Here is a 568,993-nt window from a genome sequence, read left to right as displayed (position 1 = left end):
GGTAAAGGGGTGTCCAGCCTCCAAGTCAGGGGCATCCAAAGGCACCACACTTGGGTGCTCTCAGAAAAGCCAGCCCTGAATCTCAGAGCCACCAAAGGCAGGCGGGATTCGAGCCTGGCCTCAAATACGACTCTGGAATGTAAAGAGGAAAAGACGATTTAGGTTAATGTGGGACACAGCCCGTTTCCCGCCCAAACCAAGGTCCAGGGGGATTTCTCATCCCCAGCAGGGGGTGTCTACAAAGAACAACCACAAACTGGGGTCATTTCCAACAGAAACACTCCTGGCTTCCTCCAGGGGCGGAGACCGAGGGGTCTGGGGGAGGAGGCTGGGGTGGGCGGAGGCCCGAGTTCTGGCCGCATGGGCCAGGCCCTGCTGGGAGAGGGCTGAGGACCCCAGAGCCTAGGCCTGTCCTTAACCCGAGAGCCTCGGCCCTGTGCTGGCAGCAGGGGTCTTCACTCCTCGCCGGCCCCACGTAGGCAGCCAGGCTCAGGCCAGCCCCCAGCCAACCCCGGCTCCCAACACGCCCTGCCCTGTGGGAGATGCCAAGCTGGCATCCCTTTCGGGCCAGGCCAGGCCTCCCCCCGCCGCCCACGTGGTGTGGCCAGCGCTGGCACACAGGCCTGAATTCCATCAAAGAACAACAAACTGAAAATCCAGCTGAGTTCAAATTTGCCCAGATTCCCACTCGAAGGTTCCCTGTCCCAGAGGGTGGTGCCCGCCCCACCCGGTGGGATGTGGTCCAGGCAGTGGCTCCTCCAGGCCACAAGGCATAAACAAATGCCTCCTGGCTCACAGGGGCTCGGCCGGAGCCCTTGACTCAGCCCCACCCAGGCCCCCTCCTGCACCTCGACCGACTCCTGGGGCTCCGTGACCCATAAGCTGGCGAGTTTCTCAGCTGTCCTGACACAGCCTAAGACGGGGCTCAAGTCCCAGGAAACTGGTCTTCACCTAGTCAGTCCCAGAGACCTTGCTCCTCTCGCCCAAGGTGAGCAGCCCCACGTGATTCTGTCTTTCAGGGCTGACCCTGAGCTGACCCACACCTGCACGTCAAGTCTCCCACTGCAGTCTGAGAAACCCTCCCCGCTCCAGCCCCTACGAACAGCCCAGCCCCGTCCAGCCCCACAGGGCCTCCTGACTCACCCAGATCTGCCCCCGCCAAGAGCCCTCCTCACTCCTATGTGGGAGACTCCGCGGCGTGCAGGCTCCAGGGGCTCTATGGTCCCGGAAGTGAAGGTGGGGCTGGAGGAGGAAGCGAAGTGGATGTCAGCTTCCTTGAGGGATTCTGGAGCCACTTCAGTGGACACCTTTGCCCTCTGACCTGAGCCTCTGAATGGGTCACGGGTGGCCAGCAGCACAGCTGAGCCTGTGGCCTGTGCAGCCCCAGCCCCTCCAGCACGATCACTGGCCCGTTGGGGATGACAGAGAGACCCTCCCCACCCTCTAGAGCAGGGGTCCCCAGGCTGTGGCCTGTTAGGAACCGGCCACACAGCAGGAGGTGAGCGGTGGACCAGCATGACCGCCTGAGCTCCGCCTCCTGTCAGATCAGCGCAGCATTAACTTCTCATAGGAGCGTGACCCCTATCGTGAACTGCGCACGCGAGGCATCTAGGTTGTCCACTCCTTAGGAGAATCTAATGCCTGATGATCTGAGATGGAAACCACCCCTTCCTCTCCCAACACCCACGGAAAAAGTGTCTTACACAAAACCTGCCCCTGGTGTCAGAAGGGTTGGGGACCACGGCTCTGGTGAGATGGTGCCAGGCCCCTCAGCCCCTTCCAGGAGACTGAGAAACCTGGGGGGCCGGCTGGTTCACCACCCTCCCCCCACCCTTGGCTCACCCAAGTCAGGGGCTCCACCTCAGCAGGCAGAGCTGACAACTCACAGGGGTGTCTGGGGAGGGGAATGTCCACTGTTACCTTCCAGGTCACGGGGGGATGCTGGAGGTCTGCTCTACCTCAGTTCCCCTGGCCTGGGTGCCTGGGGCTTCAGATTCACCCTTGTGTGGAGGTGGGGAGGCAGGACTGGGGGGGACCCTGAGTCTCCCAGGCAAACCTGCTCATTCTTCTGGGCAGCTAATGGCTTTTATTTCAGGACACTCACGTGTGTTAAGACAGGAAATAAAATGTGTGAGAAGCAGCACCCCCACACACTCCCGGGGAAGGAGGCTCTTCCTCAGTCCCCCACTTACACCCACACAGCCCCAGGAGGGACCCCGAGGCACAGCCCACGCCTCCACATCCCGTCCAACCCCCGCATTCCTGCACTGCTCTTTCTCTGAAGCATTTTAACACACAGGAGTGACTGCACATACACACACACGTTTACCAACCCCGCTTGGTCCCTGTAGCGTCTCCTTCCACCTGGGGCAGGTGACATAAGGGGTCAGGTGCCTGCTGACTCAGGACTTGCTGCTCCTGGAACTCTCAACCTGTGGCTGCATGAGTCCCACCCTGAGGGCTGATGGGGTGGACCCAGAGTGCTGGACCTGCCCCAAACCTCAGAGCATGTCGGGCTGAATGTCCAGACACCAAGGAGCTTCGGGCAAGGTCAGGGGCCAGGCATCGCGACAGTGTCCCCAGGCAGCTGACCAGGAGAGGACAGGCAGCTGACACGGCCGGGGGAGCGGGTGTGGGAACGCAGGGCAAGTGTCAGCAGGCCCAGCTGGGCGTGTGTCTCCTGGGAATCTGCTACGGGGGCCCTAGCACTGCGCTGTGCTCCCAGGGGTGACCCCCACCCACCCAGGCCAGGGCCGGGGTGGTGGCTCTGTGTAGTGGCCAGTGCTGTTCAGGGTTAGGGGGGCTGGTACAGGGGAGGGGCTTGGTACAGGGGAGGGGCTGGTACAGGGGAGGGGCTGGTACAGGGGAGGGGCTTGGTACAGGGGAGGGGCTGGTACAGGGGAGGGGCTGGTACAGGGGAGGGGCTGGTACAGGGGAGGGGCTTGGTACAGGGGAGGGGCTGGTACAGGGGAGGGGCTGGTACAGGGGAGGGGCTTGGTACAGGGGAGGGGCTGGTACAGGGGAGGGGCTGGTACAGGGGAGGGGCTGGTACAGGGGAGGGGCTGGTACAGGGGAGGGGTTGGTACAGGGGAGGGGGCTGGTACAGGGGAGGGGCTTGGTACAGGGGAGGGGCTGGTACAGGGGGAGGGGCTTGGTACAGGGGAGGGGCTTGGTACAGGGGAGGGGCTGGTACACAGGGAGGGGCTGGCACAAGGGAGGGTCAGTTCTGACTGATTCTGACCAGGACTTGCGTGTGGAGGGTTTGACCCCCCAGGTTAGGACCCCAAGTTTTACCCACGGTTCCCCCACCCTATATGCACACGGGCTGACGTTGGATAGCTGCCTGCCCAAGGCCCTGCAATGGCTAGTGGGGTCTGTTCCACCCTTGAGCCAAGTGCTGAGGATCTGCCTAGTCGGGGAGCCTGGTGGGGAACATTCTGTCTCTCGTAAATCCACCCGGGGCTGGGTGTGACTGTATAATCGAGGTTGGTCATGAATGTTTGGAGGTTTATGTCACTGCACCTCCGTGGTTGGTCACGAATATTCGGAGGGTTATGTCACTGTGTCTCCGTGGAACTGGCACCGAGCTCCTCTCGCCTCTTCTATTGAAGAAATGATGCCCCTTTCTGGGGTCACATTCTTAGAGTGGGCAGGGGTGGCTGCCCCTCTGACCAAAGCTCCCGTAAGCCTGGAACCTGCCCCAAAGGAGGCCTGGTCTCTCCCTGGTGCTGCAACGTGCCAGTGTGGGGCAGGCTGGGGTCCCCCTGGCCCCGGGGGAGAGGGAACTCCTTCTTGGCCTGGGTCCCTTGGGGTGAGAAGAGGTAGCCCCTGCCTCTACCGAGGGACTCCCCATCAGTACCCCCTAACCTGGTCAGAGGGAGGGTACTTAGGTCTCCTGTTCCACTTTCCAATTTGAACACCTATAAACCCTTTGGCCTCAGCCTCTTTCCACCAAGAGCCAGCAACAGCTGTCCTCAGGGCCTCCTTTGGTCAGGCCACCCTGAACAACCTTCACACAGCCACTGATGGCCTGCTGTGGCTGTGGGATTCAGCTCCCGGCCAGGATCTTGGAGGAAGCCACCGCCCACCACCCAGGTCACACTCACCACCCACCTGGCCACACAGGAGTGCCCCCTCCTCTCAGAGCCCTAGGGGCAGCCCCAGCCTGGCGTCTAGCATTCGATGATGTCCCTGACCCCATGTCCCCACCAAGGCCCCCTCTGAGGGTCCCTAAGAGAAAGCTTTATGGAGACCTTGTCAGGGAGGGCTGGAGTCAGGAGGAAAGGCCTTCCCCTCAAACCGGAAACACCCTAGAGCCTGAAGGGCCTTAAAAACAAACAAGCAAAATGACTTCAGTTTTGCTTTGCTTTCCACAAAGAGGCAGTGACAGCACCAGAAAAGTGAAGATGTGTCTCTCCCAGGAATAAGATTGGCTCTGAAGTTTATTACATCCTAAAGGTGTCACTAAAGCCACATGGCCATTTTGCAATCCATCCAAATGATCCCCCCACCCAAGGACACCTTCAGAAGGTCCTCACACCAGGTACCACTGTGTGGGTCTACGGCCTGCACACCCTCTTCCCCTCACACCAGCTACCACCGTGTGGGTCTATGGCCTGCAAACCAAGGGCCTCACAAACCAAGGGACCCATGTGGAGAGGGTCACTGTGCGCGTGATATGACCCCTCTTTGGAAGGGCTGTAGTCACTGTGAGGGGCTAAGGTTTGCTCTTGGGGCTCTGATTCTTATTTAACTGTGCGCTGGGCACGTTTTAGGGCTTAAGACACTTCCACAAGAAACAGGCTCCTGCCCTGAAGGGCGCCTCCAGTCGGGGGGCAGACGGCGATGCCATCTGCTGTAAAGAAGCCTTTATGCGGTGGCGGGCGCCTGTAGTCCCAGCTACTCGGAGAGGCTGAGGCAGGAGAATGGCGTGAACCTGGGAGGCGGAGCTTGCAGTGAGCCGAGATCGGGCCACTGCACTCCAGCCTGGGCGACAGAGCGAGACTCCATCTCAAAAAAAAAAAAAAAAAAAGAAGCCTTTATGGTGGGGCGTGGGTGACGGGGCTCAGCCCGGCACTGGGTGGGAGCAGCTGAGCCAGGCAGTGGCACTCAGCAGGAACTGGGGGGCTTGGTGGGAAGGGGACAGGCAGGAGGCCAGGAAAGAGCATTCCAGGTTCGCAGCCCTAGTGAGGGTGGGGCCCACCGGGAGAGGAGCAGCATGGAGGCCGTGTCAGGGGAGGCTGGTGGGCGGGAGGCACAGGGTCCAGAAGGTCCCTTGCGACCAGAAGGGGCACCCCCAAACTCCTGCGATCCCTGTATCCACCATCCCAAGGGAAACAGGGCTCCAAGCTGGCCTCAGCTTGGTTGAAAAAACAAAGCAAATGAAATAAAACAAAACACTGACATGTCTCACCCACTAGAGAGATGGAATGAGACTCATGGTGGGTGGAAGAGTTTGCTTTCAGTTGTGCTTTGGGAAGTCAGGAGAGAAAGGAGACAGCCCCACCCCAGAGGCTCATGGAAGGCCAGGTGGACAGAGGGACAAAGGAAGGCACAGGGCACCTGGCCCCAAGAGGTTTGGGTTTATCAAGATAACAGACGTCTTCGCAGCTCGCCCCAGGGCATGGCGGAGGGAACAGAGCTATTCCCTCGAATGCCTGTGTTCCTCGGTTGTCATGACTTAACTCCATGGAGAGCTGAACCACGCAGGCTGAGCAGAAGCTGGGGCCCCAGTGACGTGGCCAGGGCCGAGGCTCAGCCTGTCGGTGTGAAGGGTTCATCACCAGCACTGCACAGACCGTGCAATGGCAGCTTTCACGGGCGATGAGCACAACAATCCCGACCTTATTTTCCACAAGTACCAACAGATGTTTAAAACTGGGGAGAAATTTCAAGGACTGGAACATTTCTCAGGCAGGGCCCCTGGAGCAGCTCCAGGGAGCTGCACGCCCGTGGCCTGGTGCTGTTGTTCTAAGTGCGCCCTTCACACATCAGGAATGTCAAACAGAGCTGACCTCAGCACCGCCGAGAGTCCCTCTCCAAACAGAGCCCTCTCCAGCAGCAGGCAGGCTCCGGGGTGTTTGTCTAATTTAAAACAAACTAGTTGGGCGGTATATTATTTCTCCAACCAAACAGGATTGAAAGCCGCATGTGCGAGGCATGACTATTGCTTCCTGCTGAAGTCCAGGCATCCCTCAAGCCTGCTCAGCACATTTAGCAAAAAGGAGATGATTGTTTCCCATCTCACTGAGAAAATAGAAGCAATCAGAAAAGAATGTCCACGTGCTCCGACCACACCATCTTCCCACCCAACTGTGCCTGCCCAGCCAGACCCACCCCCATCCCCCACTCCAGGCTGGCCAGGAGCTCTGGTTGCCTCCTCAGTGGAGCCACCCTCAGCAACAGTCATGCTGTCCCCTCTCCTGCCAGCCAGGGTCCCCCAGCTGCTGCCTGTCTCTCTGCTCTTTTTCAAGACGCCCCTCTAGGAACACAGTCTTCCGTCTCCACTTCCTCTCTTCCTAGTCTTTCCTGGGTCCTCTCTAAGCTAGCTTTTACCTCCCCGATTCCACTAAACATGCTTTTGCTGACGTTACCGGCCAAGGCTAACCCTGGCGTCAATTCTCAGCCCTCATCTTGGCTGATGGACAACACCCAACAGGAGCAGTAGGAAGCGTGTTCTTCCTGCCACTTCCGGAATGCCTGTCTCCTGGCCTGCTCTTCTGATGTTCATCCCTGTATTTGCTTCCTCTTGCTGCTACAGCCGATTACCACAAACTTAGTGGCTTAAAGCAACACACATTTATTATCTTACAGTTTTGGAAATCAGAAGTCCCACCTGGGTTTCAGTGGGCTAAACCAAGGCGTCAGCAAGAGTCTCTTCTTCCTGGAGGCTCTGGGGAGAATTCACTTCCGTGCCTCTTCCAGCTTCTAGAGGCTACCTATCTTCCATGCCTCTGGGCTCCTCCCTCCACCTCTAAAGCAAACTCATCACTCTGACCTTTGCTTCCATAGTTACGTCTTCTCTGACGCTAACAGTCTTGCTTCCTTCTTGTGAGGACTCTCACGATTGCACTGGCCACCTGGTTAACCCAGGACAATCCCCCACCTCAAGACCCTTAATTTAATCACACCTGCAAACTCCCTCTTGACATATAAGGTAGTGGGGAGTGAGATGTGGACATCTTTGGGGGCCATTATGCTGCTGACTACAGTTGGCACCTGCCTTCCAAAGACTCACAAGGATGCCACTCCACCCCAGCATCTGTGAACGTCTACCTCATTACGACCTTAAGTCAAAGTCCAGAAATCTCATCTAAATTTACTCAGTGCAAGCGTCCCAAATTTCATAATGTAGATTAGGAATGGGTTAGGGTTAGGGTATAATCCATTCAGATGCATAATTCTGCTCCACCTGTAAACCTGCAAAACTCAAGAAACAAATGATCTGCTCTCAAACACAATATTAGGACAGGCATAAACTGACAGTTATAGACATTCTCATTCAAAAAGGGAGAAAATGGAAGGAAAAAGGAGTCCCCGGTCCCAAGCACTTTGAAAATCCAGCTAAGCAAACATTAGATTTCAAGGCCTGAGAAAATGGTCCTCTGTGGGTCCCAGATCCAACCTCTGGGCTCGTGGCTCCATCCTTGGAGTCACCCTTCCTTTTTCATGAACGGAAGCACGTGTTTGCCACTGACCGGTTTTATCAGCCTGTCTCCTTCCTGCAGAATTTTGGAGAGTCCAACAGTGCCCTTTCATCTTTCGTTTCATACTTTCTCTGTTCCCTTCAGTCCAAGTTGGCAGTGTTTCTGCTGATATAACATTCTCAAGAACTTTGTGGTCTCCTGTGTGTCACACACAGGATTCACTCCATTTCCCAAGAAGGTCCTATCTCTGTCTTCTGCTGAGATGCCTGAGGGGCTCCTGAGTCATTCATCTGAAGCCTTCAAACGCTCCTCTGTGTGACTGAACATGCTGACTTTTGATACTCTCAAGGGACTGGTAGAATGTTGTCCAGCCACTGTGTTGGCTTTCTTTTCAGAGCACAGATTCATGCACATATGCACACATATATACTGCACACACATACATACTATATACAATACAGTGTGTATACACATGGACACACTACAGCACATGCACACATTCTGCACACAATACTGCATGCATGCACATATAGCACAGCACATACATGCACACGTGCTGCAGCACACACAATACTGCACACAGAGCATACAATCCTGCAAGTACACCATACACAGTATGCACACATACCACATAAACCTTATAGATACCCTGTATATACACCAGATATGTTCAACATGCCTTTTGCACACCAGATATGTTCAACATGCCTTTTGCACACACAGAATGCACACAAACACATGTGCTCTGTACTCGTAGAGAAACACATCCACACACACACCATACAACATGTGCACACCCACAGGAGTGATAGAGAAGCTATCATGTAAACATGCAGCTGTGCTCTAAGGTCTTGCCTGATCCTATCAGAGAAGCTACCCAGGCAGGGTTGAGAAGTGGGAGCTATGACAGGAAAGCAGACAGCAGAAATTGAAGGACGCAAAGCCAGATGCAACCAGCACCAGGTGCTCCCCAGCAGTCTGGAGCACGAGCAGCATGGTGCCAAGGTCTGGACGTGGCTGTGTGGTCACATCTCACTGAATCGCCCCAGCAATGACCACATGACCCCCACCAAGGAGGACACTTGTCCTGGGGCTGGGATGGTGACTCTGCTGAGCCCAGGGAACAGGAGCAGATTGGGGTGCGGGGGGGTCCCAGGGTTCCTGCAGGCACTACTTCAAAGGTTACAGGAAGAGGGAGGACCAGAGAGGCCCTGCTGCACCCTTCAGGAGCAGATTGCCAGGAGCATCAGGGATTCACCTGGCCCTGCGCTCAAGTCGCAGCACCTTGTGACTTCAAGCAGACTTTGTAGCCCCTAAGTCTCAGCATCTTCATCCATTAAAGGGAGTTGGGGAGGCCCACCCCAGAGAGCTGCTGTGAGGACAAAATGAGGGTCTGGAAGAAAGAATAGGCCACTGACAGATGCCCCTTCTCTTCAGCCGTGTATGGTGTACTTGCAGGATTGTATGCTCTATGTGCAGTAATGTGTGTGCTGCAGCATGTGTGCGTGTATGTGCTGTGCTGTATGTGCATGCAGTATTGTGTGCAGAATGTGTGTGTGCACGTGCTGTAGTGTGTCCATGTGTATACACACTGTACTGTATATAGTATGTATGTGTGTGCAGTATGTATGTGTGTATATGTGCATGAATCTGTCCCCAGACTACTCTCCTTTTTCTTCTATGGGAAAGGAACAGGAACCATGGACCAGGCATAGAGCATCTCAGGGGTCCCTGGCCCCCTGCTTGTTCCTCTGGGCTCTCCAGCCCAGCAAGGCCCTAGTCCTCCCTGCTGTGGGTCTCTCACGAGCTTTCCAGAGGGGGCAAGGACTTGGGTCTCCCTACTCAGACGCAGGGCTTCAGCGGGAGGCCCATTCTGAAGATGAGTGGGAGGTGGAGGGGCATTTCCAGCCAATTCTACACACCGAGAAGCCCCGGGCATGGGAACTCCATGACAAGGCTGAGCACTACCTAAGACTGCGCGTGGGTGCCGGCCCCAAGGCCCCCTCTTCCTCTAGGGACCATCAGCCGGGGTGCACATGGGCGCCAGCCCAAGGCCCCTCCTCTAGACCATCAGCCGGGGTGAACGTGGGCGCCAGCCCCAAGGCCCCCTCTTCCTCTAGGGACCATCAGCTGGGGTGCACGTGGGCGCCAGCCCCAAGGCCCCCTCTTCCTCTAGGGACCATCAGCTGGGGTGAACGTGGGGCCAGCCCCAAGGCCCCCGCTTCCTCTCAGAACCATCCGCTGGGGTGCAGAGAGGTTCAGTGCCTAACTACTTCATTTCAGCAGCCTATACGTGGCAGGCTGTCCAGCCCTCACCTGCCTGTGTTAAAGCCAGCACATCATGGTGAGCTCCTTCCGCTGAACTTCTCTTTGCCTATTGATTGGTTCAGGGCCGAAGCACAGACTGGATTCTGATTCTACCATTAGCAACTACCATCATCAAATGACCCAAACTCCAGGTCTTGGTTTCTTCACCTGTAAAAGAGGCATCAAATACTTACCATGTTGGGTCTCATAATGTAATAAGATGGCGTGTTAGTTTCCTGCAGGGGCCCTTAACAAGTTACCGCAAAATGGGCAGCTTAAAACAATAAGTATTTATTCTCGCACAGTTCAGGAGGCCAGAAGTCCAAAACCAGTTAGCAGGATTCCCTTCAGAGACTCCAGGGGAGGCCCTTCCTGCCCTTCAGTCCGGGGCTGCAGGCATTTCATGGCTTGTGGCCACAGCACTCTAGCCTCTGCCACTATGGTCACATGGCCCCCTCCTCTTCTGTCTTCTAAGAATACTTATCACTGGACTAGGGTGCACCCAGGTAGACAAGAATGATCTCCCCAACTCAATACCCTTCACTTAATTAAATCTGCAAAGACCCCTTTTCCAAAAAAGGTCACAGTCCCAGGTTCTGGGAATTAGGATGTGGACATATATCTTCGAGGGTTACCCTCAGCCCAACTACAGATGTTGTGTTAGGTGTTCCATATAGAAGCGTCCAGCACAAAGCAAAGATGCAAGAAGACGGCTGCAGGTGTTGCAACGGATGTGGTGGGATTGTTTCCAGAGCCTGCAAGCTCCACGGAGGAGGGACCTTCTCACCTGTGCCACCACCAAATTCCGTGCCAATTAGACTGGGGTGGCCAGACGGATGCTTCTTGGGTCTCAGGGGGTTAAATCTAGCTCCCTTCGACTGGGGTACACAGGCTCCAGCCTTCACCTGGTCCTCTGCTCCCACCCACCTGCCCAGCATCCTCTTGTCAGACAGCGCTAGCCATGGCCCCCTTGAGGCATGGGCTGTGCAAGGTGGGGCCATGGCTGGCGCTCAGTATGGGAGCAAGTCAGGTTTGATGTCCCTGTTCCTCCACCCATCCAGAGGGAAGATGAAGGCCCAGGAAGTGGTGCCTGTCAGTGTCTCTCACAAAGCTGGCTCTTCCCAGACAATCACCTGTTAATCTTTAGTGCTTCTCGGTGTATAGAGTTGGCTGGAAATGCCCCTCCACCTCCCACTCATCTTCTACCCTCGCATCAAAGCTGCAGCTCCGGGGACACTGAGGAGAGGCCTGCTGGCCACAGAGTGTGTCAGGGCAGCCGAGCTGGCCCGCCATGCACTATTCCTTTCCACTGCACCACATCATCTCTGCAAAGCCAAGGGTTTCAGGAGCAGAGGGACAGGGCAACTCCTACACTCACAGTCCTTCCTTCCCTCCCAGCCTCAGCACCATGGATTGGAAATGGGACTTGCTGCAACCACTGAAGTGTGGCAGGGGACAGTGGGGGCAGTTCTGAGCACAGGTAAGTATGTGCTTCCACTCACCCTTCTGTATGCCTGGCCTGGGAAGTGCCCCGGGGGGACCTTCTGCCTCTTCTATCAGGTCTCAAAATGAGAGCCAAGCCACACACCTGAGAGGCACCTGCAGCCTGAAGCAGATGCTGCAACCAGTACACTGACATAAGCATGAGAGAGAAACAGCTTCTTCTAAACCACTGGGATTGGTGGGGCCATTTGTTACACAGCATTATTATAGCAATAGCTGACCAATACAGAATTTGGTGCCAAAAGTAGGTGCTGCCATAATAAAACCTAAAGTATTAATATATGGCACTGGCTGATAGACTGGGTGGTGAATAAACTACTTTAGAAAGTCGGGAAATGGCAACTTGTGACGTGCAATGGTAAAAAAAAAAAAATCACTAAAATGGGCTCCTGTACTAACTTAGAAAGCAGGAAACATACCCGGTGTAATCCTGGCTTTGGGTGAAAAGCTCTCCAAGCAAAATGTCTCTAGAGTGAATAATCGTTGCTACAGCATTTGATAAAGTACCTCAAGAAAAAGATGAGCTCAGAAAGGAAAGCCAAGCTTGCAGCAGAACTGAGAGAAAACACAGAGAGCTCAGAAATTCTAGCGTTTGCAAGATTATACATTTAGGCTTTTTTCAGCCAACAATTAATATATTGAGGAGTATCTTGAGCTATAAAAGGTTTTTAAGAATTAAAACTTAGCATCAGGGCACCGTGAATTCGAGTGCAGACCCCAGGCCCCACCTCAGGGCTCAGGATGACACCCCCAGTGACTGCCTGTTCACATCCGAGGCCACTAAGAACAGAGGAGGTCACTCTCAGAGCCCCGGGATCTGGGATGGGGGCACCCTTGGCAGCCTCAGGGATTTCTGCCACTGTGGAGCTTATCTCAGTGTTTTCAGGAGTTGGAACAGCCCCATAGCAGCCGCTGAGTCTGCCATCCTGTTATGAAGGAAATATGCTGAGGGAAAGGGGGTATGAGGCTGGCGCAGACAATAAACAGAGGTGTGCCAGCTGGGAAACGTAACACACAGGGAGGCTGCAGTCGTCACCGCAGACACCAACATCCCTGCCCTGAACTAACCTTCCCCACGTCTCGATTCTCTGCCAACAGCGTTTTTACTTCAAACCAGCACAGCCAGGTCACCCACATCAGGAAGGGCAGAAGGTCATCCAGCCTGGACTTGGGGCCCTTCACCCCCACTCCTGTGAAGAGGCCTTCTGTGGCCTCAGCCCCCAGGGCCCTGCCAAGAACCTGCCATCCCGAACATTTGCTCGGCCTGCCTGGGAAACAGCTCATCCTGTGTGGCAAGCAACAGAGAAGCTGGGATTTGGAGCTAGCCCAGGTCTAAATCTTGGCTCTGCCACTTCCTGTGTGGCCCTGGACTTCCCTGAGCCTCAGTAGACATGGATGTGAACCCGAAACACAACCCCGCAATCTTGAGGTGTTGTGGAGTGGCTGAGATGCGTGCACATTCTCTAAAAGACCACTTGAGCAATAGCTGGTTCTTCGAAAGTCTTGCTGGGGCAATGGAGGGAGAGCAGGAGAAGGAGGGGGCTGATGACGAGGACGATGACAGGATTATAAGGAACCAAGACCAGTGCCGGCAGAACCCCTGCTCCATAAAGGTGCAAGGCAGCATGGGTGGGAAGCGTCACACACCGGCCAGAGCCAGGCGACACGCCGAGAAACCCTAACACGACAGCGGCATTGTCGGAAACTGATTTACTTCGTTCAAAAAAAATGGGATAATCTTGGAAAACTACCAAATCCCAAGTGTGACTTGAAGACAGACAAAGCACAGGCACTCCAGGGATCAAACCAGGAAGAAACACACGGGGCTGAAATGGCGAATGCCTTCGAAGAAACCCAGTTTCATTACCTCAGATGGCCAACGGCAGCACGAATGGTCTGCGTGAAGAAACACAAGCCCTGCTGTCTCGGCGTCGGTGCCTTTGTGGCAGCACCAGCATCGCTCTTTGCTCAAAGTTTGAATTCTGTTTTGATGTCAGCAACCCGTCAACACTCGTATTCTAGGGAGCAAATTTCTCCCTCTGCTCCTTATGGCTAATGCGAAAGTAAACGCCAATTTACTTTCGTCTAAATTATCGAAAATTCAAGTGGAATCACATAGGATTCAGATAAATAGGATTTTCCTGTTTTTGCTGTCGTCTTCTTAAAATGGCACATAAGCTTCCCTCCCCCTCCACTCACCCTGTGACTTCCTTCTGGTCCACACCCTCCCTCAGGGCCCAGCATCTTCTCAGAGGCTGTGGAAACTCGAACTTTCACGAAACACAGAGGCCAGCCTGGCCCTGTCCTGAACCGGTCTCATTACTTCCTGTCTGCGGACAGGCCCAGACCTCAAGGAGACTACACACTGTGAGACCGTCTTTGCCACAGGCTACCCTGGCCCAATGTGGAGGGACAAAGCCACCCCCACAGGCCTCCCAGACATACCCCTACCGCAGCTGGAGGTGAGCGTCTCTCTGCCTGGACCTGCTGTGCTCATCAAATTCATGGCACCCTGCACGGGCCACAAGGGCCTTGTGAGTTCCTGATGTTGCCCCGCCAGTTACATTGGCCAGGGCGTTTGCCCTCCTGGAAGTTCAATGTCTTCATGTAAAACAAAGGCAGTCGATACCTCCAGGACCCTTGCACTGCAGCTGTCTGTCTCTGGTGACCTGACCTTCTCTGGATAGCTGCACAGGACCTGGTTCTCTGGGCCATCTGGGACTGTCTGTGCCAGGTCCTAACTTCCAGAAGGCTCAGCCACAGTTATTCCCCCTCTCACATATGAGCAGTGCGTCTACGTGCACGTGGGAGAGCTCTGCTGGGTCCTGGTGCTAAGCTCTCCGGCCAGTACTGCGAGGTTATCCGAGCTCTCCAGGTCGCCCCTCCAAGGTGGCTGACAAACGTAAGTTCTGTCCCAACCACGGCTCCTGAGTGCCTGTTGTCTACCCCTCACCCATCCTAGCAAACAGCAGCCACTCGGCAAGCCCTTCCTGGAGGGATCCACATCCTGACATGGCCCCCAGTGTGGGAAAAGCCCAGAGAGCCACGCTGACACCCAGAGCCCAGGCCTGACAGTGGCAGTTTCTGCTGGGGACCATGTGGGTCAGGGCGGTGCTCCCCACCCTCACGTGATGCCCGAATGCCCTCCAGGAATGACACAGAGGTGGCATCTGGGTGGTGGACATACACTCCCAGGTGTGGAATACAGGCCCATTCCCGCTGCACCCCTCAGGTGTGGAAAGCCAGGCCTGTTCCCCACCACCAGCACTCACTCAGGAACTGCACACATGAGGATGCCCAGCTGCCAGCTGAATCCCTCACAGGCCACTCAGGGGCATCTGCTTGTCTTCAGGGGCCCTGCAGGGTGAGCATCTGACCCCTCCCTCCAAGAAGGGCAAAGGGTTTCTCTCTGCATGTCGGGGTGATCGAGGAAGGTAAGCTCATCAAGGAGCGAGCAGACCCGCTGGGCCAGGATGTTTGGTGCCCCGGGTGGGTGGCATCTGCTCTTTGAGGGGGAGGCTGCACGTGGCTTAGCAGAGCCGAACCCTTGTCATCATGGCTGGAGAGTGTCAGTCAAACCGGGTGTCCCAGTGTGGTTCAGGGGAGTGAAGATGTGTGCCCTAGGGGAGGTCACCATGACCCACAATCATCAGACAAGACCGGAGGCCTCCCCAGGTTTCAGGGTTTGCAGAGCTTTTCCAACACACAAATGTCTGTAGCTGGAGGCCCCACAGACGCCTCAAACTCAAGAGGGCACAAAATTGAGCCCATCACTGACCCCTCCGATCGGCCCCCTCCAGTGACGTGAATGTCAGGCGTCGAGGACTCTTCCCGATCTCCTTCTCCCCGCCCCACACCAACCAACCCCAAGCCAGTCCCACCCCCAAGTCCTGACTGAACGGGCTCTGTTTCCCCCTGGCCCAGCTCCAGCAAAGCCTCCTCTCACGGCGACCAGCTCATCCCTCTGTTCAGAGCTCTGTGGTGGTCCTGGGCTCAGGGAGGCCGGACTTGTCAAGAACCCCTATTTTAATTGCCCCCCAATTTCCTCTGCGCATCACCCGTAAGTCCCAGCCTCACAGAAATGAGGAGTCAAGGTTCCAGGTCCACAGAGTGTACGCACGGTGGCGGGGTGCAGGCGACTGATGCCCAGGGTTTTGAAAAATGTGCCCTGTGTGTTTTCTCTGTTGCTGTTCTTTCAGAGGGGAGTGTAAATCTACTTCTGATCCCTGCCTGGGGCCGAGGCTGTGGCTCTCGGGTGCATGAACTTCAGCTTGGCCGAGTCCTAGCTGCCAGGTGCTGCCGTCCCTGCTGCCCTCACTGCCTCCAGCAGGGTCACACCAGGCAGCGCACACCTGTCTGGCAGGTATGATGGATCTGTCTGCTGCTTTAAATTCCTCTGAAAATTGCCTATTAATATCACTTGTCCATTCATCCACCGGAGTTCCTTCTTCTTATGAATTGGGGGAATTTATTGTATGTTCCTAATTAATCCCTAAGTGGGTTTAGAAGTCGTGCATATCTCATCCCGACCTGTCTTGGTTACTTTTGTGGCAACATTTTTATATCATCCAGGGCTAAGGGGGCACCACTGAAATGAAGCAGGTGCCTCCACTGAGCCCCCTGTGCAGAGGAAGAAACTGAGGCTCAGAGATGCTGAGTGCTTGCTGCAGGTCCCCTGGCCAGTCGGGGAGGGAGATGGGATTCACACCAGGCCCTGCGCTCTGACTCTGCTAGGCCCTGCTCTACAAGACTCAATGCCGACACCCAACGGTGAGTCCCGTGAACCCCAGGGGGGCTTCATCCCAGCTCTGTGAGGCGCCCAGAGGGAATGCTCGATGGTTGTTGAATCCAAGTGTTTGCACTATGGAAGAGGTTTTGTTTTCACTGAAACACCCAAAAGGTCAAATGCAGCAAAATCACTTAAAACTGGTCTCTTCCACAAGTAGCTCTTGCGGGAGAAAGGGAAGCTTCTGGACAAACTCAAGCCGCCGGGACTCCTGAGCCAGCTGGACAGGCAGGCTGTGAGGAGGATGTGGGGCCTGTGCGACCTGCATCCGTGCGTCAGGGCCTCACAGCCAAAACCAGCTTCTGTGTCCTGTTTTCTCCAAAGGTTGGCTCTTGAAAGCAGGGTCACCTCCTGGAAAGCCAGGGTTTCCCACCATGCCAACAAAATGAAATAACGAGTCTGGCACGGGGGCGGGAGTCACAGGCCACCGGCCCGGGGGCGCTGAGGATGTGGCCGCATGTTGTCCGGGAAGGCGGGCGCCAAGCACCTGGCACCGGCAGCACCTTTGTTGGGCGCCTGGGAGATTGTTGTTTAAAACGTTTAAAATAATAATAAAAAGCGAAAGGCCTTCCAAGAGGGAGGAGAAGAAAGCTACGCCAAGAGGAAGGTGGGAGAACATCAAGTTCATCCATCCTTATCCGTGTAAATAAAAAGAAATGTGAAGGGTCTCTGAGCAATAGAGGAAACTGAGAATGAAAGTACTTCAGAGCTGCATCGCTGTTAGCCTTTCTCCCAGTAAAGTACCTTTCAAAGAAATCAGCAAACGGTTTGTCATCAGGTCAGGGAACAGACGGACTGGGCCACAGGGGTCTCCTCGCAGCTCCCTCGCCTGACACCCTCGCAGCTCCCCTGCAGCCAACACTGAGCCTGCGTCCCTTGAGGGCTGCCACTCTCGCTCCGTGGCCTTCTCTCTCCAGCCCTCAGCCGGAAGAGGCGGCACAGGGAGAGGAGGCAGAAGCCGGAGTTCCCGGCTCTGTCCTTGCTGTCTTTGGCTGCACACAGGTTGCTGATGGTCCTAACACACTTGCCCAACCTGCTCCATGGAACCCTGGGCCTGGGGGCGCCCCAGCTGTGACTGCTGTTGGGGGTGACCCGCCACGGCATCCATCCTGAGCCCCACGCTGCCCGGCCAGGACCTCCTGCACCGGCTCCGTTTCCCTGAGGCAGGAGCACTCCTCTCCTCCCTGTTGGCCTCTCCTCATTCCTGGGCCTGGGCACGGAACACAGATCCTGGATTGTCACAGAGAGAAACTGATCTGGAAAGCACCAACTCAAACAGAATCACAGCAGCACTGATGCAATGTGCCAGGCACCGTTTTAAACCCTTTGAATGTATCCACTCATGTCACCCCCCACCAAAGCTCTGTGAGGCATGGCCAGGTTCAGGGGCTGGCCCAAGGCCTGCAACCCCAGTCAGTCCCCGGGATCTGTGGCCGGAGTCGCAAAGCTGCAGCGTTTCTGGGTCCAGGTGTGGCCAGTCCTGCCACATAGGCCTGTGGGTTGGCTCTGAGTTTGTCCTCAAGTGGGTAATAGCACCGTGGCCTGAAGGTCCTGAGAGGCACATCTGGGGGAGGGGGCAAGGGACACAAGGGCACCTCTTGGTCAGGCAGCCCAGGGGCACTCAGCACTTGCTCCTCCCTTGTGGCCGGCAGCAGGTGCAGATCCGACCATGCTCCTCACAGCAGCGTCAGGTGCTGGCCAGGCCAGGGGGGCCAGCACCCGGGGGCCCAGGTCCATGGGGATGAGCCACCTCTGCCTGGCGAGGCTTCCCCAGTGCTTCAAGGCCATATGCTTCCAGAGGGGCCAGAGGATAGCCCGGGGCTGGGAGCAGCTGCCACCAAGTCAGGACTAACCTCTCGAGGGTTTCATCAGAGAAATGCCTGTTAGTGGGATAAGCAGGAGCCGGGCCGGCAGGAAGGACAGACCTGAGGGCCCCCCTGGACTCCTAGGTCTTGGCCTTGCGGTCGGTCTTGGCTCTGTCCCCACAGAGGAGCTGAGGCTAAAAGGCTGCCAGCTGCCCCAAAAGTGCACCCCAGCACGCAAGCGGCAAGGAGGGGTGAAGCCAGAGACCTGCAGAGGAAGTGTCCCCGGGCGGCACAGCCCCTCTGTGGAGCTGTGGGCTGCAGGTTGCACAGCCCGGCTCTCGTGTGTGCCCGGTACCCCAGAGACAGCTTGAAACTGGCTGTGCCACCAGCTTGAAGCCACTCGCTGGCTTATGGGGCCTCACCCAGGCCTTGCCCCAGGAGGAAGAGGTGGGAGAACGGAAGGTGCCTGCCTTAGCTGGGGCCTCTCTAGCAAAACACCACAGACGATTTAATAACAGACATTTATTTCTCGCAGTTCTGGCGTTTGGAAGCTGGAGATGGTACCAGCTGAGTTGGGTTCTGGTGAGGGACCTCTTCCTGGCTTGCAGACAGCCACCTTCTGACTGTGTCACGTGGAGGAAGAGAGGGGGCATCCCTTAGGCCTCTTCTGTGAGGGCACTAACCCCTTTCATGAGCCTCCGCCCTCATGACCCCATCACCTCCTAAAGGCTGCACCCCCAAATGCCATCACTTTGAGGGTTAGGATTTCAACACATGAATTTGGGGGAACACAAGCATTCAGTCCATTGCTTTTCCAGAAAACAAGCCGCAGGGGGGCCTGGTGGGGCCCAGGTGGTCCTCGACACCAGCCCGGCTCCAGCAGGCTCTGCAGGCTGCAGAGCAGAAGCCCACGTCCCAGGCTCCCCTGTAGCCGGGGCTCTTGCATGCGTGTGGCACCTCGTAGGCAGGGTCGAGGTGGAGGCCACCGTCCTGCTGCTAGGCGTGTTCTGTAGGCAGGTAGCATTGGGCCTCCCTGCTCCCTGCCCACTGTCCATGCCTGCAGCCAATTCCTGATGCCCGGGGCTCAGCTGAGGCACATCTTCCTGAGTCAGTACCCCCAGAGCTGGCTTTCAATGCCCCACCTGTGTAATGCCCCACCTGTGTAGGCCAATTCTGCATTGTCTGGGAAGGGTCTTTACCACTTCCCTCCTGCATCCAAGCCCACCCCACCTGGGAGGGGCCTGCTCCTGTGCGGGACACTGAGGGATGCAAAAAATGAAAATGGTTTTTGGGGTCTGAGGGGCTGAGGAAGCCCACCAAGCTGCTGGACATGGCACCCAAGCACCTGCCGGGCAGCGTCGGAATTCTCCATACACAACATGGACCCGACATCATCCCTCTCTGCAGCTCCCGCAGCCAAAGCACAGACATGCACACCAGCCTGCTTGTACCAGGGAACCCCGTCGGCATGGGGAGGCTGCGCCCTGGAGGGGCAGGCTGGGGAAAGGGCATGGAAGGTGGGCAGAGGTCGGGCCTGAAGACCCCGTTTTCCCGGCCATCCCAATCTCCAGGGTCCTTGGGTGTCCCCACCTCTCAGAAACTTGATTTCTGAAGATGAACTCACAGAGCTCTTTTGGGCTGAAAGAAACAATGCTAGAAAATGCTTTTGTAAAATCTGCCCAGAAGGGGCACCCCTTCTTTATGTCCCATCGAGGAGCCCCACCCTGGTGCCCCAGCCTCCGCTGCTGCTGTTGTTAGCTGTGCACAGATCTAAATGGGCTCGGGAAACCTGTCCCCATTCATCTCACACATTTCTGACTTGGTCAACGCCCTTCTCACCTCCTCCAGCCCCATGTCAAGAAATGAAGCCTGAGTGTTTCTGAATCATTTGCACTTAAATCATCCAAAAGAAGAGCTCTAAGCGGTTTCATCCCGAGAGGCCTTGCCCAGCGTTTTCTCTGAGTGACAGGACGTTCCCATCTGCTGGGATACATTAAACCCCTGCTTCTAGAAAGGCTGGAGTAGACTCTGAGGTGTTCCAAGGGCCTGAGCTTCCAGCATGGCCTGAGCCTCTGGAATCTCCCTCAAGGGGAGGCTGGGTGAGCTTGTCGGGGCCACACGCTGGGCCCCAGGGGAAAACCGCTCCCCCGTGGTAGAGGGCTACGTGAAACCCTCCCTCCATCCCTCGGTGGTCACGTGTATGTGAACTTGCCCTCTTCCGAAACTTCATTTGTCGATTCATAAACATGCCCTGAACTGAGACACAAACATGCCCTGAGCTTGGGCAGCGCTGGGGACACTCAGCACTCAGGAGTTACAATCTCTGACCCGAGTGCCGGCTCTCACGGAGGGTCAGGCATCGCAGTGGGCACTGAGACTGCGCAGCCACAAGGAATTCTGGGCAAACAAGAGCCCCCCAGCTAACCCCTCTGGACACCAGGCAAGCAGGATGACATCACAGCTGAAGCCCAAGACCCAGAGGGGAGAGAGCTGGGGTGGGGGCAGGACCAGCAGTCTCAGACCCAGGGAGGACTGTGTACAGCTCAGCACGCTCCGAACATGGGGATGGGGGACGAGGGGTCCCCTCCTGTCTGAGATGGGCTGCCTGAGGGTGACTGTGAGGAAGCCTCCAGGTCCAGCACCGGCTCAGGCCCTCAGGTCCTGTGGAAGCCCAGTGTTCTGGCACCAGGAGACTCCGAGCACGAGCTGGGGCTCAGTTCTACACTCGCGGCCCTGCCTGCTCCACACCACTTCCCCTCTGAAAAATCTGTTCTGTCTTCATTTCACTCAGCGTCTGCATGCTGTGTCACCACATTTGGAATTATGCAAACTATTGTGATAAATAAATCACAGGCATCAAAAAGTGACCAAGTCCAAAATGAGCCGACCTCTGGAGCCTGCGGAGTCGCTCGTGTGCCCAGCGGAGCTGACACGGACCCCACCTAGACCTATTGTGCTCTCAGGCCCTGGTGCAAGGGCCATGGGAGGAGCAGCTGGACTCAGCCTCCAGAGCAATGAGGGGCGAGAAGGAGAAAGGGGCCTCCTTTCAGAAATCTCTCCTCTTACCAGATGCTATTTCGCCGCTAGAGATTCATTCCTTTGGCTTAGGTTGTGTCTCTGCATCTTCTATTAAATGCAGGCATCTGGATGAGGAGGGCACCAGCCTCTCTGTGGGCTTTGGGCGGCATGCCGTGGGCAGGGAAGCCAAGTGCAGAGACAGAAGTGACCCAGTGGGTGGGAGGATGACCAGTGGTCAGTGTGATTGGGGTGAGCACCAGCGACACCTCTGAGGCCGACAGAGACACCCCCACCAGGTAGGAGAGAGGCACGAACAGAGAGGCAGGCAGAGCTGAGACAGCTCGTGCACCCAGTCCTCTGGCCTTCACCGTAACCAGCGGGGCCACAGAGGCTCCCCAGGGACCCACGCTGGGCTGAAGGGTGTTGCAGGCCCTGGGCCTGGCTGCAGAGGCATGTAGCTGCAGCTGCAGCTTTCAGCACCCTGGGCTCATCTACAGAGTCAACAGGGAGGGATTAGGGAGGGGGCTGTTTGCAGAGGGTTTAGGGTTTCAAGTAAAGTAAACCCATGTGTGCACTGTTATATAACCTGCTCAGCCAGCCTGAAATGCCTTCCCACACCATCCACTAGACAGTGGGGGCAGACAGACCTGGGCACCATCCCCCAGTCATTAGGACGGTAGGTGCTCGGCCCCTGATGCCTCCTGAGCTGCGTGTTGCAGGCTGGGTCCTTCTCCCGCCTTGGTGCAAGAATCTGGAGGCTGCTCGTGTTCACCGGCATTGGGTAAATACCGTACATGGGCAAAGGCCGGTGGTGTGCTGGAAGGGAGCCATTCTCACCTATGGAAATCGTCTTTCAACACATGGAAGCCACAGTGCAGGAGTGAGGCGCAGCCAATGCCACTGAGGCAAAGCATGAGACAGGCCCCAGCTCGCATGCCCACCTTCCTCTAGGCTGAGTGAGGCCTGTGGGCACTCACACACACCACTAAAGGAAGGCACCTAATCCCAGCCCAGGACTGGCCACACTCTCCAGGTCTCGATGCCCCACTCTGCTCAGAGGAATACTGTCCAGTTGGACATCAAGGGCCACCTTGTCCGGGCCTCCAAGGGCCAAAAGTGAGGGTCCTCAAGCCTCCCCACAGCAGCCTGACCCGCACGGGGCCTGCACAGGCTCTGGAGCCAGGGAGGGTTCACCGACGGCTGCCTAGGCCACCCGCCTCAGCCCGCTTGGGACAGAGCCTGGCGTGGGGGACACAGGTCAGATGAGCAAAGCTCCTGCGGCCCTGCAGCCCGTGCTGCTGAGCACCTTGCCAGCCCTCTCCCTCAGGAAGGGGTCACCCTTCTCGGGCAGGACCCTGTCCCACCATCACTCAGGCGCAGATGCTGAGGTCGGCTTCCCCTGCCTCAGCACTGACAACTTTTCCTTCTTCCTCTGATCTTTCTCCAAGTATTTACTGAGTCTTCACCAGACGTGGCAGCATTCTAGGTACTGGGCAGAGCGGGGAAGAGGCCAACACTGCTGACCCAGCCCTCCTCACCGCACCCCTGACCCCACTGCTGACCCAGCCCTCCCCCCGCACCTGACCCCCCTGCTGACCCAGCCCTCCCCCCGCACCTGACCCCCCTGCTGACCCAGCCCTCCCCCCGCACCCCTGACCCCCCTGCTGACCCAGCCCTCCTCCCGCACCCCTGACCCCACTGCTGACCCAGCCCTCCTCGCCGCACCCCTGACCCCCCTGCTGACCCAGCCCTCCCCCCGCACCCCTGACCCCCCTGCTGACCCAGCCCTCCCCCCGCACCCCTGACCCCCCTGCTGACCCAGCCCTCCCCCCGCACCCCTGACCCCCTGCTGACCCAGCCCTCCTCACCGCACCCCTGACCCCACTGCTGACCCAGCCCTCCTCGCCGCACCCCTGACCCCACTGGTGACCCAGCCCTCCTCCCGCACCCCTGACCCCACTGCTGACCCAGCCCTCCCCCCGCACCCCTGACCCCCCTGCTGACCCAGCCCTCCCCCCACACCCCTGACCCCCTGCTGACCCAGCCCTCCCCCCACCCCTGACCCCCTGCTGACCCAGCCCTCCCCCGCACCCCTGACCCCCCCCCCCCCCCCCCCCCCCCCCCCCCCCCCCCCCCCCCCCTGACCCCCCTGCTGACCCAGCCCTCCCCCGCACCCCTGACCCCCCTGCTGACCCAGCCCTCCCCCCCACCCCTGACCCCCCTGCTGACCCAGCCCTCCCTCCCGCACCCATGACCCCCCTGCTGACCCAGCCCTCCTCCCGCACCCCTGACCCCACTGCTGACCCAGCCCTCCTCCCGCACCCCTGACCCCACTGCTGACCCAGCCCTCCTCCCGCACCCCTGACCCCACTGCTGACCCAGCCCTCCTCGCCGCACCCCTGACCCCACTGCTGACCCAGCCCTCCTCGCCGCACCCCTGACCCCACTGCTGACCCAGCCCTCCTCGCCGCACCCCTGACCCCACTGCTGACCCAGCCCTCCTCGCCGCACCCCTGACCCCCTGCTGACCCAGCCCTCCCCCCCCCCCCCCCCCCCCCCCCCCCCCCCCCCCCCCCCCCCCCCCCCCCCCCCCCCCCCCCCCCCCCCCCCCCCCCCCCCCCCCCCCCCCCCCCCCCCCCCCCCCCCCCCCCCCCCCCCCCCCCCCCCCCCCCCCCCCCCCCCCCCCCCCCCCCCCCCCCCCCCCCCCCCCCCCCCCCCCCCCCCCCCCCCCCCCCCCCCCCCCCCCCCCCCCCCCCCCCCCCCCCCCCCCCCCCCCCCCCCCCCCCCCCCCCCCCCCCCCCCCCCCCCCCCCCCCCCCCCCCCCCTGCCCAGCCCTCCCCCCACCCCTGACCCCCCTGCTGACCCAGCCCTCCCCCCCACCCTGACCCCCCCCCCTCCCCCGCACCCCCCCTGCTGACCCAGCCCTCCTCGCCGCACCACTGACCCCCGCACAGGGCACAGCCAGGTGGTGTGTTGGGGCCCGTCCCACCCCACCTAGGAGGCAGTGGTTTGGGACACATGTGCTGCCATCACCCCCAGCATCCCCTCCTGCTCCCACTCCCACCCTGCTCTGCCTGCCCTTGGCCTGGGCTTCTCTAAACCTTTGCATCCCCAGACTGGCCCCCATCCAACTCCAGGCTAGTCCGTCTCTGGACACCATTGGGTGCATCACTTTAGAATATGCGGTGGGCCCTAAACTAGGCTACAAGTAGGTACCAAAAATAAACAATGTACTTAGTTTAAAAGAGGGGTGCAAATGAGGAGCTGGTCCCCAGTAACCACGCTGCTTCTCCATGCCGGCTCCAACGTAAGGAACGCACCGGAAGCTCCCGCCGCCCACAGTGAGGAGCCGTATTTGCCAAGTCCACACTCTGGTCTCACCGGGTCACATCCTGGCCACTGCCCACACCGAGTCCCAGGCGAGGCCCTGGCTGTGAGCTCCATCCGGACAAGCCGGGCTGCCCAGGCTGCCTCCAAGCACAGAGACTCTGTTCCTTGGGAGTCCAAAAATCTTTAGGCTGTGAAATTAGTTTAAAAAGATTTCAGATTGATGGGGCCACAGGAGCCTGGGAAAAGCAAATACAGTCTGTAAAGGGATGCACATTCATCTCAAACTCAAAGAATTTCCCCAAATAATTGTATAAGCAACATGAGCAGCTCACAGTGAAACATAACTAAATATACGAAGACACAAGGCACCATGAGTCAGAACTGGCAGAAAAAATAGTAAGCAAAAATCCACAAAGACTTTAAAAAATGGAACCATCACACATCTTATTTTTAGTTATCATTATGTTTAAAGAAGTAAAAGATCAACCTGAAAATACCTGCAAGTAACAGAAAACTACGAAAATGACCGATAGATTTGTTAAACAGCCAATTAAGATTTTTAGAAATCAAAAATCTAATGCACAACATTAAAAATACATGGAGAACTTAGAAGTTGTCACTCTGTCCTAACAAGTAAAAAGCTGAAAAATACTGAAAAATCAATTCTTCTTAAATCTTTCAGAGAAATTAGGTCACAGGACAAACTGCTGCCCCCCTCCTAAATTGAAGAGAAACACTGACAGATACAGAGAATCACAATTTCCCAAGAGCGGAAACCTCCGCAGGAACCAGTGCCGGGATAAGAAGACCTGAATGAAATTGATGAATTGTGGTTCAGTGTGGACAACTTAGAGAGTTAAAAACTCTAGAGGACCCAGTTACGGGAAACATGCCTTTGTGGATTTTATCTCCAGGAGCTCTACCAGGTCCTCACAGCGAATATCAGAGAAAACTCCCCTCAGGCTTTCAGCAGGGGGAGGGGAAAGGAGTCATTTTAAAGTCTGCCAGAGCCTTCTGTTCTTAACAAGGCTGCCCCCAAGAGAAACTGTGTAATCAGCCTTGCCTGCTGAGGTTTTATCAGAGCCCAGATGACCTGGGAGAAGGGAAATACCAATCCCCAGGCCCTTCTAGTCATCCTGTCCAACCTTTAAGGGGGACAGAAACTGAAAAGCCTTAGTGAAGTTCACAGTCCGAGGCACAGGTTCAAAAGGCTGAGACCTGTCCAGAGGACTAGAGAATGCCTCTCCTGGCCCCATGTTGGACCACTACATTTTTTTTTTTTAGACAGAGTCTCGCTCTGTCGCCCAGGCTGGAGTGCAGTGGTGCAATCTCAGCTCACTGCAAGCTCCGCCTCCTGCATTCATGCCATTCCCCTGCCTCAGCCTCCTGAGTAGCTGGGACTACAGGCACCCACCACCACGCCTGGCTAATTTTTTGTATTTTTAGTAGAGACGGGGTTTCACCGTGTTAGCCAGGATGGTCTCGATCTCCTGACCTTGTGATCCACCCACCTGGGCCTCCCTAAGTGCTGGGATTACAGGCATGAGCCACTGCGCACAGCTTGGATCACTACATTTCTAAAGGTCCATTTACTGCAGTTTCTTTTGCCCAGTACATTATGTCTGCCTTTCAACAAAAAATTACAAGGCATACTAAAAGACAAAAGACACAGCTTGAAAAGATAGAACAGCATCAGAACCAGAGTCAGATATGGCAGGAATGTTGAAACTATCAGATCAGGAATGACAAGAACAGATGGGTAATGTAAGCACAGATGTGGAAAATTCTGAGAAAGAATAAAGAAGAAATGCTAGAGATGAAAACCACTAAAACAGATATGAAGAATGCCTTTGATGGGTTCATTAGCAGACGAGACATACACGGCTGTGGAAATGATTCTTAGCTTAAGGATATGACAATAGAAATTTCCCAAACCAAAAAGCAAGGAGAAAAAGGAAATAAAAAAAAACAGAATATTCAATAACTGTGGGACAACTACAAAAGGTGTAGCATATGTGTGATGGGAATACAGGAAGGAGAAGAAAGAAATTTGAAGCAATAATGACCAAGAATTTTTCCAAATTAATGTCAGACACCAAACCATAAATCCAGAAAGCTTCGAGAAGACCAAGCAGAATAAAGGCCAAAAAAAACTCCAAACAACCAAAAACACCACCTAGGTGTACCCCATTCAAACTTTAGAAAGTCAAATATAAAGTCTTGAAAAAAGACAGACGGAAACAACCACCTTACCTATGGAGGAACACGGATAAGAATTCCATCTGACTTCTCCTCAGAAATTGTGTAAGCAGCTGGGCATGGTGACTCATGCCTATAATCCCAACACTTTGGGAAGCTGAGGCAAGTGGAATGCTTAAGCCCAGGAGTTCAGTATCAGCCAGGGCAACATGACAGGACTCTATCTCTACAAAAAAATACAAAAATTAGCCAGGTGTGGTGGTGAGCACCTGTAGTCCCAGCTACTTGGGAGGCTGAGGTGGGAGGATCACCTGAGCCCAGGGAGGTCTAGGCTGTGATGAGCTGTGGGTGCACCACTGCACTCCAGCCTGTGCAACAGGCTTTCAAAAAGAAAGAGAAAGAAAAGAGAGAGAGAGGGCGGGCGGGAGGGAGGGAAAGCGAGCGGGCGGGCGGGCAGGCTAAGCAAGAAGAGAGTTGAGTGAAATATTTAAAGTGCTGAGAGAAAAAAAACAGCAAATTAGAATTCAGTACCCTGCGAAATTATCCTTTAAAGTGAAGGAAAAATAAAGTCTCAAACAAATAAAAATTGAGGGAATTTGTTGCCAATAGACTTCTTTACAAGAAGTATTAGAAGAAATTATTTAGAGAGAAGGAAAATTATGTAGGTCAGAAACTTGAAACTACATAAAGTAAGGAAGAGCACTGGAACACGAATAAATGAAGTAAAATAAAAACTTTGTCTTTTTCTTAATTTAGCTAACAGAAAACAGTGCAAAATAATAATAGCAACAATGAATTGGATTATGTATGCATCTATATGCTTATGTATAAATGAAGTGAATGACAGTGATGATACAGGAAGAAGGGGTTAAGAATTAGAAATATTTTGTTATTATAAGATATTTGCACCACCCATGAAACTGTATAGTGTTATTTGAAAGTAGACTTACAGATTATTGTATAATGTATATTGCAAACTCAAGGGAAACCACCCAAAAAATTTTTAAAGAAGTACAATTGATATGCTCAGAATGGAGAGAAAATGAAATAATACAAAATGTTCAACTAAAACCATAAAAGGTAGAAAACGTGTGACAAAATTAGAAACAAAGATCAAGGGCAACAATAGAAAGCAGTAAACAATATAGCAGCTATTAACCCAATTATGTTAATAATCCCTGAAATGTCAATGGTGTAAATACATCAATTAAAAGACAGATTGTCAGAGCAGATGAAAAACAATACCCAACTATATGTCATCTACAAGAAACCCACTTTCATAGAAGGACACAGATAGATTAAAAGTACAGTAAGTCTTCACTAAACGTCAGTGACAGGTTCTTGGAAACTGTAGCTTTTTGAGTAAAGTGATGCATAACAAAACCACTTTTCCTACAGGCTAATTGATAAACACAAGAGTTAAGTTTTTTATGACATATTTCTGGTCACAACAATGTCACCAGACTTCTAAATATAGGCTCAAAATACTTACTTATAATATTAAACATTGAAATAAATGTAAGATATACATACATTTAAGAAAGATTAAAACCAGATAATTATTGACTCAATTTTGATGAATCATCAATGACAGTGGTCATAGTGGTGGTGGGTTAAATCAAGGAACAAATGCTTGTAAAGTGAAAATTGTAAGGAGCACCTCCTACCACCACTCAGTTCAAAAACAAACAGTAGCAAACATGGCAGGCTTGATGAGCACTTTTGTACCATAATATTTGTGGTCATGTATTTTTATGATTGTCGTATAGTTTATGAATTGTTATTTTAAAATACTTTACTAATAATTCATTTATTTTTCAATGCACTTACTCCAGCTCAGGGTTGCAGGTGGCTGGAGCCTATCCCAGCAGCTTAGGGTGCAAGGTGGGAACCAATACCGGACAGGACTCTTTTCCATTGCAGGGCACATTTCATACACACCCACGCTCACAGTGAGACGATGGAGACACACCAGCTCACCTAGTGTGCACATCTTTGGGGTGTGGGAAGAACTGGAATACCTAGAGAAAACCCACACAGACATGGGGAGAATGCACAAAACTTATCATCATTTTAACGAAATAAAATGATGTTGAACGAAATGATGTTATTTGAGGATCTGCTGTAAATGGATGGAGAAAGATATACCATGCTAACACTAATCAAAGAAAGTGGGAGTGGCTATATTAATTTCAGACAGAGCAGACTTCAGAGCAAAGAAAGTTATCAGAGACAAAGGGAGGTATTACAGGTGATAAAGGAATCAATACTCCAAGAAGATGTAACAATCCTTAATGTGTATGTGCCTAACAACAGAGTGTCAAATATATACAAGGTAAAAACATCACTAATAGCACTGCAATGAGAAATAGATGAATCCAGTATTAGAGCTGGAGACTTCCACAGCCCTCCATCAGAAATGAACAGATCCAGCAGGCAGAAAATCAATAAGGACATAGATGAATTCAACACCACCATCAATCAACTGGATATAATTGACATCTAAATACTACACCCAACAACAGCAGATTGAGCATTCTTCTCAAGCTTGCATTGAATATTTACCAAGAGAGACCACATTCTGGGCCATGAAACACATTTTAACATATTTATAAATCAGAAATCATGCAACATTTGCTTTCCGACCACAATGGATTAAACTCAAAATCAATAACAGAAAGATAGCTGGAAAATTCCCAAATACTTGAAGATTAAACAAAACACTTTTAAAAGTACATGGGTTAAAGAACAAATTTCAGCTGGGCACGACGGCTCATGCCTGTAATCCCAGCACTTTGGGAGGCCAAGGCAGGCAGATCACGAGGTCAGGAGATCAAGACCATCCTGGCTAACACAGTGAAACCCCATCTCTACTAAAAATACAAAAAATTAGCCAGGCACAGTGGCAGGCGCCTGTAGTCCCAGCTACTCAGGAAGTTGAGGCAGGAGAATGGCGTGAACCCAGGAGGCAGAGTTTGCAGTGAGCTGAGATTGTGCTACTGTGCTCCAGCCTGGGCAATACAGCGAGACTCTGTCTCAAAAAATAAATAAATAAATAAATAAATCTCAAGAGAAATTTTAAAATATTTTGAATTAACAGTTTAGGAGGCTGAGGCATGAGGATCATTTGAGGCCAGGAGTTTGAGATCAGCCTGGGCAACACAGCAAGACCCCCATCTCTACAAAAACATTTAAAAATTAGCTGGGCATGGTTGTATGTGCCTGTAGTATCAGCTGCTCAGGAGACTGAGGCAAGAGGATGACTTGAGCCCAAGAGTGTGAAGCTGCAGTGAGCCATGATCATGCCATTGCACTCCAGCCTGGGTGACAGAGCAAGACCCTGTGTCTAAAAAAGTTTTGTGAATTATATAAAAATCAAAATACAACTTATCAAAATTTATGGGAAACAGTTAAAGCAGTGCTTAGAAATTTACAGCATTGAATGCATATATTAGAAAAGAAGAAAGATCTAACATCAGTCATCTCAGCTTCCACCTTATGAAACTGAAAAATGCATATATCAGAGAAAGAAGATCTAACGTCAATCGTCTAAGCTTCCACCTTACGAAACTAGAAAAAGAAGAGCAAGTTAAATCCAAACTAACCATAATAAAAGAAATAATAAAAATTAGAGCAGAAATCAATAAAATTGAAACCAGGAATTATAGAGAATATTAACAAAAACAAATGCTGGTTCTCTTAAAAGATGAATAGAATTGGTAAGCCTCTGCCAGGCTAAGAAAAAGAGAGAGAGAGACAAATTACTAACATCAGAAATGAAAGGGGGACATCACTACAGATCCCATGAACGTTAAAGCAATAATAAAGGAATGTTTTGGAAAATGCTATGCCACCAATTTGATAACCTAGATAAAATGGAGCAGTTCCCTGAAAGACACCATCTGCCAAAATTCACACAAGAAGAAACAAATAATCTGAATAGGCCTGTTTATAGTAAAGAAATTGAATCAATAATTAATAACCTTCCAAAACAGAAAGCACCAAGCCCAGATGGGTTCATTGGTGAATTCTACCAAACATTTAAGGAAAAAATTATGCCAGTCCTCTACAATCTCTCCAAGAATACAGAAATAGCAGGAATACTTTTTAACTCATTATATGAGGCCAGCATTACCCTAATACCAAAACCAGACAAAGATATTACTACAGACAAATGTCTGTCAAGAGCATACATGTAAAAATCCTCAACAAAATATTAGCAAATTAAATTCAACAATATGTAAAAATAATTATACATTATGAAAAGTAGGGTTTATTCCAGGTATGCAAGGCTGGTTCAACATTTGAAAATCAGTCAACATAACAATCACGTCAACAGGCTAAAGAAGAAAAATATCATCATCACATCCATGGATGCAAAAATGCATTTGACAAAACCTAACACTTACTCGTGATAAAAACTCTCAGCAAACTAGGAATAGAGGAGAATTTTTTCAACTTGTTAAAGAGTATCTACCAAAAAACTCAAACAAACATCCTACTTAATGGTGAGAAACTCAAAGATTCAGTTGGCTGAATTCATGTTGCCCTGATAGGGGCTCTTTTGAAACTGCTGTCCTATTCTTAGTGCCTCAAACTAGAGCCTGTTCAGATGTGTTATAACAAGGTAGCATGAGTTTATTTTGAAATTGAAATCTACGCATTTTTTCATAATATGCATTTTCCATGAACCTTTTGGAGACCCTCTCACATATTGTCGAGTCAGTTGTTCTAGATTAATCTGTAGATTGAACATACTCCCAATCAAAATCCCAGCAAGTTAATTTATAGACATTGACAAATTGATTCTCAAGTTTACATAGAGAGGCAAAAGACACCATAATCAAGACACTGACATAAGAATAGGCAAGTAAAGCAACAGAATAGAAGAAAGTCCTGAAACAGACTCCCATAATTTTGTCAACTGATATTTGGCAAGGGAGCAAAGATGATACAGTGGCCAAAAATCGTCTTTTCAACAAATGAGGCTAGAGCAACTGGACATCTGCATGCAGAAATTAAATCCAGACACAGACTTTATACCCATAACAAAACTAACTAAAAATGGATCATAGACCTAATGCAAAATGCAAACTATAAAACTCTTAGAAGTTAACACAGGGAAAGCCTAGATGACCTTGGGTAAGGTGATGACTTTTTAGATACAACATTAAAGGCACCATCCGTGGAAGAAATGATTGACACGCTAGGCTTCTTTGAAATTAGAAATTTCTGCTCTGTGAAAGACACTTTCTAGAAAATGAGAAGTCAAGCCACAGACACACCTGATAAAGAACTGATATCCAAAATACATGAAGAACAATTAAAACTCAACAATAAAAAAAGAACAACTTGATCTTAAAATGGGCAAACCAGACACTCCATCAAAGAAGATATACAGATGGCAAGTAAGCGTATGAAAAGATGTTCAACGTCATACGTCACTAGAGATTGCAAATTAAAACAATGATACCACTCTACATCTATTAGAGTGGCCAAAATGTGTTTTGAGAACACAAAATGCTGGCCAAGATGTGTAGCAACAGGAGCTCTCGTTCACGGCTACCGGGAATGCAAGACAGTGCAGCACCATTAAAGACAGTCTGGCCGTCTCTTCCAAAATGGAACATACTCTCCCCATAGAATCCAGCAATCGCTGTCTTTGGTATTTGGGCAAATGAACTGACAAAGTATGTACACAGAGAAGCCTGCACACAGAGGTTTATAGGAGCTTTACTCAAAATTGCCAAAGCTTGGGAACAACAAAGAGGTCCTTCAGTAGGTGGGTGGCACATCCAGACAGTGGAGTGTTACTCAGCGCTGAAAAGAAACGAGATGCCAAGCCATGAAAGAAACTCAAATGTATTACTAAGAAACCAATATGAAAGGGCTACGTGCTGTACGATCCCAACTATATGACATCCTGCAAAAGACAAAACTATGGAGACCGTAAAAAATCAGTGGTAGGCCGGGTGCGGTAGCTCACGCTTGTAATCCCAGCACTTTGGGAGGCCGAGGCGGGCGGATCACGAGGTCAGGAGATCGAGACCACGGTGAAACCCCGTCTCTACTAAAAATACAAAACATTAGCCGGGCGTGGTGGCGGGCGCCTGTAGTCCCAGCTACTCAGAGAGGCTGAGGCAGGAGAATGGCGTGAACCCGGGAGGCGGAGCTTGCAGTGAGCCGAGATTACGCCACTGCACTCCAGCCTGGGTGACAGAGCGAGACTCGTCTCAAAAAAAAAAAAAAAAAAAAAACAGTGGTTGCCAGGGGCTGGGGGAGGGAGGAGTGACCGGGGAAGCGCAGAGGGTTTTAGGGCAGTGAGACTGTTCTATGATACTGCCATGGTGGCCACACGTCATTATGAATTTGTCTACGCTTAGAATGGACAACACCAAGACTAAATCCTGATGTAAACCACAGAGTTGGGTCGTGATGATGTGTCGCTGTAGGTTCATTCACTGTAACAAATGTCCCCTCTGATGGGAAATATTGATAAGGGGGAGGTTGTATGCCTGTGTGGGGGCATAATATGAGAAACTTGTGTAACTTCTATCCAATTTTGCTGTGAACCTAAAATTGTTCTAAAAATTAAAGTTTACTTACTAAAAACCAAGTAATCTCAGATGATCTCATATTAAGATATCTTATTAAGATTACATCTGCAAAGACCCTTTTCCCAAATATGGTGACATTCAAATTCAAAGGCTAGGAGGCAAACGTTTCTTCTGCGGGGCCACCACTGAGCACACCTACCACGGAAAACAAAGTAAGAAGAAGAAATTGTCCACCTCTCCAAATCTCATTATTCCAAATGAACCATTAGTGATATTTTAACCTATTTCCTTTGTCTTTTTCCTATATATTTTGAGATGGAGGGAAAGTCTATATATAATTTTACGTAATAGATTTTAATCAACTTTATGAGGACATAATTTATATACAATACAAAGCACAGAGCTTTAGTGTAGTTTGATGAGTTTTGACAAGCGTGTGCACCACTCACCAGCACCCCATCAGCATCTGGAATCTTCCTCCCCTCCTGGAAGTCACCCTCCCCTGCTCTGTCCTCAAGAGGCGCTGATGGATTTTCCCACCATGCTCTTCCTTCAATATGGCCACAGGCAGCCCCGTGATCTTCAGACCCCTCCTCCATGTGACTTAGGTGCTACATCAGTCCGTCATTCATTCTTTCAACAATTATAATGATTCTGAGAGGCACTGGGGAATTTGCTTAACCACTGCTCAGATGTTGAATATTTAAATGTGTCCTAATTTCCCTGCTTATGAACAATATGCTGTGAGAACATGTTTGGGCGTTTTGTCCACTCCCTTGTGTCTGGGATGGCTTGTCCAGGGTGGAACGCACAGGTTGAAGGTGTGAACTTCCAGGAGCACGCTGGCCAACGCCCCCCCAGGCTATAGTGTCTGTCGGTCTCGGTGGCCACACCTCGCAGGCTCGGGGCCTGTTTCACAAATGCCAGGGCCATACTGTTTTGTTTTGTATTTCTTAGATTACTGGTGAGACCATGTTTTTCATGTTTTTAGCCACCTGGGTTCTCATAGCTCTGAACTATCTGCTTATGGACTCTGCCCATCTCTCTGTTGGGAAAAAAATTGTGTTCTCTGGGGACAGTAACTCAGGGTCTTTGGAAAGGGGCCTCTCTCTGGGCTGTACCAGTCATGGGTGGAGCAATGTCCCCCAGAGGCCCGGAGAAGCCTGTTCCTGCCGGACGGCACCAGGGCCCGAGCACCCTCACCCCCCAGGAGCCTGTGATGGCTCCCTCACCCCCTGCAGGAGCCTGTGATCAGCTCCCTCACCCCTCCAGGAGCCTGTGATCGGCTCCCTCACCCCCCCAGGAGCCTGTGATCGGCTCCCTCATCCCCCACCCAGGAGCCTGTGATCGGCTCCCTCACCCCCCTACCCCGGAGCCTGTGATCGGTTCCCTCATCCCCCACTCAGGAGCCTGTGATCGGCTCCCTCACGCCCCCCCAGGAGCCTGTGATCGGCTCCCTCACCCCCCCAGGAGCCTGTGATCGGCTCCCTCACCCCGCCAGGAGCCTGTGATCGGCTCCCTCACCCCCGCCAGGAGCCTGTGATCGGCTCCCTCACCCCCCCAGGAGCCTGTGATCGGCTCCCTCACCCCCCAGGAGCCTGTGATCGGCTCCCTCACCCCCCAGGAGCCTGTGATCGGCTCCCTCACCCCCCAGGAGCCTGTGATCGGCTCCCTCACCCCCCCAGGAGCCGTGATCGCTCCCTCACCCCCCAGGAGCCCGTGATCGCTCCCTCACCCCCCCCAGGAGCCGTGATCGCTCCCTCACCCCCCCAGGAGCCCGTGATCGGCTCCCTCACCCCCCCAGGAGCCTGTGATCGGCTCCCTCACCCCCCCAGGAGCCTGTGATCGGCTCCCCCACTTTAACGCTCAGGCAACAGCCATCGGTTCTGTTTCCCAGGGGCAGCCCTTTTAGAGCGACATCCTAGCTACAGCATCGACCTTGAGCCACAAAGCAAACAAGGACAATATGCAAATTTGCTGTCAATATGGGGATGGGAATGCTGAGAACTGCACTCATTTTTAAGCTGAAAGTCCAATATTTGGATACCAAGATTCTGTTTCCCAGTCATAAGCCAGCATAACAACCACGTGGAAACCGTTTGTGCTGGATGATAGATTGTAAACAGCTGGTGGGATCAGGGCTTCACAGCCCCAAAAACTGCACATCAAAAATCCACATGTTTAATAAACAGATGATGAATCACAATGAGAACGGAAGGGAGACGGGGAGAGCACCGGGCCTCCAGCGTTGAGTTGGCAGGATGCAGCGGGCGTGAGCCTCGCCCCGGGTACAGGACACCAGACACTCGGGTCGGACATGGTTCCCAGGCGTGGGGCCATAGCCTGGACCCAGAGGAACACTGCAGCCACAAATCCATCTCAAAACGTGTAAATCTGGGGCGACCCCTCCGACAGAGGCCAAAACCGTGGGGGAGGATACACGGTAGGCCTGGAAGTGTCTGGACCCAGCCCTGGTGCACAGTGATGCTTAAGGTCAGCACCGGGCGTGGGGCCGCGGTCACTGGGGTCTGAAAAAGAAAATGAAGCTGGTGGTGTCTGGGAGGCCGGAGCTGAGGACAGCTCAGAAGAGCCCCCCGAGATCTGTGTGCCCAGAAGAGGCAGGGGAAACAGGGAAACCTCAGGGGATCCCAGGACAACCGTGACAAACCTGGGCCAGGGTTGGGGCGGCTGTAAGGCCCGGATGTGAGGAGAAAGCCTCCGGCAGGATCGGCAGCTTTGGCTGAACCCCAGCTCAGCCACCGTCCAGCTGCGGGACACGGCAGGGAGGGCTGCCCCTGTGATCGAGGACACCTTGGCTGCTCTGGACAGCGCTGGCTTGGGCCTGCACAGATGTGCACCTGTCACCAGACCCTGCATGGCCAGCATTCCCAGTCAAGAGCCTCTGGTCCTCCACACCACCTTCCCCGGGCCCCAGCCCATGCCAGCCCCCTTCCGTCAATCCCACAGGTTCCTGCCACCCTCACAACCACCCCTCCTGTCTCTGCTCAGCCCCCTTCTCCGTTTAGGCCAGCCCTCCCCGACCTGCCCCGGGCAGCATCTCCCCCAGCCTGGAGACTTCAAGGCACATTGAGAAAGAAAAGGCCACAGCAAAGTGGACGGAGCACTGATGGTCATGAAAGCCAAGGTGAGAAGAGTTCCTAGAAGAAGAAAGAGTGAAGAAAGTTTACAGATAACACAAGCGAAAATCTGCAGAGGTCTGTCGGCGGGTCTGGGGGAGAGCAGAGCCAGGAGCAGAGCCAGCCACAGGAGCTAGATAGAGTGACTGGTTAGGGTGAGGTGAAAGCAGACATATGAGGGGGTGTCTCACTCAAGGCACACCGGAGGCATGCGAAGCCCCACGCAGGAGAGAAGCTCAGGCAGTCTTGGAGGGACAGGGAAGGCCTCTGAAGCTGAAGAGAGGAATCAGCTCAGACAGGGGCTGAGCACACAGGAGTGAGGCCTGAGGGGCAGTGTCAGGATCACCGGCAGAAGGCGAGACATATGGAGAAGGGGATCAGGAGTGCAAGTCCTGTGGAACACTGTGGAGAGAAGTCCCATGTTAATGTCCTTGGCTTTCCTGGATGTCAAGGAGATGGTGAGGTCCTTGCTCAGAGTGAGGGGTAGATTTGGGTAGAGGGTGCAAGGATTTAGGGAAGCAGTTAGCTAGGAGATGCAAATGACTGAAGAGTTATCAAGTAATCGAGTGTCAGTGGTTCAGACAAGATTAGAGGTGGTGTGTATAATAATTAAAATGCTAAACTCTTAGATGGACTAAGCAGCAGATTGGGCAAAAATAAAAAGAGAATTATTGAACTTGAAGATAGATCTAAATAAGTTACCCAGAATGCAGAACAGACACTCAATGAGAAGGAATATAGTAACATGAAATGAAGAAAATGAAGAAGAGACTCCCGCTTTTGGCCACAACAAAGTATCTGCTATGAGACTATCCCTCCTACCACAAACATTATAAACTGGAGGAAAAAAATAGGAAACATTTGTTCTAAGACAATAGACAACAGACAGAGCTGTGATCTCGGAGACAGACGGCAAGCAAGGTGACCCCTGTGACACCGCGGCCTTCTTCCTGGAGGCGCTTTCTGGCCCCAGCACAGGGAGAGGAGCTCAAGGAGAGCAAAACCGTTTAATTGAGCTCAGAAGATAAGTGCCAGAGCTCAGAGAGGCCAAGGCTCCTGAAAAGTACGGGCAAAGCACCAGAGGTGGAAGAATTACGTGGAGAAAGAACTCCAGAAATCGACATGGTGGTTCCCTTGCGCCTTTGGCTGAACATAAGCTGCACATATGGGAGACTCCGTGTGGCCAGGCAAAGGGCACTTAGAGGGAGCTGTCATCTGAACAACGCTCAGAGCTCCACAGGGCTAGGAGGTGCAGTCTGACCAACCAGAGTGAACAGACCTTGGTAAGACGCAAGGATAAGAAATACTGCTGAGTTATTACCAGAAACGATGAAAGGCAGAACACAGCGGAAGAACATCTGTAATAGAAAGTTCTGGGGAAAAAATGCAACTGTCAACATAGAATCCAAGACTCAGCAAGAATCTTTCAAAAATGCAATGATAAAATTACAGCATTTTCAGACAGACAAAAATTGAGAGCACTTGTCCCCAGCAGAGGCGCAATACAAGAGATGGAAATGTTCTTTATGCTGAAGGAAGATGATTCCAGAGAGGAATTGGGTCTGTTCAAAGTAACGAGGAACACTGGGAACAGTGAATATGTGGCAAATATACAAGCCCCTTTTCTCATTTTTAATGTCTTTATCATAAATGTATCTCTTTAAAGCAAAAATAATCACAATTTATTATGGAGAATTATAACACATATAGAAGTAGACGTATGACAATAATAGCAAAAAGGATATAAGGGAGAAAATGGAAGCATACTATCGAAGAGTCTTACATTATAAGCAAGTAGTATAACAGCATTTAAAGGGAATGTTATTAAGTTAGAGGCATGCCTTAAACCCTAAAGAAAGCACTAAAAGCATTAAAGAAAGAGGTATAGCTGATGAGCCAAGAGAAGAGATAAGATGGAAAAATACTCACTATACCCAAAGGGAAAAAAAAATGGAAAAGAAAAAAGGAGGAACAAAGAATACATGAAACAAATAACAAGATGGAAGACTCAATCCCAACTTTCAATAATTATATTAAATGAAAATGACCAAATACTCCCATTAAAAAGGCAGAGAGATTGGGCTGGGCACAGTGGCTCAAGCCTGTAATCCCAGCACTTTGGGAGGCTGAGGTGGGCGGATCACCTGAGGTCAGGAGTTCAAGACCAGCCTGACCAACATGGTGAAACCCTGTCTCTACTAAAAATACAAAAAAAATAGCTGGGTGTGGTGGTGGACACCAGTAGTCCCAGCTATTTGGGAGGCTGGGATAGGAGAATCGTTTGAACCCAGGAGGCGGAGGTTGCAGTGAGCCAAGATTGCACCACTGCACTCCAGCCTGGGTGACAAGAGTGAAACTCTGTCTCAAAAAAAAGGCAGAGATTGGTCTAGACACTGCCATAAACCAAGAAAAGAAATGAAACTCATACAGATTGGAAAAGAAGTTAACTGTCTTTATTCATAGGTAACATGATTCTATTCATACACAATCCTAAAATATGTATCTAAGAAAACTACTAAAATGAGTAAGTGAACTTAACAAGGTCACGGAATATAAAACTATACAAAAATTAGCTGTATTTCTGTATATCAGCACAATTGGAAAATGAAAATAAGTAACAAACAAAAACAAATATTTACAAAAGTATCCAGAAGCATAATATACTTAGGGATAAATTTAACAAATGTGTGTGGGGCCTGTATACCAAAAACTATAAAACATTGCTGAGAGAAATTAAGAAGAACTAAATTAATGGGAAGTCATACGACGTTCATGGCTTAGAACTCTATATAGTTAATATGTCTTTTCTTTCAAATTCATCTATAGATTAGACTCGATCCCTATCAAAATCCTAGCAGGCATTTGTTTTTGTAAAAATTGATCTAAAATAGATTCTAAAATTTATATGGGACAGCAAAGGACCTAGGATAGCCAAAACAATTTTGAAAAAGAACAAATTTGGAGGATTTACGCTACTTAATTTCAATACATACAATAAAGCAGCAAATAGTAGGGTACTGGTGTTAGGATAAGCATGCAGATCACGGAATAGCACAGACAGTCCAGAAACAGACCAATATATATATACATATATATATACACACATATATATATACACATATATATATACACATATATATATAGACACATATATATATATACACATATATATATATATAGCCAATTTTATACAGTGCCAAGGTAATTCAATGTGGAAAGGACAGTCTCAAATCTTACCTCATACCATAAACCATACGTAAAAATTCAGTCAAAAGATATCATGGAGCTAAAAGTTAAAGTTAAAACCATGAAACTACTAAAAGACAACATAGGAGAAAATCTTTGTGACTTTGGTGTTTGCAAAGGTTTTTTAGCAGGACACAAATCATCAAGTGAAAAGAAAATGTTAATAAATTATACTTCATCAAAACTAAAAGCCTTTGGTTTTCAAAAAGAACTATTAAGAACATTTTTAAAAAGACAGACTGAAGAGAGTATTTGCAATACATGTATTGGACAAAGGACCTGTACCCAGAATATATACAGAACACTTGCAATTCAAAATAATTTTTATTGCCTGTAATCCCAGCTACTCGGGAGGCTAAGGCATGAGAATCGCCTGAACCCGAGAGACAGAGGTTGCAGCGAGCTGAGATCGCATCATTGCACTCCAGCCTGGGCAACAGAGGGACACTCCATCTCAAAAAATAAATAAATACATAATTTTTATAAGCAACTCAATTCGGTGAATGAGCAAAATATATAGAAAGTTTAAAAAAGATGTATGAATGAACAATAAACACATGAAATAGGGATCAGCATCTTTAGTTATCAGGGAAGTGAAAATTAGCCTCAATGAGATACCACTCCACACCCACCAACATGGCTAAAATTTAAATTACTGGTAAAATCAAGAGTTTCCAAGGATGAGGAGCAGTGGGAACTCTCGCCTCTGGTGGAGCATGAATCCGTAACCACTCAGAAAGACGGTTTGGCGTTACCAACTAAAGTTGAACAGACACACGCTCTGACTCAGCAATCGCAGCCCTAGATACACACCCAGCAGAAATGCCTATGTTCGCCCAACCATGGCAGCATATTCAAAATGGCCATAAACTAAGCAACCCAAATAGCCATCAACAATCGAACAGACAGATATAGCGTAGCCTATTCACACAATGGGCTGCGGCATGAAAACAAGAGGTTCCACTCACATACATTAAAACAACACGCAAGACCGGCAGAGGTAGGGACCATCCTGACCTCGGGGAGGAGGAAAAGTATCATAAGTGGGAGTAGTCAAACTCTCCCTGTCTCCCCATTTCACTCCAAGTGAGATGCACAGACTTCCAATAGGCCACGGACCCTGCAAGACACACCCCTGGGGCTTCCAACCTCATCTCCTACACCTGTCCTCCCTCAACCCTCGCCAGACCACACTGGCCCCTCCTCCACCCCTGACCACACCAGGCCTCCACTCAGGCCTCTGCTCCTGCTGTTCCCTCCGCTGGAGCACTCTCCCTCTAACCCCCTCCGCTGGAGCACTCTCCCTCTAATTCCCTCCGCTGGAGCACTCTCCCTCCAATTCTTTCTGCTGGAGCACTCTCCCTCTAACCCCCTCCGCTGGAGCACTCTCCCTCTAATTCTTTCTGCTGGAGCACTCTCCCTCTAATCCCTCCGCTGGAGCACTCTCCCTCTAACCCCCTCCGCTGGAGCACTCTCCCTCTAACCCCCTCCGCTGGAGCACTCTCCCTCTAATCCCCTCCACTGGAGCACTCTCCCTCTAACCCCCTCCACTGGAGCACTCTCCCTCAAATCCCCTCCGCTGGAGCACTCTCCCTCTAACCCCCTCCACTGGAGCACTCTCCCTCAAATCCCCTCCGCTGGAGCACTCTCCCTCTAACCCCTCCGCTGGAGCACTCTCCTCTAATCCCCTCCACTGGAGCACTCTCCCTCTAATCCCCTCTGCTGGAGCACTCTCCCTCTAACCCCTCCACTGGAGCACTCTCCCTCTAATCCCCTCCACTGGAGCACTCTCCCTCTAATACCCTCCGCTGGAGCACTCTCCCTCTAATACCCTCCGCTGGAGCACTCTGCCTCTAACCCCTCCACTGGAGCACTCTCCCTCTAATCCCCTCCACTGGAGCACTCTCCCTCTAATCCCCTCCACTGGAGCACTCTCCCTCAAATCCCCTCCACTGGAGCACTCTCCCTCTAACCCCCTCCGCTGGAGCACTCTCCCTCTAATTCCCTCTGCTGGAGCACTCTCCCTCTAATTCTTTCTGCTGGAGCACTCTCCCTCTAATCCCCTCCGCTGGAGCACTCTCCCTCTAATCCCCTCCGCTGGAACACTCTTCCCCAAGGATGTCCATGGCTCACTCTCTCCTTTCCTTCAAGCTTTGCTCAGATGCCTCCTTCTCAATAAGCCTCCCTGACAATTCCGTCTAAACAGCAGCTGCCACTCACTGTCATGCTCGATTCTTCCTCCTCTACCTCTGTCCAGAGAACCTTCCATCCCAAAGTCTCTCTCTCTCCCACACAGATATAACTGCATTTGAATGTGGGCTTCAAGAAGGCAGATGTTTATGTGACACTTTTCTTGACACACAGTAGGTGTTTGATAAATACTGGAGCGAGTGAGTCAGTGAAGGGCAAGGCAGGAGAGTTTCCCAGGAGTGCGCTGAGACGGACAACCAAGCCACAGGGTTGGCATGTGGGGGCAGTGGTGCAGGGACAGGCACGCGGCCAGTGGAGCCGACCACAGACCCCAGAAACAGCTTGGCACAGAGAGAAGGCCTGGGCCTGACGGAGGTGAGGTGCAGGCCTGTGCACCATGCCAGGGACTGGCCACGCACATTAGGAAAGCGAAACTGGATCCCTATCTTCAACCAAACACGAGGAAATTGCTTCCAGATGGATGAGGGCTTGTGATGGGGGCAAGATGATGGAAGTAAAAGCTACAGGAGAATGACTCCCACACTGGAGCACACTCGAGGCTGGGAAGGGTTTGTTCAGATACAAACGAAGAAAATAGTGAAAGACAAGGCTGACGCACGTCCCACATCCAAATCTACCATCAGAAGACAAAAGACAAGGGCAAAGGCAGGGCATGAACTGGGAGGAAACATCTGCAGCACACACAGCTGACGAAGTTCATGTCGGGAGCCACAGGGAGCCGTGACTCAGACAGCCAGAGGCGGCCCCGCCGGAGGGCACAGGCCGGCACTCGCGGGGATGCGTGAGGACGGCAAGTTCTACGTACAGTCAGGGAAACTCAAAGTAAACCGCAAGCAAGGCCACTTTATACTCACCAGATTCCCAAACAGAAAGAGCCGGGATGGGGCCAAGGGCTGCTGTGAGCACTGGAGGAACCTCTGCCTGGGACTAGCGGTGGGTACCTACCCGCTGGCTCAGGTCTGAGCTGGGAAGGGGCCAGGTGAGAAAACAATGGGAGGTTGGCTCAACTTCCGTTTCACGTGGGCTCTCACACCCGGGGTCAACACAACCACCAGATGCCTTCCTGAGGAGGTCCAGGGTCTGTGGGAAGTGGGATCAGCAACAACCCCACTGTCACCCAGGGTCTGAGGGTCTGTGGGAGGTGGAGCTGGGGACCCCCCTGTCATATGAGGTCTGAGGGTCTGTGGGGGGAGCTGGGGACCCTGCCCGGGGGGGTCTGTGGGAGGTGGAGCTGGGGACCCCCCTGTCATATGAGGTCTGAGGGTCTGTGGGAGGTGGAGCTGGGGACCCCCTGTCATATGAGTCTGAGGGTCTGTGGGAGGTGGAGCTGGGGACCCCTGCATTGAGGTCTGAGGGTCTGTGGGAGGTGGAGCTGGGGACCCCACTGTCACCCAGGGTCTGAGGGTCTGTGCGAGGTGGAGCTGGGATGTTCCAGGCTTTCTAACCTGCTCTCCAACGGAAGTACTGAGCTGGGGCCCTGGAACAGGTGCCTGGGAACTTGGTGAGCTCCTGGGGGCTGAGGGTTTCTTGGCTGGGAGAGGTTTTTCTTGTGAAGGAGGTCAGGGCTTGACTGGGAAAATGGCGGCAGCCTCAGACAGGCCGAGTGGGGCAGGAAGATAAGAATCATCTTTTACAACAGAGCGGGAGTGGGGTTCTAACAAACCGTCCCCTTGTCCCCAGAGCAGGGGGGCATCCCAGGGCCCAGAATTGTCCCCTTCCTGGGTGGTCCCACCCTCCCAGGCCCAGGGCTCTGTGGGGGCAGCGGAGGAAAGCCCAGGAGACTTGGCTGGTGACTCTCAGAGAACAAGTTCCTGGATTGGGTCCCAGAGGCCCTGGAAGGCCCCTTCCCACCCACACATATCATGAGGGGTGCAGGGGGCCCCACGGGGACCCCACTCAGACCCAAGCTGGGGCCCTTCCTGACCCACGGCCCCCACTTTGCTTGGGGAGCAGTGAGGGCCGTGATGGGAAGGCCTGAGGAAGCTGCTGGGGAGTTTCTTGGGTGGAAGAGTTTTTTCTTATGAAGGAGATGGACAGCTCGACTGGGAAGGGGGTGTGGGGAGAGTAAACGGGGGATGTAGAGTGGGGCTCCCCTGCTCCCCACTGTGGGGAGGGACAGGCGCTGGGCATGTAGGGAGGACCCTTGAAAAGGGCAGACGCCAAGGCCAGATCCCGCTTCGCCCCCCAAGGGCACTGGCAAAGGTCGCCTCAGCCTCGGTTCCTCACCCCGTCTCGAGGGCAAGGTCCCTTCGGCCTGCAGGATTCTGGGGTTCCCAAGTTCCCCGACTGACAGACCAGCCTTGGTGGTGACAGCAAGGTCTCCCTGCCGCCCCTTGCCACAGGAACGCCTCGTGCCTCAGGAGGCGGTGGCCCCCACAGCCTCAAATCCCGGCCAAATCAGACATCCGGGAAGGAGACAGGACAAGGGGGTCCTGCCTGTCACCATGAGATGTCACCGGCGCCAGGGGCTGGTCTCCATGGCGTCGCACCTGCAGCATAGATGGGGGGGCTCCCTCCCCCCCAGGGGGGCAGGAGGCAGGCAGCACCGACGTCCCCACATAGCTGTAACCCGGGCACCAGGGCCAGCGGCTGTCACACATGCTCTTGAGTATTTAATAATATCAGATATTTAATCACAAGTTCACAAAACTGCCCACAGGACGGAGCCCAGAATCCAGAGCCTGAGCAGGGGCAAAAGGAAGCAGCAGCCCCAAATTAACAAGAAGTGGTGACAAAATAGGGAACAGAGAAAGTGAGGGTGGGGCAGACACTGTGCTCCCAGCGAGCCTTCCGCAGCGACACTTGGAAAGTGATGGTGACGTGGCCGGGCACGAAGCCAGCAGAGCGGACACGACAGCTGCTCATAAAGACGGGGTTTGGCTTTGACGTTTTTTAAATCCCTCGTTCTCGGCCACAATGGAAAAAATCTCTTTTCAGTCAAGTATCCCGGATACCAAAGCACCCGGCCCTGAGGTGCGCGGACTCAGGGAGCTGCTGGGTGAACAGGGCGGCTGCTCCCTCCGCCCGGCCATGGACGGGGACCGCAGGCCTCCCCCACGGTGCCAGGTCCTCACTGGGCTTCATCCAAGCCTGAGATCCGAGGCCAAGCTCGAATCCCCGCGCCTGTGGCCGTTCAGTGATGGCGGCCTGAGGGGCAGCCCCTCGCCCGGGGCCGACTGTTCCCCCCCGGGGATGCGCATGGCCCCCGCCTCAACCCGGACACCGCTGGGGGCCGCGAAGCCACCTCAACCCGGACACCGCGGGGGGCCGCGAAGCCACCTCAACCCGGACACCGCGGGGGGCCGCGAAGCCACCTCAACCCGGACACCGCGGGGGCCGCGAAGCCCCCCCGGACCCGCGGGGCCCGAACCGCCTCAACCCGGACACCGCGGGGGGCCGCGAAGCCGCCTCAACCCGGACACTGCGGGGGCCGCGAAGCCGCCCGACTGGGGCCTTCCCTTTGCCAGACGCAGGATCTCCAGCCCATGGCGTTGCCGGCCCGTAGGCGCCTCCTGACCCCGAATGCCCTGCCGGGGACGCCCTCCGCATTCTCGGCCCCATAAACACACAGTGGGAGCCGCGGCCCGTCTCCAGGCCCGCCCGGCTGAGGCAGGAAGGGTCTCTCACGGGGACCCTGTGCCTCTCCCTGTGAGCGGAGCCCCACGGCCGCCATGCTCTGAGCTCCGTGCCCCAACCGACCCCTCTGCTACTGCCTTGCACGGGCGGGTCTCCCGCCTGGTTCCAGCCTGAGGCCTGGGGGCCTGGACCGTCTCCCTCTCCTGCCCCGCAGACGGCGTCCGCTGTCACCCCACGAGTTCGCGCCAGGTGTCTTCTCCCGCGGCCCGCCCCGGGCTCCCCTTGCTCCCCTTCCCTTCTGGCTGCTGGGACCCTTTGTGCGTCCTCAGCCTCTGTTCCCACTGAGATTTCCCGACCGGAACCCCGGCCCGGCATCACCTTCACCTCCTCGCGCACTTGACCAGCAGGGTTGCCCGAGTCCGGGGCTGCCCCAAGTGGGCAGCGGGGAGACACCCGGGACCCAGGCCAGAGAGAGACGCAGCTGACCTCACAGTCGCCTGCTTCCCACACCCGAGTTTTCTCGGGAGTAGAGGGTGTGCGGACCGTCCTTGGCCGTCTGTGGGGGAAGGCGGCAGACGCGTCCTCCCCTTGACCCTGCAGGGCCCAGACCCCCAGCTGCCCACGGGAGGGTGAGGTTCCGCTTTCACCAAGGTCACCAGCTTGTTCTGCCCACTGTCTCCCTGCCACCCGCAGTTCCTGCATAAAATCCCCAGCGTGTTCCAGCCACAAGGCTGGTGTCTGTGCAGACAGCAGGGGAGGGTTTGAACTTCGTGCCGATCTCACTGTCTGGTTCCCAACAATTTGAGGAATGTTGGAGGTCCGGGTCAGAATGTAAACAAGGAATCATCGCAGAACGGGCCCAGGTCAGTGAACCTCAGGCTGAGCTGCAGGGAGTCCCCGATGCCTGACGGCGTCGATGTGTCTTTGGTCTCATGTAAATACACAGCTCAGCTTTTGCACACGGAAGCCTGCGTCTTACGCCAATGGCTTTCAGGTTCCAGAAACACTGCACCTGATTGTTCCCGCTGTATTCTCCCTCCTCGCCCTGTGGGCTGGGTGAGCGCCTCGGGGCTGCTGTCTTGGTGTGTGAAGTTCAACAGCGTGCTGTGACGATTTCCTTCACCGCCGGCCCAGAAGGGACTCGGACGCCCAGAGCGGCACACGCACCGCGTCTGTCCTGGCGAGAACAGCGGCTCAGCCTCCACCGCAGACGCCAGCGGACCGACAGCTTTGAAGGGGGCTGCGCTGAGGAACAGGCCTCATTGAAGAAACAACACAGAGCATCACACGAAGGTCCACGGGGAGGGAAAGAAGGAGTTTGATAGGAAGACATGCCACAGAAAGCAGGGATTATGTGGAGACTTGATGATTCTGCCATAAGAAACAGAAGCTCTGACAGAGAAACATGCACATGGGGGTGCAGAAAGCTGGGCTGACGTCCAGCTGGGTGTGGGGGCTCACGCCTATAATCCCAGCCCTTTGGGAGGCGGAGGCAGGAGGATCGCTTGAGGCCAGCAGTTCAAGAACAGCCTGAGCAACACAACAAGACCTTGTCTCTGCAAAAAGTAAAAATAAAAAATAAACAAATTTAACCAGGCATGAGGGCGTGCGTGCACCTGTAGTCCCACCTACTCGGGAAGCTGAGATGGGAGGATCACTTGAGTCCAGGAGGTCGAGGCTGCAGTGAGCTGATTGCACCACTGCACTCCAACCTGGGTGGCAGGCTGCAATCCTGTTTAAATACAAAACAAAACAAAACGAAAAAGAAAGCCGGACTGAGGATGGCAGGAGGGAATATGAGCTTGCACTGCACATTTCATGGACTTCATGCTGTTTTCATTTTCTTAACATGATTACATATTATTTATAGAAAAACAAACAGGAGAGAAGCAATGCAGTGTGGAAAGGGTCTAGACTTGCATGGATGCTGCTGTGTGGATGAGGCCATCCCTGCGGACCATGGCCTATCCCAGACATGGTCTCCCAGGCCACAAGGTGGGGGCTGCAGGGACTGTCTTCAAAGTCATCTTCTGAACCTCCATGGCACCAGGTCTCTGTGCAGCCACAGCCGTCCCCACCTTCCCTGTTCTGAGAGAAACGCTCCCTTAAGGTTGCCTTCAGGTTGAAGGGGGCCCCTGCTCCTGGGAGCCTGGGGTTGGGAGCTGGGCTGCACCCACCCTATCTGAGGACAATGTGTCATGCTCTTATCATCCCCCTTGATGCCTACAGGAGGAATTGTCCTAAACCACAGCAATGGAGTTCACAGGAGAGAAGGAAGGGAGTAAAGTAGATTCCAGAACAAAGGGAATGGTTCTCTAAGGCAGCTCCAGGAGAAAGGAGGCAGAACCCACTCTCGAGGGCTTAGGATTTCCTGGCAGTCTGTTGAGGGGCACAGAGCTATACCAAGCGGGTTCCACTGCGGTCCTTGAAGGGGGGCGGTTGTGGGCCATTTGGTCCCAGGGGCTCTGTTCTGTTCACACCTAGACTTTCCTGGGCACAGGCCTGAGAGGACCCCGTGCACCCTGAGTTCCTCTGAGTCTCTGGAGCTGGGCCACCAGCAGGGAAGGAGAGACCCTCAAATGGAGCCAGAAAGTCCCAGCATGAGATGCTGCTCCACCAGGGGAGGGAGGAGTGAGCAGGACATGAGACCAGGAGGCCCGTGGAGAATGAGCCTGGAAAGCCACGAGGCTCCTCACAGCTCCGTCATCGCACGTGGGCCTGTGGGGAGCCCTGACTCATGCTGGAGAGACCATGGGGAGCAGCTGCGGTGAGGAGTGGGGGACACCTCACACTGTGCTGAGGTGGCCCCAGTGGAGGATGCGCTGGCTGCGTTAGGCTGTTCTCGCATTGCTATAAATACCTGAGGCTGTGTAATTTATAAGAGAAAAGGTTTAACTGGCTCATGGTTCTGCAGGCTGTACAGGAAGCACAGCACCTGCATGTGCTTCTGGAGGCCTCAGGAAGCTGCAGTCATGGCAGAAGGTGACGGGGGAGCAGGCGTCCCACACGTCAGGAGTGGGAGCAAGGGGGAGGGCGGTGCCACACTTTCACACAACCAGATCCATGAGAACTCACTCACTATGGCAAGGACAGCACCACGCTAGGAGGACAGGGCTGGATAGGCCTGCCGGTGATGGCCACGTTGGGGTGTGGCTTTAGCACTGAGCAAGACTCCGGGGGGCTTGTCACGGAGCCAGCAAGACCCCCAAAAATCTTCTCTGGCAGCTCTGAAAGCTTGGAGGTACCCGAAAACTCAATGCCCAGGCAAGATCCACGTTCCCTGTTTCTAAACCAAAGCACAATTTCTGCTCTTGCAAAAGGAATGAGATGAGCTCCGCAGGCGAGGCCTCCTAACAGGCCATTAGCATCTCCCGTATTTGGGGAGTTTTTGTCCCTCTGTTTATGACTAATTAGAGTAGATAGGAACAAAAATGTTAACAAGGAGCACAGAGCCTGCCTGGTTCCAGCCAATCGGCAGCGTTGGCGGGTGTGTTTCCAGGCCAGAAGCATCTGTAACGAGACTGTATTTGATTCAGATACCATTTTCTGTGTGGCTCTTTAAGGGACAGGAAACTGGAAAAGCAAAGCTATGAGGACCAGTCGGTGGCCCTTTCCCAGGTCTGACTGGCACTCTTACTCCCATGCTAGGAGCTGGAGTCAGCAAGGGTGCACTGGGCCCCACGTCCAGCGTGCCTCAGGGCCAGCGCAGGACAAAGGCACAGAACACCTGAGTGGCAGCTGGCCCTGGCCCGTACCCGGGCTCCTGACCCAGGCCCCTCCTGCACCCTCACCTGGCACCAGCACCCGGCTCATGTCCCCAGCAGTGACCATCCCGTCACCCACACTCCAGCCACAGCCCCCTCCAATCCTCATTCTGTGCAGGAAGCAGGGTGGAGGGCAGCCCTGTGTTGAAGCATCTGCACGTCAGCACTGCTGAGCGTTTGTCTGTATGTGGTGGGGAGGATGCCTCTGTGACACGGCCACACCCCAGTCCAGAGAGGTGCTTGGGGCTTTGCTGTCCAGACCACAGGGGGAGTTTGCCAAACTCCTGGTAGACGCAGAGTCAAGGAAGGCGAACACAGACAAGAAGCTAACATTTACTGAGCCCCTTTCTAGTGCTAGCCACTGTGCTGCGGGGGTCACCATGTCATCACGAGTGACTGGGAAGCCTGAGTCAGATGAGCAACCACAGGGGATGCTGGGGGTCAAACAACAGGGTCCAGGGCGAGGGCTGGGGATGTGAAATAAAAATCTGTTTACCTCTCCCATCCTTTTACAGTGGGGTAAAAAGATGGGGCTAAAACCAGGGGTAAGAAGGGAGAATCACTATTGATCCTGCACATGTTAAAAGGGTTATAAAATAATAATATTAACAACTTTATGCCAGTAAATTAGACATCTTAGATGAGATGGACAAATTCGAAGAAATACACAAATTACCAAATCTGACTCAAGAAGAGTATGTGAATAGACTTATAACTAGTAAAGACATTGAATAATTAAAATCATCCTATAAGGAAAAGCCAGATGGCTTCATTGGTGAATTCTAGCAAATATGAACAAAAGAAATAATACCAATCCTTTACAAACTGTTTGAGAAAACAGAGGAGGAAAGAAATACCTGTCAATTCATCTGATGAGATCAGTATTGTCCTTAGATCCTAGCCAAAGACATCACAAGAAAAGAAAAGCACAGCCCCATATCTGTCATGAATACAGATACAAAAATCCTTAACAAAATATTAACAAAGGAGGATCTACATCCAAACATTGGTTTAACATCCAATACTTAACTAATAGAATACACTAACCAAGAATAAAGAACAAAAACCACATGATTACCTCAGTAGACTCAGAAAAAGCATTTGAAAATATCCAACACTCTTTCATAATAAAATATCTCCACAAACTACAAAAGGAAAAGAAACTTCCTCGATTTGACAAAGGGCATCTGGGTAAAACCTGTAGTTAACATAATATACCTAATGGTGAAAGATTAAACTTTTTCCTCTAAGATCAAGAATGAGGACGGGATGCCCACTCTCATCACCTCTATTCAACATTGTACTTGAGGTTCTAGCCAATGCAGCAAAAGGTAACCAATAACATGAAGGCATCTGTATTGGTAAAAAGAGAAGTAAAACTCTTTGCAGTTATCTTTTTGTACAAAATTCTAAGAAATCCACCAAAAGTACTACTGAAACTAAGAAACAAGTTTAGCCAGATCACAGGATACACAATTTCAAAAATCAGCTATATTTCTATATGCCATCAGTTGTACCTCTATAACAGCAATGAGTAGGAAAATTAAGAAAATAATTCTATTCACAGTAGCATCAAAATGTGAAAAAAGATAAGTTAAATTTAACAAAACAAGTACAAAACTTGCTGAGAGACTTTAAAAAAGATCTGAATAAATGGAGAGACAGCCAATGTCCATGGATTGGAAGATTCAATGTTGTTAAATAGCTATTCTCCCCACATCAGTCTGCAAACTCGATATGATCCATGCTGAAATCCCAGGAGGCTCTTTTTGCAGAAAATAACAAGAAAATCCTAAAATTTATATGAAACTGCAAAGGATCCAGAATAACAAAACAATTTGGAATAGAAAAACAAAGTTGTAAGACTTATATTTCCTAATTTCAACACTTACTACAAAGCCACAATAATCAAGACAGTGTGGAAATGGTATTAAGAATGGACTTATAGATTAATGGAACAGAACTGAGGGCCCAGAAATAAATCCTTACATTTACAGTAAACTGATTTTCAACAAAGGTACCAAGGCAGTTCAATGGGGGAAATGATAGTCTTTTAACAAATAATGCCGGGGAAACTGGATGTCCATATGCAAGAAAGGTGGATATAGAACCTTTCCTCACACCATACACACAAAATAACTCAAAAGGTATCATAGACCTTGATGTGCTTTGGGCATGTCCCCACCCAAATCTCAAATTGTAGCTCCTATGATTCCCACCTGTCACGGGAGGGACCTGGTGGGAGGTAATTGAATCATGAGGGTGAGTCTTTCCCATGCTGTTCTTATGATAGTGAGTAAGTCTCACAAGATCTGCTACATGGGAGGTCCCTGAACGAGCTCTCTCGTCTGCTGCCATGTAAGGTGTGCCTTTTGCCTTCCACCATGATTGTGAGGCTGCCCCAGCCAAACAGAACTGAGTCCATTAAACCTCTTTCTCTTTATAAATTACCCAGTCTCAGGTATGTCTATATCAGCAGTGTGAAAATGGACGAATACAGACTGAAACATAATAGCTAAATCTCTACAACTTTTTGAAGAAAATATAGGAGAAAAAAAATCTTTGTGACCTTATGTTAGACAAGAAATCTTAGATGCCACACCAAAACCACAATCCTTAAGTTATAATCAGAAAATTAACAGAGGATCAGTGCCAAGGGGATGGGCAAAGTAACCCTAACAGGGACATCATTAATATGTAGAAGCTGGGGGCACCCACCTCCAACACAGGGATGTGCCTCCCACACAGGTCAGAATCCTGTGTTTGGGGCCAAAATGTCCCCACTCTCAAGCAATGCTAGAGACACGAGCCAGATTTGGTCTCCCGGGGCTCTGCTTTTCTATAAGATGCAATACGGGCCACACAGCCAGGAAACATCTTCTCTTCAGACAGAGCACAGTGCAGTTACTGAGATAAGCACTTCCATATCGACCTGTATGATGCAAGTCACCCCACAGTCTGGAGGTTCAAAGACAATCTCCAAGGCTGTTTCTTCGGATGGCTTATGTCTTATATTTGGATTTGGATTTATTCCTTAAATCCATTTTTAAGGTCACTTTTGGGCCATTGTGTGCAACATCCATGAGGCGGCTTGTCCCCTCCTCCCCCTACGTGGACCCAGCCTCAGGCCGGCCAGAGCGTCCCCCTCGAATGCCCCCCACAGGGCCCAGCCTTCCTCCACACGGAGTTCCTCCAGCAGGTACGCCAGTGGCATAAAGCAAAGAGCTGAGTGACAGCTCCGACACGAAGGCTGCTCCCCACATCTCCCAGGGCCTTTGTTCCCAATCTCCCTGTCGGGTCCAGTGAACCTTGAGACACAGCACCTGGCACAGTGTCCAGGACCTCCTCCAGTCCCCTGAATGCACATAAAGGATTCTAGGACCTGTTGAGAGTTAGCAGTAACTCAGCCTTCACAGGTAACAGGAGTGGTAATAGAGGGCTTCTGTGGTGAATCGGGGAGGCAGAAGCTTAGGCTTTTCCTAAACCAAGCAAATGGCTGAGAGCAAATTCCAGAGTAGGCGTAACTTTGACTGGTGGAGCAGTGGGCGGTGTATTTCTGATGGATAACAGCCCACAGCATCACTTACCCAGTGCAACTGCAGAGGAAGGGCTGGTTCTACATCTCCTGGGACCACCCCATGCTGGAGCAGAGGCTGCAGGGTGGAGCCCAGAGTTCCTGTGTGTCCCTGTACAAGATGCGTGAGCACCGCAGGCAGCGTCCCTGGGGACTGGGCTTGGCATGGGCTGCTCATCTGGTCACTGAGCCCCACAGAGGCTGCAGGCAGCACAGCCCTGGCATCTGTCCACTCTCCTAAATGACTGCAGCCTCCTGGGCGTCTTTGCTTCTTGGCTCTCTGTCACTGGAGGTAGTCAGCCAAGGATGGTCAGGCATGGCCTGTGTCAGACTCTGCAGATTATGCCTCCTCCATGCTCACAGAAGCTGGGTGTGGACGGGGCAGAGCCTCCAGCAGTGTTTGCTGATAGCCAAAGTCAGAAACACCAGAGTCACCAGCTGAAGTTCCCAGGCCTCTTCTAACCAAGGAAGAGAGACTATAACCCAAAGTGTCTGGGAGTGTGGATGATGCCTGCCCTCCACAGCCTGACTCACTCAGCCCTCTGGCCCCCGCAGAGTTCTGAGGTCCACCAAGAGCCACATAGCTGCCCAGGGCCAGGAGTGGCTTTTCCTGGCCTCCTGGCAGGAGGATGCAGACTGTTCCTGAACCACTCTGCCGCGAAGGGAGTGGAGCAGAGGCTGTAAGGTGGGGCCCAGGGACACGCTTCTGGGGTACCCCGCTGCCTTCCTGCTGAGCTGTTTCTGGCAGAGAGGGTGTTACAGAGCAAGAGAGGACACAGCTGCACTTCATAAGCCCAGCAAGCACCATCACCAGTTCCTTGAGTATCACGTGCAAGGGTTTGGAAACAGGAGTAAGCTCTTCTTCTTTTAATTAAAAACAGAGATGAAAAGTTTTTAAATACATACAACACACACTTAGGACCTGTTAAGATGAGGAATAAGGAAAAGGAAAAAAAGAAAAGATTAAGTGGAGGGAGAAAGAGAGAAAATAAGCAGGGGAAAAGGAGATTGAAGAAAGAATGAGAGATTTCTAAGAACACAGAGAAATTTAGTGAGGCGCAGCTGCTTTCGAGTAAGCATGAACAAGCGCGTTTTCTCAGCTCTCAGTGATGCCCAGCTTCCCCATCATTTGAAGGGTTTACACCAGGAGATGGTCACATATCCTTAGCTGACACCCCAGTTCCCCAGATTATCTGAGCTGTGGCCAAATTCACATCCAACTAGCTTTTATCAAGCACCTCATATGCAAAGTTTTTAAAAGATAATTCTGCCTAGGCCAGCCCCTGGCAGATTCTGTCTGAGGACATCTCGGGTGGAAGGAGACAGCATTCTTAGAGGTTCCTAAGTGGACTGTGACGTGCACAGACTGAGGACTGCCTGGCAGTAAACTCACATGTGCCGTCTGTTTACGAGACCCAAAGCTGCTCTGTGAGGCAGGTGTCCTTATGCAGATGGGAAAACTGTTCCTCAGATTAAGAGAAGAAGACATCACACTGTAGCCCAGACATGTCCAAGGTCTACAGCAGACATGCTCGACTCCGGGGTGGAGCCACACATGACCTTTAGGGGTATCTAACCCTTCAGAATTCAATGGGAAATTGTGTTTTCCTGAGAAGGGAATCTGGGGCTTTTTCTTTTAATTTTCTTTTTAAAATTTCCCTTTATAGGCCAGGCGCGGTGGCTCAAGCCTGTAATCCCAGCACTTTGGGAGGCCAAGGCGGGCAGATCACGAGGTCAGGAGATCGAGACCATCCTGGCTAACACAGTGAAACCCCGTCTCTACTAAAAATACAAAAAAAATTAGCCGGGCATGTTGGTGGGCGCCTGTAGTCCCAGCTACTCGGGAGGCTGAGGCAGGAGAATGGCGTGAACCCGGGAGGCAGAGCTTGCAGTGAGCCGAGATCATGCCACTGCACTCCAGCCTGGGAGACAGAGTGAGGCTCCGTCTCAAAAAAAAAAAAAAAAAGTTTCACTTTATATGCACATGTATGTAAGCTTCAGGAACTGTGTATACATCATTATATCATGATACTGTTCAGGATTTTAGTGCAGTCCATTATGTTTCCTCTTCCATTTTTGCTTCCCGATCCAACTTTCCCTCCACCATGCCAACCCCAACCCCTTCCAGGTCACCTGGGCTAACAACCAATTGTATGCCCTTCCATGCTCGTCTTCATGTTTATATAAACCACGTACAAATACATAGTGGCTTGCCTAGAGAGCGAGCAGAGAGGCCTTCCATCACTGTAGGGGACAGTGTCGCATCACTGACATGTTTAGAATGTACGCTGATGATAAAAAGCAGGCCAACTTCTAGCCATTTTTACTATCATTTTTCAACTCATTACAATTTACTCAATTATGGTCAACACCTGGGAGAGACTGACCCACCTTCCCCCTTGGCATGACACTCAAATATAAACACACACACACACACACACACAAATATAGACGAATATATTAGATTTTGTCATCCTATTTTTGTAAAACTATTTCTTACCCTCTGTGTCAACTGACATAGTTCTAACTCATGCTTTTTAATGGGAGCTTAATAGTACATATCTATGTCGTGAATGTACTATTATTTTTCAACCATTCTCCCATTGGTAGGATTTATATTGCTTGCAGTTATTGTTTCCATTCTTTTTTTTTTTTTTGAGACGGAGTCTCGCTCTGTCGCCCAGGCTGGAATGCAGTGGCGCGATCTCGGCTCACTGCAAGCTCCACCTCCTGGGTTCACGCCATTCTCCTGCCTCAGCCTCTCCGAGTAGCTGGGACTACAGGTGCCCGCCACCATGTCCGGCCAATTTTTTTTTGTATTTTTAGTAGAGACGGGGTTTCACCGTGGTCTCTATCTCCTGACCTCGTGATCTGCCCGCCTCGGCCTCCCAAAGTGCTGGGATTACAAGCGTGAGCCACCGCGCCCGGCCTCCATTCTTGAATAATATTTTCTCCTGATACAGAACACCAGGTTGACAGTTTTTTGTTTTGTTCTCCCAGCGCTTTAAACATGGTGTTCCACTGTTTTCTGGCCTCCATTGTCTCTGAGGGGAAGTTAGTGGATGTTCTATCATTGTCCCCTCTGCAGACGATGTCATTTTCCCCTGGCTGCTTTCAAAATTTTCTCTTTACGTTTTGTTTTTGGCAGTTTGACTGTGATGAAGCTAGGTGTGATTTTATTTTTTAATTGACAAATAATAATAGTGTACATTTATGGGGTCAATATAATGTTTTGATACATGTATACATCGTGGAATGATCAAATCACACTAAATAGCATAGTCATCACCTCAAATATTTATCATTTCTTTGTGTTGAGAACATTTAAAATCCTCCCTTTTAGCTATTTGCAAATATATAATACATTATTGTCAACTCTGGCCACCATGCTGTGCAACAGAACCCCAGAACACATTTCTGCTGTCTAACTCAAACTTTGCACCATTGACCAGTATCTCCCCTTCCCCACCCACATTCTCCCCATGCCCAGCCCCACCCAGCCTCTGGTAACCACCAGTCTACTCTCTACTTCTATGAGTTTGACTTTTTAAAAATGCCACATATAAGTAAGATCATCCAGTATTTTCTCTCTCCATACCTGGCTTATTTCACTTAATGTCCTCCAGATGTATTCATGTTATTGCAAGTGACAGAATTTCCTGTTTGTTAAGGCTAAATAGCATTCCATTGTGTATGTATCCCACATTTTAAAAATCCATTCACCTGTTGATGGACACTTCGGTTGTTTCCATACCTTGGCTATTGTGAATAACGTGGCAATGAACATGTGCATGCAGATGCCTCTTCCACGAATGATTTCAATTCCTTTGGGTGTATACCCAGTAGTGGAGTTGCTGAATCAAATAAGTCTAGTTTTAGTTTTTTTACTAACCTCCATACTGTTTTCCAAAATGGCTATACTAATTTACAATACCACCAGCAGTGTACCAGCATTCTCTTTTCTCCACATCTTAGCCAACACTTATCTTTTACCTTTTTTATCATAGCCAGTCTAACAGGTATGAGGAGATATCTCACTGTGGTTTTAACTTGCATTTCTCTAATGATTAGAAATGTTGAGCATTCTTCATGTATCTGTTGGCCATTTGTATGTCTTCTTTTGGGAAATGTCTATTGAAGTCCTTTGCTTTTAATAGGGTTTTCATTTTTGTTATTAAGTAATTTGAGTTTTTTATATATTTTGAAAAGTAGCCCCTTATGCAATATATGATTTGCAAATATTTTTTCTCAGTCTGTGGGTTGCAGCTTCACTCTATTGTTTTCTTTGTGGTAAAGATGCTTTTTAGTTTCATGTAATTCCATTTGTCTGTTTTTGCTTTTGTTGCCTGAGCCTTTGGGGTCATATCCAATAAATTACTGCCCATATAATGCCATGGAGCCTTTTCCCTATATTTTCCTCTAGTAGTTTGATAGTTTCAGGTCTCCCAGTTACGTCTTTTATCCATTTTGTGTTGATTTTGGTAAAGATGTGAGATACGGGTTCACTTTCATTCTTCTATACATGGATACAGTTTTCTCAACACATTTATTGAACAGACTGCCTTTCCCCATTGTGTATTCTTGCATCTTTGTTGAAAGAAAGCCATTTCTTTGTTTGTTGGACTGTTTTGTTTTTAAGCTACTGGTTTTTATACAGCTATTTTGTGTCCAGCCACCTATCCAAACTCTTCATTAATTTTAGTAGTTTGTTATTAGTATCTCTAGAGTTTTCCAGATATACATTCATGTCATCAGCACAAAAGAGGTAGTTTTATGTTTTCTTTTCCAATTGTATACCACATATTTCCTTTTGTTTTCTTATGCTGCATTTTCTATAATCTCCAACACAGCGTTAAATAATAGTCATTAATAATAGTCATTAAGGCATCCCTGTCTAGCTCCTAAATTTAACTGAAAGGGGATTTGTTGGTTGGTTTTTATGACACTAAGTAGTCTCATTCTGTTCCCATTTTACTTAGAGTTGTTTTTTTTTCTAATTAGGAATGGCTGTCAAGTTATATTACATGTCTTTTCAACATATATTGATATGATTTAAGTCTTTACAAATTATTGATGTGATGCTTTTGTTGGTAATCCATTATTGAACCACCCTAACCCACTCCCAGAATAAACCTAACTTGATCAGAGTATATGTGATCAGCAGCTTCTGAAGTGGCTCCTAATGGTCCCACCTCCTGGTATTCACTCCCTTTTGTTTCCTCCCCTTGTGCGTGGCCTGAGCCTAGTGACTTGCTTCTAATAAATAGATTATGACAAAAGTGATGAATGTCACTTCTGAGATTAGGTTATAAAAGACTGAGACCTCCATCCTAGACTCTCTCCTGCTTACAGGTACACACGCTCAGTCTCAGCCTCTCCCGCCCTTTCATGTTGATGAAGCCAGCTGCTGTGCTGTGAGCCGCCCTCAGGAGAAGCTTCCAGCAAACAGCCAGTGAGGACCCGCGGCCCTCAGGAGAATGGCTGGTCAGGACCCGCGGCCCTCAGGAGAAGCCTCCACCAAACACCCGGCGAGGACCCATGGCCCTCAGGCAAACAGCCAATCAGGACCCGTGGCCCTCAGGTGAACAGCCAATCAGGACCCGTGGCCCTCAGGTGAACAGCCAATCAGGACCTGTGGCCCTCAGGCGAATAGCCAATCAGGACCCACGGCCCTCAGGTGAACAGCCAATCAGGACCCGCAGCCCTCAGGTGAACAGCCAATCAGGACCTGTGGCCCTCAGGTGAACAGCCAATCAGGACCCGTGGCCCTCAGGTGAACAGCCAATCAGGACCCGCGGCCCTCAGGTGAACAGCCAATCAGGACCCGCGGCCCTCAGGCGAACAGCCTTGGAGAACCCCAACAATCCCTGCCAAGCCACTGAGGGAGCTGGTAAGCAAGTTCTGCCCCAGTTGAGCCTTGAGATAACTGCAGTCTCAGCTGACTCCTGACAGCCTTGAGGGAGACCCTGCACTGCCAAGCCCACGCCAAGATTCCTGACCCATAGATACCAGGAGGTAACCATCTACTATTTAACCCACTAAGGTTTGGGGCAATTTGTCACACAACAAACATTAATACAGTGTGTTCTATTTTTGATACAGGACTGAATTTTATTTTCTTAATTTATTAATTTATCTCTTAATTAATATCTTAATTTATATCTTAATTTATAAATTTAAATTAATTTATCTCATTTGGAAGCGATGCATCTGTATTCATAAAATAAAGTGGGGTATAGGAATGTCTGCAGCAGACTTTCATATTGAACTAATTAATAAGCTCATAAAATTAAGTTAGAAAAACTTGAATAACAGTGGACTTAAAATTCAGCTGAGGCCGGGCATGGTGGCTCATACCTGTAACCTCAGCATTTTGGGAGGCCAAAGTGGGAAGACTGAGATCAGGAGTTCAAGACCACCCTGGGCCATATAGTGAGACCATCTCTATAAAATAAAAAAAATTAAAATTTTTAATTTAATTAAAACAAAATTTAAAAGTTAAAAAAATCAGCTGAGAATTCATCTAATCTTGATGTAATTTCTTCGCAGCTCATAAACCTGCATAGGCTGGGTGGGTGTGTTGAAGTCAGGAGGAGCAGGGTGGGGTCTACACCTGCAAACTGCTGTAAATTTCCCACCCAGTCCACGGCTGCCATTCTGGGTTCCAGCCCAGAGCTTTGAGCAGCCCCTCTCTATCTGAGTCTTCTGAAAACTTGGGATTCAAGGACCACGGTCATGAGATGCGGTAGAGTGCCATCTTGGAAGAACAGAATAGAGCTTGCTAGAACCTGCCGCTGAAATTCAGACAAGCCACTTTATTCCAGACTTCAGTTTCATGTTCAAAAGTAAAAGGTTGGGTTTCTAAGATCATGTCGTGCCTTAAGAGTCCTTGAATCTTCGAGATAATTAAACAGAAAACAAGGGCCTCAAGGGGTGATATAACTGGCATTTTTGTCCCCGCCCAAATCTCATGTTGAATTGTAATCCCCAGTGTTGAAGGCAGGGTCTGGTGGAGGCGACTGGATCACGGGGGTGGATTTCTCATGAATGGTTTAGCAGCACCTCATGCTGTCCTCACGAGGGTGAGTTCTCAGAGACCCGGCTGTTTTACGTGAGTGGCACCTCCCGCTGTCTCTTTCTCCTCCTTCACCTTCTGCCCTGACTGTAAGCTGCCGGAGGCCTCCCCGGAAGCTGTACAGTTGCCAGTGCCATGGTTCCTATAAAGCCTGCAGAACCATGAGCCAATCAAACCTCTTTTCTTTATAAACTACCCAGTCTCAGGTATTTCTTTACAGCAAGGCAAGAATGTGCTAAGACAAGGGTGGAACAATTGTTACCTATGCTGATGTCTACTTGTCTATATAGCTTCCAGTGACTGACCCTTCAATATTGAAATTGAGGGCCGCCCAGTTCACCATCAGGGTGATAATGGCCAGACACCAAGTGGTTCACATCCCAGGTCAGAGGCTGCGGCAGGAGGTGGAGCTGGAACCTTTCACAGAGTAGTCCCCATGACAAGGTGTTCATCGTGGCGATAGGAGTTCTTAGCATGATCTCAGCAGAGTCACCGGGTGCATTTCCTGAAGGTGGAAGCAAAATCCCAGGACTAGGAACCCCCAAAAATGAACACAGTCCTTTTACAGGATGATCAGAGGCAAATGTCTGTCATAAGGACTTCTCCTGGCTGCACTGAGGTGTTCATCCTTGGCAATGCCTGTCCAGGAAGCATCCCTACAATGAGATGCACTAACAGGAGACACTGGGGTCAGGCTCCGACGGACACATCCAGCTGCCCCAGCACCGTGCATGTGGCTGATGCCCGACAAGCATCGTGAGTGGGTGGATGGACAGGCATGGTCTCCCTGCATCTCTCCGAGTGGGCACACCCCAGTTGTTCCTCAGTGTTTGGAATCTGGGACAGAACGCTGCATCCTTCCTTCCCCAGCTCCGAGAGTAGGATCTTAGTTCCCAGGATACCCACAATCCCCGGAAACCCCTCGAAGAACCCCGGGGGTCCTTGCACGTCCTTCAACACTCAGGGCCTTCGGTTCTTTATGTGTTTACTTGTTTTTCTTTCAATGGTTTTAGCTCCTTTTTTTATTCTTAAAACAGTGAACTGGCGTGAGGCGCAACGTTAAGAGAATATTTGTTCTGAGAAGAGGTTGAAGTCCTTTCCCTCCACCCCCCGACTGAGCCAAACAGACCATCTCCCTCCTTGTGACGCCTGCCCCAGTAACAAGCCACCCACCCCACCCCAAAATGAAGAGGTCACACTAAAGTTGGCCTGAAAAGGAAGGCTGAGCACCTTTTTGAAAAGGAACTGAACTGGAAAGTTCAGAATAGACCGAGGCCACCATTTGCTGCCCTTTCCCCCACGCATGGCAGCGTCACCCCAGTCCACAGCCCCGGGGCGCCGCCCATTCCACACGTGACCGTGCCACACGAAAACCCGGATCAGGACCCGGTCGTGGGAGCCCGGTCGTGCCTGCCGTGCCCATCAGGGATCTTTCACTTTAGCACCGGGGCGTCGTCCTCTGCCTGGTCTCTTCCCCTTTCACTTTCCTGCTTGTTTTTCCCTCAGAATCCATTCAGTCCCTCAGGACTTTCCCCCTGGGTATTAATGTAGCGTGTGTTCACAGGATGACCTGTTGTTCCCCCAGGGAAGAGCTGGAATACAGGGGAGTCACTAAGATGAAATTGTACTCCACAAGGTTACGAGGAGGGCTCTGCAGCTGACACAGCTGAGTCGCAAGCACTCCTGAGCTTCCGTTGCTGCATCTAGAAACCAGATGCGGTCATAGTTCTCACCTATACGGTGATTCTCACCTGTACAGTTTTTGGTACAGCAGCGGCCACACTCACTTCACAAGCACTCAGTAGTCAACAAGCCTGTAAATATGAGGCTTTTGTTTATAATTTATTATCAATAAGTTATAAAGTTAAATTTTATGGTGACCAGGGATCTTGATGGGGCCTGTGGACGATCTCTCAGGAGTAGAGGGCTGCTGTGCCCACTGCAGCCCCCAGCTCTGAGACCCCTGGCTTTGGAAGCCAGAGCAGCTGGCAGGGATGAGTCATCCCTGGGTGCGTTTGAATGGACCTGCATACCCTACTTGGGCGGCCCAGTCTCCTCCTCACCTGTGGCCAGTGACGCCGGCTCTTCCCTCCCCTCGGGCGCAAGAGGCCTGGAGGTGACGCAGGCTCTTCCCTCCTCCGTCTCTGCCCTGCTGGTCACAGCTCCTCCCTGGCAGAATCCAGTCACAGTTCTCTTATGCAGGAATAGTTTCACTGTTTTTAAAAAGTTGCACTTTCATCTAGCACAGGAATGAGAAAAGCCTCTTCTGCAGTTTTTGGATGTGCAGAGAGCAACACACATGTTTAATCACCAAGAAACCACGTGGGTCTAATGACAGTACATTGAACAGTGCGGGCCAGGGTGGGGGCAGGTGGGTCTAATGACAGTAGATTGAATGGTACAGGCCAGGGTGGGGGCAGGTGGGTCTAACGACAGGAGATTGAACGGTGCGGGCCAGGGTGGGGGCAGGTGGGTCTGATGACAGTAGATTGAATGGTGCAGGCCAGGGTGGGGGCAGGTGGGTCTAATGACAGTAGATTGAACGGTGCAGGCCAGGGTGGGGGCAGGTGAAGCTGATCTGCAGACAGGCATGCAGGGAGGGATCCTGCGTCCTGTCCCAGAGCCCTGCCCTGCGGCCAGGCATGGGAGGGCTTCCACCACCATGAATGCTCCGTGCCCAACACGTGTCTGCATGGCCATCCCTCACTGCCAGGTTGTCACATCCATGTGGAGGCCAGCAACCCACCACCCCTCAGCCTTAGGGGTGAGTCAGTGACCCCCCAGCATCCAGCAGCCCACCTGACATGCATGCCTGCACGGCCGCCCTGAGCATCACCCGGCACCCAGCACACAGCGCTCTGCGGCGTTTCTTGTCTGCTTGTTGCTGCTGTCTCTCCCCCGACAGAACACGCGTCCCTGGAGCACTGGGACATTGCCTGTCTGCTCACTGGCAGCTCATGCATAGCAGCCCATGCAGCTCCCAGCAGGGCCCAGTGCTCTCGAGTGAGTGACAGGAAGCTGGGTTCTGGCCTTCTGTCTTCAGGAGAGAGGCTTCTGAATTGCTGCTCCATCTTTCTATGTTGGCTCAGACACACTTGCCGGTTGAAGGAAAATGACAAACAGGGCTCCCGCCACTGCCCAGGACTTGTCCCTGTGCCCCAGGGTGTATTCTGAGCTCCAGCCTCTCAGGCTCACATGTTGGTTGACACAAGTGGAAGTGGTCACTCCAGGCAGCCAGTGGCCTGGGGCTCTACGGAAGGGGCCATGAAGCCCAGGTCAGAGGAGAATGGAGTCTTACGTCACCTCAGAGGAGGCAGGAGAAGGTCGTTTTCAGAATAAGCTCCATGCAGTTCCACAGGGATGAGGCATTGAGGGTCTCCTAATCCCCAGACAAATTTCTCCCATTTGTCTGGCTCTGACTCAGATGTCCTCAGGGGACAGGGCACCCAGCAAGCATCGTTCACCAGGAAAAGCACATCCTTGTTCATGTGTAGCTGCAGCTGCCCTCCGATTCCCCCTTTAATTCCCCGACGCTTAGTCACAGAGTGGGATGTGGGGGTGCAGGATGGAGGCTGGGAGTGACGGGGCTCCAGGGAGCTTCCTGCCTGCGGCCGGAGCCACACCGGGCAGACCCCTCCCCTGCCCAGGACAAACTGCACCACAGACGAGACCTTCGAGTTCTTACAGTTTTAGGGTTCCTTTGTCTTGAAGGAATTTGTTATCACTCTGTGCCATGCGGCATGGTGCTTTTAATATGGCTGGGATGGAACTCCCTAACGAGATACAGCTAAGACAAACCGCTGTCTTACTAACAAAGCCATTGCACTACAGCTTGTGCCCGCGCCTCCGTCACTGCTACCTGGCATCTGCGCGTGACGCTGCAGCTGTGGAGCAACCCACGGGCGCGGACGTCTGACAGGAGCCACGCGTGGGCTGTGCATGTGAGACATGCACTTTATGAAAGCGACTTGTACTGATGTGGCCATGTGGGGCCCTCTCCCCGCCACGTGTGGAGTCCACGGCCTGGTGCGCTGTGGCTTCTTCGGAGGCCACGGCTCTGCGGCCCACAGACTTCAGCTCATGCACCTCCTGGGTCTGCATGTGCAGTTGGTGAGCGTGGATGTGGGGCCCTGTGGAATGGGTTGAGGAGGATGCCCCTGTTAACAAGTAGATTTACTCTCAATGACTCCAAATGGTCCAGACCTTCAGTCCCCGGAGGCCCTTCCACAGCCCCTGGCCAAAGACCACGGGCAAACTTCAGACACCAGGGTGGATGGATTTGCCAGGCTGCACCGGGGGGAGCTGGGTGTCATGTACACGGTGCCAAGTCCAGCAGAGGGCATGGGCACGTTGCCTGTCCCCCACGTGTGGCTTCAGCACAGTGGACAGTTGGAGGTGTGTGTTCCGCTGCAGATCCTGGAGGCTCTCGTAAGTGCTGGCCTCTGCTTCACCGATGTCAGTAGCTGGCTGGGGAACCTGGTGGGGCGGGGGTACTTCCCGATGTTCTAGGGTCTCCTAACAGAAAACAAATACCCCGAGGAAGGAAAAACACCCAAGCTATGAGTCACTAACACTCCCAAGGGGTCAGCTGACCATGAGCTGGGAGAACAGGGGTGAGGAAAGAGACTCAGCGAAGGGTGCTTTGGGGAGAATGGCCAACCAATCTCACCTGCTTGGTAATTCTGCCCAGGTTGGGCCTCAGTGGGTGTAGGGTGTCGGGCACATAGGGGTAGGGGGAGAACTGGGGCAGTGAGGAGTCAGGAAGGTCCCACAGAGACGCCTCCAGTGCCAGACAACCCACAGCCACCTTTGATGTGCAGCAACACAGAAGTCAGACTCAGACAGAAGACCAGGTATTTAGAAGTTAAATAAAACTACATGCATGCAGCTTGTCCTGAGCTAAATAAATGTCTGCAATTCATAAAACAATCTAAAAGCCATGAGGCCCCTCAGTCAGTGCCCCGTGTAGTCAGTCACCTGCAGTTCTGACCCCCGGAGACCCCGAGAAACAGAGCCCAGCCCTGGCTTCAAGGTGTTCTGGGCTCAGCTGGCAGATGAAGACACGCAGACACCTTATCTCAGTCCCACGGAAGCTGCATGAGGAGGCCAGTGGTCCTCAAGAGACGGTGACATCGACTCTGCCTGCAGGGTCGGGAGGGTCTCCTAGAGGACTGGCGTGGAGCAGGTGCTGTGCGTCCACAGGTGGGTGATGGGTGGGGAAATCCCAACAGGGAGGGACAAACAGCACCCCAGATGTGCAAGGCCGACAGCTGGCGGGGGTGTGGGAGAAGCAGAAGACAATGACCGCCTCGAACTTCCACCTCGAGTGAGAGAACCATCTAGTGAAGTTCTTTAACAGAAAACAGCTCCTTCCAGAGATAAGTATGGAGGCCTATGGTACCATGCGGTGCCTCTGTGAGCCCCAGATAACTTGGTGCCTTTTTGGTTTGAGCTCACAGATAAGCAACGGGGATGCTGTGCCTTCTAGTCATTTCTGACAATGACCAATGAGAGGAAGAAGGAACCCTGATGATAAACGCAGGGGCAGGAGGAGGGGGCACCTGATGGGACCCTGGGGTCTGAAGCTTGGCGCCACCCTACTTACTGTCTGTCAGGCCGCGGGCAAGATATTGCCTCTATCTCAATGTTCCAGTCTGCAAAACAGGCACAAGGTGTTGTCTACGTCCTGGCACCTGCCTAGCCAGACTCATGGAACAGAATATAGTTCAGAAAAAAACCTAAATCCGTGTATGAGCTGCTAGCATGTGACAAAGGCGGCACCTTAAGTCAGTGGTGAAAAGACGAATTATTAGTAATGATATTCAAACACTAGGTGACCACCTTCAGTTAGATGCACACCTCACCCCAGCCACCAGCGGGACCCTACAGGGCCACAGTGTGAATGCTAGGGAGCAAAACGGCAAGAAAGAGCACAGAGATCGTGGGGCCCCCATGACCCAGCCTGGGGAAGCCCTTCCACATCCTGCCACGGAGCTCAGAAGCTGGAAAACAGGTGGAATGTTTTTACCCATTTGTTTTAAAAGACAAATGACACAGGGAGAAAACATACAAGCAATTCCTATCTCAGACAGAGAGCTAATCTTTATAGCCAAAGAACTCTAACAGATCAACGAACAAGTTCTTCACAAAAAAATGAATAAAAATGACCCTTCATCATATAAGAGATGCTCAAAGTCATTCATCAAAAAGTAAATTAAAGACTAAAACTACACCAAGATACCAGTTTTCATACATCTGCTCAGTGAAAGCCAAGCTTTCAACAACCTGCCAGAGGCCAGCCTTGCCTGCTGCTGGCGGGAGCAAGAAACAGCACAAACTTCAGTGGAGGAGAGTTCACTGCATTTAACAAAATTGCAAGCGCATCTGGCTCTGACCCAGCAATTCTAAGAATTTACCAAATCAATGTAAAAATAATATTTTTAAAAGTATGTGTCTTCAGCCGGGTGTGGTGGCTCACACCTGTAATCCCAGCACTTTGGGAGGCCGAGGGAGGTGGATCACAAGGTCAGGAGATTGAGACCATCCTGGCTAACACGGTGAAACCCTGTCTCTACTAAAAATACAAAAAATTAGCCGGGCGAGGTGGCGGGCGCCTGTAGTCCCAGCTACTCGGGAGGCTGAGGCAGGAGAATGGCGTGAACCCGGGAGGCGGAGCTTGCAGTGAGCCGAGATTGCGCCACTGCACTCCAGCCTGGGCGACAGAGTGAGACTCCGTCTCAAAAAAAAAAAAAAAAAAAAAAAGTATGAGTATTCAATGATACTTACATCCTAAATGCACATCAAGGGAAGACCGGTCAAATGTCTCAGCAGACATGTACAATCGAATACTATGAGGCATGAAACAGAACACGAAGTTCTTTTTGTAGGTCATATGAAAAGATCTCCAATAAATAATATTAAATTAAACATCAATACGCCACCCTCAAGTGTGGGCTGTGTAGACTGACTTCCTTCCCAAGAGTATGGAGAGGGAAGGAAAAGGGTCACATCACCGTGGGGAGACCTGACCGACTCACCTCAGCCGGGTGGCCGAGGCCGGTGTCCACAGCCAGCATCCGTGCTGGGTGTGTGAGTCCCTCACGGGATGGGGTGAGCAGGGCACTTCACCTCTGGGGCCATCCTCCCCAGGCCCCAAACCCCAGTTTTACCACGAGAAACACATCAGAACAATTCTTTTTTTTTTTTTTTTTTTTTTTTTTTTTTTTTTTTTTTTGAGACGGAGTCTCGCTCTGTCGCCCAGGCTGGAGTGCAGTGGCGCGATCTCGGCTCACTGCAAGCTCCGCCTCCCAGGTTCACGCCATTCTCCTGCCTCAGCCTCTCCGAGTAGCTGGGACTACAGGCGCCCGCCACCACGCCCGGCTAATTTTTTGTATTTTTAGTGGAGACGGGGTTTCACCGTGGTCTCGATCTCCTGACCTCGTGATCCGCCCGCCTCGGCCTCCCAAAGTGCTGGGATTACAAGCGTGAGCCAACGCGCCCGGCCCAGAACAATTCTAATAGAGAAGCGATCTACAAAACACCCAACCAGGCCTCCTCAAAACTGTCCCAGTCACCAAAAGCTGGTCTGAGAACTGCCCAGCCCAGAGAGGGCTCTGGAGACACGGGGACAAAGTGTCATGTGGGACCTGGATGGGTCTTGGGACAGAGAAAGGACATTTAGGGGAAACTAACGACATGAATAAACTGCAGACTTTAGCTAACAATGATGTGTCAACGTTGGTTCATTAATTGTAACAAAGTATCATTCTAACATAAGCTGTTAACAGTGAGAGAAACTGGACGTGGGTATGTGGGAACACTCTCTACGATCCCCTCAATTTTCTGTAGACCTAACACTGCCCTAAAAATAAAGTCTATTATAAAAATGAAAGAATATTTAAAAATTTTTAAGTCACAAGCAGAAAGGTGTATGTAACATCCCGCCATTGGTGTAAAAGTCAGGGGATATATATTTGTATTGAACTGTATGTGCATTAAAGGACCTCTTCTGAGAGGCAGGACTGAGCAGATGGGAGAGAAGGTGGGAGGAGTGAATAGTTTTTAATACATTTTGAAGTTGGAAATGTGTAAACCCGTTATTTAAAATGCTTAAATAAGGGAGGAGCAGGGGCTCGCCTCATGGGACCTGTCGAGGTGAATAAAGCAATGATTGTGAGGCCTCCCAGTGACGGTGAACTGCACCTACGGTATCCGCACAGGAACTATCACCCTTCGTCCTGGCCTGACCTGGCCCCGGGCATGGTGGAGACCAGTGCTCACTCCCCTGTTGCTGCAAAACCTCAGTGGCTTCAAACAACAGCAACTTCATCTTCTCAGGAAGCTGCCTCTGGGGTTGCCTCCACTCCACTCAGTTCTGAACAGTTGTCTGAAGCTTTAGCAACCCCGGCCAGAGTCCGTGCTCCTTTGGACACAGGTCCAAGAGCCCAGGGTCTGGGAAGCCCCTGTCTAGAAGCTCGGTGAGAGGTCTGAGAGGCAACAGGCAGGACCCACGGACACCAGCGTGAATGTCCCGTTCCTCTCTCTCTGTCTGGCGCTGGGGTCCCGTAAACCTACAGCACATCCCACTGCAAACGTGAGGGCCCCACAGGAGGCTCCCGAGCGGCACCAGGGAACGGTCAGCCCACAGGGCATCAGGGGCCCTCCCCCAAATCCCTTCCACGCTCCAGGATCTGCCCCTTTCTCACTTGGACTCCTCTTCCTAAGACAGGTCTTGCAAGGCTGATGGGGAATCAGAGAGAATGACCTGCCGGCCCAGCTCAGCGGTGTCGGGTGCTCTCCTGGGTGCCAGTTCCCAGATGCCTGGGTGTAGTCTCTGCAGAACAACCAGCTCCGTGTTATGCTCGAGAGTGACTGGTAGGTAGTAGGAATTCAACAAATACGAAGCAAATGAACAAATGTTTCATAGTGTTCTTCTGGAACCCCCTGGAAAGGTGCTCCAGGACCCTGTGATCTCAAGGGTGCGTCCTGTGGGGGACACCCCTTTACGAGAAAAACTTGGGACTGTAACGTACCCCCTCCCAAACTGGGAAGGCTCAAAAGACCAAGGAATGGCTCAGAAGGATCCACGATATCTGACGAGTGGATGTGTTGATCAGGATTTACCCAGGACACTGCTCACGGTGGCAGGACAGCTCTGAGACCTGCGCCGCCTCCCATCGCTAAACTATTTTAAGCTGATCTTCTGGCTTTGCCTCCTGTGTGTGTGTGATGGGGCTGTTTCCTTGGTGGGTTCTCAGAGCCTCTCCGCAATCTTTGGGTTCTCAGAGACACCTGCTCCTGGCCTGGGCACCAGGGCCTTGGCTCACCACCTGGCTTTCAGGGCCCAGGCTGTAAACACAGGCCCTTAAGAACCTGGTGGGGGAACTGCCACCCTACAGATCCCTAACCCCACCCTACAATCCCACACCCCACCCTACAATCCCACACCCCACCCTACAATCCCACACCCCACCTTACAATCCCACACCCCACCCTACAATCCCACCCCACCCCCCACCCCCACCCACACCCACCCCACCCTACAATCCCACACCCCACCCTCAATCCACACCCCACCCTCAATCCCACACCCCACCTACATCCCACACCCCACCCTCAATCCCACACCCCACCCCCCCCCCCCCACAATCCACACCCCACCTACAATCCCACACCCCACCCTACAATCTCACACCCCACCCTACAATCTCACACCCCACCCTACAATCCCCACCCCACCCCCACCCTGCAATCCCACACCCCACCCTGCAGATCCCACACCCCACCCTACAATCCCACACCCCACCTACAATCCCACACCCCACCCTACAATCCCACCCCCCCTCCCACACCCCACCCTACAATCCCACACCCCACCCTCAATCCCACACCCCACCCTACAATCCCACCCCCCCCCCCCACCCCACCCTACAATCCCACACCCCACCCTACAACCCACCCCCACCCTGCAGATCCCACACCCCACCCTGCAGATCCCACACCCCACCCTACAATCTCACACCCCACCCTGCAGATCCCACACCCCACCCTGCAGATCCCACACCCCACCCTACAATCTCACACCCCATGCTACAATCCCACACCCCACCCTACAATCTCACACCCCACCCTACAATCTCACACCCCACTACAATCCCACACCCCACCCTGCAGATCCCACACCCCACCTGCAGATCCCACACCCCACCCTACAATCCCACACCCCACCCTACAGATCCCACACCCCACCCTACAATCCCACACCCCACCCTACAATCCCACACCCCACCCTACAATCCCACACCCCACCCTACAATCTCACACCCCACCCTACAGATCCCTAACCCCACCCTACAATCCCACACCCCACCCTACAATCCCACACCCCACCCTGCAATCCCACACCCCACCCTGCAGATCCCACACCCCACCCTACAATCTCACACCCCACCCTACAATCCCACACCCCACCCTACAATCCCACACCCCACCCTACAATCTCACACCCCACCCTACAATCCCACACCCCACCCTACAATCTCACACCCCACCCTACAATCCCACACCCCACCCTACAATCCCACACCCCACCCTACAATCCCACACCCCACCCTACAATCCCACACCCCACCCTACAATCCCACACCCCACCCTACAATCCCACACCCCACCCACCCCCCCCCCCCCCCCCCCCCCCCCCCCCCCCCCCCCCCCCCCCCCCCCCCCCCCCCCTCAATCCCACACCCCACCCTCAATCCCACACCCCACCCTACAATCCCACACCCCACCCTACAATCCACACCCCACCCTACAATCCCACACCCCACCCTACAATCCCACACCCCACCCTACAATCCCACACCCCACCCTGCAATCCCACACCCCACCCTACAATCCCACACCCACCCACACCCTACAATCCCACACCCCACCCTACAATCCCACACCCCACCCTACAATCCCACACCCCACCCTGCAGATCCCACACCCCACCCTACAATCCCACACCCCACCCTACAATCCCACACCCCACCCTACAATCCCACACCCCACCCTGCAGATCCCACACCCCACCCTACAATCCCACACCCCACCCTACAATCCCACACCCCACCCTACAATCCCACACCCCACCCTACAATCCCACACCCCACCCTGCAGATCCCACACCACCCCCACCCTACAATCCCACACCCCACCCTACAATCCCACACCCCACCCTACAATCCCACACCACCCCCACCCTACAATCCCACACCCCACCCTACAATCCCACACCCCACCCTACAATCCCACACCCCACCCTGCAGATCCCACACCCGACGCTACAATCCCACACCCCACCCTACAATCCCACACCCCACCCTACAGATCCCACACCCCACCCTACAATCCCACACCCCACCCTACAATCCCACACCCCACCCTACAGATCCCACACCCCACCCTACAATCCCACACCCCACCCTACAGATCCCACACCCCACCCTACAATCCCACACCCCACCCTACAATCTCACACCCCACCCTACAATCCCACACCCCACCCTACAATCCCACACCCCACCCTACAGATCTCACACCCCACCCTACAATCCCACACCCCACGCTACAATCCCACACCCCACCCTACAATCCCACACCCCACCCTACAATCCCACACCCCACCCTTCCAGGGTGGGGCTCTCGGAGAGGACGCCCTGAGCTCTTGCACTCGGCCCCTCGTGCTGTGGTGCCTGCCTTGCATTGAACCTCTCAGTGTCCTGTGGTCAGAGTCTGCCTGGGGCCGTGAGGACAGCTGTGGGCTGTGGTCTGAACATGCACAGGACCAAGGGCCACACACAGGGACCTGGTCACGGCTGCTGCTGCTCTGGGAGGCAGGCAGAGTCCAAAGCGTCTGTGCCTGGAGGGGCCATTGCCTGCCTCTGGGAGCAGCATCCTTTAGGCCGACTTTGTTGTCCCCAGGCACTTACCCTAAGTGACGATGTCTACTGTTGCTTGCTTTATTTATTTTTTTATTTTTGGACAAAATTAAAAGTACATTTAAATCAGTCCTCAGACATGGGGGGTTACTTAACTGGCCCATGAAGTCCAAAGCCAGCAAGCTTGTTTCTGGATTTACAGTTGAAGCTCGTGCCAAAGATGCCTCTGTGCTGGGAGGGGAATGTCCATGTGCAGCTGTCACGACGACTGTGCTACAAACCATACAAATTTCAAACCACTACAAAGCCCACACTGGGCTGCACGCATCAATGCCGAGCCAATATTTAACAAGGTGTCTGACTATCAGAAGGGTCTTCTCATTTATAACAGTAATGTAAATTTGCAGACACTTGTAAGAATTGCAAATTGTCCAAAACCTGCTTATCCTTCAAAAAAGAGTCTTCAGAATTCCATGAAAAAAATAATGTCTCTTCCATAATAAACACAAATATTTGAAACACAGAAACAAACAGGCTGTTTCATGGAAACAGATGCCCAGGCGTCCACCAGACCAGAGGGCAGTGGTCACTCAGAGAAGAGCAGGACCCTGGGAGAGCCGGTGACCCCCACGAGGCCAGAACTATGCATGTTCTCTATGAACTCCCAAAGGGTAGATTTTGCTGTGGGTGTGCCCTGGGCTTAAGCCAGGATGACCCTCGACCTCCTAGGTCAACAACTAAACCCAAGCCCGCTGGTGCAAGGTGGGTCCTGACCTCTGACCCAGACACTCCACCATCCTCTCTGAGCTCCTTGAGGTGACACACGTCATCGGGGCCTGTCCAGACAGGGGCTGTGGCATCTGATGGCCATCAGCTTGTCTCAGAGACCAGGGGTCAGCCTCAGGTGCGAGCCCAGCTGAACAGCAGAGGCCCTGAGCAGCCCCAGCCATGCCAGCCACGCCAGCCACGCCAGCCACGCCAGCCACGCCAGCCACCCCACTGTTCTTACCCTCAGCTTATTTTCTGTGCAAAGGGAAAGGCGCTGTTGCGAGAAGCAGAGCATCCTTGGTCACGGCACCCTACAGTGCCCAAGGCTTCCCGTCCTGACTGCCCCCCCCAGCCGTGCGGCTGCCCCACTGGCCAGAGCTGCCTCTGCCACCCCCAGCGTTCAGTGGAGCAGTGGTGTAGGGTGAATGAATGTTAATCCATTCAGAGAACCTGAGCAAACACTGTGCAAGCTGCTGGCTTTGAAAGGAAGTTGTCATCACACGTAGGGAACACTGTCTTACCAGCCGACAGGTGGATGACCTTCTCCCCTGGCAAATCCCCAGAGAAACAGACTCAGAGCTTCCCTCAGGAGTGACAGCCCCACATGTTCCCTGAGTGAAGGGACTGAAGGTCGGACCTTGCAGGTCACCAGGGGTCCCCTCTGCACCCAGGTCCATCGTCAGGGCTGGAGTCAAGCTGGGCTCCACCTGCTGCAGATGCAGGAAGCCAGGGGTTCAAGGGCGAGGGTGTGGCCTGCATCACCTGCCACACGCACGTATTTCCTACTGACGCCTGCACACTCCTGATTTAAGGTGACGTCTTTATAGCACTAAGCACGTGGTAAAAATAAACCAACACAGCCCATCCACCTCAGTGTGTTGCAATTTATTCTCTTAGCAAATTTCCAGCGAATGGCTACAGAGTTGCTGAGGTTGAGCTAGAATTTCAGTTCTTCAAGGACCCAGGCCTGCGTGGAACCCAGGGGTGTGGCAGGAAAAGTGACAAGGAGCCACATGTCGAGAGCTGGGGGAGCCTTCTGCTAGCAAGTCTGACCACAGCCATTCTGATGCGAAATCATCTTTTTTCCCTGGAGTATCCCAAGGCCTGTACAGTGCCAAAGAGCTGCTCTAGCCCCTCACAGAGTGGATGAGGCTTTTTTCCTGTGCAGGTGGGAAGGAGGCTGCAGGAACCTGTCAGTGGGAGCTGCTCCTGCCGCAGCCGCTGCCAGCTCTGTTCTGAAGCACTGGGAACAAAAGGCATTGACCTCTGTGTGTGCAGAAGGAGAGAGAGTGTCGGCTTCAGGCACTACCAGCCCTTGGAAAGCAGAGATGCGGGGCTGTGTGCCCGAAGGAGAACGGAGAGGGATAGGGGATGCCAGGGCTCGGGGAGACCACAGCCCAGAGGTTGCAGACGCCGTCAAGACTCAGCCCCTGGGCCGAGGGTGCTTTCAGGCTGCTTCCCAGGGAGGAGCTTCATGGGCCCCATCCAGGGGATGCTCCTCTTCCTCCGGCTCCTTTGAATGGACTGAGGCACAGGCTTGCTCCACACACACAAACTCCCCAACGCCAGCCCCAGCCCGGCAGCATGAGCTCTGCCTGGTCCCTGGCGGGGCCCGGTCACCAGGTCTCCCTGTGCCCCCAACAAGCCCCCAGATGGTGCCACAGCTGCCCGAGCCCTCCAGGGGCTCCATGACCCACCCACCTGGTCCACAGTCTCCCCAGGGCCAACCAGGGCTGGGGGGCCTCCTCCCCGTTCCCCTTGGGCCATAGCAGCTCCAGTCCCAGCCATGGCCCCCACCGTGTGGCTTCTTGGCTGAACCCCCACCCCCAAAGCGTGCACTGTGCTTTCTCAGTGAGGCCACCGCTCCAACATCACAGCCCCCATGCTCCTCCCCAGCTTCCTCACAGCGTTTCTTCTGTACCACGTTAGGCCGTCTTCTTGTTCATTTCATCTGTCTCACATACATGTACAGGTTCACCAGCATGTAGGCTCCACAAGGGCCTCAATGTTGACACATTTGTGTTATTAAAAATTTCAAACATAATACAAAAGTAGAGAAAATAGTAAGACAAACCCCAGTGTCCAGTCCCCTGGCTTCAGTAATTATCAATACTTGCCCATCTTGCTCATCCATACCCCACTCTCTCATACATGGAAAAGCAAATCCCACACATTATATCATTTTCCCTGCAAGTGCTGCTGAAATGCAAGGAGTATTAAAGAGGGTAACCACGATAACACTGTCACACCTAAAAACGAGGTAGCCTTAAAATCAAATAAACAGTCCAGGCACGTGGCTCACTCCGGTAATCCCAGCACTTTGGGAGGCCAAGGCGGGCGGATCACCTGAGCTCAGGAGTTCGAGACCAGGCTGACCAACATGGTGAAATCCCATCTCTACTAAAAACAAAAAATTAGCCAGGCGTGGTGACTTGCGCCTGTAATCCCAGCTACTTGGGAGGCTGAGGCAGGAGAATCGCTTGAACCCAGGAGGCAGAGGTTGCAGTGAGCCGAGATCGGGCCATTGCACTCCAACCTGGGCAACAAGAGTGAAACTCTGTCTCAAAAAAAAAAAAAGAAAAAAAAAATCAAATAAACAGTCAATATCCAGAATTCTCCAATGAGTCGTTACCACTCTTCTCCCTTTTGCTCTGCTGAAGGAGCTGGGTGTTTGCCCCGTGGAATCCCTCCCTCCAGCACTGCAGGCTGCGTCCCCCCCAGTGCCACCTGCATGCCCCTCTGGGCCGGTACTTCCTGGGACCCTGGGACAGACCCAGAGGTTGGCAACATAAGCTTTGTTTCTCGGCAGGAGTGAGTTCACAGGGCTGTGCGCTTCCCAGCATGTCCTTCAAGGAGCTTGTGGTGTCGACGCCAGCGCACGGCCCTGGGCTGTCCACAGCGAATCTTGCCACTCCTCTCGCACCTGTTAGCCAGGTTTTCCATGAGAACTTTCTGGTTGGTCGCAATGCGTCTGGGAAAGGCAGGAGGAGCACCTGTTGCCTTCGTTTACACATTGTCAGGGGAATGAGCTGGTTCCTGGCATCATTCTCTCTGGTTTCCAGCTTTTTCTTCTTTTTCGTTTTTGTTGTTGTCATTTTCTTCTTCTTCTTCTTCTTCTTTTTTTTTTGTGGGGGGTATAGTTATGAACCCATGAGATGTGAGTTATGTAACACATTTCAACCCATTTCAGCCCCACCTGTGGCCAGCAGGTCCCTTCCCCTTTGGTCTGTGTCCTTTTGACAGACCGGAGTATTGGTGAGTCGGATGTCCAGGCTCTGGGCCGGCCACCTCTGAGGAGGAACCAAGATGTTTGGCTGTTGTGTTCACCCTGTACACCAGCAGGGTGCTTTCTATAAGTGCCAGGTGAATGAATGGGCTAGTGAAGGCGCTGATTGAAGTCTCACGTACAGATACAGCTGAGCAGCCGCCCTCCACCTGGTTCCCCTGCCGTCTCCAGGAGTTCCCACCTGGTTCCTGCAAACCCTCTTTCATCTGGGGTTAGCAGCATCGTGTTCTCCAGCTCCTCCTTCCTCTTCCTTCTGCATATGCTGCGGCAGCTTCTCCTGTGGTTCTGGCTTCAGTGCCTTGAACTTGGCATTGAACCTGCAGCCAGGGGACCTGAAGCCCTCACGGTGTCTCCGAACCCTGATCAAGTGGTCCTCACATTGTGCTCTGAGCTTGCCCCGAGTCATGAGCTCTGTGCTCTGCTTTTGAGCTCCTGAAAGTTTTCTAAAAACCAAAAACAACTCCATGGTACAATTCTCACAATCCCACCACCACGCACGATTCCTCCACTTAGTGGTGACTGTTCTCTCCCTGTTGGTGCCAAGACTTCGGGCAGCCACGTTCTTCCCACTCCTGGGTCCACCAACAGGGACCCCCTGATTCTCTGATTTGCTCCAGCATGACCCTTCAAGCACCAGTGTGTGCGGGGTGGGTGCACTGCAGCCTTTGGGGACTGAGCACGTCTTCCCTGGACAGCTTGATAGAGACAAGTTTCCAGCTCTCTGACGAGTGGCTCGTTGGGAGGAGCCCATGCTTCTCTCCTTTGCTTATTCCTCCACTAAGTACTATATTTTCCACTTTGAAAATGTGCTTTTGGTCACCACCAGACATGAAGCCTCAGTCCTGCTGCCATCCCCTCTCCCCAGACAAAACAAAGGTAATTTCCCTGGCCTGCCAACACCACTTTCTTACAGGAAAGATAGGCTGCCGGTTTTCAGGAGTTTTTCTCGTTTCATTTGTGGAGGAGGCCATACATATTCAGAAAGCTGAACTCCTCCTCTTCTGGATCCAAAATAATCTACAACCTGGACTCTCCAGGACACCGGATCCAAAATAATCTACGATCTGGACTCTCCAGGACACCGGATCCAAAATAATCTATGACCTGGACTCTCCGGGACACTGGATCCAAAATAATCTATGATCTGGGCTCTCTGGGACACTGGATCCAAAATAATCTACGATCTGGACTCTCTGGGACACTGGATCCAAAATAATCTACGATCTGGGCTCTCTGGGACACTGGATCCAAAATAATCTACGATCTGGGCTCTCCGGGACACTGGATCCAAAATAATCTATGATCTGGGCTCTCTGGGACAGCGGATCCAAAATAATCTACGATCTGGGCTCTCTGGACAGCGGATCAAAAATCTACGATCTGGCTCTTGGACACCAGATCCAAAATAATCTACGATCTGGACTCTACAAGACACCGGATCCAAAATAATCTACGGTCTGGGCTCTCCAGGACAGCCTTGATGCACCCTCATCATTCTGGTTAGACAAAAGGCCTGCAACACACACTCAGAGCAACACGCAGCCTCTCTGTCAGCTCCTTTACCAACTGGGAGGAAAAGCCCCAGACCTGCGCCTCACGCAAAATTCGTCTTTTCCTCTGTCCTGACACACGAAAGTGAAATTGCTTCGAGCCACGACGGCTCACCTGCAGGGCACAGGGCAGGCGCAGGACTGCACACAGGGCAGCACACAGGGCAGTACACGGGGCAGCACAGGGCAGCACCAGGCAGCGCACACGGGAGCACACAGGGAAGGGCACAGGGCAGCACAGGGCAGCACACAGGGCAGCACGGTGCACGCTGCGCCGTTTGCACCGCAGGTTCCTGTTTTCAGTTGCAGTTCTACCTGGGCTCTGCTCTACAAGGTTCCTCTTCCTCTTTTCCTACCCCCCCGCCCGGCACCTCTCTCTCTTCCTCTCTTTCCCCTATTCTTTTTCAAACAGCTTCATTGAGGAAAAAATGCATGTACCATAAAAATCAACCATTTAAAGTGTAGAATCCGGTGGTCTTTTGTACATTCCCAAGGTTGTACGATTCTCTAATTTTAGAATGTTTTCATTACACAAAAAGGAAACCCCATACAACATTAGCGGCCCCTCCCCAGCCCCTCCCCGCCCCTCCTCAGCCCCTCCCCAGGTCCTCCCAGCCCCTCCCCAAGCCCCTCCCCAGCCCCCCCAGCCCCTCCCCAGCCCCCCCAGCCCCGCCCCAGGCCCTCCTAGCCCCTCCCCAGCCCCTCCTAGCCCCTCCCCAGCCCTCCCCAAGCCCCGCCCCAGCCCCTCCCCAAACCCCTCCCCAGCCCCGCCCCAGGCCCTCCTAGCCCCTCCCCAGCCCCTCCTCAAGCCCCGCCCCAGGCCCTCCTAGCCCCTCCCCAGGCCCGCCTAGCCCTTCCCCAGCCCCTCCCCAAGCCCCGCCCCAGCCCCTCCCCAAACCCCTCCCCAGCCCCGCCCCAGGCCCTCCTAGCCCCTCCCCAAGCCCCGCCCCAGGCCCTCCTGGCCCCTCCCCAGCCCCGCCCCAGCCCCGTCCCAGGCCTCGCAACCAGTGTCCACTTTCTGTCTCTGGATTTGCCTCTTCTTACCTCTTCGTATAAATAGAATCATACACTGTGTGGCCTTCTGTGTCTGGCTTCTTTCACTGAGCCTGATCTTTTCACGGCTCATCCATGTTGTCATATATGACAGGGCTTCCTTCCTTTTTATTTTCACATAATAGCGCACTGCACAGATACATCACTTTTTTTTTTTTTTTTTTTTTTTTTTTTGAGGCAGAGTCTCGCTCTGTCACCCATTCTGGAGTGCAGTGGTGCAATCTCGGCTCACTGCAACCTCCACCTCCTGAGTTCAAGCGATTCTCCTGCCTCAGCCTCCCGAGTAGCTGGGATTACAGGCGCCTGCCACCATGCTCAGCTAATTTTTGTATTTTTAGTAGAGATGGAGTTTCATCATGTTGGCCAGGATGGTCTTGAACTCCTGACCTCAGGTGATCCGCCTGCCTCGGCCTCCCAAAGTGCTGGGATTAAAGCGTGAGCCACCGCGCCTGGTAGAGGCACCACATTTTCTTATCTATTGATGAACTTGGGGCTGTTTCCACTTTTTGGCTATTATGAATAACACCAGGTACAAGTGTTACTGGGGACGTGCTTCTGGTTCTCTTTGGCTACATCTAGGCGTGGACTGCTGGGTCGTGTGGGAAGTCCGTGCCTGTTATCTGAGGAGTGACCGGCTGTTTTGCACAGTGGCTGCGCCCGCCCACGTTCCCACCGGTGGTGACAGGCTCCTTTCTCCACCTCTTCCCCAGCACTTGCCATCTGTCCGTGAGGAGGGCAGTCCTGCTGCCGAGGACCCTTGTTCACGGGCCGCTCTTTTCGCTGTGTTTCCCGCCCCACACATCTCTGTTCTTTTGAGCTGGAACTCGGGGTCAGCCATCCGGAGCTTCCACCCACAGCTTCTCTTTGACTTTTCCAGGTCCACCTCTGTGCTTCTCCCATCCCTTTTCTTACAAAAGTGCCTTTCTGCTGCCAGTCTTGCAGCCACACCTGCACAGAACAACAACTTTTTCAAGATTCTTTATTAAAATGACAAAATGATTAAGCACAAACACAAAGAACATGCTTTTGTATAAAATATACGGCGATGGGTCACTGTGCAAGCGCAGACGAAGGCGAATGTTTTGTTCTTAGGTGCAAGCACCACATTCTGGCAGACAGGCAGAGATGCTAATAGTTTAGACGAGCAGAGCTAATCCCTCCTGGAGCCCCGGCTCCCCTGGACCCAAGCTTCACAAAGCACCTCTCCCGGCACGGCCTGGGCACATGAGTGAGGAAGAGACGTCCTGGATGTGGGATATTCTTCCCCGGGAGCTCTCCCAGCCCCTCCGTTCCCACTATCTTATGCCCTTCACACTCTAGCCACTGCAGGGGCATCTGTGAGTCTTCACTGGCTGTTCATTGCATCTCCTCCCCACACAGTAACCTCCCAGGCCTCCCCACGTCCACCAGAACAGAATCCAACCTCCATGCTGGGTTCATGAGTTAGTCAAGAGGTCAGTCGACGGTAGCCCCCTCTCAAGGCTGGGGAGGCTTCAGTTCCCCACAGGGTGAGCCTCATAGGCTGCTTACAGGCCCTGCAACAGGGCAGCTGCTCCCCCAAAGTGAACAACAAGAGAGGGCACCAGGCAGAAGCCATCCTTTTCTGACCTCGCCTGGGGAGTCTCAGAGCATCGCTCCAACCATATCCTACTCGCTAAAGGCAGGCCCGGGGGCACAGCCCACGTTCAGGGGCGAGGAACTGGGCTCTACCTTTTGGAAAGAGGGCTGTCAAAGTAGCAGATATATTTTAAACCATCATGCCAGGTATCCAAGACCCCACAGCCTGTCCCAGCCCCGCGTCCGTGTTGCCTACGGAGATGCACAATGAACATTTTCTCATTAAAGTCTCTGACAGTCCTGCAGGTAAGAAACCTGTTTGATTGTGTTCAGTTCCAAGTTTATGTGCACATAGAACACATACAGCAATATGTCCAAGGCCTTTGTTGGGTGTATGGTAATGAGGAAGCAGACAGCAAGCCTTCAGGGGCAGAGCCGGTGTGTCACAAACAGAACCCCGACCACAGTGCACACATGGGAGGCTTCCAAAACTGTGGACCAAATAACAACACCTTGATAGTATACTTACTTCCTTTGCACATCAAGGTCACATTCTAAAAGGAAAATGTCTATATAACAGAGAGATTTCCAGGCTGTCCTGATGCCCAGAACCCCTCATTCTATACAGTAAACGTTGACTCTGATCAGGAAGCTCCCAGAAGGTTTTTATAGCCAACTTTGACCCAGATGACGGACAGTTTCCATTGAAGGCACACGTCTTCCATGAACGCGGATGTTAAGATGACATCTAACACCTGCAGGCAGGGGCTCCTTGACCTCTCTTCTGTTGTGTCCTTTGTGGGTCAGGTTGCTGGAGAGACAACCACACACGCTGTGAGCTGCAAAACAATGCACCTGCGTGGTTTACAGAATCAGACCAGGCAAGGTGGTTCAGCACTTCGGGAGGCCGAGGCAGGAGGATCCCTTGAGGCCAGGAGTTCCAGACCAGCCTGGGCAACATAGAAGACCCCATCTCTATTTTTCAAAAACTAAAAATAAAATAAAACCATCTCCTAGACCTTGGGCACTAGGACAAAACACGAAAAGCTGGGATCTGCCGCCGCCTGCGGGGCAGCCGAACACGGCCTCCCTGTTTGGTGAGCTAGCTTCTCAAAGCTCAGTCTTCAGTTTCTCTTTGCTGCCTCTTCAGTGTCACCCTCTGACCTTCAAATGCTTTACGTCTGTCCTCCAAGTCCAGGCCCGCGTTCCAGGGGGCCCGTTCCCCACCAGGCTCAGCCTTTTCCAGACAGCACCTCATGTCAACGCAGGCCTTGTCAGTGCCTTTATTATCTGTCTCCAGTGATGTTCTCCCAGCTTGTCTCCTGACTGTCTGGGACAAGCCCTCAATCCTGCCCAGGCTAGCAACCATCAAATCTGGCACCTCCAAACTAAGCCTTGGGGTGGCCATGACACTCCAACGACAGTGCCTGCTCCACGCTGCCCTAACCCAAGCACGCTGGACAGAGGGATGTGTGGCTGGGCGGACGGGGCATGAGTCTCTGAGGACGACAGGGCCGGTGGCCACCCCCAGCTCATGTGCGGAGAAAGACTCCTCTCCAGGTGAGTGGGTGCTGCTTTCCAGACGACTCCCTCCTTGGTGTCAGCGTGGGACAGCCCCAGGACTCCCGGCTGCAGTGGGTATTGGAGTTGAGCTGGGCCAGCCCTCCTGCAGTTTGCGCCTCCGAGCCTTTCCTCAGGCTCAGCACCTCCTTTCTGCATGTTTTGGTCAATCATCTCTATGCCCATCACAATTTCTCAGTGTTTGCCCACCGGGGCGCCTGTCAGCTGCAGGAGGACAACAAAGCTGCCCCGTCCCACGAGGCCTTGATGTCCTGGGCTCCCGGCTGCCCCCACAACCCATGCTCATCCTTCACCCACCTTTAATTTACTTCTGACACTGGGGTCTTAAGCCTGTGGCCTCAGCCACCCTGCAGCTCCGAGCTCCACAGCAACCCCAGGCAGGTCCCTCGATACCGGCAGGACCCAAGAGTGGTGTCGGGAGTGGCGGCTGCTGTAGAGACAGCCTGTGGTCACCCAGCTGCCAGGACGCTGACCAGAGTCTGGAGTCGGCCTCTGGGGCTCACGCCACCTCAGCGTCCTGCAAGCTGCACCGCTGGCCTCAATCTCACCGAAGCTCTGAGACAAAGCCCTTGCCAGGCTCTGCAGCACCTGAGCCACCAAAGCTGCCGGGGCAGGCCCCTCCGAGCTCTGCCCAGCCCCCAGGACCAGGTGCCGTCCCCTGAGCACAGAACAGATTCCCCCACAGGACTGCAGGGAGAGGAAGCTTAGGGCTGTGACTCCATCCACGAGAAGGACGTGCTGGAGGAAGGTGTGGGGTGATGGTGGACCAAGTCCACCTCCATGGGCCCCGCACCCCTCCCCTCCCCTCCGGTTCCACCCAACTCAAACCTGCCTCACCTCAGACCCAACCACAGAGACCCCTCAGCCCCTCCTGCCACCTAGCTGCCCATAGCCAGGCCCTGATGGCCCCACTGCTGGCTCCTGTGAGGCCACCGCCCTCCCATATGGTGGCCCCTGTGGCACCCCAGCCCCTCAGAGAGATGCTTTGAAACAGGAACCTGGAGAGGAAAGGGCAGAGGCTGCACAGCGTAGGGCCCAGCGAGGCCAAGAGTCTTATTCAAGATGGAGCGGCCTGAGAGTGCAGCCCCAGCGTGAACTGAAAAGCACCTGAGCACCAGGGCCAAGCTCGTGCCCCCCACTCTCCCCACCGAGGGTGTCGCGGGGGCTGGGTGCCCACTTAGAAGAAGTCACAAGTCAGTCACCCCCGGGATGCTGCCTCTGCCACCTGCCAGGTGTCCCGCCGCCCCACGCACAACCCACCATTTACACAGGAGGCGTGAGTCCACGGAGGCAAATCTGATTCTCCAAGGGACGCCGGGCCCTGTGCTGCCAGCTCCAAGCAGTGTGGGCACCTCGGCTCCATGCCTGGCTTTAGGCAGGTCGGTCGGCCATACCCGGGAGCCACACGAGGGCTGTTTTCACCCTTGAACTTCTAGCAAGCTCATCACGCAGCTCCTGACCTTGCTCTCTCCACCATCGGGAAGAACAGAATCGCCAAAGTTGAAAAGCCTTTGCCCGCCACTTCCATACGTTTTGTGATTTTTAATGACACTGTGCAAACACTGGACAGGAGACCTAGTTCCAAGACAACCCAGCCTGGACGAGACTCGAGGCGACCATAAAAACCGTAGACCCTGAGGTTTTACTGCACCGTCGGCCCCTGTAAGATACACCCTGCTGCCTTCTGCAACAAATCCTGGGCTGCTCTGGTGTTTCGATGGCATCCAGCCCTGGCCCCATGCCCCAGAGACAGCACTTGCTTAAACCTAATGCAAACGGTGGACGCTGGCACCTCCCTCTCCCTCAGTGCTTCCGGGGGAGCACAAGCCCTCCCACCCGCCACCCAGCTCAAATTTCTTAGGGAGAAAGGGTGGAAATTCCTAGAGATAATTACTGTGAGGCTTTTTGGTCGGGGTTTTTGTCGGGGCGGGGGTACTGACTGAGAAGAGAACTTTGATTTTCTTCTCTCTTCCCTTCCCTAAACCCCTGTTGTGAATCACACACATAAAAAATGTGGCCGGGCGCAGTGTCTGACGCCTGTAATCCCAGCACTTTGAGAGACCGAGGCAAGAGGACCACCTGAGCCCAAGAGTTCAAGACCCACCTGGGCAATAAAGAAAGACCCCTTGTTGGCCGGGCGCGGTGGCCACGCCTGGAATCCCAGCACTGTGGGAGGCCGAGGTGGGTGGATCACGAGGTCAGGAGATCAAGACCACCCTGGCTAACACAGTGAAACCCCGTCTCTACTAAAAATACAAAAAATTATGGTGGTGTGTGCCTGTAGTCCCAGCTACTCGGGATGCTGAGGCAGGAGAAAGGCATGAACCTGGGAGGCAGAGGTTGCAGTGAGCCAAGATCGCACCACTGCACTCCAGCCTGAGCGACAGAGCGAGACTCTGTCTCAAAAAAAAATGCTGCCCCGGGACCCCACCTGTGTGGGTGGCTGTGCCTGTCCTGGGACCCCCGTGTGCTCCCGTGTGGCGCCTTTCTCTGGGCTTCACGTTTTAGTCTGTCAGAGGCCCCATCCCTTGCTGTGGCCAAGAGGACTCCACCATGGGGGTGCCCAGCATGTCTGTGGGTGGCTGGTTTCCTCTAAGACACCCCAGCCTGGGCCCCTCTGTGCGTCCCCCGACCAGCGGACCTACCCCTTCAAGGAGGGTTGCGGGGTCCTGTGGGCCGGAGCAGGGGTAGAGCACTGACGTCCATTTTCCAGCAGCCTGCGTGGCCCCTGGACACCCTTGGGTGCTCACAGCCAGCGTGAGGAAAACGCTGTGCTTGGGGGGACAGGCCAGACTCTCCAATGAATAAAGGGCAAAAACTGCACTTACCTCGGCTATGCAGGAAAAAAATCAGAGCAAAACCTTCCCAGAACAACTGCAGGGGCCACCCAGGCTCCCGAGGACACTTCCTACCTGAGAGCATGTGAGGCTCCAGGCCTTTCGGGTGAGCCCTGGCCTGGACACTGGCCCCTGGACACCGGTCCTCCGGCACAGGGAACAGGCTCGGGCACCGCACCCTGACGCCCTGGCCTAGGCCTCCCGAGGGAGCTGCGTGGGAAGCCCCTGAGCCTCAGAATCGGCATTTCCATGTCAAAGGGTCTTAGCCGTAGCCCCAGCTTCGGTCCCTGCGATTTCATCCTGGGACTTCCTGGGCATTAAAGTGGGGCTGGAACAGGCCTGAGCTGAGCCCCCAGTGCCCAGAACAAGGTGGGAGGAGTCCCTGGCCTCAGGGCCTATGCAGAGGAGAGTGGCCAGGGGACACCCTGGGCCTCAGCCCGCGTATGGCTACAACTCTCCATTGTCCCTGGCCTGTCACTCAGCCCCCCATTTCCCCTGGCCTGTCACTCAGCCCCCCATTTCCCCTGGCCTGTCACTCAGCCCCCATTTCCCCTGGCCTGTCACTCAGCCCCACTTCCCCTGGCCTGTCACTCAGCCCCCATTTCCCCTGGCCTGTCACTCAGCCCCCCATTTCCCCTGGCCTGTCACTCAGCCCCCCATTTCCCCTGGCCTGTCACTCAGCCCCCCATTTCCCCTGGCCTGTCACTCAGGCCCCCCTGCCCCCAGGCCTCTGTCCTGAGGTTACAGAGATTGGCACCCTGGCCTCTCAGGCTCCTGAATTCTAGTTTCCGTTTTATTCACATTCATGGATTGGGGCTGGGAACAGAGGGCGAGTCCACACTCAGACACACTCTGAGCAGGCCCTGCAGACACAGGCTGGACCTGGGCTGGGGCTGGGATGTGAAAAGCAGCCCCAGGCCTGGTGGGAGGCGGGGCCTCAGCAGGAGGCAAACGCTGGTCCAACATCATGCCAGTCGCGAGGCTCTTCTCCCCTCCAGATCCTTTCCACAAACCAGGAAAGGCCTTTGCACAATAGCGACGTTGCTAAGGGGCCGCACAGTCTAGGAGAAGCTCCCCGTACCAGCCTCGTGCCCCGCCAGGACCCAGGAGCACGAGGCCCCAGCTCACTGACACTGCTGGGAGTGTATGCAAAGGGAGAAGGAGAGAAAAAGCAGTGTTTGTAACTCGAGGAAAAAGGGAACCTAAAATCTCAACATCCATTGATTGTATTCACAAAATAAAAACCTTCACAACCATCAGCCTGATGTAAATCCTCAGTTAAGGTCACGGAAGATTCCATTTTAAAAATCAATCCAGAAAATTATATATATATATATAAAATGTGCTCCTGGTTTGGAAAAGCTGAAAACATACTGTTGTGTGCATAAAAGGAGAAAAGGTCCACGGTGGCCTAAACGAAAGGACGAAAATAGATCGTCCCTGGGTCGTGAAAATGGGTAATTTCTTTTTTTTTTTTGAGACAGAGTCTCGCTCTGTCACCCAGGCTGCAGTGCTGTGGCACCATCTCAGCTCACTGCAAGCTCCGCCTCCCGTGTTCACACCATTCTCCTGCCTCAGCCTCTCCGAGTAGCTGGGACTACAGGCGCCCGCCACCATGCCCGGATAATTTTTTTGTATTTTTAGTAGAGACGGGGTTTCACCGTGGTCTCACCGTGGTCTCGATCTCCTGACCTCGTGATCCGCCCGCCTCGGCCTCCCAAAGTGCTGGGATTACAAGCGTGAGCCACTGTGCCCGGCCTGGGTAATTTCATCAGTAGGAGAACAATAGTTATGTTTATTTTGTGATTTTTAAAAAGCAAGCCCCCCAAAATCTGCTCTCGAAAGTAGGTTAAAAGGGGTCCCACATCCCCAGCCCAGACAGGAAAAGCCACACTTCTAGGGACACGGCGTCCGTTTCCCTGGAGTGAAGATTTTCATTGGCGATTCGCACACCCACACACACGCACCCGCACACGTACCCACTCAAGGCCACACATGGGCACACCCCCACGCACGCCAGTCAGGTCAGCATCCCGCAGGAGGTCAACGCCCGGGGGTGGGAAGAGGACCCCTGGGGGTCCACACAGACTGTTCCAGGGACCCTCTGGTTCCACAAGCTGGCAGGGACTTAGGGCCCCTCAGGGAGGGCGTCGACTCCCAAGACGCCCCACAGCTTTTCCTGGTGTCCCCACCACACACCGCTGAGCACGGCCCGGCCCCCAGCTGCAGACCTCGTGGCCTTCCCCCACCTGCCCCCCTGCAGACCCAGCTCCCGCCCTGCTCTGAACACACCTGGTGAGCTCTCTGTTGCGTTAGACCCTGAGCGAGCGGCTACTGTCTGCTCCTTCTGCTTCAATATTCTCCCTGGCCACAGCCCTTTCAAAAGAAAAAGAAAGTAAATAAATCTCTCAAAACAGGGTCCCTCCTGGGACCTGGCTGCCCTGCGCGCACAGACAGGAGAACAAAAGGACCCTCCCAGAGCTGCACTCCCAGTTCTGCACCCGTTAGCCCTACCCGCTGTGGAGTGGACGGCCGGGCTCTGGAACCCAGCGCCTGGCTCCAGGGAAGCCACCGCCTGGACGGACCTGCCACGAGGCCGTTTTCCCACAGGTCAGTGCTGGACAGGGCCGTCAGTGGGCTCAGCAGCCCGCACCCCATCCTCTTTACCGGGCTCCTGCAGAGCCGTGGAGCCTTCGCCCTCTTCTCCCAGACAGCAGAAAAAACGCTCAGGTGAGGAGAAAGGAAGCCCTGCACCAGCCCCTCTGTCTGAAGGAGGGGCTCCCAGAGGCCGGCCCCAGCCCACCAAGCATCAGGGTTTGCAGCCGCAGCCTCCGAAGGCGCAGCTCGTGGACTGAGGGCTACTCGCTCGTTTGTCTGTTGTCAGGGAAAAGAAACTTGGACCCAGGATGGCCAGGCTAGAGACACCCCCCAGTCCTCCAAAGAAACAATTCTGAACAGCCAACTGTGGGGAGGATGGCATCGGGAGAGCACATACGGCTTGAGGCTCCTTCCAGTGAAAACCCCGGGTGTGAGATAATGACCGGCACCCCCAAATCCTGAGTCCAGGGCATTCCACAGGAAACATAAGGACATTTTTGAAAGAATGAAAATGTGTGCTTTGCTTTGAACAGAACAAGACATAAACAAACATTCACGGCCGCGTTATTCACAACAGCCAAAAGGACCGTTGCCAGATGAGTGAATAAAACGTGGTCTATCCACATGAACGGCCGTCACCCAGCCTGGGAGAGGAAGGAAAGTCAGACACTTGCTGTGACACGGATGAGCCCTGAGGACACGGTGCCGAGGGAAATAACCAGACACATGAGGGCAAATCCTGCTGATTCCACTAGTACGCAGTCCCTGGGTTGTCAGCTTCATGGAGGCAGAAACAGAAGTGGGTGCTGGAGGGGGACTGGGAAGTTCGTGTTTAATGGGGACAGACTTTCGGCTGGGGAAGATAAGACATCCTGGAAATTGACAGTTACCGTTAATGTGAATGTATTTCATGCCACCAAGCTGTAGACTCAAAAACAGTTAAGATGGTAGAGTTTGTTATATATATATATATATATATATTACACAAGTTAAAAAGTAATTTTTACAACACATACAACATGACCCCAGTGATGTGAGCACACACATAAACAGACGTGTTTGTATGCACAGACAGACACACACAGACGTGTGGCTTAAAGTTCTGAAAGAAATGCCCGGAAGGCTGACGTGGTCTTTGGGTGGGGAGATAGCGCAGCCCAGAGATAGGACCCCTCCCCCGTGGCGTTGTTTCCCTGCTGGAGACTTGCTGTGATTTCCAAGTTTTCTAAAAGGGGCAGGCGGTCCTTTCACAATGGACTGAAGTTATGAAATGTGCTTCTTCCCCCGCCTGCCCCACTTGGCCTTTCGGCCTCACTGCACACAATGGGGTCGTTCAGCCGCCCTGCCACGCTGCCACGCACTTGCGGCCGCGCCCTGGCTCCTTCGCCATCAGCCAGGACAGAGTCGCCCACGCCCTCTCCCAGCCTCCTTCCTCCTCCCCCAGGCCAGCGCCCCCACGGCTGTGCCCACCCATGCCCAGGCATCCCTCAGTCCTCTGCAGGACGGTGGGCACCAGCCAGCGCCCTCCCCTCCTCGGAGTCAGAGACACTTTTCCAGCTGCTGCACTTTGCTGTCCTCTCAGCTCGCAGTAAAATAAGTGGAGTCGGTGGCATCCATCGGGTTTGTTATGCCGTATTCCCCCAATGCATAATTATGTCTCTACAAGGCACATTCTTGGTGCATGGCCATGCCTCTCTGCCAGAACCCCAGACGTCTTCCTGCATTCCTGGGCCGTGACACCACCCTGCAGCCTGGCGTGTGTGCGCAGCCAGATGTGTGCGTGGAGCTGGCCACGGTGGCCTGGCTGGGCTTGGGGCAAGAGGGGCCCTGTCGGAGAGGACGTGGCTGCAGGGCTGAGGGGCTGCCTGTGTCTTGTGGCCAGTGGGAGGCCGCTGGGGAGCCTCTGGCCCCAAGCCCGGCCTTGACATGTCCAGCCCAGAGATAAGAACCTGCCCCTGTGATGCTCATGGCCGGTGGCCTGAGGGTGGCCGTCCTGTTTTCCTGTTCTGCAAAGGGAGGCCTTGCGTGGTCTGAGGTCCAAGGACGTCCAGCAATCTCTGAGCGAGGGTGGCCAGGGCCAGGCTGGGGTTGCCGGTGACGGTGCTCTGGGGGCTCTGAAAGGCCAAGTGAAGGGTGAAGATGCACCCTTCAGGCAGCACCAGCCAGGCAGGTCAGGGTCCTCCCAGCGTCCCCAGAAGGCCAGCCCGGAGAGGACCCCACAGGCACAGGGGGGCCTGCATGCCAGGCCAGCACCCCCAAGTGATGTGACCCCAGGAGCAGCCACCTGGCCAAGAACTGTCTGCCCATCCCAGGGCCTCTGAGCTCCTGGGATGTGGGAGAGGGGAGGCCTCTCTTCTGAAACCCACTGAGGGACGGGGACTCAGTTGTCAGTGTGGCTCAAGATCCATCACATCCAGTCCACATGTAATTGTCCTGAAGGCTGGATGAGAATTCCTAGTTCCCCCCTCACAGCTATGTGGCCCTGGGTGAGTGGCTCACCCTCTCTGTGCTGTAGTTTCCTCCCTTGTGAAGTGAGGAATGATGGTGCAGTGAGGAATGATCGTGCAGCGAGGAATGATCATGCAGCGAGGAATGATCGTGCAGGGAGGACTGATCGTGCAGCGAGGAATGATCTGCAGGAGGAATGATCGTGCAGCGAGGAATGATCGTGCAGGGAGGAATGATCGTGCAGGGAGGAATGATCGTGCAGCGAGGAATGATCGTGCAGCGAGGAATGATCGTGCAGGGAGGACTGATCGTGCAGCGAGGAATGATCGTGCAGGGAGGAATGATCGTGCAGGGAGGAATGATCGTGCAGGAGGAATGATCGTGCAGCGAGGAATGATCGTGCAGGAGGAATGATCGTGCAGTGATCATCTGCAATGATCGTGCAGACCTCATTGAGTGGTTGTGCCACAGACATAACATGGGTCCCAGTGCACTCAGCACCAAGCGGGGCCTTCCAGCCACTCATAGTCATAATCCTGTTTGCCCAGAGTTCAGAGGCTGAGGGGTCTGGTCTGTCCTGATGGCAGAGGCTGGGACCTGCCTGGCACTGTGAGCCTCCCTCTGCTTGTCCTCGCCCAGAGCCCTGTGCCCCCTACCCCCACCAGTGCCCACACTGCCCTCATCCTCCTCCGAAAGCAACAGCTTCGTCACTAAACTCCCCACTCAGAAAACTAGAGAGTGCCTCATCTACTCAGGATGCTCAGAGCCACTGTTTAACTCGGGTGCAACTTTAAAACATCATCTGTGTTTATCTCTAGGTGATGGGATTTTAGCTAACTTCAAAAAATTTTCTAACCTTTGTTTCATAGCATACTGTGTGCTGTTTGAAAATTACAAAGCCCTATTTTTAAATTCTTCTGCATCTTCCTCCCCCGTCTCTCTTCATAGACCTTCTCTGCTCTGGTCAGCCAGGTCCAGTGGCCGCCCCACCCCCTGCGTTTGCCCTCAGCCCACTTCCTGTCCAGCACCTATGCAACGCCCCCTCTCCATCTGCCCCCCACCTCCTGCGCTTGCCCTCAGCCCATTTCCCGTCCAGCACCTGTGCAACGCCCCCTCCCCGTCTGCCCCCCACCCCCTGCGTTTGCCCTCAGCCCACTTCCTGTACAGCACCTGTGTGTGACACCCAGTGCCCGTCTCCCCTCCCCTCCCCCCCGAGCCTGCAGTGGTGTTGCTGGCACGGCTGAGTCCACCTGGAACATTCCTCATTCTCGACGGCAGCTCCCAGAGGGGCAACAGGTGACAGCAAAGGAAGAAAACTCGGGCTGGGGACGAGCGTCATCCCAAGCTCCCCAGGCTCCCTTCCTTTGAGACTTGGATATCGTAACAGCCACCTCGGGCCCTGGATCCATATGTTGTCCTGAGGCTCCTGGACCCTGCCCCCAGCAGGCTGGAATGGGGGCAGGATTTTACAAGTAGCTCTGTGTCCTGGGCAGCCCCATGATGGCCCTCTCTCCAGAAGGGGAAGGGGACAGAGGGACCCCCATCCCAGCAGGGGCACCTTCCACTCCTGCGCCGACACCCCTCGCAGCCCCCACAGTCCTCTGTCCAGCAGCCAACCCAGTCAGGTTCCCAAAGCCCTCAGTTCAAGGGTCTAACCCAACACAGCAGTGAACGGTGCACGCGTGACCGTCCTGGGGCTGCCAGCACAAATGACCACAAACAAGGTGGCTTAAAACAACAGAATTGTGCTGTCTCATGGCTCTGGAGGCCAGAGTCTGCGATCGAGGAGTTGCAGGACCACGAGGTATCTGCCTGAGGGAGCTCCCCACGACGGCTCTCGGGGGACCCTGCCCTGCCTCTTCCAGCTTCTGGTGGTTCGGACACTCCTGGCCTTTGGCTGCAGTGCTGCAATCTCTGCCTCCATCCTCACGTGGGTCTTGCCCTCTGTGTCTCTCTTTTCTTCTCGGAAAGACACCAGTCATACTGGATTAGGGCCTGTCCTCGTGATGTCATCCTAACTTGATTATGTCTACAGAGACCCTTTTCCAGATACGGCCACATTCACAGGCCCCAGGGAATCGGACGCAAACACGTCTTTTCAGGGAACACAGTCGTCATATATAATTTCATCCCATCACCATGTTGAATAGGAGATCCAGTGACTAGTGAGTTTTAATAGAACGAAGCATCTGTAAAAGGTACAATTTAGGCAACTACAAAACCCTAACACTCGTGCAACGCTTTATTCTCTTGGATTTTTGGTCTTTAGTTGTAAACAATTAACAATTCTTAAGGTCTACTAAATTCTATTTTAAAGATCTTCAAAATTGGTTTCATGAACAAACTAAAATTTGCACTTACCAAATGAAAAATCACATCTCACCGCTTACACTGTCTCGCTGTTTTCAATGTTAAGCACAAATAAAAGTGCTGAGGTCACAACAAATCAGAAAGTTGAAATGAGTTGTTTCTCCGCTTTTCTCATCACAGTGCTGTCACTGCTTATTTCTCCTCGACGGTTTTGACACAGAAAACATGGTAGGCAAGCCTGGTCCCCGGACCCAACCAAAGACAGGCCAGAATTGGAAGAGGCGCCGAGGGCACCTCCCATCACTCTCACTGCCTTGGCAACACCTGGAAGAAACTGCCCAACCTCCAGCTATGCCTGAATAACCCGCCCCCTAATTAGCATGTCATTAAAGGTGGTTATAAATATGACGGCAAGTTGGCCCCGGGCGGCTGCACTCTGCACGCTGCGTGAGTGGCAGCCCTGCTCTGTGGGAGCAGTCGCAGAGCTGGACCACCTCCACTGCGGCCTCAGCCAAGCTGCTGGCTTCCCCACCACCTCGCTCCTGAGTGCCTTCCCGAGTGAAGCCGAGAAGCTGCCCAGCATCAGTGCCCCAGGGCTGAAGACGCAGGCTGCACCCAGAGCCAGTGCAAACGCTTCTGTTGCGTCGGATTTACTCCCAAAACCAGTGCACGTCGCTGAGCCCCGCTGGGCCGGGGCAGCAGCTTTAACTGGGAGTTCTACAAATAAACACCCACGGAGAATGTAAGGTTTACTGAAGTGTAATCGCTTGAATGTGTGTCCAGGAAAGATGAAATCAGGTCTTCGAGCAAATTCAGATTTACATTCAATCAAATTCAAATTAGGTCTTAGAGTGGGCCTAAGGCAGGGTCCCAGGCAGGAGGCGTGGGGGTCACATCCCTGCCTCCTTCTCAGACAGGACCTGGTCTCAGGGCCGAGCCTGTGAGATCCCTGCCCATGCTGGCCACTCGGAGAGGCTGTCCAACACACACTGGCCAGCCCCTGCTCGCCAGCCTCTGAGTTAAACCCAGGAGAGACAGCGAAGAGAGCCACCCGGGTGTGGGTGGGGCCCGGGGGAGGAGAGGCCTGAGGGAGCTGGCGGGGAGGGTGGATGCAGGGACGTCTCTCACAGCACGCGGCTCCCTTTGCCCTCGTTTTCTGCCCATGAGGCCACTTTCCAACTCGCCAGGAACGGGGTACCCTTGGTAGGAGATGGCAGTGGTGTCCCAGAGCCGGGAGGGTGACAGGAACGAGCAATTGCAAGCTCAGATTCCCTTCTGTCTCCTGTGACTTGCGCTGTTTTGAAACCAAAGGCCCACAGACGGCTGTGACTGTGACCACATCTCCCAGAGTCACCTGGGTTCCAGGCCCGACCACGCGTTGGGAACCGGCGGCCACCCGTCCACCGTTATCAGTTCAGACTCAGCAGCCTCATCACCCAGGATGAGCCAGGGCGTCACATCGGGGGTGCTGGTGGACTGCATGAGCCCCAGCCCAGTTCCACTAAGAAGCTCCTCCTGGTCCCCACACTCCAGTCTCTAGGCTGCAGGACTCACCCTTCAGGTGGCCAACGTTCCCATGGTCGCATGATCCTCTCCTCTCCCCGTGCAGGCAGACGGCACAGGGACCTCGTGCAGGGCCATCACCGTCCAGAGGAGAGTCCCTGCCTGGCTGCGGGCGTCCTCCCACGCACCCCTCTCGCCCACGCCTGGGCCTTCCAGGCCCGCCCCCGCCTGGACCGGTGGACTCCTCCCCATCGCCCCTCTGACCTGCAGCCAGCACAGGGGGAGGCCCCTCCAGAGGGTGGAAGCACAATTTCCCAAGTCCAGCTGCCAAGAACAAGGAGAAGGGGGAGTGGGGTTCCCCTCCCCCGACTCTCCATCCCAGACCCCCCTCAAGGGCCACGCACATTCACAGAAGACAGGAAGCACCACATCTGATGTCTGCTGGGCCTGCTCACCGCTTCCGGGAACGTGCCCACTATCTCATCAGGAAACACCAGGCCAAGCCTCTCCTGTCAGCCCTCTCCGAGCGGGAAGAGGCAGGAGCTCCTCTCTCAGGGCCGGGGCCCATGAGCAAAGTGCTTCCCTGGGGAACGTGGCGAGGAGGCCCCTTCTGGGCAGCTCGGCTGACCCTTCCTTCAAGTTTCTGGCTATGCCTCGATTCCTCCACAGCACCAGCCCTCCCCGACGGCGTGACTGCTAAAACCCAGGGCCCCGAGACGCCGATGACTTGTACTATTTGCAGTCAGGGTATGTCCTGCCTGTTTTCTTCGATTCCGTGTCAAATGCTGGTGCTGGCAGGTGTTGCACGGCCTCAAGTCATCTGGCCCCCTCGGCCTCACAAAGCGCTGGGATTACAGGCGTGAGCCGCCGCGCCCGGCCTGCCATATTCTTTTGCAATGACCATCCTCCCGGTGCCCTCGGCCCTGAGTAGGGAGGCTGGACCGGAAGCACAGGGACCCCTGGGCTCAAGGCAGGGAAGGACCACAGAGCTTGCAGACAGGAAGTGGAGGGGAGGGGAGGTCCTGGACTGGGAGAACAGATTCCAGACCCCGGCCAGGAACTGGTGGGATTCCTGGGAAGGGGGCCAAGCAGTGGACAGAAGTGAGCCTTGGTCTGTCTGGGGCCCAAGTGACCAGTAGCGACTGCAGCTCCCTCTCATCAAGAATGGGGAAACTGAGGCATAGACAGGCTACCCATAGTGCCCCGGGCAGAGGCCACCAAGACACAGCCACTTTGCTGTACGTGGGGCTTCTCAGGTGAGGCCAGGTGCAGATCAGAGGGGGGGGCCCCAAGGAGATGGAGATGGGGGGCGGGGCCCCAGGAGATGGAGATGGGGGGGCGGGGCCCCGAGGAGATGGAGATCCGGGGGGGCGGGGACCCGAGGAGATGGAGATCCGGGGGGGCGGGGCCCTGAGGAGATGGAGATCGGGGGCGGGGCCCGAGGAGATGGAGATCGGGGGGGCGGGGCCCCGAGGAGATGGAGATCGGGGGCGGGGCCCCGAGGAGATGGAGATTGGGGGGCGGGGCCCCGAGGGGATGGAGATCGGGGGGCGGGGCCCCGAGGAGATACCACGGCGCATGGGGTCAGTGCCACAGCCCTCCCCAGGCTTCCTGCGTGGCAGCCCTGGCCCGAGGCAGCCAACCCATGGGCTTCCATCTTCACAGCCAGAGGGAGGAATGAGCAGGGCTGGTCTGCAGCAGGACGGGTGGAACCTGGGCCAGGGCGTTAAACTTAGCAACCGTTCCCGGGCCTCAGTCACAAGACCCTGGTGGGTCACAAGGATGACCCACACCCTTCCCGGTCCACCAGCACAGGTGGTGCTGCGAGAAGACTGACAGAGGCTGAGTACGGCGGCCCCTCGGTTCCACAGCAGGGACAGCTCTCAGTGTCTCCTGACCAGGCCGTCCCAGGGCCGTTTACCTTCTAGGGACCAGGTGTAGCAGCACAGGATGGGGCGTCATCGCCACCCGGGAGCAAACGCTAAGCCACACGTGTAAGACCCTGCAGGGCCCCCTGGAGCAAGCAACCTTCCCACAGCAACCTCTCAGACCCCTGGTGCTAGGTTTTGGGAAGCACGTGGCACATCTGTGACAAGGTCCAGCGGCCACCACCCAGGCCCGTCTTCACACCTGGGATCCCAGCCTCTGCCCAGCGTCAGGAGCGAAGCTCACACCACGCAGCAGCTGTCTTGGGCCACTCGAGGAGCCACAGCTGCCCTGGGGGCTGTGGCTGAGCTGAGGGCCATCATGCATGGGGCCACAGGCCGCAGGGCGCCCCCGGGAAGCACCCACCCGCTCATTTCTTTTCTTTTTTTTTTTTTTGAGACGGAGTCTCGCTCTGTCACCCAGGCTGGAGTGCAGTGGAGCAATCTCGGCTCACTGCAAGCTCCGCCATTCTCCTGCCTCAGCCTCTCCGAGTAGCTGGGACTACAGGTGCCCACCACCACGCCCGGCTAATTTTTTGTATTTTTAGTAGAGACGGGGTTTCACCGTGGTCTCGATCTTCTGACCTCGTGATCCGCCCGCCTCGGCCTCCCAAAGTGCTAGGATTACAAGCGTGAGCCACCGCGCCCGGCCCTTTTTTTTTTTTTTGAAACGGAGTCTTGCTCTATCACCCAGGCTGGAGTGCAGTGGCTCAATCTCAGCTCACGGCAAGCTCTGCCTCCCGGGTTCACGCCATTCTCCTGCCTCAGCCTCCTGAGTAGCTGGGACTACAGGCGCCCACCACCACGCCCGGCTAATTTCTTTTTGTATTTTTAGTAGAGACGGAGTTTCACGTGTTAGCCAGGATGGTCTCAATCTCCTGACCTCATGATCCGCCTGCCTCGGCCTCCCAAAGTGCTGGGATTACAGGCGTGAGCCACCGCGCCGGGCCCCACTGGCTCATTTCTAACCTTCAGTATCAGCCACAGCAGTGTTTGAGGTTGAATTCTACATTTTTATGGTTTCTCAGTAAAGCAACGCTTCCTGCCCATGGTTTGGGCTGAGCACCTGGGGTTTCAGGGCGTCTGGGGCCTGTGTTGGGACTGGGCAGGGGTCCACACTATCTTCGTCTGAAGTGCCCTCACCAGTGGACGTCAGCCTGACCTCCCATCCCTCCTGCCACCCTGCCACCAAGCTCCGCCCCTCTGCAGCCGGGGCCACTCCCCCTTCCTACTGCCCCGAAGCTCCTCCTGCTGGACGGGCGCCAGGCCATGGTGGGGGCTGTCCCTGGACAAGATTTCCCAGATGCACCCCAGTCGTGGCCGCATCTGGGCCCTCCCTGGAAGTTGCCCATTCTCTGTCCTCGGTGTCCTCTGCCCCCAGCAAACACCACAGGCCTCTCCCAGACGGCAACCCACGTGCAGCAGCCATGACCAGCACTTCCCAGCACTGCCGGGCCACTGCCTGGAGTACACACCTGGCCCCAAGGGGCTGTTCCGTGGCAGGGAGCAGGCCCTGGGAGGCGCTGACCACCGGGAAATCAGAGTCTGCTCCACCAGGAAAGCCACATGGAGCTCAGCTGGACTCAGGCTCAGGGGGAGGCGGCTCAGGCGCCTGAACGCTCGGGCAAAGCAGCTGGAGGCCGGAGAGAAGGGCAGGCCCTGACAGCAGGCGAGGGTGGCGTGCACCCACCAGGCTGGTCTCACCGGACTGAGGCCTTCTCTTCCCCAGGCACCCACCAGGCTGGTCTCCATATCCTCCACCCCTCAGCCTCGGTGGGTCACTGGACAGACTGCAGGGAGGGTCTTTGCTAGCCTTGGGGTTTCTCCTCCCCAGGGTCCAGTTCTCCCACAAATGCCCTCTGCTCACCTCTGAGAGGTACAGGAAGAGCCATGCTCAGAGGTCCCACTGGAGACCCCTCCAAGACATGGCAGGTGCCAACAACAGCAATACAGAGCACCCTGCCCAGAAGCAGAGCCACGTGAGCAAGCCTAGGGGCTCTGGAGGTCCACACAAGACCCTTTGGGGGCAGAAAAGTCAAATGTCCTGGTCGAGGTCACACAGTGGCTGGGACCAGGGACCCCTCTCCACCACCCTGGGAAGCACAGCTGCCCGTGCAGAAGGCCAGACGCGGGTGGACTTCGGCTCGGCCCCACTGCACGGGAGAGGCAGAAGCTCCAGCAGTGAGTTCTCCCTGAGCTGCAGCTGCAACGAGGCGTCCCCGGCACAGACCCACGGCTCCAGGTGGAACCCGGTGGAGGAGAAGCCTGGGGACCACTCAAGAGTAGCCGGGCGGGGAACACAGACCCTGCAGCTTCTCCTGGGCAGAAGCAGGTGTGGTCAGGAGGAAGGAAGCACCTGGTCTGTGGCCCAGACAGTGTCTCCTTCTATCCACATCCGGAGCGACACTGAGGTGGGCTGAACAGAGGCTCTGGTGGACAGAGACCCGTGGGCACCGCCCAGCCTACCTTTGCCCAAGCCGCCCAGGCTCCTTCTTACAGCGCCCCACTGTGCTGCACACACATCGTCTCACGGGTCCTGCCACCCTTGTCCCCCCTCTCGCAGACCCGCCACCCCCCTCACAGGTCCTGCCACCCTTGTCCCCCCTCCCGCAGACCCTCCACCCCCCTCACGGGTCCTGCCACCCTTGTCCCCCTCCCGCAGACCCTCCACCCCCCTCACGGATCCTGCCACCCTTGTCCCCCCTCCCGCAGACCCTCCACCCCCCTCACGGGTCCTGCCACCCTTGTCCCCCCTCCCGCAGACCCTCCACCTCCCTCATGGATCCTGCCACCCTTGTCCCCCCTCCCGCAGACCCGCCACCCCCCTCACGGGTCCTGCCACCCTTGTCTACCCTCCCGCAGACCCTCCACCCCCCTCACGGGTCCTGCCACCCTTGTCCCCCTTCCCGCAGACCCTCCGACCCCCTCACGGGTCCTGCCACCCTTGTCCCCCCTCTCGCAGACCCGCCGCCCCCCTCACGGGTCCTGCCACCCTTGTCCCCCCTCCCACAGACCCTCCACCCCCCTCACGGGTCCTGCCACCCTTGTCCCCCTTCCCACAGACCCTCCACCCCCCTCACGGGTCCTGCCACCCTTGTCCCCCCTCCCGCAGACCCTCCGCCCCCTCATGGGTCCTGCCACCCTTGTCTACCCTCCCGCAGACCCACCGCCCCCCTCAGGGGTCCTGCCACCCTTGTCCCCCCTCCCGCAGACCCTCCACCCCCCTCACGGGTCCTGCCACCCTTGTCCCCCTCCCGCAGACCCGCCACCCCCCGTCAGGCCCAGAGAAGTGCAGCGCCTGTGGGTGGGACTGGCAGACCGAGTGGCCGACACCCAACCTGGCAGCCGCTGTGACCAGAGACCAGTTATCTACCATCAAGAATGTGCCCTTGACTATTTTTATGTCATCTGTGTTTTCTTTCTTGCCTCAGTTTTTAGTAAAGTTCCTTGTCTGGCATTTTAGTCCAGCTCAGCAGTGCTAAAAGGGGAAAGAAAGGGGCGTTGGGCTGTTTCTGGGCGGAGAGCACCAGGCAGAGTGGCTCCCGGCCCCTCCCCCTTCCCTGGGCCCTCCACCCCTCCCGCAGCGCCCCTGCCCCTCACCGGAGCCCTCCGGGTGTCTTTTTTTGTTTCTTTGTTTTTTAGCATATTTTTCATCTTGCCCCGATCAAACTGATGGCTAGGAAAGTATGTGGCTTGGTAAGCAAAATTCTTCTGAAGAAATTCCAGAGCCCCCGGCCGCCGTGACCTCACCGCCGCGATACCAGCCAAGCCTCCGCTGTTTTTATAAATCACGGCCCGCCCGGGTGGCAGCACACAGTGGCCCAGTGTTGACTCCGGATTCCTCACGTTCCGTGGCGTCCCCCGTGGGGCCCCTGCACCGGCGGTGGGGGGAGCAGAGCAGGCAGGCTGGGGGTCCCTGGGCAGCATCCCCTCCCCGCTGGGTGAGCTGGCGTCCTCCCTGCAGGTCTGCGTCCCCATGTCCTGCCCCTGGCTTCTGCCCCTCAGAACCCCTGCCATAGCTGCGTTGCCACGACCTCCTGCTGTTAGTGTCCGCCCCCACCTCCCGAGCCCGACCCACTCTGCTCCGAGGCTGCTTGGATGGGCACCCACCTGTAACCAAGTGTGGATGGCAGAGCCGGTGCTGGCTGCAGGCCAGACACCAGCAGGGCTGACCAGGCCCCAGGCCGCTCCTCAGGCGGGGGCAGGACCCACTGTGCACCGGCTGAACCAGCACCCACTGCGTGCTGGCACAGGGGCTGCACTGGGAACCAAGGCTCTGCCCTTCTCCCAGGACTCAGCCTCTGTGGGAGACCAAGATCCACAGCCCAGGCTGATGTCCTGGGGGAAGACCTGGGGGTAGGGGGCACTGGGGAGGGGAGGCATGGGGCCTGGTGGGGGAAGGAATGGCACGAGGGGAGGGGGTGTTGGGGGAATCCCACCGGAGAGGAAGGTCACAGGCGCAGAAGATCCCAGGAGAGCAGGGTCCGGGAGCACCCAGTCCTCCTCAGAAGGCTCTCAGGCCTCTGCTCACAGCCCCATGCCCCTCCTGGTATTGAGTGACCTGCCGACCTTCACAAGGGCGGGTTGAATCTCAGCAGGCAGGTTCCCGGGAACATGGCCGTGCTCGCCCAGTGAGTGGTCGGGGAGGAGAGGACCCCGGGGTCTCACCAGCTGCTCTCAGGACCGTCACCATTTTGGCCACACAAAGGAGCAAAGAAGGGTTCCCGAGGGCGCCCGGGGCCGGGACCCCAGCAACCAGCCTGACTGACGAACTCCGGGCGCCGCTGCCTGCACAGAAGGGGAGCGGACGGCCCGGCCCGGGCCAGTTCCCACCACGCCGACCTGGTTTCTGAACAGTTTAATCAATTAGCGAGGTGGAAGCCCTCGGTGTCAGCTGCAGTGCTAATGAGGGGCCCCACCCCCACCCGTGGGACCTGCAGCCAGACTCTGGCCCCTCAGCAGGGCCTCCCAGTGCGGTGGGGTGGGGGCAAGGAGGGGGCTGGGAACCCAGCTGTGCAGCCCCCGCCAGAGGTTCAGCCACGCGGTGCCCAGGGCCCGGCCCTCCCTGCAGCCAGCTTTCCTTCTGGAACCGCAGGGAACCTCCGACAAAGCCCTCCCAGCAGAGGAAGCTCAACTCACGGGATAGCCAGGAAGGGGGGGCTCCTTTCGTGGAGGGAGTCGAGGTCGAGGGAGGATGAGGGGTGAGCCGGGACTGTCCCTGCCACCCCAGCGTCCCAGCTGACGCCTGTCTCTCTCACACACACAGAGACACATGTGAACACGGACCACATTCCTGCCCAACCTGAGATGGCTTGACATGACGAGCGGGAAACTGAGTCACAGCTCCCATGGGGCCCAGCGTTTGCAGATGGGGACCAGCGTGGAGCTGTGGGCTCTGGTTGCTCTCAGCTTCTCTCTCATGGCCATCAGCCGACTGGACCCCAGGGTGAAAGGTGGAGGCGTCTGGGCATCCAAAAAGCAGGAGGCCCCGGCACAGGCGCCCTCCCTCGACCCGCAGAGTTCTTGGAAAACCTCCAGGGCTTCCCGGAGGGAAAAGGGCAGGTGGAAGGGGCAAGTGGGGACCGGAAAAGCGGGGGCGATCCTCACGCTGGGATCAAGGAGGAGGCTTGCCAACTCCCCTTCCCTTATGGGGGGACTGACAGATACGGGGCTCCTGGGAGAAGCCACAGCCCCCGAGAGCTCCGAAGTCTCTGACTTGTCTTGGGAAAGTCTCACTGCTCTTGGAGCACGTGGGGGACGATGGGGGCCGCCCTGGAGGGGAGGCAGTTGCTGTCCAGTGCGGGTGGGGCAGGACCAGGCATTCAGCGAGGACGGTGCAGGCTGCGCTGCGCTCTGACGGCCTTTCTGGTTGCTCTCCGGGGATGAGTTACACCCTGAGCCCCGGCCTCCTTGCCTTCATGTGGAGCTCCCTAACCTTCTCTAGTGGCAAAGTCCAGTGAGCCAGGACCCCCTGCACTGGTGATGACCTAGTGAATCCAGGCCCCAGCCAGGGCAGTGTCTCCCCCTGGCCACGCTGCACCTGCCCCCGCTGGGCTCCCTCCCACCCACACAGCCCAGGTCAGATGCCCCCAGCAGATGGGAACCCTCAGGGCTGGGTGTAGCATTCACCCCTGGGGTGCCAGGCAGGGTCATGATATCAAGTCCCCAGGAAGGAGCTGGGGGTGCAGATCTGCAGGCAGGGGTGTCCTGCAGGAGTGAGCTCAGGGAAAGCCTGGAAGCCACTTCCAGATGCCGGGCTGCAGGCCTCGCTCAAAGCCCACCTCCCCTGCGAAGCCCGCCTCAACCCTCCTAGTTAGAAGTGAGTTCTGCACCCCCTAGCACCCACACACTCAACCCTGACCCTTTTTTCCTTGGAGGACATGTGGATCTGCCCGTGTGCATGTTCATGGCTGTGGGCTCCTGCCAGAGGGCAGGTCCCAGAGCTGAGCAGGCAGCTGGACCTCACAGCCCTGTCCTGGCCCAGCGAGAGACGAGGCCCCAGTGCCCTCAGGGTATCCTGCTGGGGCAGCGGGGCATGGGCGGCCCACACACATGGCTCCCAATGAGCACGGCAGGCAGGCGTGGGCCCCCAAGGGGCCCTGTGCCAGAGGCCTCGGGGCTGCCTGGTCGGGGATAGGAGGAAGGTGGACACCCCTGAGCATCCATGAACTGCAGAGGCCTGAGCCCTCTGGGGCACCCCATGGGTGGGCGGAGAAAGCTGGGTCCAGCGTCCTCACGAGTCTCTCTGTCCCCAGCTCTGATGTGGGGCCCCGCCTGGCAGGGTTGTGGAGAAGAGATGAGGCTGCGCCTCTGCAAACAGACCAGCAAGTGCAGTGACCACCAACCATTGTGCAAACCCATCAGGCTGGGGGCTCCCTGCACCAGTGTGTTCGAGGAACGTGGTGAGAAGAAAGGTGTCCGGGCCTCTTAAGGCCTTGGGATTTGACCAGAGGCAGCGTCGGAGGAGCAGGACAAAAGGAGCTGGCACTAAGGGAGGGTGGGTCCCCGAGCGCGTTGTGGCCTGACATCCCGGAGGCTCTGGGCAGCAGGAGGGCATGGGTTAGAGGGAGGTCAGGCGCTTTAGGCGCTGGGAAATGTGGATCTTCCCGCTTTCCCCAAACCAGCAGCCGCTGGGGGAGGCTCCCTCATGGTACTAAGCTCACGGGCCAGAGAGAAGGTTCTCGCGTGCCAGCACCAGGTGGCCACCCACAGGCCCCGACAGCCTCGGCTGCCTCTCACAACAGCCTCCCGGACCCCTCCCACCTCAGCCCCTGGTCCCCCACCCCGGAGTGGAGACTTTGTTTGGTAAGCTTTGCCTTCCCCTAGACTCTGGACCAAAAACCCCCCAGCCCCCAGGCACTTCTTAAAAAACAGAAGCCTCCCGTGAAGCCTGACCTCTACTCCACCTGACACCAGGTTCTGCCTCCCAGCATCCCTGTAATTGAGGAGACGCTGCTAGCCTGAAACCCGACCTTCTTGTTCTGCAGCCTCCTCCTGTCAAGTCAACACCTCCTGGAGCCGGCCCAGAAAACCCAGTTTCCAGGAGCAGGTTCCCTGCCGCCCTGCTGTGGGCTGGGCACCTGTGCTGTGGCGCCTGCTGGCAAAGGTGTGCTGACCACCAGCCACAGTGGGATGTGGCCCAGCCCCAGCCTGCTGCTTCAGGTCCTCGCCCAGAAGCACCTGCTTCTTGTTGTGACCTGTGGGAGCCTGCAGACCTGTGCTGGCTCAGATCTGAGTCGGTACACACCTGATCTGGTACACACCTGAGTTGGTGCACACCTGAGCCAGTGAACATCTGAGCTGGTACACACCTGATCTGGTACACACCTGAGTTGGTGCACACCTGAGCCAGTGAACATCTGAGCTGGTACACAGTGCTTACCCGGGGTACCTGAGCATTTGGCATGGCCGGCATGGTGCCCACTGACCACACCACCCTCTCCCGGGCCCCCTTTGCTCTTAGCAGCTACACAGGAGGAACTGCCTGATTCATAAATGGGGATGCAGGCTTGGGTCTGGTTAACTGACACTCCCAGGGACACCCTGTGCTGGGGCATGGCATACCCCAAATTTCATGTTCACCAGGAACCGCTCAGTGTGACCTTATTTGGAAATGGGGTCTTTGCGGACATAATCGGTTTAAGATGAGGTCACTGGTGTAGGCCCCAATCCAGTGACCAATGTCCTACTTAGAGAAAGATCTGGACACAGATACAGGAAGAAGCCGTGTGGCCACAGAGGCAGAGACTGGAGTGATACAGCCACCATCAAGGAGCACCTGGAGCCCCCAGAGGGCAAGGAGAAGACAGAGTCCTCCCCCGACTGAGGAGAAGATGAAGAGTCCTCCCCTGGCTGAGGAGAAGATGAAGAGTCCTCCCCTGGCTGAGGAGAAGATGAAGGTCCTCCCCTGGCTGAGGAGAAGATGAAGGTCCTCCCCTGGCTGAGGAGAAGATGAAGAGTCCTCCCCTGGCTGAGGAGAAGATGAAGGTCCTCCCCTGGCTGAGGAGAAGATGAAGGTCCCCTGGCTGAGGAGAAGATGAAGGGTCCTCCCCTGGCTGAGGAGAAGATGAAGGGTCCTTCCCTGGCTGAGGAGAAGATGAAGGTCCTCCCCTGGCTGAGGAGAAGATGAAGGTCCTCCCCTGGCTGAGGAGAAGATGAAGGTCCTCCCCTGGCTGAGGAGAAGATGAAGGTCCTCCCCTGGCTGAGGAGAAGATGAAGGTCCTCCCCTGGCTGAGGAGAAGATGAAGGTCCTCCTCTGGCTGAGGAGAAGATGAAGGTCCTCCCCTGGCTGAGGAGAAGATGAAGGTCCTCCCAGGAACCCCCGGAGGCTGAGGAGAAGATGAAGGGTCCTTCCCTGGCTGAGGAGAAGATGAAGGTCCTCCCCCGACTGAGGAGAAGATGAAGGTCCTCCCCCGGCTGAGGAGAAGATGAAGGTCCTCCCCTGGCTGAGGAGAAGATGAAGGTCCTCCCTTGGCTGAGGAGAAGATGAAGGTCCTCCCCTGGCTGAGGAGAAGATGAAGGGTCCTCCCCTGGCTGAGGAGAAGATGAAGGTCCTCCCCTGGCTGAGGAGAAGATGAAGGTCCTCCCCTGGAGCCCTGGAGGGAGAGGCTCTGCCCACACCGTGACTTTGGATTGTGGCCTCAGGAAGTCAGAGAACGAGGTTGTTTCTTCTGGCAGCCGCATCCTTTGGGGACATGGGGGTCACCAACCTGGGTTCAGTCCAGCTCCTGGGCGTCCAGAGACTTGCTCTGCTCTCCTGCACTGTGGGGAGGCTGGGGCCACAGGGCAGGACCTGCATTAACGGAAATGCAGCAGCAGGCGCTGAGGGACAGTCGCCGGGAGGAGCAAGCGCGTCTGCCGAGGCAGGGTGGCGCCCTGGGGTATGTCTAGCGAGGCCCTGAACAAGGGCCGTGGGCACCTGACCTGGCGAAAGATAGACTGGCTCCTGGCTGGTCGGATCCTGGTCTTTATTCTCTGGAACGGAAACAACCAGCGGCCTGAAAAGGCCCAAAGCTCATTCTTTAAAAATAAAATGAAAATTAAAAACGTATTATTTGGCTCCAAAACTTCTGTCATGAGAGTAACAACTCTGAATGCACCTTTTCACACATCCATGGTGCCCAACGGCCAGCGCTTCACCCAACCCCAGGCCAGATGCCGTGACTCCAAACGTCTTCAGAGAACAGTATCAAACGGCACACCAAGGCATTTTAAGACACAGGAATCTGTTTCCTATGGACATTTCTTTTTTACCAAAAAAATATAATAACTTAGTTTGCATTTTACAGCATTTCCAAGCGGCCAGGGCATCCTTGGCTGGAAGCTCATGGGGTTGAGTGTGGCGAGAACGTGCACAGCTTGGGTACCAGGGTCAGGCCTGGGCCCAGGGCACACGGCTTCCAGCGCGGCCCCCACCGCACGGCCCCACCAGGACTGCGGCGCCCACCGCAGGAGAGGGAAGGGCAGTGCCCGAAGCACCCCCAGGGTCAGTCCGTGCCAACCTCACAAGGGTTCAGTCCCCTCTCCTGGGCGTCCCTGTACATCCTCTGGAAGTCCTTGAAGCGTGGGGCACAGCCGAGCCGCGCCTCCCCAAAGTGCACGTGGCCGGTGAAGAGGAAGTCGCCATGCCCCGGCCGCACGCCACACTCCAGCAGCGTCCTGACGCGCCCCTGCCAGTGGCCGTCACCCTCGGGCGCCGGCTCGAAGACCCTGCTTTTCTGCCGATAGAGTCTGCTCACGCGCAGGTGGATGGCCGAGTCCTGCCGCTCAGGCTCGTGGGTAACTTCCTGGATGGAGCCTCGAACGGCTGTGCGTGGAAGGAGACAGAGACAGGGAGTGAGCAAAGGCAAGCACACAGCAAGACCACCGCACCTGCCCCTGCCCCCGCATCAATGGGCACTGGAACGGGCAGCTGACCCAGACTCTGCCATCTAGCGTGGAAATTCCCGCAGAAAAGTACAATGTAACAGCGGGAAGCTGCCAAGGGGTGTCCCAGACACTTAGACGTTGTCAGAGAACAGGTGCCCTTTCTACCAAGGGCCAGACCCGTAAGTGGGAAAACAGAACAGACACCATCGTGTGTATCAGATGTTTTCCAAGTCAGAACAGCTGATACACAGGGTGCAGTTCTGTGTCCTGATCAGACAGACCCGGTGCGGCCCACAGGAGAGGGTGGGCATGGGGACAGCCTTCGAGCCGCACTTGGAGACCCCTGCCCGGCCCCAATTCCATGCCAGGGGCCGGGAAAGCAGTGAGAAGGGGCCTGTCCTTCAGCTTGGAGGTGGGCTGCAGAGCCGGGGCCCTGCAGGACATGGCTTCCATGGCACCACACGACGGGAGGCCAAACCTTTCCCACAGGGCGTCTGTGCAAACGTACAAAGGGGCTGCAGCCCTGGGACCCCAGAGCTCCGCCTGCAGAGCCACCGGGGGCCTTAGGCCTGGAACAGCGTGAACTCTGGTGGGGGGCAGGGAGTGGCCAACGCCAAGGATGCTCTGGGCTGCTGATAAAATGCTGTTTACAAAGCACTTCAGCAAGAAGAGCTGCTGGGAAACAGTGGACTTCAAGAGTCCCCTCGAAGAGCAGTGACCTCATTTACAAAATGGGAAAATGCTTGACAGTCACCAAAACAACCCCCAGCTCCCTCCAAGTGTGGGCAGTGGAGTCCCTGTCCCCAGGGCTGCTGGAGGGCTGGGCCCAGGGCTTCCACAGCGTGTGCCCCTCCACGAGGGTCCACGCAGCACCGGAAGGCTGTCCTGGGCCCCGAAGAGGGACTCCTGGGCCCACACAGCTCCACGTGGCAGGAACCAGGCGCACAGGAGGTAGAAGCTGCCGAGCAGATGCTCACCAAAGTCGCTGGTGCAGACGGCCAGGAGCACCTCGGTGTCACTGCAGGGACGGCACGGCGCTGGAGAAGAAAGGCAGAGTCAGGAAGCAGCCTGGACGGGGCAGGCTCTGGGACGCAGCCCACCACCGTCAAAGGATCCTCACACTCAGCAAAGCCAAGTCAGGGAGGGTGTCCACGTCAAGGCACCTTTGTGGCCGATGCCACTTCAAAGGTGAGTCGGCGGCACGTGCCAGAGGGGCCGGCAGAGCAGGAGACAGAAAACACAACCTCGGCCACGCCGGGGTCTCACCCAGGGGACCCCTCGGCCCCACCTGGACCAAAGGAACCTGCACCTCGGCCATGATGGGCACGTGCCCTGAGAGCAAGACCCTCAGTCCGGCCGTGTCCCAGGGCCTTCGTTGGGAGGGGTCTTTGTGCTCCTTCCCCACTTATCTCCTCAGTGCGGCTGAGCCGGACTCACTGAGAAATCGCTGTCATGCCTGTTGCAAATGCAAAGCCCACCCGGGGCTGAACCGAACCCACCAGACAAGAGTCACCCCCAACCCACCTCCACGGCCCACGGCGCCGGGACCACCCCACTTCCCAGAGTCACCCCCAACCCACCTCCACGACCCACGGCGCCGGGACCACCCACTTCCCAGAGTCACCCCCAACCCACCTCCACGACCCACGGCGCCGGGACCACCCCACTTCCCAGAGTCACCCGCAACCCACCTCCACGGCCCACAGCGCCGGGACCACCCCACTTCCCAGAGTCACCCCCAACCCACCTCCACGACCCACAGCGCCGGGACCACCCCACTTCCCAGAGTCACCCCCAACCCACCTCCACGACCCACGGCGCCGGGACCACCCCACTTCCCAGAGTCACCCCCAACCCACCTCCACGGCCCACGGCGCCGGGACCACCCTCATTTTCCAGCTCCCTCAAAGGGCAGACACTCCCCACAGCTCTGCTGCCCACTTCCCCGGGCCGCGATGGCAGCGGCACCCGAAAGGAGGGTCACATCCCACGGGACCCCCCATGCGACTGGAAGGGCCAGTGAGGCGGAGATTCCAGGAAGGGGATCCCTAAGCAGGCAGCGATGCGTTCACCTGCCACCGGCGTGGGGCCTCACCCAACAGGGCAGTGAGTTCCAGTCAGGGCCATCGCCCCAGCCCCTTCCCCAGACGCCACCTGGCCGTGGGATGAGGTGCGTGCCCCAAATGGCTTTCAAGCCAAGCCCTGCTTACAGAACCCCTCTGAAGCCCCTAACCCTGCGGGGCCTGGCCTCCCCCAGAGAATGCAGGAAGCACGGAGGCTTCTCAGAATGAGCTCCCACACCGGCCAAACCAGGCTTTCCCAACAACCTTCTCCCCGGGGCCCAGCCCTCGCCCTGCCCTTCGCCCCAGTTTCTTAGACGGGCGGGCCGCTGTGAAACAGAAACCTCTGCACGCCCTGTGTTCCTACACTCAGGACGGACTTGGGAAACACAGTTTTATTTGCTCTTATTGCAGGTTTCAAGGCCTTGCCTCACCTGTTCTGAGCCTCTAGGTTTTGGCCCCAAGTCTCCTAACGCAATAGAAACTCTGAGATGTGAAATCTCAATGGCACTGGTTTCCCTGGTGCCATTTCACATCCTGAAGGCTCTGAAACGTCCCTGGCCAAGAGCTGGGACGACCTTGACTTGGGGTTCGCTGGCCCTGGAAGAAGCTAACGCCGTCTGCATCCCAGCCGGCTGCCCTTGCTGGGCTGCAGTGAGCTGAGCTGTTGCCTGCCTGATGAGTGCAGGCCCCAGCCGGCTGCTGGTGACTGGGGACCCCAGGGGGACAGGGCAGCACACGTATCTGGCACCTTGGCCAAGGTGGGGACAGCTGCTCAGAGGCCTTCTGGGGTCAGGAACTTGCATGGACCCTCAGGGCCTGCACATGTGGTCAGCGGAGACCCTGGAGTCTACAGCGCACTGGGCAAGCACAGGTCTCTGTGGACCCCTCAGGGTGGAGGTAGGAGGGACCCAGAGACAAGGCCAGTACTTTCCGCCACGCAGGGGTGAGGGCGCCTCCCAGCCGGGCTCAGTGCCTGACTCACCAGCCCACCCACCCCCTCCTGCATTTGCTTCCATTAAGGTATCAGGAAAAAGAAGCTGCACAGCAAGCACAGCCTGCTGAGCGCCTTGAGGCCGGTCCAGCCTGGCACTGGGGGGCACCTGGAGGCCGGTCCAGCCTGGCACTGGGGGCGCCTTGAGGCCGGTCCAGCCTGGCACTGGGGGGCGCCTTGAGGCCGGTCCAGCCTGGCACTGGGGACTCCTCGAGGCCGGTCCAGCCTGGCACTGGGGGCGCCTTGAGGCCGGTCCAGCCTGGCACTGGGGGGCACCTGGAGGCCGGTCCAGCCTGGCACTGGGGGGCACCTCTGCCATCCCAGCAACCCTCCAGAATGGGAGCTTCTGGCCAAATCCCCTCCCTGCTGATTTGTACCGACTCACGCTGCAGCCCCCACCACTGGGGCCTCCTGACCCCAAGCTGGAAACTGCCCGGGGGAGCTCTCCTGTGGGGGCCCCGGGGTGTGGCCCACCCTTGACGCTTAGTTCACCTATGTGGACCCCCCCATCCCACTCGCCATCTCAGGGGGTCTGCAGACCATGCTGGGCCTGATGCAGGCACGTGCTGGACAGAGCCCAGCAGCACAGACCACCACTCACGTCCAGAAGTGACAGGGAGGGAGCACAGGGGGAACTCAAATTTCAGGCAGCACTTTTATCCTCCACACGTGAGACTGCACCCCGGCCAGCACCTGCCCAAGTGCCCACAGGGCCAGAGGTCCCAGCCCAGGGCGCCTCATGTGAGTGGGGGTGGCCTCGGCTGAGAGAGCTGGTCAACGACAGAAGCGTGGTGACCCCAACCCACTCGAGGGTCCCCTCACTGAGCAGCACCCTCCGGCTGGGCAGCCATGGCAGCTGGGGCTGCGCCAGGCGGTCCTGCAAAGGCAGGATGCAGGAGGTGCCCAGAGTCCATCCTCACAGTCAGCAGCACAGTCGGGGGTGTGTGTGTGGCGGGGGTGTGTGTGGGGGGGCAGGGGTGTGTGTGGGGCAGGGGTGTGTGTGTGGGGCGGGGGAGGTGTGTGGGGGGCAGGGTGTGTGTGGGGTGGGGGGGTGTGTGGGGCGGGGGGGTGTGTGTGGGGTGGGGGGTGTGTGTGGGGCGGGGGGTGTGTGTGTGGGGCAGGGGTGTGTGTGGGGTGGGGGGTGTGTGTGGGGTGGGGGGTGTGTGTGGGGTGGGGGTGTGTGTGGGGGGCAGGGGTGTGTGTGGGGGCAGGGTGTGTGTGGGGGACGGGGGTGTGTGGGGGGCAGGGGTGTGTGTGTGGGGCGGGGGGGTGTGGGGGGGCAGGGTGTGTGTGGGGGGGACGGGGGTGTGTGTGGGGCAGGGGTGTGTGTGTGGGCGGGGGAGGTGTGTGGGGGGCAGGGTGTGTGTGGGGTGGGGGGTGTGTGTGGGGCGGGGGGGTGTGTGTGGGGTGGGGGGTGTGTGTGGGGCGGGGGGTGTGTGTGTGGGGCAGGGGTGTGTGTGGGGTGGGGGGGTGTGTGTGGGGTGGGGGGGTGTGTGTGGGGTGGGGGGTGTGTGGGGGGCAGGGGTGTGTGTGGGGGGCAGGGTGTGTGTGGGGGACGGGGGTGTGTGGGGGGCAGGGGTGTGTGTGTGGGGCGGGGGGTGTGGGGGGGCAGGGTGTGTGTGGGGGGCAGGGGTGTGTGTGGGGCAGGGGTGTGTGTGTGGGGCGGGGGAGGTGTGTGGGGGGCAGGGTGTGTGTGGGGTGGGGGGGTGTGTGTGGGGCGGGGGGGTGTGTGTGGGGTGGGGGGGTGTGTGTGGGGCGGGGGGTGTGTGTGTGGGGCAGGGGTGTGTGTGGGGTGGGGGGTGTGTGTGGGGCGGGGGTGTGTGTGGGGTGGGGGGTGTGTGGGGGGTGGGGGGGTGTGTGTGGGGGGGCAGGGGGTGTGTGGGGCGGGGGGGTGTGTGTGGGGTGGGGGGGTGTGTGTGGGGCGGGGGTGTGTGTGGGGGGGCAGGGGTGTGTGTGGGGCAGGGGTGTGTGTGGGGTGGGGGGGTGTGTGTGGGGTGGGGGGGTGTGTGTGGGGTGGGGGGTGTGTGTGGGGGGCAGGGGTGTGTGTGGGGGCAGGGTGTGTGTGGGGGGGGGGGTGTGTGGGGGGCAGGGGTGTGTGTGTGGGGCGGGGGGGTGGGGGGGGCAGGGTGTGTGGGGGGGACGGGGGTGTGTGGGGGGTGGGGGTGTGTGTGGGGGGGGTGGGGGGTTGTGTGTGTGGGATGGGGGAGTGTGTGGGGGCGGGGGGTGTGTGGGGCGGGGGGTGTGTATGGTTCCCACCCTGGGGCGGGCGGTGTGTGTGTGTGGCTCTCCCCCTAGGGCAGGGGAGCCCACAGGCCCAGCCACACGCGTCCCGCCCTGGGGCCTGGGCGTATGAGCGTATCCAAGCCCTAGCACATGGCCCTCTGTGAGTCATGGCCCAGCGACCTCAGCGGACAGCTGAGGGGGAGGATGGAGACGCTGCCCTCACGCGCCCTGGGTACCCCGCCCTGGCTCACCCGGCTGACAGCAGGGGTGTGGGGCCGGGGGCGGTGAGTGCCTGCAGCCTCGCCTGCTAGAAGCCTCTGGAGATGACCCATCGACAGCTGAGCTCGTAACGAGCACCCTGGAGACCTCCCTGTTCTGATTCTGAGCTTTACAAAGCAGAAGTCACCTTCACGGAGATCGCAGGGTAGACTCCAGGAGACAATCTTGAGACAATTATTAACAGGAACCAGGCTCGTAAAGGCTGAGGGAGGCGCTGGTCACGGACACGTCGCATCTAGTTTCCAGGGCGGTGGGGAGGGTCGGCAAAGGGTTGGAATCCTGGTCCATTCTCTTTGGAGGGGGAGGGCTGGGGTGTGGACATCTCAGGCAGGTCACAAGCTCGCATGCACAGGGTGGGAGGGACCAGCAGGGTGGGGTTGGGGAAGCTGCTGTGGGGACTTCGATTGGACAGCAGGTGTGAGTGGAGAGGCAGGACCGGCTGGTTCCGAGGAGAGGCTGAGAATGACAGACGCCGACCGGTCCGGCAGGACTGCCCAGGTAAGGACAGCCAGAGGGACTCACACAGATCCGATGGAAACCTCTGTGGCCACGATTACTGGGTCTCCCACACAGCTGGTGATGGGGGAGCGGGGGGACACGCTGCTTTTAGAGGAGCTGGTGACGGGGACACGCTGCTTTCAGAGGAGCCAAGAACAGGGAGCAGTGGGTAGGGGTGGAGGGTGGGCTCCAGTGGGCTCCAGGACCCAAGGCTGAGCTCCCAAGGCTCCCCCCAAGGCCGCCATCGTCACCGTCGTGCTGCGGCCACACTCCAGGCTGCAGTACGTGGCTGGGGTGCCCCGGGGGTGTTGGCCCCACGGCCCCTGCCCTTCCCCCTGCCTCCCTCTGTCTCTCCCTCCCTCTTCCTGGTGAGGAAGCTGGCGGGGGCCACACCCTTCCTCTCCACAAGCCCAGAGATGGTTAAAATGAAAATTACAGCGGCCGGAGAGAAGCCACCAAGCAGGAAACCAAAGACGGACGAGAGATGGGACGCCTTGGAAAAATCAGCCCCTCTCCTCTACTTCCAGGAAATAATGAGAATTATCTTCCACACTTTTCCACCCATCCCTCCCACCAATCAAGGACTTCTCCAAACTCTGAGGCTCCTGGAGGGGGCTCATCGGCAGGGGCTCTGCATCCGCCGAGCTGGTCATTCACCTACGGGCTCCGCCAGGGGCAGGATTTTAAAAGCGGGGGGCATTGAGGCCCCTGAGACGCTGCAGGACTCTGGTGTCCTGGAGAGCCAGGCACGGCACCATGTGCTCATGATCAGCATCAAGGCAGCATCCCCTCCCCTCCCACCGTCTGTGTCCACGATGCTGCTGCCCGGCCCTGGGCACCTGCTCACTGGGGCCTGCACTGGGGGGCCTTACGCAGGGCCTGCACCCCAAACCCCAAGCACAGATGTGGCCAAGCCAGGAGCACCTGGCACACGGCCCTGGGAGAAGCCGAAGAACAGACTGGAATCCAGGGACCGGCCTGGACTGCCTCGGGTCCGTGTTCCCCAGAACCAGACAGCCCCCACCCACATTCCCCAAGCCACTGAGCGGTGCCCGTTTCCCGGATTCCCTGGCCTGGGAACAGCAGCCCCACACAGCCTCAGCCAGGTCTGCTGGGCACAGGTCTGGGCACGGCCGGAAGCTGCACCTGACCACTCTGCCACTCCCATCCTGCGGGGTTTCCTCAGCATCCAAGGAAGGCGTCCGTGTTGCCTGCAGAGGCGGCTGGTGCAGGGCTGAGAGGTCCCGCCCATAGCCAAATCCCAAGGTCCTGAGGCAGGTGCCCTCCCGCCTGGCCCCCGGTGTGTACCCCGGAGGAGCAGCCTGCCCCTGTGTTCTGGCCAACTCTTAGTAATCGGTGTGTCTCAGTTTACTCAAGGAAGCCGATTACACAGCATGAATGTGCCACGATCACACCTACGAGAACCACCAGAGCAACGGGTTTCCTCCTGGCTGGGCAGGGGACGGGGCTCACACACCCTCCCTTGTCCGGGGTTCCAGCCCATGGAGCCTCTGTCCTCCTAAGTCAGCACAAACTGGAACTTCTGACTCACAGACGAGCTGGTCCACCTCCCGGCAGGTCGCGCACGCCAGGCCAAAGGCACAGGCACACCTCAGGCTCAGCCTCCATCGGCTCTCGCAGCTGCAGCAAGTGCAGGAACGGGAGACAAGGGAAACCGTGGCACTGGCCGGAGAGTGCTGGGGAGCCGGCCTGGCCCAGGGGACGGCATCACGGCTGCCAGATGGCCGGCACCGACATTCCACATTATGTCCCCATTCCTGTGGCATTAAAGGCTTAGGGGCCCCCGTCCCCTGATGAAAGGCGAAAACCCTGGGGAAAGGAGATGCATCAGCCTCCTCGGATCCCTCCTGCCCCTCGACCCCATCAGGATAGGAGAGGCCTCTCGTGAGGGCCCTGGAGGTGCTCAGCCCAGGGAGGGGCCCTGCACCTGTGGTCCAGGTGGGGCAGGCACCTGTGCCCGTTCCCATAAGATGCCAGGTGTGGGTCCCAGCTCCAGGGGCCCCCGGTGAACCTCAGAGTCTGGGCCCCTGCCCTCAGTTCTGAGGATCCCTGCACGTCTGCTTCCTCGGATGAGCAGCCCACCACCCACAGGGCACTGGAGATCACCTCAGGCTCGGTTTAAGCAGATGCCACAGGGTCACCAAGTGTAAACAAGGAAACCCAGGCACCTGCCTCACAGGACACAGCGAAGTTCTGGGACCCTGAGCCAGCCTGACGTGTGCTGGGGCCACAGTACTGCACAGGACCCCACAGGCCCAGGAGGCACATGGAGGGTGAGCGAGGACCCACGGCCAAATGCCTGCTCTGGTCCCTCGTGGCCCAAGTCACTCCTCACGAGAGGCCACTGCCTCCCTGCGACCCCACAGGACCCCGAGGCAGCTCAGCCCCTACCCTCCCGTGCCTCTCCCAAACCCACCCTCTGCCCCAGCCTACACAGGGCTTGGAGGCCTCGGACCCCACCCCAGAGGCAGGAGAGACAAAGTCTCTGTTCCCAAAGGTGAGCTCACAGGCTCTGTAAGGGTCGCCCCAGCTGACAACCAGAACCATTGATTTTCCCCTGGAAATGCAGAAATCGGGCCTGTGCCAGTGGGGACGTCCAGGTGTGTGTGGCAGGGACTGACTGCACTGCAGCCTCTTTAAGAATCTCACCCAGAAGCAGAACAAAGCTCAGGCCACAGAGCATGTGACCCGCAGCCCAACGTCTTCAAGACCAGTCATCACTTTAATCAGCAGAAAGAATGTTCGCAAGTTCCTAATATCTGGCCCGGCACCTTCTACCTCCGGTTAGAAAGCCTGAGCTTGGAGCTTGGATTTCTCCAGGTTGCATCTCATTGTGAGTTTTTCTCCAGGGCCCCCAGAGCAAGGCTGGTACCCCCTCCCCCAGGTCTCCCACCCACCGTAACTGTTGGTGACTGAGATAAAGGCCGCCGTGGTTAAAGTTTTATCCAGCGTGCAACCAACCACAGCACAGCTGAGTTGACATCAGCGTCCAGCCCTGCGGGTGCAGAGGCCCAGGGGGCAGTCAGAGCTCATGGGCCAGCTGGGACTCGGGGCAGTCAGGACTCCAGGCAGACGGTCCTACGCTCACTCTGTAAACGACCAGTCCACTTGGGAGAGACTTCAGAGAGAGACGAAAACTAATCTAGGCCAAGAACGCAGAACACAAAAATGTGGACCCCCATTCAGGACAGAAGTCTACACCCGAGGCCGAGGTCACACGGCCCACAGGTGCCTCCCAGGACCTCATGCCTCCTGGTGTCTACCCACAGAATTTTCTACAGACCAACACAGCCCTCCACGAAGGACCTCTCCCCCAACCACAGGCATCCACGGATGCCACGTGACGCCTCCACTCCCTGCCGGCCACACAGGGAAGCTGTCTGCTTATCATACCCACAAGACCCCTCTGGGACGGGGGTGGCCCCATGTTCTGGGCATCACAGCTCAGCACCGCTCCAGGCTGAGTCAGCCTCAGCTCCCACCCAGAAATGGACATTTCAGGGTCTTTAGCCAACACCAGAGACACCCAGCCAGTTCCCAGGGCAGTCTGAATGGTGAAAGTACCCGTTTCAAAGGCGCTACATGATCCGTAAGCACGGGGGCGCGTCCGACCCAGCACTGACCCGGCCGCCACAGGCAGACGCTCACCATGCTCCCCAGACACATCTCCCGGGAGAGAGGCTCCTCCGAGGCCCTGCCGCCCGGAACACTAACCCAGATGGGCCAGTCTTTTCAAAGATGGTTTTAGTTGGAAAGGCTGCATTTCCAAGATGGTTTAGTTTGGACGTCCCACACCCCCCTACACCATGTCACACCCCCTAGGAGGGCCCCTCTGCAGGTGCCAGTGCCCCCCACCCCCAGCCGCCTGTGGGGCTCTTCAGGCAAAACCGTTATGTCCGGAGCACAGACACAGGAGGGTTTTCACCAAGGCTGAGCAGACGAGGGGGCAGGAAGAAATCAGAGACACCTGCCAGATCGCCAGCCCCATGATGACAAGGCCCGCAGCCCCAGACAGAGGAGCCAGCCCACCGCCCCCGCCCCAGGCAGGACACTCACCAGACAGCTCGTGCAGGTCCGACGCCCTGTGCCTCCTAATCAGCTCGTACTGGAAGCCTGTGGTCCTCCGGCCGATATCCTGCTGCGGCGTGGCCTCCACGAACAGGCCACCCTGCTCCAGGCCAAAGCACTGCACCCGGCCGGGCCTGCCGTCCCCGTCGTCCCCGTCCGGTACCAGCAGTCTCAGTTCTCCAGTTTTTTCCAAATAAATATTGGCCCCCGAGGAGTCCCTGAAGGGCTTGATGCACACGGTCAGGTGCCGGGCAGGCGAGAAGGTGTTGGGCCGCAGGTTAACGATGAGCGCCCCTGTCGGGTACATCCACTCCACGGCGCCTGCCGCGCAGCGCAGATACACCTGTTCCACCTCCTTCCTGTGCGCCTCGTGCGTCAGCCCGCTGCAGAGGAGAGACACTGTCAAGCCAGGCCGGGAGCTGAGGCTCCTGCCCCCATCACACACCCTGCCCGCACCCACAGAGAATCAGTAAGGATGACACTCGCTCCAAATGATGGTGGCTCCTGGACCCGCCCACTGCCGGCCACAGGTGCCACGCGGACCCCTGCCCGTGAGGCAGGCCGGCGCCATCTCCGCCCTTCGGCACAGGGGCCCCACCCAGTTCCTCCCAGTGCACCTGCACCAACAGCCACAGTGGGGCGGGGCCGAGTTCCCAGGAGTGCAGGCGGTGCTGGCCCCCAGGCCCTCCAGATGCCCTCCAACACTCAGAGTCTGCGCCTCTGCTGCCATAGCATCAAACACCAATCTCTGTGATGTCCCTGAATCAGGGTGGCTGGAGGTGCTGGAGCAGTGGGATGGATTCCTCCAGAATATCACGGAGTATCATGGGAACGCCAGCAGGCCGTGTACCAACCCTGGTTCCAGATGACCACGAGGGCTGGGATGCTAGAGGTAAAGCGATGGTGGGGCCCCACCGCGTGTGAAGGAGGAACCCTGGGATGCAACCTGCCCAGAGAGCAGCTTTTAAATTAATCCAGAGTGTTGGCAGTTTTGGGGGACGGAGGTTGTAGATGAGTTTTGTCCTTTAGAGCAGATTTTAAATTAATCAGGGGTGTTGGCAGTTTGGGGGCACGGAGGTTGTAGATGAGTTTTGTCCTTTAGAGCAGATTTTAAATTAATCCGGAGTGTTGGCAGTTTGGGGGGACGGAGGTTGTAGATGAGTTTTGTCTTTTAGCACCTCATTAAGCATAGATGTTTGTACATTTCTCAAAGTAATGATTTAACTGTTTTCTGCAAGCCTGAAGCCCCTACACTGCCGACGGTACTTGTAAATATAAACTATCATTAAAGCAAGATTCACTACAAAAGTGAAGTGAACTCTTCCTCCATGGGGTGAGCACTCGGGTGGGGGACTAGCCTGTGAGTAGCAAGCGAAGTTTACCCTCACACATGCTAAATAGAAAAAAATGGGCCGGGCGCAGTGGCTCACGCTTGTAATCCCAGCACTTTGGGAGGCCGAGGCGGGCGAATCATGAGGTCAGGAGATCGAGACCACGGTGAAACCCCATCTCTACTAAAAATACAAAAAATTAGCCAGGCGTGGTGGGGGGCGCCTGTAGTCCCAGCTACTCGGAGAGGCTGAGGCAGGAGAATGGTGTGAACCCGGGAGGCGGAGCTTGCAGTGAGCCGAGATGGCGCCACTGCACTCCAGCCTGGGCGACAGAGCCAGACTCCGTCTCAAAAAAAAAAAAAAAAAAAAAAAAATGAAGTGTGTGCTACACTCTTGGAGAGGCAGGTCCTGAGTAGAAACAGTTATATTTTCAAGAAACTAAAACATCAAAAACCTCACGCTTCTCCTTCTCAACACTTTAATGTAAATGCCAGCTCATGGCTAACAGTCACGTCATAACCACCAAGTGGGCCTGGAACTAACCCAGTGACTTCAACTAAGTGTTTTATTACATGAAACTGGGTTCTGAGCAGATCTCAGACAGGTTCACCCACATTCTTAGGATTTTTATGTGAAATAAGCAATGCTCTTTCCAGATCCCTGGCCTGAGCTAGTCACCAGAAACCCTTCCTGCAGCAGAGAAAATGCATAACATATGGTTTGCATTTACCGCTGGTGACTCACACTCTGGGCCCCTAAACCTCACACTTCATAGGCTGCAGGCCACATCAGAGGGTGGTGTCGAGGGTGCACCCCCCTCGCCGTCTCCCCGCCCCCACAAGGCCCCAGGTCATGAGTGGCCAGGCCGAGCCGGCTGCCAGGATCACACACCCAGAACAGACTCACAAATTACAGTCCATAAAAGCTCACACAAGCTCATCTAACACGCATGTGGGGAAGGGCATGATCATGGTGCTGTGTGGAAACTGGACTCAGTGGTGAGTGGCTGACACACTAGCTACAGCCAGCTCTCTCCTTATGCAGCCTCATCGTCATGTCCCTCCCTCCCGTCTCTGGCATGGAGGCCACTGTCCTCCTGCCTGTACTCGGGCACCGAGCCTCAACCCTCTCTCCACATACACCGTCCTGACGCGTCGCCTCCTTCTCGGGGGGTCCTGAAGGTCGAGGGAGTGGGCTCTGGTCACCTCTGACAGCACTGCCTTCATCTGAGCAGGTGAGGGGAACAGCCACAGCTCGGCTGGGGACAGGCAGCCAACCCACCTCTGCCCAGGAAGAGGCTGACTTGAGCCTGGAGGCCATCCTGGCCTAGCACATGCTACCCGCATCTGGTGGGCACATCTGGCTCCACCCACTCAGAAGACACTGGGCAAAAAGAGGAAGAGGACAAAATGAAGGTGGACACAGAAGAAAGAAGATACCCGGCGACCTCACCCTTCAACTAACGTCTTCTCAGCGCACTCAGAGTGGTCTGCACCCAGCACAGGACCTGCTCCCTCTCCTCTCACATTCTTCCGAAACATCCAGACCGACGGGAGTCCAACCAGACCCACTGACATGAGAATTTTCACATTAAAATCAGTAGCACATGATGCGTAAGACCCGTGTAGACAAAAAAAAAAAAAAAAAAAAAGTAAAACGATGCGTCCTTCAGCCTGGGACCCAGCACGTGGGATTTCAGCCTGGGCCAGCACGTGGGACTTCAGCCTGGGACCCAGCACGTGGGACTTCAGCCTGGGCCCAGCACGTGGACTTCAGCCTGGACCCAGCACGTGGGACTTCAGCCTGGGACCCAGCACGTGGGATTTCAGCCTGGGACCCAGCACGTGGGACTTCAGCCTGGGACCCAGCACGTGGGACTTCAGCCTGGGACCCAGCAGACCTTGGCGCGAAGTCCAAGACTCGTGGTCTGTGCTGGTTCCTACCAGAAAATCGAGCGCCTCAAATCTCTCACCTCCAAATATCCAGCACCTCAGCAAACCTGAAAACAGAGTCTGTTTATGCAAAACTGCTGGCATTGCAAAAATGTGACACATCTTTAATGGTCATGGATGAGGGCATTTTGTGATTTTCACATGAGATGCAGGTGACACACAGTTCTGTTGTTGTGATAAAACTAAAGCGTGCAGACAAAATTGTGGTTCTGTTCAATGTAAGGAAACTGACAAGACTGATTTGATGTTGGATCAACAGACTGAACAGATGCATTTTTGAAAGTCAGCAAGGGTTACCACCCAGGTGGACATGCTTGTGGGGCACCTTCATGGAAAGGAGGGCAAATCCCAAGTGGATAAAGGGACTCACTGAAGGAGGGGCGCAGGTGCGCTGGAGGGCTGTTGAGGCACCAGCCCACACACCACAGCTCTGGGGCACCAGGACAAAATGCCCGGCTCCTATATGAAAGTCAGGAAGAGCTTTGAACCTGCTGGCAGGTTAACTTTCCCCACCTTGCAGGAGAGACGAACCAGGTGTGACCGCACCTGCGATGCCCGGGCTGACAGCAAGTGGGAAAGTTCATGGTCCACATTTATGGCCACTGGCTGATAAAGACGGGGCGCTGGTCCTGCCTCCCCCCCAGGGGAGAGAGGGTTCATCATCTCCTACTGAATTGCTTAGAAGAAACACCCAGAAACAGAGGCTGTCAATGCAGTGGCCAGTGTCACGAGGGGCAACTTTCCTTCTATCAGGGGATGAGAATCCACCCAGCACACCAGCGCTCGCTCCACCCTGTGCTGCTTCAGGACAGCTGGTAAAAAGTCACAAACACCGGAGGATAGCAGGCAGGCCAGCGCACTCCGGTTTCCACAGCGAGTCTCTGTCACTGATTCGTGACGTGTGTGGATCAACGGGGCAGTGATTACAACAAAAGAAAGTCTCACTTATGCCCCAGAAACACAGCCGGGCCCCGTGTCCCCTCCAGATTACACCTGCAGCTCCAGCAGCCTCCACAGCTGCCCTCTGCCAGGCTCTGCAGGTGTGTGTGGGGGGGTCCCCTCCGGGGAGTCTGAGGCCAGGAGGACGCTGGCAACGATGGCTAAGAGGGTCTCCAGGTAGACAGGAGGGTGCACAGGTCCCGCAAGGCAAAGCACTCCTGTCCCGCTGCTATCACCTGCCTGGAGGAGCCGCCCGCCCCTGGAGGTGGAGGGGTGGCCTCCCACCCACCCTTGGCTCCCTCCTGCGCCCTCCCTTCGGGCTCCAGGAGGCGCCCCCTCCTACCAGGCACACAGTCCCCTGACACCCTGAAAAGGGTGCCGGCTCCTTCTCGACAGACTCAGCCTGGGCGGCGGGGGCTGCGTTTCTGGTTTCGGTCTGCTGAAGCAGAACGCCCCAGGCCTCGGTTTAGGGGTGCACTGACCCGCCAGGCAGAGGCAGCCAGCCGGAGTTTAATCACTACGCGGGGGCAAGGGCGGCCCCAGAGGAGCTGTCAGCCTCGGAGGCTCCCAGCCAGCTCCGCTGGCGCCAGCGTTCCCGGCCGACCCTCCCCCAGACCTCCATCCGCCCGCGGCCCAACCTCAGCTCCCGGGTCCCCGCTCGGCCGGCGGGGAGGGCTTCTGCCGAGAAGGGAGGCGGCCGCTCCCGGGACAGCCGGGCACCGCCCACGGCTCTCAGGGGTGACTCTGCCTCCCGGCGCCACGCCCCTTCCCCCGGGGAGGCTCCGCTGGGGGCGCTGGGGGGTGACTGTGGCTTTGCAGGGACCGAGCACGGAGGCTGCGGCTCCGGGGAGACCCGCGCCTGCCCCGCGGACACCGGCCCCGCGGACACCGGCCCCGCACCGGCTCTGCCCCGACCTTCTTGGAAAACAGCTTCGCTCGAAATAACCGCGTGACTCGGCCCGCGGCGGGGGCGGCGGGGGCGGCGGGGGCGGCGGGGGCGGCGGGGCGGGGACCGGGCCGAGGGGAAGCGGGACCCAGGCCCAGGCCAGCCCGGCCACGGCTTTCCGGGAGGCGCGCGTCACTCGGGTCCCCGCGCATCTGCGAACTCCGGAACTGGCGACTCCGAGGCTCGCGCAGGGCGGGTTCGGCCGCGGTGCCCTCGGCGCCCTGGGCTTCGCGTGGGAGCGGCGGCGGCTCCCGAGAGGCACTCGCGGTTGGCGCTGCTCTCGGCGGCCACACTTGAGTTTAAAAAAAAAAAAAAAAAAAAAAGTCCTCGGCTGCCACCGCGGGTGGGCGGGGGGGGGGGTCGCCCAGCGCAGCGCGCGCCGCGGCCAAGGGCGGCCTGCCCTTCACGGGGCAGGGGCGGGGGGCCCGGCCGGAGCCCCACTCGGCCCGGCTCCCAGGTGCCCGCCCGCGGTTCCCCGAGACAGAAGTGGCCCCTGCTGCGGTCCGCGCCCGTCCCCGACACCGCCGCTCCGTCCCTCGGCCGTCCCTTCCCGCTCTGGCCCGGGGCGGCCTCGGGGCGCGCAACTCCCGGAGCCTGCAAGGAAGGGCCCGAGGACCGACCCCCGCCTGCCCCCGGGATGGGGTCGCGGGACCGGCGGCCCCCGAGGCTCCGACACCCGCGGAGCCGGGACCCACCCCGCCGCGCTGCAGGCGCGCCTCCCCCGGGCGTCCTCCGGGCCAGGAACCGGGACGCCGCGGGCTCTTTTGTTCTAGAACCGGGGGCGGGGGACAGCGGGCACCGGACTGGGCCTGGAGAGCGGCCCCCGGAACCCCTGCCCCGCGCCCGCCCCCGGCCGCGCCCCCGCACGCTCGGCCGGCCCAGGACGGGAGGGGACGCGAGGGGAGGGGGCCGGGCCGGGGTCGCGCCGCGCACACTCACCTCCCCTTCCAGCTGCACAGGTCGCTGGAGTACTGCGCGCCCGCGCTGCCCAGCAGCACGGCCAGGGGCAGGAGCAGCAGCAGGAGCGGCGGCGGGGGCGGGCCCGGGGCGGGGGGTCGCGGCCCCGGCTGCCCCGCGCGCCCCCAGGCCGCCCGCGCCGCGCCCCGCATGCTCTGGCTCCGGCTCCGCCGCCCGGCCCCGCGTCCGCGACCCCCGGAGCAGACCCTGGAGCCGGCGAGCCGGGCGGGGGCGGGGCGGGCTTCGAATCCGGGTGGTCACGTCGCGCGCCCCCCGCGTCCTCCGCGCGGCCACCCGCCCATCCCGGCCCGCTGGAGCCGCTGGAGCCGCGCGCAGAGCTCCGCGCCCGCCGCCGCCGCCGCGCCTCTGAAGTTGGCGAGTCCGAGTCCGCCCGGCCGGGCTCAGCTGGGGGGTGGGGCCCACCCGCCGCCCCGCCCAGCCCCTCCCCGCCCCCGTCCCCGCCCCACGCCGGAAACTCCTCCCGGGGCGCCCGGCCGGACGCGCAGACACCGAGTCAGCAGCGAATCGGGGGCGCGGGCGCTACAGGAGGAGGGGGCCGCGCCGGGCCAAGAGCGGGGTCCGGAGGGAGGAGCCCGGCCTGGAAAGCGGAGTCCGGGGCGGGAGGGGGTGCAAGGCGGGGGCGGGGCGGAAAAACCCGAGACCCCCAAGTAGTGGCCGACGCGAGCCGCGGCCGCCCCCCGCAGACCCCCGCGAGGCGGTGCCGGGGCCCCATCCTGCGCCCCATGCTGCGCCCCATGCTGCGGGCAGCCCCGGCGCGGAGCGGTAAAGGAGGCTCCCGGCCCCGCCGGTTCTGGGTCCCCCGCTTCTCGCCAGCCGGCGGCGATCAGGGGCGATCCGGGCACCCCGCGTTGCGCAGAGTTGGTGCCTCGGGAGTTCCCGGCTCCCTCCTCCCGGAGGACGTGCAGCCGCCGCGCCGGGGCCTCTGCCGAGCGCTGCCCACTCCTCGCTCCGGATACGCGGGGCCGGATGGTTCTTGGGGTGGGGCCCTCCTGCGCATAGTGGGATGTTAGCAGCACCCGGGCCCCCGCACTCGGGATGTCAGCAGCAACCCCCGCCCCAGCTTTGACAACCTAAACTCTCTGCAGATTTGGCCAAATCCCGCCCCCACCCGTGCCCGCGGGGCAGAATCACCTGCGGAGCGTCCTGCTCCAGTGTGTTCCTCGGAGTCGGCGCCTTCCCCAGGTGGTCACCGCTGCCACCACGTGCCTGACCCAGTGGGGGGACAGCGGAGACCCCCGCCCGGACTGGGGAGGCCCTAGAGACTCAGGCCAGAGAAGGGGAGCCAGAGGGTGCCGAGGGCCCAGCAGGCAGGAGAGAGCGGAGCTGGCCCGCCAGGCCGTCCCCGCTGCGATCGCAAAGCTGGCTTCTCTGTGCTGCGGGTCAGTGGCCCTGCCCGAGACGCCTGGTGTCAGCTCCAGAGCCGAGCGCAGCATCCAGCGGTGGGGAAGCTTGGCCTTGTCCCCTTCTCCAGCCAAGATACCTTCCAGGAGGACTTGCAAACGACCTGTGCAAGTCTGAATAACTGGGTTGTGACTACCAGAGGAGGTGGGGAGAGGGCTTTGAAAATTGTGAGTCTGCAGGGATGGAAGTCAGGTGGAGCCCAGCCCCCAGCCCAGGAAAGCTGGAACAAGGGTGAGGGTCTGAAGAACTGGAAGGCGATGACGGTGACCACTGAAGTTAGTTTCATTGCAAGGATCTGTTTAGAGCACCCACCCCATGGAAAGCCTGGAGCCAGGACCTTGCCCAGCACATCAAGTGACATCACCCTGAGGCTCAAGGTCTGGTGGAGGTGCATTTCGGAGCTGGGGACTGCCCCACCCACCCCCGTCTGCTCTGGGAGTGCACCTCCCCCCACCCCCGTCACTGCAGGTACAGGGTGCCCAGGCTGCTGTGGAAAGGGACCTGCGGCTTCACACCTGTACACAGCAACTGCTTTCCATGCCCACCAAGCATAAGATAGCAGCCCCCCCAGGCCCGGTCCACCCTTGAAGGGCCACATGGCCTATCAGGGTCCAGATCATCACACCACGAAAGAGGCAGGGGCAGTGCTGGGACCTCTTGAGTTATAGATGCGGACGTGGGGAACTCAGGACCTGCCGTGACCTGCTCAGGGTCTCAGAGCCCCTGGTGGCTGCTAGACCAAAGGGGAGAGGCCACCTCTGGTCAGCAGGCAGCTGGTTCCAGCCTAGGCTGGGGCAGAGATCTGCCACCTGGCGGGATGCCCAGCCTCCTGTGCCCAGCGGGCTGTCCTAAGACTGGGATCGTACGATGGTGAGTATGGGACCCACGTGTACTTTTCAAAACCCGTAGAAAATACAGCACAAGAGTGAATCCTGATGGAGACTTGAGACGTTTGTAATAATAACGGATCAATATTGGTTCTTTGACTGTCACACGCCTACACCCTAATGAGAGAAGGTGATCACAGGAGAAACTGGGTCAGGGAGAGGGGGTGTGGGGGACCTCTACCATCTGCTTGGTGTTTCTGTAAACCTAAAACATTAAGTCTGCTAATTAAAACAAAACAAAACAAAACAAAGCTAGGGTAAGAATGCTTGCTGGCCAGTATTCTTGGAAGAAGCTAATCTATCTTGGGAAAGGAGCCTGGTCCTTCCCACCCTGGGGCTGTGGTCCCCCAAGCTGTTCCCTTGAGGAGGTTTATGCCCCAGAGATGTTGGGTGCTCCTGGGCACCTCTGCTGACCCCTGTCCTGGCCCAGCAAGGCCACCTACAGGTGAGACGTCCCCTGTAGACGGGGTTCCTGGTGTCAGGAGGTATCAAGCTCCTAGAGGATGCAGGCTGAGGTGGTCAAGTCTGTCTGGGGGTGTTCCCAGCCACTGCCCCTTGTACCTCCAGACCCCGAGGGGCCGATTAGGAACCAAAAGGATCCCAGCTGGTTGTGGCGTGTGGCCCTCCCCGTGGTCCTCTGGGAGGGTCTGCGAAGAAAGGGCCTTGGGTTCGTTTGTCCCTGGATGTCTGGGAAGGGGCTGCTTCCCAGTGAGCATGTCATGGAGTTAGACCCAGGAAGGGGCCACAGCATTGTCCCACCCACCCACTCGTGGGAAGGGGCTGGTCTTCGAAGCTTTGCGTGAAGCTCTGATACTTCCTACCTGAGTTGGAACGTTGAGGCTGAGCCGTGGAATCAGAGAGCTCTAGAACCCACCAGGATCACGCCTGCCCATTCCTTCTACCGGCGGGCCCTGCAGTGATGCTTCTGCATCCTTGGAGATGGCAGCTAAGGGGCCTGGGCCAGGGCAGCCTGTGGCCCAATCGTACGTCTACATCAACCCTCTCTCGTTCCTCATCCATCCGTTCCCTCGAGAAACAGCTCTCAGACGCCTCCTGGGCAGACGTCTGTGATAAAAAGTTCTGGGTGCACCCTGGACAGTCCTTCTGTGCCCCACCAGGGTCTGAGGCCTCAGAAAGCAGGACGTGACCTCCCACGTCTGAGGACCACAACCCACTGTTAGGATCGAGTGACCTCAGCAGGGTCACCTCTGTGTATTTGACCCGGGAGTTTTTATTGCATGCATTGCAGGGACCCAGCACCTGGGAATTTGCCGGGGCGGGGGGCTGCGGGACTGGACGCCTTTCTCAGCCGTTCCTATGCTGGGTGCCTGCAGGCCCTGTGGGGTGGTGGACAGACCTGGCTCGGACATCAGCCCCCAGCTCTGGGTCACACACGTGGCGGGGTTGGCGTCTGTTTCTGAGCCTCAGTTACCCGCTGTCCATTCCCAAGTCCGTTCTTGATTCCCAGGGCATCGTAGGGTTTGTGATGTCACGATTCAATGCCACGTCCCCAGGTGGGGGCTGATTCCCACCTGTTCAAGGCACCACCGGGCTATCATCAGGACTTGAGGCCCTCGTGGGGCTGGGTGGGGGGACCCCTCCCACCGTGCTCCCCACAGCTTCAAGTTCTTTGAGCCACTGGCACAACCCAGTGGACTTCAATGCTTTTATTTTTTGCCCAGTCTTGAGGTTTTCAAATGTGTGTTCACGGCCAATGTCCTGACCAAGATGACCAGTCACCTGAATCCCCTCGCTAAAGAAACAACTCCTCCCGGGGAAGCTGGATTCCTCCAGAAAAACGTTACATGGTTTCCCCAAATGTGTCCAGGAAATTTTCTCTTTAAGCATTTGAAAAATACTGAAGAACGTCCAAGTCTGTCGTTCATGTGAGAACAGCTCATCCCACGGCCCCACTCAACCACCACCTCCCAAGTCATTTGCCTCCCATTTCCCTCCCAGGCCATTTTCGCCTTCTCGTAATTATCGTAATTGTGGTCGGATGATACATGCAGAGCCTATGCTTGTAACTCAACATCCAGAAACTTCAATGAGCAACATGTAATTACTACACGAAACAGCCACGGACGCCAGCCAGCCTCCACCTGATAACCTTCAGTGTGTAATTCTTCCCCAAACCCCTCCTTAACCTAATTTGCTGCCATGTCCTGCTCTCTGTGCGTCAGAGGAAAGTGGGAGTGGGGAGTTTCCTTGAGTCGGATACAAGTCCAGGCTGATGCTGCCCGGCTATGTGACCTTGGGTAGTGCTTGCCCCCAGGTTGGCCAGGGGGAGAGAGGCCACCAGCCGCCAGCTCAGCAGTGAGAGACAGTTCTGTGTGGCACGCTGACCCCGCACTGTCCTAGCAGTTGTTTGTAGCAGCTGCTCATGGCAGCATCTCACCCTCTGCCCCGCCGTGAACCGACCATGGCCCCAGGGGTGATGAGCTGTAGTGACTCTGCCATCTCAGGCACTCAGACCCCACAGGGAAGGAGGGTCCTCGGCCACCACAGGGTGGTGTCAGGAGGGGCCATCTACAGTACAAGGTGGATTTGTACACAGAGGTGGACATCTGCGTGGACCCTGGCCATGGCCCGTCAGATGTGCTCAGAAGCAGGACCGTGAGCCCAGTAGTGACGTGCTAAGGTCTGGCCAGCCGGCCACACACAATAATAGCAATAATATTGCTATTATGATGAGAAAAAGAATTACTTAAAAAGGAAGAAAAGAAAAAAGGAAGGAGGAAGGGAGGGAGGAAAGATGGAGGGAAGAAGAGAGGGAAGGAGACAGAGAGAGAGATTGTTGTGAATGATGGGTGGGACACAGTTTACCCAGAAAACAACTGCAATGTGGTCACCCAGGACATCAGCTGAGGGCCTCTGCCCACTCATTCTGGAGGACACTCACGGCAGAAACGCCTCAAAAGGAGCCGGTATCCCCACGGCCTGGAGGGAGAGGGAGTGTCCCATATGCCCACTACCGAAGGCCTGAAACTCACAAACATTGAAGGCCAGTGTGCAGGGCACCCACGTATCCTCCGGCCGCAGCCGAGGGCTGTTCCTCTGTTTTGTGCATTTCCCCTGAGCCATGTGGGAGCTGCAGAGGTTGTGACCCTTGGCCAGTTAGCCGTGTGGAGACGGCGCCCCTCCGTAGAGTAAATGCACGCTGCCTTGTTCCCCTTGGGCCCCAAACTTGTCTGCTCCTAACCGGGCTGGGCCCCCTCTGACAGGCTGGGCAGGGCCCAGGGTGGCCCTCCCAGGGTTCACTGGTTGGCACCAGAGACCAGAGCCCCGCTCAGTGGCCCTCCTGGCAGCCCGCCCCACTGGCATCTGAATTCTGGAAGGCACTTCTCCTAGGGCCACCGTGGCCACCTTCTAGAATAAACAGAAAGAGGGGGCTCTGCAGCATGGGGCTCCTCGTGGGCTCAGATCGGTCGGCCTGTCTCACTGAACAGCTGGGGCTCCTTTTTTCTTGCAAGTTTATAATTGAAAGGACAAGCTTGCTTTTCTCTGCTTCTGTGGCCTTTGGTTTCATGCTACAGGAAGGCATCTCCCAGACCCCAGTGGGGCCTGCCGTCAGCGGAGGCGTGTGGGGGTGTGTGAGGGGCCGTGCCCTGTTCTTGCTGTGCCCCTCTGCCCCTGGCACCACCCCAAAGGAGGCAAGGCCTTGTCAACATCTGTTAAGCCGGGAACCGGGGACCGCCCAGGGTCAAATGGGCTGGAGTAGCCACGCTGCAGGAGGCTGAGGGCAGACAGAGCTCTCTCCCCCTGTACCCCACTGGGCTGGGTGTCCTGGGGAGGGTGGACGTCCAGATGCTGGGGCACCTAACCTGGACCGGGATGGGCGGCTGCCCAGCGCGTGGGGACGGGCAGGACCGTGGACGGCGCAGTCACCACCCAGGACCTGCCCGGCCAGGCGGGGTTCAGCCTCCTCCTCCAGTCCACAGGGTGAGTCTCCACGGACAGCCGCAGGGACAGGCCCTCCCCACATCGACGCTGCGCCTGGATGACTCAGCTCAGGCAGGCGGGGGCCGCAGGAGACACCCTCGCCAGGAGCCTGTCGGGTGGGGCCTCCCGTGCAGGTCATTAGCCTGGCTGTCCTGCCCCTGAAAAGAGGCCCGGCAGCCCAGAGCTGCCCCCAGCTGGAGGGGCTGAGAGCTCTGGCTGTGGAGTGTGCGTGGGATGTGGGGGCGCGTGGGGCACAGGGCAGCTCTCTTGCGTGTCCGTCCCTCTCTGCCCACGCTCAGATAGTGAAGGAGGCCTTGACCGCCATTTGGACAGATGGTCCCACCCAGAAAGAGGAGAAGCAGGCGACGCCCAGCTCAGCGGACAGTGGGCAGGCACATTGGCAGGCAGGGTCAGGGGATCTGTCTCCCAAGTCACCTGTGTACTAAGACACCCCACTGCAGGTTCCAGGGTTTGGGGAAGGGTGTCGATGGGGCTGGGCATGCAGGGAGTGTCCCGGGGCCGGGTCACATGGACTTGGCAGATCTTGGAGAGAGAACTGGACCCCTGCAGTATCCAGTAGATGGGGCCCAGCAGGGTGGGGCCCGAGCAAGTGGAGGCAGGGGTGGGGCAGGGCCTGGATGTGCCTCCCAGAGGGCCAAGCTGGAGTGCACGGGATCACCCAGGGGTGCTGGCTTCACCCTCTTCCTCCAGCCATGCCTGCCTGGACTCAGTGGAGGAAACACTCCCTCCAGAAGCCCCTCCAGGCAGGCAGGAGCGAGGCCAGCTGGTGGGCTTTCTCCTCGGGCGTGGAGGGGTCCCTCCCATCCACGCAGCAGGTGCTGAGCGCCCCACCCCAACCCTGCCTGCTGCAATGTGCAGGCCCAGCCTTGGCGCCAGCTGTCCCAACAAGGACCTGAGGACTCCAGGTGCCTTCTCCTGGAGAGGTGGCCAGGCCGGTGCCGCGGCTCCACTCTACTCCCCCAGTGGTGCCAGGAGGTCCCTGCAAACCCAGTGACAGTGCTGTGCCTCCACTGAAGCTTGCGGAAGTGAGATGGCCCAGAGGGACCCACTGTCCAGACCCGGGATGGCGGACTGTGCGTCCTGGGCCTCAGTTCAGGCTCATGAAAGATGACTGAGCCCCCTCCGCCCCCGCCCCACACCCTCCGCCCCCGCACCCCACCATGCCCTGCACCACACCAGCTCCCCCCATAGATGCTCCTCTTTGTCAGCCTGGGCCAGAGCCAGACAGGACCCACAGAGGCAGGGACCCCTCCCCAAATCCTGGCTGGCAGTTTCAGTCTTTAAGCACTGTCTGGGGGGCTGTCAGTGTTGGTGGGGTGCACTCCTGTAGGGCTGCCTGGAAGAGGTGACCTACGTGCTTGTGCAACTGTTCAAGCATGGGTGAGGAGGAGGAGCAGCTGGCACTGCACACTTTGTGGGGGTGCAAGGAGGCCCAACCCGGCAGGAGTCGGGGCAGGAGGCTGGGGCAGCCTGACCCCACGTGGAGGAGCTTGGGGTCATGAGGCTGTTGTCACCAGGCTCACAAGGGACTCCAGTGAGAGAGTAAAAGCGATGAGGTCACATGAACTGAAGAAACAAAACCACAGATCTCTGTAGGCAGTGTGGCAACAGTGACAGGAGCCAGGGGAAGTCTCCCCTCGACTCTGCGGTGGAATTTTAATAGTCCCCAATTTTTCTACAATGCCTAGGTATTGCTATTATGATGAGAAAACAAATTACTCAAAAAGGAAGAAAGAGGAAGGGAGGGAGGAAAGATGGAGGGAAGAAGAGAGGGAAGGAGACAGAGAGAGAGATTGTTATGAATGATGGGTGGGACACGGTTTACCCAGAAAACAACTGCAGCCTCATGGGGCCTCTCGCAGGGCCAGGCCCGGGGCGTGGCTGACAGGGAGGTGGGCCTAGGGGCACATGCTGGGCTTAGTGAGGTGGTGCAGGTTGGCTTGAGGAGCGTCCACTGCTAAACTGCGTGACTTGGTGGCAATCAACCCTCCAGCTCCCCATCTGAGAGCGACTTCATGGTGCCAACCCCACAGGATTGCGGGGAGGCTCATGGCCCAGCTCAGTGGGAGGGAAGCTCCAGCTTCCTGTGTAATTTGGAGCATGGGCCTTCCACTCCGGCCTCCCCACTGCCTGCCTCAACCTCGGCAGCCCTGTCCCTGTCCCCTCACAGCAGTGGCTGCACCCACCAGGATCTGCCCCTTCCTCCCCACCCTCTGGCTCTGTTCTACCCTCCGGAGCATGAAGGGCCGTGGGGCGCCCGGTGTCTGCGTCCTGCCCAGAACATGTTGGGGGGACGGCACCTTCCCCCCAAGCCCTCCTGACTCTAAGCAGCCTCCTGCCTGCCAGCCTTTTGCGTGTCACAGAGAAAACAAGGTGAAGAAGATGATTATTTGAGTCTAGAGAGCTAATTAAAATATTTAAAAACATACTTCTTAACTACAAAAGTGAATATGCTTATTGACAAAGTCTGTTGTTCTGGGGTTTCTGAGAGAAAAAAGAAAAGAGGGATTTCCCCTTTGACCTGCTGGCCCTGTCCAAGGGCTGGTACGGGCTCCCTGGGACTGCCTGGGTGTCGTGTGCACGTATGTGTGCACGTGTGTGTGCACATCCACGTGTGCTTGAGTGTGCATGGTGAGCGTGTGTGTGCTCATGTGTATGTGTGCGTGACTGTGTGCGTGTGTGTGTGTGCTCAAGTGTGCATTGTGAGCATGTGCGTGTTCATGTGTATGTGTGCGTGACTGTGTGCGTGTGTGTGTGTGCATGCTCGAGTGTGCATGGTGAGCGTGTGTGCGCTCATGTGTATGTGTGCATGCCGGTGTACGTGTGTGTGTGTGTGTGCATGCGTGTGTGTAGAGCCCTGCATGGGATTTGGCCCACAGTGGTTCTGTTTTGACTCTAATTTCCAGCAGAAACTCTGCAGAGCTCTGGTCAGCAGCCGCGACTCTGGCACCAGTGCCTGTGGGGCAGGATCTGGATTTCAAACTCAATTTCAAAAAGCAAAGCATGGCTGAGTCCACTACAAGGCAACGGGGAAATAATGAGTGGCAGAGTGGGGGCTGGGTGGCATGACTTTATTTTTCGTGGTCCAGTGGTCGCCTGGGGGATGCTGGCCGTGGAGGGCACAGAGGAGAAAGGCCTAAGAGTGTGTTGATGTCAACAGGAAGTGCTTTTGTGGGCGTCTTTGGGTATCGTCTGTTCTCACTGCTTTCAAGTCCAGTGAGGGGCAGGCAGAGCGGCTGCCAGCTCCCTGAGTGACCAGCATCTGAATGTCCCCAGGCTGCTTGCTGGGCCACCTCCCAGCCCTGCCCACCCCGCGGTCCCCTCCTGACCCTTTCTAGGTGTCTCAGGCCCCCCAAGGCCCCACAGCCTCCCCTCTGCCAATGAGGGGTCATCAGCACAGCTCAGCAGGGACCCTGAGAGGTCAGAGGCCAAGCCGCCGCTCAAAGTGGAGGTCAGGTCTGCGCTGACTGGCTGGGCTGGGGGGAGCCATCCCTGTCCCGTCCACTCCCTGCGCCATGTCCGCCAGAAGCCTCCACAGTGGGGCAGTCCCAGCCTGTGCCCCAGACCACAGCCCCAAGGCAGACTGTCCTGGCCACCTATGGGCCCAGCACGCTCCCTCCCAGCCCTGCACACACGGGGGCTGCAAGCTTGTGCACCAGCAAAGGGTGTCATGCAGCAGTGGGGACCCGGAGGGAAGGCCCATCCCACATGGCTCACCTCGGCACTGGGTGTCAAAAGCGGCACGCGGCCCTGAGAACAAGGCCTTCGCCGCCAGCTGACTTTTCTCTCTGGACGCCTGGGCGAGGGCCTCATGGGATCCTCGGTGTCTGACATCAGGGCACGGCTGCACCGGTTGTCCCCCAAGCTGCCCCCTGAATCCCCCACGGATCTCCCAGCCTCCAATCCCTCCCTCTGGGCATTTGCACTATTCAGGGGTGCAGATGTTAAACAGAGGAGAAAGCAGGCTAAGTCCCGCATGACCTGTATGACAAGCGGGCTAGGACCTGACCCACCTGTGGGCCCCTCACCTGCCGTCCGCTTGGTGCTCTCCGGCTCCCCAGGCCTGGACCTGGCTGCAGAGGCAGCTGCCCTGGGGACAGATGGTGCAGAGGCTGCAGGGCTGGGTGCTGTGGTGGGCAGCACCTCCCTCCACAGGTGGGGCCGCTCCCAGGGTGAACAGGGATCCAGGTCTGAAGCCGGGCCTGGAAGGACGGCAGCCAGGAGCTTCTCAAAGGCACCAGCAGCACGGCCAGCACCTCTCTCGGCTCCAGAGCTCTCCTAAGTTCACGGCCTTCATAGAATTCCACCCATTTGTCCAGGGGGACAACGGGGCGTGAGAGAACAGCTCTCGCTCAGCCCCAGCCAGGTGCTGGCAGGACAGAGAGCCGGAGTTACAGATGGTCCGTTCCAAGAGAAGCCTGAAATCCAGATGTGGATTTATGTGGAATTACCTGACATTTCGATCACTCTGCAGCTCCCACAGGCATGTGGAGCCGGACGGAGCCGGGGATGCGGGGAGGGTCCGCGGTTGGTTTGCAGCCCCGCCTTGACCATACAACAGGACAACGGAAACTCACCTGACTTCCCAGATCAAAATGACCAGATAATCCAAACCAGCAGTGTCCACCTGGCGTTTGGCAGTTCCACACCCACCTGTGAAATTCACTTAAGCATTTCGGAAAGTTTGAGTTACTTCAGAAATAGAATCTGTATCTAACTAGATGAAGGTGTAAGCGCAGTCATAATAGTTCCTGCAGGGGCCGATTCGCTGGCACTGTCTCAGGCACTCCTTCCAGCTGCCAGCAGTTCCTGGGCACCAAGCTCTGCTGGCCGCCGCCCTGCATGGTGGACAGCAAAGCTACGCAGCCATGGAGCTCCTTCCGGAACCAACCAAATAAACAGCAGGACTTTAGGGGCCAGGGTGAGGGGGAGAGCAGGGAGGGAGACCTCGCTGTGTGGGGTCTCTGTGCTGTGTGGCTGTGGGCCAGGTGCTAGCAGGGCTGGAACTGCCCGGATATGAGCCTGCGTTGGAGTCCACACCTGCTGTCCCTCCTTGCAGGTGTGAAGAGGCTGAGGCCTTGCTTCTCAAGGAGCTTGGTTGGGGACCCTCCCACACCCCATCCTAAGGCACCATCTCCTCCTCAAGCGGCTGCTTGGATGTTCCCAGCCGCCTCATCCCGGCGCTGCGGCAGTAACCGGCTCACGTGATCACCGGACTCTGCTAGCCACGGGGAGTTGGCAGTAGACAAGAAGACCCTGTCCCTGCCCCAACAGGCGGTCAGTTTAGAGAGACAGAGCTGGAGACCACTTAGCAGAAGGACCTCCTGCCAAAGGGACAGGCAGGTGCCGGGGAACAGCCCTAAGGCACGGAGGGGTGAAGTGTGTCTGTGCATGAGCCAGAGCTTCATAAGCTGGGCTGCCTCATTGCCATTCGTAGCTTAGGACAACTCAGGCTAGATGGCCCCAGATCCAGGTCCTGGGAGTTAGGAGTTGGTCAGGGTACCCCAGGCCCTGGCAGTTGTGAGGGTAGGGCCCGGCCCCAACTGTGCTGGATGCCGTCTGAACTGTGCAGGGGCCTGAGATTTTACTTTCAGGCTAACAAGCCTGCCTGTTGCATGGGTGCTGGCAGGAAGCACTAGACTGCTGGGGTCAGAGATAGAGGATCTTATCACTCACAGCAAAAGCAGAACCAGAGGGTCAGCACATGAGCGGGCTCCCAAGCCCCTTCCCCAGCGGCGATGTGCAGGGGCTCACACAGATGTTTCCCATGAAGGGGGCTGCCCACAGGAGAGCCCCTCAGCTCTGGGAAGCCACTGCTGTACAGCAGACAGTGTGCCAGCTCTTCGTCCCAGAGAGAGGCATCAGCCACCGTGCACACACCCCTGCATGCACCTGTGCATGCACACCCCCCTGCACACACCCGTGCACACCCCCTGAGAAACGACCCCAGGACAGCCATTGGGGTTTGCATTCCTGGCCCAGCAAGACAGGCGGGAGCAAGGGATCCATGGAGGAGCATCTTCCAGGAAACACTGGGGAAGCTTTGACACAGCCTCAGACGGTGGGGTTCAGGGAATCAGCTGGGGGCCGGGTGCTGGCCCTCCCCGGCACAGAATACCGTACAGGCCACGGGTTTCTCGGTGGCTGCTGGTGCAGTTCCGCGTCAGTAGGGGCGGGTCCTACCTGCCTTTATGGCCCTGGTAGCCTGTGGAGGGGGCAGCGTCACTGCCCAGGGCCAACAGGACGCCTGGTTGAGGGCTGGAGTCTGATGGCTCCTCCCAGGTTGGACCGTTGGGCTCCCCTCCCTGCCTTCCCCACGCTCTCGCTGCCCCTCCCTGCCCCAGAGGGGAGACTGCTGGGTGGGTCCCACGGCCAGAGCCCAGCCCTTGTGCTCTGCCTTTCCCCAGAGCCGCACACCTGCCTCAGGAGGGGGCCGTGCACCGCCCCCCGGGCCTTCTGCCGCCAGACCCAGTTGTGCCCAGTGATGCCGTGAGTGTCTGTGCTGAAAAAGTGGAAAAGACATGAAAATGGGTGAGGAGGTTTCTGGGCGTCCTTTCGGTGGAGGGCCAGGCGAGCCCCCCGGGTTCTCTGGTGCTGCAGTGATCGGCGCCTTCCTCATCTTTAACGGAGCTGTGAGACAGCTCCCTGCACACCAGAAAGGTGATGGCCACACACAGGAGCCCACAGAGGTGCAAGAACACTCGTCAGCGGAGACACGGCTGATGTCCACCAGCGGAAGAGAGAAGCCGAAGGGGAGGTTTCAGGCCCTGTGGATATTGGCTGGTTTGGTGATGGCCTGGGGGATGCGTCTATGTTTGTCCTATATGTACAGCCCTTTGATAAAGTTTAATTTGTAAAATAGGCGCAGTAAGAGATTAACAATCACCAGTCATAAACAGAGCAATTATAACAATCTAGGTGATAAAAAGTATGTGGAGGTGGCATCTCCCTCTCTCTCAAGATATCTTATTGTGCTGTACTCACCTGTTTTCCGGGGTTGAGCACAGACAACTCAAGTCAGGGATACGGCGGATGACTGTGTTAGCAAATTCATTTCAGCCCAATTGCCTAAACCTGTGGATTTTCCTTTGAACCAGTTTTAATATCTTCCTGCTTCCCCTATGAATTAATAAGTTAAATAAAACTTTTGACATAACACGTGTATTAGTCCATTCTGGCGTTGCTATCTGGAAATACCTGAGTCTGGGTAATTTGTTTATTTATTTATTTATTTAATTTATTATTATTATTTTTTGAGACGGAGTCTGGCTCTGTCACCCAGGCTGGAGTGCAGTGGCGCGATCTCGGCTCACTGCAAGCTCCACCTCCCGGGTTCACGCCATTCTCCTGCCTCAGCCTCCCGAGTAGCTGGGACTACAGGCGCCCGCCACCACGCCCGGCTAATTTTTTGTATTTTTAGTAGAGACGGGGTTTCACCGTGGTCTCGATCTCCTGACCTCGTGATCCACCCGCCTCGGCCTCCCAAAGTGCTGGGATTACAGGTGTGAGCCACGGCGCCCGGCCGAGTCTAGGTAATGTATAAAGAAAAGAGGTTGAACTGGCTCCGGGTTCCACAGGCTGTACAGGAAGCGCGGCGGCTTCTGCTCCTGAGGAGGCCTCGGGGAGCTTCAACTCGTGGTGGAAGGTGAAGCGGGAGCAAGTGTCTCGCACGGCAGGAGGAGGAGGAAAAGAGAGGGGGAAGGGGCCACACACATTTAAACAACCAGATCGTGAGAGAACTCCATCCCAGGACAGCACCAAGGGGGTGTTAAACCCTTCATGAAGGGTCCACCCGTGATCCAGTCACCTCCCACGGGGCCGCCTCCGACACTGGGGATCCCAGTTCGATGTGAAGTTTGGGTGAGGACACAGCTCCAAACCATATCAATGTGTGTTCATTTTATATTTGTATGTCATGATTTTACTTTTTTGAATATCATATTTTAACCCTTCATTGTCTGATACAACAGAGTCTCACCAATTAAACTTTGAGAGACCCATGTATGAATCCACACCAGGCCCTTGTTTATGAAGGATATTATGAGACATTTAGTCAGTCATTCAGCGACACTTACAGAGCATCTGCCGTGTGCCAGCGACGAGCGGAGCAGTCTTCTCCGCATGGGGCCATCAGAGGCTTCTGGAACCGACTGGGAAGTCAGAGAAGATCCCAGAGGAGGCGATGCTGGAGGCTGGCTTTGAAGGACAAGTAGGAATTCACTTTAGGGTCCTACCTTAATGAGGGGGTGTTGAGAAGGACAAGGTCTGGGTGGCTGGAACCACCCACAAAAGGGCAGCCACGCTGTCCTGAAAGGGTGGGGACGTGGACAGCTGTCACCAGGTGAGACTGGATTCAATCTGCATTTTGTTTGTTTTTGAGACAGAGTCTTGCTATGTTGCCCAGGCTGGAGTGCAGTGGTGCAACCTTGGCTCACTGCAACTTCTGCCTCCTGGGTTCACGCAATTCTCGTGCCTCGGCCTCCCAAGAAGCTGGGATTACAGGCATGCACCACCACATCCCGCTAATTTTTATATATTTAGTAGAGACGGGGTTGTTGTTTTTTTTTTTTGAGACGGAGTCTCGCTCTGTCACCCAGGCTGGAGTGCAGTGGCGCAATCTCGGCTCACTGCAAGCTCCACCTCCCGGGTTCACGCCATTCTCCTGCCTCAGCTTCTCCGAGTAGCTGGGACTACAGGCGCCCGCCACCACGCCCAGCTAATTTTTTGTATTTTTAGTAGAGACGGGGTTTCACCGTGGTCTCGATCTCCTGACCTCGTGATCCGCCCGCCTCGGCCTCCCAAAGTGCTGGGATTACAAGCATGAGCCACCGCGCCCAGCAGAGACGGAGTTTTACCATGTTGGCCAGGCTGGTCTCAAACTCCTGACTTCATGTGATTCACCAGCCTCGGCCTCCCAAAGTGCCGGGATCACAGGCGTGAGCTGCCGCACCCGGCCAGATCTGCATTTTGGAAAGATGCCCCTGTTCAGTGTGGATACGCCACACTGGCAGGGAGACCCAGGGTGGACGTGCCAGGCAGGCCTGGCCCCGCAGGGACCGTGGCACGCAGCAGTAGAGGTGGGTTTTAAGGTGGTGGATCTGCAGGTGCTGGGTGTGCCAGATGGCGGTGGCTGGAAGTCTCCAGGCCTGTCCTGGTGTGGGACGCCCAGGAGGTACCTCAGGTGTGTGGGGCACGTGTTGGGCATTCGGAGCAGGGTTGTGCCTCCCACCTGGGGGTGCCTGGGCCAAATCCGCCAGAACCGGGACCTAAGAGTTCAGAGGGCACCAGAAAAACGCTAAGACCCACTGGCACCAGGCAGGTCGTACTCCATGAATTTGTACATTCAGGCTTTTGGTACCCAAAGTTGGTGTTTCCATGGCGACAGGGCCCAAATGGCCATTGAACTCTCCTCTAGCCTGCAAGAGCCAGTGTGGGTCTCGGGCAGCTGACAGCCTCCGGAGGGTGCATGGACGGGCTGAGCGGGGGCATCTTCCTTGCTGGACACAGCACAGGTGAGCAGGCCAGGGTGCAGCTGCATGGCCGCACTGACCACACAGCAGGTTCTGAAAGGCTGTCTACGTATGCACTGCGGACAGGACCCTCCCCCAGTAATGGTGCCCCAGCAGCCTGCTGTGAGCCCCACCTTCCACAGCAGCATCAGACTCACATGATCCTCTTTAGGTCACCAGGGACTTTGGGCTGAGTCCTGCACTTTAGTAGCTGAATAACCACATTTGTTCTCAGGACCTGGCCCGGGCTCCCCTGCCCCAGCCTCTACGGACCCTCTCATGCCCCACGTGGGCTCTTAGCATCCCTGCGTAGACCGCACCCACCACCCCACAGTAGAACCACGGACTCATCTTTCCCTCCAGACTGTGGCAGGCACCACAGCGAGAAATGCGCTATCATGGTCCAGCGCACACTGGCATAGAACATACAAAACCAACACAAGCTTTACAAATCAATGCAGCTCTTTCTATATGGGACAGACTCAGACTTTATTTTTAGGAATTGCCAGTCAGAGCCCAGTGTACTGACCCCATGACCCCTGGTATACCAGCCACAACCTGCAATTTGAAAACTACCCTAGGCCCTGGCGCCGAGCCCATCCCAGAGTAGATCCCCAGGAAGGTCTGCAGATTCCATCCAGTCACGGGGACGGCTGGGCTGCCAGCTCCTTTGGTGATCCACGCCAACACCACCCTCGCCTCCCTGGCAACTTGGTGGGCCAGGCGCACGCGGCGGCTTCTCAGACCAGTAGTCACGTCTGTGCACTGCCCGTGTGAAGCCGCGGCACCGAGCACCCCTCAGTCAGCAGTGCAATGTGGGGAGCGCTGGTGCAGCTCCCCAGGTCAGCCAGGTGTCTCACCTGCATCGGCCGACTTGACTTTTGCCTCCACTTTGCCACGAGAAATGAATGCTTCTGTGAACACCATGGCTGGCATGCCAGGGCCACTTGGCCAGGACGTGGCAGAGCTGAGGGCAGGTCCCGGTGTGGCCCCTGGACTGGCTTCACGCAGTGTCCAGATGTGGCTCCTCCCATGGGCCGGCATCACACCTGCTTCTCAGCAGCTGTCTTCCACGTGAGCTGGCAGGGCCAGCTGGGGAGGACGTCCGAGGGAGGCCGAGGCGGATGCGGGGGCGGCTTTAACTTCGACAGTGACGTCAGGGGCACCACGGGGCCCTCACAAGGTCTCATGCAAGACGCAGAGGTGCCCTGGAACATCCTGCTTCCCATTTATCCTCAGCATTCTCTCAGGCACCAGTCGATCCCAGCCCTTTCTCCACGTGTGAAAAATGTTGCGTTATCTCACGGGAGTGAGTTCCATAAATTACGCTTGGAACCCCCAGGAGACATCTTCCGCCCCTGTTTAGGAGGACAGTGTCTAACCGAACACGGAATGTTGTTCAGGACAGGCCTTTCCCGTCCACGTCAGCTGCTAACAACACAGGTGCCCCTGCATTGAACGTAACTGGGGCCGCACCCACTCGGCGTCCGTAGGCACCTGCCATCCACTGTCGATTCTCCCAAGACTTGGAGAGCTGTGGGCTTAGGTCACCTCCGAATCCGCCTCGAGTGCTGAGTGTGCAGCAGGGCAGCTCCCGCTTGCGGGGCTGTCCCCTGGAGGTGAGGCTGCAGTCTCATTGTGCATCTCCTCCTCCTGCCAACCTGAGAGCCGGCTCCTCTGAGTCAGCCAGTCCCACCCTCCGGGTCCTAACTCCAATTCCTGCAGGGTGGCCTCCGCAGTGAGAAGAGCCTCAGGCCTCGGGACACCTGTGGGATCCTGCAGTCACCACCCCAGGGCCAGGGGAGCAAATGCCCCAAGGCGCAGCTCCAGCTGACAACAAGCAGAGGCTGCTCACTGCTCAGATGGAGAATTCTCCAGGCTCGTGGAGGTCCAGGATCCAGCCCTCAGTGTGGACCCTCAGCAGAGCACGCTGGTCCTGGCTCCCTCCCCGCTCCTTCCCGGCCCCTGCCCCAGCCTCCCAGGCATGAAACGCTCCATGTGCAAGCCCCTGACTCCGGCTCTGCGTTCTGGGCTCAAGCAGGACGGCAGAATCCAAGACAAACATTGTCCCTGGTACTTGATGCTCACCTAGAATCCACAGCAAGCATCTGCCCGGCTGATCACAGAATGGTTCTTGCGACAGGAACCTCACCCCTTCCTGCAGGCCCACGGAAGGAGTGCAGACTCTGGTTTCAGGTCAGTCACGTGGCCCTGGGCTTTAATGAGGTAATATTTGCAGTGCTTGGAAGTTTGGAGACGCTCGCTCAGTCAGTCGGATCTCCTCTTTCCAGAATGCCTGACGGTGCAGGTTGGTGGAGCCAACACTGATTGTGCTGCCTGGTGCAAGGCGCTGGGTAGGGCCTTGGTCCCTCCAAGGGCCACATGAGGCTGTCCCTTCCCTCTGACGTGTAATAGAATTTCAGGGATCTGCAGGACGCCATCACCTCAACTTCTGTGTCCAGGCTCTGCGATTCACAGGCTTGACTTTCCTTTCGTAGGATCAGCCCGTAGCCCCCAGAGCTCCAGGCCGGTACACCCACCCCCGAATTATCCCCCTGAATCGACACAGGGTTTCCCTGTGCAATTAGAATCTCCAGCAGGTCTGAATCCTAGGAACGTGGGCGGCTGAAAATGGAACTCGAGGGGCCACATCCGCACTTGGTCTACTGTCCCGGAGACTTTTTATTTTTTTGTAGATTCCTTTTTTAAAAAGCATGGGCTGCAACCCCTTAATGAGTCATTAAATCCACGTGGTGAGTCACAGTCAGCCTTTAACTACCTGAGACAGAGTAGGAGAGATGACCTCAGTGCACACACTGCCGAACGGCCAGGCTGCCCTCATGGGCTGCTTTGTTACGGGGGTGCTATGGTCACCACGTGCAGAGTCTCCTACAGTCTCGAGCAACCCTGACCCCCAGGCAGCACCCACTGCCTAGGGGAGGTCGAAGCAGGTCTGGTGAGGTTCATCCCCTCTGGAGACTCGGACACACGAAGGTCCAGGGGATCAGGCTGTTGCAGGAACCCGTCGGGCTTGTGTCTTTAAAGCTTGAACTCAGCCCTCACTAGCTGCACTCACGCCAGAATCATTCTTACTGGGGGCCCAGTGTCCCCCAAGTCTAACACCGTCCATGCGGACCTGCAGGGAACCTGTGCCTCCCCACCCAGCACCGAGTCTAACACCGTCCATATGGACCTGCAGGGAACCTCTGCCTCCCCACCCAGCACCGAGTCTAACACCGTCCATATGGACCTGCAGGGAACCTGTGCCTCCCCGCCCAGCACTGAGAGGCTGCTGTGCAGTTCTTCGATTTGGAGACCTGGTGTCTTGGTCCATTTGTGCTGCTGTAACAAAATACCTCTGACCATGTGATTGATAAACAATAGAAATGTATTGCGCACAGTTCTGGAGGCTGAGAAGTCCGGGATCCAGGCACCAGCAGAGTTGGTGTTTGGTGACGGACTGTTCCCCAGAGATGGCACCTTCTATGGGTCCTCACGTGGAGGAAGGGACAGAAGGGCTCCTTCAAGTCTCATAGAAGGGCACTCATCTGTCATGAGAGGAGAGCCCTCATGGCCCAGTCACCTCCTTAAAGCCCCATCTCCTAACCACATCACCTTGGGGGTTAGGTGTCAACATATGGTTTGGGGGGACACACACATTGAGCCCACAGCACCTACTCCAGGCCCCTGGCAACTGGTACTGAGTCCTCTGAATAGAGCCAGTATTCGCCAAAACCTTTTGCACAAACAACAATTAAAAATAAAGAAAACTGGCTATCTGCAATGGCTCTCACTTGTAATCCCAGCAGTTTGGGATGCCAAGAGCTGGAGACCAGTGGGCAACAGCAAGACCCCATCTCTACAAAAATAAAATAAAATAAATAAATACAACTGCCCACTCAGTGAACCCAAAGCTGTGGGGCGTTTTGTGTCACTTCCTCTGCTGGTGCCCACGCGACGCCGTTCATCTTTTGTCACCACCTCACTTCCCTCTGAATGAAGACCACAGGATCTCAACCCGGCCAGCTCTGAGGACCCAGGTCCTCCTTCCTGTCTCTCTCCAGGGTAGGGTGTCAGTGCCTTCTGTCCATGCCCTCTGCTGGCCTCTCTCTGAGGATCTTCCTGCTGCGAGGGCAGTGATCTCAGGCCCCACCACCCTTGGATTTCAGGACCCCACCTCTGCAACCCTGCATTTCTGAAATGCACCTTGGCACTTTGAATGTTCCCAAAAAGGAGATTCTAATCAAATTTGAATTAGGGGGAAGTCAGTGAAAAGCAAATTTCTCGCACCAGGAAATGTACAGGAAGGAAGGTGGAAGGCAAGCCCAGTTCTGGACACCATGTGCTGTGGAGGGGCAGAAGCCATCTGTGACCCCTGACCTCTGGCCCTTACCACCCTACCATGAGCCTACGGCGCATTCTGGCAGCTACAGGGCTACTTTTGACCGAGTCCTTTACAATGAAATGATTCCTAGTACCCCAACCTCTGGAGAACATGAGGTCCTTGGAAACAAATCCTCAGATAGCTTTTGCTGAACGGTAAATAAGGCTGCATTTTCACTCATGTGACTTAAGCATTCCACTTGTAAAACAGGCTTTGCAAACAAGGAGGCAATTTAAGGGAAAAAAATCATCTATGAAGTGATGCTTAACAGAAGTTTGGCTTTGTTGTAATGGTTAATTGACAGAATGATTAGCATTTAATCTCAGTTTTGGACAGCCAAGGATTTGTCCAGGAAGGGCTGCTAACGGCCATGCTCATTAATTGTGAATTACTCATTACTTCAGATCAGCTGGAACAAATCCCAAGTGGGCTTAATCTCTGTGTGCAGGCAGCACAGGGCTAATGGCAGCAGTCCTTTTTATTGACCCCCACGGCCCTGTCCCCGGTCAACCTCCTCCAAGCAGGGAGGTTCCAGAGGCCTCACAGCCGCCTGGGAGACCCCTCATGGCAGGCCGCTCCCTTGACAAGTTCAGGACTGCTGGGGTTCCTGGCCGTGCGTTCAGGACTCAAATCTGGAGATATCCGCTCTGTGCTCCTCAAGTATAAGGTTAGATAGAGACGGGGCCTGGCCTGTGTTCCTGGCAAGGAAGGCCACCTCCGAGCTCCCCCAGAGCCCAGCCACCTTCTCCGGGTTCCCAGCCCTGCAGTTCCCGAGGCTGCATTCGGAGGCGGAAATGAGGGCAAAGGTGGAGGGTACCCGGAGCTACTGGGGTCATGTCTTTCCCTGGGCAACCCTTCTCCTGGGGGACCTCACGGTGGGGTCAGGGCCTCCCTCCCGGGCACCCCTGCTCCTGGGGGACCTCACGGTGGGGTCAGGGCCTCACTCCCGGGTACCCCTGCTCCTGGGGGACCTCCCGGTGGGGTCAGGACCTCACCCTGGGCACCCCTCCTCCTGGAGGACACCCCGGCGGGCTCAGGGCCTCACCCCTCTCCTGCGGCCGTCAAGTGTCCCGCACGCCCTGCTCTCCCCACCGCGTCTGTCTGAAAGGACGCCCTGCACTGCCCTCGTCCTCCCCAGTCAGGTAGCACAGCTCACAGCCCGGGTGAAATGCAACGACTCTTTTACCCATCAGCCTTGTTTAAGGCTTTACAGCAACCTCCAGGCCGCCTGGCTTGGGTTTGCAGCGCGGCGCCCTCGTACAGCCCCGCCTTCCCCGCGGCGGCGTCCACGGGGGACCAGAGATTGTGATGCGCGCCCTAGGGGAGGGCAGGAGGCTTCCACGGGCCAAGGAGGAGGCCCCGAGAGGTGACCCGGGACCGGGGCGTGGCCCAGGGCGGAAGATTGAAGCCGAGACCTCCCGGCCCCGCCCCTCGCCGAGCAGCCCCGCCCCTGCCACGCCCCGCCGGGCAGGCCCACCCCGATGGACGCCGCTCTGCACCAATCGGAGACTGCCTGGCCTCAGACCCGCCTCCTGGTGCCGCCTGCGCAGGCGCCGTAGGCCGAAGCGGAGGGAAGCGCTGAGCCGGCGTGGGCGGGGCGTCCGAGGAGCGCCAGGCCATGCAGGCCCACGTGGTAGGTGCCAGCGGGGAGGGTGCCCCGCCGCGCAGCTGGGTCCTCGCGTCCCCTCACCGCGCCCTCTAGTCCTCTTCCGCTCCGGGGTTCGCAGCCCCGCACCGCCTCTCGGGCTCACCTACGGGGTCTCCGCCCTGAGCAGCCCTTAGGCCCCGCGGGCGAGCGCGGTTGCGCGTGCGGGGGACGCTCGGGATTGGAGCCCGCGGGGCGCGGCCGAGATCTGCAGCTCCGGCTGCGCTTCCTGCTCCCCGTCCCGCGATTGTGGCCTCCTCACCGACCTTCCTCGTTCTGATTTTGAAGCTTCCGGGCTCGGAGCTCAGGCAGTTCCCCGTTCGCCCTCACCTGGTCGTGGGGTGGACGGACGGCGCACCTGCCTCGCTCCCGCCTAGCTCCCGCGCACCTGCCCCCGCACCTCACACACCTGGTCTGCGCACCTGCTCATCTGCCTCGCTCCTACGCACCTGCCTTGCCCCTGCACACCTGCCCCGCCCCCGCACACCTGCCTCGCCCCCGCGCACCTGCCCCGCGTATCTGCCTCGCTCCCGCACCCCGCACACCTGGTCTGCACACCTGTCCTGCACCCCTCACACCTGGTCCGCAGACCTGCCCCACACCCTGTACACTGTCGGTACCCGCACACCTCCCCGTGCCCCACACCTCTCCGTGTGCCGCCACACAACCCCGCACCCCACACATCTGCCGTCACACATTCCTGGCACACTTGCCCATGCCCCACACACCCGTCTTGTGCCTGCACACCTGCTTCACACACCTGCTCTGCGTCCTGCATACATGCCCGTGCCCCATACCTGCCCGTGCACCTGCCCTGCACATCCCACACACCTACCTGCACACCTGCTCCGCGCCCACACACCTCCCTGTGTGCCCAGCACACTTACCCCAAACACGTGCCCTGAAAACCTGCCCACAAGCCCCGAACACGTTCCTCGTGCTCCGGCAGAGGCCGGAGCAAAGGCCCTCAGGGTTCAGACCCAGCCGATAGGCCGATGCAGTGAACAACCACAGGGGTGTAGGGTTAGGAGTCGCCCAAAGGCTCAGCGTGTTTTCTGGTTTTTGGTTTTTTCTGTTTGTTTTTTCCAGCCTTTTTTCTTTTTTATTCCAGTCTTACTAAAATTGGGGACAGGTGAATCAAGGTCTATGTTTGATAGAAACATTATATTTTGTAGATCTTGAGAAAAATTATTTCCTTCTTTTCCTTTAAGTAAATCCAAACTAAGGTAAATTTGTAAATAAATTAGGGAACTCGTTTTATTTTATTTTTATTTTTATTTTTTGAAATGGAGTTTCACACTCGTTGCCCAGGCTGGAGTGCAATGGCGTGATCTCAGCTCACCGAAACCTCCGCCTCCCGGGTTCAAGCGTTTCTCCTGCCTCAGCATCCCAAGTAGCTGGGATTACAGGCAGGCACCACCACACCAGGGTAATTTTGTATTTTTAGTAGAGATGGGGTTTCTCCATGTTGGTCAGGGTGGTCTTGAACCCCCGACTTCAGATTATCTGCCCGCCTCGGCCTCCCAAAGTGCTGGGATTACAGGCGTGAGCTACCGCGCCCGGCCAGAACTCGTTTTATTCTTACAAACCTAAGTCCAGGAAGGGATAGAGTGAGGTTTCATTTGTAAAGAACTTGACTAAATTGTGTTTTCAACACAATTTCAACTTTTCTTTTTTGGATATAAATTAAGGGTGAGGACAGACTAATCTCTGAGTATCGCTCCATATCACTTAATATTATAATGTATAAAATTAAGACTTAACTCCTGTTATCAGTTGTTTTGTTGGCATTGAGTTTCACTGGTTTTACTCCATCCCACTTTAGAAATTTTTGTGTTGGGCTTCATGAGAAAAGGACAATGCCAGTGCCAAGCCAGCCCGAAACGAAGTGTAGGACAAAGGAATCCAGAGATGGACGTCAGGCCTCCCGTTTGCTCAGCCGGGTTCTTTGAACACGTCCTGCCCGATACTTTGTTAAAACATTGCTTTTTTTTTATGGGCGAGGGGTTACTTAAAGGGGTTACTTTGTTGCAGGTTTTCTAACATGGTTTGCTGAAGTGCTTATTCCACCTAGAAAATGACCAACCAGCGCCTGTAGTCCCAGCTACTCGGGAGGCTGAGGCAGGAGAGTGGCGTGAACCCAGGAGGCAGAGCTTGCAGTGAGCCGAGATTGCGCCACTGCACTCCAGCCTGGGCGACAGAGCGAGACTCCGTCTCAAAAAAAAAAAAAACAGTTATTTTCATGAGTGAGTTGGAAGATACCCAGATACTTGTTTCAACCAAAATGATGTTTCTGATCAGTGATTGGAAAACTCATGATTTACCATTGAATTGGGAACAATTTGATGCCTTTCAGTTTTTTTGTTTTTTTGTTTTGTTTTTTTGAGACAGAGTCTCGCTCTGTCGCCCAGGCTGGAGTGCAGTGGCGCCATCTCGGCTCACTGCAAGCTCTGCCTCCCGGGTTCACGCCATTCTCCTACCTCAGCCTCCCGAGTAGCTGGGACTACAGGCGTCCGCCACCACGCCCGGCTAATTTTTTGTATTTTTAGTAGAGACGGGGTTTCACCATGTTAGCCAGGATGGTCTCAATCTCCTGACCTTGTGATCCGCCCGACTCGGCCTCCCAAAGTCCTTTCATTTTTTTTTTCGCTTTCAAAATCATATAGAAGGCAGTTCAGGGAAAGCTAAGACATAAAGAATCTTATGAGCTTGTTAAGAGCCTGGAGTAAAGGAGTGGACACCTTTTGTTTGTCACGGCATATGTGCGGGTGGTGAAGGGGAGGTAAATTAGAGCCACGGAAAGGGAACTAAGTTTTCACACTTCTATTAATCCATTTCTTTTGAATTCCAGTCTATTATCCTCCCAGTCCACAACGCTGAACCGTGGCTGGACGAATGTTTGAGGTCTGTTTTGCAACAGGACTTTGAAGGCACCATGGAGCTGTCCGTTTTCAATGATGCCAGTAAGGTTTGTATGAACTTCCTGTCGGGTGACTTAGCCCCAGCGTAAGCAACGGTTGACTGTTCGGAGGGAAGTTTCCTGACCTGCCAGCATTCTGCTTTCAGGACAAGTCTGGGGCTATCATTGAAAAATGGAGAGTGAAGCTGGAAGATTCCGGTGTCCACGTGATCATTGGGGGGCACGATTCTCCTTCTCCCCGAGGTGGTAAGTAAACATGCTTAGTTTATTAAACTATAATTCGTGGTTTCTTATCAACTTACATACTGAAGCAGTTTCATGTTCAAATACTGACAAAAAGTATCCTGGTGGTAATTGGGTCTGCCACTTATTAAGAACCTAGTAGAGGCCGGGTGCGGTGGCTCACACTTGTAATCCCGGCACTATGGGAGGCCAAGGCAGGCGGATCACTTGAGGTCAGGAGTTCAAGACCAGCGTGGCCAACATGGTGAAACCCCATCTTTACCAAAAAATACAAAAATTAGCCGGGCGTAGTGGCACACACCTGTAATCCCAGCTACTTGGGAGGCTGAAGCATGAGAATTGCTTGAACCCAGGAGGCAGAGGTTGCAGTGAACCGAGATCACGCCACTGCACTCCAGCCTGGGTGACAGAGCAAGACTCCATCTCAAAAAAGAGAGAGAGAGAGAGAAAGAGAGAGGAAGGAAGGAAAGAAGGAAGGAAGGAGAGGGAGAGAAAATGAAAGACAGAGAAAAAGAAAGAAAGAAAGAAAGAAAGAAAGAAAGAAAGAAAGAAAGAGAGAGAGAGAGAGAGAAAGAAAGAAAGAAAGAAAGAAAGAAAGAAAGAAAGAAAGAAAGGAACCTAGTAGACCTAAAATTTCTTATTCTTTGGTAGGATTTATTATACACCTAAATTTCTTATTCTTTGGTAGGATTTATTATAGACCTAAATTTCTTATTCTTTGATAAGGATTTATTATAGACCTAAGTTTCTTATTTGGTAGGATTTATTACTATGATCTGAATGTCTGTGTCCACCCCCAGATTCATATTTGGAACCCCCAGGGTGATAGTATTAGGATGACATTAGGTGGGGACTTTGGGAGGTGATTAGGACATGAGGGTGGGGCCTCACCAATGAGATTAGTGCTCGTATAAAAGAGGCCGCAGAGAGCTCCCTCACCCCTCCTGCTCTGTAAGAACACGGAGAAGACACCTCTATGCGCCAGGAAGGGGCCCTCACCAGCCACCGAATCTGCTGGAGCGTGACTCTTGGATTTCCCAGCCTCCAGAACTGTGAGAAACCCCTTCTGCCACCCAGTCTGGGGTATTCTGCGGTGGCATGCAGGCTCTTCCGTCCCTAGCAACCACTCGTCTGCTTTCTGTCTCTGTATATTTGCCTGCTCTGGACATTTTGTATGAATGGAGCCAGGTTCTACGTGCTCTTTTGTAGCCGGCTTCATTTAGCCTAACGTTTTAACGTTCCTCTGTGCTGTGGCGTGTGTCCGTGCTCCATTCCTTTCTCTGGGAGGATGATATGCAGTTGTACATAAGTACCATGTTTTGTGTGTCCGTTTGTCAGGCAGTGGACATTTGAGTTGTTCTACCCCTTGCTACTGTGAATGGTGACAGTCTGAACATTTGGGTACAGTTGTTTGAACACTGGTTTTCAAATCCTTTGGGTACATTCCTTGGTGTAGAATTTCTGGCTCATGTTGTAATTCTGTGTTTAACATACCAAGGAGCTGCCAAACTTTTCCACAGTGGATGCATTTTACATTCCTACCGGCAATGTATGAATGTTCCAATTTCTACATATCCTCATCAACACTTGTTATTTTCTGTTTTTTAAATTATAGCCATGCTAGTGGGTGTGAAGTGGTGTCTCATTGTGGTTTCAATCTGAATGTCCTTGTTGACTAAAGATGTTGTGCCTCTTTTCATGTGCCTGTTGGCCATTTATATATCTTCCTTGGACCAGGCATGGTGACTCACACCTGTAATCCCGGCACTTTGGGAGGCTGAGACGGGTGGATCACCTGAGGTCAGGAGTTTGAGACCAGCCTGGCCAACATGGTGAAACCCCATCTCTACTAAAAATATCATACACACACACACACACACAAAATTAGCCAGGTGTGGTGGCAGGCGCCTGTAATCTCAGCCACTTGGGAGGCTGAGGTAGGAGAATCGCTTGAACCTGGGAGGCAGAGGTTGCAGTGAGCCGAGATGGTGCCACTGTACTTCAGCCTGGGTGACAGAGTGAGACTCCATCTCAAAATAAATAATAAAAAATAAATGGGCGGGGTTTGGTGGTTCGTGCCTGTTATCCCAGCACTTTGGGAGGCCAAGGCGGGTGGGTCACCAGAGGTCAGGAGTTCAAGACCAAGCTGCCCAACATGGTGAAACCCCGTCTCTATTAAAAATACAAAAATTAGCTTGGAGTAGTGGCAGCTGCCTGTAATCCCAGCTACTCAGGAGGCTGAGGCAGGAGAATTGCTTGAACCCGGGAGGCAGAGGTTGCTGTGAGCCGAGATTGTGCCACTGGACTCCAGCCTGGAAACAAGAGTGAAACTCTGTCAGAAAAAATAATAAATAAATAAATAAATAAATAAATAAATAAATGTATATCTTCCTTGAAGAAATGTTTATTCAAGTATTTTGGCCATTGTAAAAATTGAGCTGTATGTGTTTTCATTGTTGAATTGTAAGAGCTCCTTATATGTTCTGGATACTAGAGCTTTATTATATATAATTTGCAATTTTTTTCCCATTCTTTGGGTTATCTTTTCACCCTCTCGAGAGTGTTCTTTGATGCACAAAAGGCTTATGATTTTGATGAGGACAAAAATCTAATTTATCTATTATTTCTTTTGTGCTTTTGGTGTCATTTCTAAGAAGCCACGGCTGAATCAAGGTCATGAAGATTTTATCTGTATGTTTTCTTCAGAATTATCCTTGTAGCTCTTATATTTAGGCCTTTGATCCATTTTGACTTAATTTTTATACATGGTGTGAAGCAAAGGTCCAGCTTCATTCTTTTGTAAGTAGATACTGTTTTTCCAACACCATTTAAAAGACTATTTTTTCTCCACTGAATTGTCTTGGTATTCTTGTGAAAAATCCATTAACCATAAACGTATGGATTCATTCCTGGACTCCAGATTCTATTCTGTCGGTTTATGTGTCTGTCCTTACACCAGTACCTCATTGTTTTGTTTTGATTACTTTAGCTTTGTGATAAGTTTTGTGAATTGTTCTCTTAATTTCATTTGAGATTGCTCATTTCTAGTAGATAAATCACTGATTTTTCTTAGTGTTGACCTTGTATCCTACAATTATTAGCTCTAATAGTTTATCAGCTTTAATAGTTTGTTCTTTGTGGGTTTTTAGGATTTCCTGTATTTAAGATCATATTATCTATGAGTAGAGATAGTTTTACTTCTTCTTTTACAATTTAGATTCTTTCTTTTTCTTTCTTTCTTTTTTTTTTTAATTTGAGATAGAGTCTCACTCTGTCATCCAAGCTGGAGTGCAGTGGCACGGTCTCAGCTCACTGCAAGCTCCGCCACCTGGGTTCAAGCAATTCTCATGCCTCAGCCTCCTGAGCAGCTGGGACTACAGGCATGCACCACCACAACCGGCTAATTTTTTTGTATTTCTAGTAGAGATGGGGTTTCAGCATGTTGGCCAGGCTGGTCTCAAACTCCTGACCTCAGGTGATTCACCCGCCTCGGCCTCCCAAAGTGCTGGGATTACAGGTGTGAGCTGCCACACCCGGCTTTTATCTTTCTTAATTGCTCTGGCTAGTGCTTCCAGGGCAGTGCTGAACAGAAGTGGTGAAAGTGGGCATCCTTGCTTAGGTTCTCCTAAGCAATTTTAGGGGAAAAGCTTTCAGTCTTCCACCATCGAATACGATATTAGCTGTAGGTTTTTATAAATGCCGTTTGTTACGCTAAGGAGGTTCCCTTTTAATTCTAGTTTGTTGAATTTTTAAATCATGAAAGGGTGTTGGATTTTGTCAAATGCCTTTTCTACACCAATTTGAGATGATCATATAGTTTTTTTCCCCTTATCTGTTAAGATGGTATGTTACGTTGATTGATATCCTATGGCGAACTGCCCTCGCATTATTGGGATAAATACCACTTGTTCCTGGTGTATAATCTTTCTAGTATACTGCTGGATTCAGTTTGCTAGAATGTTGTTGAAGATTTTTGCATATATATTTGTAAGGAATATTGGCCTATAGGTTCCTATTCATACGATATCTTTGTGTGGCTTCGGTATCAGAGTAGTACTGGCCTCGTAGAATAAGTGTTTCTTCCTCTTCTTTTTTGGAAGAGTTTAGGAAGGATTGGGGTTAGTAATTCTCTGCGTTTGGTGGAATTCATCAGTGAAGTCACCTGACTCTGGGCTTTTTTGTTGGGAGTTTTGTTTTTTTTATTACTGAGTCAATCTCTTTATTTGTTATAGGTGTGTTGAGATTTTTTTTATTTCTTCTTGAGTCAATTTTGGTAGTTTGTTTCTAGGAATTTGTCCATTTCGTCTAGGTTATCTAATTTTTTGGCATACATTGTTCTTCACACTGTCGTGATCCTTTTAGTTTCTGTTAAGTTTGGGAGTCAGGTTCCACTTTCCCTTTTTATTTCAGCATTTTGAGTTGTCTTTCCTTCTTTCTCAGTCTAGCTGCGCTTGTCAATTTTGTTGGCCCTCTTCAAAGAATCAACTTTTTTTGTTGATTTGCTATTGTTTTGTTACTGTTTCTTTATTTTCACTCTAATCTTCACTATTTCCTTCCTTCTGCTAGCTGTGTGTTTAGTTTATTTTTCTTTTTCTAGCTTCTTAAGGTGTACTTTTAGGTTCTTGATTTTAGACCTCTTTTATGTAGGCATTTATAGCTATAAATTCCTTTCTATGCACTGATTTTTCTACATCCTGAAAGTTTTGGTTTGTTGTGTTTTTGTTTTCGTTTGTCTCTGAGTATATTCTAATGGGCCTTGTGATTTCTTCTTTGACATATTGGTTTGTTTAGCTTTCATTTGTTTATGAATTTTTCAGTTTTACTTCTGTTATTTATTTCTAGTTTCATTTCACTGTGGTCAGAGAAGAGACTTCATATAATTTCAATCTTTAAAAAAATGTTTAAGGCACGTTTTATGGCTGGACGTGTCATCTGTCATGGAGAATGCGCCGTGTGCACCTGAGAATGTGTGTTCTGCTGCTGTTGAGTGGAGTATTCTGTATACTTTTGTTAAGTCTAGTTGGTTTATAGTGTTGTTCAAGTTCTCTGTTTATTATCTTCTGTCTAGATGTTCTCTCCATTATTGAAAGTAGAATGTTGAATCTCCGACTGTTACGGTAGAACTGTTTCTCCCTCCAATTCAGTCAATCTTTGCCTTAATTTTGTGACCCTCTTGTTAGATGTGTACAGTTTTATACTTGTTATATCTTCTTGATCAATTGACTCTTTTATCAACATATAGTCTTTCTTTGTCTTTTCTAATAATTTTTGAGTTGAAGTCTATTTTGTCTGATATTTGTACAGCCACGCCAGCACTCTTTGATTACTAGTTGTGTGGAATATCTCTTTCCCTTGTTTCACTTTCAGCCTACTTGTGCCTTTGGATCTGAAGTGAATTCCTCATATAGACAGCATTTAGATGGATCATAATTTTCAAGATCGATTCTGCCAGTTTTTGCCTTTTAATTGGAGAATTTACTCCATTTACATTTAAAGTGATTACTGACAAGGAAGGACTTTTGCCACTTTGCTATTTGCTTTCTATATGTCTTATGTCTTTTTTATTCCTCAATCCTGCATTACTACCTTCTTTTCTGTTTAATTGCTTATTTCCGATGTGCCATTTTGATTCCCTTCTCATTTCCTTTTCTGTATATTTCTAAATGATCGTCTTAGTGGTTACTGTGAGGATTACAGTGAACATCTTAAATTTATAACAATGTAGTTTGAATTAACACTTAGCTTCAATCATGTAACATTAACATAAATTCATAAATTATTTTCATGAACGTAGATTTATAATTGTTTCCTGGTGTGTGTGTGGCGGTAGGGGATAGGAGTTCACTCCGTCACCCAGGCTGGAGCACAGTGGCATGATCTTGGCTCACTGCAACCTCCACCCAGTGGGTTCAAGCGATTCTTGTGCCTCAGCCCCCCAGGTAGCTGGGAATACAGGTGCCTGCCAGCATGCCTGGGTAAGTTTTGTATTTTTGGTAGAGAGGGGGTTTTGCCCTGTTGCCAAGGCTGGTCTCATATTCCTGGACTCAAGTGATCCACCCACCTCAGCCTCCCAAAGTGCTGGGATTATAGGCATGAGCCACAGCACCCGGCTTGTTTTCTGTATTTGTTTTAAAAGCATATAGGAAAAAATACAAACCAAAATAATACTATCTTTTATATTTACCTGAACAGTAAACTTTATCCCTGTTCTTCATTTCTTCTTTGTCTATGAGTTCCTGTTTGGTGCTCTTTCATTTCAGCCCTTAATGAACTCCCTCAGTTTTTGTTTATCTTAGAATGTCTTAATTGCTTGTTCATTTTTGAAAGATGGCTTTGCTGAATATAGGATTCATAATTGACAGTGTTTTTCTTTGAGCACTATGAATACAGATGGTCCCCAATTTATTATAGTTCAACTTACCATTTTTCAACTTTATGATGGTGCAAAGGCAATACAAATTCAGTAGAAACTGTGGTTCTGTCACAATGCCAGGCAGTGGCTGTGAGTCACAGCTCCCAGTCCCCCACGCATTTTTGACTTACGATGTTTTAAATGTACAGTGGGTTTACCTAGACACAGGCTCACCCTAAGTTGAGGAGCATCTGTGTGTTCCCCCATTGCCTGTGGCCTTCATTGTTTCTGATAAGAAGTAAGCAGTTAATCTTACTGAGGCTCTCTTGTAAGTGACAAGTGATTTTCTCTTGTCACTTTCAATATTTTGTCCTTATCTTTGGCTTTCAGCATTTTTACTATGATGTGTTTAGCTGCGAATCTTTTGTGTTTATTCTACATGGAGTTTGTTGAGCTTCCTGGATGTGTAGATGAATGTTTTTCAATAATTTGAGAATTTTTCAGCCATTATTTTTTCAAACTTTTTTTTCTGTTTATTTCTCTTGCCTTTCCATGTGGTACTTGCATTGTGCATATGTTGGTACAGTTACTGGTATTCCAGCTTTCTCTGAGATGCTTTTCACTTTCTTCATTCTTCTTTCACTCCATTTTCAGATTCAGACTTACCCATCTATCTCTGTGTTTGCTAATTTTTCTTCTGCATATTTAAATATACTCTTGAGCTCCTCCAGTAAAATTTTAGTAATTTGAGAATTTTTCAGCCATTGTTTTTTCAAACTTTTGTTCTGTTTATTTCTCTTGCTCAAGGATATTTTTATGCTCCATGGACAGTTTGGCTGGGTATAGAATTCTAGGTGCAAAATCATTTTTCTTAGACTTTTAAAGGGATTGTCTCATTATATTCTAGTGTCCATGTTTCTAATAAGAAATCTTACACCAGTCTGACTCTTGTTATTTTAAAGGTATTGTTTCTCAAAGTATTTAAGATTTTTCTTTTTGTGCTTTTGAATTTTGAAATTTCATGATGCTGGGTCAAGGTGTGCCGAGGTTTCTTCATTCATCCTCTGTTTTTATGTTGAATGATTAGCTTGTGTTCTTAGCTTTGATTGTAATAGATCAGGGTCCTTTTAGTTTGACTTTAAAGTTTTCATATAAGACTTGAAAAAAATATGCCTGCCTGTAATGCGTGGGGCTGAAAAAGTTGAGGTCGGCAGATGATATATTTTTAGTTGGTGGACAGGTTCCTACAGATTTTAGGAGTCACAGCTTCTCTAAAATAATGGTCATCAACTTTGCTGCATGTTACAATCACCAGTGAGTTTTATAAAACCAGTGCCTGAGTCTCACCCTAAGATATTCTCATGTTATTGGTCTGGGGTGCAGCGTGGGCGTTGGGATTTTAAAAGCTTTCCAGAAGATTCTGAGACACATCCAGAATCAGGAGCCACTGCTTTAGAACATGCTCAGGAATGGGTGGCATCACCCCACTTTCTAGTGGACTTGGTCCTGAGGGAGTCTTACAGCTACAACGTATTTCAGGGGCGAGCGGCTGAGGGTTTAGGGTCCCTCTAGAATGTCCCCGTGTGAGAGCCTGGGGAGTTAAGTCCTCTGTTGGGTCCTGTTCAGATCTGTGAGACTCACAAAATCACAGACTCACCCACGGGGTGTCAGTGGACAAGAGCAGCTCCCGGCCCCGGCTCTTCTCCTGCAGTGCCGTGGGGCTCAGAAGATGCAGGAATAAAGTAGACTCGGGTGTGGGCCCAGGCTGGTGGGGTCGGCTCCACGGCCACCTCGCTCTGCCTCCGTTTCCTTATTTGTGAACAGGCCGTGGCGGTCAGTACCCGTCTTGGAGTGCTGTGAGGTGTGAAATGAGCTAATCCGCAGTGTGTCTAGAACAGGTGCGGGCGGCGGGCGCTCAGCAGAGTGTCTAGAACAGGTGTGGGCGGCAGGCACTCAGGAGGTGTTGGCAGCTGTCTGTCATCATCATTGCTGTCATCATCATCGTCTTGTGTATTTGGAAGATGTTTTTTCCCCAAGTTGTATCTTGTTTTCATTATCTTTCGTTGGTTTGAAATAGAAAACTCTCTATAAATTGATTATTGTAGAACGTTGGTTTCAACTTGCTTCTGAAATGTGTGTAAACAAATTGGGTTTTGAAACTACTATAAACATCCTTTAATATTCTTTTTTTTTTTTTTTTTTTTTTGAGACAGAGTCTCACTCTGTCGCCCAGGCTGGAGTGCAGTGGCGTGATCTCGGCTCACTGCAAGCTCCACCTCCCAGGTTCTCGCCATTCTCCTGCCCCAGCCTCCCAAGTAGTTGGGACTACAGGCGCCCACCACCACGCCTGGCTAATTTTTTTGTATTTTTAGTAGAGACGAGGTTTCACCATGTTAGCCAGGATGGTCTTGATCTCTTGACTTCACGATCTGCCTGCCTTGGCCTCCCAAAATGCTGGGATTACAGGTGTGAACCACCGTGCCCGGCCTAATATTCTTTTAAGTTAAAGAATATTAGAGAGTGTTTTGCATCTTTTATAGTTGGATGAAAACAAATTTAAAGTATTTTGGTGACTGTTGTGACACTCCTTGTCTAAAAACATTCATCCATTTTGAAAACATTTTGCTTTTCATAAAATACTTTTTATAGATTAGCTCTAACTTGAGGCACATCCCATTTGTATGAATTCTGTCAATAATAAAAACAATCCGTTGTAAAGTTCTGAAGGACCAAGGTGAAGGGCTGAAACGAGCCGTCCTGCTGCCTGTCTGAAGTGTGGGTAAGGAGACCTCGTGGGGACCCTATTCTATACTTTAATAAAATATGGTTGGTTTGGTTATAGCTGAAAGGGACGTATTTTCCTGTAATAATATTTTTTCTTAAATAGGGAGAGTTATATTGACTATTAGATAACGTAGATCCAAAGTGTCTCTTTTCAGAAGTGCTGGGTATTTGAAATGGGCCGATTCACTTATTATGATTTGTGCACTAACGGAGCCCCACTTTCCTAATAATGTCGCCACTTGCTAAAACCAAAATGAAGTACAACCCCCCTCTTCTCTCCGGGAGGCAGGAATGTTAATATCTCACGGCCGTGTGAGTTCTTCCTCTGAGACCATGGCAACCAGATCCCCTCACAAAGGGACTGGCCTCCCCAAACAGGAGCCCCACACAAACATTTGACTTTCTTCAAGGCAATAATATTAAAGCAAATTCCTTGTCTTTGCCAAACACAGGATTCATTGTGAGAAACTTCCAGCTTCCTTAGTGAGATAAGTCTTCCTTCGTTACCCAGGCTCACGGATACCCTTCTCTCCTGAAACCTGACGCTAACAAGCCACGTTGTGAGCGGAGCCCCTGGTGACTGCGGTGTGCCTGTGGAAGGCCCCTTCCGGCCCTGCATTCTCACAGGTGCCTCTGCCTGTGTTTCTCGTGAGGAGCTTCAGGGCACTCACCTTGCTCTGCAGCGATGATGGAGGCTTGGCTGCAGCAGCCCTGGAGACACAGCCCACCATTCCTCCCAGGGCAGAACAGGCACTAACCTCCCTGGGTGCATTTCTTCCCTGTGCCTGTTTATGCCCCTGGCATTTTGACATCTGGGATCCTCTGGCTAACTGGGTTGAGCTGGCTAAATTTTAGGGATTAATGCTAGAAATTAAACTGCTACCTGGTATGAAGAGGGGCACCGCGCCAGGTTGGAGAATGCAGAGAGGGTGGGAGACTCTGTGCGTCTCGCTTCTGTGAGGCCATGCGGTCCCAGTGGTGCCGTGAGCTTGCTCGATGTCCCCCCGGAACAGGGCAGCCCCCGTGGGGTGGGAGCCCTGCCTTCCCGTCCTTGTAGTGGAGACGGGAGAGTGCCACGGGTGTGGCCGAAATGCACACTTGGCCACTGTCCCTCCGACCGACAACTTTCTGCAGCTTGTCTTGATTTGGATACCAAAGAGATCTATTGCTTAATTCTGCACACGTCTGTTTTGCTTTGTGTGACTTTCCTGGGTGCCATCATGTCTGTAACTGTCCGGTGTTGCCAGCCTCTTTTCTAGGGAAAGTGGGTACCTTACCCCTTGGCGCCTCCTCAGCACCCTCATTTTGGGCTAAATGCCGCCTCTGATCCACCCTGCCATCGGCATCCAAGCTGAGCTTGCCACGCATCAATTTCTGCTTGTTACTCCTTGTTCAGAAGCCTTCCTTGGCTACCCCTGCTGGCAGGGGGAAGTTGAGCCTTCTTAGCCCAACACGCAGTTCCCATGAAGCTGCCCAGTGCCTGCTTTCCTAAACATAGGCTGCCCCAAATAATGAGGTCTGCCCAGACTGCCCACCGCCCGCAGGCGGCACCCAGGATGGTGGTCTGCCCTGGGCTGCCTTGCTTCTGCTGGTTTACATTCTTAACAGCCTCAGGCTCTTGCCTAGCTCCCCAACAGGGACCCTTTAAGCCTCCCTAGCCCCGTTTTCAATCCCGTTCATTTGGCATTTAACCATAGGTCATCGTTCAGCTCTTTTTCCAGCTCAGTTGTGATGTCTTGAAGACAGAGATTTTTTGAAACTCCTCTTAAAATATAATATCCACACAGAAAAGTGCACATCACAGTCTTACTGCTGGATGAAGGTTTGCAGGCCGCACACACCATGTAACCGGCACCCTGAGGAAGAACAGAAGATCACAGCCCCCAGAAGCCCCCTCGGGCCCCTCTGGTCACCCCCTTCCCCAAGGGCAGCTGCTTTCCTAGTTTCTCACAGCACAGAAGAGTTTTGGCTGCCCTCATGCTTCGGGCCAGTGCCTCCACCCAGCAGCTGCTCCCTTCTTTGCCTAGCAGCCTGGGAGAGGCACCCACACTGTGTGTACAGCCCTGGAGGGTGCCTTCTTGTCATGTATGTTTCCAGCTTTTCCGTTCTGCGCTTGGATAGTTCGCAGTTTTGAGCTCTGATGATAGTGCTGCTCTTGATGGCCGTGCAGATTAAGTTTTGCTGGGTTTACGCCACACAGTATCTGTTACGATCAGAGCTGGGTCACGGGATGTGCACCCACTCTGGTGTTGTAGATGCTGGCAGCACATTCAGCTCATCACAGAGATGCACGCCAAGATGATCACCCACTAAGCATCCAGCTCAGTGACCTCCCCCAGCCCATCACACACATGCAAACCGCCCTCCAAGCATCTACCTCAGTGACCTCCACCAGCTCATCACACACATGCAAACCGCCCTCCAAGCATCCAGCTCAGTGACCTCCCCCAGCTCATCACACACATGCAAACCGCCCTCCAAGCGTCTACCTCAGTGACCTCCACCAGCTCATCACACACATGCAAACCGCCCTCCAAGCGTCTACCTCAGTGACCTCCCCCAGCTCATCACACACATGCAAACCGCCCTCCAAGCGTCTACCTCAGTGACCTCCCCCAGCTCATCACACACATGCAAACCGCCCTCCAAGCGTCTACCTCAGTGACCTCCCCCAGCTCATCACACACATGCAAACCGCCCTCCAAGCGTCTACCTCAGTGACCTCCCCCAGCTCATCACACACATGCAAACCGCCCTCCAAGCATCCAGCTCAGTGACCTCCCCCAGCTCATCACACACATGCAAACCGCCCTCCAAGCATCCAGCTCAGTGACCTCCCCCAGCTCATCACACACATGCAAACCGCCCTCCAAGCGTCTACCTCAGTGACCTCCCCCAGCTCATCACACACATGCAAACCGCCCTCCAAGCGTCTACCTCAGTGACCTCCCCCAGCTCATCACACACATGCAAACCGCCCTCCAAGCGTCTACCTCAGTGACCTCCACCAGCTCATCATGCACATGCAAACCGCCCTCCAAGCATCTACCTCAGTGACCTCCCCAAGCGCATCACACATGTGCCAGCCCCCAACTTCCCTCTTGTGACCGGATCCTGACTTTCATCAGAGTAGACTTTACAGACTTCCTTCCACAGATATTTTAATTTTGTTTAAAAAATACTCCCAGGACTTAGCTTAGTGCTGACTCAGTAAAGGTCCATCTCATTTGTTTTTCCTTCAGTGAGTATCCGACTTTAATGAAGTGCCTGGTGGACTCTGTGTTTTATCCTTTTCTCGTTATGCCACCCACCAAACTTGGAATATTGTCTCTCTCTGACTTTCCTTTCATTCCTTTGAAAGCTGACCCACATTTTTGGTGGCAGTGCAAAATGTTCCTAGCTTTCTTTTTTTTTTTTTTTTGAGATGGAGTCTCGCTCTGTCACCCAGGCTGGAGTGCAGTGGCGCCATCTCGGCTCACTGCAAGCTCCGCCTCCCGGGTTCACGCCATTCTCTTGCCTCAGCCTCTCCGAGTAGCTGGGCCTACAGGCGCCCGCCACCACGCCTGGCTAATTTTTTGTATTTTTAGTAGAGACGGGGTTTCACCGTGGTCTCGCTCTCCTGACCTCGTGATCCGCCTGCCTCGGCCTCCCAAAGTGCTGGGATTACAAGCGTAAGCCACTGCACCCGGCCCCTCCTAGCTTTCTTTTTTTTTTTTTTTTTTGAGACAGAGTCTGGCTGTCGCCCTGGCTGGAGTGCAGTGGCGCGATCTCGGCTCACTGCAGGCTCCGCCCCCGGGGTTCACGCCATTCTCTTGCCTCAGCCTCCCGAGTAGCTGGCACTACAGGCACCCGCCACCTCGCCCGGCTAATTTTTTGTATTTTTAGTAGAGACGGGGTTTCACTGTGTTAGCCAGGATGGTCTCGATCTCCTGACCTCGTGATCCGCCCGCCTCGGCCTCCCAAAGTGCTGGGATTACAGGCGTGAGCCACCGCGCCCGGCCCCTCCTAGCTTTCTTATAGAACATCGTATATTGGCCGGGCGCAGTGGCTCACACCTGTAATCCCAGCACTTCGAGAGGCTGAGGTGGGCAGATCACCTGAGGTTGGGAGTTCGAGACCAGCCTGACCAACATGGAGAAATCCCAAATACAAAATTAGCCAGGTGTGGGGGTGGGTGCCTGTAATCCCAGCTACTTGGGAGGCTGAGGCAGGGGAATCGCTTGGACCTGGGAGGCGGAGGTTGCAGTGAGCCGAAATCACGCCACTGCACTCCAGCCTGGGCAACAAGAGGGAAACTCCCTCCCAAAAAAAAATGTGTATATATATTGTATACTAAGCTCTATGAAAGAGAAGGCTGCTGGAAACTGAATTATAATAGAGTTTTGCTCTTGTTTGTTCCACAGTCGGATACTCTAAAAATCAAGCAGTTGCCCAGAGCTCAGGGTCTTACCTTTGCTTTTTGGATTCGGTAAGTAACTTTCTTTTGTTGATAATGTATAAATGTGTACATGTTGGTTGAATAATTAAATGATCTTACATTTTACTGCAGTTCTTGGAAATCATTTTTCTAATGGTTGTTAGACTAATAATGTATTAATCGGTTCACATGCTACTGATGAGGACATAGCCAAGACTGGGTAATTTATAAAGAAAAAGAAGTTTAATAGACTCACAGTTCCATGTGGCCGGGCAGGCCTCACAGTCATGCATGTCTGACGTGGTGGGCGATGAGAGAGGCAGCTTGTGCAGGGAAACTCCTCCTTTGAAGTCCATCAGCTCTCCTGAGACTCACCTACTATCACTAGAACAGAAAGACCCACCCCCGTGATTCAGCAGCCTCCCACCAGGGCCCTTCCACGACACGTGGGAATTGTGGGAGCTACAGTTCAAGATGAGATTTGGGTGGGGACACAGCCCAACCTTATTAACAGTTATTAATTCAAGATGAGATTTGGGTGGGGACACAGCCCAACCTTATTAATAGTTATTAATTCAAGATGAGATTTGGGTGGGGACACAGCCCAACCTTATTAATAGTTATTAATTCAAGATGAGATTTGGGTGGGGACACAGCCCAACCTTATTAATAGTTATTAATTCAAGATGAGATTTGGGTGGGGACACAGCCCAACCTTATTAAGTTATTAATTCAAGATGAGATTTGGGTGGGGACACAGCCCGTTATCAAATAATTATTAATTCAAGATGAGATTTGGGTGGGGACACAGCCCAACCTTATCAAATAATTATTAATTCAAGATGAGATTTGGGTGGGGACACAGCCCAACCTTATCAAATAATTATTAATTCAAGATGAGATTTGGGTGGGGACACAGCCCAAGCTTATCAAATAATTATTAATTCAAGATGAGATTTGGGTGGGGACACAGCCCAAGCTTATCAAAGTTATTAATTCAAGATGAGATTTGGGTGGGGACACAGCCCAACCTTATCAAATAGTTATTAATTCAAGATGAGATTTGGGTGGGGACACAGCCCAACCTTATCAGTTATTAATTCAAGATGAGATTTGGGTGGGGACACAGCCCAAACATATCAAATAGTTGTTAGATAACCTTAAAAATTAAGGTCAATAGGTTGTGGCTGTTTAATTGCTGTAGCACTTAATGAGTTAATTATGATAAGATTATATAAAAATGTAAAATTGCACAGCAGAGAGCAATGTAAGCAAAATGAAGATAAGCTGGAACGAAATCAGAAAATATGGTACTTAAAAGATGAATAACCTTACTGATTTATACAGGTTGATAAGAAAACACTAAGAAAAGGCCGGGTGCGGTGGCTCACACCTGTAATCCCAACACTTTGGGAGACCAAGGCAGATGGATCACCTGAGGTCAGGAGTTTGAGACCAGCCTGGCCAACATAGCAAAACCCCGTCTCTACCAAAAATACGAAGTTAGCCAGGCGTGGTGGTGTGCACCTGTAATCCCAGCTACTTGGGAGGCTGAGGCAGGAGAATCGCTTGAACCCAGGATGCGGAGGTTGCAGTGAGCCGAGATTGTGCCATTGCACTCCAGCCTGGGAAACAGAGTGAAACTCTGTCTCAAAAAACAAACAAACAAACAAAACACTAAGAAAAATAGATAAGTAGGCAGAGGACAGGAGCAGACTCTCAGAAGTGGATGTACAAACAACTAATAAACTTTCTAAGAATTTAAGTCATTTGTATTCAAACACAGATTAGTGAGATTCTTTTAAAAACTGAATTAATAACACTTTTAAAAATGTATATAACTTAGGCCTGGCGCAGTGGCTCACGCCTGTAATCCGAGCACTTTGGGAGGCCGAGGCAGGCAGATCACAAGGTCAGGAGATCGAGACCATCCTGGCTAACACGGTGAAACCCTGTCTCTACTAAAAATACTAAAAATTAGCCAGGCGTGGTGGCGGGGACCTGTAGTCGCAGCTACTCGGGAGGTTGAGGCAGGAGAATGGTGTGAACCCGGGAGGCGGAGCTTGCAGTGAGCTGAGATCACACCACTGCACTCCAGCCTGGGTGACAGAGTGAGACTCCATCTCAAAAAAAAAAAAAAAAAAGTAGGTAACTTAGTATTTTGGACAGTCTAAGTTGATGCCGTCTTAGTGTAACTTTGCATTTTCTATCAAGAGCCTGAAGAGTGTCCTTCGCTGCTCAGCTTCCTTCTCAGCATCTCTGAGAATGATTTGGATATGAAGAAGCTTCAGGTTGTTGACTATGATGGAAAACAGAAACGTTAATATGGGACGGGAGGGTCATGGTGGAGAAGCTTCCGGCAGGTCTCCATGGGGGAGTCACTGTGATGTTTATAAAGACTTTTCAATAGCAGGACAAGTGACTGAATAACAGGTAGTTGCTTGTGTAGTCTACACTCGACTATAGATATTTTTTAAATTACTTTAAAATAAACTTTAGAACATTTATCTGTATCTGTCTCTCCCCCACGGCTGGGTTCCGGGGCTTCTGTGCATTCCTGGGGTGCCGCTCAGGGTCTCCAGGCCGCTGTGGCCCAGAGCTTCTGCCTACACGGGGATTCACGCAGGAGCCGCCCGTTCCTCTCCTCCTGACCCAGCCCTTTTCCTGGATCACCAGAAGCCCCTGCACACAGTCTTGGTACATGTGGAGGTTTGGGAGAGGCGTGCCCGCGCGCAGACGGGGTAAAACTGCGTATTCATCGGCCTGGCTCGGGAAGGTGGTTTGGGAGAGGCGTGCCCGCGCGCAGACGGGGTAAAACTGCGTATTCATCGGCCTGGCTCGGGAAGGTGGTTTGGGAGAGGCGTGCCCGCGCGCAGACGGGGTAAAACTGTGTGTTCATCGGCCTGGCTCAGGAAGGCGGAACCCCCAGGGCGGCACCAGCTGCTGTGACTCCCGTCCCGCTGCCTGGGTCTCTTTCTTCTCTTCTCTTTTCTTCTTAGACCAAAACGCCTCAGATTTCTCCCGTTTTCTTACACAGAACCTTCAGCCCTCTCCCCTGACCCTTCCCTGGGCTCATGTTTTCACGCTCAGATGGTCCATCCAATGTTTTCCTCGCTAAGACAGTGTCCACCAAGGATGGCTCAGCCCACCACATGGAAAATGGTGCTTTTTATTGTCTTTGGGTGACAGGATTAGGGTGTGCTGGGCCTCCGAGCTCGGTCTGGGTCGGAGGCCTGGCCTGGTCTGACCTGTTGTTCAGCTTCCGTGCCTGGCTTAGGAGCAGGTCTGCAGATGTTGTGAGGCTGGGCCTGTGGGCACCTTCCCGGGGGCTGGCGGCTCTGTGGAGTTGATGAGGATGAGAGTGAACATCCTTGAAGGATGCTGGGGTTTTGCCCGGCTGACCAGTGTGAACGTCACCTGAAACTCACTCTGCATCCAGAATGTGCAGAGGGCATTAGAGTGGAACAGATTCGGTTCCTGAACTTTAGGGTTGGCAGCCGAGGACGGTTTAAACGGATCTTCACCTTTTGCTCATGAAGCATCTCCATCCTCCCTGGGACCCACCCCACACCCGCTGCAGTCAGAGTGGAGCCTCACTGCACACCGTTCTCATCACGTGACACCTGCCTGGACAGCTTGTCCTCCAGCCTATTCGGTGGCCTCAGGTGTCCGGAAAGGCTGTGGAAGGCCTCCCCCGTGACTGTCCCATGGCCAGGTTCCTAAGGGGCCGAGGGGTGAGTCCTCGCAGAGCCCTGTTTAAACGTGACACCAGGCCTGCGAGGGACCCGTGGGTGCTCGGGCGGCCGTCGCTGAGTTTACACCCTTCCCCACTGGAAAACGTGACTCTGGTCCTGCGAGGGACCCGTGGGTGCTCGGGCGGCTGTTGCTGAGTTTACACCCTTCCCCACTGGAAAACGTGACTCTGGTCCTGCGAGGGACCCGTGGGTGCTCGGGCAGCCGTCGCTGAGTTTACACCCTTCCCCGCCGGCCTCTGATCGATCAGTGCCTGATGCGGCGTTTCCTCCTGGCACACACTGCTGTGTTCTCGTCTCGGTTGTTTGTGTTCTTGGAAACTTCAGTAGAATAAAACAAAGTAAACAAGAAGCCTGGCTTTTAAAGAAAATAGCCTCTAAATATCTCGTTCATTATGATGATTCGGGTTCCAGGCCTCTTAGAGATGTTCAAACATAAGGTCTGTGAAAACACCTGCAGAGCAGCTTCACCCAGGAGGTCTGGTGGTCATGAGAGCGCTGCTTACTTCTGAGCCGACCAGGTTTTCTTTTCCCTTCACCCTTCAGGGTTCCCAGGATGGAGAGGCGCTGTCGGAGAGCCGCTGTCTGCCACCCTCCTGTCCCCTGCCTCCCGTCTTCGCTGGGGAACCGGCCACGTGGCTGTCCACATGCACAGGAAGCCACATGGCCTTCCTGGAACGGCCCCGAGGCCTCTGAACTGGGGCCTCAGGTGAGAGGAGAGGGGCCCATGTGGCTGGGATGAGAAGGGCCAAGGCGGGGTGGGCACTGCAGACGGGGACGGCCCAAAAGCTCTGCCTCCATTCAACCAGCTCTGTGGCGTTGTCGTGGCATCGCCGGGGCTGTGGGGAGGGTTACAGACAAGCCTGGCCATTCTCATCCTCATTGCCGATCCTTGAACCGAGGGGACGGGGATGCGGCTGTAGCCGTGCCCCAGACCCAATGCAGCAGTGCCGTCTAGAACCCTTGCAAGCCGCCAGGCGCTCTGAGCACAGCCTGCAGCGCCCAGCCCCGTCCCGTGTCAGAGGCCGTTCTCCTTTCCACCTCTGCAGCTGCCCTTGGCCTCCTTCTCTGCTAATCCCTTTCTTTCTTTACTTTCCCACCTGTGGTTTTGCTTCTGCTTTATCTGCGCTCATTCTGCGGTGGTGTCCCTAACCCTTGAGCTGGGTCCTCCTCTCCAGGCTTCTGTTTTCTGACATAAGATTTTCCTCTTATGGAGAACTTAGCACTGTAGGGGTGTCCGTAAGGTTTGAATATAAAACCCTCGTTATTATTCAGTTATGTTTCCTAGTTTCCATCCTGATTTCTTTCTCTTCTTTTTAAATTTAGATCTCAGGATCTCAGGAGCCCAGAATCAAATTAATCACGACCCTCGGTTCAGGACACATTCAGGCATGGCCTGTTTTATTTGTCTCTGTGATTATAACCATACCTGTTTTCATGGGTAGCGACTAACTGAGGCCAGTGGTGCAGGTGGTAAAGGAATTTACCAAGACAGTTGTAGGTCAAGAAAGGCAGATTTATTCGAGAAAGCAGGAAGATAGGTTGCAAGAAAGCAGTGGGCACATCAGCAAGAGAGGAGCTGACTGGCAGGAGACAGACACGCCGGGGGTTTAAAGGTGGTGCTTGTGCTGGAGAGGGCCACGAGCCGTGCTGGTAACACCAGGGTTGCAGGGAGCTAAGCTGCTTTTTTCTCTCAGCCAAGGGTCTGGTGATAAGTTGGGCGGAGGAAGACTGTGAGTTAGGTGAGTTATTTGTGCAGACGCGCTGTGTCGCGCCACTGCCCTGACTTGGAGCCCCAGGGTTTCCGTTGCCAGCTCTTGAATTTCATGCGTACGTGAAACCGCACGGCTGTGCCCTCATGTTTCTCTCTCCACTCAGCCGAATGGTCCTGCGTTATAGCTTGTGTATTGGTGGTCCCTTACTGTTCCTTTATCCTTGTGTGACTGCACCATGATTGCTTCGATGCTGTAGTTTCCAGCTCGGGTTACTAGAATAAAGGCGCCATTAACATTCTTGTCTGTCTTTCTGTGGATGTACCTTTCCGTTTCTCTTGGGAAATACCCAGGGGTGGAATTGACACATCATAGGGAAAGGTATTTTTACCTTAAAGGAATCTGCTGAACAGTTTTCCGGCGTTCGTACTGTTCTGCCTTCCCCTCAGCAGTGTGCGGGCTCTGCAGCGTTGATGCTATCGGCCTTAATTTTCATGATTCTAGTAGCTCTGATGTGTGTCTCACTGTGGTTGGACGTTTTCCTGATGGCTGGTGATGGTGAGCACCTTTTCATGGATTTATTAGCCATTCATAAATCTTCTTTCATGAAATGCCTAACTCTCACCTCTCACCTTTTATCTTTTTTTTTTTTTTTTTTTTTTTGGGAGATGAAGTTTTACTCTGTCACCCAGGCTGGAGTGCAGTGGTGTGATCTCGGCTCACTGCAACCACCGCCTCCCGGGTTCAAGCAATTCTGCCTCAGCCTCCTGAGTAGCTGGGACTACCGGCGCACACCACCACACCCAGCTAATTTTTTGTATTTTAATAGAGACGGGGTTTCTCCATGTTGCCAAGGCTGGTCTTGAACTCCTGAGCTCAGGTGATCTGCTCGCCTCGACCTCCCAGAGTGGTTGGGTTACAGGCGTGAGCCACCACACCTGGCCTGTTTATCTTACTATTAATGAGTTAAAGAGTTTTGTGACATATTCTAGATACAAGTCCTTTCTCAGGTATATGGATTGTGGATATTTTTTCCCTGTAAGTGGCTTGCTTTTTTTTTTTTTTGAGAGCGTCTCACTTTGTCACCCAGGCTGGAGTGCAGTGGCCCGATCTCGGCTCACTGTAGCCTCAGCCTCCCAGGCTCAAGCAATCCTCCTGTCTCAGCCTCTCAAAGCATGGAGATTACAGGCATGATCCACCTTGCCCAGCCCCTCTTCATATTTTAATGGTGTCTTGAGCAGAAGATTTTAACATCAGTGAAGTCCAGCTTGTTTACTGTCTTCTAGTTAAATTTTTTTCCTAAGAAATCTTTGCTTACCCCGAAGGAGAAGTTGTGTTTTTCTGGTAGCTTCCAGTTTTGACTGTCCTATCGGCGTCTCTTGTCCATCTCTAGTTAATTTCCGTATGTGGCGTGAAGTAAATGTCAAGGTTAGTTTTTTTTTATGTGAATATTCAGTCCCAGCCCCATTTATTGAAGAGCTTTCTTTTCTCCATGGAACTTGCTGATGCCTTTGTTGAAAATCACTTGGCCGTGTGAGGGTGGGTCTGTCTGCAGGCTCCCTGCCCCGCTCTGTATTGGTCGAGGGTGGGTCTGTCTGCAGGCTCCCTGCCCCGCTCTGTGTATTGGTCAAGGGTGGATTTTTCTGCAGGCTCCCTGCCCCGCTCTGTGTATCTGTCATCTGCAGTTTGTTTGGTTTCTCTGCTGTGCAGCATTCTGCTGAGCAAACCTGCTGCGTGCATCCGTCTGTCCTCCTGTGGACGGGCTTTTGGGCTGCCACCAGGTTTTTGCTTTTAGGAATGGTGCTGCTGTGGCCTGTGCACACACACCTCTGGCTGTGCATGTGTATTCCTCTTAGGTTTGTACCTGGAAGTGGAATTGCCGGCTCCCAGGGCGCGGAAGAGAGATGCCTGCGAACACCTGCGCTCTCTCTGGCTCTCCAGCACTTAGAATTCTGGGGGTTCACTTTTGCTGGCTGAGCAGGAGCGAAGGGGGCCTCGCCGCGCCTGGATTTGCACTTCCTGGTCACAGGTTGGGGTGAGCATCGTCTTCTGTTCTTGGCCATGTGGGTTTCCTTTTCTGTGAAAAGTGTTTGCATCTTTTTGCTCGTTTCTCTTTCCCCTTTGAAACTATCAGAACTCACAGAAACTTTCAAGGATACTGCAAAGAACTTTTCATTCTCCCTGCGTCATTGGCTTAGGACACCAGCATCGTGCGTGTCATCCCGAGTATGTGTGTGTACGTCCTGCCGAGAACATTCTCCTGCAGCCCACGGCCTCCCGTCACGACAGGGATGGGCTCACCCGGACACGACTGTCACCCGGGGCTGGGCCAGGCTGTCCCAGTGGTGCTGTCGGAGAAGCCCCTGCTCAGAATCGCGCTGTATTTAGTTGCTGTGTCTCTGTAATCTCCTCTGCCTGGAATACCCTCAGCCCCGCCTTGACTCTGCTCTTCTTGATGTTTTGAAGGTTCTGAGGCACTTTCTTCGTGGAACGCCCCGACACTCGTGCTATCTGTTTCCTCACAGTGAGGTTAGGCTGTGCAGCTCTCTCCGGCATATCTCGGAGGTGACACGGCCTTCTCGCTGCCTGCGTCAGACATGTGGTTTTGATTTGCCTCTTTGCTGAGGGGGCTCAGCTCTAGCACCTGGGGCAGGTTGCACCTGCTCTGTGGAAAGGCGAGGCCAAGCACACATCCTGCTCCTCATCAGACTTGCAATGGACACCTGCATTTATGTGTGTGTGGACTCTGCGGTGTCCGTGTCTGTGGACTCTGTGCTGTGTCTGTGTGTGTGGACTCCGTGCTGTCTGTGTGTGTGTGTGTGTGTGGACTCTGTGCTGTCTGTGTGTGTGTGGACTCTGTGCTGTGTCTGTGTGTGTGGACTCCATGGCATCCGTGCGTGTGTGGACTCCGCACCATTGTGTGTGGGTGGACTCTGTGGTGTGTGTGTGTGTGTGTGGACTTCACAGTTTCCACGTGTGTGGACTCCGCGGTTTCTGTTTTATTTGAGTTATCATTAGTTACTGTCACTTACTGTGCTGTTCACATTGTGATTTGGCCAGCGAGGGACCTTTCAGACTGGCCTCCATGCTCTTTGACTAGGCCCCACGACCTTGGAGGACGTCTTGCTCCTGGAACGAGGACTGCGGTCTTGCGGCTGCCGGCTGCTCTCTGCTCTGGAGATCCTGGCCAGAAGTAGCCGTTTGCTGCCCTCTCTGCCGGCTGATGTGTCTGGCAGGAGCTGCAGTGCTTTGCACGCCTGAGCAGCACGGCCCAGGCCCCGTGGCTATGGCGTTATGGTCACTCCTCAGCATCACAGTGTCTGCCTGTCTGGCTGCAGAGGGTGACCAGGGCATGCCGAGTGTCGGGGGCATCATGGACCTCAGGCCCCTCACCCAGGCCTGACCCACACCAGGCACCCGCAGCTTCCGCAGGCTCAGCCCCGGGGGCGTGTTGACACGCGTGGATTCGCCCCTGGGCCAGAGTCCTCTTCTCCTGGTGGGGTTGGGGCCCTGCACAGTTGCCAGCTTTTCCCTCCACACAGAGATCCCGGTCTCTACACAGGACACAGACGTTTATCCCTCAACAGCTGAGGCCCCCCACGCAACCCACCTGACTTGGAGATTGGAGGCGGAGGAGAGAAGGCTCTGCTGGCCACGTCCGCGCCTGTCTTGTGCGTAGTCTCGTGAACTCTGTCTGAACTGCTGTGTGGTCTTGGAGGTGACTTGATTTCCAGTTCAAGAAACTATTCAGGAAACCGTGGAGCACCACCTCTAGCAGGGAGTCGATGCTGAATTTAGAAGCAGGGCCCGCCAGCCTGGAGGACCCCACGCAGAGGCTGCTGCTGACGTGGCCAGTAGCCGCGGCCGGGACCACCTGAGGCCGGCGCTGGGGGCTCCTGTGCAGACGACCAGGACGGCTGCTCTGCTGCCTGAGCACATCAGGGACTCTGCCTCCAGGAGTGGACGCCTGGAGCCTCTTGTACGTTCACCCCTGTTTAGCCTTTAGGTCCAACAGGAAATGTGGGGACACGGGACCTCGTATCAGGCGAGTCCTCCCCACACCGTACCCTCCGACATCTCCAGTGTTAGAGACACACGGTCCGGTGTTTTCTCTGGCGAGGTAGAAGGAACTAGCGCAGAATCAGTAGGGGAGGAAGTGCTTTTAACTTACTAATTTGCAGAAAATCGAGACAGGCAATTTCAACCTCCTTTGTGATGAAACATTTTGTCCCACCGTGTCCCACTGCTAGTGAGTGTTATAGAAGCGTCAGCCCATTTAACCCACAAAGGCTGGGTTTCCACTTTCCTTCCAGCTCTTCGCTGCAGCTGCTGGAGGTCAGGAGACGTGGGGCTGGAGGAAGGAGATCTGGCGCCTCCCCAGCATGCGTTTAACAGAAAGGGGACACGAGGCCACGTGCTTTGTCTTGGGTGGTTTTGAGAGCAAAGCGTTTCACCACAGAGCATGGTGGTGACCAAGAGATTCCTGAATCGTGCTATTTTCCCTATATTTAGAATGGCACACTGGTCAGTAACTGATTAAATGCAGATGTTGCTAGCTGAGTGAGGAAGTGTGTTTTTCCTCATCTCTTTATCACATGCCACCTGACTTCTATATTTGACTTGTCAGCTTTAGCCTGGAATTGTTTAGAAAAGAATGTTGGTATCAGCTGTATAGAATCTGCTGCAACTTTAGAAAACAGCAGAGAGGAGCCAATGTGAGTTCACGCTGGTGCAGGTGGGGAAGGGACAGTGCTAAGCTCATGTGAGTTCACGCTAGTGTAGGTGGGGCGGGGACAGTGCTAAGCTCATGTGAGTTCACGCTGGTGTAGGTGGGGCGGGGACAGTGCTAAGCTCATGTGAGTTCACGCTGGTGCAGGTGGGGCGGGGACAGTGCTAAGGTCATGTGAGTTCACGCTGGTGCAGGTGGGGCGGGGACAGTGCTAAGGTGAGTTCACGCTGGTGCAGGTGGGGCGGGGACAGTGCTAAGCTCATGTGAGTTCACGCTGGTGCAGGTGTGGCAGGGACAGTGCTAAGGTGAGTTCACGCTGGTGCAGGTGGGGTGGTGTCTTTTGATGAACAGAAGTTTTAAATTTTGATGATGACCATTTTATCACTTAAAAATAAGGTTTTTGCTTTTTGTGTCCCGTCTAAGAACCTAAGAAATCTTTGTCAGCTTCTCGGCCTTTTGGCTAAGATCGAGTGAAACCTTTGTCTGCCCCAAGGTTTTCTTCATTTTCTCCTGGATGTCTTCTATTTTTATCTTTTATGTTGAGACCTGTGGTTCGTTTCAGGTTAGTTTTTGAAGATGGTGTATATGGGGGCTGGGGATTGTTTTTCATGGATGATGCCCGGTTTTTCCAGTATTCCTGTTCTTTCTCTGTGGAATTATCTTGGCACCTTTGTTGAAAATCAGTGGATCCACAAAAGCATTGATCTATTTGATCTATTTCTGTACTCTGTTCTGTTCCACTGATCTTTATATTTCTCTTTATACCAATTCCACTCTGTCTTGGTTACTATTACATGATTATTCTAGCAGCTGCAGTAATAAAGCTACAGTGTAGCTTTATAGTAAGTCTCAAAATCTGAGATTGTAAGTCTTCCAGCTTTGTTCTTCCTGCTCTCAAAATGGTTATGTTGGATTTTTTCTTTTTTTCTTTTAGGTGCTTTGAATTCTGCAAAAGTTTAGAATGAACTTGTCGAGCCTGCTGATTTTTATTGGGATTACACTGAGTCTATAAATCCACTTGAGGATCTTAGTATTGAGTCTTCTAATCCGTAAACATAGTATATCTCTCCATGTATTTACGCCTTCTTAAATTTCTCTCTGCAATGTTTTGTAGTTTTTAGGGTGTGGGTCTTCAACATAAATTTAATGAAATATATCTCTAAGTATTTTGTGGGTTTCAGTGCTATTGAAAAGGGGTATTAACAATTCATTTCCAAGTTTTATTGCTGCAAATATGCTACGTTAGCTTATTCTAGTAGAGGTTGTTTTTGCATATTCTTTACAATTGACTATGAAATGATTATGTCACCTGTGAATAAGGATCATTTCCCCCCCTCCGATCTCTATTCCGACCTTAGTTACTCCGCGTTCTTGGTTCAGTTCATTACACTGACTAGGCCCTCCAGTACGATGTTGAACAGAAGTGCTTCCAGCAACAACCTCGTGTTCAAAATTCTTGTTTGTTTCATCATTTTCATTATGAAGAAAAACACAGAGAAGAACACAAAACACAAATGTCCATAAAGTATCATCAAAGTATCGTAAAGCAGATATTCATGTAGGGCACAAATCTACATAAAGCTTCATAAGGCAGATACTCGTGTGGAATACAAATGTACAACTCTATAAAGTATCATAAAGCAAATATTCCTGTGGCCACCGCCTCGGAAGCCCCTTTCGTGCCCCTTCCTAATGACCTCTTTCTCTGTCTTCCCCAAATTAAATGCAGTTGGTTCTCGTGGGTCCCAGCAGAAAACTCGGGTGTTCTCCGGTCCCCGTCCTCACAGGTGCCCGAACCCCATGTTTCCTTCCAGCCCTGGGAGTGGCAGAAGCGCCACGCAGCCGTGGCCTCTCCCCCACTGCACTCAGAATCAGTAACTCTTTGAGACGCTGGTTTTAGAAATAACCGGATGGTCGGGATGGCCATCACCTCCCCTGGGGCTGACTTTGGCTCCGATGGGCAGGTGGGCTGGTGGCCTGGCGAGCTCGGCCCCGAGGCCCCATCGCGTCCCCGGGGGCGTCCTGCTCACCTCCCTGGGCTTCCCCGCTCCAGACCTCGGTCTTTGGTCCTCGTGGCCTCTGTGGTTCTCCAGTGCCTTTCAACAGGCATTTTGTTTTGTTTTAGTATTTTCCTAGCTTTTCCCACTATTCTATGGAAAGTCTTGTTCTGAAGCAACTTACTCATCCGTTCCTGGAAGTGGACTCGGCACCTGGGTTTTCTGGGGCCTGCCTGGCCTGAGCTTTGTAAAGGTGCGTCCTGCGTCCTTATCGGTCTCAGAAATTTGTCAGCCGTCGTTTCTTCAAAGCTTGCCTGTTTCCAGTGCACTTTTCTCCCTCTCTTTCTGGGACCCTCTTACACTTTATATCGTTTTGGTTTTTCTTCTTTTTTTTTTCTCTGTTTTCCATCTTCCGGTCTTTTCATGCTGAGTTCTGAATAATTTATTTTGATACATGTTCAAATTCACTATCTCTTTAGAGAATCTGTTTTGCTGTTAAATTTGTCTGTGTTATGCTTAATTGGGATTTGTTTTTTAGTTCTAATAGTTCTATTCTTGGCCGGGTGCAGTGGCTCACACCTATAATCCCAGCACTTTGGGAGGCTGAGGCGGGCGGATCACCTGAGGTCAGGAGTTTGAGACCAGCCTGGCCAACATGGCGAAACCCCGTCTCTACTAAAAATGTGAAAATTAGCCAGGCATGGTGGTGGGCACCTGTAATTCCAGCTACTCGGGAGGTTGAGGCGGGAGAATCGCTTGAACTCAGGAGAAGGAGGTTGCGGTGAGCCAAGATTGCGCCATCGCACTCCAGCCTGGACAACAAGAGCAAAACTCTGACTCAAAAAAGAAAAAAGTTCTATTGTTCAAGTTTGTCTTTTAGTTTTTGTGTGTGGTAAAATGTATATAACATAAAATTTACCATTTTAGCCATTTTTAAGTGCATAGTTCCGTGGCGTTAAGTACAGTCACATTGCTGTGCAGCCTCTGCCGCCTCCGTCTTCCCGAACTGAAACTCTGTCCCCGTGAAACAGCCGTTCCCGCCCCAGACTCTGGCTCCCACCCGTCTACGTCCAGTCTCCATGACTTTGGCTCTGCTAAGGGACCTCCTGTGACAATATTTGTCCTTTTATGACTGGCTCATGTCTTTTTTAGTTTTTTAAACACAACTTGCATAGATTTTAAAAATATTTTGTGTGTGATAATTTGAATATATCAAGTCTTTTGTTTTCTGGTATTTTCTCTGTTTTTACGTAGAAGCCTGGCTGTCTTTGCGCACTGGCCATTTTATTTGAACCGTTCTCTGTGGAGTAATTTGATGCCCCAGGGTTCTCCTGCATCGCAGACTCTGTCCTGCCTCCATTGTGGCCACGTAGGCGCATTCCCGCGGGTGGTCAGGATCAATCCCCGGGCCAGCACAGACAATCCCTTTCTGGGCGTGGACTCAGAGGCATGAGGAGCCCAAAGGGGCTGGGTGGGGTCTTCACCTCCATTCCAGCGGCGTCATCGTGCGTATCCTGGTGGCAGTGTTCCTCCCTGGGACTTAGACCTCTCGGCCTGTAGACCACAACGTCAGGGGACAGGAAGCAGGAGCTCCCCCTAGTACATCACTGGGGTGACAGTGAGTGCCACTCCCACGTCTGCCCCTCGATTCCTGGCCCTGTGAGCCCCGGCTGGGGAGAAACAGCCCCGCTTCCCCGGGAATCGGGACCCTGGTGCACACTGTGTGTGCATTTTTTAAATAATATGGTTTATTTGGCTTGGTTTTGAATTTAAATAAGTGGAAAATACCATGTATATTCTTGGGTCTTGCTTCTTTCACCGAACATTAGGCTTGTGAAATTTCTGTTGTGTTCAGCTGCTGAATGGCATTTGAAAATAACTTGCACAATTCATTTATCTGCTATTCTAGCTTATTGGGTTCTTTCCACATTTGAACGAGCTGCCATGAGCACGTCTGTGCATGTGAGTAGGGCTTTTCCTACCCAAGTAGTCAGACGTCAGGGTCTTAGGGAAGCACTTCTTCAGCTTTGCCTCCACATGGTGACAGGTCCTCACCTCAGCCAGTCCCCTCCACATGGTGACAGGTCCTCACCTCAGACGGTCCCCTCCACATGTTGACAGGTCCTCAACCTAGACAGTCCCCTCCACATGGTGACAGGTCCTCACCTCAGACGGTCCCCTCCACATGGTGACAGGTCCTCACCTCAGACGGTCCCCTCCACATGGTGACAGGTCCTCACCTCAGACGGTCCCCTCCACATGGTGACAGGTCCTCAACCTAGACGGTCCCCTCCACATGGTGACAGGTCCTCACCTCAGACGGTCCCCTCCACATGGTGACAGGTCCTCACCTCAGACGGTCCCCTCCACATGGTGACAGGTCCTCAACCTAGATGGTCCCCTCCACATGGTGACAGGTCCTCACCTCAGACGGTCCCCTCCACATGGTGACAGGTCCTCACCTCAGACGGTCCCCTCCACATGGTGACAGGTCCCCACCTCAGACGGTCCCCTCCACATGGTGACAGGTCCTCACCTCAGACGGTCCCCTCCACATGGTGACAGGTCCTCACCTCAGACGGTGCCCTCCACATGGTGACAGGTCCTCACCGCAGCAGTGCACGGGAGCTCTTGTTCTGCCTAATCACTTGGAATTGTCAGCAGTTTTTATTTTCCCCTTCCCGTTGCATAACTATTTGCATTTCTCTGATGGCTGATGAGGTTGTTGGTCCACTGGAAACCCCCTTGTCTGAATGGCCTGTTCAAGGCCCTTGCCTGTTTTGCTGTTGGATTGTCTATCGTTTTCTTTCTTACTAGCAGGAATTGCTTTATGTGAGTTTAACTGTGTCCTTGTGGCTGGCTATGGTGGCTCAAGCCTGTAATCCCAACTCTTTGGGAGACTGAGGCGAGAGGATCAGTGGAGGCCGGGAGTTTGAGGCTGCAGTGAGCTATGATCGTGCCGCTGCACTCCAGCCTGAACAATAAAGCGGGACCGTATTAGTCCATCCATCAATCAATGCAAACAAACAAACAGAAAGTGTGTTCTTTACTGCAGGATGACGTCATGATGCCCCAGCGGGTGAGGCTGCAACACGAGGCTGCCGTTCAGCACCCGTCGAGCGTAAGTACTGGCCTCCTTAGTGTCGTTACTACCTTCAGTGAAATTACCACTGTGGCTTTTTAAATAAAGAGTTTTCCTAGGGGTGGAAAGAATCAGGCCATGGTGAGACTGCCAAGTCATGGAGAGGGATCTGCGGCCAGCGTGTCTCTCAGCCCTGGAGGGTGTTTTCCTTTGGAGAAAAACATGCCCCTGATTTTTTCTCCTGTTATTTTCATAGGGTGCAAAGGTGGTTGTGCTGTTTGTTTTTAATCAGCGTTTTAGAAGCTGAGCACCTTCGACAGGAAAACACAGGCTGAGAGCTATACCGTGTTCTCAGCTAAACGTTTTTCTTACTTAGACGACCTTAAATTATGGTTTTTATCTTTAGAACAGCTTCTCGGTTGCCCCTCCAAAGCCAGGCTTCCTTGGGCCCCTCCTGAGCCCAGCAGTGCCCCATGGGCTCCTCCGTCCCCCACCGCAGATGGTGGGGACACATGGCCCAGGGATCCTTGGAGCTGGTGTCTCAGCCACCGCGAGGCTCCTGCTGGCTTCCGGGAAGGTGACTGTGTCCTCAGAGATCTCGCTCAAGTTTTAGAAGACATTGAATCACAACAGTGATCACTTGGGTTTAACACCGAGGGATCCATAACTGTCCAGCACCCACAGTGTCCGTCCCCTGGGCAGTTTGGTGCTGGCCCTGGACAGGCCCCTCTGCCCTCCCCTCCCCGGGGCTGTGCGTCGTGGGCACGTGCGGTTGGGCCACCACTTGGTTCAGTCACGGCCGGCTCTGGTCACATCCTGGTCGGGTCACAGGTGGGCCTGGTCACGGCAGGGTCTGGCCCACATGGCGCTGGGAGCCTGGCTCCCCACAGAGCAGGTGCTCGTGACAGTTCACCCTGTGGGGGGTCAGGGGCAGGGGGGCAAGGGCAGGACTTGTGTGCTGGGGGCGTCTGAAGGGGAGGGCCTGGGTGTTGGGGGAACCAGAGTGGGTTTGGAGGGGGGAAGGGTATTGGGGTTTGGGGGGCAGCATTGAGGGGGAGGGGGGTTGGGACAGGGCAGGGCTGGTGCGCTGGGTGTGGGCAGTGCTGGGGGTGCAGCCGGCTGCCCGGAGGTTTGCGTCTCACGTGAGGCAGGAGACAGACTGAGACACAGGCCACCTTCTCGGGTGCAGAGGGACCCACACAGTTGCCTCCTTTGGGGGTGTGTCGGGTCCTGGGGCTCAGTGGCCCCAGCGTGGCTGCAGGGCCTTCTGTGGGGGCACATTTTCTGTGAGGGCAGGAGAGAGCTCTGTGGCTTGTAGCAGATTCTTAAAAGGGTCACATGTTTGCAAAGTTTAGGAACCACAAATATGTCTGAATGTTTCTCCGTAGCAACCACAAATATGTGTGAGTATGTGACAGCATATCCGTGGCACTCAGGGCCACAGGCTGCAGAAGTCGGTTTCTGGAAGTTTACAGGCATGGATTACCTGGGAGAGATGTCCGAGAGTGTCTGCATGTCGGGCGGGATGGGGGGGTCCAGGGATCTAGGGATTAGGGGAGATTTCTACCCCAGCCACAGGTGCTGTGGGGTTTCAGTCATGTGGAAACAGAGAGTGATCACAGATGGTTTTCCCAGTCTGGTTCCTTTGTGGGGAATAGGGGAAAACCGGGGGAAAATGTCCTTTGGGAGGGACTTCCGTGGACAATTTATGTGAGGAAAGTGCAGAGTCTGGGGTTTCCAGGAGGGCCTTTCATGGAGAGGTGTGAGATCTCACACGTGGAGGCTGGAAAGGGGTGTCCCTGCCACGTTAGCTGCCCGACGGCTCCCTTTGCGTCGCTGCTCTTGCAGCTGTGTGGTCCTGTGGACTGAAAGGTGGCGCAGACCCTGTGCCAGCCCATGAGCTGGAAACCGTGGCCTCTGAGCTGGAACCTGTGGCCTGTGATCTGGAAACTGTGGCCCATGATCTGGAAACTGTGGCCCGTGATCTGGAAACCGTGGCCTCTGAGCTGGAAACCGTGGCCTGGGAGCTGGAAACCATGGCCTCTGAGCTGGAACCTGTGGCCTGTGATCTGGAAACTGTGGCCCGTGATCTGGAAACTGTGGCCCGTGATCTGGAAACTGTGGCCCGTGATCTGGAAACCGTGGCCTCTCAGCTGGAACCTGTGGCCCGTGATCTGGAAACCGTGGCCTCTGAGCTGGAAACCGTGGCCCGTGATCTGGAAACCGTGGCTGGACTGAACCGTCCGTACTTGAGGTGCCACAGCGATTTTTAAACAGCTAGAAACGATAGTTGCCAGCTGTTTAGAATCGATCCTACAAATGTCTAAGGAATTTTGTAATAAGTGTTGACATTTTAGTGGAGGAGATACTTTCAGATATGTTTTCATTTCCACACTGATGGCTTCATTAATGGAGTTGCCTTTGGCAGTTCTTCGTGGCATGTGTTCAAATGAGCTGAGATACTTAGGGATACCAGGAATTCGTGGTATGTGTTCACACGAGCTGGGATACTTAGGGATACACAGGAATGTGGGGAAAATGCACATGGTCAGTTTGTCTTAATTGTAACAAGACAACCTTGATTTCCATTTTCATCGATGATTTTAAACCTTTTTCTCGCTACTCTTCTCACTGCCTTCGCTGATGCCCTGTTGTGCACTTGGGAGAGAAGCTTCTACTCCAGGTGCCTCCTCTTCTCCCAATGGCGCGGTAAGGTGGAGCGTCCACACCGTTTCTCCACGTCGAAGCTCTTCTGGAGGAAACTTAGGGATGTCATCACAGTTTTGTTTCACTAAAACAAAGTCAGCTTTAGAAAGGCTGTTATTGCGTGGCTGGATTTTTTAGAAATCATGACCTACAAAAATCTTAATTTGCAGTTGCTGGTTAGTGGTTACGTGAATTACAGTTTGTCCTGAGAGAATGAAATAAACGCTGAGATACTTGTACTTGGTCGTTGTTTTCTTAAGATCTTTTACAAGAAACCAGCTAATTAGGAAGGACCTTTGATGGCAGCTTTCGTAAACCGTGCATTTGCATGTAAATAAATCACGGCAGAACTTTAGGAATCTGCATGTAGGGCATTGTTACGCAAGGTTAGCGAGAACAGGGAACCCGCATTGTGCCCTGTAACTTGCCCCTGCCCCTGAGGACCAGCCGACCCCCGTCCTTCCTCCTCCTTTTGCCCCGGCTGACCCTTGGATTCCTGACGCTGTGTATCCTGTGGTTTCCCGCCTCTGTGCCTGTGCTCAGGAGACCTCGGAGAGGAAAGCCTGCATTCCTGGTCACCTGTAGACCGCCCCAGACCAAACACAAAGGTTGCCCTGGCTCCACCCAGCTCCTTTCCAGAACTGATCTCTGTTCCCAGTGTTTAAGCCAGTCCTCAGGGTACAACCCGTGAGGGCAGGTGCACCATCTTAGGGTACAGCCCCACCCACCCTCGTCTACTGGGATGGAGCATGCAGGGAGGTTTAGGGAAGCGAAGTGAAGGAACAAAGACAGGAGGGTTCCTGTGAAGCAGCCTGAGCCACAGCTTGCCTGTCACAGGAATGGGTGGAGCCGCCGTGCCCTGCATCCTGGGCGCTGTTCCCCGCCCCCTGCCTATGCCAAGCCATAATCCTCCAGACGGCACGGCAGCCGACTCTCCCTGCTTCCACTTCTGCCCCCAAAAGAAGCTTCCTGTTAACTTAAATAAACAGGACTTCCAGGTGTTCTGTTTAAATGAAGTCCGTGTTGCACTCTGCAGCCTTTGTCTAAGGAAGTCCCAGAGCACAGGGCTGGGGCGTCATCCCCTCTGCACATGCAGCCTGGGAGGGCCACAGCCCCCAGCCCTGTGAGCCTGTGCCCAGGCTGGTGGGTGACTTCCCAAGCTGGAAGGGGTCAGAACATGCCAGACTGGGCCTTGGAGAGGCAGAAGCTGTTGCAGTGACTGACTCTTAGCTCTTGAAGGCTTGGAGTGCTTGTGGGCTCTCCTCTGACAGTGCTCTTCACTCCGGGGGCAGGGAGTGACAGGGTCACATTGGACGGGTGCCTCCAGGCTCTGCTGGGCTGTAGTTCGGGCTGTCGGCCCTGGGTGCTCCTCCTTCACCTTCGCCTTCGCCTTCACCATCGCTGCTCAGGAGTGGCGGCCGAAGCCCCCAGTGCTGGCGACTCTGGACCCTGGGGCGTGGCTCAGCAGCAGCAGTGCAGGGGGAGAGCCGCCTGCCTGGTGGTTGGACGAGCTCCCCATGCACCCCCAGCTGCCCACAGCGCCCCACACCAGGGGCCCCCGCAGTCCCCCTCCCACGCAGCAGCGGACAGCAAGTCATTCACTCCAAAGCAGTGGCCCCAGGGAGTTGATGTTAGTGTCAAAAATGCAACTGTTTTCTTTTCTTTCCTTCAGTATAATTTAGAAGCTGACTTCTTGAGTCCATTCCAGAAACGTGTGTTTCTGGAAAGGAACCCTTCTGAGCTCTTGCTGCGTTCGTAACACTTTGCCCCCCGCCTCAGCCCGGCCCCTCCTTCCTCCCTCGCACCCAGCACCGTGCACTGAGGGTGCCTCTCCCGGGTTCACCCAGACACACTTGACCCTCCTGTGCTGCCCATCGAAGGTCTCGCCCCTTTGCTGTCTTCAGGACTCAGCCTCCGTGGCGAATCCACAGGGAGCCTGAGCTGCAGCCCCAGCAGCCCTGACCTTCTTGCCACCGTCTTTAGAGCCAAGTGCCGTGTAAACTGTGCCAGGCCGTGCAGTGGGGGGACTCACCTCGTGGGTCTGAGTTCCTTTCTGTGTGGGGGACTCACCTCGTGAGTCTGAGTACCTTTTTTTTTTTTTTTTTTTTGAGACGGAGTCTTGCTCTGTTGCCCAGGCTGGAGTGCAGGGGTACGGTCTCGGCTCACTGCAACCTCCGCCTCCAAGGTCCATGTGATTCTCCTGCCTCAGCCTCCTGAGTAGCTGGGATTACAGGTGTGCACCACCACGCCCGGCTAATTTTTTTGTATTTTTAGTAGAGATGGGGTTTCACCATGTTGGCCAGGCTGGTCTCGAACTCCTGACCTTGTGATCCACCTGCCTCAGCCTCCCAAAGTGCTAGGATTACAGGCCTGAGCCACCGCGCCCGGCCCTGAGTTACGTCCCAGCCCTGAGTTACGTTTTATGATGGGGGACTTACCTCGAGGGTGTGAGTTTCCTTCTGTGTGATGGGTTCACCTTGCAGGTCTGAGTTTCTGTCTTTGTGGGTCAGGAGGGGCAGCTTGTCTCCATTCGCAGGCGTCCTCACCTCTGCACTGCCGGGCTGGGGTCGTCTGGAGCCTGCGCACTCGCTCGCTCAGCGGCAGGGATCCGGGCTGGGCGCCTTCTCTCCACGCAGCTGCTCGGGCTTCCCCGCAGCATGGTGGCTGCAAGAACAAGTGTCCAGGAGAGCCTGCCGGAAGCTGTGTTGCCTTTGACGATGTAGCCCCAGAGCACCGTGTCACGTGGTGTCACCCTGACCCCAGATTTGAGGGGAGGGAGCGCAGACCTCACCTCTCAGTGCTTGAAGGTCAATGGCCATGTGAGGAGGGCAGGCAGGGAGGGACTGTGGTGGGCAACTCAGGGAACACAGCCCCCCGTGTTCCCCCACACCCCCCTTCTGTCACTATCCTATCCTTTCAACGTTCTGACTCTTTTTCAGTGGAATTGCCAGATCCTGGTGGTCCCCGTATAAATTTAGAAAGAGTTCCAGGATTGCTTGTTGGGATTGACTCCAGCGACCTGCACCTTCTGCTCCGCCTGTTGGCACAGAGGCTTTCAAGTGAATTAGCTCACAACGCTTGTCGAGAGTCTTGAAAGTGGCTTCTTCTAGGAACCTGGAGGAAGTTAGCCAGCCTCTTGGGCCAGCGCACAGCCCTCTCATTCACATCTGCTCACTGGGTCCAGGCCCTGTGCTAGGCGCGGCGCCCACAGAAGCTCCTGTCCTGAGAATCTGACGTCTCGGTGCAGGATTAAACGCAGAGCGCGCCTCTTCCCTGCGCCTCCTCTTGAGAGCGCGAGGTCTCCTGCAGAGGAACTGCCGGCAGCATCGCGGCTGGGCGCTGTGGTGCACGGGAGGGAGCGGTTGGTCTCTCTGGAATCCACGCCTTCCTACTGCTGTTTAGATGCAGTTGCATGGGAGAGAGCTTGCTGCCTTCTTCCAAGGTTAAAAAATGTTGAGGCCAAAAAAGATCCTCTCACCTCCTCCGTTTGTAGACCAATGCTCGTGGCTCGTGGTTAATTAAAGCCACAGGAATTGCCAGCCTCGGGCCTCTAGTTTCACAGGATCCCCCACCCCGTCCTCACTCTTGGTGACAGACCCAGTGTGGCTCTACCTTTCCTGGGAAGTATGAAGCTGGGGGAGTCGTGGGGAGGGGTCGGGCATGCACGGAGGAAGCAGGCGTCAATCAGCCCCCGTCTGACAGGTGCCTCTCATGCCCCGGTGGGAGCCGGACTCTCAGGAGTGGGCTGGCGTGTACTCACACCACCTGTCACCCACGGCTGCCTCCCAGGACCCGGGAGTGCTGGCCTCAGGGTCTCGCTGTTTGTGTGTAGACGCTGAGCCTCTCTGTCTTCACGTTTTGGAACAGAGGACTTCTACCTCCAGCTTTTGATCAGCATTTTCCTTTGTCTCGCCTCAAAATCTTTTCTGTTCAGCAGTCAAACGTGAGACAGTATAGACAAGACCAGGAAACAGATGCAATGGTACATAGGTCGATGCTGTGCAGGATGGACAGAAACAGACACACCGAACAGTTTAGAAATGCATCTTGGTCAGATTGGGCGTGGGGAAACCTCGCTGGGCAGGGCGGCAGCTCCAGAGCTGTCCTAATTCACAACTGTTTTTAGCATATGCTTTAGGAGAGAGACATGAAAGGTTCACAGATAGAATTCAGCAGCATATGAAAAGAATTACACAGCCATGGCCAAGCGCGTTTTGTTCCAATTAGAAAATGAGCAAAACACATGAAAAGACATTTCACTAAGGAGGGTGTACAGACGGCAAAGAACCGCACGAAAAGGTGCTCCTCGCCAGCCTTCAGGGAGCCTGTGTTAAAGCACGGTGTCATCAGAACGGAATGAAAACCAAGACACCCAGTGCTGGCGAGAGGCAGAGAAGCTGGATCCTCATGCATCACTGAGGGTGAGAGATGGTGCAGCCACTCTGGAGACGGTTTGGAAGTTTCTGTAAAAACTGAACATGTAACTGTTCTGTGACCCAGCAGTTGCTCTCCTGGGCATTTATCCCAGTGGATTGAAGACGCTGCACAGAAAACCTGAACTTGAATGTTTGGGATCGTCAGTACAGGACCTGACTACTGTTATATGTGGCGACTGGAAGCCTGTCCTGGGAGCTGAGGAGCAGCACGAAAGCCGGGCACGGAAGGCCCCCTCCTGCACGTTCCCGGATCACGCTCTGGAGAGCACAGCCACGGCGTCAGGACAGCACAGCCACGGCGTCAGGACAGCACAGCGGCTGCCGTTGAGGGGCTGCCAGTGGCTGTAAGGGGCGCCTCGGGTCCTCGTGCCCTGGGACGTCTGGATCTGGACTCCATCGTGTCCCCTTCCTGGTGCAGCGTTGACCTTGGGTCCTCGTGACGTTACCACCAGAGGAAGCGGTGAAGGGCACAGAGGGTCTCTCTGCAGTTATTTCTTACAGCTGCAATGTGAATTCACAGTTTTCTCAAAGTAAGTTTAATTAGAAAAAAACAACAACAAATGCAAACAGAAGCCTCCCCCAAGCGCTTCATTAACTGCATTGGTAGAAACGAATCACTCACTACATGTAAATGCTACACTAGTTGGAGCCAGATCCAGGGGCCTCAGATGTAACTTTATCACTTCCGAGTTAGGAGACTGGCTCACTGATGCTGCTCTTTGGACCATGGTTACATTTTCACTGTTGTCTCCTTGTTGGTCTTGGGTGAGGCGGAATCAGCCGCGTCCGCTGAGACTTGTGGCCTGGGCCCTGTGCTGTGAGGATGTCCACTCGGGCGGCTCTGCTGGCCCTGGGCCCTCACTTGGGGTGGGTGCTATTTCCTGTGGACGCACCCAGGTGTCCTCTCTCCAGCCAGCTCCTCCCGCTGCAAGGTGAGCGTGAGCCCTGAAGGACCTGCCCTCCTACCTCTGGATCTCAGGAGCAGAACAGAGCCAGGGCTGAGTGCTGGGAGCCCACTCTGGGGCAGAGATCAGGACAGAGGGGGCCGGGCGGGGTGGAGGGCGGCGGGAGGGTTGAGAAAGGCTGAGGCAGGTGATGCTCTGAGGCTCTGCAGGGCCCAGGAAGGGGTCAAGGCTACTGACAGGATGTCACGTGAGGCAGGGGTGCTGGCCTGGATTCCCCGGGGAGAGGGTTGTCGGCCCTGGAGGAAGCCGGCTGGTCGCAAGACTCTTCTCCACTTAGGGACGCTGCTTTTCTGAGCTGAATGGAGCCGGTTCAGACAGGAGGCCTGCGGACAGGCAGCGGTTTCCTCACACCCACTTTGCATGTGATTCAAGAAGTGAGTTTTTAGAAATAACTCACCTTGCATACGGGCTATTCGATTTGAGTTCATTAAGGGGAAATGTCATCTGCGACATATTCTCAATCTAGCCCAGAGCAGCTCTGCGGTTCACTGCCGAGATGCGTGTCCAGGGCCGTCTGCTGTCGTGCCCATCGATGCTGTGCTGTCCCAAGCAAGAGCAGGCATCCCTCCTCCTCCTTGCCTTCGACTCCCGGCGTTTGCCTGACCCAGATTTGCGGCATTTCTGTTTCCTGTCTGGACATCATACACACAGGTGTGCACATGCACCTGCCTACCTGACTTTGTTTTGAGCTCTGCTGTTGTTTTTCACAGATCATTGGCTGCCGAGTGAGGAGAGATCCCCCTAACTCCACAGAACGATACACACGTTGGATCAACCAGCTGACGCCCGAGCAGCTCCTGACCCAGGTACCTCGCCTGACGCCTCGTCTGGGGCAGGTGCGCAGGTCGCCTCTGGGCGCCGTGTCCTGCATTATGCTGTGGCCTCCTGTGTCTGCGTCGTCATGGGCCGTGGTCCTTCTGTCGTCGCCTTCACTCACATGCTGTCAATCGCACAGAGTGGAAGATGAGGGTGGCCCGAGCGGACACACACGCTAGGCTGGTCTCAGGCTGGCAGTTCAGGCTGGTTCAAGTTCTGAGCTGGGAAACCCGACGGCACAGGTCCGCTTACACGCGGAGGGTGGGAGGGCGAGCTCGGTAATCCCACACGCAGAGGGCAGGAGGGTGAGGTCAGGAATCCCACACGCGGAGGGTGGGAGGGCGGGAGGACGAGCTCAGAAATCCCACAGCTAGTGTTTCAGAGTCTCCGTGTCCTGTGTGCCCCCAGCACGTTCCAAGAGCCAGGCTGCTGCATGCGATGTGGACAACAGGGTGTCCTCGGCAGTGGACTGTGCTGGTGTGAGACTGGACATGGGGCCGCCCGCGGTGCTGCCTCGGGTATGAGCCGTCTGAGAGAGGGGTGGTGGCCGTTGCCACATGGGTGGCTTGTCCCTGCCATCCTCTGTGGAGCCCTTGGCTGGCCCTGGGGGAGTCAGAGACCATCTTGTGGTCTTGTCCTGACAGCCCTTCCCTGTACGAGCTAGCGGCCAAGTGCGGGTGTCCTGGTTACTAGGCTGCACACTGTGAATGAGTTGATGGGCTTTTCAGTGAAGTTGTGAAAATACTTAAAACAGGAACTCAGGCAGACTGTGGCTACTTTTCTAAGTAACGTGCACCTCGTGCAAACAGGAATGCGGTTCGGCGTTGCCAAGCTGGTTCTGAACTGCAGGAATCTGGACACATGCTGAGTTTCAGCCCAGCTCCAGACCGCGGTCAGAGCGCTGTTCACGAGGGCAGGTTCCCCGGAGGCCACGGCTGAGCTGCCACGTGGGGGCAGGCTTTCTCCTGAGTGTCAGCTTTGATGCCCATGGAAGATTTTTTTTTTATTTTCATGTTGTTTAATTAAAGAAAATGAATGTTCCTTTATCAGTTACATACTGTATTCACTTAAAACAATTTTAAAATAGACCTTTATGCCAGTGTAGTGTGGGAAATTTAAAAAAAAAAAAAAAAGGCTAGGTGTAGTGGCTCACACCTATAATCCCAGCACTTTGAGAGGCTGAGGCAGGAGGATCACTTGAGCCCAGGGATTTAAGACCAGTCTGGGCAATAGAGTGAGACCCTGTCTCTACGAAAAATTATCTGAGTGTGGTGGTTCACACCTTTAGTCCCAGTAACTCGGGAGGCTGAGGTGGGAGGATCGCCTGAGCCCAGGAGGTCAAGGCCACCGTGAGCCATGATTGTGCCACTGCCCTCCAGCCTGGGTAACAGACCCTGTCTCAAAAAATGAAAAAGAAAAACTTTATTGCATTTGTCAAAGTTATGCTTCACTGTTTTATAAAGTCAAGCAATATAAAAAATTACAAAGGAAAAACAGTGTTACTGCAAACCCACCCCTTGTTCCTCTCAGATGTCTCCACGTGCAGGTCACACATGCAGCAGCTAGAGGGGCTCCCGTCCCCCACCCCGCCCGCCCCTCTGCTTTCCGTGACCATAGACTGGTTTATGTTTTCTGGAATTTTATGTAAATGGAGTCCTACACCCTGTGTTGACTTGAAGGATGCCAAAGTGTTCCGTCCTAGGACTTTCTGTTTCATAAAGTTCTGTTTTTCTCCTCCTTGTCCACTTTCTCATCTTCTTCCTTTTTTCTTTACAGTTTCTGGTTTGAATTGAGATCCAAAGAAGGTCTATACATTGCAGTTGTTGATAAATCCCTTTAAATATCCAGATTCCTCCGTCATCCTTTTCCTTGACTGTGTTGTGGATGATGTTGAATGATTTGCCATCGGTGCTTTCAGCAGTCCGGCTTCTGCTGATTGCGTCTCCCTAGTCTCATTTAACAGATTCCTCTGTCCCTGGAGTTCCTGCAAAGTAGTACTTAGAGCTAGAGGCTTTATGGGATTTACAGTGATTTGTCCATTTGTCTTGTTAATGTATAACTTTGTTGATATATAGCTTTGTTGATGTATAACTGACATATAGCAAATGGCCCCTATTTCAAATGTACAGTTTGATCAGTTTCGACATGCATCTGTACCCCAATGACCCACCACAGTCAACACAGTGAACATGTATATCCAACACCCCAAGTTTCCTCCTGTCCATCCCGGAGCCCTCCCCACACCGTGCAGCCATGACCCACTTTCTGCCTGCACAGCAGTTTTACATTTGGTGGAGGGTCAGGTAAATGCAGTCACATGCTCTGTGCTTCACTGGTCTGGCCGCCTTCGCTCAGCATAATTACCGTGGGTCCAGATGCGTGGCTCGCTCACAGCAGCAGTGGTGACCCTCGAACAGCGTGTTGGAACTGCACAGCCCACGTACACGTGGGTTTTTCTCAGCAAGTGTATTGGAGAGGTTTTTGGAGATGTATAACAATTTGAAAAAGCTTTCAGACAAACAGCATGGCCTAGGAATACTGAAAACACTAACGAAAAGATGTGTCATGAATACATAAAATATATAGTGATGATAGTGTTTTTAAATCATGTAATACCAAAAATTATACACAAATCTATTATAAAAAGTTAAAATTTATCAAAACTTACGTGCATACAAACACTTATAGACCATATATGGGGTCTTTCACAGTTTAGAGAAATTAAACAAATGTAGGGATGCAGAAATGAATCACAACTGCACAAAACTCCCTGCGGTGTGTACTGCATGACTGATATTTTACAAACCCCTCCCACAGGCACAGCCACGAGCTCAGGTGCTGTGAGTGCTTAAAACGCTGGGCGAGGCTGATCATCTGGGCAAGCACAGCTCGTCCCTCCAGTAAATCACAAATCACAGTGAAAAGTAATCTCTCGGCCAGGCGCGGTGGCTCACACCTGGAATCCCAGCACTTTGGGAGGCCAAGGCAGGTGGATCACGAGGTCAGGAGTTCGAGACCAGCCTGGCCAAGATGGTGAAACCCCATCTCTACTAAAAATACAAAAATTAGCCAGGCACAGTGACAGGTGCCTGTAATCCCAGCTATGTGGGAGGCTGAGGCAGGAGAATCACTTGAACCCAGGAGAAAGAGGTACCAGTGAGCCGAGATCACGCCACTGCACTCTAGCCTGGGCGACAGAGTGCGACTCCGTCTCAAACAAAACAAAACAAAAACCAACAAAAAAAAAACCAGTGACCTCTCACAGTTCTCACACAGTTTTAATCATGTTTAAGGCAATCCTATAAACCTTGGCTGACACCCTAGGACCCATACACAGTGCCACTGGTGATGCCGGAGGTGCTCCCAAAAAGCAGAGAAAAGTAGTGACATTACAAGAAAAAGCTGAATTCCTTGCTATGTACTGTAGACTGAGGGCTGCAGCTGCGGTCATTTCAGACAGATGATTCTTCTTGTAAACAGACGACGTGAACTTAGGGTATCGATAAATACAGGACAGTCCTATAATGTATCTTCTCTTCCTTGTGATTTTCTTAATAACCTTTTCTTTCCTCTAGCTTACTTTATTGTAAAAATACAGCATATAGTACATGTAACATACAAAATATGTGTTAACCGGCTGTTTATGTTATCGGTACGGCTTCCCATCAACAGGAAGGTATTAGTGGTTAAGTTTTCAGGGAGTTAAAACTTATACATGGATTTTCAGCTGTGCAGGGGGTCAACACCCCTAACCCCCGCGTTGTTCAGAGGTCAGCTGTGTTCTGTGGTGTGGATGTACAATTTGTTTACCCACTTAGCTGTAGATGGACACTTGAGTTGTTCCAGTTCCTTGCTGTGATAAGTAAAGCTGCACATTTGTGTACAAGTCTTTGTGTGTGCATGACAGTGAACATATATCCGGCCTTTTCTCTTGGGAAAATATTTAGAAGTGGAAGGGCTGGTTCATATGGTAGGGATATGTTTCACTTTTAAAGAAACTGCCAAAGTGTTTTCCAAATTGGTTGCACCGTTTTACATTCTTAAGCTGTGTATGAGAATTCAGTTCCTCCATGCCTTTGCCAACTCTTGATATGATCTTTTTTTTATTTTAGCTAATCTAGTAGGTATGTAGTGGTATCTTGTGGTGGTTTTAATTTGCATTTCCAAAATGGGTAATAATGTGAAACATCTTTTCGTAGATGTATTTGCCATCTATCTGTCTTCTTTGGTAAAGTGTCTGTTCACATCCTTTGCCCATTTTTGTGTTGAATTGTTTGCATTCTTATTGTTGAATTTTAAGAGTTGTTTATATATTCTGGACACAAGTCCTTTGTCAGACTTTGTAAATATGTTTTCTGAGTCAGTGGCTTGTCTTTTCATTCTTTTAACAATGTCTTTCAAAGAGTAGAAGTTGTCATTTTTGGGCCAGGCATGGTGGCTCACACCTGTAATCCCAGCACTTTGGGAGGCCGAGGCAGGCGGATCACGAGGTCAGGCGATCGAGACCATTCTGGCTGACACAGTGACACCCCATCTCTACTAAAAATACAAAAAATTAGCCGGGCGTGGTGGTGGGCGCCTGTAGTCCCAGCTACTCAGGAGGCGGAGGCAGGAGAATGGCATAAACCCAGGAGGTGGAGCTTGCAGTGAGCCGAGATTGTGCCACTGCACTCCAGCCTGGGAGATAGAGTGAAACTCCGTCTCAAAACAAAACAAAACAAAACAAACAAACAAAGCTGTAATTTTTGATGAAATTCAATTTATCTGTTTTCCTTTTATGGATGTGCTTTTTTAGATTTAAAATTTTTTTAAATTACTGTGAGTACATAGTAAGTACATATATTTACGGGTTATGTGAGCTATTTGTATATAGGCATGCAGTGCATGATAATCACATCAGGGTAAATGGGGTATCCATCACTTCACCTCAAGCATTTATCCTTTGTGTTACAAACAATACAATTGTATTCTTTCAGTTATTTTTAAGTGTATAGTTAAACTAATTTTGACTATAGTCAAAACTATATATATATTATATATAATAAATTGTTATATATTTAAATTTTATTACATATTTAAATTATATATATAAAATTATTTTATATCTATATAATATATTTTTATATATATTTTTACCATTAACCTTCCCTACTTCCTCCCACCACCCACTACTCTTCCCAGCCTCTGGTAACCATCCTTTTATTCTTTATCTCCATGAGGTCAATTGTTTGAATGTTTAGCTCCCACAAATAAGCGAGAACATGTGAAGTTTATCTTTCTGTGCCTGGCTTATTTCACTTAACATAATGACCCCCCAGTGCCGTCTGTGTTGTCGCAAATGCCAGGATCTCATTCCTACACTTCACTGTGTGTATGCACCACATTTCTTTATTCATTCATATGATGATGGACATTTAGGTTGTGTCCAGATCTTGGCTATTGCGAATAGTGCTGCAGTGAATACATGACCGCAGGCATCTCTTTGATATACTGATTTCCTTTCTTCTGAGCATATACCCAGGAGAGGGATTGCTGGATCATATAGTAGCTCTATTTTTAGTTTTTTGAGGAACCTCCAAACTGTTCTCCATAGTGGTTGTACTAATTTACATTCCCACCAACATTGTACCAGGTTCCCTTTTCTTCACATCTTCACCAGCATTTGTTATTGCCTGATGTTTGGACAAAAGCCATTTTAACTGCAGTGAGAAAATATCTCATTGTATGTTTTATTTGCATTTCTCTGATGATCAGCAATGTTGAGTACCTTTTCATATGCCTGTTTGCTGTTTGTCTTCTTTTGAGAAGTGTCTGTTCAGATCTTTTGCCCACATTTAATCGGATTACTCTATTTTTCCTAGAGTTGTTTGAGCTCCGTATATATTCTGGTTATTAATCCCTTGTCAGATGGGTAGTTTACAGATATTTTCTCCCATTCTGTGGGTTGTCTCTTCACTTTGTTGATAGTTTCCTTTGCTGTACAGAAGCTTTTTAACTTGATGTGATCCCGTCTGCCCATTTTTGCTTTGGTTGCCTGTGCTTGTGGGGTCTTACTCAAGAAATCGTTGCCTAGTCCAATGTCCTGGAGAATTTCCCCAATGTTTTCTTTCAGTAGTTTCATAGTTTGAAGTCTTAAATGTAAATCTTTAATCCAGTTTGATTTGATTTTTGTATGTGGTGAAAGAGGGGTCTAGTTTCATTCTTTTGCATATGGATATCCAGTTTTCCCAGCACCATTTATTGAACAGACCATCTCTTCCCCAATGTAAGTTCTTGGCATATTTGTCAAAAATGAGTTCACTGTAGATGTATTTGATTACTGTGGTTCTGTTCTTTTCCACTGATCTACGTGTCTGTTTTTATGCAAGTACCATGCTGTTTTGATTGCTATAGCTCTGTAGTCTAAGTCAGGTAATGCGATTCCTCCAATTTTGTTCCTCTTGCTTAGGATAGCTGGGGCTATTCTGGGTCTTTTGTGGTTTCATATAAATTTTAGGATTGTATTTTCTATTTTTTTTTTTTTTGAGGCGGAGTCTCGCTCTGTCACCCAGGCTGGAGTGCAGTCGTGCGATCTTGGCTCACTGAAACCTCTGCCTCCCGGGTTCGAGCGATTCTCCTGCCTCAGCTTGCCGAGCAGCTGGGACTACAGGTGCGCACCACCACACCCAGCTAATTTTGTATTTTTAATGGAGACAGGGTTTCACCATATTGGCCAGGGCTGGTCTCGAACTCCTGACCTCATGATCCACCTGCCTCGGCCTCCCAAAGTTCTGGGATTACAGGCATGAGCCACTGCACCCGGCCTGTGTTTTCTGTTTTTGTGAAGAATGCCATTGGTATTTTGATAAAGATTGCATTAAATCTATAGATTGCTTTGGGTAGTATAGATATTTTAACAATAGTCATTCTTCCAATCTGTAAACATGGAATATCTTTCCATTTTTTTGGCAACTTCTTTAATTTCTTGCATCAGTATTTTATAGTTTTCATCGTAGAGATCTTTCACTCCTTTGGTTGAGTTAATTCCTAGGTATTTTATTTTAGTTATCGCTGTTGTAAATGAGATTACTCTTCTTTAATTTCTTGCATCAGTGTTTTGTAGTTTTCATTTTAGAGATCTTTCACTCCTTTATTTTAGTTAATTCCTAGATATTTTATTTTATTTGTAGCTATTGTAAATGAGATTACTTTCTTGATTTCTTTTTCAGATTGTTCACTGTTGGCATATAGAAATGCTACTGATGGCTGGACGTAGTGGCTCACGCCTATAATCCCAGCACTTTGGGAGGCCGAGGTGGGTGGATCATGAGGTCAGGAGATCAAGACCCATCCTGGTTAACATAGCGAAACCCCATCTCTACTTAAAATATACAAAACTAGCTGGGCGTGGTGGCACATGCCTGTAATCCCAGCTACTTGGGAGGCTGAGGCAGCAGAATTGCTTGAACCCGGGAAGCGGAGGTTGCAGTGAGCCAAGATCGCGCCACTGCACTCCAGCCTGGGTGACAGGGTGAGACTCCATCTCAAAAAAAAAAAAAAAAAAAAAGAAATGCTACCGATTTTTTATGTTGATTTTGTGTCCTGAAACTTTGCTGAGTTTATCAGGTCTAATAGTTGTTTGGGGGAGTCTTTAGGTTTTTTTAAAATGTAATATTATATCATCTGCAAACATGGAGAATTTGACTTCTTCCTTTCCAGTTTGGATGCCCTTTATTTCTCTTGCCTGATTGCTTTAGCTAGGACTTTCAGTACAATGTTGAATAACAGTGGTGACAGTAGGCACGCTTGTCATGTTCCCAATCTCAGAGGAAAGGCTTTCAGTTTTTCTCCATTCAATATGATGCTAATTTTGGATCTTTTGTATATGGCTTTTATTATGTTGAGGGATGTTCCTTCTATACCTAGTTTTTTAGGATTTTTAATCATGAAGAGATGTTGAATGTTATCAAATGCTTTTTCAGCATCAGTTGAAATGATCATATGTTTTTTGTGTCCATTCTGTTGACATGATGTATCACATTAATTGATTTGTGTATGTTGAACTATCCTTGCATCCCTGGAATAAATCCCACTTGGTCATGATGAATGATCTTTTTAATGTGTTGAATTCGGTTTGCTAGTATTTTGTTGAGGATTTTTGCTAGTACTTTGTTGAGGATTTCAGTGGTTTCAGTGATATTGGCCTATAGTTTTCATTTTTTTATGTGTCTTTGTCTGGTTTTGGTATCAGGGTAAAATTTGTCTTGTAGAGTGAGTTTGGAAGTATTCCTTCCTCTTCTATTTTTTGGAATAATTTGGGTAGGATTGGTATTAGTTCTTTAAATGTTTGGTAGATTTCAGCAGTGAAGCCATTGGGTCCCAGGCTTTTCTTTGCTAGGAGACTTTTTATTATGACTTTGATCCTATTACTTGTTATTGATCTATTTAGGTTTTGGATTTTTTCATGGTTCAGTCTTGGTAGGCTGTATGTGTCTAGGAATTTTGATTTTTTTTCCTAGATTTTCTAGATCTCTTCCCCTAGATTTATTTCTAGATTTTTCTCCTAGATTTCCCAATTTATTGGTGTATAGTTGCTCACACTAGCCACTAATTTCTTTTAATTTCTCCAGTATCAGTTTGATTATTAAATGCCTTGAGGTAGTCGTCTTTGGGTTAAATCTGCTTGGTGTTCTATAACCTCTTTATTCTTGGATACTGATAACTTTCTCTAGGTTTGGGAAGTTATGATCCCTTTGAATAAACTTTCTACCCCTGTCTCTCTACCTCCTTTTTAGGGCCAATAACTCTTAGATTTGCCCTTTTGAGGTGATTTTCTAGATAATTGTAGGCGTGCTTCATTATTGTTTATTCTTTTCTCTTTTGTCTTCTCTGACTGTATATTTTCAAATAGCCTGTCTTCAAGCTCTTAAAAAGTTCTGATTCATCCTTTAGTATGTCAACTGCATTTTTCAGCTCCAGAATTTCTGCTTCTTTTTAATTATTTTAATCTCTTTGTTAATTTTTTTAAATAGAATTCCAAATACCTTCTGTGTTATCTTGAATTTCTCTGAGTTTCCTCAGAACAACTATTTTGAATTCTCTGACTGAAAGGTCACATATCTCCGTTTCTCCAGGATTGGTCCCTGGTGCCTCATTTAGTTCATTTGGTAAGGTCATGTTTTCCAGGATGGTCTTGACGCTTATGGATGTTCATCTGTGTCTGTGCATTGAAGAGAGAGGTATTTGTCATATAGTCTTTGCAGTCTGTGTTTGTTCATACCTGTCCTTGGGAAGGCTTTCCAGGTAATCAATAGGACTTGAGTGTTGTGATCTAAGCTGCATCTGCATTCCACTTGGCTGGGGAGGCCTCACAATCATGGCAGAAGGCAAGGAGGACCAAGCTTACGTGGATGGCGACAGGCAAAGAGAGAATGAGAGAGAAGCAAAATCGGAAACCCCATATAAAACCATCAGATCATGTGAGACTTATTCACTGCCACGAGAACAGTATGGGGGAAACTGCCCCCATGATTCAATTATCTCCCACTGGGTCCTCCCCACAACACGTGGGAATTATGGGCATACAATTCAAGATGAGATTTGGGTGGGGACACAGCCAAACCATATCAGCCACCTTGCTCCCCACTCCCCGCCCATGGATGTGATTTTGATGTTGTATCTAAGAAATCTTGGCTAACCCAGTCCACAAAAGTTTTCCTCCTGTTTTCTTCTAAAAAGTGTATAGTTTTGGGTTTTACATACAGATCTACAGTCCATTTTTTAGTTAATTTTCGTCTATCTGGGTTATTATCTTAATCAGCTCCGGCTGCCATAACAAAATGCCAGAGGCTAGGTGGCTTAAACAACAGAAACTTACTTTCTCACAATTCTGGAGGCTGGAAAGTCTTAGATCAAGACCTGGCAGGGCTTGCTTTCTGATGTGGCTCTTCCTGGCTTGCAGGCGCCCACCTTTTCTCTGGACCCTGATATAGCAGAGACAGAGGGAGAGACAGCAGGCTCTCTGGTGTCTCTTATTATAAAGACACTGATCTCAGTAGAGCCCCATCCTTACATGAAATCTAATCATCTCGCAGAGGCCGCATTTCCACAATACCTCAAGTAGGGGGTTAGGGCTTCAACTAGTGCCTGTCACAGTCCTGGAAGACAGAATCTCAAATGCTGTAATTCTGAAATTTGAAATCCCTAAAGATCAAAATCCCTGAGTCTAAAATTCCTAACATCTAATTGAATCCTCAAACTATAATGATGGATTTGGAATTAGGTGCCATCAAGTCTTCTATAAGTGAATTTCAAGTTGTTACCAATAAAGTTTGTTTTTTCCATTCAGTCCAATGCATTTGGTGGAAAATTCAGATGAGTGGCTTGGCCACATGATATGACAGTGACAGAAACTTCCGTTTAAAAATGAGTTGAGTCTCTTACCTGCGTTGGTGTTCCTCCCAGCTGATCACACACTGGGAGCTTTTAGGGAATCATGGCCACATTTGCCCAAAGAAACCAGCAAAGTTGCTGACTGCTTCAAAATAATTGTGTGTATAGTAGGATAAGAAGACACTTACACAACAGTATTCTGTTCCGTCACCAGTATTGTTTGTATTAAACCTGTGGTCTGTACAAGAGGGCATGCAGAATGCATATCCACGTACCCCAAACAACACAGAAGCACAGCATGGAAAATGGGAAAATGTAAGGAGAATGCTTATCCTGGTGTGCGTCAAATCACAGAGGAATTTCAAAAAGAGCAGTGCCGGCCGGGCGCGGTGGCTCACGCTTGTAATCCCAGCACTTTGGGAGGCCGAGGCGGGCGGATCACGAGGTCAGGAGATCGAGACCACGGTGAAACCCCGTCTCTACTAAAAATACAAAAAAATTAGCCGGGCGTGGTGGCAGGCGCCTGTAGTCCCAGCTACTCGGAGAGGCTGAGGCAGGAGAATGGCGTGAACCCAGGAGGCGGAGCTTGCAGTGAGCCGAGATTGCGCCACTGCACTCCAGCCTGGGCGACAGAGCAAGACTCCGTCTCAAAAAAAAAAAAAAAAGAGCAGTGCCGCAGAGAAGATGAATGTGAGCTCATTCTCCAAGGAAGCCATGTCTTAAAAGAAAAAAAGCAGTTATCTATTGTGATGCAAACCTTCAAAATACACTTAATGACTGTGAAGGTCAGCCAGCTCTTAGGGACTGTTTCTGTGCAATCGCCCGTAATATACGCCTGTGGTATACTTTTTTCATAAATCAGATTTTCCGTTTAGTTTTTTATTGTTTGTAATTTTTTCTATTTTTGTTTGTTTTTTCTCACTATTTTAAATTGTCAGCATTATGTTTTACAATCACTATGCTTGTGTTTCACCTTTGCATCATTTCTTTTACAGAGCTCTAATTCATTTATGCATCTTTTTGCAAATTCGACTTCACAAAGGTGCACTGTCAACAATGTTGACTTTGTAAGCATTGTGTGTGTCTGTAAAAATGTTGAAACTTCCTCAGTAAATGAAGAGATGTCCTTTTTGTACGTCTGCATTTATGAAAGATGAAATTTCTTGAGATCTTGGCTTTTGGGGTGAATGTGTATGTGGTGGTAACCATCGTTTTTTTTTTAGTTCCAGGATACATGTGCAGGATGGGGGGTACATTTGTTACATAGGCACATCTGTGCCGTGGTGGTTTGCTGCACCCATCAACCCATCACCTAGGTATTAAGCCCTGCATGCATTAGCTATTTTTCCTGACGCCCTCCTTTCCCCCACCTCCACAACAGGCCCCAGTGTGTGTTGTTCCCCCCGTGTCCATGTGTTCTCATTGTTCAGCTCCCACTTATGAGTGAGAACATGCAGTGTTTGGGTTTCTGTTTCTGTTTTGGTTTTCTGAGGATAATGCCTTCCATTTCCTTCCATGTCCCTGCAAGGTGCATGATCTCATCCATTTTTATGACTACATAGTATTCCATGGTATGTATGTATGTATGTATGTGTGAATGTGTGTGTGTGTGTATATATATATATACCACATTTTCTTTATCCAGTCTATCATTGATGGGCATTTGGGTTGATTACATGTCTTTGCTATTGTGAATGCTGCTGCAATGAACATATGCATGCATGTACCTTTATAATAGAATGATTTGTATTCCTTTGGGTATATACCAGTAGTAGGATTGCTGGGTCAAATGGCATTTCTGGTTGTAGATCCTCGAGGAATCACCACACTGTCTTACACAATGGTTGGACTAATTTACATTCCCACCAACAGTGTAAAAGCATCCCTACTTCTCCACAGCCTCGTCAGCATCTGTTGTTTCTTGATTTTTAAAAAATCGCCATTCTGACTGGCTTGAGATGGTATCTCATTGTGGTTTTGATTTTCATTTCTCTGATGATAGTGATGTTGAGCTTTTTTTCATATGTTTGTTGCTGCCTAAATGTCTTCTTTTGAGAAGTGTCTGTTCATGTCCTTTGCCCACTTTTTGATGGGTTGTTTGTTTTTTCTTGTCTTCTTTTGAGAAGTGTCTGTTCATGTCCTTTGCCCACTTTTCGATGGGTTGTTTGTTTTTTCTTGTAAAGTTAAGTTTCTTGTAGATACCAGATATTAGACCTTTGTCAGTTGGACAGATTGCAAAAATTTTTCCCCATTCCGTAGCTTGTCTGTTCACTCTGGTGGTAGTTTCTTTTGCTGAGCAGAAGCTCTTTAGTTTAATTAGGTCCCATTTGTCAATTTTTGCTTTTGTTGTAATTGCTTTTGATGTTTTTGTCATGTAATCTTTTCCCGTGCCTATGTCCCGAATGGTATTGCCTAGATTTTCTTGTAGGGTTTTTGTAGTTTTGTGTTTTACATTTAAGTCTTTAATCCATCTTGAGTTAATTTTTGTATAAGGTATAATGAAGGGCCTCAGTTTCAGTTTTCTGCATATGGCTAGCCAGTTTTCCCTGCACCATTTATTAAACAGGGAATCCTTTCCCCATTACTTGTTTTTGTCAGGTTTGTCGAAGCTCAGTTTGCAGACAACATGATCCTATATTTAGAAAACTTCATCATCTTAGCCCAAAAGCTCCTTAGGCTGATAAGCAACTTCAGCAAAGTCTCAGGATACAAAATCAATGTGCAAAAATCACAAGCATTCCTATACACCAACAGTAGACAAGCAGAGAGCCAAATCATGAATGAACTTCCATTCACAATTGCTGCAAAGAGAATAAAATACCTAGGAATACAGCTAACAAGGGAGGTGAAGGACCTCTTCAAGGAGAACTACAAACCACTGCTCAAGGAAATGAGAGGACACAAACAAATGGAAAAATATTCCATGCTCATGGATAGGAAGACTCAATATCGTGAAAATGGCTGTACTACCCAAAGTAACTTATAGATTCAATGCTGTTCCCATTAAATTACCAGTGACATTCCTCACAGAATTAGAAAAAACTACTTTAAAATTCATGTAGAACTGAAAAAGAGCCTGTATAGCCAAGACAGTCCTAAGCAAAAAAGAACAAAGCTGGAGACATCACACTCCCTGACTTCAAACTATACTACAAGGCTACAGTAACCAAAACAGCATGGTACTGGTACCAAAACAGACACATAGGCCAACAGAACAGAATAGAGGTCTCAGAAATAAGACCACACATATACAACCATCATGGTTTTTGATGGCTCTTGTCCAAAGACTTAGGTTGTCCAACACAATATTTCAGATGACAGGAGCTATTTGTTTATGAATATGGTTCATCTGCTCATTAACTGTTATACCCATGTGACTGTCATTAGTATACTTGAGTGTTTATGCTTGCAAAAATGTGTGTGTTATTATTGTCTGTTTTATTGTGTAAAGTGGCCTATGAAGCATTCTGTCATGTTTCTATACATTTCTCAAATAAGTCTTCTTTTTAAAATTGTAAGCAAATGTCTTTCAAATCATTATTTATTTTTTCCTTTTTCTCCCTAACATTTGAGATAAAGAATTTTTTAAATTTTTATGGACGCACAGTAGGTGTATATAATTATGGAGTACATGAGCTATTTTGATAAAGGCATGCAAAGTATAATACCTATATTAGGGTAAATGGGGTAAAGAATTTTTAAAATTATTTTTTCAAGAACTACATTTTACAGGATTGTGATTTGGGGGACTTTAGACTTTAGGATTTCGATCTTTCAGGATTTCAACATCCTGGATTATGGTGTTCGGGACTGTGTCAGCCCCGCCCCAGGGCAGGAGAAAGGCACTCTGCCTTGTGGGGGTTATGGTCAGGTTAGTGGGACAGGGAGGAGCTGGGGCAGCCAGCTGCACACCTCAGTCCAGGAGGAGAAAGGTGCCCTCCACCCCATGAGAGGTGCCAGGACGTCCACCTCTAATACCGTGGTTGCGGGAGTAATACGCCCCAACATTACGAATTTCTTGTGATCGCACCATGTAATGAAATGCTTTCTGAATTTTGAAAATGTAATTTTGATCTGCAGTAAAACTGAAACCTTGGTGTAAGGATTATTGGCTTCTAAAGTTGATGTTGTTTATGATGATGGCATCAACTATTCCATTAAGTGATTTCACAGCGAACATGGTTCCTTGATGAGCTTTGCTTTGCGCATCAGATCTGCTTCACCAGCTTTCCAGTTCTGTTCTGTAACATCCTGCGTCACACGGAAAAGTGGGGGAAGAAAAAGACCTTCTTCCGTTTAGATTTACTTTTTACATTTGGAGAAGATGAATATTCCATCGATGGCCTTTTACAGGTACGAGTGGTTAAAGTGTGGGGAAGCGAATTTGTTTTCCTGCTTTTAAAGTGATTTCCTTACTTCCAGCACAGCTTGTGGGTCTAACCTGGCCTCTCCCAACACACCTGGCATTGCACGGGAGCCTCCAGCCAGCAGCGTGTGGTGGGGGTGGAGAGGCGTGGAGGTGCCCGCCAGATGTTGACGATTACCGAGGAACAGAGGCTGCTCTGTGGCCACGGGGTCGGGCTGCCGCAGAGCAGCTATTTCCTGTCTGCACCAGCGGCAGCAAGCCCAAACTGTGGGCTGCAGCCGAGTTCACGGGCACAAAGTCACCTTTGTGAGTGTCTGGTGCAGCTTCCTGGCTGGGAAGCTGAGAGGGTCCCCCACGTTGAAAGGGTGTGCACAGTCCTTCGCCCTGAGCTCCTGGCCCAGTGTCAGGTTTCTGAGCAGGGCTCCTGAAGGCACAGCGTGTGGGCTTTGATGCCAGGCACTTGGCACTTGGAGTGCACAGAGAACAGGCCCAGACCCTCCCGAGGAGCCCTCCTGGGTCCTCCCATCACCAGAGTTCAGAGATTCTGGGATGGGCCACTTCTTCAGGGACACACACTTTCCTGGAATACATGATGATTTTTAATGCTTTTCTTAAAGAATGCCAGCTGTCTCACGGGGCAGGGAAATGGAACACCTCGTAAGGCCTCTCTTCCTCTTAACTAGGAAGTAAAAATTCCATATTCATTGTGGAAGCGTTTGGCCTCCGATCAGCCCTGGGCTACTGATTTTGGTTTTCCTCTTCGGAGATTCAGTCCCGCGTATCAGAGCAGTGGGAGGCGTGGGGTCGCCGCGGCGACAGGACCTGCTGAGCACAGACTTCTGCTGCTTTTGATTCTCGGGTAGAAGGAGTCACGTGAAAACGGTGCTACTAAACGCCAAGGATGTAATTGAAGTGGAGCAGGCACACTTTCAACCAGAAATTCATGTTCCGAATCGAGGGGTAACAGGAAGACCCAGTCATAACAAATAAATCAGGCGGGGTCCTCTTAGATAGAATTTTCCTTTAGCAAGTTAGTGGGAATTAATGTGTGAAGCTCAAAGAAGAGATCTCATTTAAACCATTTCTCAGCTGTTACATTAACAGAAATCACTTCCAACTATTTTAATACAGTAACTCAGCTACCAAGTCAAGGTTTTATGTTCATTGTCTGAGTCACATTTGTGATGTGGGAAGTGGCGTATTTTGATTTGACTTTTGATGTGTCCCCTTGACATGCCTGATGGGATAGTCACCACGTACAACGTTAAATCAGAGCTGCGTAACGTTAACACTCCGGTAATTCCAAACAAACCGAAAGGTAGAAAGTTGTCATGTCAGTGTCCCGGGGTGGCACCTCCCTGAGAACGCTGCTGTCTGAGACAGGCCCTCTTCGTACCTTCTGCCCCTTCCCCAGGGGGCTGCATCTCCTGATTCCAGGGAGGTCCAAAGGGGAGGCATGGGCAGAACCCCCACCCGGCTTCCCAGGTTGCCTTGGGCCCTTCTGGGAACTCGAGGGAGGGGGTCCCAGCAGGCCCATGAAGGGGACTCAGAGGTCCTGGCAGCTTGAAGGAAGTGGACAGGGCTGAGATGCATGCCCCTGCTCTGGCTGCACGGAGTGGGCCGCTCTCACCAAGAAGGGAAGGCAGACAGTGGTGTGACGTGGACCCCTGCTGCCCTGCACATCTCCTGGGGGGTCCCTGCTTCCCCGCCGTCCCAGCTCAGGCCCCCATAAAGGAACACGACAGACAGGGCGGCTGAAACAACAGACATTTGTGTTCTTCAAGTTCTGGGGTCTGGAGGTCCAAGCTCAGGCTGCTGGCAGGGTGGGTTCCTCCTCAGGCCTCTCTGTGGCTTGCGGATGGCGCCCTCTCCCTGTGCGCTCACGTGGCCTCTCCCTGCATAATCACGTGGCCTCTCCCTGCATAATCACGTGGCCTCTCCCTGCATAATCACGTGGCCTCTCCCCCCCCCCGCATCCTCATGTGGCCTCTCCCTGCATGCTCACGTGGCCTCTCCCCCCCCCGCATCCTCATGTGGCCTCTCCCCCCTGCGTCCTCGTGGCCTCTCCCCCATGTGCTCATGTGGCCTCTCCCCTGCGTGTTCACTCCTGGTGTCTCTTCCTCTTATAAGGACCGCAGTCCAGGGCCCCACCTTTGGGACTCACATAACCTTAGCTACCTCCTTAAAAGCCCGTCTCCAAATACAGTCACATTGGGACTTAGGGCTTCAACCCGTTAATCTGAGGCACACAGTTCAGTCCTCAGCACTCGCACACCCTCCTCCGCCCCTGGTGCCCCCGCCCTGCCATCTCTGGGGCTGCACAACGGGAGCCGCTTCCCCCACGGGGCATCTGCTGTGCGACTGTTCCTGGCGGTGCCCATCCTGGCATCATTGCTGAGCTGCTCCTTTCCTTCCCCAGCATCTGAACGGCACCTGCCACAGGTCAGCAGGAAGGAGAAGTGTGAAAAATGAGACCCACTCTTCGTAGTTTCTGATCTCGTGGTTCTGGGTGGGGCTGGGAATGTGTGTCTCTAACGCGTGCCTGAGTGTTTTAAATGGACTCTGAGAATGTGTCACGCTGAGTCCACCTCAGGCTTCTGGCAAAGTCTGCATGAAAAACCGCCTCCCCCCAGGATGGTAGAGTCGTTTTGACAAAGTCTACCCAATTAAAAAATGCCGTATTTTGAAATAATTTTAGACTCACATAAAAATTGCAGAACTAAAACATATATATATTTTGAGATGGAGTCTCGCTCTGTCGCCCAGACTGGAGTGCAATGGCATGATCTCGGCTCACTGCCACCTCTGCCTTCTGGGTTCAAGCAATTCTCCTGCCCCGGCCTCCCGAGTAGCTGGGATTACAGCCACGTGCCATCATGCCTGGCTAATTTTTGTGTTTTTGTAGAGACCATTTTCAGCGTGTTGGCCAGGCTGGTCTCAAACTCCTGGCCTCAGGTGATCCATCTGCCTCGGTCTCCCAAAGTGCTGGGATTACAGGTGTGAGCCACCGCGCCTGGCCAATAAATTGCAGAAATATTAACAGCACAGAGAGTTCCTGTGTATCCCCCATCTGCTCCCCCCAGCTCCTAACATCTTATATAACCAGAGAACAAGGACCCACCAGAAACCACGTGGGTACAATGTGGCAGCCACAGACCCCATGCAGTTCACTTATTCTTGGTGGAGGGAGTTCTGTGAGACGTCCCCATTTTCCAGATCAACATGACAATCAGGACATCGAGGGTCCCATCACCTGGAGAAACTGCCTTTAGAGTCACATTTTCTCCTGACCTGCCCTAGTCTGTTCAGGCTGCTAGGACAAAAGTACCATAAACTGGGCGGCTTATAAACTAGAAACATCTGTTTCCACCGTTTTGGAAGCTGGAGTCCCAGATCAAGGCACCAGCAGATTTGGTCTCTGCGAGGCCCGATTCCTGGTTCTCACGGTGTCCTCACATGGTGGGAGGAATGAGGATCTCCGTGGGGCCTTTCGTGGGCTCTGATCCCATTCACGTGGGGTGAGCCCTCCTGACCTCATCACCACCGAAAGGCCCCACCACTTAACACTGTCACCTTGGGGATTAGACAGTGACCCCTTGACCTTGGGAGTTAGAGCTGTGTTGTGGTCTGAATTTGGGGGTACTAATCTAACTCCTGGCAGTGACTTATCTACTTCTCTTCATGTAATTGTGTCACTTGAGAAAGTTATAGAAATGGAACCATACGGCATCGCTTTCTTCACTCAGCACGGCCTCCGAGGTCCATCTGTGTTCTGGCACCCATCAGTAACTAATTCCCCTTTATTGCCACGTAGTGTTCTATTGTGTGGATGAACCACCGTTTCTAAATGACGCATCTGTTGAAGGACATCTGAGGTGTTTCCATATTTGAACTGTAACTAATAAAGCTGCTGTGAACATTTCTGTAGCTTTTGTGTGAACGTCAGTTTTCATGTCTGTGGGATAAATACTTGGGCGTAGAATTGCCGGGTTGCATGGTAAGTGTATGTTTTACACTTTTACGTTTCATAAGAAATAGCCAAATTGTTTGCCCGAGTGGCTGTACCGTTTCACATTCCCACCAGCAGTGAATGAGTCCTCCAGCTCCGTCATCCTCCCCAGCACTTGGTGTTACCCGTATTTTTAGCTTGAGCCATCCTAGTGGTTGTGTGGTATCTCATTGTTGCTTTAGTTTGACTTTCCCTACTGACTGATAATGTTGGGTATCTTTCCACGTGCTTATTTGCCACCCATATATTCTCTTTTGTCAAAAGTCTATTCAAATCCTTTGCCCATTTTCTTCCTCCTTGTTTTTTGGAGACAGGGTCTCACTATGTTGTCGGGCCAGAGCACAGTGACTATTCACAGGCCTGATCGTGGCACACTGCACCCTCAAACCCCTGGGCTTCAGCAGTCCTCCTGTCTCAGCCTCCTTAGTCGCTGGGACTACAGGCATGCGCCACCATGCCTGGCTGTTTTGCTCATTTTCCAATTACATTACTGGTTTTGCTGTTGTTGAATTTGAGCGTTTTCTTCTGGACATAAGACCTCCGTTGGATATAAAACTGGCCAGTACATTTGATCCTTGAATAACACGAGTGTGAACTGGGAGTCCACTTACACACGATTTTTAAAAATAAATATATTGGAAAACGTTTTGGAGATTTATGACAATTTGAAAAAACTCGCTGATGAACTGACACCCAGGACAGCAAGAACCCTCCTTCCTCCGCCCGCTAGGCCCGCTCGCCTCGGAGGTGAGAAGGATGGAGGCTTCGCCTCGGAGGTGAGAAGGATGGAGGCCTGTGTGACGATCCACTTCCATTTAATGAATAGTCGATGTGTTTTCTCTTCCTTATGCTTTTCTTAGTAACACTTTCTTTTCTCCAGCTTACTTTATCGAAAGAAAACGATATGTAATACACAAAACGTACAGAAACGTGTTGATCATCTGTTTATGTTATTGGTAAGGCATCCGGTCAACAGTAGGCTCTCAGCCATGTCAACCTAAAGAAAGGTGCTGAGGCAAAGTTAGTACACATGGAGGGTTTATTTGGGCCACGTTTGAGGACTGCACCCTGGGGGACGTAGATTCAGGTGGCTCTGAACATATGCTCCAGTTAGCAGCAGTTACAGTGGGTTTGAAAGAAAAAAAGAAGGGGCAGTTCCCTCATGGGTTCATTGAAATAACATAAGCTATTGACTGGCTATAGATGGTTCTTTGTATCACAGATTCCAGGAACATGAAGATAAGGGTGAAGGTCACATTGTGTAACTTGTGTAGCATTTTTTGTGATTTTTCAGCCAGCCCGGAAAAGACAGGGAAGGAAAGGAAGACAAATGCCTTTAAACAGTCGGCCCCGCATGGGTGCGGCGGGGGAGGCATGATGCAGGTCTCACCCTCGCAGCTCCGCTGGGGCTGGTGAATACCTCGCATGGTGCCGACTGCCCTGAGCCACTTTTCTTTCTCAGTGGTTAAGTTTTGGGGGAGTCAAAGATTTTACGTGGATTTTCGGCTGCATGGGGAGTTGGTGACCCTAAACCCTGTATTGCTAAAGGGCCAACTTCATTTTCTCCTGATCTGTGGCTGGAACTAGGATCATGGATTTGGCGTTTTGTCCAGGATCCCTGACTCTGACCCCCTGTAATTATTTCCTACGTAACTAGAGCAATAAGAATATCTTTTAAAGTATTGGGCCTTTTGTCCTTGGTTTCTGAAGTAACTTCTGAAAGATACGGCTGGAAGAGTCTTTTGTTTACAAGTCCCTTCAAACACACCTGAGTTTATGTTAACGAGGCATTTTTGGAACACCCCTAGATACGGCAGGATGAGGGGGGCTGGTTGCCAGGGGAACCAGCCACGTGCTCAGAGGGTTGGAACTTTGAGCCCCACCCCCAAACCTCCAGGGAGGGAAAGGGGCTGAGGCTTAGGGTGATCAGCAATGGTCCACCATCTAAGCAACCACACCTACATCCTAAACTCCTATAGTAACCCAAAGGGACGAGCCTTAGGCACTTCCAGGTGGCTGAACACATGGAGGGTCCTGGAGGGTGTTGGGCCAGGCCCCGAGAGGGCCTAGACCGTCTACCCCACTTCCCCCATACCTTTCCCCGCCATCTCTTCATCTGTATCCTTGAGTAACATTCTTTTTAATAAACTAGTAGGTGTAAGTAAGTGTTTCCCTGAGTTCTGTGGGTCCCTCTAGAAAATTAACTGAATCCAAGGAAGAGGTCGTGGGAACCCTGATTTATAGCTGGAGGGTCAAACAGCCTGGGACTTCAGCTGGCATTGGAAGTTGAGGAGAAGGGGTCACGGGGACTGAGCCCTCACCCTGGGGGCTCTGAGGCTGTCTCCAGATAGACGGTGTTGGGATTGAGTTAGAGGATGCCTGACTGGAACCTACTGCAGAATTGAGGACTTGCTTGGTGTCTGGAGAATAGACCCACACATTGTGGTGGGACAGCAGAGGAAGAACAGGCTGTTTCTACATGTGGCTTCTCTTTTCATCCACGTAGAATCTTTCACAGAACAAAAGTTTTTAATTTTGATGAAGTCCAATTAATTGATATTTTTGATGGATTTTTTTAATGACAAGACTACTTCACCGAACCCTGGGACATAAGGATTTTCTTCCGAAAGTTTTACCGTTTGCATTTTACATTTGGACCTATGTCCTTGCAGGCTGAGTTAGTGTGAGGTTTAAGTCAAGGGTTTTGTTTGTTTGTTTGTTTGTTCATTTTGGCTTATGAATGCCCACATGTTTCTACACTGATTTTGCTGAAAATCCTTCTTCCACTGGTTGCTTTTGGGCCTTTGTCAAAAAACCATCTGACCACAGAGTGTGGGTCTGTCTGTTCCTGGACTTTGTTCTAGCCCATTGACCTGTGTGTCTGTCCCTCCACCAGTACCGGCGTCTTGGTGACCAAGTCTTAAAACTGCTTAATGTGGTTCCTCTAACTTTATTCTTGTTTTTCAGCATTGTTTTTGGCTATTGTAGTATTTTTGCCTCTGTATAAATTTTAGAATCAGCTTGCCTATATTTACAAAGAATCTAGCTGAGATTTTGATAGCAAGTGAGTTAAACGTATAAATCAATTTGTATAGAATTGACATCTTTAAAGTTTTCCAGTTCACAATTTGTCCCTTCCTCCATTTATTGAAATATTCCTCGATTTCCTTCCTTCGCATGTTGTAGTTTTTACTGTACAAGTCCTGTACATTTGTTAGATTTATACTTAAGTATTTCTGGGTTTGTTGTTTTAGGCAATTATACATGCTACTGTGTGTTTAATTTTGGTTTCTAATTGTCCACTGCTAACTTACAGAAACATACACCTTAAAGTTACAGGACTGTTCAGACTCTGTTCCATCTTGGTATAATGAAACTTACAGCTTTGGCAGCTTGTGATTTTTGAGGAATTGATCCACTTCCTCTAAATTGTCCAGTTTGTGTGTTGAGACTTACTTGATAGTATTCTCTATGATGCGTTTAGTATCTGTGAGGTCTGTAGTAATGTCCCCTTTCATTTTAGGTATTAGTTATTTGGGTCCTCTCACTTTTTTATCAGTCTTGGTTTATTATCAATTTTATTAATCTCTTCAAAGAGCCAGCTTTTGGTTTGACTTTTCTCTATTGTTTTTCTGCTTTCAATTTCATTCATTTCTGCCTTTATTATTTCTTTTTTCTGCTTGCTTTGGGGTGTCATTTTGTTCTTCCTTTGTGGTTTTTTAATGTGGAAGCTGAGTTTTTTGTCCTCAGACCTCTCTGCTCTTTTAATGTAGAGCCACAAACTTCCCTTGACATACTCTACATTAGCCGCATTGTACAGGTTTTCAATGTACTTCCATTTTCGTTTTGGTCAATACATTTTAGATTTCTCTTGAGACTTCCTCTTTGGCCCATGGATTATTGGGAAGTGGAGGGCTGCTGCTGATTGTTGGGGTCGCGGAGAAGACTCACCAGGCCCTTGACATGTGGGAGCAATGGCGTCTTCCTCCTTGTCTGCAGACTCAGCTGGATTCGTACTGAGAAGGGCATTCTGAGAAACTTCACTCCCAGCTTCAGCTGGTCCGACACAGCAAAATCAGATTTTTTAAAAAAATAGAAGGAAGTAAATTAACTAAGAATAACACAGAAAAATTTCCTAGAACCAAAAAGTACGAGTGACCTGATTAGAAGGGCTCACCTGGTGTTGCGTGCAGGAAATGAGACCCGCATCCAGGTTCACAGCCGGGATGCTTCAGAGCCCAGGCACAGTCAGAGGGAGGAACACCAAGGAGCAGGAATCGAAGAGCCCGGAATTCCTCACTCACAGCAGCAGAATCCAGGAGACACGAGGCAGAAAGGATTTTGAACTAAGAATTCTGTGCCTCACCAAAGTGTCAATCACGTGCAGAGATATAAGAACCTTTTCATATTCAGATTCAACATATCCTTCTCCGATAAGACCTTCCTCAGGGATTTGCTGGAGCCAGTGCCTAAAATTAGGAAGCAAATTGAGGAAGGTGTGAGATGGGACTCACAGACTTGCAGCCTGGGGGAGAAGCAGACGCGACCCCAGGAGGAGAAAGGGGAGTTCAGGGGAGTCCTGGGAGCCGGGAAAGGAAAGGCCACGTGTGGCTTGTTTTTACAGAAATAAAGGATTTTAGGTACAAACAGCACGTGCTTTTTTAAAATTACGGAATTACTCGGGGAGCAACGGAAAACACCTGATGCCCGTCCACGTAACCAGAGGTGGCCCGGGTCGCGTGATGACTGCCCGTCCACGTAACCAGAGGTGGCCCGGGTCGCGTGATGACTGCCCGTCCACGTAACCAGAGGTGGCCCGGGTCGCGTGATGACCGCCCACCGTCCACGTAACCAGAGGTGGCCCGGGTCGCGTGATGACTGCCCATCCACGTAACCAGAGGTGGCCCGGGTCGCGTGATGACTGCCCGTCCACGTAACCAGAGGTGGCCTGGGTCGCGTGATGACTGCCCGTCCACGTAACCAGAGGTGGCCCGGTCGCGTGATGACCACCCACCGTCCACGTAACCAGAGGTGGCCGGGGTCGCATGATGACCGCCCACCGTCCACGTAACCAGAGGTGGCCGGGGTCGCGTGATGACGCCGTCAGTAACCAGAGGTGGCCCGGGTCGCGTGATGACCGCCCGTCCACGTAACCAGAGGTGGCCCGGGTCGCGTGATGACCGCCCGTCCACGTAACCAGAGGTGGCCCGGGTCGCGTGATGACCGCCCGTCCACGTAACCAGAGGTGGCCGGGTCGGTGATGACGGCCGGGGGGGGCGGTGCGCCGTACCAGAGGTGGCCCGGGTCGCGTGATGACCGCCCGTCCACGTAACCAGAGGTGGCCTGGGTCGCGTGATGACTGCCCACTGCCACCACCTGTGGGAACCTCCAGCCAGGCCCTGGGGCAGGAGGAGCTTGGGAAATGGAGAAACAGGAGCGCACGTCAGTCGGGATGGAGCGGAAACGCTGGGCACCGAACCCCGGTGATGAGAAGACAGAAACCGCAGGAATTACCAGAGCGTACGTTTCCGTTCTCATGTGTGACACGGGCAGCGTGAAAACGAGGCTGTTCCGAGGCCTAGCTCCCTCCACCCCACTCGGCCCCAGGCTGGAATCAGCCGGCCTCTCCTCTCAGGGGTCACTGTCCAGCCCGGCGTCCAGTGCCTGAACACCGCCATTTCACAGATTCTGTCTGATTTCTAGCTGTCTGAGGAGGGAGCGTGGTCCAGCTCTTTCACGGTGACCAGAAGTGGGAGTCACCAGCGGTGGGTTTCAAGTTGCACCCCAGAGGCCCCGGAGAGGCTGAGGGTTGGAGCGTTGCTCGCTCCCCACTGTAGCTGCGTTCCACACACCCATGAGTGCTTTTAAACAAAGAAAAGTTTGTATGATTGAAAATGCTAAGTACACCGAGGGGTAGAGACCACTGTCACGTAACGGCACTCACCCCCCTCCCGACACCCCGAGTCTTTCGAAGCCACCCCAGACCCGACCTCAGCCACTCCTGAATACTCCCGTGGGTGGGGCGTGTTACTTTTCATGGGGTTCCATCCTCAAGCCATTTTAAAGTCACGGGTGCAAACACGGTCTGCGTCGGGCGGCGCCACGTCTGTCCTTATTCACGCAGGTTCCGACGTCGCGGCCGTAAGCCCCTTTCCTCCAGCTTTCAGGCCTCTGTTCATGGGTGTCCTCGATCTTTCGTTCTAATAGAGAACATGTTTCCACGTGTTCATCTGGCTCCCTTTGCTCAGGGGGCCAGCGTTTGGCTTACGTTAAGTTTCTCCCCTGCCGTGGCCTTCGAGGTGGGCACTGCGGGTCAGCAGGACTGTCTTCCGGCCTCCCTGCCTGGGGCCACGGCTCCCTGACGGTAGCCTCCGGCCCCTGGGAGGATGGAGTCAGGCTCTGTTCCTGGGCCCTGGTTCCCCGTAAGTGGCCTCTGGTCCCTAGGACGATGGAGTCAGGCTCTGTCCTGGGGCCCTGGTTCCCCGTAAGTGGCCCCTGGTCCCTGGGAGGATGGAGTCAGGCTCTGTCCTGGGGCCCTGGTTCCCCGTAAGTGGCCTCTGGTCCCTGGGAGGATGGAGTCAGGCTCTGTCCTGGGGCCCTGGTTCCCCCATAAATGGCCTCTGGTCCCTGGGAGGATGGAGTCAGGCTCTGTCCCAGCCCCACGTTCTTTGCCTGCTTCCACCTGTGCCTGTCTGCGCCGTGCAGACACTGGTTTCCAGCCTGCCTGTGCCTCCTGCCACTGTTCCAAGCTGTGGGGGAACCCAGCTCACCCCCAGGGTCCAGTTCAGACTAGAAGGGAACGTGGCCCCCACACCCTCAGCCTTGATGTGGGTCAACACCGCTGTGGGGTGTGAATGTGTGGTTTAGACCCTGGGTGGATCCACACACACAAGCAGTCAGAGGGTCATTTACAGCCTGAGCTCACTCAGCAAATACGATCAGGATGGGAACGGGCAGCTGGCAGCCTCCTGCCTCACTCCTGTCCCTCACGAGGGGACGCAGCTCTGCCTGACCGCTGGGGGAGGCACCAAGTCTGCCCTGACTCCACCACACCTGAATCTGCTGGCTCCTTTGCGGGCAGCTCCTGAGGGCAGCTGTGTTCTGCTGAGACGGAGCCACCTCTGGGCCCTGGGCCTCCGCGCGGGGTGGCCAGGGTTCAGCCGAGCTCGTCCTTCACCTCAGGGGGCCTGTGTGGTTGTCACACAGTGTCCAGGATCAGCTTGTCAGCGCTGGCCACCCGGGCGACCTCAGTCAGCACTGCGTTCCCCAAACCTGTGGGGTCCCACGCTTGGTGCTGAGGGTTGATGAGGACCCAGGGAGGACCAGGAGAGTGGAAGTGGGACCTTCTGCCAGCTCCGTAGAGGACAGCCTGGAACCAGCTGAGACTGGAGGCAGGGAGGCCCAAGGGGCAGGAGAACCAGGCACCTCGAGGGGCAGAAACAGCACTGCAGTGGCAGTCGCCCACGGAGCGTGGAGTGCTGGTCCACGACGCCTCCTGACCCACAGGGAACGTGCCCCACGGGGCAAGGGGCTGGGCTGCTTGCTGGTCAGTGGCAGGCAGGGTGGGAACACACAGGTACGCGGGGCCCACCTGGGTCTCTGCCACTCTCTCCTGTCCACACGGGAGAGGAGTTGAATCCTGAGGCATCTCTTAGCGGCCCCAGCGCCATTGTGGGGCCGCTGCCTGAGGGCCCCTGCGCTCCGTCCCCTTCGGGCCACCTCTCTGGTTCCCAGTCCGACTGTTGGTAAGATTCAAGGGTGCTGGCTGCTCTGTGCCCGCTCGTTTGAGGCGTGGCACGACGACACACAGGTAACTTCTTAGCCGGCTCCGAACTCAGCGTGTGGTTCCTGTGGTGTACGCTTCGGTTCCACCAGGTTCCCTCCTGTGTCCCAGGAGCAGGAAGAGGCTGAGTCCACCCCGCCCCGCCCCGCCCGCCCGCCTAGGCGACACCCAAGGACCAGGTGCCAGGTGAGAGCCGGCCTCCAATCCTGCCCGCCTCACGTGCTGCTGCTGGAAAAAGCTTTCATTTCCTTTTCCATTCCCAGGAGCACGGCTGCCCGGGAAGACTGTGAAAACCGACCTGGTCTATACGAAAGACTGAAATGTCATCAGTTCCGTATCTCAGTGTTTCTTTTCCTTAAAAGTTTGTCCTTCGTAGCTCAGCAATTTTACCTCGTTCTAATCAATTATCAATCATGAAATTGAAAACCCCACAGATGGCCGGGCGCGGTGGCTCACGCTTGTAATCCCAGCACTTTGGGAGGCCGAGGCGGGTGGATCACGAGGTCAGGAGATCGAGACCAGCCTGACCAACATGGTGAAACCCCGTCTCTACTCAAAATACAAAAAAAAAAAAAAAAATTAGCCGGACGTGGTGGCGGGCGCCTGTAGTCCCAGCTGCTGGGGAGGCTGAGGCGGGAGAATGGCGTGAACCCGGGAGGTGGAGCTTGCAGCGAGCCGAGATCGCGCCACTGCACTCTAGCCTGGGCAACAGAGCGAGACTCTGTCTCAAAAAAAAAAAGAAAACCCCACAGATGGTCACAGGTGTTTTAAATCTTCAGGGTCATTATTTGCTTTGTGTCTACTTGTCCTGCTGTTAACAGACCACCAGGGCGTCCCCAGCTTTCATTGTGGATTTGCCCTTTTCTCCTTTCGGTTCCTTTGGTCTCGGTACAGTGTCTGTGCTTCCATTTTCTGTCCCATGTGAGCCCCAGGCCTGGGCTTGAGTGGGCAGTGGCCCCAAGGCTGTGCACATGGCCCTGCCCAAGCTGGCAGCCGTGGGAGCACACGAAGGCATCAGAGCTCCGTGCTGTGCATGACACAAGGGCCCCCTCCTTCAGGGAAGCGTTCCAGAACTCTCCAGCCCCTTCCTCCCGCCCACAGCCCCGGGTCCTTCTGGCCCCTGTGGTGTGGTGTGGTCGGCACAGTGGCCCCCACGCCTCCTTCCCAGCCTTTGTTTCTGCTGGTCCCCGCCTTGGTTTCCCACTCGGAGGCCCCAGGGAGGAGACGGCGCATGGCTGGCCCCAGTCGCTGCCACGGAGCTGCCCCCACCCCAGCACTTGCCCGTGCTTGGAGGACTCGCTGGGCGCCTGGCGGTTCATTTGCGCCCCTAGTGCTCTCTGCTGACTGAGCCCCTCCCTGGAGCTGGCGGAGCCCGTGTCCCTGCTCCGTCCTCACAGCGTCTGTGCACGTCCTTATGCTCGTTTCTGGGCCATTGTCACTAAAGAATGCATTGAGCTGTTTTGCAGACAGACGCGTAGTTCTGTCCGATAGAAACGTACCGTGAGCACAGTTCGGCCTGGATATAATTGCCGTGGTTTGGATATGGTTTGTCCCCGTGAAACGTTGAAATTTGACCCCCAGCGTGGCCGTGTGGGAGGGGCTGGGGTCTCAAGGGGACCCCTTGTGCACAGATGAATGCCTCCTGCAGTGCTGAGTGAGCCCTCACAGGAACGCACTGCACCCCACGACGCCGAGCTGGGGAACAGACCCGGCTGCCTCGGTTTCTCTCCTGCGTCCTCCCTTGCCACATGCCCTCTGCATACACCACTGCCCTTCCGCTCTCCACCCTGGGTTAAAGCAGCCCGAGGCCCCCCACAAAGGCAGCTGCCCAGTCTTGGACATTCCCCCAGCCAGAACCGTGAGCCAAATGTCCTATCAGTGACATTTTACATTCTTTTTTCTATACCAAGTCTCCAGAAGGCCATGTGTATTTCACACTCACAGCCCACCTCGGAGGACCTGCCACAGCTCAAGGGCTTCGGCCACATGTGACCAGGGCACAGCCACAGTGTGCAGAGGCCTCGCGTCGTGGCCACACGGGGTGCGGCGGACCTGTGTTTGTTTTCTCAGGTCGGCCTCACCACCGTGCAGACGGCGGAAGCTCCAGGTGTCTGGCTGCAGAGTAAACCTGCCAGAAAATGCCTCTGGATTTTTCAGCAAGCAAAAGTTGAAAACAGGAAGCTAAATGGTTGCTTTGTCATCGTGAAATCTGTTTTTCTGATGGTTGAGGGAAGGCTGTATTTGTCCGGGCAGATGTTTCACATTTGCTGGAAACTGCAGCCTCTCGGGGCCTCGGGGCCCATGTGGTATTCACGGGTGTGCCAAGCCCCCTGCCTGGAACTGGCACCAGGTGCTGTGGCCTTGGCTGGCCTGGCTTCCAGGACCCCCTCGGGGCTCTTCCTGATGTCCCAGGGGACACCCGGCATGGCAGGCACCCTCCCGTCACAACGCAGAAGCACCAAAGCTTTCATGTGCAAAACGTAGGATGCTCGAAATTATCCCATAGAACTGCGTTATTTCACTTTAAAACGTTCATTCCGAGAGTTTCCTTGGGGTAGCAAAGATTTTTTTAAAAAATTTTTGGCCAGGCACGGTGGGTGACTCACGCCCAAAGTCCCACAACTTTGGGAGGCCGAGGCGGGCGGATCACTTGAGCTCAGGAGTTCAAGACCAGCCTGGGTGATATCGTGAAACCCCATCTCAACAAAAAATACAAAAATTAGCCAGGTGTGCTGGTCCACACCTGTAGTCCCATCTTCTCGGGAGGCTGAGGCAGGAGGAGCGCTTGAGCAGCGGAGGTTGAGGCTGCAGTGAGCTGTGATCACGCCACTGTACTCCAGCCTGGGTAACAGCAAGACTCTGTATCAAAAAAAAAAAAAATTTAAAAGATGGGGTCTTGCTATGTTGCCCTGGCTGGTGTGCAGTGGCTGTTGACAGGTGTAAGCACAGCACACTGTAGCCTCAAACTCCTGGCGAGGCTCAAATTCCCACCTCAGCCTCCGTGCTGGGACCACTGGCGCGTGCACCACCACACTGGGCTTTAAAATTTTTATTTAGGCTGGGGCAGCGGCTCACGCCTGTAATCCCAGCACTTTGGGAGGCTGAGGCATGTGGGTCACTTGAGGCCAGAAGTTCAAGATCAGCCTGGGCAACATAGCGAAACCCTGTCTATACTAAAAATACAAAAATCAGCCAGGCGTGGTGGTGCATACCTGTAGTCCCAGCTACTCGGATGGCTGAGGCACAAGAATCGCTTGAATGCGGGAGGCAGAGGTTGCAGTGAGCTGAGATTGAGCCACTGCACTCCAGCCTGGGTGACAGAGCGAGACTCTGTCTCAAAACAAAACAAAACAAAATAAATTTTCTTCTCTTTTTTTTTGTTTTCTGAGATGGAGTCTCGCTCTGTCACCCAGGCTATAGTGCAGTGACAATCTTGGCTCACTGCAAGCTCTGCCTGAGGTGAGGGTTGTCTCTCATTTCCACCACTGACGCCCCTGACGTCTTCAGCAAACATCAAACCCCAGCCAGGCGGCTCTGCTTCTGGTCTCTGTTCTGTTCCGTTTGTCTGTGTCTGCCCATAAGCTGATACCAATCAACCTTGATTACCATAGCTTTGTAGGAAATCTTGAAATATGGTCATGAAACTTCTCCAGCTTTGTTCATGGTTTTCGAAATTGTTTTGGCTCTTCTAGGTCCTTTGTGTTTCTATATACATTTTAGAATCTGCTGTTGAGCCAGGCATGATGGCTCACACCTTAATCCCAGCACTTTGGGGCTGAGCTGGGAGGATCGCTTGAGGCCGGGAGTTTGAGATCAGCCTGAGCAACAGAGTGAGACCCCATCTGTACAAAAAAATAAAAAAGTGCCGGGCGCGGTGGCTCACGCCTGTAATCCCAGCACTTTGGGAGGTCGAGGCGGGCGGATCACGAGGTCAGGAGATCGAGACCATCCTGGCTAACACGGTGAAACCCCATCTCTACTAAAAATACAAAAAATTAGCCGGGCATGGTGGCGGGCGCCTGTAGTCCCAGCTACTCAGGAGGCTGAGGCAGGAGAATGGCGTGAACCCCGGGGGGCGGAGCCTGCAGTGAGCCGAGATCGCGCCACTGCACTCCAACCTGGGTGACAGCAAGACTCTGTCTCAAAAAAAAAAAAAAAAAGTAAAAATTAGCCAGGTGTGGTGGCACACACCTGTGGTCTCAGCTACCTGGAGGCTGAGATAGGAGGATTGCTTGAGGAGGTCAAGGCTACAGTGAGGGATGATTGCAGCATGGAGAAGGGACACGTCGGCCCCATCATGAAGCCCCTTGAGGCCCTGACCCTGTGGAGAAGGGACACGTCGGCCCCGTCATGAAGCCCCTTGAGGCCCTGACCCTGTGGAGAAGGGACACGTCAGCCCCGTCATGAAGCCCCTTGAGGCCCTGACCCTGTGGAGAAGGGACACGTCGGCCCCGTCATGAAGCCCCTTGAGGCCCTGTCCCTGTGGAGAAGGGACACGTCAGCCCCGTCATGAAGCCCCTTGAGGCCCTGACCCTGTGGAGAAGGGACACAGATTCATCTGTCACTTTCTCGTGACACTTTGTGGAAATAAACTGCAGGTTGTTTGTGACAAGCTGTTCTTTCCCGCTGACTCTGTCAACGTTAATTGCCTCTAGGTTTTCACCTCGAACGGCCCCACGGTGATCATGCCCACCTGGTTCTGCTCGCGAGCCTGGTTCTCCGACGTGGGCCCCTTTGACGAGGGAGGTCAGGTAAGGGCCGAAGGCGGGAATCAGGTCCCTCCCCCAGGCTTGGGGCCCTGTCCTGTGTGTGTGGGCTCTGCGCACTGGCCACCCTCTGCCCTGCCGTGCCTCCGGGGCTCTGGAGATTTAGGAAACCCCTGCCTGAGGGTCCTCCCGGTGCTCCGCCTGGCACCCGCCAGCATCTTAGTTGTTTTGCTGAAAGCATGGGGTTTCTACGTGAAGGCTGTGGGTGCCCCAGGCATCTGCACCTGACCTACACCGGCTCCTGGTTACTGCATCCTGGTTTAAAAGCTGTGTGTGGGAAAGCACAGGACACAGAAGCTGTTGGCGGAGCTGTCTCTGGGACAACAGAGGGAGAAGGGGAGCCCATCCCCCCCGTGGGGGTGCACCTGCAGGCGTCCGTGTCCCCGTCCCTCCCCCCCATGGGGATGCACCTGCAGGCATCTGTGTCCCCATCCTCCCCTCCGGGGTGTGCCTGCAGGGGTCCACGTCCCCGTCCTCCCCACCAGGGTGCACCTGCAGGCATCTGTGTCGCCATCCTCCCTGTGAGGGTGCACCTGCAGGCGTCCATGGCCCCATCCTCCCTGTGGGAGTGCACCTGCAGGCGTCTGTGTGACCGTCCTCCCCATCAGGGTGCACCTGCAGGTGTCTGTGTCTCCGTCCTCCCCGTCGGGGGTGAGCCTGAAAGCATCCATGTCCAGATGGGGCCGGCTCTAGCTTCTGCCTCCCCACAGGGACTGAGGAGCCCAGGGCTGGGGTGTCACCCACAGAAAGCCGGCCACGCTTGGGCACACAGAGACCGGTGGAGGGTCCGTCACAGTGTTCCTGGGGTCAAGAGACCCCAGGTCAGTGGCTAAATTCTAGCCTCCACCTCCTACTCTTGTGACCGGGACCAAGTTGATCCGTCCTGCTCTGAGCCTCGGCTTCCTCATTGGGACAACAGGGTCAGGCATTCAGCAGCTCACAGGGGTGACGTGGAGCCTCACGCGGGCCTGGCCACACCAGGGTCCCCACTGCCCCACCACATCGGACCCTGGCCTGGGTGGTTCCTCGTGGTCCAGGCCTCTGGGGCGGAGATGGGGCAGAGCTGTGTTTTCCAGGGTGGCGCAGCCTCTCAGCCTGCAGCTCCCCCATAATTAATCTCTGGGACACCAACAGTGGTGGGTATAGCTCCAAGCAGGAGCTGCCAGGAAGCGTGGCCATCGCTGGGTCCAAGCCCAAGAACCCTCTGTTCCTATTCTGCAGGAAGCCGTGTGGGAAATGGTTAACAGAAGATGTTTCATGGGAAACACTGATTGATTTAAGTGTGTGTGTGTGTGTGTGTATATCTATATCTATATATATATATATTTTTTTTTTTTTTTTTTTTGAGACGGAGTCTCGCTCTTTCTCCCAGGCTGGAGTGCAGTGGTGTTAGCTCACTGCAGCCTCCGCCTCCTGGGTTCAAGCATTCCTCCTGCCTCAGCCTCTGAGTGCGCCACCACGCCGGCTAATTTTTGTATTTTTAGTAGAGACAGGGTTTCGCCATGTTGGCCAGCTGGTCTCAAACTCCTGACCTCAAGTGGTCCGCTCACCTCAGCCTCCCAAAGCACTGGGATCACAGGCAGGAGCCACCACGTCCAGCCTGATTTAAGGATCTTATCATCCTTAAACCATGGCTGAGCAGCTTCAGGATGCAGGAGTGCATCAGGCCTCGGCCTGGAGGAGGCGCTCCTAGAGGAAAGGAAAAGCCCATCCCTTGCTTTGTCCTGAGACCAGAGATCAGGGCCAGTGGCCAGGGGTCAGGGTCAGGGGCCAGGGATCAGGGATCAGGGGCCAGGGTCAGGGGCCAGGGATCGGGGCCAGGGGTCAGGGCCAGGGGCCAGGGATCAGGGCCAGGGGCCAGGGGTCAGGGTCGGGGCCAGAGGTCAGGGTCAGGGCCAGGGGTCAGGGCCAGGGGCCAGGGGCTAGGATCAGGGGCTAGGGATCAGGGTCAGGGGCCAGGGGTCAGGGTTAGGGGGCAGGGGTCAGGGGCCAGAGTTTGGGGCCAGAGATCAGGGATGAGGGCCAGGGGTCAGGGCCAGGGATCAGGGCCAGGGGTCAGGGGTCAGGGCCAGGGATCAAGGCCAGGGATCAGGGATCAGGGCCAGGGATCAGGGATCAGGGATCAGGACCAGGGATCAGGGATCAGGGCCAGGGATCAGGGATCAGGGCCAGGGGTCAGGGCCAGGGTCAGGTATCAGGGCCTGGGGCTCAGGGATTAGAGCTGTGATGGGGCCACGGCTGGAGCAAGTGAGGGCTTTGGGGCCTGAGGAGGCCTCGGGTGACAGGGACGACAGCAGTGTCGGCCACCAAGACGGGGATGGATAGTGTTTCCTTGGCTTCTGCCAAGTCTTCCCCAGAGAAATGAGTCAAGCAGAAGTCACAAGTCCCCCTGAGAGCCAGAAGCTCGGTTTGGGGCTGATCCTCAGCCATCTCCCTGTGGGCCTCGGGGTGGAGCAGCTGAAGGGCAGGTGACCAGAACAGCAGGGGACCGATAGGGTGGACGTGGGTGGTGCAGACCCTGAGGCAGCCAGACCCAGAGGCCAAGCCAGGGCCCAGGGGGCTGCAGAAACAGTCACCACGAGCTGAAACACGCAAGATGGGGAGAGTCTTGGCTGGAAATCGCATCCACTTCTGCATTCGCAGAGGCAGGGTGGGAGGGGTGCAGGCGAGTCTGAGATCTGGAGGTGGGCCTGGCGGCGCCTGAAGACACCCAGCTTTGGTGGGTGGGGGGGTCCCCTGTGGGCAACCATCACAGGCCCTTGAAGAAGAAACAAACCTGATGTTTTCTTGGTTCAAAACAGGTTTATAGCCAGACACAGTGGCTCATGCCTGTAGTCCCACGAGCTCAAGAGGCAAAGGCAGGAGGATCAGTTGAGGCCAGGAGTTCAGGACCAACCTGGGCAGCACCGGGAAACCCTGTTTCTAACAAAACAAAGTCAAAACAGGTTTCCGAGGGCAGGTCTGGCCTGAAGGAAGCTTATCATTGCCACAGGAAGCCACACTTCAGATGTTTTCCCGTCCGTGGGGCACGTTCCCAGGGTTGGGCGCAAGCGAGGACAGGTGCCGGGTGCCGCCATTGGGCCCCCACCCGCCCCCGCTGTCTGCATGAGAAGCTCCCGTCCCTCGAACTCCTCACCAGCCCCTCGCCAGACCTTGGTGTTGTTGACTTTTTTCTTTTTTTTCTTTGAGACGGAGTTTCACTCTTGTCTCTCAGGCTGGAGTGCACTGGCGCAATTTCGGCTCACTGCAGCCTCCGCCTCTCGGGTTCAAGCGATTCTCCTGCCTCAGCCTCCTGAGTAGCTGGGATTACAGGCTCACACCACCACGCCCAGCTAATTTTTGTATTTTTAGTAGAGACGGGGTTTCACCACATTGGCCAGGCTGGTCTCGAACTCCTGACCTCAGGTGGTCCACCCGCCTCAGCCTCCCAACTGCTGGGATTACAGGCGTGAGCCACCGCCCGGCCCCTCCTCCCATTTTTTGTTACATTGTCTCTACTTAGGTCGGATGAACTTTCATATACTAGTCTTTCCCCCTTGTCCCGATCTCTGTATTCTCCCACCTGCAATCGCATCCGGCGTCCACCATCGCGGCTCTGGCCGGGGGCATCTGGTCCCCGTATGGCTGGAGCCACAGATCTCTGTGAGGCCGCGCTCGTCAGAACTGTGTTGCTGGAGCCTGAGGCTGGAGGAAGCCTCTGGCCGTGCGGGAAGTTCTTGGTTCACGCGCTGTTCCGCCGCCACTTCGTGTGATCGTGTTGAGAAGCCCGGTGTGTGACGAATCTTGCCTTTTTAAGTTATGTGACCTTTTTGCCTGGAGACTCTGAGAATGATTTTTTATTGCTGAAGTCTAATAGTTTCACCAGGATCTGCCTTCAGGTTGACCTGATGGCACTTTTCAATGTGTAGAAACAGATCTGCTTTCATGTCTGGACATTTTTCTTGGATTGCAGTTTTAAATACTAGCTGTGTCTATATTTTCTTCGTCTTCGTAACCCTTATCACTTCCTTCATTATATAATTTCTATTTTCCTTTCTTCAGTGTCCCTTATTACATTTTTAATTGAAATCTGTTTTCTCTTAAGGATTTTGTAATTTAGTCTTCATTTTTCATATATTTTGTTCCTTTTTTTTTTTTTTCCTGCTGTTGAGGCTGGAGTGCAGTGGCTCAACTCAGCTCACTACAACCTCTGCCTCCCAGGTTCAAGCAATCCTTGTACCTCAGCCTCCCAAGTAGCTGAGACTACAGGTGCACACCACCACGCCTGGCTACTTTTTTCCTATTATTGGTAGAGACTGGTTTTGACATGTTGCCCAGGCCGGTCTCGAACTCCTGGGCTCAAGCAATCCACCCCCCACCTCAGCCTTCCAAAGTGCTGAGATTAAAGGCATGAGCCACCACACCCAACCAATTTTGTCTCTTCTTAAAATTTCTTTTTTTAGTTTAATCGACCCAATTTTATATAAAAGCTTTATTGAGGTATAATTCACATGCCATACAATTCACCTGTTAAAATGTGCAATTCAATGTTGTTGGTTTTTTTTTTTTTTAGCAAATCTATAGGGCTGTACAATCACCAATCACCACTACCATCTAACGTTAGAACGTTGTCATCCCCTAAAAAACACTTCCTGCACCCAGGGGCACACCTCATCTGCCACCTGCCAGCCCTAGCCAAGCACTAATGCACTTTCTTCAATGCTCTATTTAGACCCACCCCATTAGGGTCCAGTTTTGCACTTAGTCCTTGAATTTGATTCAAGATGAGTCTCCGCCACCTCCCCGCACATCCCACCCCGTAGCCTGAAACACTGGTGGAGGGTGTGGAATTTATCTTGGTGGGTTATTTACAGGGGTCTCTGTTTCCTGGTTTGGGGTTTGTTGCTATTGTAGAGGGACAGGCTGAATTTTTATCCATGGAAGTGTTTCCAGTTTTTAGTTTTCTCTGCTGGACTTCACGTCCCTGCGCTCCGCGGGCTCCGATCGCTGGGCCCTGGCTCGAGCTCTCCCCCTTCTGTCCCTGCGGGGTGACTGCTGCTTCCTCCTGGAGGTTCTCGCGGGGGACGGGCCCTAGGGAAGGGCGGGTGGCGCTGGGGACGGGGGTCTGGAGAAGGGCGGGTAGCGCTGGGGACGGGGGTCTGGAGAAGGGTGGGTGGCGCTGGGGACGGGGCTCTGGAGAAGGGCGGAAGGGCGGGTGGCGCTGGGGACGGGGGTCTGGAGAAGGGCGGGTGGCGCTGGGGACGGGGCTCTGGAGGAGGGCGGGTGGCGCTGGTGACAAGCCCTGGGGAAGGGCGGGTGGCGCTGGGGACGGGCCCTGGGGAAGGGCGGGTGGCGCTGGGGACGGGCCCTGGGGAAGGGCGGGTGGCGCTGGGGACGAGCCCTGGGGAAGGAAGCACGTCCCTGATTCGGCTCCCTTTTGCCTCTCAGGATCCGAGTCTCCAGAGCCTCTGGCCCGGCCTTCCTGGGAGTGGCTTTAGCTCGTGCTTTTTTCCTCCAGGCAGTTCCGGGTGCTCCATCCCCAAAGGCTGCCCGAGGATGGTTCTGTGAGCAGATTGGGGCTGGGCGACCACACTTCCTCCGCTCCGCATCTTCCCTGATGCCTTTCTCGGTTGTGACCCCTTCCCCTCTCCCTGCGCCCCGCCAGGGGCCCTGCACACCACAGGGCAGTCCAGGCACCTGGAGGCTGATTGGGAAAAGCCTGGAGAAGGAGTGAGGCCATTTCAGGCCTCTCAGGTCTCAGCAGCAGCAATCAGGGAGGGCAGAGAAAAATGGGACAGACCCTCTGAAGGCGCCTCCCTCCTCCTGGGGCAGAGGCACCACCCAGGAGAGGCTGTTGCCTAAATTCTCACTTTACTGCCAGAAAATAACAAAAGCCCAAGGGTTGGGCTATTCCTGGTGATAGGAAGAGAGAAACCTTTTTTCTCTTCTTAAACCTATAACGTGTTGAGAGTTCCAATGCTCTTTAGAGCTGCCTTTGAAAAACACACAAAATTAGAGAAAATACCTAAATCACCCGTGTGAGGGTCCGTGTCCATCAGCACCTCGAGAACCTCCACCCTAAATCACCCGTGTGAGGGTCCGTGTCCATCAGCACCTCGAGAACCTCCACCCTAAATCACCCGTGTGAGGGTCCGTGTCCATCAGCACCCACGGGAGCCTCCACCCTAAATCACCCGTGTGAGGCCGGTCCCCACCCCCCCCCCCCTAACACCCGTGTGAGGTCCGTGTCCATCAGCACCTCGAGAACCTCCACCCTAATCACCCGTGTGAGGGTCCGTGTCCACCCCCCCCCCCCCCCCCCGTGTCCCCACCAGCACCCACGGGAGCCTCCACCCTAAATCACCCATGTGAGACAGCACGTGGCCCTCTGTGATTCCTTTGTCTTTATCTTATGGTGGATAAACTTTTAGCAGGGCTGTACACATGATTTTGAGGTCTGTTCTTTGACTCAGCATCTTCTTACAAATCTTTCCATGTCATCGTGGTTTTTGTAAAAGCGATTGCCCTGGGGAGGCGGAGGTTAAATAGTGCATTTTTGTTGGACGCGGAACCACAGCACTGCCTGTCTGTCCTGGGAGCAAACAGGCCAGTGGTCGGGCTGATAGTCTGGGGACTTTACTGACCTGCACTTGAAGTTCGTGTGGCAGCCAAGGAGAGAAGAGGCTGGTCTTGGTGATAGACTGGCCCTGCTGCTAGGTTCTCGGAAAACCCGCCCTTTCCTGGAGCAAAGGTGTCTCCGGGCAGCCGACCCAGGTGAGCCACAGCAGAGAACCACGAGGAGAGCAGACTCCACGCCCTGCTCCTCCCCCAGTTTTATGTTTGAATTTAAGAAAGCAACAGGGGCCCAGCTCCGCACAAGGCCCAGCGCCGGCCCCAGACGGACCTACGGCTCCGCCACAGCCCTGGGCTGAGGATTGGGGTCACCCAGGAGAGGAGCAAGCAGAGGGCAGGGGCCACTGGGATCATGGGCCGGGGAAAGGAGGGCCCAGGTTCTCACAGGACAGAAAAGTCTGGTGGGAATGCCTGCAGAATGTTCCGGAACAGAGTCCCCACTGACATGGAGGGAGTGTTCGCGGATCAGTCCCGTGGGCTGAGGTTCACGTTTCTGAGCTTGGACAAGTGAGCAGGGCTGGCACAGGCCTGGGGCTGCCTCCCCACTGCTGGGGTCCCCTGCCCGCAGCCCCACGCACCCACCCAGCACCAGTGTCCTCTGCCCTCAGTCGGCACTTTGAGTCCCTTGAGCTTGTGGGGCTGCGGCCACTGGCAGGAAAGGATGGGGACGGAGACCGGACCAGCCGTCCAGGAGCCGTGGCTGCGAGACCCTGACCCAGCCCAGCCCCTTTCCTCGGCTGCCTGTCTTCCTCTCTGCCCTGAGACCTTTGCTGCCCAAAATGGAATCTGGGGGAGAACCAAGAACCAGCCCCCCCTCCCTTCCCCTTTCCCCCGTGTTGAGAAGCTCAGTTGCTCACATCTGTTGTGGCCGCCGCCCCACCTCCCTGTTGAGCCTCTAAACTGGTTTCTTTGCCACAAAATCCTTTCCACCGGTTCCTGGTTGGCCGGCTGAGCGCAGGTGCAGTGCATCCGGGGCAGCACGCGTTTCCGGGCCCCCAGTGATGCCTCTGCTTTTCCCGCCCTGCAGGGCGTCCCGGAGGACCTGCTGTTCTTCTACGAGCACCTCAGGAAGGGCGGCAGCGTCATCCGCGTGGACCAGAGTCTCCTGCTCTATCGCTACCACCCACAGGCGGCCACGCATGCTGTCCTCGAGTGAGTCAGCCCCGCCCGGCCCCGGGACGCCCGAGAGGCCAGGAACGCGGGAGGCGCCCGAGGTCAGGGCCAGGGTTGGTGGGGCCAACCCCGGAGGCTGTGGTCAGGCTCTGCCTTGAGCCCCAGGGTCTGGTGGGACACGGGGAAACAGCTCATCCTGGGGGGGAGGGTTCAGTGTCCACGAAGCTGCGTTTCCACCAGGGTGAAGGCCGAACGTCCTTCCCTAGTTCCGAGAGGTAAAATGACCACGTGCTGGGTCCTTTTGAAACCCTGTGCTCCCTTTAACCCAACGGGAGTCTCATGAGTGGGGTCCGGCCGGGACCACAGGCCTGGGGCGCGCAGCTGCCGTGGAGGGTGGCAGAGGCACGGCCAAGAAATCGCAGCACCCAGTGAGGACGTGCCCAGTGCTGCAGGGGCCCACCTCCCTCTTCCATGTCACTGTCAGGCGTGGCCACGTGGGCCTGGGTCTGGGGGTGCCGTGTGGCTGCGTTGGAGCCATGGCAGGGGTGAGGCAAATTGGGCTGAAACGATGTGCATCTGGAATTCCTTCCTTAGATCCGAGCGGGACGATTCCTTCCTTAGAACTGTGAGGACAATTCCCTCCTTAGGTCCAGGCAGACAGTTCCCTCCTTAGAACTGTGAGGACACAGAGGTCTCGGCCACCTGCCTGCTGCGTGCCGCAGCGTTAAGTTGGAACACAGGCCACTGTCCGGGGCTTGCGTCTCGGCCCCTACGGGTACTCAGGGCCCCTGGAGTCTCAAGACCCCAACTAGGGTCATGTGTGGGTGTGGGAGCCGCGATGGTTCCGGGCCTGCCGTGACAGGGTTGAGACTCGGCAAGATCCCAGGTCCCCAGGGGGTCTAAGGTCCAAGGTCACAGGGTGGGGCTGGGGGGTTGGCAGGAGGGCCACGTGCTTCCCCATTGGGGGCATCATCCTCACTCCTGCATGCTGGGGCCTCCCGCGTCCACACTCCCCTCCCTTCTCCCGCGTCCACGCTCCCCTCCCTTCTCCCGCGTCCACGCTCCCCTCCCTTCTCCCGCGTCCACGCTCCCCCCCCCCCCCCCCCCCCCCCCCCCCCCCCCCCCCCCCCCCCCCCCCCCCCCCCCCCCCCCCCTCCCTTCTCCCGCGTCCACGCTCCCCTCCCTTCTCCCGCGTCCACGCTCCCCTCCCTTCTCCCGCGTCCACGCTCCCCTCCCCTCCCGCTCCCCTCCCTTCTCCCGCGTCGCGTCCACGCTCCCCTCCCTTCTCCCGCGTCCACGCTCCCCTCCCTTCTCCCGCGTCCACGCTCCCCTCCCTCCTCCCGCGTCCACGCTCCTCTCCCTTCTCCCCCGTCCACACTCCTCTTCCTTCTCATGCCCACCGGCACCTTGGCCGCTGCCTCATGTGGTGACGTGTCCCTGACACTTCAGCATCTTTGCAACATTTCAGAAATGCTGACTTGTGCTTTTGGGAAAAACTGGGTTTCCACCTTTCCCAGTGCTAAGGCAGGGCCACTGCTTCGTCTGAGGATGTAAAAAGAAAGGCATAGGGGGCCCTGGGGAGCCTGTTCTCTCTAATAAGAACTTTTTAAAATGTGAAAAATGAAGATGAACCAAATACAGACATCATGGCTGCTTCTAAATTTTATCTTCCTACGACGGGCCAACATTTTCAGACCAGAGACCCCTAGGAAAGCCCAGGAGACAAGGGGCTGCGAGGAGGCTGGCGTCAGAGGCTCCCCAAACCTCGCGTGTCACCCGTGGCCACAGAGGCTGCCTGCTTTCTTCTGGAGCCTCACTGCTTTCCTCTCATGTGAACCTCATGGAGCCCCTGAGCTGATGTCAGTGGATGAGGAGGATCAGGCTTGTCCCCCGCCCCCCGAGACACCCAACAGACCCGGGCTGCTAAGGACAAGATGGCAAAACCCGGCGAGGCTGCGTCCCCTGGTGGGGAAGTCCCCGCAGCCGTCTGCAGGAGCCGTCCTCGCCCAGGTTCACACACACTCACGCACATACACCCACACTGCACATGCACACAGAGCACACACACACAAGGAGCTGTCTCCCCAGGTCACACACCACACACCACACACACACCACAGCACACAACACACACAAGGAGCTGTCCTCACCCAGATTCACACACACTCACATACACTCTCTGCACATGCACACACCACACATGCACACCACAAAGAGCTGTCCTCCCCCAGGTTCACACTCACACACACACACACGCACACACACACACTGCACATGCACACAGACCACACGTACAGCATGCACACATGCGTGCATGAAAGTATACACATGCATGTACTCACTGCACACACGCTCACTGCACACATGCACTCATACACATGCATACACACTTCACGCACACACATCCGCACACTACATGCAGGCATGTGTGCTCACTGCATACATGTACTCACACTGCATACACAGGCCCTCACTGCACACACGTGTGCACATGCATGTACACACATCCACACAGTACATACAGGCATGTACTCTGAACACCTGCATGCACTGTACACATGTGCTCATGTACACACGTACATGCCCTCACTACACACATGCACACTGTGCACACATACACCCCCACACAGTGTGCACACACACGCATGCTTCAGTGTCAAGTCACTGACTGGGACGGGCATCTCCGTGTGTCCCAGGCGGGGTCGGGACTTCTGCGGTGGCTGCAGAGGGTGGGGGAGGAAAAGGTAGACTCCAGGCAGGACCTCCCTGACAGTGCCTAAGCCCTGCAGCTCCCTGAGCTGACAGAGGGGACCCCACGTCCCCCCATCCCATTGCCTGTGGGGGTTTTGCTGCAAACGGGGTGCCACAGGGTTGGGGGAGAGTCACAAGTTTATCCCAGGAGGCGGAGGCAGCAGCAGAATCGTAGAACAGCCAAATCCTGCCCCAATCCCGAGGTTGAACCCATGAGGGCCCTGCCCAGGGCAGGCCCGTCACCAGCCAGCATTGTTGTGTCTGGCCCAGACCCCACCCCGGAGGAGGCTCCCATGGACACAGCTCTCGCTTGACAGAGCGGAGGGCATCCCAGGACTCAGCCAGGGCAGGGTCTGCCAGGCACAGGGACTCAGCGTGGCTGCATGGCAGCAGTTGGGGAAGACAGCATCTGGTACACATCCCAGGCTGTTCTGGCCCCGTTGGCCTCTGCATCCCCTGCCCCTTGAGCTTCTGGCCCCTCCGGCTCCTGGGGCTTTGAGACGGGGTCAGCCCGGGCAGCCCCAGGAGCAGGGTCCAGGGAGAGGCGCCCACAGGCAGGCAGCCGACAGCGATGGGGCACGTGGGGAGGGGCTGGGGCGGGAGGAGAGAGGGTGGGACTGGGGAGGGCCCAGGCAGCGATGGGGCAAAGCAGCAGGTCATAGGAAGGAGCCTGCTCCCGGGGCAGCAACCTGGGGTCAGCTTGTCACAGCAGAGGCAGAAGGAACAGAGACCAGGTTCCCAGGGGAGTGGAAGGGTTCAGGGCAGCGACCCTGAGGCAGAAGGTTGTGCCCAAGTGTGAACGCTGTGATTTTATGGGATGGTCGCATGTGCCCTTATGGACAAAGGTTTCTCTGGGAAACAACTTGGGTCAAGTCCAGTCCTCTGCGTCCTACAGAAATTCTGCCTTCCAGAACCTTCTAGATTCTCAAGTGACAGCTTCTCATCTGTCCCCACCTGTTGGGGTCTGATGGAAGGGGCGGGTCCCCACTTAGGCATGTGGCTACATCCAGCTGGGGCAGGTGGTCTGACTGTAGGACAGCCAGTTTCTCTTAGGCATTGGGCCAGGTGTCCACTCCACTGGCAACGTGAGCTGAGCACACATCATGTCCCTGTATGTCGGCATCTGTGTGCATCTGTGGGGCCTCCAGCCTGCCTGTCACCCTCTTCTCCACCGCAGGACGACCATCTGGACCCACCGCGTCCGCTTCCTGGAAGAGCGGGCCCTGCCCCACTGGGCGGCCTTCACCATCTGGAACGCGGGCAAGCAGGGGCGCCGGCTGTACCGCAGCTTGACCGCCACCAACCAGCGCAAGGTGGGCACCCTGCCACCCTCCAACACTGCCTGCCCCACCCCCGTACTGTCCCACAGCACAGGCCCTGGCCCCGGCCTATCCAGAGCTGCCCTTCTGTGCTTGTCCCCAGGTGGTGGCATTCTGTGACGTGGACGAGAACAAGATCAGGAAAGGCTTCTACTGCCACGAGGACTCTCAGGTGTGCAGGGCCGCATGGGGTCACCCTTGGGGTCACCCACCTGCTCTAGGGCTGAGGGACAGCTGCCCAGAGCCTTCCCCCTTGGCAGAGTCCACCTGGGTCGCGCCAGCTCCTCAGGGCCTCCAGGGAGCCCAGCCCCCGTCCTTTGGGGGAGAACCCCACTGTCCCTCGTGGTTCTGGGCCTTGGGGTAGCCCACCCTGATCAGTTCTGCAGTCGGGTGTCAGGCGGGGGTGGCCAGAGCCAGGGTCCTGCCCTGAACAGCTGCCACAGTCCCTGACCCTGGCACATTATCTGCCGCCCAAGCCCTGGCTCCTGTGTGAGCCAACTCGGTGGCTGTGTGCACCCCGAGGGCGTCTCTCCGGGGATGAGCTCCAGGCTCGGGCAGGACTGACGGCCTCTCTCTCTCTCAGGAAAGACCCAAGCCCCGAATCCCCATCCTGCACTTCCGAGCCGCCCGGCCACCCTTCGTCATCTGCGTGAAGCTGGTGAGTGTGGGGCCCTTGGCCGTGGGGGGCCTTGGGGGTCTTGGGCTCTGCCACATGGACAGCCCACCCTGCTGTGCAATGACTGTATGGCCTGGGATGAGACCCCAGCCGATGGTGGGCATGGGGACAGGTGCCAGAGCCGTCCACAACGGCACCACAGACCGAGCTGTGGGGTGATGGCCGCTGCTCTGGGGGCAGGAGGCAGCTGGAGGGTGGCCTGCATGGGTGTGGGGGGGATGGATTCCGGTCTCTCTTCTGTCTTTAAATACCCGTAAAGCCAACATTTGTTAGAAACTTGCAAAGCACGAGGCCCTACGGTGCCATGTCTGAGGGGCCAAGGCCAGGACCTCCAGCTCCGTGGACTGAGGTGGCTGCACCGGGGATGTCCTCAGCCCGAGTGTGAACGAGCCTTGCCCAGGGTGGGCAGGTGATGGGCACCTCGGGTTCCAAATGCAGCCTTTTCCCCAAGTGTGGGGAGTCCAGGCTGGCTGTGGGGGGCTGAGCTGAGTAGTTTTTTTTTTTTAATTTTAAGTTCTGGGATACATGTGCTGAACAGGAAGGTTTGTTACATAGGTTTACATGTGCCATGGTGGTTTGCTGCACCTATCAACCTGCCATGTAGGTTTTAGGCCCCGCATGCATTAGGTGTTTGTCCTAATGCTCTCCCTCCCCTTGCCCCCCACCCACCAACAGTTCCCATGTGTGATGTTCTCCTCCCTGTGCCCATATGTTCTCATTGTTCAACTCCCACTTACGAGTGAGAACATGCGGTGTTTAGTTTTCTGTTCCTGTGTTAGTTTGCTGAGGATGATGGTTTCCAGCTTCATCCATGTCCCTGCAAAGGACATGAACTCATTCCTTTTTATGGCTGCATAGTATTCCATGGTGTATATGTGCCATATTTTCTTTATCCAGTCTATCACTGATGGGCATTTGGGTTGATTCCGTCTTTGCTATTGTGAATAATGCTGCAGTAAACATACGCATGCATGTATCTTTATAATAGAATGATTTGTAATCTTTTGGGTATATACCAATAATGGTATTGCTGGGTCAAATGGCATTTCTGGCTCTAGATCCTTGAGGAATCGCCACACTGTCTTCCACAATGGTTGAACTAATTTACATTCCCAACAACAGCGTAAAAGCATCCCTACTTCTCCACGGCCTTGCCAGTATCTGTTGTTTCTTGATTTTTTAAAAATCGCCATTCTGACTGGCGTGAGATGGTATCTCATCGTGGTTTTGATTTGCATTTCTCTAACGACCAGTGATGAGCTTTTTTTCATGTTTCTTGGCCGCATGTGTTCTTTTGAAAAGTGTCTGTTCATGTCCTTCACCCACTTTTTGATGAGATTGTTTTTTTTCTTGTAAATTTAAGTTCCTTGTAGATTCTCTATATTAGACCTTTGTCAGATGGACAGATTGCAGAAATTTTCTCCCATTCCAGAGGTTGCCTGTTCACTCTGATGATAGTTTCTTTTGCTGAGCAGAAGCTTCTTAATTAGATCCCATTTGTCAATTTTGGCTTTTGTTGCAATTGCTTTTGGTGTTTTAGTCATGAAGTCCTTGCCCACGCCTATGTCCTGAATGGTATTGCCTAGGTTTTCATGTAGGGTATTTATGGTTTTAGGTTTAAGTCTTTAATCCATCTTGAGTTAATTTTTGCCTAAGGTGTAAGGAAGGGGTCTAGTTTCTGTTTTCTGCATATGGCTAGCCAGTTTTCCAAGCACCATTTATTAAATAGGGAATCCTTTCCCCATTGTTTGTTTTTGTTAGGTTTGTCGAAGATCAGATGGTTGTAGATGTGTGGTGTTATTTCTGAGGCCTCTGTTCTGTTCCATTGATCTGTGTATCTGTTTCACTACCAATACCATGCTGTTTCGGTTACTGTAGACTTGGAGTATAGTTTGAAGTCAGGTAGTGTGATGCCTCCAGCTTTGTTCTTTTTGCCTAGGATTGTCTTCGCTATACGGACTCTTTTTTGTTTTCATAGGAAATTTAGTTTTTTCTGGTTCTGTGAAGAAAGTCAATGGTAGCTTGATGGGAATGGGATTGAATCTATAAATTACTTTATGGCCATTTTCATGATATTGATTCTTCCTATCCACAAGCATGGAATTTTTTTTTCCATTTGTTTGTGTCCTATTTCCTTGAGCAGTGGTTTGTAGTTTTCCTTGAAGAGGTACTTCACATCCCCTGTAAGTTGTATTCCCAGGTATTTTATTTTCTTTGTAGCATTTGTGAGAGTTCACTCATGATTTTGCTCTCTGCTTGTCTATTATTGGTATATAGGAATGCTCATGATTTTTGCACATTGATTTTGTATCCTGAGACTTTGCTGGAGTTGCCTGTCAGCTTAAGGAGTTTTTGGGCTGAGACAATGGGGTTTTCTAAATATCCAATCATGTCATCTGCAGAGACAATTTGACTTCCTCTCTTCCTATCTGAATACTCTTTATTTCTTTCTCTTGCCTGATTGCCCTGGCCAGAACTTCCAATACTATGTTGAATAGGAGTGGTGAGAGAGGGCATCCTTGTCTTGTGCCAGTTTTCAAAGGGAATGCTTCTAGCTTTTGCCCATTCAGTATGATACTGGCTATGGGTTTGTCATAAATAGCTATTATTTTGAGATACATTCCATCAGGACCTAGTGTATTGGGAGTTTTTAGCACTAAAGGGTGTTGAATTTTATTGAAGGCCTTTTCTGCATCTTTTGAGATAATCATGTGGTTTTTGTCTTTGGTTCTGTTTATGTGATGGATTACGTTTATTGATTTGTGTATGTTGAACCAGCCTTGCAACCCAGGGATGAAGCTGACTTAATCATGGTGGATAAGCTTTTTGATGTGCTGCTGGATTCAGTTTGCCAGTATTTTATTGATGATTTTCACATCAGTGTTCATCAGGGGTATTGGCCTGAAATTTTTTTTGTTGTATCTCTGCCAGGTTTTGGAATCAGGATGATGCTGGCCTCATAAAATGAGTTAGAGAGGAGTCCCTCTTTATTGTTTGGAAGTTTCAGAATGAATGGTACCAGCTCCTCTTTGTACCTCTGGTAGAATTCGGCTGACTCCATCTGGTCCTGGGCTTTTCTTGGTTGGTAGGGTATTAATTACTGCCTCAATTTCAGAACTTGTTATTGGTCTTTTCAGGGATTCGACGTCTTCCTGGTTTAGTCTTGGGAGGGTGTATGTGTCCAGGAATTTATCCATTTCGTCTAGATTTTCTAGTTCATTTGCGTAGAGGTGTTTATAGTATTCTCTGATGGTAGTTTGTATCTCTGTGGGATCAGTGGTGATAGCCCCTTTATCATTTTTTATTGTGTCTACTTGATTCTTCTTTTCTTTGCCTGGCTAGCAGTCTATTTTGTTAATCTTTTCAAAAAACCAGCCCCTGGAGTCATTGATTTTTTTGAAGGGTTTTTTGTGTGTCTATTTCCTTCAGGTCTGCTCTGATCTTAGTTATTTCTTGCCTTCTGCTGGCTTTTGAATGTGTTTGCTCTTGCTTCTCTAGTTCTTTTAATTGTGATGTTAGAGTGTCAATTTTAGATCTTTCCTGCTTTCTGATGTGGGCATTTGGTGCTATAAATTTCCCTCTTAACACTGCTTTAGCTCTGTCCCAGGGATTCTGGTACATTGTCTCTCTGTTCTCATTGGTTTCAAAGAACTTCGTTATTTCTGCCTTAATTTTGTTATTTACCCAGTAGTCACTCAGGAGCAGGCTGTTCAGTTTCCATGTAGTGCTGCGATTTTGGGTTTCTTAATCCTGAGTCCTAATTTGATTGCGCTGTGTTCTGAGACTGTTAGGGTTTCCGTTCTTTTGCATTTGCTGAGGCGTGTCTCACTTCCAATGATGTGGTCAATTTTAGAGTAAGTGCTGTGTGGTGCTGAGAAGAATGTATATTCTGTTGATTTAGGGTGGAGAGTTCCGTAGATGTCTATTAGGTCCGCTTGGTCCAGAGCTGAGTTCAAGTCCTGAATATCCTTGTTAATTTTCTGTCTCAATCTAATATCGACAGTGGGGTGTTAAAGTCTCCCATTATTATTGTGTGGGAGTCTAAGTCTCTCTGTAGGTCTCTAGGAACTTGTTTTATGAATCTGGTGCTCCTGTATTAGGTGCATGTATATTTAGGATAGTTAGCTCTTCTTGTTGCATTGATCCCCTTACCATTAGGTAATGTCCTTGTCTTTTTTAATCTTCATTGGTTTAAAGTCTGTTTTATCAGAGAGTAGGATTGCAACCCCTGCTTTTTTTGCTTTGCATTTTCTTGGTAAATAACCACGGGTGAGTGGTTGATAGAGCGAGCCAGGCCCTGAGCAGTACTGTTGGGGGGTTGTGAGGGACACACAGACACAGGCACCTGTGACAGCTAGAAGCACGCCACACCAGGGCGGGTCACGGTTCCTGCCCTGCAGAAGCCGTGAGGCCAGCGTGTGTTGGTCTACACTGCCCGGCCCGCGGTGAGCTGTCACACAACGAAGGCAAGTCCAGGCAGGACGACGTGAGCAGAGCCTCGTGGCACAGCTTTCTGGCAATTACTGGCACATCTGATTTTATTGCACTTCATTGTGCGTTTTATACATTACAGGCATGTGGCAGCCCCACTAGAGCAACCCCGTCAGTGCCCCTCTTCCAGCAGCACGCCCACTCCACGTCTCCCCATCTCCATGTGTTAATTCTCGCAATATGTCAAACTGTTATTGTATGTGTTACGGTGACCTGTGGTGTCACTACTATCTCGGGGTGCCCATATGAAACAGTGAACTTGATAAATGTGAATGTTCTGATGGCTCCGCTGGTTGGCTGTCCCCTCCCCGCTCCCCTCCACCCCACCACTCCTCAGGCCTCCCTCTTCCCTGAGGCACAACATTGAAATTAGGTCAACTAATAACCCCACAGTGGCCTCTAAGTGTTCAAGTGAAAGGAAGACTCGCATGTCTCTCGCTTTAAATCAAAAGCTAGAAACATTTAAGCTTAGTGAGGAAGGCATGTCGAAAGCCAAGACTGGCAGGAGAGGCCCAGCTTTCAGCCTAACAGCCGAGTGTGAATGCAAAGGAAAAGTGGTCCTCCAGTGAACACACAAATGATAGTGAAACAGCCTTTTGCGGATAGGGAGAAAGTGTCCGTGGTCTGACAGACCAAACCAGCCACAACATTCCCTTAAGCCAAAGCCTAATACAGAGCGAGGTCCTGACTCGCTTCAATTCTGTGAAGGCTGAATGATGTGAGGAAGCTGTGAACAAAAGTTTGAAGCTAGCAGAGGTTGGTCCACAAGGCTTAAGGAAAGAAGTCGTCTCCGTAATATGAGTGTGAGGTGAGGCAGCAGGCTCTCCAGAGGATCCTGCTACGGTCACGATGGAGGTGGCCGCACTCAACCACACATCTTCAGTGTAGAGGAAGCAACCTTGAACTGGAAGAAGACACCATACAGGCCTTTCATAGGTAGGGAGAAGTCAATGCCTGGCTTCAGAGCTTCAAAAGACAGTCTGACTCTTCTATTAGAGGCTAATGCTGCCGCGACTTTAAAACCCACTTATGCCTAGCGTTCCATTATTGGAACGCTAAGCATGTGCGACTTTATATTCTGCTTAAGGTCACTGCCAAGGTCTGATTGCAAAAATTCAAAAAATTGCAACCTCAGGCATAAATGGGTTAAGCTGAAGGCAGTGCTCACCATTCTGAGAATCCTAGGATTCTTAGGAATGAGGCTAAATCTGCTCTGCCTGTGGCTCTAGAAATGGACGGCAAGGCCCAGGTGGCAGCACATCTGTGCACAGCATGGTTTATGGAATAGCGTAAACCCACTGTTAGGCCCAGTGCTCAGAAAAGGAGATTCCTTTCAAAATACGACTGCTCATTGATGGTGCACCTGGTCATCCAGGAGCTCTGAGGCCGATGTAAAAGGGGTTCGTGTTTTCGTGCTGACACAGCATCCGTTCTGCAGCCCATGGGTCCAGAAGTCATTCCAACTTTCAAGTCTTATTGAAGAAAGACATTTTCCAAGGCTGTAGCCACCAAAGATAGTGATTGCTCTGATGGATCTGAGTAAATGAAAAACTTTGAATAATCATTGTCCAAGTTACCGGGGACATTTAGACGAGTCAATGGCAGGCTCCGAGCAGCAATTATAAAATGCAAATTCTACACATATCTGGTTTAGTTTTTCAGAAACAGCCTTTTCACGATCTACTTCTCAGGGACCCCTCTCCAACCCTGTCAGTGCCGCTCTTCCAGCAGCACGCCCACTCCACGTCTCCTTGTGGTAATTCTCGCAATACGTCAAACTATTACTTTATGTGTTATGGTGACCTGTGGTGTCACTACTATCTTGGGGTGCTCATATGAACCCCAAGGCACTTGGTGAAAACCCTTCCCAGGGAGCGGGCTTAGCATGGGAAAGGAGGTTCCTCCTTGTCCTGCACACGCCATGTCCTTGGAGGGCCCAGGGCCCCCACGGTCACCTGTCTCTTACGTGTTCTTCCAGGGGCAGCTGGCAGTGTGGCCTCACAGCACATGCTTGTTCCATGTCCTGCTCTTTCCACGTAATGCAGATTGGAGGTTATTCCGTGTGAAGCCGCTGGAGCCCCCGAGCTCTACTGTTGTTGTGACCTTTCTATTCAGGGAAATTTCCGGCTTATTTGAACCATATTAGCAAAGTGACAGGAAACCAGCCCTATGTATCCATCCCTGGAGCCAGCGTGTCCGCCTTATGTGTCCTCCACTCCTCCACTCCCCACACTGGTGTTGTGACACTCATTCCAGCCTAATTTCATCCATTATTGTTTCCCTGATATATCTCAAGGAGATAAAAACTGTTAAAAGGACCGTAAAACCACCATCCCACCACAGAATTCCAAATACCCCATCAGTGTTCAAATCTTCCTAATTGCCTTATAAGTTGCTTCATGTTTTAAGTTTGCTTGCTGGAATCGGGCAGCATCCGTGTGACCTTTACGACATGACCTGTCTCTGCGACGCCAACGCTCTTTTCTTAGTTCAGCTGAAGAAGGGGCTTGTGTATCCTGCACTCTGCCGACCGCTTCCCTGTGGTTTTGCGTGTTCTGCTCCATCCTACTGAGAGGTGGTCAGACCGAGGCCACATCAGGCTCCCCTGCGATTCCGTTTGGCAGGAGCACCTCGCGGGTCTCAGGGCACCTCAGTGGCGCTGTTGTGCCTTCCTCTACTGTTAGCTGGAAGAGTAAAGAGAAACCCAGGGTTCACGTTCATCACTAAAACACCCGCTCTTCGATTATACGGATGTTTCATGCATTTGTGATAGTTACTTACTGACGTGCCTTTTGGCCATTTTTAATCATTTGCTGTTTAAAATGCTGCTGCAGTGAGTATTTGTATATATACATAATTTCGCTCAAGTGGCTCTATGTGGAATAAATTCTAAAAATTTCTGGGTCAAAGAGCACACACATTCAGTCCCAATCTGGCTGTTCATCACCTGCAGCTGCTGTGCCAACCCAACCCACCAGTAATGGAGCACCTGCCTTGTGCCCTTACGGGGAGGGAAAGCATCTTCTCACATATTTATGAACTGCTTTATTTCCCTTTTAGTAAATTATTCTTTTCATTAGCCCATTTTTCTATTGGTCAGTATTTTCATAAGGAAAACTCTCTGCCATGCTGCAAATTTTCCTGCCATTTGATATTTTTATATTTTTGCCATTGTGATATAATCAAAGTAAGTGACTTTCATTTATGGAGTTTGATTCATTCTAAGACAATCACTCCTGGTTGTGAAATTTAAAAAACAACATTGTCCAATTTTGCTTCTGGGATTTCTAGTTTTTAATTACATCTTTGATACAACTGGAATTTCTTTTGATTACAGATGCAAGTTTTTCTATTTGGATAACTAATTGTCCCAACATCGTTCACATCACTGCTTTTCCAGGAACGAAATGCCATCTATGTTGGTTGTGAACGTGTATTTGGCACCTGGCAGGGCCAACCCTCATGGCGTGTGCATGAACACATCCCTAAACCATAGTCTAATTTATCCTATTTTTGTAGCTCATGTGAGCAGAATCCAGTGTCTGTGTTCTTGCATCTGGCTTTCACTCCACGTGTTTGTGGTGCGTGCATATCGCCGTATGCGGTGTGGACTTTCTCCACGTCCCATGTGCAAATGCCACCCCACCCAGAGGCCACGCCAGGACCCAGGCCTGTGGGCAGCGGTTCCCGGTTTGCTGCATCCTCCTGCGTGAGCGTCCCTGCCTCAGGTCTAATCCTGAGAGTGGAAGGCAGGTCGTGGGTGTGGCTGTGTCCTCAGCTTCTCTGGATGATACCCACAAAGAGGCTGGCCCAGGAACATGCCCAGAGCCAGAGGGCCCAGCTGCACGGGTCCCTCACACTGGGCTGGGCACTTGGTCGCCAGCAGTTTGGGGAATGTGTTCTCATGGTGGTTTCAGGTGTGAGTCTGAGCATCATGGTGGTTTCAGGTGTGAGTCTGAGCACCAACCCCGCGTCCGCTGGACACTGGAGTTCTTTCCTCTCTGACAGTTTCTCATCAGGGTTCCCCACCGGCCTACTGCACACTGCGTCTCTCCTGACCTGTAGGAGTCCTCTACGCCTCTGGCTGCTCACCTTTGTTGGTTTAATGTTTTGCAAATGTCTTCCTCCATTTTGTGGTTTGCCTTTTCATTCTCCTAATGGAACATGTTGCTCTCCAGAAGCATCTAGTTTTAACAGAGTCTTGTTTAAGACGGTGTCAACACGCACTGGGCTGGCCTGGTCCCTGAACTCAGGTGTGTTTCTTTTGCAAACTCTAGAGCAGAGAGACAAGGGAGGAAGGACAGATAGCGGCAGAGCGTGTGGAAATGTTTTCTAGGAAGGATGGCTTTCATTTGAGTGACAGCATCATTTGAGTGACAGCAGTGGTAGGTGGTGTAATGGATTCTGATGTGGTGGGGGTAGAGGGTACAGCCAGGCTCCGATTCAAGGACCGAGGACTGTGACGGGAATGCATAGTCCCTCCTGTGTCCTGCCAGAGGCCAGAGACTTGTGTCCACCACTCTGCCGGGCTATCTTCAGGAACGTGTTCGGGAGGTGCTGGGGTGCAGGGCACGTCTGAAAGGCATTTCTGGACACCTGCTGTGGCCTCATACAGGAGAGTAGGTGACCTGGCCAAGGCCAGCACACTGGACAAGATTAAGCATCCAGGGACCCGGGGTCACAGCCCTCACTCCATTGCAGGGGTGGGGATGAGAGGCCAGAGGGGATCAGACAGGGGCAGCTGTTGATGGTTCTGAGATGCAGTTTCTGTCTGAGGGGCCTCCTCCCACTCCTGGCCTCTGCAGAGGGGTGGGTGTGTGGAGGGAAGGTGGGTCTGCCCTGGTTGAACAGCAGAGGCATTGCCTGTTAGTCTCATTCCATTCCGAGTGCCCCCAGGGAGAGTCAGCCGCCTTATGTAGAGAGGCAAGGCCAGAAGGCCGGGCGGGGGTGGGGGGGGCTCCCTCTGGTGACCAACAGGCCTGTGGTACAAGTAGTACTGGCTGCTGCCCTCTCTGGCGCTTGTCTCCTTCCAGCCTCTCTGCTATTAGCAGAGGAGCAGAAGTTCATAGCGGACCACGTGACAGGTGGACACAGGCCACCCCCAACCCCTGGCCCTGGAGGCAGCTCCACCGTGGCCTCCTAGAGCCAGGAGAGACCAGACTGAGCTGAATCTGCTGCTCCCGACAGGACCTCACAGGGGGTGCCTTTGAGGACAACCTGAGGTCGCTGCACTTGCAGGAGGGCCAGGACTTCCTTCACTTCAGCTGACGGACCCATGGCAGCTGCTCCCAGGTGGGTCTTTTCACCGAAGCACCATCTGGGTTTGTTCCTTTATTATGCCTCATTTCCTTTTCATTCTGCTCTAATTTTCTTTACAGTTAGTCTTCTGCTTATGTTCAGCTCATTAATTTCCAGCCTTTCTTCTCTAATGTATAATTCACGACTTCAGAATCGCCTAAGCACCACTTTAGGTGAATTCCATCTGTTGTGATTAACTTTTATCTTTCATTATTTCTTTTAAAGAGATGTTTTTAAAAACATCTTTTTAAAATTTGTGTGTACACACACACACACACACACACACACACGGGTTCTGTAACTGCCCATTGGGTCAAGCTTTTCTCCTTCAACTGTGCCTTATGACACTGTTGAAATGTACCAATTCAATAAAATACACTGGTAGTAGGTGATCAATTTCTTCTTGAATGTTTGCTTTAATGTCTTCTAAGACTGTGTTACAAATGTAGGAAAGCTCTATCATCTTCCTGTTGAACTGAGCCTTTAATCATCATATAGTAATCTATTCCTAATAACACTATTTGCCTTCCTTTAACTGGAGAACTTTGTCATTAACAGAGGTTTTAATCCATTTACATGTATTGTGTCCTGAAATATTTATTTCTAATTGTGTGTGTGTGTTTTGCAGCTTGTTCTGCCTTTTCCTCTTGCCATTCTTGCATATTTTGATAGTGTATTTTTTATTCTTGTTCCATTTCTCTCCTACTAGTATAGAAGTTATCTTCCCCATATATTAACTGTTTGTGTGTGACTAAATACTTCAACATGCACTTAGCCAAGCTGATAACTGAATTATCTGCACTCTGTTCCAGGAGAACATACAGACTTAAGATGCTCTAAATTCAGCCACCAATTCTGCCACTGATTTGTATGCTGCTGTTGTCCATTTTACGTGCTTTAAAAAAAAATCCACATATAAGCCATCTTTCTAGGTTTTTATGGTCACAGTTTATTGTTTTCCTTGCTCCACATTCCTCCAGCTATCCAACTGCGATCATTTCCCTCCTGCCTAAAGTTTATCCACTAAAGCAGTGGTTCTCAACCAGGGGCACCCCCAGAAGATATTTGGCAATGTCTGGAGACGTTTTTTTTTTCTTTTTGTCACAGCTGGGTAGGGGGATGCTGCTGCCATCTGGGATGTTGAACACCCTGCAATACACAGGACAGCTCTCAAAACAAATGACTCAACCCCAAATATTAAGCCAAGATTAAAAAACCAAACATGCATTAGAATGGCATATTTTTATCTAAATGACTTAATTTTGTTCTCTTCTTTAATGTTATGCTGTGGGCACAATTCAAGCAACTTGAAAGCTATTTTCTCTCAGCATAATGAAGATCTTGGTCTACTCACTGCTCAACTCCAGTGCTGCTGCTGGGAAATTGGTAGTCGTTTATATCACTCTGTCCTTCTTACAGTTCTGCAGTTTCACTGTGGCAGGTCTAAATGTGTGAGACTGTTAGGCTTCTGTATCTGGGGACTGTTGCATGTCAGGATTGAATATCTGCATCATTTCATTTCGTTCTGAGACCCCAATTACCCAAAGGTTAGACATTCTTCAATGTCTCTTGATGTTGCTTTCGTATTTTCCAGTTCTCTGGATAATTTTTTCAGATCTTCCAGTTTTCTAATTCTCTCTTCAGCTGTGTCTAAGCTATCCATTGAGCTTTTAATTTCACTTCTTACATTTCTAGGGGCTCTGTTTTTTTCTAATCTCTTCTTGATAATTTCTAGCCCTTTTCAAAAATGTACTCATATTATAGACTACATTCTTCCAGAGAGGTTTTGTATTTGCATCTTCTGCCCCTTGTCTGGGAATACCACTGGTCAGGGCCAGGTCAATCAAATTTTCCACTATAGGAGTTTTGGGGATCATACAGGTAGTATTAATTCAGGCCACTTCAGGGGAGATTGAGATAAGAGTCCTGCTGCTGTTCCTTTGAAAAAGATTTATTTAGGGTCCCAGCTTTATATAGCAGTCTACTAGATCTGGCCCTGGGCCTTACATTCTTTTATCCATTCTGCTATCAAAATAGCATGACTAGACTCCAGGGCTCAGCAGAAACCCTCAGGATCTCCAAGGTCTGTGCTCTCACATGGAGGGTTTCTGGTTTGTGCCTAGAACATGTTTGGGGGTGCACAAATCCTGCATCAGCTCCCCAGTCCCAGGGATACTGGCTTCTTGCTGCTCTCTAAACTCACAAAGCTTGCTCCACTTCTGGGACCACAAGCATTCTCTTTTCTGCCACTGGGCACAGTTTGTTTGGACTTCTGCCCAAATGCTGCCCCTTCAGAGAGGTTTTCTGAACACCTCTTCTTGGAGTCAACACCCAACACGCCGTTCCATTGCCCACTTTATCTTTGTTCATAGCGCTCAGTATTGCCTGCCTTGATGGTGCTTGCTTGTTCATTTGCTATTGTCTGCCCCAGCTATCATGTGCGCAAGGGGTTCCTCACCAAACTCCATCACCTGGACCCTGGTGGGCTCCAGAAACGGCTACTGAATGAAAGAGGGCTTTCCAGGCCACCAGGTGTCTGGTGAGCACAAGTGCCCCAGTGATGGATGGGATCCAGTGGGAAAGAGGCAGTGGCCAGTGGAGTGATCCACTTTCCTCAGGTTGCTAAGTTAGACCGACATTGAAAGAAGAACTGCTTTGCCACAGTGTCACTGATGGGTCTGGGTGGGTAATTGACCTGCCTCCATGTCTTAAAATGCCATTTATCTGGAATCTTTTAATTGCACTAAGAACAGTTCATCATGTTTTTCTCAGAAGCCACTTGTTCCCTCCATCCTCGGTGCATCCCAGGCCAGCAGGAGCTTCGTGAGCTGCAGGCAAGACGATGGTGCGCCTCAGTTCCACACCCAGCAGATGCAACCAGAGTCTCGTGTGCTGACCACAGGAGCCGAGCCTTTTCCACTGTGTGGACACATGTGGCCAAGGCTGGGCCTGGTCACCCAGGACCCTCACCACGTGACCCCAGCCAATCGAGGGGACAGTTCAAGGAGGAGGAGACCCCTGTTACACAGGTTGGAATAAAATGTTTAAATCTCGTAAAAATGTAACCCAAGGCTCTTTTAAGGGATAAAGACTATTGGCCACCAGGTCAAACACAAGAATGGTAGTGTGTTAACCCCACACTCCTGTGTGGTCAGGTCACCACACACGTCCCGTGAAGAGCTGTCTGCTAAACACACAGCATGGACACAGTCCTGGCCTTGTGGTCCTGGTGACCTCACAAGTGAGAATCACGACTGAGCCTTGCCTCACAGATGCAGGTGGCACCTCCCAGTTCTGGGCCTGTCCATGTTCCTGAGAGCAGGCTGGGGAGCCACCCCAGTCTACACCACGCACACAGCACCCCTGGGCTCTTCACACAGGGAAAGGGCTGCTCACCCAAGCCCTTGGGCCTCCAAGTGGCCACACCTGGGGCTGCTTTGGTGCTGCTGGCCGTGGTTCTGCACCTCAAGCCCTGTGAGCACAGCACAGGTCCCAGCATGGGTGTGGGTTGCTACCACAGTGAAATTCTTATACACGTTCCCCTCACCGGCTTTGGGATGGATCAGCAGGAGCTCAGACATGGAGACAAAGGCAGCCTTCTGCCCTCTGCTTAAAAACCCAAGCGTAGACTCTGCCAGGCTCTCCTAAGACAGTGTCATCATTTCAAGAATAGTATTTCCCACATTATTGTAGAGGCACACTTTGGACTCTGACGATTCCCCTTGCAGCAGACATTTGTGAAGCTGCTGGTCTGCACACCCATCAATCAGTGACTCCTGCACTGCAGAGGGGCCACATGCACAATGCTCACATGTGCACAGGTGGGAGGACAGCACCCCCACCAGGTAGACGGGCCCAAAAACAGCATCTGCCCAGCACTCTAGACCATGCCTGCCACCAGGGCTTGTCAGTTCTCTGGCATTTGAACCTCTGATTTAACATTCATCTCTCTCCAAGACTGGGCAGGGCACCACCTGCGGCCAGACGTCTCCCACAGCAGGGACAGCACCAGGCAAGAAGGGGGCCTGGTCCAGGCAGGAGGAGTAGAGCCACCTCCCCTCTGGCTGACCCCTGGGCAGTGAGCCTCTCCACCCCTACACACATCAGACTCAGAGACAAAAGGCAGGAACTTCTTGGTACATGATTTTATAGGAAGCACATTTGTGTTCAAGTGAAGGCAGAGGCATCCACCCCAGGTCACTAGAGTGCAGGTGCAGAGAGGAAAAGCTGTCAGCTGGTGCCAGCCTCCAAGGGCCAGTGCTACACAGCTGGAGGCACCACTGTGCTCAGGCTTTCCACACAGGCCTCCCTCAGGAACAAGACGTCCTCACCAGGCAGGGGTGAGATATGGGCTCCAGGACTGGCTTCAGCAGGCAGCAGGCTGAAGAAGAGGTAAGACAACTCAGGCTGGTCAGCTCCAACACACACCATTCCCAGCCAGGGGACCCTCGCCCCTGGGCCCTGTGTGGGGACTGACACTGCATTCCTGCAGGAAACTGTGTGTGCCGTTTCCCGCAAACCCAGGAGCCCGAGCTATGTGGCTGACAGGTGCACATGACTGACGTGTCCTCGGAAGGGCACCCCATCTGGGGATGCTGCATCTTAGGGAGCGGGAAGGGAGGTTCACTGCACTGCTCTTAACCTGCATTCACACGTTTGAAACTTTTCCTAATAAAAATGTAAAAAGCACATTTAATTCCAAAAAGTCTGCTGTTGAGTTCAGCCTGTACACACACAGAAATGGGGGAGGGTGTGTCCTGATGCTCAGCCCGTCCCCCCTGCCCCCATGTATCTGGACATGGTTCTCCTCCTCCCTCTTGGATATAACCTCCTGCCGGAAGGAGGCTGAGAGGAAGGAGCCAAACCCTGGTAACTAGAGAGACAGCACAGCAACCCTGGGCCCCAGCCTCCGTGAGAATTGAGGTACTTGTTTTTGTTACTTTACAAGAAGAGTGATGGGCTGGCGAGGTGCACAGGGGCAGCTTCTGGGGGCCTCTCACCCAGCCCCGGCCCCACTCATGGGAGGCAGATGAGGAGGGGTAGGGAGGCACTCTTGGCACTTGGAGCGCAAACAGACCCCAGGGCCAGGCATGAGGAGCCTGAATCAAGCTGGTGCCAGCCCCACCCACTCCCCGGCCCCCCAAACACGCCCCAGAGCAAGTGGCCTGGATGCCACGGGGGTCCACAGGTGTGGGCAGTGGCCAGAGAAGGCAGCTCTGCTGGTCCCGTAATCCCAGGGGTCCTGACATGAGATGAGGGAATGGGCCGTGTGGACGCACTGGCAGAAGCTGAGCACAGCCACTGGCCCCAGAACATTCCAGAGCTCAGGGAAGCACAGGCACCTCATGCTGTGAAGGTGACAGGGTTACCTGAGGCACCAGCTGGGGCCTTGGCACACCCAGGAGGTCACACAGACGGTTGCGCTGCTGTCTCACCACCGCAAGCTCCGCGTCCCTGTGAGGAGAGGGAGAGCCGTGAGTCTCTCGAGTGCCCACCTGAGAACCTCAGGTGTGCAGAGGCCCCGCGTCAAGCTTCCATGGCCCTCATCAGGGAAGGGAGACCTCACCCCCGATATCCACAGCCAGGCTGAGGGCAGAAAAGACATCACAGGAGCATGTTCTCCAGCACAGCCTCGAGCCTGAACCCTTTCCAGAATCACAGGAGGACGGTTCCTTCCCAACACGGGGTGCCCTCGGGGAGGACCACGCCCAGCGCAGGGACTGTGGGAGGACGGACCAAGCGAGGCCAAGGAGGGGCTGACAAGGGTTTTGAAGGTTTTAATTTAGCTGTTGATGCAAAATAAAAATTCTAGCAATGCTGTGGAGATATCTGGGGCATGTTTTTTGTTTGTAATTAAAAACATTCTCTTTAAATTCTAAGGATTTTTTTTTTAACGGGTTTAAACGATAGGAGAAGCCCCCAGGCCCACCCTGCTAGTTCCTCCGCTGATGTGAGGAAAGGAGGCCGCCCTGGCCCAGCCTCACTGGAGGAGGCCTCGCCCCGCTCGGGACACCTGGCTTCTTCACTGTCCTAAAGCCAATTGTTTTAGAATCTGATCCAGAATGCACCTTGGTGTTTTTTTTAAAAACCATCATTGTAAAAACGTGTCTCCAAAGCAGTAGTTAAGATGGCCGATCTCTCAATGGATGTTGACAAGACAGCCGGGCTGCTCCTGGTTCCTCTCCTGGGACCACGTGTTTGTTTAGGAGCAGAGACACTCACTCCTCCCCAAACCAAAAAACCTCGCGGAACCCTGGAGAGGCCACCTCTGTCCTCCGAGGCCACAGTGGCTGCCTGGCGCGTAAGCTCTATGGGAACCCAGCCCTGTGGGAAGGTCACTGTTCCAAGGAGACACCTAGGGAACGTCACCTACGTCCTTGCTGGATTCAACGGGGGCACAGACCCCACAGACCTGTAGCAACGCACCGGGATCAGCACGGAGGCCCTCACAGTCGGCGCTCTGAACAGAACAGCGTCCACAGGCAGGACACCTGGGACTCCACCACCCCGGGTATGCCACGTGGACGCCCACAGCCTCTGGTTGCTACAGTCCTGATCTCCAACACGGGGTGGCGAGACTGCTCCCCTTTTAGAAGTGTGTGTGCGCGAGTGAGCATGTGTGTGAGTCAGCATGGGTGACCGACCATGCCCATGGTAAGGCACCATCACTGCTGCTCCCAGACCACACCGGTTGGCCCAGGACACCTGAGCCTGCACTTTCCCCACTCTGCTCTCTCATTCAGACCCTCCCACTCCCCACTCAATACACGCGTCTTTCAAAACCCCACCACGGTAAAGAAGCCAGCCCATGTTGCAGAAGCTGTGCCTGCCACAGTAAACGTGGAGAGTGGCGCTATGGCCTCCTGAGGGCCTCATGGCCCTGAGGAAGGGAGCAGACATCAGAGCAGAGGCGTGCGGAGAGCTTTTCTTGTTTCCGCCTGTGCCTCTTGATTTCCAACAGGTGCTCACGCGGCCTGTTCCAAGAAAACTTTAGATTGGTCTGGGGCAGCAGTACCTGCCAGGCCTTCAGTGCCCTCTGCTCCACGGGCCGCCAGACACAGCCTTGTGGTGGCACAGGTGCCCGCTCCCCTGGTGGGATGGATGGCTTTGCTGTGTTTCTGACACCTGACAGTGTTCGGGGACAGGGCGGTTGAGAAGAGGTTTTGGCTACAGCACCACTGCTGCCTCGTAAAATCCAAGCAGAGGCTGTCAAGGCCTGGGAACCCTCTTTCCTCCTCCTATCAGAGGGTTTTGGGAGAGACGAGTAGACGCCGTGGGGACAGGAAGAGGGGCGGTACCAGGCCCAGGTGGCCGTGCAGGAAGGGCCTTCACTCACCACGCGGTGTCACTGAGCACAGTCACCACCTCGTCCAGCACATCCGCGCCCACGATGTCACTGTAGGTGAGCAACGTCTCATACACCTGGCTGGCCGTGGTCTTCCGGATCTGGGACAGGGACGCAGTGCATCTGCAGGAGGGAAGCGCCACCGCCCCACCCCGGAGAGACGACAGGAGCCAGGCCAGGGAGCCCCATCAGTGGAAGGCGTCAGGAGGAGGGCGCTGACCCTGTATCTCATCCCAGCCACAGCAGGGCCGCAACCAAGAGGAGGCGCCTTCCAGGCCCATTAACCACCTCCTCCCTCCAGACACACAGCTAGCTGCAGGATCCCAGCAGTGAAGGTCACATCATTCTTGTTTAAATGCTTTATTAACCAACCTGCTCCCTCACCAGAGAAGCAATCTCACCTGCTCTCTTTTCTAGCGGTGCCCTGGTCATCACATGTCTCACTGCGCTGGTGGTCAGAGCCCCGGGCCCACCCCTAGAGGTCCTGAGTCAGCAGGACAGGGCCCAGGAACTGCACTGCTGAAGCCCCAGAGCTGCCGAGGCTGAGGGTCCAGCACCCCACTTTGAGAACCACCGTATAACGTGAAGTTACTTTTGCCTTTTAGGAAAATGTCACCTTTGGATCATCTGAGGTTTTTTTGCAGCCAGGAGAAAAGAAATCCTAGAAATCTAACAGCCAGGGAGTGCTGGGGATGAAGGGCACTGCTCCTAGGTGTGGCTGAACCACTTCAGCCTGGGTCCTTCTGGAAGCTCCTGAGCCAGATCCCACTACCAGGTCACCCCTCAATTTATGTCCATAGAAATACCAGCTGGACACCCCGTCCTTGAAGCCAGAACAGTGACGTCCAGAGCCCCTTGACAGCTGTGTGCCTGTGATGTGTCATCACCCAGGTGTGTTAACAAGAGAGGGGCTCGGAGCACACCAACACAACAGTGCCTTCGAAGGCCTTCTTGTCACCAAGGGGCTTGAGTCCACAGGGCAAACACCCGTGAACAGGGGGAGGCACTCACCAGCGGAAAGCGGTGGCAGAGGAGCAGACACAGCTGCAGGAGGGCCTTCCTCCTCACGTCGCCAGGGAACTGCACCATCCCACAGAACCTGCCGAGAGCAGCACACGGCTCCGGGTGAGCCCCGCCCCACGCAGGCCAACCCCAGGAAACCCCAGACCCAAAGTCCCATGCGGAGGCCTGGGGAGAGCAGACCCGTGAGCACAGTGCAGGGCTGGAGCCCTGAGCCGAGGTTGTGTGTGTGTGTGTGTGTGTGTGTGTGTGTGTGTGTGTGTGTGTGTGCGCGCGCGCGCGCGCACATATGCACTGTGCCCACAAGCGAGTGTCGCACTGGGAAAGCCACTGTGGGAAGCGAGGACACCTCACAGAGGGTCTCCTGCAGGGCTGCTCCCCCTGCCATGAGGACCCCCACCTCAAGGAGCCACAGAGCAGCCAAGGTGCCTGTCGCTGGCTGGCGCACCTGCCCAGTGTCCACCTAAGCACCGCAGAGCAACAGCGACCCCCAGGGCACAAAGGAGAATTGGGGAGGCAGCCCCTGACCACGCACCTCCTTTCCCGGGCCTCCCCTCCCCCCAGGGCAGAGCGGGAGGGCAGCAGGGGCTGCGCTCGCCTGTTCCAGCGGGAACTCCCTCCACCAGCACCTGGGCTGCCTCGCCTCCCGTTGCGACTGCTTTGAACATTGGAATGCACGATCTCAGCTTAGCTTGAGGAGTAACACTAACTGCTCCTCTCCCCGCCTGGAGCCGCGGACTCCTGCCCTCAGCCAAGGGAGGCTGCGCCCTGCCATTCCGTGTAAGGCCAGTAGCACTTGAAACTCACACTGCAATGCCTGACAGGAGTTTCTGGACGTCTTTTGAATTCTTGATTTCTTTCTTACAAAGTGCAAGCAACTTCACAGCAAAGGGGTGGCTGGAAGAACAACACACACTTTAGAGACGAGCTTTCATAGGCAGCCCCAGGATGCACACTTTTTCTGTCTCAAAGAAGGTCAACTCCGTCCTCCCAGTGGCTCAGTCCAAGAAGCCTGTGGCAGCCCTGTGGCCCCTCTGTCAGCAAGTCCACTGGTCCCCATCCCGATAGCTCCACAGGCTGGCCTGGTCCCTAGCGGCTGTGCCACCACCTGGCCGGCCTCTGCTGTCTCTCACCTGTGGTGCAGCAGCCCCCACGGGGCCCCACCTCCCTTCCCAGGCCCCAGGGTCTGTCCCCAACACAGTGGCAGCCAGGATGCCCGTGCTCCTCCACCGCCCTCTCCAGAGGCGGCCCGGCTTGGGCTGCCGCAGAGCCGGGGGGATTTGCCGACGCACAGAGGACACACAAGGCTGTGCAGTGTTGTTCTGAGCCTTCAGTGGCAGCAGGGACAAGGGCCGAGGCTTGGTGCTGATAAAGGCACAGCCCTGATGAGCAGCTCTGAGAGGGCACCCGGAAGGCCACTCCAGGGAGGAGAAGGCACGCACCTGCCTCTCTCAGTGGGGAATGCAGCCAAGCTCCAGCCACCCGACAGGCCAGGAAACCCTCACTGCTGACCGTGGGTCAAGGAGACCCCAGGCTGCTGCTACCCTCCCTCAGGTGCCCAGAAAAGGCAAATTAGGGTCCTGCCTGCCAAAGCGCAGGCTTAGCCCAGGCCTCAGCTTGCTCTGAGGTGCAGCCCCTCAAATGCAACATCCAGAGAGTGCACAATACCAGACGATTAAGAAAAACCCGCTCAGGCTGCAGCTCAGACACACCCAACCAAACAGGCAGGAAAAGAGTGTTCAAGAGGATGAACACCGGGCACGGAAGGAAGGGCCGCAGGGAACGGCGAAGCGGAAAGCGCGACAAGCAGACGTGGAAACACGCGAGACAAAAAACCTGCACCTGAAAAGACGCAGAACTCCACAATAAGAATTCCACAAATCACAGTTAGAAGTCACTTAGGGACATCTTCAGAGAGAATCAGCAGCTGGCAGGCGGGCCAAGGGTAATGAAGCAGAGAGAGAGGGAAAAGACGTGTGAAAATTGCAGAGGGGGGTGACCGAGGGAAACACGTGAGCCTGATAACGACAGAAAAGCCAGGGCGGGAGGTGGGAAACCCAGGCCAGTTCCAGGGAGCACAGGCAGACTCAGAGGTGACACTCAAAAGCAACAACAGAAGCCAGGAGGAAGTGGGGAATATTTCTAATGTGCTGAAACAAAACAGCTGCCTGAATTCCATATACCCTCTGAAAATAATCTGCACATAAAATGGGAGCGCTTCACCGCAGCGGACCCCACTCGAGAAATCCAAGGGAGTGTGCTCTGGGGAGAGGAAATGCGAACCCCGACTCGGGGGGGTCGAAAATCAGTAAGTGATGAGAGACAAAGAAATAAAAAATGTGGAAAATTCAAAATAACGCAAATTACACAATACCACAATCAACAGGAAACCACGTACATCTAAGACAAAATATCCGACAATAATAGCATATAACTCAAGACAGAAGCACGCGGAACCAACACGTTCTAATATCCTTGCTATTGTCCAATAAGGACAAAATGCTGAAAACTGGACTTCACTAAGAATATGTGATGTCATTTCTAATTTCTAGGGTAAGCGTTAACAGAACAGAAAAAAAGAGTGAAATGTCCCAAACAAATATATGAAAATAATGCAATGACAAAAGCAATTCTACTAATGCAACAAAAAGCACAGGTGGGGACAGGGAGGGGGCACTGGGAACGCAGCACAGGGAAAAGTCCTGTGAGTGGCAGACTGAGAACCAAGGGGATTATAAAGGTCATGAAGGACGCAGGTAAAAGCTATAGGCTGAATTTTTACAAAACTATACACTGTTGCATGAGAGACATACAAAAACATACATGTATGAAGATACTGAAAGTAGAAGGATGGAAACAAGTAGTTCAAAGTCAAGTGAAGCAAGACAAAGAATGAGTGGAGCAAAAAGCAACCTAGAAATGGCTGAGAAGGATTCAGCCCACAAACACGCTTCAAAATCTGAAAAGCCAAAACTGACAAAACTAGAGAGAGAAATACAAAGCTGTATTCATAGCAGGACATGGCAGGAGGGTATTTTCTCTACCATCCTATTTTGGAAAAAAAAAAACTTTTTTTTGAAACAGAGTCTGGCTATGTTGCCCAGGCTGGAGTGCAGTGGCTCAATCTCAGCTCACTGCAACCTTCGCCTCCCAGGCCCAAGCCATCCTCCCACCTTGGCCTCCCAAGTAATTGGGACTACAGGCACCACCACACCCAGCTAATGTTTTTGTATTTTTTGTAGAGATGGGGTTTCACCATGTTGGCCAGGCTGGTCTCAAACTCCGGAGCTCAAGTGATCCACCTGCCTTGGCCTCCTGAAGTGCTGGGATTACAGGCGTGAGCCATGGTGCCCAGACTTATTTTGAAATTTTTAAGCCAGAAAAATATGTTAATATTTTAGGCCAGGTATGGTGGCTCATGCCTATAATCCCAGCACTTTGGGAGGCAGAGGTGGGCAGATCACCTGAGGTCGGGAGTTCAAGACCAGCCTGACCAACGTGGTGAAACCCCATCTCTACTAAAAATACAAAATTACCTGGGCATGGTAGCGCATGCCTGTAATCCCAGCTACTAGGGAGGCTGAGGCAGAAGAATCACTTGAACCCAGGAGGCAGAGGTTGCAGTGAGCTGAGATCACACCAATTCACTCCAGTCTGGGCAGCAACAGCAAAACTCCATCTCAAAAATAAAATTTAAATGGAATATTTAGCATTGTCTTAAAGGATAATACGCCACAACCGCGCTGGGTGCACCTGTGAACGTGGAGGTTGTTCCAGCAGCAGGTATAAGTAGATCAGTCAGTGATGCCCCATTAACAAAAGGGGAAACCCTTCGATGCTGTTGGATTAAAACACATGTGCAGCGTCCAGCAAAGATGGAGCAACAGAGACCAGATCCACCTCCCGCCCAACGGTTAAGGCAGAGCCAAGTCCAGCCAAGTCCTGGCAGACTCCAGCGGGACGCCCGTGGTGAGAAGCGGGGAATTCTAAGACTGCAGAGCTCGCTCAGATTCTCAGCACCAGAGGGGGCTTCCTGGGGGCCCTTGAGGACTCACCTGGGCCTGGGTCAGCCAGTGCCTGAGTACGAGGACGCTGTCCAAGGCTGGGGAGCAACCACCCAAAAGATGGCCAGAAGCCCCAGCACTGCCCCGGCAGCGGCGGGAAGGGAAGCGCCAGGGAGCAGAGACCTTAAAGGGGCAGAAAACCCCGGAGACCAGCACGGCTGTGGGTCCACCTGACAGCTTAAGAGCAGCGCCCAAGCCAAGCTCAGTGGCTCACGCCTGTAATCCCAGCACTTTGGGAGGCTGAGGTGGGCAGGTCACTTGAGGTCAGGAGTTCGAGACCAGCCTGACCAATGTGGTGAAACCCTGTCTCTACTAAAAATACAAAAAATTAGCCAGCTGTGATGGTGCATGCCTGTAATCCCAGCTACTCAGGAGGCTGAGAGAGAACTGCTTGAACCCGGGAGGAGGTTGCAGTGAGCTGAAATCGAGCCACTGCACTCCAGCCTGGGCAACAGAGCAAGACTCCACCTCAAAACAAATAAAGCAGTGCCCCCCAAAAAAGACCACACTGTCTCCAGATGACCCAACGTGCCCCAGATACAAATATATCCAGGCCATGAGCAGTGGCTCACACCTGTAATCCCAGCACTTTAGGAGGCCAAGGCAGGCACTTGAGGCCAGGAGTTCAAGACCAGCCTGGGAAACATAGTGAAACCCCGTCTCTACTAAAAATACAAACATTAGCCACACATTAGACTACAGCGCATGCCTGTAGTCCCAGACACTTGGGAGGCTGAGGTAGAGGCTGCAGTGAGCTGTGACTGTGCCACTGCACTCCAGCCTGGGCGACCAAGCTAGACCCTGTGTCTCAAGAAAAAAAAAAAAAAGACTGGCCCAACACAGTAAAATTCAATGAAGCAAGAAAACATGGCAACAGCGAGATGAGCACTCAGAGCCAACGACCCAGCTGAGACTGGCCAGGGGCATCCGCACGGCGCAGAAGCAAGGAGCTCCCAGCTCCCGGGCAAGTCCTCGCCAGGTCACCGGCCTTTGCCCTCTCCCCTGCGAGTCTCATCCCCGTACAGCCGAGGCCCCTTCAGGCTCCCGCGGCTCCCAGCACAACCCTGAGGCCCACCCCTGGCCCGGTGGGATACCTGGGGGGAGAGTGCACAGCAGGGCCCCCGGCTCAGCCCCAGATGGGGCTGACTGCACTTACAGTCGTAGTATGTCATTATGTAAATACACTATCATTCCGTTATTCTGAGGGCCAGCTGTGATGACGGTATTTACAGTCATCATAACTGACCCTGAACGCACTGGAAGATCATTTCCGGAAATTCTGATCTCTGTGTCTGATGAGTTTTTAATACGTGAGCTACTTAGGTTTAATCAGAAAGGAAGTCATGAAAAGCAGAGCCTCACTCCTCCTCCGTGGTGAAGATGTCGAAGCAGCCGTGTGTGAGCACGTGGTCCAGCGTCTTCAGCAGCGGCACGGACACCCTGAGGGGAGAAGGAGCTGTGAGACCCTGGACACCAGCAACAAGGAAGCCCATCTACCCGAATGGCTGAGAGTCAGCACCATCCCAGTGGGAACCCTAGCACTGCGGTGGAAACCGACAAGCCCCCTTTATAATTTACGTGGAAATGCAAAGCTTCAGGGAAAGACAAAACAGCTGTGGCAGGAAGAAAGACGGCTGCAGGCTGACACCGAACTTCGAAGATGATGGTAAAGTGGAAGGGATGGAAACAGCACGGCCCTGGTGCCACGTGAAGCAAACACGTCGGGCACAGAAGAGTCCAAAGTAAACCCACAGCTTCTTACAAAGCTGCGACGGCAGCGTGAGGGGAGCCCTTCCAGCACCTGGGGTGGGCACCGCTGGGCGTCAAGATCCCTGTGCCGATGCTATACCATGTATGAAACCTCACTCAAGACACACCCCAGGTCTAAATACACAACCCAAAACTATAAAACAGAAAATCTCGGTGACCATGGATTAGGCAAGCTGTTTTCGACACACCAGAAAAATCTGTGCCTCAGAGAACAAGGGGAGATGCTGGGGCATGAGGAAAGCGTGAGGGCCCCGATCGGTGCGTGAAAGGACAGGCAGGGAGAAAACACCCTCACGTCACATGTGTGATGAGGGAGGATCAGACCACAACAGTCAGGGAAGGAGAACAGAAAAAAATGAAGACCCTTCTCCAGAGAGAATATAAAACAGCAACGTGCCGGTGAGAGTGACCTCAGACAGCATCAGCAGAAAGACAGGACACGTGGGCGTTCCGGAAACCCTCCAGCAGCTTTCCAAGGCTAGACGTTCGCCTCTGTGTGAGCCAGCCTGCGGCGCCTCGGTATTTACCCCACAGAAAAGGAGCTGCAGGAGGTCCCCTCTGGGTGACAGGAGCATCAGGAGAGCTTTAGCACAGGCCGACTAACACACAGGAGAGCTGGGCTCCGCAGCCCACGGAGAGGGAGGCCCTGCTGTGCACACCTACAGCCCATGGAGAGGGAGGCCCTGCTGTGCACACCTACCCACAGGCTTGCACACACAGATGCCTGCAGCTCTACCAGCAACAGCCCCGACGCAGAAACCACCAAAACGCCCAGGCAGACGCACTGTGGTGCCTCCACCAACGGACACGACTGGTCAGCAAGGAGGAATGAGCGACTGGCACACAGCCCAGACGCCTCGAGTGACCACGTGCCGAGGCTACGGTGACGCAGGCCGGGGGCACGGACTCGAAGGGCTGGGAGGAAACCTTGGCTGGAGCCCACCGTCGTGACTGGGGAAGGTTTTAAGAGTGGACACCTGTCAAAATCGACCCAACTGCCCCTTTATGTGCAGCTGATGATAGTCGTAAGGAGAAGAGAAAACACGGCTGGGCCGAGTTCCTGTTTGCCGAGAGCGGCATCTGTGCTCTCACGGGAGAGGCTGCCGAGGCCCCGCCGAGGGGACACGAGGCCCGTGTCCTCGTCCTCACACATGCGGGGAAGAGCCCGTCCATAGGATGGTCCCAATTCTGAGGTCAAGGCCCACAGGGTCTACACTCCACCTCCACGTAAAGCCAGAAACTTCTAGAAAGCAGTCATGTTTCTCACTTGACATTCCATCCTCAGGAACGCGAAGCTCTCACTCGCCAGGTGGCTGATGAGCGTCCGCAAGCGCGTCCCCGGGTGCACCAAGCTGGAGGGGCTCCCCACAACGCCTTCCTACACACAGGCACCGCCTTCTACTCATATTACCTTTACGTCCAGTGTACACAGAACGGTCATTTCCCTGCCTCACGTGGAGGCTGGAAGAGGAGGTGCAGGGGCTGAGGCCTGGCCGCCCAGACAACCATGTGCTGCAGGCACATCCTCCTCCTCGCTGAGCCACCAGCTGGTAAAGCGTGTGTCTCACTTCTCCCTTCAGACCCTGCGAGACCCCGGGGATCTGTGGGAACCTGGGGAGAGGCACCAGCACCACTCACACCTCTGAGGCCCCAAGAGACACCACTCACCTCTCATTCAGAAGGTTGTCCTCAAAGATCTGCAGAAGGGTCCCACTGAAGATGCCCAGGGCCTGCGGGTCGCTCTGAATGCCCTTCATGTACTCAAAGAGGCTCTGGGTGGAGTGCCGGATCTGCAACACGGAGACACCTCAGAAGGCGGTGGGACCCCCCGAGCCTGCCACCCCTCAGGCTGGGCTACAGCCAGTCAAGCATCTGCTAGAGCAGAACTGCTCCGAGCTGCAGAGACGCAAAGGTCTCGCCCGCAGCAGCTGGTGCGGACGCCAGCACGGAGCCACCCACGGTGCAGACACCCAAAGCAGACACACGGCCCTCGGCAGCGGCAGCTCAGACTGAGCCCTCACTTAGGACGGGGGGAGCGCACGTGACGAGAGGCTGCGGCCACTCACGTTGGGTTTCGCTCACGTTTCCCACTGAAGCGGGATTTGATAATCCCCACAACTCCCCTGTGTGCAGAATGTCTCGGGGCCCCGCTCGCCCATGGCCCAGGTCTCCCCACACGCCTCCTCACGGCACAGAGGGCACCTATCGTCCTGTGGCCCGGGTCTCCCCGCACGCCTCCGCACAGCACAGAGGGCACCTCATGTCCTGTTACGTGTTTTCTAGGACACAGCAGCTGTCACAGTGTTGCCACACGAAGCAGGTCATGACCCAAGGTGCAGGGGCCACGAGTGACAAGATGCAGAGAGGCCTTCAAGTTCCACAGCTCAGCCACAGACTGAGGCTCTGGAGACCCTCCCCACAGACATGGAAAGCTGGGCCTAGAGCCCTGGAAGTGGAGGACGGAGGCAGATCTAGAACCCGATGGAGCCCAGGTACCCACATGCAGGCGTGAGACACAGGTCCTGGAGGGTTGAACCCCGAGGGGACGCTGGGAGCTCCAGGGCTGCGGCCGCAGGAAGAGAGTGGCGCCGGCCCACTTCAAAGTCTGCTGCTGACCCCCACTCAATGTGCTGTTCCACCTTCATCAGACTCGACCATCCCACAGGCCCTAAGCCTCCTGGGTCATGAAGAAGACACTGGGCCCCTGACCCCCTAACCAAATATGCCCAAGAGAGATAGAAAGCAATGGAAGAAAAGGCCCAGCTCCATACACGCTCCCAAGAGACAGGGAGGCGCCAGGCACCCCTGGAACCACCACCTCCCGCCCCAGCCAGCCCGACGCCTCCTCACCGTCGACTCCGTCAAGCCGCCCAGGGACACGACTAGCCCCAGCAGGACGTGGTAGCGGTAGGTGGGCAGCCCAAGGAGCTGGATGATGCGTGGGAAGGCCTGGGAAGGTGCATTCCAGTTCACGGAGGCCACGTCGGACCTTCAAGAGAGTGGGTGAGACAAGGCCAGGCTGCCGATGATCTTGCCACGGCTGCGGGGCCAGTGCGGGGGGCCTACGCCCCAACAGTACCTGGCAGCCAGCACGGGGGGCCTACACCCCATCGGTACCTGGGAGCCAGCACGGGGGGCCTACACCCCAACGGTACCTGGGAGCCAGCACGGGGGGCCTACACCCCAACGGTACCTGGGAAAGAGCTTTTCCAGTTCTCCTCGGTGGGGCACGTGGGGGATGGGAGGGCTGTCAAAGTGCAGGAGAGTCAGGAACACGCTGGCGGCGTGAGCACGGAAACAGTCAATCTTCTCACTGGCCTGCTGGGCCACACAGCACATGATGCGCTCACAGCTGCAAACCGAGAGCGGGAGGTAAACCAAGGGTGGGCGGTAAAGGCGGGCGGTAAACCAAGGGTGGGCGGTAAAGGCAGGTGGTAAACCAAGGGCGGGCGGTAAAGGCGGGCGGTAAATCAAGAGCGGGCAGTAAACTGAGCGCAGGTGGTCCAAGCCGTGACTCCAGCCCAAGCACCATGAGGACATGCGGGCTCCTCAGGACATGGCGGCTGAGTTGGCAGCTGACACCAGGACACTGGGCTCGGAAGAACCACACTCCATTACCTTCACATCCCAGGAGCCCAACCCTACAGGTGCACAGCAAACACATGCTATGTACATGTTACACATGTGCTACGTGTTACAAGCGTGCTGATGAGGTCTTAGGGTTGAAGCAGGGACAACTAATAGGATTACAGGAGCGGGTGGAGAAGAGTGATGGGGACAGAGAAGCTGGGGCTGGGGAAGAGACAGGGAGGGGGAAGGAGAAAGAGGTGAGAACTAAGGAAATCAGGCCCGGGATCCCCACGACCGAGTGCCCCCAACAGAGAGACCGACAGCAAGGGCAGGGCCTGGGGGTACCCACAACCCAGTGCCCCCGACAGAGAGACCGACAGCAAGGGCAGGGCCTGGGGGTACCCACAACCCAGTGCCCCCGACAGAGATGCACAGCAAAGCAGGCCCCAGTGGCAGCCTCAGGTGCAGGGAACTGAATGATGGCTCAGCTGGTCCTGGCAGGAGCGGACCCCCAGGTTCAGGGTCCTAAGCTGAGAAGTCCCCACCTCCTGCCCAGCCCTACTCCGGGAAGCTGGCTGTCATCCAACTGGCCAGAGCACTGTTGGAGGCCCAGGCTGGGGAGCAAAGCCTCGTGCTGGGGGCACTGGGCAGAGGAGGAGGAGCCCCAGCTCAAGCCACGGCTACGGGGGCAGGAGGGGCCTGCACAAACCTGGGGTCAGGGACCAGAGAGGTTCTCTGGGAGGACGATGTGTGCCCAGCAGTGCAAATGCCACTGAGCACCAGGACCGCCCACCCCGCCAGCCTCCCCAAGCTCGGGGCTGCCCTCTAGGGTGCAGAAGGCCTGCGACGCGACACTCACATGTGGGCCTCTATCAGCTCAGGCTGGCTCCGAGCCAGCAGAAGGGTCAGCTCCATCAGACTGGTCATGGTGGCCTTGCGGACCCTGATGGGAAAAGGAGAGGCAGAGACACCCAGCTTGAGAGGGGGTGAACCCTGGTTCTGCCAACCATGCTGGCAGCCTGTGTGAATTCGACACCTGTGACTAACCCCACACAGAGGCCAGGCACGCTACCAGGGAGAAAAGTCACGGGGCCTGCAGAGGTTCCCTGTGTGCAGGGAAGGAAGACACACAGCCACACACACCGGGGCCCCGAGGCATCCTACACACACAGGCGTTTTGGGGATTATCAACGCTACTTCAGCAAGAAATGTTGGCAAACCCAATGTAAGCAGCCAGGAGCCTTTCATTGAAGACGCGTCCTCCCTCACACCCTGTCAACCAGGACGATGCAGGCCCAACACCTGAGGACGGGCCGGACAAGCACCTGCAAAGCCACGCAGGCTCACCCGGGAGCAGAGAACAGGTCATCCTCCCGAGCCTTTAAAACGCAAAACACAGCACTCTACAAAGATTTCTCCCTGCAGAAGAGGCCAGGGCCTCCGCGTTTCCATGGGATGGACGGGCTTCTCAGAAGAAGCGCTCACCCACTGCTACGCACGTACCAGGCGCCCACATCCCCTCTGCTGTCCGTGGTGTAGTCGTCCATGCAGCCCAGCAGCGCACAGTAAATCTGGGAAACGTTCTCTCTGCACACAGCTTCGTCTGGGGCTCCTGCTTTCACACCGACAGTCTGGCAAATCCTGAAATTTGAAATGTGTGAGCTAACGAACAAACATCTGTGAGCCTCGTCTTCCACATCACAGAGGTCTGATGTGTGTTCCTGATCCTGAGAAGACACGCTGAGAACAGTCCAGGAACCTCGGGTAGATCAGAAATCCAGAGCTCCTTCCACACGTACGGAACGTGGGACATGCTTCCCCGAGGTCACGCTCTGCCGTCTCTCCGGCTGAAAGGTGGACAGGGACGCCCCCTGCGGCTGGTCCCTCCCACTTCCCACCCTGACTAGAGGGGACGGATGCTGGCATAGGAGAGAAGGGGGCGTGCGTGGCCCCCGCGGGGCTGCTCCTCGTGTGCCTGCAGGGAGGAGAGGGCATATGGCATGGCCCCGGGTGCGTGTCTGTCAACGAGTGCGGAGATCATTCCAAACACTGGCTGGCAGGGTCACCTCCTCTTTGCCAACCTTGGCCCAGGACACATTCCCCAATTCTCGAAGGGGCCCAGTGTTCCTAAAGAGTTTAACATTCACTATGACTATGACAGCAAGAGACTGAAAGCGCCTCCAGCAGCTGGCACTGACAATCCTCTGGAAGAGAGGAAACCTAGGAAGTGAAGAATCATAAATCCTGCCTCTAAGCAAAAACATCCCCCTTAGCATTCATTTGCGGGCCTTTCAGGGACTTACGACTTCAGGGAGGAACCGCTGGGACTCACCTAGCAATGGCCTTCAAGCCATCTCTCCTGGATTCAGCAAAGTTTACGGCCTCAGGGGAAGTGTGGGTAACTTCTATTAAACCTGTGAGAACCTGGAAAGCAATAAAGAATCACAGAAGAACCACAAGCTATAACGAAGTGCACTCTTTAGGGAGGTGGCACTGTCAGCCCGGAGCCATAGACCCCGCGCCATGCGACAGGCAGCTCCTGGCACCACCTTCCTCACGGGGCCATCCACAGCCCCTGGAGAAGCCCACGAAGGACACCCGGGGAGAGGTCACCTCCAGCCTCTCCACAGCCAGCCCCCACCCCAGGGCGTCACTGGGGGTCTGGCCGCACCCTGAGGTCCCCCTCTTTTGTCCTATGCTGAGACCTGGGGTATGGGACAAAGGAAGCTGCTGGGTCCCGAAAGCCTCATCTGTCACGTCTCCAAGTGATTCTGTTTCACATTTATCTGTGTTTCAACTGGATAAACCCCCACACGGGAGTTTTAGATGGCATGGCGGCTGCAAGGTCCACCTGCCACACGGGCAGGAGTCCGTCTGGAGCTGCGGATCCTGAGGTGCCAAGGCTGGATCCCATGGGGAGGGAAGGGCGTGGGGAACAGTGGCCAGGGCCTATTCCAGCTTCAGATGGCCAGAGGGGAGACAAGCAGGAGTTCCCGGCAGCTCGGTCAGTGGGACCCAGCACCACAGGAAAGTGTGAGAGAGCAGGTCACCGAGGCCAGCGTGAGGCTGACCTGTGGAAGGACGTGGAGCCACGTCTGAACCCCGCCTGGATGCGCAGCCGCAACCAAAATAGGAGCCGGCTCCACAACGTGCAAAGGCAACCGTGTTCTCTTCACTCTCAGCAGCTGCTTCTACAAACAACACCTTCTCCTCCCTCCCAGAATTCAGCTTTTCGAAGTCTGTCCTCTGACAGCAAAGAGTTCGCCAGGGCCCCAAGGGGCCACAGACCTTGGGTGCCCTCTGCCCCCTTTCTCCTGGCCACAGGTGCCGGCTTCCAGGAATCCCCTCCCAGCTACAAGCACTGATGGGTTTACTAACGGCTGGGCCTACCTCATGCCCCAACACACGAGGCTCCCACACCCTCGCCCTAGGCCCCGTCCACTGCGCGTGGCCAGCCTCACCTGCTGGAGCCGGCCTTTCAGAAGGAAACCTGGAAGGGCGCCCAAGGCCAACGAGAAGCCACAGCGAGTCATCTCCTCGGGGTTCCGAAGCTCAGCCAGGTACTGCGTGATCAGCTCCTCTGAAAGGAAGTAACGAGTGTGAAGAGAGGCCCTCTGCTGCCCATCGTGTACAGCCACACCCGACGTGTGCCCCAAACAGGAGCAAAGCCACAGTAAACAAAGGAGGAGCCGCCCAAGGTTCACAAAGCAGACACGTTTCCAAAGTGGCCTACCTCAAAATAGGAATCAAAAAGAGAATTTTTTTTTTTTGAGAGAGAGTCTCATTCTGTCACCCAGGCTGGAGTGCAGTGGTGCAAGCTTAGCGCACTTCAGCCTCCAACTCATACTCAGCCTCCCAAGTAGCTGGGATCACAGGCGTGTGCCACCATGCCAAGCTAATGCATGATTTTTATAAACTTATAATAATTTTAAGTGCTGATTCACACACTTTTGATGTGATTAATAATGCATGTTCTATCACATGACATAAACGAACACTGTGGGCCAACATATGTGCATGTGACACTTTAAAAATAAAAAGTACGATTCATGAAACAGATCCCTCAAACAGTTACATGATGTGCGAGAAATGAGCCCGAACTTCAGCACGGGGGTGCAGCATGTACAGTGAGGCGGTACAGCAGCTATGCACAGGACACGGCGTAAAGCCAGCCTTATGCTACTTTCATAAAGAAGGAAAAAACAGCAAAATGTATTAATGAGTGAAGAACACACACCAGAAAAATGGCACGGTGCGTACAAAAATTCTAAAAACACTGACCGAGCACGGTGGCTCACGCCCGTAATCCCAGAACTTTGGGAGGCTGGCGCAGGTGGATCACCTGAGGTCAGGAGTTCAATTCCAGCCTGGCCAATGTGGTGAGACCCCCGTCTCTACTAAAAATACAAAAATTAGCCGGGCGTGGTGGCGGGCACCTGTAGTCCCAGCTACTCAGGAGGTTGAGGCACAAGAATTGCTCGAACCCGCGAGGCAGAGGTTGCAGTGAGCCGAATCATGCCACCCCACTCCAGCCTGGGCGACAGAGCAAGACTCTGTCTCAAAAAAAAAAAAAAAAAAAAAAAAAAAAAAAAAAATATATATATATATATATATATACTATAATATATATATATATATAGTGTAAGAAAACACAACTGAAAGCGTGATTCTGCGCTTCAAAAAGTAACGCTGTGTTCCAGGACCAGCTGCCAGGGTGCCGTCAACAGAGACGTGTCCCTGCAGAGCCACCTGTTCAGAGGTGATGCAACATCCTGGGCAGCTGCGGGACGTGCCCACAGATCCTCGGCTGGGAACCTGAGACCCGAACAGTCCCACTCCAGCCGTGATCGTGGTGGCTCTGCTCCACCACACAACGGAGGCCTCCTCCGTGCCCAGACACCCCCCAGCAGCTTCCTGCTGGAAGCCCCTGGAGCCTTCAAGAACACTCACCCTGAATTGCGGGATCTGCCTCCCCCAGCTCCTTCATGTAATATTCACTGCAGAGAGCGGCCAGGGCCGAGACTGCTGCATCCTAAAACAAAGGCAGCATGGTGAGCGCACAGCAGCTCTGCTCGGAGAAGCCCCCGGCCAGGGACAGAGCAGGTCACCGTGAAGTCGGAGAAGCACCTGACTAGCCGTGGTCACCCTGAGGTCAGAGAAGGACCTGACCAGGGACACGGCGGGTCACCCTGAGGTCAGAGCAGCCCCTGCCTGACCAGGGACACAGTGGGTTGCCCTGAGGTTGGAGAAGCGCCAGGCCAAGGACACAGCAGGTCACCCTGAGGTTGGAGAAGGACCTGACCAGGGACACAGCGGGTCACCCTGAGGTCTGGACACAGGATGACTTTAGAACCAAACCAAAAGAACCCCTAAGTCATGCTACTCCTTTCCAGCGTGCCTGCTCACCATTGTCTGTCAGATACACGCATCAATTGACTACCACAGCAACTAAGAAACTGAATGGATAACCTGATTCCTTCCACACTGCCTGTCTTCTAATATGGAACAATAATAAAATGGAGCATATTTCTCTTTCCCAGAAATAGTCACTAAGGAAAAGGCACACACTGTGCACCCAGAGTAACGGGGCAGGGCCTCCAGGCCAAGCCACGTCAGCCTCATTTAGAGAGACGGGGCTCCGGGGACGCACGGGGAACAGGAATAATGGGGCAGGGCCTCCAGGCTAAGCCACGTCAGCCTCATTTAGAAAGACAGGGCTCCGGGGGCACACTGGGAACAGGAGTTGGGGCCGGACAGCAGGAGACCCTCGGGAACCCATCCAAGGCCACCAGGAGCCGTGGTGGGAGGGGTGGCAATTGCTGCACAGAGCAGGAGCGGGCAGAGTCACCAGTCCTACCGTGTGCAGGGCTCAGTGCCACTGTCTCCTCGAACCCCCACCTCTGCCACCTACGGAGGAGCCTCTCGTGACCACACAGCCAGCAAGTGGCAAACACCGAACCCACGTGTTCTTTCCACTGCTCCCCCAAAGCCCATGAGCCGAGGCCAACAGAGCAGCCTTGGAGAGGCACTGGGGGCAGGGCGGGCGGCGGCCATGAGCAGAGGAGGTGCGTTGTCCACAGGGGGCTGCATTCCACGAGTCACCATCTGTGCCAATCCCAGGGGCAAAATGTACCAGTATCACGGCCGGCGTGAATTAATCATGGACTTTTGAAAGAAAATTTTGAGACACTGATCATGATGCATTCAAATTCAACTAGTAGAACTGTACTTGGATCCTACAGAATGTTCAAGTTCCTTAAGGAAAAAATAAATAAGGAAATTGAAGACGCTAAGGAAAAAGAAATGCTAAGCATGGAAGAAGTCAGAGAATTACAAGACACCTAAATGCACTTCCGTTCTTCATCCTCAGTATCAGAACCCAGTCAATGCTGGTAACCATGCTTGCTTGCTTGCTTGCTTGCTTGCTTGCTTGCTTGCTTGCTTTTTCTGAGACAGAGTCTTGCTCTGTCACCCAGGCTGGAGTGCAATGGTGTGATCTTGACTCACTGCAACCTTCGCCTCCCAAGTTCAAGGAATTCTCCTGCCTCAGCCTCTTGAGTAGCTGGGATTACAGGCGCACGCCACCTCACCCCGCTAATTTTTGTATTTTTAGTAGAGATGGAGTTTCACCATGCTGGCCAGGCTGGCCTCGAACTCCTGACCTTGAGTGATCCACCCGCCACTGTGCTGGGCCCATGGTTTCTTATCTATGCAATGAGATCGGCATTACAGCTCTGTGAGTCCAAAGTCCTTCTGTATCCCCCCCAGGACGGGAGGGGAGGGCAGGTGGCTGGGGACACACACACACACACTGGCACCCACACAACATGACCAGGTCAATGTGTGCGGGCAGAGGTCCTGGGGTGCCGTTTTCTCATCTGCATAGGAGCATCATAAAGGGAGTTTCCAAACCTCGGATCCTACAGGACACGGAACTCAACAGAGCACAGTTACTATTGATGCAGAAAAAGTGTTTCAAAGGTGACCATAATTAAAACAGCCAGAAACAATAAAAAATTAAGCATTTGGATTCCAGTGGCTGTATTGGATTTTCTGGTTATAAACCATGTAGACGCTACCATCCGGGATTGCAAATGGAATGCCCGCATTTGTCAGTTACCAGGCTAGTGCAGGGACAGCCTCCTGATGCACGGTCACCAACACAAACACCATCCGTAACTAACACACTAACACAGCCGCACCGGGAACGCCTGTGCTCACCGTACCTTGATCTGCTGTCGGGAGTCACTTGAGATGAGATGGAGATGTCTCAAAGTGTCATTTATCAGCCACTGCCAACCATCTGTCAAAGAAAGAAGTTAGTGTACCCAGGCAATCAAAAACACCATGAAATCAAAAACAACAGAAAAACAACTTCTATTAATACTAATCTTAAAGCTGACAGTAACCTTTGAGAGGAATCTGTGGAAAAGCAAAAGTGAATATTCTCCATGTTGTGGTATTAAGTCTAAGGCCCCTTCCATTTGAAGGGGAAAGGCCCTCTTGTGGCTGTTAAATTGTGTTAAGCTCTTACTGGGGGAAATACCAGCATTCTGTAAACTTTTATACATCACATTTTGGGAAACTTTTATTCTTTGTTACCCCTAACTCTTTTCCTTCAAACGGTCTCCTCCGGCTTCCACAAATATAAACCCAAATCTTTAACCCAATTAGATCCTGCACAAGCAACAAATGTGAAGGCTGTTCAATTAAAAAAAAAAAAAAAAAAGTCCTAACTTCTGAGGCTGCTGAGACAGCCCCGGGACACCACAGCCCTGGGGGCTCCCTTCACTGTGCTCTGGCGGCCCAGTGTGGGGGGCTGCTGAGGGGCTGGAGCCGCCTCTGCCCACAGGGTCCGTAGTGTCGGCGGCCAGCTCTCTCCTGGTCCACGAGGGCCTGGGTGGCTGCAGCTCCCAACTGTCTGCCTGGGAGAAGAATTGACCCAGAGTGCACCGGGCATGGCAGCGAGGAGATGGGGGCACTGAGGTGGCGGCAGCGAAGGGCCCTCCTGTGTTGGGGGGAGAGGGTGGTAGGTACCCATTATTCAAGCAGGTTCTTGTAGCAACTTCAAGGCAATGTATCCGATTAATATCGTGAACCTTTAAGCTATAACCCTTATCCCCCCCATCCTAACAGGTTCATTTTTACCTTTTAATTTGAAGTCATTCTGGAAGAAAATGCTATTATTAAAAACAAAAGCACTTACCAATTATGGTGTCACCTTTAAAGGGCATTTTGGAAAGTGACAACTTTTCTATTAAAACGCACACTGGAAAACAAACAAAAAAAAGGATAGACGCAATGTTACTTTTCCAAAAGCGCCTGCCACAGCGCCTTGCCCTTGCCGCATTCTGAGTTGTGTGCGGCCAGTTTCTGCCCCCCCGCCCGCCCAACCTACCCTGCTGCCAGGGCTGGAAACATCCCAGAACCATTTCAGAACCACCACGAGAAGCCCAAGATGCCTCCTCCGCTGAGCAGCCTGAAGAAAGTGCTGCAGACCCAGCCAGGTGGCCAAAGGCCCATGTGTGAGCCCACATGCACCTCAGAGAAGCCGGGCCTGCCTGTCAGGGAGCTGCAGGCGTCCCTGTGATGGGCTGTACAGGAAGCATAGTGGCTTCTGCTCCTGAACCTGTCACTCAGGACCCAAGCGACAGACAGCCATCACCTGCACTGCTCCAGACCGCAGGCCGTGCCTGTCACTTCCCCACGTAGCTCATCACTCACACTCTCCATGACCAGAAATGTAACCCTGACCAGCCACGAGGGAACCGGGACGCACGAGACAGAGATGACTGAACAGAATCAGCAGCTCCCATGGCCACACACTGCTCTGGCTCCCACCGCTTCTACCTAACAACGGAACCCACTCGCAGACGTCTCCTGCACGCTTTTTCACGGTATTTGCTATTTCTCCTGAGGGACTAAACTCTCCTTCCATTTTTTGTCACCATGAACAAGGAGGCCTGTCTGTGCTACAGATGCGGAGGCCGTCGGTCCACCCGACGTCCCTGCGCACAGGACAGGGACCACATACACTTCCCATCGTCACAGATACTGCCACTCAGCAAACTGAACAGACCGGACAACTCCTGGTCCACGAGAGACCCTGCTCTGGTCTGTCAGCACCAAGATTCTTCAGGGCCAACCGCGGCCGACTAGAAAGAGGAAAACGGTCCCCTCAATGCGAAGTAATCTGGTACTTCCTTGCCTCCGAGGTGAGGCCAGCACCCTCACCGTCTGCGGCCACGTGGGTCTGCTCCTCTCCTGCATGAAATGCCCACACGTCTGCTCTGCCCCATTTCACACTGGATCCTTTACCTCGTCACAGGCAATTTTACAATTTAGTCTTTGTACGCTAATTAACTTTTTACCTTTTGACTGCAGTACAGACGTTTACTCTGAATCTCTATTTTCCCTACCAACCTATACATGGTCTATTCTTCAATATAAGGCCCAACATAATGATCTCCTTTTGTTTCTGCCTTGCGGAATTATTATTATAAAATATGTTAGCTGGGGATTACATGCCAAGAGGGGGGAAACAAAAAGAAACAAAAAACCCCAGAAAACCAGTTCTCACCACCAGTTAGAAAAACCCAGCGAGGGTCTGCTGGGACCTGACATTCAGGGTCTGCTTTTGAGAAAGGAAGCACTGGGAAGACAAAACAAGGGTCTGTGCTCAGGGACGCCGGGCGAGACTGGGTCCCGTAAACTATTTCTCTTTACTTCTGTGCAGATTTGAAAATTTCTAAACTAAGAAGTTTTCTTCAGAGACTGACATTGTCCTACAACATCTCCTAAAATTTCTTTCAGGATTTTTATGATGGTAGTTTTTATGCGTAAGTTTAGTAACTCTCACATTTAGTTTTAGATACGATTTTACCTTCTTCCACGTGGGCACCTGTAACACCATCGCTCACTCAATGCGTTCCCCTTTTCACCAAAACCACACCTTTGTCACAGTGTGAGTCCTTTCAGCTCTGAACACAGCACTACTCTGACGTGTTTTAAGGACTGGGAAATGGAAGTCCTAACTAGTTTTTAAAATAATTTTCTTGGAGATGCACCCTGCATGTGAACTTTAAATGTATTTTATAATCAAGTTAAAAACGGCACGCGGGGCTCAGCGGTGGAATAAGCGGGGCGTCAGCCTCTCACGAAAGAGCACACGGGACTTAGCGGTAGACATGAAAAGGTTTGTACCCACATCTCGCACAGGAATTTCCTGGCAACCTTGTTCACAACAGCAACAGATAGAAATAGCCCCGGTGTACTTTACTGAGTGCTGGTTGAATGCGCTCTGGTAAAACCCAACCGTGGGCTAGGAAGGCCCAAACTGTGAACACATGGACAGCTGGATGGGGTCTCAGGGCACCACGCTCACAGAAAATGCCCACCTCAAAATGCCACGACCATACAAGTCGATCATGGCATGTTCTAGAAGGGACAGACTGGCGGCAGGGGGGCAGGGTGAGAATGCAAAGGGCAGGACGCAGGTTTCTGATTGAGTGTCGAGTCAGTTACAGAAACCTACACAGGGCACCAATCCGCATGAAACTAGACACACATGGCCACTCCACACACACGAAGCCGCGAAACCGCACAGGCCTGCAGTCCAGTTAGAGGCAGGGCCTTGACACCACGGTCCCGGGTCCAACACTGTCGTACCCGGAGTCACCGCGGAGGAAGCGTGGGAAGCACAGCTAGGCTCTATTACTAATCTCATAACTTCCTGTAAGTCTATAATTATTTCAAAATGAAGAATATTTTTAAAAAACTAACAGACTAGATAACACGGACCAACCCTCCACTAACACATTTTTAAAAGCCAGACAAAATGAAAACACGCAGGAAGTGCCTGCAGTCACCAGAGAGCTCACGAAGACCTGAGGGGGACGGAGCAGCGGGGGCCAACTCTCCCTGGCTCATGGCTGACTCCAGGGGGTGCCACAAGAACCAGAAACCCCCAACAGTGCATCCAGGAGCATCTCCAGCTAGCAGGAGAACGGGAGTCCAGGTTCTAACCCGGAGGACACACCTAGAAATAGGTGTAAAACATGGGCCAGCGCAGCACTGACCCCTCTCACATCCCGAAACCCGACGGAGGTGACCCTGATGGCCAGCACCCACCTCCCGTCAAGAGCCAACGTCAAGTCTCTCAGGGAGAGGAGAACATTCCAGGCCTCAAAGCATTTCTGTAATGTTTTGTTCCTGTGGCTTGGTGGAGATGCTTTTCATGTATGATATACCGCCCTTCAGAAACAGAGCCACGGAGGCTCCAGATGATGACATTAAACAAAGATTTTAAGCCATGCTTAATATGTTCCAGGATGTGAAAAAAATGAAAACTAAGAAGAATATGAAAACTATAAAAAGTAGAAGTTCTGAAAAATAAAAAAATTCAAGGATGCATTTAACAGCAGGTAAGGCACACCTGAAAAAATTTGTAACAATGAAATTTAAATCAAAGAAAATGTTCCTGTCATCCCAGCACTTTGGGAGGCCAAGGTGAGCAGATCACAAGGTCAAGAGATCGAGATCAGCCTGGCCAACGTGGTGAAACCCCATCTCTACAAAAAATACAAAAATTAGCTGAGTGTGGTGGCGCGTGCCTGTAGTCCCAGCTACTCCGGAGGCTGAGGCAGGAGAACCGCTTAATCCCGGGAGGCAGAGGTTGCAGTGAGCTGAGATTGTGCCACCGCACTCCAGCCTGGCGACAGAGCAAGACTTCAACTCAAAAACTCAAAAAAAGAAAAAAAGAAAAAAAAATGTCCAAACTGAATCAGACGAAACCAGAGGAGAGAGTGTAAGAGGCGTTAAAGAATTAAGTGCGGTGATCCAGACGAGATGTGGGTGATGAGAGTCCCAAAAGGAGAGGAGAGGCCAGTGAGCAATGTTCAAAGAGATCATGGCTAGGAATTTTTCTAAAGTGAACAAAACATCGACAGAAAATACAGCTTATGAAACAAGTATGAACCCTAGAGCCCCAAGTCAGATAAACACAAAGGGAACTTGTTCTAGGAATATCACAGCAAAAGTGCTGAAAACCAAATAAAGATAAAATCTCAAAAGCAGCCAGGGAAACTTAGAAGACTGTCTCCAATAAAGTAGTAAGTAGACTGGCAGCTACCCTCTCCAGAAGACAAGAGACTATTATCTTTAAAGGGCCAAAACACGAACGAATAAATGCAAACTAAAGTTTCATTCTTAGCAAAAATCACCTTTAAGAATCAAAGCGGGGCGGGGGGGGGAAGCACCTTTGGGAGGCCGAGGCGGGTGGATCACCTGAGGTCAGGAGTTCAAGACCAGCCTGGCCCAAATGGTGAAACCCCGTCTCCACTAAAAATACAAGAATTAGCCTGGCGTGGTGGCGGATGCCTGTAATCCCAGCTACTCGGGAGGCTGAGGCAGGAGAAACGCCTGAACCTGGGAGATGGAGGTTGCAGTGAGCCAAGATCGCACCACTGCAACTCCAGCCTGGGCAACAAGAGTGAATGAAACTCTGTCTCAAAATAAAAAAGTGGAAAAAGCCATTTTGGGATAAACAAACGAGAGGGTGCCACCAGCAGACACGCACTATGGAAAACACTAGAGTGTTCTCCAGACAAAGAGAAAATGGTCCTCTTAGAAGGTGAGAAATGCAGGACAGAACAAGAAGGAGAAGCAGCGGGTGTCTGTGTGGGTAAATCCCAGGGAATTCCCACGGAACAAGAAGGAGAACAGGGTATCTGCACAGGTAAATCCGAATGAACTCTGACTACATAAAACAACATAATGTCCTGTGTGATTTAAGACAGAGGTAAAAGTGAAAGGCACGATAGCACCGGCCACGTCTCTGCCGAGGGGACAGGGGAGGTGGCAGGTGTGTTCAGGACATCAGGGATGGAGCACGGAGCCCTCACCCCCACAGCAGGAAGCCCATTAACAGCATGTCCCCGGCTTGCCAAGCCACAATCCTCCACACACCCGTGGCCGACTCGAGGCTCACCAATGCCTCTGGTTTCCCTCCCGTCTTCAGCATGAGAGGAGAGAACTTTTCCTGATTCTCGTGACGCCTCTGGTGCAAGGCTGTGAGCCAGATGACCCTCTTCCTTCTGGCCCCTGCCCTCGGTGATCCACATGTGAGCAGGATGAAAAAACACCTGTGGTTTTCGACACTGAAACTTGCGGATTGTTTCAAGAGCAAAACGCAGCCCACCCTGACTGACGAACCCCTCCTTCATCTCTGCTTCACCGAACAGGGCTCCTGTTTCTTTCCTTTGATTCTAAAGCATGAAATGCAAGAGCCACTGAGACTAAGACGGAGACGAGGGGACGCTCGTCTTCATGGCACCAGGGGAAGCAGCTCAGTTTGGGCCACACTGAGGACACCCAGGATATTCATCTCCTCTCGTGAATATTCACGACAAAGGCCAACCTGTACGACATTTCTTCGATATGGGGACTCGGATGACTCCCAAGGGTTGAGCCACTTTTCCCACAAAACGTGCAAAAAACTTCTGAAGAAATCTGCGGTTTGACACCTCTGGGGTACCTGCGGCCGGGACGCACCTGATGCTCCTACAGGCAGCATGTCACTGACGCACCGTAAGAAATCTGTAGTTCGACACCTCTGGGGTACCTGCGGCCGGGCGCACTTGATGCTCCTACAGGCGGCATGTCACCGACACACCGGAAGAAATCTGCGGTTTGACACCTCTGGGGTACCTGCGGCCGGGGCACACTTTTGATGCTCCTACAGGCGGCATGTCACCGACACACCGGAAGAAATCTGCGGTTTGACACCTCTGGGGTACCTGCGGCCGGGGCGCACTTTTGATGCTCCTACAGGCGCATGTCACCGACACACCGGAAGAAATCTGTGGTTGACATCTCCGGGTACCTGCGCCGGACGCACTTGATGCTCCTGCAGGCGGCATGTCACCGACACACCGAAAGAAATCTGTGGTTCGACATCTCCGGGGTACCTGCGGCCGGGACGCACTTGATGCTCCTGCAGGCGGCATGTCACCGACACACCGGAAGAAATCTGTGGTTGGACATCTCCGGGGTACCTGCGGCCGGGACGCACTTGATGCTCCTACAGGCGGCATGTCACCGACACACCGAAAGAAATCTGTGGTTAGACATCTCCGGGGTACCTGCGGCCGGGGTGCACTTGATGCTCCTGTGGGCGGCATGTCACCGACATGCCGGCGTCCTCGGGGGTAAGGGCGCCATCATCTGGCCTGGGTGAGAAAGTGACCAGCAGCCCCTCCCCATCTCCCACATGCAGCCCGTGAACCCACAGATTTCTCACCCCAACAAGAGCTCGGAGTCTTACCTCACTTGAAAGAACACATCTAAAACTAAGGCTATCAGGAAACAACTGTGTACATACAAAACTAAGAAACACAGAAGGAAAACAGCTAAAAAACTGAAAGGGTTGCCTTTGGAAAAATAAAAATGTGGGACCTTGAGATGTGGGGCCGAGACCACAGACGCTATGCAGAACTATTTCACCTTCTGAACTATTCCTACTTGAAAGCTGAAAGGGAAAATAATTTCCTACAAAGTGTAAAAATGAACGAGGAGGAGAAAAAACCCTGAGTTGACACCAAGGCTCAGTCAGGGTCACCAGGGACACAGCCGGCTTCAGAGCCTGCAGGCCACAGAGTCTCCTGGGGCCAGCAAAGGCCCTGGAGGGGAAGGAGCCGCACAAGGAGGGCCGGCGCCGGGAGCTGTGGCCACGGCTGGGGAGTGCAGGCAGCAAAGGGGCTCCCAGGGAGAGCGTGGGCAGCATGGGCAGCTTTCCACGGGACACGCCCGCCATGGTGCGAAGCCACATGTGCAGGCGTGCTGCGTTTGCACTTAGCGGTGTGAGGGAGTGCAAACGCGGCACTCCAGCAAACACACTCACAGTGCAGACACAGCTGGAGGCCGGAAGGGCGCCCACAGCAGGGATGCCCCCCAGCAATCCACACCCTGCCGTGAACCCTGAGGGATGCACCCCAATGGGACACGTGCCCCAGAGCAGAGGGGGCAGGGTGGAAAAGCTGGAGTTAGGGGTAGAGAGAGGCAGACAGAAACCACCCTGCACCCAGCACCCCCAGCACCCCCAGCAACAGACGACAGCCCACTGCCATCTTTCAGAGCAGAGCACCGAGAACCCGGATGGCGTGAACACGCCAAACACCAAAACCGTGGCAAGGGCGCCTTTTAAAAACCCGGACAAAGCACATCAGTGTTTATGTTCCACGGTTACTTGTGCAGCCTGCAATGCCTGCCAGTGGGGAGCAGTGGGTGTGGTGGGCGAGGAAGGGACAGGACAGGGTGGCTACTTTGTCTCAAGTCTTCCCAAATATCATCATCAAAAAGCCCAACTAGAACCCACAACACTCCCCCTCTCCCCGCTAAGTGCAAATGCAGCCTCATGCCCAGGGCGGGCACGTCGCGTGGAAAGCTGCCCATGACAACCACACGGAGGCTCCAGGACCTGCAGTTTTTCCACGGTTTCCTCCTGAGCTCGTGACAATTCTGCCCATCATGGGTAGGTGGCAGTAATGCACAGGCCAACGGTGCCCTGAGGCCAACAGCAGCCAATGCCCAGCAGGACCCCTAAGGTGCGGTCACTCTGGAGCCTGGGGGACATCAACGCAGCTGCCCTAACCACACATTAAAGAAGAGCAGATAACAGAGCAGCACCTCCCCGATGGGCCCCGCTTCACGGAGCAGGAGGGTAAAGGAAATTCCGCCAAGACGGCGTCCTGGGGACTCGGAACGCATTCAACTCCATCGCCGCCAGCCACGGGCAGTCGGAATGGGTTCAACTCCATCACCGCCAGCCATGGGGAGTCGGAACGGGTTCAACTCCATCGCCACCAGCCACGGGGAGTCGGAACGCCTTCAACTCCATCACCGCCAGCCACGGGGAGTCGGAACCCTTCAACTCCATCGCCGCCAGCCACGGGGAGTCGGAATGGTCAACTCCATCACCGCCAGCCATGGGGAGTCGGAACGCCTTCAACTCCATCGCCGCCAGCCACGGGGACACGGAAAGCCTTCAACTCTGTTGCCGCCGGCCACGGGGACTCGGAACACCTTTAACTCCGTCGCCGCTGGCCACGGGGACTGTGAACGCGTTCAACTGCGTCGCCGGCCACGGGGACTTGGAACGCTTTCAACTCCGTCGGCGGCCACAGGGACTCGGAATGCCTTCAACTCCATCGCCACCGGTCACGGGGACTCAGAACGCCTTCAACTCCGTCACTGCCAGCCACGGGGACTTGGAACGCCTTCAACTCCATCGCTGCTGGCCACAGGGAGTCGGAACGCCTTCAACTCTGTCACTGCCAACCACGGGGATTTGTAATGCCTTCAACTCCATCGAAAACCGGCCAAAGTGATTCGGAACGCCTTTAACTCCGTCGCCGGCCAAAGGGACTCAGAACGCCTTTAACTCCGTCGCTGGCCACGGGGATTCGGAACACCTTTAACTCCTCCCTTTCATGGTGGGCAGTGGCTCCTGCGGAGACTTACTGCTCAAACACCAAGAGCGACCCTAAAAGCAGACCCCACAGCACACGGGGAGTGTGTGAAGGTCGTGTGAAGGTCGTAGGACTGCCTCCAACTGCCATCTCCAGGGCACGACCCGTGTTGTGGGTGGGAAGTGGGGGACAGTGAACCCCTCTGAGAGCACCCAACACCCCACCTCATCCCAAGCCAAACTCCTAGATCCAGAAATGGCATACAGGTCACCAGCTGTTCATGACATGTGGGGGTGGTCTTGATCCCATTAAGGAGGCTACTCCAGGCACCCTGGGTACGTTGGAAAGGTGACACCCCTGCACTGTGTGCTCTCGAGGCATCTGAGGGATAGTGACCAAGTCTACATCCAAAACATGACACGCCGGTCTTAGCCAACAGGGACCACCTGCAGAGCTCGCAGTCCCATGCCTCCGACATCAGCTGACAGAAACTGGCTCACGTTTGTAGGACTGACTTACCGGTGACGTCCATCAACTCATGAGAACACTGAGCTGACACCAACAGAAATGCAAGCTGGCTGCTCTCAGTACAGAAGCCCTGCCGGCCTGGCTGGAGGTAGATGGCTACAGGCCTCGGGCAGGTCCCCATCAGTTCAGGGCTGGGAGGTGTGGACAGAAAGCACAAGAGGCTGGTACAGCCCTGACATCCGGCTATGGGTTCCCCGAACCCCAGCCTGCTCTCCTCTGCTCAGACCACGCAGACCTCAGCAAAAGTCTGCACACAACAGCGATTTTTCCAAGCTTCCTCACCAGCTGTGCCTCCACACTCACACTCACAGTCCCACAGCAAGGGGCTGAGGGTGGCGTGGGATGGGCCGTCCACAACAGCAGGGCCCCGGGAGCCGTGTCGGGGAATCTAGCTCCCTGGACCTTGGGGTCGGCTGCTGCCATCGGGAATGTCTATGCAATCAGGCTTTTCCTTTAATACTCTGTGGAACTGTCTAAAATGTGTTCTATGCTTCCCTCTTCACACGCTAAAAAAGAATCAGCAAAGAAAAAATGAGGCATTGCCCGACTGTGCTAACCCCCAGGGGGTATCAGAGGCTTGGGAATCAGGCACAGAGGTTCGCCTGGACTCGGGTGTGTAAGGAGCTTTGCCTCTGCTCAGCTTTCCTCTTGCCCCCACCTGAGCTTCCCATGCTCGCCCAAAATGGCTGTTGGTCCCTGCACTGCTCAGTCCACCAGGGCAGGACTGGGGCTGCTCTGTCCACGCTGGGGCCGTGCTCAGAGGGATCTGCAATGTCCACTGGGTCCACAGTCAAGCACTGGCCCCACTGCCCCAGCTGCCTCTGCTTCCTGAGAAATTTCCAGAACCAGTGGCTCCTGGGTGCAACCCCTCCCAGCTCACAACTTCCTCTCTTTCTCTCTCTCAATCTCAGTCTCTCAATCTCTCCCTCACAGGCACCACTGGGCAAACCAGGCACATCGCAGATGCTGCCTCCACAGAAGAAACACACCCAGCCCTGCACCCTGGCAGGCTAATGGGCCGCCCTGCATGCCACGAGCACACCTCCCTCATCGATGGCTGCGGCAAAGGGTGCAGCCTTCAGCCTTCAGACCTACCTGCTTGTCTCATGAGCTGTCCTCCCAGACCCCTGAAAAGGAATGAAAACATCAGAATTAGAAGAACCTCTTGACATATAAAACACCACGAAATATACTTGCCAATGTAACCTCAGGCTCCAAAAAGCATTAAAATGAGAACTAGTTGAATGTGTTACTGAGCATGAGCTACCTTTTATGAAAAGAAAGGGAAAAACGTGGTACAGCCATCTTCCAGGTCTCCCATCCTAGCTGGGGTTATGCTGATTTTTAATTTTTACTAGACATTCTAGTCCTGACTGGTATCCCATCACAGAACTAATTCCAAGCAGCGCTCAGCCCTTACTTTATAAAAACTAACCTCAGATGCCAGAAGGAACCCCCTATCCAGCCTAGTGAAGCAGTGCACAGCGGTTCTACCATGAGCGAAGCCGGGCGGGGCTCCGGGCTGCTCTGCCCATCCGGGACGCCTGCCCCAGCGCTGGCGCTGATAGCGGGACCCTGGTGCACAAGGGCAGGCGCGCTGCCCTGGGGAGGGCAAGAAATTCACTCCTGAGACCCTGGTTTCTGGCCCACAGAGTGGCAGGGTCGGATGTCCCCTCCTGCAAGTAGAAAACTGGACAGAATACAACATATGAAATGCTGGTTCCAACACCAGGAGGTGAAGAGTGCAGGACTGAGGCCCAAGGCAGGGGCACCTGGAGGAGCCCTCCAGGCCCAGTGTGTGGGGTGGAGCCCAAACAGGGCCACCCGCCCTGCTGACTGAGGATGAGGAGGAGGTGGCCAGAAACTGGTGGGAGCAGCCTGGGGGGACTAGGAGGCAGGAAGGGAGGCTTCACCCCTCGATGGTAAAGGAGAATAGCACAAGGTTCACTACCCTACACAAGTCCCAGTAAAAAGCCACTAGGAGGCCGGGCGCGGTGGCTCAGCCTGTAATCCCAGCACTGTGGGAGGCTGAGGCGGGCGGATCACTTCAGGTCAGGAGTTCGAGACCAGCCTGGCCAACATGGTGAAACCCCGTCTCTACTAAAAATACAAAAATTAGGTGGGCATGATGGGGGGCACCTGTAGTCCCAGCTACCTGGTCGCTTGAACCCGGGAGGTGGAGCTTGCAGTGAGCCGACATCCTGCCATTGCACTCCAGCCTGGGTGACAGAGTGAGACTGCTTCTCAAAAACAAAAGTCACTAAGAGAAAAGAAAAGTGAACCACAGAGCTGGGGAAAGCACTGGCAGATCCTGTGCGTGACAAAGAGCTGGCATCTGGAATATATGAAGAGTTCTAACAGCTCAATAAGAAGACAGATGATAAAATGTTTAATGAGCAAAAAGTGTGAACTTGTTAATTAGCAAAAGACTTCACAAAAGACCCAGGAATGCTTGGTCAGCACAGGGAAAGAGGCTCAGCACCAGGAGCCCTGGGGAGAGGCAGACTCCAGCAGTAGCGAGAGGCCTCCACTCACCCAGAGGGCCCACGTTCAGAGCCGACCACACCAAGGGGTCACTCGCGGACGGGGACGTGCAGCAGCAGCTGCTGAGGAAGTCACACGTGTGCCCCACACCCTGCGATGCCGCTCCTGGTAGTCAGCCAGGAAACGTGAAACGTACCAAGACTTGTATGTCTAGATGTGCACGGCAGCTTTCCGACAACAGCCAAAGGCTGGAAACCCAAATGACCCCAGGCTGGTGAGTGGGTAACACCACCGCACACGCACACCACGGAACACAACTCAGCAATGAAAAGGAACACACAGCAACAGAGGTATCTTCTCAAAGACGCGTCGGTGAAGAAACCACACCCAAAGGCTTCCTACTGTGTGACACCCTCGGCAGCAAATTCTAGAAAAAGCAAAGCGCTCTGTCAGAGCAGACAGGCTGCCTGGGCTGCAAAGGCACAGAGAGAAACCCTCAGGGAGGCGCCCGGCGGGATCTCGGGGTTGGGGAGGCCACACCCCCACCTATGACAGCAAGCCCTGGGAACGAGGAAACGCGATGACACCTGCAGAGGTCAAAACCCAACGAGGTCAGACCCTCACGCACCTCCCACAGCAGGCCAGGTGTCACCCGCCCAACCCAATCACACGAGGTCAGACCCTCACGCACCTCCCACAGCAGGCCGGGTGACACCCGCTCAACCCAATCACACGAGGTCAGACCCCTCACGCACCTCCCACAGCAGGCCGGGTGACACCCGCTCAACCCAATCACACGAGGTCAGACCCTCACGCGCCTCCCACAGCGGCCGGGTGTCACCCGCTCAACCCAATCACACGAGGTCAGACCCTCACGCACCTCCCACAGCAGGCCGGGTGACACCCGCTCAACCCAATCACACGAGGTCAGACCCTCACGCACCTCCCACAGCGGCCGGGTGTCACCCGCTCAACCCAATCACACGAGGTCAGACCCTCACGCGCCTCCCACAGCAGGCCGGGTGACACCCGCTCAACCCAATCACACGAGGTCAGACCCTCACGCACCTCCCACAGCAGGCCGGGTGACACCCGCTCAACCCAATCACACGAGGTCAGACCCTCACGCACCTCCCACAGCGGCCGGGTGACACCCGCTCAACCCAATCACACGAGGTCAGACCCTCACGCACCTCCCACAGCGGCCGGGTGTCACCCGCTCAACCGAAACACACACAGGCAGGGAGGGAAGCGAACACACCCACCCTGCCTGCTCCTGACACTGCAGTTCTTCGTTAGGACACAGATATCAGAACTTTGGTTTTATAAAGCTCACCTGTATAACTGACGATCATAGAGCTGAAAATAAAAAACTGAAAGTTACTTAATGATTTAAATTTTAAAATAATACGTACACGTTAACAACTGTCAAAAACAAGAACAAAGAGAAAATGGCAGAAGACGCCATGCCAGCCAGGAGAGCCGCCTCAGGGCTGAGGACGGAGGCCCACCTACTGACGCAGATGGCCTTGTTTAACCTCCAGACAGGCCCAGAGCTCCCTGAAGGGGAAACTGAGGCACAGAGAGACGGAGGAGAGGGCCAGAGTGGGGAGCTGGAGCCACCTGTGTTCTGGCCCCAGGGACCAACGTAGAACCCTCCCAGGCAGCCTCTTGTGCAGGAAAGTTGCTGTGCCAAACAGGATGCTGCTGTTTCTTTTTCTTTAAAAGAGCTTAAAAGCCACACTGTGATGGCCACTACAACTAAAATTTACTGAATGCTCACACTGTGCCAAAAATTCTCCTAAATTCTTTAAAATGGACTCTTTAATTCTCACGAAAACTCAAGGAGATCAGCTCCATTACTGCTTATATTTTACCGAAAAAGGGAGCCATGGCTCAGCCTCAGTGGGGAGGCCACGTTCACGGCTACTGCCCGGGGCCACCTCCCCGTCTGCACTCTGCAGCCATGCTTGTCTCGGTCAGAGGGGGAGGCCAGACACCACATTAAAAGTGAAAAATGTAAGCAAACAAAACGGCTTTGCCAAAATCATAAAGCAAGTTAATGGCAAAAATAGGATAAGAATCCAAGAGATGAATCTTAAAGAATATAAAGCTATCTGGAACAACAGACAAACCATGTAATCCCTTGTGAACAATTTTTATATCCTCCTGTAACACCAAGGTCCATTGTTCATACTTTACCTCTGGGTCACAGAAGCCTTTGAGAATCTCTCAAAGCCCAGAAAGATGAACACACCGTCTCCCCAGAGAAATCCGAGAAACGCACACACAAAATTCTGCGTTACTTTCAGGAGACACCAGACCCCAGCTGCAGATGCACGGCTGGAAACCAGAGGCTTCTGTGCTCTTTCTGTGTGCCCCCAACTCCACGAGAGCACGAGGCCCAATGCCCCCACCCAGAGTCGGCTGTGCGCTCTGTCCTGGGACCGCAGCCAGGCGCCCCGGAGGGAAACTGCACTCCAGGTGCAGCCGAAACCTCCACCGACTGCGCTGGCTTCATAAGCCTTCCTCAGAGACCAAGGACACTCTGGCTATGTGCACAGAAAGTCTGCACTCATTTCCCAGGAGTCTCTTCCCCTCCCAGGGCAACCCCCCAAGGTGGCTGTTCACAAGCATGACGCCAGCGGAGAGCCTGTTCCCAGAGCGATCACACCCCAGGTCCCCACTGAGCCCAGGACTGATGCAGCACAGTGGCCACCAGGACTGCAGACCCTGCCTGGGGAGGGTGGGAGGCCCTAAGGGGGCAGGTCCTGCGATGCCTCCTGAAGGGCACACCCAGAGGCTGCATACAAACCTGCTGGTGAATCTGCTTCAGGCCCTGCAATGCCTGCTCATCCAGATGGTCTGTGACGGGCCTGCGGAAGTTCAAACACAGAGTTGAGGCCACACTCCCCAAGACCCTAACCCCGGGTACACTCGCAGGAGCTGAGGCCACGCTCCCCAAGACCCTAACCCCGGGTACACTCGCAGGAGCTGAGGCCACGCTCCCCAAGACCCTAACCCCGGGTACTCAGAGGAGCATGGGCTCAGCAAGGTCTCATCTTGCTCAGGTCCCGGTGGGTCCTGGAGACCTCTGCAGGACATACCTCCGATTAATTTTGTATTCTATTGTTTTATATTGCATTGTTTTGTTTATTTATTTTATTTTAGAGATGGGGTCTCACTATGTTGCCTAGGCTGGTCCCAAACAATCCCCCCACCTCCGCCTCCTAAAGAGTTGGGATTACAGGTGTGAACCACCGTGCCTGTCCCATTTATGATTTTAGATGAAGCAGTGCCTGGTCAAAGGAAGAGGATGTTAGGGCATCCCCTTAAAGCTGTGACCCCTGCCAATGTGACCACCTTGGAAAACAGACAAGTCCAGGTGAGGCTGAGACGAGAGCTCATGTCCACTGCCATCCACAGGAAGGCCCCTGGCGAGATCGGCCCTGGGCTGGCATCCGGGGGCCTGGACCAAGCCCTGCCTGATGAGGCCCCCTCGCTGGCTCAATCTGCACAAACTGTGTGCTTTACGCTGGCACCTGCTTTCCTGCTGGGGGTCTGGGATTTTGTTTCGTGCCAGGCAGAGGTGCCCACGTGGCCACACCCCAGTCTAGCCTGGGCACTGAGGCTCAAACGTGCTTCCCTGATAGACACCTCACAGGTGTGGTCACATCTCAGTGCTGGGGGAATGACACAGGCCCTGTGGGACCCAACTGGAGGACCCTGGGAGCTCCCGCCTGGTTCTCCCCAGACCCCACCCCACGTGCCTTCTTCCACAATCACAGAGCAGCGCCATAAAGGCCAGGTCTTGCGTGGGCATCGGCTGCACCCACACAAGCGAGCATCCCTGAAGGAGCTGCACTGTGCATCTGAGCTCGGGGCCAACCAGAGCTCCCTCAGGCTGGGGCAGGAGGTGGGCCCATACCCTGCTCTCAACCCGTTCCCAGGGAACTGTCTCCAGCACAGGGCATGGACTTAAAATCGTTTCTTAAACTGGAGTCCGAGAACCAGGTCGCCGTCACTATGATAAGTCCGGGAGTTTTTACTTTTGAGGAAGAGTCGACTGGGAAGAAACGTAAGAAGACAGTCGATGCCTTACAGCCCCCTGCACACAACTTCCCAGCGACCTCGTGTTTTTCATGATTTATTATTATTTGTACAAACATAGCCAACTGAAAAATTCAAAAGAAACGTGTATATTCTCTGGCATTTTAAACTATCGAACGTGATGAAGAAAGGATACTGAACATGCAAGAGTCGCTCGATGCCGTCTCGGAGAAAGGGTCTTTGCTGTTATGACCTCACTTGTCACCTCTGAGACCAGGAGGTGCACGGGGAGACACCCGGCCCATCCGGGTGCCGCACCCACCCCCCTGAAGAGAGGTGGGTGGTCCACCCCCGGCACGACCGTCAGGAGAGGGGGCCACTTACACACTCCAGCAATACAACCTGGGGCCTAACAACTGTGACACTGGTGCGAATAAACAAAAATTAGAAGGGATGAGATAGTCTCGAACCGGAGAGCACTGTAATTATACGGTGAGGTGATCAGGAACGGAGCCCTGTGTCTCCTTGAGACCCACTCTTCCTACCTGTTCTCTTGGGCTGCAAGTTTGTACAAGGCGTAAGCAACTTCTGCGCAGGCGAGAATCGACCCATGCCTCGTGTGTAGATCTGGACTCAGTGTCATGGACAGCAGCCTCGGGAAGACTGCAAGAGACAGGGCCAAGAGGGCAGATGAGGGTGTGTACATGTGGACGGCCTGTGGGACACCCACACAGGGCCGGGAGGGCAGGCGACAGCGTGCACACACAGACGACCTGTGGGACGCCCACACGCACCTGCCAACACTGGTGTCCCTCAGGGTCATCACCCCAGTGCCCAGGACGGCACCCGTGGTGATGCAGATGGCCTCCGAGACACCAAGGGCGACAGGACAGAGGCTGCGGTGTGCTGGACACGGCCCCGCTCCCAAGGGCCCCAGACGGGGTGGGTAACTCAGACAGGAGAGGGAGCATGGAGGAGGAGGACACACTCCCCAGGCCTTCCGTCGGTGCAGGGCGGCCTCTGGTCCTGGCAGGGGCTCTGCCCGGCTGCCTGAGCGGTGGAGGGGGTGGAGCAGGACAGAGGCAGGGCTGCCCCCAGGGGCGGTGTCTCTACCCTGAGTTTGCTCAGAAAGCACAGACTCCTCAGAACCCTCGCGGCCGCAGAGGGAGGCAGCTCTGCCACAGCTGCGTGGGGAAACCAAGCTCCCCGAGCCTCAGCCTCCCCAAGTGCTGCCAGGCTTGGGATGGTTTGAGAATCAGAGGCTAAGACGTGGCGGCTGGGGGTGACTGGATTTTCGAGAATCAGAGAAATCCACAAAAGGTCACCGTCCTGTCCTCGGTGTCCGTGCTCTTCAACCGGGCGGAGGACAAAGCTGAGCCCCCTCAGTGTCAGCAAGGGTTAATTATGTATTGAAAAGTAGGGGAGCGCCACACTAAACCCGTGACGTGGACGCCTCATTAACAGATCATGAAGCTGAAAGATCCCTTAGGAAGTAACGAGCCCCCATAGGATGCTCAAAACAGGCGTCACATCAGTAACTCCACTGAAGAGCCACAATCTGGCCTCCAGTGTGGCCCCTGTAATAAATGTGGGGGGAGTGAGGGTAATGTTGAGAAATGTGTGTATTCTTCCCCACATTTAAGTCAGATGATTATTTATTCCAAGTAGAAAAAAACAAGACAGAACAAACAGGATTTCTCTCTTCACTGATGAAGTGTGAAGTGCAGACTTAGCTGAGCCGTTCCAAGGTGATGTTAGTCCTGGGCAGACTTTGAGTCTCCCATTCAGGCCCTTTCTTTACATGCTGCCCAATTCCAAAGTGCATTCACACGTGGCAGGTGCACACAGGTCACCCAGAGACCAGGGAGTGTCGTGTGGCAGGTGGGCCGAGGGGGGGGGGGGGGGGGGGGGGGGGCAGATGCGAGCCAACCAGAGACCAGGGAGTGTCGTGTGGCAGATGCGAGCCAACCAGAGACCAGGGAGTGTCGTGTGGCAGATGCGAGCCAACCAGAGACCAGGGAAGCAGCACTGCGTGTCAGGCGTCCGGCGGGACCATCACGGGCCCCGGTGTACGTAACACAGTTCAGTGGCTCCCTGCCCTGCAGACGGACACACTCACCGCATCCATCCTCACAGCCTATCCCCCGATCAAGTCCACAGCTCATTCCTCAGATGCTTCTCACCAAGACAGAAGCACAACCTTATTTTCAGCCCCCAGCCTTTGAAAAACCAGCAAACCGGGCCTTTCTGCGGTGCGTGCGCAGTGCCTGCAGGCCGGCCGGGACACACACCCACCTTGCGTGGCGCTGAACTCGGGTGCTTGCTGGGCCAGGTTGTGCAGCGCCTTCGCAGCCAGCTCTCGGATGACCCTGAGAGTGAGGAAAGAATGTCGTGAGTGCCTTCATTTTGAAGATTCTAGCTTTATTCAATTCATAAAAAGAAAGTGAGGGAGACGACACACGAGTCCTCAACCGGCCACTTAGCAGAGGCTCACTCACTCACACACGAACCAGCACAAGAACCTCAGACAGTCCACCACAGCCAGGTCACATGGATAACCACGGTTCTTCTTGGGACACAGCTGCCTTTCCTTCTCAGGGCCAGGTGGCAATTCGGTCTCCAGCCTCCCCACCCCCACGCTACTCTCAGGTTGTGAGTCTGAGACAGGGCCACGTGAAACCACCCCTCCACGGATTACAAGGGGTGAACAGAAGGAACTTCCTAAGGCTCACACCCACCAAATCTGGGGCACATATCCAATAACTGCCTCATCAGACACACACTGAAAGCACCCAGCGGTTGAACACGGGGACAGCGAAAGGCTGACCTAGGACCGGCTCAAGAGGCCGGAGCCCCTCCTGAGCCCACCTCTCCTTCCAGAGCTCCACACAGAGGCAGAGGGTCAAGCCGGGAGCGACCTGCAGAGCCCATGCCCCCGCCCCTCCAGACACAGATGGAGCAGCAAGTGGTCATGACTTAAAATCATCATGAGGGTGACCATGTAACAACAAAGAAGCAGAATGTGAAGGTGAAAACATGCAGAAGGTGGGTGTCTGTACTCTATTTAAAAACACCAAACCCACAGCACCACAGTGAAGCAAGGCACAACGGCAGACGCCCGCGCTGGCAGCACCACCTGCCACAGCCCCTCCGGTGTCGGCCAAGGGCCCTGCTCAGGGTCCACTTCTAATCTAACAGTAAACAAAGAGCTCTTCGAGGCATGTGGCATCTCATGTGTCAGGAAACTCCACACCCTGAGCAACACCCAACTGCATGCTGTCTATAAGACCATCGCCCGCGACTCTGAGGAAACGGAAAAGACAAAGCACCTGAGAAGCGGAGGCGATGCCGTCCCAGCCGCAAGGACGGCCCTCAGCTAAGAATGGTTTTCACATTTTTCAAGGGTTACATAAACTAAATAAAATAAAATAAAGCAAAGCGTATGGAACAGAGATCTACCATGTTTATCTAGCCCTTTAAAGAAAAGGCTTGCCAACCCAGGTACTACACCAGTCATCAGTTACTTTAAGGCAAGAAATCTAACATGAGACAATGAGGGCCGTTCCACAAAGATAAAGGGTCAATACCTTAGGAAGAGACAAAAACCGAAAGTGTATCTGCCTCCAGTAAGTGACCCCACCCAAAACACGTGAAGGAAAGGCCGACAGAACTGAGGCACAGACAGACAGCAACAGCTGGAGAGTCCCACAGCTCACCAAGGCATACCAGCTGGAGAGTCCCACAGCTCCACATAAGGGCATATGTACCAGCTGGAGAGTCCCACAGCTCCGACACTAAGGGAAGGGCATATGTACCAAGGCATATGTACCAGCTGGAGAGTCCCACAGCTCCCACAAGGGCATATGTACCAGCTAGAGAGTCCCACAGCTCCTACATCAAGGGCATATGTACCAGCTGGAGAGTCCCACAGCTCCGACACTAAGGGCATATGTACCAGCTAGAGAGTCCCACAGCTCCTACACCAAGGGCATATGTACCCGCTGGAGAGTCCCACAGCTCTGACACCATGGGCATATATCTGTAACTTTGGTTTTAAAGATGTTATTGACGAATTGGCTGATACAACTGACAAATGAATTAATTTTCCCCAGATTGGGTTTAGGGGACCTTGTACCCTAATGGAGAAAGTTTTGTTGTAACATTTGCAGGGACACCCCGAGTGTCAGGAACTCACACCCTTCTCTGTAAGCGAATGAAGGGAGGGTCTTCCCCCAGCAGCCCGAGTGCTACCCAGGAGTTCCTTTCCCAGAGGCTCCCAGTCCTGAGGGCCCTGCCTGGACCACGGCAGGCAGCCGGGCCGCTCCCCAGGCAGCAGCAAACGCATCCCCCATGGATCAGAAAGGACCTCCTCCATGTCACACCAACTCTGAAACTGAGATTCTGGACTCGCACCCTCACAAAGCCACCTCCACCCACAGGCACCTGCCGCTCCTCAGGGCTCCCGTGAGGAGTGCCACAGCACGGCACTGTCCTAGGAGGGGACCCTCTGAGCTCCTCGGGGCAGCAGTCACAGCACTAACGCTCTGTTTATGCTCCAGACCGCACTTCACTTTTCCTTTCTGAGACACATTTAACTGCCTATGAAATGCGAGGAAACGCTGAAGCTGCTACTGTAATGATGAAAACGGCCACTAAAAACTGTTGGGCTCCCAGCACGCAGCGCAGAAAGCACCTGTGGAGCCACATGGAGCACAGTCAGCGGGAAGCACTGCTGAGGGAGACGACGCAGGCTCCGCCTCCAAGTGACGCCCGCGCCCCCTCGGATGGCAGCGGCACTCCACAACACGCCGGCATGGGCATTCGCACGGGAACACCGACACGTCGGACACACTGGACCAAGCTCTCCAGAAGGGGAACTGGAGACAGACCGTGACCCAACACATCCGGCATGAAGACTGGAATTCATATTACTTCTCAGAAGTTATTTTAAAATATGACATCCACAGTGAGAAAATACACTCAAGGCTTATAAGCTCAACTGAATCTCTCCTTTGGGTGGGAAAAAAAACTCTTAGAAAAACAAAAACAGACAACCTACCCATCCCAGTGGTTGATCTTCATGGTAACCAGGTGCTCTATCATTGGCTGGGTGTACTCAGGAAAGCCGGCAATAAACACACTGGAAAAGACAGCACGGAGAGGTGGTGAGACGTGGAAGAACGAGAACTCACTGCCTGTGGGTGAGAATTCTGCAGTTACTTTCAAAGCCAGTTTGTCCATTTCTTCAAATCTACCACGTGATCCAGCCATTCCCTCCTGAGCAGTTACCCAAAAGAAAAGAGCATTTGTGCACACACGGGCTTTACACAAACGTGCACATAGCTTCATGTGTAACAGCGAAATCTGGAAACCGCCCTGACATCATCTACGGGGAAAACAAACCGTGGTTGATCCACACAATCGAATACTCAGCAGCAACACACACAATCTGAATCTCAACTACCCTAAGCCAAAGAAGCCTGACAAAACGAGTGCACACAGCTTTGTTCCATTCACACAAAATTCAAGGACCTGCAAACTCATCTACACCCACAGAGGCAGATCGGTGGCCTCAGGGTGGGGGAGGACCGAGGCAGGAATTACAGGCAGCAGACACGGGGAGGCTCCAGGCTGATGGCTGTGCTCAGGCCTCACGGCCTACGTCACACACAGCAAGCTGCGCGCTCTGGTTAGCGTGTGCCAGCTGCACTTCAGTAAAGCCCTGCACTCCATATACAGTTAACACGTGCCCATTATGCCTCGGCAAAGCCGTTAAAAACTTTTAAGAAAATCAAAAGGCAAGCTGACTTGTACCAGAATATATAAAGATAAACCCCAAAAAATTGGTACAAAATTTGTACAAAAACATCACAAAAGAAAATAAATAAAAGGCCAATAAACACATGAAAAGATGTCCAATGTCAGTATTCAGCCAGGAATGCTAATTGTTAAATCATTACCCCCACTCGAATGGGTAAATGTTAAAAGACTGGCAAATACCAAGTGTTGGCACAGATGTGGGAAAACCAGAGCCTGCATACGTTCTGGTGAAAGTACAAGATTATACAGCCACTTTGCAAAACAGTTTGACGGTTTCTTATAAAGTTAAATATACAAAAATTCTCTTCTAACTCTTCATCCAAAAGAAATGAAAATATGCATCCACGTGAAGATGATTTCTAAATAAATATATACAACTGCTTTATTCATCACAGCCAAAAATTCAAAATAACCTAAATGTCAGGCAAACTCACAGAAAAGTTGTATAGCCACAGAACAGTGCATACAACTCACCAACATAAAAGAGGTGCAGACACACGCGCTGCGACACACGAGCTGGGGACACATGCGCTGCGACACATGAAAGGAGGACACACACGCGGAGGACACACACGCTGAGGACACACACGCTGAGGACACACGCGCTGCGGACACACGCTGTGGACGGGCCCCAGGCACACTACGCTGAGCAAAGAACACTGACACACAGGAGTGTGTTCCCTCTGGTTCCATGGATACGACTTTCCCCGAGGGGCAGCCCTGCTCCGCGTCGAGGGCAGGGCAGCGGCACACAGGCTGGGAGGAAGGAGTGTTGGCCGTGGAAGTGGCGGGAGCTCCACTCCCAAGGAAGATGCAGGTGATGCAGGTGGACACACTGTCAGCCCCTCCACAACCGTCCACTCCATACGGGGGCAGCTGAAATCGTGTAAATTATGTCTCAAAAATAAAAGTTACATCTTGTGAAAACAACACGGAAGACTTCTAAAAAATAATCTCCAAGTAGGATATGCCTTTCTAATTATGACTCAAAACCCAAAGCCATAGAAGAAATCGATCCCTACAAACACATACGCCAAACAAAGTCTACCAGGAAAACACCAAAAACAAAGTCAAAAGTCAAACAACAAATCTGGAAAAAACATCCACAACTGGTCTTACCAACGGGAGGCTTCCCTAAGATAAACCAGTCCTTCTGAATCAATAAAAAAAAAACATAATGTAGTAGAAATATCATCAAAAAGTTTACAGAAAATACACACACGCTTCAACCACCTGAAGCGGGTGTTCAGCCTCCTGCACATAGGACAAGAAAACGAAGCCTCTGCTCAGCTGTCCAACAGCCCAAGCCCCAGGGTCTGCAGCCAGAGCTGCGGGAAGCAGCCGTGTGCTCACACCAAAACCCAGAGCCGTGCTGCGTGCTCACACCAAAACCCACGGGGGCTCAATGCTCACGAAAACCAGAAAACCAGCCGGGGAGAACAGAGCCGTGCTGTGTGCTCACACCAAAACCCACGGGGGCTCCAAGCCCCTCAACTGTGGGGCATCCACGCAGCGGGAACCACTGAGGAACCCTGAAACACAGGCAGCTGATGAGGCAGGGAGTGGATGAAGGAAGCTACCTGCACGGATTCTAGAACGGTGGCGCCCCAGTGACAGGTGGTCAGTCAGGACAGCGCCTCCTGGAGGGACGCTCATGTGCACCACTTTGACCACGGTGGTGGTCATTCAACAGCTCACATCTGCCAAACCCGCTGCCACACTTAAACCCATATTGAAAACTGGCGATTTTACTATACGTAAACTCTATGTTATAAAGTAGATGTACAAAGATAAAGCTGATTTTTTTTTTTTTTTTGAGACGGAGTCTCGTTCTGTTGCCCAGGCTAGAGTGCAGTGGCGCAATCTCGGCTCACTGCAACCTCCGCCTCCCGGGTTCAAGTGATTCTCCTGCCTCAGCCTCCCAAGTAGCTGGGACTACAGGCGTCCGCCACCACGCCTAACTTTTGCATTTTTGGTAGAGACAGGGTTTCACCATGTTGGCCAGGATGGTCTCGATCTCTTGACCTCGTGATCTGTCTGCCTCGGTCTCCCAAAGTGCTGGGATTACAGGTGTGAGCCACCGTGCCCGGCCCAAAGCTGATTTTTTTTTAAAAAAAAGGCTTTGACTTAGGGAATATACAGGATACTGAAAGGGAAAGCCACAGAGCAGGAGGAAATACGTAGCAAGGAAGCATCTGAAAAAGGAATTGTATGCAGAATGCAAGAAGAATTCTCAAATTCTCAACAGGAAGAAAACGACTAACCTAATAAATAAATGGGCGAAAGATTTGTCAAACACGCTCCTGAAATGGATGATGACTGAAACTGCATCACCGGTCACTAGAACACAAGTTAGTCAGCTGCTCCCACACCCCCAGGACAGTGGCCAAGCTTGAAAGACCAACACCCCCAGCGCCGGCAAGGACCCCGGACCCCAGACCCCGAGCTCATCCAGCACCGGGGGTGTGTGGCACCATCACATTGAAAGCCGTGTGGCCATTTCGTAAGAAGTTACAGGCAGGGTGTGGTGGCTCACGCCTGCAAGGCCGGCATTTTGGGAGGCCAAGGCAGGCGGATCACTTGAGACCAGGAGTTCAAGACCACCCTGGGCAACATGATTTGTCGTCTCCACAAAAAAATACAAAAATCAGCCCGGCGTGGTGGCGTGTGCCTGTAGTCCCAGCTACTCGGGAGGCTGAGGTGGGAGGATCGCTTGAACTCAAGAGGTCAAGGCTGCAGTGAGCCGTGATTGCGCCACCACACTCCAGCCTGGGTGACAGAGCAAGTCTCTGTCTCAAAAGGAAAAAAAAAAAAAAACAGACAGCACAGCCACCCAGCTCTGGGCATCTATGCCAGAGAACAAGAGTGCAGGCCCAAAGACAGACATGTACACACATGTTCACCGCAGCTGCACCTGTGACAACCCAGATGGGACACTGCCCAGAAGCCCTTCACCAGGTGAATGGAGACAGACGCCGTGCACCACACCCCTGGCCCTGGAGGCTCCGCGGACGGTCCCCACAGGCGGACAGTCTGCAGGAAGCATGGAGCAGAGGAAGCCAGTGTGAGTAAGGAGGGTGCCCACTGCCTGAACCCACTCACACAGAGCTTCGGGAAACGCAGACACAGCTGCAGTGACAGCAACAGACCGGGATGCCTGAAGAATAGGGTGTGGGAGGGGAGGGACCCCAAAAGGGAAAGGGGAAACCTGGGTCTTTTCTCATCTTGATTGTGGTGATAGGTACGAATTTACAGATGTTAACGTTTACAAAAATGTACCTGTTGAACATGCACAGCTTCCTGCGTGTCATTTACACCTCAATGAGGCTGTGATGATAAACAGGAGAGCGGGGCGACGGCTGGTCCCCCCTTCCTCCTCGTCTCACCCCACAGTCTTCACGGGGTGCCCTTCCGTTAGTTCAATCCCAGTCTGTGTGTCCGAAACTCCCATTTGCAGAGGAAACATCTCCGTGTCAGCACGGCTGATGCTTCCTCGCAGGTCAGCACATGCAAGCTGAGCCCCCAACCTCCTCGCACTCAACGACACTGTCGCCCTCAGCTGTGCCCTCCACCTGCGGAGTGATGCCAACACTGCTCTGAGACCCTCTGTAATGCCCTGACCACTCCCACCTTCCTCCAGTTGGCACACCTCCAGGGCCCCAGCCCTCTCCCCTCTCCCGAGAGCCCCCAAGCCCTCTCCTTATTTCCAGTCACCAAATACAGCCACCGTGATATGTTCAAAACACAGACCTGACCATCAAAGTGCCATGACCTCAGGACAATCCACACTCTTCACTATGGCTCAAAGGCCCCCAACAGCTCCCCGCCAGGGCCCAAGGCCCTGCTAACTCTCCTCCCTGCTGGGCTGTGCTGAGTCCCATGCCCTCTGCTGAACAGACCACTGCCTCCCTCACCCCAAGGTCCAGGCTGACAGCAGGACCCTGCCCCGGTGCAAGGGGGGCCCCATGGTGCTAAGGTGCAGCCATGACTGCCAGTCCCCATGATGCCGCCCTCAGGATTGGAGGGGCCTGCCTGCCGGTGCGTCCTCACAGGTGGCATCTGGTCTGCACGCAGGGCCTGGCATCGTGAGGAAGCCAAACAGACTGGGGAAAGACATGCCTGGACCCAGGTCTTGTGTTGGCAAATGTTTTTACAAAACGCACACAGCAAATTACATGTGAGTTTTAGGCTGGCTTAGAAACCTCAGCAACAAGGGAAATATGCTGAAGCTTCCCACAGCTGTCAGGTGTGTTACCCAGGAAACTCGGGAAAAGGTGGTAGATTTTCTTTTTCTTTAGATGGAGTCTCACTGTGTCACCCAGGCTGGAGTGCAGTGGCGCAATCTTGGCTCACTGCAACCTCCGCTTCCTGGGCTCAAGTGATTCTCCTGCCTCAGCCTCCTGAGTAGCTGGGATTACAGGCACCCGCCACCACGCCTGGCTAATGTTTTTATTTTTAGTAGACACGGGTTTCACCAGGCTGGTCTCAACTCCTGACCTCAGGTGATCCACCCGCCTTGGCCTCCCAGAGTGCTGGGATTACAGGTGTGAGCCACATAAAATATATGGCTAAGTATTAATAGGAAAGAACTGATAAGGCAAAAAAGGACATTAAATGTTGAGGAAAACTGAAAGGGTATAAAAACATAGATAAGTGTGTTCAAAGATCCTTCCTGGGAAAGAGGCCAAATGCTACATTTTCAAAATTCCTTCCAGGCTGGTGATGGAGAAACGTCCTTTCTGCTCGGTCTACACAGCAGGGCTGTTGGGGAATCGATCTTTAGGGTATTTAATGGTTTATGTTAAAAATGCATCGGGCATGCTTCTTGTCCTAATGTAAAGCAAATAAATCAGTTCATAAAGTCACACCCCACTGCACTCCAGCCTGGGCAACAGAGCGAGACTCTGTCTCCAAAAATAAATAAATAAATAAATAAATAAAGTCACATCCTTTTTCACATTTCTGCTGCAATGGATCAACTAAGATCACTGAAGAAACCTCCTCAGTACCTAACTATACAACTAAAACAATTTAATTCTGTAAACTGCAATTAGAGGTGCTAAACATTTGTTTCTAACCTGATTTCTAAAATACCTCTTACTCATTTCATAAACAATCTACAGATAAGTTCAACTTCAAAACACTTTCTATTACTGAAACAGAAAAAGAAACAGTCCCTTCTAAGCCAAGATTTCACACTGGGAAAGCACTTAGGACATCCAGTAGGGAAGCATCAGGAGGAGGTGCGGCCGTGCTTGCAGCTGCTTCCTGTCAAACTCCAAGCCCGACACAGAACCAGCACGGGTAAAACGGGGCGATCAGGAGAAAAATCGTAAGCAGAGACAGCACTCACGGCAAGGCCGCACTCCTGAAGCTGAGCCCCTCTTTAACACGTGAGTAAATGTCCCCTATCTAGCGTAGTAAAGCATGAGGTGTGTCCAATCAACATGAAACACAAGTTTCAGTAACTGTTCCCAATTCCACTTTTAATTTTTCACACAAAAACTATATTCAATTTAGTGGACATTACAGGATGAAAAAAGAAAATGGTGGAAGCTGATTTTTGACATCCAATCTGATTTTAGGATATTCTATTTTTGTGATATACATTAAAAACTTACCTTATAACCAGGAAACAGTTGGATCTGTTACCAACAGCAAAATAGTCAGCTGTGGTCAAAATATCAATACCATGAGGGAAAGTGCCCTAATAAGAAAGTGGAAATGGGGGAAAAAGAAGAATTTGAATGAACAAAAGGCATTTCACCAAGTTCAATAATCATATCCACAGACATTTACACTCATGAACCCCGAGCCCTGAGGCAGGTGACGAGCGAGCCACACACCACAGACACTGCTCACTGAGGACTTCCACGTCACACCGACTTCCTGACGGCCTACCCAGGCAACACCACGCCAAATCATTGAAACCACTCACTAGTATTTCATCTTTTTCAAACAACTCAAACACTTCCACTTCGGTACGCTGTAAGAGACCTTTCCTGAAAACAGGCACCGTCAATGGTCTTCAGGTCTCCACGGTGTTACAGCCACTGACCTCCATCGGCCCGAGCCCCACGCCACAAAGATGGCAGGTCGGTGCACACCAGAGCGAGCAGGCCTGGGTCAGGTCGGGGATGCAGCCGCCTGCCCGGTCTACGAAGCCTGGACCAGAGCCCAGGCCTCGCTCAGCTGTCCTGGGCAGGCAAGACGTTGACTGGGGGCAGCCGGCCCAGCCGGTTCTTGGGGGTGGTGACAGCTGACCCCAGAAGCATCAAGGACCAGCAACCGCCGAGGCTCTGACATGGGAGAGGCGGCACCTCCTCCCACCCCACCACGACAGCCTCCCAGTGGAGCCCCAGCTGCAGCCCCGAAGCCTACATGGTGTTACTGATACCACTCTCAGGTTCCAGGATTTGAAATTCTGGAAACAACATAAATAATTTCCTAAGAAAATACAAATGACAAACCTTAAACCAAACACAGAAAGCTTTACAGCTTAAACCACAGCAGGGTTTTTCAAAGGTCTCCCAAGACTGCCCACCTCCGAGGCCGGGATTCAGATCCTTCCTTGACATCTTTAACACATTCATCACCACCCTGCACTTGATCATTAAAACCTCACACCTTCAGGTAACAGCTTCGCAAGTAAACGTTAACTGAACAGCCAGCACTCCTGAGAACACCCGGGGCCACATCCCTCCTTCCCACCAGGAGAGGCCGGAATGAGCAGGTACCACGCGGCTTTCTTCCAGCAAATCTCTCCCAAGGGTTACACTGGGAGCTTGGGCTGATAGAGGTATCATAAACTTCTGCCTGAGGCTGCTGGAATGGGTGACAGCACGAGCGTCCTTCACTGAACCGTGGAACAGGGGAGAAACCTGCACCCAGGTGGGGGTGTTGTGGCTCACTCTGCAGAAAGACAGCAGGTGCCACAACCTGGGAGGTCGCCCACTGGGGTACAACCCCATGTCCCACATCACAGCAGGCAGGAGCCCAGGGAAACGTCCGGGGTGGCCCAGGACCAGGTCTCACCGAGAACAAGAACAAGGGGACTCTGTGCCCAGCATCCCCCCACGGTGAGAACAAAGCAAGACCAACACAGGGGCCAAGGCTCTGTCTAGCCAGGCTAGGGCTGGAACAACACGCTCCGAGCAGACAAAGGTGGGCTCGGCTACCCTGAGCCTCAACTTCCTCACCTGTGCAGGGGAGAAGTGGGGGACCTGGGTGTGGACAGGCCACCACAAGGGCCTGGTGCTGGCGGGGGCCTGGCCAGCACTCGCCTAGGAGCAGGGTCATAGGGCTGGGATGTCGGACAGGCCCTGGACGTGGAAGCTGCCCATGGATTAGTCACAACCTGCTCAAGAGCCCCTGGGCTCAGCGGGGAGAAGGCAGAGACCACTCAGGACCACAGTCTCCAACTCCAGCCAAGATGAGCCTGGACAGAGAAGCTGGTCCCTCGTCTCTGCCCCCAGCCCCGTGTCCCCCAGGCCGCTCCCCAACCACACCCCATCCCTGCTGCTGTTACCCAGCGGCCTCTACTGTAACGCGTTTCTTACAACTGCATTCCAAATCTGTGTATTAGAAACAGTCTTCTCCAAATCCGAGGGTTTTTAGGCTGCTTCCCTGTGTGCTATGTGACACGTCCACTCCCGTTTGCTTTGCCTTGCCAAGTTCTCGACATTCTTCTCAAATGTTTCTGTCCAACCTCAGCAGGACACGGCCGTGTGGGGCTGGGAGACGCTCCGCACCTGTGCATCTTGCATTTCTTTCAAAGTCTGTGTCTCTTCAAAATCTGTGCAGCTTCTTCCACGAGGCTCCCGCTGCCGTCCGCATGCTGGTCACCGTGCAGGATGCTCTGAGACTCACACGGCTCAGGCTCAGGACTGAGGTGCAGGAGTCCCGCACCCACGGGAATATCCCATTTTCTGGCTGCTTGCCTGAATTTCGACCAAGTGTAAAGGCCTTTCCTTTCCCTGTCAATCAATCCCCAACCTGAGCTGCCCCGACAAAGGTAACGCGGCTCAAATCTAGCCACACACACAGGGAGGCCGGTCAGCTCAGCTGCAGGGCCCCATGGCTCCCTATGCGACCGGGCTGCTCCTCCCAGGAAGCAGCATCTGGGAACCCGGGACAGAGCGTGACAGCGGAGTGTGCCCCAGGGCCCACCCAGCATCGTCGCCACCCCAGGCTCTGGCCTCAGCACGTCCCTCTCCAGTGGGGGCTCTGGAGGGCTTGGAAGCCCAGGGACGGGGAGACTTCTTCTCCTGGGCTGTCACTTTCCAGGAAGCTGGCAAGTCCCTCGGCTCAGCTGAGTGGTTTCCAACAAGCTCCTCCTTCCTCACAGCAGCCACACTCTCCACTCAAAAGACCAAACCTCATTCACCTTCTCCTCGGCCTGGGCGGCTCTTGCTGTCTGCACACCCAGGCTCCCCTTCCAAGGCTGGTGTCTCTTCCTAGCGAACTGGCTCCTACCAGGGCGCAGGGCTCTGAACACATGCAGACCCCACGGCACCCCAAGGACGCTGGGAGGGCCTCGGCCGCCTCGGGCCAACGAGGAGGTCACGCCCCTTCCTGGGCTCTGTCTACAGAAAGCCGCCCACAACATTCACGCTAGGCTCCTCCAGAACCACTTCAGTAACAAGCACAAGTCCTCATCCGCCCGCCTCTCCAGCTGACTCTGGCATCCGGCTTTTCCTTTGGACTCATTTGGCCTCGATGCTTCCACTCCAGGTCAGACACCTTGCCTGGAGGGCTCCCCACAGGTCAGAAGGGTCCGCAGGCCCACGTCCACCCCAGGCCGCCCTACACCATCCGGCCACAGCCCAGACCCCGGCTGCTTTTGCTTTGCTGTCCGGGAACTCCAGAGCCTTCTCGGCTGACCTCTTGTTCCCCGCCCAGGTCCAGCCCAGATCCTGGTCCCCTCTCCGGCCTCTGTCCCACTCTCCTGCAAGACCCGACCACACGCCCAAGATGTGACGTCATCACACACAACATGAATAACCTGGGGCCCCCCATTCACAGGCAAAGCTGACCAGTGAGCAGATGTCAGGGCCAGAGGGCACAGCAAAAGCAGCCCCAGCATGACGTGGGGGCGTGGGGTCCATAACTTCTGGGAGCCGACTTCTGGGCCCCTCTACGGTCTGGATGAGGCACGAGCTGACGTCAACAGAGCCAGCTCCTCCTCTGTGTGGGATGAGGCGGGGTCAGGTCTGCATCCCGCAAGGCCAGGCTGGATCCAGGGACCCGCCCCACCCTGCAGAGCCACATTATGTGGCTCTTGGCAACGCGTAAAGCACAACTTTCCGGCCTGTGTGTGTAAATTACTGTACGTGCAGGTTCCCTGTGAAACACGACTCGCTGTTTAACATGTGTGTCCTATGGTGCGTTCATGACCCTGGCGTTGATGTAGCCACACCACATCTCACAGTGCGAGAAGACACCAGGGTTATAGCTCTCAAGATTCCTACCTATAAACCCGCAGGAAGTTTTTGGAATAAAGGTGTTTAAAAGCAGCCATACCTGTCTCCCCACATTCTCCTGGAAGGCGGCCTGCGGAGCAAAGAACAAACACAGCAGGTGAGCGAGGTCAGCTTCCGCCAACACCAGAGGCAAGTTCAGAACAAACAGCACAATGTTAATGACCCACGGCTTTATTTTTTAAATAAAAGCCCTCATTGTTGGCTGAACAGAGCCTCAAGGTGCGTCACTGTTTTTACGTCCTGGTGCTCTTTAAAACCACAATTTAAGAATTCAAGTTTATAAAATCAGACACATCCTGAAAAGTGGCCTTTACCACTGAGCCTCCCAGCAGCACCCACGCGGAGGCCCCGACTGTCAACACGGAGACAGGCAGGCAGGTTAAATCAAAGCCCAGAGTCCGAACACTCTTCTTAAGGAGTGAGGCAGCTCATGGTCACCAACTGGCATCGTGTGCCGCCCTCCAGGGAAGGCGCCCTGCCGGCACCCATGGCACGGTGTCAATAGGCTCTCCAGGCCGAGTCCCAGGGCCGGGCACGGGCCCAAGGGCTGCTGAAAAGGTCAAAATGTGAACTTCAACAGGATGAAGTGCTTCCAGGAGGCCTCTCAAGTCCTCCACACACACCCTGCCCTCCTTAGGCGCACCGGCCAGGCAGAGCAGGTTACCCTGGCAAGGTGACAACCACACCTCCCTTCCCATGTGTCACCAGCTGGTGCCCCATCCTTCCCAAAAGCACCCGGGCTCAGAGTTCTCAGGGCTGGAGACACAGGAGACTTCAGTGTCCCAGGAAGACCCAGCAAAGGGCACCCACGGCCACACCACACACACCACCAGCCAGCGGCGAGGTCAGGGAGGCTGGCGGCTTCAGGGACCACGCTCTGGAGGAGCGACCTCCCGCCTGGCAGGGTTCCTGCCAACACTCGCCTGGGGGCTTCCTGAGAGCAGGGCTGAGCGCGGGCTGCTGGGAGAAGCACACACAGATGGGCACCAAGTAAAGGAGTCAAAACACGGCCACCCAGGTCTGTGCCCCCAACCCCCAGGGAAAAGGAACAGACGCGCCTGCCGCCTCTGGCCAATCACACAGAACCCAGACATGCGGGTGGCTCCAAGGCAGACCCCTGGGCTGGGCTGGAGACTGGAGGAAACAAGCGCTTCGCAGCGGGCTCCTGTGCAGCTCTCACAAGGGGAGGGAGGAGGCCTGACTGCTGCTGCTTTGCAATTTTGTAACTTTTGTGATAAGTTCATTAGGAAAGTAAGAAACAAAACCTGCCAAAAGGCAATGCAACAAAGATATACTGTAACGTCAATTTAACATACACTATTAGGAAGACATGTACCATTCCAGTGGCATCTAAAAGATGTTTTAAAAATTCAAGATTTATGTGGAAAAGCACAAGCCCTAAACCAGGGAAAACAGTCCTGAGAAAGAAGACGCTGGGAGGCATCTCCCTGCCCAGTGCGAAGGCTGACTACACACAGCAGCGTCGCAGCACAGCCTGTCACACAGTGTGCACTGGCAGAACAGACATGCAGACCAACCAGCAGAACAGAAAACACAGGACAGGCAGCTCCCACATCCAGCAAGGCCCAGGCGAGCGTGGCCAGGAGAAGCAGAGCTGACCACTGCTCGCAACAGCCCCTCCCAAGGTTCAAAGCCACCCGGTGAGTGACCCATCCCGCCGCCACATTCTGGCCACCCTCGCAGAACCCACTCTCTTCTGCGTCTTCAGCACGCAGCTGCCTGCACCGGGACCTGTCATCGGGCACCTCCCACTCGCGTGCATCACCCATCAACCCCCAGCAGTGATGGCTGCAGCTCTGGGGATGCTTAACCCTGACTGCCCTTCACACGCTGAAGACCACGGCTCTCCCAACACCCAGAGACAGTAAGAACCCGTGGCCTGCCCGCAGCTGGCACCCTCAGCAGCTCCCTCGCGGCTCCTGCTGTGCACGGGTGAGCTGGCCAGGCAGCAGTGCACAGAGGAGCATCGGGGAGACCAGGCCCACCCCCCACCTTCAGGAAAGGAAATATCAAAATGAGAAAACTTACAGAGGCTGCTCTTCTGCAGTTTATGTCTCGGTCAAACACCGCAGCGATTACCAGTGCACTGTGAAAAAGAGAAAGGATTAATTAAAAAGAAATTCTGCAAAACAGTACAGACCACACAGTATCGATGAGAAAGCCTTGCTCTCACGACTCAGGCCCACCTGAGGTTCAGACATGCCCCACAGGCAACACGCAGCTTGAGCCGACCGACACATGTGACCCCCAAGACGCCGGATGCCACGTGGGAGCTGGGGGTGGCCGACCCTGGTTCTAATGAAAGCCACGAGACGGCGCACACTGAGGGCGCGGGATCAAAGAGCCACGAGGACAGGGCCTGGGGGCAGAACGCACCTGGCCTGCTGTGGTGGTGCGGCGCGGGAGGTGGGGAGGTCCGGTGAACAAAAAGACAGAAACGGGGTGCCCTGGAGGACGAGAACTGGCAGCGTTTGGACGGGGGGCAAACCAAGGTGGCCAACACAAATGCCCCAGGACAGGGGCTGTCCAGGTCCTGCAGACCACGCCGCGCACAGCCTAACCCTGCAGAAACACATGAACACCCACCGTGCCCAGAGGGGCCTGAGGCCCTGAAGGCAAAGCGTCTGGCAGAGGCCCCTTCCAGAGAGTGGCAGGAAAACCATCACACCACACACAGACGCCAAGGCGCTGCCCCCATGTGAGCCACACTCAGAGCAAGGCCTCTCCTGGCCCCCGCCAGGCTCCTTGGGCTTCATTACGTCCTCTCGTGAGATCACCCAGCTTAGTTACTGTGAATAACCCAGAACACTCTCATCAGACATTGCACAGAACACAGGGGGGGTTGGGGCAGGGTGGAGGACAAACATCCTTTCTAAGAAAAGCTTGAGAGATTGCGCCTCCTACCAGCCTAAAGGGAAAAGGTGGAAAATAGAATTTCAGACGCAGAGATAAGCAGCATCCACGGCCGCCAGCGCCTCTGAGGTTCCTGGTTTCCAGGTCTCCCAGGGGCCAAGTGCTCTGCCTTCTTCCAGGGACATTGACAGACCTGAGCCGTGGGGCGGGGCCCGCATCAACATGAAGGACGCCGGGGACATGCATGTGGGACAATGGTGACGCCAGGTGTGCACCCTCTCACCAACTCTGCTGTTAAACAAGCTAAATGTGAAAGATACATCCAGCTGAGGAAAAGTGAGCGGGACCCACTGCAGAGAGAGCAAGCTCCACTCCAGCCTGGCAGCGCGGACACCGTCAGCACCACACCCTGACTTCCAGGGCGTGTGTGTGAGGTGCCAGCCCCGCCATCCGCAATGCATGTGACATCCCGTCTGTTCTCCCACGTCTCACACTGTCTGTCGCCCCATACCCAGGCCCACTGGCCTTGCTCTCCGGGTTCACAGCATCCCGTCTGTTCTCCTGCGTCTCGCGCTGTCTGTCGCCCCATACCCAGGCCCACTTGCTCTCCGGGTTCACAGCACACCTCTCAGGCAAGGGGCTCACGTATCCTCACGTTCTCTGCGCTCCTCTCTCCTCGGCCCCATGAGTCCCCAGGGCGTGGGCTCGGGGATGCTGAGCTAGGAGCCCGACACACTACAGCCACAGAACTGAAACTCGGGGGCATTTATCAGAGGGAGCACTTGTCCCCCAGGCTCCAGCGCTGGGCACAGGTGCCCACTCCAGGCCCTGGAGATGGCCCAGAACACGCCACAGGGCCACAGTCTCCTCCAACGTGTCCAGCGTCAGGGGCTGGGAGGAAGGGGCTTGACAGCGGGGTGCTGGGCACAGACTGAAGGAGGCAGGAGAAACGGGTGGGAAGGTCCCATGGGTGCGAGTGGGTCTGAGTAAGCAGCCCACAGAGGTGAGCCCACAGCAAACAAGGAGGAGCAGGACAGCTGGCCCCAGGGCCGGTTGAGAAAGTCCTCCCTGCGGCTGGACTCTGCACTTCCTCGGAGAAGCTGGGGCATGTGACTCGGGCCTTGTGACCAAGCGCTCTGCTGCTGGGGATTCGGGACGCTCAACCATCCAGGAGCCCCAGGAGAGGCCAAAGGTTGGGTGGGGCAGCAGCCAGATGGCCAAGAGGGCCTGGGTTCTGGGGAAATGCCTGCAAGTCTCACAGGCTCTGCCTAGGAGGGAGGGAGGGAGGGAGGGAGGGAGGGGAGACGGGAGGGGAGGAGAGAGGGGAGAGGAGAGAGAGAGGGGAGAGGAGAGAGAGAGGGGAGAGAGAGAGAGAGGGGAGAGAGAGAGAGGGGAGAGAGAGAGAGGGGAGAGAGAGAGAGAGGGGAGAGAGAGAGAGGGGAGAGAGAGAGAGAGGGGAGAGAGAGAGAGAGGGGAGAGAGAGGAGAGAGGAGAGAGGCAAGAAGGCAGAGGAGAGAGGAGAGAGGGGAGAGGCGAGAAGGCAGAGGGGAGAGAGAGAGAGAGAGGGGAGAGGGGAGAGGAGAGAGGAGAGAGAGAGAGGGGAGAGCAGAGAGGAGAGAGGAGAGGGAGAGGGGAGAGGAGAGGAGACAGGAGAGAGGAGAGAGAGAGAGAGGGGAGAGGGGAGAGGGGAGAGGAGAGAGGAGAGAGGGGAGAGGGGAGAGGGGAGAGGGGAGAGGGGAGAGGGGAGAGGAGAGAGGAGAGAGGAGAGAGGAGAGAGGAGAGAGGAGAGAGAGAAAGGACCCCTAGAGTGTGGTCACTGAGAACCACAATAAAAACAAATTCGTGGATGGAAAGGGTGGGAAGGTAAACTAACAATATAGCACAAACGTAGGAAGCATCTTTTGAATAAGAATTGGCAAATGAAATTAAATAAAACAGAAACAACATACTACAAACCACCAGGTGCATTTTCCATCCCAATCAAGCTCAGACGTGCGGAGGCCCAGGGCAGGCTCCACAACGACATCAACGCAGCCCAAAACACGGCCACCAACCACGGGCAAAGCCAGCAGGGCATGCAGGCACGGGGAACCCCGAGGCTCAAGCAGAGGGGCCCCTCCAGCCCCCGCAGCAGGCAGCAGGCCCGTATGGGCTGGGAGCGAGAAGCTTCCATCCAGAGCGGGTGCGGGGCTGTCAGGAGTGGCCCAGCAGCTCTCCCCGCCGACTGCTCCAGCGTCAGCACAGCCCAGACCCACGTTCCGGGACCCCCCCGGGATGCTGCAGAAGCTCTGCACCCCTCACTGGCGGCAAGCGGCCTGGCCGAATGAGCTACCGTTTACTTGGTTTAATTACTAACAACCACGGATCACCAGTGGATAAAGCGTTTATCTCACATTTCAGAGAAATGCTTGCTTATTGCAGGGACAGTCTGTGGTCTCAGTGTGGAAAGGCCCCCTTCTACCACAGGGCCGCTTCTCAGCTCTGGTATGCAGACCACCACCAGGCCGAGAGAGACCCCAGCGTCCAGGCCACAGCAGCAAGCCCAGGTGGTTGCAGTGTCCAGCCAGCCTTGCAAACAGACGCCAGGAACCAGAGCCAGAAAATAACAGAAGGATGGAGCCCAAGGGGAATAAGGGTGGGAAGCTTCTGAGGGCTGGGGGAGGCCCTTCTCAAAAGCACTGGCCTCCCTGCCCCGAGGCCCTGCCCTCTGTGGCCACAGCCACAAACAGAGCCCAGAGCTACGAGAGTACACGGCTTCCTTCCCCGAGTTCTGCCTGGAGCCATCCAAAGTCTACCCCTCGGCCACTTGCTCACTCACACTGCAAGGATGGCCACAAACCACCACCCTCTGCACCCTGGGGAGACGGCAACAACAAAGTCCCTCACGTACAGGTCACTGCTATGCTCAGACAGACCCTGCGTCTTCTCCGCCCAGCCCCTCCTGCTCCTGTGGACAGACGGACGGACAGACGGGCGTCACTGTGTAGGGAGCCTGCGGTAGGGGCCCTGCAGTTCCTGCTGATACCTCCGGGCCCAGCACCTCCCAACACCACGGAGGCCCACCCGCTACCTGCCCTGAGGGCCTGGACGCCTCCTCCTGCCAGATCCTTGGGGCATCCAGCAGCACACAGGTCTTTCAGCTCCTCCACGTAAACAGCAACAAAGTCATAAGCCCAACTACCCTGGTCACAGCACATCTGTCCACAACCTTGTCTTCAGCAGAATGATACCCACTCCCAAAGATGGGGCGTCCCACTTCAAACATGTTCCTTTACATGACAGAGGGGAATTAAGGTTGGCAATCAGTGGACCCTAAGATGGGGAGAGGGCCCGGGATTATTCCTGCAGCCCAGCGGGTGCCGAACACAGTGGTACACACCAGCGGCCCTGGCTACACCTGTGCTCCATCTGCCTGTGGGAGGCAGAGGCAGGAGGATCCCTTGAGCCCAGGAATTTGAGTCCAGTCTGGGCAACACAGCAAGACCCCATCTAGACAGACTGATAAGTAGACAGGTAAGGAAATAAATACATACAGGAAGGAGGAAGGAAGGACAGACACAGAAGGCAGAAGAAAGGGCCACAGGCATAGGGTACGCAAAGGATGAAGCAAGACGTGGACGTGGCTGGCTGTGAAGGTGGATGAAGGGCCCATGAGCAAAGGAATGTGGGCAACTCGGGCAGGGAAGCAGAGTCTTTCCTTGAGCCCCTCTGAGCCTCCAGAAAGGACCGGAGACACCCAAGGAGACGGGTAGGCCTGTGAGCGCCACGTCCATCCAGCAACATACCACTCCACGACAAAAGGAAACATCACTGGGTAGACTGTGACCGCCAGGTCTGTCCAACAATACACCACTCCAAAAAAGAGGAAGGATCACTGGGATGAGTCTTAAGGGCACTGTGCCAAGTCAAAGAAGCCAGAATCAAAAGCCTATTGATTATTTCCGTTTATAAGACACTCCAGAAATGGTAAACTATCAGGACCAAAATCAGACCAATGGTGGCCCAGGGTTGGGGAGCAGACTGGGGAGTTTTTGGGGGAGATGGACTGTCCTGTTTGGTGCTCGACTTGTAGAACACACTCACATGCAGATAGAAGAAGCAACAATCATAGACCTGGGGAGCCCAGCACAGAGGGAACCGGCAGACGTGTCTGCCTCCCGGACCAGCAGCGCCAGAAGGGCTGACCTGAGCGATGGCCCTGGCAACGCTAGGCCCAGGGTGAGGAGGATGCACAGAGCGTCCCACCCTGGGTGGTGAGTCTGTTGCTCACACAGGTGTGGGCTGGCAGCTCCAAAATCACGTCAGATGCATGATGGCAGATGCATGACAGCAGAGCGTGCTGCACAGCAGGCCCAGAAGCAGCACGCAAAGGGAGGCCAGGAGGAAGCTGGACTGGAGCCGGTGTCTGTGCAAATGCGGACTGTGAAGAAGGGCACACACTCAGCTACAGAGGGAGGGGACCTAGAGGCAGCTGAGGCCAAGCCCGGCATCCTGGATTCCAAATACGGTTCTCCACCGAGAGGATTTGAGACTCCTGGGAAGTGGTGGATGCCAGGGCTGGGGCAGGGGCAAAAAGATAAGCCAGGTGCATCTTGTGGTGCCAGAAGAAAGGAAAAAACGCTCAGGAAAAAAAGAAAAAAAAAAAAAAAAGAACAGGATCTTGCTGAAAGGACACAGAAGCCAACCTGAAGTGGCCAAAGCTGGGGCAATTTGAGCAACGTTAATAACAACAGTGTTAAATTTTAACTCAAACAAAATTAATAACAATAGTGTTAGATGGTAACCCCCAAAACAGGATGAGCACCCATGAGTCCACGCTGGCAGGAGCGAATGATGAAATAAAGCTGGGAGAGGAACGAGCCTTCCTTAAGAACAAGCTGCAATCACTGAACGTCGGAGTGGGGACACAGGAACCACCACCAGACCACGCAACAAGGTCTTTGGACAGAGCTCGGATGGGGTGAAAACCAAAGGAGAAACAGCAGGATGTTGCATAACCTTCGCGTACCCCCCAAGAACATTGCTAGTTACAGAGGAAAACACAGTCCCCTCAAGTGGAGGCACCTGGCAGGCCCCATCTTGACCAGGGACCAAGGTCCAGACCACGCAGGACCCGTGGTGGGGCGCTATGGGCCCACCAGCACACGGAGGAGGGAGGTCACCTCACATCACTCTTTCCAGTAACGCAGGAGAAAACATCAGACAGAGAGAGGGGCGTCCTACAGAACACCTGGCCAGTCCTCTCTGGAGGTCTCAGGGTCAAATCCACAGGGGCAGAAAGCAGGCTGGCAGTGCCGGGCCTGGAGCAGGCAACGGGACCTGGCGCACATGGCTTCTGTCTGGGATGAGGTTTCTCCTCAAGTCTGAGAATACACTGAAAACCACTGAACTGTGGACCCTAAAGGGGTGAATTTTATGGCAAGTGAATTCATCTCAATAAAACCTATTTTTTTAAGTACCCCAAGATCAAGAAAGATAAAGACTGAGGAGCTGTCACAGAGCAGAGGAGGCTAAGGGCACAGGACCACCAGATGCCATGTGGGGTCCCGGGCAGACCAGCCTGTTAGTGGCCTTTATCCCACACTGCACCTCCTGGCTTCCAAATGTGAGGTGTTCACATTGGGGAACGCTGTGGAGGGTCTAGAAGAACTCCGCTGGTTTTGGAATTCTTCTTTAAGTCTAAAATCAGTTCAGAATTAACAGCTATTTTGGAAAGCAACTAATTATCTAAAGATTTTAAAAGACCCAGGATTAGTATCTGGGAAACTTTCTGTTAACACTGCTTTCACCACTTGAAACTGAAAATTTTGAGTTTAATTTCAGAAAAACTCTATTAACAGAAAAGCACTCCCTTTTCCTCTCTACACTCTTTATAACAAACTATAGCCTAAATAAGAGAAAAATACTGGTTTAAAATTAAAGGGAAATCATGTTACATTAGCACAAACGTTTTAAGATCAATTCTATTTCAATACATCATAATGGCTTTTGTTAATGATATCTTAGAAATCATTAAACTGATCAAGATATATGAATGTGATCTTTTAATAACTAAAAGTTATATAACTACAGCCGGGTGCGGTGGCTCACACCTGTAATCCCAGCACTTTGGGAGGCCAAGGTGGGTGGATCACGAGATCAGGAGTTCGAGAACAGCCTGGCCAACACGGTGAAACCCCGTCTCTACTAAAAATACAAAAAAATTAGTCGGGGGTGGTGACGCACGCCTGTTATCCCAGCTACTAGGCAGGCAGAAGAATTGCTTGAACCCGGGAGGCGGAGGTTGCAGTGAGCCGAGGTTCACCGCAGCGGAGGCTGCACTACAGCCTGGGCGACAGAGGAAGACTCCGTCTCAAGAAAAAAAAGAAAAAAAGTTATGTAACTGCTATTTTTAACAACAAATGGCAGTTTATTCTAAATCTTTTCAGAATGCACAGAAATTTGTGTCATATTTAACATATGAACAAGAGCTTCATTTTTTAAAACCCGTAAAGCCATGTGTTCTAGGGAAAAATATTAATCAAGAATTTCTGGTTTCCTTTAACACTTGCCACAAGACGAACATAGGCTTATATCTTTATTGACTCTGGCTCCAGCCAATAATACTGAAAGGTCACATTTGACACTGAACTCTTGAAATGTGTTGTTTAAATTACTATACTTAAAGTATGGAACATTGATTAATGAAGAAAGAATGGAAAAAAGAGAAGAAACTTAAAATCATCTACCATCCTAACCAGTTCTAACCCTCTAAGGTTACTGTCGTTCAGTCCACTTCAACAGCTCCGCTCAGGCAGCCAGACCAGCCGACAGCAGGAGACACAGGAGCTCCCGGCTCCCTCTCCCGGCAGTACTCAGCAATTTGGACACAGACCACACGGCTGCGCGAAGCCACGGCCACAGCGCTGGGCAGCTCATCTGAAGCAAGAGCGGTGCAGAGGCCAGCTCGTGGGGAGCCACGTGGGCTTCAGCGGGCAAAGCTGGCCCACCTCAACTGAGCTGCCTCCTGCCATGAGAAGCCAAAATAGTTACTGCTGTGTGTATATTTACTGAACCTCACAGAAAATACAGCAATGCCTGAAAAACACAGACTCCCAAGCTAATTCGACCAATCAACTATATATGGACCTACAGCAAATTTAACAGTCCTGATTTGGACATTTATTAAAACGGCTCTATTTTCTCATTCTCAGAACTGGCTCATCGAGAAATAAATACAAACAGGTTTAATGATGCTGGTTAAATATAAACATAAAGCTCCTTCCTAAAGGACTGCTCCAACAGGGCACCCAACGTCCCACGTGGGCCTCTCAGTTTCCCCTCGCAGGAACACCCTGAGGGAGTCACCACGTTCATCTACCGTCCCCGGGAACCTGGAGAGAGACACTGCAAGGCCGCGAGAAGGGCCGGCCTGTCTGTGCTGAAACGTGCCCTAGGAGTCCTCGCCCGTTTGCTTTCGCTGGAGAAGCTTATGTGACACTTCACCAGGATTTCCCAACACAGAGAAATGGTCTGTGTCGAACAGAAAGGGATTCTCTTTCCTGTCCGAGTCAAGGGGAAGTGCACGCCTCGACGTGCCCCAAGCTCCAGGCACCTCATTTTCAGCAGGTATAGCAAAGTGCAGACCTCACCCCAGCTCAAGTTTTCTTATTTATATAACATTTTATAGCAATAAAAAGCCAAATACACTGTTTTCACCTTAAGAAACAATAATTCTGTGTCATTTGAAAGTTAAACATTTAAAAAATATCAGACTAGTAATTTGTTATTTAGCCATCCTGTTTTTTGAAAGTTGCAAATCATACCGGACCTGCCTATGACTGAATTTTCCTAACCCCAAAGAGCCAAAGCTCGCACTAATCAACACAGTGCTGAAACACGAGAATTTTTTAAGTGCTTTCGAGTCACACCTGAGCTGACGTGGAGGCAGAATTTGCTGGGTTTCACGGGGTTAGGACTCTGCTCGGTAATGGCCACTTAACTTTTCTTGAAAAACACCAGTGGTCTTCCCCTGGAAGCTGTGCCACTGAGAAACACCAGTGAGAGAGAGAACAAGACGTAGCTCTGAGCAATGCCTGCCATTTCCTGATTTTCCAGGACAGTCCTGCCCCCGAGGAAGAGATCTCGGATCTGCAGGCCTCGGCGGATCCTCCCTGGGCCGCGCCGCCGCTCGGCAGGTTTGCTCCAGGTGGGGGCCGAGAGTCACAGGCTGCCCCCGGGCAGGGGAGGGCCCTGTGGCTGCCCCGGCAGAGCTGATGTCAACACGAGCTGCTTACAAAAGAGTTTCAGGTGAGGAAATCACTGGACGCACATGGCAGCAGCAGCGTAGGGCTCCGCTTTCTTCTTCTTGCAAATTAGACTGTGATGACTGGTTAGGAGGGATTTTGCAGATAACACACAACCACTGTCCCACTTTAACTTCGCACTGTCGCTGCCCCTGAATCGCACTTGGCTTCTCAGGGAAATCCATTCGCTACTCCAACAGTTATCCCACCTCTTAAGCTACCTGTGTGCAATACTGAGGAAATCAGGTTTTCAGAACCAATGCTACCTTCAGAACATGGTAAAAGTTACCTACGAAGCTCCCTTTTGATATTTATAAAACAGGGACAGTATAAACTCACACCGTGCGGCAAAACAACAGTTAATCCAAGTTTCTTTAGCAAAAAGCTAGGAAACAGTTAGAAAAAGTGAGCCACTAAACCCCCAAATTGACTCTCAGAAGAGCCAGGCACCTGAAGAGTGAGGAGCGGCTGCTGCCACCGCCCAGCTGTATCAGGCATTTCCATTTCCCTGCGAAAATTACACTCTGGTGCTCTGATCCCAAGCACCCACTGCTACAGGACCCACCGAGGAGCTTGTGAAAGTTAGAGAAATCAAGATTGTATCACGCTCCCAAATTGACGGGCATAAAAGCTGGTAATTAAAATGTGGTCACCTATGACAAACCAAGGGAGGCAGACCTGGAAGGGCACACCCCAACCGATACCCGGGTGCGCAGGGCTCCTGGGCAGGGAGGCTCACACCAGCAGCACCTCACACGCGCACCTGGCGCAGCCTGACTCACAGCCCGCCCGGCCGGATGCCTGGAGTCTGCATGGGCCAAGGAGGGATGGGGCCCAGGTTCTCTAAGAACCCGTTGGACAAGCCCGACACCTAGGCCGGCGGGCACGGCTCCAAGGGCACCCTTGGGTCTGCGGCCAGGACAGCACAGGTAAAGGGGCGAGGGGCACAACGCCAGCTCCAGCTCCGAGCTGAGGCGTCAGAAGCCTGTGAGCTGCGAGCCCCGAGGCCCCAGCAGCTGCTGGCTCGGTGTGCGCCGTGCACGCAAGGGAACCCGGGAGCCATGGCGGAGACGCACCCGGGACGTCCAAAAGCCAAAGCCCCATGAGATCAAAGCCAAGTGGGCCCCAGGCCAACGCTGGCCCCGCCACATGCCGGGGAGGCCCTGGCTGTGTAGTCCAGGCTGCTCCAGAAACACATCCTTCTTCAAGCCTGCAGCCCACAGTGCATCCTACAGTCCTTCAGGCCTAACCGAGAAACTCAGGAGTCCCAGGGCCCCCTTGCACGCCCGCCCAATATGCCCCAGATGGAAGTCACACTCACCCCGACCCCACCTCCCACAGTGGGACCCCCCACACCACCCCCAGGGGGCCCCCCACAGCATGATGGGCTCAACCCCACACCCAGCTGGGCAGACCACGACCATGCCCATGCCGGTCCACACGTGGCAGCGGCTCCAGAAGAGGAGCCCTGGTCAGGACCCTCACGGGGCCAACAGGAGCCTGTGCAGGGGCGGCTCAAGGGGCTCCAAAGTGAGAAAGAGGACCCTGCAGAAAGAGGGGCCCCTGTGGAAACTGCGCCAGAGAACAGGAGTCACCGAAGCACCTGAAAAACGAAAAACGAGGGCCAGCCCCCCGTGGAAACTCCCCCCCCCCTAACTGCGCCAGAGAACAGGAGTCCAGCCCTGAAGGTTCACGCCTGAGAACAAGCGAAGAGATCACTGAGCGGCCCCAGCCTCTGTGAATCACGCCTAAGAATAAGCGAGCAGGCCACCGAGCGGCGCCAACCTCCACGAAGCACAGGGCCCACCTGCGCCAGGACCTACCGACCGGCCGGCCCCCAGCCCTCCACACCCAGACCAAGGCCGGGCTCCCCGTGCATCGGCAGGTTTTTAGAGACATTTTACTCTGGAACGATGACATCTAACGTTGCCAAAGGCAGAAGTTATTTATCTGCCTGTCCAGGACCTTAGGTAAGAACTTTCTTGCTCGTGCCTTTTCTCTCTGGCCCCAGCCGAGCTGCCAACCCTGTCCTGTAGCGGGGACTTTATCTGTTCGGACGGTTCCACCTGCATCACTCCGAAGTCGGCACCTGATCTGGAGACTCTCATTACAGTCACCCTCCAGTAGGATCAGCTGAGAACCAAACGGAGAACCAATGAGTGATGGCCCACACACGGCCCTGGGTTCCATGCCCACCTAGACACCCTCCCAGGTGAGTGGAGGTTTGCTGTCCTGTGCCAGCCCTCAACCCTGGCCCGACTCCTCCTGTGACACTGGACCAGGGAATCCCCCGCAGGACGAAGGGCAGGCCCAGGTTCCAGTGACGTTGACAGCTCTTAGACAAAATATGAGGCTGAAAAGGAAATCCGTGAGGATTTTCACTGTGAAATGGGAACCACCATCTGAGGAGCCAGATTCAGCTGCAGCCATCACACATCTGAATTAAGGGTCTTTCCACGGCCTCACAGCAGGTGGTAAGGGAGAGCTTCTCAGCCACGAGGCAGAGCTGAGCCCCGGGCCAGGGCCTGGGAGCTGCTGCCCAGACGGGCCTGGCTCAGAAGCCGTCGGCCACCAGGTGATGGGCCTGGCTCAGAAGCTGTCGGCACGAGGTGCCGGACAAGTGTCTTCAGTGCTGTCCTGACTTCCTCAGTGAAACCGGAATGATGGTGGCCCCTGCCCACCTCGCAGGGTTGCTAAGGAAACTGAATGAGATACCAACCTAAGAAAGTTTTCTCGTTCTGTGACTATTCATATAAACAATAAGAAAGATACATTTTTTTTGCTTTCACTCCCTAGTTGCAGGATCAACTTCCTAAAAGTGCAGGAGCAGGACGAGGGGACAAGGAAGTAACAGGAAGAGCCTTTCCTGAGGCTGATCACACACAAGAGCTCCTGCACAGAGACAGCAGGGCTGCAGGCCGGCACGGGCACACAGCAGGGCCTCAGGAGCTCCGCAGGGGCCTAAAGCCAGACCTCTCCATCTTCTCTGCTCCACCCTGCAAGGCACTGCTCCCTGAAGACCACCAGCAGCCAAGCCCCCGCCCAGCAGCACCGCCAGAGTGGCCACTGGGGACAGCAGCGGACAGAGGCCACACCTGCTCCCAGCCACCCCACACCTCCCTGGCCTCAGGTAAGCCACTCTCTCCATAACACACTGGCCAGCACCAGCACCCTCCAGCCGCACTGTTCTCCTCCAAAGAGGAGCAGGACAAGAGGGACGTGCGTGTTCACAGCTGCCTCGGGAAACACACGGTCTCCCTGGATAGGAGGAGGACCCTCGGCTCCTCTCAGGCTTTGCTCTGATGCAAGAATCTAGCCTACGAGACGCCGGCCACGGGCTGCACGCCCAGGGAAGTAACAGGGTTGAGGTCCCTCTCCGGACGCTACTGAGTAAGATGGAACAGCAGTGGGCAAGAACAAGAGAAAGTGCCTGTCACCAAGACCCTTTGGAGCCTATGCCAGCGTGTGCCTCACAATGAGCTGCTTGTCGGACAGAGCCAGTGGCGCTTACACCGGGTGCATGAGGGAACCCGGGAGCCACAGTGGAGGCGCACCCAGGACGTCCAAAAACCGAAGCCCCACGAGATCAAAGCCATGCGGGCCCCAGGCCAACGCTGGCCCCGCCACATGCCGGGGAGGCCCTGCTGGTGCTCGCGGGGCGTGCGGGGCAGAGGGGACCCAGCACAGTAGCCTGAGCCTGCCACCAGGGGCATCTGCCACCGGCGCCCCGCCCCACCCAGATCAAAAGGAGCAGTGCACTTCCAGGGGGAAGCTTCAGACGCTGCATCCCGTGACCCCTTCAGGCGTCCTGTAGTAAGCAGGGGACGCTCGGCTCCCGAACAGCTGTAGGCGGAGCTTCTAGGACTTGGGCATAATTCTGAAGTCAGTTTCCCTAGTTCATTTTCCTAGTAAAAGTTGTCAGGTGAACTGCGGGTGTGAAACCTCGTGATGATTCAGTGACGCTGAGTCGCCTTCCTCGGTGTCCCACCTCCAGCTCCTTCATGCACAACAAGAAAGGAAGCACCTGCCTTCTTGAGCACAAAGGAACTCATTTCAGTCCAAAAGCAGTGTACAAAACCAGCGTACAGGGCTGAACTGAATCGAATCATTCCCTACGCTGGGGGCACATCTGTTTTGCATGTTTCCTAAGCAAAAAGTATCAGATCCTGAAAGTCCCTGGCACCAGACACCACTATGGGGCTCAGCTGGGTGCGCGCTGGACACCGAGGCAGGAGCCCCGCCCGCCACAGGCCGCACAGCTTCTAGGGTTCTGGTGACCCCATGAAACCTGCTGGCTTCAGCTCTTTCATCAGGAAGCCAGAGGGAAAAATGTCTTCCTACCTCCCAGAGGTTCTGAAGTGTTCACTTCCATCTCAGAGGAGCTGAAATCAGGCATGCCAGCGAGGGCTCTTGCTACTGAATATTCTCTCAAGTGCTGGTCCACAAAACACACAATCCAGCTCCTCAACAAAAACAAACACCACCTGAAGACTGCCGTGTCCAACATGCCTGCTGTATTCCAGAGGAACTTGAAAGGAGATAGAGACAGAATTCGCCTCTCGGTAAGACCCACGACCGCAGGCAGCACGCACAGGAGATTCCCGTGCCCCACTTGCTTCCTCCCACGCCACCCAGGGTGCCGATCACCTGCGCCCAAGAATCCGCTGCCTGCAGGGTGGCCAAGACCTCCAGAATGTTCCTCCTACACACTCTGCTCTGGTTGCTCACCCACAGAAAAGGAGCTTGACCTTCAAGCGGTAGCTTTGTCACAGATCCTCTGGACAAGTAATTTCACCTGTTCATGAGCATCTGCCGTGCACACCTCTCACAGAGGAGACCACACACGGCGCCATCAGGGGCACGGCATATCCGATGCGCCTCGACGAATGGGCCTACCTCGAGATCGCAGTCACAAAGGGCTTCAGCTCCTGAGGCTCGTAGGCACGCGCGAAGGCCCAGCACACGTAGCAGGCGGCGTCCCTGACGTTGGTGCCCACGCTGCAGGAACCCCGCTTCTCGTCGTAGGTCAGCGCCTTCAGGATCACGGCAACGACTGGGCAAGGACAAGAGAAAAGACGGTGAGGAGCAGACCACACGGGCAATGCGTGAGGTTTCAGAGAAGTGGGGCTCAGGGCCGGAGCGCGGTCATGGTGCCAGATGAGTGAGGCACGCAAGCCACGTGGAGCCCACCCAGACGCTCGGGGCTCCCGTGAGAGCCACGGCCTGGTCAGAAAACAAACCTCCGAAAGAAAGACACATGCTCACCAACTCAGATCCAGTGAAAGGAATTTTTTTCAAGTGACATGAAGCAAAAGCTCCTTCAGAACAGCACATGATGCCACCCAGGGGTCTGCCGAGTCTCAGGAGACTCAAGGAAACGCAGCTCCCGCCAGGCAGGGAGGAAGAGGAGCCACCGGTTCAGGGGAGGGGGAGGGAGAGGAGCCGCCGGTTCAGGGGAGGGAGAGGAGGGGGGAGGGAGAGGAGCGCCGGTTCAGGGGAGGGAGAGAAGCCGCCGGTTCAGGGGAGGGAGAGGAGCCCCCGGTTCAGGGGAGGGGGAGGAGAGGAGCCGCCGGTTCAGGGGAGGGGGAGAGGAGCCGCCGGTTCAGGGAGGGGGAGGGAGAGGAGCCGCCGGTTCAGGGGAGGGGAGAGGAGCCGCCGGTTCAGGGGAGGGGGAGGGAGAGGAGCCGCCGGTTCAGGGGAGGGAGAGGAGCCACCGGTTCAGGGGAGGAGGGAGAGGAGCCGCCAGTTTAGGGGAGGGAGAGGAGCCGCCAGTTTAGGGGAGGAAGAAGAGCTGCCGGTTTAGGGGAGGGAGAGGCGCAGATGCCGGGCAGCGCCTGGAATCGTACTGTCGTGGACACGCAAAGGCAGAGCGTCCCAGGGGATGCCTGGCTCTGCCCAGAGCAGGTCTGGGGTGAACCAGGATGAAAATGCAAAGCCGGCCATGGCTCCTACAGTGCTGACTTCAAGAATAATCCATGCAGGGTTTCTACGCAAAACAGCTACATAGGGAAATCCGAGGTAGGTGTGGATTATCCTTACAGCTCCATTCAAAAGTGGGTTAATGAGTAATTTGACATCACACACGTGTGTGATTTCATTTATTTTTTATTTTTTTGAGACAGGGTCTGGCTCTGTCTCCCAGGCTGGAGCCCAGTGCCACAATCTTGGCTCACTGCACCTTCCACCTCCCAGGCTCAAGCGATCCTCTCTCCTCAGCCTCCCGAGTAGCTGAGACTACAGGCATGCCACCATCACACCCAGCAACTTTTTAAATTTTTTGTAGAGACGGCATCTCGCCATGTTGCCCAGGCTACACGATTTTTTACACGGACATGAGAGGATTTTAGGACGTGGAGTAAGTATATTGGGATGTTCCAAGGAGCTAAAGTTTTACTGTATTTGTTCGATTATTAGGTTCATGTATTTCAAGTGCTTTGGAATAAATACTTGAGATCAACTGCTGAACAAAGAAAATGGAACACAGCTATGAAGCCAGCAGTGGAGACCCACAGAGCCAGGGGGAGCACCCAAGCCTCCAACCCAGCTCCACCTCCCCGGACAAGCACTCCTCCCCAGGTAGCCCTCACACTGAAGCACCCACACGCCAGGGCCTCATTCAGGGCTCTGCAGGCAACCCACTCCACGCACACGCCAGGATCTCATTCAGGGCTCTGCACGCAACCCACTCCACGCACACGCCAGGATCTCATTCAGGGCTCTGCACGCAACCCACTCCACGCACACGCCAGGATCTCATTCAGGGCTCTGCACGCAACCCACTCCACGCACACGCCAGGATCTCATTCAGGGCTCTGCACGCAACCCACTCCACGCACACGCCAGGATCTCATTCAGGGCTCTGCACGCAACCCACTCCACGCACACGCCAGGATCTCATTCAGGGCTCTGCACGCAACCCACTCCACGCACACGCCAGGATCTCATTCAGGGCTCTGCACGCAACCCACTCCATGCACATGCCGTCTGTACACTTCACACCCACCAATCGAGTTCACTAACACCACACACAGTCTGAGAAAAGGCACTCCAGGCATGGATACATGAGAGGCCAGTTATTTGCACATGCAACTGTCATCAGATACATTATCTCCCAGAAAAATGCACCTAGAAATGGTCTCAGGCAAAACACCATAAGCAACAACTGTAGGACTACGAATATTATATGCAAATTTCCCCTCTGACTTTTTGCATCTAAGGATCTTTTATTCTCTATAAACAGCAATAAAAATGGATGTTTCTGCCCGGTGTATTTTATATACATATGGTGATTACTTTTAATAAGATTATCACGCTTATACACTTACTAAAACTACATAAAAATGAACTTTCCTCAAAATAGAAAGTTCAAAGATACCGTGGTATCAAGGATGTGAAATTCGCCAGAGTGAGGAGGGGGAAACTGCCTCCTCTTAGCCCAGCCACAACGCAGGGCGCTGCACACAGAGGCCCGGGGGAGCAGCAGGACATTCCGGGGTCCCTGCCAGACACCAAGGTCTCCCCAGCCTGCCAGGGCTCCAGGCAGGGGCCCACCCCTCTCCAAGCCTCATTTCCTCAGGACACCCCACCTGGATGCGCTGCAGCTTCTTCAAGCCCAGTGCCCAGAGCAGAGCTGTCCTCCAGTGTGGTGCCCCCGCCACGGCCAGCCCTCCCCTTGGGTGCAGCTCAGGGACGGCCCGTCCTCACTCCTCCACATCCAGACACCGCGCCATTCCCAGAGCCCGCCCCAACTGCGGCAGTCACACCTCTACAGGACCGGACCACCTCCCACCGTGGTCAGACCACCACCAGCTCTCACCCCAGGACCCCACAACTCACTGTGGAAGGCCCTGCACGGCCACACACGGCAGCTCCGCGTTCCCTCTCTCAGCCATGACTCCCTCCCACAAAGCACCTCTCAGAGCCTCCTCCACCTGGGGGGCCTGTGCTCTCCAAGGCCCTCCTCACACAGGTCAGAGCCAGCAGCACCATCGCCCGCAGGAGGCACTGAGGGTAACGGCCAGGGCCGCCATCGATCTGCAAACCAGAAACTGCTGGATGATCTGCAGGAGCATCTCTCACTTCTTGTAAATGTCGAACATTTTCCTTCTAGAAAGTCAAAGAGTGAGGAGCACAGAATGCATGTGAGATGCGAAACCAAACAAGAGGGCGGCCGTGAGAGAGAAAAAGCCACTGACTCTAATAAGCGGGTTCAAGATGATTGTCTCGATCCAAACTAAACCAAACCTGTGACGCCCAAAAGGCCCTCAGTTGTTTGCCCCGGAAAGTCCAGTCTGAGCCTTCTCGTACTGCTCACGTTCACTTTCTGTGCTAACAGGGCAGCCTGTTCGTGGCCAACACACATCAAAACTAACAGGCTGTGGCACCTTCAGGAGGAAAGCGTCACACAAACGTGGCATCCCCGCCAGGCCAGATCCCCAGGGACAGTCACTGCAACGCCACTCCAGGCAGCCCCAGGCACAACCACCCGGCAGCTCCACAGCCTCGGGCATCTGGGTGCAAACCGCTGAGTCCCAATTTATTCATCCACTGGACAGAGCCAGCTCCCAACAGACAACTGCGAGTGGCACTGGCCAGCATGGACATTGGCCTCAGGCCTCCCCCTACTCCCAGCGTGTGCACCTGGACACTGCTTGGCAGCCCTCTGAGAAGCCCCCAAGGGAGGACACAGACCCCCCCACCCCAGGCCACTGAGGTGCTGGGGGAGCTGATCCCACCACACCCCCAGGACCTGACCTTGGTAGGGGAGCCCAGGTTTCTGTCCCCAAGTCCGTGTAAGATGGTTCTCTTTAGCACCATCGTAGTCAGCTGCTGGGATGAATCGGCCACCCAGAGACAGCTGTGCAGACACGACGTCCACTAACAGGCATCTGGGCCAACATACACACGCAGGCCTTCCTTCAGTCTGATCAGTACTTCCTGCTGGGAAAACTGATGGCCTAGGAGGTCCACCCAGAGGCCCACCTGGCCCACTCCTCTGTCTTAAAGAGAAGAAGCCAGTTCCTGAGAGGGCTGTGGGTGGCCCGTGCACACTGGACTGCTGTCCCCGGCTGTGGACAGAGCCAGGGAGGTGCTGGGCTTCCCGCTGTCCTCCCTGTGCTCCCGCAGGGCTGAGTCCCAGCACCAGAGAACAAAGCCTGCCTCAGCCTCTGGGGCCTCTGCCCAAGTGGCAGTGCTGCTACAGGCGTCCAGAAGGGCCCAGCCGGCCTCCTTCCAGGCCAGGCCACAGCGCAAAGTCCTGGGGCCTTTCTCCTGCCCTCCTGCTGCTCAGAAACCTCCAATCGTGCTCCATGACACCCGCAAGAGATGTCAGGGCCCCACACGCCAGCACAGGTGAAGTGGCAGCTGCCAAGGCCTGGCTGCTGACGGCATCCCAGGGAGTCCTAGAAGCTGAGGATGTTTCTCCTCGCAGGTCCCTGGAAAGGAATCTGATTTGCACAAAGTAAAACAGCTTGAGAGGGTGTGAGATGATCAATTTCCTTAACAAGAACAGAAAAACCAAGCCTCTTGGCTCTGATTCATCCCAGGGTGGTAGGTGCTGCTATACCCTGGAGTGAAAAATGGAGTGAGGACTACTTCTCCTGCTCGGGATAAAGGGGAGGCCTTGGGCTGCCAGCTCTGACATCTCGGTACCCTGAACACAAGGGGCAGGCCAGCCTCGATAGCCAGGCACCTGGGCGACCACAAAGCACGGGGAGGGGCGTGTGGAACAGAAACTCCTTTGCCATAAACTTTTATATAAAGTTATTATCAGAAAAAAATTTCAAAAACAACTCTTTCCAGATTCAACAGGTTTAAAATAAGGAAACTATCCAATAGCTCTGAACAAAAACCTTTCTCATGGTTCCAGTTACACACAGCAAATGCATGTCGCGTATAGAACACACCCCAGGAGGCTTCCTTTTGGCAACCCAGGTCCAGCCATGTAATTGAAAAACCCTTCTCTCTAGACAGCCTGTCATTTGTTGAACGCCAACTGCCTGAGGAAAAAGCAGCCTCCAGGTGACAGAAACAACTTAACCCTCAGAGCACCACAGTCCCCACTGCAATACATGACCCCAAGGGGCAGAAGGGATCCAGGCATTCTCTGCACAAAAGGCAGAAATAATCCCTCCACAAAAAATCATCATATAGTTATGCCTTCTGATAACTAATGAGGTTTTACTAATTTTAAAAACACACATCACTGCCAGGCATAAACTGCATCGTGCTGGACTCCTGCAGATGTAGCTGGTGCAGACTGCATCGCCCTGTCAGGCCTTTCCATTTCGGCACTGGGCGGTGAGGGCTGTGCACAGTGCAGCCCAGTACCCCCGCGGCACAGACAGCCCGCGAGGAAGGCATGGAAACGTGGGCACCTCCCACATAGCCCAGAGAGGGTGGCTGTGGGCAGGGGGTGTCTCTCTGACTGCTCGGGCCCCCCCCGCCAGAGCATTGAGCCACCCTCCCACGATGGGGTTGATGTGGAGGGACCCTCGGCCTGGAGCCTGCGGGTGCAGAGCCCGAGCGCAGGAAACAGCTCCCAAGAGCCATGTGGCTGTCCCTGCAGACCTTCCCTTCAGCACCAGCACACAGCCATCCGTGTGACCGTCCCTGCAGACCTTCCCTTCAGCACCAGCACACAGCCATGGCTCCTGTCCCAAAAATGCAGTTCAACTTGCTCAGAAAAAAAAAACAAAAAACGCCAGTATTGAATTTGCTAGGAGGCAAGAGGCAGTGATGGACAGAACACCTGGTTCCACTGACATCTGGGTTTCCAGTTCCCACAGGACATCGTAGAGAAGCCTTCCCAGAGGCCCTCAGCTGCCTGCAGGGAGCAGCAGCTGGCCTCATGTCTGCCGCACCTGCGACGCTGCACAGCAGGGCAAGCACAGACTTGGTGCTCGGCCTGCCCTTGGGGGGCAAAGAGCCCCACCCGCCAACACGAGCAGGCCCCCGCTGTCCCCATGGTGCCCAGGGAAGTGAGCAGACCCCGCTGTCCCCGTGGTGCCCAGGGGAGTGGTGATCCCAGCACCTTCCTGTGCTGCTAGGGGTGAGCACCCAGATATGGATCACCTGCTCTGCTCTCCCCCAGTGCCCCAAGCACAACCCCGGCCTCGGTGGGATCACGCACCAAGCCCCAAGCCCACTCTTTCCACAGCAAAGTCACCCGGCTACGCTGGCCCAGCAACTCTTCCCACCTGTGCCTGTGAACCAAGACCCCACCTGCCACCACCCACTGTGCAGGGTCTAAGAGTCAAGGACCCTCTGCCAAGGTGCTGGAGACAGTCACGAATCCCCACCACACGTGAGGCACGCAGGCCAGGCCAGGTGTATGACACACCCTAGCCAACACGAAGACACAGAGCCCAGGTCACCCAACTGTCACCAAGCTCAGATTCTCACAGTTGTTAAAATAAGAGCACAGAACGTCCCTGCTGTGAAAGGCCACGTCCTGGAGAGCACAGAGAGCCGGCACTCGATCTGCATGGATGGCGGCGATGAGGAAGCCCCACAGGCTGGGCACCCGCAGGTCACACGGCAGCTTTCTGTTCTCTGCACTACATTTGTTTCTTCATGAAATTAAAAAGTTAGACGCTTCAAAGAGCCCTGGAAGCACAAGTGAAGCTGGTAAGTCACACAAGAGATGACTCATCTTTTACCCACTCTCTAAGAAAGTCCCAGGCCACAACACAGATGGCAGCTATGCCGCAAACCTCCTGTGGAGCGTCAACAGCAGACAGCTCCCTTCACTGGTAAGACAGCCCCTAAGAACACTGGTTAGGAGCTTCCAGCACCAAAACTGTAAATGCTGCACCCAGTGAAGATGCTTTTGCGTTTAATCCTGAGGGTGTTAATTTACTTAGCTGTCACTGACTGCACATCAGACTGCCACTGTGAGGCATTTAAAAGGCTTGAGAAGCACAGCTCTATAAAGGCCTCTGCGTGAAAACCAGACAGGACTGAACTGGGCCCCTGCTGCCCTCTCTGCCCCCGTCACCCACCTCTGCTATGAGGCAGCACCTCCTACTCCTCTCCAGGTTCCTCACCAATCCTGCTCTCCAAACAGGATCTGAGGCCGGCTGCATCAGGAGCCAAGTGCTGCTTCCCAAGGAGGGTTACAGTCTGAGCCCAGGGAAGGCGCCCCGTTCCTCCAGGGGTCAATGCTGAGCTCAGGGGCACTGAGGAGCAGACTTCTGGAAGGGCACTGGGTCCAAAGGCTGCGTCCTGAGCGCTGACCCCCCAGCCAGCACCCTCCCCGCTCACACTGGACCACACTGCCTGGAACTCCACTAGCACTCTACCCGTACACAGTAGGTGCAACATTATTGTGAGTGAGTGCTTCTCTCCCGTTGTTTCTCCAAGAACACAGATCATTTGCAGTTTTTAAGAACTGCTTAAGCCGTCGCTCTCGGAGAGCTTTCCCTAGGACCTGGCTGGAGCACGGTCACCCTCGTCACTGAAGGGTCCTGTACAGACACCGCTTGGCCTCCACGCTGCGTCCAGGTCTACGAGGCCACAGCACAGTCCAAAGCCCTGGGAAGAAATGCTTGTCCTCCTCCTGGGGGCATCTGCCACCCAGCCTGCTGCCAGTGTGGTGAAGCAGCTGATCTGAGGACACAGCCTGGACAGACGCAGGTACCACGAGGATGGTGGGGCCGGCACACGGAGGCCTGGTTCCCGCAGCTTGGTCCCTGGGCTACTGGAAAGCAACACAAAGAAATTACGATTCAATCCTCATATCTTCACTTTTTGACATTAATAAGCCCCCCAAAAGGGAGGTCAAGAGGTCAACACAAAAGGTGGACAGCTACATTACACCCAGGAATCCTCTCCCCAGCCACACCGCAAGACCAAGTAGGGGCAGCCGTCACCAGACACCCCAGCTCAGAGCTCTCACTGACAAAGTCACACCCGCACGCTGGCAGCCACCTCGGACGCATGAGACGACAGACACCTGGCCCCGCTTGACTGAGTGAGGGCCCCCGGCCTGGGGCGGCCACCTGGACTTCCGTAACTCCACAGGTGACTGACTTCTGCCACAGCTGAGCCGGGGCCGGCAACACACGTGCGTAGGCAGAGAGGCCCACTCACTGCAGAAGACAGTTCCTAAGCTAAAAAGACATGGAGGAGCACCACTCTCCTGCGCTAAAAATAAATCCTTTGCTTAGAAATAACCCTCAGATCGAAAAATAACCTATCCATTTACTAAACTTTTTATTTTTTCAATACAGACACCGAGAACCCATACTTTGAAACACTTTTCTCTAAGACTGAGAGATTTATAAATCTCCTTTTAGGCCTCATCACACGTTATTCACCCAAACTGCAAGGAGGAAGGAACCCAAGGCCACGTTCCCACCTCCCCGTCTGGGCCAAGGACCCCCAGGCTGGTCTCTGGGTGAAGGCTCCTCTGCTGAGGCTTCTCCCGGCCCGGCTCTTCCACAGAGGCTCAGGCTCTCCAGGCAGACGTTATGCAACCTCCCTGCATAAAAATCTGACAAATATAAAATGATGGAAATAAATATAAACTCACACCACAATAAAAGACCTTCAGGTTTTTAAAAGAATTGTCTACCTCTTAATAATTTTAAACATTCTCTATGAAAGCACCTTACTTTTTAAAATAAGCTGTAATACTAACAGAACCATTTACTTGAAAATTCCCTATTAAAATTCCTATACCTTAGCCATCCTATGCCCACGTCACTCCCTAGAAGAGAGACGTAAAAAGCCCGGTGTGTGCCACGGCCGCACCAGCACAGCTTGGTGAGGTGCAAAGACTCCCACATCTTTAGAGGAAAACCTTGTCAAAATAAATCTGAGTTTACCAAGCTGCAGCTCCAATGGGCAGGGCTGACACCCGCAATCACAGCCCTCTCTGGACACACGGCCAGTGTGTGGCAACACCAGGGCCGGGCTCAGGTCTCTTGACACCCCTGGGTCTGAGTTTAAGGGACGACTATCAATATAAACAAACATTGATTTTATGCCCTCACAGCTTTATTTCTCCATCCACTGATCCATCCCCCAAGAAAGAAAGGCATCATGCCAACACCGAACACCAGCAGCTGACGTGATCCAGCAGCTGACATGAGGTGGAATTCAGGGCTCGCCAGGCACATGGCCCAGACTCATGGGGACCTGCAGCATGAATGTGTGCCCCCAGCCGGCCACAGGTCCCAAGCCCAACGCCTGGCAGGACTGGGTGGGTCCCTGACCACCGGGGTCTGCCCTATGCATGGCCTCTGGGGCTGCCGCTGGCGCAAGGCCATGCATCCCGTGCAGCTGACCCCCACCAGCAGCAGGCGGTGACAGGCACCAGCCCCAACCCTGCAGCACTTGGGACAAAGCTGCCAATGCCCACACTCTTCTTGCGACGGGCCGTGGTTTTACTAAAACTAAACAAAAGAATACCAAAGGCATAAAGCATTCACGTGCGCGTGACAGATCCTGAAGAGCTCCTCCCCCGAGTCCCTGGCCACCCTGTGTCCAAGGCCGGATGCAGTGGCCACCCTGTGTCCAGGGCCAGGTGCAGTGGCCACCCTGTGTCCAAGGCCGGAAGCAGTGGCCACCCTGTGTCCAAGGCCGGAAGCAGTGGCCGCCCTGTGTCCAGGGCCGGGTGCAATGGCCATGCCCCAGTGCCGCCCCTCAGAGCGTCCAACAAGGGCCTCCTGGCCTCCCTCAGGGGCAGAGCAGAGACCCTCCGCTTGGGACAAATGGACATGCTTCTTACACAGCCCGGACACAGGCAATGAGACAAGACAAGGGCGCGGGGGTGGAACCGAACCCTGTCCAGGGAGACCCACGGTGCCTGCGAACACAGCACACAAGGACCCACCACAAATGGCAGAAGACGCCAGCGCCCTCTCCATCATCCATCAAAGCCAGTGGCGTCTGCTGGCTCTCCACTGTCACAGTGGGCACTGGATTCCAGCGTGGCCAGCCCTGCTCAGGTGCCTGTTCTAAGTTAGAACTTTCTTTTCAAGCAATCCCAAGTAATTGCTGTTTGCAAATTAAACAGCCTCAGGATCTCCTGAGCCACTGTCATTGTTAATGAAACCCACCGTGGTTCCTTCCACCTGTGTCTGTCCCCCTCGCTGTCCCCTCACTGCCACCCGAGCAGCCACTACAGGGAGAAGAGCCAGTCAGTTCCTGCCCCTCCACCACTGCGAAAGGCCACCAGAGGGGAGGGGATGCTCAGCGCAGCGTGACTGCCATGCGGGGGGCGGGGGCCCTCCCTGAAGCCAGGGCGCTCCTACCCGCTCTGCTCAACACCGGGCGCTGGCACTCAGAACGCCCACAGCTAATGACAGAGTGGCTCAAGCACAACAACTTGAAAGAAGCAAAAACAAGCGTTTGGGAGAATTAAAGGCTTAACCAGGAAGTCAGGGGCCAGTTCTGCCATGACTCACTGCCTGGGACTCCCGGCCCCCATACGCAGACGTCGACTGGCCCCAAGACAGTGTCTCTGGCACGGGCACTTCAGAAGCAGCAGGGCCCAGAGGACACAGTGCTGGAGCTGACACCCAAGGACACATGAAGCCCAAGAGCAGGACCACAAGGCCAAGGCCAGACGGCTGGGGAGGCCCAAGGCCACGTCACCCGTGCACAATGACAAGCCTGCTGCCTGTCTCCAACCCAGTTATCTCAAGGGTTTTCTTTCTGTTCCCAACTCACCGCCCACTGATGAATCTTTCTGGGTCGCTGCCATGAACAGGCAGGGCAGGTGGCTCTGAAGACACTTTATTCAGGGTGAGTCTGGGCAGCAGCCCCCGCTGTGGACTGGAATCTTTCCACAGCCACACTCCCGGCGGGCAAGCCCTGGCCTCCAGCCTCTGCTGGTCCTCAGGAGCCTGTCCACAATTCTGAACTCCAACCTCCACTCTGTCCTCACTATAGGGCTCACACCTGGAGTCTACACTGCCAGAAACCACAGAGCAACCTCTGTAGCCCTGAAGTCACAGCTTGTGTGTCTGCTCACCCAACAGGACACACAAAACCCAATCTCCCCGGAAGCCAGTGTGTCAGCGTAGGGGGGACACAGAGCCGGCAGGCTCCCCATGGCCTCTCAGGGCCCCGAGCAAAGACAATGAGGGTGGGACTCAGGGTTGCCACGCAGCCTGGCCCCGGCCTCGCTGCCCAAGACCCCCGGCCCCACAGAGGCGCTGAGAGCCACACTCATCCCCACTGCAGGAAGCACCAACTGACAGCAGTTCTCTCATCAAGACAAAGTCCCAGCAAGTCCACACAGGGTAGCCCCGGGCAGCCACCCACGAGCCGCACCCTCCTCGCCACCAAGCAGGATCCTAAGACAGCCATGGCCAGGCTGAGTGGGGCCCGTTCACACCAACAGGCACCTCACACACTCAGTCGATTTTCTATCCATAAGAGGGTCAGAAAATATGAAGGTAAGTACAAGGAAAACACGGGAACCTCACCTCAGGCACATTCAAAAGCAACCCTAAAAAGTGTCCTGTGTCTGTGAGGCACACCCAGCAAACCAGGCCGTCCACACAGCACTGTCATCACCAGAAGCCCCAGCCAGCTACTTTCACAAGCAAAACCTGAATTTCAAGTCAACTGGGATTCTCCAGCCGTAGTACCTGTAGAACTGCCCAGCCAGACTGGCCAACCTGCATTTTATTTTAAATGCCGAATAGGCCTGCAGCTAACAAAAACACGGAAGGCAACAAAATTAGGAAGGTGTGAAAATAAGTTTAGTGGGTAAAGGGTTTCTTCCAGGTAGAAAGATGTTCATTAAAAGATTCATGAAGAGGCTGCTTTCTGCATATGGTGTATAACCAAACATAACTAGATCACTTCATGTTCATGTGTCACCACTTAGCTTTGACCCAAAAACACGAATTTCAACTTTTAAAAACAACAAAGGCTGGCTGGGCACAGTGGCTCACGCCCGGAATCCCAGCACTTAGGGAGGCTGAGGTGGGAGGATCACTTGAGCCCGGGAGCTCGAGACCAGCCTGGACAACATAGGGAGATCCCATCTCTACAAAAAAATACAAAAGTTAGCCAGATATGATGGTGTGCACCTGTAGCCCCAGCTACTTGGGAGGCTGAAGCAGGAGGATCGCTTGAGCCTGGGAGGTCAAGGCTGCTGTGAGCTGTGATCATACCACTGTACTCCTGCCTGAGTGACACAGCAAGACCCTGTTTCAAAAAAAACTAAAACAAATTAAAATAACAAATGTAAAACCATGAGACACAAGCAGCAAGGTTGTATCATTTGTATGGCTCCTGTGGAAATGTCAAGTAATAACATTCTGACAAGCTTCATACTTTCCTGTCATTCAACAACACATTACTCCATACACAATCTCAACTCCAATTTAAAAGTGTCAAATATTTAAAGCAAAAAAATCAAAATACTTTTTAGACACCCGTATATGTGCATGTGTGTATGTACACATCACACACACCCAAAAACTGCACACACACAGAAAAGAACTGAAAAGAGGGAATTAAAACAATGGTGAAATGTTTACATTAAACACGACACAATACAAAGACATTATCAAAAGAAAAAAACAACCAACAGAATGGGAGAAAATATTTGCAAATGTTATATCTGATAAGAGTTTAATATCCAGAAGATACAAACAGCTTTACAACTCAGCAACAAGAGGACAAACAATCCAATTTAAAAATGGTCAAAGGACTGGACTAGACATTTATCCAGAGAAATACACAAACAACCAAGGAGCACATGAAAAGATGCTCAATGTCACTCGTCATGAAGAAAAATTCAAATCAAAATCACAAGATAACCCCTCACACCTACGAGGCTGATTATGATTTTTTAAAAAAGAAAAACACAGGTGTTGGTGAGGACACGGAGAAACCAAAAGCTGTGCGCCTTTCTGGTGAGAATGCAGGGCAGCACAGCGTCTGTGGAAACAGCTTGGGGATGCCTCAGTAACACACCGAGGGTCCGCACACAGTCCAGCAATCCCACCCTGGATGCGCACCGAGGGTCCGCACGCAGTCCAGCAATCTCACCCTGGATGCACACCGAGGGTCCGCACGCAGTCCAGCAATCCCACCCTGAGCCACATCCGCACCACCCCACCCTGGCACCCGATGCACACCGAGGGTCCGCACGCAGTCCAGCAATCCCACCCTGGATGCACACCGAGGGTCCACACGCAGTCCAGCAATCCCACCCTGGATGCACACCCAAAAGAGGGGAAGACAGGGATTCAAACAGACACTTGTACGCAAACGTTCACAGAAGCATTATTTACAAGGGCCAAAAGGTGGGAAAACTTAAGTGTCCATCAACTGTGTAAGGGCCCTAATCGCATTCATGAAGCTCTGTCCTTGTGACTCATCATCTACGAAAGGCCGCACCTCCTAACACCATGCCCTTGGGAGTGAGGAGTTCAGCAGGAATTTTAGGGAACACAATCATTGGGGCGTGTGGTTTTTTTTCTTTTTTCTTTTTTTTTTTTTTTTGTAGAGACAGGGTCTCACCATCTAGCCCAGGTTGGTCTTGAACTCCTGGCCTCAAATGATGCTCTCATCTTGGCCTCCCCAAAGTATTGTGATTACAGACATGAGCCACTGTTATTGGCCCCAGCTTTCTTTTGGTTAGTATTTTCTCAGTATATTCTTTTCTGTCTTTTCTTTTAATCTTTTTATATTCTTACATTTTAGATGTATGTTGAGTAAAAATCTACCATATGATTTTAAGCTGGTGAGTTTAGTCCATTTACTTTACTGACATGTTTGGGTGTCTTGTTTGGGTGACATGTTTGAGCTCTGGATATGTTCATTCCCTTAACTTTCCGAACAGTCCTATGCTCCAAGCCCAGGCTTATACCCAAGACAAAAACCACATCCACACAAAAACCCACACACGAATGCTTTACTCACAGCAGCCTACAGTGGAAACAACCCAAACGTCTACCAACTGACAGATGGATACATAAAATGCGGCCTCCACGTACGTCGTGGGCTGAATTCTGTCTCCCTGAAATCCACATCCTGAAGTCTTAACCCCAGTGCCCCCTTGCCTGTATCTGGAGATGTGGCCCTTAGAGATGCATAAGGTAAAATGAGGCCACGCAAGTGGGGCCCGGATCTGCTATGACCAGTGTCCTCCTAAGAAGAGGAAATAAGGACACCAAGACACAGACCGAACGGCGAGCACGTGGCAGGAAGGCAGCGCCTGCAGGCCCAGGAAAGCTCGGAAGAAACCAAGCCTGCTGCTGAGCCTGCTGGCACCTCGACCTTGGACACCCAGCCTCCAGAACTGTGAGGGATACATTTCTGCTGCTTGAGCCCCCATCTGTGGTGTCTTGTTTCCACAGCCTGAGCTGACTAAGACGCCACGCGATGGAACAGGCTTCAACAAGGAAAAGAAAAGGAGCACTGCTGGGGGCTGCGTCGCCCATGGACCTCGCCAATGCCACGCTCGGGGCCACATCAACGCCACACTCAGGACGTCGCCACGCTCGGGGCCATGTCAACCCCACGCTCAGGGCCACGTCAACCCCATGCTTGGGACCACGTCGCCGCGCTTGGGGCCACATCAACGCCACGCTCGGGGCCATGTCAATGCCATGCTCGGGGCAAGCAGCCACCACAGAGGACCACAGGGGGCACGGTTCCATTCACAGGAAATGTCCAGAATGGGTAGACACAGAGAACACAACTGTGGTGTCTAGGATGGGGGGGGGGGGGTTTATCCATCTGTCGCGGGGATTGGGGATGACAGCTAAGGAGCGTGGGGTAAAATGTTCTACAACTGACTGTGGCGATGGCTGCAAAACTCTGCAAATGCATTATAAGCCACTGAACTGTACACTTAATGACAGAACTGAATGGCATGTGAATTGCATCTCAACAAAATCATTAAAAATCCTATGGGGTCAACAGTAACTGTTCCTGTTCCTGCTTACAAGCAGACGCACTGAAGCAGCAAGGAGTCACTTTTCTACTCCTACTTGGGTCAACTTTGATAAATTACGTTTCTCTCGGAATGTCTATTTTGCCTGAGCTACCAAATTTCCCGCAAAAGGTATTCTTTTTTTTTTTTTTTTGAGACGGAGTCTTGCTCTGTCACCCAGGCTGGAGTGCAGTGGCATGATCTCGGCTCACTGAAAGCTCCGCCTCCCGGGTTCACGCCATTCTCCTGCCTCAGCCTCCCAAGTAGCTGGGACTACAGGCGCATGCCTTCACACCCGGCTAATTTTTTTGTATTTTTAGTAGACACGGGGTTTCACCATGTTAGCCAGGATGGTCTCGATCTCCTGACCTCGTGATCCGCCCGCCTCCGCCTCCCAAAGTGCTGGGATTACAGGTGTGAGCCACCACGCCCAGCAAAAGGTATTCTTAACATGCCATCTTCCATCTCCACGGTGCCTGCGCAAGGCTCCCTTCCGTGTGTAAGGCTTCTGCTTTCTGCCCGTCGGCCACGCGTTTATCGGTCCCATCAGCCCTCTCGAAGAGCTGCGTTTGGCTCTGTGTGTCCTTTCTCATCTTTGTCTTCCACCTCCTTCATTTCTAGGGTTCTGCTCACTGCCCTCTACCCACCCACCCTGTGCAGAGTGAACCTTTCTCCTTTTCTGTACATGCGTCTGAGGCCGAGTCACCAAGTGATTCCCGCCAGGGCCAGAGAGAACCTCAGGCCCTGTGGCCACACGCAGTCCACACCGCAGCCTCTGCTTGGTTGTGTTTATTCTTACTGATAACATTTTTAAAATGTGAAAACCATTCTTGGCTCCAAAGCTGTTCAGAAACAGGCTGAGGCCCCATTGGACCTGCAGGCCACAATTTCGTCACACCTGTTTAAGGGTTTAAGTTTCCTTAGCTGCATCTCAAAATTTTAGATAGAATAATTTTGTGACTGTTTATTTTTATTTTTAAACTTTTTTAACTTTTTATTTTAAAACTTCTCCTGAGACTTCTTTGATTCATGTGATTCAGACATTTGTATATCTTCTAACTAAAAATGATCACCTTTCCTTTATCATTCTGTATCCAGTTTTTAATTTCATTACTTTGTGAGCATGGAATACCATCTGTACGCCAGTGAGTCTCTGAAACGTCTCGAGACGTGTTTTATGGCCTAGCTGTGTGATATCTGTGAATGTTCCTCAGGTGTCTACAAATGTGTATTCTCCAATGGCTAGCCACAGGATTCTGTATCAATTATGGAATCATGCCAATCACCTCTGTTGTTGAAATACTGTAGGTACACACATAGTATGTAATGTGCATTTTATACATATCTGTATCTCCACTACATATTTAGTTATCAATAACTGGGAGGTGTTTTGAGCTCTCAGGAGGATACCGGGTCTGTCCATTTATCTCTGCAGCCCTATTAACTTTTGCTTTTCAGCTTTTAGAAAGCTGAGTCGGTCCAGACTCACCACAAGCCCCACACAAATTCAATGCAGGGACGGATCGGGGCTGATGAGGCCATGGGGGCCAAGTCACCAGTCCATGCACAGCCATACTGTAGGGGGTGCAGGGTCAGCACACACAGCCAACAACAGCACAGCCAACAACAGCACAGCCAACAACAGCACAGCCAACAACAGCATAACAGCACAGCCAACAACAGCACAGCCAACAACAGCACAGCCAACAACAGCATAACAGCACAGCCAACAACAGCACAGCCAACAACAGCACAGCCAACAACAGCATAACAGCACAGCCAACAACAGCCAACAACAGCACAGCCAACAACAGCATAACAGCACAGCCAACAACAGCACAGCCAACAACAGCACAGCCAACAACAGCCAACAGCACAGCCAACAACAGCACACCAACAACAGCACAGCCAACAACAGCACAGCCAACAACAGCACAACCAACAACAGCACAGCCAACAACAGCATAACAGCACAACAACAACAGCCAACAACAGCACAGCCAACAACAGCACAACCAACAACAGCACAGCCAACAACAGCACAACACAGCACACCAACAACAGCACAACAGCACAGCCAACAACAGCACAACCAACAGCACAGCCAACAATAGCACTACCAACAACAGCACAGCCAACAACAGCATAACAGCACAACCAACAACAGCACAGCCAACAACAGCACAGCCAACAACAGCACAACAGCACAGCCAACAACAGCAAACAGCACAGCCAACAACAGCATAACAGCACAGCCAACAACAGCACAGCCAACAACAGCACAACCAACAACAGCCACCAACAACAGCCAGCCAACAACAGCACAGCCAACAACAGCACAGCCAACAACAGCACAGCCCCAGGAGCTGCCGCACACAGGGGCTGCTGCTTTGCTTCTGCCTCCAGATTGTGCACAGCTCTCTCCGAGAACTACCAGGGAAGGGGGTTCCAGCAGAAGGTCCTGCCTGGCTGAGGTGACATGACGCAAAGCCACCATGGTCGCATCCTCTGAGAGGGACCCGTGTGGCACCACGGACAAAAGCAGGTCTCTCTGGACAATGGCAGTCCCACCCCCGGGGCGACCACGAGGATTCTCGATTTATCCACGTGCTTGGAACAATGCCTAGCGACTGCTAGTGCAACGCAGTGCAACGCGGTTCTTACTTTAATTCCTACTTTCAGAGCTTGAAATGAACTTGAGATAAGCTAAAAAGACAGTAACAAAAAACAGGTTAAGGAGATGAAAGGGGAAATGAAAACCACAGCAAGGAAACAAGGAAAATATGAAAAGGGGCCAAAACCAAGGTCTGGAAATACCTGAAGGAAAAGATTTCACTGCAATGGATGGAAATGCGACTCTCAGGAGTCCTCTTAGCTGAGGAAAAACAGTGGCCCTGAAGACCAAGCCCGGTAGGCAGCCCCAACGCAGCAGGCAGAGGGGGACATCGAGGTGGAGAAGACGCAGCAGGCAGAGGGGGACATCGAGGTGGAGAAGACGCAGCAGGCAGAGGGGGACATCGAGGTGGAGAAGACGCAGCAGGCAGAGGGGACATCGAGGTGGAGAAGACGCAGCAGGCAGAGGGGGACATCGAGGTGGAGAAGACGCAGGGGGGGGGGGGAAGACGCAGCAGGCAGAGGGGGACATCGAGGTGGAGAAGACGCAGCAGAGCGGGGGAAGACACAGAGGTGCAGAAGCCTCCAGGAGACACAGGAGACAGGATGAGAAGGGATCAAGCCCAATGGCCTTTTGTCTGTTCGCATCCATTTTCATCGTTAGGTTTTTCACTGTTATTTGTAGCACGATAAAAAAGATCTGAGTACTAATTTTTTAAATTTTATTTGTCCTTGTGCAATTTAACTAATGACTTCTGTACCTGGCTGCTGTGCATGTAAAGGCACCCTCTGAATAAACTCCCTAGACAGGGGCCACACGAGTTGCTCTGGAAAACTAACAAGTCTGAGTCAGGCGAGTGAGAATGCCGAAGCGTAAGACACTCGCTGTCGGGGTTCGGGGAGGAGAGGAGGTGAAGAAAACTGTGGGAATTCTTAAACTTGGCCCAAGTTCACAAACCTGAAGCGGGTTTCCCAATCAAAGACAAAACAAGCCATAGCTCAGGGTTTCAAGTTTCCCTCTTAACACAGAAGCCACAGCGCCGATCCGCACTGGGAGAGGAGGGAGTGACAGGACGCTGTTTAAACAGAAACCAAAAGCCGCTCGCCCTCCCTCTGACTCTGACGGTGCCTGCAGAGCCGCCAGGAGCCCCATTTCCAAAGCCACTCAGGGCGAAGGTGTTGGGAGGGAGGAGCAGGGGCTGTGCGCCTGGTACAAAGGCTACCCACAGGCCACACACCCAGAAACTGCCAGCCCTGCCACAGAGCACCATCCCACAGGGCTGCGCCCACCCATCCCCTCACACTCACCAGGCAAGAGACAGCCTGGAGGCGCCTTGGTAGGAAAAAGGGGCAACAGAGAGGGGCCATTTGCTCCACTCCCACTCATCTGAAAAAATTAATTAGCTCTAGCTCCATAAAAATTCACATCACGGGCCCGGCCCGGTGGCTCACGCCTGTAATCCCAGCACTTTGGGAGGCCGAGGCAGGTGGATCACGAGGTCAGGAGATCGAGACCATCCTGGCTAACATGATGAAACCCCATCTCTACTAAAAATACAAAATATTAGCTGGGCGTGGTACCACGCAACTGTGATCCCAGCTATTCGGGAGGCTGAGGCAGGAGAATCGCTTGAACCCAGGAGGCAGAGATCGCGCTACTGCACTCCAGCCTGGGTGACAGAGCAAGACTCTGTCTCAAAAAAAAAAAAAAAAAATTAAATCGTGGCGTTATTTGTACAAATTAAAATTTAGGTATTGGCATGACAAATCTCAGACTTCAAGTTACAAATAAAGCCCTCCACTTACTCATCAAAGTCAACAAATGTCCAGAAAGAAAGCTTTCCCCAAATTCTCTCATACACCTTGGTCGCGTCTCACCACAACGGCCAAATCAACTCCACTTTCATTTCTCTGCGTCACTGAGTTGTCTGACACAATCAATGAAACCCCATTGATGTTCTCAGGGTTGTTTTTTGTTGTTTTTTTTTTTTTTTGAGATGGAGTCTCGCTCTGTTGCCCAGGCTGGAATACAGTGGCATGATCTCAGCTCACTGCAAGCTTCACCTCCTGAGTTCACGCCATTCTCCTGCCTCAGCCTCCCGAGTAGCTGGGACTACAGGTGCCCGCCACCATGCCCGGCTAATTTTTTTATATTTTTAGTAGAGACGGGGTTTCACCGTGTTAGACGAGATGGTCTCGATCTCCTGACCTCGTGATCCGCCCGCCTCAGCCTCCCAAAGTGCTGGGATTACAGGCGTGAGCCACCGCGCTCGGCCTGTTTCTTTTTAATGAGAAACCAAATGTCTCCTCGGCCACCTGCAAAAAATGGCTGAGCAGTGCCCACAGCGCCCAGAGCAGGTTGGGCCCAGACCTTGGCCACGACCACAGGCACATGGCAGGTGAGGACCCCGGGGGTGCTGCTGGGCTTGGCCGTGTTAGCGTGTGTGGCCCAGAGACCAGACACTTGAGGCCTGGCTCCTGGACACGCGGTTCCAGGCAACGAAGGTGGGTAGGGAGGGAGGCAGCCCTTTCTCAGCTGAGCTCTGTTCAGTTAAATCGACTTCCCAAAACACAGAGGCCTGCAGGGGTTCTCAGGCAGGTGACCATGTAACACAGGGGAAGGGCTGTGACCTGCTCCTGGGCTGCTGCTCCAAGGTGACGGGGGCAGAGAGGTGTCCAGGCCTGGCTGGCGGCTTCCAGGCAACCCAAAGGGAGGGCCTAGGGCCCTAACCCAAGCCAGCAAGCCTGTGTAGCGTCATCCCCGAAATCTAGGACAGTCTCCAGGCTTCCCCTGGGTCTCAGCCAGTCTCACTACCGCCAGGGACAGAAGGCAGAGGCCGCAGCAGGGCCCCGCAGCAGCAGGAAGGGCCCCTCACTAGGGAAGAAAATCAGGAAAGGAAGGGGAAGGGGAAACAGTGGAAGTCCCAAAGAGAGCAGCGGGCAGCAGAGGCCTGGACGAGAGGACACGGCACAGGGGACGCAGCGCGTGGAGGGGGCAGCAGAGGGCTGGACGAGAGGACACGGCATGCTGGACGCAGCACATGGAGGGAGGCACAGGGCTTACAGTCATGGCACACTCAGCACCACAGGGCACACAGCAGCCCCTAGGCCAGCGCGAAACCAAGACAGTCTCACTATGGGAATTCCAACCAGAAATGAATGACAACCAAGAAATCCTAAGAAACACTTTCCAAAGGAAAGGGAGGGGCAAGTACTCAAAACCCCTTAAGAGCTGGAGCAGGTCAGGGGAGGGCAGGAGACAGGACAGGCCTGTGGGGGTTCCTACACCTTCTGTTCCTCCTCCTCTTAACATGCGCTCGGCACACAGACCCGGGATGCCCTGCCCCCAGGATCTGGAATCTGGTTGAGAAGGGAAGGGAAGCCGAAGCCTGCCTGCCACCCTCACCCCCTAAGCCTCCCGGTCCCATCCCACAGTTCTGCCCACTGGCCTGAGTCCCTTTAGGAGGGCAGAGCCCTGAGACACAGCCGGGCAAGAGATGCCCTCCAGCCCAGAGCCGTTCCTGAAGCTGTGCCCTTGGGGGACAGAATGTTGCCGTGTCTCCCTACAGCTGTGGCAAAATCAGACTGGGAGGCTGATGCCAGGCCTGTGGATTTTCTGCAGAGTTTTCATTTCCTTTCTCCTTTCCTCTGGATGCAGCACCCCACAAGGAACACAAAGGATTAAAACAAAAACAATCTTGTATTTTAAGAAGGTCAAAGATGTGACACCCTTCCTTCATCACAGGTGTTCTGTGAGAAATGCTCACAAGTCCCTTTCACGAACAGGAAGACCGAGGCCCAGGGAGGTCAGTAATTGATGCCCCAAGTCACAAAGGGTAAAGACGGAAGAGCCAAGACTTGTGTCCCAGCACACAGTGCACTGGAGAGGATGATGCTGCGAAGGGACCGGGGTGGGGTGGGCAGGACGGAGAGGAAGGGGCTGAGCCACACAGGACGGACAGAGAAGAAGGGGCCAGGCCAGACAGGACGGAGAGGAAGGGGCCGGGACAGACCAGATGGAGAGGAAGGGGCCGAGCTGGACAGGACGGAGAGGAAGGGGCCGGGATGGACCAGATGGAGAGGAAGGGGCCGAGCTGGACAGGATGGAGAGGAAGGGGTCGAGCTGGACAAGATGGAGAGGAAGGGGCCGAGCTGGACGGGATGGAGAGGAAGGGGCCGAGCCAGCCATGTCCTGTGCCTCACTCCCGACCCGGAAACTAGGAAAGCTCAACCAGGACTGCACTTCCAGCCTGTGTACCCCTAGGGAAAGAGGCCCTGACATAGAGGCCGCAGCGCCAGCACCTGCCTGGGTCCCTGGCACCCCCCAACACACACTGGCACCAGTGCTTACCCCCAAGAGCAGCCACCACCCCAGGTACCCCTCCATCCCCACCCAGGGTCTGCACCCACAGGGAAGCACCCCCCACATCTGGTGTAATTCTGCTCATCACCCTCTGGGCTGGGTACCTCGGCCACGTTCCCGACCTGTGTGTGGGGGAACTCCACAGGCCAGGTGCGTGGTGCTTCTGAGTAAATGGACCAGTGCAGGTGGTGCATTTGGCACGGTGCCCCACACCATGAACACGCAAGAAACAGCAGCTGCCACCCCCATGACGGTTCCTAAGATTTGGTCAAAAACCTAATCACAAGACTTCTGAGTGACACAGGGGGTTGAACACGTAAAAAATAGCAGGTAAAATCCCACCAAAAACAGCAGAAACGGACCATTTTCTTCTTTCAAGGGATAAGCTACAGGGTAGAAGAGGAAGGGCAGGGAAGGCAGCACCAGCACCACGGAGGAGCCTGGAAGTGCAGGGACAGCAGGAAATGCCTCAGACCGAGAAGTCCAGCCCTCCCCTGGAGGGAGAAAACCCAGACTCCCCCTGATCCACAGGACAAGTCCCTAAAAAGCTCCAGATCTGTGGCACCACAGAACTCTAGGGGGTGGGGCAGGGTAGGCCTAACCCAAGGAGCACAGGGGCAGGAGACAGGGCTGACTCTCCGAGGTGCTCACTGGGGCAGGAGACAGGGCTGACTCTCCGAGGTGCTCAGCAGAGGCCCTGGAAGGCAGGCAGCCACACTGAAGATGCAGGGAGGGCACCAGGCATGGCGTGGCGCTCCTGCAGTCCCAGCTACCCGGGAGGCTGAGGCAGGAGAAGCACTTGAGACCCGGAGTTCAAGTCCAGCCTGGGTAACACAGCAAGACCCCAGGTCTTTAAACACACACACACACACACACACACACACACACACACACACACACACGGAGAACATCCACCCCCACTCCTCCACCCCCTACTAAAAGAAAGCTATCACTAAAATCCTTAGATAAGAAAAGCTGGCCGGGCGCAGTGGCTCACGCTTGTAATCCCAGCACTTTGGGAGGCCGAGGCGGGCGGATCACGAGGTCAGGAGATCAAGACCACAGTGAAACCCCATCTCTACTAAAAATACAAAAAAAAATTAGCCGGGCGTGGTGGCTGGCGCCTGTAGTCCCAGCTACTTGGAGAGGCTGAGGCAGGAGAATGGTGTGAACCTGGGAGGCAGAGCTTGCAGTGAGCCGAGATGGCACCACTGCACTCCAGCCTGGGTGACAGAGCAAGACTCCGTCTCAAAAAAAAAAAAAAAAAGAAAAAAAGAAAAGCTACTACAACTACTGCATGAGAATGAGATGCTACATAACGAACACTCAGAACAAAACAGAGCTCATGGAAACCAAAATTAGGAAGCAAGCACTTAACAGAAGTGTTGAAATATAAAGTTAAGAAAACTAAGACTACTGAGGATAAAGGAAAGAACCTGCAGGTGAGAAACAGCTGTCCATAAAAATCAGGAATCACAACTGACATAAAATTCCACAACACATAAAACTAATCCCTGGTGGAAAAGTATCAGCCTGCAGTTGCCACGATCTGGGTGGGGAAGGGTGGCATCGGTGTGACGGAACTCTCTGGGACCATAATGGGAGAACACATTTGTCAAAACTCGTTAAATTGTCCTCTTAAGACCTGTGCCCTTCACTGAATGTAAAGCTTACCTTTGAAAGAAGAATCATAAACTAGTAAGAATATTCCTGCAAAGTGTTTGGGGCAAAGCAGACTAATGTCTGCAACTGACCTGAAATGCGCAAGACAAGTAAGCTGGACGGGGAGGGGGAGGGAAGGGTAAGTAAGCTGGACGGGGAGGGGGAGGGAAGGGTAAGTAAGCTGGACGGCGAGGGGAAGGGAAGGGTAAGTAAGCTGGACGGGGAGGGGAAGGGAAGGGTACATAAGCTGGACGGGGAGGGGGAGGGAAGAGTAAGTAAGCTGGACGGCGAGGGGAAGGGAAGAGTAAGTAAGCTGGACGGCGAGGGGAAGGGAAGAGTAAGTAAGCTGGACGGCGAGGGGGAGGGAAGGGTAAGTAAGCTGGACGGGGAGGGGGAGGGAAGGGTAAGTAAGCTGGACGGCGAGGGGGAGGGAAGGGTAAGTAAGCTGGACGGCGAGGGGAAGGGAAGGGTAAGTAAGCTGGACCGGGAGGGGAAAGGAAGGGTAAGTAAGCTGGACGGGGAGGGGAAGGGAAGGGTACGTAAGCTGGACGGGGAGGGGAAGGGAAGAGTAAGTAAGCTGGACGGCGAGGGGAAGGGAAGGGAACGCAGACAGCTGTGTTAACTGGAGAGCCCCGCTGTTGGGTACAAGAGAGTTCACTGGAGCATCCTTACAACTTGTCTGTATTTTGAGAATTTTCACACTAAAATGTTAAGAGAGAAAGAATCAGGAATCAGAATGGCATCAAGGTTCTCAACCGCAGTACTAGAAGCTAGAGAAAATGGAGAACACTTGCAGCCGGGTGTGGTGGCTCAAGCCTGTAATCCTACCACTTTGGGAGGCCGAGGCGGGCAGATCACGAGGTCAGGAGATCGAGACCATCCTGGTTAACACGGTGAAACCTCATCTCTGCTAAAAATACAAAAAATTAGCCGGACGTGGTGGAGGGCGCCTGTAGTCCCTGCTACTTGGGAGGCTGAGGTAGGAGAACGGTGTGAACCCAGGAGGCAGAGCTTGCAGTGAGCCGAGATCACACCACCACTGCACTCCAGCCTGGGCGACAAAGCGAGACTCCGTCTCAAAAAAAAAAAAAAAAAAAAAAAAAAAAGAAGGAAACAAAATGGAGAACACTTGCAAAAATCTAAAGGTAAATGATTTCTGGCCTGAAATTCTAGACTCAGCCAATCAGTGAGGTTGAAGAGTAGATAAAAACATTTTCAATAATTCAAGACCTCCAAAAAAATCTCTCTTGCACTTTCTCAAGAGCCTATAAAAGGTGTGTGCCTCATGTCAAACTAAATGACTAACTCAAGAGAGAGACGACACGGGGTCCGAGCAGCAGGCCTTCCAGTGCAAGAGAGAGGCAGGCAAAACCCCCTGGATGACTGGGAAGGCAGACATGGGGGCAGAAGGGCAAAGAGAGGCTGGCAAAACCCCCCAGATGACGGGGAAGGCAGACATGGGGGCAGAAGGGCAAAGAGAGGCCGGCAAAACCCCCCAGATGACGGGGAAGGCAGACATGGGGGCAGAAGGGCAAAGAGAGGCAAATTCCCATCTTCCACAAAGGGCAGACACCACACAACACCTCGACCAGGAGTGGAGAAGGAAGAGGGAGAGAGAGAGGGCACAGAACCACCAACATATCAGTACGGCTAGAATCAAGGAGGTAAACACCCAGCCAGGCGCTGGGATAAGCTCCCTCCCTGCCGGCTCAGCTCCCGAGGAGGACCAGGGACAGAGACTCTCAGGAGCAGGGTGGAGGGTGGAAGGTACACAGATCCTCAAAGGCCTCACTGGACCCTTCATGGCAAGGGTCACAACACTCAGCTTAGGAAAGGCCAAGGTGGGGCTTCTGGGCAGAGGGAGTCATAGCGCAGACACCTGGCACTCCTGCCGCTGAGAGGTGGAGCCCTCGGCTCCCACCTTGCATCTGGGCAGCACGAGGCTGCCTCGGCAGAGAAAGGTGACAGAAGGGACACCCTGACAATCTGCGGCCCAGCCTTCTGGAGGACTGGAACCTTCCACCTTGCTCTCTTCAAGTCCTGAGCCATCATACAGCTGCCCACCCTCCTAGGGAGAACTCTGAAGTGCTACTAAGTGAGGATGAGGTTCCAGCTGATCTCAGGATTCCAGCTGCCCCTCCAGGACAGAAGGCAGGTGAGTGAAGCTGTCCTGGACGCTCCAGACCAGTCACCTGCCAGCTTTCTCCCACTGAGCCACCCCAGTCAGTGTCCATGAAACAGAAGCAGCACTCAGCCAGGCCCTCCACAAACTCCTGACACAATATATCCTAAGACGTAATAAAACGGTGCTTGTTTTAAGCCACTAAGTTTGGGATAGTTTGCTATCCAGGAATAGGTAAGAGGGACAGGGAACTGCTGTTTTTTGTCGTAAGACTTACATAACTCTTTTTGACTTCACAAAGTATATGGATGTCTCAATGGACAAAAGCCACCAAAAAAAATTTTAAGGTATTAAACCATCCTGGGCAACATGGCAAAACCCTGTCTCTACAAAAAATTCGCCAGGCGTAGTGACCATGCCTGTAGTCCCAACTACTGGGGAGGCTGAGGCGGGAGGATCACTTGAGTCCAGGAGGTTGAGGCTACAGCGAACCGTGATCGCACCACTGCACTCCAGCTTGGGTGACAGAACAACACCCTGTCTCAAAAGAAAAAAAAAGGGAATTAAATATAAAAGTAAAAGCAAAGCCATGTAAAATCTTAAGTCTTAAGGAAAAAAATAAACAACAAAAAACAAACAGGCCGGGCGCGGTGGCTCACACCTGTAATCCCAGCACTTTGGGAGGTCGACGTGGGTGGATCACAAGGTCAGGAGATCAAGACCATCCTGGCTAACACAGTGAAACCCCATCTCTACTAAAAATACAAAAAATTAGCCGGGCGTGGTGGCGGGCGCCTGTAGTCCCAGCTACTCGGGAGGCTGAGGCAGGAGAAACGCAGTGAGCCAAGATCATGCCATTGCACTCCAGCCTGGGCAACAACAGCAAAACTCCATCTCAAAAAAAAAAAAAAACCAGCATCTGTCCTGGCCAGCTGGTCCCTATGCCACAGCCCTGCAGCCTCAGGCTCATCCAAGGGCCTGACGCCAGCTCATCCCACCTCCTTTCCCAGTCCTCAAACCGACACCACATGCCAGCCTTCGCTACAGCTGAGGTGCGGCCTCCGATTAAATAAGCAAGCAAGCAGTTTTGAGGGGGGTGTGGAGGTAAAAACTGGACCCTGAGTTAAGTGCGTCTGCAATTTAAAGTGGGGGGAGGGTGGTCTGCGGGAGTGCACAGCTGGCCCCTCCCCCGCACCCACACACCCTGCTCCGCAGCTCTTGCGGTGCCTGGAGTCGGGCAAGCTCCGGCAGGTCCCTGCAGCCGGGCGCTGGGATGAGTTCCCTCCCTGCCGGCTCAGCTCCCGAGGAGGACCAGGGACAGAGACTCTCAGGAGCAGGGTAGAGGGTGGAAGGTACACAGATCCTCAGAGGCCTCACTGGACCCTTCATGGCAAGGACGCCATGAATGCTGTACCTCCCAGGGCCTGCGTACTTGAGAATCAATCTAAGTGTTTGCCTCCTGTGTACACACGCTCAAGTTCTAAAGGAAAGTCTCACATGTCTTTATCATAACGCCAAATACTATCGGGTGTGATGAACATAGTAATCTCTATTCTAACTGCGGACACGTCAAAAGCCCTCCGACATATGGCCGTCCAGGCAGCACTGACACCGCACTCACAGACGGTGAGTCTGGAGACAGCGCTGGGAGTCTGCGAGACACTTGCTGGCTGGGTCCAGTGCTGGGGAGGCTGCCCGCAGCAGCTCGGTGGGTGCAAACACATGAATCGTAGCTGCGGGCAGGAGGAATATCAGGTGCATCTCTACGCCCCGAGGGCTCAACTCCTACACTTAAATCCCTCCCACTGGAACAGCAGGCTCCAGTTTCACCGAGCAAGCGTGAGAACAGGTACTGCTTCCTGAGCACCGCCAGCCACCGGCACCAAGACCCAGCCACATCCCAGCACTGCCCACCTCTGGTAAGTACTTACTATTTCTTTTCAAATTCAAGTTTTATTTTAAAACTCTTCTCAGACGTATCTACAATACCCGGCTGAACGCAGCGTCTGCCTCGTGTCTGCTCTGCCTTGCTCTGGGCTCCGAGGATTACTCAGGACCCAGCAGGTGCATGGCTGGGATGCAGACCACGATTACAAAACTTCTAATGAGGCTGACACTTTATTCTAAGAACATGAACAAGCTTATCTGGAAATTAACTCCTTGTTCTGCCCTAAAATTCATAAAAGTTAAACCAACACAAATTCATATTATTGCTTAACTGTTCCTAACCTCAAAAACAAACCACAACAAATGCTACCAAGAGGTAAGGGTCATATATATATGTGTGGTGTATGTATATTAGGGTGAATCTAGGGTTATATATGTGTGGTGTATGTACATTAGGGTGAATTTAGCATTTATATATATGTGTGCTGTATGTACATTAGACACAGCTGAATTTAGGGTTGTATGTGTGGTGTATGCACATTAGACAGTGCCGAATTTAATATCTAGTTTAACTTTTAACAGTTTTAAAATTTAAAATAAGTACACAAGCTTACGTAAAGTTTAAAATTGGACATAAGCTTTCAAAAACAAAACCAAACCAAAGGGGTTAAGTTTCTGTTTGGTTGTTAAGGTCTTCTGTACATATAGACACAGACACAAAAAGGGGTTTTTTCCTTATATGAAATTTCTCATAAATCTGATCTGGAGGAGAACAATTACTGACCAAGCACAATCCGTCCACATTTGTGCCCCTAATTTTCACTGCGCATTAGCAAAGGCCTTCCAGCATTTCTGACCGGAGTTTCAGGATGAGGCGGCGACTGTAAAGTGGTGAGCGTTTGTTTACGAGCTCAGGTCTGTAACTCGGGATCTCCTGCCGAAACTGGAATTAAGAGCCCCTGGTTGTTTTTCTGGATCCATTCTTCCAAATTATATCCCCAAAGACTGTCTTTTCCCCAGGTCTTGGTTGTCCTGAGGTTTATCTTTCATTTTAAAGAACCGAAAGGCTGGGAGGGAGTGGCAGTCAATCACTGGAAAAGCTCAATTGGAGTAAAACTCACAAATCTTGTTCTTGCGACACCACAGTGGGTAGGCGACAATGGTGTGTCCTTGAGTTATGCAACAACGCCACATCACAGTATTGTAATTACAGCATGCCCTTCACAACGCTCCAGCCCGGCAGGCTCCTCGCCAGACAGCTGGACACCACCGAAAGGACCATTACAGCACAATCTCAGGGCACAGGTTAGGACACATGACAAGCATAGTTACCCAGCCTGTCACAGAAACGTCCCATAAAGTTAAACTGTAATTACCTCCACTGTGTCGTATCAAAGTTTTTTTTTTTAAGAACTCTTTCTCTTGTCTATTTTTCAAAGTCCAAACTCCTTAGAAGTTTGTTAAACACCCCAACTTCTCACTATTACCCTAACAACTGTCTGCTGCATTAACTGTCCACACTTAGGAACCTTTGGAAAGACAGTATATTGGCAATTTAGAACTTTAAAAACAAGACAGACACAACCCCGTGGCCAACCGAAACCACTCACTCTTCAAAGCACTGTCTGTGTGGGCAGCTACGCCCCAACACCCGGCCCAGTGCACGTTGAGCAGGAAGAGAAGCGAGCTCTCAGCGCCCTTTCCAGAAGCCAAGTGCATCGGCTGAGCACACAACATTTAAAATATTGAGAAAGGCACAGAGTGGCATCTGTAAATACAGCAAGAAAATCCTGGTGAAAGCTCAGCTGGATCCCGAGCATGTTCTAAGCCACTGCACCCCACTGTTCTTATGCCCTTTAGTGTAGACACCGTCTACATGGGCTGCTTGATCTGAAAGAATTTGGAGAAAGATGTCTTTGTGCCAGGCCAGGCTCAGAGGAGGTGTGTTGGAGAAGAGGGCACACATTAGCCAGCAGCAGGCAGGGAAGACTCTGCATAAGTATTTCAGTAACAGCCACCTTTGATCCAGATCTGGAAGCTCTGTGGAATGTCCACCCTGCTAACGCTTCCTGCTGATCCAGTGGGAAATGAGAGGAGGATGAAACCCTCCTTCAGGATCACACCGAGGTCTTCGCTGTAAAACACACTAGCACTGCAGTTCTCCAATGAACGCAGATAATGAACGAGACTCTGCTTTATTCACAGACAGACAGACAGCTCTCCGGGCGTGTTATTAACTAAAATGGAAACACACCTCCCCCAGGAGAGAAAAACGCCCCGCACTTCTTTATCCCCTCTAGAGAAAAGCTGCACCTCTAAATGCAAATCCGAATTACTGTAAACAGCTAGGGTTCTGGGTTACACTGTTTGGGCAACAACATACTCTTTTGGGAATACTTAACACCAGCAGCTGCCAGAGTACAAAGTCGGGCTGGTAGAAACTGACCACACAGAGACTATTTCAAACGCTGTGCCCACAGAAAGCTGTGACAGCCTGAGGTACTGGCCGTCGGGTTAGGTTTCTTCATCCTTATAAACCTCACTTAAGCAGGACACAGAACTCACAGGCTGACATCATCATCATTTGAAATCTTACCAAAGCAACAATGTTATCCCACTTACTTCTCCGACACTATTGTAGTTTTATAGATCAGGTGAACTACGCCCGGCTTACAACTGAAGCAGCTGTGCTCCCTGTTTTAATTAGCAAATTGTGCAAGCCTGAGAGGTCAGTTTACCCAAGGTTACTAAAACGACTGCCCCAGACTCCAAATTGACACCAATTCCCTTCGAGCAACTGAACTCCAAAACACTCTCACCCACCAGGGGCTTCCTCCCTGCCACACCCGCTTACGTAAACTAACTGATCAAAGAACAAAAGGGCAAATCGCTCAAAACTTCAGACAATAACATCTGACTAGAAAAGAGACATATTAATATAAAAGCAATTATTTCCCTAATTACTATTTTGGGCAACAGCAGAGCTTACACGTAACTTGCCTGTTGTAAAGCTTTTGAGAAAATCTAACCAACATGGGTTTTGTGGGGTTTGTTTGTTTTTTGTTTTTGCCTGAAAGTATCAGCAATGTGAAATAACGCTGCTTCGAAAACTAAAGTCCTCACTTTCTTAAAACCTGAGGGAGCCGTCTGCTCCTCTGAGGGCTTGTGTTTCAGGCGCTAGAGGTGGCGTTTCGGTCTCACGACGACGCAGCTCTCACTTGATGAACATTTTGCAACTGTCATCGTTTCGATCATGATGCTTCCAGCTAGTGATGAAATCATCAGTTTTCAGGTCCCTGCCATAACACATCCTATACAATCATGGGAACCTGACTTGCAGAGGTTCTCACGCCTTCAGAACCAGGGAGCGCGGCGAGGCGTGCCGGCACAGGCCCCACTGACTGATCTGGCTGGCCCAGCGTTTGGCTGGAACCAGGCACCAGCTTCTCTACTTCCTGAAAGGAGGCAGGGAAACTGCTTTCATCACCCAGGGCAGGTCTGCCCCACACGGTAGGGACTGAGCCCATAAAGAATTATTTCACGTTCTTTCTTCTAATAGGGGGAAATTAGAAAGACAAAGCTATCATTATGTGTTTCATTTGCTTGGCCTTGACCCAGTGCCTTGTAGCTTCTGTGGCAGCCCACGGTGGGAGAGGGGTGCTGAGCACGGGGTCTGAGCCCAGGGTGTCACGCGACATCCTCCCTGATTGTAGGGTAACAAACATCTTGTCCTCATCCAAACCGTGCCTCACTGTCCCTGCTACACAGAAACTTATCACAGTGAAGGCGGCAGGTCAGCAGAGCCCCTTTTCTACCTAAACCACTTCTTAGCACATAAATGTCTTAAAGAACTTAAAGTATGTTAACAGAGGCAGTTTGTAGGGTGAAGGGTGGTTCTTTGTGTTTTAAGAATTATGAATAAATGAGCCAGGCATGGTGGCTCACGCCTGTAATCCCAGCACTTCGGGAGGCTGAGGCGGGCGGATCGCCTGAGGTCAGCAGTTTGAGACCAGCCTGGCCAACATAGTGAAACCCCATCTCTACTAAAATTACAAAAAATCAGCCGGGCATGGTGGTGGGCACCTGTAATCCCAGCTACTAGGGAGGCTGAGGCAGGAGAATCTCTTGAACCCAGGAGGCGGAGGTTGCAGTGAACTGAGATCGCACCACTGCGCTCCAGCCTGGGCAACAAGAGCAAAACTCCGTCCCAGAAAAAGAAAAGAAAAGAAAGAAAGAAAGAAATATGAATAAATGAGTAGAGAAACCACTTTGCTGAGAATAGAATCAGAGCATTTCCCCGGAGTTCAGGGCAGCCATATGAAAGCCCAACCGCCACCCCGGCCCCTGGCGTGTGGGAGGAAGGACACAGGGGTGCAGGGAGGAGGGGTGGCGCCTCGCTTCAGGGACAGCTGCCTCCCAGGGTCCCACACACGTTGCTCTATTTTCAAGGGGCGGCTTTTCACTTGACTTTTAGCCACCCTGATGTCTACACATAAAACTTCGCAGACTCAAGAATGGGCACATCTGCCCATTCCTTAAAAAAAAAAAAAAATGCAGTTGAAACAGTTTTCTTAAGTCATTTCCATTTAGCTTTTTTTTTGAGGCAGGGTCTCATTCTGTTGCCCACCAGGCTGGAGTGCGGTGGTGGGATGACAGTTCCCTGCGGCTCAATCTCCTGGGCTCAAGGGATCCTCCCGCCTCAGCCTCCCAAAGTGCTGGGATGACAGGCGTGACCCACCGCCCCCAGCCCTCCATTTAACTTTAATGTATTTTTTTTTTATTATACTTTAAGTTCCGGGACACAAGTGCAGAACGTGTAGGTTAGATAGGTAAATGTGTGCCATGGTGGTTTGCTGTACCCATCAACCCATCATCTAGGTTTTAAGCCCTGCATGCATTAGCTATTTGTCTTAATGCTCTCCCTCCCCCCAGCCCCCCACCCCAGACAGGCCCTGGTGTGTGATGTTCCCCTCCCTGCGTCCATGTCCATGTGTCCTCACTTACGGGTGAGACCATGTGTGTTTGGTTTTCTGTTCCTGCGCTAGTTTGCTGAGGATGCTGGCTTCCAGCTCCACCCATTTCCCTGCAAAGGACATGAACTCATTCCTTTTTATGGCTGCACAGTATTCCATGGTGTACATGTGCCACATTTTCTTTATCCAGTCTATCACTGATAGGCATCTGGGTCATTTAACTTTATTTTTAAGCTGTATGAAAATATTTAGACCCTAAAGACCTTTTCCTTTTCACATTTTTAATACGAATTAAAGTGCTCAGCCTTGATCCACTGCACCTCCACCCCATCTCCCACTCGCGCTGTCTCCCAGGCAGTTGCTGCTTGAGTTGCTCCAGGCCCAGCTGCCACGTGGAGAACCCCAGACTCTCAAAGCCTCTGTTCTGGGCCGGGCGAGGTGGCTCACGCCTCTAATCCCAGCACTTTGGGAGGCTGAGGCAGGTGGATCACCTGAGGTCAGGAGCTCGAGACCAGCCTGGCCAACATGGCAAAACCCCGTCTCTATTAAAAATACAAAAAAAAATTAGCTGGGCGTGGTGGTGGGCGCCTGTAATTCCAGCTACTCGGGAGGCTGAGGCAGGAGAATCGCTTGAACCCGGGAGGCGAAGGTTGCAGTGAGCTGAGATTGCACCATGGCACTCCAGCCTGGGCAACAAGAGAGAAGTTCCATCTCAAAAAAAAAAAAAAAAAAAGCCTTTGTTCTCAGCCTTGGGTGTGCGGTGCAGCCTCTGAAGGAAACCTGGGGCTGGTAAGGGGGACACAGAGATCCTCTGGAAGAATCCAAAAGAGCAGGCCAGCTCTGACATCACACACACAGCCTCTGGTGGGTCCTAGGACCTGAGCAGGTGTGGCCAGAGGGCTGAACCCACTCCCTAAAGGTTAAAGGCTAGGACAGCTTCCTCCCATGACCCAACCATCTCTCAAGTGGATACTGCTCACTCTGGTCTCCTCTCGGGCAGGAGTGTGGCAAAGCTTTGGTTCTTCCATTTGGAGGTGCACCTGGATGGGCAGGCGCTGCTGGCCATGCCTCCTGGCCAGCAGGAACAGGGTGACTGTGAAAGCATGTCTCACAATGCTGCTGTCACTCACAGGATGTACAAATTCACCAACAGTATTTCAACCATTTAAGTCAACATAAATATAGCATTTGTAGTCATATCTGAGACAACATAAATGCTACTTAATGACAAAGCTGACTTTAGAAGCAGTAGGGTAGAGTCTTGTGTTCGAATGTTCTTCATTTTTAAACAAGCACAGGTAGAATACACCAACGACGTGGCTGAAGTGGGCAGAAACTGCCGCTAATGCTTAGGGATCGGCCCCAGGGGAGGCAGCAGCATTCATGGTGTTGGGCTCTGCAGACCGACAGCAGGGGCACGCAGCACTTGAGAAAGCTCCCGGCCAGCAGGTAGGAGCAAGTAGACGGTGGCCAGCCCATGCGCTGTGTAAAAGTGAGGGGGCACTCTGTGACTGTGGGGTACACGTTAAGGGGAAACAGCCACAAACCCCTTTGTATTTCACGTGAGAGTGCGGCCGATCACACACTCACTGCTTCAAGCGTGTAACCCCCGAGCAGAGTCGGGCAGCACTGGGACAGGACTCTGTCCAGACCCTGGCAGGGGGCTCGGTGTCCTCAGCCCCTGGCAGGGTGCTCTCGAGGAAAGGTCCAGGTCACGGGATAAAAGTTCCCAAATCTCAAAGGCTTACAAGCATTCTCAGAACAGACACTCAACGTACCACACACCACACTCCACCTCTAGGCCCCGAGGTGACTCTTTCAGATCAGACTCAGAAAACAGAAAACGTGGTGGGGAGGTGGCAGCCAGGTTACCAAGGGCAGGGCTGCTTCTGTGACCAGCAGCTGCTCCCCTCAGGAGCAGGCGGTTTCGGCCCTTCAGGGGCTCTGCTTCAGGGATCCTGCGGCGCTGTGGCGAGCTGAGGCCGGCTTTTCGCCAACCCCTCACTCGCTGTCCTGACACCAAGACTCTGCTCTTTATTACAGCTCCCGGCCGCCAGATGACGCAGGCTCTCGCCAGACCCTCAGCACGCAGAGCTGGCTTCTGATAGAAGTGCTCGGGAAAGACAGCAAAGCGGGAGGTGCCCTTTTAGAAACCACGAAGTGCACGCGGCGTCGACAGTGATCACGCCACCTGGACAGCCAGAGTCCGAGGCATAAGGAGGAAAATGAGTCTTCTCAAAGAGCGGAAGCCAAAAAAGCCACATTACATCCCCAGGCCTCCAGGAAAGCCCTTCAAGTATAAATGTTTCCAATGTCCCTTTACTTGCAATGAGAAGTCACATCTTTTTAATCACATGAAGTACGGTCTTTGTAAAAACTCGATTACTTTAGTATCAGAGCAGGATCGAGTTCCCAAGTGCCCTAAATCTAACTCGCTAGACCCTAAGCAAACCAACCAGCCCGATGCCACGGCGAAGCCATCGTCTTCCAAGTCTGGCGCAAACGGACTCTCCGCCTTCGACTCAAAGCTTCAGCACAGCTCTGCCAGGGAAGACATCAAGGAAAACCTGGAGCTGCAAGCCCGGGGAACCCACAGGTGCCCGGGACAGAAGCCAGCCCTCCACAGGGCATCAGCGTGCGAGAGCCCAGCTCCGGAAGCCGCCCTCGGTGCCCAGCCTGCTCTGGAAGGCGCGGCTCGGCCTTCTGCATTTGTTCCAGTCGGCGAGCACAGACTCAAGGGGCCAGACAACGCCGAGGCGCCTGAGACACTGGCTTTACACAACCCCACCGCCAAGGCCGCCTCTTTCCACACCAAGTCGGCCTTCCACGCCCCTGGCTACCCCTGGAAAGCCGGCTCACCTTTCCTCCCACCAGAGTTTCCACATAAAATCTCATCTACAAAGGGGCTTGGGGCCATTTCCCCTTACGTGCACCCCACCATCCCCGAGTACCCGCCTCACTTTTACACAGAGCACGGGCTGGCCACCATCTACTCGCCTTACCTGCTGGCTGGGAGCTCACCCGAGTGTGACGCACCCCTGCTGTCAGTCTACGGAGCCCAAGACGCGAGACACTTCCTGCCTCACCTGGGGCCGATCCCTAAGCACCTGACTCCATCTCCAGCCACATACGATCATTACAGGTTTTTCCAGCAATATCCCTCTAATCTGCCGATTCCTTACGGATTTTACAGGCCAGAGTCTGCATTTTCCTCCTATGGTCTCAGACTCCCACCTGTCGCTGGCCTCACCCGAGATCAGAGCTCTCACCTGCTTGAAGAAGCCACCCTGGTCTATCCAGCCTCGAGTCCTTCCAGGTTAAACCCTTCGGACCCCAACAGAAAACACGTCGAGTTCGAAAGTCCAATTCCTGAGGCTAAAGACTCCTCCAAAGCTGAGCAGAGAGACACGGAAGGGTCCAAAATGAGCCCCCGTGCAGGGAGCGCAGCCACAGGCTCCCCAGGGAGGCCGAGCCCCACCAACTTCATGCAGACGAGCCAGACCTGTGAAGGCCTGTACGACCTCTCCAACAAGGCGGCCTCCAGTGCACGGGGAAGACTCCACCAGCCAGAGCAAAGCCTCACAGCCTTCAAGCCTGTTAAGAAAAGCACAGAATGCCGACCTGCCCAGGCTCCTGAGAGCAGAGCAGAGTCTCCAATAAGGTAAGAGAATGTCATTTTCAGAACCTCCCGGGGAATGTTTCTGGTTGGGTTCCATGAGCCAGGCTTATACTTGCTCAAACTGCTTCACAAGTCGCTTTTCTAAGCAAGCTCCCACTAAGCTTTTTCTTGGCTTCTTCTAGCCTCAACGTTGGGGACGGAGACCCTCCCGCTCCGACCGGGAGCGCTCCTCTCGTCTCGGAGGCCGCGCCTTCCAGTCCGGACGACAGCTCCAGGATAGGCCCCCTCAACCTCTCCAAGAAATCAGAGATAAACCTGGCAGCCACGCATGAACCCATGTACCAAGGTGGCCCCCAGGCAGAAACCGCCAGCTTCTCAGAGCTGCAGGACCTTCCTCTCAATCTCTCCGTGAAGGACCCCTGTAACGCCCAGGCTCCGAGGCCTGCCTTCCCCGGCCGACCACGAGCTGCAGAACCTGCTGCTGGTGTTCCACAGAAGACTGGGACAGAAGGTTCTGAGGATGGGCCCGGCCACCCTGAGACCAAGCCAGGCTGCCTTGACGGTGACGGGGCCCCACCCACAGGCCCCGGCGAGGAGGCTCCAGACGCACGCGCGGTGGACAGCAGTGAGGAGCAGAAGCAGACGGCAGCCGTGGCCCTGTGCCAGCTGGCGGCCTACAGCCCCGGGAACATCCGGGTGGGCGATGGGGATGCTGCGGCTCCGGAACCTGCCTGCCAGCAAGACACACCCACACTCAGCTCCATGGAGAGCCAGGAGGCCCAGTGTGGCCTCAGACCCAAAGGACAAAAGAGGACAAGTCAAAGGGATGCTGGAAAATCCCAGCAAGGAGCTAAGAAGGCGAAGCTGCAGGACACGGCCAGAGTGTTCACACTACGAAGGAGGGCCCGGGTGTCCTAACGCCAGGTTCACACGTGTGTTCACAGAGCTACGGCCACACACACGCCTTCCAAGGTAGCGAGCTACAGCACCTCTGAACTGGCACTTTCACATTTTAACAAATGCAGCTGCTTCTTCTCAAAAAAAAACAACAAAACAAAACAAAACAAAAAAACCTCCAATTCAGTTTTTATAAATATTAAGCATGAATATTAAAAGGTGCTTCTACTTTTGGCTGTAAAAACACCTGAATGACTCTAAGACTGATAAGTATTTTCAAGTCTAAGCTGTCTTACAGAAGATCTTTTATAAATGTTTCCTTATAAATATCTCACCATTACAACAAATTGTTTTAACTGTTTTTCTATTAGCTCTAGCTGCATATTTGATGTAAATGACAATTACTGAAAAAATGTCAGAAAAAACATTTTCAGTACTAACATTAAAGTGTCATATACAAAAAAGAAAAATGTGATTTGTTATAACTAAATAACACACAAACATCAAGAGGCTATTTATACAAATAATTTATTTCCACTAGGGAAAGTGCATTACTGGTGAAGGTATTATCAATTTATTCTACTTGCTTATAATGTTACAGTGAATGTTCTAGCTTACTCTGCCTCACTTTCCATTCCCCAAAATGATGTGTATGTTGCTAATTTTCCAATAAACTCATATGAACCATAAGGAAACACAAAATGAAGATAAACATAAATCAATGTTATCCTTTAAAATATTTTGCCATAACAGTTAATGAAAAAGAGCTGATAGCTGGGGCAGCAATTAACCTGTGAACGGATGCGTGTATGCACACTGAATTGTGTGGGTGTACACGTGTGCTATCTGTGGGGGGGAGTGTGTGTGCACATTCACCCATGTGGGTGTGCATGTCTACGAGTGCGTGTGGGTGTCTGTGCATGTCTCAGATGTGTGTGCACATTTGATCGTGTGGATGTGTGCGTGTGTGCATGTGTGCGGGTGTGTGTGGGTGTGTGCTTGTGCATCTGCGGGTGTGTGTGCGCATTCCATTGTGTGGGTGTGCACGTGTGCATATCTGTGGGGGGTGCGCATTCAATTGTGTGAGTATGCAGAGATGTGCATCTCTGCAGGTGTGTGCACGTTCGATTGGGTGTGCATACATACATATCTGTGGGGGGGTGTGCATTCAATCGTGTGGGTGTGCGTGTGCTATCTGTGGGTGTGTGCGCATTCGATCCTGTGGGTGTGCGTGTGTGCATATCTGCGGGGGGGTGTACACGTAGTGGGGGTGGGCACACGTGATTGTATGGGTGTGCACGTGTGCTATCTGTGGGGGTGGGTGTGCACATTCAATTGGGTGTACACGTGTCAACGTGCATGTGTCGATGTGCACACGTACGTGTGTATGCACTTCATCTGTGCATGAGTGTGTGAGCGTGCATGTGTGCACATGGGTTTAAATCAGTGCTCAAGTACAGGCATGTGCAAAGCACCCCTGGGGCTACTCAAAGGCCATCCATGGGGTCCTCAGGCTTCAGAGTGCTTTAGGAGCGTACACTTCCGGAGCCTCAGCCCCTAAGGCTCTGCTTGAGAAAGGGTTTCTCCATCCCCATGTCCCCTCTCACAACAGTCCTTTCTCTCACTTTTCAAGAAAGGCAGCCTCTCACCCAACACACTGGAAACCATGCAGTGGACGCTACAATGGGAACTGCTCCAGTGACTGGGAAATGCTTCCCCATGCAGGTGGCTGTCAACGCATCACTTCACAGGACTGAGGCCACCCTACCGAAGCTGCTCAGTGATGGAGCACAGAGGTCAGGCGTGAGCTTGGAAAAAGTTGAAACACCAACACTGCTAAAGCAAAATTTCTGCCATTCCTAGCCACTTGAATGAGACTTGAATGAATAAGACTTCTTAGTACTTAAAACTGAAAGTAAAAATAGGGGCCGGGCGTAGTGGCTCACACCTGTCATCCCAGCACATTGAGAGGCCAAAGCGGATGGATTGCTTGAGGTCAGGAGTTTGAGACCCGCCTGGGCAACATGGAAAAACCCCGTCTCTACTAAAAATAGTTAGCCAGGTATGGTGGCACATGCCTGCGGTCCCAGCTACTCGGGAGGCTGAGGCAGGAGGATGGCCTGAGCCTGGGAGACAGAGGTTGTAGTGAGCCATGATCACACTACTGCACTCCAGCCTGGGTGACAGTGAGACACTTTCTCAAAAAAAAAATAAAAATAAAAAGTAAAAACTGTTGCAGAACCTTACCTTATTCTGGTTAAAAGCATGGCTCATGGCCAGGCATGGTGGCACACACCCGTAATCCCAGCACTTTGGGAGGCTGAGGTGAGAGGACTGCTTGAGCCAAGGAGTTCAAGACCAGTCTGGGCAATATAGGGAGACCCCATCCCTACAAAAAATACAATAATTAGCTGAGCAATGTGGTGTTTGCCTGTAGTCCCAGCAACTTGACAGGCTGAGGCAGGAGGATGGCTTGAGCCCAGGAGGTCAAGGCTGCAGTGAGCCCAGATCGCACCGCTTCACTCCAGCCTGGCTGACAGGACAAGAATCATCTCAAAAAATAAAAACAAAAAAAGCTTGACCCATCAAAAGACAACTCAAACTAAACAGCTATCTTATTAAGAGCTAAATTTCAACAATATGCTATTTTATGTTGTTTTGGTCAACTCTGTACTAATAATTTTTTAAAACCCAATCTAGAAAAACTTCTAAATAACTAGCATCTTAAAACTTAAATTTAAAAAATAATAAAAAAATAAAGTCATGAACACCTGTGGAAAAAACAAACAAATAACTAGCATCTTATGGCCACACAAAATGCAAAAGTTGAAGTTTACGTTCATGTGATTTTCTTTTGTTGCAGATAAATGATAGATCAATGAAGATTCTTAGGCACAGAAATACATTACATTAGGGTAAAATGCTCTGGGAAAAAAGTAAATGGAAATATGGGCTTAAGAAGAAAAAGGAAGAATAAAATTTCTGTGAGAGAAAAACTTGCCTATGAAATTGTTTTTTAGACAGGGTCTCGCTCACTGGCCCAGGCTGGAGTACAGTGGTGTGATCACAGCTCACTGCAGCCTCAACCTCCCTGAGCTCAACTGATCCTCCCACCTCAGCCTCCCAAAGTCCTGAGAGTACAGATGTGAGACACGGCACCCAGCCCTGTAAATGTTTTAATGAAGAATGTTAGATTATTCTACCTCGATTTCCTGGATTTATTTAGATGAGTGATGCAATAGTTTTATTTTATTTTTTTTTTTTTGAACATCAATTTTCTTTTTTTTTTATTATTATAGTTTAGGTTTTAGGGTACATGTGCACAATGTGCAGGTTTGTTACATATGTATCCATGTGCCATGTTGTTTTGCTGCACCCATTAACTCGTGAAATAGTTTTATTTTAAAATGACAATACTCGGGATGGCAAATAGTTATTTGCAACTGGTTAGAGTTCTATAAAACTTGTAAGAGGGATACAGAGTTTGTCACAATTCCAAGGGGTATCAAGCTGTCCCTAAAGCAGCAGCAAGGACACCAGCAGGTCCCCCAGCCCTGTCGCGCACCCACCTCAGACAACCACTACACCAGCCCAAAAGGCACACGGTCAGACGCAGAACCATAAACACAGACGCAGTGCTGAGTTGCTCACCTGGGCACTTCTGGTTATATACACCAGTATGTTTTGGCAAAGAACAAAAATATTATACCTCCAGCTTTCCAGAAACTAAACAGCCGTGCAGGGAGCAGTGACAAGACATCACATGTCGCGGTCCACACTCAGGACCCAAAGCCTCACACCCCTGCAGACAAGGAGCTCTGACATCACACCCCCAAGAACACAGCCCTCCATTGTCCAGGGCCCAAAGATTCTGAGAACATCGTTTGATCGCTCACCAAAAAGCACCAGGAATCATTTTAAATGACAAATAGGGAGAAACAGGGGCAGCTGGGCATCCTCCTGCAACAGGGCAGCATGGGGAACCCCACCCAGGCACAATGGTTGTGGCACAGGCTACATGTGCCTGATGCATGGCGAGCTGTACTATGAAAACTCTACACTCCGACACAATTCCTCCAAAGGTCATCTCCAATAGCTCACCCACTGCAACCAGGATAAGCCCTTTGTGTCTATCTCTAAAAGCAAAATCGATTCCTAGAGCTTTATAGCAAAAAAAAAAAACAAAAAGACTTTTTTTTTTTTTTAAATAGACTTTGCACTGCCCTCCCGGAAGTTACCATCTCCACCCAAAATTTTAACTCAACATCTTTTTCTATGAATCTATTGCTTTAAATTTTTTTTTTAAGTATTATTATAGTTTTAGGGTACATGTGCACAACGTGCAGGTTTCTTACATATGTATACATGTGCCATGTTGGTGTGCTGCACCCATTAACTCGTCATTTAACATTAGGTATATCTCCTAATGCTGTCTCTCCCTCCTCCCCCCATCCCACAACAGTCCCCGGAGCGTGATGTTCCCCTTCTTGTGTCCATGTGTTCTCATTGTTCCATTCCCACCTATGACTGAGAACATGCGGTGTTTGGTTTTTTGTCCTTGCGATATTTTGCTGAGAATGATGGTTTCCAGTTTCATCCATGTCCCTACAAAGGACATGAACTCATCATTTTTTCTGGCTGCATAGTATTCCATGGTGTATATGTGCCACATTTTCTTAATCCAGTCTATCATTGTTGGACATTTAGGTTGGTTCCAAGTCTTTGCTATTGCGAATAGTGCCGCAATAAACATACGTGTGCATGTGTCTTTATAGCAGCATGATTTATAATCCTTTGAGTATATACCCAGTAATGGGATGGCTGGGTCAAATGGTATTTCTAGTTCTAGATCCCTGAGGAATCGCCACACTGACTTCCACAATGGTTGAACTAGTTTACAGTCCCACCAACAGTGTAAAAGTGTTCCTATTTCTCCACATCCTCTCTAGCACCTGTTGTTTCCTGACTTTTTAATGATCACCATTCTAACTGGTGTGAGATGGTATCTCATTCTGGTTTTGATTTGCATTTCTCTGATGGCCAGTGATGATGAGCATTTTTTCATGTGTTTTTTGGCTGCATAAATGTTTTCTTTTGAGAAGTGTCTGTCCATATCCTTCACCCACTTTTTGATGGGGTTGTTTTTTTCTTGTAAATTTGTTGGAGTTCATTGTAGATTCTGGATATCAGTCCTCTGTCAGATAAGTAGGTTGCAAAAACTTTCTCCCATTCTGTAGGTTGCCTGTTCACTCTGATGGTAGTTTCTTTTGCTGTCAGAAGCTCTTTAATTAGATCCCATTTGTCAATTGTGGCTTTTGTTGCCATTGCTTTTGGTGTTTTAGACATTAAGTCCTTGCCCATGCCTATGTCCTGAATGGTATTGCCTAGGTTTTCTTCTAGGGTTTTTATGGTTTTAGGTCTAACATTTAAGTCTTTAATCCATCTTGAATTAATTTTTGTATAAGGTGTAAGGAAGGGATCCAGTTTCAGCTTTCTACATATGGCTAGCCAGTTTTCCCAGCACCATTTATTAAATAGGGAATCCTTTCCCCATTGCTTGTTTTTGTCAGGTTTGTCAAAGATCAGATAGTTGTAGATATGTGGCATCATTTCTGAGGGCTCTGTTCTGTTCCATTGGTCTATGTCTCTGTTTTGGTACCAGTACCATGCTGTTTTGGTTACTGTAGCCTTGTAGTATAGTTTGAAGTCAGGTAGCGTGATGCCTCCAGCTTTGTTCTTTTGGCTTAGGAATGACTTGGCGATGTGGGCTCTTTTTTGGTTCCATATGAACTTTAAAGTAGTTTTTTCCAATTCTGTGAAGAAAGTCATTGGTAGCTTGATGGGGATGGCATTGAATCTATAAATTACCTTGGGCAGTATGGCCATTTTCACGATATTGATTCTTCCTACCCATGAGCATGGAATGTTCTTCCATTTGTTTGTATCCTCTTTTATTTCACTGAGAAGTGGTTTGGAGTTCTCCTTGAAGAGGTCCTTCGCATCCCTTGTAAGTTGGATTCCTAGGTATTTTATTCTCTTTGAAGCAATTGTGAATGGGAGTTCACTCATGATTTGGCTCTCCTTTTGTCTGTTATTGGTGTATAAGAATGCTTGTGATTTTTGTACATTGATTTTATACATTGATTTTGTATCCTGAGACTTTGCTGAAGTTGCATATCAGCTTGAGGAGATTTTGGGCTGAGACAATGGGGTTTTCTTGATATACAATCATGTCATCTGCAAACAGGGACAATTTGACTTCCTCTTTTCCTAATTGAATACCCTTTATTTCCTTCTCCTGCCTGACTGCTCTGGCCAGAACTTCCAACACTATGTTGAACAGGAGTGGTGAGAGAGGGCATCCCTGTCTTGTGCCAGTTTTCAAAGGGAATGCTTCCAGTTTTTGCCCATTCAGTATGATATTGGCTGTGGGTTTGTCGTAGATAGCTCTTATTATTTTGAGATACGTCCCATCAATACCTAATTTATTGAGAGTTTTTAGCATGAAGGGTTGTTGAATTTTGTCAAAGGCCTTTTCTGCATCTATTGAGAGAATCATGAGGTTTTTGTCTTTGGTTCTGTTTATATGCTGGATTACATTTATTGATTTGCATATGTTGAACCAGCCTTGCATCCCAGGGATGAAGCCCACTTGATCATGGTGGATAAGCTTTTTGATGTGCTGCTGGATTCGGTTTGCCAGTATTTTACTGAGGATTTTTGCATCGATGTTCATCAAGGATATTGGTCTAAAACTCTCTTTTTTGGTTGTGTCTCTGCCAGGCTTTGGTATCAGGATGATGCTGGCCTCATAAAATGAGTTAGGGAGGATTCCCTTTTTTTCTCTTGCTTGGAATAGTTTCAGAAGGAATGGTACCAGCTCCTCTTTGTACCTCTGGTAGAATTCGGCTGTGAATCCATCTGATCCTCGACTTTTTTTGGTTGGTAAGCTATTGATTATTGCCTCAATTTCAGAGCCTCTTATTAGTCTATTCAGAGATTCAACTTCTTCTTGGTTTAGTCTTGGGAGGATGTATGTGTCAAAGAATTTATCCATTTCTTCTAGATTTTCTAGTTTATTTGCGTACAGGTGTTTATAGTATTCTCTGATGGTGGTTTGTATTTCTGTGGGATCAGTGGTGATATCCCCTTTATCATTTTTTATTGTGTCTATTTGATTCTTCTCTCTTTTCTTCTTTATTAGTCTTGATAGCAGTCTATCAATTTTGTTGATCTTTTCAAAAAACCAGCTCCTGGATTCATTAATTTTTTGAAGTGTTTTTTGTGTGTCTATTTCCTTCAGTTCTGCTCTGATCTTAGTTATTTCTTGCCTTCTGCTAGCTTTTGAATGTGTTTGCTCTTGCTTTTCTAGTTCTTTTAATTGTGATGTTAGGGTGTCAATTTTAGATCTTTCCTGCTTTCTCTTGTGGGCATTTAGTGCTATAAATTTCCCTCTACACACTGCTTTGAATGTGTCCCAGAGATTCTGGTATGTTGTGTCTTCGTTCTCGTTGGTTTCAAAGAACATCTTTATTTCTGCCTTCATTTCGTTATATACCCAGTAGTCATTCAGGAGCAGGTTGTTCAGTTTCCATGTAGTTGAGCCGTTTTGAGTGAGTTTCTTAATCCTGAGTTCTAGTTTGATTGCACTGTGGTCTGAGAGACAGTTTGTTATAATTTCCGTTCTTTTACATTTGCTGAGGAGTGCTTTACTTCCAACTATGTGGTCAATTTTGGAGTAGGTGTGATGCTGATTGATTTGTTGATTTGGGGTGGAGAATTCTGTAGATGTCTAATAGGTCTGCTTGGTGCAGAGCTGAGTTCAATTCCTGGGTATCCTTGTTAACTTCCTGTCTCGTTGATCTGTCTAATGTTGACAGTGGGGTGTTAAAGTCTCCCAATATTATTGTGTGGGAGTCTTAAGTCTCTTTGTAGGTCACTAAGGACTTGCTTTATGAATCTGGGTGCTCCTGTATTGGGTGCATATATATTTAGGATAGTTAGCTCTTCTTGTTGAATTGAAGCCTTTACCATTATGTAATGGCCTTCTGTCTCTTTTGATCTTTGTTGGTTTAAAGTCTGTTTTATCAGAGACTAGGATTGCAATCCCTGCCTTTTTTTGTTTTCCATTTGCTTGGCAGATCTTCCTCCATCCCTTTATTTTGTGCCTATGTGTGTCTCTGCACATGAGATGGGTTTCCTGAATACAGCACACTGATGGGTCTTGACTCTTTATCCAATTTGCCAGTCTGTGTCTTTTAATTGGAGCATTTAGCCCATTTACATTTAAGGTTAGTATTGTTATGTGTGAATTTGATCCTGTCATTATGATGTTAGCTGGTTATTTTGCTCGTTAGTTGATGCAGTTTCTTCCCAGCCTTGATGGTCTTTACAATTTGGCATGTTTTTGCAGTGGCTGGTACCAGTTGTTCCTTTCCATGTTTAGTGCTTCCTTCAGGAGCTCTTTTAGGGCAGTCCTGGTGGTGACAAAATCTCTCAGCATTTGCTTGTCTGTAAAGTATTTTATTTCTCCTTCACTTATGAAGCTTAGTTTGGCTGGATATGAAATTCTGGGTTGAAAATTCTTTTCTTTAAGAATGTTGAATATTGGCCCCCACTCTCTTCTGGCTTGTAGAGTTTCTACCGAGAGATCAGCTGTTAGTCCGATGGGCTTCCCTTTGTGGGTAACCTGACCTTTCTCTCTGGCCACCCTTAACATTTTTTCCTTCATTTCAACTTTGGTGAATCTGACAATTATGTGTCTTGAAGTTGCTCTTCTCGAGGAGTATCTTTGTGGCGTTCTCTGTATTTCCTGAATCTGAATGTTGGCCTGCCTTCCTAGGTTGGGGAAGTTCTCCTGGATAATATCCTGCAGAGTGTTTTCCAACTTGGTTCCATTCTCCCCGTCACTTTCAGGTGTACCAATCAGACGTAGGTTTGGTCTTTTCACATAGTCCCATATTTCTTGGAGGCTTTGTTCATTTCTTTTTATTTTTTCTCTAAACTTCTTTTCTCGCTTCATTTCATTCATTTCATCTTCCATCGCTGATACCCTTTCTTCCAGTTGATCACATCGGCTCCTGAGGCTTCTGCATTCGTCATGTAGTTCTAATGCCTTGGCTTTCAGCTCCATCAGGTCCTTTAAGGACTTCTCTGCATTGGTTATTCTAGTTATCCATTCATCTAATTTTTTTTCAAAGCTTTTAACTTCTTTGCCATTGGTTCGAATTTCCTCCTGTAGCTCAGAGTAGTTTGATCGTCTGAAGCCTTCTTCTCTCAACTCGTCAAAGTCATTCTCCATCCAGCTTTGTTCCGTTGCTGGTGAGGAGCTGCATTCCTTTGGAGGAGGAGAGGCGCTCTGCTTTTTAGAGTTTCCAGTTTTTCTGCTCTGTTTTTTTCCCATCTTTGTGGTTTTATCTACCTTTGGTCTTTGATGATGGTGACATACAGATGGGGTTTTGGTGTGTATGTCCTTTCTGTTTGTTAGTTTTCCTTCTAACAGACAGGACCCTCAGCTGCAGGTCTGTTGGAGTTTGCTAGAGGTCCACTCCAGACCCTGTTTGTCTGGGTTTCAGCAGCGGTAGCTGCAGAACAGCAGATATTGGTGAACCGCAAATGCTGCTGCCTGATTGTTCCTCTGGAATTTGTGTCTCAGAGGAGTTCCCGGCCGTGTGAGGTGTCAGTCCGCCCCCACTGGGGGATGCCTCCCAGTTAGGCTGCTCGGGGGTCAGGGACCCACTTGAGGAGGCAGTCTGCCCGTTCTCAGATCTCAAGCTGTGTGCTGGGAGAACCACTACTCTCTTCAAAGCTGTCAGAGAGGGACATTTCAAGACTTATTTTTTAACTACACTACGTTTCTGCATTTATGCATGACCCAACTTAAGAACTAAACACTTGTAATTTTTACATACAAAAAGTAGTAAGCTCTCAAAAAGTTGAACATAGAATTACCACAAGACCCACTAATTCCACTTCTGGGTATATACCCAAAGGAACTAAAAAAAGGGGTCTCAAACAAGTTCTTGTATCCATGTCCACAGCAGCATTATTCATAATACCCAAAAGGTGGGAACAACCCAAGTGTCCACTGAAAAATGAATGGATCGTGAAAATATGGCCAGGTGTGGTGGTGCACACCCGCAATCACAGCTATTCAGGAGGCTGAGGTGGGAGGGTCGCTCAAGCCCAGGGGTTGGAAGCTGTAGTGTACTATGATTGGGCCTGTGAATAGCCACTGCACTCCAGCCTGGACAATACAGTGACATCCCATTTTAAAAAATAAGTATATGGGTCGGGCGTGGTGGCTCACGCCTGTAATCCCAGGACTTTGAGAGGCCAAGGCGGGTGGATTATGAGGTCAGGAGATCGAGACCATCCTGGCTAACATGGTAAAACTCCATCTCTACTAAAAATACAAAACAAATTAGCCGGGCTTGGTGGTGGGTGCCTGTAGTCCCAGCTACTCAGGAGGTTGAGGCAGGAGAATGGCGTGAACGCAGGAGGCGGAGCTTGCAGTGAGCTGAGGTCACACCACTGCACTCCAGCGTGGACGACTAAGCAAGACTCTGTCTCAAAAAAAAAAAAAAAAAAGTAAAAATAAAATAAATACATGGTATGTCCATATAATGAAATATTATTCAGCCTTTAAAAGAAAGAAAATTCTGATACATGGTACAATGCAGATTAACCTTGAAAACATGATGCTAAATAAAATAAGCCAGACATGAAAGGCCAAATATCGTCCAATTCCACTTGTACAAGGTCTCTACAACAGGCAAAGTCCTTTTACAAGCAGAAAGTAGACCAGAGTTACAAAGGGTTGAAGGAAAGAGAATCAGGGGCGAGTGACTTCTTAATGCGGGGTGATGAGAAGTTTTGGAACCAGACAATGGTGATGGTTGTACAAAAGTGAGAGTGTAATTAATGCCACTGGATTAATATGCTTAACAATTAAAAGAGCAAATTTGTTATACATATTTTACCACAATTTTCTAAGTAATAATAGAATATTCTAAAAACCATGGAATTATATATTTTAAATGAGTGAATTATATGGTAGACAAACTGTGTACCAATAAAGCTGAAAATAAATAAAGGATCCTTGAATTCACATGTAAGAGAAGATGCCGAGAACACCCTTTGTAAGCAGTCTTAACAGGGGCCCACTGCTGTCTACCCCCACCAGTGTTAACATTCAGCCAAAATGCCACGTTCTATAGGGAGGGAGGGAGGGAGAGCAGGGTGGAGTGCAACACGAAACACACACGTTCACACAAGGAAAAAACACCATTAACACAAAAAAAGAACAATCGGTCCACGTACAAAGTTAAAGACGTCTCATGCTTTTCATTTTCCTGAAAACCTGAAAGCTTAAAAGCCTACCAAGATTAAACAAGCCAACAAAAACAGGCAGGGAACTGGACACTGGGGCCATGTCAGGACATGCTCGGAGCCGACCTCTCCCAGGCCCCCTTGATCACCTGGGAACTGAGGTACACAGGCCTGCGGCGGGCAGCAGGGTCAGGCCAGGCCACAGCCAGGGCTGGACAGACAGCAGGGCCCCCCACAGGAGCCTGAGCCAGCCTCGGCACTGAGCCCCAACGGCTCTACCAGGGAGGGAGCGCCCTGTCCCTAGACCTCAGCTAGAGCTGCTCTCCTGGAATTCACCATCCACCTCTGTGCTCCAGAGCCTGTGAGGAAACTCTGGTCCTCCATCCCTTCCCCCTCTCAGAATCGGACTCCTCTCCTATAAAATATCCCTTCTGAAGAAGCCTCTGCGGGTTTCCTTCCTTCCATGTCAGCGGCTTCCTCCCCTTTTCTCCACCTCCCCATGCCAATGAGCCTGGGAACCCGGTCCGAGCTTTTCCACTCATTCACCTTCCTCATCTCTCACTCCCTCCTGTGCGAACTCATCCAACCCATAACTTTGTAGACCATTTCTATGTGGAAGGCGCCAACATGTCACTCTCTGACCTTCTTACTATCTCACTCTCTTTCACTGAATAGAACAGCAAAGTCGTTGAGTTCAGAATCCTACATGCAGCATAAGTATTTCCTTTTCTCCTTCGTCACAGCTCTGGTCTCACTCCGAACACTGTGGCGGCTCCCAGATGGCCTCGCTCTTCCTTTCCACTGTGCTCCCGTGTATTCCCCAGTATCCGACTTTATGTCGAATAATTTCCAAACCCCTCACTGTGCTCCTGAAGCCCCTCTAGGATCTGGCCCCCAGGCGCTTTTCTGTGCCCACTCTTCGGCTCTCTCGGCCATCCAGCTCATGCGAGCCTTCGTTCCTCTTTGAGACGCTGCGGTCAGGAGTCCATCCTGCTCGGCTCCTTCACGCTAGAAGCTCTCAGTGTAAATGTTGCCCCAGGAGGTCTTCCCCAAGTCTTATTCAAGTCACTGGTTGGCCCCATCACTGAGGATCTCACCACCCTTTTGTATTTTCTTAACGATTTTATCCGTTCTCTGAAATCGCTCCCTTGTTTCCTTGTTTAATGTCTGAATCTCCCTCCAAACCCTGTCCCCTTCACCATCACAGAAACGCTGTGTCCTCACCTCCACTGCCAAGGGCAGTGGGCGCCAATTGCATTTGTTGTAGGAAGGACGTGCAGAGTTTTCATCATCCAAAGAGAAAAACATGACAGTTAGTTTTGGAAGCCAGAAAACATAGTCCACAGGTGGGAATTAATCTACTGAATGGTGCTTTTAACAAGACCCCAACGCAGCTGCAGCAACATCATCGTAAGACACTTCTTGTACGTCTTCGGTGAACGCTGAGAGCGTGTGCTCCAATGCAACTTTATACACTTTTCAAAATTTATAACATTTATATAAACTTATAAAAATTAAATGTTTATTAAAATTTTTTCAAAATTTATAAAATTTATTAAACACTTAAAAATTTTCTCAAAACATCACCTTAGATAAGAGTTAGGCAGCCTGTATTTCCGACATGCAGGGCTTACTACCTGGTGCAGGTTCACAGGGACCTTGAGCCTCCTAGCAGTAAAGTTGCAGGAAGGTTAGAAGGGGCTTCTCTACGGCTGTGAGACACCAGACAATTACACTTTATAGGACACGGGGTGACAGACTGCACCTTCTGGGGGAAAGGGTAGGCCTCCTTGAGAGGGCAGTGAAGAACCCCAGCCCGAAGATTGCACAGGGAGCTTCCTAAATTTGAGGGAAGCATGAGAAAAGCTTTGTAGATGCTAATTTAACAGAGACCTGCTTTGGCCACACAGTGTGTATAAACAGACCTACGTCAGCAACACAGCCCTCAAATCTGTTATTTGGGAAACACATATGCAAAGATTTCTTCCTTTTTAGGCTTTAAAGCAAAGGTTAAGTGCTGGGAAGCAAGTGTGAGCCACTGTGCTCAGTCTTAGAAAAAGACTTTAAATCAACTGCTTTAAATATGCTCACAGATCTCAAGAAAACTGTGGACAAAGAACTAAAGGAGACCAAAAGAACAACATTTAAACTAACATGGAATGTTGATAAAGGGACAGAAATTATAAAAAGAGGCTGGGCACAGCAGCTCACTCCTACAATCCCAGCACTCTGAGAGGCCAAGGCAGGAAGATCACTCGAGTCCAGGAATTTGAAAGCAGCCTGGACAATAAAGCGAGATCCTGTTTCTACAATTTTTTTTTCAGTGCAGCAGGCCTGTGGTCTCAGCTACTCAGGAGGCTGAGGCAGGAGAACTGCTTGGGCCTGGGAGGTTGAGGCTGCAGTAAGCTGTGATACCACCACTGCACTCCAGCCTGGGCAACAGAGCAAGACCCTGTCTCAAAAAGAAATTATTAAAAGAGAAACTAAAGAGAAATTCTGGAACTGAGGACTCAAGAGCTGAAATGAGTGCAGAACCTAAGAGACTCACAGGGCACCATCAAGCGTACCAACATGTGTATTCACGTAACAAGAGTCCCACAGGGAGAGGAGAGGGGCAGAAAAATACCCGAAGAAACAATGACTGAAAACTTCCCGTTTGATGAATGACCTGAATCTACACATCCAAGAAGCTCAGAAAAACACCAAATGCTACTTATTATTACCCAAACCAATATGCACAATTCCCAATCAATAAGGATAGCAAGGGAAACAGGGTTCATACAAAATGTCCAAAGAGATCAGAACACTTGACATTTTTCAAGAAGCAAAATACTGATGAAAACCACAAAATGCATAATTAGGAGCACATGTATACATTTTATCAAAGTAGTACAGTTGGCTGGGCACAGTGCCTCACGCCTGTAATCCCAGCACTTTGGGAGGCTGAGGCAGGCAGATCACTTGAGGTCAGGAGTTCGAGACCAGCCTGGCCAACATGGAGAAATCTGGTCTCTACTAAAAGTAAAAAAATTAGCTGGGCATGGTGGCAGGCGCCTGTAATCCCAGCTACTCAGGAGGCTGAGCCATGAGAATCACTTGAACCTGGGAGATGGAGCTGGCAATGAGCCAAGAGGGCGCCACTGCACTTCAGCCTGGGCAACAGAGCAAGACTCTTTCTCAAAAAAAGAAAAAAAAAAAAAGGTAAAGTTAAACCAAATGCATCCCCCCACCTGTGATCCTTGTATCCAACAGAGGAAACTGTAAGGGTTCACAAACGTTATATGAGCTTACTCATGGTGAGGAGTGCCCACCTCCTCCTGCCATAACAACAGAGGGGTTCAAAGAGGAGCCACAAAAAAGGTGAAAGGACCTACGCCAGGACCACTCCAGAAAAGTCCTGGAATTTGAATCACCTAAAACAAAGACCAAGTAGCCCTTTAACAGTAGTCCTCAAACAGAGGTGATGACGCGAAGAGAAAAAGAACACGGCCCACTGTCCACAGGCCAAGGCAGGAGGATCGCTTGAGTGCAGCGGTGTGATCACGGCTCACTGCAGCCTCAATCTCCTGGGCTCAAGCAATTCTCCCACCTCAACCTCCTGAGTAGCTGGGACTGCACCCAACTACCTTTTTAAAACAATTTTTGTAGAAACAGGATCTCATTTTGTTGCCCAGGCTGCTTTTGAATTTCTTTAAAAAATTAGCTGGGCGTGGTGGTGTGCACAGAGTCAGAGACCAAGAAATAGGCTTACAGCACAACAGATGGAGACTGTGTGTGTGTGTGTGTGTGTGTGTGTGTGTGTGTGTGTGTGTGTGTGTGGAGAGGAATCGGCAGGATTCCCTAAAAAGTAACCCAAAGAAAATGCGATGCTTTTTTCCTGAGTCCAACAGGCAGAGTTCCCCTATTCAGAGGACTAAGGGCAAAAAGACCCAGGGTGCCTTCAAGGCAAACATCGCATCACTGCCTGCCCACCTGACTTCCCTAGTTTTACTTCTTCCTCCTTTAGCATGCACCAATGAAGCTCCACATTTCCTCTAAGACAAACAAAAGCTTTAGTCATCAAACATGCTCATCTATATTGGGTCTTTCTACAACATTTATTTGCCAAGCATTTGTTTTCTTTTTTTTTTTTTTTTTTTTTTTGAGACAGGATCTTGCTCTGTCACCCAGGCTGGAGTGCAGTGGTGCGATATCGGTTCACTGCAACCTCCGCCTCCTAGGTTCAAGCGATTCTTCTGCCTCAGCCTCCCGAGTAGCTGGGATTACAGGCATGCACCACCACATCCTTGTATTTTTAGTAGAGACGGGGTTTCACCATGTTGGCCAGGCTGGTCTCGAACTCCTGGCCTCAGGTGATCCCCCCGCCTCAGCCTCCCAAAGTGCTGGGATTACAGGCGTGAGCTGCCGTGCCCAGCCTGTTTTCACTTTTCAAACTAAACTGACAGAGAACCACAGTAACTCTCCAAGGAGACAAGGAGGTGCAGGGACAGCTCAGCCGTGTGACATGGAGGAGGCCGAAGGGCTGAGCATGAGCCGTGACTCCTGAAAGACTTCCTGGCTCCCGCAGCTGCCGTGTGTGTGTGTGTGTGTGTGTGTGTGTGTGTGTGTGTGTGTGTGTGTGTTTGTTTAGAGATGGGGTCTCACTATGTTGCCCAGGCTGGTCTCAAATTCCTAGGCTCAAGTGATCCTCCTGCCTTGGCCTCCCAAGAGGCTAGGACTACAGGCACCGCCACCACACGTGGCTCCCAACTACAGCTTTATATAAACAAGACGGCTCTCGGAGGAATGGCGTGAGGTCTGAAACAAAAACATACGAAGTATGCTGCAAATGCTCATTGAATGTTAGCCCTGTCACCTCCTGAGTCAGCCCCAAGACGGGATCTCTTTCACCCCTGCCTGAAAGACCCCTTGCCCTGCCCAGAGACAGCACAGCTTCTCCATGCTCCACCAGCTACAGAATGGGGGCTGCAAAGAGGGTTCGGCTCACATGGAGGGCACCACCAGGCAGAAGGGGCCAGCCAACCATGCGGAGGTCACAGGCCAGTGTACTCCACATCACATATCAGTTTCTGAACAATAGCTTTACCCTTTTCCTTTATGATGCCAACACCCATATCCTCTCTCTCTCGCTGCCTGGGGTCAGTGGGTGTTGCCATAAGACACGACAGAACACACACACAAACCAGTAGAGTCTCTTGTCTCCTTCGAGTGAACCTGGAGCTGGCTCCCCACAGGCAGGGACTTCATTCCATCCCGGCTACACATTCACACACACACCCTCACACACGTCTAGTATCACAAATAAACATTACGAGTCACTCACTTCAGATGGAACAAAACCTTACATGAAACCACAACTTCATGGTTCTGGGGTCAGCAATGATTTCTTAGCTCTGACACCAGAAACACAAGAAAGAAAAAACGGATGAGCTGGACTTCATTAAAATTTAAAACCTGGGTCAAATATCACCATCAAAGAAACTGAAAACACACCAGGTACAGCCTACAATCCCAGCACTTTGGGAGGCTGAGGCAGGAGGATCACTGGAGGCCAGAAGTTCGAGACGAGCCTGGGCCACATAGTGAGACCCCCATCTCTACAAAAAAATTTTTTAATTAGCCAGGCATGGAGGCCAGGTGCAGTGGCTCACGCTTATAATCCTAGCACTTTGGAAGGCTGAGGCGGGGTGGGGGGAGCGGGAATCGCTTGAGCTCAGGAGTTTGAGACCAGCCCGGACAACATGGGAAAACCCCACCTCTACAAAGAATACAAAAATCAGCTGGGAATGGCGGCACGTACCTGTAGCCCCAGCTACTTAGGGGACTGAGGTAGGCGGACCACCTGAGCCTGAGAGGTGGAGGCTGCAGTGAGCTGAGATCACGCCACTGCACTCCAACCTGGGCGATGGGAATGAGATCCTGTCTCAAAAAAAGAAAAAAAATTTGCCAGGCATGGTGGTGCACCCCTGTAGTCCCAACTACTTGGGAAGCTAAGGTGGGAATATGGCTTGAGCCCAGGAGATCAAGGTGGCAGCGAGCTGTGATGGGGCCGCTGCACTCTAGCCTGGGCAACGGAGCGAGACTCTGTCAATCAATCAATAGAAAGTGAAAAGGCAACCATGGAATGCAATAAAAGATTTGCAAATCATATATCCAATAAGAGACTTATACCCAGAATACATAAAAAAACTCTTACTTACAACAATAATTAAAAAAATAATTTTTAAAATGAGTAAAGAACTTGAACAGACATTTCTCCAAAGAAGACATGCAAATGGGCAAACACAGAATATGCTCAGTGTTATCAGTCGTTGGGGAAAAGCAAATGAAAAGCACAACAAGGTGGCACTTCACACTCACTAGGACAGCTTTTTTCTTTTTTTTAAAGAAGCAGGGGGCAAGTGTGGTGGCTCACGCCTGTATTCCCCACACTCTGGGAGGCCAAGGCGGGTGGACTGCTTGAGCTGAGGACTTCAAGACCAGCCTGGGCAATGTGGTGAAGCCCCGTCTCTAACAAAACTAAAAATAACCTGGTGTGGTGGTGCGCACCAGTGGTCCCAGCTACTCAGGAGGCTGAGGTGGGAGGATCGCCAGGTCCCGGAAGGCGGAGATTACAGTGAGCAGAGATTGTATCACCGCACTCCAGCCTGGGCAACAAAGTGAAACCCCATCCAAAAAAAAAAAAAGATAAAAACAAGTGTTGGTGAGGATCAGAGAAACAGAACCCTCATACACTACAGGCAGGAATGTAAAACCGTGCAATCATTTTGGAAAAAGTTTGGCAGGTTCTTAGAAAGTTAAACATGGAGTTAACGTATGACCCAGCATTTCTTCTAGGTCTATACCCAACATCCACTCAAAAACGTGTACACAATGTTCACGGCAGCGGTAACCTAACAGCGAAAGGTGGAAACAACCAGATGTCTGTCCATCAGCTGATGAACAGGATGGACAAAACGTGGCGTGTGGTGCATTTACATGCAGGACGAGGCTCTGCCACAGGAAGGAAGGAGGCACTCCACAGGCTACGACACAGAGGAACTCAGTGGAAGAATTCAGACACCAAAGATCACACGTTGTAGGTTCCACTGTTATGAAATGTCTATAAAAGACAAACTCACAGAGACACTGGAGATGTGGCTGCCAGGGCAGGGGTGCTGGGGAGAGTGGAAAGTGAGTTCTTAAACACAGGGTTTCCTTTGGAGGCAATGAAAATGTTCAAAAATTAAATTATGGCAATAGTTGTGCAACTCTGTAAATATACAAAAACCACTTAACTGTACACTTAAATGAGTGCATTTTATGGTATGTAAATTAGATCTCAATAAAAAGGCCTAAAAATAAAAGAAGTCTGAAAAAAAATAAGCAGAGACATTAAAAAAAAGAACTGCAGGCTCTAAAAGCTCTCCCCATACATCACAATGCCAAGTGCAAAGCGGTCACTTCAGACGCCACCACAGCTCCACACTGGGAAGACGCGAGGCCACCACATCTCAGGTGTCTTTATTTTGGACAGAATCAAGTCTCCGTGGTGGGGCCCTCTCAGGATGGGCCCCACTCTATCCTGTACAGACATCCTTTCCTTCCTGCCCTCAGAGGGCACTGCCAGCCACACCCAGGGACTCTCTCCACCAAACACAGACAGCACTGCGTGTGGCCACGGCACAACAGCTGGTCTGGGGCAGTGCCTCTGCGTCTGCCATGCTGTGCCCTCTGTCCCCACCCCACTGCTGGCCACTGCAGAGCTCCCCTGGCCCTCCACCCCAGTTCCCACCCTGGTTTCATGCTGGCGTGAGCCTCATCTCCAGGGAGCACCGTGTCACTCCAGGTGACCCAGGATGCTGCCAGGGGTACCTGGTTCTACAACTGAAGCAGGTGCCACTGCATGTGTCCTTAAGGGGCAACAATGTCCCTCAAGAATGAAAACTGGTTTTGGGGAGTAAGAAAATCAGACATTACAAGGATTCGTGGCCCTCCAAAACCAGCTACACAGGGTAATCTGTGGCATTAAAATTTCACAGCAGGAAAAAGAGGCAATTAGGAAATTACGAAGGCCAATGCGAGAAAAAGGTGGACAGACCTTGTTCTCAAGCTCTTCTGTGCACGCCTGCAGCAGGGCCACACCGCGGAGATGGGTTCAGACGAAGGGCTGCAGCCTGCCACAGACAGCAACTGACTGTGCTTCAGCTACTCACCATCCACGAGGCGAGACGGCAGCAACAGGCCTCTCCTGCCCAGCTCCGCCAGCGCCAGACATCCCCCATGCCATGCCTTGTCAGTCTCCTGGAAACTGAGAGCAACAAAGATCCTGAGACCACAGCCCACGTGTCAGCTTTTGGTTCAAAGCCCACAGCATGGCAAGGAGCACAGCCTGGCAGGTCCATATCCCGTGCCTGTAAGGCTCACGTAAGGCTCACTAAAACCCATTCCTAAGTTTTTGAAGTATCAAGGCTGGGCACAGCGGCTCACACCTATAATCCCAGCTACTCGGGAGGCTGAGGCAGGAGAATCGCTTGAACTGGGGAGGCGGAGGTTGCAGTGAGCTGAGATCGCGCCACTGCACTCCAGCCTGGGTGACAGAGCGAGACTCCGTCTCAAAATAAAAAAACAAATAATCAGTTGGCTGAAGAAATAACACACTGCGACTGAGTACGAAGACAACAGCCGTGCGCACCCCAGGGCCTCTTCAGATCTCCCGAGAGTGAGGACAAGTCCTGGTCAGTCCCCAAACAAAGAGACCGTCCTGTCCGTGTCGTCCCAGGTGGGGTTTTCCTACCACAGCGGTGTCGCTCCAAGTACGGGCAACACCCATGCTCCCATAGAAAGAAATGAGACACTTCAGAAAAGTAGGAACTTAAAACAGGAATCCTAGCACAGGAAGACGTCAGTAGAAAAGGGAGCAGGAAGACCTTCTTTAAATGACACCCCACTGTTTAGTCAAACTCAGAATTAAAAGCTAGAATAATGAACTGGCATTGCAAGATTTTTCACAGTATTTGAAATATGAACTCTTAATGAACAATTGCAATGGCCATCGATCAAGTCATAATATTTTATATGTACTAATTTCTCTGGGGTGGTTCAGAAGCTCTCCTGATTCTAATTAAATTGATTTGACAGCAAATAAATGTTTAGGAAAACCCACTAAACTGTATGACTAGCTGGCAATCAATATGGACAAGAATACTTAGGAAAATTGGAGAGTGCACATCCACCTGGCGGCTGCCTCGCCTCCTGCATGCCCGGCCCAGAGGAGAGGAGGGGCGGAGACAGACACCAGCTTCCACCAGCTGCTCCTCAGAGCTCACTGTCACCGACTGACACAATCACAGTTAAACTTCGTCCAAGTTCCAGATGTTTACTGTCTGCCCAGAGGCTCCATGGGCCCTTGCATATTTTCACATCAGCACTTGCGTCCTTTAGGGTTTTCATTGGAAAAAGATGCTTCACACCTTTCACAAAGATTTAGTTAACATCTGAATGAACTTGACAAAATACCAAGGTTACCGTGACTTAAAAATACCAAAACAAATGCCCGTCAGGCCAATGTCTACTTCTAAATCCGACACGTGTTCACTGTGGCACGGTGGCGAGGGCGGCAGGGTCCAGGGGGTGCCGTCCGTCCATCAGGCTCGCCTGAGAGGCCCAGCACCACCACGGCACAGTCGAACCGGAAAGGGGACTCTGTCCATGGACACCAGGGGCACAGGGAGAAGCCAAGCAGCCGGGGTGAGTTCCTGCCCTCAGATCCAAGCTTAAGGCACTCCTGGGAGCACAGGAGGGTCTCAGAGGAGGGAAGACAACAGAAAACAGTGGAAGCTATGAGTGGGCGGACGAGCGGGAGAGGAAGAGAGAGAAAAAGAAGGCAGGCAAAGAGTGTCGCAGGTACACGGGTCTCAGATCATCAAGAGCAAGGGGAACAGCACTAATGTAAAATGACCTCAAAGATGCGTTTGGTGGAAAAGTGTGACAAGTAAGCCATTATCTGTTTAAAATGAAAGAGACAATTTTAGCCAGGTACAGGGCTCAGGCCTACAGTCCCAGCACTTTGGGAAACTGAGGCAAGAGGATTGCTTGAGGCCAGGAGTTCAAGACTAGATCTCTACAAAAATAAAATAAAATAATTAGCCAGGTGTGGTGTTGCACACCTGTAGTCCCAGCTACTCCGGAGGCTGAGGCAGGGGGATCACTTGAACTTAAGAGGTAGAGGCTGCAGTGAGCTGTCATGGTGCCTGAGCAACAGAGTAAGACCCCACCTCTAAAAACAAAACAGCCGGGCGCAGTGGCTCAGCCTGTCATCCCAGCACTTTGGGAGGCCGAGGCAGGCAGACCACAAGGTCAGGAGATGGAGACCCGACTGGCCAACATGGTGAAACCCCGTCTCTACTAAATACAAAAAATTAGCTGGGCGTGGTGGTGGGCGCCTGTAGTCCCAGCTACTTGGGAGGCTGCAGCAGGGGAATGGCTTGAACCCAGGAGGCGGAGCTTGCAGTGAGCCGAGACCGCGCTACTGCACTCCAGCCTGGCGACAGAGCAAGACTCCATCTCAAAAACAAACAAGAAAACCTCTGTATCCACCTGCTCACACCTGCATCAGTTCCCGGAGGGATGAGGAACGGGCACCCCGGGTCACCTGCAGGGGGGCTCCAGGGTCTGGGGAGACTGTCTTCTTCCCCTCGGTTTGAATTTTGAACGAACACATCACCCAGTCCAAAACCTCAGTGAAACCCTACGAAGGAACCCACGTGGTGAGGCTCCTGCTGACACGGAGTGGGGGCAGCGGGCAGCGGGCGGCGGGCAAGCGGGGACACAGCATAGTGCCGTGGCTTCCAGACGCTCCACACCGAGTGTCTCAGAAGACGCTCTCGGGCAAGTCAGCAGGACCCACAGCTGGGCCCGGGCACAGGTTCAGTTGGTTTGCACACGGGAGAACCCAGTGGGGTTGGCACAGACACAGACACACTCCTCTCCAAGGCACCCTGCTTCTGCCACAGCCTGGGGTCTGGTGCTACTTCCTAGGTCCTGGGAATGCTGCAGGGCTGGTGATGGGAGACGGGAGGGGGCCCCAGGTCCTGAGGGAGTCGTGCACGCTTGGGGGACAGCCACACCAGACACACAGATCCTGAACCCCTGGGGATGGGTGCAGCTCCACTCATTGCATAACCCAGCCCAGGAAAGGAGCGGGGAGTAAGTTAACCCTCCTGGGTGCCGGGTGTTCTTACAGTTAATATAATTAATGCCCTTTCTCCTAACCGTTTCAGAAGAGGGTGGCAGCTCACCACACGTCCCACGGAAGGACAAGATTGGAGCAGCCACCATGCAGGGCTGCGGGCCACCCCACGCCCCAGCAACTCCTGGCTTCCTGGTGTCTTCAGACATCCTGCTCTGAGGCTGCACCTTTTTATGCCACAGTTGACAATCACACGCTGAGCACCCAGGGAACAGGAAGGCAGCGCTGACCAGAGCTGCATCCTGCGAGGACTCGGGACGACGGCCCTGCAGCTACTTTGGGATGAAGGCCCTGCGAAATCAAGAGTAAAAAGGCCACCCCGTCCCAGAACCTAGCTACAAAAATGGAATGAGCACACTAAAATAACAGAAATAAAGGTAAAAATGCACCTGAAGATTAAACAAGCCAGGAAAAATGAAACTAGATCAAGATGGTGAGCTGGAGTAAGGAACACACCGTCCAGAGAGGCTGCACGTTGTGGAGGGAAAGACACACAGTGAGTTTCAGGAGACACACTAGGCCTGACGGGCAGGCAGCCCTGCGGCCAGAGAGAGGCAAAGTCCAGACAGGCACGGGCAGGCCCGGCCTGGAGCCCACCACACTGTTGTGAAGGCCGCAGGTGGCGCCAGGCGACAGGAGGACGTACGCCCACCACGACCACCAGAAAGGAGCTCCAGGGACACGCCTGAAACAAGGCTGGAGGTCGCCTACCGAGAAGCCAAGCACGTAGCACCCTCCAACCCCTGCCTCCCGTCAAGCAGTTGCGATAAAGAGCATGCTTTCTGCTAGCAATGTTTCCACCGGAAGAGTATTTCTCACACATGCATGCGCACTGCTCTGAAAAACATGACCCACATCTGACACATTGTGTCCTGTGCTCCTGAAATTCACTGAGCAGGCTGGAGGCTAAGTGCACAAGGAATCTGCTCCAGAAGGAAAACAAGGCTTTGTGCACAGCTCCGGAGCTGTCCCTGGTGACTGACAGGTAACGCGAACTGGAGCCTCCAAAGTGCTGACAGCACAGCTTTCTCCACGGTGTCTGGGCTAATGAAGAACAACAGCACACCTGGGGTCCTGAACAAGCTGGATGCCTGCTCTCAACCCTCGGCTGCTGAAACTGGGAGAGACGTTCACAGAAGCAAAAGTGGGGTCCTGAGCAAGCTGGACGCCTGCTCTCAACCCTCGGCGGCTGAAACTGGGAGAGACGTTTACACAAGCAAAAGAATCCCTGGGGAGGTCACAGATCGATGCCTCACACGTGTGAGCACACCAGGGCAGGTTTGCAGGCCCCAGGCTGAAACCCCAGGCCCTGCCACCCGCACAGCCCAGCCCACACCTCTACCACCCACAAGCCACACGGTCCCAAGACCCAGAACTCCCTGAAGGCTGACAGGACAAATGCAGCACAGCACACGTGGCTGTCTATACTCAGTTTTGTTTTGAGACCAGGTCTCACTCTGTTGCCCAGTCTGGAGTGCAGCAGTGGCACCATCATGGCTCATGAAGCCTCAAACTCCTGGCCTCAAGTGATCCTCCCACCTCAGCCTCCCGAGTAGCTGGAACCACGTCCGGCTAATTTTTTAACTCTCTGTAGAGATGGGGTTTCGCTTCATTGCCCAGGCTGGTCTCGAATTCATAGGCTCAAGCCGTCCTCCCACTTTGGCCTCCCAAAGCCTCACATTTCATTAAAATGAAATCCAACTTCAAACTCAGGCCTTGGTCACACCGGCCTCACTTTAAGGTCTGAGTGATACACGTGGCTAAAGGGCAGGCGAGGGGCAGACCTGAACCTCCCAAAGAAAGCTCTCGGGGCAGCCCCAACTCACTCAATAGAGCTTTTCCTTTCAGAACAAACATCTACATGGGTGTATGTCTAAACTGACTCTCTTTTTCCTTAAGGTTTTTAAATAAAATGGAGTTGATAAAAGGAACACACCAGAAATAACAAGAGTTCTCAAGTTTAACTTCAAAAGGGGGAGAAAAGAGCTTCTGGAGTTCTGACACACAGCTCAATGAAAAGCAAGCATGGAAGGATATAAGGAAAGCCAGGCTTCTCAGCTTACGGTCAGGCCCACACGCCTCCCCTGCTCTTCTCACATACCTGAAGCAGTCCAGCACAGACCCGACCACGTCATCCGCCAGGGCTCTGGGAAGCCTGCCAGCCATCCTACCGATGCTGAAAGAGAAACGCAGCAATCCATCAGGGGCACCACCAGCCTGTCGCCAAGGGCATGCGTGACACGTGTGAACGGCCTGAACAACCATCCTTTCCTCCAGAGACCAGGAGAGAAGGGGCCAACTCCCTGCTGGAGCCCGGCGGTAAAACAAGCTGAAGGTTAAAGGAGCCTGCACACATCCAAAGCAGCCAGTTTCAAAGGAGACGAGTGAGCATACGGGGCACAGGGCAGGTCACCAGGTACCACCGTAACGCAGACACTGCAGGCCACCAGTGATGGCTGAGGGCACCGAGGCAGCGGGCAAACACTGAGGGCTTCACCCTGACCCTCCCTCCTGGAGCCGGGCTTCCTCTGTGCCACCCCAAATGCTGACCGTGCAGGCTCCCATCAGGCCAAGTGACGGGCTCACGGCCCCACATGGAGGCCGGCTCACAGGGTCCAAGTCCCTGGAGATGGCTCCGTGGGGAACGTCCTGGCCAGGGGCCTCCAGGAAGGACACTGGGAAGGCCTGCCCAGCCTCTCACTGCGTGGGCCCATCACACCCCACCAGACAAGGCTCTGGGCTGAAAAGCCGTCCCCTGTGTACAGCAACACAAAGGCCTATGTGAGCCCTGCAGCGCTGTGGAGCTCCTCCCAGACCTCACGGTGTGGACGGACCCAGCACAGACGCACGCGAGAGCAAGGGCAAAAACCAGCCTCCCCGTCCCCCAGCACCTGCCGGCCCCTCTACCTGCCTCATCCCCCAGCACCTGCCTTGTCCCCTCCACAGCAGGGACCTCCCCGCCCGACCCCCAGCACCTGCCAGTCCCTCCACCTGCCTCGTCCCCTCCACAGCAGGGACCTCCCTGACACCTCAGCACCTGCCGGCCCCTCCACCTGCCTCGTCCCCTCCACAGCAGGGTTCTCTCTGCCCCCCAGCACCTGCCAGCCCTTGCACCTGCCTCATCCCCTCCACAACAGGGGCCTCCCCGACCCCCAGCACCTGCCGGCCCCTCCACCTGCCTCATCCCCTCCACAGCAGGGGCCTCCCCCAACCCCAGCATCTGCTGGCCCCTGCACCTGCCTCATCCCCTCCACAGAAGGCACCTCCCTGACATCTCAGCACCTGCCAGCCCCTGCACCTGCCTCCTCTCCTCCACAGCAGGGGCCTCCTCGACACTTCAGCATCTTCTTCACGTGTATCGCTGTCCCTGCACAGCCCGAGCCCAGAGGGCCACCGGCTCCTCCAGGCCAGGGCTCCACCTGTTGTGCTCAAGGCCAGGCCCCGCTGGATCTGCCTCGCGACCTCCACTGAGGCCCGGGGTGCATGTCGACCCCCACAGGTATGACAGGTGCTAGTGAGGGGTGAATGAGGGGCTGGCACCTGCTCACCCCACAACAGAGGGCTCTTCCCCGAGCACCATCATTGTAGGAGCCGTGACCCCCATCTGTGGGGAACAACAGGTGGCGAGCACAGTGATGAGGATGTGGAAAAACAAGGGAACATTTTGAAGATAAACAGGTAAACCTGGCCTGCTCGTGACCCGGCAGGGCCAGCCAGAGGCAGGAGGACGGAGGAGCCTGAAGCTCCGCCTCGGGAACCATCTTCACGCCAACACGTAAAGCAACACACGTATGTTGGAGGGGGCCACGGGGGGGGCCGCGCTGCCGCTCCAAAGCTGTTGGGTATTTGTCGCTGTTGAATCGCACAAGAGAGGCCGGCCCACTCCCCGGGGTGCTTCTGCGGCTGCGGACACCTACCCCTTGGCTGCAGACCACCGCACGACAGTGTCCTTGTCCTTCAGCCCGACCAGCAGCTGCTCTGTAGGAAGAGGAAGGTGATGCACGACAGAGTCCACACAAAGTTCCTAGTTTCCCAGCTGTAAGGTGACCCATCCTGTACACTACTCAGTGCATACGCTGAAGGGAATTACATTAACAATATTAATTTTAATGACAGGAAAAGAACATTTCCTTCTCTCCGTTCTCAAATAATCACATACGGCCATGTTCCTAAGTTCTCTGTTCCTAAGAAACAGATCTACCCCATTAAAGCAGGCAACAGGGAGCAGCTGCCTGCCCCCAGGTGAAGGCCAACATCAAGGGCCCCACCCAGGCCGGGGAAGGGCCTGCAGCTCACGGGTGACCAAAGTGGGCTGGGAATCTTCCAGAGAAAACCCCCAGCCAGCGGCTGCACGAAGACGTCTCTTCCAGGGACCAGGCCTTGGCGGCAGGCTAAACTTTTAAGAACCACACAGAAGCCTAGAGGATGCGGGGAGGGGTCGGGTCACACGGTGAGGGCCCTGCAAGCCCCAGCAGGGGTGAAGCCTTGGCCCGAGGGCACCAAGCAGCCCTGGGAAGACCCTGATGGAGAAGCTCGCTGAGTTCTCCACAGGGGAGGGTGGAGAGACAGTCTGGAGCCAGCACAGCAGCTGGAATGCAGGCAGAGGGGACTGCGTGCAGGGGGTGGGAGACGGGAACGAGCCTGGGGTAGGCTATGGACATGGGGAAGGGGCAGACCCAGGGCCCCGCCCGGGACTCAGAGCACAGATGCGGGCGCCTACCACGCAACCAGGGAGGGCTCTGAGAAGCAAAGGTCAAGGGAAGGGCCAGAGTGGATGCTGGCTCGGGGCTGGCAACGGTGCCGCAGGCGCCCTGATGGTCACGGTCGAGGTGGGGTGTGGACGACTGGGGAGAAACCTGCCCTGGAGGGAGCAGAGGGGATGTGAGCAGAGCGCGGCACAGCACAGGCAGCACGGCCCCACCCACCCATCAGGAAGCTGGGAGATAATGGGAGGATGGGGGCCTCACAGGGAGGGGACATGAGGAGGCCCTGCCTGGGTCCGGGGAAGACCCTATCCAACCGTCGCAAGAGGGCAGGACAGGGTGTGGACAGGAGCCAGTCCCAGGATGGCTGCCGTGAGGGGCTCCTAACTGTCTCTGTGCAGCAGGAGACCCCGGAGGAGAACAAGGCAGTGGATGGAGACCCCTGTAAGGTGTAATGTGGTTTAAGGGAGTTTGAAATGGCTCCTGAGATAAGGAACTGAGCAGGGTTTAGGGGCCAAGGAGCCAGAGACCTGAGCCCCAGGGACCCCAACTCAATTTCCCGGGAGAACTGTTTCCTGAGGACACCAGCTACCCAGAGCAAGCAGCCTAGGTCAGGAAGGTAGGGAGGCGGTGGGAAAAAGGGTTTCTACGGCACACAGAAAGAGACTGGGTTCAGGAGCCAGAACATGGGCAGCGACCGTGCACTCGGTGAAGGGGACGGGTGGCCAGACAGTGCTGGCACCAGCAAGGGAAGAAGGAAGTGTGGTCCTGGGGTGGAGGGGACTCGGCCCGACGATGCCCAAGAGCGGAGGCCGCCGCTTAGACCCCACGCACCTATCACACGCTCCACTCCATCTGGGATGTCGTCATCTTCGTCATCATCTTCGGTCAGGATGAGTGGCTTCTGCTCACTCTGACCCTGAGTGACGAGCTGCAGATTTGCAGCCAAAGAGCGGCAGCCACGCTGATACCTGTGCAAACCAAAGCATCCTCAGATCAGCTTTGCAGCTCACAGCATCCTGATGACTGGAATCAGTCATTCAGTGTCACTTCGAATCTTAAAGGGTGTCTGTGAAAATTCCATGCACTTTGCAGAGACCAGATAAGAAGGGAGAACCTGGAGGCACCGCCATCAGCACAAACTGCCAGGAAGATCCTGGTGTGAGCCACAAAGCATGCCCCGATTCCAGAATATCCTCAGCTGGTGTCCAGGTTTGATTATGGAAAGTCAGGAGAGAAGGCATGATGATGGGTACACAGACGACAGGACCAGCACCAGAGGCGTTCCAACGACCAGCACCTTCCCTGGAGAAGCACCCGGCCTCCGGGACCCTCTGCCTCCTGGCAGCCCCTTCCTGAACGGCCACCACTGCCACCGCCCAGGCCACACACAGCCCCTTCATCACCAGGTGCTGCGTCCCACCCATCACCAGTTCCTACAGATCCTGCCTCCCGAATGCCCCTCAAAAGGCAGCAACATGTAGCCCTTTTCACACCTACGTGGGGCACCTGCATCATCATCCCCTGGACACACCATGAAGGGGCCCACAGCACAGGCCCCGGGACCTGGCTCCCGGTCAGGCCTGCTCTGTGCCTACTTGCTGTGTGACTCTGAATAGCCCCTGAGCCGCTCCATGCCCCCACTTCCCCCTCTATAAAATGGGAACGCAGTCCTACGCAGAGAGCTGTGTGAGGAGCGGTCACAGTGTGCGCTCGGAGTGCAGCCCAGCCCTGCACTGAGTAAGGCCCCCACGAACACGGCTGCTCCTGCCAAGGGTGAGTGCAGGGAGGGCCGCCTGGCTGTGGGCCCTGCTTCCCCGGCCTCATGCCGAAAAGGCGTCCAGTGAGAGTTCAGGGCAGCTGCCGCGGCTGTAGCCTGAGACAGCCTCCCAGAGGACAAACCACTTGGGCTTCGGAGGCAGAACCGGAACTCACACACTGGTGCTGATGCCATCAACCTGCCTCGAATGACTCATCCTAGATCTTGCCCTCTGGGACTCAGTTTCCAAGTCTAGGAAACAAGGAGGGGGGAGGTTTCCAAGATGGCCCCGCGACCCCCACCTCCTAGCATTCCTCTCACACGAGGTGTGGCGTGGGCCCAGTGATTCCCTCCCAAAGAACAGAATACGCAGAGTCTGGCGACAGCTGCCACCTTCCCAACAGCCATGGTTTCCACCCGCCTCTCAGCCTCCAATGAAGCCAGCTGCCATGCTGTGCGCTGCCCTGCGGAGGGGCCCACGTGGCAAGGACTTCAAACGGGTCCCCACCAACAGCCCACAAGGCACCGGGTCCCAAGGAGCACCGGTCCGGCAACCCATGAGGAGCATGGAAGCAGACCCCCCACCAATGCAGGCCTTGAGACGGCAGTGGCCAGGCCGGAGCCTTCACGAAGCCTCAGGAGAGACCCTGACCGGGGACCCGGCTGAGCCACGTCAAGATTCCAGACCCACCAGAACTGTGAGGAAAAAGTGCACTGTTTAAGCTGCTAAATTTAGGGGTACACTGTTATGTAGGGTAACTGGTATGAAGAGAGTATCATCAGCCATCGTAGGACCATGGCGGAGACCATCAGACACCCAGCAAGACACCTAATGCCCCACGAGCAGGCACACCCCGGCCCCCACTCTCCCCTAACATCCCACAGGCAGGTGCACCCCGGCCCCCACTCTCCCCTAAACTCCACAGGCAGGCACACCCCAGCCCCTCTCCCCTAATGCCCTACCAGTCCCCCCCCCCCTCCCTACTCCCACAGGCAGGCACACCCCAACCCCCAGTCTCCCCTAATGCCCCACAGGCAGGCACACCCCAGGCCCCAGTCTCTCCTAACGCCCCACAGGCTGGCACACCCCAACCCCCAGTCTCCCCTAATGCCCCACAGGCAGGCACACCCAGGCCCCAGTCTCCCCCCCACAGGCACACCCCAGGCCCCAGTCTCCCCTAATGCCCCACAGGCAGGCACTCCCCAGCCCCTAGTCTCCACCCCAGCCCCTAGTCTCCCCTAACGCCCACGGGCAGGCACACCCCGGGCCCCCACTCTCCCCTAACGCCCCACAGACAGGTGCACACCCCAGCCCCCAGTCTGCCCTAACGCCCCACAGGCAGGCACACCCCCACTCTCCCCTAACGCCCCATGGGCAGGTGCACACCCCGGCCCCCAGTCTCTCCTAATGCCCCACAGGCAGGCACACCCCAGCCCCCAGTCTCCAGCCCAGCCCCCAGTCTCCCCTAACGCCCCATACGCAGGCATACCCCGGGCCCCACTATCCCCTAACGCCCCATGGGCCGGCACACCCCGAGCCCCACTTCCCCTAATGCCCCACGGGCAGGTGCACACCCCGGCCCCTAGTCTCCCTAACGGCCCATGGGCGGGTACACCCCAGCCCCCAGTCTCCCCTAATGCCCCACGGGTGGGCACACCTCAGCCCCCAGTCTCCCCTAATGCCCCACAGGCAGGTGCATCCCAGCCGCCACTCTCCTCAAGCAAGCGCGCAGCTCAGCCACCTCACAAAGACCAGACGGCACCACAAAGACAAAGACCTCAGGCTGCTTCTGCATGTGCCCTCCCGACCTCAACAATGGTGAGACTCGAACAGAAGGCGTAAAGCCACTGTTGGCCAGCAGGTGATGGCAACCAAGGCAGGGCGACAATCCCCAGCGAGGGGAAGCTACAGGTGGGCCACCTCCACCTCCTCCCTGCAGGGGTACTTTCTACACTGTACCAGGGAAACAGCCCAGGAAGCAGCAGTCTCACTGGGTGGAGGGCTCGTATGTGGGGGAGAGGATGTTGGGGAGAAGAGAGCTGCTGAGAAAGAGCCCCGAAACTCTGCCCAAAAATTCCCTTAGATCCCTGGGCACCCCAAGATAAGGAAACACAAGGCAAGACTCAGACGCACCTGTCAGAGAATGGCTGGGAGGCCGAGTGCTGCAGTGGAGACTGTGCGACCCTCAGAGGGCCCCGGAGACCAGGGCCCAGCAGGGCAGGAGGGAAAGCCGTGACTTCCACCTAAGACCCTGAAAGGCTACATACTTAAAGCAAGAACCATGCTGTGGAGGAAAGACCAATCCCTGGAGGAGAAGAGCTGAGAAAGACCCAGCCTAACAAAGCTTCAAGCCAAGGCTGGCAGGAGGAGTGGGATGAACCAGGAATCTAACAGCCCGCCAGGGCGTAAGTCCATCCTCGTCAACAGAAGACAACCAAGAAGAGAATGGTACTAACAGAAACATCGAAAATCCAACCGAGGAGATAAAAATGGAAACAAGTTAGAAATACATAAGAAACAGGAAACGTAAAGGAAGACGGAAAAAAAAAACAAACACAAGAAGGGGGACTAAAGCCCAACCACGTTAGAATTACGTGAAATGTATATGGCAACACGCACATCATTATCGAGAGAACTAGGATACTGGATTATTTTCCGTACCAACATTTCAGTGCTTGTGACGCTTAACTTTACATGTCAACCTGACTGGGCCGTGGGGCACCCCGCTATTTCGTCACACCTGCTTCCAGTGCTTGTGTCAGGGGCTCTGGACCAGCAAAGCACGTGAATCTGTAGACAAAGTCAGGCAGAGGACCCTGCCGAATGCAGGGGGCCTCGTTCAGCCAGCGGAAGGCCCCAGCAGAACAAAACGCCAGCCCTCCTGCCTGGCAGTCTCTCAACTGGCCTTGTTCTGTCTTCAGACTAAAACCAATCAGCTCTTCCTGGGTCTCCACCCTGAGGCCTTCGGCCAAGAACCACCATGAGCTCTCCTGGTCTCCAGCTCACAGCCTCGCCAATGCACACACATCCTATGGGCTCTGCTTCTCTGGAGAACCCTGCCTGGTACAGCACTGAACATTTCCCAAAGCAGCATTGAGAAACTAGCCACGAACACTGTGTCTAATGAGCAACCTCCTACAGAGTGAGCTGCACACCGAACACTACAACACAACACACGTCTCTGGAATTTGCCATCATCCAGGACAGAGCATGAGCTGACCTTAACCAAATAATTCCTTCCCAAACCACACGTATTAGCACTTGAAACCAACTGAAGGTCGCTAAAACACAGCACCCTAAGAACACTAGAAAAGTCTGTCTCCTTGAGAACCAACCCGTTCACACCGGCCAGCTACAGACTGCTAAGACATCATTTCTGCCAGCAAGAAAGGCGGTTTCACCGTCTCCCAAAGTCTCTGAAAGGGAGCCTGTCATTCAGACTCATCACTGATCAGACGCAGCTTTCCCCCACAGCACGTCCACACCAGGGAGGCCGCACCGCCTCTGAGCGACACGACGCACACACGCCGCCCTCCTGCCACGCTGACTCCCAGCCACACGACGCACACGCCGCCCTCCTGTCACGCCAGCTGCAGTTCTTCCAACTGGGAGATGCAGTCAGAAAATAACCAAAAGAAAACCGTTCCTCTCAAAATCAGAAACACTTCTAGGATTAAAGAAATGAATGAAAGCAGAAAACACTTGTTACTAACGCGTCTTCTCTGCCATCACCACTGGACACAAAAACCACAGCACCAGCCACACCAGACGCTCACCTACGGCTCGGCATGCCCTCCAGACAGTGCCCCTGACTGTGTCCAGAACCAAGGCGCCTGCCTCCCCACCCCATGGTGCCTGCCTCCCCCACCCCCCAACAGGGCAACTGCCTCCCCACAGCACCTGCCCCAACAGCACCTGCCTCCCCCGCCATCAATGGCGCCTGCCCCCCACAGCACCCCCTCCTCACCCCGTGGCCCTCCCCAGGCGCCGCCCTCACGGTGCCTACCTCCATGCTGCCACCTTCGGCTTCAGGAAGGTCAGCCCCAGTCGCTGCACAAGCTTCACCCCCAGCTTCCGCAGCAGGATCTGGTTGCTCTCAGGGAGTCTGCAGCCATCGAGGCACTTGAGGACGGTGGTAGCTGCAAACAAGAGCCAGACTCAGTGTGGGGAGGGCTGCAGGCATCTTCTGACTGCACCACCTGTGTCCCTGAAACCAACAGGCTGCCCCACAGGGACCTCAAGGCAGGAGACGTTGCTAAGACCCCCATCATCCCAAATCATGAACCAAGAGCTACTGGAGTTGAACCTACTCAACTTCCTTGCTGTGAAGCAACAGCGGTGGAGGTCAGGAGAGCAAGTGCTCAGAGGGCAAGGAGCCAAACTGAAGGGGGGCAGCACACACAAAGGCCCAACCGACCACAGGCACACTGGAGCCACGGAGACCCCGCAGGCCACGGGCACATTGCAGCCACACAGACCCCACAGGCCACAGGCATACTGCAGCCACAGAGACCCTGCAAGCCATGGGCACACTGCAGCCACACAGACCCCACAGTCCACGGGCATACTGCAGCCACGGAGACCCCGCAGGCCATGGGCACACTGCAGCCACAGAAACCATGCAGGCCGCGGGCACACTGCAGCCACGGAGACCCCGCAGGCCACGGGCACACTGCAGCCACGGAGACCCGCAGGCCATGGCACACTGCGGCCACGGAGACCACGCAGGCCACGGGTACACTGCGGCCACGGAGACCCCGCAGGCCATGGGCACACTGCGGCCACGGAGACCACGCAGGCCACGGGACACTGCGGCCACGGAGACCCCGCAGGCCACGGGCACACTGCGGCCACGGAGACCCCGCAGGCCACGGGACACTGGCCACGGAGACCCCGCAGGCCATGGGCACACTGCGGCCACGGAACCACGCAGGCCACGGGCACACTGCGGCCACGGAAACCATGCAGGCCACGGGCACACTGCAGCCACGGAGACCACGCAGGCCACTGGCACACTGCAGCCACGGAGACCACGCAGGCCACGGGCATACTGCAGCCACGGAACCCCGCAGGCCATGGGCACACTGCGCCACAGAGACCCACAGGCCACAGGCATACTGCAGCCACGGAGACCCCGCAGGCCATGGGCACACTGCACCACAGAGACCCCACAGGCCATGGGCACACTGCAGCCACAGAGACCCCGCAGGCCATAGGCATACTGCAGCTATGGAGACCACGCAGGCCACGGGCATGCTGTGGCCGGGAGGAACACACAGGCCACAGGGCACACTGCGGCGACCCCAGAGGCCATGGAGCACACTGCGGCTGGGGAGAACACACAGGCCACGGGGTTCCTGTGGCTTGCTCTGTTTTTCAGGGGGAATCACTCGGTGTCATGCAGTGATGACAATAGCAAGACAGGAGGCTGAGCCAAGGGGAGCCTCAAGGTAGCGCTGGACACAGCATGACAGGGAGAGCCTGCAAGCAGGAGACGCCCGGGTGCTGTGGGGTGGGGGCAAGCTGAGGCCAGGAGGACAGCATTCCTGCGACAGACAAGGGCTGGGGTGGAAGTGCATGGCGGCTTCAGAGATGGGCTGGAAGTGAAATGGACAAGACTGCAACCAACTGACAAGGGAGAGGAGAAAAGAAGAGAAGCTGAAGACAGAGCTGAGAGTTAGCTGAGGTGATGGAAGACAAGATGGAAGAAGGGGCAGTGGGGCGGGGACAGAGCAGGGGGATGGGGGCTGGAGCTGCAGAGCCCTGCGGGAAGCTCTGCCTTGAGGCTGGGAAATGACAGAAAGTGAACGTTCACCAGTTTTAGGTGGGCGCTGTGACCTCGAGCAGAGGTGCCGTTTAACTCATAATGCTTGCCTATAAAACCAGGTCAACTGAAAGAGCATCTGAGTAACTTCTCAGAAGGCTCCGACAGTGGGCAGGACGAGCGTGGGTGACAAGCACGACAGCCCGAGAGGGAGCAGGTCTGTGTTCACATCACCAAGGACACTCCTCCCGCCGACAGGGCCTGGCAACGGCTGCTTGCGTTCTCGGGTGTGGCGAGGACGTAAAGAGCCCCATCTTCCAGAGACACGTAGGGAAGTGCACACAGGTGAGATGGCAGTGTGTGTCCCTCCTGTGCGATGCAGGGATGAAACGGGCCGCACACAAAAACTCACACACTCCTGAGAGAGACACGGGGCGTGCGCACCATTCTCTCTTCTTTATACATGTTTCAAATTTTCCATAATGAAAAATTTTTTAAAAAAAAGAAAGTTATTCAAATTTGATATCCGGATGGCTTCTTTTTTTTTCATCTTTTTTTTTCACTGGGATGGAGTCTTGCTCTGTCGCCAGGCTAGAGTGCTGTGGCGCGATCTCAGCTCACTGCAACCTCCAACTCCCTGGTTCAAGGGATTCTCCTGCCTCTGCCTCCCGAGTAGCTGGGACTACAGGTGTGCGCCACCATGCCCAGCTAATTTACATATTTTTAGTAGAGATGGGGTTTCACTATGTTGGCCAGGCTGGTCTCAATCTCCTGACCTCGTGATCCACCCACCTCGGCCTCCCAAAGTGCTGGGATTACAGGCGTGAGCCACCACGCCCAGTCCGGATAGCTTCTAAAACACAAAGGCTCTAAGAAGTTTCTCTTTTTCCAGATGGTAAACCTCTGCGTGGAGAGAAACACTGCCCTTATTTTCAGAAATTGAGGCTCAATCTAAAATTAAGAGAATTGAGCCAGGCGTGGTGGCTCACACCTTTAAGCCCAGCACTTTGGGAGGCCAAGGCAGGGCAGATCACTTGAGCCCAGGAGTTCAAGACCAGCCTGGACAACACAGCAAGACCCCACTGCTAAAAAAATTAGCCAGGCGTGGTAGAGCTCGCCTGTAGTCCCAGCCACTCGGGAGGCTGGGTGGGAGGATGGCTTGAGCCCAGGAGGTCGAGGCTGCAGTGAGCTGTGTCATGTATTCCAGCCTGGGCGACACAGTAAGACGCAGTCTCAAAAAGAATAAATTAAGAGAATTAGGAAGAAGGCAAAAGAGGTGGTGGCTGTGGGTATCAGAGGAACATGGCTGCTCCTAGGCCCCAAGAAGCCAGGTCCAATCTCAGATCATGACACAGGCTTTGCCCAGACCTCCCTCATGAGACCCCAGGCAGCAATCCCTCTTTATCAAAGGACTAGGAAAGTGACAAAAAGTCCAGTTATTACGCCTGTAATCCCAGCACTTTGGGAGGCCGAGGTGGGTGGATCACGAGGTCAGGAGATTGAGACCAGCCTGGCCAACATGGTGAAACCCCATCTCTATTAAAAATACAAAAATTAGGCTGGGCACGGTGGCTCACGCCTGTAATCCCAGCACTTTGGGAGGCCCAGGCAGGCGTATCTCAAGGTCAGGAGATCGAGACCATCCTGGCTAACACGGTGAAACCCCGTCTCTACTAAAAATACAAAAAATTAGCTGGGTGTGGTGGTGGGCACCTGCAGTCCCAGCTACTCAGGAGGCTGAGGCAGGAGAATGGCGTGAACCCGGGAGGTGGAGCTTGCAGTGAGCCGAGATAGTGCCACTGCACTCCAACCTGGGCAACACAGCAAAAATCCATCTCAAAAAAAAAAAAAAAAAAAATACAAAAATTAGCTGGGCATGGTGGTGTGTGCCTGTAGTCCCAGCTACTCAGGAGGCTGAGGCAGGAGAATTGCTTGAACCCAGGAGGCGGAGGCTGCAGTGAGCCAAGATTGTGCCACTGCACTCCAGCCTGGGCAACAGACGGAGACTCAGTCTCCAAAAAAAAAAAAAAAAAAAAAAATCCAGTTACTAAAACCCACAACAAAAAAAAAGAATGATAGTGTCCAAACATACAAATGTACAGTTCCTATATCTATGAATAAAATGTTAAGGAAAGACACTTGATTGTATATGAGCAAACTCACATCACAAAGATACCTTCTCTTAAAATTAAACCTTACCATAGGGCAAACAGTCTTCACGTTTTCCATGTTTAAATATTTGTGCCTTAAAAAAAAAAAAAAAAAGGTTTTTAATGTTACAAATACAATTACAAGTTTAAAACAAACACAAATTGTGAAAACAATTCATCACATCTTTCAGAATTTTAATTCTAAACACTCACCACCTAATAATAAAGAAAACAGTTTCTGTACATGATAAAGTAATTATAAGAGACTAGTGAAATCATCTCCCAGAAGTTCATCTGAAAATAGGGATGCAATGATAAGTTCACTCCCCTAATGGAGGCTGCAGCCTCTCCACCCCTCCCTCATCAATGGCATCACAAAATGTGCCCGGGTTTAAGTTCAGGGCACTACTAGCCTGGAAAAAGAAGACATCTCAGTAGGTTTTTAAAAATTATCTGCGTATAAATAAATATACAAAGGATTAAAGTTACAGGCCAAACCACCTCACACAAAGGCCTCCATCTGCATTCATACTTCACCAACAAATGAGAAGGGTGACCGGCTCAGCCCGTGTCTCACACACACACCTGGCAGCCTGGTCCCCAGGATGCGCACACATGGACGGCATCCCCTGGAGTCCATCAGACCAAACAGGAATATCAGATTTTCCCTCAAACACTGGTTCTAGCCCTCCTGAATTCTCAACCTGAGGTTTTACTTTCTGCTTTAAAGTCTGGAGGACAAATGCGATGATTCACATAAATATCCAAGCCCAATAATCAAAGAATCCTAGAACTGAGCCCTTCTAAGAAAAAGCAAATGAATTTCCTTTCCTTCAGAAAACAGAATTTCACAGTCAAGTGAGAACTGCGTCTGTCTCAGACTACCTGCACCGCACACCGCGCCACCTGTCCTGCTGTCGCCCACCACACGGCAAAACGAAGCAGGTGCCGCCCATCAGGAGATGCTCAGCCAAGGTGAAGAGGCTTTCACTAAATACTGGCGTCTTTTCTTTGCATTATGAACCCTGTAAACTGCCTGATCTCTTACTTAAGTGTAGAATAGAAACATCTTCTTATTAAAAGGAGAAGGAACTTAAACTCTCTCCATGGAGCCCGCTGGGGGGCTCTCCTAAGCGCTGAGTGGAGAAGCAGCGAAGCCACGCAGACCACCAGTCACACCTGTGGAGCAGAGCAGGGTCTCTGCGTTCCCGTTCCTCTGTCTGTAAAACGGAGCAGTGGCAGCATCCACCCCAGTGAGCCACTCGGAGTAACACATTCACCAAGGTGGTCAGAGACCTAGCCCCTTTCTCTTTAGGGAAATGGATAGTAACACGTTCCCTACACCAAGTGAATGGAGATGATCCTCGTTTGCCCAAAACGAGTTCTCATTTAACTTTAAGAACTCTTCCCTATGTTTAGTTTGTGTGAAATACAAAATTGAAAGTTAAATTATTTCACACCAATCCAGATGTATCCAATGTATTATGTGTTTTAGCCCTAAGTCATCGGTTTGCAGAGCAAACAGTTGCTAAGCAGAAACCATAGGGCACAGGCAAGCTCCCCGCAACGGTACGCAGGGTTCGGGGGCAGTCGCAGGGCCGAGCACACACTCAAATTCCCTGGGAGGTGGGCTGACAGCCTGAAGCCCACCAATGTGCAGCGAGAAGCCTGATCGCGCCTGGGGGATAAGAAGACAAGAAACTTCACAGAGAAGCTGTCACTGCAGCCGGCTGGCCAGCTCAGTGGGGAACAGAGTTTACCAGACGGACAATCAAGGGTCCCTCACCCCCCCGAACCTTGGTAGGCTTCCAACTGCCACAACCAACAGAGGCAGGCAGGAGCGATGCCAGTGACCCCCAATCCCAGGTCAGAAGCCTGGCAGCCTCTTTCACGGTCTCTCCAGACACCTCCCCTCAAGACACTCCCTCCGGGAAACCGGCTGCCACCCAGGAAGAGCCAGTTTCAGTTGAGGGCCCCCGCCGCACTCAGCCCTTCAAGGCACCTGCCACATGGTCTTCTCGGCAGAGGCCGAGGCATCAAAAGGCAGTAACAAACCGCCCCCTGCACCCCACCCTGCGAGGCCACAGAATCGATCCATGCAAGAGTGCGGCTGTCACTGACGCCACCAGCTGTGGAGTACGTCGTTCCACAACAAATAAACCTGGGAGCGGCTGAAATCTCATCCTACAGGCAAAGGGCACCACCGTGTCACCTGCAGCCACGGCCACGTGACCAGATTCCAACAGCAGCAGGATGGAGCACATGGGGATGAACAGTGACGTGCTCAACAATGAAGACCGCTACAGAGGCTGCTGCAGAACCCCAGCGGGAAAGGCCAGAGCCTAAACCAGAAGAGCAGCTGTGCAGCTGTGGGCAGAGCAGGACAACGATCTGGAAAATAACTGCTCTCAACAACAGGCTACCGTGTCCCCCGGTCCCTCCCGGCGACGGGCCACTGTGGTCCCCCGGTCCCTCCCGACGACGGGCTAGCGTGGTCCCCCGGTCCCTCCCGGCGACGGGCTAGCGTGGTCCCCCGGTCCCTCCCGGCGACGGGCTAGCGTGGTCCCCCGGTCCCTCCCGGCGACGGGCTAGCGTGGTCCCCCGGTCCCTCCCGGCGACGGGCTAGCGTGGTCCCCCGGTCCCTCCCGGCGACGGGCTAGCGTGGTCCCCCGGTCCCTCCCGGCGACGGGCTAGCGTGGTCCCCCGGTCCCTCCCGGCGACGGGCTAGCGTGGTCCCCCGGTCCCTCCCGGCGACGGGCTAGCGTGGTCCCCCGGTCCCTCCCGGCGACGGGCTAGCGTGGTCCCCCGGTCCCTCCCGGCGACGGGCTAGCGTGGGCCCCCGGTCCCTCCCGGCGACGGGCTAGCGTGGTCCCCCGGTCCCTCCCGGCGACGGGCTACCGTGGTCCCCCGGTCCCTCCCGGCGACGGGCTACCGTGGTCCCCCGGTCCCTCCCGGCGACGGGCTACCGTGGTCCCCCGGTCCCTCCCGGCGACGGGCTACCGTGGTCCCCCGGTCCCTCCCGGCGACGGGCTACCGTGGTCCCCGGTCCCTCCCGGCGACGGGCTACCGTGGTCCCCCGGTCCCTCCCGGCGACGGGCTACCGTGGTCCCCCGGTCCCTCCCGGCGACGGGCTACCGTGGTCCCCCGGTCCCTCCCGGCGACGGGCTACCGTGGTCCCCCGGTCCCTCCCGGCGACGGGCTACCGTGGTCCCCCGGTCCCTCCCGGCGACGGGCTACCGTGTCCCCCGGTCTCTCTCGACGACGGGCTAGCGTGTCCCCCGGTCTCTCTCGACGACGGGCTAACGTGTCCCCCGGTCTTACTCGGCAACGGGCTAACACGTTGTCTGGTTTCTCTCACTAAATAAAAAGAATCCAAGACACTGAAATTCCTCGAGTGCCCTCACACATGAACGTTCTTTAGTTATTAAATTCCTACGTAGTACGACATTCTCAACAGCAGACTAAGATACAAGTGGTGATGAGTTCTCGGGAAAGCAAGCATCATCTCTTGTAACTGGCCTGGATGCCCCACACCTGGAAAGGCCCAGCCCAGCTTCCACTGTCCCCAGCTACACACAGGAGACAGCGCCAAGGCCAGGGCCCGCCACCATCTGCAGTAAGGGAGAAACCAGCACCCCATACGTTTACAGGTGGAAGGTTCTTTTTCTCCTCACACTTCTCTCTACCCTGGGGACAGTTTCCAGCTGAATTACACAGGCAGCCTCCTGGGCATTCAGCACACACAGAGAAAAGCCCCAAAAGTTATCGACTTTCCCAGGCATGGGCGCAGGAGGGCAAGAGAGACGATAGGGAAGGAACGAGTCAATGAAGACAGGGCTTTGTTTCCATTTATTTCACTGAAAAGTGAGGCCGTCTTCGCCTGAGAAAGTGTGCAGTGGCCAGTGCTCAGCGTGGCGGCGGGACAGGGAACCTGTCAGCAGGAGGACGCGGCCAGAGAGAGCGCACGCTAGTCATCAACGGTTTCGAGTGCTCATAAGCTAGGCCATAAACTGGGGGGCACAGCCCACTTTCATGGAAGCATAATGGGAACCAAATTAAAACCACCTGCTGAAAAGCATACACTAGACAGAGGCAATTACACCAGGGATTAGAGAAAAACACCACTGCACGGTCAATGAGGAATGACTGCCAGGTCTGTTTTTGTTGTTCTAGAAACCAGCACGGCACAAGGTGCAAACAAAGGGAGTTTCTCAGCAATCACCCTAACCCGCCCCACCTTTCGATGGCTACCCACCCAAGCTGGCTTCTCTGCAACGTGGGAGCTTCCCCTCCCCGGGGCATGTTCTCCAAGCCCAGTAAATCACAGGCTGTCGAGCTACTCGGGAGCAAGCTCACCCGCTGCCAAGCAGGAGATGCTGGTTTGAGGCTCCCTTAAGGCACTGCCAAATCTAGGCCAAGAAAAGCAACTCCACCCGAGGCCCTGGGAGAAGGGCCCCCACACCACACCAGTTCAGGCTTGGCTCTGGCTGGTAACATGCTTCTGAGAAGCTGTGAGTGCCGGTCGGCACCGAGCTTCCATGCCCCCATGGGTTCAGCACACGGAGGGCTTCCGTGCCCCACAGGCTCAGCACACGGAGGGCAGCCGTGCCCCACAGGCTCAGCACACGGAGGGCACCCGTGCCCCCACAGGCTCAGCACGTGGAGGGCTTCCGTGCCCCACAGGCTCAGCACACGGAGGGCCCGTGCCCCACAGGCTCAGCACACGGAGGGCAGCCGTGCCCCACAGGCTCAGCACACGGAGGGCTTCCGTGCCCCACAGGCTCAGCACACGGAGGGCTTCCGTGCCCCACAGGCTCAGCACACGGAGGGCTTCCGTGCCCCACAGGCTCAGCACACGGAGGGCTTCCGTGCCCCACAGGCTCAGCACACGGAGGGCAGCCGTGCCCCACAGGCTCAGCACACGGAGGGCAGCCGTGCCCCACAGGCTCAGCCACAGCCCCCCCCAGCACACGGAGGGCAGCCGTGCCCCACAGGCTCAGCACACGGAGGGCAGCCGTGCCCCACAGGCTCAGCACACGGAGGGCAGCCGTGCCCCACAGGCTCAGCACACGAGGCACCGTGCCCCCACAGGCTCAGCACACGGAGGGCATCCGTGCCCCACAGGCTCAGCACGTGGAGGGCAGCCATGCCCCCACAGGCTCAGCACACGGAGGGCAGCCATGTTCAAAGCCACTCTTGGGCATGCCACACTGAGGGGCCCCAGGACAGGCACAGAAGAGGATCTTTAACACAAAACAACCCTTTCCAGGCTGGAATCCCTTGAGAGCACAGCCCCAGGTCCGTGTGTGTGCTGCAGCGAGCCCACCAGGGCCAGGCCTTTCCTGGAGGGCAGTGAAACCCACGCTGGGCTGCACCCTGCAGAAGGTGCAAAGGCTTCACAGAGGAACTCTGGTACACTCGAGGCTCCCCTCAGCAGCAGGGCAGGAAACGAGCCTTCCCACCACACTACTACTGGAGCCCAGAAAAATCACAACTTCCAGTGCATCTGCTGGCCTGCAAAAACCAATGCCAGGGACATCTTCAACAGCCCCACCACCACCCCTAGAAAGAGCAGCGGTTGCCCTAGACGGGACGGGAGAGCACTGGAAACAGAAGAGAGTTTGTCCTCAAGGTGGGGCCCAGGGGGCACAGGTGGGGCCAGGCCAGACCACTGCCTCTCCCAGGAGCGAGCACAATGCACTCCCCTCAGGACCACCATACATTCACAGGAAAAAAAGCACTGACAGAAGTGAAAATTTTCATTGCTGGATTGGTAAATGACTGATTAGAATCAGAACCCCAGAGTGAAAAAATATACTGTTTCTGACAAAATAAATTTCTAACAAATTATAAAGAATTTTAAGAAAACAAATATCGAAATGAAAACTAATTTCAGGCTGGGTGTAGTGGCTCACGTCTGGAATCCTAGCGCTTTGGGAGGCCAAGGCAGGAGGGCTGCTTGAGCCTAAGAGTTTGAGACCAGCCTGTACAACATGGCGAGACCTCATCTCTACTATAAATACAAAAATTAGCCAGGTGTGGTGGCATTCACCTGTAATCACAGCTACTCAGGAGGCTGAGGTGGGAGGATGACTTGAGCCCGGGAGGTGCAGCTTGCAGTGAGCTGAGATCGTGCGACTGCCACCAAAAAAAAAAAAAAGGTAATTTCACACAAAAATGCTTCAATAATCGAAGTAATCACATCCAGCTTTTATCTTTCCAGGACGAAGTGTTATTTTTCACCAAACCTTGGACTGTAAGGTAAACACTAATTACCTTCACAGGTGGGGGCCACGCAAGGCCCAGCTCCACACCCCAGCACCGACCTGGCAGCCCCCGACCTCAGTCCATGTCCTCATCTGTAAACCAAGGCAACACAGCTCTCAAAGAGAGTGTGGAAAACACAAAATGATTGCGGCTTCCTACGTCTGTCATTCACAGGCATCATCCTTCACCTCATTTATCAATCTGTTCATGACAGTGTATTGCACTACAGTCCTGCATCGTAGAACATTCTGGTCAATGAGGAACCACACATCGATAGTGGGCCCATAACATGATTTTATGTGTGTGTGTGTGTGTGTGCATGCACGTGTGTATACACGTGTGTATATACATATAATTTTTTTTTTTTTTTGGAGACGGAGTCTCGCTCTGTCACCCAGGCTGGAGTGCAGTGGCACAATCTCAGCTCACTGCAACCTCCACCTCCCAGGTTCAAGCGATTCTCCTGCCTCAGCTTCCTGAGTCGCTGGGATTACAGGCACCTGCCACCACACCCGGCTAATTTTTGTATTTTTAGTAGAGACGGGGTTTCACCATGTTAGCCAGGATGATCTCGATCTCTTGACCTCGTGATCCGCCCGCCTCGGCCTCCCAAAGTGCTGGGATTACAGGCGTGAGCCACTGTGCCCAGCTGATAATACATTTTTGCTGTACCTTTTCTATGCTTAGATGTGCAAGCACCACTGTGTTACAGTTCCCTGCAGTATTCAGCACAGTCAGGTGCTGTACAGGTTTGCAGCCTGGGAGCAGCAGGCCACACCACCTGGCCTTGGGCGTGCAGCAGGCCACACCACCTAGCCTGGGCGTGCAGCAGGCCACACCACCTGGCCTGGGCGTGCAGCAGGCCACACCACCTAGCCTGGGCGTGCAGCAGGCCACACCACCTAGCCTTGGGTGTTCAGCAGGCCACACCACCTGGCCTGGGCGTGCAGCAGGCCACACCACCTAGCCTGGGTGTGCAGCAGGCCACACCACCTAGCCTGGGCGTGCAGCAGGCCACACCACCTGGCCTTGGGCGTGCAGCAGGCCACACCACCTGGCCTGGGCGTGCAGCAGGCCACACCACCTAGCCTGGGCGTGCAGCAGGCCACACCACCTAGCCTGGGCGTGCAGCAGGCCACACCACCTGGCCTTGGGCGTGCAGCAGGCCACACCACCTGGCCTTGGGTGTGCAGCAGGCCACACCACCTGGCCTGGGCGTGCAGCAGGCCACACCACCTGGCCTTGGGTGTGCAGCAGGCCACACCACCTGCCTGGGCGTGCAGCAGGCCACACCACCTAGCCTGGGTGTGCAGCAGGCCACACCACCTGCCCTGGGCGTGCAGCAGGCCACACCACCTGGCCTGGGTGTGCAGCAGGCCACACCATCTATGTTTAAGTGCACACTACGGTGTTCACACGACGACACTGCCCAACGACGCAGTTCTCAGGACTACCCTCATTGTTAGGGGACGCATGACTGTTTCATGACTCATGTTCTCAGCAGCCCACGTAGTGACCTCACAGCCATAAACAGCCAGCAGCATTTCAGTATTCCAGCTTAAACAACTCCCCCATCACTGAGCCTTCTGGCTGCTGTTCCGAGCTCATTCTGCACAGCCCATCTTTGCATCTGCATGACAGGGACCAATGACTGCACTCACGTTCAGGTGTGTGTGACCACCTCTGGGGTGTGCCCCCTGCCCAAAGGCAACAGTTCCCACAGAAGAGAGGAGCAGCGAGCCCACGCACCTCCCAAGGCCCAGCAAAAGCTCGCAAGTGAACCACCACAGAGGTAAGATGCTAGAAAAGAGGTTAATGATCCATGGCCGGGCACAGTGGTTCACGTCTGTAATCCCAGCACTTTGGGAGGCCGAGGCAGGCAGATCACGAGGTCAGGAGATCGAGACCATCCTGGCTAACACGGTGAAACCCCATCTCTACTAAAATACAAAAAAATTAGCCAGGCGTGGTGGCGGGCGCCTGTAGTCCCAGCAACTCGGGAGGCTGAGCCAGGAGAATGGCGTGAACCCAGGAGGCAGAGCTTGCAGTGAGCCGAGATCGTGCCACTGCACTCCAGCCAGGGCGACAGAGCGAGACTCTGTCTCAAAAAAAATAAATAAATAAAAAGATGCAAGAGACACAATTCCCGCCACAGAAAGCCTGAAAACAAACCAGACAAAATAGAATTGTATGTAGCTCCCAAGCCACCAAGCAGCCCACGGGCTCAGCAGCAGCAGGAGGGCGACGGCGGCAGGAGAGACCATGAAGAGCAGTGGCTTTGCAGGGACCTGAAGGGGCACTGGCCTGGGAAGCGGGTGGCACAGCTCCAAGCCCAGCAGAAGGAAGATCCACCAACCAAGAGGCGGGTGGAGGTGGTTATCCACTGTGGACACCATGTAGAAGAGAAAAAAGGAGACACATAGAGGTAAGGAAGGAAGAACGGGCAGAGACAAGGACAAGGCTGTGCTGATGCCACATCTCCCCCAGATAGCGCTGCTGACACATGCTGGGGGCGGCAGGGTGCACAGGGGTCCCCCGGGCTGGCCACTGAGCAGCTCTGCCAAGGCAGAAACAAGCGTGAGGATGGAGAGCATGGCTGAGAGCCGCCTGCCGCCTGGGGAGCCCATGGAGGCCGGCGAACCAAGCAAAGACACCAGGACACACGGGGGGGATGGGGAGCCCCAGGCGTGGGCCACAGCCTGAGCCCTCCTGCTTCCGAGGCCAAGATGAGGCCACCCTTTACCCAGGCCACAGGCTTCCGAGACCACCCTTTACCTAGGCCACAGGACAGCAGGTGTGCTGCCAGGATCAAGGGCACAGAGGCAGCATGGGACAGAGCCTGGCAGTCTATGAATGGATGGCTTACACCCTCCACCAGCACCTTCACTGCAGCCGACAGCCACAGGAGAGGCAGGAGGGTAGTCGGGGAGCCCAGGACCTCCAGAGGGAACACTTCACAGAGGGAAACGGCTCCCACCTGGACCAGGCGGCAGAGCGGGACGGACTCAGGATGACGTGAAGCACAGAGCCACGTGCTGGGACAAGGACCCCCGGGGACAGGGTGGCGGCGCAGCCACATGGGAACAGGTGAGTAATGAACCAGGAAAGGAGACACGTCAGAGCCACATCCACACAGGCAGGCGTGAGCGGACAGCGGGAGGGAACACGGCGTCTTGGGGATGAGCCTGGCTCCTGGGCCGTATGCACGGACAGCAGCCCAGAAGCTCCCGTCTGTTGCTGGGCTCCCGGGTAAACAGGCCGGGAGGGGAAAGTGACGGTACAACAGGCGTGACCTGGGACTTGCGGGTTCTGAAGTGTCACACCTGTACCCAACGGGTCCACAGAAGGAGGGCTCGAGAATCGAGGACAGAAATCAGGAAATAAAGGTCAAGGGTGAATCAGAGCTGAGATACCAACAGCCAGGGCCAAAGCCTGAGGGACATCTGCCTTAGAGGGAAGGTGCCTCTAAGGTGACTGCGTGGGCAGTGAGGCATCACGGGCCTGTGAGCCAGGTGAGGGCGGGGCAGGTGAGGGGAAAGGGGCATCCCAACCTGCACAGGGGCCACAGGCCAGGACGACTGGGGCATGGGCCACTGAGACCCAGCTCTGGCCCACTCAGCACCAGCCCCACCCAGCTCTCTGCCTGTCTGTTCCTCATCTAAGAACTGAGGGGGGTGAAGCTGGTGACCCACCAAGCCCCCTCCCCATCTAGCACATGACCCCGCGACAGGCTGCCTGTGAGCACACGTCTGCGAGCAGGTCGCGCCACCTCAGCAGGGATGGGCCAGAGCTGATAGGAACTCAAAGGCGTGCGGCTCACCACGCAGGTTTCTGTAAGACTCACAGCACTGTGCCCGCCCCACATAAGACGCTGAGTGATGGGAAATGAGTGTTAAGAGCTGGCTGCTCCAGGTCTCTCCTCAACGCCACAAGGAAACCGAACCAGTGTGGCTTGGGGCACCTCGTTTCACCCAAGTGCTACAGGAGCATGATCTCCGGAAAGTACCCACATTCAAACTGCTCTTGCCCTATTTTCTCCATCCAAAACCTTACCCCAAGAGAGCACTACAACTAAAAAGGGTCATCTTCCTCTGGCCACACTGAACCCTAAATGGAACAGTAGGGTGCTGTTCCCCAAATCTGAAGAGAAATCAAAGCCTAAATGAGAAATGTTTTAGATAATCAGCTGTCTTCTTTCATCTTCAAAGACTGACTGTGCTAATTAGCCTCACACCAGCCTCTGCGGTGAGAGGTCTGCTGCTTCCCTCCCAGGTGGGGCGGGCGCTGGTGCTCACCCTGGCCTCGGGTCACAGGAGAGACGGAGTCAGCAAAGGGCCTGGGCACAGCTCACAGCAGCTCAAGCCCTGGTTCCCGGCCCACACACTCTCGGCCACAACCACTCCCACTTGGGGACCTGGCTGCTTTTATTAACTATAAAAAAGCAGAGTGGCTTCAGCACCTCTTTTCACAAGGGCCGGGCGGGAGCTGGGGGTGAAACTGACGATGCCAGCGTTCTTTGGCTTTCTTGGTTTTTAATGCTATTGTGTGTGACTATTTTATCCTCTAACATGAGTTGTGCTTTTGTCAATGATAAAAATAAGAAGAAACCGCACTGCGAAGGGGAGACTCGAGCCTGACAGCCGATAAGGGGAAGAGCATCCTATTACCAATTCCATAGTCAACAGCCCCAGCTCACAGTCTGAGTCCCCCAGCCCCGCTGCCGCCTCCCAGCCGTTGTGAGAACACACAGGGAGAAACCCACTCCACACAGTCGACAGTCTGCCAGTCAGAGCTCTAGAAACCAAGAGAGCACAACTGTCAATCAGCAAGCAGAGTCACACGTGAAATGACAGCCATTTTCCTTTTTGTAAATTTTTGTTTAGATGGAGTCTTGCTGTTGCCCAGGCTGGAGTGCAGAGGTGCGATCTCGGCTCACTGCAACCTCCACCTCCCGGGTCAAGCAATTCTCCTGCCTCAGCCTCCCAAGTAGCTGGGATTACAGGTGCCCGCCACCGCGCCCAACTAATTTTTTGTATTTTTAGTAGAGACAGGGTTTCACCACATTAGCCAGGCTGGGATCAAACTCCTGGCCTCAAGTGATCCACCTGCATCGGCCTCCCAAAGTGCTGGGATTACCGGCGTGAGCCACTGCGCCCGGCCCATTTTCCATTTTTAACGCATTTTCCTCCTTCCTTGAATTCCCTCAATTTGCATTAATCTTAATGCTTAAATTGGGACTAAACCAAAGGGTGTTTTTAAAGCTGGAGTACAGGGGCCTTCCAGGGAAATTACATTGCCAAACACTTGCTTCCCTCCCACAGGAGTTAAAAACCCTCACTGCAAGGGAACTACGCTTCCAGGGAAATGAAGATCAAATCCTGGTTTCGATGGTACTTGTTGAGAGTTCACCTGTTTCGCCCACAGTAATGAACAGGTGGATGACAATGAAGCCAAGTGCATCAAAGGAAACAGATGAAACCCTAAGCAGAATCCACCTGCAAGTTTCATCATGTACGGCAGGCGCCCGGCCTCTGCCTGCAGCTCTGCCAAGCCCAAGGTGAAACCTCCCGCCCGCTCAGCGCCCAGCATGACTTCCTCCCGCTGAGGCAACCTGGATCAGACCAAACGGACCCTTCCAAGAGACAGAAGGAAACAACAGGCATGGCTCCAGAAAGACTCCAGATGCTCCAGCAGCCACCCAGGGCTTCAGACGCTCTGGAAGGGACGTGCTGGTGGCCCCAGGAGCTGCCAGAAGCCCGGCCCCGCCAGGCATTGCTTCACGGCAGTTTCATTCATTCCCTTCCCAGGGATTTCAGCCGGCTGCGTCAGACAATTGCTCACTCTTGCTGAGGGCAAATCTCTGAATAGTTCTGAGGTGCTGTTGCCAAACTGCCTGGGTGCTCTGCCCTAAACGGCAGGACAGCACACCTCACTCTTTGCCAGCACATGCCGGGGGGTGGCACAAGGCTCGGCTCTCCTAAGCCTTTGAGAAGACCTTTTTACACCTCGGGAGGAAGGGGAAAAACGAACGTCTCTCCACCTCAACGTGGAACTTGGAGATGTCAAAATAAAAAGCACTTCCCCACTCCTGGCTGGTTTGACTTTGCTACAGGAATTCCCACCTGTCTCAGCAGCTAGCAGGGGAATAGGGCAGCGAGCTGGCCCGCCTGCTCACCCTCTGGGTATTCCAAACGCAGGCTGTGCACCACGTGCCTCCCACTTGGGATGGAAGAACAGAAAACCTGGGAACAATGTAGACAAAACCAACAAGATCACCAAAAAAAAAAAAAAAAAAAAAAGTAAAGAACCGAACCCGCAAAGAAACTGCAGAACTAGACACACGTGGCCACAAGACCTTCCCAAGCCAAGAAGGACTCGGAGCCCTGCACCCAGGGGACACCGTGGAGCCCTCCAAGGCAGCCTGAACGCAGTGGCCCACAGCCCCTCACCAGGAGGCTACCTCTCCCACAGCCAGCCTGGCCAGGAGCCGGCATGCCTCACCTGCCTACAAGTCCCTGGGCAGCCACAGCTGGCTCCAGCCCCAAGGCTGGGGTATCCTGCTGACCCAACAGCATGAGGTGGGGAGGGGAGAGGAGGGGAGGCTCCCAGGCCAGGCTGATGAGAGCTGCAGGAGACCCCTAGAAGCCCGTTAAGAGACTGGACAGAGATCAAATGTACCTCCCCTCCCAAAGCAGCACCCACGCTCGGGGCAGGGCTAACAGCCTCCCCTGCAGAGGCACCACACTCAGTGTTAACAGCCTCCCCTGCAGAGGCACCACACGTCGGTGCTAATGGCCTCCCCTGCAGAGCCATTGGAGACAACCAGCTCTGGTCACATCCTGTTAAACCTCCCACGTGCTCTCCTGACCTGAGACGTTTTTCCCCCACAGCACTGAGTTTTATTAGGGATTTCATTAAGGTTAAATTTCTAGGGATGAGGGAATCCTAGAGGGCAGAGAAGCCCACGAAGCCGCCTCAGATCCTGTGAGCCTCAGGTTCTATGGTGGGATTGCCACCTGGTTCCAGGTGCAGATGATGATAAAGACACTGCTTTGGCCCCACGGGCTGGTAGGCTGGGTAATTCTTCCCCACCCAGAACACGATCATGAAGGCTGTGAAGCTGAAGAGCTGCTTACACGATATTCCAAGAAACAGGTGTGGGGGACGTATCCACATGGATCCTGACACACATGTAGGTGCCAGCATTGTCATTTCACCAGTCCAACCTCAGGGCCAGGTGGTCCCAGTCACAGCATGGACCCCCTCCCGCTGCAATGGGTCGGATCCAATGGTCTTAGTCACAGCATGGACCCCCTCCTGCTGCGATGGGTCGGGGAGCTGCGGCAGTTGCCACACCCCATGCCACCAGCCAGGTAAGGCTCATGGTCTTCCACACGCATGTCATACTTCTTGGCAGTAGCAGCCCATTCTTCTTGGGTCTTAGGGCCCTAAGAGCGTGTCCTTGGTCATGAGGGAGGCTGTCTGTACAACCAGCATCACAAACATTAAGGTGAAGCTACCAGAATCCCAGGACCCCCACCCTGGCCACTGCCATCTTCCCCTTCTTCACATTTCCTGAGACTCAAGGCAAAAAATGAAGAATCCAATTGCACCTAAATCCACCACCTTTACCAGAACTGCCTAAAACATAAAACACACATTCCCTGAGGATCCATGGACCAACAGCACAGTGGGCACATCTGAGACCTGCGTCCTCCCTGCCCTACCCCTCCACCCTCGTACCCTTCAAGGCCAGCCTCAGCCTGCCCCGACCTCCACGATGGCAATGAATCCTCTTTAGGCATTGAGGACGCTGCCCCAGCACGGCCAGAAAGAGGGGTACCTGGGGACACAGACGGCACATCTGTACCTGCAATGCCCAAAAATGCCTGGCACAAGCAGGTCCTCTATTTCATCAGTACAACAGGTAAGCCACCAGAAAAATCTTTTTAGAAAGACTTCAGAAAGATGGAAATATTCCAAATTTTAAAATTTTATTAAAAACTAGTGTTATGTGCCCAAGGGTACTGAAAGTATTAAGTTGGAGGTTTTTTTTGTTTTTTTTTTCTGGCAGTCTCGCTCTGTCACCTAGGCTGGGGTGCAGTGGCAAGATCTCAGCTCACTCAACCTCTGCCTCCCAGGTTCAAGCAATTCTCCTGCCTCAGCCTCCCGAGTAGCTGGGATTACAGGCCCGTGCCACTATGCCTGGCTATTTTTTGCATTTTTAGTAGAGATGGGGTTTTACCATGTTGGCCAGGCTGGTCTCGAACTCCTGACCTCAAGTGATCTGCCTGCCTCGGCCTCCCAAAGTGCTGGGATTATAGACGTAAGCCACCGCGCCCGGCCTGAAAGCATTAAGTTTAAACAAAATCTTGCACATGAAAGTTCTTCACAGCGTCATTTGTAACAGTGGAAAATACCCACACGCTGGCTTATGATTCAGCCATAAAGGGAACGAGGTACTGACAACACCGCAGAACGGATGAACCTTGGACACGTCGGGCTCAGTGAAGGCCAGACGCAAAAGGCTGTGTCGTGTACGACTCTGGTGAGGTAAGATGTCTGCAACCAGCAAGTCCACAGGGACAGAACATGGATCCACGGCTGCAGGGGCTGGGGAAGGTGAGGGACAGACTGCTTGGTGCAATCAAGGTTTCTTTCAGGATAATGACAGTGTCCTGAAGTTAGATAATGGTGATGACCGGCCGGGCGCGGTGGCTCACGCCTGTAATCCCAGCACTTTGGGAGGCCGAGGCGGGCGGAACACGAGGTGAGGAGATGGAGACCATCCTGGCTAACACGGTGAAACCCCGTCTCTACTAAAAATACAAAAAATTAGCCGGGCATGGTGGCGGGCGCCTGTAGTCCCAGCTACTCAGGAGGCTGAGGCAGGAGAATGGCGTGAACCCGGGAGGTGGAGCTTGCAGTGAGCCGAGATCGCGCCACTGCACTCCAGCCTGTGTGAAACAGCAAGACTCCGTCTCAAAAAAAAAAAAAAAAAAAAAAGATAATGGTGATGACTGCGCAGCTTTGCAAATACACTAAAAACTACAGAACTGTTTACCTTAGAAGGATGAATTACTTGTGGCATGTGAATTATATCTTGATTTTTGAAAACTGCTGAATCTGTCACATTTATGGGAGGTTGAGGGGAGGCCTGAAGAAAACAGACATCACCTGGGCAGAGCACAGGCTCCAGGAAACACGTCTGCAGTTTTCTCTCACACATCTGAAACCTTTTCCTCATTTGAAGGGCTGCCCTGCTGAAGACCGCGGCAGCATGATCGGGAAGCAGCAGACATTGAGGACACTTCCCGATTCCCCCTCAAGAAACATACACCCCCACCCCAGGCTATCACTCCCACAGGCCCCCTCCACCCAGCTGACAGCCTCCCACTCCCTGGCAGAACCTGCCACGGCCAGAACAACACTGCGGACAGGAGGACGCCGCCGCGGACAGGAGGACGCCGCCGCGGACAGCAGGACGATGCCGCGGACAGGAGGACGCCACGACGAGGTGGCACTCGTCATCTCCCCTAAAACGCACTCCAAAGTGTCCTTCCAGGCGCGGCGGCTCAAGCCTGTAATCCCAGCACTTTGGGATGATCACAAAGGCAGGAGGATCTCAAGGTACGAGGATCACTTGAGGCCAGGAGTTCAAGACCACCCTGGCCTACATAGCAAGACCCTGTCTCTATAAAAAATATATTTTAAACAAGAACAAAGTGCCCTGCTCCTCAGAGGGACCACAGGCTCCACAGCGTGAGACAAGGATGAGAAGTACTCTCAAAGCCTCACCTGCTATAATTAAAGAAAGAGAGAGGAAGGCGCTGAACCCACCACACCGAAGGCCACAGTGGGCTGCCGGCTCCCCCTCCAGAAGGCTGACCAGGGAGCTGCAGCCTCCAGGAGGCTGACCCAAAAGAGGCTTTGCCCTCTTCTGAGACTTGATCTTTCCTCCTCGTTAGCACAACAAAAGGTAACACAAGAGACAACCAGAGCGAAAGGGCAGGGAAAGGGCTGGCAAAGGGCTGCACAGCCAGGGCACCAACCAGGCACCTGCAGGCAGAGGCCAGGGTCTGTGTCCAAACAAAGCAGTCAGGAACATCCAACCCGAGCCCAGTGCAAAGGAACAGAATCAAGTTCCAACTCACCCACCTTGTTTTATTAGAGCTCGTTCAATCTCTGCACTTTACACAGGAACTAAGCTACCCCGGGGAGCCCCGGCTGCGTGGCCCCACTGCCCTCTGCTGGCAACAGGTGGGGCTCCAGGCCCATCCACCAGCACCAGCACAGAAACCAGCCCAGCCCAAGACAGGACCCAAAGCAGAGGGAAAAGGAAACTGCCCAAGACGCCGGCCCGGTTAAATCAATCCCAAGGAGTTCCAATTACGTCAAGATGGAATCCCAGGTAACATCATTCCGTGGTCCCCATGTAAGGCGCCGTTTCCCTGCCATCTCCACGGCCCCTGCAGGCAGCACTTACCAGGGCCTGCAGCGTCCCGTCCACGGTGAGGACCCCCTGCATGGTCTGGAGGGAGGAACGGGCCAGGTTGCACAGGCTCCAGTCCAGGAACTCAGCCATCTTGCTTTGCTTGACATCAGGACGTGTGATAAACCTGCCAAAAGGATACAGCTCAACCAAGGCCTCAGCACTGAGACCTGGCCCGTGCCTCACCAGCCCACCCCACACACCCCCTTCCCCACGCCCTCCCACCTCACCCCGCTCTGACACCAAGATGCCAGCTCTGTACTGAGTCCTGTCCTCCTCCAGCTAGTTCCTCCTCTCTCCAACCCCAGAAACCAAGTCACTGCCCTGACCAAGGCCCTCAGCAGCCGGTTCCCCACCACAGCCTCTCAGGTCGCACCCAGGCCTACAGCCCATCCCCTCCCGCCTGCCCCCTTCACCCCCCCCCCCCCGTTTTACCTGTCCCCATCACCGCCAGGGAGCCCCTGCCCACGTCTCAGCCCCTCCCTCCTCCCTGGACCCAACTCTGCATCCCTTACCCTCAGGACACCGTGCCCACGTGCAAGGTCTGGCCCCAGCAGCTGGCCCCAGCCCCTCGGACCTCCCTCCCCCACACCTGCTATGTGTCGTGTGCACAGGCCTGTTTCCACAGCCAGCCACTCGTGTAGCCCCATGAAAGTCTTCCCTGCTGGACTGGGCCTCATGTTCCAGGTAGTGCTCACACTCCCCACCCCTCTTGCAGCCCAGCCTCAGCGCAGGACACCCTGAGCACACAGAGCTCCCAAATCAATAGCCCAAGTTCTCCTTTTTTTTTGAGATGGAGTCTCGTGCCGTCACCCAGGCTGGAGTGCAGTGGTGCGATCCTGACTCACTGCAACCTCTGCCTCCCAGGTTCAAGCAATTCTCCTGCCTCAGCCTCCCAAGTAGCTGGGACTACAGGTGCCCTCCACCATGCCCGGCTAATTAGCCTGAGTCCTCCTTATTTCTCCACCAGCAGTTCACAGGCCAGGCCCCCAGCTTGCCTCCATGATCGAGACTGGCACTGCCACTCAGAGAATAGACAAGGCCCTTCCCCCCAACAGCTGACACTCTGGAGAGAAACGGCAAACAGCTGGGGACTTCCAAAGTGCAAAGAAATGTCACGAAGGAAATAGGGGGAGGGCATGGCCTCGTTAGAGAGAGGACGTGAAGCCACAGAGCTCAACGAGGGGGGCTGCAAAACCTGGTAGGAAAGTGCTGCTGCCCAGGGAAGCAGAAGAGCCAGGGCCCAGGGCAGAAGGGAGCCAAGGGAACTCAAGAACTGCAAAGGCAACGTGGTTGGAAGCAGCCAAGTGGGAGAGCTGCTGGGGGCAGGAGTGGCCAAGCCTGCCCGCCGTCTCTTCAGGCCATGCCAGTAGGTCTGACTGGCATCCTGGCCACACCTTTATGGGGAGGGGGGAAGGAGATGGCAGTGATGCCAGGAGGGAGGCACAAGGCGCTCCCTCAACAGCCACGGGGCCACTTCCCGGAAGGGACACTTGGGCGGGCCAGGAGGCAGAGGAGTCCACGTGGGGGACTGCCACGTGTGACGCCCACAAGACAGCTATGTGGAGACCCCAGGCAGGATGAGACGTGGAAGCTGGAGCTGCCAGGCTATGACGCCCACCCTCCCTCCAGCCCCCATGTCATCTCCACTGCAACTTCAACTCTGGCCATCCTACCTTCCCCGCCCTCGTTCCAGCACATCCATCCAGTCGGCCTGCACGAGAGCCGGCTCCATGCTTCTGTGGGGACAAGCCCTCTCAGGGCACTTAACACGCAGGAGACAGCCACACACGTGCCGTCCTACTCTGTCATGGCCGTCAAAAAACAGAAGCGCTGCCCAGCTGACGGGACGGCTGGCACCTGCCAACTGCTCATAACAGTAAGGGCCTCCCCCTCCACCGCTGTCCCTGTGGAACACGCTTAGGGAGGGGCTCAGCATGAACAATGGGGGAAAAGGTCCCTATTTCCAGAAAGTAAAGAATCATTTGGCTGGGCACAGTGGCTCACACCTGTAATCCCAGCAATTTGGGAGGCGGAAGTGGGTGAACAGCTTGAGCTCAGGAGTCAAGACCAGCCTGGGAAACATGGTAAGACCCCATCTTGGCCAGGCGCGGTGGCTCAAGCCTGTAATCCCAGCACTTTGGGAGGCCAAGACGGGTGGATCACAACATCAGAAGTTCGAGAACAGCCTGTCTTGCACCCCGTCTCTACTAAAAATATTAAAAAATTAGCGGGGCGTGGTGGCGCATGCCTGTAATCCCAGCTACTCGGGAGGCTGAGGCATGAGAATCACTTGAACCCAGGAGGCGGAGGTTACAGTGAGCCAAGATCACACCATTGCACTCCAGCCTGGCAAGAGAGCAAGACCCCGACAAAAATAAATAAATAAGTAAATAAATAAATAAACCCCATCTCTAGAAAACAATACAAAAATTAGTGAAGCGTGGCCGGGCACAGTGGCTCACGCCTGTAATCTCAACACATCGGGAGGTCAAGGATCACCTGAGGTCAGGAGTTTGAGACCAGCCTGGCCACTATGGTGAAACCCTGTCTCTACTAAAAATACAAAAATTAGCCAAGGGTGGTGGCGCACATCTGTAATCCCAGCTACTCAGGAGGCTGAGGAAGGAGAATCACTTGAACCAGGGAGGCGGAGGATGCAGTGGAGCCGAGATCATGCCATTGCACTCCAGCCTGGGCAACAAGAGCAAAGCTCTGCCTCAAAAAGAAAAAGAAAAAGAAATTGGCTAGGTGTCGTGGCATGCGCCTGCAGTCCCAGCTACTGGGGAGGCTAAGGTGGGAGGACTGCTTGAGCCTGGGAGGTGGAGGTTGCAGTAAGCTGAGATCACGCCACTGTACTCCAGCCTGGGCAACAGAGTGAGACCCTGTCTCGAAAAGAAAAGAAAAAAGAAACTCATGTGTCCTCCCCAGGAGAGTTAACTTTAGTGGATCTGCAAAAGGGGGGCAGGGCAGTTAACTTCATCACAGAAGGAAGCAGCACCAAGGTGGTGACAAACCCTATTCCCTTTAAAACACACACACACACTGAGTTCCTACAGAGTATTAGAAATGAATGGAAAAGCAGGATACAAAATGGCGCTAAAGCAACTGGTTACCTACTGGGAAGGGCAGGGTTCCACTGTAGACCAAAAGAAACTCCAAATGAATCAATAATTCTGTCTTAAGCAATAAAAGGTAGAGAAAAATATAAATGACTACTTGTTAAATCTCTTAAGACTTCAGGCTTAAAAGTAAAAATAACTAAACAAAAGAGAAAAAAATGGTTTGAAATTAAAATTAAAACTTTGGTCCAAAAAAAAAGGAAAAGGCCAACAACCACCTGGGGCAATCCCCATAGTCCTTCACGGGAGGAAACTGAGTCAGGTCACGAAGCGGAATATGTAACACCTAAGGTGAGGGCAATCAGTGTGATGCCAATTAAATATCTGCAATGAGTGACACCATGTTTAGTCCAATTTGGGGGTGGGGTGTTCCTGGGGCTGCCTCAGCCACCAAGGCACTGCTCAGAGAGCAGCTGAGAGCCACCAGGTGTGCAGACCCCAACACTGCTCTCATGTCCTGGAACCCAGAAGTCCATTTCTAAGGGCCTATCCTCACAAAACAATCCTGACACGAGAACGGGTCTGTACCCAAACCCAGGCATCCGTGACTGCTCACAAGAGACAGGAAGCGACAGAGCTGAGTGCAGTATCGAAACACAGCAGAATATGACGGAGTCATTCATCAGCAGTTACGTGAAATTAGGTGAAGAAGCACGAGGCTGACTTGTTAAGATCATGTTGTGCACATTAAATGTCATAATGGTACAAAAAAGATAAACATGGTATACGTACCGTGGATAAGAATTACCTACGTATTTTTTTTTCCAACTTCTATGTTTCAAGATTTCCAACTTTTTTTTGAAACAGGGTCTTGCTCTGTTGTCCAGGCTGGAACGCAGTGGCACGATCACAGCTCACTGAAACATCAGCCTTCTGGGCTCAAGTGATCCTCCCACCCAGCCTTCGGAATAGCTGGGACCACAGGTGCATGCCACCATGCCACACCAAGATTTCCAACTTTTCTACATACAGCATATCTGTTTTATTTTTTTTTTTTGAGATGGAGTCTTGCTCTGTTGCCCAGGCTGGAGTGCAATGGTGCGATCTCTGCTCACTGCAACCTCTACCTTCTGGGCTCAAGCAATTCTCCTGCCTCAGCCTCGCAAGTATCTGGAATTAGAGGCACGCGCCACCACACCCAGCTAATTTTTTTGTAATTTTAGTGGAGACAGGGTTTCACCATGTTGGCCAGGCTGGTCTTGAACTCCTGATCTCAGGTGATCCACCCACCTCAGCCTCCCAAAGTGCTGGGATTACAGGCATGAGCCACCGCACCTGGCGGAAGGCATATTTTCTATTAAAGGGTTTCTAAAGCAGCACTCAATCTGCATGTTCTAGCAACAATATAACACCAAGCACCACCTACAACTCTGTGGATGTTGGCAAGCTCAGTTAATCAAGGGAGACGGGTGCAGCTGTAGAGCCGCCAGTGATACAGGGAGAAGCATGCAATCTTGAGTGCAAAGTGGGCTAGAGCAGGCTGCTCCTCCCTGGAGAGCAGAAAACGAACCCACACTGCAGACAAATGCTGGTACAGGACCCCTCACAGCCCTGGCCTTACTTGAACAATCCTCACCAAAAAGGGGTCTGAGAAGTACAGGAAACTCAGAACCTGCGCTGAGTCTGGGAGGTGTCGAGGGAACCGGCCAAGCACCTGTAAGAGCTCTTCCACTGATGGCATCGGCCACTCTCAAACACTCTTGAGAATCAGTGTGCGAAACCAAGGGGGAAAAAAGCTCCACGGCACCGCCGCGCCCAGGCACCGCCCCTCCCCTGGATCCCAGGCTCAGGTGTTCTGCACTGAAACTGGCTCGGCCGAGAAGCACCTGCTCATCCCGGCACTAGGTGGCGCTACGATGTCTCGCCAGGAGTCCGCCCGGGATCCCCAGCCAGCGCTCTCACTTCTGCCGGAGGACCCCACGGAGGGAGAAGCACTCAGACAGTGCCTCCCCCTGGCCCTCAGGCACCGCACTCCACAGAGCCAAGCTCGGCAAAAATCTACCCAACCCTCAGTACTGCCGCTAAGAAAAGTAAGAATAAAAGCAGATACTATTTTCCATTGAACAAAGTTGGCAAACATTCTTAAGGTTTGACCCAACTGGTAAATACTGGTAAATATGGGGAAAGAACTTTCAACTGGTTCAGCCTCTCCAGTAATTGCATTCAGACCCTGAAAATGTTCATTCCACTTGTAGAAACTCATCCCTAGAAATCATTAAGAATGGTACACAATTTTACGTGGACCGTTTGCAACACTGAGTTTTAATACCAAATTGGGAGGGCAGCAGTCTAAATGTCCCACCACAAACGACAGGTAGAAAAGACACACTCGGGCCGGGCGCGGTGGCTCACACCTGTAATCCCAGCACTTTGGGAGGCCGAGGTGGGCGGATCACGAGGTCAGGAGATGGAGACCATCCTGGCTAACACAGTGAAACCCCATCTCTACTAAAAATACAAAAAAAAAAAAAAATTAGCCAGGCGTGGTGGCGGGCACCTGTAGTCCCAGCTACTCAGGAGGCTGAGGCAGGAGAATGGTGTGAACCTGGGAGGCGGAGCTTGCAGTGAGCCAAGATTGCACCACTGCACTCCAGCCTGGGCGACAAAGCAAGACTCCATCTCAATAAAATAAAAAAAAAGAAAGAAAGAAAAAGAAAAAATACACTCGCACCAGGTCATCTCGTTTTGGAAGAAGACAATGGCGCACCAGGCCCATCTCCTGGTCTGCGGTGCAAAGATGTGAGTGCAGCAACGGAGCCATGGACAGAGTTGGTGCCGCCCCGCAGGGAGACCATGGACAGAGTTGGCGCCACCTGGTAGGGAGACAGGGGCCATCACACCCCCATGGGACGAAAGCACTCAAGGGTTTTATTTTGTACTTCATACTCTATTATCTAAATACACACAGATTACTTTTATAATTAGACGATCATCTTTTTATGTCCTTGACAAGACAGGAAGCAGCCTCTGCCCTCTCGGGAGGGGCCTCACCTGCTCCAGGGGACTCAGGCATTCCTTCTTCAGCTCCAGGCTGTCACAAACCCCTCATCCAATGCCTCCAACTGCCCCACCAAGGAAGCTTCTCTCCTCCCACTTCTCTGGGAAAGAAGCTGTGCAAGTTGCAACTACACACCCAAGTGAAGGTGACACTGCATGAGGCACTGACCATATTCCCAACCACAACCACCGAAAGGTTTTAGGACCAGCTTTCGACTTTCACCATTGCAGAGGGGGAAAATGCCAACTGCTCTGACTTACTAAACTACATACGTACTTAAAATCACGTGTCATGTAAAATACTGATTAGAAATATTGCTTTCTTCCTTCTTGCATCTCATGAAACAGGTTCGCTCAGTCTACACACACATCCTTGGTATCTTTCCAACACCGCAGGCCTGCTGCGCTCAGCAAAGAAAACCGCCTTCCCTTGTCTGGGGCACATGGGGGGTGCAGTTTAACACAGGACGTTGGGGGATTCTCATCCGCAGTCACAGGGGCCCACTGCCACCCATCATCTCGTAACTGCCACCCCATCCCTGTGGGGGGGGCTGCGCCCCAGGGATGATGGCCACACGCCTCTTCCAGACCTGCACTCCTGTCGATGGGCCTGTCAGGTGAGCCCCACCAGCACCCCAAACCACCACTGAGGGTGGTCACTGCAGGGTCAGAGGTCTTCTGTGCCCAAACACTGCTACACGCTCCCTCAGAGAAAGCCACAGAGTCTGAGGAGTCCAAAGGCTTCCCTGGGTCCTTCGTCTGAGGACTGAAGACACACATGAAACACGCACCCCAACAAACCCCTCTCAGAACCCGCCAGCCACGCACCAAGAAACGTGCCATGGAAACTCACCTGGACACAAGGACGGCAGCTGCATCTCGGGCCTTGTCACTGACAATCAAGTAGGACTGCAAGAAAGGGTGAACCACAGACACGGTCACTCCTGGACATTCCAGCCTTGGGGACCCCACGCGGTCGCGAAGCAGGCACGGTCACTCCTGCACACGCCAGCCTCGGGGACACCACACAGTCACCACTCCCACCCTCACCAGCTCCCCGAGGGCCCAGGTTCATAAACCAGCACAGGCCTAAGTCCAAAGCTGCAAAAAAAACCTCTCTTCAATCTGAGCCAAGGGCTACAGCTGCCAACTGCTACACTCACCCAGGTAAGTGCCTGAGCTACACAGAGCATTTGGTCACACCCCCTTGAAACACACATTTCCAAGAACAGAGCAGGAGAATGTCAACAAAGGAGTTACCCAATTGTAACAAAGAATCAAGAGTATTCATTGAGCACCTAATATGCCTTCCAGCACAAGGGAACCATCAGTATTGGAGTATTCAGACTAGATAAGAGGCCCTGTTCAAACTGAAGAGCACCTAGATTTACTACAAATGCCTCGTTTTTTTAATTTTTAGTGTTTAATTTTTGGAGTACATAGTAGGTGTATATATTTATATATTTTTGGTTTTTTTTTTTTTTTTTTTGAGATGGAGTCTTGCGCTCTCGCCCAAGCTGGAGTGCAGTGGTGCAATCTCGGCTCACTGCAAGCTCCGCCTCCCAGGTTCACGCCATTCTCCTGCCTCAGCCTCCCCAGTAGCTGGTCTTGGGGGTTTTTTGTTGTTGTTTTGAGACCAGGTCTCGCTCTGTCACCCAGGCTGGAGTACAGTGGTGCGAGCAAAGCTTACTGTAGGCTGGGCGCTGTGGCTCACGCCTGTAATCCCAGCACTTTGAGAGGCTGGGGCAGGCGGATCACCTGAGGTCAGGAGTTTGAGACCAGCCTGGTCAATATGGTAAAACCCCGTCTCTACTAATGATACAAAAATTGGCCAGGCATGATGGCGCACACCTGTAATCCCAGCTACTCAGGAGGCTGAGGTGGGAGGATTGCTTGAGCCTCAAAGGCAGGGGCTGCAGTGAGTTGAGATTAGACCACTGCACTCCAGCATGGGTGACAGTGCAAGACTCCATCTCAAAAAAAAAAAAAAAACTCACTGCAGCACCAACCTCCCCAGCTCAAGTGACCCTCCCACCTCAGCCTCCAGAATAGCTGGGACCAAAGGGTGTACTACCACACCTGGCCAATTTTCTTTTGTTTTTTGGTAGAGACTGAGTCACATTATATTGCCTAGGCTGCTCTCAAACTCCTGGGCCCAAGCTATCCTCTCGCCCTGGCCTCCCAAAGTGCTGGAATTACAGGCATGAAACTTCCATGCCCAGCTAGATTTTTGGGAGGGCTGCCTTAAAATGTTTCCAATGCTTGGCCGGGCGCGGTGGCTCACGCCTGTAATCCCAGCACTTTGGGAGGCCGAGGCGGGAGGATCACGAGGTCAGAAGATTGAGACCATCCTGGCTAACACGGTGAAACCCCGTCTCTACTAAAAATACAAAAAACTAGCCGGGCGAGGTGGCTGGCGCCTGTAGTCCCAGCTACTCAGGAGGCTGAGGCAGGAGAATGGCGTGAACCCTGGGGGCGGAGCCTGCAGTGAGCCGAGATCGCGCCACTGCACTCCAGCCTGGGTGACAGCGAGACTCCGTCTCAAAGAAAAAAAAAAAAAAAAAGTTTCCAATGCTTGTCTCGGCTAGTTTTTTTTTTTTTTCTTTTCCCCAAAACGATACATTTAGAAGATCTTTTTTTCTGGGGCAGGCTTTTTTTTTGTGTGTGTGTGTGTGTGTGTGTGAGATGGAGTCTTGCTTTGCTGCCCAGGCTGGAGTGCAGTGGTGCAATCTTGGCTCACTGCAACCTCTGCCTCCCGGGTTCAAGCAATTCTCTGCCTCAGCCTCCCGAGTAGCTGTTCATTTGTAGGAGAACAGCTGAATAAGTATGTAAGGATCATAGGCGCTAGCCACCATGCCCGGCTAATTTTTGTATTTTTAGTAGAGACAGGGTTTCACCATCTTGTCCAGGCTGGTCTCGAACTCCTGACCTTGTGACCCACCTGCCTCGGCCTCCCAAAGTGCTGGGATTTCAGGTGTGAGCCACCACGCCCGGCCTCCAGGGCAGGATTTCTAACGGCAATCACAGAGTGCCAAGTCTTGACAAACCATGCTTCCTTGACCTGGCAGTCTCTCTCCACAGACAAGTAAACAAGGGTGGGTAAACCACACTACTTTTTTTTTTTTTTTGAGATGGAGTTTCACTCTTGTTGCTCAGGGTGGAGTGCAATGGCAAGATATCGGCTCACCACAACCTCTGCCTCCCAGGTTCAAGCGATTCTCCTGCCTCAGCCTCCTGAGTAGCTGGGATTACAGGCGCCCACCACCACGCCCAGCTAATGTTGTATTTTTAGTAGAGATGAGGTTTCTCCATGTTGGTCAGGCTGGTCTCGAACTCCCAACCTCAGGTGATCTGCCCACCTTGGCCTCCCAGAGTGCTGGGATTACAGGTGTGAGCCACCACACCCAGCCCATCACCACACTACCTCTAACATAACAAAACAAGAACAAACGAAACATCCATCTATCAGAGAGAATTTTAAATTAGATTACAATGGAGTACCTTTTCCCTTAACGATTATGAGGGGGACACTTTCTGACATCGTAAGACACTAAGAACGTGTTGCTGAGGGTAAAAAGGACTCAGAACAGCAGGTCATGAGGCAATGCTGAGCCCTGATGAAGAGCACAGACTCCAGAGATAAACCGTCTGGATTCAAACATGGATCCACCACTTATGAGCAAAGTAAACTAAGTTATTAATTTTTATGCCTGTTGCCTTCTCGGTTAAATGAGGGTAAGAATTGTCAACAGCCTCATGAAGGAGAATTAAATGATTATTAATCACAGTTAATTAATCACTGATGATCTATCAATCATCAACATATAGGTTAAATTTTTTTTTTTTTTTTTGAGATGGAGTCTCGCTCTGTCACCCAGGCTGGAGTGCAGTGGCATGATCTCAGCTCACTACAATCTCCACCTCCCAGGTTCAAGCGATTCTTCTGCCTCAGCCTCGTGAGTAGCTGGGATTACAGGTATGCGTCACCAGGCCCAGCTAATTTTTGTATTTTTAGTAGACACAGGGTTTTACCATGTTGGCCAGGCTGGTCTCGAAGTCCTAACCTCACGTGATCTGCCCGCCCCAGCCTCCCAAAGTGCTGGGATTACAGGAGTGACCCACCACGCCCAGCCCAATGTATAGGTTAAATTATTAATCCATAAGTGATTAATCTATGAGTGTTTGAACGGTGCCAGGCACACAGCAGGCACTCAGTGAATGCTGACCGGGGCTGTCGCAGTCAGCGTGGCAGGAAGAACAAGACGACTGGGATGGCTCAGAGCCTGACGGCCTCCTAGTGCCCGCTTGTGTGGGTTGGACTCGGTGACTTGCTGCTAACCACACGATCTGGCAGAGGAATGGGACGTCACTTCCATGATCGGGTAACATATTATCATGACTTCCATCTCATTAGCAGAGTCTCTCCCTTGCAGGCTTTGATGGAATAAGCCACTAAGTTGGAGGGACCCAGGTGGCAAAGAACTGAGGGTGGCCTCAATCCAACAGCCTTGGGGCGAAGACTGCCCACGTCGAGTTTTAACTGCAGCTGTGGGCAAGCTTGACACAGAGGACCCAGCTCAGCCATGCCAGACTCCCAACCCACAGAAACTACAAGAGGATAAATGTGTGTCACTCAAGTTTGGGGTAATTACTTATGATCCAATAGATAACTAATACAATAAGCTGTGTTTATATGCATAATATTTACATCAGGAAAAGTTTGAAGAAAATAAACAACTTATCTCTTCACGCTAGAATTTCATAAATTTAAATTTAGTATTTTTCTTATCTTTATTTTCTAGTTTTCCTACAAAGGAACATCTATTATTTATATAATGTGGAGAACTAAATGTCAAATGGGTCCTTATTTTCTCTCACCATTGCCACTAAACCCTTCCTTATCTGCCATGATTACCCTCAACAGAGTATCTGCATCATCTACAAAGAAATGAGATTTGCTAACTCAACCTGATCCCTACATGAATTATCACAATTTCAAAATAAGTTATCATATGGGATTTTACCTCACTGAATAAAACAGCAGTTGAATAAATATGTAAGTACCAAAAGCTTACCGAGTAAAACACTAACATCAAGAGAGCATGAACATGAAAGTGAGTACTAATTAGCAGCTAATTATCTGCATGATATTTACCTCTGCTATTTGGAGAATACGGTCCATTATGGACATTCGTGTTTGCCCAGGCTGGGTGAGGAGGTTCCCGTCAAGGCGAGAAAAATCAAAAGGGATTAGGCAGGTCACAGAAAGCCATAGCAAAAGCATGTAGCGGGTTTCCCAAGTCTAAAAAATTAAAGCACAGTAAGAATGAGTCTTGTTTGAAAAATAGAGGCCACTGGCCACAATCTACTTAAAGTCACTGCCCTCCATGCCCACCCAATGCCTACTAAAGCCATTCAAATGCCATCACCCTCAGGGCCAGAAATGCAAGCCATTCACCAACTCCTCGCCACATGCCCCCAGAATCCCCACCACACACACCCACTGCCGTAACTTAGCAGACAAAAGAGACATCAAAATGAACAAAGAAAAATCATAATACATCAGTACTCTTCGCTGGCACCTCTCCACATACAAACTGGCCTTTTGAGAAAGTGAAAAACAGATAAAAAGTAAAAACACCTAAGAATAAAGAAAAAAGGCTGGGCGCGGTGGTTTACACCTGTAATCCCAGCACTCTGGGAGGCCGAGACGAGCAGATCACCTGAGGTCAGGAGTAATTTTTTTCTTTTTTGAGACGGAGTCTCGCTCTGTTGCCCAGGCTGGAGTGCAGTGGCGTGATCTCGCTCACTGCAAGCTCCGCCTTCCGGGTTCACGCCATTCTCTGGCCTCAGCCTTCTGAGTAGCTGGGACTACAGGCGCCCGCCAACACGCCCGGCTAATTTTTTGTATTTTTAGTAGAGACAGGGTTTCACCGTGTTAGCCAGGATGGTCTCAATCTCCTCACCTAATGATCTGCCCACCTCGGCCTCCCAAAGTGCTGGGATTACAAGCATGAGCCACCGTGACCGGCCGAGGTCAACAGTCCTAAACCAGCCTGACCAACATGGAGAAACCCCGTTTCTACTAAAAATACAAAATTACCCTGGCGTGATGGCACATGTCTGTAATCCCAGCTACTCAGGAGGCTGACACAGGAGAATCACTTGAACCTGGGAGGCGGAGGTTGCAGTGAGCCAAGATTGTGCCATTGCACTCTAACCTGGGCAACAAGAGCGAAACTCTGTCTTTAAAAAAAAAAAAAAAAAAAAAAAAAAAGAATAAAGAAAACAATTATCAACTTCTAATAAAAAAGGAGTATCCTTATTTTCGGTAATTAGTAAAAAACATTCCAATTTGTCCCTGCAATCATTCCACTGGGGGGCGCTAGAAGTACTAGGGAAAGCAGGGCATGGAGTGCAGGGCAGCAGGGAAATGCCCCACAGCTCTCATCAGTCACATCCACGCCGAGACAAGCCACCACACTGCACGGTTATAAATCGTGTGCTCTTCCAAATACATACCGCGCAGAAGACAGCGAGCATAGCAGGCCCCGCTGCCGTCTGAGGCAAGGCCCCTGGCGAGGCCGGCCCTGGGCTGGCATCCAGGGACCTGGACGCCAGCAGGGTTCCCACCAAGCCCTGCCTGATGAGGCCCCTCGCTGGCTCAATCTGCACAAACCGTGTGCTTTCCACTGGCGCCTGCTTTCCTGCTGGGGGTCTGGAATTTTGTTTCGTGCCAGGCAGAGATGTCCACGTGGCCAGACCCCAGTGAAAGCTCTGGGCACCAAGTCTCAAACGTGCTTCCCTGATAGACACCTCACAGGTGTGGTCACATCTCACTGCTGGGGGAATGACACAGGCCCTGTGGGACCCAACTGGAGGACCCTGGGAGCTCCCGCCTGGTTCTCCCCAAACCCCACCCACGTGCCTTTTCCCTTTGCTGATTTTGCTGTGTATTATTTTGCCATAACAAGTGACAGCCAAAAGGAGGAATCTATGCTGAGTGAGTCCTGCCCGGGAAGTACCAAACCTGGAGGTGGTCTTGGGAACCCAACACAGTTATACTTCCACAAGTTACAAAAACATATAAACAATGACAGATTTATTGCTAAACTATACCTAGGCATAATTTTTTTTATAAAGGGGCTATTTTAAACGAAAATAACTTAAAGCAACTTGTACAAGAAGTAAAGGAAAAGTCAAAAGAAAAGAAAGAAAGGAGGAGTAACACAAAACAAAGGGAGATAAAATGAAAGAAACAGGAAGGGGAAGGTGCAGCAGGGTGGGGCAAGCAGGGAGGAAGGACGAGCACGGAGGGGCTGGAGACAAGGGAGGAGGCAGAGACACTCACTTCATGGTCCTTGGGATTCTGATTTGTGACCAAATCTAAAACAGGCTCTACATCAGCAACTTCGTGAGGAAATAAACGAAGAAATGTTTTATAGCCTCGAACCTATTAAATAAAGAGATGCTGAATTATTATAAAACTTAAAAATACAGAGAGCAGCAAAATTGCCTTTCTACCCTTTCATCAAAAACCACCACCTATGCGACCCACTGATCAAAGAGAATTGTCACATTACAGTGACACAATTTAGTAAGACTGTAGTCACCACAAGAAAGCTACCCATGGCCAGGAGCGATGGCTCACACCTGTAATCCCAGCACTTTGGGAGGCTGAGGCAAAAGAATAGCTTGAGACCAAGAGTTGGAGACTAGCCTGGGCAACATAAAAAATTAAAAATTAGACAGGATGGTGGCACATGCCTGTAGTCTGAGAGGCTGAGGCACGAGGGAGAATCATTTGAGACCAAGAGTTTGAGGCTGCAGTGAGCTGACTGCACCACTGCACTCTAGCCTGAGTGACAGAGCAAGACCCCATCTCTCAAAAAAAAAAAAAGGCTTTCCTTCCTAAATTGGCTAGTGTTATTCATTACCATATTTACGGAATCAGTCATTAAATATGTTCATTTATATGACTGTCCTCTGACATTTATGAGGAGTAAGTGCCTACAAACCTCAAGGGCCCAAATTCATTAACACTCCCCTGAAGCTCAGGGATACCACACCTTCCGGAGAAATCCTAACCTCAAACAGCAGAGCTACAGAGGCTGGCGTGTCCTTGGCAGCCCACCCACAGGGTCCCCTCACTGGCCAAGGACTCTCCCGCCAGACAACAGAAATACTGCCTCGCCACTAGGAACCCCAAGCCCCACCCTGAGATGGCTGTGAGTACTCCCATAGTCAAAACTGCCAACAGAGAGCCTCTGGGCCAGCACGAGACACCTGCAAGCTTGTAAGAAAAGCAGACTATGAGACCACAGCCTAGACCTACTTGCTCAAAATCTATAGTACAGCAAAATTCCCAGGAAATTCATCTGCACATTAAAGTGTGAGAAGCACTTCCATTTCCACAGAGTCTCACTCTGTCACTCAGGCTGGAGTGCAACAGCATGGTCTTGGCTCACTGCAGCCTCTGCCTCTCAGGTTCAAGCCATTCTCCCGCCTCAGCCTCCCAAGCAGCTGGGATTACAGTCATGTGCCACCAAGCCCAGCTAATTTTTGTAATTTTAGTAGAGACTGGGTTTCACCATGTTGGCCAGGCTGGTCTCGAACTCCTGACCACAGGTGATCCACCCGCCTCAGCCTCTCAAGGTGCTGGGATTACCGGCCTGCTTTTTCCTTGTAAGAAGTTTTTCTGATTTAGTCTCATCTCCACCCCATTCCCTTCCTAGTTACACGGTGCTTCAATCTATTCAAATGCAAGATGCTAAATATCTTGACACTGTTTCAGCCAAAGGGCCCACATCACTAAATTCTGATCCCCAACATACAGTAAAAAGGGACAGAATTAAACCCACAACTTGTGTCTAAGAACTATCTTTCTTGAGAAATAACATTTTGGATAACCTCTGGACCAAGTATATTACAAAAGTACCTGTCAACTCTGAAGTGCTATGAAAATCTTACCTTGGTGATGATGTAAAGAAATTTAAAAGCCAGATGTACAAGGGAAGCTGGAGATGTCTGATCTTGCACTATGTCCAACAACAAGTTCATCATCCATTCTAGGGAAAAACACCAAACACCTACTGTAAAAGTGACACCAACATGACACTGAGGCCGGCCAGGTGTGGTGGCTCACGCCTGTTTTCCCAGCACTTTGGGAGACCAAGGTGGGAGGATCATTTGAGGCCAGAATTTCAAGGCGGCAATGAGCCATGATCCTACTATTGCACTCCAGCCTGGGCGACAGAGCAAAACCCTGTCTCTTTTTTTTTGAGACAGAGTCTCGCTCTGTCCCCCAGGCTGGAGTGCAGTGGCGTGATCTCGGCTCACTGCAACCTCCACCTCCTGGGTTCAGGCAATTCTCCTCCCTCAGATTCCCAAGTAGCTGGGATTACAGGCACGCGTCACTACGCCTGGCTAATTTTTGTATTTTTAGCAGAGATGGGGTTTCACCATGTTGGCCAGGCTGGTCTCGAACTCTTGACCTCAGGTGATCCACCCACCTCGACCTCCCAAAGTGCTGGGATTACAGGCGTGAGCCCACCGTGCCTGGCCCAAAACCCTGTCTCTTAAAAAACAAAAATAAACAAACAAAAAGACATAGCTAGGTTAAATGTAAGCAGAAGGAAAGATATTCCAACCAATCACAAATCATAAGAGAGCTGGAGTGGCTCTGTTAATATCAGACAAAGTGAACGTCAGAACAAGTATTATCATCAGAGATGAACAGAATGTTTCATGATAATAAGAGGATCAATTCATCATGAAGCCTTAACGATTCTGTAAGTATACACACCAACCTACAGAGCTTCAAAATAAGCAAAGAAAAAGCTGAGAGAAATGAAAGGAGACACAGCTGAAAACTTCAACACTCCTGTCTCAGGAACTGATAGAACAAGTGAGAGAAAATCACTGAAACCTAAACAGCACTATCAACCACCTTACTTACGTGACATTTAGAGAACAATCTACCCAACAACAGAACAGACATTTTTCTCAAGTGCACGTGGAACGTTCAACAAAACAGACCACATGCTGGGCTGCAAGTCTTCATACGTGGAAAAGAACTGCAACTGGCATCCGGGAAACACAGACAAGGACACAACGAGATACACTCCCTGAAATCAGAGAGACTGGCAACGCTGAGTGCTGAAGAGAACCCAGAGCAGCTGGAATCCTCATACCTTGTTGGTAGAAATGGTCAACAGTACTTCATGGAATCAGTATGGCAGGTGATTATGAGTCATACACCTTTTTTTTTTTTTTTTTTTGGAGACAGAGTCTCACTCTGTGGCCCAGGCTGGAGTGCAGTGGTGTCATCTCGGCTTACTGCAACCTCCGCCTCCCACAATCAAGTAATTCTCCTGCCTCAGCCTCCTGAGTAGCTGGGACTACAGGCGCCCGCCACCACACCCGACTAATTTTTTGTATTTTAGTAGACATGGGGTTTCACCACGTTGCCCAGGCTGGTCTGAACTCCTGAGCTCAGGTGATCCACCTGCCTCAGTCTCCCAAAGTGCTAGAATTACAGGTAGGAGCCACCACGTCTGGCCAAGTCATACACTTTCTACAAGTAAGACACTTTCTGCTACTCAGCAATTCCACGCATGCGTATTTTCCCAAGAGAAAATAAAACCTGTCCACCTAAAGACTTGTACGTAAACATTTTCACAGTAGCATTACCTGGTTTTTTTTGGTTTGTTTTTTTTTTTGAGACAGAGTCTCGCTCTGTCACCCAGGGTGGAGTGCAGTGGCAAGATCTTGGCTCACAGCAACCTCCACCTCCCAGGTTCAAGCAATTTTCCTGCCTCAGCCTCCCAAGTAGCTGGGACTACAGGCGCACACCACCATGCTGGGCTAATTTTTTGTATTTTTAGTAGAGATGGGGTTTCACCGTGTTAGCCAGGACAGTCTCAATCTCCTGACCTCATGTTCTGCCCGCCTCAGCCTCCCAAAAAGTAGCATTATTAATAACAGCCAAAAACCGGGAACAACTGAAATGTCCATCAACAGATAAAAGAAGAAACAATCCCAGCACTTTGGAAGGCTGAGGCGGGCGGATCACGAGGTCAGGAGATCAAGACCATCCTGGTTAACACGGTGAAACACCGTCTCTACTAAAAATAAAAAAAAATTAGCCGGGCGTGGTGGTGGGCGCCAGTAGTCCCAGCTACTCAGGAGGCTGAGGCAGGAGAATGGCATGAACCTGGGTGGCGGAGCTTGCAGTGAGCCGGGATCGCACCACCGCATTCCAGCCTGGGCAACAGAGCAAGACTCCGTCTCAGAAAAAAAAAAAGAAGAAGAAACAAATTGTGATTTATCAGCACAAGAGAAAAGGTACAAACTACTGATAGACACGCCAACAATGGTAAGTCCCGGAGATGTTATTTTAACAATGGAAGACAAAAAGTAAAGAGCACATACTGAATGATTCTAGAACAGGCAAAATTAATCAACAGTAACATTAACCAACAGCGGTTCCCTAGGACTGGGGTGAGGGGACTGACAGCAAAAGGACATCAAGTAACTCCTTGGGATGACAGAAATGTTCCACATCTTGATAGCGCGGGGTGTATACATTTACCGAAACTCAAACATCTTACTAAAATGGGTGCATTTTATAGTAGGTAAATTTTAAACTCAATAAAGTTAAAACTCAATAAAATGTTCTAAGAATAAAAATTTATAATCGTGGATAAAGAGTAGCATTATTTACAAACCATATAATTATTTACCTGCTAAGAAAACCCAAAAGTAACAACTGGCCGGGAGCGGTGGCTCAGGCCTATAATCCCAGCACTTTGGGAGGCCGAGGCAGGTGGATCACCTGAGGTCAGGAGTTCAAGACAAGCCTGGCCATCATGGTGAAACCCCGTCTCTACTCAGAATACAAAAATTGGCCAGGCTAATTTTACAGGTGGCGCCTGTAATCCCAGCTACTCCGGAGGCTGAGGCAGGAGAATCGCTTGAACCCGGGAGGAGGAGGTTGCAGTGAGCCAAGATCGCGCCATTGCACTCCAGCCTGGGTGACAGAGCAAGACTTTGTCTCCAAAAAAAAAGAAATAAACGACTGAAAAACTATTGACGTAAACATTTCATCACACAGTGAACCTCGGAGACATGATGCTAAGTGAAAAAAGCCAGTCCCAAAAGACCTCCTACTGTGTGATTCCATCACATCACAAACCCAGGGCCAGATGAGTGGTTACTGCAGAAGCAGAGAATGGGGAGGAATTGCTGATGGGAGTTGGGTTGCTTCAGGAGATGATGAAAATGCCTAGATTGTGGTAGTGATAGTTACACAACTCTGTAATACACTAAATACACTAAATAACACTAAAGTGTAAATTTAGAAGGGTGAACTCTATAGTGTGTAATTATATCCCTATGAAGATGTTAAGAAATGTATGTTTACGCATACATATTCCATTAGTGTCGCCATTTACAAAAACTGTATACAAAACGCATCTTCGCTAGACTTCAACAATAACCAGTTAGAACACATAACAAAGAGTTTCACAAGAGCAATAAAAGACAAAACATACCTAGAAATAAACCTAAAAAAATGTCTCCAGGAATCATCTAAAGAAAATCACCAACCTTCACTGAGGAACACAAAAGATGTGAATAATTAGAGACATAATACCACGATCTTAGACAGGAAAATTAGATCTTACAAAGACTTCTCCCCTACATGAATTTGTGAATTTAACAGAATTCCAAAGGGTGGAGAGTGATAAAATAATTCTGGAGTTCATCCACATTAATGAACGGGCTACAAAACCATCAAGAAAATAAGAGGAAAGGAGGCCAGGCAAAATATAAAGCAACTAACATCAAACAAAATGACCCAGTCCAGGCGTGGGTCTAATCCCAGCACTTTGGGAGGCCAAGGCAGGCAGATTGCTTGAGGTCAGGAGTTCGAGACCATCCTGGCCAACATGATGAAAACCGTTCTCTACTAAAAATACAAAAATTAGCCAGGCATGGTGGTGCGTGCTACTCGGGAGGCTGAGGCAGGAGAATCTCTTGAACCTGGGAGGCAGAGGTTGCAGTAAGCCAAGAACGTGCCACTGCACTCCAGCCTGGGTGACAGAGCGAGACTCCGTCTCAAAAAAAAAAAAAAAAAAACAAGCAAAATGACCCAGAAAAAAGAGCACACAGATAGGTTAATGGAACAGAATAAAAAGTCTAACAGCAAAGGCTAATATATTTGAATATTTAATATAGATTTTAAATGGCATTTCAAGCAGGGGAGAGGCCACTAAATCATCTAATAAATTAGGCTTACATAACTGATTAGGAAAAACAAACTTTCTAACCGTACTACCAAAGGCCAAACACAAAGAAACTGATAGTTTGACAAGCTAAATATTTCTAAAACTTCAGTAGAGGCTGGGTGCAGTGGCTCACACCTGTCATCCCAGCACTGTGGGAGGCCAAGGCAGGATTGCTTGGGGCCAGAAGTTCAAGACCAGCTTGAGGAACATAGCGTGACCCTGACCCTGCAAAAACAAATTTTTTTTTTTTTTTTTAAGACAGTCTCGCTCTGTAGCCCACACTGGAGCGCAGTGGCACGATCTCGTTCACTGCTACCTCTGCCTCCTGGGTCCCAGTTCAAGCGATTCTCCTGCCTCAGCCTCTCGAGTAGCTGGGATTACAGGCATGCTCCATCATGCCCAGCTAATTTTTGTATTTTTAGTAGAGACGGGGTTTCACCATGTTGGTCAGGCTGGTCTTGAACTCCTGACCTCGTAATCCACCCACCTCGGCCTCCCAAAGTGCTGGGATCACAGGCATGAGCTACTGCGCCTGGTCAAAAAAAATTTTTTTTAATTAACCAGGCATGGCGGCTTGTGCCTATTGTCCCAGCTACACAGGAGGCTGAGGTGAGAAGATCACTTAATCCCAGGAGCTCAAGGCTGCAGTGAGCTACGACTGCACCACTACACTCCAGCCTGGGTGACAGAGCGAGATCCCATCTCTTTAAAAAAACAAATACAAAAAAACTTCAGTAGATAAAATACACCAGACACAATATTAAAAGGCAAAAGCAGGCAGGGCACAATGGCTCACGCCTGTAATCCCAGCACTTTGGGAGCCCAGCGTGGGCGGATCACCCTGGGGGTCAGGAGTTCGAGACCAGCCTGGCCAACATGGTGAAACCTCATCTCTACTAAAATACAAAAATTAGCCAGGCGTGGTGGCACATACCTGTAATCCCAGCTACTCTGGAGGCTGAGGCAGGAGAACTGCTTGAACCCGGGAGGCAGAAGTTGCAGTGAGCCAAGATTGGGCCACTATACTCCAGCCTGGGCAACAGAGAGACTACAGCTCAAAAAAAAAAAAAAAAAAAAAAAGCAAAAGGCTGGAAAAATGTGCAACAAATGACAAAGGACCAGCATCCCACGACTACATTTTCCTTTTTCTAAAAGGGAATTCCAGAAAATAATGAACTCAGCTGGGCACACTGGCTCACACCTGAAATCCCAGCACTTTAGGAGGCCAAGGTGGGTGAACTGCTTGAGCCCAGAGGTATGAGACCAGCCTGGGCAACACGGCAAGACCCCGTCTCTACAAAAAAAAAAAAATTTTATTTATTTATTTGTATTATTTTTTTTTTCCGAGACATTTTCGTTCTTGTTGCCCAGGCTGGAGTACAATGGCACGATCTTGGCTCACTGTAACCTCTGCCTCCCGGGATCGGGCAATTCTCCTGCTTCAGCCCCGAGTAGCTGGGATTACAGGCGTGCACCACCACACGCGGCTAATTTTTGCATTTTTAATAGATAACGGGGTTTCACCATGTTTGTCAGGCTGGTCTCAAACTCCTGACCTCAGGTGATCCACCCACCCCGACCTCCCAAAGTGCTGGGATTACAGGCATAAGCCACCACAGCCGGCCAAAAACAGTTTTTGCAAAGAAAGAAAATAGGCCAGGTGCGGTGGCTCACGCCTGTAATCCCAGCACTTTGGAAGGCTGAGGCGGGCGGATCACGAGGTCAGGAGATCGAGACTATCCTGGCTAACACCGTGAAACCCCGTCTCTACTAAAAATACAAAAAATTAGCCGGGCAAGGTGGCGGGCGCCTGTAGTCCCAGCTGCACGGGAGGCTGAGGCAGGAGAATGGCGTGAACCCTGGGGGGCGGAGCCTGCAGTGAGCCGAGATCGCGCCACTGCACTCCAGCCTGGGCGACAGAGCGAGACTCCGTCTCAAAAAAAAAAAAAAAAAAAAAGAAAGAAAATAACTCTAAAAATCATTCACAGCACTCTTAAGCAGCTCACAAGTTACTATTCCATGATCCACTCTGGAAAGAGGTCTGGCAAGAATAAAGGCACTTAACTACAGGTCCAATGTTGTTACTTGGAGATATATAAAAACACCACCTGCTACCTTGCGAGCAGTGACCACATCTGTTTCCTGGGAACCAGCGCTCACACACAGGAACTCCAGGAACCCAAGACCTCCTACAAGATATGGCCTGGGGAGCCCACTGTCTGCACGCCATCCAGCATGGCGAGCCCCTCCAGCAGATGTCAGAGTCGTGTTCCCTGCAGCTGACCCTCTCCCAAGGACCGCTATCTTTGGTCTCCTTCACAAGGCCTATAAATTTTTCTAGGAGGACAGAAGGACAAGGCTGATCCCAATGAATTCTTGAATCCAGAATTTAGAGGTTTTTTTGGGCTTTTGTTTTTTTTTTTTTTTAAGATGAAGTCTCGCGGCCGGGCGCGGTGGCTCACGGTTGTAATCCCAGCACTTTGGGAGGCCGAGGCGGGTGGATCACGAGGTCAGGAGATCGAGACCACAGTGAAACCGTCTCTACTAAAAATATAAAAAAATCAGCCGGGCGTAAACTGGAGATGACAACAGATGCCCTCCTTAGCTGCTGTGAGGATTAAATGATGACCCATGTAAACCACCTTGACCCTGCATGACTATTATCAGAAAGACATCATGTGCCCAGATGCAAACTAATGTAAGCTAAAAACACATGAGGAGCAAATGTTGTTTCTTCAGCAGAAAGGAATTAAGTAGCTCAGACACATCTCCCCCCAGCTCCCAGCCTAGAGTGACATCTGGAACTCAAGCCACTATCACAGGTGGCTAAAACCAACCAGCCAGGCCCTGCAAGCAAGTAAGACAGGGACACTTCTTGGCACTTGATCCTGGCAAAGCACATGCATGTGCCAGCACCATACACCAAGGCCTCTGTGGTCATCTGTAATTGAATGATCAAAATCAGCAGCTTCTATTCTTACCAAGGTGTGGGTCCAACAGATGAGGCTGCTCCTGGTATTTGTCCATTATTACTAAAAACAAATATAACATGAAAATTAATTACCACTAGGCCAAACAAACCCATGAGCCTCAGAAACCCCACTTTCCCTTGCTAGCTTCCACAGGGCAGCTCCACCTCTTCCCCAGCTCTCAGGAGCACACCTCCCCTCTCACTAAGGGAGGCCACACAGGCCACCTGGAGGGAAGGCCCCACCTCCCTCTAGCATTTTGAGGGCCACTGTGGCCCAGCCTCGTGCACTTTACTTGCTTGGCACACTGTTCCTCTTTTCCCATTTCCTCTATACTCTTCCTAACAGAGTCTCCTCCTCGCTCCTTCCTTCCTTCACTCTCTCCTGCCTCTGCCGGCCGTTAAGGGCTAAGCTCAACTCTGTCCTTGTGAGACACATCCCTGGCACTCCTCTCACCCTCCCCTGCCAAACATGCCTGTAAACTAAAAACAAAATTCTAAGCCCCCTAGCCATCTAACAGACCCCTCCTCTTGGCCAAGAGCATTCCAAACTTAACCTGAAAAACTAGTTCATGATGGGAAGGGATTATGGGGAGTGGGGTCCACATAGGCCTCATTATACCCTCCTCCCGGTGGAATTCAGGCACAGCTGATCAGTATTAGCATTAAAACCGATCTTAAGTAGCAATAAGACACCAAATTCCAGCCTGACTCTAGTACAGCATCACATGACAGACAGCAGGCCCTGAAAGAAATCAAAATATTTTTCCCTAAAGTGTATCTGACATATTTTGAAATGGCCCTGCTAAGTTGCCTCTTGTGGGGAAAAGCTACATTCTGTAGAGAATCCCTTCCCTTTCTAGGTCTTTTCCCTGATCCAGGAGAAAATTAACTAAGTCTGGTACCTTTTTAGTCTGATGAAAAGCATTTACAATCTATTCTCTCTAAAATCAGCTAACTGGAACCTTCATCTGCATAAGAAGAACCTTGGTCTCCACAATTTATCTTAACCTAGACAATCCCTTCTATGGATTCCAAGTCTTCAGATAAACTCTTTCAACCAATCACCAATCGTGAAATATTTGAATCCACCAATGCCCTGGACGCCCTCCCACCCAAGATGTCCCGCCTTCCCTGGCTAGACCAATGTACACCTTACAGGTATCGATTGATGTCTCATGTCTCCCTAAAACGTATAAAACTAAGCTGTAGCCCGACTTCCTTGGGGACATGTGACCTCCTGAGGCTGCCTCACAGGCACACCCTTAACCTTCTAAACTGATTGAGACTTGTCTCAGATACTTTTTGGTTGACATATCCAGGCACTGCTCCCTTCCACACAGCTGCCAGCTCTTCACAACCTCCCAAACCCTGAACCACCACTTTCTCCTCCTCTCAGCAGCTGAAACTGCTTCTGTCCAATCCGGCAGCTCCCACCTCCACATCTGAACACACACACCCACTGCTTCCCAGCAAAACTGCCTTTGCAAAAGTTACATCAGTGAGGAAATTAAGGCAATGGGGCAGATCTGATCCAGCCAACCCCCTCATGCCTTTAGTCTTCAAGCTGCCAAGCTACCTTTGGGAGACACTTAATTTATAGTTTAAATGCTAAGAGCCCTTCCCCAAAACTCCACTGCCTCTGTAAAGTTAATGAGAGGCCACCAGGCCAGGAGGAGGAGAGGAGTCTGAATTCCGCTAAGGTGTAACGTAATTGCCAGCCATTATTCTTGAGATCACAAAACATGCGAGTTCCCCAGTTACTCCTGCAGACCACGTCACTATTGCAGAACCTGAGACTAGCCTTTAAAGATACCTTTTCAGATTGTTTCCATGTCTGACACCTACGCTAGGACCACCGACCCATGATAGCTCCACCTGGACCCGCCCACTGCTCCTGGGGCCCCACCCAGATGCGATTCAGCACATCACGGAGGATCATTTCCGACTCCCCTATGATTGTATACCCCTAACCAATCAGCCACCCCCACCCTTTCCCCCAGATTACCTCTAAAAAACCCTGGCCCTCAAATTCTCAGGGAGACTGATTTGGGTAATAATAAAACTCCAGCCAGGCGTGGGGGCTCACTTTGGGAGGCTGAGGCGGGCGGATGACGAGGTCAGGAGATCGAGACCATCCTGGCTAACACGATGAAACCCGTCACTACTAAAAATACAAAAAATTAGGTGGGCGTGGTGGTGCGCACCTGTAGTCCCAGCTACTCGGGAGGCTAAGGCAGGAGAATCGCTTGAACCTGGGAGGTGGAGGTTGTGGAGGTTGCAGTGAGCTGAGATCTCATCACTGCACTCCACCCGGGGGGGACAAAGTGAGACTCCGCCTCAAAAAAAAAAAAAAAAAAAAAAAAAACTTCTAGTCTAGTCTCCCTTTCAACCAGTTCTGCGTGAACTAAACCTTCTCCATGGCAACTCCCCTGCCCTAACAAATCAACTGTATCTGGGCAGCCCTTAGAAAGAACCCACTGGGGCCGAGGGCAGTGGCTCACACCTGTAATCTCAACACTTTGGGAGGCTGAGTCGGTCGACCACTTGAGGTCAGGAGTTTGAGACCAGCCTGGCCAACACAGTGAAACCCCCTCTACTAAAAATACAAAATTACCCGAGCGTGGCTGACTCTCTTTTCGGACTCAGCCCGCCTGCACCCAGGTGAAATAAACAGCCATGTTGCTACACAAAGCCTGTTTGGTGGTCTCTTCACACAGATGTGCATGAAACTCCCAGTGTCAGGCCCCTGAGCCCAAGCCAAGCCATCGCATCCCCTGTGACTTGCACGTATACATCCAGATGGCCTGAAGTAACTGAAGATCCACAAAAGAAGTAAAAATAGCCTTAACTGATGACATCCCACCATTGTGATTTGTTCCTGCCCCACCCTAACTGATCAATGTACTTTGTAATCTCCCCCACCCTTAAGAAGGTACTTTGTAATTCTCCCTACCCTTGAGAATGTACTTTGAGAGATCCACCCCCTGCCCCCCAAAACATTGCTCCTAACTCCACCGCCTATCCCAAAACCTATAAGAACTAATGATAATCCACCACCCTTTGCTGACTCTCTTTTCGGACTCAGCCCGCCTGCACCCAGGTGAAATAAACAGCCACGTTGCTCACACACACACACAAAAAAAAATTAGCTGAGCGTGGTGGCGCGCGCCTGTAGTCCCAGCTACTCGGGAGGCTAAGACAGGAGAATCGCTTGAACCCGAGAGGTTGAGGTTGCAGTGAGCCGAGATCGCACCACTGCACTGCACTCCAGCCTGGGCAACAGAGCAAGACTTCGTCTCAAAAAAAAAAAAGGAAGAAGCCACTGGGCTGTTACACTAGGAACAAGAAATCTGGCTTCACTGGTCCTGGATGAGGGTCCCTCACCCTCAAAACAGTTCTGCACGAGAGGCATCGTCATCCGCCCCAGCTTACAGCCGAAGAAACGGGCAATCAAGTATCAGGTCCGAGCCACAGGGCCAGAATTCACAGGCAGGAGCATCTGACGCCGAAGCGCGCACCTCCCCCACGAGGCCCCCCCACCCTGCCTGACTCCTAAAATCAAAGTGCTGTCATTCTAAAATGAGGAAGGCCAAATAATGCAGAAGTTATACTTACTCAAAGGGTCTACAAAGATGATTTTACTGAATTACAAAACCCCATGTTAACTACTTAGCTATGAACTCCTAAGGACTTGTTTGGAAATAACCCATTATACACAGCGGTAAAGGTGGGTCTGAACTCGGAAAATTTAGACTCATCCAATGGCCTCCACAAGGGTACCTACACCCCACCCCGCCTGCAGAGGCACGGACCCGGCCAGCCCGCTCTGTCCACGGCGTCCACGGAACCGGCAGGCTGCTGCCCTCCCCACTCGAGGCGGCCTTTGTTTGCAGCAGCTTTGTTCCCTGCCTTCGTCCTCCCTCATTCCCTATCTCCCTGTCCACACAACATTCACAGGAACCGCGCTCGGTGGAGGCAAGCCTGGGAGTCCACACTGCAGGGCTGACCGGCCGTCCAGAGGGGTCTGGCACGAGTCTCCCCGGCCCAGGCACCTCCTCCAGGGACGGAGACGGGGGACGCAGGGCTTCTACACCCCGCCTCCCGGGGAGGCCGCAGAGGCTTCACCCCGAGCGAGAGCAGGCGCTCCGCGGGGCCGCGGTCTCCCCAAGGGAGGCGCGCGTCTGCCCCGTGCACCTAACGCCGCGCCGGGGTGGCCCTCTCCCGCCTAGGAAGGCCGCACCCCACCACGGCCCGCGGGACCGCGCACCGGCAGCCCTCGCAGAGGCGGGCTGCGGTCCCCGCCCGGGAAAGTGCACTCAGCGCGCCGAGCCCGGGCCGGGGGAGGAAGCGGGCACGCAGCGCCGCCCACGCACCATGGAACCGCTCCAGGGCCACCTCGCGCTCCGCGACCCCGCCGTGCACCTCCCGCAGGCGGCCCAGCAGCGCCCGGGTCTCCGCGCTCTCGCCGAACGCTTCCAGCGCCGCGCCAAAGGCCAACGTCTCGTCCTCCGCCTCCTCCTCGGGGCTGCCCGCGGCCGGCTCGTCGCTCAGGGCCATCTCCGCAGCTGGGGACCGCGCCCCCGCCTCACGTGCTCGCAGCTCCCACTCCGCTAGTGCGCGAACGCCGGGGATGAAGGATGAGGGATGAAAAGGAGGCGCCCGCCCAGGCGGCAACCGACACCGGCCCCGCCCCGCGACCTCCGACCCCGCTCTCCGGCCTCGCTACGGAACGCGCCGGCCGCCAAAATACCGCACGCGTGACGGCGCCGTGCGCGTGAGGACGCCAGCGGGGACCGGTCCCAAAGGCTTTGGAAGAGCGCGCCGCGGACCCCACAAGGCGCGAATGGAGCCGGGACCGCCCGGCGAGGCCTGAGCACGCGGTGGGCGGGGCGGGACAGGAGGTGCGGCCTGAGACGCAGTAGGCCGGGCTGCGGGGTGAGACCGAGGCCGGAGGGCAGCGGGGAGGAGCCTGGGCAGGTGGTGGGCGGGGATGAGGGGCGGGGCTTCGGGATGGGGCCGGGGGCCGCCGGGGCGGGGCCTGAGCACGCGAGGGTAGGGGGCGGGGCTGCGCGAAGCGGGGGCGGGGCCCAGGCACGCGTGGGCGGGAGGGGCGGGGCTTGCGGTGGGGCCGGAGAAAACAGGACGCAGCCTCAACACGCCAGGGGGCGGGGGCGGGGCCGGGGGCGGGGCCGAGGGCGGGGCGGGGGCGGGTAGGACCGGGGCGGGGGGGGACGGTGGAGCGGGGCGGAGCCTGAGCCCGCGTGGACGGGGAGGGACGGGCCCTGAGCACGCGGTTGGGGGCGCGAGGCGATCCCCGGACCCACCCCTCAGCGCCAACCGCCCTGACACCCATTCGCGCCACGCTGGGACCCGCGCGGATCACACGGGCCCCGCGCCGAGTCGTGGCGCGCCCCAGAGCGGGAGCAGGGCCTGGAGGCCGCGGTGGGCGCTGCGCCGACTTTGGCCTTGGCTACCGGGTCCGCGTGCGTTTCCCCTGAATCGCCGCAAAAACGTCAGTGCACAGCTCGCCGTGCGTCTGGCCCTGAAAGCAGCCCCACGCGCGGAGGAAGGAGGCGCAGGACGCCAGCCGAGGCCCGCTGCGGGCTTTATTGGTCTCCAGGATCTGGGAGGGGTCGGGGGAAGGGGGACGGGGGACGGGGTGACAGGGACGGGGGGACGGGGGCGGGGGGACGGGGGCACAGGGATGGGGGGACGGACGGGGAGACGGGGATGGGATGGGGACAGAGGGGACGGAGACGGGGGGACGGGGATGGGATGGGGACGGGGGGACGGGGACGGGGTGACGGAGACGGGGAGACAGACGGGGGGACGGGGAGACGGGGACAGGGGAGATGGGGACGGGGACAGGGGGATGGGGGACAGGGACGGGGGACAAGGACGGGGGAAGGGGATGGGGGTCAGGGACAGGGGGACGGGGGAACAGGGAAAGGGGGACGGGGACACGGGGACGGGGGACAGGGATGGAGGGACGGGGGACAGGGATGGAGTGACGGGAACAGGGGACAGGGACGGGGGACGGTGATGGGACGGGGACAGGAGGACGGGGACGGGGGACGGAGACAGAGGGACGGGGAGATGGGGACGGGGGGACAGGGACGGGGACAGAGGGACAGGGGAAGGGGGGCAGGGGCCCCTACTTGAGCAGCCTCCGCATGGTGCCCAGCGAAGGGCTCCTGTACACCCGCCCGAAGTGGTTCCAGTGGTTCAGGTAGTTAAACAGCTGATAGAGCAGCAGCCGCTGGTCGAAGCCCGGAGCCTTGGGGATCTTCCGGTGGTAGGCGGTGAAGAAGGATCTGGGGAACCCCCCAAACATCAAGGCGATTGCCAGTTCAAACTCGGAATGGCCATAGAAGGAAGCCGGGTCGTAAATAATGGGCCCCACGTCGTCCTCAGCCACGTTTCCCGACCAGAGATCCCCGTGGAGCAACGCGGGGACAATCTCTAGGCCACAAAACAGATCCGGGATCTTCACCTAGGAGAGCAACGGCTGCAGTTACCGCTGGCCTCAGGAAGCCCCGGTCTCATCACCTCGTTCTTGAAAATAAGGCAAAGCCCACTGGCGAGCTGCTTCGGTGTCCAGCCCCAGCACTGCTTGCCAAGCCCAGAAACAGGGGCCACCTGACTTCAGGGGAGTCTAGCTTTGTCTAACTTAGGATTTCCTCCTAATTTAGTTCTAGAAGCTCCACACAGCGGAGAACCTCCGAAGTTATAGTTTTAATCGACCCACAGAATAGGAACCAGTGTTGCGCTACCTTAGCAAACTCTGGCCACTTTTATTTCGCTACACATACATGTCTGCAGGTTTTGTTTGTTTTTGTTGTTTTTTCTTTGAGAGGGAGTCTCGCTCTGTCACCCAGGCTGGAGTGCAATGGCGCCATCTCGGCTCACTGCAACCTCCGCCTCCCGGATTCAAGTGATTCTCCTGCCTCGGCCTACTGAGTAGCTGGGATTACAGGCCCTCGCCACTATACCCGGCTAATTTTTGTATTTTTAGTAGAGATGGGGTTTCACCATATTGGCCAGTCTGGTCTTGAAATCCTGACCTCAGGTAATTCATCCACCTTGGCCTCCCCAAAGTGCTAGGATTACAGGCTTGAGCCACCGTTCCCAGCCTAGTTTCTTCATTAATGAGTTCAAGTCTCTGATGTATACTCACTCTGGGTTGACATGCACATTCTTTTTTAACATTTTGAGAGTTATATTTTGATTTTTTTTTTCTTTTTGAGACAGGATCTCACTCTGTCGTCCAGGCTGGAGTGCAATGGTGCAATCTGCACTCACTGCAGCCTCCGCCTCCCGGGTTCAAGTGATTCTCCTGCCTCAGCCTCCCCAGTAGCTGGGATTACAGGCATGCACCACCACGCCCAGTTAATTTTTGCATTTTTAGTAGAGACAGGGTTTCAACATGTTGGCCAGGCTGGTCTCAAACTCCTGACCTCAAGTGATCCACCCACCTAGGCCTCCCAAATGCTGTGATTACAGGCGTGAGCCACTGCGCCCGGCCGAGAATTATGTTTTGAAATCAGTCACTGGATCATCTGGTTCCCACATCTTCCCATGGGAGACGAACAGGATGGAGTGGACAAGTGTTACTGATAGTAAGAACAGTAATCATGGTAAACACCATCATTTGCAAGCACCTGTGTTTCATGTGCGGAAAGTCTGAGGCTAAATACCTGGTGACCCAGCAGTGGAGAGAGGCACGAGGAGCCAAGTGTGTCTTCACTCCTCACCCCTTTCGGACTCCCTGTCGGGGGAACCCCCTGCCCCTGCCCCCCTTCCTCCCTGATGTGTGCTCCAGGGCTCAGTGTTCCCTGCTCCAGCTCCGTTTTACAGAGAACCCCGCACAAATGCGGTGGGATCATGAGAGGACCACCTCTTTCCCAGAGAAGTCACTGCCGTGCCCACCTGTAGCCGGGACCAGAGTTCTCGTGCCTCTCGGTCAGCATAGTCCTTCTCAATGAGGTCCAGCTGCGCCTGGAGCCGGTGCCGGACGAAAAAGGTCGGCCAGTCATCCTGCCACTCATTCACCTGGGCAACAAGGGAAAAGAGGCCAGTGCTGCAATTTGGAGCCAAGTGCTGCCTAAACCCTAAAAGGACCATTAAAAACACAGCAAAGATACCTAGTAAGCCAACAAAGGAGGTAAGACAGAAACATAAAATACTCAACCCAGAAGAAGGCAGGTAAAGAGGGAACAAAGGGCAGATGAAACAAAAAGCGCAAGATGACAGTCTCAAAACTAACCATATGACTAAGCACATTAAATACAAATGTCAAAAATAAATACTCTCGGTAAATGACAGATTGGCAGGTTGGAAAAATAAAGCAAATCCAACAATAAGTTATGTGCAAAAAGACATTATCTATTAAAAAAAAAAAGCTTGAAAGGATAGAAAAGATATATCCATGCTAACACTAGTCAAAAGAAAGCCGGAGGCCAGGCACAGTGGCTCACGCCTGCAATTCCCAGCACTTTGGGAGGCTGAGGTGGGCAGATCCCTTGAGCCCAGGAGTTAAAGACCAGTCTAGGCAACATGGGGAAACTCCATCTCTACTAAAAATACAAAATTAGCTGGGTGTGGTGGCATGGGCCTGTAATCCCAGCTACTCCGGAGGCTGAGGTAGGAGAATCGCTTGAACCCAGAGGCAAAGATTGCGGTGAGCTGAGATCACGCCACTGCACTCCAGCCTGGGCAACAAGAGCAAAACTCCGTCTCAAAAAAAAAAAAAAAAAAAAAGCTGGCCGGGCGCGGTGGCTCACGCTTGTAATCCCAGCACTTTGGGAGGCCGAGGCGGGCGGATCACGAGGTCAGGAGATCAAGACCACGGTGAAACCCCGTCTCTACTAAAAATACAAAAAATTAGTCGCGAGTGGTGGCAGGCGCCTGTAGTCCCAGCTACTCGGAGAGGCTGAGGCAGGAGAATGGCGTGAACCCGGGAGGCGGAGCTTGCAGTGAGCCAAGATTGCGCCACTGCACTCCAGCCTGGGCGACAGAGCGAGACTCCGTCTCAAAAAAAAAAAAAAAAAAAAAAGAAGCTAGAGTGGCTACATTAATACAAGACAAAGTAGATTTCAAAGCAAAGAAAATCAAGTATAGTCATTTCGCAAAGGGAGTCGACTAATGAACATAATAAATGCCTACATCTAAATGCCTACACCTCTAAAAACAGAGCTTCAAAATACATAAAAGAACTGCAGGAAACATAGATAAATCCCATATCCTGCTATTGACTCAATGGTGCCCACCCCCATTCCTGCGTTGAAGCCCTAACCCCTAATATGCCTGTATTTGGAGGAAGGGCCTCTTGGATGTAATTAGGGTTAAATAAAATGGTAAGGGTGAGTTATTAATCCAGTAGGATTTAGTGGAGGAATAGAGAGATCTCTCTCTCCATGCACACAAATCTCAATAAATTGAGAAGAAGCATGCAAAGTATAATGAAATTCAATTAGAAGTCAATAGGAAGGCCAGGCCTGGTGGCTCACGCCCGTAATCCCAACACTTTGGGAGGCCAAGGTGGGCGGCTCACGAGGTCAAGAGATCAAGACCATCCTGACCAACATGGCGAAACCCCATCTCTACTAAAAATACAAAAACTAGCTGGGTGTGGCGGTGCCTGCCTGTAGTCCCAGCGACTCAGGAGGCTGAGGCAGGAGAATCGCTTGAAACCAGGAGGCAGAGGTTGCAGTGAGCCAAGATTGTGCCATTGCACTCCAGCCTGGCGACAGAGCGAGACTCCGTCTCAGAAGAACAAAACAAAACAAAATCAATAGGAAAAATTCTGGGAAATCCTCAAATATTTTAAAACTAAACACACTTCTAAAATCTGTGTAAGGAAGACATGTAAAGGAAAATTAGAAAGTGTTTTCAACTGAATGAAAAGCAAAAACACAACTTATAATTTGTGAGACGCCACTAAAGCAGTACTCGGGGAAAATGTATAGCACTAAACGTCTGTGTTAGCAAAGAGCTCACAGTAATGACCTCAGCTGCTACCTTAACCAACCAGAAAAAGAAGAGCACATTAAACCTAATGTAAGCAAGAGGCCAGGCGCGGTGGCTCACGCCTGTAATCCCAGCACTTTGGGAGGCCAAGGCAGGCAGATCACAAGATCAGGAGTTCGAGACCATACTGGCCAATATGGTGAAACCCCATCTCTACTAAAAATACAAAAATTAGCCGGGCATGGTGGCAGGTGCCTGTAGTCCCAGCTGCTTGGGAGACTGAGACAGGAGAATCGCTTGAACCCGGGAGGCAGGGGTTGCAGTGAGCTGAGATCGCACCACTGCACTCCAGCCTACTCAACAGAGTGAGACTCCATCTCAACAACAACAAAAAAGGATAATAAGGAAATTTTTTTTTGAGACCAAGTTTTGTTCTTGTCACCCAGGCTGGAGTGCAATGGCATGATCTCGGCTCACTGCAACCTCCCTGCCTCCCAGGTTCAAGCAATTCTCCTGCCTCAGCCTTTCGAGTAGCTGGAATTACAAGTGCCCGCCACCACGCCTGGCTAATTTTTTGGTATTTTTAGTAGAGATGGGGTTTCACCATGTTGGCCAGGCTGGTCTCGAACTCCTGACCTCAAGTGATCTGCCCCCCCCCCCCCTCGGCCTCCCAAAGTGCTGGGATTACGGCACGAGTCACCGTGCCCGGCCTCTGAAGGACACTTCCAAGAAAATACCCGAAAAACTAGGAGACATTATTCACAAATCATATATCTGGTAAAAGACTCATATCCTAAATACACAAAGAACTCTCAAAACTCAATAATAAGAAAAAACCCTATTCACAAACTGGACAAAATAATTGAACAGATGGTTCACCAAAGAAGATATTTTGTCAGCAAACAGGCACATGAATAGATGCTCCACATCTTTAGTCATCATGGAAATGCAAAATAGAACCTCAGTGAGATAATATTTCACGCCCACTAGGATGGCTGTAATTTAAAACAGAAAATCTCAAGTGTTGACAAGGATGTGGAGGAACTGGAACTCTCATATGCTACTGGTGGGAATGTAACATGGTGCAACCACTTTGGAAAGAGTTTGGTAGTTTCTTTTTTTTTTTTTGAGATGGAGTCTTGCTCTGTCACCCAGGCTGGAGTGCAGTGGTGAGATCTCAGCTCACTGCAAGCTCCACTTCCCAAGTTCACTCCATTCTCCTACCTCAGCCTCCCAAGTAGCTGGGACTACAGATGCCCGCCACCATGCCAGGCTAATTTTTTGTATTTTTTAGTAGAGACGGGGTTTCACTGTGTTAGCCAGGATGGTCTCGATCTCCTGACCTTGTGATCCACCCGCCTCGGCCTCCCAAAGTGCTGGGATTACAGGCGTGAGCCACCGCGCCCGGCCAGTAGTTTCTTAAAGAGCTAAATATGGACCCACCATATGACACAGTCATCCCCCTCCTAGGTATTTACCCAAGATAAGTGGAAGCATTTGTCCAGACCAAGATTTGTACACAAAGGTTCACAGCGGCTTTATATGCATGAGCAAAAACTGGAAATGACCCAGAAATCCATCCACATGTGAATGGATAAACAGGCTGTGTTAGATCCATACAGGGGAATGGGTTTTTGACACATGCAACATGGATGTGTATCACGGATGAATATCAAAGGATTTTAGACTTGGATAAATATCAGCATGATTATGCTGAGTGTGAGAAGCAGACAGAAGACAGACATACCACATGATTCTATTAAATTCCACAAGATGCAAACTAATCTACAGTGACAATACCGATGAATGGTTGCCCAGGGGCAGGGAAGGGTACGAGGAACCTTTTGGGGGTAATCAGCATACTTACCTTGACTGTGGTAAAAGGTTCACAGGTACAAACGTCAAAATGTACCAAATTATACATTTTAAATGGGTGCAATTTATGTCAAATTACACCTCAGTAGGGAAAAATACGAAGCTGATTTTATACAAAGGGTTATTTTGTAAAACTCCTTTGGGGAGGACCATCCTGGTCAGTGGCCCCCACCAAGACTGTCCCTGCACATGGGTGCTATGGTGACTCGGCCCCTGGGCTCACCCTCTGGTGCTGTGTGCACCTCAAGAGCAGGATGGAAAGGCCCTCCCCACAGCCTGGCTGTCAGATCCCCAGCTCAGAGGTGCACCATGCAGCCTCCCGTCATTTCCCATTTGCCTGCCCAAGCTCCCAGCGTCTGAGCTCTGTCCTCTTTCCGGAAGACAACCAGGTTTAGTGCTGGGAGCAGGCAACCACCCTGGGCTAGCCCAGTCCCGCCACCTTAACAGAGGGGCTGTGATCCTCCAAGCTACCCGGGGAAGGTGCCACCTGGGTACACAGCTGGTCCCAATGACCAGGCCTCCCCTGACAGAGGGGCTGCGTCATGATCAGGGCCTGTGGTCTGAAGCCAGACTGAGAGCCGAAGCCCAGCTGCCCCGCTGACAAGCTCCACGGACCCAGGTGTGAACTCTGCACGTCACTTTCCTCATCTATAAAACAGATCAGTGACATTATCTGCCTGGTTACCTGCTAGGGCAAGTGGGTGAGTTGAGTCCGATGAAGCACTTAGAAGGGTGCCTGTATGTGGCAGTGTACAGAGCATGGGGCAAGCACCACAGCCGATCCAGCTGGTGGCCCGAGGGGGCGTTAGTGCCCAGGTGTCTGAGGAGCCCACCGCTCAGCACTGCCCTCCAGTGGCTGCAGCACACACTCCCCCAGGACCCACTGAGCCCTCCCAAGGAGTGGGAAGCCTCCGGAACCTGTTGCTGTCTGCGGCACTCAAGCAGGAAGCAGGGCAGGTGTCCTCCCTGGCCCCGTGCCCTTCCTAGCCAGGCTGCACCTGATCTGAGGTGGGTTCCTTGATCCTGGAGTCCGAGAGGCATTGAGGGGCTCCCTGTGCTCCAAACAGACCAGCCCCCTTCTTGTCTGCTTCACACATAGGGGCTCTGGGTAAGATTTCACTTCATTTCTTTGAAACACCACTCTGCTGGGCCAGCCAAGTCCTGCAGACCCTGCCACTTGCAGCCCTTGACCTCAGCATCCACAGCAGGACCACAAGCTGCACCCAGCCGTGCTCACCTGGACCATGAAGAGGGTGCTGCTCACTGGCTGCGGACAGGTGTGTGACCCCGGGGAGGCAGCTGTGGCTGAGATCTCGGGGGTCTCGGTAAATCTGGTAAGCTCCAGGTGCAGTTCTAGCGAGCCCAGATGTGAGGACTGCCTGTTGGCTGGGAACCCTAAATCTGCTTGGCCTTCATGAGGATCTTGCCCCAAGTGACCTCCAGCTGGGAGAATCGCCCTCTGCCCACACCAGGGAGAGCTTGGTCATTGTCTGCAGGGACCCCACTAGTCAGGATGGGCTTCGACAAGGAGACAGATTTGAAAGTATTCTCTCTTCAAGAAGCAGTGACTTTGAACTAGCTCTTATATAATGGGTGCTGTGTTCCTAACAAAACCAAAATATGGTCCAATATTGGCTTCTTCAAGGGAAGCACAGGGCAGCTGGGCTGTCCAAAGCCTTCTTTGGAACTTCACAGATTTCAAAGATGATGGTTCAAGAGGCCCCAGTATTATTCAGCCATAAAAAGGAATACATAAAGAAACATGTGGCCTAGCCATAGAGTGGAATATTATTCAGCCATAAAAGAATAACATTCTAACACCCGCTACAACATGGAAGAGCCATGAAACATGATGCTGAGTGAAAGATACAAAAGGTCACATATTAGGCCGGGCGCGGTGGCTCAAGCTTGTAATCTCAGCACTTTGGGAGGCCAAGGCGGGCGGATCACGAGGTCAGGAGATCGAGACCACGATGAAACCCCGTCTCTACTAAAAATACAAAAAAATTAGCCGGGCATGTTGGCGGGCGCCTGTAGTCCCAGCTACTTGGAGAGGCTGAGGCAGGAGAATGGCGTGAACCCGGGAGGCGGAGCTTGCAGTGAGCCGAGATTACGCCACTGCACTCCAGCCTGGGAGACAGAGCAAGACTCCTTCTCAAAAAAAAAAAAAAAAAAAAAACAAAAACAAAAAACAAAAGGTCACATATTATGTGTTTCCACTCATATGAAATATCTAGAAAATTCAAAGAGACAGAAGGTACGTTAGAGGTTGCCAGGGAGCAGGGAAGGGAGAAATGGGGAGTGACTGCTAATGGGTTCTGCTTTAGGATAATGAAAATGTTCTGGCCAGGCATGGTGGCTCACACCTGTAATCCCAGCACTTTGGGAGGCCAAGGTAGGTGGATCACCTGAGGTCGGGAGTTCAAGACCAGCCTGACCAACATGGAGAAACCCCGTCTCTACTAAAAATACAACATTAAGGCCAGACGCGGTGGCTCATGCCTGTAATCCCAGCACTTTGGGAGGCCGAGGAGGGCAGATCACCTGAGGTCAGGAGTTCGAGACCAGCCTGGTCAACATGAAACCCCGTCTCCACTAAAAATACAAAAATTAGCCGGGTGTAGTGGTGCACGCCTGTAATCCCAGCTACTTGGGAGGCTGAGACAGGAGAACTGCTTGAACCCAGGAGGCCGATGCTGCGGTGGGTCGAGATGGCGCCATTGCACTCCAGCCTGGGCAACAAGGGCAAAACACCATCTCAAAAAAAAAAAAAAGAAAAGAAAGAAAATTTTCTGGAGTTGAACAGCAGTGATGGTTGCACACCATTGTGATGCACTAAAAACCAATTAATTCTAATCCTTTAAAATGGTGGATCTTATGTGAATTATATTTCAATTGTATCTAAATAAATAATAATCTGTAAAGGCCTCAGGAGAGAAGCTGAGTAATCAGGACTTAATCCCTGACTTTGCACACTACCCATCACCCACTGTCTCCAGTCCCTCAGACTCATCAGGAGCCTTGTGCAACACAACCTTTGCACCCGAGGCTCCCTCTGCTTGGAATGCTGATCTGCCTGCCCCGGCATGTCCCATGAGCCTGCCCAGCTCAGCTCGGTGACCCTCAGCGTCTGCTCTCCCCATTCCAGGTATCACAGCTTCTACTCTGCTTTCAGAAATCAAGTAGTCAATCTTGCTGATGCCTGGGGGATTGGCATTCTGTCACGTATAAAGAGTGGGTGACCAGCATTAAGGCATCAGGGAACACCCTCACCCAGGCACTCACCTGCGGGATGAAGCCGCAGCATGTCACCTTGTGGAAACCGAACTTGTTCACATACTGAGGCTCAGCACCCTCACCTCCTCGGCCTGTTGACAGAGATCCTTGTCCTGAAGGAGCTGTTTGTCTTTCTCTTAAATGCCAGACCTCAGCACAGCATCAGTACAAGCCTGGGCTACGCATGCTAGAATATAGGTGGTCTGAGGATGTACTACATACAGTAGCAATTAGTCAATATATGGATCTGCCAGGACACTCCTACCTCAAGCACACTAGACAGCAGGGCTGGATATAAAAGGGATCATGGGCCAATTCTACTAGCTTATCAGCTACATCAAAATTCTTATTTAATAATCTCATTTTCATAATGTAGTGTAAAGAGAGATGGTATACAACTCAACCTATTATTGAAATGCCACCAAGAAGTACCATGAGCACCAATCTAGGGTAGACAATGTGGCTGGGTCAAGGGTACCCAAAGCAATATGAACATACCCACTGTGTTCTCCTCCTCCTTCAACTTCTCCCTGAGCTTCTGGTTGTAAAGATGCAAATCTGCCATCTGCTCTCCAAGTTTTGATGCTTGACTGAGGAAAGAAGAAATGCAGCTAATTAAAATAACAAATAACACCACCCAGTTTGTTCCATTTTGAGAAATGTTTTAAGTACATTGAAAACTACTCTCCATTCTTTAAACAGTAAAAAGTGAACACCAGGAGATGACTCTTTCTTTTCCTTTTTCTTTCTTTTCTGGGGCCAGGCCTTGCTCTGTCATCCAGGCTGGAGTGCAGTGGCACAATCATGGCTCACTGCAGCCTTGACTTCTAGGGCTCAAGCAATCCTCCCACCTCAGCCTCACAACTAGCTGGGACCACACACCTGTGCCACCATTCCTGGCTTTTTTTTTTCTTTTTTTTTATAGAGATGGGGTCTCCTCCTGTCTCGGCTTTCCAAAATACTGGGATTACAGGTGTGAACCACCATGCCTAGCATTGGCAAAGACTCTTTCCAGAAAATAAAATCATGTAATCACAAAGAGGAATTAACCAAGTGAGCTTCAACAGAAGTCTTAGGAGGTACCAGGAATTAAGGGAGGAGTGCTGAAAAAGTAATGAGAAGTGAAAATGCAAGGCCAGGCACAGCGGCACAGTGGCTCAGGCCTAAGGTACCAGCACTTTGGGAGGCTGAGGTGGGAGGACTGCATGAGGCCAGAAACTGAAGACCAGTCTGGGCAACACAGTGAGATCCCATCTCTACAAGAAATTTAAAAATTTAAAAAAAAAAAATTCAGCTACAAAATTTTGTGAAAACCAATGTAAATCACATATAGGAAAAAGACTGGGGACCAGGCAAGGTGGCTCATGCCTATAATCCCAGCACTTTGGGAAGCCAAGGCGGGCAGATCATGAGGTCAGGAGTTCGAGACCAGCCTGGCCAATATGGTGAAACCCCATCTCTACTAAAAATACAAAAATTAGCCGGATGTGGTGGCGGACACCTGTAGTCCCAGCTACTCAGGAGGCTGAGGTGGGAGAATCATTTGAACCCCGGGCGCAGAGGCTGCAGTGAGCCGAGACCGCACCACTGCACTGCACTCTAGCCTAGGCAACAGAGTGAGACTGTGTTTCAAAACATAATAACAATTATATATATATATATATATAAAATGCAGCCTCATTACAGCCAAACTTATCTAGGAAAACCAGCCATATACCAGAAAGCAGTAACTTTTTATCTCCATTAAGAATGGCAGGGTGGAACTCTCGGCCCTGCCTCTGATAACCGGGCAGTTGTGTGGACGGCTCAGCCACAGGCTTCTCCCTGTTTCTGTCTCCCTCCCCCTCTCTATCCCTTTCTCTGTCTCTCTCTGTCTGTCTCTGAGTCTCTCTCTTCTTGTACACATGTGTGCATACGGGTCTCACACATACTCACCTGCTCAAGCTCCTCATCTTCAAATGCTCCATCACAAAGGCGGCCCCACCTCCCGGCAGGTCGATGACCTTCATGGGCCTCGGCACCCGCACCAGGCCCGTGCTCCGGAGGGCCTCCAGGCTGGCCACCTCCCCCTCAAACATCTGCCGGGCCTGCATCCAGACCACAGCCTTGTCAGCCTTGTTGACTCAGCCAGGGCCTCTGCCCACTGGGCCTTTGACAGAAGCTACCACGTGGGAGTTACAAGGACCTTCAGTCACTGATAGCTGGCTCTGGCTGGGAGCTGGCATCCACCGCAGAGGGCAGGGTGCAGAGAGGCCCCCCCATCGGAGACGAGAGGCTGCAAGGCTGAGGCTGAGCCTGGGGCGTGAGGGGTGTGGGGTCTGCAGGCTGCGACAGGAGGATGCACAGGCCACGTGTGGGCGCCAGGGAGCACTGAGGGCGTGGGGAGGTGTGAATGAACCAAGGTCCAGAGCTGGACCCCCGGCTTACCCACCTTCCTTGCTGCCTCTTAGGGTGTGGCAGCCACAGCAGAGGCATTGGTGGAACTGACTTGGGCACACTCTTCGGGCAGGGAAGAAAAGGGCCGGGCCCATCAGGAGGGGCCTCAGGTCCAGGGCAGGGGCTGGGAAGGTAAAAGGTGCCGCAAAACCCGGCCAGCCCCCAACGCCTCCCATGGGACCTGGGCTTTCCTGTTTCTGAAATATTCCCACAAACATTCCAATTTTAGGTTAGGTGAACTCTCACCTCACGTACACTACACGTTGGTTGAAAACATGCATTGATGAATGTGGTCTGTGAATACCTCGGCCTATAGAATTGCATATTTGTTTGTTTTGAGACAGGGTCTCGCTCTGTCACCCAGGCTGGACAACAGTGGCATGATCTCGGCTCACGGCAGCCTCCGCCTCCTGGGTTCAAACAATTCTCCTGCTTCAGCCTCCTGAGTAGCTGGGATTACAGGTCTGGGCCACCCCACCCCGCTCTTTTTTTGTATTTTTACTAGAGATGGAGTTTCACCGCTGCGTGAAGTGGCTCACACCTGTAATCCCAGCACTTTGGGAGGCCGAGGTGGGCGGATCACGAGGTCAGGAGATCGAGACCATCCTGGCTCACATGGTGAAACCCTGTCTCTACTAAAAATACAAAAAATTAGCCAGGCAAGGTGGTAGGCGCCTGTAGTCCCAGCTACTCGGGAGGCTGAGGCAGGAGAATGGCGTGAACCCGGGAGGCAGAGCTTGCAGTGAGCCGAGATTGCACCACTGCACTCCAGTCTGGGCGACAAGGCAAGACTCTGTCTCAAAAAAAAAAAAAAAAAAGAGAGGTTCACCATAATGGCCAGGCTGGTCTCGAACTCCTGGCCTCAAGTGATCCACCTGCCTCAGTCTCCCAAAGTGTAGGATCGCATGTTTAAAAAAAAACAAACCTCATGAATGAGACCAAAGCATCTGCTGGTGCACAGAAACAGAACGCCCTTTCCTTCAAAGTACTCCAGCGAAAGCCCAGGCACGGCCTCCCCAGCCTGGCAGCCCTGGCCAGCCGGCACCCAGGGTGGGTGTGAGCGTCCACAGGTGGGAGGGCGGCCGGCATACCCCAGCCCTGCTCCAGGGTGAGCCCCCCATGCATCAGGCCAGGAACTCCTAGCTTTGGGGCTGCTAAGCTCCAGTGGCCCCAGCATCACCTGCTCTGGTGCATGGACCGAGCAGCTACTGTGTGCAGGCCCCTGGCAGGGGTGGGAGGGAAGAGCTTTCAGGACCAGCTGAGGAAGTTTCCCAGGGCCCGTGAAAAGCCTGAACCAAAAACTGCTTCCCTGTGAGTGGGACTCCCCACTTTGAGGGATTTGGGTTCTGAGCCGGCAGAGCAGGTGACGCCGGAGGATCCGATTGCACGCCCAGGGTGCATGGCTCTGACATTCCTCCTGCCAGCACTCCCCACCAGCACCCCTGCTGCCCCTCAGAGAGCACCCCCACCAGAGTGTACAGGGCCTTCTGAGCCCACTCGGGCCGGGAGGGCACCCAGGCTTGCCTTTCCCTACCTGCCGGCTCTCAAGGCTGAAGCTAACCTTCTCCACTTCCTCCATTAACATTTTCCATACTTTTTTTTTTTTGAGACGGAGTTTCGCTCTTGTTGCCCAGGCTGGAGTGCAATGGTGCGATCTTGGCTCACTGCAACCTCCATCTCCCGGGTTCAAGCAGTTCTCCTGCCTCAGCCTCCCGAGTAGCTGGGATTACAGGCATGCACCACCACCTCGGCTAGTTTTGTATTTTTAGTAGAGACGGGGTTTCTCCATGTTAGTCAGGCTGGTCTTGAACTCCCGACCTCAGGTGATCCACCTGCCTCGGCCTCCCAAAGTACTGAGATTACAGGCGTGAGCCACCGTGCCCGGCCTTTTTTTTTTTTTTTTTTTTTTTTTTTTCGAGATGGAGTCTCACTCTGTCACCCAGGCCGGAGTGCAGTGGCACGATCTTGATCTCGGCTCACTGCAACCTCTGCCTCCCGGGTTCAAGCGATTCTCCTGCCTCAGCCTCCCCAGTATCTGGGATTACAGGCCTGTGCCACCACACCCGGCTAATTATTGCATTTTTTAGTAGAGACGGTGGGGGGGGCGGTTCTCCATGTTGGCCAGGATGGTCTCGAACCCATAACCTCAGGGAACCACTCACCTCGGCCTCCCAAAGTGATGGGATTACAGGTGTGAACCACCACGCCTGGCCTTCCATACATTCTTAAACAGAACTATTTTCAGCAGGAGATAGAAATCAGGTCTAAACACAGGCAAGGTCTGTGGGAAGGAGAACGCTGGCCTGGCCCGTGGGGTCCCTGCCAGGGGCCCAGCCATGTCTCTGCTTCTTCCCCACTGCCAGGAGGACAGTGGGCTGAGAGGGGCGGCCCAGAGCTGAGCCAGGGACCCCAAGCCTCACATCCGCCGACACTTGCTGGATAGAAAAGTTAAAACCACCCCCACCACCCCCGAAAGCCTGTGCGCTGCGCATGGAGGGCCAAAGGAAGGTCACGGGTCGTGCAGACACAAACCTTCACAGAACCCTTGAGCCGGGTTCACTCAGCAGGTGCCACCTCCCAAGGGCCAAAGCTGACCCCTCCCCAGGCCCAGCCCCAGGAAATGCGCCTGCCCCCGACCCCTCCGCCTCCCCAGGCCCCGCAGAGCCCCGCAGAGCCCCCGCCTGCGCACGGGCCAGCACCTGCGTCTTGCGGTTGACTTTGACGAACACGGGGCCTGCGTCCGTGTCGTAGGCTCGGCCCTCGCTGATGCTGTAGGCGCCGGGGCTGCCGAAGGCCCGCAGGGTCGCGGTGCGCAGCTCCGCGCGCAGCAACTGCTCCATGGAGTGCGGAGCGCGGGACTTTCTGCTCGCTCGGAAGCCCGGGTCGGCCGAGGCGCTGCGAGCGGGGCGGGACCGCGCGGCGCGTGACCCCGGGCGGTGGGAGGAGCGGCCTCGGGCGGGCTCGCCGCGCGCTCCCCGCGCGTTCCCCGCGTTCGTCCGGCTTCACGCTTCCTGCACCCGGGATTCGGGGGAAGGAGCCGGGGATCCGCGCAGCTCTTCGCGGGCGCGCTGGGGCCTGAGCTCCCTGCAGGGACCCGGTATCCCTGCCCCAAGGCGGACGCAGGTCCGGCCCTCGGCCGGGGCGCAGGTCACAGGCCTGGCCCACACTGCAGACCAGGCCGGGCCCCCGTGATGACGTGGCGCTTGCGCACGGGGGTGCCAGGTGCCAATCGGAGAGAGAGGCTGACGTGGGGGGCTCCGATGGCACGCGCTGACCCGGCCCAGGGTGGGGCTGCTGATTCCAGGACGTCCTGGGAAAGGGACTTGAGACACAGGAATGCCCACGCTCGCCCATGCATGCATACACGTGGGTACACACGCGTGCACACGAGCAGGTGCGCACCTGAGCCCAGTCCATGCTGAAGTCATTTGACGTGAGGTTTTTTTTTTATTGTTTTTTGTGTTTTTAAGAGATGGAGTCTCACTCTGTCTCCCAGGCTGGAGTGCAGTAGCGTGATCTTGGCTCACTGCAACTTCTGCTTCCTGGATTCAAGGGATTATCCTGCCTCAGCCTCCCGAGTAGTTGGGATTACAGGCGCCGCCACCACGCCCAGCTATACTTTTTTTTGGAGATGGAGTCTCGCTGTGTCGCCCAGGCTGGAGTGCAGTGGCGCAATCTCGGCTCACTGCAAGCTCCGCCTCCCGGGTTCACGCCATTCTCCTGCCTCAGCCTCTCCGAGTAGCTGGGACTACAGGCGCCCGCCACCACGCCCGGCTAATATTTTTGTATGTTTTAGTAGAGACAGGGTTTCACCATGTGAGCCAGGATGGTCTCGATCTCCTCACCTCGTGATCCGCCCGCCTCGGCCTCCCAAAGTGCTGGAATTACAGGCGTCAGCCACCGTGCCGGGCCTGCCCAGCTACATTTTGTAGTTTTAGTAAGACACGGGGTTTCCTCATGTTGGCCAGGTGACCTGCGTGCCTCAGCCTCCCAAAGTGCTGGGATTACAGCCGTGAACCGCCGTGCCCAGCCATGCATGAGGTTTTAATCAATAAATCTGGTTTTTGGGGGCCCCAACAATTGTCTTTTCCCACAGAGATGCAGGGGTCCTGCTGCAGGGAGGGAGCCTTTGGGAGCTGCCTATCCCCGCCATCCTGCCCACTTGCTCAGCTGAGCTGGGGTCCTTGGGAGGCTCCTTAACTCCTACATCTGGCACCTCGGCCAGGATCACTGGAACCTGGGCTTAGCAGTCACTGCCAAGCAGGACACGTCCATGCGGCCACCTGGTGTGGCCTGAGCTTCCCTGAACATGGAGGACAGGTTCCAAGAGTGAGTACTGGGAGAGCCAGGGCTCCCAGAGAACTGGCAGAAGCAAAGGCCTTTTCTGACCAGGCCTCAGAAGCCACACGCCATCATTTCCACCTCCTTCCATTGGCCTCCAAAGCCGCAATCAAGGCAAGGGGATCCGCAGCCACCTCTTTTCTTTTTGAGACAGGGTCTTGCTCTGTCACCCCGGCTGGAGTGCGATCTCGGCTCACTGCAACCTCCACCTCCCGGGTTCAAGCGATTCTCCTACCTCAGCTTCCTGAGTAGCTGGGATTACAGGTACGCGTCACCACGCCCCGCTAATTTTTGTATTTTTAGTAGAGACGGGGTTTCACCATGTTAGTCAGGATGGTCTCAAACTCCTGGCCTCAGGTGATCTGCCTGCCTCAGCCTCCCGATGTGCTGGGATTACAGGTGTGAGCCATGGCGCCCGGCCAAGCAGCCACCTCGTGACAAGAGTGGCAAGGCTGCTGCAGGACAGTAGGTAGGACAGGAGGATGGCTGTGCTGTCTGCAGAAAGGGCACGTGCCAGTCCCTGGCTTTTTCTCATCTGAAGCCCACCCTGCTATCGCATCTTGACAGAAGGTTCATGACAGGCCAATGTGAGCCCTTGTACATCTGTAAATTTCTTTATTCCTAGTTGACAGTTTGGCTGGGTATCAAATTCCAGCTTGGAGATCAGACTGTGCTCTTTAGGAACCGAGAAGGTGCCATGGCTTGCCAGCTCCAGTTTTGATGTTGAGAAGCTTATGGCCATTTTGGTTCTTATTCTTTATGTGGAAACTTCTATCTCTGCAGGCTTTTAGGGTCTTCTCTGTGACACCAGTGAAAAATTCCCCAGGGAGGTGTTAGGGTGAGTCTCCTGTCATCCCCTGAACAGGACTGTTGGGTCCTCCAATCCTGGGACAGCTTTTAGCTCTTTATGGCGTTCTCCCTCTGTTTTCTTGGTTCTCTTTTTTTGGAATTCCAACACTGTGGTCTAGAGTCAGTCCTCTCTGTTATCTTCTCAAAGCCCCTTGTAATTTTTCTTCATACAACTCATGAGTCTACAGTCAGATATTAGGCATCACACAGAGAACCGTACGAGTGCTCAGGGCTCTCAGTGAGAAGAGGTGCCTGAATGAAGAAACAGATACGCAGGCACTAGGCTAGGAAGTCCTCTATGTGAGGGGTTAAGAGCTGTTGAAGATTCAAGGGCAAGGCAGTTAAGTGATCCCAAGTTTCTTAGAGGATTAGTAGTGTAAATTGTATGGTGTGCAAATACTATTTTTAAAACGACCTGTATCAGCTGGTTGCAGTGGCTCATGCCTGTAATCCCAGCTCTCTGGGAGGCCGAGGTGGGTAGATCACAAGGTCAGGAGTTCAAAACCAGCCTGGTCAACATGGTGAAACCCTATCTCTACGAAAAATACAAAAAAATTTTAGTCGGGCATGGTGGCACACACCTGTAATCCCAGCTACTTGGGAGGCTGAGGCAGGAGAATTACTTGAGCCTGGGAGTGGAGGTCGTAGTGAGCCGAGATCACGCCACTGCATTCCAGCCTGGGTGACAGAACAAGACTCCGTCACAAACAAAACAGAACCTGCCCTCTGTCCGGTTTCCCATTCTGGGAGTGGTACCACCCATCTTTTTCCCTGTCTGCCAGGGTGTCTTAGCACAGGGCCTGGTCTGCGGTGCTGGTCAGGTCTCGGGGCCACCCATGCTTGTGATCCTACCATCAGCCCAGAGGAGAGGCATGGACGGAGTAGAGGTGGCATGTGGACCTCAAGCTGGAGGAATCAAGGAGGACTCAAGAAAGGGGCCTGGCACAGACATGGGCAGGGTGTGGGGAGACCACAGGACAGAGCTGAGCCTGGCTACAGAGCCAGCGCCACCCAGGCCTGGGATGTGGGCTCGATGAAGAAAGTCCGAGAACAATATCCTAACCTCATCCACCCTCCCCATCTCCTCTCGGCTCCCCTGAGCCACCCAAAGCAGAGGCCAGCTGGTTAATGGAGTGATTCAGGCAGAGGCATGGACGGGTGGAGGTGGGTTGTGCAGAAGCAGCACAGGCCTCAGGCGTGGACGAGTGGAGGTGGGTTGTGCAGAAGTGGCACAGGCCTCGGGCGTGGACGGGTGGTGGGTTGTGCAGAAGTGGCACAGGCCTCGGGCGTGGACGGGTGGTGGGTTGTGCAGAAGTGGCACAGGCCTCGGGCGTGGACGGGTGGAGGTGGGATGTGCAGAAGTGGCACAGGCCTCGGGCGTGGACGGGTGGAGGTGGGATGTGCAGAAGTGGCACAGGCCTCGGGCGTGGACGGGTGGAGGTGGGATGTGCAGAAGTGGCACAGGCCTTGGGCGTGGACGGGTGGAGGTGGGATGTGCAGAAGTGGCACAGGCCTCAGTGAAATACGTGGGCGAGCCGGCGGCACTGCTCCCTCTCTCTCACCACCCTGTCCTGGCCCCTCCATGGCTCCTGGGCCTTTGCCCTTCTCACAGTCCTGCTTACCCACTCACAGGAAAGCCCCCCAGCCCTTTCCCTGCCGCCTGGAATTCCCCCTCCAATTTACCCCTTACAGAGCACCCCTACGTCATCTTTCCAAGATACAGATCTTCCCCACCCTGAGATGGAGTCTTGCTCTGTCCGCCAAGTTGGAGTGCAGTGACGCGATCTCGGCTCACTGCAACCTCCACCTCCCAAGTTTAAGCAATTCTCCTGCCTCAGCCTCCCAAGTAGCTGAGATTGCAGGCGCACATTGCCACGCCCAGCTAATTTTCGTATTTGTGGCAGAGACAGGGTTTTGCCATGTTGGCCAGGCTGGTCTTGAACTCCTGACCTCAGGTGATCCGCCCACCTTGGCCTCCCAAAGTGCTGGGATGACAGGCGTGAGCCGCCGCGCCCGGCTGCTTTAGGTGCACTTTCATTAAAAGGATGCAAAGTAAAACGCTCTGGGACAGAAAGCTTGACTTCAGGTATCTAAAGACTCACTTCTGTGGAAAATCTGATGCCCTGACAGTGTTAGATTAGGTGTTTTGATATAATCCCACTTACAGTAAGAAATAAAAAGTGGAGCCACATTGCCCCCAAGATCCCAAAGATGAGAACTGAGAGTCCTGGATGGCAGTTCAGGGCAACCACCATTTCCCTGGACTTCCTCCCCAGAGGTCCTAGCGATGCTCACGGCTGCCCCAAAGAGAACAAACCTCTTCCAGCTCTTCCCTTGACCGAGGAGTCTCAGATCTGTGTCCAGAGCCCAGTCCCTCTGTGCTTTCAGATGCCAACACAACAGCCTGCAAGGGCACAGCACAGAGCTGTCACGTAAAACTATGCTTCCAGGCCGGGCGCGGTGGCTCTAATCCCAGCACTTTGGGAGGCCGAGGCGGGTGGATCATGAGATCAGGAGTTCAAGACCCACCTGGCCAAGATGGTGAAACCCCGTCTCTACTAAAAATACAAAAAAAAATTAGCTGGGCATGGTGGCAGGTGCCTGTAATCCCAGTTACTCGGGAGGCTGAGGCAGAAGAATCGCTTGAACTTGGAGGGTGGAGGTTGCGGTGAGCCGAGATGTCACCACTGCACTCCAGCCTGGGCGACAGAGTGAGACTCCATCTCAAAAACAAAAAACTATGCCTCCAAATCAGAACCTATCCCCTCCCCCATCTCTTCCAGCTGAGCCAGCCCAGAAAATAGCACAGCTTTGGATGAGTTCATCATCCTCTGATGACATGCGTATGGTCTCATGGACAGAACAATCCAGAAAAATCGACTCTGAGTAGCTGCAGGGGCATCTATGGTGCCTGAAGCCTATAGGATTTTGATAGCCCTTTATGAAAAAGTGTGTATATATATAAATATATAATATGCATATAATACAAAATTAGATATTTTAGAATAAGCATTGCATCGACTTACAAATTTAAAATGCTGACATGGGGCCGGACGTGGCAGCTCACACCTGTAATCCCAGAACTTTGGGAGGCCGAGGTAGGTGGATCACTTGAGGTCAGGAGTTCGAGACCAGCCTGACCAACATGGTGAAACCCCGTTTCTACTAAAAATACAAAAATTAGCCGGGCATGGTGGCAGGCGCCTGTAATCCCAGCTACTGGGGAGGCTGAGGCAGGAGAATCCCTTGAACCTGGGAGGCGGAGACTGCAGTGAGCCGAGATCGTGTCACTGCACTCCAGCCTGGGTGACAGAGTGAGACTGTCCAAAAAAAATTAAAATTAAATAAATAAGAAAATAAAAAATAAAAAGGTGACACATACCGCAGCATTGCAAAATCTGAAAACTACCACACTACTGTTTACCATTTCGACACCCCTGAGACACCCCTCCTGATGGTTCCATTTGGCTGCGCTCTCGGCGACAGCCTCTCACAAGGTGCAGCCCTGCAACGTCATCGAGGAAGAGAAGGCCACCGCCTCTGGAGGACCAAACCATCCTTCCCGTCAACGACTCGGGGAGGCTCTCGTCACTGTTGATGTTGTGCTGATGCAGAATGACGTCCAGGGCCCCAGGCACCTGATGTGCCGACGCAGAATAATGATGTCCGGGCCCCGGGCACCTGATGTGCTGAACGGAAGGATGATGTCAGGGCCTTGGGCACTCAATGCTGTGCTCACGCAGAACCACGTCCAGGGCCCCAGGCACCTTGCAGCACTGGCCCTTCCTTGTGGCTGGCACAGCCCCCAGGAGGATTCTGTCAGGGGAGGGAATCTGGGTCATCCTCCTTCTTGGGCAGTCCAGCCGTCCTGTCAGCTCCTCCACTGACCAACAACCCAGGGAAGCTGCCTCACACTCTCCAAATGGAGCAGCATCCGGAGCCGAAAGCTGTTCACCTTCTCAGGGCTATGTGGTTCTAAGCACTGATAGTTTATGTAAAATACAGGAATAGGAAATGGAGACTCTTCTTTTCCGATTCTCTTTATTTATTTTAGAGATGAGGTCTCACTATGTTGCCCAGGCTGGTCTCAAACTCCTGAGCTCAAGTGATCCTCCCGCCTCGGCCTCCTCCCAAAGCGCTGGGATTACAGGTGTGAGCCGCACGTCCAGCCTTCTCTTCCGATTTCCTGAAGCTGAACGGATCCACATTCCATCCAGTTTCCTGGCCTGATGGCCATTCTGCACCTACGTGACTAACCACAGAAGGAAGGAGCCTGGGTTGTGCTTCCCAGACGGTTTCAGTTGTGGATTCATCATCTCTGCGGAAGGCCTCAGGCCTGGCAGCCGCCAAAACCAAAACCCTCCTGGAAACCGACTGCATCGCTCCGTAGGACCTACCCGGTGGGGAGCCAAGCGGCACAGGCGCCCGTGGGGACGGACCTACTCGGCGGGGAGTCGAGCAGCACAGGCGCCGTGGGGATGGACCTACCCGGTTGGGGGGAGTCGAGCGGCACTGTGCCCTCGGGATAGACCTACCCGGCGGGGAGTCGAGCGGCACAGGCGCCGTCGGGATGGCGCCGCTTTGGGCCGTCCCTTTTCTTGGGAACACTTACCTTCTTCCCCGGGTCAAAGTAACAAGCTGCAGCCCTGGCCAACGGTAGCAGGACCTGTCAGGTTGGAAACTGACCACACTCACGGTCCTTCCTCACTCCACACAAAAACCAGCATTCTAAAGGAACTTGGTTCTGTTCTGCCTTCTGCTGAGGGGCCCTGACTTACAACAGAAACAAGCAAACAAGACGAGTAATCAATCCATCTCCTTCAGCCCAGTTCATGACACCCTGGGTGACTCCTCAAACACAGGTGTTTGCCAAGTTCACCAAGTGGCTTCTTTCCCCAAAGGTAATTGTACAGCTACTTTCATTCTCCCTTTAATGTCTTCCACAGGGTGAATAAGAATGGCAGCTAGGCTGCATCTCAGGTCAAATATCGCACAGTTCTTAGGCTAGTACTGCTCTTACTTTGAAGCTCTGAGCTATCCTTTTATCCTAACAAAAAGACAAGGTTAAAAAGAGTTTTTTTAAGAAACAATAGTTGGGCCAGGGATGGTGGCTCAGGCCTGTAATCCCAGCACTTTGGGAGGCCAGGAGTTCAAGACTAGCCTGGCCAAGATGGCAAAATCCCATCTCTACTAGAAATACAAAAATTAGCCAGGTGTGGCGGCACACACCTGTAATCCCAGCTATATCAGGAGGCTGAGGCAGGAGAATCCCTTCAACACAGGAGGCAGAGGTTGCAGTGAGCTGAGATCGCACCACTATACTCCAGCCTGGGTGACAGAGCAAGACTCCATCTCAAAAAAAAAAAACAGGCCGGGCACGGTGGCTCACGCTTGTAATCCCAGCACTTTGGGAGGCCGAGGCGGGCGGATCACGAGGTCAGGAGATCGAGACCACGGTGAAACCCCGTCTCTACTAAAAATACAAAAGATTAGCCAGGCGTGGTGGTGGGCGCCTGTAGTCCCAGCTACTCAGAGAGGCTGAGGCAGGAGAATGGCGTGAACCCGAGAGGCGGAGCTTTCAGTGAGCCGAGATCGCGCCACTGCACTCCAGCCTGGGTGACAGAGCGAGACTCCGTCTCAAAAACAAACAAACAAACAAACAAACAAAAAAAAACAGTTGGGAGGCTGAGGCGGGTTGACTGCCTGAAGTCAGGAGTTGGAGACCAGCCTGGGCAACATGGTGAAACCCTGTCTCTACTAAAAATACAAAAATTAGCCAGCGTGGTGACACATCGGCTATTCCAGCTACTGGGAGGCTGAGACATGAGAATTGCTTGAGCCCAGAAGGCAGAGGGCGGAGGTTGCAGGGAGCGGAGATCGCACCATTGCACTATTCCAGCTTGGAAACACTGAGACTCTGCCTTAAAAAAAAAGAAAGAAAGAAAGAAAGAAAGAACAGTTGGGTCAGGCATGGTGGCTCAGGCCTGTAATCCCAGCACTTGGGAGGCTGAGGTGGGAGGATTGCTTGAGCTCAGGAGTTCCAGACCAGCCTGGGCAATATGGCAAAACCTCATCTCTACTAAAAATACAAAAATTAGCCAGGTGTGGTGGTGCACGCCTGTAGTTCCAGCTACTCGAGAGGCTGAGATGGGAGGACTGCTGTAACCTGGGAGTTTGAGGCTGCAGTGAGCTATGATCATGCCACTGCACTGCAGCTTAGGCAACAGAACAAGACCGTGTCTCTAAAAACAACAAAAACACTAGTTGTACCTGTCTGTCGCACCATATTACAAAAGCTTTTCAGCAAACAACTAAGATAAATACTGAATTACAATAAATGAGGGAAATATACAATCTTGTACATTATCGAAACCACTGAAAGTTTATTCAAATTTTTGCGCAAAGGATTTATTAGCATCAATGCCATTCATGAAATATTTCTCATTACTACAACACTGAAGGAAGGAAAAATATTAGTTCAGCATGTATTTTAATGTTGCAAAGGAATGACAACTCAGCAAGCTTTAGAAAATGGCAGAGGAGACGGGGTAATAACAGAAGCAGTGAAGACTCCTGGATTTACCCAAGGACACCCTGCAGTCAGCAGCTTGGTCTCCCCCAGAATCAGTTTACAGACTTGCTCAGCCTGCGGCAGGGCCCAGGGATCCTGCAGGAAGAAAAGGGAATATGCTTGATTTTGGAATTGGTCATTTTACGACGCTTTTAGTAAGACGGTTTCGTGTCTACACCCAAGTCTTGCCAACCAAGAAGCATCCACGTGAACAACTCAGAGACATTCCTGCACAGGAGAGCAGGGAGGAGGCGGCGGAAAGGTACCTATGAGCAGCAGTGCCCAGGGGCGCTGGCCACCTCCCTGTGCACCGGCTACCCTCCCCCCCACCCACAGTTCACTTACAGTGTCTCCACCTTGCAGCGGCAGTGGGCTCAGAGTCACCCACACTCCATACATCCCTCTGCTCATACCCTGCCTGCAGTGTGGCTCCGTCTACCTACAAACCCCTACAAAGTGGACAACGCTGGGATGACGAAACCTTTCCTCTTAGATATTATATACTTTGCAAGGCTTGGAAATAAGGTACTGCGTTGGTCTTAAGCTACTCCGGCCATGTGAAGAAACAAGAATTTGCCCTGAAGAGGACTGTGGAGAAACCTCTGAGGCCTCCTTCCAGAGCAAGGCCCGCTCACTTGACCAGATTCCTCATGATGTTCAGGGAGGATCCTCTGTACCCTGATCCAAAATGATTCCAGTGGTTCAAGTAGTGAAAGAGCTGATACAACTGAAGGCGCTTCTCGAATCCTGGGGCCTTGGGGATTTTGCTGTGGTAGGCGGAGTAAAAGGAGCTGCTAAAGCCCCCAAACATGCCAGCTATTGCCAGCTCATATTCCGAGTGGCCGTAGAAAGAAGCTGGGTCAAAAATGACCGGCCCAGAGGAATCCTCTGCTACATTTCCGCTCCAGAGGTCCCCGTGGAGTAAGGCTGGGATGATCTCCAGGTCACGGAACAGGTCAGGGATCTTTAACTGCAGGGAGGAAAATGCAGCCTCAGCAAATTGATCAAAGCGTGCATGAGGGGTGCCGCTCCAGGTGCCCGCCCCCAGCCCAGGCAGCAGCGGATAGGACACCGCCAGGCACCCGCTTCCCATCTAGAACCAGACTCAGAGGTGGCCTCACCTGCCTTGGTGCCTCCCCTACCTCAGGCAAGTGGGGCATGTGGCAGGTGCTGGGTGTGCAGTGGGGCCCCGCTCACCTGCAGAGCAGACCAAAGCTGGAGGGCCTCCCTGTCCCCAGACTCCTTCTCCACCATGTCCATCTGGGGCTGAATGCGCTGCCGGGCATAGAACACGACCCAGTCCTCCTGCCAGTCATTCACCTGCACAGTACCAGCAAAAGCAAAAGCACCGTTCACTGGAAAATGCCAGAACCAAGGGAGAGCTCAGCTACCCACAAGCATCTCAAAGTGGAGAGGGCTGCAGGGGCGGCACGTGGGAGGGGTGGCAGTCACAGGAGGCTGAGGGGGGAACCACATCCCGAGGGGAACCGGAGTCTCATGGACATGCTGAGACCTCAGATCCTATCCCAAGAACAGTGGGAAGCATGGGGATGCTTCAGGACCCACTCTGTAGCCTTCCAAGAATGAAGGCTTCTAGAACTTTTTTTTTCTTTTTTTTTTTTTTGAGATAGAGTTTCACTCTCATTGCCTAGGCTGGAGTGCAGTGGCGCGATCTCGGCTCACCGCAACCTCTGCCCCCCGGGTTCAAGCGATTCTCTTGCCTCAGCCTCCCGAGTAGCTGGGATTACAAGCATGCGCCACCACACCCGGCTAATTTTTTTGTATTTTTAGTAGAGGCGGGGTTTCGCCATGTTGGTCAGGCTGGTCTCAAACTCCCGACCTCAGGTGATCTGCCCGCTCCGGCCTCTCAAAGTGCTGGGATTGCGGGTGTGGGCCGCTGCACCCGGCCCTGCTCCTGCTTCTGCTTTCTTTACATGGTTTTGTAGCAGCTGACAATAGTTCATCAGATGATGCACCAGAACTTCACCCAGTGGTCCTCTGGATTTTCCTTATCATAGTACCAGGAGTGGCACAGCAAATACCCTTGTGTCTGTGCCATTTTGCAAACATGTAAATATGCCTGTAGAATAAATCCTAAAGGATAATTACTGGGTCAGAGCATAAGTCCGTTTAAAATTTCGAAAGGGGGGCCTGGTGCGGTGGCCCATGCCTGTAATCCCAGCACTTTGGGAGGCCAAGGCGGGCAGATTGCTTGAGGTCAGGAGTTCGAGACCAGCCTGGCCAACATGGTGAAACCTCGTCTCTACTAAAAATACAAAAATTAGCCAGATGTGGTGGTGGGCGCCTGTAATCCCAGCTACACAGGAGGCTGAGGCAGGAGAACTGATTGAACCCGGAAGCTGGAGGTTGCAGTGAGCCAAGATCGCACCACCGCACTCTAGCTTGGGTGACGAGACTCCATTTCAAAAAAATAAATAAAATAAATTTAAAAATTTGAAAGGGGGCTGGGAGTGGTGGCCAGTATCTGTAATCCCAGCACTTTGCGTGGCTGAGGTGGGAGGATCACTTGAGGCCAGGAGTTTGAGACCAGCCTGGGCAACATAGTGAGAGACCCGTCTCCACAAAAAAAATTAAAAAATTAGCCGAGTGTGGTGGTGCATGCCTGTAGTCTCAGCTACATGGGAGGCTGGGGCAGGAGGATGGCTTGATCCCAGGAAGTTTGAGGCTGCAGTGAGCTATGATCGTGCCACTGCTCTCCAGCCTGGGCAACAGAGTGAGACTCTATCTTTTAAAATTAAAATTAAAACTAAATTTAAACTTTTTGGCCAGGTGCGATGGCTCATGCCTGTAATCCCAGCACTTTGGGAGGTCGAGGTGGGCAGATCACAAGGCCAGGAGATCGAGACTGTCCTGGCTAACACGGTGGAACCCCATCTCTACTAAAAATACAAAAAAAAAATTAGCTGGGCATGGTGACGGGCACCTGTAGCCCCATCTACTCAGGAGGCTGAGGCAGGAGAATGGCGTGAACCTGGGAGGCGGAACTTGCAGTGAGCCGAGATTGCACCACTGCACTCCAGCCTGGGTGACACAAAAACAATGTTTTTTGATAGGCATTTCCAAGTTGCTGTCCGTAAAGATTGTTGCCCCAAGTCACACTCGCATCACAGGGTGCCACGGGGCCTGCTCCCTCGTACTCTGGCTGGCACACGTGCAGCACACTTTTTGGTCTTTACAGGTTCCATGTGTAACAAAAGATATCTAACTGTACTACTTTTTAGTTTTTTACTTTTTACTTTTTTCTTTTTTGAGATGAAGTTTCACTCTTGTCACCCAGACTGGAGTGCAATGGCGTGATTTCAGCTCACCGCAATCTCCGTCTCCCGGGTTCAAGCGATTCTCCTGCCTCAGCCCCCAGAGTAGCTGGGATTACAGGCGCGCACCACCATGCCCAGCTAATTTTTGTATTTTTAGTAGAGACGGGATTTCACCATGTTGGTCAGGCTGTTCCAAACTCCTTACCTCAGGTGATCCACCCGCCTCAGCCTCCCAAAGCGCTGGGATTACAGGCGTGAGCCACCGCGCCTGGTCCAGAACATTTTCTTTCTTTTTTCATTTTTGTGAAACAAGGTCTTGCCCCATTACCCAAGCTGGAGTGCAGTGGTGCAATCACAGCTCACTGCAGCATTGAATTCCCAGGCTTAAGCAATCCTCCCACCTCAGCCTTCCAAGTGGCTGGAATTACAGGCACGCACCACCACATCCTGCTAAGTTTTTGTATTTTTACTAGAGAGAGGGTTTTGCCATGTTGGCCAGGCTGGTCTCAAACTCCTGGGCTCAAGCAATCCTCCCACCTCAGCCTCCCAAAGTGCTGGAATTACAGGCATGAGCCACCAGGACTTTTTTCTTAAAAAAAAAAAAAAAATTTTTTTTTTTTTTTGCTGCTAAAGCAACGGGCTAACATTTCCTCTTAATTTACACCCACACTGGAGTACTGAGGCCAGAGCTGGCTGACCTGCCCTGACCCCATGGCTCACTTCTGACATCTGTCCAGACAGCCCCTCCCCAGACAGTGATGACAGGAAAAGTCACATGGAGCCCCGTTGAGAAGGACCCTGAGAAAGGACATCCAGGTCACAGGTGCTTACCACCCAGGAGGGAAGCGAGACAGACACAAGACTGGAGTAGCACACGATGCCAACATCACGCATCAGGCACACAGTCATGCGCGCACACACGTGCGCCCCCCCCCCCCCCCCCCCCCCCCCCCCCCCCCCCCCCCCCCCCCCCCCCCCCCCCCCCCCCCCCCCCCCCCCCACACATCATGCACGCACACGTGCACAATGCACGCACACATACACGTGTGAACACACGCACGCACACAAAAAAAAAAAAAAAAAAAAAAAAAAAAAAACCACAACACTAACACATACACATGTGAACACACACGCACGCACACACATACACATGCACGCACACTCGTGCACACACATGCAAGCACACATACACATGTGAACACACATACACAATGCACACAGGCGCACGTGCACACACACATGCACAGGCACACGCATACACATATGCACACAGACGTGTGTACACATATATACACATATGCACACACACGTGTGCATACACACACTGTGAGCACAGCCACGAGACGAAGGGGCGGAGCTGGCGATAAACCCCCCGGGGCAGGCAGGACCAGAGGGCACCACTCCCCGCCCCGAGCAGGTTTCTAGACAACCTTCAACATTTCAAAGTCTTTCTACTGCCCCCGCGCCCGCCAGGAAACCCTGGAAAGTTTTCTGGGTTCATCTGTATCCTCCTCCCTAGGACAGGACAGGAGCCGTGTCCACTGCACACGTGCTGGGCGTCAAGCAGAACTTCCCAGCGGAAACATGGAGGGAAGCAACCACAAAACCATACAACCAAAAGTGACAAACCCTTGTCACAAAACCACACAACCAAAAGTGACAAACCCTTGTCACTCCACCCTCTGTGAGAGTTTAGTGTACCTAAAATAAAACATTTGTTAAAGTCCCTCATTTTCACCCACCTTGAAATCCAGCTCCTAACTTGCTGGTCCTCCTCGGTTTCTTCATGCTTACCTAGCTACGTCAGCCTCTCAGACATCAGCAAAGAAAAAATGGTGCAGATACTTTCACTAAAGCTCACAAAAAAAGGAAGGGGGTGTGTGCCCCCGACCCCTGTGTCTGAACAGCTGACCTGATTGTGAAATAGAAGCAAATGCCGTGCACTCGCCTGGGGGAGGTATCCACAGCACGTCACCACGTCAAATCCAAACTGGTCCACAAAGGGCTGTTCCTCCTGCCCGCCTCCTCTCCCTTGCAAGCAAAAGTAAAAAAGGAAGGAAAATTAGTTCCAAGGCATCCCAGCGCCCACTCTCGAAACTGAGTCACCTTCAGATACGACCTCAGCGAGCTCCTACCAGCTTATGCCCCTGCCAGAGACAAACAGGGCCTGGGTCTCCACCAGTTCACACAACACCCCGAACAGAGCCTGCTCCAGCAGACGTCAGCATCAAAGACACTGGCTGCTCCCGAGCAGTGGCACCAGAGGACACGCACAGGACAGGGAGCCTGCGGGCACCTCCCAGGGGACCTGTCTCACATCCCAACAGGACATGCGGTGGTGTGGGGGAAGACCACACTGTGTCAGGAAAAAAAAGAGGAGGATATTCTTAAAGAGGAAAGATACTTTGGGTGGCTGAGGTGGGCAGATCACCGGAGGTCAGCAGTTTGAGACCAGCCTGCCCAATGTGGTGAAACCCTGTCTCTACTGGACATATAAAAATTAGCTAGGCATGGTGGCAGGCACCTATAATCCCAACTACTCAGGAGGTTGAGGCAGGAGAATCACTTGAACCCGGGAGGCAGAGGTTGCAGTGAGCTGAGATCGCTCCATTGCACTCCAGCCTGGGCGACAAGAGTAAAACTCCATCTCAAAAAAAAAAAAAAAAACATAAATCTGGCCGGGCGCAGTGGCTCACACCTGTAATCCCAGCACTTTGGGAGGCCAAGGCGGGTGGATCACCTGAGGTCAGGAGTTCGCGACCAGCCTGACCAACATGGTGAAACCCCGTCTCTACTAAAAATACAAAAATTAGCCAGGTGTGGTGGCAGGTGCCTGTAATCCCAGCTACTGGGAAGGCTGAGGCAGGAAAATCACTTGAACCCAGGAGGCGGAGGTTGCGGTGAGCTGAGATCACGCCACTGTACTCCAGCCTGGGCAACAAGAGCAAAACTCCGTTTCAAAAAAAAAAAAACAAAACATAAAAAACATAAAAAGTGAAAAACAGCCCGGGCACGGTGGCTCACGCCTGTAATCCCAGCACTTTGGGAGGCCGAGGCAGGCGGATCACGAGGTCAGGAAGTCGAGACCAACCTGGCTAACACAGTAAAACCGTCTCCACTAAAAATACAAAAAATTAGTCAGGTGTGGTGGAGGGCACCTGTAGTCCCAGCTACTTAGGAGGCTGAGGCAGGAGAATGGCGTGAACCCAGGAGGCGGAGCTTGCAGTGAGCAGAGATCGCGCCACTGCACTCCAGCCTGGGGAACAAAGCAAGACTCCTTCTCAAAAAAATAAAATAAAAATAAATAAATAAATAAATAAATAAATAAAGAGGAAAAAGAATTTGCCCCCAATCCATCAGAAAGGATGGCTCTCAGTGGCAAACCTGGTGCCATGAGTGTCAGATAAACTATTGTGCTTTGAAATAATCTCAGGCAGGGTGCAGTGGCTCACGCCTGTAATCCCAGCACTTTGGGAGGCTGAGGTGGGTGGATCACCTGAGGTCAGGAGATTGAGACCAGCCTGGCCAACATGGTGAAACCCCGTCTCTACTAAAAATACAAAAATTAGCTGGGCGCGGTGGCGTGCACCTGTAATCCCAGCTACTCGGGAGGCTGAGGCAGGAGAATCGCTTGAACCCAGGAGGCAGAGGTTGCGGTGAGGCGAGATTGTACCACTGCCCTCCAGCCTAGGGCACAAGAGTGAAACTCCATCTCAAAAAAAAAAAAAAAAAAGAAAAGAAAGAAATCTCACTCCCCTGCAGTCTCCCTAACTCAAGGAAAATCCCAATGGACTAAACTCCGTAAGACTGGAAGGGACAGGACAGGCGACCCAGGAGGCCTCTCAGTGGATCCTCACCACACAGGCAGCCTGAGGGGATCCGTCATGGACCCTCACAGAACAGGCTGTCTAACAGCATGTCTCTGTCTCGTACGGCAGACCCTTGGTGATCTGTTCCCATCGTCAGCTAATCTCCCCACATTTACCACGTGGGCTGCGCACAGATTCCAAATGTCAGCAGATTAAAATACCAGAAAATTCCCTCGATCCTGACAGCGCGTTACGCTCTGGAAAGGTCAGACATGATGGCTGTAATTCTGAGCCTCAAGTACGACTGTTTTACAGCAACAGACCCTGTGGTTAAAGGTCTTGCTATTTATAGAAAGCCAGAGAGCCTCTGCTTACACTCTTCTGGGGAACGAGGTAAAAGCAACTGTAACACTAGGGGCGTCTTGCGTCCAGCAATGTTTTCGTCTTTCAAATGCATTTAGGACACAACAGACGCATCACATTCACTGTGTTCAGTGCACCGTGAGATGCGGCTCAAGCTCGACATTCCCTTGCTCTGGCATCAGCCCACGTCCGACCCTCCCATGGCTGCTGCACAGCCCCCCTCTGAGCCCACACTGGCTGAACGTCCTCCTCTAGGCGGGAGCACCCATGGCCCACGCAGTGCCATACCCACTGTGCCCGCCTCCTTCAGGAGCAGCTCTCCATGCTTCTTGTTATCAAGGTGTAAATCTGCCAGCTGGGCTCCAAGCTTTGCAGCATGACTGTCAAATCAAAGGACAGCAACTAAACAGATGACACACAGAAAGGCAACACACCCACTGCTCAGTCTCAGGGCACCTAAAGAGGGTCAAACTCTTTTTTTTTTTTTTTGAGATGGAGTCTCGCTCTGTCACCCAGGCTGGAGGGCAGTGGCACGATCTCGGCTCACTGCAAGCTCCACCTCCCAGGTTCAAGCGATTCTCCTGCCTCAGCCTCCTGAGTAGCTGGGATTACAAGCGCCTGCCACCATGCCTGGCTAATTTTTTGTATTTTTAGTAGAGGTGGGGTTTCACTGTGTTGGCCAGGCTGGTCTCAAACTCTGACCTCAAGTCATCCGCCCACCTGGGCCTCCCAAAGTGCTCGGATTACAGGCATGAGCCACCGCACCCAGCTAGTAGGTCGGACATTTTGAGGACAGAAAGTAGGTTCTGGTGAAGCAAGAGGGGGATAAAGGTGTTGATTATTTGACGATCTTTCCCAGCCTCATCCAAGTTTGCAGTGGATTTTTTTTTTCTCTTTTTTGAGACTGAGTCTCGCTCTATTGCCCAGGCTAGAGTGCAGTGGTGCGATCTCAGCTCACTGCAACCTCTGCCTCCTGCGTTCAAGTGATTCTCCTGCCTCAGCCTCCCCAGTAGCTGGAATGAGAGGCGCCTGCCACCACATCCAGCTAATTTTCGGATTTTTGGTAGAGATGGTGTTTCACCATGTTGGCCAGGCTGGTCTCAAACTCCTGACCTCAAGTGATTCACCCGCCTCAGCCTCCCAAAGTGTTGGGATTCCAGGCGTGAGCCACCGCACCGGGCCCGCAGCGGGGCCTTCAGTCAGCATCTCACTTTGGGAGATTCCTCTTGCTTCCGCCCTTGGTTGCAGAGAGTGCCTGCGGTTCATTCTGCAGAACTCATGGTATGTGGAATCACGGGTTCTTTGCATTACACTCCTCAAAATGATGCCCCCAGCACAAGCGTCAGTCATCAGAGACCCACTTGGTGGAAAAGAAAGCCAGCTGGGGGGCTGGCGTGAAGGCGCACCTGCTCAGATAACAAAGCCAGCCGGGGGTGGCATGAAGCCAGCTGGGGGGTGGTGTGAACACACACCTGCTCGGATAATAAAGCCAGCCGGGGGCTGGTGTGGAGATGCACCTGCTCAGATAATAAAGCCAGCCTGGGGCTGCTGTGGAGATGCACCTGCTCAGATAATAAAGCCAGCCTGGGGCTGGTGTGGAGATGCACCTGCTCAGATAATAAAGCCAGCCTGGGGCTGGTGTGGAGATGCACCTGCTCAGATAATAAAGCCAGCCTGGGGCTGGTGTGGAGATGCACCTGCTCAGGTAATAAAGCCAGCCTGCGGCTGGTGCGGAGATGCACCTGCTCAGATAATAAAGCCAGCCGGGGGGCGGGTGGGAGGCGGTGGTGTGAAGACACACCTGCTCAGATGCCTCATGTCCACGTGCTCCATCACCAGCACACTCCCGCCGCCTGGGGCATCCAGAACCTTGATGGGCTTGGGCACTCTCACCGTATTGGTTTTCAGGATGGCAGTTAAACTTGCCATCTCACCTTCAAACATTCTTCTGGCCTGTCAGAAAAATACCAGAGGAAGTGGAAATGGAGGGAGGCAAGGTTACTTCCGGAAAGGTTCTGTAGATATGTTTTCCTCTAGCATTACAACTTCCAACCAAGACTATCCTGACTGAGGACTCCATATACATGGACAGTGTTTTCAAAGGCACTTGCCAACAGGATAGGCTACAGGTTCAGATGCTGTACTGGAGGAAGAGGGCTTGAGCTTTCTAGTGTTGGACTTTATCTGTGTGCTATGGTTGAATTGGGAGGTTCTCTGGAGAGAGGAAAGTTGAAGGCACTAATATTCCACTAAGATCCGGCAACAGTGGGACTGTGAACACGGGTTACCTGTCAGTGTCCTCAGATAACACCTCAACTGCAGTCCTGTTCCATCTACAGGACACAGACTCACCCGGCCTCTCAGGTGCAGGCGGCACCCTGACTGCCTATGCCAGTGACCTGGGCTCACTTTTCACCTGAATAGACCACCAAGTTCTATGCCACTTCCTACCTAGCGCTGGAAACCACCTCATCTTGAGATGCTGTCTCCATCCGACTCCCCGGGACCACAGCGACTCCTCCCTTGGGTCCCCCTGCTCACCACACAGCAGTGATCCCTGGAGAAGAGGTCAGAGCCAGCGGCCTTTCCTTTCCTCCTGCTACACACACCACTGCCCGCTCTCCCATCCTCACCTGGGGCTCCACCCTTACACACACAAGACACATAACACACACACAACATATACACAGACACACAACATACACAGACACACATACATACGACATACAGACACACACACAACATACACAGCAGTGATCCTGCAGAAGAGGTCAGGGCCAGTGGCCTTTCCTTTCCTCCTGCTACACACACCACTCCCCTGCCCGCTCTCCCATCCTCACCTGGGGCTCCACCCTTACACACACACAGACACACAACACATACAACATACAAACATACACACATACAACGTACACACAGACACACAACATACACACAGACACACACACACTCTCCTCGTGCTCCTGACTTCCAGCTGTCTTCAGCCTTCTTTGAGTTCTTCAGAGTCCCCACCTCCTCAGCCTCAGAGCCCCACCACAGCTGCCATGTCACCGCTGCTAGGAACACTTTTTTTTTTTTGAGTCTCGTTCTGTCACCCAGCAGGCTGGAGTGCAGTGGCGCGATATTGGCTTGCTGCAACCTCCACCTCCTGCGTTCAACTGATTCTCCTGCCTCAGCCTCCAGAGTAGCTGGGATTATAAGTGTGTGCCACCATGCCCAGCTAATTTTTGTATTTTTGTGTTTTTTTTTTTTTTTTTTTTTGAGACGGAGTTTCACTCTTGTTGCCCAGGCTGGAGTACAATGGCGCAATCTCAGCTCACTGCAACCTCTGCCTCCCAGGTTCAAGCAATTCTCCTGCCTTAGCCTTCCCAAGTAGCTGGGATTACAGGCATGTGCCATCACGTCTGGCTAATTTTGTATTTTTAGTAGAGACGGGGTTTCTCCATGTTGGTCAGGCTGGTTTTGAACTCCCAACCTCAGGTGTTCTGCTCGCCTTGGCCTCCCAAAGTGCTGGGATTACAGGTGTGAGCCACCATGTCTAGCCTTTTTTTTTTTTTTTTTGAGACGGAGTCTCACTCTGTCGCCCAGGCTGGAGTGCAGTGGCACGATCTTGGCTCACTGCAAGCTCCACCTCCCAGGTTCATGCCATTCTCCTGACTCAGCCTCCCAAGTAGCTGGGACTACAGGCGCCCACCACCATGCCCAGATAATTTTTTTGTATTTTTAGTAGAGACAGGGTTTCATCATGTTAGCCAGGATGGTCTTGATCCCCTGACCTCATGATCTGCCCGACTTGGCCTCCAAAAGTGCTGGGATTACAGGCGTAAGCCACCGCGCCCAGCATTTTTTTTTTTTTTTTTTTTTTTTTTTTTGAGACAGTCTTGCTCTGTCACCCAGGCTGGAGTGCAACGGCACAATCTCGGCTCACTGCTGTATCTACCTCCCGGGTTCAAGCAATTCTCCTACCTCAGCCTCCCAAGTAGCTGGGATTACAGGCATGCACCACCACATCCAGCTAATTTTTGTATTTTTAGTAGAGATGCGGTTTTGCCATGTTGGCCAGGCTGGTCTCAAACTCCTGACCTCAGGTGATCTGCCCGCCTCAGCCTCCCAAAGTGCTGGAATTACATGCCACTGTGAGCCACTGTGCCCGACCTCCTCTTGATTATTCTTATCTGTCCCTTGCATCCTTGTGTAATTGGTTTTCTCCCGTCCTCCTCCCATAAGTTAATCTTTTGTACTACTACACTCCAGCTGATGCTTAATTTTACCTCGGGTCTACTCTAGAGTATCAGTGTTCTTAGCTTTAGTTAGAAACTTAGGGCTACATCCAAGTGGATATTTCTGTGGAGGAGCCTTGGCCTCTAGCCGGTTCACAGACCCTCCTTCCCCTCTCTCTGCATTTTGTTTGTAATATTACCCCTATTTTCTTCTCAAGTAGTACTCTAGTAAAAGTACAGCTAAGACCCAGTTTTCCCTTTATTTTCTAAAGATACAGTGCTTATCTTCTTTCTCAGTAACTTTATCTCTCTTAAGGAGTGATAGTAATATTTATAAAGTGTTTAGAATGGACTGTGGGTTGGGTGAGGTGGCTCCACACCTGTAATCCCAGCACTTTGGGAGGCAGAGGCAGATGGATTGCTTGAGGCCAAGAATTTGGGATCAGCCTGGGCAACATAGTGAGACCCTGTATCTACAAAAAATTTAAAAATTTGCCAGGCATGGGCCGGGCGCAGTGGCTACAACCTGTAATCCCAGCACTTTGGGAGGCCAAGGCGGGCGGATCACCTGAGGTCAGGAGTTCAAGACCAGTCTGGTCAACATGGTGAGACCCCATCTCTGCTAAAAATACAAAAATTAGCTACGTGCACACTTGTAGTCCAGATACTTGGGAGGCTGAGGCAGGAGAATCACTTGAATCAGGGACGTGGAGGTTGAGAGATTGCACCATTGCACTCCAGCCTGGGTGACAGGGCAAGACTCCGTCTCAAAAAAAAAAAAAAAAGGACAAGGACAAATAGTTGACGGATTCCTAGAAAAGCCACATACAGGATGACCCGTAGCTGATCTCTCCAGAACAAAAGTTTGAAGGGGAGTCTCGAGAGAACATCCGTATTCCAGAATAAGATGATGCTACATCATGGAAGGTGGGATTCAATTCTGGGAATTAAATGTAAATAACTAGGAGAATGATTTTTTATTTACTGAGACGGAGTCTCGAGAGAACATCCGTGTTCCAGAATAAGATGATGCTACATCATGGAAGGTGGGATTCAATTCTGGGAATTAAATGTAAATAACTAGGAGAATGATTTTTTATTTTTTGAGACGGAGTCTCGCTCTGTCGCCCAGGCTGGAGTGCAGTGGCGCGATCTCGGCGCACTGCAACCTTTGCCTCCTGGGTTCAAGCCATTCTCCTGCCTTAGCCTCCCGAGTAGCTGGGATTACAGGCGCCCGCCACCACGCCCGGCTAATTTTTGTGTTTTTAGTAGAGATGGGGTTTCACCCTGTTGGCCAGGCTGGTCTCGATCTCCTCACCTCGTGATCCGCCCGCCTCGGTCTCCCAAAGTGCTGGGATTACAGGCGTGAGCCACCGCGCCCGACCCGAGAACGATGCTAACAGAAAGAGCACGCCAGGGTGTGGTGGGGGGCAGCACCTTCGCCCCGTTTCACAACGCACTGACCGAGGCTCACGGGGAACGGGCACCTCCAGAGCCACTTAAGCTGAGGACTTAACCAGCCTCCCCGGCTAGAGCGACCCCACTTAACCAGCACCGCAGGGCACGAACCCCGGGAGCAAGACTGCAGCAGCCAGACCCGCCCCATTTCACGCAGCGCCGCAGAGGAAGTTCACGGAGAACAGGAGGTGTGGGGCGGCCGCGGTTCCTGCTCCGGACAGTTCCCCGCAGGTGCAAACTCGTCCGGACGCCCCGGACGCTTCCGCCGCCCCCGTTCACGGTTCACCGCTCGCCCCGCGCAAAGAGTTCCCCCGAAGAGGCGGCGGCGGCAGTCCCGGGAGAGCCACCCTCGGCCTCCGGCGGGAGAAGCCCAGGCCGCGCCGCGCGCCGAGGCCCGCGACCCTCTCCGGAAAGAGACCGGTCCCCCTGCCCGCCCGACCCGCGGCCTGACCTCCGCCTTGGCGTTCACTTTCACGAACACTCGTCCTTGGTCCGTGTCGTAGCTCCGGCCCTGGCTGATGCACCCGCCCCCCGAGTGGCCCGTGGCCCTGACAGAGCCGCAGCCCAGCTCGCGCCTCAGCAGCTCCTCCATGTTCCCGCCGCGACCGCGGACCCGCCCCTGGCCTGGCAGAGACGCGAGAGACGGCGGCCGAGCGGGCAGACGTGAGTCCGCGCGAGGATTGGGCGGGGGGCGAGGGGGGCGGGGCCCGGCCGCAGAGACAAGCGCTAGCATTGGGTGAAAAGCGGGCAGGGGGCGGGGCCTGGCGGCAGAGACGAGCACAGGGATTGGGTGGCGGGAAGGGGCGGGCGTGGCCGCAGAGATGAGCTCCGGGATTGAGGGGCGGGAAGGGGAGGGGCCGGGAGGCAGGTAGGTGCGGGGGATTGGGTGAGGATGAGATGACGTCAGGGGTCGGGGCCTGACCGAAGGTTTGGGTTCAACTCTCCTGCACGAAACAGGTGGATATGCTGATGGCAATAGTTAGAATATATTTTCTAAAGAGCTGATCCAATAGCAAGGGACATCAGGCCAAGGTCTGGGTGCCGGGAGCCCAGAATGTTAAGACTGCTTTTGCCCGGGCGTTTACTGAACCCGAAGAACAGAGCTCCTGATGTGGGGAGTGGCGGGCACGCTCGGGGTGCACGTGCAATGGAGGCACCTCCCCTAAACCTGGGGCCCAGAGGCTAACAGCTAACAGTGGCCCTGCTGTTACGGCCAGTGTCAGGTGCCAGCTGGGCTGGACCAGGAATTCCCAGAAACCTGGCAAGGCATGATTTGGGGTGGGTCGTGCTGAGGGCCACACCATCGGCTTCCCCACTTCTGAGGCCTTCCGACCTGGGCTGAGCCCGGCTACCCGAGTCCCAGAGTCTCCCGCTCACAGACTTCTCGGCCTCCGTAATTGCAAACGCCAGCTCCCCCAGTCCATCTCCTGTCCTGGATCTACGTCTATATCCTACCGGATCCGTCTCTCTGGAGAACCCTAATATAGCTGTCAACACAAGGATGAACTAATTACAAGAAGGCTTCAATAGGAACTCTCCCAGGGGACGAAGAGGTTTCAGCCTTCAGCAAAGGATGGTTCATAGAAACCGTTCCCATAGTCTGCCCTTCCATGGATTGCAACCCTAATTAATATTACCTACAGTAAACAAAAAATTCAAGTATAGATTTTAGTCTAAAGCAAATAGGAAATGTTGCTTCCCAGGACATTGGGAGAAGCAAACATGAATCCTCTCCTGAGGCCGGGCGCGGTGGCTCACGCCTATAATCTCAGCACTTTGGGAGGCTGAGGAGGGCGGATCACTTTATAACTATCTATTAAATGGTACGTATGTGTGTGTTCACACACTTTTCTGTGTGTATACAGCATTTCACAATTTTAAAAAGCAAAAAAGATTAGTGGGGCGTGGTGGCGGGCGCCTGTAATCCCAGATACTCGGGAGGCTGAGGCAGGAGAATCGCTTGAACCCGGGAGGCAGAGGTTGCAGTGGGCAGAGATCGCACCACTGCACTCCAGCCTGGGTGACAAGAGCAAAACTCCGTCTCAAAAAAAAAAGGCAAAAAAGAACAGATGAAAATCTACAGATGGTAATAGATAAATCAAGGAACACATGAGAGAAGAGTGAGAGAATTAAAAGGAGCTGCAAAGGCGGTGGAGTGGGCGAACCACTCCCTCTATGCTCCTCCCCCCGGGCCAGGGCCTGCGGATGTCACTGTTTTAATCTGTGGCCTTGACCGTTTGGACATTTTAACTCCATGCCATGAACGTGAACATTTTCATCAGAACTAAGCCACTGTTAAGTTTTTGTTGAGAAACTTTTTTTTTTTTTTTTTTGAGACAGAGTCTCGCTTTGTTGCCCAGGCTGGAGTGCAATGGCGCGATCTCGGCTCACTGCAAGCTCTGCCTCCCGGGTTCACGCCATTGTCCTGCCTCAGCCTCCCGAGTAGCTGAGACTACAGGTGCCCGCCACCACGCCCGGCTAATTTTTTGTATTTTTAGTAGAGACGGGGTTTCACCGTGTTAGCCAGGATGGTCTCGATCTCCTGACCTCGTGATCCGCCCGCCTCGGCCTCCCAAAGTGCTGCGATTACAGGCGTCAGCCACTGTGCCTGGCCCTTTTTTTTTTTTTTTTTTTAGATGGAGTCTCGCTCTGTCACCCAGGTGGGAGTGCAGTGGCACTGCAACCTCCACCTCCCGGGTTCAAGCAATTCTCCTGCCTCAGCCTCCTGAGTAGCTGGGATTACAGGCGCACACCACCATGCCTGGCTAATTTTTGTATTTTTGTGGAGATGGGGTTTTGCCATGTTGGCCAGGCTGGTCTCAAACTCCTGACTTCAGGCAATCTGCCCGCCTTGGCCTCCCAAAGTGCTGGGATTACAGGCATGAGCCACTGTGCCCGGTCGAGAAAGTATTTTTAAAGTGACTTTTGGGCCGGGCGCGGTGGCTCACGCCTGTAATCCCAGCACTTTGGGAAGCTGAGGCGGGTGGATCACGAGGTCAGGAGGTCAAGACCATCCTGGCTAATTTGGTGAAACCCTGTTTCTACTAAAAATACAAAAAAAAAAAAAAAATTAGCCGGGCGTGGTGGCGGGCACCTGTAGTCCCAGCTACTCGGGAGGCTGAGGCAGGAGAATGGCATGAACCCGGGAGGCAGAGTTTGCAGTGAGCCGAGATCGCACCACTGCACTTCACTGCACTCCAGCCTGGGCAACAGAGCGAGACTCCATCTCAAAAAAAAAAAAAAGAGTGACTTTTGGCCAGGCACTGTGGCTCACGCCTGTAATCCCAGCTACTCAGGAGGCTGAGGCAGGAGAATCACTTGAACCCGGGAGGCGGAGGTTGCAGTGAGCCAAGATCGCGCCACTGCACTCCAGCCTGGGCGACAGCGTGTGAGACTCCATCTCAAAAAAAAAAAAGAAAAAAAGTGACTTTTATTAAGCCAATTTCATTCCTAACCAATTTTCTTTTTTGTCCATTCAAATGGTTTATAAATGACTTTTTCATTTTCATTTTCAATTGAATGATATTTTCTTCATCATATGAGTTTAAGTTTTCAGTCCATTTTTCCCCTCCACATGGAATTGCCGACTGCGCAAAGAACCCATGAGGGTTCTATCAAGGCCATCATTTCCGCGGACTCCCACTTCCTGACTTAAATGACAAGCTCTCAGCTTCACCGCGCACTGTCTACTCAAGATCATTGAAACATCTGTGTTGATTATTTGTAACCGGGATATGCTTTATTTATTAGATGAGAGACTAACCGTTGGTGCGTTGATTAGTTCATCCTTGAGATGTTCTGTGTTGTTCTGTGGCTGAGAATGTGACCGTGGTGTTGCTGACCCCACACATCGGCACGTTTCTGGGTCTTGCACACGCACCCACGCTGCAGGCCTTCACTCCAGCGTCCTGCTTTGCTCTGGCCCGCTCTTGCTGTCTTTCTCAGGCTTTCCGTTCCAGCAGCTTTTTCCTCCTCTGCAAATGGGATTTTCTTCCCAGTGACCCAAGGTCAACATCCTCAGTAATTCACTTCTCCTGAGGATGGCTCCAACTCGCTTCTCTGCCCACACCTGCCTTGTGCTTGGATACATATGCACACATGGAGTCCCTGCCTGACTGTCCCCCTTGCGGCAAGCCCCTGGGTCACTCTGCATGTGACACCCACAGATGGCGGCGGCGGCCTGTCTGGAACAGTCTCTGCATAGACATGTGACACCCACAGATGGCAGCGGCAGCCTGTCTGCAGCAGTCTCTGCATAGGCATGTGACACCCACAGATGGCGGCGGCCCATCTGCAGCAGTCTCTGCATAGACATGTGACACCCACAGATGGCGGCAGCGGCCTGTCTGGAGCAGTCTCTGTATAGACATATGACACCCACAGATGGCGGCGGCGGCCTGTCTGCAGCAGTCTCTGTAGACATGTGACACCCACAGATGGCGGCGGCCTGTCTGGAGCAGTCTCTGCATTAGACATGTGACACCCACAGATGGCGGCGGCGGCCTGTCTGCAGCAGTCTCTGTAGACATGTGACACCCACAGATGGCGGCGGCCTGTCTGCAGCAGTCTCTGCATAGGCATGTGGCACCTACAGATGGCAGCGGCCTGTCTGGAGCAGTCTCTGTATAGACATGTGACACCCACAGATGGCGGCGGCCTGTCTGCAGCAGTCTCTGCATAGACGTGTGGCACCTACAGATGGTGGCGGCGGCCTGTCTGGAGTAGTCACTGTCATGATGCCAGCAGCCATGGGGTGGTGGCGCCGGGGCTGTGTGCTCCATGGAGCTGGTGGGAGCCAGGAACAGGCAGAAGCCACCCACCTTCCAAGCCAGCAGGGAGAGAGCCTCGTGCTCCCCAGGTTCAGTGGCAGCTGCCCAGCCATGGCTCCACATCTGCACATTCCTGTGCTCTTGGGGGTGGGAGTGGGCAGGAACCCCATCCTTCTGGGTGCAGCTGCAGCCTCCCAACCATGGCTGAGAAGGGGCTGAGGGCAGCTCCTTGGCACAATCAGCCTGGACGCCATAGATGACGGCAGGAGGTAGAGAGGCTCTTGGGTGGAAAGGGCAGGTCCACAGTGAGGGCCCACCCTGAAGCCAGGGATGGCCTGAAGCCTGGGAGCTGGGCTGATGGACCAGAATGGGAACTTATGGTGCTTTCTCCAGGCCCACCCATGGCTGCCCATGAACCAGTCAGCATGCACGTCCTCCCCTCTGAAGCCTATGAAAACCCCAGACTCAGCCAGATTTGAGGAGATGACAGGATGACCTGCCTACAGAGAGGAGCTACCCACTCCAGGGATCCCCTCTGCTGAGAGCTGAGCCGATGCTGGGACTACCAGCTGCAGAGAGGAGCTACCTGCTCCAGGCTCCCCGCTCTGCTGAGAGCTGAGCGGACATTGGGACTGCCAGCTTCAGAGAGGAACTACCCATTCCAAGGTCCCTCTCTGCTGAGAGCTGAACACCAGCTGGGACGCCCTGCCTAGGAGAGGAGCTACCCACTGCGGGTCTCCTCTGAGCTGTTCTGTTGCTCAGTAAATCTCCTCTTGGCCTTGCTCACCCTCCACTTGTGCACATACCTCATTCTTCCTGGATGCAAGACAAGAACTCGTGACCCGCCAAATGGCGGGGCTAAAAGAGCTGTCACGCAAACAGGGCTGAAACACGTCCCTTGATAACAATGTTGTGAGTGACAAGAAGGAGAGATGAGAGAGGGAGAGAAGAGCTGTGGCCCTTCGGGAAGCCCAGACCTAGGACCTCCCCCAGCCAGGGCTGCGACACCTTCTCTGAGGCTCTGCGGTTCCCGGCATCTCCAAGTTTCTGGGTGCCACCGCATTCCCCAGTGCCAGCCATGGAACCTGCTCGGGGTGCACCTGGTCCAGCTGCAGCCTCGCAGGGAGCCAGCGCCCCCAGTGGCACCCAAAATGGCCCGCGCCACCATAGCTGGTGTGCCTGGCTGTGCACAGTGGCCAGACCTCATGATTTCTCACTCACACACCACTCGCCACTCCATGCCTGGCAGATGTGAGATTCATACCAGTAGCATGAGCTGAGCACGGCGTGTCAGGCCAAATGCACAGAATGAGCCCAGTGGGCCTGAGTAAAAACTTGGGCAAAGGTGCGACTGGCCACAGAGGTTTCCAGCTGGCGAAGCAACACCCCAAGGATCCCGTGACATCGCCACAGAGCCTGGTGCCCCCGCCCAGAGCCCGGCGCCCCTGCGACACCGCCGCAGAGCCTGGCACCCCCTAGCCTGGCACCCCCGTGACATCGCCACAGAGCCTGGTGCACTCAGAAAGTGTCTGCCGGCCGGGTGCAGTGGCTTGTGCCTGTAATCCCAGCACTTCGGGAGGCCGAGGTGGGCGGATCACCTGAGGTCAGGAGTTTGAGACCGGCCTGGCCAACAGGGCAAAACCTCATCTCTACTAAAAATATAAAAAGTAGCTGGGTGTGGTGGTGGGCACCTGTAGTCCCCAGCTACTCAGGAGGCTGAGGCAGGAGAATCGCCTGAACCCGGGAGGTGGAGCTTGTAGTGAGCTGAGATTGCACCACTGCACTCCAGCCTGAGTGACAGAGCGAGAGTCTGTCTCAAAAAAAAAAAAAAAAATAGTGTCTGCTGTGGCCAGGATGGCCCAGGGTGGTTGTGGAACTTGTGGCACATTTTCATCTTGTGGCTCCCTGAGATGCCCAGGATATGCTAATGGGTAGGATGAGTTTGGCTACTGTGCTGCAGTCACCAAAAATTAAACAAAACTGTTGGACTTAGGTAATGCGCACACCCTGGGTGTTGGAGGGTAACAGGCGCAGAACTGAGGCTCCACCCAACAGCTGAAGTCAACGGATATAACTGGGCAGCTCCTGTGCTGGCAGCTGTAAACACCTCACATGTGCAAGGAGCCATTCCCACTGGAGACACGGGGAAACTGAGGCCCAGAGGGGGCACTGCTGCCCAAACAACTTGGCAACCTGGCTGGGAGGAGTGGGGTCAGGATTCCACCCCAGCCAAATTTCTCCCTCCCTCTGACCTCCAAGTATGCAAAATGAAGTGGGACGTGGATCAAAGACATGAACGGACAGAAACAGGTGTTCCCAAGAGGGGGTTGGCCCTAACTAGGGGGCGTAGCTGAGCCAGAAGGAGCCTGTCTGTCCTCCATGTGGTTCCTGTCGGCCTGTGTGGGGTCTGGCCGCCTCAGGGCTGCCCGCAGCTGGTGGAGCCTCTGCAGGGGCCTGGGACCATCTCTTCCCACCAGCCTGCGGCATCACCTCCATCCTAAGTGAAGAGCAGATGGGTTCCCCCTTGTACCCTGGGGAATGGCCGTGCCTGCTCTGGCTTTGAAAAGTGGCACTTTTGAAGGGTCCCCATCCGTCCACCTCCTTCTTGTCCCCCCCTCCAGCGTCCTGCTCCTTCTGGCAGCCCCACCTCACCCTCAGGCGCAGCTGCTGACCTCCCCAGGCAGGGGCCTGGGCTGAGACCAGGGAGCAATGCTCCCCCCGCCCTGGTCCTGCTTGACCCACTCAAAACCCGAGATTCTCCCTACAGCAGGCACATGGGGGAAGCTGCCCATGCCATGACCAGGTTAGGAGCTGCCATGGGGCTCAGAACGTGTCGCCTTTGGCCACCAACAACTGCAGCACCGGCTCCAATTGAAGTTTGTATGTTTAGCCTGCATCCCTCCCCCTGACAACTGAGGGGTTTTCAAGCTCCCCAGAGCCTGAGTGGGAACCCTGGAGGCTCTGAACTGTAGAGCCAGGCGGGAACGGGGGGTGGGGAGGTCCTGCTGGAACTTTCCAGAACAGAAACGATAGAGCACCCATGTGAGCCCAGACCCATCCCATCTTCTCTACTTGGGTCTGCCTGGTGTGAACCATCAGGGGCAGAAACCTGGCAGGAGGTGGGGCATGAACACAAGGACACAAGCCTTAGAGGCTGGACTCTCCAAGTGTCCACTGGAGTGTGTTGTGTACACCCAGGGTCTGAGCCTTGGAGGCTGCAGAACACCTAGCTTGCAGTGTGGACACCTGGGGTCCAGGACAGGCAGCAGCCATGTGGAGCTGGGCAGGCCCGAGTCACAGCCTGCCCAGGGATCAGCGCTACCCTCCCCAGGTACAGGCCAAAGGGATCTGTGTCCAGCCTTGTGTGAGGCCCTGTCCACCCCGGCCCCCACCCCCAGCTCCTCTGGCCATGCAGGACACGCCCTCCTGGGCTACTGGAGCCTCATCGCCCTGGAGTCTGTGAACACACACCTGAGGGGTCTCCTTGGTCCCTCACACTTCCCATGGGCTCACCTGGGCCCACCCAGGCCTCCCCTACCTGTCCAGCAGCTACAGCTCCAGCTGTTGAGGGTGGGGATGAGCAGGTGCAGGTAGGGTGTGCAGAGAGGGACCGGGAGAGCATGGCAGGAGAGCAGAGGTGGAATGGGTGGAGCAGAGGGTGGGCATGGAGGCAGTGGGCAGGGTGAGTGAAGCAGTGGGTGGGGCAGGTGGAGCAGGGGGCAGGCATGGTGGGGGGCAGGGGACAGGGGTGGAACATGGGGGCAGGGGTGGGTCATGGGGGCAGCGGGTGGAACGCCGGGGCAGTGGGGTGAGGCATGGTACGGGGGTGGGGCATGGGGGCAGTGGATGGGGTCAGGGGTGGTGCAGGGGGCGGGGCTTGGGGGGGGTCAGTGGGCAGGGTAGGTGGAGCAGGGTCCTGGCATGGAGGCAGGAGACAGGGGGTGGAACACCAGGGCAGTGGGTGGAGTGGGGGATGGAGCAAGGGGAGGGCATGGGGGCAGTGGGTTGGGTGGGTGGTAAGGGGACAGGGAACCGGGCAGCAGGCAGGATGGGTGGTAAGGGGGCAGGGCACGGGGGCAGTGGGCAGGGCAGGTGGCAAGGGGGTGGGGCAAGGCAGCAGTGGGTGGGGCAGTGGGCGGGGCTGTGGCAGGGGCCCTGTGTGAAAATGGGTTTTGTCTTCAGGGCTCTGGTACATCTGGGGCATCCATGAGGTTACAGTTTTGCTTAAAATAGGTTTTCTTTCTTTCTTTTCCTTTTTTTTTTTCCTTTTTTTGAGACGGAGTCTCACTCTGTCGCCCAGGCTGGAGCGCAGTGGCACGATCTCGGCTCACTACAACCTCTGCCTCCTGGGTTCGAGCGATTCTCCTGCCTCAGCCTCCCGAGTAGCTGGGATTACAGGCGCACCCCACCACGCCCGGCTAATTTTTGTATTTTTAGTAGAGACGGGGTTTCACCACCTTGGCCAGGCTGGTCTTGAACTCCTGACCTCGTGATCCACCAGACTCGGCCTCCCAAAGTGCTGGGATGACAGGCGTGAATCACCAAGCCCGGCCCAAATAGGTTTTCTTTCTATAGCAGAAGAGCAGCTGGCCCTCTGGCTGTGAATGCTTCGTGAGTCATCAGCTAACATACATCCAAACTGCTCAGCTGTTAGTTTCTATTTACTTCTTGACAGCAGAGGAGAGAAAAAAGAAGAGTTAATTGCAATGCTCGAGTGCCTGGCTTTCAGGGAAATATGGTCAGTGTCTTTTTACAGTTCCTCAGTCTATTTTTATCTAGGCATCAGAGAATGAAACTTAAGAAAGAAATGCTTTCCAATAGTCCGATGGTATAAAAATGTCACATTACGTAAAAAAATTCCTTGTGTGTTGCCTAGAGGTGGCAGGTGTTCCTCCTCCCCTCCACCTTCCACAGCAGGGCCCCCCAAGCCCCACAACCGTGCTCTAGGCCAAAGACCGCCAACTGATGCCGCAAACCACCCACTGCAGGGCAAACTGCAGAATGAGTTCTTGCTGCAAAAACACAACCCACGTCTGGCAGTTCCTCAAACCATCGAACGGAGAGCTACCGCGTGATCCAGCAATTCTACTCCTACGTATATGCCCAGGAGAAATTCAAACACACATCCACGCAGAGGCTCCTATACAGTGTTCACAGCAGCTCAACCTACAGTGGCCAAGAGACGAAGCCACTCAAGTATCCATCGAGGAAAGAACGGATGGACACCGTGTGGCATTTCCATACGATGATATTATTCAGGGAAAGAACGGATGGACACCGTGTGGCATTTCCATACGATGATGTTATTCAGCCAGGGCCGGGCGCGGTGGTTCGTGCCTGTCATCCCAGCAGTTTGGGAGGCCAAGGCGGGTGGATCATGATGTCAGGAGTTCAAGACCAGCCTGGCATAGATGATGAAACCCCGTCTCTACTAAAAATACAAAAATCAGCCCAGCCTGGTAGCACATTCCTGTAATCCCAGCTACTCAGGAGGCTGAGGCAGGAGAATCACTTGAACCCGGGAGGCAGAGGTTGCAGTGAACCGAGATCATGCCACTGCACTCCAGCCTGAGTGACAGAGCGAGACTCCATCTCAAAAAAGAAAAAAAGAAAGAAAAAATAATTACAAACAATTATCAGGGCATGGTGGCACGTGCCTGTGGTCCCAGCTACTTGGGAAGCTGAGGCAGTAAAATCGCTTGAACTCGAGAGATGGAGGCCGCAGTGGGCCGAGATCACGCCACTGCACTCCAGCCTGGGCGACAGAGCAAGACCCCGTCTCAAAAAAAAAAAAAAAAAAAAAAGGAGTACTTCTTTTTTTTTTTTGAGACAGTCTTGCTCTGTCGCCCAGGCTGGAGTGCAATGGCACGATCTTGGCCCACTGCAACCTCTGCCTCCTGTGTTCAAGTGATTCTCCTGCCTCAGCCTCCCCGAGTAGCTGAGATTATAGGCATGTGCCACCACAACCAGCTAATTTTTGTATTTTTAGTAGAGATGGGGTTTCACCATGTTGGCCAGGATGGGCTTGAACTCCTGACTTCAAGTGATCTGCCCACTTTGGCCTCCCAAAGTGCTGGGATTACAGGCCTGAGCCACTGCGCCCAGCCCCAAAACGTAGGTGCTTCTGACACACGCTACGACACGGATGAAACCGGAGGGCGTCATGCTCAGTGAAATAAGCCAGCCACAGAAAGACAATACGGTGTCGTTCCACTTATACGACGTCCCTAGAGTCGTCAAATCTGTAGAGACGGGATGTAAATGATGTTGTAGGGGTTGGGGTAGGACAGACGGAGAGCTGACGTTCGGTGGGACCGAGGTTCTGTTTGGGGAGATGGAGAAGACCTGGAGATGGAGGGTGGTGACGGCTGCACCGCGGTGTGAATGTGCTTAACGCCCCTGGACGCTGCACTGGAAAAGGATGATGGTAAGTTTCACGTCACCTACATTTTACCGCCATTTAAAGATCCAAACAGGCGGGGCACAGTGGCTCATGCCTGTAATCCCGGCACTTTGGCAGGCCAAGGCAGGTAGACCACTTGAGCTCAGGAGTTCAAGACCAGCCTGGCCAACACAGAGAAAACCTGTCTCTGCTAAAAATACAAAAATTAGCCAGGTGTGGTGGCTCATGCCTGTAATCCCAGCTACTCGGGAGGCCGATGCAGGAGAATCACTTGAACCCAGGAGGCGGAGGTTGCAGTGAGCTGAGATTACGCCATTGCACTCCAGCCTGGGCGACAGAGCGAGACTCCATCTCAAAATAAATAAAATAAAATAAAAACCAAACAAGGCTGGGGCTGCGCTGCAGTGCTGACCAGCTCCAGCGAGGGAGGCCGAGGCAGGACAGTGACCAGCGTGATCTCTCTGAGTCCCTGTTTCCTCAGGCAGCAGCAGGAATGATAAGGGTTTCTGGGAGGCGAACATGGGTGAACCTCGGATGCCCTAAGGAGGTCACTACCCGTCGGCCCCAGGCTAGATGCTTCTAGATCCTCCCTTGCCCCCAGCCCCTCTGTCCCCATGGCCATCCTCTCCACTGCATGCTGGGCCACGGCAGACACCCCGGCCCGGCGGACACAGCCTTCACAGCTGCCCAGGAGATGCCGGCAGGAGCCACCAGGATGGAGGCCAACCTTGGGAACACTCCCTGTAGTGCGGGGACAGGATAAGGCTCTCTGGAGAGAGGTTGCCACATGGAAATCAAATTTCTGTCAACCAGTGCTCTTCAACTGTTGGGAAGGGCAGGACCCCCCACTTTGACAATTCTGGGGGCATTTCTGATAGTTGCAGGAGGTGGCGGTGTTGCTGGCATCTAACGTACGGGGGCCAGGACACTGCCCAACACCCCACAGTGCTCAGGGTGCACCCCAACCAAGAACGCTAGGCCCCACACATCCACAGGCTGGGTTGGAGACACCCTCGCTTAGTGCTGAGGGCCATCCAAGGACCCCTGGACCGGAGGCCGTGGGGACAGCTGCACCCACCTCCCTGCCCAGGCTCTATGGGGTGGGCCCCACATTCTACAACTTGCTCCCACCCTCAGTGGTGCCCAGGTCCCCCGCCCCCATGGGCCGTATTATGAACCAAATGTTTGTGTGCCCCCAGATTAACCCACTGTAACTCTACCTGCAAAGTGATAGTCTTTGAAGATGGGGACTTTGGGCTCCTGTCTTTGGACTCTGCAGCTGCAGACCAGTCCTGCATCCTCACTGTCCCCGATCCACACCTGCAGGGCCAGATGGCCCATGGCAACCAGAATGATGGAGCCACTTCTTCCAGGTTTCCACCAACTCAAGACCAGCTCAGACCCGTCCCCGTGCACAGCGTGCCCTGCCTGGCTCCGAGGGGTGGGAGGTGGTTCATTAAGAGGCTGCATGGTGGTGAGCATGAGACAGGAGTGGAGAGGTTTGGATCCAGGATTTGGGTTGCCCTGAGGACAGACCAGCCACCTGCCTGAGCCCCCCATTTCCGTGAGTGGGGGACTCATTCCTATGAGTGTAGGAATGCCGAGGGGAGTGTCGGGACGACAGGCAGGGTGGGGTGAGTGTCCCGGGAAAGGCCCAAGGCTGCACATCTCAGTCCTCACTGACCCAGCACGTCCGGCCTCAGCTGTGTCTGGAAACGCGACGGATGCCTGCAGAGAGCCCACACTCCCCTGGGCGTGGTCGTGGTCTCAAGTTGTTAGAACGTCACCCTCACATAAATGGGAGGTGAACGCACGAGTGGGGGACCCGGAAAGACTCAGGAGCTGGCTGGAGACGTTCCTGAGAGCCCCGATTCTGCAGCCGGTGGAAGCAGCAGTGCCACAGAATTGCTAAGTCAGATGCCAGGCTGCTGGGTCCACAGGACCAAAAATGCTGGGCCAGGCAGGGTCACGTTTTCCATTTTCTACAAGTTCACTACAAACCTTCAGGGGCTGCGCAGTCGGCGTGGAGGAGAAATCAAAGTTCATTCCCGGGGAGGTGCGGTGGCATTGCCCTGTGGTCAGCCCCGCCCCGGAGGCGACAGGTGTGTCGACTGATGGTTCTGATGGGACCAGGGCGCAGGGGCTTCCCGTGGGAGCTGTTGCCCCCCGGGTGGAGTCCTGAAGGACCCAGGGGCGCTGACCCAGTGAGAAGGGCCACACACATGCAAAACGGGGGCCTGGTTTGTTCAGGTGCTGGAGTGGCACGAAGTATTCCAGAAACACAGTGTCTGGTGTCCTCAGCAAAACAGCTGAGAAGAGTAGACGTGGGCTGTGCCCTCGCATGGGGCAGGAGCAGAAGCCACAACAGGGCCATGAGCTCAGCGCGCCGGGAGGCACAGCCAGTGTGAGTAGGGCACGCGGGTTCGGCTGGACTGCAGTAGAGGTGGGGTGTGAAGAGGTCAGGTGAGGGTTGGGTGGGGGTCGGGTGGGCGTCAGGTAAGAGCGGAGGATTGGGTGAAGGTCAGGTTTGAGGTGGGGGTCGGGTGGGGGTCAGGTGAGGGGTGAGGATAGAGTGAGAAGTGAGGGTCAGGTTTGAGGTAGGGGTGTGAAGAGGTCAGGTGAGGGTTGGGTGGGGGTCGGGTGGGGGTCAGGTAAGAGCGGAGGATTGGGTGAAGGTCAGGTTTGAGGTGGGGGTCGGGTGGGGGTCAGGTGAGGGGTGAGGATAGAGTGAGAAGTGAGGGTCAGGTTTGAGGTAGGGGTGTGAAGAGGTCAGGTGAGGGTTGGGTGGGGGTCAAGTGGGGGTTGAGTGAGAGGTGGGAGTTGGGTGGGGGTTGGGTGGGGGTCAGGTGAGGGGTGAGGATAGAGTGAGAGGTGAGGGTCAGGTTTGAGGTGGGGGTGTGAAGAGGTCAGGTGAGGGTTGGGTGGGGGTCGAGTGGGGGTTGGCTGAGAGGTGGGGTCGAGTGAGAGGTGGGAGTTGGGTGGGGGTTGGGTAAGAGGTGGGGGTTGAGTAGGGGTCAAGTTTGAGGTGAGGGTCAGGTGGGGGTCAGGTTTGAGGTGGGGTTTGGGTAGGAGTCAGGTGAGACAATGAGGTGGGACCTGAGGGGTCTCCAGGGTGGATGGAGAAGCCCCCCAAGCACTCATCCTGGGTCTCTTATGTCCCTGCCATGGCCAGCAGCCGTTCCTGAACCCTCCCTGCTGTGCCCAAAGGGAAGACCAAAGACCACGGGGCCCTCACCCGCTGGGAAGACCGGAGACCACGGGGCTGGGAGGCGAACGGAGGCTTCCCCTCTGATCATTCGGAAGGCACGCGCTGTCTCCCGTCGGGGGTGGGCGCTGGTGCAGCCATGTTTGGAGAGATTCCTCCCTACTTAGTTCTCAAAGTGGGGTCCCCGGAGCTGTAGCATCAGCACCATCTGTAACCACGTTGGAAATGCAGATTCCTGGGTCCCCAGTGCTGAATGGGAGCCTCTGGGTGTGGCCGCTGTGCCCTGCTCCAGCGTGAGAACCACCGGCGGGGGGGCTCTGCTTCTGAAGGGAAGAGGGGAATCGAGACTGTGTGAGGGATAGCGCGTGAAGGGGTCCCGTAGTGCAGGGGAGAGCGGAGAGGGGCCTGGCGACGGCCTCTGCCTCGCCCACCAGCCTCATCCACCTGGGACCTTGTTGCCCCCACCCCCGCTGGCCCTCCCAGCTGGAAGCTGCGTCATCTGCTGGGGTTTCAGTTCCATGCGCTCAGAGGATGCACTAAGATGCAGAGATGCGGGGCCCAAGCATGAAGAGACCCCCAATGTAGTTGATTCACCCGGAGGTGGGCACTGATCCCCACTGGGGAATTCCCTTATATGGGAATTTGGGGATCAGCCCTGAGAGTGAGTGAGCCGTTCTCTCTCCAAGGCGTGAAACCTGCGGCCGTGTTTTCTTCTGTGAGGAGGGAGCCCCTATGCAGTGACAGGAGGAACACCGCGGGAGGAACAAAGGTGGCAGGTGGGCCTGGCCTTGCCGGCACTGGGTCCCTGGCTCAGCTACTTCCAGCCTGGCCACACCTGGCCCTTCCCACAGCACAGCCGGTCAGCCCCTCCCAGCTCACAGGAGACACTCCCAACCATCCTTCCATTAAATCCACCTCGTGCTTAGGCTGGTTCAAGTTGCATTTGCACTGTTTGCACATAACAGACGGAACTATTTTAAAAATGAAAAACATGTTAGCCTTTAAGCTAAATTTGGAAGAAGAAAAAAGAAACATGCCCCCTCCCTGTGCCCCCTCCGTGGGAAAATGCTGAAATAGATATTATGTGAATTACTGAGGCTGGTTTAACTTCCAGCAACAGAAAATCCATCTGGAGGTGGCACCAGGGAGCTGCTCTGTGTCACAGGACAGGAGGCTCGTGGGTGGGCCCACAGTGCCCAGACGTTGAGAGGGGACTTGGAGTCCAGGTTCCTGTTTGCAAACCCCCAGCAGACGCCCTCACGTCTCACTGCTGGAGTCTCCTCGTGGGCCACACCTACAGGGTCACAGGCAGGAGTGGGCAGGGGCACGGGCGTGGCTCAGAGCAGCAGTTTTCACAGTGGGGACCATGGGCCCCCACAGGTCTCTGAGACCCTTTCATGGTCCTATTGGATTAAAGCTCACCCTACTGACCTCCTCCTAACCTGATTACATCTGCAAAGACCAAAGTATTTCCAACTAAGGTCACAGTCACAGCTTCCAGAGGGTGTGATTTCAATAAATCTTTTCAGGGACTCCATTCATCCCAGACAACCATCACTTCATACATGGTGAACCTTTGTCTCCTGTTTTCTCATGATTGCAGACAAGCCTAAACAATATGACTTTTTTTTTGAGATGGAGTCTTGCTCTGTTGCCCAGGCTGGAGTGCAGTGGTGCGAGCTCAGCTCACTGCAAGCTCCGCCTCCCGGCTTCACGCCATTCTCCTGCCTCAGCCTCCTGAGTAGCTGGGACTACAGGCGCCCGCCACCACGCCTGGCTAGCTTTTTATATTTTTTTTAGTAGAGACAGGGTTTCACTGTGTTAGCCAGGATGGTCTCGATCTCCTGACCTCGTGATCTGCCCACCTTGGCCTCCCAAAGTGCTGGGATTACAGGCTTGAGCCACCTCACCCGGCCTTTTTTTTTTTTTTAAGATGGCATCTCACTCTGTTGCCCAGGCTGGAGTGCAGTGGTGTGACAGCGGCTCACTACAACCTCTGCCTCCTGGGTTCAAGCGATTCTCCTGCCTCAGCCTCCTGAGTAGCTGGGACTACAGGCTAGCGCCACCATGCTCAGCTAATTTTTGTATTTTTAGTAGAGATGGGGTTTTGCTATGTTGGCCAGGCTGGTCTCGAACTCCTGACCTCAAGTGATCCACCCACCTTGGCCTCCCAAAGTGCTGGGTTTATAGGCATGAGCCGCCACGCCCAGTGGTAAATCTTCTGATGAAGTGACATTTTACCCGTGGAGAAGCATCAGTAAATGTTCCTTTCATTCCTTCTGCCCACTGAGGCCTAGTCTCCAGAGCAGCCCCAGGTCATGGGTGGGTGGATGTTCAAGGAGATTTCAGCATGGCCACAGGGAGGAATGTCCCGATGATCTGAGATGGACAGGTCTGGAAACCCGGCTCTGAGTTGGGCAGAAGGTGAGCTAGTGCTGTCCAGACACCTCCACCCTCTGCCTGGACTTTACACATGTACTGAAACTGGGGAGGAGGGAGAGGTATCCCACCACAGGACTGTCCCTCAGGAAGCTGGGGCCCTGGTAGGAGGAACCCTTCTGCTTTGGCTTTAGAAATAAATATCTCCGTTTAGTGAAAGCAATGTTTGGGGCAAGAAGATGGACGCCATATCTGAACACAGCCCTCTTCTGACATGGTTATTTTACCTGGCCCTCCAGGTGGGAGTGGCCATGTTCCAGCTCAGCCAAGGCCAGCTTGGAGGTGACAACTAGGAGGTGGTGAGGACCTTCTGTGGGGCAGGAGAAGAGCAGGCAGGGGCTCCCCCGTCATTTGTCCTCTGCAGGAAGTGGTCTGGCCACCCTTCTCCATGCCCCACTGTGAACACTGCTGGACAGCTGGGTGTGACCCCGAGGGTGGGCTGGGGGCCTCCTGATCCCTATTGTACAGTGAGTCTGGATGTGTAGGTGGGGAGCGAGCAGAAGAAGGTACCCTTTCCTCACTAGGTAATAGCCATGTGACCCACAGCTGATTGGAACATGGAGACTGAGGGTTAGGATGGGGAAACTTTTTTTTTTTTTTTTTTTTTTTTTTTTTTTTTTTTTTTTTTTTTTTTTTTTTTTTTTTTTTTTTTCACAGCTGATTGGGAACTGGAGACTGAGGGTTAGGGATGGGAAGGAAACTCCCCTGAATTCTTTTTGGCAGAGTGATGGGGGTGGGGACTAAATGCCATCTTTCTCATAGTTTTCTAGCATCCACCTTCCATCATCTTTTCTTCCTCTGACCTTCCTTTAAAAAGTGCTGTAAACCCAGCATTTTGGGAGGCCGAGGTGGGAGGATCACTTGAGGTCAGGAGTTAAAGATCAGCCTGGCCAACATGGCGAAATCTCATCTCTACTAAAAATGCAAAAATTAGCTGGGTGTGGTGGCACATGCCTGTAATCCTAGCTACTTGGGAGGCTTGAACCCAGGAGGTGGAAGTTGCAGTGAGCCAAGATTACGCCACTGCACTCCAGCCTGGGCAACAGAGCAAGACTCTGTCTCAAAAAAAAAAAAAAAGGTGGCTGCATTAGTAACTAAAGCAACTAATTAACCAATGAACAACAGGTGTTGCAACTAAATTGGCATTCCAAAGTAAACATTTTCTAGGTCCAAATGAATGCAAATGACAAATATAATAATCTTGACTTCAGTCTCTTTTGTAATTCTTCTTCCGCTCTCTCTTCTGTTCCTCCCCCGCAAAAAAACTTCTAATGGGGTCTAGAGCAGTTCCCTACACAACGCAGGGTGGAGGGGATGAAGTAGTGGGGGCATTATCCTTCTTCTTGGACGGAGCTGGTCCTTTGCCCTTGCCTGAATTCTGCACCAAATAAACCAATGTGCACCTGGTGAGACCCTCAGAGCGAAGGGCGGGCCTCGGCCTGGCACCCCTTGCTCTCTAGAGCAGAGGAGAAGCCGAAAGGCTGGAGGGTCCCACCCAATGCTCTCCTCCAGCACGCACGCAAACACATGCATGGATGCACAAACAAGCAAGTGCATGCACACATAGGAGCACATGCACAGACAGAAGCAGCACACGCAGACACACACATGCAAAGATGCCTGCAAAGGCACACATGCACACGCACATACATGTGCAGACACCTGCAGAGGCACACATGCACACGCAGACACACAGATGTGCAGGCATCTGCAAGAGGGACATATGCACACGCAGACATCTGCAAAGGCACACATACACACGCACATACATGTGCAGACACCTGCAGAGGGACACATGCACACGCAGACACATGCCTGTGCAGACACCTGCAGAGGCACACATGCACACGCAGACATGCACACACACGAACACATGCACACGTACACAGGCGCATGTGCACACACAGGCATTCAGGCACGCCGCGTAAATGGGGCAAGGAAGAGGCCCTGGATGAACCGTGGGGAGAGACGGCGAGCCTGGATTCTACGGCGACAGGGACTCCTGCGGCGAGGCGGCCTGCGGGGGCCTTCCGGCCGCGTCCGCGAACTGGACCGACCCAAGTCCCATCCGGTCCGGCACCCGAGGTCTCCCTGGTGGGCAGGTGGGGAGGCCCCACGCTGGGACCCTGCGCCGCCCCTCGCCCCGCCCGACTCGGGGCGTGCAGACCCGACGACCGTGGGAGCGAGCTCGGGGCGCTCACGGGCGCACGCGAGAGTGTAAACACCCGGCCCCACCCCCTGTTCGCCCCCACCCCGCCCCGCCATTGGCTGCGGGAGCAGAGTCCCCGCCTCCGGCTTGTTCTGGCTCCGCCCCTGCCCCGTCTCCGGGCCTCCATTGGCTGCGGCGACAGCGTCCTTTCAGGAGGGGCGGGGGGGCGTTAGCCAGAAGGCGGTGACGAGAGTAAGATGGACGGACAACCACGCCAATGAAAGCGCGCAGATGCCCTAGCAACTGCGGTCCACCAATGGCGGGGCTGGGCGGGGCTGCGCGCTGTCAGCGCTGGGCTGCGGGGCGGGGCGGGGCCGGCGGCGAGCAAGGATTCGGGGCCCGCGCGGCGCCTCTCGGGGCCGGGCCACCGCCTCTGCGCTCAGCCCCGCAGGCCGGGCATGGGTGGGGGCGCCGGGCCGGCACGATGAGCGCCCTGGGCAGCCCGGTCCGGGCCTACGACTTTCTGCTCAAGTTCCTGCTGGTGGGCGACAGTGACGTGGGCAAGGGCGAGATCCTGGCGAGCCTGCAGGACGGCGCGGCCGAGTCCCCGTACGGCCACCCGGCGGGTGAGCGCGGGCGGAGGGCGCGCCGGGGTGCGGGCGCGGGGCCGGGGAGGGGCGCGGGGCTGGGGAGGGGGTCCGGGTCCGGGGGCGCGAGACCGGGCAGGGGTCGAGAAGAGGCCGGGGCGCGTCGCCGGGGAGGGTAGGAGTCCGGGTCCGGGGGCGCGGGTCTGAGGAGGAGCGCGGTTGGCGGGCGGGCCTTTCTCCGCCCGGCCCTGGCCCTCGTGCGGCGGCGTCCCTGTTGCACCCCCGGTTCCGCTCGAGGCCCCCGCGGCGCAGTGTCCATCCTTCTCCGCAGTCTGCGCGCAGCGGGAGCCCGCGGCTGGGCCGGGCGCTGGGCTCCTCCCGACCTGGGGCCGCCGCTGTGGGGACCCGGGGAGGACTCGAGTCCGCACGTGCGCTTTCGGCCGCGGGGTCAGGAGGGGCGGGAGGGGACGCGAGCTCCGGGGTGCCTGGGGCGGAGCGCGGCGAGCAGGCGCCCAGGTGCTGGGTCTGCGCCTGGGTCGGAGGGGAGGGGAGGCCAGGGTCCGGTCCCGAGGCCAGGGGTCCCGCGTGTCTGGGGGAGAGGAAGGAGCGCAGGTGACTCGCGTGCGGAAGAGGGGACCCCCCACGACAGCGGTCGGAGAGGGGGTTCCAGGGCGAGGGGAGGCCGGAGCGCCCAGAGCTCCCAGGCGGGAAGCCCGGGGATCCCCCAAGTTTGAGGCTTGAAAGCCGGCGCCCGGCGAGGGGGTGGACGGCTCCGGGGAAAGAAAGGCGGGGGCAGGAACCCAGGAGAAGGGGGAAACGCGCAGAGGCGAACACCTCGGCTGGGAGTGAGGAGCAGGCGGGGCCTTCACCCACCCGCATCCCTGGAACAGCTTGGACGAGACCGACCCTGAGGCTGTGGAAGGAGCCCCGCTGTGCCCACCTTCCTGCCACGCCTCGGGGCTGAACCCACACTTCCAACAGAGACCCGCTCTGGGTCTTGGGCGGAGGAGGGCAGCCGGGCGTAGAGATGGAGTCTTGGTGGGAAGGACCTGTCGGCTCTGGGGGCCTGGGAAGGGTCTGGGAAGCCCCAGGTCCAGGGTCCTGCCAGAGACGAACTTTGCGGGAGAGGGTGGGAGGAAGCGGGATCTGAGGCTGCCCGGTAGAGGGTGCAGGCTATCCCCTAAGGGCAGCTCCAGGCAGGCGGCGTGGGGACCAAGGGAGTGTGGCACGGCTGGAGGGGGTGGCCTGAGACTGTGGAGCGTGGGATGGGACTCAGGTGCCTGGCTACACCTCAGCTTAGGGGAGGGGGTGAGGAATGGGCAGAGTTTGGGGGAGCAGCTGAGATGGGCTTGGGCTCACGACCAGCACCCGGAGGCCTCCTTAAACTGCAGCACGCGGGGGAGTCTCTGGCAGCCGGTGGGTGCAGAGTGTGCTCCGTGGGGCAGGAGGGGAGCCTGCGTCTCTACCTGTCCCCAGACGCTGCTGCCCCCGCATGTCCTACCCCCCTCCCCGCTCGGTGGCAGGTCTCTAGGAACGTGGTGTCCAGTAGGATGCCATGAGCCACGTGTGGCTGTGGAATTGTAATTAGAAGGAAAGAAAACAAAAAGCTTCCATTAGTCGCATTTCTAGATAGTTCGGATGTCGCTGTGGCAAAGTCCGAGGGCCAGCGCTGCCCTGGAGATTGAGCGCCTGGAGGACAGGGCTTTGTCCGCACGGTGCCGTCGGGGTCTGGGCTCAGTGAGGGATGAACCCTGCCAGAACTACAGGAAAAGCACCCAACAACGTGTACGCCCAGACGAATGTGGCGCTTTAAGAGCTGTGTGTGTTTTGGGGGAGCAGACGGTTGACAGTGTTGAGTTTGATTGAAGGTGAGTGCCGTGGGGTGTGTGTGAGAAGGGCCACGCACAGAATGTTTGTGAAACTTCCTTCTGGTTGGTTTGAACGGAGGCTCAGGGATGCTTCTGCTGCATGACTTTTGGTTGCTACATGCTGAACTGAGGACGACCCAAAACAATGGACCAATGCTTTGTAATAAAGGCTTTTCCTTGACACGGAGGGAGGATTTAGGCTAAAAATACACCTCCCACCGGGCCGGGGGCGGTGGCTCACACCTGTAATCCCAGCTTTGGGAGGCCAAGGTGGGCCGATCACCTGAGGTCAGGGGTTGGAGACCAGCCTCATCAACATGGAGAAACCCTGTCTCTTATAAATACAAAATTAGCCAAGCACGGTGTCACATGGCTGTAATCCCAGCTACTCGGGAGGCTGAGGCAGGAGAATTGCTTGAACCCGGGAGGCGGAGGTTGCAGTGAGCCGAGATCGCACCATTGTACTCCAGCCTGGGCAACGAGAGCGAAACTCTGTCTTAAAAAAAAAAAAAAAAAAAATTTCCATCAAGAGCTTTGTTGTCTACTTGGCCCGAGCTGCTGTAGAGAAAACTGATATCACGGGTGAACCCTTGCAGGTTTTTGATTTACTAAATATTTGTTTTGGAGTTAAGAAAAAATATTCTGAAAAATAGTAAGAAGTCGAGATCATTATGTTTTGTTTTTGATTTTTTCGGAGACAGGGTCTTCTTTGCCGCCCAGGCTGGAGTGCAGTGGTGTGATTGCAGATCACTGCAGCCTTGACCCTCCTGGGTTCAAGCCATCCACCTGTCTTGGCCTCCCCAAATGCTGAGATTATAGGCCTGAGCCACAGCACCTGGCCATGTTTTTTTCTTTTTTAATGACACATTTCACTGAGAAACAGTATAGGTGCTTGTTATTGAAAGGTGAGGGCAGCCGGGCGCGGTGGCTCACGGCTGTAATCCCAGCACTTGAGGAGGCTGAGGTGGGCGGGTCATGAGGTCAGGAGTTTGAGACCAGCCTGGCCAACATAGCGAAACCCTATCTCTACTAAAAATACAAAAATTAGCTGGGCGTGGTGCCGTGCGCCTGTAATCCCAGCTACTCGGGAGGCTGAGGCAGGAGAATCGCTGGAACCCAGGAGGTGGAGGGTGAAGTGAGCTGAGATCGCACCATTGCACTCCAGCCCAGCGACAGAGTGAGACTCCGTCTCAAAAAAAAAAAAAAAGAAAGAAAGATGAGGGCGTTCGTAACTCCATACTCCATTTCCCTCCACCCAATTCCTCCTGAGTTTTGTAGCCCAGGCTGTTATTTTTATGTTGTCCAGGTTTATAGCCCTTGCTTCTGTATTGTGGCTGTAGTGCCCGCAAGAATTTAGTATCAATTCAACATGTAAATACAGTCAGTGCTCACCAAAGTCCTTTTACCATTTCTCTGTTCATTGTGCGGTCCCTCTTAATCAGCTAGATTTCATTATCAGTTGTTTTTTCAGAAGGACTCGAGTATTTCCTGAGTGTTTTTTTGTGTCTGAGAATGTCTGCCCGTGGTCTTTATCTTTGAACAATATAGAGATATCTTGGCTGGGTATAATACTCTTAGATTTATTTTCTTCCCCAACACTTTGCAGCTGTCATTCCACCATCCCCTGGCTCACATGTGTTGCGGGGAAGCCTGAGGTCGGCTGATTTTTCCCCATATGGAGGCTTGTCCTTCCCTTCATGAATTTCTGAGGAATTCTTTCTTTTTGTCTCTTAGTTCTTCTGCTTAACCAGACCATGTCTCAGAGTTGAATGTTTTGTGTTAAACTTTTAGTATGCATGTACTCTTTGAGTTTCCAGGTGTGTGTGTGTGTGTGTGTGTGTGTGTGTGTTTTCTTAGATGGAGTCTCAATCTATTGCCCAGGCTGGAGTGCAGTAGTGTGATCTCAGCTCACTGCAACCTCCACCTCCCAGGTTCAAGTGATTCTCCTGCTTCAACCTCCCAGGTAGCTGGGATTACAGGTGCCGCCACCACGCTGGGCTAATTTGTTTTTGTATTTTTAGTAGAGATGGGGTTTCGGCCGGGCGCGGTGGCTCACGCCTGTAATCCCAGCACTTTGAGAGGCCGAGGTGGGTGGATCACGAGGTCAGGAGATTGAGACCATCCTGGCTAACATGGTGAAACCCCGTCTCTACTAAAAACACACAAAAAAATTAGCCGGGCGCAGTGGCGGGTGCCTGTAGTCCCAGCTACTCAGGAGGCTGAGGCAGGAGAATGGCGTGAACCCGGGAGGCGGAGCTTGCAGTGAGCTGAGATCGCGCCACTGCACTCCAGACTGGGTGACAGAGCAAGACTCCGTCTCAAAAAAAAGTAGAGATGGGGTTTTGCCATGTTGGCCAGGGTGGTCTCGAACTCCTAACCTCAGGTGATCTGTCCAGCTCAGCCTCCCAAAGTGCTGGGATTACAGGTGTGAGCTACAGTGCGCAGCCTGAATTTTTCTGATTATCTTATGCCTTTCCTATTTGTTGGTAATTTTGATTTCAGTAAACTGTTCTAGCTGTTTGACATTATTTTCGTCTCCTAATTTTCTCTTAGTTTTGGAGTTTTCCTTTTTTTTTTTTTTTTTTTTGAGTTGGAGTCTCGCTCTGTTGCCCAGGCTGGAATGCAGTGGTGCGATCTCAGCTCACTGCAACCTCTGCCTCCCAGGTTCCAGCGATTCTCCTGTCTCAGCCTCCCGAGTAGCTGGGCCTACAGGTGTGCGCCACCACGCCTGGCTAATTTTTGTATTTTTGGTAGAGACGGGGTTTCACTTTGTTAGCCAGGATGGTCTGGAATTCCTGACCTCAGGGGATCTGCCTGCCTCAGCCTCCCAAAGTGCTGGAATTACAGGCGTGAGCCACCGCGCCTGGCCTATGTGCACTTTTGTGACTGTGTCTCTGGCCCTTGCTATGTGAATGAGACTCTCCCATGTTGTGTGAGGCTGTGGGGTGTTAATTCTCATGGTGTGTGACATCCCTTTTGTGACTCTACCATGATTTATTCTCCATCCTGCGGGTGACGGGCATTTGGGTGGTTTCAGGTTTCTGACTATTATGGCTTGTTCTGCCATGAACATTCCTGGAACACATCCTTTGCATTTCTGTTGAAAGTTACCTATGCGTGTGAATCAGGCATGCAAATGTCTGCACAGATTTCCCTGTAGCAGATTCTCCCAAAGCACTTTTCCCTTTGTGCTCCCACCAGCAAAGCCAGAGGCCCCAGCTGTGTCACCTTCCCTCCCAGCACGGGGCTGTCTCTGACCTTCTGTGGTGTGTAGTTTGCCTTTGCATTTCTCTGATGACTAATTCAGCACCTTTTCATACGTCTATGCGAAATTCCTCTTTTGAAAAATGCCCAAGTCAGCCGGGTCTGGTGGCTCACACCTGCAATTCCAGCACTTTCAGAGGCCGAGGCGGGTGGGTCGCCAGAGGTCAGGAGTTCGAGACCAGCCTGGCTAACTTGGTGAAACCCTGTCTCTACTAAAAATACAAAAAAAATTAGCCAGGTATGGTGGCGGGTACCTGTAGTCCCAGCTACTCAGGAGACTGAGGCAGGAGAAGCACTTGAACCCGGGAGGCGGAGGTTGCAGTGAGCTGAGATCACACCACTGCACACCAGCCTGGGCAACAGAGTGAGACTCTGTCTCCAAAAAAAAGAAAGAGAACAAAGAAAAATGCCCAAGTCTCATGTCTGTTTTTTCATTTAGGTTGAATTTCTTTCAATGATCACTAGGGGTGTTTAAAATATAGATTCTGGCTGTGAGTCCTTTGTCGGCTGTGTGATCCTGGATAGCTGCTCTCATCTGCACGTTACCTTTCCACTCCTTTAATAGTATTTTTGGATGAACAGAAGCTCTTAATTTTAACATAATCCAAATTATCAGTGTTTTGTGGTTAGGACTTTGAGTCCTGTTTAACAAACCTTTGCTGCTCCCAGATAAAAAAAAATGTTCTCTGCAAGCATCGTTTTACCTTTGACATGAATGGCTGCCTCAGCTGGGGTGAGGCCTGAGGCAGGGATCAAGAGGCACTTTTTTCAGCTGGATGCCCCCCACTCCCACCCCGCATTGCACGGCCACCGTTGTCCCAGCCCGGAGCCCGCTTGTGGGTCTGCGTCTGCACCGTTGGCCCGTCTGTCTCTCGTGTGTGCCCCGGGTCAGACTCTGTCTTCTGTGGATGGACATGCCCTGTGCTGGCCAGGGCAGTCAGATGCATCTTGTCCTTGCTCAGGCAGCTGTGCCCAGGTGTTCCCTTTGCTCTGATACAGTGAGCGAGGCCTGGATTCTCCCTCCTGGGCGTTTGTCTGTAGTTGGAGGGCAGAGTTCTTGGATCTTGGACCCTGTCGGTAACCTGAGTCCACAGACTATGCGGAGCCCCCTGCTCTGCCTGTCACCTGAGTCCACGGACCGTGCGGAGCCCCCTGCTCTGCCGGTTACCCAGGGAAGCGTCTTCTGTTCTGCAGCACACCTCACACACACTGGTACCCCTGGTTCCTGGTGGCCTGGACCCCGTTTCCGTCTGGCAGCTGGGTCCCCAGTTCAGGCTCTTTCCCCTTGAAAGTTCCATTTCTGTCCAGGCAGGGGTAGAAGGAAGGCGTCACCAGGCTGGCCCAGGATACGGTCGGGGCACAGCAGGGCCCTGCCTTTCTGCCACCCCAGCTGGTGTCTCCAACACCAGATTGTGACCCTTCTCTGAGTGCTGAGTTTTCTGCGTTTTGCACATTTTTTGTTTGTTTGTTTTTTGAGACGGAGTCTCTCTCTGTCACCCAGGCTGGAGTGCAATGGTGCCACATCAGCTCACTGCAACCTCTGCCTTCAAGTGATTCTCCTGCCTCAGCCCCCCGAGTAGCTGGGATTACAGGTGTACCATGCCCAGCTAATTTTTGTATTTTTAGTAGAGACGGGGGTTTCACCATGTTGGTCAGGCTGGTCTCGAACTCCTGACCTCAGGCAATCCTCCCGCCTTGGCCTCCCAAGTAGCTGGGATTACAGGCGTGAGCCACCGCGCCTGGCCTTTTGCACATGTTTATTAGTGACAGGGAGGGAGGTGGATTAACTACACCAGATGCCACCACCTCTTGCCTCCCACCCTTTTCCCCAGCATGAGGGCTTCATTGTCTTCTGCAATCCTTTCTCCTGGCTCTTTCTTCAGTGTCCTTTTCCCAGCATGAAAGTCCCATTGTTCTTCCTTTGTTTCATTTTTGCTAAGAGCTAATAATGATAACCCTCACTTACTGAGAGGGGAATCATCTTGAGAGAGGTTATATTGTGAGGCCCAGAAAGGGTGAGCCACTCCCTCAAGACTACACGGTGCATGGACAAACCAGGGTGCAGGTGCAGGGCCTGGCCCTCCCCTCTGTTTCCAATGATTAATGTTGGGAGAAGGCTCCACTGAGGGAGCTTTTCTTCCCGGAGAGGAGCATCAGAGCCTCTGTTACAGAAAGTGACACAGTTGCTGGGGTTTGCTCCTTCCTCTTTGCCTTGGACAGATGTTCCCCTGGGACACACGTGCCCACTCCATGCTCCCCCGGGGCACACCTGCACACTCCGTCTCCCTCCAGTTCTGCAGATCTTCCCCTGGACACACGTGCACACTCGCTGCTCCCCGGGTACACCTGCGCACTCCATCTCCCTCCGATTCTGCAGATCTTCCCCTGGACACATGTGCACACTCTCTGCTCCCCGGGAACACACCTGCACACTCTGTCTCCCTCCAATTCTGCAGATCTTCCCCTGGACACACGTGCACACTCTCTGCTCCCCGGGGTACACCTGCACACTCCATGTCCCTCCGATTCTGCAGATCTTCCCCTGGACACGTGCACACTCCATCTCCCTCCAATTGTGCAGATCTTCCCCTGGACACACGTGCACACTCTGCTCCCCGGGAACAAGTGTGCATACTCCATCTCCCTCCGATTCTGCAGATCTTTCCCTGGACACGTGTGCACACTCTCTGCTCCCCGGGACACACGTGCACACTCTGTGCTCCCTCCAGTTCTGCAGATCTTCCCCTGGACACGTGTGCACACTCTCTGCTCCCCGGGAACACATGTGCACACTCCGTGCTCCCTCTGATTCTGCAGACAGGTGGATTTGCCATTTGATACAGCTACTCTTCTGGTTTCCCTTGGCAACCACCTCGAGATTTAAAACACGATTTATAAAGTCATCACTTTCAAGTTTGAACTGAAAGTCAAATCATATTTTATCCTGCTTCTTTATAGTGCAATCCTTAAGGAGGGGATGGTTTTCTACTTTTTCTTTCTTTTTTTTTTTTTTTTTTTTGAGATGAAGTTTTGCTCTGTCGCCCAGGCTGGAGTGCAGTGGCACGATCTCGGTTCACTGCAACCTCTGCCTCGTGGGTTCAAGCGATTCTCCTGCCTCAGCCTCCTGAGTAGCTGGGATTACAGGCGCCCACCACCACGTCCAGCTAATTTTTTGTATTTTTAATGGAGACGGGGTTTCACCATCTTGGCCAGGCTGATCTTGAACTCCTGACCTCGTGATCCACCCGCCTTGGCCTCCGAAAGTGCTGGGATTACAGGTGTGAGCCACCGTGCCCGGCCAGTTTTCTACTTCTTTACCTCCTGCGGTACCACTTGTGAGCAAATTAATTTTTAAAATACACTGCGTTTTAAAAATTGCGTCATAAACGTTTCTATGCATTTGAAAATAACACCATTGCATTGTATCAAGTTTTCCCATTAGAAGCCCTTAATTCGGCCCCACCTCACCTGTGTCCTGCAGGGTCCTCTCCCCGCCCTGATGACCATCCTTTAGCTTGACCCGTTACTTCTGTAACCCCAGCCCCAGGTGAACCTGATTTCCAGTGACAGGCTGGGAGAGGCTCAAAACAAGCCAGCCAGGTTTCTCCAGGCAGAGAGAGGGTCAGCTCTGGGGGCTGGCGGCCCACCCATCACCCCTGAGTCCCCTGTCACCAAGCTGTCCACCAGCCTGGCACCAGGCACTGCCGTGGTGCACAGTGGATGCAGCTGGAGCAGGCAGACCCGCAGTCCTGCCTCATCCTGCCAGCCATTCCTGCTCACCGCTCTTCCTGCCCCAGGAGTGCAGGCTGTTCCACGCTGGGTGCATTTGGAGTGAAGAGAGCGGCAAGGGGCGTCAGAGGCAACAGTGGAATCAGCTGGTATGTGCTGGCTGTGGGTACTGTTCACATTCAGAGATTTTTTTTTTTTTTTTTTTTTTTGAGACAGAGTCTCCCTCTGTCGCCCAGGCTGGAGTGCAGTGGTGCGATCTCGGCTCACTGCAAGCTCCGCCTCCCGGGTTCACGCCATTCTCCTGCCTCAGCCTCCTGAGTAGCTGGGACTACAGGCACCCGCCACCACGCCCAGCTAATTTTTTAAATATTTTTAATAGAGACGGGGTTTCACCGTGTTAGCCAGGATGGTCTTGATCTCCTGACCTCGTGATCCACCCGCCTCGGCCTCCCAAAGTGCTGGGATTACAGGCGTGAGCCACCGTGCCCGGCCCACATTCAGAGATGTTTTTAACCTTTATTTTAAACTTTATTCCCAGGATTCTTCAGCTTAATTAGCTCTATACACACAAAAACCTGAAGAGAGCAACAGCATCCAAAGGGCTTGGACATAGAAATATTAGAGATCTAGACTTTATCAAAACAATTTTTAAATTTTTTTTTGAGACAGAGTCGCACTCTGTTGCTCAGGCTGGAGTGCAGTGGTGCAATCTTGGCTCACTGCAACCTCTGCCTCCTGGGTTCAAGCAATTTTCCTGCCTCAGTGTCCCGAGTAGCTGGGATTACAGGCGTGCACCACCATGCCCGGCTAATTTTTGTATTTTTAGTAAAGATGGGGTTTCACTATGTTGGCCAGGCTGGTCTCGAACTCCTGACCTCAGGCAATCCACCTGCCTTGGCCTCCCAAAGTGCTGGGATTACAGGCGTGAGCCACCACACCTGGCCCAAACAAAACTGTTTGTTTATTTATTTATTTATTTATTTTTGAGACGGAGTCTCGCTTCGTCGCCCAGCTGGAGTGCTGTGGTGTGTTCTCAGCTCACTGCACCCTCCGCCTCCCGGGTTCAAGCACTTCTCCTGCCTCAGCCTCCTGAGTAGCTGGGATTACAGGTGCCTGCCACCACGCCTGGCTAATTTTTTGGTATTTTTAATAGAGACAGGGTTTCGCCATGTTGGTCAGGCTGGTGTCGAACACCTGACCTCGTGGTCTACCCATCTCGGCCTCCCAAAGTGCTGGGATTACAGGCGTGAGCTACTGCACCCGGCCCAAAACAATTTTTAAAAGTGGTCATTGAGGGCCAGGCATGGTGGTTCACACCTGTAATCCTAGCACTTTGGGATCGCTTGAGCTCAGGAGTTCAGACCAGCCTGGGAAACATAGGGAAACCTCGTCTCTACAGAAAGTTTAAAAATTAGCTGGGTGTGATGGTGACTTAGTGTATTTTGGGCCCTAACTGGCAGAGAAAAAGGATGGACTGATGGACACTCAGCACCATGAAACAACTTTCAGGGATGTAAAGTCTTTTTTGAAACTGGGTCTGGCTTATTGCCCAGGCTGGAGTGCAGTGGTGTGATCACAGCTTAATGGAGCTTTGACCTCCTGGGCTCAAGCAGTCCTCTCACCTCAGCCCCCCAGTTGGCTGGGACTATAGGTGCATGCCACCATGCCCAGCTAATTATTTTATTTTTAGTAGAGAGAGGGTCTTGCTATGCCGCCCAGGCTTGTCTTGAATTTCTGGGCTCAAGCGATCCTCCTGCCTCAGCTTCCCAAAGTGTTGAGATTACAGGCATGAGCCACCGCGCCTGGCTGGGGGCGTAAAGTCTTGGAGGCACCTGCCCTGCGTGGTCGGCAGCCAATCAGGAGCGCTGGTTATCCAGGAACCCTGTGCTTGACTTCTCAGTCTCTCCGAGGATGCCAGCACCTCTCACAGAAGCTGGCGGCCATGTCCTGAAGAGAGAGCCCCAGAAAGCTGTCAGTGGAGAACAACGAGGCCACTGTAACAGATCTTGGGGTTTTCTCAGCTAGGAATGAGCCTCAGGCTGTTTTTACTTTATGTGGATTACGTATCCCAACCTCTGGCAGCTAATAATTACCCTCCCCCAAATGTGACTCAGTGAAGTTTGCTCATGAATTTGAATCAACTGGTGTGTTATTTACATTTGTGACTCGTGATAGGACTGGCATTTTGTTTGACTAAAAATAAAAGCAAAAACAAGTTTACAGAGGCGTAAATATACATATTAAACTCTAGTGACCCTAATACATGAGGCCAGAAGTTATTATCTTAATAGGAAAGAGTAAATAGTTAAGTATGAAGAGTATGAAATTTTCTCTTAGATTAATAAAATCCATCTGGAAATAAAGTCTGTTTCTTCCAGCTCAGGATGCCGTGTATGTTTGAGGGGAGAACGCTGTGGTACACTCACGGGTTCAAATCGCGTCATGTTGGTTTGACGTTGGAGAGACACAGAGGACAGCGTCATCAGATCTGGGCATCATCAGGGGTGTGGGAGGGGCCCACAAACAAGAGTCTTCCATGCCCTTGACCTCTGAGCATCCTTCCCCCCAGCACTGGACGGGAGGGTCTTTGATACCCCTGAGCTCTGAGCATCCTTCCCCCCAGCGCTGGACGGGAGGAGCGTGGAGGAAGGTGGGGGCTCCAGAGCTGCTGAGTGAAGTGGCTTTTGGACAAATTGAAACAGAGATTTACTCTCTCTCAGTTCTAGAGACCAGAAGCCCAGAATGAAGGTGTTGCCTGGGCCATGCTCCCTCGGCAGGCTCTAAGCGGGGACCCTTCCTGACTCCCCCAACTTCTGGGGTGCTGCTGGCAGCCCTCGGCGTTTTGTGGCCTGTGGTAGCACCGTTCCAGTCCCTGCTGTCTGTCGTCACACAGCCTTCTCTCCTGGGTGTCTGTGTCCCCAAATCTCTCTGTGCTTATAAGAACACTAGCCATTGGATTTAGGGCCCACCTAACTCATTTTGACCTCATCTTAAGTTGATTACATCTGAAAAGACCCTTGGCCAGGCGCAGTGGCTCATGCCTGTAATCCCAGCACTTTGGGAGGCTGAGGCAGGTGGATCACTTGAGGTCAGGAGTTCAAGACCAGCCTGGCCAACATGCCGAAATCCCATCTTTACTAAAAATACAAAAATTAGCTGGACGTGGTGGCAGGTGCCTGTAATCTCAGCTACTTAGGAGGCTGAGGCAGGAGAATCACTTGAACCCGGGAGGCGGAGGTTTCAGTGAGCTGAGATCGTGCCACTGCACTCCAGTCTCCAGCCTGGATGACAGAGTGAGACTTTGTCTCAAGAAAAAAAAGAAGGCTGGGTGCAGTGGCTCATGCCTGTAATCCCAGCACTTTGGGAGGCCAAGGTGGGTGGATCACGAGGTCAGCAGTTCGAGACCAGCCTGGCCAACATGGTGAAACGCCGTCTCTACTAAAAATACAAAAATTAGCTGGGTGTGGTGGCGGGTGCCTATAATCCCAGCTACTTGTGAGACTGAGGCAGGAGAATCATTTGAATCCAGGAGGCAGAGGTTGCAGTGAGCTGAGATCACACCATCACACTCCAGCGTGGGTGACAGGGCGAGACTCCGTCTCAAAAAAAAAAAAAAAAAGAAGAAATCCTGTTTCCAAATCAGGTCACATTCTGAAGTTCTGGGTGAATGTGAGCCTTTGGGGGACACTTCAACCCAGTATAGATAGATGGTGTAACCCGAGAGGACAGTTTCGTTCTCATGAAGGAAGTGCTGGGCACCCAGGGACCCTGTGGGTCCCCTCTTCTTAGAGCTTCAGCACTGGAGCCCCTGGCTCTGTTGGCTCCTGTTGACTGGGGCCCTGGAGGGGCCCCTAGGACCTGCCCCGGAGGCAGGCCGGGTGCCTGGGGCCCACCCCATCTGAGTGTTTTACTGCTGGGCTGTCTCCGTGGGACCCTATGGGCTATACAGCTCATTCTGCTGGTCATCTGTGCTTGGAGGTGGAGCATTGAAGCTTTGTCCCTGTGTGCAGTGAAGGACTTGGTGACTCTAAGGGGGCCCCAGGAATCTGCATTTAGGTGCATGGCCACATTTGAGAACGACTGTGTGTGCTGTCTCTTTCCATGGTGTTTCTCCTCCTCCTCCCTCCCCATCCTCCTTTTGCCTTCTGTCTTCGCTTCCCCTCCCCCTCCCTCCTCTCTCCCCCTCCCCATTCCTTTCCTCTCCTGCTTCCTCTCTGGTTTTATTGAGATATAGTTTACTTACAGTAAAACTTCTCCCTTCTTGACTTTTTTTTTTATTATTCCTTTTTTGAGACAGAGTTTCACTCTCGTCACCCAGGCTGGAGTGCAATGGCGTGATCTCAGCTCACTACAACCCCTGCCTTTGGATTCAAGCAATTCTCTTGCCTCAGCCTCCTAAGTAGCTGGGATTATAGGTGCCTGCCACCACACCCGGGTAATTTTCCTATTTTTAGTAGAGATGGGGTTTTGCCATATTGGCCAGGCTGGTCTCGAACTCCTGATCTCAGGTGATCCGCCCACCTCGACCTCCCAGAGTTCTAGGATTACAGGCGTGGGCCACCGTGCCTGGCCCCTTCTTGAGTTTTGACAAAGACTTACAGTTGTGTGAGCACCATCACAGTCAAGATGGAGAACACCTCCACCATGCAGTAGTTTCTGCAGCCTCTTCGTAGGCAGCCCCTCCCCAACCCCAGCTCCTCAGCCTCCGATGTGCCTGCATCTCAGAGGCCTTTGAGCCTGGCTCCTGTCACTCAGCAGCCCTGAGCCTCTGAGGCTATCTGACTTGTCAGGTGCGCCAAGAGCTCATTGCTTTTGATTGTGGGACAGTAGAGAGGAACCACAGTCCATCACCCACCTGCCCTCTGGGGAGGGTTTGGGTGATTTCCAGCTTTTGGCGATCTATGAAGAAAGCCACTGTACACGTTTATGTACCCATTTTTGAGCGAACTTGTTTTTATTTCACTTGGGTAAATATCCAGGGGTGGAGTTGCTGGGTCATATGATAAATGAATGATTAACTTTATAGGAAACTGCCAAACTGTTTTCCACACTGACCACACCATTTGCATCCCTGTCAGCAGTGTGTGAGTGTTTCAATTGTCAACATTCTTTGGTTTTGTTTTTTTAAATGTTAGCCACTCATAGGTGTGCAGTGGTATCTCATTGTCATTTTTTTTTTTTTTTTTTTTGAGACAGAGTCTCACTCTCTTGGCCAGGCTAGAAGTGCAATGGCGCGATCTCAGCTCACTGCAACCCCTGCCTTCTGGGTTCAAGCGATTCTCCTGCCTCAGCCTCCCGAGTAGCTGGGATTTCAGGTGCATGCCACCACACCCAGCTAATTTTTGTATTTTTAGTAAAGACGGGGTTTCACCTTGTTAGCCAGGATGGTCTCAATCTCCTGACCTCATGATCTGCCTGCTTCAGTCTCCCAAAATGCTGGGATTACAGGCATGAGTCACTGTGCCCAGTCGGGTTCGTTTTTTAATATAGTGTGAGGTATAGATTGAGATTCGTTACTTTTGCACAGGGATGTCTAATTGTTCCAGCAGCATTTGTTGAAAAGACTATTCTTTATTGTATGGGCTTTGCACTTTGGTCAAACATCAATTGGCCATTTTTGTGTGGGCCTATTTCTAGACTCAATTCTGTTCCATTTTTCTATTCATGTATTTTTTATACCAGTACCATACTGTGTTGATTAAATATATAGTAAGTCTTGAGATTGAGGAGTCTTCCAACTTTGCTCTTTTGACTTTCCTTTTAAATGTTGGCTTTGTTGATTTCTACCAAAAAAAGTCCTGCTAGGATTTTTGATTGGGACTAAAACTATAGATCAATTGGGGAGACTTGTCATCTTAACAATACTGATTCTGTCAATCATGAACATGGTATTTCTCTCCATTTATTTAGGTCTTCTTTGATTCCTTTTATTAGTGGTTTGTAGGTTTTAGTATATAGATCTTGCACTTTTTTTTTAGATTTGTACTCAAGTATTTCATGGTTTGGGGGCTACTGTACCTAGTGCTATTTAATTTCAATTTCTGACGGTTTACTGCTAGTATTTAAAAATACAACTGTTTTTTTTCATGTTGGCCTTGTATATTGTGATCTTACTAAATTCACTTATTAGTTCTAATAGCTTTTTTATTCGTTTTTGGAAACGTGTATGTGTGTGCATGTGTGCGTGCCTGTGTGTGCATGCATGCATGCGTGTGTGTACAATAATGTCATCTGGTAATCGAGATGGTTTTAATCTGCATGCCTATTCTTTCTTTTTGTTGCCTTATTGCACTGGTTAGAAATTCCAAAATGATATTGAATTGGAGTGGTAAGAGTGGATATTTTCATGGGGAAAATATTTTCTCATTTTCATGGGGAAAGCATTCTGTTTTTTACCATTAAGTAGAATGTTAGCTTTGAGGTTCTTTTTTTAAGATGCATTTTATCAGGTTAAGGGAGTTCCTTTCTATTCCTAGTTTGCTGAGAGCTTTTGTCATCAACAGGCTTTGGGTTTTGTCAAATGCTGCCTCACTGAGATCATATGGGTTTTTCTTTTTTGGTTTATTGACGTGATAAATTGCATTGATAGATTTTCAAAGGTTGAACCAACCTTGCATTCCTAGGATAATAGATTGCTGAATTTGGTATATTTTTTATTGATGGATTCATCTCTTTTACTTTACATTTTTACTTTTAATTTATTGTATAGTAAGTTATTTTAATGATTGGAATCACAGTGCTAGAGAAATCCCGCATCTGAACCCAGTTCTAGGTGGCTCCAAAGCCTCCACACAGAGCCTTGAGATTTTTTGCTGCAGGGTTGCTTGTCTCGAACTCAGGGCCTGGGTCACTGGGTGAGGCTGTGCTCATCCAAGCAGAGGGGCTTTTTTCCCTATGCAGTGTCCAACTGCACTGGTTAACTACTGCTTCCTGTATTAAGAGACTTCTCCCATGCGGCTGCTCCTAACTGTTCAGAGGTACTACTCTTGTTTGCCTTTTTGTCTAGAAATGTAATATTTCCTACCATAGGTAAGTTATGTTCCCTAGAAGAGCCAGCAACCTTTGAGTTATATAAATTGATTTTTAGCCAAATCTTCACTAAGGAGTTGGGGGTGGGGAGCTCATTTACCACTTACCTACCAAAAACTCATGTTCTTTGAGTTAATATATTACCACATGTAGTGTTTTGGCAACTGTGTTCAATGTATGAAGCAGATATATTTGCCTTCATTTTTAGCTAATTTTCTCTCAAACATCATTTTCTTTTTTCTTTCTTTCTTTCCTTTTTTTTTGAGATGGAGTCTTGCTCTGTTGCCCAGGCTGGAGTGCAGTGGTGCAATCTCAGCTCACTGCAACCTCTGCCTCCCGGGTTCAAGTGATTCTCCTGCCTCAGCCTCCTGAGTAGCTGGGACCACAGGCGCACACCACCAAGCCCGGCTAATTTTTGTATTTTTAGTAGAGACGGGGTTTCACCATGTTGGCCAGACTGGTCTCAAACCCCTGACCTTGTGATGCGCCTGCCTCAGCCTTCCAAAGTGCTGAGATTAAAGGCGTGAGCCACCGTGCCTGGCCCAGAAATTATATTTTAGAATTAAAACATTTGTATCAATATTTCATATGAAAAATGTTAAAATTACATATATCATTATATGTATTACTACTATGTAGAAAGAAAATCATATATATACGTAAACAGTGAAATAAACTACACTGAAATATTAATATTGGTTGTCCATGGGTGATAAGTTTGTAGTGGTAAATATTTAGTGCCAAGCATGAATGACTTGATTTTAAATAAGCTTTTTCATATGCAATATTTTTTTTAACTTCAGAAGCAAAGAGTGTCAGGCAGCCTTGGTGGGGTGGCCTCCTGGAACCCTCCAGCCTCCACCCAGGCCTTTGAGTTGAGAAGCTCACACATGTGGAGGAACTGCCATCCCGTCCCCTGAGTGGCCCTGCCCAGAGCCCACACCCCTCTTTGGCAGGTGGTGGCCATGGCGGGTGGGGCTCCTGCCTGCGACCCAGGGCCAGGGCAGGACTGGATCCTATGGCCACTCCCCTGGGTGTATGGGAACCTAGGAGAGACCCAGGCCCTAATGTGGGGTCCAAGGCTGCATGAGACCTCTGTGAGAGAGGTCACCCCACCCTGAGAGCCCGAGCCCGCCTGAGTTGAGCCCTCGAACCCTGCCAGGCCTCCGGTCTGAGCAGGACGGGCCAGCCCGAGGACAGCTGCCCCCTTCTCTAAGGCCCTGGGAGTTGTGGTCACAAGATGTCCCACAACCAGCCTCAGGGAATCCACCACTCTGATGGGTTGTGAGGGGAGCTCTGGGATCTGGCCCCTCTGTCCCTCCCAGAGCCACCATGGCTGCCTTGATCCCCCCTCCCCAAGACAATGTCCCTTCGTGAGCCTCCCACAACTGCGTTCACACTGCAGCCTGCTTGGGCAGCAGCTGCCACGTTCCAAGACACCGCTTCTGGGCCATGTTCCTTCGTGTTTCCAGGTGTCCTGTGGTGGTGACAGCACAGTGGAGGCTGCCCCCTGCCCTGTGCTCGGGGGAGGTTGCCTCCCGCCCTGTGCTCAATGGAGACTGGCCCCTGCCCTGTGCTCAGTGGAGGCTGGCCCCTGCCCTGTGCTCAGTGGAGGCTGCCCCCTGCCCTGTGCTCGGTGGAGGCTGCCTCCCGCCCTGTGCTCAATGGAGACTGGCCCCTGCCCTGTGCTCGATGGAGGCTGCCCCCTGCCCTGTGCTCGGGGGAGGCTGCCCCCCGCCCTGTGCTCAATGGAGGCTGCCCCTGCCCTGTGCACTGTGACCTGCAGGTGCTTAGTGACCGGGTGGGGCAGCGGTGGCCGCACAGGGTTGGCGTGGCCTCTGCAGCACTTGTCCAGCCTGATGCTTTTTGGGAGTTTAGTGTCCTAAGACAAAGGTGATTTAAAATAAATAAGGCTTGTGGCGGCCGGGCGCGGTGGCTCACACCTGTGATCCCAGCACTTTGGGAGGCCAAGGAGGATCACGAGGTCAGGAGATCGAGACCATCCTGGCTAACACGGTGAAACCCCGTCTCTACTAAAAATGCAAAAAATTAGCCGGGCGTGGTGGCGGGCGCCTGTAGTCCCAGCTACTCGGAGAGGCTGAGGCAGGAGAATGGCGTGAACCCGGGAGGCGGAGCTTGCAGTGAGCCAAGATCGCGCCACTGCACTCCAGCCTGGGAGACAGAGTGAGACTCCGTCTCAAAACAAACAAACAAACAAACAAAAAAACCCAGAAAGGGAGCTGCTTTCACGAAAACCACACACTTAAAAGTCAGATGTGAGCATTTTACAGTGCAGGTGTAAAGTGGCGATTAATCACCACCACACTGCAGCATCAGGGCTGGCCACTTCCGGGAGCCCTGTGCTGTCCAGCAGCCATTCGCCCCGCCCCTCCCCTCTGCCCTGGGGATGCCAGTCTGCTTTCTGGTGTTTTAACTCAATGTAAGACAGATTTCTCCAAAGCTGGGCTGAGAGATGAATACGTCTGTACATTGTATTGAATCAATATTTGCATCATCAACAGACCCTCGCTTGTGAAGGCAGAGTTATGCCACTTACTAAAATAGAATTAAGCAGGTGGTAGATGACTTAAAACGGATCCCTAAAATATTTACTCATTACGCAGCTACAAGTGTAGAGAATGGTGTGGCATTTGACTTTTCCCTTTTTTGTTCTTTTTTTTTTAGAAGGTTAAAATTATCTTTTTGTCCTTGTTTTCTGACTCAGTGAACATTCTGACGGGCTTTGTTCTAGAAGCTTTGTGTATCTTTATTATATTTGGATGGACAGAGTATGTGGTAAGTTAATCAGCTAAGTGCAGTGAGCTTGAATTGTATTATCCTAACGCTAACACTGCTGATGTCAAAAACGTTTGTTAGTTTCTCGTGGACCAAAACGTAAGGTAACACAGAGAAGGAGAAACAGTAAATAACGAAAGAGCAAACACACAGATGGGAGATAAGGTATAAAAAAAACACTGCAGAGAATAAAACAAAATGGCTCCATCAATGGGTTTATGAAAAGAAGAGTCTTCTCACAAAGTGAATTTGAACGTAGCTATGAAAGGATATGGTTTGAGGATTTCTCTAGGCAGACATGGCTGCGTTAGAGGGTTTATCTTTGGAACAGCATTGATTTTAGAGAAAAAAAGAGAGACTTGAAATGAGATTGGTCGCTGCTCGCTGGGCCCAGTGTCCAGACGTTCTGGGCCGTCGCTGAGGGATGGAGAAGAGGCCCCGGGTGAGGTGCAGGGGTCGGGCAGGTGCAGCACCACAGCATCGCGGACGCCCTCATCTGGGGTCAGAGGGCCCCACATCCGGGAGTTCCAGCAGACTTCAAGTGTCCTGCACAAAGGGGATGTGGGCTCTCTGCAGGGCCAGGCCACCTGTGCCTGGAAGCCCCAAACGCTTGGGTGCTGGCCCTGGAGACGGGTGGTGGACGAGGATTGGAAGGTGGACACGGGAAGGCAGGGTTCCCACCGGGAAAGGCCGAGTCCACAGGGACAGAGACGCAGCGTCAGGGCTGATGGAGAGCCACAACACAGGCCGCCTCTGAGCCTCGACCTGTGGCAAGGCGGATGCATCAGGGAAGGGCCAGAGTGGGCTGAGCTGGCCGCTGCAGGATGGGCCACCTCCTGGAAGCAGCCTGGCTTGAAAGCTTTCTGCCCTGTTGGGACGGGAGAAACCAGTCATTGGTTGTAGCTTTTTCTGTGGGGAATCTCATTGTAATTACCTTTACAATGGGCTGAGAACCTGCGACTTGGAAGAAATTCAGCTTTCAGTTCAGGTATTAATGCAGAGATAGCTTGAACATTAATTGTGTAAATTAGTAGGCTGGCCGGGTGCAGTGGCTCACGCCTGTAATCCCAGCACTTTGGGAGGCCGAGCCGGGTGGATCACGAGGTCAGGGGTTCGAGACCAGCCTGACCAACATGGTGAAACGCCGTCTCTACTAAAAATACAAAACTTAGCTGGGTGTGGTGGCGGGCGCCTGTAATCCCAGCTACTCAGGAGGCTGAGGCAGGAAAATTGTTTGAACCCGGGAGGCGGAGCTTGAGGTGAGCCGAGATCGCACCACTGCACTGCAGCCTGGGCGACAGAGTGAGACTCCGTCTCAGAAAAAATAAATAAATAAATAAATTAGTAGGCTACCGGCTGGGCGCAGTAGCTCACGCCTGTAATCCCAGCACTTTGGGAGGCTGAGGCAGGTGGATCACCTGAGGTCAGGAGTTCGAGACCAGCCTGACCAATATGGTGAACTCTCATCCATACTAAAATAAAAAATTATCCAGGTGTGATGGCGGCCACCTGTAATCCCAACTACTGGAGAGGCTGAGGCAGGAGAATCACTTGAATGTAGGAGGTGGAGGTTGCAGTGAGTTGAGATCACACCATTGCATTCCAGCCTGGGCGACAGAGTGAGACTCCATCTCAAAAAAGAAAAAAATTAGTAGGCCACTGAAGCAGAGATGTCATACTGGCGAGGGTAAGCCTGAAAACACAGGACCCATCTGAATGCAAAGGGAATGATGCTTTGTGGGGGTGGCTGGGAAGAGCTGAGAGACTCGCCATGGAATTAGTGTGGGGGTGGGGAGAGGCTGTTGAAGGTGAGGGGTGCCCTCACTGTGTGGGGTGGGGAGAGGATATTGAAGGTGAGGGGTGCCCTCACTGTGTGGGGTGGGGAGAGGATATTGAAGGTGAGGGGTGCCCTCACTGTGTGGGGTGGGGAGAGGCTGTTGAAGGTGAGGGGTGCCCTCACTGTGTGGGGGGAGAGGCTGTTGAAGGTGAGGGGTGCCCTCACTGTGTGGGGTGGGGAGAGGCTATTGAAGGTGAGGGGTGCCCTCACTGTGTGGGGGGGAGAGGCTGTTGAAGGTGAGGGGTGCCCTCACTGTGTGGGGTGGGGAGAGTCTGTTGAAGGTGAGGGGTTCCCTCACTGTGTGGGACCCCAGAGGTTTGGGGAGGAGTTGGAGGCTTTGCTGAGCCGACGTGGACTGCTGGCAGCAGGTGCACAGACTCTGAGGAGCTGCGGCGAGTGCGTCCCACAAAGCAGTCGGTTCCCCATTTGTAGCTGGGGAAACAGACGCGGGGGAGATGGAGGAAGATGCTCCTGTTGGGACTGGATTTGATCCCAGGCCCCAGGCTGCAGCGACTGTGCTTTCCCAGCCCTGTGGGGTCCTCACCGTCCTGTACCAGGAGACTCGGGGTACCAGGGGCTTCAGGTTGTCACCGTTGCCGCCTCTGCCCCCTGGTGAGCAGGACCCACGTAGCAGATGGAGGGCACTGTTTTTTAAGGTTTTATCTCACCACCCGCCTGCAAGAGAGCGAATGTTTGTGACCCCCCAAATTCGGATGCTGAAACCTAACCCCAAGGTGACGGTGTTAGAAGATGGGGCTATTGGAAAGTGATTAGGTCACATGGGTGGGGCTTTGTGGATGGAATGAGTGAAGCGTCCAAGAGCTCCCTCGCCCCTCCAGCTAGGGGAGGGCATGGGGAGAGGACACCTCCATGAACCAGGACGCAGCTCTCGTCAGACACTGGCTCTGCCTGGACCTCGATCTAGAAGTTCCAGCCTCCAGAAGTGTGAGGACAAGTTTCTGTTGTTCAGAAGCTGCCTAGTTTATGCCTAGTTTATGGTATTTTCATTATGGCAACCCCACTGGCTAAGGTACTACCCTACCCTGCCCCAACCCCAGTTCTGAATTATGGGGTAAAGGGAGTGCCATCCATGGGAGCAGAATAGATTTGGGAGAAAGGCCAAGTGCTCTGAAGGAAGCCAGCGCTTGGTGGAGACCATGTCAGACAGGCGGCTGTCACTGTCCTTTCAAAGCTGGTCACTTGCCAGGGCAGGTTGTGGGTGTGGGTTATGCATCCGGGCCGTGCTAACGGGAACTGCCAGCTGAAGAAGTCACTGAGTTCAGTTTTGGTCATGATGGTGAATAATGAAATCATTATCATTGAGTTCGATTTTATTTTCAGTTCTTGTTTATTGTTAGTGAAATTCCGGGATGTGGAGGTCATTGTACTTTGCTTGGGGAAGATGTGAAAATGCATCCTTTGTAGCTTTTCCCAGTTGAAGGGGTGTCAGATGTTTTCTGTCTCTCTCTCCAGTCATTGTGCTTTGTGGGTTTTCTATCAGACATTTTGGTGCAAACAAGAAAATTAACTCAAAATAGCTTAAGCACAGAGGAATGTATTGCCTCACACAGCTGGCAGGTCGAGGGGCAGGTGTAGTTTCAGGCATGGCTGGATCCCGGTGCCTGAACGATGCCGTCAGGATTATCTCGTATTGTTCTTTCTCCTCTGCCTACTCCCTGCACACACCCTGGCCCTGCTTTCTTCTGTGTTAGGTTCATTCTTGGGTTCGTTCTTCCCACCTGGTGAGGAAGCTGGCCAGCAGCAACTCCAAACTATACGAACGTTGCCTGTGATGCCAGAGTGAGGCAGGTGACAAGGAGGCCCCTCCCCCGTTCAGTCAGTCATTCCTCAAGTGTTTTAGGTTGCTGCTTTTTCTTTTCTTTTTCTTTCTTTCTTTTTTTTTTAAGACGAGTCTTGCTCTGTCGCCCAGGCTGGCGTGCAGTGGTGAGATCTCGGCTCACTGCAAGCTCCGCCTCCCGGGTTCACACCATTCTCCTGCCTCAGCCTCCCAAGTAGCTGGGACTACAGGCGCTCACCACCACGCCCAGCTAATTTTTTTTTGTATTTTTAGTAGAGACGGGGTTTCACCGTGTTAGGCAGGATGGTCTCGATCTCCTGACCTCATGATCCGCCCGCCTTGGCCTCCCAAAGTGCTGGGATTACAGGTGTGAGCCACCATGCCCGGCCAGGTTGTTGCATTTTCTAGTTTGTCCAGTGTTGAGAGTCACAAAATAAGAAAGGTCTTGGACATTGAAAACAATAATTTCAAAAAAGGGATAAAAGTTAAAATGAGATGAATTCCCAGAATGCTGAGAAAAAGAGAGAGAGATGCAAAATCAGACAAGAAAGGCGGGAAACAGGCTCAGGAGGCCCAGTATCTGATTAATCACATCCCAGAAGGAGAGAACAAATTATCCAAGAAAGTTCCCCCAAATTGAGATTTGTGTCTCCAGATTGAAAGGCCATGGAGTGGTCAGCCTGGCCACGGAGGTCCCAACAGCAAAGCCCTCAAGACGTGCGGTTTCAGAGAAGCCCCTCCACCCCCTCCAGGAGGAAAACCAGGTTGCATTCAGAGCGTCAAGAAGGAGTTTGACGGCCGATCTCAAAAGGAACTCTGGAATGACGTGAACGTGTTTAAGGGAAAACCATCTTCTCCCTCAGTTGCATGCCTGTCCAAACACAAGGAAGAGTGAGGGCAGCCTAAAGACACGTTCACGTGCAAAGTCTCAGATACTACCTCCTTCCATGCCCCTTTCTCAGGAATTGAAAAGAGGAGTAAGCTAAGAGAGGGAAGGGTGGAATCCAGCAGTAAGGGAGTGGGGGCCCCAGGGCAACCGTCCTCCCAGACCAGATGGGGGCAGGACAGAAGGTCTGGAAAGATGCCCCAAAGAAAGTGAAATTCTTGAATGTTTGCAGGTACCGAGAGCAGATTTAGATAACTGGGGAAAATTATAGTGATGAATTAGTAATAAATGCAGAGAAAACTGAGCAAGTAAACATGAGGCAATTTTTTTTTTTTTTTTTTTTTGAGAGAAGAGTCTCACTCCATCACCCAGGCTGGAGTACAGTGGCACAATCTCAGCTCACTGCAACCTCTGCCTACCGGGTTCAAGCGATTTTTCTGCCTCAGCCTCCCAAGTAGCTGGGACTACAGGCACCTGCCACCACGCCTGGCTAGTTTTTGTATTTTTAGTAGAGACGAGGTTTCACCATGTTGGTCAAGGCCGGTCTCAAACTCCTGACCTCAGATGATCCAGCTGCCTTGGCCTCCCAAAGTGCTGGGATTACAGGCATGAGCCACCAGGCCTGGCACAATGAGGCAATTTCTAACTCCAGTAAAAACAAAAATTCGTACATGAAGGAAAAATAAACATTGTATGCCATATGGTGGTTCAGCTGTAGATGGCGTCTACCTGGTGTCATTTTCTGTTGCTATAACAGAATACCACAAACTGGGTAATTTATAAAGAAAATAAATGCATTTCTTACAGTTCTGGAGGCGGGGAAGTCCAAGGCTGAGGGGCTGCATCTGGGGAGGGCCTCCTGCCGTGTCATAACCTGGCAGAGGGCATCGGGCGAGCCCGTCAGCTCAGGTGTCTTCCTCTCCTTGTAACGCCACCAGTGCCATCATCAGGGCCCCACCCTGCTGACCCTACCTAATCCTAATTACTTCACAAAGGCCCCATTTCCAATCAACATACGAACCAGGGGTTTACGTTTCTAACATGAAGTTTAGCGGACACATTCAAACCATAGCACCTGGTTATGACAATGTAGAACTGAATATCCACCTACCTTAAAAAGCAACAAAACTGTACAGGGAGTGTGTGAGTGTGTGTTAGAGTTACAGGGGTGGGTATGAGTGAGTACAGGGAGCGTGTGAGTGTGTGTTAGAGTTACAGGGATGGGGTGTGTCAGTGAGTACAGGGAACGTGTGAGTGTTAGAGTTACAGGGGTGGGGTGTGTCAGTGAGTACAGGGAGTGTGTGAGTGTGTGTTAGAGTTACAGGGGTGAGGTGTGTCAGTGAGTACAGGGAGTGTGTGTGTGTTAGAGTTACAGGGGTGAGGTGTGTCAGTGAGTACAGGGAGTGTGTGTGTGTTAGAGTTACAGGGGTGGGCTGTGTCAGTGAGTACAGGGAGTGTGTGTTAGAATTACAAGAGTGGGGTGTGTCAGTGAGTACAGGGAGCGTGTGTGTGTTAGAGTTACAGGGATGGGGTGTGTCAGTGAGTACAGGGAACGTGTGAGTGTTAGAGTTACAGGGGTGAGGTGTGTCAGTGACTACAGGGAGTGTGTGAGTGTGTTAGAGTTACAGGGGTGAGGTGTGTCAGTGAGTACAGGGAGTGTGTGTTAGAGTTACAGGGGTGGGCTGTGTCTGTGAGTACAGGGAGTGTGTGTGTTAGAGTTACGGGGTGGGGTGTGTCAGTGAGTACAGGGAGCGTGTGTGTTAGAGTTACGGGGTGGGGTGTGTCAGTGAGTACAGGGAGCATGTGTGTTAGAGTTACAGGGGTGGGGTGTGTCAGTGAGTACAGGGAGCATGTGAGTGTGTGTTAGAGTTACAGGGGTGGGGTGTGTCAGTGAGTACAGGGAGCGTGTGAGTGTGTGTTAGAGTTACAGGGGTGAGGTGTGTCAGTGAGTACAGGGAGCGTGTGAGTGTGTGTTAGAGTTACAGGGGTGGGGTGTGTCAGTGAGTACAGGGAGTGTGTGTGTGTTAGAGTTACAGGGTGAGGTGTGTCAGTGAGTACAGGGAGTGTGTGAGTGTGTGTTAGAGTTACAGGGGTGGGGTGTGTCAGTGAGTACAGGTAGTGTGTGAGTGTGTTAGAGTTACAGGGGTGAGGTGTGTCCGTGAGTACAGGGAGTGTGTGAGTGTGTTAGAGTTACAGGGGTGAGGTGTGTCCGTGAGTACAGGGAGCGTGTGTGTTAGAGTTACAGGGGTGGGCTGTGTCCGTGAGTACAGGGAGTGTGTGTGTTAGAGTTACAGGGGTGGGGTGTGTCAGTGAGTACAGGGAGCATGTGAGTGTGTGTTAGAGTTACAGGGGTGGGGTGTGTCAGTGAGTACAGGGAGCGTGTGTGTGTTAGAGTTACAGGGGTGAGATGTGTCAGTGAGTACAGGGAGCGTGTGTGTGTTAGAGTTACGGGGTGGGGTGTGTCAGTGAGTACAGGGAGCATGTGAGTGTGTGTTAGAGTTACAGGGGTGGGGTGTGTGAGTACAGGAGCGGTGTGTTAGAGTTACAGGGGTGGGGTGTGTGAGTACAGGGAGTGTGTGTGTTAGAGTTACAGGGGTGGGGTGTGTCAGTACAGGGAGTGTGTGTGTTAGAGTTACAGGGTGAGGTGTGTCAGTGAGTACAGGGAGTGTGTGAGTGTGTGTTAGAGTTACAGGGGTGGGGTGTGTCAGTGAGTACAGGGAGCGTGTGTGTGTTAGAGTTACAGGGGTGAGATGTGTCAGTGAGTACAGGGAGCGTGTGTGTGTTAGAGTTACGGGGTGGGGTGTGTCAGTGAGTACAGGGAGCGTGTGTGTGTTAGAGTTACAGGGGTGAGATGTGTCAGTGAGTACAGGGAGCGTGTGTGTGTTAGAGTTACAGGGGTGAGATGTGTCAGTGAGTACAGGGAGCGTGTGTGTGTTAGAGTTACGGGGTGGGGTGTGTCAGTGAGTACAGGGAGCGTGTGTGTGTTAGAGTTACAGGGGTGAGATGTGTCAGTGAGTACAGGGAGCGTGTGTGTGTTAGAGTTACGGGGGTGAGATGTGTCAGTGAGTACAGGGAGCATGTGTGTGTTAGAGTTACAGGGGTGAGATGTGTCAGTGAGTACAGGGAGCGTGTGTGTGTTAGAGTTACGGGGTGGGGTGTGTCAGTGAGTACAGGGAGCATGTGTGTGTTAGAGTTACAGGGGTGGGGTGTGTCAGTACAGGGAGCGTGTGTGTTAGAGTTACAGGGGTGGGGTGTGTCAGTACAGGGAGTGTGTGTGTTAGAGTTACAGGGGTGGGGTGTGTCAGTACAGGGAGCGTGTGTGTGTATGTTAGAGTTACAGGGGTGGGGTGTGTGAGTACAGGGAGCATGTGTGTGTGTTAAGAGTTACAGGGGTGGGGTGTGTGAGTACAGGGAGTGTGTGTGTGTTAGTTACAGGGGTGGGGTGTGTCAGTACAGGGAGTGTGTGTGTGTTAGAGTTACAGGGGTGGGGTGTGTGAGTACAGGGAGTGTGTGTGTTAGAGTTACAGGGGTGGGGTGTGTCAGTACAGGGAGCGTGTGTGTGTATGTTAGAGTTACAGGGGTGGGGTGTGTGAGTACAGGGAGCATGTGTGTGTGTTAAGAGTTACAGGGGTGGGGTGTGTGAGTACAGGGAGTGTGTGTGTGTTAGTTACAGGGGTGGGGTGTGTCAGTACAGGGAGCGTGTGTGTTAGAGTTACAGGGGTGGGGTGTGTCAGTACAGGGAGCATGTGTGTGTTAGAGTTACAGGGGTGGGGTGTGTCAGTACAGGGAGCATGTGTGTGTGTTAAGAGTTACAGGGGTGGGGTGTGTGAGTACAGGGAGTGTGTGTGTGTTAGTTACAGGGGTGGGGTGTGTCAGTACAGGGAGTGTGTGTGTGTTAGAGTTACAGGGGTGGGGTGTGTGAGTACAGGGAGTGTGTATGTTAGAGTTACAGGGGTGGGGTGTGTGAGTACAGGGAGCATGTGTGTGTGTTAAGAGTTACAGGGGTGGGGTGTGTGAGTACAGGGAGTGTGTGTGTGTTAGTTACAGGGGTGGGGTGTGTCAGTACAGGGAGTGTGTGTGTGTTAGTTACAGGGGTGGGGTGTGTCAGTACAGGGAGTGTGTGAGTGTGTGTTAGAGTTATAGGGGTAGGGTGTGTCAGTGAGTACAGGGAGCGTGTGTGTTAGAGCTACAAGGGTGAGGTGTGTCAGTGAGTACAGGGAGTGTGTGAGTGTGTGTTACAGGGGTGGGGTGTGTCAGTACAGGGAGTGTGTGTGTGTTAGTTACAGGGGTGGGGTGTGTCAGTACAGGGAGTGTGTGTGTGTTAGTTACAGGGGTGGGGTGTGTGAGTACAGGGAGTGTGTGTGTGTTAGAGTTACAGGGTGAGGTGTGTCAGTAGGTACAGGGAGTGTGTGAGTGTGTGTTAGAGTTACAGGGGTGGGGTGTGTCAGTGAGTACAGGGAGCGTGTGAGTGTGTGTTAGAGTTACAGGGGTGGGGTGTGTCAGTACAGGGAGTGTGTGTGTGTTAGAGTTATAGGGGTGGGGTGTGTCAGTGAGTACAGGGAGCGTGTGAGTGTGAGAGTTACAAGGGTGAGGTGTGAGTACAGGGAGTGTGTGAGTGTGTGTTACAGGGGTGGGGTGTGTCAGTGAGTACAGGGAGCGTGTGTGTGTTAGAGTTACAGGGGTGGGGTGTGTCAGTGAGTACAGGGAGCGTGTGAGTGTGTGTTAGAGTTACGGGGTGAGGTGTGTCAGTGACCGAGAGCTACATTTTCACCTTCTGTAGTGGAAAGTCAATGGATGCCTAAAACTGAAATGTCAGGAAGTAGGAATGTAAGTATGTTCTTTATCAATTTGGAGATGCATAGCAAACGAAATTATTTTAAAGGATTAAAATGGGGAAGGGGAGACAGGGGTTCGGGTGGGCCCGGGTCCAACATCGTGGATCGTGACAGCACTTCAGACTATGAGCATCCATGACTCCATGAAAACAGAAACGAAAGATGGTTTTGAAACTCACAGGGCGCTTAAAAAGATCATCAGGAAGCCGAACGCGGTACCTCACGCCTGTAATCCCAGCACTTTGGGAGGCCAAGGTGTGCAGATTACAAGGTCAGGAGTTCGAGACCAGCCTGGCCAATATGGTGAAACCCAGTCTCTACTAAAAATACAAAAATGAGCTGGGCGCGGTGGCGGGCGCCTATAATCCCGGCTACTCAGGAGGCTGAGACAGGAGAATCGCTTGAACGTGGGAGGCGGAGGTTACAGTGAGCTGAGATCGTGCCACTGCACTCCAGCCTGGGCGACAGAGCAAGACTCCATCTCAAAAAAAAAAAAAATCAGGAATTCTCTTACATTTATGAACACATTTTAAAGTTGTTTGGCCCTTGGCTGGGCGTGGTGGCTCACGCCTATAATCCTAGCACTTTGGGAGGCCGAGGCAGGTGGATCACCTGAGGTCAGGAGTTTGAGACCATCCTGGCCAACAGGGTAAAACCCCATCTCTACTAAAAATACAAAAATTAGCTGGGCTTGCTGGCGTATGCCTGTAATTCCAGCTACACGGAAGGCTGAGGCACGAAAATTGCTTGAACCCGGGAGGCGGAGGTTGCAGTGAGCCGAGATCACGTCACTGCACTCCAGCCTGGGTGACAGAGCAAGAGTCTGTCTCAAAAAAAAAAAAAAAAGATTGTTGGCCCTCAAGGACAGGACAAGAGGATACTTTCTAAGTCAGAGGACCCAGCCAAGCCCAGGCAGTGGATTAATCTCCAGAAGGACGAAAATGAGTCTCTCAGCCTATGGGGGTGAGTGTCCCTTCTGTCTGGAGACAGACATATCAAGGCTGGAGTTATCTCTGCATTCAAAAATAGATTCCCAAGTGTATTCATTCATTGCCTCGTGCCTGCCAAGGGAAAATAAATATTTCCAAAATTCTCTTTGAGGATTGCTATTTTGGAGTAAATATGTATGTTCTTTTTAATTTTTTTAATTTTTTTAATTTATTTTTTTTTGAGATGGGGTCTCGCTCTTTCGCCCAGCCCAGAGTGCAGTGGCGCAGTCTCGGCTCACTGCAAGCTCCGCCTCCCGGGTTCACGTCATTCTCCTGCCTCAGCCCCCCGAGTAGCTGGGACTACAGGCGCCCGCCACTGCGCCCAGCTAAGTTTTTGTATTTTTAGTAGAGACGAGGTTTCACCGTGTTAACCAGGATGGTCTCGATCTCCTGACCTCGTGATCCACCCGCCTCGGCCTCCCAAAGTGCTGGGATTACAGGCATGAGCCACCGCGCCCGGGCCCTAATTTTTAAATTTTTTGTAGAGATGAGGTCTCAGAATGTTGCCCAGGCTGGTTTCGAATTCCTGGGCTCAAGCGATCCTCCCACCTTGACCTCCCAAAGAAGTGGGATTACAGGCGTGAGCCACCGTGCCTGGCTATTTTCGTTTTTTTGTTTGTTTTTTTGTGAGACGGAGTCTCGCTCTGTCGCCCAGGCTGGAGTGCAGTGGCGCAATCTCGGCTCACTGCAAGCTCTGCCTCCCGGGTTCACGCCATTCTCCTGCCTCAGCCTCTCCGAGTAGCTGGGACTACAGGCACCCGCCACCACGCCCGGCTAGTTTTTTGTATTTTTAGTAGAGACGGGGTTTCACCGTGGTCTCGATCTCCTGACCTCGTGATCCGCCTGCCTCAGCCTCCCAAAGTGCTGGGATTACAGGCGTGAGCCACTGTGCCTGGCTATTTTCCTTTCTATAAAAGGACTATTTCCTGGATACTCACTTGGTCACCTGGGAAAACCACAGCAGTGTTGTTTTGGCCTGAGAGCAATGGAGGCCACGCCGCGTCCCCCACAGTGGTGAGGTCAAGCTCCTGGTGCTAAGATGCTGATGGTAGCAGTGGCCCATCTAGAGTGGCTGCTGCCAAGATGCCGGCTGCAGTGGGGAGGCACGGCTGGGCCTCCCACTCTACGGATCAGGCAGGAGCTCCGCCTTCCCTGCGTGCCACGGCCGCTGCCCTGGGGCAGCTCTAGACGTGGGCATCTCTGTGCTCTTGGAGGCCTGGGAAGGCCACCCCTGCCCCCTGCAGGCTTAGAAGTGCCTGCTCCAAATGCCTGGCCTCTCCTCACTCCCCGTGCCCGCTCCAGTCGTGGAGCATGGTTGGGGCTGAGCCCAGGTGCTACTGCAGACCATCTGGGTGGGTCCACACTTGGGGCGGCACTGACACGCCAGCCCCCTGCCACCTCAGCCCCCTCGGGACTTTGGGCGCTGTTGAACATGGGAGGGAAGCTGAGGGGGCGCTGAGGGTGGCTTGGTGCTGGCCTGCAGGCGCCCCTTGGCATGAACAAGCTGGGTGCCATGAACAGCAGTGGGAGGCAGACAGGCTCCTGGGTGGAAGGGGGCAGGTCCCTGGTGAAGCCACACCTTGAAGCTTCAAGGGGGCCTGGGGCCTGGGCTGCCAGTTCTGCGGACTGGAGGGAGGACTCATGGTGCTTTTGTCAGAGGGGGGATGTGCATGCTGGTTGGTGTGGGCTGCCTGTGGACCAATCAGCATGCACTTCCCCACCCTGAGGACCACAACAACCCCAGACCCAGAGGAACGCGGACGTCGGGATGACCAGCTGCAGAGAGCTACCCTTTCTGCTGAGAGCTGAACACTTGTCAGGACGCCCTGCCTGCAGAGAGCAGCCACCTTCTCCAGGCCTCCTCTCTGCTGAGCACTGCAAAGACAATGGGACGCCCTGCCTGCAGAGAGAAACCACCCACTGTGGGTCTCCCCTGAGCTGTTCTAACACTCAGTGAAGCTCCTCCTTGTCTCGCTCACCCTCCACTTGTCTGCGCACCTCATTCTTCCTGGACGCAGGACAATAATTCAGCAGCCACAGAGGTTTCCAGCCAGAAGAGCAACATCCCAAAGGTCCCATAACAGTGCCCCGTCAGTGTCCATGCCAAGGAGAGAGAGACAGACGGTGCACTCAGTGTACTCGCTGGGCTCAGTGGCAAACGTTTGGCCAGCCCAGGAGAGCCTTGTACTGGGTGGGTCAGAGGCCTGCTTGGCCGCTCTGTCTGAGCCTCATCACAGGGCAGGTGGCGTCTGCAAAGCGGGTGCTTCGGGCGTTCTCAATGCTGCTGCATCTTTTGTCCTCTGAATCCCTCCTCTGACGGGGGAAGTTTGCTCTGGTGTTGCTTGGTGTAATCTACCTGGTGGCGTGATGGGCAGTCTCTGTGGACGGAGTGTGCATTTAGCAGGAGAGAGAGGAGGATGTGGGAAGCCTGGACTCCTTGCCTCTGGGGCTCTGGTGGGGGCACCACAGGAAGAGCCTCTGGAGTCCAGGAAGGGGGCAGGGCCCGGAGGAGGAAGCAGAGGGCAGGGAACAGGCTGGACACAGCAGCTGTGGGAGGGAGGGGTGCTCGGAATCTCATGGAAGGTGCTGCACAGGTGTGCTCAGATCAGGCAGGTGTGCCATGCACGTGCTCACGGCTGCATCAGTGGAAAGTGGAGGACAGGGGCCCAGAGCTTCTGCAACGCCCAGGCCTGCTTGAAGACGTGGGCAACCAGCTGTCCAAGCCGAGCGGGAGGCCACCGGCGGCACCGACACTGCACACCTCTTTCTGCCCGACAGGAGAGCGGGAATGCGGCACACTGCCTCCTGGCACGCGGGGTGCTTGTGGCCAAGTCCAAGGGATCTAGACCTTTCGAGGGGGCAGACGCCACTTGAGAACCGTGGCCTCCGCAGCCTCGCATTTTTAGAGGAGCCTGTTTCTGGGCACTCACTGGCTACATCGCGGGCGTCTCTGGAAGGAGAGCTGCAGAGGCCGTGTGTGCCGCGACGGTGTCCAGGGCGAGGTCTGGTACGAGCCTCGGCGCTGCTTCTCCCCTTGGTCTCTCGGCGGCACGCTTCCCTTCAGAATTCTGATTCCCTATTCAGCCATACGTGTCAAAGCACTCAACGTCTGATCACACTCGAGAGTGAGGCCAGGGCTTGTCTCTTCTAGGTTTAGTGCTTTGAGAGATACTCTCAAGTAAATCTTATACATGAAATAAATCAAGCGAATCCCACAAAGGCTCGTCATGTCTTGTTACTAAGCAGTTTGGGTTCCTGTGATTGTACGTGTCGTTGTACCCAGTTTTAGGAAGGCAGTGCTCCTACCTGGCCTTCTCCAGCCCCTTAACTCAAACCCTCTCTTTCCGTGTTCTCAGTGACAGACCTGGCGCTCATCCAGAAGCACTAGAAGTGAACACAGGAGATGTTTCCTAAAGAAGCAGAACATTGGTGTCTGGGGGTACGGGGACAGGGAAACATATTTTTCCCTTTTAAAGATATTTATTGGCTGGGCACAGCGGCTCATGCCTGTAATCCCAGCGCTTTGGGAGGCTGAGACAAGGGGATCACTTCAAGTCAGGAGTTCAAGACCAGCCTGACCGATATGATGAAACCCCATCTCTACTAAAACTACAAAAATTAGCCGGAAGTGGCGGTGTATGCCTGTAATTCCAGCTACTCAGGAGGCTGAGGCAGGAGAATCACTTGAACTCAGGAGGCCGAGGTTGCAGTGAGCCAAGATCGCACCACTGCACTCCAGCCTGGGCAACAAGAGTGAAATTCCATCTCAAAAAAAAAATGTATTGGCCGGGCGCGGTGGCTCACGCTTGTAATCCCAGCACTTTGGGAGGCCGAGGCGGGCGGATCACGAGGTCAGGAGATCGAGACCACGGTGAAACCCCGTCTCTACTAAAAAAAATACAAAAAATTAGCCGGGCGTGGTGGTGGGCGCCTGTAGTCCCAGCTACTCGGAGAGGCTGAGGCAGGAGAATGGCGTGAACCCGGGAGGCGGAGCTTGCAGTGAGCCGAGATTGCGCCACTGCACTCCAGCCTGGGCGACAGAGCGAGACTCCGTCTCAAAAAAAAAAAAAAAAAAAAAAAAAACTATGTATTGTGGCCAGGCATGGTGGCTCATGCCTGTAATCCCAGCACTTAGGGAGGCTGAAGTGGGAGGATCACTTGAGTCCAGGAGGTTGACCAGCCTGGGCAACACAGCAATGCCCTGTCAATTAGCCAGGTGTGGTTGCAGGTGTGGTGGCAGGTACAGTGGTGTGCCTGTGAGCCCAGGAGGTAGAGGCTGCAGTGAGCTGTGATCGTGCTACTTTACTCCAGCCTGGGTGAGGGGGAGACCCTGTCTCAAAAAAGATTTTAAGTGTAGTTTTTTTTTTTTTTCTGATACAGAGTTTCACTCTGTTGCCCAGGCTGGAGCACAGTGGCACAATCTCAGTTCACTGCAACCTCCACTTCCCGAGTTCAAGCAATTCTCCTGCCTCAGCCTCCCAACTAGCTAGGATTCCAGGAGCCCGCCACCACACCTGGCTAATTTTTGAATTTTTAGTAGAGATGGGGTTTCATCATATTGGTCAGGCTGGTCTTGAACTCCTGACCTCAAGTGATTCACCCGCCTTGGCCTCCCAAAGTGCTGGGATGACAGGCGTCAGCCACCGCATCCAGCCCTTAATTGTAGCTTTTTATTTTAGAAGAAGTGTTCCAGCATGGTGGCTCACGCCAGTAATGCCAGCACTTTGGGAGGCCGAGCCGGGCGGATTGTGTGAACTCAGGAGTTCGAGACCAGCCTGGGAAACATAGCGAAACCCCGTCTCTACAAAAAAATACAAGAATTATCTGGCCCTAGTGGCACACGCCCGTAGTCCCGGCTACTCAGGGGACTGAGGTGGGAGGATCACCTGAGCCTGGGCTGTTGAGGCTGCAGTGAGCCGTGATTGCACCACTGCACTCCAGCCGAGGCGACAGAGAGAAACCCTGTCTCAAAAAAAAAGAAGAAACGCATTCTCGTTTTTTTTTTTTTTTTTTTAACTTGAAAAAATAGAAATGTGGAAAGAAGGTTCCAGCCTACCTGTAATCTGCGCCCCAGAGGTGGCTGGGATGAGTGTGCAGTCCCGTGTTCCTGCACACGCGTGGTTCACATGCACACGTACACAGCTGAGAGCGGGCGTCCCACGCAGCATCACGTCTGTCTTTACTGTATTTCCTAGTGTGATACTGGGGGACGCGGTCTCAGTGTCTGCAGACCCGCTGCCTTAGCCCCGTTCCCTTGGAAACAGAGCTGGTTGGGAGCTCTCAGGCCTGCAGGCTTGGGGAGGAGGTGGGGAGGGAAGGACCAGCCCAGACGGGGGCACACCCAGCGGCCACAGCCCCGCAGCAAACCCGCCGGCCTCCAGGTCACACGTGGGCCCTTCAGTGCCCGTCAGGGAGCCCCCTGGGCCAGGGCGATGCAAGCCTGACCCCCACAGAGGCCGAGGCGGCTGAGGACAGGAGGGGCCCGGGTGCGGGAGGCCAGGGCAGATGGGCGCAGGTGGGGCCCCTGCGAGCTTGGGCAGACACAGGGATGGGGTCCCATCTGCCTGCCTTGTAAACCTGGAAGTTGCACTGATGAGAAACCCTTTTTCTTCCGTGAGTGTGAGACTTCCAGCGTCCTGTTAGCGGCAGCCTCCGGCCTAAGACGTCTCTAACCCTTCCACAGGCATCGACTACAAGACGACCACCATCCTGCTGGACGGGCGGCGGGTGAAGCTGCAGCTCTGGTGAGTCTGGAGGAGGTGCGAGCGTCCCGCAACCCCAGGGAGTAACCCCTCTGGCTGGCACAGCACCCCCTGTCAGCACAGCGCCCCGGGGAGCACTCCCAGCCCCACCACCGTCAGCACAGCACCCCGGGGAGCACCCCAGCCCCACCACTGTCGGCACAATGCCCCAGGGAGCACCCCAGGCCCACCACCGTCGGCACAGCGCCCCAGGGAGCACCTCCAGCCCCAGCTGCACCAGGGCTTCTCTGAAGGAGGTGGTGGTCCGGTTGTCTGGGCCCCCGTCATCCAGAATAGGGGACCCCAGAACGGACATAGCGCTGTGGCTGGGAATGGGCTTTCGGGGTCAGAACCTGTGGCCTGGTGTCTGTGGGAAGATGCCAAGAGGGGACCAATGCAGCGTGGTTGAGGCAGCCCGGGGCTCCTGGGTCCCCCATGCCTGGCTCAGTGATGCCACTGAATGCCCAGCAGGGAGCTCGGAGCATCCTGGTGCCAGCAGGGCTGTGGTCGGACCTGCGGGTGGAGGAGCCAGACGTGGGGAGGTGAGGACTTGCTGGCCAGCCTGGGGCTGCTGGCTCTGCTCTCTCAGCTGTGAGAATCCCAGCTCCTCATCTTGGGGCAAGCCCAGAGCACCTCTCCCTCCCGCAGCTCCCCCACCTTGGGGCCAGCTTGGAACACCTCTCCCTCCACCAGCTCTTGGCTTGGGATGGGGGGGCTCCTGCGATTCCAGCTCTGGGGCAGTGGGGATGGGGGGCCCCGGCAGTGCCTCATCCTGGGGCTGCCTCCCTCTTGGGCATCCCTCCCGCACTGCTGCCACTCCTGGATGACCCTTGCCTGAGCCTCCCGGCCCTTCCTGCCTGCTGGGCCACTCCCGAGCCACGTGTGCCTCCAGCAGCTGAGACCCCCTTCTCTTACCTGTCCCCTCCTACCCCTGCCCCGTCCAGTAGTGGCCAGTCCTGGGGAGCCTCTCTCCACAGTGTCCCCGAGCACCCCGACCCTTCCTGCTGCACGGATTCAGGCCTCCCGCCCAGTCTGCTCTCAGGTCCCCACTCCCCCGGGGCCATGCCCTCACTGGGCTGGCGTTGGGGTTGCCGTCAGCCCCCGTCCTGCTCCCCACCCTCCGTCAGCTGGGCCTTTGCTGCCTCCTCCCGGCCCTGAACCCTGCAGGTCCAGGACCTTGTTCTCAAATCTCCCCCTCCCTCCCCGAGGCCACTCCTTCCTGAGGGGCCAAGGCCATCCAAAGGCTGCACTCGGCCCCACGCCTGCCCCGAGCTCAGTGCCTTCCTAAAGATCTGCTTGGCATCAGGGCTGGCACGTGCCCTCTCCCAGCTCCGCCCCGGGTCTGGCTGCTCACCTTAGCGAAAGCCTCCCTGACCCCGGCTGCCCAGCGGGCCGAAGAGTCGCCCTCAACGTTTCTCTCTCTCACCTCAGGAGTGAGATCCCAGGGGGCTTCTGCCAAGCTCAGAATCACCCCAGGCCCCAGCAGGACCCTGAGGCTGCTCGCATGTAGTGCCGGCACCAGCTCTGTCCACACTGTCATCTGAGCAAGGTCACACTCCCACCATGGACCCCGGAGTGTGGACCCCAGAGCCCCAGAGTGTGGTCCTTCCTGGTGCCCACAGCTGGGTCTTCTGCCTGCCCCCACCTGCCCTCACCTCCCTCCCCACACCCACTGGGGCTGGGGTTGGGCTCTGCTCTGCTCCTTCAGGGGGGCGGCGGCCCAGGAGGCCGGCACGTTGTCCCAGCTGAGGAGGGAGTGCTCCCACTTCACAATGGGGCACTCTGACAGCACTGCGGGCCCTTCGGCCTCCCTGCGAGGCTGGCAGATAGACCTGGCCCGCTGCCTCCTCCACCATAGCTTTTGGGCAGCTCCCACTGTGTGCAAAGCCTGAGCACCTGAGGTCCTGCTGAGGCTTGAATTCTAGATGAATTTGCTTCTCAGGAAATGAGGCACTCACTCCTATGCTTTGGCAATGGCCAGTGTCTCTGGTCCCCTCTGGAGCCCCAGGCCCTTCTCTCTGGTGCTGAGGGTGGTCACCGACCACAGGTGCATGTAACACAAACAGCAAAACGATGCCGCGTCCCACTGCTCATCCGTGAGGCTGTGTCTCGTGCGCGGGGCCAGCACCCGGCCCACTGGGGAATCTCCCATTGATGTAGGTGTGTTAATTGCACGTGCAGACTCCGGGAAACGGTCCCAAGGCCGCCTGCTCTGGGAACTGATCCCTGGGGAGCACCCTTTCCACCCTCATTTGTTTCTTCCTTTTTTTTTTTTGAAACAGTCTCACTCTGTCTCCCAGCCTGGAGTGCAGTGGTGCAATATCAGCTCACTGCAACCTCCACCTGCTGGGTTCAAACAAGTCTTCTGCCTCAGCCTTCCGAGTAGCTGGGACTACAGGAGCACACCACCATGTCCGGCTAATTTTTATATTTTTAGTAGAGACGGGGTTTCACTGCGTTGGCCAGGCTGGTCTCCAACTCCTGACCTCGGGTGATCAGCCTGCCTCGGCCTCCCAAAGCACTGGGATTACTGGCATGAGCCGCCAAGCCCGGCCTTTCATCTGTTTCTTGGAGCTCCGTTCTGGTCTTTGTGGGTCCCAGTACCTGCTGTGTGTGCCGTCATCTGAGAACGCAAGCCCTGCCTTCAGCTCACGCCAGGCAGTTCCCTGTATTCCTCCCCTTTTAGGGGATATTGGAAGGGCTGACTCCATGTGAGCTCTTACAGCTGAACTGGAAGAGCAGGGACCCCACTGGCCTCTCTCCCCTGGTGTAGACCCACACTCCTTACTACATAGATTTATCTCCAGATTCAACAAGTTTTTTAAAGCCTACATTGAATGTATTTAAATATCTGAGAACTACATTAAAACCCATCATTATTTTTTCTAGTTTGACTTTTTAAATGACAGAGAAGAGCATGAGCCTGGGAGGACATCCCAACACCCGGATCCTGTCGGGGACATGGGACAGTTTTGTTGGGGTCTCGCGCTGGCGGCGTGGTGGCCGCTGACTGGCGGGTGTGCAGTGCACTCGCTGTGGCTCTGAAGCTCCAGCACCTGTTGTCAGGAAGAAGCACTGGTTTCTTCTTAATGGTCTCCAACATCTTTTCCAGGGATACTTCGGGCCAGGGAAGATTTTGTACCATATTCCGCTCCTACTCCCGGGGTGCACAGGTAACACAGCATCCCCCGAGCTGGGAGATCAAACCGACTTTGAATAATAACATTTACAATGCTTAACTTACCATCCTTTAATGGACGATTGGAAGACAAGGCGGTTAAGCTTACGTATAAATTGGTGCCGAGAGTCTAAAAATGTGCTGTAGAGTGGTTGGTTGTTTGAAAGACTTCATCAGCATTAGGGATGTAAGCGTGCATTTATGGGAGTGTGTGTGCATGTACACGTGTGCAAGTACGTGTGCTGTATATGCGTGCATCTGTGCATGAGTGCCTGTGCGTGTGTGTACAAGTGTGTGCAGGTATGTGCACTGTGTATGCGTCTGTGCATGAGTGCCTGTGTGTGTGTGTACACGTGTGTGCAGGTACGTGCACTCTATGCATCTGTGCATGAGTGCCTCTGTGTGTGTTTGTACACGTGTGCAGGTACGTGCACTGTGCATGCGTCTGTGCATGAGTGCCTGTGTGTGTGTGTACACGTGTGTGCAGGTACGTGCACTGTGTATGCGTCTGCATGAGTGCTTGTGCGTGTGTGTACACGTGTGTGCAGGTACGTGCACTGTGTATGCATCTGTGCATGAGTGCCTGCGTGTATGTGTATGCAACATGTGTGCAGGTATGTGCAGTGTGCATCTGTGCATGAGTACACGTGTGTACACGTGTGCAGGTATGTGCACTGTGTATGCATCTGTGCATGAGTGCCTGCGTGTGTGTATGCAACATGTGTGCAGTTACGTGCACTGTGTGTGCGTGCATCTGTGCATGAGTGCCTGTGTGTGTGTGAGCTGTATGTGTATGTGCACATGTATGCATGCGATCCATCCAGGTGAGTGGGCCACACTCCTCGAGAGGTGGCAATTACTGTGGAGCCCTTGCATCCTGTGTTCCTGGAGTGGCTCATGGGTGTGAGTTCTAGTCCCCCGCTCACCGTGACATTTGAGGGTTTATCACTGAGCTTATGAAATATCATTGGAAATGATCATAAAACTGCTACATTCGGTTGATAAATCAAAATTATGTGCTTTGTGTTAAAATAAGGAAAGTGGTTATTGAGTTAGTTGTATGTCTTTGCGTGCATGGCCACAGCTGTGCCTGCATCTGTGTTCTGCGTGCTGAGCCTGTGACCTCTCCCCCAGGGCGTGATCCTGGTCTATGACATTGCGAACCGCTGGTCTTTCGACGGCATTGATCGATGGATTAAGGAGATCGATGAGGTATGTTGTCGAAATGCCACTGCCCAAGATCCCTGCGGGCTTGGGAGGATGTCAGGCCAGGAATTAGGGCCGGGCCCTCCAGGGCTCATGGGTACCCATGGGTCACGGGCCAGGGCACTGGATGGGGCTCCAGCAGGAAGGAGGGTGCCTCACCTCGGCACAGCACTGGATAGGGCTGGGCTCATGAGTGTAGCTACAGAGAATCACCAAAGCTCAGGAAGTGGTCCAGACGAAACGAGCGTCCACGGTGTACCTCGGCTGTGCGTGGGGTCAGGTTTGGCCTGCTTCACTCCCTGCTGTGGTCGGGCTGGGCTGACCAGCAGAGACCGGCGCTTGTGCCTGCTGGCGCGCAGACCAGCCCGCCTGGCAATGGCGACATGGCGTGGTCAGCACTAAGCCCACTGTATGAGTGTCCCGGGGCTGCTAGAACCAATGACCACAACCTGGGCGTCCCGAACAACAGAAATGTATTCTCTCACGGTCCTGGAGGCCAGAGCCCAAAACCAAGGTGTCGGCATGCCGCTTCCTACAGCCGCCTCTCCCAGCTCTCGGCGGTGCCAGCAACCCTGGGCCCTCCCTGGCTTGTGGCTGCACCGCTCCAGTCTTTGCCTTCGTGTCACATGGCCTCCTCCCAGTGTCTGTGTCTTCTCTTCTTCCAAGGACACCAGTCATTAGATGAGGGCCCCAATTCAGCGTGGCCGCACCGTAACTGTTTACGTCTGCAAAGACTGTCTTTCCAAACGAGGTCCCATGCTGAGGTTCTGGGTGGACATGAACTCGTGGGGGGTTCCTCGACCCAGAGCACCCACATTACGACGACAACAAAATCTCACTCCAGTAACCCATGCTCCTCGCCTTTCTCCTGCCCGCCAGCATGCCCCCGGAGTCCCCAAGATCCTGGTGGGGAACCGCCTGCACCTGGCATTCAAGCGGCAGGTGCCCACGGAGCAGGCCCAGGCCTACGCCGAGCGCCTGGGCGTGACCTTCTTTGAGGTCAGCCCTCTGTGCAATTTCAACATCACGGAGTCGTTCACGGAGCTGGCCAGGATCGTGCTGCTGCGGCATGGGATGGACCGGCTCTGGCGGCCGAGCAAGGGTAGGCCCAGGGGCTGTTCTGGGGGCCACCTCTGCCCTCCAGATGCCAAGGTGGTTCAGCGGCCCCCTGGATAAGTGTCTGCCTCCCGGGACCCGTCTCGAGGCCATTGTGTCCGTTCTCAGAGCAAGGCATTCGAGAGAAGTAATCACTACAGCTTTGTCAGAAAGGTCATGAGGGAGCTCCTGGGATCTGTACATGGGCAGAGGGGACGTCGCGGCAGGGCTTGCTGCATGTATAAGCCAGGGCCACGGGTGTCCGAGCCTTGGGAAGGCGGGAGAACAGGTGTGGGCACCACCCCTCATGGCCAGCCCAGGTGGGGACATCCACTAAGCATGGTTTATTGTTTCTCTCCCAAGTGCTGAGCTTGCAAGACCTCTGCTGCCGAGCGGTCGTGTCCTGCACGCCGGTGCACCTGGTGGACAAGCTCCCGCTCCCCATTGCCTTAAGAAGCCACCTCAAGTCCTTCTCGATGGCCAATGGCCTGAATGCCAGGATGATGCACGGCCGTTCCTACTCCCTCACCACCAGCTCCCCCCACAAAAGGAGCAGCCTCTGCAAAGTGAAGCTCGTCCGCCCCCCACAGAGCCCCCCCAAAAACTGCACCAGAAACAGCTGCAAAATTTCTTAAGGCCCTGAAAGAAACACGGTGGAACCTCTCCGGGAGAAACTCGGTGTTACCCCGGCAGCTGGCGGATGCATCGCAGATTCCGGGAGAAACTCGGCAAATGCTGCTTGGGAATGTGTGTGACGCCTTCCGTGTGATGGAAACACACTACACCGTCGGACTTCGAATTTCTACGTGGATGTGCATGAAGCTCTTGTTTTCGATGTGTGTTTATAAAGGGAAAATTAGTACTCTGCTCAACTCTTGGTAACATGAAATTCTGAATGTTACTTTATTATGATTGCACTGCAACTTTTTCCTTAAAATAACTGCTTTTGTAAGAACGGTGATATTGGAGTGATTAGTATAAATTCACTGGAATTTGAGAAGCAATGGTAGTGGGATAATTTAGAGTCATTGATATTATGAGAGGGGTCTTTTTGCGAACCTCCTTTTTAATGTCAAAGCACCAATTTATAAAACGCTGCAGATGTAGAGGTTATGTGCAACTGATCTGTCCAGTTTGTGTATGAAATGGATTTGATAAAGTTTTTGCTAGTTATTTCCTACATTTTGGGATTAATAAGTGATTTATATGCATATTTTTCTGTAAATCTACAGTTTTTTGTACAAGATATTCTACAGGTTACGAAGCTAAGGGAAGAAAATGCCAAAGATACCTCTAGTTATGTTGAACACAGCCAACGCAGTTTCGACGGGTCAAGGAAGAGCTGTTTCAATAAGGAATGAAGTGAAAACACTTATTTAAGAAAATGTTTCTCAACAATAAAATGTATAGTTGTTTCTCTCTTGGTAAAGTTGGCAGCCGGTTCTTTCGAATTTTGTATTTATTTATTTATTTATTTTTGAGACAGAGCTTCGCTCTTGTTGCCCAGGGTGGAGTACAATGGCACGATCTCGGCTCACCGCAACCTCCGCCTCCCGGGTTCAAGCGATTCTCCTGCCTCAGCCTCCCGAGTAGCTGAGATCACAGGGGTACACCACCACACCCGGCTAATTTTTGTATTTTTAGTAGAGATGGGGTTTCACCATGTTGGTCAGGCTGGTCTTGAACTCCTGACCTCAGGTGATCCACCCACCTCGGCCTCCCAAAGTGCTGGGATTACGGGCATGAGCCACTGCGCCTGGCCAGATTTTGTGTATTTATTATAGCCCTTTACTTCACCGCGCCACTGCCTGGTGTAGACATCACATATCAGAGCTAATACACGACGCTGGCAACGAGGCTGAATCCTTGAACTGTTGTCGCCTGCTGAGAAAGGGTTTCTTTTCCGGAACGGAAGTGCAGAGGAGGGGAGAGGGAAGAGTTAAAAGCTGGCACCCAGGCATGTGCCTGTCTGAGAAATCCGAGCCCAGCTCCGAGGGGCTGTCGGGGATTCCCCACGAAGATGCAGCCCCTGACCCCGACGGCCTCAGAGCAGGGCTGACCACAGAGATCTCCGGGGCCGCTGTCTTCCCTGGTCACGCTGTTGAACGTTTCTCTGTGGCTGGGGGTTGCAAATGAGGGACTAAACCAAAAAAAAAATGAAGCGAGAAAATGCCCAGATGTTCCTAGTTCCTGCCGATGATCTGTAGATTCTTAGAAACTCAAGGGACCCGGCTGGGCGTGATGGCTCACACCTGTAATCCTAGCAGGTCAGGAGGCCGAGGAGGCTGGATCAGAGGTCAGGAGTTCAAGGCCAGCCTGGCCAACGTGAGGAAACCCCGTCTCTAATGAAATTACAAAAATTGGCTTGGCATGGCAGCGCATGCCTGTAATCCCAGCTACTCGGGTGGCTGAAGCAGGAGAATCACTTGAACCTGGGAGGCAGGGGTTGCAGTGAGCTGAGATCGCGCCACTGCACCCCAGCCTGGGCAACGAGTGAAACTCTGTCTAAAAAAAAAAAGAAAAGAAATTTAAGGGACCCTAGAATCAGGGGCAAAGCCTGTATTCAGAGATGGAACTGAGGCCCAGACAGGAGAGGAGCGCACTGGTCCCTGCAGGTGGAGCTGGGCTTGGGGGTGTCTGGCCACCTGGGCACGGCAGCCACGGGGACAAAGTCCATGGGGAGGCAGGGGTGTGGTCTGTGGACAGAAGGTGAACCCTGAGGGGACAGTGCCTGGAGAGGGTGGCCAGCCTTGTGCAGACACACTGTGAAGACCTCTGCACCCTTCTCTCTGCTGTGCCACAGGTGGGGGTGAGAACGACAGGGCCGACCTCCCAGCTGCAAACACAAGGACACTGAGATGCACAGAAAGGAGAGTCCACGTTGAAGAAACCCACGTTGAGGGGCCTCTTCTCCCTCCGTTCCCGGCTCGGTGATGGCGGAGGGTAAGGAAATGGATCCTCCCGTTGCAACATTAAACCAGGTCAAACCTGTATTTTTCTCTTCCTTCCTTTTTCTTGTTTTGTAACTGACGGCTCCTCAGGACTACCAATAATGCCCTAGAAGGAATAGAATAAAGTTTCCCAAGGCTTTGTGACTCAGAGCCCTTTGGAGGTGTTCACGGAATGCACGGGCCGCCCGGAGGCCTTGGCCCTCCAGGGAATCACCACCAGAAGTCCCCAGAAGCGGAACAGGCAGCAAGGAGGCTCCCCGGGATCTCCCAGAGGGAGCACAGCCCTGCCAAGGTATTGGTTTTGGACTTCCGGCTTCCAGAGCTACAAGAAAATAAATATTTGTTATTTAAGCCACCAGGTTTGTGGCGATTTGTTTTGGCAGCCTCACGAAACTCCTACAAGGAAGTGAGTTACGCTCATGGCAGAAAGTGCTACAGCAAACCAAGGTAGAACAAAAACAGACGAAACCTAATACAGACTGGACTGCGTAGAAGACTGTGTGTTTGGGTGGTGAATATACAAAAAACATAAATTAAACCTTAGAGAAACTTTGTCATTTTCTTGTCATGTTCAGAGGTGCGGCCTGTTGCTTTAGATCTACAGATTCTTACACACCTTTCTTCTCTTAAGAAAGGCTAGCACCTGCCTTTTAACACCACTGTCCTGGCAGGGCGCGGTGGCTCATGTCTGTAACCCTAACACTTTGGGAGGCTGAGGCAGGCGGATTGCCTGAGCTTAGGAGTTCAAGACCAGCCTGGGCAACATGGCAAAACCCCGTCTCTACTAAAAATACAAAACACCAGCCGGGCATCGTGGTGCGTGTCTATAGTCCCAGCTACTGAGGAGGCTGAGGCATGAAAATTGCTTGGACCTGGGAGGTGGAGGTTGCAGTGAGCTGAGATTGCACCACTGCACTCCAGCCTGAGTGACAGAGTGAGGCTCCATCTCAAATAAAAATAAAACCACTGTCCCTACCCTGCCGCAGTGCTGAACTCGAGCTGATACTGTTTCTTCTCCTCTACATTCCCATGATGACAGCAAACCCTGCTGGAGCACAGAGGCCCTGAGCCACTATGGAGAGTGATTCCAAACTCCACCTAGTCTCAAAGCAGCTCTGTTGCTCCAGCCTTCACCCTCTTCTAGGTGAGGAGACCGGCTGCTTCCCAGAAGCCCAGAGGTGCTGTCAAGGCTGTTAGCCAAAGGCCACCGTGAACGCCCCTGAGTTGCTGCAGCACGGAGCCCCCCACCATCGAGAGGGTGCTGGGGAGTCGGGGAGGATGGGCGGGACTTGGGCAGCTTCGTGGAGGTTTTGGGGAGCATTCACAGCAACTGCTACACCCTGTTCGATGCTATCAAGAAGCAGGGGTGACTCTGGGACTTACTATCTTAATAATTCTTATCTAGAAGGTGAGAAAAGTAGAGCAAGGTGCAAGGCGTCATTGGTAAAAAGTGGCAGTCACTCACATCCAGCAGGATGGGGAGTGTTGGTCGTCGGGGAGGTGGGCACTGCTCCCGCCTGTGTGCAGAGGGGACCCTGCTCTTGTCCTGCCCCCTCGTCACAGGGCAGCCTTGTCCGTGGGGCCAGGTCCAACAGGAGGCTTCCAGGGCCTCACTGTGCATGCTCAGGGGCTGCCTTGCTCTTTCTGGGTGCCCTTTGAGGTGACAGGAAGATTGCCGTGTGGGCCACGGTGAGGGGCAGGCATACCGGTCTCAATGCCTTTGACTGGGCAGACGCCGACCGCCCAGTTCAGCTGGAGGAAGACTCCGTGTGTTGCTCAAAGCCAGTCGCCACCATCTGCTGGTTTCTTGATTCCTTGCCTTGAATGTTTTTCTTTCTTTCTTTTAGAGGCAGGGTCTCACTCTGTTGCTCAGGCTGGAGTGCAGCGGCGCAATCACAGCTCACTGCAGCCTTGAATCCTGGGCTCAGTGGTCTTCCCACCTCGCCCTCCGGAGTAGCTGACTGCAGGTGTGCACCATCACACCTGGCTTTTTTTTTTTTTTTTGGCGACAGGGTCTTCATAAGTTGCCCAGGCTGGTCTCAAACTCCTGGGCTCAAGTGATCCTCCCACCTCAGCCTCCCAAAGTGCTGGGATTACAGGCGTGAGGATTAAAGGTTCCAGAGTGCCCAGGCTGAAATCTTAACATTGCTCCATGTTCCACTACAGGAATGGGGATAAGGGAGATAGGCTTCTTAAAGGGTCCTCTAATGGTTCTATTTGGAAATGGATTCTACATGTAACAGTTCACGTGTGTCTATTGGAATGAACAGTAGTACTGTTATGAACATCAACACCTGTGTGCCCAACACACAGCAGCTGAAGCGGAAGGAGAAGTAGAGTCTTACCTGCCAAGCCCTCAGCGCGGGTTTCAAGGTCTGTTACTGTTGCTGTGATAAACTGCCACAGCCCGCGGGCCTGAAACAACAAAAGTGTGTTCTGTCACTGTTCTGGAGTCCAAGTCCAAAATCAGCATCACTGGGCTGAGATCAAGGCGTGGTGCCCTCTGGAGGCTCTGGAGGGTCCTTGCGGCCTCTTCCAGCTTCTGGGGGCCCCGGGCATTCCTTGGCTTGTGGCCACATCACTGCAGTCTCTGTCTCCGTCTCCGTCCCCATGTGGTGTTTACTGTTGGTCAATGCTTCCTCTGCCTGAAGAAGCATGTGATGGCACTTGGGGACGCCCAGACAACTCGGGACAGTTTTCCTGTCTCAGGGCCTCTTGCTTTATCATATCTGCAGAGACCCTTTTTCCAAAATAAAAGAATACCTTAAGTATTTATTTTGTTAACTTTTTTTTTTTTTGAGACGGAGTATCTCACAGAGGCTGGAGTGCAATGGCCCAATCTCTGCTCACTGCAACCTCTGCCTTCTGGGTTCAAGCAATTCTCCTGCCTCAGCCTCCCAAGTAGCTGGGATTACAGGTGTCCGTTTACCACCACGCCCAGCTAATTTTTGTATTTTTAGTAGAGACAGGTTTTTGCCATGTTGGTCAGGCTGGTCTTGAACTCCTGACCTCATGATCCACCCACCTCGGCCTCCCAAAGTGCTGGGATTACAGGTGTGAGTCACTGTGCCCAGCCAGGAATAACACATTTAAAGTTTCCAGAGATGACAACCTGGTATCTTTGAGGGCCATTCTTCAGTCTAATACAACTATCACAAAGTAACACAAAGTTAGTGACTTAAAGGAACACACATTTATTCTCTTACAGTTCTGGAGGAAGGAGCTAAAATAAAGGTGTCCATAGGGCTGGTTCCTTCTGGAATCTCCAGGGAGAGTCAATCCCCGGCCTCCTGAGCCTCTAGACAGCAGCATTCCTGGGCTGCTTGCTGCGTCCCTCCAGTCTGCCTCTGTGGTCACATTACAGCCCTCTCAGCGACTCTCTTCCCTCTTCCCTGTAAGGACCCTCGTGATTCCATGTGGGGCCCACCTGCATCATCCAGGTGTCTCTCAGCAACCCCCTTCCCTCTTTCCTGTAAGGACCCTCGTGATCCCGCCTGGATCATCCAGGTCTCTCTCAGCGACCCCCTTCCCTCTTTCCTGTAAGGACCCTCGTGATCCCGCCTGGATCATCCAGGTCTCTCTCAGCGACCCCCTTCCCTCTTTCCTGTAAGGACCCTCGTGATTCCATGTGGGGCCCACCTGCATCATCCAGGTGTCTCTCAGCAACCCCCTTCCCTCTTTGCTGTAAGGACCCTCGTGATCCCGCCTGGATCATCCAGGTCTCTCTCAGCGACCCCCTTCCCTCTTCCCTGTAAGGACCCTCGTGATTCCATGTGGGGCCCGCCTGCATCATCCAGGTGTCTCTCAGCAACCCCCTTCCCTCTTTGCTGTAAGGACCCTCGTGATCCCGCCTGGATCATCCAGGTCTCTCTCAGCGACCCCCTTCCCTCTTTGCTGTAAGGACCCTCGTGATCCCACCTGGATCATCCAGGTTAACCTCCCCATCTCAAGGTCCTTGAGGTAGTCACGTCTGCAAAGTCCTCGCTGCCATATACGGCAACACATGCACAAGCTCTGAGCACGGGGTTGGGGGTGTCGTTGGGGGCTGTTCTTCAGGGTCAACCACACGCCCTTCCCCATTGCAGATTCTTTTTTTGTTGTTGTTGAGACAGAGTCTCGCTCTTGTCACCCAGGCTGGAGTGCAGTGGTGCAATCTCAGCTCACTGCAGCCTCCGCCTCCTGGGTTCAAGTGATTCTCCTGGCTCAGCCTCCCGAGTAACTGAGACTACAGGAGCCCGCCACCACGCCCAGCTAATTTTTCTATTTTTAGTAGAGATGGGGTTTCACTGTGTTAGCCAGGCTGGTCTCAAACTGCTGACCTCAGGCAATCTGCCCGCCTTGGCCTCCCAAAGTGCTGGGATTACAGGAGTGAGCCACTGCACCCGGCCTACTGTAGATTCTTCTCTTGCCCCGAGCAGTAACCACCATCTCCAATTCTGTGCAAACCATCCTCCTGGTTTTCTTTATATGTTTATGTGTGTCCAAATATGTTGTACCTTTAAACAATACATCGTTAGGCCAGGTACAGCAGCTCACGCCTGTAATCCCAGCACTTTGGGAGGCTGAGGCAGGCATATCCTTTGAGCCTAGGAGTTTAAGACCAGCCTGGGCAACATGATGAAACCCTGTCTCTACTAAAAATGCAAAAAATTAAGCTGGCATAGTGGTGTGTACCTGTAGTTCCAGCTACTCGGGAGGCTGAGGTGGGAGGATCACCTGAGCCCAGGAGATATATACATATATATATAAATACATATATATATATAAATACATATATATATATAAATACATACATATGTGTGTGTGTGTGTGTGTGTGTGTAATTTCTATTCTCTCCACCCCCAGAGGTGAGACTCTGCTTTCTGCCTGCCTTGGAGAAGGGTGGGTGAGATGAGCCATGTCCCTCACTCCGAGTCGCACTTCAGGTCTTCCACGTGGAGACCTCTGAGCTATCAGTGGACCGTGGGATTCCTGGAGCTGCTGGAACAAAGCCCCACAGGCTGGTGGCTTGGACAACAGCCTGTTTTCCTTGCCAGGCTCGGAGGCTCTGGGGAAGAAGCATTCATGCCTCTCCTGGCTCCTGGTGGCCCCTCGATTCCTGCACTTGCTGACTTAGGGCTGAGCACTCCAGTCCCAATGGCTGCCTCCCCCATATCTCCTCCCTTCCTGTCTCTTCCAAGGGTCCCGGTCATCAGCTTTAGGGCCCACCCCAAATCCAGGATGATCTTATCTCGAGATCCTTAATTACTTCTGCAATGATTCTTTACCTAAAGAAGCCCCTATTCTCAGGTTCTGGGTAGACCTTTTTTTTTTTTTTTTTTGAGACAGAGTTTTGCTGTGTTGCCCAGCCTGGAGTGTAGTGGCACAATCTCAGTTCAGTGCAGCCTCAGCCTCAACCTCCTGGGCTCAAGCCATCCTCCCTCCTCAGCCCCCCAGGACACATCTTTTGAGGGCCACCATTCAACCCACTGTGGTGGGCAAGGCTGCTTTGAGTTTCCTGGTTAGGATACAACCAGCGCTGTGTGTGGATATCCACACATGCCACCGCCCCCGGCCCATACAGCCACCGGGAGACTGAGTGAAATGTGAACTGAAGGAGGCTCCAAGGGTGGCAAGCAGAGAAATGAAGGGAAATGTCCCTTACCCACGCCTCGCTCCTCCCCCCACGTGACACTTCTCATAGCAGGTACCGGTACGTGTGCACAGAGGAGAATCCAGTGCTCTCCCGGGAAGAGGGTGCCGAGCCCCTGCACCGCAGTTAGGTCTCGCCCCAGCTCTGTGATTTGGACCTGGGTCCCTGAGCTCTAGTCACAGCCTGGGCGGCCCAACTCGCTCCGCCATCGGAAGGCTCCTGGTCACTCTCAGTGAGGAGCCCCTCTTGTATGGGAATCGAGGTGTTCAATGCCCACGACGCGGGGACCGCCAGGCCCGAGTGGGCCAGTGATCTCAGCCTACAGTCCAGCTCCTTCCTCCCCATGGCTGAGAGGTCAGCACCAGCTCAGGCAAGTGGCGAGGGTGGGATGAGGATGACAGACGGGGGTGGAGGCAGGTGGCTGCGAGGGGACAGTGTCAGAACCTCCTAGGAGATCAGGTGTGCTGCAGGGAACAGGGAGAGCCCATGAGGGGACAGTGAAGAGGACTCCCGGGGCAGGAGACACGAGGGCCAGCACTCAGGCCTCCACAGCCATCCACTGCATGAGGCAAGCCCAGGGACAAAGCTCTGTGACCAGGATGCCCCCAGCAGCCTGACCCTACGAGTGGAGGAGAACTGTGCCCTGTGAGCAATGTGACCTGAGGGGCCCGGAGTCCTGCGGGGGCTGTGCTGTGTGAGGACCACCTGTTCTTTAGGTGGGGTCCTAAGGGGCTGTGTGTCCTAGGGGGCCCTATGTCCGGAGGGGTGGCTCTGTGACCTGGAGGGGGCCTCTGTCCTGGGGGGGTGCTTCTGTGTCCTGGGAAGCCGCTGTGTCCTGGGGAGGCTGCGTGTCTTGGGGGCACGTGTCCTGGGGGTCCTGTGTCCTGGGAGGCCTCTGTGTCCTGGGGGTCTCTGTCTCCTGAAGGGGGGCCCTAATATTGTGGCGCTTCTGGGCTTGCCTCTCATGAGGGATGATGCACCGGGCCTCAGTTTTGGGTCAGCCTCCCTTACCGGCTCTCCCCGCTTCCTCTGACCGTCAGGTATCTGTGCCAAGCCCTCAAGGAGCCATCCTCCTTCCCGCGGCGACCCCACGCATGACAAGGCCAGGCCCTCCCGCAAACGTGCTCAGCGCTCCCGCCTCGCCCCGCCCCGTCCCGCTCCTCCCCGCCCCGCCCCCGTCCCGCTCCTCCCCGCCCCTCCCCCTCCCCCGCCCCTCCTTGCCTCGCCTCGCCTCGCCCCGCCCCGCCTCGCCCCGCCCCGTCCCGCTCCTCCCCGCCTCGCCCCGCCCCGTCCCGCTCCTCCCCGCCCCCGCCCCCCCCTCCCCCGCCTCTCCCCCGCCTCTCCCCCCCCTCCCCTCCCCCCCTCCCCCCCCTCCCCCTCCCCCCCCCCCCCCCCCCCCCCCCCCCCCCCCCCCCCCCTCCCCCCCCTCCCCTCCCCCCCCTCCCCCTCCCCTCCCCTCCCCCTCCCCTCCCCTCCCCTCCCCTCCTTGCCTCGCCTGGCCTCGCTTCGGTTAGATGCGCTCGGCGCTCCATAGGCTCCCTGGTGGGGCGCGCGCGCACGCACGACGTCCAGCACGCACGTCCAGCACGCACGCACGTACGTCCAGCACTTCCGGCCGCGGCGGCCTCAGAGCCGGCCCGAAGGGAGCAGACTGCTGGCCCCCGCGAGCGGCATGCAGCGCTGAGGAGCGGCGACCCAGCACGGCGGCGCCATGAACCTCCTGCCGTGTAACCCTCATGGTAACGGGCTGCTTTACGCCGGCTTCAACCAGGACCACGGTGAGGAGGCGCGAGGCGCGGCCATGTCGCCCTGCCCGGCCGGGCCTTCCCGCAGCCCGGGGTCCCCGACTCTCAGGCCTCTCCTGGGCGCCCCTTTCCGGCCAGGCCTTCCACCCGGGACCCCAGCCCCGCCCGAGCTCCCCTCCGAAGCCCCCGGCCCCGGCCCTCGCCGCTGCTCCCAGCCCGAGCCGGGGTCCGGACCAGGCCCGAACCGGCTCCCACCCTCCCGGCTTTTCGCGCCCCCCCGTCCCCCGGGTTGTGACCGCTGCCAGCCGGCGGTCCCGGGCCGAGGTCGAGGTCGGTGGGAGACGGCGCAGAACCCCAGCCTCCTGCGCGGCCGCCCCTCCCCGCGCGCCACGCCCACTCGGGTCCCCTGGCTCCCTGCGGGCTCCACGGTTATCGGGATTTTCCCCACAGCGTGATTGACGCCCTGCCCAGAACCCCGTTTTGCCCCCTGTTCCTTTCAGGGTCTTTAGCAGGCAGCCCGTGGCTGAGCTGAATTCGCTTGGGTTCACTGGAGCCGCGGAGCCGGGCGTCTCCGACGCCTCTGGTGGCGAGTGGCGCGGGTGGGGTGCGGGTGTCACCTTTCCCGTCGGTTTCCATCGGAAAATGTCACTCTCCCCACCCCCACTCCCCGGGATTTTTCTTCGTGTTTGGTGGAGTAAAAGGACTTAAGGGAGGCCTTTGAGGGAAATCTTACTTCTCTTCCCGTGTCGGAATCCAGGTGTAAGCACTGGATGATTTAAAGCGCCCAGGGAAGGTGACCTCCTTCCCCGCAGGTGCTTCAGAGCTGCCGGGGATGCGGCCGGGGCGGTGCGGTCGGATTCCCGCGGGAGGCGGGCGGGACCTGGATTCCGACGGTTGCCTCCTCACCTCCCATTTGAAGGGCGCACTTCCCAAAGGTCACGATGGGGAAGAAAAGGAATGGCCGTTATTCCGAGACAGAATTCTGCGAGGCTTTACATGCTGGCTTTGGAAGTTTTGTCTTTGAAGAGAATCTAGGCAGGTGCTGTATGATCCCGTATTTGTGAAGACAATTTTATTTATTTATTTATTTCATTTTGAGACGGAGTCTCATTCTGTCGCTCAGGCTGGTGCGATCTCGACTCACTGCAACCTCCTCCTCCCGGGTTCAAGCCATTCTCCTGCCTCAGGCTCCCGAGTAGCTGGGTTTACAGGCGCCTGCCTCCACGTCCGGCTACCATGCTCGGCTAATTTTAGTATTTTTAGTAGAGACGGGGTTTCACCATGTTGGCCAGGCTGGTCTCGATTTCCTGACCTCAGGTGATCCGCCCGCCTCGGCCTCCCAAGGTGCTGGGATTACAGGCGTGAGCCACTGCGCCCAGCCGGATTACACATATTTAAAAGAACTCCCTCTCAGTGATTCTGATGCCTGATGCCCTGGGGCCAGTCAGGCTTCCTGGGCGCTGCCAGCTTCCCCAGGGTTGTGTGCTGGAGTTTCTCCGCAAGAAAGTTTTGCGGAGATGGTAAGGGAGATGCCTAGCCTTCTCAGAGGGTGGTTTCCAATCATCTGGTGTTTGTAATGCCTTCTTTTTAGTGAAATGTGCTACACCTGTAGAAGGGTGGCTATATCATAAGTGTTCAGGTGATGAATTTTCCAAACTGAACACACCTGTCACTAACAATTAAGAAATTGAATATACTTGGCCACCCTTGATTCCAATAAATGCTCCTGCCTGACTTGTGACGTCATAGATTAGTTTTGCCTACTTCTGTACTTTATTTTTGTACTTATTTTTGTGTCTAGCTTTTTTTGTTTTTTTGCTTTGTTTTTTTTTTAGACAGAATTTCGCTCTTGTTGCCCAGGCTGGAGTGCAATGGCGCGTTCTAGGCTCACTGCAAACTCCGCCTCTCAGGTTCAAGCAACTCTCCTGTCTCAGCCTCCCGAGTAGCTGGGATTACAGGCATGCACCACCATGCCTGGCTAATTTTGTATTTTTAGTAGAGACTGGGTTTCTCCATGTTGAGTCTGGTCTTGAACTCCTGACCTCAGGTGATCCGCCCACCTCGGCCTCCCAAAGTGCTGGGGTTACAGGCGTGAGCCATGGCGCCAGGCTGTTTCTAGGTTTCTTACTCAACATCATGTTTGTGATTTTTTTTTTTCTGTATTGTTGAGTATAGTTGTAGATCATTTTTTTTTTCTTTTTCTGAGACGGAGTCTTGCTCTTGCTCAGGCTGGAGTGCTGTGGTGTGATCTCAGCTCACTGCAACCTCGGCCTCCTGGGTTCAAGTGATTCTCCTGCCTCAGGCTCCTGAGTAGCTGGGATTACAGGCGCCCGCCACCGCTCCCGGCTAATTTTTGTATTTTGAGTAGAGACGGGGTTTCACCATGTTAGCCAGGATGATCTCGATCTCCTCACCCCGTGATCTGCCCACCTCGGCCGCCCAAATGCTGGGATTACAGGTGTGAGCCACCGTGCCTGGCCAGATCATTCTTGATGGACAGTGTTCCTTTGTGCACACATATAACAATTCATATATCCATTCTACCATGGTTGGGCATTTGGGTACATTCCAGTTTTTGGCTACCATAAGCATAATATGAATAATAAGAGTAATGATTATGCTAGAACATGTCTCAGTGACCATATGTTCACATTTCCACAGGCATGTACTTCTATATACCTAGGAATAGAATTGAGAGTATAGCAGATAGTACAAATAGTTTTCCAAAGTGGTTGTACCACTTTGCCCTCAACTAGCAGTTCTGAGAGTTCCCATGGCTCTACACCCAGCTCACATTTGATGTTTTCTCTTATTTTTGGTCATTTTGGTGGCTGTGTACATTTCTCTTGTTTATTTGCATTTTCCTGATTTTGTGTTTCTTGACCACTTGGATATCCTCTCGTGACATGTCTAAGTCTTTTGCCCATTTTTCTGTTGAGGACTTTGCCTTTCTCTTGTGGATTTCTAGGAGGTGGTTTGGGTATTTTTTTTTTTTTTTTTTTTTGAGACAGAGTCTTGCTATGTTGCCCAGGTTGGAGTGCAATGGCGTGATCTCAGCTCACTGCAGCCTCCCCCTCCCGGGTTCAAGCGATTCTCCTGTCTCGGCCTTCTCAGTAGCTGGGATTACAGGCACTCACCACCACGAGTGGCTAACTTTTTGGTATTTCTAGTAGAGACAGGCTTTCATCATGTTGGTCAGGCTGGTCTCAAACTCCTGATCTCAGGTGATCCACCTGCCTTGGCCTCCCAAAGTGCTGGGATTACAGGCACATGCCACCATGCCTGGCTAATTTTTGTATTTTTAGTGGAGAGTAGGTTTCACCATGTTGGCCAGGGTGGTCTCGAACTCCTGACCTCAGGTGATCTGCCCACCTCGGCCTCCCAAAGTGCTGGGATTGCAGGTGTGAGCCGCTGCGCACAGCCTGTTTTGTCTTGTGTTTTGAGCTGGGATTGCAGGCGTGAGCCGCTGCGCCTGGCCTCGAATGGGAGTTTTAGAAGCCTTTGCGTTGGGCTTTCACACCAATTGTGCAGTCATTGGAAGGATCCAGACTTCGCAACGTTTCATGTGAAAAATAATTGGGGGGTTTGTTTTTTTCTCTTTCCAGCCACAGCTTCATAGAGCCAACAGTTGGACATGGCATTTAAGGAGATGGATATAGTCCTTGGGTCACACACGAGCATTAACACACTGTCATCTATGCACTTAAGTGCTTTGTTCAGTTTCTAACAGTGCCATTTATTTGGACCATTAACAGCCTGGTGTGTGATTTGGAGACAGTGACTGGGCTGAGTGACCTGGGTAACTCATTGAGACTGACAGGGTTTTAAGGAGTTAGGATGATTTACAGGTGGGAGCAAAGTCACGGGAGACCACCCCGTAAATGGGAAAGAGCATCCTTTCCTCACCTTCCCGCTTCCTGGAGTCTAGGACTACCTCTTGTCTCCCTAGCACCCTGCCATTCCCTTCACCTGGTGTCCACAGTGGGCAGGATTGCCTGCTTGGTGGCTTTCCTCCTGTAGATGTGTCCTTCACGTTTGTCACTCATTGTCCTCCAAGCCTGGGCCACAGGGATGCCACCGAAGGACCCTGCAGTGGGGAAGTTGCGTGAACAACTCCAAGACTCCTTTGCTAAAGGACAAACAAAATGTCCCGCATGGATGCGCTTGTCGCTTAGTAACATTTCTACAAGGAAAGGAGTTGTGACTTAGCACCTGTTGTGTCTGTGTGGTTTGAGCATCTGCAAGAGTTCTCAGTAGTTGTCATTTCTCCAGACCTCTTACTTTTACTCACTCCAGGCCTGGAGATTAATGTCTCTCTTACACTTCTGCTTTAGGATGCTTTGCGTGTGGGATGGAAAATGGATTCCGAGTCTATAACACTGATCCACTAAAAGAAAAAGAGAAACAAGGTAAGAACGGACATTTCTTGGTTTCTCCCCTTTCCAACCCTCAGAGTCTAAATTTAACCTTGCAGGTGGAGCGGGGGGGGAGGGCTGTTTTCGAGAAGTAGGGTTCATGGCCCCTCATAAACTTGGAGGGAGCTGTCCTCTTTCTTTCGTTGAGCTTCTACAGGTGCTGAGGGATACAGGAGTGTGTTGAGCAGGTTTGTTCACTGGCCTGATTTCGCTAGTGAATTATCGATCAGCATGAACTTCTTGTGCCTTTTCCCTGTCACATCAGGGATTTTTGGCAGCAGAAACCTCTTTTCAAGTAAAGTCTTACCTGTAACCCTGCGATGTAGAACAGTAAGTGGTGCTTTATGTCTGGGAGTTTATTTTGTGAGTCAGGGTGCATTTCCTCAGCCTGCATCCATGCTGTGTACATTTGAGTCCTGGTTCTGCCCTTTGTCAGGTTGCTGTGTGACCTTGGGCAAATTTCTCAGCCTCTTTGGGCCTCTATTTTTTTTTTTCTTCCGAGATGGAATCTTGCTCTGTCGCCCAGGCTGGAGTGCAATGGCATGATTTCGGCTCGTTGCAACCTCCGCCTCCCAGGTTCAAGCGGTTCTCCTGCCTCAGCCTCCCGAGTAGCTGGGATTACAGGCACCCACCACCACAACCGGCTAATTTTTGTATTTTTAGTAGAGACGGGGTTTCACCATTTTGGCCAGGCTGGTCTCGAACTCCTGACCTCGTGATCTGCCCGCCTCGGCCTCCCAAAGTGTTGGGATAACGGGCGTGGGCCACCGTGCCCAGCCACCTCACTTTCTTTATATGTGAAATAAGGTTGATAACAATACCTGCCTCAGAGTTATTGTAAAAATGAGTCAGGGTGCGGAAGACACACAGATTAATGCCCGCACACACATTAGGTGCTGTGGAGTGTATGATGCCACATACACTGTATGATGGGATTTATGGAGATAAATGTATGATGGGATAATGATGGGATTTATGCAGATAAGTAGTTGCAAAACATTTTAAAACAGCTTGACTTGCAAATCTCAGGATACTTTTTACTAAATTGACCCAGAAGCTTACAGAAGAGTTGTAGACATTGGTGTCCAAGTTGAATCATTAGCAGCTGTGTGGGAAAAACCCCCAACCATGTTTTCTCTCCACTCTTAACAGCACGACAGTCATCAGCACAGAAGAAGACTTCTGTGACTGAATGTGGGGGATTTTTCCCCACACACCACGCAGTGGACACCAGCTGGGTGTCCTTTCAGTTCTGACACCATCTACCTAGAGATGGAGTCAGAGCCCACAGGTTGAGGGCTCAGTCCCCAAGACTGCCCCAGCCCCCACCATGCATGAGTCTAGGCCTCCTAAACTTCAGACCGACTGGCTTCAAGTTGGGGTTCCCACAGCCCCCTCCTTGGATTCAATTAATGTGCTGGAGCGGCTTCCAGAACTGGGGGAAGCACATTTACCAGTTTATTATAAAGCAGCGGTCCGCAGCCTTTTTGGCACCAGGAACTGGTTTCGTGGAAGACAGTGTTTTTCATGGGATGGTTTCGGGATGAAACTGTTCCCTCTTAGATCATCAGGCATTACAGTCTCATGAGGAGCGTGCAGCCTCCATCCCTCGTGTGTGCTGTTCACAGTGGGGTTCATGCTTCTGTGAGAATCGTACACTGCCGCTGATCTGACGGGACAGAGCTCGGTGGGGATGCTTGTTCGCCTGCTGCTTGCTTCCTGCTGTGCAGCCTGGTCCCTAACGGGCCACGGACCAGTACTGCCCCGGGGTTGCAGACCCATTGTAAAGGATATTGCCAACAATACAGATGAGGGCAAGCACGGGACAAGGTGTGGGGGGACGGGCTGTGGAGTTTCCAAGCCCTCCCTGGGCTGCCACCCTCCAGGACCTTCCATGTGTTCAGCTGACCTCTTGGATTTTTATGTTTTTTATTTTTTTAACTTCAAAATTCATTTTTCTTTGATTTTTTTTCTCTTTTTTTCCACATGTGTTACAGAAAATACGTCTTAGAGATATCTATATCTATATATCTGACGTTGTCTCGCTCTGTTGCCCAGGCTGGAGTGCAGTGGTGTGATCTCGGCTCACTGCAAGCTCTGCCTCCCGGATTCAGGCCTTTCTCCTGCCTCAGCCTCCCGAGTAGCTGGGACTACAGGCGCCTGCCACCATGCCTGGCTCATTTTTTTTGTATTTTTGGTAGAGATGGGGTTTCACTGTGTTAGCCAGGATGGTCTTGATCTCCTGACCTCGTGATCCGCCCACCTCGGCCTCCCAAAGTGCTGGGATTGCAGGCGTGAGCCACCGCACCCCGGCCACCTCTTGGATTTTTAAGGAAGCTTCATAGTATCTGCATTGCTTCTCCCAGTGTGTAGGGTGGGACCCTCTCTATGGAGGGTCTTCAGACCCACAATCAGGTGAAGATTTGAGTTCTGCCTTAGCAGGTGAAAGGAGGGCAGGAGAGAGATTCTGGTTCCTAAGGCCTAACACACTCAATATTATAACAGAAGATTGTAACAAGATCTGGGAGTTATGAGCTAGGAACTGTGGGTGAAAACCTGTATGTGTCTCTCTCATAACACCACAGCAGCATATTAACCACTGCTTCCTAATTAATGAAGTGTTTACAGTAAATTCAGCATTTCTTATAAAAATGAGTTTGACGGCCTGCACGGTGGCTCAGCCTGTAATCTCAGCACTTTGGGAGGCTGAGGCAAGCAGATTGCCTGAGCTCAGGAGTTCGAGATCAGCCTGGGCAACACGGTGAAACCCCATCTCTACTACAAATACAAAAAGTTAGCCAGGCGTGGTGGCACGTGCCTGTAATTCAAATTACTGGGGAGGTTGAGGCACGAGAATCACTTAAACCCGGGAGGCCGAGGTTGCAGTGAGCCGAGATTGCGCCACTGCACTCCATCCTGGGCGACAGAGCAAGACTTCGTCTCAAAAAAAAAAAAAAAGAAGCATCTAAAACTTCTAAATTCCAGAAAAGTATACCATTGTCATGGTTTAGCACATCACACATGTACCCGGTCCTGTGCGTCTGCCAGCTCGTCCGTGTCTGGGGCAGGCTGTCCCTGAGCTTAGCATGCAGTGAGTTCTCACATGTGCATGTGTGCTCCCGTTTCCAGCTTATGTGAGTAGATAGGCCCTAATGTGAAATGGATACAGTAGGGCCACACTGTCTTTTTGATGGCACATTTAAACAGTTTGGCTCTGCACTTACAGACTCGTCTGCTGCTCTGCGTCTGGCAGCTTACAGTTTAACAGTGAAGAGCAGGCCAGGCGCAGTGGCTCACCCCTCAAATCCCAGCACTTTGGGAGGCCAAGGTGGGCAGATCACAAGGTCAGGAGATCGAGACCATCCTGGCCGGCACGGTGAAACCCTGTCTCTACTAAAAATACAAAAATTAGCTGGGCTGGTGGTGCGTGCGCCTGTAATCCCAGCTACTCGGGAGGCTGAGGCAGGAGAATTGCTTGAACCAGGGAGTCGGAGGTTGCAGTGAGCCGAGATCTCGCCACTGCACTGCAGCCTGATGACAGAGTGAGACTCTGTCTCAAAAAAAAAAAAAAAATTCCAGTGAAGAGCAGCAGCAGACTTGCCCTTGTTCCTTTTTAATTGTAGCAGTTTGCTTTCCTGAGTGGTGGGGAAGGAAGCCTGCATTACAGTGTGTCCTGGATCTGGGCTTGTGGCATGGTTCCCTCCAGTGTGACTGTGGCATCGAATAAGGAGACTGTGGGCTCTGACCAGGCTGCCTCTTCCAGGTACGCCTTCTGCCAGTTGGCAGGAACAGGAAGCTGGTAGTTCAGGGAAGCCTTCTTGGGGATCCCTGCTCCTTCAGTCTTGGGGGGCAGCGTTCTCCCACCCTGCTCCACAACATAGATCCTGCATCCATTGTACACCCAGGTTTGTTCTTTCCACACACACAGCCCAGCAGCCTGCCCAACTCAGCACACGCAGCCCAGCAGCCCTCCCGACCTGACACACACACAGCCCAGCAGCCCTCCCGACCTGACACCAGCCCAGCCACCCTCCCAACCCACACACAGCCCAGCAGCCCTCCCGACCTGACACACACACAGCCCAGCAGCCCCAGCACATCTAGCTTCACAACAGGTCCTGCAGGCCTCGTGCTGTGTGCTCACCCAGCGTGCCAGGTGAAGGTGCTAGAGAAATGGGAGGCCTGCAATGTGTAGGTAGCAGGTGGTCCCTGCAGGTGGGGAGGATGCAGAGGTGGTGGGTAGCTTTGGGAAGGAGGTGGAAAGGGGAAGTTTCGTAACCTGGTGGTAGAAGGTTAGATTGGTAGAGTCTTGTGGAGTAATTTGACAAGCTGTGTTCATTATAGATGTACTGTTTGAGGCGGGTATACCAATATTACTTGCAACACTGTTTCCAAGAGTGGAAAATTGGAGAACCCGAATGACTGTCCTGAAAGGGTTGATTACTGTGGTCGTGGCACATCCTGAAAGGATTGATTATTGTGGTCGTGGCACATCCTCAAAATGGTGCCTCATGCGGTAAGAATGCTGAGACCAATCTGAATCCTCATGTGGAGAGATGGCCATGGCATTGTTAAAGGAAAAAGAGCGTAGAGAATAGCATAGATGGTGTTATAGGAACAAGATTATCTATGCACAAAGTTTAGAACATACGTGGCCAGGCAGAATGGCTCATGCCTGTAATCCCAGCACTTTGGGAGGCTGAGGCAGGTGGATCACGAGGTCAGGAGATCGAGACCATCCTGGCCAACGTGGTGAAACCCCATCTCTACTAAAAATACAAAAATTAGCCGGGCATGGTGGCAGGTGCCTGTAGTCCCAGCTACTTGGGAGGCTGAGGCAGGAGAATCACTTGAACCCGGGAGGCGGAGGTTACAGTGAGCCGAGATCGTGCCACTGCCTCCAGCCTGGGCAACAGAGCAAGACTCCATCTCAAAAAAAGTACATATATGATGTTGTTTCACAGTGTTTTCTACTTTATGCTTTTCTGTGTTGTTTTTTAGAAAGGATGCATAATTTTTATAATGGGAAATAAGGTTTTTTTTTTAAATAAAACTCCACAGAAATAGGAACGAGAAACAGGGACTGCACAACAGGACAGAGGCAAAAATAAAAAGGTTATTAGCCTCAAGTGCTAGAATGGTCAATTTTCACTCATTTGTATAAAGTGATTCATTTTTCAGGCATCTCTTAGTGGAATAGAAATTATGCCAGTATTCAGACATCCCCTTTCCCCATTTTCTTTTATTAGTTTCTTGTGTTTTGCAGCAGGCTGTGTTGGGAGAGTCTGGGCCTGTCAAGGTGTGGTGTAATTATATATTTTGGTTTTCACCCTGGCCGGTAACTCCCACAGACCTGGTTAGTCTTTTTGTTACAATATTGGCCCTCAGGGGAGGCCTTGACCTTCTCCTACCCCCCTTTCACCCTAATGTGTCCTGTCTCCCCACTGCCACCCCACCTTCCTTCTTTCCTTCCTTTTCTTTGTTTCCTCTTCCCCCCCTCCCCTCCCCTCCCCTGCCCTGCCCTGCCCTGCCCTGCCCTGCCCTGCCCTCCCCTCCCCTGCCCTCCCCTCCCCTCCCTCCCTGCCCTCCCCTCCCCTGCCCTCCCCTGCCCTCCCCTGCCCTCCCCTCCCCTGCCCTCCCCTCCCTCCCCTCCCCTCCCCTCCCCTGCCCTCCCCTCTTCTTTGACAGAATCTCTCCCAGGCTGGAGTACAGTGGCTCCATCTTGGCTCACTGCAACCTCCACCTCATGGATTCAAGCGATTCTCATGCCTCAGCCTTCCAAGTAGCTGGGATTACAGGCGCATGCCACCACACCCAGCTACGTTTTTTTGTTTGTTTTGTATTTTTAGTAGAGATGGGGTTTCACCACGTTGGCCAGGCTGGTCTCGAACTCTTGACTTCAAGTTATTTGTCTGCCTCGGCCTCCCAGAGTGCTGGGATTACAGGCATTAACCACCACCGCCCCCCACCCTTTCTAATTGTGGGTCTTAAGACCCTCCCCAGAGAAGGCCACACCCTGTGCCCCTGGGGAAGGAATGCTGATGTCATGAAGCTTCCATAAAATCCCAAGGAGACAGGGTTCAGAGAGCTTCATGGAAGCTTTGCGTCCTTCCCCTAATACCTTGCCCTATGCATCTCTTGATCTCTATCCTTTGTAATATTCTTTGTTATAAACTGGTAAACATAAGGAAGTGTTTCCCTGAGTTCGGTGAGCCGTGCCAGCAAATTGAACCGAAAGAAGGGGTCACGGGAACCCCAGCTTGAAGCTGGTCAGTCAGAAGTTTTGAAGGTTTTGACTTGGGACTGGTGTGTGGTGCAGACAGTCTTGGGGACTGAGCCTTCAACCTGTGAGATCTGATACTGTCTCCAGGTAGATGGTGTCAGAACTGAGTTAGAGGAAACCCAGCTGGGGTTTGCTGTGCAGTTTCTGCTTTAGTCACAGAAGTCTTCTGTGTTGGTGATTGTGTGAGAATAGAGACCGTGATTAGAGGAGAGGGTTTTTCTCTAACACAAGGACTGGGGTGTACCTCAAGTTTTCCTCAGCTGATGTTTAGCAGGAGCCTGTTTTGTGTCCTACGCAACCTGTTGCTGCAATTTTAGTTGCTGTTACAGACAAGTCCGACCGCCAGGGACCCTTAGAGATGTAGACGCTGACATCCTGGGCAGGCTTGGGCATTTCTTCTTCTTTTTGTGGATATAAAATGTTCCAGGAATAAATGCTCGGTGCTGTGAAGTAAAACCAGCACTCAGGCAAAAGTTTAATTCTCTCAGTAAGGCAATTTACTTCTGCAGAAGGGTGCCACTTGGATCAGTCAGGATGGAAAGAGCACAGAGAACAAAGGAGGCCGGGGGTTTTTATCCTGAACACGGTCCCTATCTCTGTGTCACTCCCCTATGGGCTGGGGTCGGACTGCACAATCTGAGCTGACCGAGTTGGCTACTTGTACATATTTTTCTAAATATAGAAGGGGGGAGGGGGACATGAGGTAAAGAGGTGGAGCATGTGAGACGTGCATTTTTGGGGGAACAATGGGTACAGGTAACCAAGGGAACAGGTGTGAGTTATTGATTCCCTACGGGAAGCGGGTAGGCTGTTTACAGTAACTAGGGGCAAGGAAGAACAAGAAAGTTGAGTTGGAGAACAAAGGATAAGGAAGTTAACAGGCTAAATAAACCCTTTGAAGAGAAACTCAGAAAGATTTATTGTATCTTACATTTTTCTGTAACAAGGAATGTCCTTTGTAATATTTCAGTACCAGCCCTTGGGGTCTGGAACGTAGAAGGCTCTGAATGTAACCCTGGTCTTTCTGTGGGGAGACCCTCTCTCCCTCTTCAGCTGCAGGAGGTGGGGGTCAGGTACTATGGGAGAATCTCTTTGGTGGGGTTTAGAAGTCATCTCTAATTCCTGAAGTTTGGCTCTCATCTTTGCTTACTTCTCATTCCAGGAAAGGCCTTAACTCTTCTTCTCTGCCTCTTCACTTGATTCTGAAAAATCCGTTTTTCTTTTTTTTCTTTCCGTGGTTAAAACCGAGAGACCGCATAGCTAACTGTGCCTGTGACTGACTGTGTCTTCTCTTTTTTTATTTATTTTTTATTTTTTGAGACGGAGTCTTGCTCTGTCACCCATGCTGGAGTGCAGTGGCGTGATCTCGGCTCACTGCAACCTCCGCCTGCCAGGTTCAAGTGATTCTCCTGCCTCAGCCTCCCGAGTGGCTGGGACTACACAGCTGGCTAATTTTTATATTTTTATTTTTTATTTATGTATTTATTTGAGAGACAGAGTTTCACTCTTGTTGCCCAGGCTAGAGTGCAATGGCACGATCTTGGCTCACCGCACCCTCTGCCTCCTGGGTTCAAGTGATTCTCCTGCCCCAACTTCTCGAGCAGTTAGGATTACAGGCGCCTGCCACCACGCCTGGCTAATTTTTTTGAATTTTTAGTAGAGACAAGGTTTCATCATGTTGGCCAAGCTGGTTTCGAACTCCTGACCTCAAGTGATCCACCTGCCTTGCCTCCCAAAGTGCTGAGATAACAGGCGTGAGCCACCACGCCTGGCCTTTTTATTATTTTTTAATTGAGGCAGCGTCTCACTGTGTTGCCCAGGCTGATCTTAAACTCCTGGCCTCAAGTCATCGTCCTGCCTTGGCCTCCCAGAGGGCTGGGATTATAGGTGTGAGTGAGCTGCTGCACCCAGCCTCTTTTTAATTTTTTGAGGACCTGCCATACTTTTTTCCAGAGCAGCTGCATCAGACACTGCATGAGAGTTCCCGTAGCTTCATATCTTGGCCAGTACTTGTTATTTCCTGGGTTAAAAAACAATATTAGCCATCCTCTGCAGTGAGCCCTGTTCCCATCACTGCACTTGCCTGGGCAACACTGTCTCAACAAAAGAAAAAAAATGAGTCATCCTGATGGGTATGAGGTGGTGGGATCTCACTGTGGTTTTGGTTTGGATGTCTCTGATGCCTAATGATGTAGGGCATCTTTTCTTGTACTTGTTGGCCATTTGTAAATTATCTTTGGAGAAATACTAAAATCCTCTGCCAGTTTTAAAATCAGGTTATTCATTTTTTTATTGTTGAGTTGTAAAAGTCCTTCATATATTCTGGATATTACACACTTATCGGATGTGTGGTTTGCATATATGCTGTGCCGTTCCATAGGTTGTGTTTTCATTCTGTTGATTGTGTCCTTTGCTGCGCAAAAGTTTGATGTCCCAAAAGCACATTGCCCGTGCTGGGGTTTTGTTTTTTTTTTTGAGATGGAGTCTCCCTCCTTCGCCCAGGCTGGAGTGCAGTGGCGCAATCTCTGCTCACTGCAACCTCTGCCTCCCGGGCTCAAGCAATTCTCCTGCCACAGCCTCCTATGTAGCTGGGATTACAGGTGCCCGCCACCACAGCCGGCTAATTTTTGTATTTTTAGTAGAGACGGGGTTTCACTATGTTGGCCAGGCTGGTCTCAAACTCCTGACCTCAAGTAATCCACCCGCCTCAGCCTCCCAAAGTGCTGGGATTACAGGCGTGAGCCACCGTGGCCGGCGAATTTTTTAATTTTTATTTTTGGTAGAGAAGCGGTCTCCTTACGTTGCCCAGGATGGCCTTGAACTCTTGGGCTCAAGCAGTCCTCCCACCTCTGCCTGCCAAAGTGCTGGGATTACAGGTGTGAGCCACTGGGCCCGGCTGCCTTGAATTTTAAATATCTTGAAGATCGAGCTGAGGCACTTTTGAGTCATTTTGTGCAGCTGTGACTGGAGAGGTAGCGCTCATGGTCATTGCAGACAGAGAAGTGGGTGGGTGGACGGTCCTCCTGAGTTACGTGAACCATACAGAACGTGGGAGTCATTGCAGACAGAGAGCTGAGTGGACAGTCCTGAGTTACGTGCACCTTACAGAACGTGGGAGTTTCTCATTGGTGTTCCCCTGTTGCCCCCCTCAGAGAGCATTGGTCATCCATTTGTCATGGAAGACCTCTGAAAATCTGTGGACATTTTCCTCTGACATAATTCATGAACAGTTTGGAGCATTTCAGACTTCGGTGGCTCATACCTATAATCCCAGCATTTTGGGAGGCTGAGATGGCAGGATTGTTTGAGACCAGGAGTTCAAGACCAGCCTAGGCGTACAGCATGACCCTGTTTCTAAAAAAAAAAAAAAAAAAAAAGGAAATGATAAAAGTCACTCAGCTTTTGCATTAGAGTTTTGTGGGGGTTTTTTTGTTTGTTTTTATTTATTTATTTTGAGATGGAGTCTCGCTGTGTTGCTGGGCTGGAGTGCAGTGGTGTGATCTCAGCTCACTGCAACCTCAGCCTCCTGGGTTCAAGTGATTCTCCTGCCTCAGCTCCTGAGTAGCTGGGACTACAGGTGCCTGCCACCATGCCGGCTAATTTTTGTATTTGCAGTAAAAACAGTGTTTCACCATGTTGGCCCGGATGGTCTCAATCTCTTGACCTCATCATCTGCCTGCCTCAGCCTCCCAAGCATCAGAGCTTTTAGTGTGCTTTCTTGGAGTTGACAGGTTTTGCCACCTCTTGAAATGTGAATTCAAGTGTTTCGTAACATTTTGCTGAGTTAGCTTCCTAGGGTGTTGTGTGCTCAGCCTTTATGAAACGGTGAACATGATGACAGTAAACTGAGAGAAGTTGGAAACCTAGCACTATTTTTTTAGCCAGTCACCTTTCTCATTTCTGATGATAGTTAGATATAAATTGCTGATTAAAAATGAGTCCTGTAGGCCGGGCACAGTGGCTCATGTCTATAATCCCAGCACTTTGGGAGGCCAAGGCGGACTGATCGCTTGAGTTCAGAAGTTTGAGATCAGCCTGGCCAGCATAGTGAAACCCCATCTCTACTAAAAATACAAAAATTAGCTGGGCATGGTGGCACATGCCTGTAGTCCCAGCTATCCGGGGAGGCTGAGGCAGGAGAGTGGCTTGAACCCAGGAGGTAGAGGTTGCAGTAAGCCGAGATGGCGCGACTGCACTCTAGCCTGGGTGACAGAGCAAGACTCCATCTCTAAAAAAAAAAAAAAAAAATGAGTCCTGTATTCCCAGCTACTTGGGAAGCTGAGGCAGGAGGATCATGTGAGCCCAGGAGGTCAAGGCTGCAGTGAGCTGTGATTGTACCTGTGAATAGCGACTGCCCTCCAGCCTGGGCAACACAGTGAGATCTTGTCTCTTACAAAAACAGGAAAATGCTGCGTTACCTGTCTTGACTTTCTCTTTTCTTTTTTATCGTAAAATATACATATTAACTTGTAACATTTGTCTTTTTAAAACTGTCATTTCAGAATTTCTAGAAGGAGGAGTTGGCCATGTTGAAATGTTATTTCGCTGCAACTATTTAGCTTTAGTTGGTGGCGGAAAAAAGCCGAAATACCCTCCCAACAAAGGTACTGTAATTGTGTATTTAAGAATCATGCCTCATGTGTCCCAGTCTTTTTTTGAATGTGTTTATGTTTGTGGCCATGTGTGATTTTCCCCAGTAGTTCTGGGAAATATCCAGGACTGGTCACTGGGGAGGAAGCAGGTGGAGAGGGCGCCAGGTCTCTGTTCCCGTAAGCAGCACCTAAAGAGCATCACTCACTTGCATTGTCATAGAACACGTGCTTTTCAGTCAGTAAACGGAAAACGGGCCTGCTGCACCTTAGGTTGACATCATAAATGTCATGAATTCATTTTAAAGCAAGGTACAAGGATTTTTTTTCTTACTGAGAGCCATTGACTTAAAGGAACATTAGTTTCATAGCCACGTAGAACAAAACACCAGTTTGGCTGTGGGTCTCGGGATATATTTGTCGGGGTGGGAGTACGCGCGTGTGTATGCAGATGACATGGCATAAGAGCTCTGGCCCTTTTAAGTAGAGGGAGGAGTAGACAGCTTTCCTGACAGCCGTGCGCCTCGTGCCAGCTTAACCTCGCTGTTGGTTGAGGAAAGAGGGCTCGAGGCGAAAGATCCAGGAATGGAGGGCAGAACACAGGGAAGAGGTGGGAGGCAGGAGGCGGTAGGTGGGAGGTGGACTGGGGATGGGAGGCAGGAGGTAGGCTGGGGGCGGGAGGTGGGAGGCAAATCTGGGGGAGGCTTGAATGCCAGTTAACGTGTGGCCAGGAAGGAGATGCCGTCAGATCTGTGTTTTGGGAAAGTACATGAGGTGAGTGAAGAGACACCAGAGGATGGGGAAGGCGTTTGAAGTCCCCGTTTATGGGGAGAGGCAGGAAAAGTGGAGCAAGCATCCTTGTCTGAGCCCAGTGCCAGGCAGGAGGAGGCCTGAGAAAAGCCGTCTGGTTCTGGTGACATTGAAGGCCGCCGGTGGTCTCAGAGGATGGCTGAGTGGGAGCCCAGTGGTGGGTGGGTAGGGTGGGAGGAGGTGAGGAGGGAAGGAGAGGCCCAGTGAGGGAGGCAGTTCAGAATCAAGACCAGGATGGGGCCCTGGGGGCACTGCATGCCAAGTGGGAAGTGAGCAGGTGAACTAGGATCTGGGTGAGACCACGTACTTAGGAACGGAATAGCCCAGGCCAGCACAGGCACAAAGGGATTGTGTGGAAAGGCAGAAGGTTCTAGATGACTCGTGACAGGCTTTGGGGCCCAGCTCACAGTTCTCAGCAGAGCCCCGTGAACTGCATGAACATGAATGTGCGGAAGAGAGACCACACTCAGGTGAGGACTGGCCCTGCCTGATACATTTATTTTTGTTTTGGAATTAGGAGCGGAGAAATGAAATGGGAAGAGATTATTGGTAGGAAAAACAGTAGAAGACAGGGCTTGAGATCTTGGCCTTTGAGCGGTTCTGTAGTCTCACTGGTCCAAGGTTTGTCTGTGCCAGCTTTAAAGCAGAGTTGAGAGTGGCTGCTAGCACAGCCCAGAGGGGCAGAGGCCTGTGGCTTGTGAGTCCTCTGGAGGAGCCCACCCAGAAGGGACAGCGGAGGTTCCACAGAGAGAGCAGGGCAGGCTTTGCAGGAGAATGACTTTGCCCTGGCTAATTGGGGATGGGCAGAAATCCTGCTGGTGAATTGGTCTGTGTCTTGTCATGGAGAACTTCATTGACCATTAAGGAGGAAAGGAAGCTTATGGATGGAAGTTAGGAGGCCTAGAGGGCCGCCTCCCTTGCCCTACCTCTGGCACTGCTGGGGGACCCCAGGTGCTAACAAGGGAGCCATTTGTATGAGATAATCTCAGGTCTCATTCTCATTATAAAGTTTCTAAGAGGTTTTTTGAAAAAGCCTTAGAAACTTCACAGACTTAGAAGAAAGCAGTATTCAGCAGGTTTTTGGGTAAATGTACTTTTTGTAGCGTCTAAAGATACTTTTTTTTTTTTACTAGTAAACTTGGTTTTTATTTATTTATTTAGTTTTGAGACAGGGTCTCACTGTATTGCCCAGGCCGGAATGCAATTGCGCAATCCTGGTTCACTGCAGCTTCTACCTCCCCAGGCTCAGGTGATCCTTCCGCCTCAGCCTCCCAAGTAGCTGGGACTACAGGAGCACCCACCACACCCGGCTACTTTTTGTATTTTTAGTAGAGACAGCGTTTCAACATGTTGCCCACGCTGGTCTCAAACTCCTGAGCTCCACTGATCTGCCTCCCTCTGCCTCCCAAAGTGCTGGGATTACAGGTGTGAGCCATCACACCCAGCTGTGTTTTTTGTGTGTTTTTTTTGAGATAGGGTCTCCCTCTGTTGCTCAGATTGGAGTGCAGTGGGGTGATAATAGCTCACTGCAGCCTCAAACTCCTGGACTCAACCTGAGTAGCTGTGACTAATTTTTAATAACTTTTTTTTCAGAAATGGGAGTCTCACTATGTTGCCCAGGCTGGTCTTGAACTCTTGGCCTCAAGCGATCTCACACCCCAGCCTCCCAAAGTGCTGGGGTTACAGGCGTGAGCCACTGCACCCATCCCTCCTGTGGTTCTTCAAAAGTATGGTGCTGGTTGGCATTCTCATCCCTAAAGCTTGTCAGTACATCAGCCCTCAGAACACAAACCGCTAATTTATCCTAATGGAATGTTGCAATGTTAGCAGGCAAACAAGACAGAAGAAATTTTGAACTTAAAAAGCAGCAGGGGCTGGGTGCAGTGGCTCACACGTGCCGTCCTAGCACTTTGGGAAGTTGAGGTGGGCGGATCACTTCAGCCCAGAAGTTCGAGACCAGCCTGGGCAACATGGTAAAACCCCAACACTACCAAAAATACAAAACTTAGCTGGGCGTGGTGGTGCATGCCTGTAGTCCCAGCCATTTGGGAAGCTGACATGGGAGAATCTCTTGAGCCTGGGAGGTCGAGGCTGCAGTGAGCCAAGATCACGCCACTGCACCCCAGCCTGGGCGAGAGAACGAGACCCTGTCTCAAAAACCAAAACAAGAGCAAGAACAACTCAGGACCTTGAGTGGAGGGAAGAACTCGTTGGCCCTGATTTGTGTCCCTCTGATTTCACTTTAAAGCTGAAACCTCCCTTCCTGATGCAGGTTTATCTCCAGCACTTTTAACATCAGTACCTATGGTCAGGCTTGCCTATGGGCTCAGTCGGGTGGAATCAAGGAAGGTCAGGGAGAGGAGAGTAACCAGGCAAGGGCAAGGGTTGGCAGAGAGAGATGAACGCGCTGAGCGCGCCTGTGTGTGAGGCTAGTGGGTCGCCTGAGAACGGGACCGGGCTGTGCACACTGAGAGAGGAATGGGCGGGGAGGGAGCAAGTGGGCAGCCAGCTACCAAGAAGGGGAGACGCTTTGAGTGGGGAAGGGGCCTGAGGGCGAATCCCCGGCACAGCTCACAGTTTGAGTTGTACCCCAAGGCCTCCCAAGTGCGGGTGTGTGTCTGAGGCCTGAGGGTGGGCGCAGCTGTGCCAGTGGAAAGAGAAAACACCTTAGGTGTCAAGCTGGCATCGCTGCATCCCAGCACCATGGCCTGTTTATGACTGCATTCATCTGTTCTTTCTGATATTTCAGTAATGATCTGGGATGACCTGAAGAAGAAGACTGTTATTGAAATAGAATTTTCTACAGAAGTCAAGGCAGTCAAACTGCGGCGAGATAGGTGGGTTTGGTGTCAGTAATTTTTTAAAGTGATATTTCACTTTCTCTAAAGATGGCTGAAATACTTTTCTATTTTTGGCAGAAAAATGTTTAGGAAATGATGTATTAAAGTGTTGGCCCTGGTTTTTATGACCATAAGGATATAAGAATTATTTATATTGCTGCAAGAAAGGCAGCGAATTGTATTTGTTTCCAGGGCTCCACTGGAGGTAAGTAGGTGGTGGCGTGGATGATGTGCACCACAGTGGACCAGGCAGTGGGTCTCACCATGGTGAGTTCTGTCCCATTCCGACATGTGCAGAGCTGAGGTCATGAGCTTTGAGCCTGGAATTACCCTGGGCTTTTAGCCCATGCTTTGCCAAATGCTGCCTCTCAATAAAGGTTTTTGGTTTGAAGGTAAAGGAAAATTGAATTTTCTGTGTTGAAAGTAGCAGGTGGCTCTGTCAGCCATGGTCTCAGGGGCGTTTAGGGGGAATATGGAAGTTTGTCCTAGTACGTTGAGCAAGATAGCGCAGAGTTCATTCATTTGGGTTTTTATTTAATATGATTTGCATATTTTACTCTAAGATTTCCATCTCTGTCGGCTGTGGGAGGACAGCAGCCGAGCAAGTTGGATGTAAACAGAGGTCATTTCACCTCCCTGCCTTTTTTTTTTTGGAGATAGAGTCTTGCTCTGTTGCCAGACTGGAGTGCAGTGGCACAATCTCAGTTCACTGCAACCTCTGCCTCCTGGATTCAAGCAATTTCTGCCTCAGCCTCCGGAGTAGCTGGGACTACAGGCGCACACCACCAAGCCCGGCTGATTTTTGTATCTTTAGTAGAGACAGGGTTTTACCATGTTGGCCAGGATGGTCTCGATCCCTTGACCTCATGATCTACCTGCCTTGGCCTCCCAAAGTGCTGGGATTACAGGTGTGAGCCACTGCGCCTGGCCAACTGTCCTGCATTTTTGTGTAGGTTTGTCATTTTAATAACGTCAATATTTAAAGGCCCTTAGTAATGCAAATGTGGCCGGGCACCGTGGCTCATGCCTGTAATCCCAGCACTTTGGGAGGCTGAGGCAGACGGATCACAAGGTCAGGAGTTAGAGACCAGCCTGGCCAACATAGTGAAACCACATCTCTACTAAAAATACAAAAATTAGCTGGGCGTAGTGGTGCACGCCTGTAGTCCCACTACTCAGGAGGCTGAGGCAGGAGAATCGCTTGAACGCAAGAGGTGGAGGTTGCAGTGAGCCAAGGTTATGCCACTGCACTCCAGCCCGAGCGACAGAGTGAGACTCCATCTATTAAAAAAAAGTAATAATAATAATAATGCAAACGCTTGAGCCAGATCGAGGATCTTCTACTTTCAGACTTTTCTTATTTTTTCCAGACACAGTAGCATAAAAATATCACTTCTGTGTGTTTTGCTCGGTTTTGAACCTAGATGGAGTGTTTGATGATGTCTCTCTGAACCTCAGAGACATCTCTTAGGCTGACCTTCACCCAGGCGAGAAGCACTCCCTCGGCAGAGCCAGCCCACGTGCACTCGCCGAGCTCCAGGCCTCGCGCTGGCTACCTGCCTCCAGAGCTTTTTCTTCAGGAACGCTCCTTTTCTGTATGGTATTTTCAGTGTCTCTCAGTTTCAGTCTGATAAGAACAGGAGCATAAAATGTTTGGGTCTGACTTCTGAGGAAAGCGGCTCTGATCATGTTTTTCTTTCCAGAATTGTGGTGGTTTTGGACTCCATGATTAAGGTGTTCACATTCACACACAATCCCCATCAGTTGCACGTCTTCGAAACTTGCTATAACCCCAAAGGTGAGAAATTGAGCAGACGGGTGGCAATGGGAAATGGGTCCACGTGGAGATGCCTGTCCTGGGCACTCCCTTTTCCAAGCAGGTCTCTGTCTGAGCAGGGTGCCTTGGCGAGAGCAGTCCTGAGCACAGAGGGGCCTCCGGAGAAGATGGACCTTCCAGGACCCACAGCTCAGCATCCCAAAACTACTTTGTGACCAGAGTCACAGAGTGGGGGCCCCTGTCCTCTCCCACCCAGTGATTGTGGCCTCTCAGAACCTCCACAGTGAACCAGGATCCTGTGTTTTCACCACATTGAGAGTCACTGAGTTCTGGACTCAAGCATTTCCTTGTCTTCTGAATTGGAGGATTGATTGTGTTTGACTTTGTCATTTATTGTACCATCTTTGTATCTTTTTAAATTTGGGGGTTTTGCTTCTGGCTTTGTTAGGGTAAAATTTACATAAACTCACTCGTTGTAAGAATACCATTTGTGGCTGGGCGCCGTGGCTCACTCCTGTAATCCCAGTACTTTGGGAGGCCGAGGCGGGCGGATCATGAGGTCAGGATATCGAGACCATCCTGGCTAACACGGTGAAACCCCGTCTCTACTAAAAATACAAAAAATTAGCCGGGCGTGGTGGCGGGCGCCTGTAGTCCCAGCTACTAGGGAGGCTGAGGCAGGAGAATGGCATGAACCCCTGAGGCAGAGCTTGCAGTGAGCCGAGATCACGCTACTGCACTCCAGCCTGGGTGAGAGAGCAAGACTCTGTCTCAAAAAAAAAAAAAAAAAAGAATACCATTTGTGGCCAGGCTTGGTGGCTCACGCCTGTAATCCCAGCACTTTGGGAGGCCAAGGCGGGCGGATCACAAGGTCAGGAGTTTGAGACCAGCCTGGCCAACATAGTGAAACCCTGTCTCTACTCAAAATACAAAAAATTAGCGAGGCGTGGTGGCAGGCGCCTGTAATCCTAGCTACTTGGGAGGCTGAGGCAGGAGAATCACTTGAACCCAGGAGGTAGAGGTTGCAGTGAGCCGAGATCACGCCATTGAACTCCAGCCTGGGTGATAGAGCAAGACTCTGTCTCAAGAAAAAAAAAATTTGATAAATTTCAGTCATTATAAACAGTTGTGTAACCACCGTCACAGTCAAGACAGAACAGTCAGCTGGGCGTGGTGGCTCATGCCTGTAATCCCAGCACTTTAGGAGGCCAAGGCGGGCTGATCATGAGGTCAGGAGATTGAGGGCATCCTGGCCAACATGGTGAAACCTCATCTCTACTAAACATACAAAACTTAGCTGGGTGTGGTGGCGGGTGCCCATAGTCCCAGCTACTCAGGAGGCTGAGGCAGGAGAATCACTTGAACCCGGAGGTGGAGCTCGCAGTGAGCCGAGATTGTGCCACTGCACTCCAGCCTGGGCGACAGAGTGAGACTCTAAAAAAAAACAGAACAGTCTCATCTCCTGGAAAACTTTCTTGGGACAGTCCCCTCCCCACTCAACCCTCAGGTTTTGTTTTTTTACATGTATTTGCCCTCTGTGTGTGTGTATGTGTGTTGCTTTGTCAGTCCCTTTGGCCGTTTTTTGGCTATTAGGAAGGAGTGTCGTGCACGTTCCCGTAGCAGCCTTTGTGTGGGTAGTTTCATTTCTCTTGCATTGATACTGAGGGTTCCACTGCCTGGTCACAACCATGTTGCGGTTGTGTCTGACTCTATAAAATACGGCCATTTATTTTCCAGAGTGGCTGTATCCTCTTGCGTCTCATCCATGATTTATGAGTGTTCCAGCATCGTCGGTCTTTCTAGCTGTAGCCGTTCCATGCGTGTGTGATGGTATCTCACTGGTAACCGCATCTCCTTGTGGTTTTGGTTTGTGTTTCTCTGAGGACTGGCTGTGGCGACATCTTTCCCTGTGGTTCTTCTTCCCTTTCGAGATCTTTTGGGAAGTGCCCCAGATGTTTTGCCCATTTTTTAGCCGGTCGTTTATCTTATAATGAGATGTAAGAATTCTTTTTTTTTTTTTTTTTTTATGAGACAGGGTCTTGCTCTGTTGCCCAGGCTGGAGTGCAGTGGCACGATCTCGGCTCACTGCAGCCTCTGCCTCCCAGGTTCAAGCAATTCTCCCACCTCAGCCTCCCGAGTAGCTGGGATTACAGGCACACCACCATGGCCGGCTAATTTTTGTATTTTTAGTAGAGACGGGGTTTTACAAATGTTGGCCAAGCTGGTCTTGATCTCCTGACCTCATGATCCACCTGCCTCGGCCTCCCAAAGTGCGGGGATTACTAGCGTGAGCCACCACGCCCAGCCCTGTTTTTTTTGTTTGTTTGTTTTGTTTTGTTTTGTTTTGTTTTGTTTTGTTTTTGAGATAGAGTCTCGCTTTGTTGCCCAGGCTGGAGTGCAGTGGTGCGATCTCAGCTCACTGCAACCTCCGCCTCCCGGGTTCAAGCGATTCTCCTGCCTTAGCCTCCCGAGTAGCTGGGATTACAGGCATCTGCCACCATGCCCAGATAATTTCTGTATTTTTAGTAGAGATGGGGTTTCATTATGTTGGCCAGGCTGGTCTCAAACTCCTGATCTCAGGTGATCCACCTTCCTTGGCCTCCCAAAGTGCTGGGATTACAGGCATGAGCCACTGTGCCCGGCTGTAAGAATTCTTTATATGTTGTAGATTTAGCCTTTTCCCTGGCACACTTTTGCAAGTATTGCTAAAAGATTTGTTTTATGTTTTCTTCTACACATTTAGTAGCTTTTCACCTAAAGTTAAATCTTTGGTCCATTTCAAGTACATTTTTGTATTCAGTGTGAGGCACAAGCCTGGGTTCCTTTCTTTTCTATGTGGATATCTAACCTTGGTACCTTCGTTTTGATTAAATAAATACAAGGTTTTATTCTGGACTTTTTGTTCTCTTCCATTGATCTGTGTTTCTATCTTTATCCCAGTATCATCCTGCATTGATGAGAGGTTTAAAGTAAATCTGAAATTAGGTAATATAAGTCTTGCAATCTTGTTCTTACTTTACAAAAAAAAAAAAAAATTTGGTCACGCCTGTAATCCCAGCACTTTGGGAGGCCAAGGCAGGTGGATCACAAGGTCGGGAGATTGAGACCATCCTGGCTAATACGGTGAAATCCCATCTCTACTAAAAATACAAAAAATTAGTCGAGCGTGGTGGCAGGTGCCTGTAGTCCCAGCTACTCGGGAGGCTGAGGCAGGAGAATGGCGTGAACCCAGGAGGCGGAGCTTGCAGTGAGCCAAGATCACGCCACTGTACTCCAGCCTGGGTGACAGAGCCACACTCCGTCTCAAAAAAAAATAAAAAATTTGGGCTGTTCTAGTGCCTTTATTTTTCCTTATAATTCTTAGTATCAGCTTGTCTTTCTTCAAGAACCCTTTCTGAGAGGTTAGCTGTGACCACACTGACTGTAGATGAGTTAGATAGTAATAGCCAGTCTTCCAGCCCACGATCACAGACCAGCTCTCTCTCAGATCTTCTGTGGTCTTCCTTTGCATGATGTTATAGTCCCTGGATAGGTCTTGTACATCTGTTAACTTATTCCTCAGTTTTTTAATATTTTTACGCTGTTGCTCATGGAGCTGCTTTTAAATTTTATAATTTTGCATTGCATTTTTGGTAGCACGTACCATGATGGATGGACAGTTGGTAAACTTGTTCAGCATATGTCTTGATTTTGAGGAGGTCTCATGCGAGGTAGCTTTGCTTAGCCCTCTCATACTCTTTCTTTACAATGAAAAGTGTTTAAATTGAATTTGTGGTTCTGATATTTATAAATGATATACATCTATTTTTTCGGAGAACTTGGGGGCAGAAAGTGGACTTTGGCTGTGAGAAATCAAAGGCAGTTCTTGATTGGTGTCCTGTCTCCACGCAGGCCTCTGTGTCCTTTGTCCCAATAGTAACAACTCCCTCCTGGCCTTTCCGGGCACGCACACGGGTCATGTGCAGCTCGTGGACCTGGCCAGCACGGAGAAGCCACCCGTGGACATTCCTGCACACGAGGGTGTCCTGAGCTGCATTGCACTCAACCTGCAGGGAACAAGAATTGCAACTGCATCCGAGAAAGTAAGTGCCCCTCATCTTGTTGGCGTCGTGCCTCCTGAAGCACCAGGCTCAGCAGAATGGCCATTCCCTGTATCAAGACTCAGAAGGCAGTGGGCCTGCCCCAAACTGGAGCCCCTCAGGGGCCTGTGGACCTGGCTGGTCACATCACCAGAGAGGTTGAAGTCTTCACAGGTCGTCTTGTGCCCAGGGACTGGTTTTATTTCCAATATTTACAAAGCAGTGTCTTGTAAAATATGATAAGCCAAAGAAACAGGGCCAGGGGCAGTGGCTCAACCTGTAATCCCAGCAATTTGGGAGGCCAAGGCAGGAGGATCACTTGAGGTCAGGAGTTCGAAACCAGCCTGGCCAAGATGGTGAAACCCCGTCTCTACTAAAAATACAAAAATTAGCCAGGCATGGTGGTGTGTGCCTGTAATCCCAGCTACTGGGAAGGCTAAGGCAGGAGAATCACTTGAACCCAGGAGGTGGAGGTTGCAGTGAGCCGAGATCATGCCATTACGCTCCAGCCTGGGTGACAGAGTGAGACTCCATCTCAAAAAAAAAAACACAAAAGTACGTACACATCCAAGTTTATTACAGTAATCAGATATGACAGTTTTGTCATATTGTCATAGATTTTGCAGAACCACTCAATTTCTGTGCCCCTGTCTTCACAGCCTGATAACAAACAGCTCAAAACCCTTTTTTACCTGCTTAGTTACATGTCTTCATTGAATTACCACCAGATTGTAACTGAAAATATTGACATGTTGGACACATTGTCCTTTAATTTGCGAGGTCAGAAGAAATGTTAATTTTTTTAAATAATTTTAAATCTGGGGTTCTTTATGCTTCCTTTTGCCTGAATTCAGATTTTTACAAAGAAAATTGGTATCTTTTACTATAGTTTTCATTGAAGACTGCAAACCCAGTGTTACTTTGTAGGAAATTATAAATTGTTAAGGAGGTGAGACCACAAGCCAGGGATGGTATCCATTTGTGGGCACAGTGCACTGAGGTTCAGTGCGGCGGCCCTGCTCCTACCCTTTCACACGGTGCCAGCGCCAGGGTCACTCCTCAGCACGTGGGGACACGCGGCTTGGGGCATGTCCCGCTCACTACTGGGACTCAGCTGAGAACAGGTTTAGTTATTTCTAGGTAGTTTTTGTTTTGTTTTGTTTTTTGAGATTAAGTTTTGCTCTGTCACCCAGGCTGGAGTGCAGTGGCGTGATCTCAGCTCACTGCCACCTCCGCCTCCTGGGTGCCAGCGATTCTCCTGCCTCCACCTCCCGAGTAGCTGGGTGACAGGCACCCACCGCCATGCCTGGCTAATTTTTGTATTTTTAGTAGAGACGAGGTTTCACCATGTTGGTCCGGCTGGTTTCAAACTCCTGACCTCAGGTGATCCGCCCGCCTCGGCCTCCCAAAGTGCTGGGATTACAGGCGTGAGCCACTGCGCCCAGCCCTTTAGGTGGTATTTTTTAGGATGGTATTATATTAGCAACAAAATAGATATAATTTTGTATGAATTAGAAATACGGTTCCTCTATATTTTTGGTACATTTTTTCTTATCCTTTTTATCTTTAGATTCTCCATCCCCACGTCCCTGCAACTTTTCTTCTTTAGACAGAATCCCCGTTACGAATGTGGATGCTTCTCTGCTTCCTGCTTTCTTAGCTCAGCAGTGCCCTCCGGGTTAGCCAGGTGGATGGGATTACGCAGAGCCTTTCAACATCTGTGACCCATCCCGTGCTGTCGGCAGTCACCCTGTGAGGCTGTCGGCAGTCACCCTGTAAGGCTGCTCCTGCCTTGTCCCCCACAAGCTGGCTCCTTACTGCACCCCCAGGAGTAGGGGCTGCCGGGTTGAAGGATATAAAGATTTTTTGTTGGATGTTGTCAAAGAGTGTTTGACAAAAGATGCAGCAGTTTTCATTTTCCCAGCTGTCAGAATCAGCTGAAGAGTCCTCGTTCTGGAGGAGGTGTTAAAAACTTCCCCTGAGATCTTGGGCACCTCTTTCTTGGGAAAGCCAGCATAGCTGACATGAATGGTTTTAAGTCCTTTTATTTTTTTTTTTTGCCTCACCTTTTTGATGGCAGGATTCCCGTGCTGCTTTTCCTAGCTATCTGAGGGAGTTAGGACTCAGACAGTGCTTCTCAGATGAGCTTCCTGTGTAGCAGGAGCAGGGAGCCTGGGCCTGGGTCTTCCTCCTGGGTCTCAGCCAGGGATGCAGGCGTCCAGGGTCAGTCCACCCTGCCCGGTCAGGAGGTTGTCTCCAGAAGCCTCTCTTGACTTGTGCCCAGTGCCGTGGGACCAGGAGCCACCAACCAACTCGTTCTCAGGGGCACGGCTGTGTGCTGGCGGTTGGAGGAGAAAGTTAAGTATTAGATGATGTGGGTGAGTTTGAGAAAGGCGTGTGTGGACTAATGGATTTGTGAATGTAAATCATTTCAAAAACTAACGAAAAAGTTTTGAATCTTTGATAATGAAACACTTCACTGTTTTTCAAAGGGGACCCTTATAAGAATATTTGATACTTCATCAGGGCATTTAATCCAGGAACTGCGAAGAGGATCTCAAGCAGCCAATATTTACTGGTAAGGGCACCTCCAGCTTCACCGGAGAAGAGCTTTGGGCTGACAGCACAGAAATGGGCCTTTGGGATTTGAAGGGGGGGGTAGGAGCAGCCACCCTCCCCCTCATAAGGCCAGAGGAGGGAGACGGTTGGGCTGCTAGGGGGTTGGGTTTCAGCTTTTTAAGTTGTGATTAATTTTAAGTTTTTATCGTGGGAAATTACACAGAAGTAGAAAGAATATCATAATTAACCCTGCTTCAGCATTTATCAGTATTTGATGGTTTTTGTTGGTGGGGTTTTTTTGTTGTTTTTTGGGGTTTTTATTTTGAGGGAAGGTCTTGCTCTGTCGCCCAGGCTGGAGTGCAGTGACCCTGTCACAGCTCGCTACGGCCTCGACCTCCTGGGCTCAAGCGATTCTCCTGCCTCAGCCTCCTGAGTAGCTGGGACCACAGTTGTGCACCACCATGCCCTGCTAATTGTTGTGTTTTTGTAGAGGGGTCTCGCTGCTGCCCTGGCTGGCGGGCTTGGGCTCATCCCTGTTTATTTTTAGTCTTTCTGGTGTTTTCGCCAGTTTCATCTCTTCACCAGCGCTCTGGCTTGTGTTTAAGGCAATGCTGGAGACCGTGTTGGTTTGTCTGATTCCAGCCTGTTACAGTCTGAGAGGCCACACTGCTGCCCCACAGTGGTGTCCCTACAGCCCCCGGGTGTCTAGTGCTGAAGCCCTACTTGGGTAGGATCTCATGCCCTGTGGCCACGGCCAGGAGACCTGGTGCCTCCCCCTTGGCTAGTATTGAGCAGCATTTGGGTCTTTGAGATGAAAATGTAATTAATATAGCCGGGCGCAGTGGCTCCCGCCTGTAATTCCAGCACTTTGGGAGGCTGAGGCAGTTGGATCACCTGAGGTCAGGAGTTCGAGACCAGACTGGCCAACATGACAAAACCCCGTCTCTACTAAAAATACAAAAATTAGCTGGGTGTGGTGGTGCGTGCCTGTAATCCCAGCTACTAGGGAGGGCTGAGGCGGGAGGATCGCTTGAACCTGGGAGGTGGAGGTTGCAGTGAGCCAAGGTCGTGCTACTGCACTCTAGCCTGGGCAACAGAGCGAGACTCTGTCTCAAAAAAAAAAAAAAAAAAAAAAAAAAAAAAAAAGAAAATGTAATTAATTTATAAATACGGCAGCTTTACCTGTGAGGTCCTGGTCCTTGTGGTGTGCATAGCACACCCCTGTCTGCTCCTAGAACAGACAGCACGCGGCCAATGCCTGCCCCAGCCCAGCTGACCTCCATAGCGGCAGCCTGCACCTCCTGAGGCCGGGATCGTTGGGGAGAATGTGTGTTTCTCACCCGAGTCTTGTGAGAGCAGCCCTGAGTGGCATGTCGGGGGGTGGTCTGCAGGAAGCCCCTTCCCTCTCCCAGACACACAGCTCATCAGCTGCATTTGTGGGGCACCCGAGGAAGACTTGCCGTGATACACTGGATTGTGGCTGTGTCTTTGTGGCTTCAACCTGTGGTGCTGTGGGGATGGTTGTCGGCTTGTTAAAGGGCAGTATTCAGAATTGGTACCTCCAGAGTGGGAATGTTGGGGCCTTCCACAGTGTTGACAGGTGCTGTGGGTTGTCTCTGGACTTCTCCACATCCACACAAGACCTGAGCTGTGCTGGTTTTCTCTGCAGCATTAACTTCAATCAGGATGCGTCCCTCATCTGCGTATCCAGCGACCACGGCACAGTGCATATTTTTGCAGCTGAAGATCCAAAAAGGAATAAACAGTCCAGGTAGGTGTTAGGATGCCAGCTGGGGAAAAGCCGAGGGATGAGAGGAGTCCCCGCTGTTTCAGTGTGGACGGGACGGACCCCCCACGCCATCAGGGCAGTGTGGACAGACCTGCCCATGCCAGCAGAGCAGTGTGGATAGACCTCATATGCTATCAGTGCTGAAATCTTTTTCATTTAATTTGATATTTGTTGGGATTTAAAAATCAGTGCAGGCTGGGCACAGTGGCTCATGCCTGTAATCCCAGCACCTTGGGAGGCCGAGGTGGGCAGATCACCTGAGGTCAGGCGTTCGAGACCATCCTGGCTAACATGGTGAAAACCCATCTCTACTAAAAATACAAAAACTAGCTGGGCGTGGTGGCGGGCACCTGTAGTCCCAGCTACTCGGGAGGCTGAGGCAGGAGAATCGCTTGAACCTGGGAGGTGGAGGCTGCAGTGAGCCGAGATTGCACCACTGCACTCCAGCCTGGGCTGCAGAGTGAGACTCTGTCTCAAAAAAAAAAAAAAAAAAAAATTTTTTTAAATAAAATCATAATACAGGCTTTGTCATGCGTGGCAAAAAAAAATTCATTAGAGCTCAAACCATATGAAGGAGCATTTTAGTATTTTCAGCAGCATATTCTGAGCTTACGCAGGTGATTTTTTTCCTGTAAACTTTGAACCACCCTTTCTTGTCTTCACAGTTTGGCCTCAGCCAGTTTCCTTCCAAAATACTTCAGTTCCAAGTGGAGTTTCTCCAAGTTTCAGGTTCCCTCAGGCTCTCCGTGCATTTGTGCCTTTGGAACAGAGCCAAATGCCGTCATTGGTGAGTGGCCCTTCCTGGAGAGAACGTCCCCACCCACTCCACCTGGCTCCATCTGCTGAGCCTCGGACCCAACTTCCCATAGACTTCCCACCACCGTGCTGTGGCACCGATGGCCGCCCAGTTCCCCTTATTCCTTCTGTGGGCTCAGTGTGTCCTGCTTGTGGTCTGCACGGCCATTCGGGATGTCTTCAGCCCCCATCCCTCCAGTCTCCCCAGGAAATCAGTGGGACAGGTCTTCCAGTGTTTGTATAGATGACCAAAGATTGTTTCTTACCCTGTAGCCAACACTGGGTGATGAGATGTTCACCCCAAGACGGTCAGGATTCCCGGCCGCGGTGCTGACCGAGTGCACTCACCGGGGACCTGGGGCCTTTCAGGGCTTTCAGAGCAGCTGCCTGGCTCCAAGAGGCCCTTTGCAGTTCAGCTCAGTGGGACTCGTTGCTTTTAACTTGAGGGAAAGAAACACACAGGTAAAATGGTCTCCTTCTATCCCAGCAATTTGTGCAGACGGCAGCTACTACAAATTCCTGTTCAACCCCAAGGGGGAGTGCATCCGAGATGTCTACGCGCAGTTTCTAGAGATGACCGATGACAAGCTGTGACTCCAGCCGGGAGCACCACAGCACCCACCACCTGCCACCTTCAGGTTCTCGGGGCTGGTGCCAGTGCCCCAGGGGCCTCCTGGGCCACGGGCTGGAGGGGCTGCCCAGGGACCTTGGTCTCGAAGCCATACGTGGTTGTCTGCTTTCCTAAGGACTCCCATTTCCAGTATTAAAGAGAGAATCATCATCAAGGCACCGTAGGTACTCAGTGGCTGTGACCAGCTCAAGTGGCCGCTGGCTGTTCCCATGAGTTCAGCTGTGACATTAGCTTCAGTGGCTCCACCGCATCCTCACACTGACGGGGGCTCCATACAGACCTGGGGACTGGGCTGAGAGGGTGGACGAGTTCAGGTTTGTTTTTGCAACAGGTTCCGTCATTCTTAACTGAGTCTGCAGCGGGGAAGGGAACAAGTATGCAAATGTAAGTTCTTACACAATAAGCAGATTGAATAGAACACCAGCAGCTTGCCTTAGAAAAGGCGAAAGGAATTCCTTCTCCCGCCTGAACATGAAGAAAAACGACCTGACCCTGTAGAGGGAACACAGCGTGAATGTTTGCCCTCGCGTGAGCCCAGCCTGTGGTCTTCTCCCGCAACGTGGTCATCTGTGCCCGTAACGTCGCCTGTGCCCGTGCGTGGCATCCCTGTCTCTTGGGGCCATTAGAATGAGGCAGACACCAGGCCACTAGAAGCCGAGCTGTCACACCTCAGGCGTGTACGGGGCGGGGACGGGGGGTCTCCTGGTTATGTTCTGGGTTAAATCTGTTTCCCGTGTGTAGGGAACAGCAGGTGATGCACGGACTTTGAACATTCGTTATGGGGGAAAACATCCTTTAACTTCGGGGTCGTCTGCCAGAGCAGGGTCTGGGAGGGCCCACTGCAGTTCCCGCTGGTGTGGAGGGAAATGCCTTGTTCTGGCCTCCAAGCCCCCAAGTCCACCGTCTCCCCTCCCCTCATTTATAAGAATAGCTACACACTAACATTTTGGGAAGGAAAGGCACATAACTTTTTTTAACATTTGGTAACTAAAATAGGTTATGGGCTCTACATTGTCAGCTACTTGGGATATATATTTAATTTTCTTAAATTCCCGTTAAAGAAACTCTATTTTATGGCTTTGATTTCAGATTGCAAACATATAAAACCTGCGTAGCAGCGAGTTCTTGGTTTTGCCGGTTCCTTCAGTTCCTTTACTGTCACTGTCATGTAATCAGCTAACTTTGGATGTGTATTTTGATGTAAAGTATGCATGTTCCTTTTATGTGTATTTAATCATGATTAATTTTGCACACTTATTTGTAATGTTTCTTTTAAATAAAAGTGACTAATTTTGTTGTACTCTGGACCTGTAATGGGAAGTAGAATTGTGTGTTACGAAGCCAAACACTCTTCCCTTGTTGTGAGAATCTGGTTGGACTGGAGGCTTCAGAACAGCCTGTGGGACTGAAGGGAGGCCGGCCTGTGACAGGACAAGGTGGAAGCCAGGGCCACCGGGTGTGGAGCCTAGAGCTTCACTCCCTGTGTCGGGACCAGACGGCCTGCCCTCCTCACTCCCTGTGTCCCGAGGGCACTTCTGGAGGAGGGAGGGAGGAAATGCATCTGTAGGAGGCCTGTGTGGCTCTGGGAGGTCTGAGGCTCCTATTGGTCTGCGGAGGTGGAGAGTGGCTGTCAGCAGCAATTTCCTGCATGTTGAAGTTGCAGCTTCAAGTGAGCCAGGGTCACCCTGGCTTATCTAACACTTGAGATCTGACTCTGGGTGGGGGAGTAGGGGCGTAATTACCAGTTGATAAACATGTATCTGGGGGAAATGCATGCAAGAAGGGTGGGTTTTCTCGCAGTGCACGTGAACAGCCTCAGAACGGATGCGGACGGCGGGGCTGTGTCACAGGCCCGTTCACCAGGAACGCGGTGAGGGCCTGCACGGACGTGCCTCATGTGAGGCCCTGGCGGCACCGGCCCTCCCCAGGCATGTGCTTTTTAAAAATCACTGTAGAGCGGCAAGGACGCGGTGCCCCTAGCGCCGGCA

General features: G+C 53.2%; 9 protein-coding genes and 1 pseudogene across 24 annotated transcripts; 5 read left to right on the top strand and 5 right to left on the bottom strand.

Annotated features, from left to right (window-relative positions):
* Positions 1–105,033: 105,033 nt before the first annotated feature.
* METRNL (meteorin like, glial cell differentiation regulator) lies at positions 105,034–122,066 on the bottom strand. Its single transcript, XM_030827467.1, has 4 exons — positions 121,690–122,066; positions 115,571–115,965; positions 106,417–106,476; positions 105,034–105,377 (listed from the first exon to the last, which is right to left on the bottom strand). The coding sequence occupies exons 1-4, from the start codon at positions 121,857–121,859 to the stop codon at positions 105,058–105,060; spliced, it is 945 nt and encodes a 314-aa protein (XP_030683327.1). The 5' UTR covers positions 121,860–122,066; the 3' UTR covers positions 105,034–105,057.
* A 34,084-nt stretch (positions 122,067–156,150) lies between these two features.
* Positions 156,151–273,828, top strand: B3GNTL1 (UDP-GlcNAc:betaGal beta-1,3-N-acetylglucosaminyltransferase like 1). Of its 7 annotated transcripts, XR_004033405.1 has the most exons (12): positions 156,151–156,443; positions 160,220–160,284; positions 175,479–175,544; positions 184,323–184,418; positions 215,613–215,708; positions 223,363–223,487; positions 227,377–227,512; positions 227,622–227,690; positions 228,102–228,176; positions 240,756–241,012; positions 242,804–242,906; positions 273,680–273,828. XR_004033405.1 is itself a non-coding variant. In XM_030828271.1 (11 exons), the coding sequence occupies exons 3-11, from the start codon at positions 175,488–175,490 to the stop codon at positions 242,808–242,810; spliced, it is 918 nt and encodes a 305-aa protein (XP_030684131.1). In that variant the 5' UTR covers positions 156,151–156,443; positions 160,220–160,284; positions 175,479–175,487; the 3' UTR covers positions 242,811–242,940. The 7 variants fall into 7 exon arrangements, 6 of the variants coding, with proteins under 6 accessions (XP_030684131.1, XP_030684129.1, XP_030684132.1 ...); XM_030828271.1 differs by lacking the exon at positions 273,680–273,828 and having other exon boundaries at positions 242,804–242,940; XM_030828273.1 differs by lacking the exons at positions 242,804–242,906; positions 273,680–273,828 and adding an exon at positions 237,873–237,977 and having other exon boundaries at positions 156,157–156,443; positions 240,756–240,842.
* LOC101177483 lies at positions 235,804–236,750 on the top strand (annotated as a pseudogene).
* On the bottom strand, positions 241,644–428,543 carry TBCD (tubulin folding cofactor D). 4 transcript variants are annotated; one of them, XM_003281647.4, is made up of 39 exons: positions 428,236–428,542; positions 423,873–423,923; positions 416,573–416,670; positions 414,954–415,055; positions 412,758–412,904; positions 408,456–408,511; positions 401,478–401,610; positions 384,774–384,819; positions 380,817–380,949; positions 375,885–376,021; positions 374,265–374,325; positions 372,449–372,523; positions 367,313–367,407; positions 310,638–310,794; positions 296,632–296,689; positions 294,623–294,652; positions 290,722–290,807; positions 284,340–284,420; positions 281,576–281,649; positions 279,826–279,943; positions 278,046–278,106; positions 276,567–276,589; positions 273,842–273,873; positions 263,959–264,021; positions 262,979–263,055; positions 260,703–260,784; positions 259,214–259,332; positions 258,085–258,176; positions 257,256–257,393; positions 256,612–256,695; positions 255,376–255,534; positions 255,033–255,171; positions 253,851–253,972; positions 251,775–251,852; positions 247,156–247,245; positions 246,340–246,427; positions 245,320–245,429; positions 243,353–243,437; positions 241,644–242,364 (listed from the first exon to the last, which is right to left on the bottom strand). In XM_003281647.4, exons 1-39 carry the CDS (start codon positions 428,417–428,419, stop codon positions 242,350–242,352), a joined length of 3,579 nt encoding a protein of 1,192 aa, XP_003281695.1. In that variant the 5' UTR covers positions 428,420–428,542; the 3' UTR covers positions 241,644–242,349. The 4 variants fall into 4 exon arrangements, with proteins under 4 accessions (XP_003281695.1, XP_030684126.1, XP_030684127.1 ...); XM_030828266.1 differs by lacking the exon at positions 241,644–242,364 and having other exon boundaries at positions 243,357–244,957; positions 428,236–428,543; XM_030828267.1 differs by lacking the exons at positions 241,644–242,364; positions 423,873–423,923 and having other exon boundaries at positions 243,357–244,957; positions 428,236–428,519.
* LOC105740827 lies at positions 242,624–243,346 on the bottom strand. The gene is given in 3 exon segments (XM_012512542.2): positions 242,624–242,844; positions 242,846–243,127; positions 243,130–243,346. Coding segments are annotated over 3 exon segments (696 nt in total). The 5' UTR covers positions 243,331–243,346; the 3' UTR covers positions 242,624–242,631.
* On the top strand, positions 338,207–348,520 carry ZNF750 (zinc finger protein 750). The gene is made up of 3 exons (XM_003281648.4): positions 338,207–338,329; positions 345,314–346,931; positions 347,072–348,520. Exons 2-3 carry the CDS (start codon positions 345,496–345,498, stop codon positions 347,805–347,807), a joined length of 2,172 nt encoding a protein of 723 aa, XP_003281696.2. The 5' UTR covers positions 338,207–338,329; positions 345,314–345,495; the 3' UTR covers positions 347,808–348,520.
* Positions 428,544–429,783: 1,240 nt separating the features above from the next.
* FN3K (fructosamine 3 kinase) lies at positions 429,784–444,347 on the bottom strand. Of its 7 annotated transcripts, none has more exons than XM_030828259.1 (7): positions 444,118–444,347; positions 440,918–441,069; positions 439,481–439,572; positions 438,992–439,074; positions 431,792–431,914; positions 429,991–430,355; positions 429,885–429,948 (listed from the first exon to the last, which is right to left on the bottom strand). In XM_030828259.1, the coding sequence occupies exons 1-6, from the start codon at positions 444,256–444,258 to the stop codon at positions 430,017–430,019; spliced, it is 930 nt and encodes a 309-aa protein (XP_030684119.1). In that variant the 5' UTR covers positions 444,259–444,347; the 3' UTR covers positions 429,885–429,948; positions 429,991–430,016. The 7 variants fall into 7 exon arrangements, with proteins under 7 accessions (XP_030684118.1, XP_030684119.1, XP_030684122.1 ...); XM_030828262.1 differs by lacking the exons at positions 429,885–429,948; positions 444,118–444,347 and adding exons at positions 441,414–441,481; positions 441,665–441,812 and having other exon boundaries at positions 429,955–430,355; positions 440,918–441,307; XM_030828258.1 differs by having other exon boundaries at positions 429,784–430,355.
* An 8,620-nt stretch (positions 444,348–452,967) lies between these two features.
* FN3KRP (fructosamine 3 kinase related protein) lies at positions 452,968–466,987 on the bottom strand. Its single transcript, XM_003281649.2, has 6 exons — positions 466,759–466,987; positions 462,431–462,582; positions 460,918–461,009; positions 458,406–458,488; positions 454,377–454,499; positions 452,968–454,149 (listed from the first exon to the last, which is right to left on the bottom strand). Exons 1-6 carry the CDS (start codon positions 466,897–466,899, stop codon positions 453,811–453,813), a joined length of 930 nt encoding a protein of 309 aa, XP_003281697.1. The 5' UTR covers positions 466,900–466,987; the 3' UTR covers positions 452,968–453,810.
* An 18,649-nt stretch (positions 466,988–485,636) lies between these two features.
* Positions 485,637–529,604, top strand: RAB40B (RAB40B, member RAS oncogene family). Its single transcript, XM_030827145.1, has 6 exons — positions 485,637–485,898; positions 520,574–520,634; positions 523,744–523,804; positions 524,944–525,021; positions 525,895–526,117; positions 526,474–529,604. The coding sequence occupies exons 1-6, from the start codon at positions 485,757–485,759 to the stop codon at positions 526,743–526,745; spliced, it is 837 nt and encodes a 278-aa protein (XP_030683005.1). The 5' UTR covers positions 485,637–485,756; the 3' UTR covers positions 526,746–529,604.
* Positions 529,605–536,235: 6,631 nt separating this feature from the next.
* On the top strand, positions 536,236–568,319 carry WDR45B (WD repeat domain 45B). Its single transcript, XM_030827144.1, has 10 exons — positions 536,236–536,471; positions 540,773–540,847; positions 551,639–551,740; positions 555,285–555,372; positions 557,079–557,173; positions 561,044–561,234; positions 563,724–563,809; positions 565,460–565,561; positions 566,245–566,366; positions 566,862–568,319. Exons 1-10 carry the CDS (start codon positions 536,405–536,407, stop codon positions 566,966–566,968), a joined length of 1,035 nt encoding a protein of 344 aa, XP_030683004.1. The 5' UTR covers positions 536,236–536,404; the 3' UTR covers positions 566,969–568,319.
* The last annotated feature ends 674 nt before the right edge of the window (positions 568,320–568,993 follow it).

The sequence above is a fragment of the Nomascus leucogenys genome, chromosome 14 (genome assembly GCF_006542625.1).
Source record: "Nomascus leucogenys isolate Asia chromosome 14, Asia_NLE_v1, whole genome shotgun sequence".
Taxonomy (NCBI): Eukaryota; Metazoa; Chordata; class Mammalia; order Primates; family Hylobatidae; genus Nomascus; species Nomascus leucogenys.
Note: the sequence above shows the minus strand (reverse complement) of the source record. Positions and strands in the feature narration are given on the sequence as shown.

Coding starts and splice junctions, on each gene's coding strand:
- METRNL (XM_030827467.1), bottom strand. CDS start 121,859: ATGCGGGGCGCGGCGCGGGCGGCCTGGGGGCGCGCGGGGCAGCCGGGG. Junction 115,966..121,689: donor CTGTGCAGCTGGAAGGGGAG/GTGAGTGTGCGC, acceptor TCTCCTCTGCAG/CGGGCTGACGCACGAGGCGC. Junction 106,477..115,570: donor GGACCTGCACGAGCTGTCTG/GTGAGTGTCCTG, acceptor TTTCTTCTCCAG/CGCCGTGCCGTCCCTGCAGT.
- B3GNTL1 (XM_030828269.1), top strand. CDS start 175,488: ATGATGCCCCAGCGGGTGAGGCTGCAACACGAGGCTGCCGTTCAGCAC. Junction 184,419..215,612: donor CCGAGCAGCTCCTGACCCAG/GTACCTCGCCTG, acceptor AATTGCCTCTAG/GTTTTCACCTCGAACGGCCC. Junction 227,513..227,621: donor CCGCCACCAACCAGCGCAAG/GTGGGCACCCTG, acceptor GCTTGTCCCCAG/GTGGTGGCATTCTGTGACGT.
- ZNF750 (XM_003281648.4), top strand. CDS start 345,496: ATGAGTCTTCTCAAAGAGCGGAAGCCAAAAAAGCCACATTACATCCCC. Junction 346,932..347,071: donor AGAGCAGAGTCTCCAATAAG/GTAAGAGAATGT, acceptor GGCTTCTTCTAG/CCTCAACGTTGGGGACGGAG.
- TBCD (XM_030828266.1), bottom strand. CDS start 428,419: ATGGCCCTGAGCGACGAGCCGGCCGCGGGCAGCCCCGAGGAGGAGGCG. Junction 374,326..375,884: donor TGGAGTGGAGCGTGTGATAG/GTGCGTGGGGTC, acceptor CTCTTCCTACAG/AGCAGCTGCTGGTCGGGCTG. Junction 258,177..259,213: donor TGAAAGGCCGGCTCCAGCAG/GTGAGGCTGGCC, acceptor ATTGCTTTCCAG/GTTCTCACAGGTTTAATAGA.
- FN3K (XM_030828258.1), bottom strand. CDS start 444,258: ATGGAGCAGTTGCTGCGCGCGGAGCTGCGCACCGCGACCCTGCGGGCC. Junction 441,070..444,117: donor AAGTCAACCGCAAGACGCAG/GTGCTGGCCCGT, acceptor GTCTGGATGCAG/GCCCGGCAGATGTTTGAGGG. Junction 439,075..439,480: donor GGAGGAGGAGAACACAGTGG/GTATGTTCATAT, acceptor CTCTGTCAACAG/GCCGAGGAGGTGAGGGTGCT.
- FN3KRP (XM_003281649.2), bottom strand. CDS start 466,899: ATGGAGGAGCTGCTGAGGCGCGAGCTGGGCTGCGGCTCTGTCAGGGCC. Junction 462,583..466,758: donor AAGTGAACGCCAAGGCGGAG/GTCAGGCCGCGG, acceptor TTTTTCTGACAG/GCCAGAAGAATGTTTGAAGG. Junction 458,489..460,917: donor GAAGGAGGCGGGCACAGTGG/GTATGGCACTGC, acceptor TTTGCTTGCAAG/GGAGAGGAGGCGGGCAGGAG.
- RAB40B (XM_030827145.1), top strand. CDS start 485,757: ATGAGCGCCCTGGGCAGCCCGGTCCGGGCCTACGACTTTCTGCTCAAG. Junction 485,899..520,573: donor CCCGTACGGCCACCCGGCGG/GTGAGCGCGGGC, acceptor ACCCTTCCACAG/GCATCGACTACAAGACGACC. Junction 523,805..524,943: donor CCTACTCCCGGGGTGCACAG/GTAACACAGCAT, acceptor CCTCTCCCCCAG/GGCGTGATCCTGGTCTATGA.
- WDR45B (XM_030827144.1), top strand. CDS start 536,405: ATGAACCTCCTGCCGTGTAACCCTCATGGTAACGGGCTGCTTTACGCC. Junction 563,810..565,459: donor CAAGCAGCCAATATTTACTG/GTAAGGGCACCT, acceptor TTTTCTCTGCAG/CATTAACTTCAATCAGGATG. Junction 566,367..566,861: donor AGAGCCAAATGCCGTCATTG/GTGAGTGGCCCT, acceptor CTTCTATCCCAG/CAATTTGTGCAGACGGCAGC.